The 539,438-nt window shown below is 44.0% G+C and overlaps 2 protein-coding genes and 1 pseudogene across 6 annotated transcripts; all 3 read left to right on the top strand.

Moving 5' to 3' along the window:
* The first annotated feature begins 5,867 nt into the window (after window positions 1-5,867).
* RAN (RAN, member RAS oncogene family) lies at window positions 5,868-12,288 on the top strand. Of its 2 annotated transcripts, none has more exons than XM_075898425.2 (7): window positions 5,868-6,208; window positions 7,009-7,051; window positions 8,108-8,192; window positions 8,279-8,404; window positions 10,467-10,654; window positions 11,587-11,757; window positions 11,881-12,288. In XM_075898425.2, the coding sequence occupies exons 2-7, from the start codon at window positions 7,016-7,018 to the stop codon at window positions 11,923-11,925; spliced, it is 651 nt and encodes a 216-aa protein (XP_075754540.1). In that variant the 5' UTR covers window positions 5,868-6,208; window positions 7,009-7,015; the 3' UTR covers window positions 11,926-12,288. The 2 variants fall into 2 exon arrangements, with proteins under 2 accessions (XP_075754540.1, XP_075754539.1); XM_075898424.2 differs by having other exon boundaries at window positions 5,886-6,284.
* Window positions 12,289-52,581: 40,293 nt separating this feature from the next.
* On the top strand, window positions 52,582-384,760 carry ADGRD1 (adhesion G protein-coupled receptor D1). Of its 4 annotated transcripts, XM_006120531.5 has the most exons (26): window positions 52,582-53,221; window positions 53,310-53,346; window positions 63,580-63,663; window positions 66,212-66,307; window positions 72,604-72,726; window positions 87,415-87,591; window positions 90,874-91,128; window positions 99,701-99,765; window positions 100,823-100,978; window positions 105,438-105,500; window positions 108,030-108,147; window positions 111,259-111,369; window positions 112,556-112,631; window positions 129,222-129,363; window positions 234,901-234,974; window positions 237,191-237,314; window positions 269,491-269,594; window positions 275,043-275,154; window positions 288,013-288,166; window positions 312,907-312,973; window positions 317,297-317,363; window positions 335,323-335,414; window positions 373,419-373,545; window positions 374,386-374,427; window positions 378,143-378,235; window positions 380,712-384,760. In XM_006120531.5, exons 1-26 carry the CDS (start codon window positions 53,135-53,137, stop codon window positions 380,805-380,807), a joined length of 2,742 nt encoding a protein of 913 aa, XP_006120593.3. In that variant the 5' UTR covers window positions 52,582-53,134; the 3' UTR covers window positions 380,808-384,760. The 4 variants fall into 4 exon arrangements, with proteins under 4 accessions (XP_006120593.3, XP_006120594.3, XP_075754536.2 ...); XM_006120532.5 differs by lacking the exon at window positions 66,212-66,307 and having other exon boundaries at window positions 52,584-53,221; window positions 380,712-384,759; XM_075898421.2 differs by lacking the exons at window positions 52,582-53,221; window positions 53,310-53,346 and adding an exon at window positions 59,922-60,140.
* Window positions 85,125-85,274, top strand: LOC112545372 (U1 spliceosomal RNA; annotated as a pseudogene).
* Window positions 384,761-539,438: the final 154,678 nt, after the last annotated feature.

Below are 539,438 nucleotides of genomic sequence, written 5' to 3'. Positions count from 1 at the left end.
AATTCTCTTCTTGTTGCTGGTCATCCTAGGGGTCTGCAGAACAGTATTTTCCCACCTGGTTTCCCAGTCCCAGAAATGGCACCGCATGGCATAAATCTGCTCTCCAAACTATTCCTCTAGTCTCAGTTGCTTGGTCTGTTCCTCACTTTCTTCATCTTTGTCCTGCTTCCTCTTCCCCACTGAAGTTGCTGTAGAGGTTGTTGCTGCCAACACAACATTTGCTTGATGGGATGGCCATACAAGTCCAATGTTGAATTCATCGAGCTTTGACTGCTGAAATACAGCCCAAGAAGCTTCTGCATATTATTCACAGTTGTTAGCACAGCAGCATGGAGCATTGTTGGGTCCATGCTGGTCAATAGCATGAACCTGCTCTGAAAGAAAGCCTAGGATAGAGATAGCAGAAACATGAAGGTTTTTTTCAGTTTAACCCTTTTTGGTTTCTGCTATGCATCTCAAAATACATAGTACTCTGCCGCAGAGGATCATGAGATGTGCTCTTGGAGACTAACATGCTTATTATGCAGTAGGTTGCAAGTGTGTACACACAATGATAGTCAGGAATCAGCAACAAACCATGTCTCCCGGTAACCTAAGGAGAGCAGATGGCCTGTAGTAGGTTGCTTTATTGGCTACACTGCCTAATTGACTGGAAGAGCCAGCAGGCCAGCTGTTGCTGCTACTTAGCTTAACAATTTAGTGGCTGGCTGCTCAAAGTATTTAATCCATTTCTGGGATGGTTCCTACTCTTGCCTCATTCCAAATATTATCATGACTCTCAACTCTGATTTATAACTTCTGATTGTGACATTGGGCTCTGAAGGTATATGTACCACCAAATAAAAACACATTTCTGGCCAATGACAGCTGACTTGGGCTTGCAAACAGAGCCATTCTGTCCATAGGGGATTCTCAGAGGCCCTGGCACTGGCAGGAGGAGCCAAGCCATCCTTGCACTCAACAGTGAGAGCTGCAGGAAGCAGAGTATCCAAATAACTTGCTCTGCTCGCCATCTCCCAGAGGGACAGTTCTGCTTCACTGTGGTAACTGAAAGCAGAGTGGTAGAGCCCCAGCCCATACCACTCCATTCAGCTTCCCCAAGCGATGCAGCCGAGAGCTGGCTCAGGGGAGTGGGCTGAAGTGCTCTGCTTCCCATTGCAGCTGTGAGTGTGAGGGAGGGGAGGCAGCCCCTGTTGTCAACCTCAGGCCCTCTGTGATTGCTGGGATCACATTGCTCAGGGGAGGGTGCTTGGGGGAAGGAATGCAATGGAGATGGGAGGGGCAGAACTTGGGGGAAAGGATGGAATGGGGAGGGCAAGAGCAGGGCTGGGAATGGAGTGAGTACTGGGTTCAGGGAAGGGGTGGAATTGGCCCTAACCCAACCTCAAATATCTACACCGGGGCTATGTCTGCACTCGCAGCTTCTTGCAAGAGAAAAATGCAAAAAAGGCTAAGCATGGAATATCACTGAGCCTCATGTGCATACCTAATGAGCCATCATTTTTGCAGAAGAGACACTTGCACCAGAAGGAACTGTCTATACTGCCCCTTCTTGAGCAAGAAAAACTCTCTTGCGCAATGCCGTTACGCTGATTATTTTCAGGAATAATGGCATTACGCAAGAGGGTTTTTCTTGCACAAGAAGGGACAGTGTAGACAGCTTCTTGTGGCGCAAAAGCTTCTTCTGCAAAAATGGTGGCTCATTAGGTATGCAAATGAGTCTCAGCAATATTCCACACTTAGCCTCATTTGCAGGGCTCGACAAATCAGTGAATCTACTCAGCCATGGCAAGTAGATTTCAGCTGGTTGCCCCGTTCACTGGCGGCACACACGCGCAATGTAGGTCTGGCACATGCGCAGTGCGGGGCTGGCAAGTAGATTTCGCCGTGGTTTGTCAAGCCTTGCTCATTTGCATATTTCTCACGCAAGAAGCTGCAAGTGTAGACGTATCCCAGTTGTCCTCAACCTGTCCAGACTATGTATCACATTCAGGAGTCTGATTTGTCTTCTGTATCCCCAAGATTCGCCTTATTTAAAAACTACTTGTTTACAGTCAGACATAAAAATTCAAAAGTGTCACAGCATACTTACTAAAAATAGTTTATTCTAATTTTACCATATAATTATAAAATAGATTGAAATACAAGTATAATACTTATATTTCAGTGTTTAGTATACAGAGCAGTATAAACATTTCATTATATGATTTTTTTTACTGACTTTACTAGTGCTTTTTTTATGTAGCCTCTTGTAAAATCAGGGAATCTAGATTAGTTGATGTATCCCCTTACAAGATATCTGCATAATCCCAAAGTATGTGTACTTCTAGTTGAGAACCACTGATCCACACCACAAGGAAACAGTCTAGAAGCCCAGACCTACTAGCCCAAGTTCACTGGTATGGGTCAGCTGTGAGTGTGAGTTATTTGCTGTATAAACGTATTTTGATTTAGCTTTTGACCCAGCACTCTGGTGCTTCATGTGAACTGCAACAAGACACAACTGCTTTGTCTTTATGCCATTACTGTCACTTAAATAAAATGTGTCAAATTAATTAAATTTAATCTCTTCCATTGCCCTGTGTTGATTAACCCATTTAGCTTTGGTTTTGTAACATCTAACATGCAGGCACCTTGCTTTCTAATGGACTGCACAGCACTGAATTAGGCACCAGCCTCTCTATATAATGAAAGGGGAAAGTCAGGTAACTAAGAATGGGATTCAGAAAACCCAGCAATCTCACTGTTAGAAAATCAGAGCTGGAAGAGACCTCAGGAGGTCATCAAGTCCGGCCCCCTGTCCAAGGCATGACCAATCCCAACTAAATCAACCCAGCCAGGGCTCTGTCAAGCCAAGACTTAAAAACCTCTAGAGATGGAAATTACACCACCTCCCTAAGTAACCCGTTTCAGTACATCACCACACTCCTAGTGAAATAGTTTTTCCTAATATCCAACCTAGACCTCTCCCACTGAAATTTGAGACCATTGCTCCTTGTTCTGCCATCCATTACTATTGTGAACAGCCTTTCTCCATCCTCTTTGGAACCTTCCTTCAGGAAATTGAAGGCAGCTAACAAATCCTCACTCTTCTCTTCTGAAGACTAAACAAACCCAAATCCCTCAGTCTCTCCTCATAGGTCATGCACTCCAGCACCGTAATTGTTTTGGTCACCCTCCACTGGACCCTCTCCAATCCATCCACATCCTTTCTGTAGTGGGGCCGCAGAACTGGACATAATACTCCGGAGGTGACCTCACCAGAGCTGAATAAAGGGGGAATGATCACTTCTCTAGATCTGCTGGCAATGCTCCTCCTAATACAACCTAATATGCCATTAGCCTTCTTGGCTACAAGAGCACACTGTTGATTCATATCCAGTTTCTCATCTACTGTAGTCCCCAGGTTCTTTTCTGCAGAACTGCTGCTTAGCCATTCAGTCCCCAGCCTGTAACAATGCTTGGGATTCTTCTATCCCAAATACAAGGCTCTACACTTATCCTTGTTAAACTTCATCGGATTTCTTTTGGCCCAATCCTCTCATCTGTCCAGGTCACTCTGGATCCTATCCCTGCCCTCCAGCATATCTACTCCTCCCCCTAGCTTAGTGTCATCTGCAAACTCGCTGAGGGTGCAATCCATCCCTTCATCCAGGTCATTAATAAAAATGCTGAACAATACTGGTCCTTGAACAGATCCTGGGGGTATTTCGCAAAAAACTGACCACCAACTTGACATCAAGCCACTGATCATTACCCATTGGGCCCCATTACCCATTACCCATCCAGTCTAGCCAGCTTTCTATCCATCTCATAGTCCATTTATCCAATCCATAGTCCCTTAACTAGCTGACAAAAATATTTTATGAGACCGTATCAAAAGCTTTGCTAAAGTCAAGGTATATTACATCCACTGACTTTCCCATATCCACAGAGACAGTTACCTACCTAATCAGACTGGTCAAGCATGACTTGCCCTTTGTGAATCCATGTTGACTATTCCTGATCACTTTCCCCTTTTCCAAGTGCTTCAGAATGGATTCCTGGAGGATCTTCTCCATGGTTTTTCCAGGCACTGAGGTAAGGCTGACTGACCTGTAGTTCCCTGGATTGTCCTCCTTCCCTTTTTAAAAGATGGGCACTACATTTGCCTTTTTCCAATCATCCGGGAGTTTTCAAAGATAATGGCTAATGGCACCGCAATGACATTTGCCAACTTCCTCAGTACCCTCAGAAGCATTAAATCCAGACTGATAGATTTGTGTATTTTTAGCTTTTCTAAATAGTTCCAAACTTGTTCTTTCCCCACCAAGGGCTGTCCGTCTCCTTCCCCTACTGCACTGTCTAGTGCCTTAGCCTAGGAGCTGACCTTGTCCCTGAAGACAGAGGCCAAGAAAACATTGAGTACTTCAGCTTTTCCCACATTATCTGTCACTACGTTTACTCCAAGGAGAGTATCTAAATTCTGAACAAGCACTCGAGCTTCTCGAGTGAATCCTTTCCTGACTTAAGATGCCTAGGTCAACTCAGTCCTTCCTCACAAAATGAAGTTGTTTCCCCCACTCTGGTTTCTGCACTTGTTCAAAATGTGAGTTCAGATTTCCTCTACCTAATTCTTTGCACCAGAAAGAGAATGACTATGGCCAGGTGATTAGAGTATTCTCTTGGAAGACCTGTATTTTAGAGTGGTCTTTATCTTTCTGTATGGATGACCTGACAAAATGTAAAACATACAATTTATGGCGTGTTACAATCTATTGTAGGGAAGAAAATCCCTATAATTCCTTATCAAAGCTGAAACATCAGTAACACTTGGAATTTATATTACCAGCTTCAATACATAGAAAGGCAACAACACAGTAGGCAGCTTTTAAAACATTGTTATTAAACTTACTACACATTGTATGAAAACTATCCATATAGAAAATATTAATAAGATTGTTTAATAGCACAAATGATCTGAACCACCTAATAAATTATAGAAATGCTAAAGTGGAGCCCTCTCTGAAGTAGCAGGTCAACTAACTGTTGCAAGGCCCTGGACAAGGAGAGAGTATTTTGGCCAAAGATCTAAGGGAAAACAAAAAATACATTTTAAAAAGTTGCTGTCAAATCTTTGACTATGGGCTCGTGATATCCCTAATCTCAGAAAAACTTCAACTACATGGAAGATGGTTAATGACTGGAAGAACTGCTCTAAGATCTGAATGCTATTTCAAATCTGATGTTTAAACCACTCCATTAAATATTTTATGCATAATTTACTGATATCAGTACGTTTGTGGAAACACAACAGAGCATGGAAAAGAACAGGCACTCAGACTGTGATCATGATAAACGTGTAATCTTTTCATGTGGAAAATTCTCCCTGGTGTTATTCTCAAGTCATTTTTTGCAGCGTCTACTTAGAGGCTAAGATCAACCCCGTCCATGAGCACATGTGCAGGGCAGACGCTGAATCTGCGCCACAGTCCAGGAGTTTTGACGTGCGACTGGCTACGGGACACAGCAGGTTGTGACAAACTGGCGCCTTCATGCCCTGTGCAGCGCGCTCGGGCCGCACTGCCGTAGCTGCAGGATTTCCGCTCGAGCATAGTCCTTAGGCACCTCCTTCTTCCCTGCTGTAATCTGCAGTCTCTCGAGCTATCAAATACTGCGTGAGCACCGCTGCGCTCCGAGCCCCACCGCCAGGGGGGACCCTCGCAGCGCCTACCCGGGCACGGATGACGCTAAGCAGGCGCGAGCAGTGCAAGATCGGCTGGTCTCTCCTTAAAATGGTGTTGCGCACGCAAAGCCACGCGAGAGTGGAAATGGCGGCGCGCGCACCCTCCGCTTTGCAGGCTAGGAGCCGCGGCGGAGGGCCCGGCACCTCCACTGAGCTTTCGCGCATGCGCCGCATTCCTTGCCCAGACCAGTGGGGGGAGCCCCGCGCGCCAGAGAGCCGAGCATCCTTTCACGTCATCTCCAATGCCGAGGCTGGGAGGGGCGGAGTGCGAGCGCCTCGATCTCTCGCCCCTTTTCCCCGGCCCCGAAAGACTACTGGATTCTGCCTCGCGCAGCTAAACGAACGGTTTGCTTGCGGCCAACGGCGCTCAGAAAAACGTCAAAGCGTTGGCCCGGAGAGGGCGTTCCTGGTCCCCGCCTCCCCAATCACGTGACGCTCGACCACTCTCCCCTCCCCCTGTGGCCGCGCGGCGTCGCACTCCAGGTATTTGAACCGCGCTTCCGCCATCTTCCAAGCGCCTATTCACTGAGGGGACTGATACCGAGAGCTTCTCGGGAAGGTAACTGGGCCAGGCAGCGTCTGTCTTTCCCGTAGGGTGCGGGAAGGCTTGAGAAAGGGATGGAAGTGTATGCTCGCCCGCCCGCCCGCCGGGGAGTGGTCGCCGCCTGGAGACTGGGGCCAGCGAGGGAGGAGGCCGTTCCCGTCGCCTTTCTTTTGCGCTGGGACATCTGGGCCCGTTGTCCAGATCAAGAGCGGGAGAGGCCTGGTTAGCAGAGCAGGGCCCGATGCGGCCTGTGTGCCCGGGGAGGGGCTTGGTCGTGGCGGCGCGAGGAGGCCGCGGGGTGGGGATGTGAGCGGGACCCTCGAATTTGCCATTCCCGCTTGGTAACTAGGCGGTGGCTTCTCAGTGGCGGGATGTTGGCGCGGAGGGAGGGAATTGGGGAGTGCACCTTCCCCCAAGCCCCTCGGGCCGAGTCCCAGCGCGTCGTTTCCAGGGGGCGCTCTGCTGGTCCCGTGGTTCAATCCGCACGTCCCGGCCTGGCGTGAGTGGGGGTTCAGGTGGCTTCCTTAGTAGGGCTCATGGGGGGTGGGTGGGGAAGTGCGGCCGCCATTATAGCTCATTCTCCCGCCCCATGTGGAGCGGCGCTTCCTGCCCTGATGAATGGGGCCCGGACCACGCGGGGAGTTGGCGGGATGGGAGGAGCTTGGGCCTCTGCGCTTGAGGCGTCCAGGCCCTGATCCGTCTGGCGTGCTGAGCTCTCATGCAACTATTTCTCCCGCAGACTCAGCATGGCCGCCCAAGGAGAGCCCCAAGTACAGTTTAAGGTAAGGATCTGGCCTTGCGCGTGCGGGCCTGACTCGCTAGAGCATCATCGTGTTGGCGTTAGAGCTGCTGCGAATTTAGAGCTGAGATTTTTAGTTTCTACCATTGTATAAGATGATTTTTTTCAGGCTAGCGTCTAGAGCGAATTACTATGATGTCATGCGTGTTAGCTGCTGTTCCTAACTCAAATTGTTGTTTAATTAAACTTCTTAACTCGTTGCGGTGTAGTTTAAAACCCAATCCTATTATGAGTTAAAAGTACTTTCCAGTGCTTTTTCTTGCTAGTTGCTTTGTTACTTTTTGCTATAAGGTAGTTTTCTAATTTACCATTTCTTTTCTGTGTTTTATAAAAACATAAGATGGCAATAAAACTCACTTTACATACTGTGCTGTTGAATACACAATGTTATACACTTTCTCAGTCTCTGGCTATAAAAGTCTTAAGTGTTTTGTTTATGAAACTACAAATTATTAGTTATTAAACACTGTGGAAAGAAAATAGTCTCTTCTAAACCCCAAATACTGTCATATTGCATATTTCTTGGTTTGGACAATGAAAATCCATTTCTGAATGTGACTCTTATGCTAGAACAGTGTAGTAGTAATGTTTGAATTATAAACACTGTAGCAGAGTCTTGTTAACTGAGCCACTTTTTTTTAAATTGAAATGGTTCTGTAACACATTCTACAAAGATGTTCTTTAAGAAATAAAATATACTAAATCCAGATTTAAAAAAACAAATTTAACACTCATTTTAATCTAAATCTACCTGGTAGTGCATAAGGCCGCTTCAAACTGATCATGTGAAAGAAGATGCAAGAAGCTGTGCATTAGTACTACAAGCTTCTGCTGCGTTTGCTTCAGAGAATTGTATATCAAGTTGGGTATTAACTGCTTTTAAGTAGCTTTTTAACTTTAAAACAAAGCAAAATCTTATTGCATGAAGTAATTTATGGTCTTGGTGTTAAACTATATAAAACCTATTAATTGCAGCAGTAATCTTATAAAAAATGATGCAATAAATTGGCTTGATTTGTTTTGTGTTATCTTTCAACAGCTTGTCTTGGTTGGTGATGGTGGTACTGGTAAAACGACGTTTGTAAAACGTCATTTGACTGGTGAATTTGAAAAGAAGTATGTAGGTATGTTTGAACGTTTACTTGCAGAATTCTCATATTAGTTTCAAATATTTCATAAGTGGTTACTAAATTGTATGTTTTAATTGCAGCTACATTGGGTGTTGAAGTCCATCCTCTGGTGTTCCACACTAATAGAGGTCCTATTAAATTTAATGTATGGGACACGGCTGGTCAGGAGAAATTTGGTGGTTTGCGGGATGGATACTATATCCAAGGTAAGTATATACATTCTGTAGTTATAACAGTAACTGCTCAGTGACTTTACAGTGGCAGTCAGAGGGTGTTCTAAAAAAGAGTATTCTATCCTATGCAAACTATAACTGTCAGCATGAGGATAAGAGTCACTTTTTTGTATATTGTTTTCTAATACTTTATGGAATATTTTCTGGTAAAGTTAAATGACCAAACTAATCAAATCTTGCCAGGCTTATATTCTCTCCTGAAGAGTATCTCACTGTATTAAAGTGGACTATTTTTTAATTCTTGCTAATGTAGCTATATTGACAGAGTAGAGTGTATTTAATAATTCTGTGCAGATAATCTCAAGAGTTTTTCCTCTTATTGGCCTTTGAAATATGACGAAAAAATGCGGCCTCTTTGAAAACTTCCTTAACTAGAGTTGGAGACCGCAAGTCTCAGATATGTACCATAAGTTCTCAAGTAGTTGAAAGCCTGGATAAGTTGCCCAAGACTGATTACTCCTATTTGAATAATCTCATTTGATAAATATTTTGTAATTCAAACTTCTTGGGGAAGCTTCTGTGGGTGCCCTATCCATATACGTAATACCATGATTTTCTGTGGGACTTCGTGCAGTGGTTCCCAACTGTTTTGATACCCAGCACTGGTGAGTCTATTCAAAAACTTTTAGTGGACTGGCAATATTTTATTTGCAAATTTATTATGCAAATGATCAGGGCTCGCCAAGTGGCGGCGAACTCCACTCGCCAGCCACGTGGTTCTGCGAGCTTAGTTGGCTTGTAATCTACTCGCCACGGGTGAGTAGATTATATGATTTGTCGAGCCCTGCAAATGATGAATATGCAAGTAGTTTTATCGGCATCAGCCACTGACCCCAGAGTCCACTGCACCCAGTCCTCCCCAAATGCCAGCCCCTATTCCAAACACCTCAGTGCCTAGAGTCCTAACCACCTGTCTCCCACATACCAGCCTCCTGTTTCCAGATCCTAACTGCACCCAAGTCTCCCTCAATGCCAGCCCCCAATGTTAGCCTCATTTGCGGAGCTCCTCAGCGTCAGCCTTGCCTCCATAGCCCCTCCTTCTAGCTTTGACTCCTGAGCCCCTCCAGCACTCTTCCTACCCCATGAGTCCCCAGTACCTGCCTTCCCGCCCCCTCCAACCTAGGCCTGCAATGCTGCCCACATCATGGCTGCTCTGGCAACAGCGTACATCACCCAACCCCTCTCCTCCTGCCACGGCTGTTGAGGAGAGGTGTGACCTGCTGCGCCTCTCAGCCAGCCATTGCAGGCAGGGGTGGGGTGTCCTTGCGGTTGCAGAAGAGTGCTTCCCTGTCAGTGGAAGTGCTGTGCAGCACGGGGTCTCCTCCCAGCCGTGGAAGAACGGTTCCCTGTGCGGCAGGAGGGCTGTGTGTAGCGGCTCCACATATCTCTCACCCGTGCAGGGAAGTGCTTTTTTATGTCTGAAAGTAGATACCTCACCTGCCCAATGCTGATTGGCTGAGAGGCAGGACACTCCTTTCCCAACAGCCGTGGCAAGAACAGTGTGCCCCAGCCCTGGGCCCCAAATACTCCACACCCCTGGAGTGGGCTGTAGCCTGGCAGTTGGGAACCACTGCCTTAGTGTTTGTAGGCTTAAGCCTTAAGATGTGAGCAGACAATAAGACAGGTCAGTATTATTTAGGTCGAAAAGAACAAAGTACACTTAAGGCTATATCTCCACTACCGCTTTTTTGCAGCAGAGGAAATGCAAATGGAGCACTAATTGGCATCTCTCGCGCTCTCACTTGCATATTCTCTTCTGATCCTTTGCGGAAGAGGTTTTAAAAACCTTCTGCAAAAAGATCGGAAGAGAACATGCAAGAGAGTGCGAGAGATGCTAATTAGCGCTCCATTTGCATTTCCTCTTCTGCAAAAAAGCGGCAGTGGAGACGTAGCCTATGGGTCGATTTGTACCAAGAGTTGGTGTGCTTGTAGGAGGACCACCCATTCATATGTCTTTACAAGTATTGGACAGCTGCTTCTGGTGTTAGAATACATTTCAAGAGTACATACAAAAGTTTAAAATTTTATCTTTCAGCTCAGTGTGCCATCATCATGTTTGATGTAACATCAAGAGTTACATACAAGAATGTACCTAACTGGCATAGAGATCTAGTACGAGTATGTGAAAACATCCCTATAGTGTTGTGTGGCAACAAAGTGGATATTAAGGATAGAAAAGTCAAGGCAAAGTCAATTGTCTTCCACAGGAAGAAGAATCTTCAGGTATGGTGGCTATCTTTTGGCAGGAATCTTATGTTTTGCTTTTAGTCTATTGACCTAAACATAACTACTGCAGTCCTTTTATTCTGAAGGTAAAATGAGATGCAGAATGCTTACATGTTTTTCTTTACTGATGGTAACGCAAATGCAGTAAAACATCAATCACTTATTTCCATGAAAACAGAATCTAGGATCTTAACAGTTGACATCGATAGTCAGTTAAAGGTACTGCATTAAATTAACTTCTGCTGGAGATGCAGCACCCTAAAGTCAGTCTTAATATAAAGCTCATTTAAGGAAGCTGATAATGGTGTAAAAAGTAAACTTTAGGACTACGCCTGCAATAAAAGGGAACATTCAATCAAGATATGCAATTCTGGCTAAGTGAATTATGTAGCTGGAGTTGACATACCTTGTTTGAGTTTCTCCACAGATGGCAGAAAACACTCCCATTAGCTTCTATTATTTCTGGCAGAAGCAGGAGTACTGATCAGGAGCACCCTTGGAGTTCAATTTGGTGAGTTTTAATTACCCTTGCTAAATTGAACTCTGGAAGATTGATTATAGCAGTGTCACTCTTCTGTTTAGTGAATATATAGATTTCATTAGAATTGGATTAATTAAAACTTGATAAAAATTCTGAGCAACTGAGCCAAATGAGCTTCACTCTGAACAGGTTTGCTTTATTTTGCTTAAGAAAAATATTCTTATTGAAATGAAGATTTAGGTCCAGAAATCTGATGGTTTGACAAACACCTGAAATACATTGACTTGTTTTTTGTTACAGAATTCTTTAGTATCATTGTATTGTGTGCCAAACCACGTAATCCGAGTGGGTTTAGGGGGAGAGGGTGGGGGGGGAACAGGAGAGAGGGAAGTTAAATATTTCAGAAGAGCAATGTGTCTGAACATATGATAGTTTCTCTCTCTTGCAGTACTATGATATCTCAGCTAAGAGTAACTACAATTTTGAGAAGCCTTTCCTTTGGCTTGCCAGGAAGCTAATTGGCGATCCCAACTTGGAGTTCGTTGCCATGCCTGCTCTTGCTCCCCCAGAGGTTGTCATGGACCCTGCTTTGGCAGCACAGTATGAGCAAGACTTACAGGTAATTGCTCTCACAAAATGGTAGAGTTCTAAATGTCTGTTTCTCTATATTGATGTCTGAGAAATCAACTGTAATAGGGAGTTTAGACTCACTAGTTGCTAAATATAAACTTATCTGTTTCAGATTGCTCAGACCACTGCCCTGCCAGATGAAGATGATGACCTGTAAGGGATGGAGCTGGAGCCCAGCGTCAGAAGTCTAGTTTTATAGGCAACTGTCCTGTGATGTCAGTGGTGCAGCGTGTTTGCCACTTTATTATCTAGCTGAGCAGAACATGTGCTTAATCTTTGGGATGCTGAGAGATGAATGGGCTTCGGAGTGAATGTGGCAGTTTAAAAAAAAAAAATTCCTTCATATTTTGGACCTGCATATCTAGCTGTTTTTTGGACTGCAATTACTTCCCTTTTTGAGTTTCAAAACTAACTAAGACTCCTGCAGTCATATCACAGTATTCAGTGGTAAACCTTGTTTGTTACTGTCATTCCCATTTTTTGTTTAGATCATAATAAAGTTGTATTTCAAATATCTAAACAGTGAACTTTTGTGCATTGTTAGGAGTAATTTGAATATCTTTTGTCCTTGAATAGATGCTAATGTAAAAATTAAAATTCAATATATTTAGAGTAGGTTTTTAACAAATACTAAATTGAAAGGTAATCTCTCAGGCTTCTTTAAGCCTACCTGATTTTAAACACTTGATGCAATATATATCTAAGGATTTGGTTACAGGTTGGGCTAAATAGTTTGTGTTGACTTTTCTAATGCACATTGTCAGGGCTCGACAAACCGCTGAATCTACTCGCCCGTGACAAGTAGATTTCAGCCAGTCGCTCCGTGCGCCCCATTTACCAGCACTTAGCGCATGTGCGGTGCCGGGCTAGCTCATGTGTGGTGCCGGGCTGGCGAGTAGCTCTCGCTGGAGTTTGTCAAGCTCTGCACATCGTGACAGTTCCTTAGTACTTACTAGGAAAAAGCAGTGCTTTCAAAATATCCCCTTGTGCGCTTTATCCCTACCATTTACACGGTACCTGAAGGGTTAGAAAGTTGTAAAATGCAGATGTAAATCTGTTTTTTAATGGCTACATTTTAAGTACTTCAGGGATTCTTATTCTAGGAACACAATCAAACAACCTTCACACTACCTTTTGAGGAAGGTGTAAAAATCATTTTTTTTGTAAAAATCAATAATATTGCACTATATAATAAATGAACATTGACATTCAGAGGCCTTAGGATAGCAGCCAGAAACTAGATATCAAAAGACCTGTAAAGTACAGATTATAGCAGAGCTAGTCTTCTGTTATAGTTAAGGTAGAGTATTCCTCAATGTATACAGGGAAGTGGGCTCTTTGAGTACTGTAAATCCACTGAATAGTTGCAAGTTAGTTAAAATTTGAATCCAAGTCCATGCTTGACTGAACTATATAAATCTTTACCATAACCACACCAAGTTCTAAAAATAAGATTTACAGCAGAGGGTGGATACATTTAGCAGAGGGTGGATACATTTAACACTAACTATGTCAAGAAAAAGTAGTTGATATTAGTGAAGTGCCAAACACCAAAACGGAAGTTTAAGGGACACAATTTTCACTGGTGTAAAGGACATGAATCCTTCAATTTTGTGTTTTTGTGTGTCAAAGTGAAGCATTTCATTTATTCCTGAACTTGCATTTTTATGGAAAGTTACTACAATATTTTAAAATTGGATAAACCACCAACAAGAAGTGACTGGGCATGGCTACACTACAGGTAAGATTGTAGCAGCCACAGTCAATCTTCCGGAGTTTGAATTAGTGGGTCTAGTGAAGACCTGCTAATGCGAACTGAGAAGGCGCTCCCATCAATGCTGGTAGTCCTATGAGGCGTAAGAAGTCAAAGGGAAGGTGTGCTTGCTTAGACTCTGCTTTGTGGATGGCGTCAAAATTTGAGTTAAGATACTTTGACTTAATAACATAGCTGAAGTTGTGTTTCTTAATTTGAACTTATCCCCTAGTGTAGACCAGGGTTAAAAGTAGCCTTTTTGTTTTGCATTTGATGTTACCTGCAGTTGAGAGATCCAGGCTCTCCAGTTTTCAGCTGGACTGATCTTTTCACTAGCCCAGTCTGTTTGAATCAAATATCTCTCCCAACAGCCACTTCTGCTTCATGTTTTCTACCTCTAAGGTTTATGCTGTGCCTACAATTTGAAGAGGAATCAAATCCGAACTAAGTTGAAAAGCATGCCATTTCTGAGCAGAATTGCACACTCTGAATGGGAGGAGATAGTTAAATGATTGTGTAGCTGTCTTAGACCCTGCCACAGCACTTCAAAGAACTAGCCACTTGCACTCCTATGGCTATGCTGCACTTAGCTTACTAATCTAATCACAGCTGGTGTATTTTGACTTGAGGTGAGATTGTTACTTCATCTCAAATTGTAGACACATCCTAAATCACTGGTCCCCAAACTGAAGAACTTGAGGGTGGCACAGCTGGATCCAGGATTCTCTGGTCCTAGATAAGGCACTGGGTTTGTCCCCAGCTCTGGCTCTTGAGGCTGCAGTTCTGGCTTGTGGGTGTGCAGATAAGTTTTTATCATGACTAAACAGCACAAGTTTGGAGTCCATAGCCCTAAATTAACACTCTTCACTAATGCAGAGTTTAAATAGTCTATTTACTATATTATATTCCATAACAAGATTTTTTGCATTTAAAATCCCTGGTTCCTTTTTGGTAGCAATTTCAGTCTTTAAGCTTCTGTTCCAAGTTAGTATGTAAAACTAGTATGTACTAATTGTTAGTTCACAAGTTGGCCCCTAGCTATCTTCCCTTCTTCCTATTCATCTTACCTAAAATGGATGTTTGTTACCACTTCTGCCCCTTTTCAATTGTTTTAGCAGGAGAATCCCTAGTATGTGTGACTTTTCTTGCATAGGTTGTAGCTTATGCAAATAAATAGAATATGGCTGTTATAGTTTTATTTGATGTGCACATACTTTAAGATAGGGATGTAAAATCCCATTTAATCAGAGGAGGGTGGAGGGCTGCTGGTTAACCATAATGCTTACTGAATAACCATTCACATTCCTCCTTCAAAACATCCAAGATGCAAACAACTTATTGTACTAGTGATTTTCCAAAATGCCTTATGCTTGGACATCTGATCATCTATGTTCCCTATAATTTTTTCTATCTATGGAATAAATTTTATTTGCAACAAGATATAGGCACCACCAGTGGACACATGCTGCTGCCTGTGGGTGCTCTGCTAATCAGCTTGGTGGCATTTGAATCTCTTGGGCAGTTGCCTACGCACTGAGCTTACATGGAATGCTGCTAGTGACATTGCTTGCTTTTTTTTCCCTCCAATCTATTAGTTTTCCTGGACCTTTTCACTGCATTATTTGGCTGTTATACTAGGGTGGCACCTTCTTTACTAACAGGTTTTTCAGATGACTGGAGGATGCTGGTGTAGAGCAAGTGTATAGGGCTGAGATCTTGCTTTGTCCATGGCATTTTCAGGGTCACTTAGACTATGGATCTGAACTGATTTTGAATGAACAATGAGGCCAGTATCACATGTAGTTTTAGTGGCTAGCTACACAATTATAGCTCTGTCAGTTTTTTTTCATATATGCTATTGTGATTAGTAACAACAGTTTTTGCTGATGTTGCAGAACTACTTTGTTTTAGAGACCTACTGTATTCCTTAAATTTAAGAGCATGATGAACTTTTTAAGTCTTACAATAATAGCAGCTTGTATATGCTGTTAAAAGAGCTCTAAAACATAATCCAGTTAAGCTGTCTCATCCTGCACTACTGTTGTGCTATCCCATAATATTTTTATTTCCTGATGAATATAGCACCTTTTTTCTAAGAATCCTAAAGTGATAAATTGTTACTCGGATGCATCTGTTTTTTATTTGTTTTCTCTGATTATTTTTTCCAAATGTTGGTATTGCTTGTCCCTAAATAAATGGTCAGGAAAATGAAACTTTCCTTAAACTGTATGAATACCTCCACCTAGTGGTATGAGTTATACATAAGAATACAGTACTTATTCTAATTAAATGCCTATCAGAGCCAAGATTTGCACACATTGTAATGTTCTGCTTATGGCTGCTGAATTTTCATATTAATTTGGGGTGCAAGCAGGATCATGTGCTATCTTTCACATGATTTAAGTTGGTAAGTCTCTATCTGTATCTTGCTTAGTTTCATATTTTGCAACCTTAAATATGTTCATTTTAAAAAACTGTTTTGCCCTTAATGTGTTAATTATATTGAACATACCTGAGCTAGGGTAAGAATCCATTTTGCCAATCCTGTTAGTAAAGGACACTGAAAGCTGCCCTTGGTAGAGGAAATCTGTAACCAAGCACTGGTATGCTTTGAATGCTATTCTCACCCATTTTTTGCCAAAACATGTTTTCTGGTGCTCTGAACTTTGATCTTTTATAACTGAACTGGGAAATTATTACCTAAGGCAGAATTTGGACTGTTAACTGTCTTAGAAAAATACATTTCTTTAAATGAAAGCTGTATTTTACAAGTTCAAGTACTTGGCCATAATTTTTTCAACATTAGTGTAACTTATTCATAAATGATCTGGAGAAAGGGGTAAGCAGTGAGGTAGTAAAGTTTGCAGATGATACCAAACTGTTTAGGATAGTCAAAACAGAAGCTGACTGTGAGGCACTCCAAGAAGATCTCACCAAACTGATTGGGCAACAAAATGGCAAATGAAATTTCATGTGGATAAGTGTGAAGTAATGCACATAGGGAAAAATAACCCCAACTATACATACAGTATGATGGGGGCTAATTTGGCTACGACAAATCATGAAAGATCTTGGAGTTATCGTGGACAGTTCTCTGAAAACTTCCACACAGAATGCAGCGGTGGTCAAAAAGGCAAATAGGATGCTAGGAATTATTAGGAAAGGGATAGAAAATAAGACCCAGAACATCTTACTGCCCCTGTATAAATCTATGGTACACCCACATTTTGAATACTGTGTACAGATGTGGTCATCTCACCTCAAAGATATTTTGGCCTTGGAAAGGGTTCAGAAAAGGGCAACTAAAATGATTAGGGGTTTGGAACGGGTCCCATATGAGGAGAGGTTAAAGAGACTGGGACTTTTCAGTTTAGAAAAGAGGAGACTGAGGGGGGATATGATAGAGGTCTATAAAATCACGAGTGGTATGGAGAGGGCTGATAAAGAAAAGTTATTTATTAGTTCCCATAATAGAAGAACTAGAGGACACCAAATGAGATTAATGGGTAGCAGGTTTAAAACTAATAAAAGAAAGTTCTTCACACAGCGTGTAGTCAACCTGTGGAACTCCTTGCCAGAGGAGGCTGTGAAGGCTAGGACTATAATAGAGTTTAAAGAGAAGCTGGATAAATTCATGGAGGTTAGGTCCATAAAAGGCTATTAGCCAGGGGATAAAATGGTGTCCTTGGCCTGTTTGTCAGAGGCTGGAGAGAGATGGCAGGAGACAAATCGCTTGATCATTGTCTTTGGTCCACCCTCTCTGGGGGACCTGGTGCTGGCCACTGTCGGTAGACAGGATACTGGGCTAGATGGACCTTTGGTCTGTCCCAGTACGGCCGTTCTTATGTTCTTAACAATTGTAATAGTGGAGATTTCCCTTATGTAATAGAAAATTATGTAATAGAAAATAAGTGAGGTAGGAGTAACTTTTTATAACATGCAATTTTAACAATATATGTCAGTTTCTCTTTTCTGGCTTTTGCTGATAATTTAGTATAGAGAAACTTTATAGAGTTATATATAGTGAGTGCTCCTTCCCCCCCCCCCACCCCCCCAAAAAATGGGCCAACAAGCCTTACAAGCTTCGGAAATTCCCCTAAGTGAAGGGGGATACTGGGGCCATAGACATAACAGTCAGAATATTGTTGTTTTAAAGTAAACTGGAGATGGGATGCTACACACTTCACATGACCAGCGCAAGACCATGGCCATGCCAAACAACTGGTATGACGTAAGAAGGGAACTGATCAGCTGGCAGCTGTGAATAGTTGAACTAATTTGGCTGTTCGCTGCCGAATGTTGCTTCATGGGGAATGCCTATACCTAGCCACTAAATGCATCCACAATTACCAAACAGATGGTCTGGTCCTCAGGTCTTGGGGGAAGTCGCTTGATAAAAATCTATCTGGACTCGAGCCCAGGGTTCTTTTGGCACTTGCTGGTGCCCTAGGTGCAGGTCTTTCCTGACTTGCCTCCCGTCCTGGGATTGCGTATGGCATACACAAGACAACTTTTTTACCCAGTCCTCCATTTCCTGCCTTTGTCCTGGCCAACTTGAAATCTGAAAGCACTTACCAGAGTGTGCCAATGTCTGTGTCTTCTAATCGGTGGGCCCAACATGTCCTGTGTATCCCATTTCCCTAGGCTAGCAGCTGGCAACTCTGAGGAGTCCTCTGTGGTTTTAAGCTGGCGGGGCAGGGTCCCCTGGTAGTTACTGCTCAAACCATGGGAATCTATGCTATTCCATCTACCCAGTAATTTTAAAAAGCTTCAGGCGAGGCCTCCTGGTCCTTTTGGTGTCCTTGCATGCGTCAGAGTTGCCCTGGGTGGGCCTGAACCTGTGGATGAGCCACCTTCCACTCCTCGGCGAGCATCAGGGGTTTGATATCAGTGTTCTGCCACTTGTCCCATGCCCATTTCCACATCCAATTCTACAGTCCCTCTGCTGTATCCTTAGAATCACTAAATAGCACTAAGGGGTCCAAATTATCCTGCCATAATCCAAGGCATTTCACCAGCCCTTTTAATTCTGCTAATTGGGCTGATCCCTTGGGCCACACGGGCATTATGCTGCAATCCAACAAATTTAAGCAAGCGATGTGTACGTGCATTTGTCCTTCCGCTCTAATAGCTGATCAATCTGTGAACCAAGTGTTTTCTGGGTGGATCAATTGCTGTGCTTCTAGGGAGGCCACCAATTTAATGCCCTGCTCAGGAACCTGTAAGGGACATGAGAGTAATGTTACTGCTGTTCCTGGAGATGACTCATTTTATTCTTCCATTGACCAGAGCATGTCAACTGAATTATCCATGGGTTGTTGATTCCACTACCCATCAATCTTCCTGACATGATATATTTTAAAGGGGTGTGGAAGCTTTGAATCATGATAGGGCTGTTGCCAATCAGGGCAACCACTGCTTCCAATAGCCACACTGCAGCCAGGCATTCCTGCTTGCAGGGGCCAAAGCGCTGTCCAGTGAGGCTGTGTCTAGACTGCATCCCTTTTCTGTAAAAGGGATGCAAATTAGACACATCGCAATTGCAAATGAAGCGGGGATTTAAATCCCCCCCACAATTGCGATGTGTCTAATTTGCATCCCTTTTACGGAAAAGGATGCAGTCTAGACACACCCTGAGTGTTAACAGTCTGGAATAATATGCTACTGGCCTAATAGGCTCTGCAGTGACGGCCTGAAAAACTGCTGCTGCTAATGTATTGGGTGGTGTGGCCAAACGAAAAATAAAGGGGTAGCCGGCCTGAGGGTTTGCCAACACTGCTGCACAGAGGAGGGCCTCTTTCAGCATGGTGAGCACCTCGGGGTGTGTCTCTGTCCACTCAAATTGGGTATCCCTTTTTAACAAGGCATGCAGGGGTTTAGCCAGATGGGCAAAGTCCCAAATGTGCATTGGGACAAAATTAAAAAATCCCAGTGCCATTTGCAAGTCGTACTTGGTATGAGGAATTTGGAAGACTGTGGAGAGCCTGCAGGTGAGCTGAACAGACCTGGCAGCCCTGCTCAGATATTTGCACCCCCAAATAGGTAACCTGTGTTTAAACCAATTGGGCTTTCTCTCTGGATGCCTTAACCCCGCCCCTTCTGCTGCCATGTTGAGTACTTTACCGGTCTGCCCCTCCCCCTCAACCCAATCCGTCCCCATTACCAAAATGTTGTCCACATAAGCCATGGATGGTGTCCTATCTTCTGGGGAAAGATCCTCCCAAGTTCAGATCACTGTCTGGTGGGCCAAAGTAGGGGAGATGTGGAAGCCCTGAAGGATGCAGGTAAAGGTATACTGAACACTCTGGAAAGTAAAGGCAAACTGATCCTGGCTTTCCAAGGCAAGAGGCAATGCAAAAAAACCAATTAGCCAAATCCAATATGGAAAACCACTGCGCAGTGGGAGGTAGGTTTTCTAAAATGGTTACCATGTCCATCAACATTGAGGCTCTGTGGAGTCAGAGGCCATGTCTAAACTACATCCCTCTTTCGAAAGAGGGATGTAAATTAGAGAGATCGAAATTGCAAATGAAGCCGGGATTTGAATTTCTTGTGCTTCATTTGCATAATAGCAGCTGCGCATTCTTTCGAAAATGGGTTTTTCGAGAGTGAAACTGCCATTTAGATGTGATTCTTTTGGGGGGGAAAAAACCCTTTTTCAAAAGATCCTGTACTCAAAAAATTAGACTTATAGGATCTTTTGAAAAAGGGGGGCTTTTTCTAAAGAACCATGTCTAGGCGGCGGTTTCACTTTCAAAATACCCAATTTCGAAAGAACGTGCAGTTGCCATTATGCTAATGAAGCGCAGGAAATTCAAATACTGGCTTCATTTGCAATTTTGATCTGTCTAATTTACATCCTTCTTTCGAAAGAGGGATTTAGTCTAGACATAGCCAGAGCGTTAACTTACCTATAATCTATGGTCAGATGCCAGGTCTTCCAGTCAGCCTTTCACATTAGCCAAATGGGGGAATTAAACGGGGATACCATTTTTCTCACCATCCTTTGATCAATTAAATACTTGGATGATCTCCTCCACTGTCTTTTTGTCCTCCTGGGAAATGGATACTACTGCTGGAGAGGTACTAGTGGTCCTACAATAACAATTAGATCCCCTTTCCATAGTCCACAGTCATACTTGCTGTTTGCCCACACCCCTGGATAACATTTAACCCATTGGTCCTCGGGATCCACCTCCACTGAGGATACTGCCCCCATGGAGTAAGTAAGGCTGTCTGAAATCCATCCCAGCTGTGTCTCCATCCAGTTGATCTCTGGTACCTGCCAGATGCATAGATCAGCACAATCTACCGCTAAATGTAATTTTCTTAAGTGGGTAAGCCCTGGAATAATTTCTGTGGTTGTGGGAAAATAAATCCAAACAAGCCAAGTTTTCAAGTCTGCTATTTCCACTGCAGTTGCGGATTGTTCTATTCCTTGCACTGTTTGACCTCCATATGCTGCCAAGGTCACCGGCTGCATGGGGATATATGCAGGACGATTAAAGGGAAGGAGGGAGACCGCTGCTCCAGTGTCCACTAACAACACATAGGGGGTGCATGTTGGGCCTACCCTCAGTTGGATTGTTAAGTGTCCCCCCTCACTGGGGATGAGGCTGGTGAGCCATCACCATTTCGGCCCCGAATGTCCATCCTTCTTGCGGGCTGCCCTATACCTGTGGCATGCTGTTGTCCTTGGGCATTGTCTTAGGGGCCAGGAGTAGATTTTTCATTTCCGATAATGGTGCTCTAAGTTGGACATAGTGGAGCAATAACTCCTCTGTAGGTCTACTGTGCCATGAATCCAGATTCGCCCCCTTCTCAAGGATGGTGCATCAGAGTGTGTTATGCATATTTGAGGACTCCTTGGCTACAACTAGACCGACACAATTTTCCGCAAATGCTTTTAACAGAAAAGTTTTCTGTTAAAGGCATTTGCAGAAAAGTGCATCTAGATTGGCACGGATGCTTTTCCGCAAAAGCACTTTTTGCAGAAAAGCATCCGTACCAATCTAGACATGCTTTTGCGCAAAAAAGCCCCGATCGCCATTTTTGCGATAGGAGCTTTTTTGTGCAAAACAAATCTGAGCTATCTACACTGGTCCTTTTGCGCAAAAGCTTTGCACAAGAGGACTTTTGCCCGAACGGGAGCAGCATAGTATTTCCGCAAGAAGCACTGATTTCATACAGTAGGAAGTCAGTGTTCTTGTGGAAATTCAAGCGGCCAGTGTAGACAGCTGGCAAGGTTTTCCGCAAAAGCAGCTACTTTTGTGGAAAAACTTGCCAGTCTAGACACAGCCCTTACATTTTCCCTCCCCCCCCCCGGGACTGCTGTCTGTCTGCCTGCCCCATTGCCCACTTGCAGTATTGCAGCAACTCTGGATTTGGGTGTGGACACTGGTGCAGCCACAATTGCTGCTTGGCGCATAGTATCAAAGACAGCATTGATGTCCATGGGTTCCCCTGGCCTCCAGTGGCCAATGGCTTGCTGGATGCCACTGGGCAATAAGGAGGAGTTCATCAGTAGACATAGCAATGCGGCAATAGTGGTCAGTACTTGTCTGGCTGTCGTCGATGCTGTCTGGCCACAAACACGACAGGAGGACCATGCGTTCTATGAATCATGTTGAGTCCTCCTGCGGGCCCTCAGGGCTCTGAGGCTTGTGGCTGATGCCATTGTCCCACTCATATCAAATATGCTGTGGTGGGCCGTATGGCCCTCCTATCTTCTAGTTGTCCCGACTAAGTCTCCCCCTAACCAGGAACAGGCGCACAGGAAGTGCCGCTGTTCATCTAAATTCAGGCTCTGATTCAGGCATAGGGTGACCACATCCCGAACATTAAACCCCTTTTTCGAAGGTCCCCCAACGGCACGAGCCAATTCCACCGCTTGGGAAGGGGAAATCTCAGTATCCGCCATGATATGCACACAGGAAGGATGAAGAGGGCCTTGAAGGTAGGGAAGTTGGGGGTCTCCTCTAGTGGTGCAGTGGATAAGGTACCTGCCTCCAGAGTCAGAGGACAAGGCCTGGAGCCCCAGCACCTCTTGGGACAGCCACCCCCAGGTTCCCAAGGGACAGAGCTGGCACCCTTGAACACAGGAAGGATCAAGGGGGGCCTGAAGGTAGGGAGTTTGGGGGGGTCTCTCCAGTGGCACAGTGGATAAGGTACCTGCCTGCAGAGCCAGAGGTCAAAGGCTCAAGCTGTGACAGGGGTAGGGCCAAAGGTGAGGACCATTCAACTTACTGCTGCAATCAGGTATAGAGCTCAAATCCCCCCACCCCCCATTGGGGCCCAACCAGAGTCCAAGTCCAGCAGGTCAGGGTCATACCAGATGTCTCCCTCCCAATCCTTATCTGCAACAGGTTATCACATCACCACCACAATCAGAACACTCCTTCCCCCAGGCAGGTCCCAGGAGGCTCCCTCTAGGACCAACTCCTTCAAACACTTCACTGTGCTTGCCAGAGAGACATTCTGCACCTCTATGTCTTCCTTTGTGTTCATCGCCACCACTACCTGAATGGCAGCAACCAAAAGTGACAATGCCTGGGCACTGGCAGTCAGCACCTACACCTTCCACATGTCTCACTCCACTTCCAATGTCCCTTAATTTCATTTTTACTTGCTCTAGTTCTTTCACTAAACTGCCCCTTGCTGCTTGCCACTGGTGTACTGCTTGCCATAAAAGCCAGGCAGTGGCTTTCTTGCTTCCTTCCTTATTGGGTTTATACAAAAGGGTATATTTTTCTGTCCTTAATTCCAACTCCACCAACGTGGCTCCCTTAACACAGCCCTTGGGGACCATAGGTCGGACCCCTTTTTTTGAACCGAAGCCTGAAGTTGGCCTGTCTTCTGAGCTGCAGCCCATGCCACTGTCTTTTGTGTTCCAACATTCTGTTCCTTCTCCTTTTTCCCTCTCCTGCATACGAGCATGGGCAACTTGCAAGCCCGCATTATGACTTTCGTGAGCCGTAGGCATTTTTGCCTTCGTGGGCCCCTCCCACCATGATAATATCAATATTAAAAATTATTTTTGATATAACTTTAAATACTTCAACATTTTTTTTTCTGTTTTAGGCAAAATTTAATAGATTTTTGTGGGCCCTAAAAGTTTCGTTTTTTTCTGATGTGAGAAAAAAATTAAAACATTTTCATTAACCCTAAAAGTTCATTTTTTTCTTCTGATTTTAAAAGGAATTAAAACATTTTCATGGTCCCCTAAAAGTATTGTGAGCCCTAGGCACTGTACCTACTGTCCTTAATGGATAAGTCGGCCCTGGCATCTTGTTGTACCTTTGGAACTGCAGGGTAGGTTGCTAGCCTACCACATTCCTTGTGCTTGTTTCCTTCCTGTGACTTCCCAATACAACTAGGGGTGAGAGCCTAAGAGTCCATTCTAACTAGGGGAATACCCACATTCTCCACCACCAGTATTGCTCTCCCTCCCCCCCCCCCCCAAAAAAAAAGCTGCCGACAGGCCTTATAACCTTTGGAAATTCCCCTAGGTGAAGGGACACTCTGAGACTATAGACGTAACAGTCCAAATATTGTTGTTTTATTTAGTAAACTAGAGATGGGATGCTACACACATCACACTTATGCGAGAAAGCTGACGAATTGGAATGTTATGGCACTGGATGGCATACTGTTTTCCCAAGGTGAAACTATGTTGGTTTGCTGGCCAGGCAACCCAGGTGAAGATCACTGGTTGGGAGGTGCATGCTTAGGGGCTGACCCTGGTGTCATTCCCTTTTATCGACAGCCCTGGTTGCCTTATTTGGTCAATGTTCCTCTCTCTTGGGAGAGGGATACAAGTTATGACCATCACAACTGCTGTAAGCAAAGAAAACAAAGGGTTTCCTTATTCACCCTCCCAACAGTGGGTTCCTGCACAATTACAACTTTTGTAAGAAATAGGTTAGTGGCTGCTGATGCTTCAGGCTTGAGAGGGTAACAAGGGGTGTGGATGAATGGGAAGCTGCAGATATGGTATATCTTGACTTCATAATGCTTTAGATATTGTCTCGCATAACCTTATAAACAAACTGGAAAGGGATTCAGTGAGGCTCCACAGGTTCTGTGTTCAATTCTAGTCAATATCTTTATTAATAATTTAGATCAGGAGTGGGGAAATGAGGGCCAGATGCAGCCTCTGGTTTGCCTGGACCTAGCCCTTGAGGCTCAGGGCTTCCCCTCCAGCACTGGGGACCCTGAACCTACTGCAGGACTGGTGCACACAAAGTCTATGAGCTTGGACCCATTAGGCTTTCCATTAGGGGAAGATGAAGAGCTTTTTTCTCCTCTGCCTAAATACAGATTTGGGAGCCTCACTTCAGTCACTGAGGTTTGAAAGTTTTAGTTTTATTTCTCGGTGTAAAGTCTTCCTCCCACCTACAGGCCCCATTTTTGCACAAACACTAGGGCTCATGAAAGTAAGGACCAAAGCCACATCACTGAAGGTTTGGTTTTTCTTTTCTTTTTTTTTTCAGGGTCATCGGCTCCTCACCCCAAAAGGATCCTCACCCCTGGCATAGAGAGTAAGATTGTGGATGATACAAAGTGAGGAAGGGCTGCAAGTGCATTGGAGGAGAGGATTAAAATTCAAAATGTTGTGGACAAACTGGAAAAATGGTCTGAAGTAAACAAAGAAATTCAATAAGGACAAATGCAAAATATTCCAATTAAGAAGGAACAATCAATTACATGCATACAAAATGAGAAATGACTGCCTTCAAATGTGTACCAGAGAAAGGTATCTGGGAATTATAATGGATGAGAGGCTAAATGAGTCCAAAGTGTTATACTTTGCCAAAAATAAATAAATACATTAATAAATAATAAATAACCCAAACTTTCTGGGATGTATCAGCAGGAATGTTGTAAGAAAGTCAAGAGAACTATTTCTTCCACCCTGGTCTGTGCTGCCAAAGCTTCAACAATATATTGTGTCCTGCTTTGAATATCACATTTCAGGGAAGGTAGACAAATTAGAGAAAGTCCAGAGAAAAACAACATAAATTATTAAATGTTTATAATATATAATCTATGAGGAAAGACTGAAAAAATTGTGTGTGTTCAGTCTGGAGAAGAGAAGACTGAGGGGAGACATGCAGTGCAAGAGAGCATCCTCACTGTCATGGATGCTCTTGCACAACAGAACATCTGTTGTGCAAAAGCACATGGCAGTGTGGACACATTTTTGTGCAAGAACTCTTTCGCAAAACAGTTCTTGCACAAGAAGCCTACAGTGTAGACGAAGCCTTAGATCTATGATTTTACTGGGCAGAAGATGGGCTGTCTGCAGTATCCTACCTCTCCGTATCTATCATTGATGTTTAGTGTAGTTGAGATATAGGCGGGTTGGATAAAACAAGATTTTTATTAGATAACACAAACAAACTAGGACTCCCTGCAACATAACAATAATGCCTCAGATGTTAGCACAGATGTTACCATAGGGGTTGAACCCTAGAGGCCAGACCCTTACAATAGGGAAACAAGACAATTGGGAAGGACTATACTATGTCCTGTAGACACTGGATTGACACAGGTTAAGGATGCAGGAATATAAGGAACTGGATTACAGGAACCTCTGGAACAGGTAAGTGGATTTCCCTTGATCTTCTGTCCCATACCATCCTGCATGTGGTATGCAGAGACCCCCTATCTGGTTTTGTGTGTTTGTGAGTTAAAGGGTCCCTTATAGATGTTATCTACCCTGGCTCTAGCTCTCAGCAAAGCTGGCTCTCTGTGGGAGGTCTCTGTGCACAGCATTCAGAGACATAGAGTGCTGTCAGAGTGATAGACACTCCCCTGTGGACTTTCCAGTTGCTGGGCCAATTTACTGTCACATGGCACTTTTCCCGCTCTTTCCTCTGATTTGGTGCCAAAAGCCTGAAGAAGAAGGGGCACCAAGATGGAGGCCAGATTGTCCTTTTGACATGTCAAGATGGACATTCAACCAAAATGGCAAACATGTATTTAACCCATTTATTTCCAATACCCCAGCATTGGCCCCCAAAAGACTGGAGCAGCCCCTGATCCGAAAAAGGTTTCTCACCCCTGCTTTATGTCAATACTGGTCCACTGACCCATTATAGAACTGGGCTTACTGTTATTCAGGAACTATCTTTTGAATGAGGCATAGAAATCCAGATCACCTGAAGACATTACAATTCCCATGGCATCTGTATCAAGTAGCCACATTAATCAGTGTATTATTCTTGGGTCAATATATTATACCTACCTAATATTGTCCCAGTAGTTTCAAGAGTATTCTTAATGGCCATGTCTACACTAGAGGGTTTTGCTGGCAGAGAGTATGCTAATGAAGCGCTCATTAGCATTTATTGTGCTGTCATTAGCATATTCTCTGCCCGAGGCTTTTTGCACTAGAGGTTTTTGCGCAAAAACAAGCAGTGTAGACAGGTCTGTTTTGCTCAAAAAAAACCTTTTGCACAAGATCTGTATACTTCCTTTTTTGAGGCATGAGGATCTTGTGCAAAAAGGGTTTTTTTTTTTTGCACAAAATGGATTCGTCTACACTGCTTGTTTTTGTGCAAAAAGCCTCGGGTAGAGAATATAATAGTTACAGAGTGACAAATGCTAATTAGTGCTTCATTAGCATACCCTCTGCCAGCAAAAAAATAGCTCATGTCTTTCCCTAAATATTAGGTGACACTGGTGGATATTGTTAAAGAACTATATTTCATTGTTGAGTAAAGCATATGTTCACAATTTGTAAAGTTTTTTGGAATCCTTTGGGATGACAATAAATGTATCAGTGTAGATTTTGGTGATGTTACAGCTTTATTATCATCAGCATTAAATACCATGGCAATTGGTAATATGGAAATGAACCGCCTGTCAGAAACATACAGAAGGCAAGCAGTCAAAGATAACAGCAAGCAACAGAAAAGTGTTGCTAGCTCTAGTGATTTTTATTATGAGGCTTGGAATATTTGGTATTTTTCTTTAAGCCTCAGCTCTTGGAACCTTGTGATTACTAGGGAATCTCAGCATTTTAACTCTTGTGGTTGGTAATAACACAAATATATTAAACACAAATGTCAGGGTTTCTGAAGAGCAGTAAATTTGCTTTGCTTGCATGTATATTACTTTTATGCTCTATTCCTTCTGGCATAGACAAAAAGGGTAGCTAGAATGAAGCTCTGATTCAGGAATAATTGTTTAGAGAAGGAGGAGATCGTAGACATAAACCTCTTGGGAGTCATGTGTTTTAAAGGGCATCCTCACTGAAGCAAATAACTTTTAAGAAGAAAAAATTAAAGGTGTGCTTCCCTCCATAACGTAGGTGGGGAGAAAACTACCCATATTCCTCTAGCAGTGCATGGCTCATATTCCTTCAGTGCTGTTATAATATTTATTCTGACTCCTCTACCCAAAGTTTGATCAAAATAAGAGGATAAGGGATCTGACTATAAGAACAAGCAAAGCAAACAGCCACACTGGTCACAACATTTCTTTGGATCTTGGAAGAGACCTCAGAAGGTCTTCAAGTCCAGCCCCCTGCTGTAGGCAGGACCAATTCCAATTAAATCAACCCGGCCAGGGCTTTGTCAAGCCGAGACTTAAACACCTCTAGGGATGGAGATTCCACTATTTCCCTAGGTAACCCATTCTAGTGCTTCACCACCCTCCTACTGAAATAGTTTTTCCTAATATCCAACCTGGACCTCTCCCACCACAACTTGAGACCATTGCTCCTTGTTCTACCATCTGTCACTACTGAGAACAGCCTCTCTCTATCCTCTTTGGAAGCTCCCTTCAGGAAGTTGAAGGCTGCTATCAAATCCCCCCTCACTCTTCGCTTCTGCAGACTAAACAGACCCAAGTCCCTCAGCCTCTCCTCATATGTCACTCCAGCCCCCTAATCATTTTGGTTGCCCTCCGCTGGACCCTCTCCAATGAACTAGCCTATTGACTTTCTTTTCTCTCCCTTTTATCTTTCTATCTTTGTATTTGTTAGATATCTCCAAAAGCTTTTCTCCCTCTTTAGAACACTAATAATTTTAACAACTGGGAAGTAACTGCCAATTTCCTCCTTTGGCCATTTAAGCAAATAACACAGCTGGGGAGAAGCAATATTTTTTGTTTAGAGTGAAAGTACAGAAGAAAAAGAAGTTGATGGAAGTTTTTATTGGATGATGAATGAACCAAAAGAACACAGCCTGAGTTTTAGATACCACGTGTGGTTTGCAAAGCTGGCATTTTGAGAGGCCAGGGCGGGGAGAAGGCGGAGGGAAGAACAAACAAACCAAAAACCCTTCAAATTTGTCCATTTACAGGTGAAAAGATGAGACAATGAACAAAAAGGCCCCAATTCAGTTTTTACAGATAGGTGCTTTTCAGAGTTTATCACTTAATTTTTTGAACTGTTATTTTTCCTTCCACATTTGGGCCTCAGGAGATTCAGAGGTATCTACTTATCTCTCTATATATTTAAAAACAGTTTTTCTGCAGGATGACAGAGTGACATCATCACATCACTCTGCATCCCTCCTCCTTCTCTCCCGCTTCCTCCTCCCTCAGCTTGAGCCCAACCTTGCAGCTTCCCCATAACACTTGGAATTGCTATTTCAAACTAAGCCCCTACCTTCTGCCACCTTCTGCCACTTCCACCCCACAGGGCTATCAACAACAAGAAACATGGAACAGTAGCTGGCAGACCCCACACTGCAGCTGCGACCATGCCAGGGGGGGAGGGTGCGGTGCTCAGGACAGCAGCCCTAGGACAGGTGCTAGAAACAGGACTCCCATCTGGCCTTATGTGCCAGAAGCAGGCTCTTTGGAGCTCTCCCACTGCCAGACTCTTGGGGAGCCGGAACACGGTGCCCAACCACCCAGAGTCCAGTTGCCCTCACGAGGATTCACCCCATCCTCAGAGGCTGCACTTATTATGGATGCCAGAACACCCCCAAGCTGCCTGGGGGAGCTGTTGCAACAAGCTGTCAGCTCCTTTCCTTCCACTCCTGGCAGGCAGGCAACCCTGGGATCTGTGAGCAGTGCTGGGGTGGTGAGCAATGCAGGTGGGACTTCATTGGAGAGAGGGTTGGACAGCAGCCACTGTGCTTCTGCTTTCCCTACCTCATCAGGCTGCATGCACACAGCACTACCTGCACCCCACTAACCCCACGTGAGGGAGGGAGAAAGGGGCCAGGCTGCAGTGGGGAGGGAGAAGGGACCTGGGCTGGTGTGGTTGTAGGCTGGCTGTCCTCGGTGGCCAGGGGGAGAGCAGGGGTTGTCTACTCCCCACACAAGAAGGTTTGGTGAGCACAACCAGCAGTTAGTTGCCTACTGTAAATTAATGTATATAGCCTACACCCGTGTATAACCTGCACCCATGCATAACCCATGGTTTTTCCTAAATGTGTAAAAAAAGTCTAAGATAACCTGTACACATGTATAGCCTGCGGGTTATATACGCTACTTTAAGGTACCTGATAATTGATGGCTGGCCTGCAGGAGGGGGGGTGTACTTGTGTCCAGGCTCCACACAGCCGCAGCCAGGCGCAACCCACCATTCCCTGGGAAGGGAGAACAGAGACCACAGGTGAGCTGGCTGGCCTGTGGGAGAGGAGCCACACTCGCACTCAGGCAAGTACAAATAAACTTGTATACCCCGCGGAAATGTATACCCCATGGGGGCATTGTGGAATTTGTAAAATTTTGCATAACCCGCAGGTTATATGTGCTAAAACACGCTAATTCAGCTTGGAATTCCTCCAGTACAGTGGTTTGTGTACTTGCTGAGGCTGTGGGTACACAGAAATTCAATTTTCTCTGCCTGACATAGGAGAAATAATTGAACATAGGTTGCCTGCCTTTTAGGAAAATGCCTTAGCCACAGGGCAATGGCATATTCTGGTGCAAATATCTTTCTGAGCTAAAGATTTTAAAGGGGCTTCCCCTCTTCTCCCTGTTCTGTGTGGGTTTAGACATGCTCTGAAAATACCTATCAGATCAGGTGCTGAAAGTGAGTTAAATGTGGGGGAATATGAGAGGCTGAGCATGAGCTAGGTGCCTGAGCACCTAGACTCAGGTATATGCATGCCAGGAAGAAACTATGATGTCTAAGGGACTTTCGTGATAGACATTTAGGCAGCTACAGAATAATGCAGCAGCTGAGCAGGGGGCTGTAGTTTCTCTGGGTGTGTCTAGACTACATGCCTCCGTCGATGGAGGCATGTAGATTAGACAGATCAGCAGAGGGAAATGAAGCCGCGATTTAAATAATCGTGGCTTCATTTAAATTTACATGGCTGCCATGCTGAGCCAACAAACAGCTGATCAGCTGTTTGCCGGCTCAGCACGCTAGTCTGGACGCTCCGCGCCAACCTGAAAGCCCTTCATCAACATCCCCCTTATACCTCGTAGGATGAGGTTTACGGGGGATGTCGATAAAAGGCTTTCATGTCGGCAGGGGAGCGTCCAGACTAGCGCGCTGAGCCGACAAACAGCTAATCAGCTGTTTGTCGGCTCAGCCCGGCAGCCATGTAAATTTAAATGAAGCCACGATTATTTAAATCGTGGCTTCATTTCCCTTTTCCAAATAAACAAATCTACATGGCTCCGTCGACGGAGCCATGTAGTTTAGACGTACCCTCAGTTTCACCTAATATCGGATGTAGGTGTCTATAGCATCAGTTGGGTGCCTAAGTCTTTTTATGTCTGTAGCTCGATGCATCTCAGGTGGGATGACCAAAATAATGAATCCTGAGCATCTAAAATCAGTGTTTAGGCTTTTCTACCCTACATAAGACTTGGAAGAGAGGAGTGGGCATCATCTGTGAGGAGGCAGGGACAACCTCAGGCTTGCATTCTTTTCCTTCCATGATAAGATATGTGAGTAAAAATGAATTCTAGTGTGGTACCACTTTTAACCACGTGATGGGGTATGATATCTATGTAACTGCTGTAGATAGGTTGCTGTGATTAAATGAAATTGTATTAAGTGGTCAAAGGCTTTCCAGATTGCACAAGCATATATTCCAGAGGAAAGAAAAATTATATAGCTTATTTTAGGTTTATTAACAATAGCAAATGACAGTAATACACATTCACAAATTATTACGTGGAAAGGGGCAGCTCCAGCATACACTAGCAGCACTAGCAGCTTTTACTTGATATGGGAGTTTAAACCAGACGAAACAGAATCACAGTCTTTGTGTATTATTTCTATTCTTTGGGAAATAAACTAAATATAATTGTATTTACTTAGTTATTTGTTCAACTTAAATTAAATCCACCTAGACTGCAAAATAGAACAACTTAGTAAATTACTGTTCTGCCATTCCAGTGCTGCTGATAAAGCATGGTTAAGTTGATGGTATCTTATACTTGGTCATGTTTTCCTATCATGCTGCTAACAGAGTAAAAAAAAATGTAGGTCAATAAATGGAACAGTCAACATCTTGATAAATGGAACAGTCAATATCCTGATAAATGATATTGAATTCAAATGTGATGAGCTAATAAACCCTATAATTATAGAACCCGCTAACTCATGAATCTTGGTGCATAAATGAATTATCCATTCTGTACTAATCAAGTTTATTTCAATACAGTTTCAGATAATAGTATATTTAGGGCTTAACCTTGGAGGCAAGACTCAACACAGGTGCAAATGACCTGCCCAGAGCCCACCGCAGGATTGGTATTTAAATATTAACTGTTCTCTCACTCTGGCTAAGAGATTTACGCAAAATTAGAAAAGTTATATTTTCCAAGATCTGAAGTAAAGCAGAGAAGAAAGTCACACCTGCACAGTGTCCACTTACTCCAGCTATGATGAGAGAAAGTAGCGATAAAGGGGCCCAGAAAATATCTGCCACAGAGCTAGCTGCATGCTGCTCCTGCAGAAGACTCTCACACAAATTTGGGTATGTCTACACTGCCACCCTAGTTCAAACTAGGGTGGCTAATGTAGGCATTCGAACTTGCAAATGAAGCCCGGGATTTAAATATCCCGGGCTTTATTTGCATGTTTCCGGGCGCCGCCATTTTTAAATGCCCCGTAGTTCGAACTACCTGCCCGTGGCTACACGCGGCACGGACTACGTAGTTTGAATTAAAGCTCCTAATTCGAACTACCGGTACTCCTCACTGCAATGAGGAGTAACTGTAGTTCGAATTAGGAGCTTTAATTCGAACTACCTCGTCCGTGCCGCGTGTAGCCGCAGGCAGGTAGTTCGCTCCCCCCCGGCGCTCCCCCCCATGGCCAAGCGCCACGTGCCCAGGGCCGGCGCTCTCCCCCCCCCCCCAAGTGCTGCGCACCCAGGGCCGGCGCTCCCCCACCAAGCGCCGTGCGCCCGGGGCCGGCGCTCACCATGCATCATGTGCCCGGGGCCAGGCCAGCCCCGAGCACCTGGCGGGCGCATGCAAATGCCCCCGCGGGCGCCTTGGCTCCCGCGGGCACCGTGTTGGGGACCACGGCGTATATATTTGTGTATGCAGTGCCTAGCCTGAGAGAGATCTGATATATGATTGGAGCTTACAGATATAATAAAATATGTATTTTAATGAAAATGTAATTCATCAGCCTTGTAAAATTGCTTAATGAAAACAAAAATTTACCATTCCAGATATAAAACCTATAATCCTACCTTCAGAATAGTGATAGGGAAAGGCAATCTCATTCACTTGGGCTGAGTGGTAATCTGCAAAACTGTTCTGTATTTAATTAGCTATTGTTCTGTAATGGAGTGGATGCTTGCTGGGTGGTTTCTACTTATCTATAGAAGTCTAATAAATTAGCTCAGTAAAGTTGTTCCCAAAGGTACCAGTTTATAACTGTAATATTTCATTGAATAAAGTAAGGATAAACAGATACAGAGGTGAAAGCATGTTGCGTCAGCATAGTAGGTATGCTCTTGTTTGCCCTGGTTTTTATTCCTGATCTAAGTGTCTTGCTCCTCTACCCAGCAGGGGCTGGTGTGATACAGAGGCAGTATCAGTGATAAGTGCTAGAGAGTAAAGAGAAAATCTAATCTCTGTGAAAAGGTGAACATTTTATTTAATTAAAGATAGAGTTGCCAGCTCATCAAGCCCAGGTGGACTGGATGCCATTGCTAAAAATAGTGTCCAGTCCATCTGTTCAGGAGAGTTGGCAATCATAATTAAGGAGAGACTTTGATCAGCTCTTTATCAGTCTTCTTCAGCTGCAGTGGGTTGCATGAGAAACATAAAAGTTCCATGGGAAGAGGGAATTTTACAACAAGAAAAATGAATTCGGGGGCGCTGTCATGAATTTGGGGGACTGCTTCTGGAGAAGATGTTTTCAGATTAGTATATTTGTCTAAACTTTGGTCTTATTTTAAAGCACAAACTTACCAGATTCAGTAGGCTTAGAAATACCATTAAACGGGATGCGAGAACAATTTTGAATAGTGGGGGTGCTAAGAGCCATTGAACCAAAAACTGTTACCCCTTATATGGCAGGTCAGCCAGGGAGTGTGGCAGCACCCCTAGTTCCAGCAGCTATGTCACTAAATCTGTTCAAATAAAAAGTACTGTGTTTTGGCTCATAGACCCATTTTAATAATCTTCCTAAGCTAAGTGGAATGTCAGAAATGGCTAGGATGGGCTGATAATGATCATAAATCACATATTTTGAGGAACTAGTTTTTTTATATACTTTTCTGTAGAGCACAGAGAGGATAGCAACGGGAAACGGAAAAAAATCAATAACTTAAACTGAGACTCCAAGCGAACAAAATCCCTTAGAGCTGTTTTCAGCAGCTGATGAATTGACTAGTGTAGATAATACATCACTCTTTGCTATTGGCCAGGTATCATTAATATAGTAGTCTTTTCCTTTGGAGCCCTGGAGTCTGTTGTTTGTTACAAGTGATGAGTTTGGATGATTCAGCGTAGTAGTAACTGGGTGTTTGTTTATCTCATACAAGGTGTCTGCCAGTTTATTACTTGTTAAGTATTGCTAGGGTGTTCAGTGCAATGTGAGTTAAAAACAAAGACATAGCTCTCCACTGGGAATAGTGTAGAATAGAACAAGACAAAAACTGGACAAGAATGTCTTGAGAGACCTGAAAGGCAACGGTAACACAGGACATCTACATATAAAGTAATAGAGGGATCAGAATAAAAGAGACTTCTCTTGAGTCAGAAGGAACAGTTTATTGCTTATTCTTGTAATTTTATCACAAACCTAGTTATAGCTGCTATTTTTCTTAAAACTCCCACCTTCTGGAGTCCTTATTTGAGAATCTCTGCTTTACTTTTTTTTAAAAATAAAGGTAAGTTTCCAGCTTGGTTGGTTGCAGAACAAAGTTTGAAAAACGTGACTTCTCTGCCCCAAAGACACAAAAGTAAGAAGGTACATAGAAAGAACCTCCAATATATTATTTTAAAATAATCCCATATATTTTTAGCCAAGACTTTTAGAAGCTTGACTTGTGAATTTTGAATGTTTGGAGTTGGGATTGCAGCTATCACATTTAAGTGTTTTTCCAATCACATGTACTAAGGATGTTAAATTGCAGTTATCTGGATAATTGTGTAGTCCATACCATTTGTATTGACTACACAATTAGTCAATAAGGACCGCTTTGCAGAGCTGCACCAGGGATAGCTCCAGGAGCTGGCCACGCTGTAGCTCTGCATTTTAAATGTAGCAAGAGCCCAGTGCAGAGTGCAATGTCCTGGACCAATGCGAGCTGGGACTGCTTGGTCCTGGCTCGCACTGATTCCAGCAGCCCCTGTTCATGGCAGGGTTGGCTTAAGGTTAGGGTTAGGGTTAGGCTGCCAGAGCAGCCTCTTTGCCTGGTGGCCAGGGTTGGCCACGTACAGGGGCTGCTGCCAGCCTGGGCCGCTGCAAACAGGGGCTGCTTCACATCCTCCTCCCCTATCCTCCTCTGCTGCCTCTGACAGAGTCAGCAGAGCGGAGGCACGGTGGTACTGCGGTGGAGGTGGTGTTGAGGGTTCTTTTAAGCTGACTTCCCCAGCACTGGCTCCTAATCCCTCCCCTGTGCTGCCTCTCAGAGAAGTAGTTGATACTCCAATCAACTACTTGCTAACATCCCTAACATGCACCAATTTGGGGGGAGGGTTAATAGAAACGGGTATCGGGCCCAAACAAGAGCACTAAATCTCAATATGTATGCTCTGTGTGAGGATATGTCTACACTTGCACTCTCTTTCGATAGATGGATACAAATGAAGACATTTGAAATTGCAAATGAGGCTGGGATTTAAATATCCCACACTTCATTTGAATATTTGCATTTTGGCGCTATTTCAAAATAACAGACGCTGCTAAGATGCAGTTATTTCGAGAGAAACCCCTTCTCTCAAAATAACTGGTAAACCTCATTGTATGAGGTATGCAAATTGTGTATCTTATTTTGATTCTACTTTGAAATTTGAAATTTGGTGCGTCTATGCAGTGCCAAATTGCGATATAACACACTATTTTGAGATATCCCTTAACCCTCGTGGAATGAGGGCTACAGGGATGCCAATATAGCATGCCTGTTATTTTGAAAAATATTTTGAAATAATGGGTGGCTTGTTAAGAGGCAGAGTAGCTATTTCAGGATACCTTCAGTATCCCAAAATAGCTGTGCTGTGTAGATGTACCCCTTGTGTGTGTGGTTCATTGTCCCATGGAGTGGTACTTAGACCACTTACAGTGAGAGAGAAGAGCACTTGTAACTGTCACCAGGCAGATTTGAACTTGGGACCTTTGGAGCTTGAGCTATAAAGCCAGCTGCTGCTCATCTTAGTTTGTAGACCTCACTTGCTCTTCTTTTTTGCTGTAAGTGGTCTAAGTGCCACTCCATGGGACAGTGATCCACACTAGGTGTGTGTGGGTTACATATGTTCCCTAGCTGAGGAAGTGCATCCTGAGCTTAAAAGACGTAGTTGAGATTCCGTACAAACCCTCATTTGTAATCACCACCTGGTGGTTTTTCACCTGAGACCTCTGGAGCTTAGTGTAGAAGCTTCTATAATTCAAGCTACACTAAGCTTCAACAGTTCCAGGTTCAAATCTGCCTGCAGATAGTTACAAAAACTTAGTATGTATCTGTATTTTTAAAACAGTTAGTCCAAGTCTGTCAAAGGTATTTATGCACCTAAATAATAATGGTATATTTATAAAACAGCTGGGGGGGGGGGGGAGCTTATCTGTATGGATGAAAGTTTGCTTATAATTGCTCTATATTTCTCAACATGTTTAATAACAAGTCATGAATAACCAGTTCAGTACAAATCAGTTTTGTGCAGTTTTGGGGACAAATAATCTGAAATGGTTCAATTACTCCCTCTTCTGTTTCCCCATAAAATATTTCTGTCTTTGGAAAATCTTTCAGAATGCACTGAGATTGGTGTTCAGAGGGAATTACAATTGAGATTTTGTGAGACAAAGCACTAAACATGTACAGTGTGTATGCACATAAATTGGTTCATTAAAAATAGTCACTGCTCTAATGTAGCTTAAGTCTAACGGGCCATTTTTACTAAGGAATTGGTCAAAATTATTCATTACATTTATGTATTAAAATGACCTCTTAACAAAAAATCATTTTGCTCAAAATTTTCAATTTTTCTCCACAGAAAACGGGAAAAACGATTTTTTTTTTTGTGGTCAAAATCAAACCAGATAAATTCCCTGGGAATCTTTGAAAGAATCTTGCAACTTTTCTTTTAATTTAAATTTCTTTCACAAAAAATGCTTGCCAGTTGTAGTTACTAACTTTGAAATGAGACTTTAGAAGTCAATTTCCCCTCTATTCTGCATAGACCTTAAATCTAGAGACAGCACAAGTCTTAATTAAGGGGTCTGATATGTTTTTATTTTAACTATCATGAACTCCATGCTTCTTTTTGCCAAAATGCTTCCTATTCCCAGTTGTTATACAGGATGCCATCTGGTCATTGGTGAGGACTGTCCCTTTAAGGGATAGTATGATCATAATCAAGGAGTGCCTGAGCCTTCCCTGCCATGTACACTGAAAAAAAAAGTTGTGTGTGTGAGAAAGGGAAGCAGCAGTATTGATTGCTATACATGGCCTACATTATTGAAATTAACAATTGAATGGGGCTGACAAATGCATCAAGTGTTTCTTATTGTTAATCACACTGACAAATGCAGGGTTTTTGTATGATGACTTATTCAGCACCGAGGCCCAGCTTAAATCTCTAACTGCAATTGGATAGAACCTCGTACAAGCTTTTTGCTGTCCTCCAATAATAAAGGCCCTTCTGATAAATGCTTTTCTTTTCTCTCCTAATCATGAAGAATCCTCAACATCACAGTTCCAAACTCCACAATGGGAAATATTCAGTCATGAGTTCACGACAGATTTAAGATCCAGTGGGTCACAACCTATATGATTAGAGCACCAGGACTCCTCCAATTTTAATGATAGAATATGTTCTAGCACTGGTAAATGACTTAAAAAACAACAAATGGTTTGTTATCACTTTATAGACTAACAAAACATGTAGATGGTATCATGAGCTTTCGTGGGCACAGCCCACTTCTTCAGATGACCGGAGTTCATCAGATGAGGAAGAAGTGGGCTGTTCCCGCAAAAGTTCATGATACCATCTACAAGTTTTGTTAGTCTATAAAGTGTTACCAGACCATTTTTTGTTTTTTAAATTGATCCTGTACAGAGTGAGTTGGCTACCCCTTGAAGCTTGGTAAATGTCTGCTATAGCTCACTTAAAATAATGGTATTAATATGTATGAAAAAGTATATTTGCTTCTAATACCCATATAATTTGATTGTTGATACTAAGGTAATTAGGATCTATAGTAGGAAGAGAGAAAATATGAAGAACAAATTTTTAAAATGTCTAAAATATGTAGGATACCTGGGCCAATTTTTTTAATGTACTTCGGTACTTAAGGGGATATTTAGAAGTGCCATCTGTATCTTTAGCACCTACATACCTTTACAATTCTGCATATAGAGAATAATTGATTTCGGGTTGCGGAGTTAAGTTTTTACTGTCAACCATCCTGTACTCTCTTTGTACTCAATTCCTGCAATTGCATTATCTATAACATGCAAAATACATTTGGCAGACCTTAACTGTTTGTAAAATTAGTATAAAATCATTGTGTAATACTTTTCCAAATTGCCCCAAAGTCAGCAGTGGATTTAGCTGTTCTGTGTTTATTTTCCTTTGTGTAGACTTTAACAATGTCTCGAGGTTGTTATTGTTTGTTTTAGTTTTAATTTTTCGTCCATTTCTCTCTTGGCAGTACAAATCAATTACATTTTGGCACTGATTCTTACTTGATAAAGTCACTTTCCAATAACACTTTAACCTCTTGTCTGCTGAAGAAAAATAGAAATTCTGACTGTTGAAATATTTAGTGCTTCTCCTTTTCTAAAGTTAGCACCAGTTGAAAGAAAAGCAGCGAAGAGGAAGAATATGTGAACAAGAATATGTTAAAAGGATCATTATCCAAAAATAAATCAAGTGCTACTAATACTATGTACTGTGTAATAGTCTGGGTGAGGACAGAAAACGACAGGGCCTCACAGCGTGCAAAACTGATAAATGTCCTCACTGCTTCAAGAGATTAAAACAATGTAAAATTTTGTGCATTTCATTACGTACTTGAAAATGGTCCCATTTTCCTGGAATCTCTGCCAAGTTACTTGAGAATTTTCCCCCTTTTTTTAAAGTTAATATTTATTATTTATACAGCACCTATTGCATTGTGGTCCTAGTCCATGACTGAGCTCTTAAATACTACAGCAATGCACAGAATAAAAATTCAATCCCTGCTCCAAGGAACATTCAACCTATCAGTCAGTTTCTGATTGGGAGGGAGGAGGAACCCTTCCAAGGGAATCCTGGCTTCAAAAGCCAAATGTGAAAGCCAAACTCTGAATTCTTGCATGAAACTTTAAATACAAACATAGATCTTTTATCATTTTTTCCCCAGGAAAAAGATGTCTAATTATAAATCTTCTACTCTTTTAAACCTTGATTTAGGTTGAATGTGAATAGGTACAATCCACTGGTTATTCTCTGCCTTGCTTTTGGGATGATTTTCTATTCTTTCTTTCTTTCTTTCTTTCTTTCTTTCTTTCTTTCTTTCTTTCTTTCTTTCTTTCTTTCTTTCTTTCTTTCTTTCTTTCTTTCTTTCTTTCTTTCTTTCTTTCTTTCTTTCACATTTCAGCATTTTGTTATTCTCTTTTAGAACCTCTGTCTTTTCTCTCTGCTTTCTTTTAATGCTGAGACACTTCCACATGTGTCTTATTAATGTAAAGTGTAATGTTGGCTTGAATGCAAATGGAAACAACCAATGCCACTGTCTTATTCTTACCATCCTTACTCATTCAAAACTTCCATTGCTCAATAGTTTTAAGAATGTGCTGCAAAATGCACCTCTGCTGCTGCCCTATCTACAAGTTCTCATATATAGTTACTATTTAAAGAATATTGCTGTGTTCTGAGCAGTATAGAGGTCGCAGCAAATGCTTGTAATGAAGGGGTTAAGAGATGCTGATACAGCTGCCAGGAGAAATATTAACATGTAGTTTTGTTGGTATTTTTTAAACAAAAAAAACCTCAGTTATGTTTCTTGGTTTTTCATTGAATGTGCAGGCCCCTTGCTATGAAACCAATAAAAGAATTGCTATGTTTTGAATTCAAATAAAACATAATTGATTTGATTTCTCCTAGTAGTTAAACATAGCTCTTTAGGCCATTAAATAAGAGATAATAAATAAAAGGGGGTGAAGTTTGTGTGAAAATAAAGGCCAAGTATTTCTTTCCAGAACCTAAGGAGAGTTATAATATATTATGACAGGTACCTGTCCATTTTCCACTGGCAAAATAAAACCACTTTAAATGCAATATGGCTAGCCCCAATAGGTCAAAATCAGGATTTGGGTACCCTGAAATATTATGAGATTGACTTAATAATCATGAGATTTTATAAAATAATGCAGAGGGGTTTTTAATTTCTTTTGTTTTTTGAGCCTGTAGATTTGACATTTCATACTTAGCATGATGGTTAGAGACCCTTTTAAAATGAAAGCTGAGATTCTTTCAGGATTGTGAATCTCTTGGTATATTGGTGAGCTGTTTTTTTTTTTTTTTTTTTTTTTTTTGAAGTTCCAACTTCTGGAATCCTGTGATTAAGGGTCAGATTCTTGTTCATATGTGTGCTAGTGCAAGGAGCATTTTCTCATCCCCCTCTCCTTCAATTTGGAATGGCAGAATCATGATGAAGTTAGTCACTTCTGCTATGCACATAAGTATTAAATGTCTGAACAGTTCTGACCACGATTCCACCCTTCCCCTGCTCCAATCCACACTGAAGGAGGGGGTAAGCTGCAGACTCTTTAAGAGTGGCAGCAGGCATGTCAACAGGAGAATTGACTTGCTCGGAATTCCTTTTGGGGCCATGGGAAAAGAATGCTCCCTTTCCATCCCTTTGCCAAAATCCAAGAGAACACAAACCAGTGGGTGCTGCACCCTGCTTTATTCCCAGTTCATCCACTGAATTCCTATGTAGTCTTGTATAAGTCACTTAGCTTATCTGTCAAGAATCAGAGGGGAAGCCATGTTAGTCGGGATCTGCAAAAACGACAAGGAGTCCTGTAGTACCTTATAGAATAACAGATTTATTGGAGCAGAAGCTTTCGTGGGCAAAGACCCACTTCATCAGATGCATGTAGTGGAAATATCCAGAGGCAGGTATAAATATGCAGGCAAGAATCAGGCTAGAGATTAATTCAGTCAGGGAGATGAGGTCCACTTTTAGCAGCTGATCTGGAGGTGTTAATACCAAGAGAGGAGAAGCTGCTTTTGTAGTTAGCTAGCCATTCACAGTCTTTGTTTGGTCACATAAACACCACACTATACCGAAAACCTACTGACTGCTATGCTTACCTTCATGCCTCCAGCTCCCATCCTGGACACACCACATGATCCATTGTCTACAGCAAAGCACTGAGGTATAACCGCATTTGCTCCAACCCCTCAGACAGAGACCAACACCTACAAGATCTTCACCAAGCATTCTTTAAACTATGATACCCACACGAGGAAGTAAAGAAACAGATTAACAGAGCCAGACGTGTACCTAGAAGCCTCCTGCTGCAGGACAACCTCAAGAAAGAAACAAACAGAACACCACTGGCCATCACCTACAGTCCTCAGCTAAAACCTCTCCAATGGATCACCAGTGATCTACAACCCATCCTGGACAATGATCTCTCACTTTCACAAGCCTTGGGAGGCAGGCCAGTCCTCGCCCACAGACAACCCGCCAACCTGAAGCATATTCTCACCAGCAACTATACACCACATCATAGTAACTCTAACTCAGGAATCAATCCATGCAACAAACCTTGGTGCCAACTCTGCACACATATCTACACCAGCAACACCATCACAGGACCTAACCAGATCAGCCAAACCATCACTGGTTCATTCACCTGCACATCTACCAATGTAATATACGCTATCATGTGTCAACAATGCCCCTCTGCTATATACATCAGCCAAACTGGACAGTCCCTACGTAAAAGAATCAATGGACACAAATCAGATATCAGGAACAGCAATATACAAAAACCTGTAGGAGAACATTTCAGTCTCTCTGGACACACAATAGCAGATCTAAAGTTAGCAATCCTGCAGCAAAAAAACTTCAAGGCCAGACTTCAAAGAGAAACTGCTGAGCTACAGTTTATCTGCAAGTTTGACACCATCAGTTTAGGATTAAACAAAGACTGTGAATGGCTAGCAGCTTCTCCTCTCTTGGTATTCACACCTCCAGATCAGCTACTAGAAGTGGGCCTCATCCTCCCTGATTGAATTAATCTCATCATATCTAGCCTGATTCTGGCCTGCATATTTATAAGCTTCTTGATACTTCCACTACATGCATCTGACGAAGTGGGTCTTTGCCCACGAAACCTTCTGCTCTAATACATCTGTTAATCTACAAGGTGCTACAGGACTCCTTGTCGCTTTAGCTTATCTGTGTACTTTGACTTCCCCATATGTAAATGAGAAATGTTACCTAATTATAAAAGTGTTGAGAGATACGTAAAGATAGAGTGAAGTTCTTGGAGAGCTCTAAAAGAAAGGTGCTACCTAAGTGCAAATATTATAAAGTTGAAATATTTTCAGCTCCTGCTGTTCATGCTAGCTGCATTATTGGCAACTAACTTGGGGAGAGACAAGAGACTGAATAAAATAAAATAAAATAAAAATAAGGCAATGCTTTTGATTACAGCCAAGTGAAAGTCATCTGGCTGTAGTCCTTTAACCACAGTTTTTTAAAATCTGCTAGCATTGCTCAGTTGCAGAGAACAGCTTCTGACTGAATAATGGCTTCCTCAAAACCAGCCCCCACCTGGGAACTGAAAGGGCAGCTCTTTCAGTAAAACTGGCAGGTGCGGAGATCCTCAGGCCTTTAGAATTTTGTCTCTTCTTTTTTCTTCTGATGAAGAAAAAGCCTGAAAAGCATTTTCTCCTGTGCCCAGGTTCCATGGAATCATGCAGACATTTTGGAGGCATAGTCATATCCATATTAAAGAGAGATTGAATTTATTCAATATATCTAATATGGATTATTTTGTTTGCTTTGACATATTTTGAGGGAATTTAGTGCAGTGTATTTAAATCCTGGGAGACTGGGCAGAGTCTGTGAGAACACCAAAAAGGCCAGCCCTCTCAGACAAGGGTGGGCCATTAAAATTCGGAATTTAACCAACAAGGGGCAACAAAAATAAACGGGGATGAGATCATAAGGAGGGACAGACTGATTGCTCTGAGGACTGAAGTCCTTTGTTTATCCATGGACAGACCTGCCAATGGCGGGAGGAAGAGTAATTCAAAAGAGCTTGGGGTTCCTGGCTGCCACTGCTGCTACTGCAGCAGTGGCCAGAGCCCCAGCACACACAGGACAGTGCTGAGGAGGGCTGGGGAAAGGCATGACACAGTATGGGTGGCACCTGGAAGAGGTGCAACACAGTCTACGCTATGCTAAGGGCTGGCTGCCACTAGCCCTACTCTTTCTGCCCAAGGCTTCTCCCCTTTGGGAGCATCGAGTATCCCCTTTCACCCTGTCCAGGGACCTAGAAATTCTTGGAAATCATGGAACACTTACAGTCCAATCAGCTGCAGTGCTATATTTCTTCCTATGCATATTAATGTTGTTGCATTGATGTCCTCTCTGGGAGAAGAAGTAATTCATTCTTTGGCCCCCTTGATGAGAATGACTACACCAAAAGTTTATGTATTTGGAAGGCAGCTGAGTTGCTTCAACCAGTAAATCTTTTGGTCAGATGCTGTTTCAGCAAGTGTAATTCATTCCTGGGCAGAGATCCAGCCCTTTGCATCACACCATGAGTCTTACACCCTTTTGGGAGTGAGGTTTACATGTACTAAAAGGATTATCTAAATATAAGGAGAGGGCAAGAGCAATGCGCTTAAACTACAGCAAGGAAGATTTAGGTTGGACACAGAAAAAATTCATAGCTGTCAGAGGGCATGTCTACACTTGCGCCCTAGTTCCAACTAGGGATGCAAATATAGGCATTTGAAATAGTCAATAAAGCGGGGATTTAAATATCACACACTTCATTAGTATGATCTCGCTGGCGCATTACTCTGATCAACTTCTCATTTGAGGAGTAACGTTAGTTTGAACCAAGGGTATGAATTTTATCTAGTTTCATCAGGGTAAGTGTGGAGTAATTCCAATTAAGTCAAGAGTTACTCTAGATTTACATATCTACAACTGAGAGCAGAATTTGCTCCCATGTAAGTCTTACCCCAACTGCAATTAAATAAAAAACAATAGCATGATACTTCTTATGAGATTGTGTGGCAAACCAGAAAATTTAACATTCAAGTTGTAACTCGTGTCAATTGTGAATGTGTCTTAGCAATCTTTTCCTGTTAGTATTCATTGTAAGTGACTTTAATATTAATCTATTGCTTATTTAGAAATAGTCTCACTGGAATTTTTAGTAGGATATCAGTAAGAATGGGATATTAGGCTGATTTGTGGTTAAATGCAACAGCTAGAAACTGCAGATACTTTGTTAAACTGTAATGTTTGCTAAACATTTCAATATCAATTATTTACTGAGATCTTCTAGATAGCTTTACCACAGGGAGGGAAGGAGTAATTCCAATGAAAACAGTTGGAAGACTGTATTACAAAAATTCTGTGTCTTCTACATTGAAAAATAAATTGTGTTAAAGATATTGCTCTTCACTTTTTCTTATACAAAGATGGAATTTTAATGTCAGGGTATTTTGCTTTTCCAGGGTTGTGTCTATCTGCTAAAAATTAGCTGATTTTTGTGGTTTCTTAATAGCATCACTATGAATGTATCTCTAGTGAAAAATGAGAGCTGAAACAGAAAATTAAGTTCAATGGCAGTAGCTCACCACGTTTGTGTTTAATTTAAAAAAATGGACACCTATTTTAGTACATTATAAGCTTTGCATAATTGTTATAAAAATGTCCAACCTCAGGCACAAAATTGACTTGACATGACTGATCGTAATGAAAAAAATTATTTTAACATTTATTTAAAAATTACTTGCTCTGGGCATGTAGAATTTTGCAAGGCTGGGTGCAATTCTTTGAATTCTCATACAGACAGAATAATCCAGCAGTCTGTACTGTGTGGTAAATTAAATATACCTACTGAGCTACAGGATAGGCTTCAGTTCAGCCTTTATATGGCCCTCCTTGGCTAATAACTCAATGGAGTAGCAGCACTTGACACTAGGTGCATTAGCTCAAAATAAGTGGCTCTTCATTGCACTATTCCCCCTCCCCCCCCACACACATTCTACAGGATAGCAGAATATTCTGAATTCTTATGGATTCTACCAGTCTGGCAGACAGAGAACATAGAGTCCCTATTCAGCTGCTCTGACAATTTCCTCCCATAAGGGGACCTGTCAAGGGTACGCCACTGGTGGGGGGGGGGGGGCGAGGAGGGAGGTGTCCCCCTTACAAGGTCCCTACCGGACCTTTTATTACCCCCATATTGACTGGATACATGTCACCTCAGGAAGAGAAGCAGAGATACAATTTATCAATGGCTTAAACGACTGCTTCTTGGAGCAGCTGGTGCAGGAACCCACAAGGGGAGAAGCAATTCTCGATTTAGTCCTGAGTGGAGCACAGGATCAGGTCCAGGAAATAATCGTTACAGGATCTCTTGGGAATAGTGACCATAATATAATAGCATTCAACATTCCTGTGGTGGGAAGAACACCTCAGCAGTCCAGCAACCTGGCATTTAATTTCAAAAAGGGGAATTACACAAAAATGAAGAGGTTAGTTAAATAGAAATTAAAAGGCACAGTGACTAGAGCCAAATCCCTGAAAGCTGCATGGAAACTTTTTAAAGACACCATAATAGAGGCCCAACTTAAATGTATGCCACAAATTAAAAAACATAGCAAGAGACCTAAAAAAGAGTTACCGTGGCTTACCCACTATGTAAAAGAAGCAGTGAGGAACAAAAAGGTATCTTTTAAGAAGTGGAAGTCCAATCCCTAGTGAGATAAATAGAACGGAACAGAAACACTCCCAAATCAAGTGTAAAAATGTAATAAGAAAAGCAAAAAAAGATTTTGAGGAACAGCTAGCCAAAAACTCAAAAAGAAATAACAAAATGTTTTTAAGTACATTAGAAGCAGGAAGCCTGCTAAAAAACCTGTGGGTCCCCTAGATGATCGAGCTATAAAAGGAGCAATTAAGGACAATAAAGCCATTGCGGAGAAACTAAATGATTTCTTTGCTTCAGTCTTCATGGCTGAGGACATTGGGGAGATTCCCATATCTGCACCGTCCTTTGTGGGTGATGAATCTGAGGAACTATCCCGGATTGAAGTGTCATTAGAGGAGGTTTTGGAACAAATAGAAAAACTTAATGTTAACAAATCTCCAGGACTGGATGGCATTAATCCAAGGGTTCTAAAAGCACTCAAATGGGAAATTGCTGAGCTATTATCTGTGGTTTGTAACCTATCCCTTAAAACAGCTTCCGTACATAGTGACTGGAAAGTAGCCAATGTGACACCAATATTTAAAAAGGGCTCTAGAGGCGATCCTGGCAATTACAGACCGGTAAGTCTAACTTCAGTATCGGGCAAATTAGTCGAAACAATAGTAAAGAATAAAATTGTGAAGCATGTAGAATAACATAATTTGTTGGAAAAAAGTCAACATGGTTTCTGTAAAGGGAAATCCTGTCTTACTAATCTATTAGGCTGCATCTAGACTGGCAATTTTTTCTGCAAAAGCAGTAGCTTTTGCACAAAAACTTGCCAGCTGTCTACACTGGCCGCTTGATTTTGCGCAAAAGCACTGATGTGCTACTGTCCAAAATCAGTGCTTCTTGCACAAATGCTTTGACATTCCCATTCGGGCAAAAGCCCTTTTCCAGAAATGTTTTTGCACAAGAAGGCCAGACACTTAAAAACTGTTTTGCGCAAAATGGCAAAAATGATAATCAGGGCTTTCTTGCGCAAAACCACGACTAGATTGGCACAGATGCTTTTCCGCAAAAAGTGCTTTTGCGGAAAAGTGTCCATGCCAATCTAGACGCTCTTTTCTGCAAATACTTTTAACAGAAAATCTTTTCCGTTAAAAGCATTTGCGGAAAATCATGCCAGTCTAGATGTAGCCTTAGAGTTCTTTGAAGGGGCTAACAAACATGCGGACAAGGGGGATCCAGTAGATATAGTATACTTAGATTTTCAGAAAGCCTTTGACAAGGTCCCTCACCAAAGGCTCTTGTGTAAATTACATGGCCATGGGATAAGAGGGAAGGTCCTTTCTTGGATTGAGAACTGATTAAAAGACAGGAAACAAAGGGTAGGATTAAATGGTAAATTTTCAGAATGGAGAGGGGTACTTAGTGGTGTCCCCCAAGGGTCAGTCCTGGGACCAATCCTTTTCAACTTATTCATAAATGATCTGGAGAAAGGGGTAAGCAGTGAGGTGGTAAAGTTTGCAGATAATACCAAACTGTTTAGGATAGTCAAGACAGAAGCAGACTGTGAGGGACTCCAAGAAGATCTCACCAAACTGAGTGATTGGGCAACAAAATGGCAAATGAAATTTCATGTGGATAAGTGTAAGGTAATGCACATCGGGAGAAATAACCCCAACTATACATACAGTATGATAGGGGCTAATTTGGCTACGACAAATCAGGAAAGAGATCTTGGAGTTATCGTGGACAGTTCTCTGAAAACTTCCACGTAGTGTGCAGCGGTGGTCAAAAAGGCAAATAGAATGCTAGGAATTATTAAGAAAGGGATAGAAAATAAGACCCAGAATATCTTACTGCCCCTGTATAAAACTATGTACACCCACATCTTGAATACTGTGTACAGATGTGGTCTCCTCACCTCAAAAAAGATATTTTGGCCTTGGAAAGGGTTCAGAAAAGGGCAACTAAAATGATTAGGGGTTTGGAACGAGTCCCATATGAGGAGAGGTTAAAGCGACTGGGACTTTTCAGTTTAGAAAAGAGGAGACTGAGGGGGGATATGATAGAGGTCTATAAAATCATGAGTGGTGTGGAGAGGGTGGATAAAGAAAAGTTAGGGTATGTCTACACTACCCTGCTAGTTCAAACTAGCGGGGTAATGTAGGCATACCGCACTTGCAAATGAAGCCTGGGATTTGAATTTCCCGGGCTTCATTTGCATAAGAGGGGAGCCGCCATTTTTAAATCCCCGCTTGTTCGAACCCCGTGTAGTGCGGCTACACGGGGCTCGAACTAGGTAGTTCGGACTAGGATTCCTACACCTCGAGGTGTACCGGTAGTTCGGAATAGGAACCTAGTCCGAACTACCTAGTTCGAGCCCCGTGTAGCCGCGCTACACAGGGTTCGAACAAGCAGGGATTTAAAAATGGCGGCTCCCCGCTTATGCAAATGAAGCCCGGGAAATTCAAATCCCGGGCTTCATTTGCAAGTGCGGTATGCCTACATTACCCCGGTAGTTTGAACTAGCGGGGTAGTGTAGACACACCCCTATTTATTAGTTCCCTAAATAGAAGAACTAGAGGACACCAAATGAAATTAATGGGTAGCAGGTTTAAAACTAATAAAAGAAAGTTCTTCTTCACACACCTTGTAGTCAACCTGTGGAACTCCTTGCCAGAGGAGGCTATGAAGACTAGGACTATAATAGAGTTTAAAGAGAAGCTAGATAATTTCATGAGGTTAGGTCCATAAAAGTCTATTAGCCAGGGGATAAAATGGTGTCCTTGGTCTCTGTTTGTCAGAGGCTGGAGAGGGATGGCAGGAGACAAATCGCTTGATCATTGTCTTCGGTTGGTCCACCCTCTCTGGGGCACCTGGTGCTGTCCACTGTCGGGAGACAGAATACTGGGCTAGATGGACCTTAGGTCTGACCCAGTATGGCCGTTATTATGTTCTTATGTGTTATTTAGAAGTTCAGGGTTTGGGGATTCTTCTGGGCCAAATGCAAAACACTTAGGTTATTCTACACTGTGCTTCTCTTGCGCAAAAGCCCATGCAGATGAAACACAGATTACCATATTGACAATGAGAAAGAATGGCTCTTGTGCAAGAGCGGGCTTTTGTGCAAAAAGGAGCCGTCTACACAGCTTCTTTTTGTGCAAAAGCCTCTTGTGCAAAAATGACCCCTAATAAATTATGCAAATGAAGCATGGCAATATGCTAATCTGCGCTTCATTTGCATAGGCTTTTGACAAGAGAGGTGCAGTATAGATCTAGCCTTAGCTAGAAGGGACAAGAAGGGACTTCTGGTGGTTTATGGCAGGTGGAATTGAATGAAATACGTACAAGATTCAAAATGGGTGCAGACAAGGGTCTTACAAGGGGGTATAGCTAGCTAGGGGTTGGAATTTCAGTTCTGCAAACAAAACTTAAGCTTTGCATTTTTTGTTGTTGTTCCAAACTTATATGAAAGGCCAAACATTTGAATTTTTCACAGATGGAAATTGTTCAGGATTCCCTTTTGGAAATATTGAAATGTTCCTGCAGTGCAGATGTGTTTTGATGCAGAAATCTACCTGGTGTGCTGCTGGGATACCTGGAAGTCCAAGGAAATGAGTGAGCAAGCTGACAGCAAAGCAGGCAGCTGGCCAGTCCACCTAAGCTTTTGATTGAAATTGACACTCTTTTGCACGTTTCAATTTTTTCGAATCTGCTTTATCAGATGGAAAACTGTTCTGTATGAAACATTGAGACCAGCTCTGCCTAGAGGCTGGGAGAGGTAGACTAGGGTGAAACTAAGTGCCGGAACTGGGTGAGTCAAGGAGGACATGGCAGTGAAGCTGACCAGGAGAAGAGCCTTGAGATGCAGTGCAAGCAGAGCAGGGGTCAGGGTCTGGGTACTGGGGCCCACAAAAGATTAATCTGGCCCTGCACATGCTGAACACCCCCCCTTTTTTGGAGGTGGGTGTTTGGGCCCAAGAGCCACCAGGTTTGGTACTTAGGGGCCTACTGCAGGGTGGCAGGGGGTGTTGGGCCTCCCTATACTCATCATGGTGGCAAGAGCCATGGAAAATGGAGTGATCCAGAATCCTTCTCCATTCCACAGCAGCAGGAAGTGTAGTACCCTGGCCACAATCCCTGTCCACTCTGCTCTGCTCCCTTGAGCCCTTCATCACTCAGGGGAACAGCTCAGGCTGGGCATAAAGTAAAGTGGCCCATCTGAGAAATGTTGGAGTGAAGCAGGCTGCTGCATTACTCTGCTTTTTGTGACTCCCACCACTGCAGTGAATCCAGGGACTTGACCCCTGCTGCCTCCCTAGGCCACCCTTCAAATAGTCCCCCAGGCTTCCCTGGGCCCTGCAAGCTAAGATCAATATAGGGTACTTTCTCATTCAGAGAGGCTACATCTAGACTATGTCCCTCTGTTGGAAGAGGGGTGTAAATGAAGCACAAAAAATTACGGTTACAGGATCTTTCGAAAAAACACACCGTTTTTTAAAGAACCACGCCTAGACTGCGGTTTCAATTTTGAAATAGTGCTTTTTCGAAAGTGCACCATTATGTGATTATGCAAATGAACCACAGGATATTTAAATCCCGGCTTCATTTGTACTTTCGAAGTACTTTATTTACATCCCTCTGTAGTCTAGATGTAGCCAGAATGGCTGGGGCGGCCAATACAGGGGCCCTGAAAGCCTGGGGCCTGGGGCAGCCACCACCATGTCTCTGATGCTGGAGGTTTGTTGGGGAAGAGGAAGAAAGGTTGAAGGAGAAGGAAGATGGGGAGAAAAAGCACAGCACGGAAATGTGGCATCTTCTCTGAAAAACTGCACAATGTAAATAAAATCCTGTGGAAATCTGATCTCAAAATACAACCACTTTTGTCCAAAAAAGTGTAAAATAAAAATGTTGACCAGTTCTAGTTATCAAAATTATGCTAAATCCCAAATGAGGGGTAGTGTATACAGTATGGCTGTGTCTAGACTGGCATGATTTTGCGGAAATACTTTTAACGGAAAAGTTTTTCTGTTAAAGGTATTTCCTCAAAAGCGCGTCTAGATTGGCACGGATGCTTTTGCGCAAAAAGTGCTTTAGCGCAAAAGCATCCGTGGCCAGTGTAGACGAGATTTTGCACAAGAAAGCCCCGATTGCCATTTTAGCCATTGGGGCTTTTTTGCACAAAACAGTTCTTCCCTGTCTACACTGGCCCTCTTGTGCAAGTATTCTTGCACAAGAGGGCTTTTTCCCGAGCGGGAGCATGAAAGTATTTGCGCAAGAAGCGCTGATTTTGTACATTACAAAGTCAGTGCTCTTTCGCAAATTCAAGCAACCAGTGTAGACAGCTGGCAAGTCTAGCCAGTCTAGACGCACCATATGGGTTAGAGCAGTGGTTCTCAAACTTGTATTGGTGATTCCTTTCACCCAGCAAGCCTCAGAGAGCAAACCTCCCTTATCAATTTTTTTTTTGTATTTTATAACATTATAAATAATGAAGGCAAAGCAGGGTTGAGGGGGAGTGGAAGCTGACAGCTCATGATCCCCTAAGTAATAACCTTCTAACCCCCTAAGGGGTCATGACCCACAGATTGAGAATCCTTAGGATAGAGTAAAACTGAGGCTCTGATAAGAGGCTATTTAGGAAACCCATTTAATACTACAGGCAGTCCCCAGGTTACATGGATCCGACTTACATCGGATCCCTACTTACAAACGGGGTGAGGCAACCCCACACTAGCTGCTGCCCCCCAGCAGACCAGGGAGACGCGAAGCTAGCGCCCCCCCCCCCCCAGCAGACCAGGGAGACGCGGAGCGGCTTTTCTCAGCAGACACCTCAGCTTGAGAATAAAGGACTGAGGGAAGTGAGGTGTGGGAGAATAAAACTGAGCTCTGGAGAAATGTTTGGCTAGAGTTTCCCCTACAATATGTACCAGTTCCGACTTACATACAAATTCAACTTAAGAACAAACCTACAGTCCCTATCTTGCACGTAACCCGGGGACTACCTGTATTTATTACTTCAACACTGAGGGTGAAAAGTGTCTGGGTAATATATACAACTTGACATTAGAAGAGCTGGGTTCCATTTCCACATCTTTCATAGACTTCCTGTGTGAACTTGAGCAAACCAGTTAAACTATCAGTGCTTTAATTTCCCTATTTATACAAAGGAATAATAAAACTCCCCCAACCTCTCAGGAGTGCTGTGAGACTTAACTACCTTGCATATATTAATTACTATAGATCCTCAGAGACAAAAGCCCTGGATGAATACTAAGTAATATAATAAATGGTTTGTTGATTGTCTCATAAAACTTGTGCCCCAAACCTATTTTATGGTTTTTAAGAATTTGAAATATTAATATTTATACTGGCTTTGTTCCCTCTTTCAGTGTGCAAACCTTCAAGAAATAATTTTAACAGATTTTTTTTGTTCTGTTTTCTGAGCTACATGGACTTATTTCCACATATTCCTAGTGGCTGGTGTTAGGACCCAGAAAGGAGACAGCAGCAACATGATTATAAATAGAGTACCAGAATGGGACAAAGTTTGAGAAGAAAGCATGACGTCACTCAGGCTTTCTCTCCACCCAAAGAGATCTTGGATGAAGGTGCAAACTTGAGTCATGCAAGCAAGAGGTTAGCAACTTATTTCAATCCAATTCCTAAGGAAATAGTGGGAGTTTGCCCCACATAAAGTAAAGAGGTATTTTTCAAACGGAAGTAACAAAACTGAGTTTGGATCTTTGACAAACTGAAAACAGTTGAATGTAAAAGACAACTATAGAAAGCAGAAGTTGAAAAATAAGATCTCTCTCTTTTTTGGCATAACTTGCAGCAGAATTATACGCTTTTCTGTGGAACTGTATGTTTTTGGGACTAATAGATTTCATCTTATAATTTTTCTGCCGTCACAGTAATATATCTATGAAAAACGAAAGGGATTTAAGTGTGAAGGAGGAAAATATTCCTGAAGGATATGGAAGCAAATTTTGTTGTCACTGAAGGAATGGACATCTTGAACCAGTGTGGAAAAAGCCCCTTTTAAAAGAAAAAGTGGTAAAGGAGAATTGGTGTTTGTAACTGAAATCTCCCAGGAGTTTGATCTCAGTTGCATGTTTAACCTCAAAATGACCATGAACAATTTGTTATCTCTGTTCTCTTATTGTTTCTTGCTGATTCTATTTCATTCTAAATATCAGGTAATATTCTCAACATGATTAATATTAAAATTTATTTGGATTTCTTTTTATCGACATGCTTACTTGTCAATGTTTGTTTTATGTTCAGGTATATGGAAACAATTCAAGGCTATCCAAACATCCAGGTGAGGAATTATTTTGTTTTACCACTTTTTTTGTTTGTTGTTTATTACTTCCATCTTGTGTTTAATTGTTACAGTACGTTACTAAAACTTTTGCTTTCTGATACGCACATTTCATTTTTTTTGTGATACAGCCATCATATATGTATATATAAGTACCACACTAAAAATATAATATAGGGCAATCAGTTCAGAATACTAGACAATCTCAATAATTTACAATTGCAGTTCTCAGTACAACTGACATTCTGCATAAACTAGTTCAAAGGAAATGCTGCTTGCATTTACACACAATAGTTTACACACCTTTGTGTTTTGAGAATCTGTTTACAATTCTTCTTTTTTCTTTGAGTAGTTCTTTGAATCGGACTTGCACAGTTTACTTTTCCTTTCAGAATGCCACATTAGCACTCAGCACTTCAAATTCACTGACTTACAGCTAGAGAAGCCAGTTTGTAAACTTTATGGTGCATTTACATAGCTTCACTCTCTCAAGCCATTTATGATTAAGTGTAATTTGCTCGGAACTGAACATCAGCATGTTTTTCTTCTGAGCTCCAGTCATCTGTTTTCAATGCAAAAATCACTCTGGTTTATTTTGTGTGTTTGTAACAGGAAAGATCTTCCATTCACACAAAATAGTTTAACCTCATGGTGGTGTGCAAGTACAATTTTACTCTTTAATCAAGCCACACATTGCCTGGAGCTTTTAATTCCTACTCACATGTACTTACTTTCAAAATAAAATATTGCTTGTAGCAGGAAAAGCTCCATGGTGCTATTGTGATATGGCTTTCCCATCCCTACCTTGTTATCTCAGTGCTAATAGAGTATGCCTAACACAGTTTGCTTGTTCATGTGAGTTTCTTTTGTTTCAGCTTCATCTGGTAATGTTAATGTATTGTCTCAATTCAATAAGGCTGCTTAATCCTTAGCTAGGAAAGCAATGTAAGAAACATAGTAGCACACTTAATATATTGGGCAACCCAATTACAGAATAGTTACAATTTATAGTATGGAACTTTAGTATAAGGACCAAGTACCGCCCTCATTCCTAAATCATGCTACCCATTTGAACTGTATTGTAATTTGGTTGTTTAGCTTGGTCCTATGTATAACATAGATGCTTAATGTTTTTTACAAAACAAAATCAAGGGAAAAAGTAGTAATGGTTTTCAACCTGTTGGGCTGTGTCTACATTGGCACCCCTTTCCGGAAAAGGGATGCTAATGTAGACTTTGGAATAGGCAAATCCACGGGGGATTTAAATATCCCCCGCAGCATTTGCATTAACATGGCTGTCGCTTTTTTCCGGCTTGGGGAAAAGCCGGAGAAAAGCGCCAGTCTAGACATTATTCTCCGGAAAATAAAGCCTTTTCCGGAGGATTTCTTATTCCTACTTTCAATGAAGTCTAACTACTCCCCCTATTCAAGTAGGAATAAGAAATCCTCCGGAAAAGGCTTTATTTTCCGGAGAATAACGTCTAGACTTGCGCTTTTCTCCGGCTTTTCCCCAAGCCGGAAAAAAGCGGCAGCCATGTTAATGCAAATGCTGCGGGGGATATTTAAATCCCCCGCGGATTTGCCTATTCCAAAGTCTACATTAGCATCCCTTTTCCGGAAGGGATGCCAGTGTAGACGTAGCCTTGTTGTTAGAGCCTCCTCAAGATGAAGTGGCTATCAAATGGAGGCAGCATGATTTAATGCATCAGATGCTGGACTGGGAATCAGAAAGAGCTGCATTCTAGTCCTGGCTCTGCCACTAGTCTATTGTCTGATGTTAGGTAGGGTAAGTTCCCCTCTCTGTGTTTATTTCCACTCCTTACCTGTCTGTGGAGACAGTAGGCATTTTGGGTAGAGACTCTCCCTATGGGCATGTCTACACTGGGGAGTTATTTTGAAATAATTCCCCTTATTTCAAAATAACAAGACGAACCTCCACACTATCAAGCCTGTTATTTCGAAATAAGGGGCTTGTTATTTCAAAATAATAATTCCTGCTGGTGAAGAGGACTAAGCTTATTTTGAAATAGTTATTCTGGGAGTTATTATTTTGAAATTATTTATTTCGAAATAACCTGGTAGTGTAGACATAGCCTCTGTCTTTGTACAATATCTTGCATAATGGAATTCAGATCTCAGTTGGGGCTTTTAGGAGCTAGTGTAATATAACTAATAATAATGAAGTGTTGTTCTCTGACATAGTTAGTTATTGCTGTCTGTTCATTTTCTGCATGGCCTTTTAGTTTTTCTCTGACTTCTCATTGGTATCTCTGATTCCCTTTACTCATTCAAAAATTAGATGGTACTGGATGTGGCAGACATCTGCACAAAGCAGCCTCATAAACCAGTGTGCATGCTCTATGGCAGTGGTCTCCAACCTTTTTACACCCAAGATCACATTTTAAATGACAGACCAAGCCAAGATTTACCGCCCCTCCCCTTCCTTGAAGCCCTGCCCTCTCTATTCTCCTCCTCTCCATCATCTGCTATCCCCAACCCTTATACTGCTACTTTAAAAAAAAAATTCCACCATTCCTCGCAGCTACTCACCTGTGCTGTTGCTCGGTGAGTAGCTGCTCCTCAAATGAGGAAATCTAATGTAAATGTACTGCACAGGCATGCAGTTCAGAGAGGGCTCAAGAGCTACTCCTAGAGCCCCTCAGATCTACTGGTAGCTCGCGATCTACTGGTTGGTGACCACGGCTCTATGGGTTGCCTGATCTGTTGTCTCAAAGAGGGGGAGTAGTTAGACTTCATAGAAAAATTGGATCAGCATCATCTGCCCATGTAAATTCTTCTGATACCCTGGAAAGCTGCTGCCTTCATTTACTCTAGAGGATGTCAGTATATGTTCTGGGAACACAGAGCGAGAGCCCATACCAAAGCTTTAGGGACTCACAGGAAAATACACTTCCTCCTAATCCTATACATGCCTTATTCCCTCTGCTTTCTTTTCACACCAGAAATCCCAGGAGGAGCAGGGCTTGGGTTGGGATGTTCAGGAAATTATATCAGATTACAAGCATCTCTTGTGATTTGCCTTTCTGTTTAAACACTTTCTGTCTTTCTTCCAGTTAGGTCTGACCACAAGTTTTGCAAATGTGCAAAGTAACATATGTGGTATCATTTCACCTCATCCATGCATGCATCACATGCTGCAAATAAACTAACCAGCCCCACTGCAGCTGCAAACTGGACATTCAATGGCCTGGTTAGCAGTGCCAACTGGATCCTCCAGGCTTCCTTTTTAACTGGGGGTTCTGGTCCAAAACCAGATACCTGGTGACCTTATTGAAAATATTTTTGGGCAGGGAGGGCAACTAGGGACTCCAGTCTCTTATATAGATCAATAGTGTTAGACAATACTATAGATGGCTAAATAGGGCATCACTAGGGCTGGTAGGTTAGGTGTGAAGCAGGGCTGAAGCAAATCCAGCTGCTTTAGTTCCACAGACCTACACTTACCAATTCTCCATATTATACAACCCTTCCCCTACACTACTGTGGTATTTAGCAATTACATCAGCAACATTCCCTAATCCCCAAATCCCTTCAGTCTTCAAGCATTGAAATCCTGAAATTGTGGCAGGGGGGCAAAGAGGAGAGCAACATCTAAAGTAAAATATTGATTGTGCTGGCTACAGTTTCACTAAAGGTGTGGCCAAATCCCTTCAAGTCTACAATGAAAAATAAACTTATTTGTGTTCAAAACCAGTGTCTCTATGTGACAGAACTCCTGTAACACTGTTAAAGTGAATGCAACATTGAGAATGGGCATTAAGTGGCTTAAGTGCCAGGGAAAATCTGCTTGTAGTTGGTGTTAACTTACATATCCACGTTTTATAAGACCCTTGGAATGTTTGGCTAGCGAATGGGCTAAATGTTAATTTGAGCTAGTTCGGCAGCATGTTACTTTTCTCACTGTTTTCAACTTGCCTTCCCTGCCCCCTGTCTTTCCCTAGGTTCCTGGGATGTTGCCAGGGAGTCCAAACAAGTTCTAGGAGAATTATTAACTCCATGGAATTATATGACAGGGTCATACTAAATCATTCTGATACCTTTATCTGGAGTCAGTAGTAATTTCTTGCTACATGAGTTAACCCTAGTCAAGCCACTCCTTATCTCTCCGAGTTACAGAAAGATAAAGGATTACTCATGTTAATAAGAGATGACAGGACCAAGTCTTTGATTAGGCTTCCTAACTGCAATCCAAACATCATAGTAAATATACACTATAATTTATATATAAATATGTGTGTCTGTGTACATATGTATATATATATGTTAAATAATTTTGTTTGTGTGTATGTATAGGCATGTTTGTATACACACACCTACGAAAGGTAGGGAGATGGACTTGTAGTTGGGTTGTTTTTATTTTGCTTTTCCTCTCTATTACTCCATTCCACTGCTTTTTGGGGGGAATGCATGGGGAAAGGATAACATGAGTTTTGTGCAGGTAGCTGAAAAATGATAGGGAGGTCATTTGGAAAGCAAGACTAGTAAATAGTTTCTAAGCATGGAAGGATGAATGGAAGGCAAATACTTGCCTGAGACAAAGAACAATTGGGCAGGGACTTTGGATTCTAGGTATCTAGCCATTGAAGGTGACTGGAAGACATAATATTTTGTCTTATGATTGGTTTTGAAATTTATTTTTGTTCTGCATTGGAAGGACAAGACTGTGTGGGCAAGTCTACACTGGAGAAGATTGACCCTCTGGAGGCCGATCTTCTAGAGTTTGATTTAGTGGGACTAATGTAGAACCTCATATTGAATGCTGAGGGCAGCCCCTGAAGGCATCCTGTATTCCTCATTCTGTGAGGAGTAAGGGAAGCAAATGGAAGGGTGTGCTCCCATTGGCCTCCTGCAGTGTAGATGTTGCAGTGGCTCAGCTTAAGGTAAGCTGACCTATCTGGTCTAGTGTAGACCTATGTATTTGGAGGTTACAGCCCTGTCTTAGGAAGTTAGGCTCCTATGTTCAAATCCTGCCTTGACTGATTCAAAGTAGAGTTTTTCAACCCAGATCACCCAGCAGAGTAGGATTCAAACCTTGATCGTCTGTGCCCCAGCTAACTAGCCAGTAATAGTCTTTCTTTCCCTTCCTCAAATCTTCCTAACATCCAGTTTATTGGAAACGGATAAGTCTCTGAAAAATGTTTTAGCTTCAATGAAAGGTCATATGTGGCTTAGATTTCATGTTGGCAAGAATGTTTCAATCAGCTCTACTAGCCCTAGTGTATCTGTTTTGGGGTTTAATAGAAGATATGAATCTTGGGTATTTCCTAACTAGCACCAAATTCAATTAAAAACAACTGAAAAAACAGTAAAAAAAATTTAACCTCTGTAAATGCTGGATTTGTAGATACCTTCCCCCACCTCACAAAAAAGAGTAAACAGATTTATTTATGCCATTAGAATGATTTGTCATCATGACGAGCAAAAAAACCCATGCTCATTTTCAAGAGTCTGGCTCTGGCTGATTACACATTCTTTTCCAGCACAGCTTGCTTTATTCTAGGAATAAAAAAGTTTCTTACAAGTAATAAGATAACATAAAAATGTTATGTATTTGCCTTTTTATTAATCCTAGACCCTTGATATAGAGCATTACCTTAACACACCATTTAATTGTTTTGGGCAGTCTGCTTCTGCTCCAGCTTGAGAATTCACATCTCCTTAAAGCATTCTCTAGTTGACATCAATTAGATTCTTGAGATAAATCTGCCATTGGGAAATGGGAACCATCAGATGATCTGCTTTTGTCAACTTGTTCACCTGGAGCGCAGTGTAACCATCTGCAACTGAAGAAGATGTTTAGGGAACAAAATGTTCCTATTAGCCATAAGATTTATTTTTTCACTTTTTGTGGGGAAAAGGAGGTTCTGAAGAAATAGCAGCTGCTGCATACTGAGCAGTTATCTCTTTTCCAATGCCACTAAATATTTTGGAATCCAGTTCAGAAAACTCCTTCCTGTGAAGAGTGTGGTTTGTACTCTTTAACCTGTGCACCCTCCCAAATTTCCCCTAACATTACCCTTATCTGTGTTTCTCAATTCCATGGCTTGCTCCAAAAACTTGACAGTATGGCCTCATGAGAATCCACGATTCAGTTTATGGTTGCTCAATACCCATCAGTAGACAAAGTCTCTCATTGGAAAGAGAGGAAAACAGAACCGTTCAGTATAGCGTAAAGGCATGTTAATTTATGCTGCTTTCTTTGGGGAAAGAGGAAGAGTCTTAAGGCACTCAACTTACCTCTTCTACCTATCTCTTGAATTCTGCAGAGCTGAAACACATATAAATAGGTCCTTACAGATATAAGGGAAGGAGGAAAGATGTTGTAAAAAGGAAACTGCCATTATGCACATATCTGGCATTTGGATAATCTCTGAATATTGTCATTAAAATTATGTAAACACTGTGACTTAAGCTTTAGAGTAATGTGTGGAGGATGCATGAAATATAGAAATGTATTTGTTATATGAAAACAGTGGTTCTCAAACTTTTTGGGATCTGGAGCCCTTTACATGAGTAAAAATTTATGTGGAGCCCCAGTGGTGTATGTTAATTGCATCAGTTCGAGGCGATTCTCAATTGTACTTTTAAAGGCTTTCCAGTTTGTCAACCTCGCAGAGCCCCTGGAGATGTATCGCAGAGCCTGGGGTGCCGCAGAGCACAGTTTGAGAAACACTGCATTAAAATATTAGGACCAGTTTGTCCAATTGGTATGAGTCAGAATGTAACTTCAGTACAGACAGTCCTGCTGACTTCCTCAAGCTAGACCCTGCCAGGTAGGTGTCTATCTAATCTGTTCTTAAAACTTCCAATGATGGGGTGTCCATCACTTCCCTTAAAAGCCAAATCAGGAACTTAACTATAATTATATTTAGAAAGTTTCTCCCTAATAGCTAACCTAAATCTCCCTTACTGCTGATTTAGCCCATTACTTTGCATCCTACCATCAGTGGACATAGAGAATAATTGATCACTGTCCTGTTTCTAACAGTCCTTAATGTATTTGAAGCCTTATTAGGTCCCCATCAGTTTTGTTGTCAAGAGTAAACAGTCAGTTTCTGTGTGGAGTCTTCTTTTTCTTATCAGGTCAGGTTTTCTAAATGTGTTATTTTTGTTGCTCTCCTCTGGATTCTCTCTATTTGTTCACAATTTTTTCCTAAAATGGGGTGCCCCGCACTGAAGATAATACTTGTATTCCAGCTGAGACCTCACTGGTATGGATCATCTTTTGTCTGAGGTATAATAGCCTTTTAATACAACCCAGATGATTTTAGCCTTTTTTGCAACTGCATCATATTGCTGGCTCGCGTTCAATTTGTGATTCAGTAACCAGGTCCTTTTCAGTAACTGGTTACTGCTTAGTCAGTTATTCCCCATTTTTGTGGATGGGCATCTGATTCTCCCTCCCTAGGGCTATGTCTAGATTGCAAGCCTCTTTTGAAAGAAACTTTTTCGAAAGATACTTTTGAAAAAGCCTCTTTTGAAAAAGCAAACCGCTTTTTCGAAAGAGAGCCCCCAGGCAGCCTGGATGCTCTCTTTTGAAAAAGCACAGTTTGCATTACATAGTGCCTTTTTTTTGAAAGAGTACTTTCGAAAAAAGGCATTATTCCTTGTAAAACGAGGTTTTTCGTGGTTGAAAAAACTTCTGTGTTCTTTCAATTTATTTTTGAAATAACGCAGCAGCAGTCTAGATGCAGTGGAATTTTTTTCAAAAAAAAGGCCACTTTTTTCGAAAAAACCCTGTAGTGTAGTCCCGTGGTCCCCAACACAGTGCCCGCGGGCGCCATGGCACCCATGGGGGCATTTGTGTGCACCCGCCAAGTGCTCGGGTTTGGCCTGGCCCCGGGCATGTGGTGCATGCATGGGTGCGCAGTGCTTGGCGGGGGGAGCGCCGGGCGCGCAGCGCTTGGCGGGGGAAGCTCCAGCCCCGGGCGCGTGGCACTTGGGGGGGAGCGCCGACCCCGGGCATGCGGCGCTTGGAGGGGGTGCTGTCCCCAGGCGTGCGGCGCTTGCGGGGGGGCACCGGCCCTGGGTTCACGGCGCTTGAGGGGGGCGCCGGCCCTGGGCGTGCGGTGCTTGGAGGGGGCCCTGGTCCCGGGCACACGGCCTTTGGAGGGGGCCCCGGCATGCGGCTATGGGGCGGGCCGCCCCCGGGCGCGCAAGTGTCCCTGCCCCCTGGCGCCCGGCAGGCGAACGGCCACGCCCCCTGGTGCCCGGCAACCTCAAATGGTTGGGAACCACTGGTCTAGACACATCCTAGGTGTAGTAATTTACACTTGTCTTTATTGAATTTCATCTTTTTGATTTCAGCTCAATCTTCCAATCCTCCAATTTGTCAAGGTTGTTCTAAATTCTAATCCTATCCTGCAAATGCTATCGGATCCTCCCAGCTTGGTGTCATCCGCCTATTTTATATATTCTCTACTCCATTATCTGAAAAATTAATGAAAGTATTTAATGGTACTGGATCCAGTATTTGGTACTGGATCCAGCACAGAGCTCTATGGAAGCCCACTAGATCAGTGGCTCTTAAAGTCACCATCTTGCAGGTGGACCATGGGCTTGGAGCTCCCCCCACAGCAGGGAGCCTGCACTAGTGCTCCAGCCCCATGGTCCCCCTTGGATCGTCCGTTCCACATTTGTGGGGGGATGTATCAGACTTGTGGGAGAAGTAAGCAGAGCTGAACACTGCCACTCCCATTCTCCCTAGCAGGGGGAACATCAGCGTAGGAAACCACTTGCATGAAGTCTTTGCCTACTGCTCCCATTGGCCAGAATCACAGCCAATGGGAGCCTGGAAGCATGAACCAAATAAGCACCCTCACCATCCTTCGTGCCCAGACCCCACACCTCCATCACTTTCATGTACCCCCTCCTGCTGAGACCCTGCACTCCTACCATGCTCTTGCAACTCACCTCTCTCCCAGACTTCAGGTTCCCACCTCATCCTGCATCCATTTTGTTATCAAGGGTGGTTGGTAGGTGGTCTGCAGGAAGGTCTGCATTGAGCTGGGTGGGCCACAGGAGAAAAAGTTTGAGAACCATTGCAGTAGATATATCCCCCCAATTTGAACTATCAATATGGCCTTTCAACCAGTTTGTATCCCCCTTACAGTAATTTCATTTAGAGCATTGCTCCCTGGTCTCCTTATGAGAATGTCATGCTAGACTGTGTCAAAAACCTTACTAAAATCAAGGTATACAATGTCTACAGGTTTCTCACTAGCCCAGGACTAGGCCCCTCCCAGGACTCTCAGGTATGCAGCAGCCACTGTTTTAAATGCTGGACTGATCCCTGTGATTCTCTACTTTGGAAGGAGGAGGAAGCTCTGGGTGATCTCCCACCCCCAGCCCAATCCTCAGCTCCTATTGGTTGAAAACCACCAACCAATCAGAACTGACCCCAGCCAATATCTCATGTGCTGTTGTCCAGAAACAGCCAGTCAATATGATATGAGAGACTGGCCTGGTGGGGGGAGGAGGAGTGGAGAGCAAGCCTCTCCCTTCTTCCAGTTGATAGCCACGTGGATGGAACCCAGCCTGCCTTGGGGATGTTATAGCCAGGAGATGCTTAGGTTAGCCCGTCCCAGCCAAAGTCTGCCTCTGGCACCACTGCCCCTCTTGCACTCCAGTTCCCTTCCCCAAGTCACCTTCCACACCCTTTGCACCCCCTGCCCCAGGTCACAACTCCCTCCCACCCTCTCCTCTTCTGCACCCCCACTTCCTTCCTGACCCAACACCAAAATCCCCTGACCCTGGTCACAATCCCCTCCTTAACCCAAACTCCCTCTCAGACCTCACACCATCTCCTGCACCCCAGTCCCTTTCCCTGAGCATTCTTCTGCACCCAGCCTTCATCCTAGAACCTGCACCCCATGCACAAAAAAGTGCAGCCCTTGGCCATTTTCCAATGGAGTGCCTCCCCCCAAAATTATTGTGAACCCCTGCACTAGCCCATAGCTGTTTCTAATGCAGTGTGGGTAGAATAAGTAGATACCTTTTTAAAACTGTCCTCTGTTGCATAACATATGGCTTTAATCCCCATTGGTGTTTATTTCTCTTTATTTCAATGGCTCACTCCTGGTGTGCAGTGTTTAGTTTACATAAAATGTTTTATTTTGCCTAACCTTTTGATCCCCCTCTTTTTCTGGTTTCTACAATGAAGCATCTGTGGAGATGTATTATGACCTTTTACAATTTGTTTTTCCTTGCAAGGGTTTGAAGTTTTACAGACAGCATCCCACTACTGGCCCCTGGAAGATATGGATGGAATCCATGAATTTCGGGATACAAATGGAGGTAGAAGCAGGACTCATGACAATGATAGTAACATAAGTATTTGTGAAAGTCAGTATGTAGCAAGAAAGCTAGAGATATCAAAGCTAAATGGGTTAGAGCTAAAGCCATGGTAGTTGAGAGCTACTTATTTGTGAAATATTTTGACAGTCCAGATGATTTTGCATTTCAAAACTGTGGGGTTTTTTCAAAGTATTCTCAAACATTTTATGAAAAGTCTGCACATTGTTAGGATTATGGAAGAGAAATTATTTTGTATTCCAGAGTGTCATTAAGTTCATATTATTGTCATTTGTTTGGTATATATTTACCTATGCAAAAATACACACAGTGGGTGGGATTTTCACTAGACCCTAAGGAGTTAGGTATCTCTCTCATTGATTTACAGTGGGAGTTGAATGCCTAATTCCTGTAGGCCCTGGATTAGATTCAGAAAGGGACTTTGGTTTTTAAAAACTAACCTGAAATGCATCTCTTAAATCATCATCATCATCACAATTAATAGGAGCAAGAAATACACAATTAAGGATAGTAAGGGCTCTTTTTCAAAAGGAACAATAACTGTGGAAATTCAGAAGCCATTTCAAGAATATATTCAAATAGTTTAATATATAGGGCGTTATCCTAGAAGTTTACTTGCTCATGTGAGCACCTCTGTTGCAATCTATGGTTTAACATAGATGAATAAGGATTACACATAGGAATGAAAGTTTCTAGGATTCGATTGCAGGAGGTTTTCTGGAAGGATGACAAAAACATCTGAAAAATGTTTGTTCTTTCTGTGTGATTTTTTTTGTTCATGTTGAAAGTTATTATTAATGTTATAGGAGATAATCCATTTTCTTAGTTTGCGGCTATTTATATTTTATCCTCCAATGCATGCATCTAATTCCCATTGGCTTCAGTGGGAGTTGCACGCCTGCATCTGAAGGCTGACTCTGAGATAAAGGAAAGGTTTTCTTTATTGCTGTGTTCTCCTGCAGGTGACCATTTTCCTGCTTTTTGATACCACTTTCTGATTACATAACTCTTTAATTCATTGCTGGAGTCCCTCACATTATTTTTTCCACTTGTAATATCATGCAATTGTTTTCATTCCATGTTTCTTCTTATAAAATCTTGTCCTTCATGTTAATCCATTTTATTTGTTGATGTCATTGTGTGGCTGTGATCCAGTTTCATACCTCTCAACAGTTCACTCTTCTGAAAGTCAGTATCACCAAATTAGGTTCTTTTTGAGCACTTTAAATATTAACTGGTTGTTATCATGGTTTATAGCGGTAACACCCTAATGGCAGAAATGACTGTAAATTAAAGGGACATCATTGACATGGAATCTAGTAAATTAAAAAAAATTAAAGAGTTTAAAGGTATTTTCAGCTGCTGCTTCAATACCTTTGTCCCTTTGTTAATTTTTTCTTGCAGTTTTACATCATTTTTTTTTTGTTTTAAGATACATTTTTTCCTCTTTTGTTATAGGAAATACTTCATTGATTTTTGGGCCTTAGGACGAACAATGAAAATGAATGCATACAAAATACTGTTAAATGTACAAAATAAGCAAATCAAAACAACAGTAACATATTTTTCTCTAATAACTCACTATTTATGGCTCTTGAAATGATATAGGAAAAATATCTGGAGACCAAAATATATATTTTTTTTGTAAGCTGATGCTGTTGCTTGAAGCAATGCTTTCTTCATGTCGGTTTCTCTAAGGCCTGGTGTACACACAGATTTTGTACCAGAATAACTATGCTAGTTTCAGGGGATGATTGTTTTTACATGGATATATTTATGCCAATACATTCCTTAGTGTGTATATAATTATAACTTATTTCCCTTCCCATAAAGGAATAACTAAAACATACAATTGTGTCCACACTAGCTGTGTCTAGACTGCATCCCTTTTCCATAAAAGGGATGCAAATTAGACACATCGCAATTGCAAATGAAGCGGGGATTTAAATCCCCCCCGCTTCATTTGCATAAAAATGGCTGCCGCTTTTTTCCAGCTTGGATCTTTGCCGGAAAAAAACTCCAGTCTAGACGCGGATCTTTCAAAAAATAAAGCCTTTTCCGAAAGATCCTTTATTCCTCTTAAAATAAGGAATAAGGGATCTTTCGGAAAAGGCTTTATTTTCCGAAAGATCTGCGTCTAGACTGGCGTTTTTTTCCGGCAAAGCTCTGAGCCGGAAAAAAGCGGCAGCCATGTTTATGGAAATGAAGCGGGGGGGATTTAAATCCCCGCTTCATTTGCAATTGCGATGTGTCTAATTTGCATCCCTTTTATGGAAAAGGGATGCAGTCTAGACACAGCCATTGTGTGTAGTTGTGCTACTTTAACTATACTGTCATTAAAGTAGTACTTCTATGTGTATATAAGCCCTTAAGGGAAAAAAAAGATGCCCAAGAGGTTAAAAAAGTATAATTTACAGGGACACTGAATAACATTTGATCAGTGCTGTGTTGAGAGATATAGACTGGACAATTCATATTGATTTTGTGTTTATTCATTGTTTTGCTTATTTTCTTTTGTTATTTCACCCAGCTCTAAGAATCCACAACTTCACTGTGCTTCCTTCCCATAATTCTACCTTTGTATATACCAATGACTCTGCCTACTCTAACTTCTCTGCAACCGTAGGTGAGGATTCAAGTATTTTTGTTCTGCATTTGTCAAACTGGATTGGTCTAATGTTGGATTTGAAGTTAACACTGTTTGGTTCATTCTTAATGATCCTCTGAACTTTATGGGTCATATTCTGTTCTCAGTTACTCTTACATAAATTGGGAAAAAAGCTGCTGTGATATTATTTAGTAACTCTGGAATAACACTGGTGTAAGCAAGTAGAGCAAGGTTTGTCCTCATGCCTAAGAAACCTCTAACCATTTGAGATGAGCTGTAAATAGGCACTGAAAAATCAATTTGGATGACATTTCAATATAATTTGAATGATTTGTTTATAAGAACTGATTTATAAAATTAAAAGAAAAATAGAGTTGTTGTTTTTCAATTTGTGACCATTAAAGTAACATGTTAAAAAAGAGAACCCTGAAACAATTCTGCAGGATACAAGGGAAAATGGGAGCTACCCATCATGACATGTCTGATTAAAATAGCAGAAAAAGCAGGTACATTGTGTGTTTAATGAAAACTTTCCTATATCTATGCCAGTCAGTAGATCAGAAGGGGAGTAAGCAAAGTGGAAAATGATGACTACCCAGGCAGGCATTTTCAATAAAAATGTATTGGGTCGGAATTTTCACTTGCACTAGCATAAGAGTCACTTCACTGAATTCAGTATGGTTGCTCTAAATTTGTGCAAATGCAACTGCAGTTGGAATCTGACCAGCTACCTTCCTCATAATTAAGTATCAATTTAAAGCTGGTTGTTAGAAAAATGTAAGTGACCAATGAGATGATGAAGGCAGCAATGGTTTAAGTAGTTGGGCAGCTTCAATGTAAGGGTGTGTCTAGACTACATGCCTCCGTCAACGGAGGCATGTACATTAGACAGATAGGGAGAGGGAAATGAAGCCACAATTTAAATAATCGCGGCTTCATTTAAATTTAAATGGCTGCCCCGCTCTGCCGATCAGCTGTTTGTCAGCAGATCGGGGCAGTCTGGATGTGCTGCGGTCGACAAAGAAGCCTTTGTCTATCGGCGCAGGTATGCCTCGTGAAACTAGGTTTACCTGCGCCGATCAACAAAGGCTTCTTTGTCGACCACGGTGCGTCCAGACTGCCCCGATCTGCCGACAAACAGCTGATCGGCAGAACGGGGCAGCCATTTAAATTTAAATGAAGCCGCGATTATTTAAATTGCAGCTTCATTTCCCTCTGCCGATCTGTCTAATCTACATGCCTCCATCGATGGAGCCATGTAGTCTAGACACACCCTAAGAGAGTTAACACTGAAAGCAAAAGGACTCCTGTACCGTATTTTTTACTCTCTAACAGCAGGAGTGGGCGGTCAACTCTGAACTCTATAAAATAATGAACTTCAGATGACTCTGATTCTTTCAGTCTTCTCTTATCTCCTTTATAGTTTTCACAAAATACGATACATTTTATGTGAACATTAAAGAGGATGACACTGATGCCAAAGGAAATACTATGAAAACTGGAATGTGTACCTCTTTGAGATTTATCCTGGCGAGATAGATTCAGAGGTTGTGCTGCTCACTGGGAATACAGAAAAGTTTGCCTAATTTCGTAATGCTAATGCCTTAGAAGAATTTAAAGGAGTCAAATGCTGACTAGAGTTTAGAGATTTTTTTGTCCCTAATGAAGAACAAATACCTGGAGACTGTATGTTTTATGGACAGCAAACTGGGGATTTATCAAGAAATATTTTAGACCAGCTTCACTGAAGGTGTCTTTTATGCCTCCCTACCTGTCCTCTTTTCCCCAGCCTTTGTCTACACTGCAGGGTTTTTGCACAAGAAGCTTTTTGCAGAAGAGATCTTTCACACCTCAAAAGCATATCACAAAAGTGATGTGCTTTTGTGCAAGAGAGCGTCCACACTGCATGTACATTCTTGCGCGGGAAAGTTCTGAGCACCTGTGCTTTTTGTGATAGGCTCTGTTTGTGCAAGAATCCCGTTAAGTGTCCAGACACACCTTTTTGTGCAAGAACTCTTGCGCAAAAAGGAGTTATGTCTTATAGAAGGAAGTATACCTACACCGCAAAAAACCCTCTGATCTGTCAATTGACTGTAGATTTTCTTGCGCAAAAACACGCTTGAGATGTGGATGCTCCATGGGTCTTTGTGCAAAAATGGCTGTTTTTACGCAAAAACCCTGTACTATAGACATAGCCCCAGAGTAGGGTTACCCGAGAGGGGGAAATGCTACTTGGCTGCTGGCTGTTCCTCCCCTCCCTGTGGTCTCAGCTGAATATAAATCATAGAATCATAGAATCCTAGAGCTGGAAGAGACCTCAGAAGGTCATTGAGTCTAGCCCCCTGTCCAAAGCAGGATGAACCCAAACTAAATCATCCCAGCCAGGGCTTTGTCAAGGTGAGACTTAAAAACCTCTAGGGATGGAGAGTCCTTCTCCTCCCTAAGTAACCCATTCCAGTGCTTCTCCACCCTAGTGAAATAGTTTTTCCTAATATCCAACTTAGATGTCCCCCACTGTGACTTGAGTTTTGGACCTTTATTAAGAGACACAATAATATTTATGGGACCGACTCTGTTCAAAAACTTCATCAACAATTTAGATATTGGTATAGAAAGTACGCTTGCAGATAATACCAAGTTTGCAGATGATACCAAGCTGGGAGGGGTTGTGACTAATCTGGAGGATAGGGTCATAATTCAAAATGACCTGGACAAATTGGGGAAATGATCTGAGGTAAATAGGATGAAGTTTAATAAAGACAAATGCAAAGTGCTCCACTTAGGAAGGAACAATCAGTTTCACACATACAGAATGGGAAGCGACTGTCTGAGAAGGAGAATGACAGAAAGGGATCTAGGGGTTATAGTGGACAATAAGTTGAATATGAGTCAGCAGTGTGATGCTGTTGCAAAGAAAGCAAACATGATTCTGGGATGAATTAACAGGTGTGTTGTGAGCAAGACACAAGAAGTCATTCTTCCACTCTACTCTGTGCTGGTTAGGCCTCAATTGGAGTATTGTGTCCAGTTCTGGGCACCGCATTTCAAGAAAGATGTGGAGAAATTGGAGAGGGTCCAGAGAAGAGCAACGAGAATGATTAAAGGTCTAGAGAACATGACCTATGAGGGAAGGCTGAAGGAACTGGGTTTGTTTAGTTTAGAAAAGAGAAGATTGAGGGGGGACATGATAGCAGTTTTCAGGTATCTAAAAGTGTGTCATATGGAGAAGGGAGAAAACTTGTTCATCTTGGCCTCTGGGGACAGAACAAGAAGCAATGGGCTTAAACTGCAGCAAGGGAGGTTTAGGTTGGACATTAGGGAAAAGTTCCTAACTGTCAGGGTGGTCAAACACTGGAATAAATTGCCCAGGGAGGTTGTGGAATCCTCATCTCTGGAGATATTTAAGAGTAGGTTAGATAAATGTCTATCAGGGATGGTCTAGCCAGTATTTGGTCCTGCCATGAGGGCAGGGGACTGGACTCGATGACTTCTCGAGGTCCCTTCCAGTCCTAGTATTCTATGATTCTATGATTCTATATGAGGAACGGGGAGTGATGTGTATGTTGCACCATCTATAGGGTGTAAAGCTAATTTCCTATAGTATGACTGGCCATCTCTGGAGAAGTATAGAGGTAAATGAGGCTATAGCTTTGCTTCTACATTTTTGGGGTGATTCAGGGATGCCAAAGGGTCAAGTCTCTGCATTCTCCTGGCCCATGGAGTGTTGCTGAATTGAATGCAAGCTCAGAGGACACATATAAAAAATTCTGTTTGTACTCTGGTCCATTACCATGCATCTATGCTAGGACCATATACAATCTTACCTTATCTCTGTTATTACAGCCAGGTGATTGCAGATACCAACCATAGTCCTGGATAAGACTTCTGTATTTCAGCAGGAAAAAGACCCTATTATTCTTGCCAGTGCCTGTCCAATGGACAACTCTTATCTTGAAAGTGCCTTTTACAGAAGGCAGTGTTTTGAGAAGACATAAAATTCTGAATTCTCACTGTCATTAGAAATCCATGGCACAGTTTGCAAAAATGGTATTTTTAACAGTAATGCCCAGGACAAATTCCAAATGAGGCACTTGAATTCTACCTGCCTAACCTGTAATTAAAGAAAAATTGTGTGGTAGTTTGTGTCCTGCAGATTGAAGTGTTACTGGGAACTTGTCTTCAGTGTTAAAAAACCTGACTGTTTTATCTCTGGGTAACTAACATGCATGAGTATCATGAGATAAAAACACAGTGAAGACAAAGCACTTCAGTTCCATGATCTGCCCATTTGCGACAGCATGTCTGCCCTGCACTGGCCCTTTAAGAGATTAAAACACAGCCCTGGGTGAGGGCTGGAGCCAGGGATCAAACAGCTGCAGTAGATAGCTGCCAATTAGGGACCAGCTGTAGGCTATATAAATAAGGGCTCCAGGAGGGAGGAAGGCAAAGACAGGTTTGCTCTGGCTGGGGACCTAGTTGCTATGGAAGTGAGAAGTTTCCTGATTTAGAGCAGGGCTGGGGAAAGTCAGTAAGGGCTGAGGAAGCTCTGGCCAAGAAAACTCTCAAGCTGCAGGGTCTGAATCAAATCCTCAGGGTACTAGTGCTGTGGGCAGGCAGGCAGGATAGGCAAAAGCAGCAGGTCCATTCCCTTTTGCCAATGATAAGTGGCCATTTCAGACTGCAGTTTGCCCCTGTGACTAGATGAAGACTGGCAGTGGGTCACTAAGGCAAGGTGGGCATAGGGGGATTGAGGGCCCACAGAGGGGGAGGATTTGAGAGTATAAGGGCAATACGGTAGGGCAGTACCCAAGTAGTAGTATGCCATTGTCTGGGAGAGATGTGGGCTGTGACCTAGAGTAGTGGAGAATAACAGCAACAGCGGGTTAGACACCAGCCAGAAGAGGGCACTCCAGCAACAAAAGGCTAATTCCCTGAACTACCAGCAGGTGGTGTTCTTGGTGCTGAGGCCCACCCTGTCACACCAATATCTAGGCCTGGAAACATCTGCAGCAAACTTACCTTATGGCAAACCTAAAACACTTTGTCTTTACTGAGTTGTACTTTTGGATAGTTCACCTTCATTCCATCTGAGATAAAAATCCCACAGGTGTGAGGGTTTTTTTTAAGCAATGAAGAAGACAGGGCCTAAAAATCACAAGTAGTTACACATGTTAAATAAGAACAGTCATGTTCTTTTGAAACACCCTGGAACATATGTGCATTTCTGCCTTCTGCCTAAAATACTTCTAGTATCTTTCTTTAAAATGTTCTTTTTGATGAAAAATGATCAAAAAGTCATTTTCTAAAATAGAAATGTTTGAGAGAAAAAAAAATTTTTTTTGGCTCAAAAAATTTCCCGGGGTTTGGCGAATTCCCTGACTAACTCTATATCTGAACAATAAGCCGGAAATGTCTATCAAGTGCTACCTGTAATCAGAACTCTAGAATATGTAAACTTCACTCCGGTTATTTTCAAGTTCAGGTTGTACCTCCTTTGTCTGGCATCCTCAGACCTTACCAGTCCCAAACAAGTGGATTTGGCAGACCAGGGAAAGTCCTTCCCAACATGGCTTATGCTGCCCAGATGCCCCTGGCTATGGCACCAGCCCAGCCTATTCTGTCTGTCTATGGCTCCCCAGGCTGAAGCTCCATGGCTGCCACCAGGGCTGGAGCTCTGTGGATACCGCTGCTGCCCCCTGTCTCCATGGCTGGAGTTGGAGTTCTGCAGCTGCTGCTGCTAGCCCCTGAGCTCTGCAGCTGGGGCCAGAGCTTTGTGGCTGCTGCTGACAGCCCACAAGCTCTGTGTCTGGGGACAGTGTTGCAGCTGCAGCTGCTGGCCTCTTGCTACTGACCAGCCTCAGGGGCTGGAACACTCTGCTGCTCCTCCGCTTTCCCCCACAACATGGGGCTCCCAGCTGAGTCGTCGTCCTCCCCTGCCATTCCTGCCCCACAGCCCAACTTCTCTATACCTGAGCTCGGTGGTCCAGGAACATCCATGGTCCTGCTGGATCAAAGATGTTGCCGGACCACAATGTCCCAGTTAAGTAATTTCTGGGTAGTAATTTCTGGCCCTGCTGGTTCTGCTATACAGATGATTTGTTTGAACAGGGGATTAGGAAGGATAGATAAATATAATTTCCATAGATTATAATTTATGGTAAGACTGTATGATGTGTCTTTCATTTATTTTATTCTAAAAAGGGGAGACAGAAAGATAAACATATTAAAAATGCTTCAGTCATTTGAGTCATGTCCCAAGAAACTGTCAGCACATGAGAATGTTAAAGGATTATATTTTAATTTTCTTTCCTTAGATATTGTAGAAGGAATGGTCAATAAAGGAATTTACTACACTGGAGAAAAAGGAGTTACCTTTCTATTCTTTGGAACCTACCAAAATTCTTGCATTAATAATCCAGACATTTGTGGACCTGAAGGTGAGTGCCATACCATCATTATTACTGTTTATTTTTATTATAATGTAATCATAAAAATTCCAGTAACCATGGTGAGTTAGGCCATATCTTTCCTTGGATGACAGATCATGTAGCCTCAAGATATCAGTGGCAACTGTGTTTAAATCCCCTCCCCTTTTTTGGCTGAAAAAATTAGTTAAAAAAACAGCTCAAATTTTTACACAGGGAACTTAAACATCTGAGGTGTAACACGAAGTCTTTATTTTGCAAATACAATTTCTTTCTAAAGTTCTAATTTATGACTCTGCCAATTACTGAGTAAAAAAAATAGTTACAACTACATAGGAAAAAACTTTCTCTCTTGAATACCAGTTTACATTAAGCGTAATTCCACTAAAATCAATGGGATTAGACAGCATCTAGCTGGTTATTGTAAGAGCAGAACCAGTCTTCCTGTGTTCCAAAACAATATTCCTTAACATGACAAGAACAGAAATACTTATTTAAGCACTGCAGCATGTCAAACAGAGGTGTTGTCTTGTAGGTTTCAAATTTAGGAGATTAGTAGATGAAGTCTTTTTACCAAAACGTGGTGGCCATTTTTATGCAAATTAGGTGCGGGATATTTAAATCCCTGCCTCATTTGCAATGTCAACCTGCCTAATTTGCATCCCTCTGCCAACAGAGGGATGCAATCTAGACATACCCATAGAGACTAACAAATATATATATATATATATATATAGGCTTGTGACAGGGCACTTGCTCTGCACTGGCCCTTTAAGGGCAAACCCCAGCCCTGACCAAGGGCTGAGAGTAAAGGCCCAGCTGAGGTAGGTCTCACTAATTAGGGCCCAGGTGGGGGCTAGATAATGAAGGACTCCTGGAGGGAGTGGGAGAACTGACTGTGGTTCAGGACAGAGAGTAGCTGGGACTGCTGGGGAAGCAGAAGGTTTCCTGGAGGGGCGCAGGTCCACACACACCCTTTGCCAGTGATGAGTGGCCATTACAGACTTCAGTTTGCCCCTGCAGGGGTTAGATGAAGACTGTCAGTGGGTCCCTGAAGCGAAGGTGATACAGGGAGACTGGGTGCTTCCTGTGGGGAGAATAGGGTGCCCGGGGAAAGGGAGGACCCTGAAGTACATGTGGAGGAAACAACACACTCCGCCCCGGAAGGGGACACAGAGAGACTGGAGTGGGCACTGTCGGAGGGCAGTGTCCTGAAGAGGATGCTGTGGACAGGAGGAACACAGGGAGACACTACCTAGAGGGGGGCACCCAGCGAGGCAGGCGAGCTAATTCCCGGGACTGCTGCCTGGAGGCGCCAGGGTGGTAGGTCAGACCCATGAAAAGGTTCGTGAGCTTTTGTGGGTAAAACCCAATCATCTGAGGAAGTATATGAAAGCTCATGATATTATATATATTTTTTGTTAGTCTCTGAGGTGCCACAGGACAACTTGTTGTCTTCACATATAGACAGTGGCTCTTCAGCATGCTTGTGATTAAGAACTTGGTCTTATAAGGCGCGTCTACACAGCAGGGGTAACCTTAAAATAATCTATTCAAATTGAGCTATGCCAATTGTGTAGCTTATTTTGAAATAGCTCATTTCAAAATTGGGGGCATCTACCCCACACTTATTTTGAAATAGAGCACTCTTCCTCCGACTTTCCTTACTCATACAATGAGGGTTACAAGAGTCAGAGTAAGAAGTCCTCCAACTTGACAAGCATTTCAACATTATTTCAAAATAACTGCCTGCTGTGTACACATGGACAAAGTTATTTTGAAATAATGCTAGTTATTTTGAAATAATGTTGCTGTGTAGACATATCCGTAGTCATGACAGTGAACAGGAATTTCATATTTACCATCACTGGATGTAGTACTGGATGCTATAGTTGTAGTACTGAGTTATAAAGTGATTACATCAGTTGCTCAAAAAGTAGTTATTTATTCGAAAGGATTAAACAGACTACCTGTGGGTCATTGCTGATTTAGCTATAGTGCTCTTGACGGACAAGAATGGCATAAGGTGCAGAAAGTGCAAGAGTGTTCTGCAGCATATGGTATTTCATGAAATTAGTTCAGATGGAGAAGCCAAGTTGGAGGATAGGGTGTCTTGATTTATGTCTTGTTGCAAAGGCCAAGAAATTGGCAGATAAATGTTCTTGGAGTGGTAGGGTCTGTCTCTGAAATAAGTCTGAAAATATGGCTTTTTCCTCCTCGCCCTCTTTTATTGTTTTGCCAGACCCTCTCCCCCACAAAAAAACCCCAACCTGAACACAAGGATTTTGCCTCTCCATATATTAGAATTAACGTGTGTTTTTAACAGCTTCTTTATGAATCCTCCTAAATACTCTTCAGATGAGGCATATCCAATAAAGATTAGGTTAGACCTCATATGTTATTCGCTGGATATGGCCAGCTGGAATAGCATCTTGGATGGAATATCTCCAAGATGCTGCAGAGAACGGTGCTGGCAATTAAAAAGGTGGCATTCTTTTCTCCTCCGTGAATGAGAGTCAAATCAATATCCCAAGAGGACATTGTATGAGAGCTGGGTGAAATTTTTGGCAAAATCTTTTTTGGAGAATAAAATGCAGATTTGGCAATGCAATTATTGTGAATTTGTGTTGGTTTTGCCAAAGTGCTTGTGGAAAAAGGGAGGGAGTCCCTCCCTCCCTTAAGGCAAAGTGCCACAATATGACATTTTTATTTTGAATTTTTCTTCAATTTTTTCTATTGAAACATTTCAGATCAAATACAACCTTTCATATTTTTCTGATTCTAAGTTCATCTGAAATTAAAAAAATATTAATTCACTTTGTCCCTTGATTTATTTTTTTTACAATTGCCAGTGAACCAAAACGTTTGTTGGTCACAGTAATCTATATTGCCCGGCTGCAGATGATGTCTTTATGATGAGATGTAACAACAAAATCATACTCACGAATGATCCTAAAGCTCTTTTCAAGAGAATAAGGGTTTCAGTTAACATGGACTCAGAGGCTACATTGACACTGCAATGCTATTTCAGAATATCAGAATATTCTAAAATACCTATTCCATGTCTTCACAGCAAGCCTGTTATTTTGAAATATAACGGAATTGCTATTCTGACATCCCTATAAATCTAATTTCATGAGGAACTCAAATTGCGTGGCTTATTTCGAGCTATGGTGCAGTGTAGATGCACACATAGTTGTGAAAGGCAGGATAGCTTATACCTATCAGCAAGATGTTTAATTATCTTTATTGCGTGCCATTAGTCAATGGCAGCTTTTAACTGTTTTCTGTGAGTATAGAATTGGACTTCTACGTCTCATTCTGAAGCTCGGATTTTGCTGGCAGGGGAAGTGAAGATACATATGTACTCAGGGCTCAGTGCTGCATTTGGTTACATGGATGTACTCTTCCTGAGCTGAGCAGGGCACTACAGAGCAGTAGTTGCCCAGCACTGGGAAAACTTGTTAGGCGGGCAAGTCTAGATGATTAATGTCTCCTTTTGGCCTTAAAACCAGTAAATCTCTGAATTAAGAGTTGTAAATTATTATTGTTGTAAATGTTGGCATTTTTTCCCATGGATAAATAGCTTCATTATCCAGAGTAATTCCACCAAAGTCTATGACACTACTTTGGCTTAACATTGGGTAAACAGGGTTGTCAATTTTGGTTGGACACATTCAGGGAGATTTAATCACATGGCACAATCTTTAATTAAAAATTATCTTTAATTCCTAGAGATTCCAGGTCGGTGTTGGAGAGCTGTCAACCATATGGGTAAATGAGAGCAGAAGCTGGTCCATTATTTGTAGTCTCACAATGTGATCTGAGATTTGCGTGAGGCCCTTTATTAAATGAACAAATGATAGTGATGCAAAATAAACCAAAGCCAGGTTGACATTTGGGGCCTGTTTTGTTTGACAGGCCCCTTACTTTTGTATTGCAGAGTAGTTCTGACCTCCCCTCCCCCATGCTCCATCACATACTGTGAATACCCCACCTTAAAACTCTTGAGCTTTGATAAACAGATGGATAACATAATTCCACATGGCATCCTTAACTTGGTGCCAGTTTATGTGGGCTAATTTGCACCCCAGAATAACTAATAAAAATGCCTCTTAGGTTTGCAGAGGAAGAATTAACCCAAGGCATCTTGGCCTAAAAGCATGCAGCCTAGGTTTGGAGTCAAATGATTTTTTAAAATATATGGATAATGTTTAACGGTCATAGGCACTAGCGAGACTCCGAGAGGGTTTGCTGCAGCTGCAAGTCATCAGCATTCAAAATCTTTTTTTTTTTTGACTGATGTGATATAACATTATTTTGTTTTCTTTTGTATTTGGTTATTGGATTCAAAAAACTGTCAACGGACTGCTAAAATATTTGCCAGATGTAGTTATGGGGTTGGTTACACTATGTGGGGTGTGGTTTAAATAAATGCTATACAGATTGTTGGCCTAATCCAGGAGGCTAAAAAAATGACCTTTCTGCTGCCTTATCTTACTATACTCTGCTTACCATGCCCTGTTCGCTATTTCTTATTTTATCCATTCTTTTCCTCATCTCTCCTCCCTTTGACCAGTTTTTCTCCTCCGAATCCTATCTCTACCTTTCCTCCCACCATATCACCAACCCCTTTTCATTAATCGTAGCTCTACCCCTATCTTCCCCACTCCCTATACTATCACTGGCAATTCTCATCACCCCTACTAGGAAAACCCAGGAGCATGCTAAAGGGGAAGATTTCTCAATGAGCTTTTTTCCCCCACTGATATTTATCTGCATCAGATGCAGAGGGGATTCAGTGCTCCCCACAAAACAGGCTACAGGCTTGCCCTCACATTGCATGGATCTCCCAGCATCAGGAGATCAATATGAGGCTAGGGACATTGCTCAAAGTTTCCTATGCTTCTGTATGACAACTGACAACTATGGCTGTGCAGATGCTCTCCTCATACATGGCAAGAGGAAATCTGTATGCAGTAGGCTTCCTCCAAGCATGGGTTTAGGGCTGGGGTGGGCAATAAGCTGGACATGGCATGCAAGGTTAGTCCCTGGCAGGCAACCAACACTTTATTTACCTTTGCCTCCATGGGTATAGCTGCTTGAAGCTCCCATTGGCCATGGATCACCCTTCCTAGCTCATGGGAGCTGTGGGAAGTGGTGTCCCGGTCTGTGGTGCTTCCCACAACTCCCCTTAGGTGGGAATGGTAATCTGTGGTGAATGGGAGCTTCATGTACTTGGACCTGCGGAGCCTCAGGTAAATAAAGCTCCTGCAGCCAATAAGGGGCTATTCCTGGTGAATTGCATCTGACCTATGGGCTGCTTATTGCTAGCCAGTGGTCTAGGGAGTATGATCCAGCTTGCAAATTATAAATACAAGGAAGAAAAAAATGACCATTAGGATGGTGCCTGACTAACCCAGAGAAACCACATGATCTTTGATGGCAACCCTTGCCCCTCCTTTCTATTATTCCTAATTCTATTGTTTATTAGTAATGTTGTGTGGACACGCCCTGAAAGCAGGGTTACAGCAGTGGTGAGCACTCTTGAAAATCACTCCCATTATTTCTATACTCAGTGAGAGAGCCTACAAATTCTCTCTTCTTGTAATCAGTCCTATATGTCTGTTAATCTGATGAAAGTACTTTGGTAGTAACTGTTTTGGGGAGCAGACTAAAGGCTTTTAGTATTAGTTTGAAAGCTCTTCAGGTCACAAGATTTTTTAATTGGTCTGTCTTGCATCTAGCAGGTTTTGGGCCCTACAGTATTGCCAACTTGCATGATTTTTTACCACGAATTTTGCAGTATCGGCAGTGTTCCCTCTAAGTTTTCCCACCTCCATGTGGAATAAAATTTGGTATGTGCACCAATATGAAGGTGATGTGCAACACAGAGATGATGTGTGACACGTCATCTTCATATTGGTGCACATAACACAATTCCTGAGGCCAGGGTTGAGGTAAGGGGTTTTGAGTGTGTAAGGAGGCTCAGTCCTGGGAGTTAGGATGGAAGATATAATGGCTGTAGCTGAGGGTGCAGGATTTAGGGTGGGGCCAGGATTATGGGGCTCTGGAATGGATCAGAAGTCTGGAGTGCAGGGGTGTAAAGGCTCTTCCTGGAGGAGCAGGCGCTAGGGTGAGCCTGGGTTTGAGGGGTTTGAGATTTGAGAGGGAGTTCCAGGTTTAGGGAGGGGCTCAGGCCTGGGAATTGGAGTACAGGAGAGTGGGCTGGGAGATTGGGTTGAAGAACGGGGTAAAGACTCTGGATCGGATGTGTGGGATTTGGGGTGGGACCAGGGATGAGTGGTCTTGGAGTGCAAGAGGTGACTTTTGGTTGGGAAAGCTCAGGATGGGTCATGGGTTTGGGGCTCAAGCTTATCTGAGCTGCTCCTGATCAGCTCCACTAAGGCACGCTGGTTGGTGCCTGCCTGTCCTGCGGCATCACACTGTGTGTCTAGACTGCTGCACTGTGCCGGATCAACTGATTGTCGGCACAGTGTGGCGGCCATTTTTATTGTAATGAAGCGGGGATTATTTAAATCCCCACTTCATTGACTATGTGGAGTAAACTACTTCTCATCGCTCCGCTGGTGGAACCATGTAGACTAGACACACCCAAAGGGTGCAACAACTGAGGGAGGAGAGCATGAGGCTCCACAGTGCACTGTGCATGCTGCTCTCACCCACAGGCATCTGCCTCCTCAGCTCCTAGTGGCCAGGAAATGGCCAGTAAGAGTATAGAATTGGTGCTCAGAGTGGGGGAAGTGCTCAGAGTCCCAGGGTCCTCTGCCTAGGATCTGGACCTGCTGGCTGTGACTACTTCCTGCTGGAGCCTGTGGAAGGGAAGCCCTCTCTTCTGGCCATGACAGCTCTGTGCTGGGGCCGAGGAAGGGGCACTTCCCTGCTGGCTGTGGCTGCTCCATGTTGGGACTGGTAGGGAGGGGCCCCTCTCCCGGGACCACTGCAGCTCTCTCCTGGGGCCAGCGAGGAGGAATCAGTAGTACGTCAAAATTTATATTTGACCATGAAGAATGGCTCAGCACTCATTCAATGCTTATGCTGGGAGCCCTGCAGAGTGCCTGGACAATTTACAATGGCCTGAGATTCCTAGCTCTTTTGAATCATCTAGCTGGTCTATTGTGTACTGATGGTGGTCCTGATAGTGGGCAAAAGTTTTATAAAAGTTGCAATACATTTCCTTGTTTCCCCAACATTAACTGAAACATACACTTGGAAAGATTATAAACATCAAATGGTGGTTTTCCTCTTTTGGGTGTTTGTACCTGTTTATCTGTCTTTTGCTTGATTTTCTCTGTCTGCATTTCTTTTCTACTGAGAATATTTTAGAGTGCTCACCATTTTTTGATGCTATAGAAGAGTAAAATGACAAAGAAAATTATGTTGGCAGTTAACAAATTATCTGGTAATGATTTAGAGCGAGATTGAAAATATTACAGAAATAAAAAAAACTGTACGATCAATGAAAAATTCATTGAAAGTTCAGGGATCTATGTAGAATGGTGTGTTTGATTTTATGTGGTGTAACTTCTTCAATACCTAAACCTAATGGGTAAATTAAGTGGCATTGTTAATATTGAATTTCCTTGCTTTTATTAAATTAGGCCATTCTTTAAATTATTGGCAAGACATGACACTAGATTTATTCATAGTGAGCTGGCGAGCAAATATTATGTTATAACTTTTTAAAAAAATGGTAAGAATTCATACAACAGTCAATACTTAGTTGCTTACTGAAAATAGAAGAGCAGAGGAGGTTATTCAGTATTCTGCTGCAGGCTTATTTCTTCACAATACCATATCTTACGTTTATTTTTCATACCAGTAGTAAATACAATCATTGGTAAATCACATTATTTCTACAACTATAACATAATAATCAGAATAAATTTTAGTTATATGGCACCAGTCCCAACACCTCATAAATAAGAACATTAAAATCATAAATTACTGAAATATATAGGAGATAAAAAATGTGAAGATAAGAATTACATAAATAGTTAACACTGAACCACAATAGTAGGCAAACAACCAATTCTAAAGGAGTAGTGTTAAAGCCTCCCTGAAACTAAATTAAATCTCTTGCAATGATGGGTTATAATTTTATCTGAAGACACAAAATTCTTAAGATATCCTTAAGATAAAATTAACACGTCTCAGTGTGCATTGGTTATTTTTGTATGAATTTACTTTTAAATCGAACTCAGAGAGGAATGATTTTCCAGTCCCATGAAACTTTCTGAGATGTCAAAATATATTTCCTGCCCTGAATCCAGAGGAAGAGTTTAGACTTTTGAACCTTTTTAAAAAAAATCAGAAATCTCTAGGTTTGGGAGAAGCGGGGGTCAAGCAAAGCTTTTGGTTTCAGTTTTGATCTTTTTAATTTTGATCTATTTAGTCTTTTTAACATTATGAAAAAAAAAGTCATTTCGACTCAACCCTTTCCCCCCAACATTTCCAGTTTGAAAATGTCAGAATGTCTCATTTTGATAATTTTGAAACTTTTTTACAAATGTTTTTCTAGTTGGGAAATTTGTCAAAACTGATCTGGTTTTGGAAATGGTTTCATTTTTGACCAATCAGAAGTTTTTTGATGGAAAGAATAGTTTGTTGAAAAAATCCTGGCCAACTGTTTTTTTAAGTTTGCTCTAAGTATTGCACAAGAACACAATCCAATTGCAGTTTCACAAGAAAAAGCTTTGCAGTTATCAGGTTGGAATGCAATAGGAAAGATTGCAACTAGCCAACATACTATGGATTGAAATGAAAAATACAAAACACAACCATAACTGACACCTGATCTTAAATCAAACCCTGGACATTTACACTGCGTATTCTCTCAGCCTGATGAAACTTTTCCTTATAAAAATGTAGAAGCCTCAGGCATTGTGTATGTTTATAAGCCTCAGGTCTTGGGTAAGTTTATAATCTCCATTATCCCAGTAATGGAGCTCCTTACAGTCTTTAACGTATTTATCCTCACAATTGCTTTGAGAGGCAGGGCAGTGCTAACTAGGGATGTTAAAGATTAGTAGATTTCCCCTCCTCTCCTATTGCCTCCGTGAGATAGAAGCAGCAAAGATGTGGGGGGAGAAGGGGTACTTCAAAGTGGCAGCACCATACAGCTGTGCAGTGCTGCCCCTTTGAAATCCCAAGGCAGTGTTTCAAAGGGGCAGCTGCTGCACAGCTGATCCGTGGATTCCTAGTGGCATGAGGCATAGCATGGAGCTTGGGATCAGTAGGGGACTCTGAGACCCCACTGACCCCAGGCTCCATGGCTTTGAAATGCACAAGAGCCCCCGCTGGGCACTCTTGTGCATTTCAAAGCAGGCTCTCATAGGTACCTGCATGCAGCCCGGAGTCAGCAGAACTTCCTGCTGGCCCCAGGCTCTAGGTGGACTTCTGCATTCCTCCTTTGAAATGTACAAAGTGGGACCAGCGGGGGTCTTGTACATTTCAAAGGAGGAATGCGGAAGTGCCTGTGGACTAGTTGATGGGAATTCCATTGACTAGTCAACTAACTGCATTTTAACATCCTTAGTGCTAACATCCCGATTTTATGAATGGAGAAGGAAGATACAGTCTGATTAAGTGACTTTCCCAAGGTCACATAAAAAGACTGTGGTGAAACAGATTTGATCTTGGGTTCATGAGTTCCAGGCTAGTCTTCTAACTACTGGACAGTTCTCTTCTATACTTGCCAGAGCCTAGTAAAGTGAAGGAAAGTTTCTCCATAATTCTGTTTTTAATCATTCATAATAAATGTGTGCAAGGAACAACACTAGTTGGGTATTGGCAGCATTAATCCAAGATCTGACCTACCAACCTCTGACTCTTCTAATAACTTTAGACACTATAGCTGAGATATACATGGAACTGAGCATCCAAATTAGTCAATATCTCAGTCTATTATTACACCAGAGGCTCTATCTCTTTATCCTTATTCCAGTCAGGTACCTAGCTAGAGCTTTGTGAATCCAAAACTTGCCTCAGGTCAACAAAAGGTCTGGAGATTTGTAAACCTGGGGCAGATCTCTGCAAATGCTTAGTCCTTCCTCTCAGGAAATTTTGGAGCAAGGAGGTGTTTTTGTTGGGGTTAAAACAATACTAAACTCTGCATTGTTGAAGGATTTTGCCTTATCTTTCTGTCGATTCATCATGACTAAAATCTTAAAGAGGGAAGAAACAAATTCAGAGTAGAGGGTCTTATGCGACTTGAAATCAAGAATGTTAATGGAATTCCAAGATTCTTAAAGATGATGTCTATTCTTGCAGAACAGCAATAACTCAGATCTGTCTCAGGGCTGTCTACACAATTGGGTAAACTGCATAATTTCTAAACTGCACTAACATGTTCATTAATTGAGCTGTGTTGACTCTGCTGGTTCTCTATTGCGTGTTAACATAGTGCAGTATTACAGTTCATGATAGGTGCTAGTCACATAGCTCAGGGGTGTGCAACCTGTGGGTCACCACCCAAGGGGGTCGCAGTGCTTTGATCTGGGCTGGCCGATATTTTCTTTTCCCAGCTTGGCACCCAGCATACACGGTCGGAGTGGGGGGAGTGGCAGAGGAGCAAACCATTGCTTTAAAGTAAAGAGACCTTAACAAAATGTTCCCAGCTTTTTTGGGAGGGGGAGGGGGCTCAACAAAAAATGTCCCAGTTCCAAGGGGTCACGAATGAAAAAAGGTTGACTATCACTTACATAGCTTAATGCACTAATGGAAGGCTGTCAGATACTACAGTGATTAGCATTGCATGGACCCTAAATATGATAAAATAGAAATGTAGCTGTGGACTATAGTTTACTGGGGATACAGCTACACTGCAGGCTTCTTGCACAAGAATGACCATTCTTGCGCAAAACCTTGCAGAGCATCTACACTGCATGTGCATTCTTGCGCAAGTAAATTTATAGTAAGGCATCGGAACAGAGGGCTTCTTGCGCAAGAATTATTCCTCTCCCCACGAGGAATAAGTCCTCTTGCGCAAGAGCTCTTGTGCAAGAAGGCAGTGTGGACAGGCAACAGGGGTAAAGTGCACAATTCTTGAGCAAGAAACCCCCTATGGCTAAAATGGCCATCAGAGCTTTCTTGTGCAAGAGAGCATCCACACTGCAATGGACACTCTTGCACAAAAGCACATGGCTGTGTGGATGCACTCTTGTGCAAAACCTTTTGCACAAAACAGTTCTTGCGCAAGAAGCCTGAATTGTAGACATAGCCCAGGGTTTTGTTGCTTTTGCTTTCACTGACAAGGCCATGAAGCATGCATGAGGAGCAATGAAGGGGCATAAAAATGTACGTGCTTGCCTTAATAGTGATACTTTATAGTCATCTGAGTTGAGGACATTGTGAAGTTTTTGGCTTTAATCTGGAAAAGCCCTATGTATGTTACTGGAAGTAATAAACCTGTTGTAGATGACTAATTTCTATAGTTCAATTCTCTCATTCCCTCCCCTCCTGTCTATTTCTGTTTTGTTTTGTTTTGTTTAGCTGTGGAGGGGCTCCCTGCCCAGGGTTATTATAGACATCTGTCGAGACAGGATGTAATTTATATATGACCAAGAAGCATTTTTATATGCACTCAAACTATTTGGACAAAATTACTTTCCTAAATTCTATGTGGATTTTTATGATGAGGTTTACAATGAGCTCATTTAGTTTCATTGTTAGTTAGGTTCCTTATTGCAAAAAGTAATAAAGTGCATTTAAGGAGGATTTAAGGTTTTATTCTGAACCCCCAAGCTATAATTTTTTCTCTGTGTTTATATCACACCTATTGGATAGTTTGGTAGTTCAGGTATTGACCTTAGACTAAAAAGACCTGGGTTGAGTTACCTGCAAAAGCTAGCCATAGCTGGCCTCCAGGAAAACGTGTGGCAGTCCTTTCACCTTGGCTTATGATCACACGCAATGAGAGGGCTCAGTGCTTAGATGGCAGACATCCAAAGGAAACCCAAAGTGACATGGTGTTTTCAGCATGTGACTTTTTCTCTTAGTTAGTATTGAATCAAAACTTCAGCCTTTTCTGAGAGTGCAGTGTCTTGCAGGAGCTGCTTTTCAGACAAGACATGGAGCCAAGTCTGCTCCTGACTAGAGCTGTGCAAAACACTTGCATCAGAGCTCAAAGCCAGCTGAAAGGAGTCTTGGGCTGGGGGCTAAGAACCCATGCTAACTGAGATTTGGCAAACATAGGCTGATACTGGTTGTGTACTGATCAATAGATAGGAAGCTAGTGAGAGCCAGCTAACATTTTAGTGGCGGGTAAAATGGTTCATTTTTATATAAGTATGTAAGGCACACTTGGAATGGTGCTTAGATGAAAAGTAGACAAAGATAGATTACATAGAAAGGCAACATATACATATGATATTTTTTCAGCAATAACAGTCTGTACCTGGCAGGGGAGATACCATGATCACAAAGGTTTTCCCAGAGCGAGGCTCATCCATTGCTCTGCGGGTGTGCTGATCTCTGTGATTTCCCGAAATGTGGGAAACTCGACTGCATAATTTGTGGTATTCTTTTTACAAACACAAATACAATAACAGAAATATTAGGACTTTCATAATAACTTGTTATAGGACACTCTGCTCTCCACTGGAGCATCTCCTTCTGGCAGTCTCTGGGATTAGCTCTTCCAGTCCATGTCTCTTCCTTCAGTAGTCTGTTCCAGTTTCACTCTTGCAGTCTTGCTCTTCAGCTGCTCCTGATTTGAGGCTCGGCCTTCCTGGCCAGTTCACTGTCAATCTCTTTTCAAGGTCTCAAAGTCTTTTGGGACCCACCATCCCCGGCAGTCTTTCCACTTACTGCCCCTTAACAGCATCACTGCCCATTGACTGGTAAGGGAACTCAGGCTCATGGTCTGCACAATCCTAAACCATACTGGTACTTGCGGTACTTTGTATGTGGTCTTCTCTCATCCTGACACTTCTACTCTCAGCTACAGGGCTTTATCCAAGCCCTTCATGTTCCTCTCCAGGTGAGAATCTTCACTGCTTCCTGGCTGCAGCCTAGGTAGTTAATTGGCCCATCTAACCCCCTCAACGCCTTCATGCCTTCTGTGGAGTGGGAATCCCATCACAGAACTGTATGCAGGTAGTTACTGGGAAAAGAGGGCTTCTGAGGGCTTCTGAAGTGGGTTGGGGCTTGCTTGAGCTTTCCCCAACACTAAGAAGAATCAGGTAAACACTTATAAATTATAAGAATAAGCGCTGGGTTCAGACCTCAGCTGAGTTACTCTACTATGTTGCTCCTGGGCAGCCTAACATCACGTATTATTTTAGCAGCCTGTAAATACTATAAACGTAACAGTCTTCTTTGTTTTGACCACACACAGCAAGTCTCCTTACAGTCCGCTATCTTGTTTGTGTGCACTCATCTTAGGTTTTATTCCTCTTAGCACTTCATGCCATTATTTCCCCCAAGACATATGTTTTCAGGAAGCAGTTAGTCTATACACTTTCCTTTTAATTGCTTCTGTCTGTCTGCAGAGCCTCTTTACTGCAGCACTGAGCTGCAAGGGTTGCTTCCTTGGCTTTTTACAATTCAAGCAGCGTTCTCAGGTCACTTTTATTAAAGAAACGCAATAATCAATATGAAGATTTTGTGCAATTTTTTAGTACAAGAATGTTCCAGAACCTTCCGCTGAATTTAGTGGGACTAGTTGTGAGTGAAGATACTCACATGTGCAAGTGTTTGTAGTGTTTCACTTCTAATCAGGAAGGAATGCTTGATTTTTGTGTGTGCCATTTGAGAATATTAGATTGGGAAAAACAAAGGTTTCTGGTTATTGCAATGTAAAAGCTGGTATCCTTCTCTGTAAAATAATGTCACACTGATGCTCGAGGCCCTGCAATAACTAGAGAGAAGAGGCATAATGGTCATAGGATTACAGGTACAATACCTGTACCAGCACTCACATAACCAGCTCCTCATTTACACGATGAGTTTTTTTTTTTTAAGTTTAAAAATTAGTATGGCTAATGTATTTTTAAGCTATGACTAAGACTGGAAACTTGAGTAGCAATGGATATTATTCTGTGCTGTGCATGTCCCAGTTTCTTATAAGCCATCCTGCATTAGCCCCACTTCACCACCACCCAGGAGCCACCTGAGGTAGGCAGTGTCCAGCTGGATCCAGCTAGAGCCAGAATCCCAAACCACTGCCCCAGTCATGAACCCCCCTGCTGCAACCCAACCTCCTGCCCTAACCCTGAGCCCCTTGGGTCCAAACTCCCTTACACTGAACCCCTCCTTCACCCCAATTCCCTGCCCCAGGCTCAGCTTAGGACCCCTCTCACACTCCAGATCCCTTAGCCCAAGACCAGAGCCTCTCCCCTATCCCTTTGCCCCTGCCTGGTGAAAGAGAGGAAGAATGGGGGAGGGAAGACGGAGTGACCAGGGGTAGGGCCTCAGAGAAGGGGTACAAAGGAGATGGGACAAGGGTATCTGGGTCTGAGGTAGATCCTGGATTGCACTTAAATTCAGAAAGTAATCTCATTGCTTAAAAAGGTTGGAGATCTCTGCTTTAAGCAGTCATAGCTCCAGTTATTTCAGCTGAAGATCTGCTCCCACACGCATATTTGGTGCATATTTGATGCATGAACTCGAGGATGGCTGATGCTTTTTAATCCTTCCTGTTTCTTATTTGCAACATCTCTCATTTGCTTCCATCAGGAGTCACATTTTCCTTTTTCTGGAAGACTCGGGAGCCGCAGTCTAACTTTCCCCCAGCCTATGGAGGACAAGTCATTTCCAGTGGTTTTAAAATCTGCTCAAGTGAAGATGAAGGCTCTGTGGAATTTTATGCCCGTGGGAATTCAATGAAGTGGGAAGCAAGTTTTAGTCCTCCTGGTAAAGTTTATTTTTACTGTTGACAATTCAAAATGGAGATACTGTAGTGATAAGCATAACACCTGTATCTAGACAGAAACTAGCACCTGTATCTAGACAGTGTATGTCTACACTGCATTCCTCTTTCAAGAGAGGAATGCAAATGCAGCTGAATGAAATTGCAACTGAAGCACAGATTTGAATTTCCTGTGCTTCATTTGCATAATTGTGTCCAGCCAATATTTTGAAATACCCTATTTTGAGATAAAAAACGCCATGTAGATGCGGTTATTGGGAAGGAAAACCTTTCTTTCAAAATGACCCTTACTCCTTAAAAAATGAGGTTTAATGTTTATTTCGAAAGAAGGGGATTCTTTCATAAGAAATGAGGAAGTAGATGAATATGTGAAAGATGGGGAGGCTTCACTTCCCAGAAGAGAAAGCACATGTTAGAACAACTTTGATACTGTGTACAGCACAATTACAATTTCAGTAACTATCCAAGGATCTGACCACTACATTCCTCCGTTGCAATAAGTAAAATCCTTATTGACACAAGTGTTGGCGTTTACCTGAAAAAGAGTGAGGGTATGTCTACAGTACAGCGCTAATTCGAACTAATGGATCCAGACTAAAAAACTAGTTTGAATTAGCGTTTTGCTAATTCGAACTAGCATGTCCACATTAAGTGGACCCTAAACCGGGGTTAAGGATGGCCGGAAGCAGTGCCGGCAGGGCATCAGAGTAGGACTTAGAGAGTGGAGCTGCTGCCTCAGGCTAGTCGAGGGCTGTGCTTAAAGGGACCCGAACCCCACCCCGGACAGACAGTTCTCAGGGGTGCCCCGCTTGCAAAGCAGTCCTGTCTTGGAGTGCCCTGAGTGCCCACACTGGGCACATCACAGCACTCGGCCATCAGCCCGGCTGCACTTGCCGCAGGCTGCCATCTGGGGAGAGAGGGCAATTGGGGGGCTGCAGGAGAGCTTCCACCCCCAGAAGCCCGCAGAGCCAGCCCAGTCCTCCCCATCGGGGGCTTGTACCCCATTCCTCCCTCACCTCCTTCCACTTACCCTTCCCTAGCCTCCCTTCCCGATGTACAAAATAAAGAAAACGTGTGATCAAAAATAGAATCTCTCTTTATTGAACAAAACTGGGGGAGACTGGGAAAAGGAGGTGGGAAAGGGGAAGAGAGAGGTTGGGAGAGGGGAGGGCAACTAAAATGATCAGAGGTTTGGAAGAGGTCCCATATGAAGAGAGGCTAAAGAGACTGGGACTTTTCAGTTTAGAAAAGAGGAGACTGAGGGGGGATATGATAGAGGTCTATAAAATCTTGAGTGGGCTGGAGAGGGTGCATCAAGAAAAGTTCTTCATTAGTTCCCATAATAGAAGGACTAGAGGACACCAAAGGAAAGGAATGGATAGCAGGCTTCAAACTAGTAACAGAAAGTTGTTCTTCACAAAGCAAAGAGTCAACCTGTGGAACTCCTTGCTGCAGGAGGCTTTGAAGGCTAGAACTAGAACAGAGTTTAAAGAGAAGTGAGATCAAGTCATGGAGGATGGGTCCATGGAGTGGTATTAGCCAGGGGGTAGGAGTGGTGTCCCTGCCCAAAGTTTGTGGAAGGCTGGAGAGGGATGGCACGAGACAAATGGCTTGGTCACTGTCTTCGGTCCATCCCCTCCAGGGTCCCTAGGACTGGCCGCTGTCGGCAGACAGGCTACTGGGCTAGATGGACCTTTGGTCGACCCAGTACGGCCATTGTAAGTTCAGGGCTCAGGGACGGGGGTCTCAGTGGACCACCTTGATTTTCATGCACACCTGCTCCTGGGTGGCCAGGCTGGCAGCTCTCCTGCCCTAGCCGGTCACTTTCCTGTGCCTAGTGCGGAGGTCGTGGACGAGGTCCACGATGTCCGCACTAGCCCAGGCGGGTGCCCGCCTCTTGCGGTCCTGGGCAAGCTCCCGGGAGCCGCCAGCCTGGTCCCAGGAAGAGGGGGAGGGCTGGGGGGCATCGGGTGGCTGGCTCGAGCCGTGCCAGGTGCAGGGTCTGCTAGCTGGGTGCTGGCAGGCTTGCACCTGGCACGGGCACCGAAGCCAGCCCGTGCCCCTTTAAGGGGTCCTGGGCCGGGAGGGGGGCAATAGAGTTTCCCTGGTGTTGGCCAGAGTGGCCACCAGGGAAAGCTGGGGAGGGCTAGCCTCCCACTAGTTCGAATTAAGGGGCTACACACCCCTTAATTCGAACTAGTAAGTTCGAACTAGGCTTAGTCCTTGTAAAATGAGGTTTACCTAGTTTGAACTAAGCGCTCTGCTAGTTCGAATTAAGTTTGAACTAGCGGAGCGCTAGTGTAGCGCCTATCAAAGTTAATTCAAACTAACATCTGTTAGTTCGAATTAACTTTGTAGTGTAGACATACCCTGAGTGAGAAATGAAGGCTGAAGCCTTTAAATTCCCCAAACAGTGCATTTGAAAGCTGGATGAGAGTCTAACTTCCCATTTTCTTTCATATTAAACCTCTAAGTTAACCCTTTTGGGTAAGCATTCCATGCTTACATGATACACATTGGCCATTTATGGTAAAAAAAAATGTTTTAAAATGAATATCTTATTTCTGTCTTTTGATTCAAAATGCAGGTTATTAATTGAGAAGCAATGAGCTCTGGCTGATAGGATTCGTGCATTGTAATTATGGGAAAAAAGTGTCACTAAGCATTTCTTTGCCTCAATTTTCCCATCTATAAAATGGGGATGATAATATTGTTTTACCTAATTTCCCCTTGGCTGTGATGAAGTTTAATAATCTTAAAAGTGTTTTGGAAGGAAGGCTGATAGATAAGAATAATTTTGCATGTATGTAGTTAATTTAATACATGTGACAATTGTTATAAATAATGTTAGACTTCTTCAGTAATCTTCAGCAATCTTTAATTAGTCTTTATTTACAAACTTCCTAGTCTTGAAGTCCTTATGCAGCTCTCATTGAAGTGGTTGGTTTGCCTGAGATATGGTTGAATAAGGACTTTAAATCTGGGCCTACAGTATAATTTATGCAATTGCCATAAGCCTGAGTAAGGATTCACTCAAAATGTCACTGAAGCCAATAGGGGTTATGCTAAAGTATTGACTGTCCCTTGTGAAAAAAGAGTAATGTACATGATATCATTGCTCTATAATTCAGTGTTGACATTTCCTTTATAGCTCCAATGCATTACACAAATAAAATGCATTTTAACAGGGCTGAAATTTATTGAACAGGGAAGGCGGTAAATGAGGTTGACCCATGGATTTTACAATAGGTTTTAATTTTTTGCAGGTCCTTACTGGACTCATATTCTCTTCACATGGAGATTAAAAGAAGGCTTGAAAGTCTATGTCAATGGAACTCTAAACACCACCGACCCAAATGGGAAAGTTTCCTACAGCTATGGGGACCCCAACGCAAATCTGGTGACGGGGACAGAGAATGACCAGAGCAAACGCTATGTGAACGGGGCTTTTGATGAGTTTATCATATGGGAAAGGGCCCTTACCCCCAAGGAAATTGAATACTACTTTACAGCAGCTATTGGTAAGTGGGAGCATTTTCTGTTTGTATAATTGTTGATTTTAAAGAAGTTCTTTAATTGAGACTCTATAGAGTTCAACTATTAAACTTTCTGCGTTAATGTCAGATAATCTGCAGGGTTAAATGTTGTTTATAGGAATCACTTTGTCAGTTTCAAAGCAGGTGTTTATTTCTCTTTCTGGGGTAGAGCCTCTCACAGTGTCACCAAAAGGCGACCACTGAGTCTCACCCCCTCCATTGGCTGGAAGCAGGTGAGCTGACAGCCTCAGTGGGCCCCTGAACAATTTGAGGTGTGGAAAGGGGGGCAGTTCTGAGCTCCTGGAAGGGCCAGGGCCTCAGGCAGAAAGGGTCAGGGTTGGGACAGCCAGCCCTCTAGGCTGCCCAGACTGCAGCGCATCCCTCCCCCACTCCAGCCTTCGAAGCAGCCTGAAGTATGTGGCACTCTGGCAGTGATTTAAAGGGCCCAGGATTTTGGCTGCTTCCACAGTTGTAACAGCAGGGCTTGGGAGCCCTGGCCCCTTTTGAATCACCAGGCTCCCAAGTCAACTGCCCCCTTTGCCTCCCCTGTTGGTAGACCAGACTGGAAAAAGCCTCATCAGAATCCAGCCATTTCTAGGACAACCAAACCACTTTCTTTTAGTTTATTTTCCAATGGCAAAGGACCCATTTTTTTTTAAAAGTCTTCATTTGGTGCCTGAAATAGCAATAATATTTCAGTGCTGTGTTTGAAAATATTAGAAATGATGTTTTAATAAACATATCGGTTATGTCTACACTACAGGTTTCTTGCACAAGAACAGTTGTTCTTGTGCAAAAACTTGCAGGCGGTGTCTACATTGGCAAGATTTTGCACAAAAGCGGCCGCTTTTGCGCAAAATCTTGCCACCTGTCTACACTGTCCGCAAGTATTTGCGCAAGAACACTGATGTTCTAATGTAGGAAATCAGTGCTTCTTGCGCAAATATTCTCACGCTCCCACTCAGGGATAAGCCCTCTTGCGCAACTGTTCTTTCTCAAGAGGCCAGTGTAGACAAGCAACATTAATTTCTTGCACAAGAAAGCCCGATGGCTAAAATGGCCTTCGGAGCTTTCTTGCGCAAGAGAGTGTCTATGCTGGTATGGATGCTTTTGCGCAAAAGCACATCTCTTGTGTAAAGGCACATGCCAGTGTAGACGCTCTCTTGCACAAATACTTTAACGCAAAAGCTATCGCGTTAAAAGTATTTGCGCAAAATCATGCCAGTGTAGACTTAGCTGCAGAGCGTCCACACTAGAAGCCTGTTCTTGTGCAAGAAAGTTTACAGTAGATTATCAGAAGAGAGGGCTTTTTGCACAAGAGTCATTCCTCTCCCCACGAGGAATAAGCCTTTTTGTGCAAGAGCTCTTGCGCAAAAAGGCTAGTGTGGATGGGAACAGGACGTTCTTGAGCAAGAAACCCCTATGGCTAAAATGGGCATCAGAGCTATCTTGCACAAGAGATCATCCACACTGTCATGGATACTCTTGCACAAAAGCACATGGCTGTGTGGATGCACTCTTGTGCAAAACCTTTTGCACAAAACAGTTCTTGCACAAGAAGCCTGAATTGTAGACATAGCCCAGGGTTTTGCTCAAGAACTTTTGCGCAAAAAGTTCTTGTGCAAGAAGCCTGCAGTGTAGACATAGCCCTAATATGTTAATCATGATGGCAAAAAATGATGTATCTGTGACAACAACCCAGTGTTACTATAACACCATCAAATCCACAAACTACTATAAATATGACTATAACACCATCAGATCCACCTTTACTATATAAATCTTATATCAAGAGAGTTGTATTACTGAACTAAAGCGCTCTAGGTTTTTAGGTTGCCCCAGTCCTTCTATATGTGTGTGCTTTTTCACTGTCAAACAAGTATGGCTCTTGTATAAATATCAGAAGGGTTATAATTTTTTTAAACCCTCCATTGTTCACGAATACACAATTGCTATCACTTCAAGTTCCACACCTGCCTGAATGTATCATTCAAAATATTATATCCACTTAGGGTATGTCTACACTTGCAGTCTAATTCGTACTAGGGCTGCAAATGTAGGCATTCGGAATCTTCCCGGCTGGGCACCATTTTTGAAATTTACAAGCCCGAAGTAACTGCCCGCGTCTACACGTGCCAGTGAAACGTGCGTTCGAAATAAAGCCCTAGTTCGAACTACCTGTTATTCCTCCTGTAATGAGGTTTAACAGGTTGTTTGAACTAGGGCTTTATTTCGAACGCCTGTTTCACTGCCACGTGTAGATGCGGGCAGTTACTTCGAGCTTGTAAATTTCAAAAATGGCGCCCAGCAGGGAAGATGCAAATCAAGCATGGGATATTTAAATCCCAGGCTTGATTTACAATTCCGAATGCCTACATTTTCAGCTCTAGTTCGAATTAGGCTGCAAGTGTAGACATACCCTTAGAGAAGATTTGCAGGGAATGATTCCATGATTGCAGTATGGAAAGAGTATGAAAAGCATTCTTTGGTTTAAATTTGAAAACCATATGAGAAATTCAACCAGGCATGTAGGGGTATGTCTACACTTGCCCCCTATTTCGAAGTAGGGAGGCAAATGAAGCATACCAAAGTTGCAAATCAAGCCCGGGATTTAAATATCCCGCGCTTGATTTGCATGTTCCCAGACAGTCGCCTTTTAGAAATTCACTAGCCTGGAGTAACTGCACGCGGCAGTGAAACAGGAGTCCGATTTAAAGCCCCTAATTCAAATTAGCTGGTAACCCTCATTGCAGGAGAAATACCAGCTAATTAGAGTTAGGGCTTTAAATCGGACTCCTGTTTCACTGCCATGTGTAGACGCGGGCAGTTACTCTGGGCTAGTGAATTTCTAGAATGATGACCGGCTGGGAACATGCAAATCAAGCGCAGGATATTTAAATCCTGGGCTTGATTTGCAACTTCGATATGCTTCATTTGCCTCCCTACTTCTAAGTAGGGGGCAAGTATAGACATACCCTAGTATTCCATTGTTGTGGACTTACAATAGCTAGTCACAAGACATTTCTGCTTATGACTGAGATTTTCAAAGGATCCTAAGGGAGATAGATACTCATCCCCCCGAAACATATTTTTGAAGTGTTACGCAGGGTTTTAACTGTGTGACTCTCCCTCTCCCCCCACTAGTGCTCTAAGACATGGATTCTACTTTGCAGTTTAGTTTGTGCTGTGTTCCAAACACTTGCGATTCTTTTATTTCAAGTTTCACAGTTTCCCCCCTTAACTATCCAGTTCCTGGTGGCATGTGAGAACCTTGCCTTTCATTTAGAAAACAAAAGCAAATGCCTAGTCCACGTAGTGGCAGAAAAAAGTTTGGCCAAAGTGCACCTGAAAGGCTCAAAAACTGGAAAGCAAAAAAAGACCTCAAAACAGGGGCTGTCATGTTATTGGATTTTAAAATGGACAGACAGATCACTGTTGCACCTATGGGTGGCATTTGCCCCAATATCTGTGGGCAATGCGAAGTGTCAAATGAAAGCTTATGCTCTGCTGATTCTATGTATGCTACTCATGTAGGATGTTTGTATGTGGAGTTATGCGTATGGGCCCAGTTCTTGTATTCTTAATGTTCTCTTTCTGGGAGAGAGCAGAAAGTTAAGTTAAGATTGTTAAGGAGAATACATTACATAGAAAAGTCAACAAATGACTGCCTAATGTGAGGAAGGATTGTACAGTGAATGGCTGTGCTAACTAGCACTGCTTCATGGACAATGGCTCTCAGTGGCCAATACACACCTGAGGACTGCTTCTGGGAACCTGCAGACCAGTCAGTGCTCATGTCTACTTGCATGTGAAACACACATAGGTCACTTGATCATGTAACCAGCTACAGTTTGGGAGACACCAGGAATATAAAAGTGCCATGAGGCTGTCTCCATCTTGTCTTCAATCCTGCTACTGATTCCAGATCCTTGCTAGGGATAGAGAGCTGGAAAGGATTGCTGATCCATCCTGACATAGGATATACAACAGAGACTTTTAAGCCAGCAGTTTGTAACATCTCTGCTAAGAGCCTGCATCAAGCACTTGGTGACTTTTCTATGTAATGTATTCTTCTTAATCTTACACGCAACTTTTTCTTTCTTTTATTACTTAATCTTTAGATTCTAAAGGATTGGCTCAGCATGCTCTTGTGGGTAAGATCTAAAGTGTAAATTGACCTGGGACTGTGGCTTGTTCTTTGGGATAGGGAGGATCTGTTCCGGGTTGGTGAGATCGGGTTTTATAACCTCTCACTGTGTGAAAGGTCTGGGGCTGATTGTGGCATAGGGCGAGCTGGGATGTCTGAGGGGTTTTGCTCTGGAGGCTTTCTGCTGGTCAGATTGGCAGGTGAAGCACTCTGTGTGACTGGTTTGTGGCTTATTTGGGAAAGGTCTCCAGTCGAGGACTGTAAGTAGCCTTGGTTTTGAGCAATTCGCCCTGAGCTGACACCCTAAGTGATGCCCAGACCCGGCCTGGTCCATCACCGGGTGATGGGGGGGGCTCAGGAGGAGAGGAGAGGGCAACAAACTTGCCAGACCTCAGCACAGAGTGGGGAGGGCCAGGCATGCACTCCTAGAAGGTGGTGTGGCTTCAGATAGATTTTATCATCTAAAACACCATAGCTATTCATTCTATTTTTTTAAAAGGGGGACTCCTAATTAAGCTTTTGATAATGTTAACCCACAATTGTTGTAGTAAAACTCCACTGAGGTCTCCTGAGATCAGCCAGTCCTCAGCACTACCCGGAAGTTGCTGCACTGGGCCCTCCTCTCTAGCACTCAAAGCTGCCTGCAGTGTGCACTGCTGCACTCCAGAAGTAATTTAAAGGGTCCAGGACTCTAGCTGGCATTGCTCCTGCAGTAGTGGCACTGGTGGATGGGAGCCCCAGGCTCTTCTGAAGCACCAGTACCCAGAGCAATTTCCTCCCTTTTCAGCCTCCCTCCCATTAATAGTCCTGCTTCAAATTGATTATTTTTTAAAACACTCTTCTGTTTTTTAAACCAGTCCTGTTATTTTTAGAGGCCTTGCTCATTACTTTTGAATGCTTGGGGTGGACACTACTGAGTGTGCTTCTTTCTCATGGATCTTTTCTCTAGCATGGATAGAACCCAGTGAACTGATCAGGCATTCTTATAGGCTATGAATCCAGCTATTTTTTAAAATCCACAAAAATAAGTATTGATATCCATGTAAGTTGGTTGATGAAATTGTGACATGACCTGCAGAAATGCTAATGGTTGTTGATAGTGGCAACCTATATAATGAGCCAAAGTTATCCTTGTTGTAAATACGGTGACCTCAATGGAATTTTACTACAACAACTGTGGGTTAACATTATCAAATGCTTAATTAGGAGTCCCCCTTTTAAAAAAATAGAATAAATAGCTATGCTGTTTTAGATAACAAATACCACTAATATCTGATAATGCAATTATGCATTTATGTTCCAAAATAATGCACTTTATATACATTCTTAAGAGAGAGAGCTTTACTTTTCTAGTAACAAATAATCCATAAATTCTGACACACAGAGAAGAATCAGTACATTAACATGGAACTGCTAGAGAGCATCCAAAGATCTAGTTTATACTTTTTTGGTTTAAGTTTATATCTTATTTTGTCTAAGTAAATCATTTATGACATACTCATATGGTAACCTTCACTGGGTGTAGTAAGATTGAGTGACATTTATTGGTAAAGCCATGCTGATTAAAAGCAGCTTTCTCTATTGCTTGAAGTCACCTCAAATAGTTAATTGAGATATTGTCTGGAATAATGTTCAGACTTCTTGCAGATGCCATAGTTAAGTGCATACAGGAATATCATTTGCTTTGAGGCTTTATGTCCACTTGTTTTTGTACAAGACTTGTGCTTGCTCATCAGTAGTTCTTTTGTATGTTCTTTTGTTCTAACTTTGGGTGATATCCTGGTTCCGTTGACTTCCATAGGAACTTTTGTTGATTTCTGTTGGGCTAGGGACTTCACACTTTGCCTGTTTCTCAAAGGGGGTATGTCTACACTACAGCGCTAATTCGAACTAACTTAGTTCGAATTAGTTAATTCGAACTAAGCTAATTCGAACTAACGGATCCAGACTAAAAAACTAGTTAGAATTACCGTTTTGCTAATTCGAACTAGCATGTCCACATTAAGTGGACCCTGAACCGGGGTTAAGGATGGCCGGAAGCACTGCCGGCAGGGCATCAGATAAGGACTTAGAGCATGGAGATGCTGTCTCAGGCTAGCTGAGAGCTGTGCTTAAAGGGACCCGAACCCCACCCCGGACAAACAGTTCTCAGGGGTGCCCCGCTTGCAAAGCAGCCCTAGCTTGGATTGCCCGGACTACCCATACTGGGAACATCACACCACTTGGCCATCAGCCCGGCTGCACTTGCCGCAGGCTGCCATTTGGGGAGAGGGGACAACTGGGGGGCTGCAGGAGAGCTTCCACCCCCAGAAGCCCGCAGAGCCAGCCCAGTCCTCCCCATCAGGGGCTCGTGCCCCATTCCTCCCTCACCTCCTTCCACTTACCCTTCCCTAGCCCCTTTTCTTGATGTACAAAACAAAGATAATGTGTCTTCCAAAATGGAATCTCTCTTTATTGAACAAAACTGGGGGAGACTGGGAAAAGGAGGTGGGAGAGGGGAAAAGAGAGGCTAGGAGAGGGAAGGGCAACTAAAATGATCAGGGGTTGGGAACAGGTCCCATATGAAGAGAGGCTAAAGAGACTGGGACTTTTCAGCTTAGAAAAGAGGAGACGGAGGGGGGACAGGATAGAGGTCTCTAAAAGCAGGAGTTGGGTGGAGAGGGTGCATACAGAAAAGTTCTTCATTAGTTCCCATAAAGAAGGACTAGAGGACACCAAAGGAAAGGAATGCGTAGCAGGCTTCAAACTAGTAACAGAAAGTTGTTCTTCACAAAGCAAAGAGTCAACCTGTGGAACTCCTTGCTGCAGGAGGCTGTGAAGGCTAGAACTAGAACAGAGTTTAAAGAGAAGTGAGATCAAGTCATGGAGGTTGGGTCCATGGAGTGGTATTAGCCAGGGGGTAGGAGTGGTGTCCCTGCCCAAAGTTTGTGAAAGGCTGGAGAGGGATGGCACGAGACAAATGGCTTGGTCACTGTCTTCGGTCCATCCCCTCCAGGGTCCCTAGGGTTGGCCGCTGTCGGCAGACAGGCTACTGGGCTAGATGGACCTTTGGTCTGACCCAGTACGGCCATTGTAAGCTCAGGGCTCAGGGACGGGGGTCTCAGTGGACCCCCTTGATTCTCTTGCACACCTGCTCCAGGGTGGCCAGGCTGGCAGCTCTCCTGCCCTAGCCGGTCACTTTCCTGTGCCTAGTGCGGAGATCGTGGACGAGGTCCACCTGCCAGCCTGTTCCCGGGAAGAGGGGGAGGGCTGGAGGGCATCGGGTGGGTGGCTCGATCCGTGCCAGGTGCAGGGTCTGCTGGCTGGGTGCTGGCAGGCTTGCACCTGGCACGGGCACCGTAGCCAGCCCGTGCCCCTTTAAGGGGTCCAGGGCCGGGAGGGGGGCAGACGAGTTTCCCTGGTGCTGGCCAGAGTGGCCACCAGGGAAACCTAGGGAGGGCTAGCCTCCCACTAGTTCGAATTAAGGGTCTACACAGCCCTTAATTCGAACTAGTAAGTACGAACTAGGCTTAATCCTCGTGGAATGAGGATTACCTAGTTCGAACTAAGCGCTCCGTTAGTTCGAATTAAATTCGAACTAACGGAGCGCTAGTGTAGCGCCTATGAAAGTTAGTTTGAACTAACGTCCGTTAGTTCGAACTAACTTTGTAGTGTAGACATACCCAGATTTTGTTCCTGAAGAACCATTAATTGATTTTGTTCTAATGTTTCAGTGCTCTTGATGGCATCTTTCCATTATCATGCCATCAAGAAATGTAGACTCAAAATCTAAATTATTTATGTATATTATGCTGTCTTATTACCTAGAGGCCCCAACTTAGACTGGAACCTCATTGTGCCACATACTGTGTGTACACCTAATAAGAGACAATCCCTATTGTGAAAAGCTTCTAATGTAAATAAAAAAGATAAAGTGAGGGAGAAAGTTAGTAGTATTATGTGGACTATTGAGGTGCAGTTTATCTAAGACTCACTGATTCACTGTGGCAGAGATGGGAATTGAATTTGGACCCTCTAACTTGTGATCCACAAGGTCAGCTGTCTTCTCTTTGCATAGATGTTTCCATGTATTTATAATTCCTTTGAAATCAGTTTTTCATTTTTAATTTTAAAAACACTCCCGTGCAGTGTTAAGAATCAAGCTGAAACCATATTGGCCAATATCTAAGAATTGGAAAGTGAAAGTGACTAGAAACAGGAAATGAAACCGATTAATAGTACTACTCTACTTTCAATATAGAAACTCAGGAAAATGTAAAATAAATAGCATGGTTTTGTCTTTAATTTCTCAGAATTGCATTGTGAGCATTTCTCTCAGATATACTGGGCTGTGTTTGTGTTTGCATTTTTGTTTTTAAAATATGTTCATTGCAGTTAACTATTTTTTAAATTATAATTTCTTTTTCCTAGGCAAGCAACTTTTGCTTTCTTCAACACCTCTGTGGCCTATTTTGACAACCACTACAAATCCCATGGTAGGAGAGTCCTCCAAACACTTTTTGTCAATGTCAGCAATAGCTTCCCTTTTCAGTCCTGTTTTTCTTTCTTGATATCAAAATGCATGTGTATTACAGAAAGATAGCAATCTTTCCTTGATTTAGGTTGCATTCTGCTTTCATTATAAAGGCTTATTTTAATCCTTTTATAACTCATCAGAGTTCTCAGGGAACGGGAAGGGATATATTTAACGTGGTTTCTTTAATAGAAGATTAGAGCTGGCTTAGGGAGCCAAAAGGGGAAAAATCCCTCTTCTCCCATGTCTTAATTAATCCTTAGTGAATATTGAAATTTTGGAGATACTTAAAAATGGGAAAAACCATGAACATTTTCCTAAATGTTTTTCCTTTTTCAAAAAAAAATGCGGTTTAAAAAAAATCAACCAGATCTCCTATTTAAGGGATATTTGCATTAAATGTTATAAAATAAATACCAATATGTTTTTATAGTGTAAACAAAATTAACTTCTCTTCTCAATCTGGTTGTACTGTGTTGATATCTGTGGTATTAAAATCCTATTTGTTTTCTTTTTGTTCATATAGTCTTTCAGGAAACCAGGGTACATGGGACCTGAAATTCTAATGAATAGAGAACAAATTAATTTTAATAAAATTTATTGGTTTCCTATCCTTCTTAGCTTAGTTACAGTATGTGTGGATTTTATGATGTAATATAAGTGTATGTCTTTGCTATACAAATGGTCTATTTATTGCCATACGCTTTATTGCACACAATCAGAGCCTCACAGTTTTCTCTGCCTGAGGCTACTGAAAAGGATTCTTGGACAGACTTCGAGTTACATCCTGTGCAGGAAGAAAGTGGATTAAGCAATAAACTATTTCTCCCCTTCTTTGGCTTTACTGTAAAATCAGAGGCATGTAAAATCAGTCCTGGAGATGCGTTACATGCATAGCATGTAGAGATTTGGAGAAAATTAAGCCTCAAATTATTGGTTTGACTTTTGTGAAGTTAAGTATGGAAATAATGATTGGTGGCCAGGACATGCAGAGATGAGACAACATTGCTGTCTTTTAGCTCTCCACAGATGCCTATTATACTATCATAACTAAACTGATCAAAGAAAGAAGAAACTTTCACTACCCATGGGATCTGCTCCCCTATCTAAAAAATATATCATTCAGTTTACTCAACAAATCCTTGTTGGAGAATACTGCCTTCAACCTGATAGAGGTCAGTTTCTTTAAATTTTTAACATGATGCTAAATAATCTTGTGACTTCTTCACATGCTGGAATGTAAATTGTAGCTTTGAAAAGATTTTGTGGATCATAAAATCTACCTGTTTTTTTAAAAAAACTATTTTATTCAGAGCTAAAATGTCAGTTATCAGTGGAGAAGACTGGTTTAATTACAGGGCTTATCAGCTTATAATACATGTAAAAATGTTAGCAGCCAATCCTCATGGTTTTGGGAAAGTAATAATTTCTAGTGATAGAGATGCAGCCGTGTTAGTCTGGTCTAGCTAAAACAAAAGACAGAACTATGTAGCACTTTAAAGACTAACAAGATGGTTTATTAGGTGATGAGCCTTCGTGGGCCAGACTCACTTCCTCAGATCAGATATTAAAACAGATATTAGACAGGGTCACAAAGAAAAAGCAGTTTCTTGCCATTTCAACCAGAAAGGACATTGTCTCAACGACTTGATTTCCTGCATCCTGCTTCAAAGGCCTTTTAAGACTGCACTTGAAAGAGAATCCTCTGAACTGTCATTCATGCTTAACTTCGACACTTTACGCCTAAGTTTGAATAAAGAATCTAATTACCTTACCCATTACAAAGATAGCTTCCCCAATTATCACCTCTAATATCATTAGCTCACAGACATTTACCTCCCCCCCCCCATACCTCTTCTGTTCTGAAATTTGATTTGTCCTTTTCATATGTGTTCAATTTTTTAAATTGTATCCTTTGGTATATATGGTTGAGACAATTTTCTTCCACTATTTGATCTGAGGAAGTGGGTCTGGCCCACGAAAGCTCATCACCTAATAAACCATCTTGTTAGTCTTTAAAGTGCTACATAGTCCTGTTTTTTGTTTTAGTCAGATGGATGACTGAGAAGGAGACAATTACTTCTTGTAAAAAACCTTTCCCACTATATTTAAAATGTAAGGCTATCCAGGAATTCTGGAATGACTATAATTCTGGAATGACTATAATTCTGGAATGACTATAATCCTGGAAAAATCTCATTGTCTTTCTTGTTTACTCTAATTTATCAAAATCAAAGCTTGATTCTGTCGTCGTCACTCAAGCACAATCCCCACTGAAACTGATGGCATGCAGGATAAGACCCATCAGATTTATTTTTATTTTTTGCTCTTTGTGGATTGTTTGAAACATCACGTTGTGTGAACTAATGAGGATAAGAGGTCACTTCCTGCTAACATAACTCCAGCCTCATTTGGAAAGCTAATTCCCTGATTTCAACAAGCTAGAAAGCTGTTATTACAGAAATCATTGTTGGTTTTACCTGTGATTGTTTCTCTGTCTCCTGGGGTAATAGCAGAGGGACAATGATTATTTAGTCAGATGAAAAGCATAATAAATAAAATGTTTCTGAAAAAAACTGGGTAGAGACTAATAGCATTATGTTATGGATTAGGAAAAGTATTAAAACTTGGTATGTGGTCTCACCAATGAATACTGAGTAAAAGTCATTCTGAAAGGCCTCATTATTTGCTGTGTTTTGTTTTAATTAAAACTTGAGTACGGAGCTAATTGGAAAATGGCCATTTATCTTCTGAGACATCATATGAGTTCCTCATATAGTTTCAGTTGCCATGTTACTGTCCAATAGTGCTATCCTGTGCTATTTCACATGGTATGCAAGTGATGTGCAGACAGAAACAAGGAATGTGATACATTTTAATAAAGATGCTCTGGGAATTATACAGTAGAGTCCTAACCATATCTATGGACTTAGCCATTCACCTGATTCATTTGGTGAGGTTTTTTGTATTGTCTGTAGCTAATTCCCACATAGAGACCCATTGAGCATGCATGTCATTTCCTGTCAAGGATATAATTGGGGGACCAGTTGTCTCACTGCGAGTTGTCATATACAGGCAGTCCCCGGGTTACGTACAAGATAGGGACTGTAGGTTTGTTCTTAAGTTGAATCTGTATGTAAGTCGGAACTGGCGTCCAGATTCAGACACTGCTGAAACTGACCGCCAGTTCTGACTTACATACAGAATCAACTTAAGAACCCCAGGCATCCCCAAGTCAGATGCTGCTGAAACTGATCAGCAGCTGATTCCAGGAAGCCCGGGGCAGAGCAACTCTGCCTGGGGCTTCCTGTAGTCAGCGCTGGTCAGTTTCAGCAGAAGCTGACTTGGGGACGCCTGGGGCAGAGCAGCTGGGGTGCTACTGGACCAACCCAGCAGCACCCCATCTGCTCTGCCCCAGACGTCCTGATTCAGCCGCTGCTGAAACTGACCAGCAGCGGCTGAATCAGGACCTGGGGCAGAGCAGCTGGGGTGCTGCCGGGTTGGTCCAGTAGTGCCCACGGGCGCTGCAGGACCAATCGGCAGCGCCCCAGCTGCTCTGCCCCAGAGTCCAAAACAAAAGCCTGGTCTGCTGGGGGGGGGAGCACACTAGCTGCGCCCCCCCCAGCAGACCAGGGACACGGGGAGCAGAGCCGCAGCGGCAGCGGGGTGCCGCGCCTCTGAGGCTTTGCTCTGGCAAAGCCTCAGAGGCGAGGGATCCCGCCACGGCTGCGGCTTCAGTCTGGGTGCCTGTGGTCTGCTGGGGACGGTCCCCAGCAGACCACAGGCACCCGGACTGAAGCCGCAGCCGCGGGGGGTCCCGCGCCTCTGAGGCTTTGCTCTGGCAAAGCCTCAGAGGCGCGGGGAACCGCCGCTGCTGCCGCTCCAGTCTGGGTGCCTGTGGTCTGCTGGGGATGGTCCCCAGCAGACAACAGGCACCCGGACTGAAGCCGCAGCCGCGGGGGGGTCCCGCGCCTCTGAGGCTTTGCCAGAGCAGCTGGGGTGCTACTGGACCAACCCAGCAGCACCCCATCTGCTCTGCCCCAGACGTCCTGATTCAGCCGCTGCTGAAAGCTCCGTTCGTAAGTGCGGATCCGACGTAAGTCGGATCCGCGTAAGTCGGGGACTGCCTGTACAGTAACTTGCAGCATAAAATTTTGTGAGTTAAGTGCTCTGCAATAAACTTTCCGATTACAACCACACTTGTAATGCATTAGTTTTGACCTGCCTCTGTCCATAAGCAGTTCTAATATATTTTAGAACTGCACAGTGTAAGTCCGGAGTGCAGGAGAAGGCCCATTATGGCTGGGCCAAGAACCTGATGTTCTAGAAATCCTCTCATTTCTTCCCTCCTTTCAGTGGCCTAGCAGAGCCATGGTGGAGCAGCTCAGCTGCATCCTGTGGCTTGGAAAAGTGATCTTACAGCCCCAGGGGAAGTGGGCCTCTTGATGCCGGGCTGCTCTAGGAGCTGGAAATACCTGGAGTGGGACTTGTGCTCCCTGGCCATGGTGTAGGCCTGCCTCAGCTCTTTAACCTTCATCTGCACCTGCTTCTGAGTGTGGATGTAGCCAGATGAGGTCAGCACCATCACAGTGCTCACTCTGGAGCCTAAGGCTCTTGGCCATGTGGTCATAGATGTCCACATTCCTGCATTTGGTATGGAGATCCTGGATGTTTGCCTCCTCTTCCCAGACCTCAATGAGGACCAGCATCTCCGCACCAAACCAGGAAGGCACACACCTCTTCCATGCCTTGGCAGGGTCCTGGGAGCCTACTGCCTGCTTGACTGGCTCTGTGGAGGGCTCAGATGGAGCATGAGGGTGGCTCATGGAAGCAGTGACAGCCATGCAGGCTGCTGCAGCTTGGCAGAGAAGTAGCAGGGTCTGCTTCCTGCCAAAAGCCCTTTACCTTGTGCCTGCACCTTTAAGGGCTGCAAGGGAAGGGAAGCTATAGAGTTGTGATGAGTGTGGACAGAATAGCTTGTAGGCCACTTATTTTGAAATAACTCCAGCCACCCTGTCTACACATGCACTATTCCAAAATAGTTATTTCAGAATAGGCGTTATTCCTCGTAGAATGAGGTTTTCAGAATCCGGAATAAGCTACCAACTATTTTGAAATTATTTCAAAATAATAGGCTTTATTCCAAAATAATGCTGCTGTGTGGATATACCCTATGAGACTGGCCTCATAGGAAACCTCAAGCTGCTAGTGTAACAGATAGTCAGGTTAAACAATGGTAAGAGCCAGAGTTATTATGTGTGTTTCCTAACAGCCTGCTTTGAACTATTGGGCAAACATGCCCTTTTCCACATGGATTTAGTGGGGTTCAGTGGCAGAATAATTTTAAACTCCACTCAATTCCAGTGTTTTCACTAGCTTTAGCTGAGGTGTAATAGATGTAATATAGGAGATTCACGGTAATGCTATCAACATATACATTATTACTTTATTAATGTTACTGTACAAAAGATATTGATAAAAATCCAGGCATTGATAACTTTGTGAGTTCCATGAAAATGTGTTGATCATTTAGAAATGAATCTTGGAACTCTTAATGGGAATCTACCTTGAATGTTTTCCTGGGGATGTAGGGATAGTTTAGTAATTAGATAATGTGGTTCTGTTTCTCCTTAGGCTTTCTTGAAAGCTATTGAAGATTTTGTTTTGTTGCCCATCTTGTCTGACAAATACCCAGAGGTAAGACAAATAACTTCTTTGCACATTAATTCAGGTGTACACTGGATAGCAATAACATTGATAGCATCTATTATCCCTCAGCTTTGGATATCTGGCGGTATAACTTATTTGTGTTCTCCTCTGCACATCCAAAGTAAAGGTAGTAAATGTTCATTTTGTAATAGTTTGTTGAGAATTATCTTATTTTAACTTCTGTGCTACTGCTCTGAGATATTCCGTAAGAATTGGTAAAAAAGTATAAAAAATGAGTTTTGCAAAGGAATGGGCAATGTCAGCAAAACAGTATTTAACAAAGAGAATTTCTGCATGGGATTTAGCCTGCTTAGTAGTTTCTTCTTCAAAGCAGTTATGTAAAAGAATTAACTTATCCCATGCATCTGGATATTTATAGGATATTTTTGTAAAGCATTTGCTTTTTTATTAGATTTAAAATATTTCTTGTGTCCATGAAACCATCTCCATATTTACAGAATGGATACAGAGTAGGCAATAAATCTTTTTGACCAATACCCTGGGTAAGATTATATCTAATGTAGGAGGTGAAAGTTATTCCATCTTCATTCCCACACGATGTTTGCTCTCAATTTGCCTTTTTGTTACACTGGAGTAAATCAATTCAGTGGTGTTACTCTGGATTTACACCAATAATAGGGAGAATAAAATGTGACTCATATGTTTTCCCTCATTTTGTTAGCTTAGTGTCTCCTTCTGTGTATCTTGTTGCAATGATATCATAAATCAGTACTATGACATCACTGTACATTGAAATGGACATTCTTGGACAGGTTGGACCTCCCAAAACCAAGACTTTCTGGTCCAGCAACATCTGTGGTTTTAGTAAGACTGTGGATATTCCTGAACCAGGGAGTCCTGGCTAGGAGCCCCAGTGGCAAGAGGGCTGGTGGGTCGGAGCCTGGTATGGCTGGGACTGGGGCCAGAACCCTGGTAATGCAGCTGGGGCCATGGACGGAGATGTAGCAGATCAGAGATGTAGCAGATTCGGCAGCCTCAGTGCAGAGCCTGAGCCAGGGACACAGCAGCCCTGATAGTGAGGTTGGGGATGCATCAGTCTGGGTTTCCAGAGCCACAATGGCATGGCAGCTCTGCATGAGGGGGTGGAGGGGCAGCTGGGCCTAGCAGCAGGAAGGGGAGGTGGGCTGGTAGCAGGAGACCTCCCCTGGTCCAACAAATTTCCTTATTTGAGACTGGTCAGGTTCCAAGGGTGCTGGACCAGAGAGATCCAACCTGTAGTATGTAAAAGTTTAGTAATATGTACAGAGCATCAGCTAATATAAATCAGCATAGCTCCATTGATATCAACTAGATACAAGCCATATGACTTTACTGATATGTTATGGGTCCACTTCTTCAGCCCTTATTCATGTGTGTCCTCACATAAGTAAAGACTACTCAACTGATCAAGAGTGTGTAGGATCTGACCTTTGGATCTTGTTCTTTACACTGCAGAAGGGTGCTAATGGGAAGAACTTAGGAATTTCACAGTATTTGTCAGCATTAAGCTGTAAGAGATCAAGGAATGAGGGACTGGTCCTTAAAAAGGGAGTAGACATGGGCTGTGACAAATCAAGCTGAAGTTGAATCGTAAATAGCTTTGATGAAAAATGTAAACACTGTATGATTCATTATTTAGAGCCTGCAAAGTACTGACAGTTTCCTGAACTTTGACTCCCAATGACATCAGTTGAATGGATGATGTTCACCAGCCATTAGGCCTTGCATTAAAGAAGTTATTTTGGGAATAATTTATGTTTGTTTCCATACTGCAAGACTGACAGAAACTGGTGGCCAAGTCAACAAGTGGATACCACCATTATCAGATTGGGAGTTTAAGTATATTTTAGCCCAGAGTTTGTGGCCAGCTGTTGTAACTGTTGAGGCAGCTCTGCATGAGGGGGTGGAGGGGCAGCTGGGCCTAGCAGCAGGAAGGGGAGGTGGGCTGGTAGCAGGAGACCTCCCCTGGTCCAGCAAATTTCAACTATATCAGGTAGGATGCAACAGCAATGTTCACATATATCTTCTCTACAATAAAAACCCAACACCAGTGAATCTGAATCATGGGTCAGCTGACTTAGGCTGGCTTGGACTGTGGAGCCATATAAATTCCCAATTGGTACTTTGCAGGCTCTGAATTGTGCAGTGTTTTTACTTTGTATGGGCCTGGGAAGGAGAAATGAGATGTGTCCTTAACACAGGCTGGACATTCTTACATAAACTCATAGAATCATAGAACACTAGAACTGGAAGGGACCTTGAGAGATCCTCAAGTCCTATCCCCTACCCTCATGGCAGGACCGAGCATGATCTAGATCATCCCTGACTGGTGTCTGTCTAACCTGTTCTTAAATATCTCCAGTGATGGAGATCCCACAACCTCCCTGCAATTTATTCCAGTGTTTAACCATTCTGACAGTTAGGCAGTTACATGATCAATAAAAACTGGATTTTATGCCAGCGCTTTGCTTTGAGCAATGGTTTATTTTTATTATTGAGATGCCTTATTTTTTTTAGACTGTTCCTGTGATTGGAGGTTTAATCGAAACAATTGACAGTGTGATGGTGCATGTGGCCAGCAATCTGGAAGGAAAGCCAGCCGTTGTAACCATTGAGGGTACATCAACTGTAGCAGGCAAGAGGCAACAGCAACATTCACAATATATCTACACTACAAAGAAAACTCCATAGCAGTGAATCTCAGAGCTTGGGTCATCTGACTCAAGCTTGTGGGACTTGGATTGCGAGGCTTAAAAACCAGTAGTGTAGGAGTTCAGGCTGGAACTTAGACTTTGAGTCCCACCTCTCCTGCAGGGTCTCAGCTCCTGGGCTCCTCCTCGAGACTGAATGACTACACTGCAGTTTTGTAGCCTCTCAACCAGGCCCACAGATGGGGGTGAGGGGAAGGGGTAGAGGGGTGAATGGGTCAGTTGCCTCAGGACAGGGCCCAGGGCTCCTGGACACTGCTGCTGTTAGTGTGACACCGGTGGTGGCTGGTGTCCTGGGCCCTTTAGAATCACTGCTGGAGCATAGCACTGCATGCTTCTGCTGGTTCTAAGGGCCAGGTATTGAGGGGGGAGGCAGGGTATGCCATCCATGTTATGCTTAAATGAAGCATACGAGATCTTTTATAGGGGAAAAGGCAGTATGCCACATTTATTAAGAATACAACAGTAGCATATGCTTTTCAGTCACTCACACACACAGACACCATACACACACAGTCCCGCCAGACGATCTTATAGTTACCAGTCAGGAGTCTGGATTAATCTAGTGGCCAGCTAGATCCCCCACAGAAAAGGAGCAGGGCTTTTTGTTGGTCACAATCCAATGCTCTCCTAGAGTTGGTGGCAAGACGAACCCAAAGTTCCATGGCAAAGCACCCTGTTTTTATAATCCTTTTCTCTGTTGATGTCTATGGATTTCGCTTTATCAGTCTGTGTCCGGTGTGTTACCTTTTTTATGTCAATCATTCCCAAAACAACTCTGAAAGGCTTATCCTGTAATCAATCGTTTCTGAGGTGTGCCAGCTCCACATTAGGGCCGCCGATCTGCTAATCTGTCAATCCTTGACCATGGGCACGCACTGATGGTTCCTCCGATGCCGATCGGTCTGACTTCTTCTTCACCCACGCCTTGCCTCTCCTTTCTTGGCCATCTGGCTCTGAAGATAACCTTTGCACCTTTATCTTAACACATACACACCACACAAACAATCTTTACAAGGACTTTCAAAGAAAAGCATAATACAGCAGTATCTCATATTGGGCAAAGCAAAAGACATTGTAAATCAAACAATTAAGACTTCAGACTTCAATGTTCTTCTAGTCTCATTATAGACACAATACCAAAACTCCATTTCTTTACTTACTAAACTCATTAAACTTTAAAACAAGAAAATATATATACTTAACTAAAGGGTTTAGTTTAATACAATATTAAATGTGGTAATGTGTTACCTTACATTGCTACATTATTAAACCTAAAATACAAATATAAAAGAATAAAACTTTCAACTCCAAAATCTGGGCAGTGCTGGGTGCTGTCCGCCCTAGCCATGCTCCATCTGGCCACCCTTTCTGGGAGTGCAGAACCAGCCCCTCCCCTCCACATTGCTTAGGGGACTGGCGGTCTTATCAGCTCCCCTGCTTTCTCCAGCCATAGCCATGTTGCCAGCTTTTGATTGTAGTATAGATTTATCTTCAGTCACCTTCTAAATTGGAGTATGTCTGATTTTAATAAATAGTTCATTGCCTAAAACAATGAGTAGTCCTATAGCACCCTAGAGATTAACACACACACACAAAAAGAATGAAGTCAAAACCCACTTTCTCACATGAGCAGAGTTTAGAGAAAAGGGGGACTCTCACAGTTTATAACAGAAAAAGAAAGGGGGAGAGGGAGTACCCATCACTGATAATTTGTCAGAGTGGGGAAGGAAGTAGAAATAGATTTTCTTCTCTTTTACTCCAACAAATTGCATACATTGCAGAAATATGATGTTATAGTTAGTTTAGAGAAAGTCAATCCATATTTCTGAGCAATCTGATCTTTTATTGTTTTTTTTTTTTTTGTGGGGAAGAGTCCTTATGTGGGGCACAAGGCTGAGGGAAGAATATGAATGCTCTCATATGGTATTTTAGATTTAGTTTAATCATGCATGAATAGTTAGCTTTTTACACAAGCCTTCGAAACTGTAAGTGTTTGAAAGCTACAGAATTTTAAATTGGGGACAAGAGAATGGAAGAGTTGAGCATTTTCATCTGCTTTATACCGACTGCAAATCTTTCATGGGACTACAGCTGTCTTGTAATATGTATAGGTACAGGATTTAGCACTGTGGGCCCTAATCTCACTCTTTTGGTGCTACAAAGATTGCTGAATGAATAATTAATTTTTCTAGTTGGTGTTAAATCTGAAAAATCAGGAAAATATTCGATTTATTTTGAATTGAATTTGAATTTTTACAGAGTTTTCAGTGAATCAGCAAAGTCTACTTCAAGTCTGTTTTCAGAACAAGGATTCTGAGTCTGGTTTCCCCATCCTAGTGAGTGCTCTAGCTACCAGGTGATAAGTTATAAGCAAGTGAAGATAGTTGTTGAGGTGACAGGAGCTTCGCCACCACCACCACCATCAGATCCTTACTTCCTGCCTGTTTTGTGAACGCTATTAATGTCAAATTCATAGTCTGGGGCTGACGAAAGCAGCATTTTTTTTCATTGCATCAATGGTTTGTCCAACATATTTGCCCGGCTTTATATACAAATAATTGACTAGTTCGGGTATTCTTTCCTTTTCCATTGTGAGATAACAAGAAAAAAGGAGTCATGAATCACAAGCAAATTGTCCCTTCCATCACATTGTCCTGGTCAATAACATTCTAAAACTGAGCAGTAAGGTTCTAAAATAATGTCTTTGAAATGTCAGGAGTAAAAAAAGAGAATGGTATCCATTACTTTTGCTTACCTCAGTGCCTCGTTAACTCTGTTTGTGCACATTGCCAAATGATCCATAGTACACTAACATCTCATATACTAATATTTCTACTCATAAATTGTCAGAACCTTTTGAAAACAGTTTTATTCTTTGATGGGAGGGAGGAATTACTCTTTTTTTCCCAAACAGATGGGGTTTTACAGTCAAGATTTATAGTAGCTATTAAAAGTACAAACTGTAATTCTATGGTCAACAAGGTTATAAAAGTTATTGATTGTTATCATACTTTTTGTTTTGGATTATTTTACAGATTATTCTTTAGTCAAAATACCTCCTCTCTGTCTGAATTTGTCTCACTACCGCTTCCCATCACAAGGACAGAGTTATATTTCTATCCCCAGTGAAGCTTTTCATAAGAAAGGTAAGGGCAAGATTTGCTGGGAGGAATAGAATATTGTCCACCAATCTTGACATTTACTCATTCTGGAAATGCTCTTGCATGGGGGCAGGGATTTTGGTTAGTGCTGCATTTTCAGCACTCTTTTAATGCTGCTTCCTCTTGTTTCTAAATGTTGAGTAATACAGCCAGGGCTGGATTAAGGGGGGGAGGGCTAGCCGGGCAGCTGCCCGGGGTGCCAACCTATGGAGGGCACCTGACGGCAGCTTTAAGGGGTGCCGTGTGCCCAGCTGCACGGCGTCCCTTAGATCTGCCATCAGGTGCCGCGTGCCCAGGACCGAGGGCTGCGCAGCGCCCCTTAGAGCTGCAATCAGCATGCCAGGGGCTGGGGCCGTGCATGCGTCATGCGCCCACTGTCTGGGGCGCAAGAATGGCTCGAGCCGGCCTTGAATACAGCTAGGTATATATATTACAACCATTTAATCTTGGCACTATTTTACATGAAGGCAACTTCAATCCCTGGAGCTAATGTTTTATCTTTTTAACCACTTTGTTATTTGTTGCATTGATAGGCTGTTCAAATGAGCCAGCCTTTAGAATGCATTATTCAACCTTAAATGCTTGACATTCTAAATCCTTGGAATCCAACAGATTAAAAATAAAAGATGCATGGCTGACACTTGTAAAACAGGCCTCTGTCCATTTAAGGGCTGGGGAATCTGTAAATACAGCATATTCAGACTGCAAACAAATAATGGAAACAAAACTACTCATCTGTGTTTGAGCTTTTTAAGATGCCAGTAAATGTTGTTAGTAGTCAGATAATCCTTCTGATTTATTATAAGCACTCTAGATGCTAAGACTCTGGTATGTTACATGGGCACTCTTAGCTGACTTTTGTTCTGAGGTGACTTTATAATGGATGAATGATTAAATTTAACAGTTTAACTCTATATTTTCATGGTGAGTAGATGTCAGGCTTCCTGTCATTATGTTCCTGATATGTGCTCTAAACATTGCACAGCAGAGTGCAGATTGCCTTCTTTCATTTCTTTATGGGAGCCTTTGGAATTCCCATTAAAGCAAAGGTGTGAGGGTTGCAGAAGTCAGGATTCTAAATTAACATGGAGTTTTATACCTAGGTGAGGAAAGCATCTTGCTCAGGTTTGTCACACTGAAGTATAATTTCTCTTGTTGACTTTATTCACAGCTTGGGTGACCATTGTGGGCCTTATTTACCATAACATGCACCATTTATTCCGTAAAATCAACCCTATGGATACCAAGTAAGTATCCTAGACAGAAAAACACTGGGAGTAGGGAGGGCAGAGATGTGCCAGGTTGCCTTTTCTATTTTCAGGGTGAGGTTTTGGCTATTTGTAGGGGGTTTAGTCAGCTGGTACTATCCTGACCTGGGACAAGGACTGGGACCCCATTTGCTCTCTACTCAGCTTTGGTCCAGATTACTGGTGCTGCTTCCTATCCAGATAGTGGAAAAGAAAGGGTGGAAAATCTCCCCCTTTCCAATAGTAGATATGCCTCATCTAAGAACTGACCGTGTTATGTTGGCCTACTGGAGTACTAAGCACAAATGGGCACAATTCTTCTTCAAGTGATGTCATTGTGGGTGCTCCACTGTTGGTGTCAGACTCGTCCTGGCATCACAGATTGGAGACTTTTTCAGCAGTGTCCAGTTTGGCCTCGTATGTGCAAAAACTGTGCACACTGATCATGGTCTTGGAGTTTGCGCAACCAGCCCAACTCTCCTCAGTTCCTTCTTGACTACCCTCAGTCACAGATGGAACTCTACCACTCTCCTCCTCAGCAGCTTTTTTTTTCTTCTGTATACAGGAATTCAAGCAATTAGTTAGAAATCATTCCCTTCTCATATTTATAGTCAGTAGTACTTAGTAAAAACAATCCCCCCCCCAGAGTGATTTTAAATAGTTAACCTATAGCCCATGAAGGGTGACACACTTACAACTGGAAAGCCTCAGCATATTGCCACAAAAAGTAAAAGGGAGACAGAGAAAAGAAAAGCATGTGGCACAGTTAACAATGGTATGAGACTAACGAAATGACAGCACCCAATGGTTTTTAAAAAATGTATAACATGCCAGGATCCTATGTCTATATCAGGGTCATATATTCAATGCCTGGGGGAAACTCATGTGCCTCAGTAGTGTGCTCACTGCCACAGCCTTACAGCCAGAGCCCATAAAGAAAGAGAGCTCAGGCTGCATATGCTGCTGTTCAACAAGGCATTTGAGCCGCAGGCAAGCAGCAAAACTGACTTTGCTGCCAAACAGAAACATAAGCAAAACTTACACTACATAAGCCCTCCACTCCCTCCCATCAAGGGTCACTAAGACAGACAAACCGTACACCTCTGGCTTGGCACACCCACGCACAGCAATGGGGATAGAATTGCAATCCCGTTCTAAGCAAATTGTGGTACTGACCGCCCTGGCACCAAAGGCATTCCGGCACTGAGCATCTAAGCAACACGGTGGCACCGCCTGCACCATTGGTGTCTTGACACCTACCAAACCCAGGCCAAAATCAGCAAGATCAGTGCCATGTATGCATAGCCCTCACTCGGCACCATCATCAGCGGCACTGATACCTCCTCGTGTTCCTATTCTCTGGCACCTCAAGAACCACTACATAATCAAGCACCAGTACTGTACACAGAACTAGGATTGGGGCCTCCATACACTCCTCCCCTCTGCCATCATTCCCAATCCTCATTTTCTATGCATGGTTCTCTGATTTCACCATACTCGCCAGTACTTTCACACTACAGCTACCACACAGGGGACCGTAAGAGTGTATTCTCCTGACAATATTCATCCCTCATTCACCTTAGGGCAGGCAACACCCGCAGTAGGCAGGTCACCCAATGTGGTATCCGGACTGGTTTTACCATCCCTATCATCCATACTGTTGGTTTCCTTATCGATACTGGGCACCCTCATAGCACCAACATACCATATACTAAACTCTGGCTCACAGATCACTACCTCCCTCACATCTCCCATATCACAGAAATAGACACTGGGGAGGGACAGATTATAGATGATACAGATACTGAACAGCCAGATGCATCTCCAACTGACAAATTTTTATCAGTTTCCAATAAGGCTGTCATTCCAGAGGACCAGTCATTAACTTATGACCTCAGGCAATTCCAACACCTGTTTAAAAGGGTGGCTACTGTCAGAGATACTGGAAAAACAAGACAAATTGTTCAAGAACCTTCACCCCTCCTCGAAGTTGAGAATAGCTCTACCTAAATGAGGCAATCAAGAAACAATAAACGAGGTGTAGCAAATGCCAGCCTCAGCACTGCCAACTAACAAGAGACCAGACAAGAAATATTTTGTCCCATCTAAGGGTATGGACTTTTTATTTATCCAGCCACAACCAAATTCCTTAGTGGTTGATGCTGTAACCCAGAGAGCCAAAATGCCACAATACAGATCTGTTGAACAAGACAAAGATCAAAAGTGCTTAGATCTATTTGGCAGAAAAATGTACTCCTCTTCAACTTGCAGCTGCAAATAGCTAACTATGCAGTGGTTTTAGCAAACTACAATTTTGACAGTTATGCTAAACTGGCAGAATTGATGCAGCATCTTCCTGATGATAAAGGACCAATTTTAAGATCTATAACCCAGAAAGGCCATGCCATAGCCAGAACAGCATTACAAATAGCACTCTACACTGCGGACACAGTTGCAAGAGCAATCGCAACATCTGTCGTTATCGGATGTATGTTATGGTTACATGTGGCTGGAGACCCCAAAGAACTCCAAGCCAAATCTGAGGACTTACCATTCAAATAGGGCAAATTATTTGCAGCTAAGACCGATGAAGTCCTCCACTCGAGTAAGGACTCGAGGACCACCTTCTGTACATTGGGCATGTACATGCCCTCATACTGCAGGAGATGATATACTCCCTATCAAACATACAGGGACTTCATTTTTAATAGACAGCAACAGTAAAGTCCCTATGAGAACATTTGAGCCAAAATGCGAAACCACCACTGGCGACCTAACAATACTTACCTATTCAATCACCATCCCTCTAAGCAGCAGCTTTGAGGTCTTGGTCGAGGGCTTGAAAGACTTCTCCAACTCACGAGTGCCTCATCAGTGTGCCATATTCAGTCACTGTCTATGACCCTTCTACAGCCAGTGGGCAGCAATAACCATGGACCTTTGGGGTTTGAAAATCATCAAGTGCAGATCCTCCATCCTATTCCACCAACTTCCAAATCCTTCCCATCCCTCTTCAGGCATCCTTCTCACAAGACATTGCTACGCAAAAAGGTGGAGCACCTCCTACGTATAGGAGCCAGAGAGAGGGTACCTGAACAATATCAGGGGAGAAGCTTTTACTCAAATGACTTCCTCACAGAAAAAAGAACAAGAGGAAGGAGACTGAAAACAACAGTTCAAGATGGTCACACTGGTGACAATAATCCTGGCACTGGACAAGGGAGACTGGTTTGCAGCCTTTGATCTTCAAGATGAGTACTTTCATATAACGATTCACTCTGCACACAGGCACTTGCTCAAGGACACTCTCAATACAGGGTTCTGCCATTCAGTCTTTCATCAGCCCTGTCAGCCGACGGTCAGGGCAGTGTGTGTGTGTATGTTACCGAGAAAAGGGTTTAACATCCGTGACTTTACTGCTAGGACAGGGGTCCCATCGCAGAGGGCAGCCAACAGGCTGACAGATGCCCCAGAGTTTATAGGAAGAGCTTATTACATCTCAGATTTTAGCTGCTAGGATACAGGATCCCTTCGTAGCAGGCAGTCTAGGGAAGACTGAGAGATGCCCCAACGGATCTGTCACCTGGGAGTGACACGATCCAAAACGCCCAAACTCTTCCTATACCTGTCCCTTATGACCGGCTGAAATTCTTTTAAATTGTGCTTGGTTCTGTTACAGCAACTGAATGAGTCAGGTTAAAGCTTAAACAGTCACATGTTTATTAAAGAAGCTTATAAATCATATGGCTACAATGGCTATTGCTCTATTTCTTAACTGCTAGCAAATATAGATCTTAAAAAAATGGTTACAAAGAAAATAAAGATAGAAAATAGAAATAATGGTACCAAGTGACAGCTTAATCTTTAAAGAGCTCTAAGTTTATGTGTACACTTAAGACAAAGGACCACATCCAGGTACAAATTTTACCCCTTTCTGTGCCTCTCGAATCCAGCGTGTCAGGCCAGGGCCAGTCCCTCAATTCCTAGGAAACACGAATACGAGGTGGGCGTCCCCATGGAACCTCGGGAGGTCAAATACCAAACCCGACCAGCAGATAGATGGTAGATTGACGCTCAGAGTAAATGTGCTTCTGGACCCATCTTTATACCCATAGAGGCCCGTATCCTCTTTCTTGTCTAAGATGCTAAATTGTGTTGGTCCATTTTGTGGCACCAGTTCTTACAAGCAAGTTTTAAGTTAATTTACACTTGCAAGAGAGATAACTAAATTGTGAGCACTAGACATTTTTTTTTACTGGGTGAGAGATTCCTCCCCCCGCGGACGGCTGTGTGTTCGTATCAATATGGGATTTAGTCAAGGGCACTCCTCGGCAGCCTCTTGGTCAGCAATTGGCATACCTCTGTTTACAGCCATTCACGGTCACAGCAGCCTGCATATCCTGAGCCACCTGCTCTAAGGTTTTTACTGCTCTGTGTGCCCTGTATGCTCCAGGCAAGCAAAAATGGATGTTACAAAGGGGGTTCCTGTCTGGCTACAAGCCCCCAGAGTTTTTTCCAAGACCCTGGCAGTTGCAGCAGCATATCTTCATTGCGAAGGATCACGATATTCCCATATCTCGATGATTGCCTCATTCGTGGACCATCTCAGAAGTCTGCAACAGACGTGATTCTCTTCACAAAGAATTTCTTAGAATCCCTAGGTTTCATTATCAATGTGCAAAAATCTACCCTTCTTCCGACCCAATCCCTAGAGTTCATAGAAGCATGTCTTGACTCCACTACAACCCACACATACTTACCAAATCAACAAAGAGCTTGATTCAAATCATGCAACTGAGCCCCATGATCCCTATGCTCACCTACAGCTCCTGGGGCACATAGCAGCCACAACGTATGTCATCAGACATGCATGCCTACATTTCAGATGCCTCCAGCATTAACTTGCCTCAATTTACTTTCCATCCAAACACTGAGTGCACAGAGTGAGTGTGTGTTGGTTCCCCCTACTGTCATCTCATCATTATGATGGTGGACCAACCCAGGAAACCTCCTTGCAGGCATACCATTTAATCAGGAGCAGCCACCCCTTATCACCATAGACACTCCCTGCTACACTGGGGAGCCCATTTTCAACATCATGTCATACAAGGAAGATGGTCGGCCAATAAATCCAAGCTCCATGTCAACCTTTTGGAGCTTCAAGTAGTACATAAAGCTTGCAAACAATTCCGGCAATACATCCTCGATTCCACAGTCCACATACTTACAGACAATGTCACAACAATGTATTATATCAACTGTCAAGGGAGTGCACATTCCTGCTCCCTTTTGCAAAAGTTGTATGCCTATGGAATTTATGCACCTAGCACAATATTACCATCTCTGCAACATATCTACCTGGCATCAAGCATGTCCTCGCAGATTTGCTCAACCGCAACTTTACAACAGAGCGCAGGTGGGAAATACGTATCATGGTTCTCTATGACATTTTCCATAGATGGGGCTGGCTGCTCATAGATCTCTTTGCCATAAAGCATAATACCAAACTCCCTTGCTACTGTTCCAGGGTGGGCATGGGGTTCAGATCTTTGGGGGATGCTCTCCTCATTCCATGGGATACTCACCTCCTTCATGCATTTCCACCCATCCCACTCATCTCCAGAGTATTCTGCAAGATGGAATCGGACAATGACTTGGTCATTCTCATAGCCCCCACCTGGCCCAGGAAGATTTGATTTCCCTATCTCTATCAGATGTCTCTTCAACCTCCCTACCCACTTCTGAACCACCCAGATCTCCTCTCACAGAAAAGTGGAAACCTCTGCTACCTGCACTCTTAGTCATTGCGTATGACAACATGGCTCTTCACTGGTTCTTGGAGGCAGAACAAAAGTAGCCTTTTCCCGAAAAAACTTCCCCTGCGTCCAGACTCAAGCCGCGTTCTTTCGAAATTATTTCGAAAGAACGCGGCTTTTCTTTCGATGGCGGTAAACCTCGTTTCACGAGGAAGAACGCCTTCTTTCGAAAGTTCCTCTTTCGAAAGAAGGCGTTCTTCAATGTAAATAGGGCTTCCTCGAAAGAGAGCATCCAGACTCGCTGGGTGCTCTCTTTCGAAAAAGCGGATTGCTCTTTCAAAAAATCCGCCTCCAGTCTAGACGCGATCTTTCGAAAGAGGCTCTAGACATAGCGCACATGTGCCATGGCAGCATTAACAGTCTTCTCAAAAGGCGTTCCGCTCACAGACATATGTTGAGCCACTACGTGGTCCTCCAATCACACTTTCATAAAACATTATGCAATTTCAGCTCAAGCAGACATGAACTCTGCAGTAGCCAATGTAGTTTTATTATCAGCAGATGGAACCGAGCCAAAGCCCACTTACCATCTGTGGGATATTGCTAGGTAATCACCAACACTGGAGCACTCATGGGGACATCCCGTATGATGTGTCCCCTATGGGTGCTTCACTACCCACCCTCCTCCCCTCTAATTTAACTTAACTCAGGCAACAGAACATTCATAAAGAAACTGGGGGGAGTGGGGCTGCGCATGCAAACTCCAAAGGCATGATCAGCATCCACTGCTTTCACACATGCATGGCCTGACTGGGCACTGCTAAAAAAGTCTCTGATCTGCAGTGCTGGGATGAGCCCAACACCAACAGTGGGATACACATGCCGAAGAACCATCATTACTGCACAGGGTGAGTAACTGCCTTTTTTTTACAACTGGTATATCAGACTTTACTGGCCTGGATGCTGCCCGCATGGGAATTTAGCCATTGACTTTAATGGCAGTAGAATGAAGCCCTTTGTTAGATGTGTGTTTCCTGCTGGGGGAAAAATGTGCTCTTGTCTGCTTGTCTTCTCAACCTATTCTGTTATATTCTTACTTGGATGATCCATCAGAAATATATATTGTGGATTCATATATTTAATCCTTGAATAAATGCCTTATATAAAACTTGAATTATGTTTTTTTGCTATTTTTGCTGTTTTTTGCTATTTTTGCTTTTGCTAAAAAGATGTTTTGCTTACATTTAAATAATGCAGCAATATATAACTTCTCTCTCCCTCCCAAAAGTGCTATGAATTTTCATTCCATAAACCTGTTAAATAATTTTGCAATAATAAATCAAACAACACATCAAAGATCGTTTGTTATATACCCTGAGTCAATGAAATCATTAGCATGTAAGTTAAAATAAACTAGGCACAATATATCTCTCAGCAAGCCAGTTTCCCAGGGAATTTCACAAGGCTGTGCATGTTAATCATTATATTTGCCTTTTGGACTGGTCATTTATTCAATCTCTGATAATTAGCATACTGGTTCTCAGTCTTTCCCATACCAGGACCCTCTACTATAGCAGATGAAAGCTACAGGACCCAAATATATTTCAGGGACATCCTCCTATCTGGGTATGTTCAAGGGAGGGGAGCATCCCTAAATTAGGACCATTTATGATTATGCTGAAGCAATGTTAAAATGATCACAGAAGAATTGTATGTACTCAGTTCAAATTTATATATATATATATATATTTATAAAAAATACCATGTACCCTTCTCCCTGGTCAAAAAGGATAGTTATCTAGAGCGTGCAAAAGAATTATATCAGTGGCATGCAATATTTCTTCATATGAAGAAATAGAAGCAATTTATTTATGAGGGTTTAGCTTTTCAAGACGTACATTCACTATAATTTATTAAGGGTAATAAATAGACCATAATTTTAGCCTCCCACAGAGAGAGAGAATTAATGTGGTCTTGACTCCCAGGTCAAAGATTAGCAATGATATAGACAGTATGTTGTGTTCTGAGGCATTTTCATGACTGTCTCTACAGTCTTGGACTCTGATCCTGCACAAGAATCTGTCCACATAATAGGCCTAATTCTTCCATCTTTATGAAGATTGAGTAGTTCTGTATTCTCTCAGCTTCTACAAAGAGGGAACTTGACATTCATGGTTGCATTCTTATTCCCACTGAAGTATAAAGATTTGCCACTGATTTCAGTTTGGGGAAGGATTAGCCCAAAACACATAATTTTTCAGGAACACTTGATTTAAAAGTGGCATATAAGTTTCTGATATTAACCCGGGCTATTTGAATTTTTTGCAGTGTATCTAGTATTATAGAATCATGTCTCTGGAACTTTAGATGGTTTGCCTGTCCAGAGGCCTGTTTTGAAACTGAATAATCTAAGGGAATGCTGGCTTGGCAGCTTTTCTTTGTGGAACCAACCATCAGACATCTGAGGAATGCTTGGAAAATAAGATTTGCACACTTATTATTTTTCCTTGGTTTGCTTTGGTGCACTTTGCTATTACATATCTCTCTGGCTTACGTTTTGCCAAAATAATCTTTTCTTATGAAGTTTAAAAAGACACTCTTTAAGGATTCTTTAGCCTCAGGCTACTTGAGCACCTATAATTTACAATCTGTCTGCTTTCTTCATGACAGAATTTCATTATCCGTGTGTCACATATCAGATTATTTTTCTGTTTTGTTGCCAAATGACTGTTCTATTTTCAGACTCCCTAACCAGACCTCTCTGAAAGAGTCACTTTGGTTCTTCTTTGAGACAGCCCCAAGGATGCTCCATGCTTGGACTTGGTGCTATACCTGCACCTTGATCAGAGATTTTGAAGCAGTCCCTGCGGGGACTGTGCATCTGCGGCTTGACCTAGCACATGCTGTGACAGCAGGCACTGCGCATGCACAGTCCAAGCCCTCCAGTTTCTTCTCAACTGCTCTCGGCCTGTGATACAACTCTGCAATTCTTTGACTTAATCAACACTTTTGAAGTAGTTCTTAGTCATTAGTCAGTTATTAGTCACTTAGTATTGTTTTCTTAGTTATCTATAATTATATCTTAGTTAGCTTGTATTTAGTAACTTGTAGCTTGTTGGGGGGAAAACCACCCTTTTTCATCATGCCGTGTTCTCTGGGCTTCAGACGTTGAGCCTCCTGCAGACAGGCAATCCCCATCTTTGGACATTCGCAATGCGTCAGATATTTAAGGGAGCACCATTCATCCCAAGATTGTCCACACTGTGCCAAAGTCAAGGCCTCAAGAAGCAAAACATTTTCTAGATAAGGATCTTGTCTTAGCAAAATCATTTAAAAATGAAACCCTGCAAAATTATCATAGAATCATAGAGTCATAGAACACTAAAACTGGATGGGACCTCAACTTCCCATAGGCAATTTATTCCAGTGTTTAATCACCCTGACAGTTAGGAATTTCTTCCTAATGTCCAACCTAAACCTCCATTGCTGCAATTTAAGCCCTTTGCTTCTTGTCCTATCCTCAGAGGCCAAGGAGAACAATTTGTCTCCCTCCTCCTTGTTACACCCTTTTAGCTACTTGAAAACTGGTATCATATCCCCTCTCAGTCTTCTCCTTTCCAAAGTAAACAAGCCCAATTCTTTCAGTCTGCCCTCATAGGTCATGTTCTCTAGACCTTTAATCATTCTTACTGCTCTTCCTTGGACCTTCTCCAATTTCTCCACATCTTTCTTGACACGTGATGCCCAGCAATGAACCAAATATTCCAACTGAGGCCTAATCATTGCAGAGTAGAGTGGAAGAATGACTTCTCGTGTCTTGCTCACAACACTCCTGTAAATGCATCCCAGAATCATGGTTGCTTTTTTTGCAACAGCATCACACTGCTGACTCAATGTATTATATATTTATATATATCTATAAATATATACACACATACATATGGCTAGAGCATCTGCTTGTGTGTCATGTTTTTTCTGCAACAGAAAGGTGTCCTTCAGTTAATCAGATTCATCATCATGCATTTTTGTGTGTCCATCTCTTAGTATAATAGTCTCTACTAATCTAAAACACTTTTTAAAAGGCTCATTCAGAGCAGTTAAGGAGTTAAGCTAAGCTAACTTGAAACATGACAAAGGAATACCAATGGTAATCTCTAGCTACTAGAACTGTTCTCAGTCTGAGAGAGGATCCCTATGGGTTGATCCCAGTATTTATTCAGAACTTAAATGGGGCATGAGGTGCCATGGACCCAATTTCAGGATTGTGGTCTTTGTTTTGATGAAAGGTTGTAAAAAATATTGTAAGTGTGGAGTCTCATGTAAATATTTGCTTGAGATATACCAAAAATATATATTTATAACCCAGCAAATTATTAATAGTACAATTTAATCATTTAAACCCGGGGTACTTAACTTTGGAAGCCCAGAGGCTACAAGGATACTCACAGTGTGTGCCGAGAGCTGTAATTTATGTCTGGTTGCATATACAGGCAGTCCCCGGGTTACGTACAAGATAGGGACTGTAGGTTTGTTCTTAAGTTGAATCTGTATGTAAGTCGGAACTGGCGTCCAGATTCAGCCGCTGCTGAAACTGATCAGTTTCAACAGTGGCTGAATCTGGACGCCAGTTCTGACTTACATACAGATTCAACTTAAGAACCCCAGGCATCCCCAAGTCAGCTGCTGCTGAAACTGATCAGCGGCTGATTCCAGGAAGCCCGGGGCAGGGGCTTCCTGTAGTCAGCCACTGGTCATTTTCAGCAGCTGCTGACTAGGGGACACCTGGGGCAGAGCAGCTGGGGTGCTGCTGGGTTGGTCCAGTGGCACCCAGAGCGGCGCTACGGGACCAACCGGCAGCGCCCCAGCTGCTGTACCACAGGCGTCCGGAGCAAAGCCGCGGAGCACGGGGGCAGCGGGACAGCCCAGACGCGCCGTGGCTATCCTGCTGCCCCCGGGCTCCGCGGCTTTGCTCTGCTCTGCTCCCGGTCCCCCAGGTCTGCAGGCCAGGGGGAGGGGGAGCAGAGTAGAGCAGAGCGGCGGAACGCGGGGCCAGCTGACAGCCCAGACGCGTCTGGGCTGTCAGCTGGCCGCGTGCTCCGCTCTGCTTCCCCCCCCCCCCCATGGTTTGCAGACCAGGGGGAGGGGGAGCAGAGCGGAGCAGAGCAGAGCGGCAGAACGTGCGGCCAGCTGACAGCCCAGAAGCATCTGGGCTGTCAGCTGGCCGCGTGCTCCGCTCTGCTCCCCCCTCCCCCGCAGATCAGGGGGAGGGGGAGCAGAGCGGAGCACAGCAGAGCGGCGGAACGCGCGGCCAGCTGACAGCCCAGACGCGTCTGGGCTGTCAGCTGGCCGCGTGCTCCGCTCTGCTTCCCCCCCCCCCCATGGTTTGCAGACCAGGGGGAGGGGGAGCAGAGCGGAGCAGAGCAGAGCGGCAGAACGTGCGGCCAGCTGACAGCCCAGAAGCATCTGGGCTGTCAGCTGGCCGCGTGCTCCGCTCTGCTCCCCCCTCCCCCGCAGATCAGGGGGAGGGGGAGCAGAGCGGAGCACAGCAGAGCGGCGGAACGCGCGGCCAGCTGACAGCCCAGACGCGTCTGGGCTGTCAGCTGGCCGCGTGCTCCGCTCTGCTTCTCCCCCCCCATGGTTTGCAGACCAGGGGGAGGGGGAGCAGAGCGGAGCAGAGCAGAGCGGCAGAACGCGTGGCCAGCTGACAGCCCAGAAGCATCTGGGCTGTCAGCTGGGCGCGTGCTCCGCTCTGCTCCCCCTCCCCCTGGTCTGCAGACCAGGGGGAGGGGGAGCGGAGCAGAGCAGAGCAGAGCAGAGCGGCAGAACGCGCGGCCAGCTGACAGCTGGCTGCGCGTTCCGCCGCTCTGCTCTGCTCCGCTCTGCTCCCCCTCCCCCTGGTCTGCAGGGGGGGTGGGGGGGAGCAGAGCGGAGCGCGCGGCCAGCTGACAGCCCAGACGCTTCTGGGCTGTCAGCTGGCCGCGCGTTCCGCCGCAGCTTTGCTTCCTCTCCCTGGTCTGCTCGAGACCAGGGAGAGGAAGTGCCCCGTTCGTAACTGCGGATCCGACATAAGTCGGATCCGCGTAACTCGGGGACTGCCTGTATATGCAAATTGTTTCTTTCACACTGATGGGCATGAATACAAAGATTAAGGCAAGACTACACTACATTCAGGCCCCATTTAAGTCAATTCTGCTGATATTAATAAAATGCAATATTTACCCGATTTCTGCCCATATGCCAGCACTTTTAATGAGCAATAGCGACAAGGAGTCCTGTGGCACCTTATAAACTAACAGATGTATTGGAGCATGAGCTTTTGTGGGCAAAGACCCACTTCATCAGCTTATGTTCCAATACATCTGTTAGTTTAAAAGGTGCCACTGAACTCCTTGTTGCTTTTGCAGATCTAGACTAACACGGCTACATTTCTATTGCTAATGAGCAATGACGGTCCTGGAATTTAACTACTAAAACAAATATCAACAAAAGACAATTATACTGACTACTTTTTTGTTTTGGCTTCACAATTTTAAAAAATCAAACAAAAACTGCCAATATAGTAGTGGAATTTACTGGAGTATCAATACAACCAATGTGAAGATTGTGTCTGCAAACTTTTCACTGGCTCTTTCACATCAGGCTTGTATTCTGTTGTAGCAGCACGGAGACAGTCGGTCAGATGTCTGTCAGTGAGGCTACGTCTACACTGCAGAGTTTTTCCGGGATACCAGAGGTATCCCGGAAAAACTCTGCCATGTCCAGGGAACCATCTGCTTTTTCGGAAACTGTTCCAAAAAAGTGGGCTCATTCTTTCGGCATCCCTGTATTCCTCATTTTATGAGGAAAAAGGAATCTTCCAAAAGAGGAGGTTTTTCCAACATCAGAGAAGAAAGTTTTTTTTCTTTGCCTTGAAGTTGAAGATAGAGTACATTCAAAATGGTGTTTCATATCAGTGAGAGAAGCCACATTTAGCAGGAATGACTTCGTTTGAACACAACAGTAAATCTTGGCGATCCTTTGCCTCCAAAAACACTCGTACAGCATGCAGTAGATCCATAAACCGATCTAACACTTTGCCATGCCTTAGCCTTCTAATTCCTGCAACCTTTGTCAAGTCACCAGATTGTGTTCTGTACTTCTAGAATCATGGAGCTAGAAGAGACCTCAGGAGGTCATTGAGTCCAGTCCCCTGCCCAAGGCAGGACCAACCCAACTAAATCAACCCAGCCAGGGCTTTGTCAAGCCGAGACTTAAAAACTTCTAGAGATGGAGATTCCACCACCTCCCTAATTAACCCATTCCAGTGCTTCACCATCCTCCTAGTGAAATAGTTTTTCCTAATATCCAACCTAGATCTGGCCCACTGTAACTTGAGACCATTGCTCCTTGTTCTGCCATCCGTCACTACTGTGTCCTCTTTGGAACCTCCCTTCAGGAAGTTGAAGGCTGCTATCAAATCCCCCCTCACTTTTCTCTTCTGCAGACTAAACAAACCCAAATCCCTCAGTCTCTTCTCATAGGTCATGCGCTCCAGCCCCCTAATAATTTTGTTTGCCCTCCGCTGGACCGTCTCCAATGTGTCCACATCCTTTCTATAGTGGGGGGGGGGGGGCGCCCAGAAGTGGCCTCATCAGAGCTGAATAAAGGGGAATAATCACTTCTCTGGATCTGCTGGCAATGCTCCTCCTAATGCACTCTACTATGCCATTAGCCTTATTGGCTACAAAGGCACACTGTTGATTAATATTCAACTCATATACAGTGGATGAGAATCCACTGTAATCCCCAGGTCCTTGTCTGCAGAACTGCTACTTAGCCATTCAGTCCCCAACCTGTAACAATGCTTGGGATTCTTCCGTACCAAGTGCACACTTGTCCTTGTTGAACCTCATCAGATTTCTTTTGGCCCAGTCCTCTAATCTGTCCAGGTCACTCTGGACCTTGTCCCTCTCCTCCAGCTTAATGTCCCCCATTTACCTCTCCCCCTACCTTAATGTCATCTGCAAACTTGCTGAGGGTACACTCTATCCCCTCATCCAGGCCATTAATAAAGATGTTTAACAAAACCAGTCCAGGAACAGATCCTTGGGGCACTCAGCTAGAAACCAACTGCCAATCTGACATCGATCCATTGATCACTATCTGTTGGGCCTGACAGTCTATCCATCTTTCTATCCATCTTACAGTCAATTTATCCAATCCATATTCCCTTAACTTGCTGACAAGAATATCGTGGGAGACTGTATCAAAAGCTTTGCTAAAGTTAAGGTATATCACGTCCACCAACTTTCCCATATCCACAGAGCTAGTTACCTCATCATAGAAGCTAATCAGATTGGTCAGGCACAACTTGCCCTTAGTGAATCCATGTTGAGTATTCCTGATCACTTATCCCTCTTCCAAGTGCTTCAAAATGGATTCCTGGAGGATCCCCTCCATGATTTTTCCAGGAACTGAAGTAAGGCTGACTGGTCTGTAGTTCCCTGGATTGTCCTTCTTCCCTTTTTAAAAGATAGCACTACATTTGCCTTTTTCCAATAATCCGGGAGCTCTCCTGATGTCCATGAGTTTTCAAAGATAAAGGCCAAAGGCTCTGCAATGACATTTGCCAACTCCCTCAGTACCCTTGGATGCATTAAATCTGAGCCCATGGATTTGTGTATGTTTAGCTTTTCTAAATAGTTCCTAACTTGTTCTTTCCCCACCAAGGGCTGTCCACTTCCTTCCCATACTGCGTTGTCTAGTGCATTTGTCTGGGAGCTGACCTTGTCCGTGAAGACAGAGGCAAAAAAAGCTAAACTGAAGCTCAAAATTGTCTGTTTCAAGGCCTTTACAACAATGAAGCTGATGATTTTTGTGACGCTATCCATTGTGCTCTTGACAGTTTGCTGCATATCTGTTCTTGGTGCAGAATGCAATGGTATGAAAAGAGATCTGGAAACTGTCTTTCTTCAGTAATGAAGTTAGCTCCTTCTCTTTTCCAACCATGGATGGCATGCCATCAGTTCTTACTGAAATAAGCTTCTTCAAATGCCTTTTCCCGGTCCTTCAAAAACAAGGCCATCCACACAGAACAAACATCCTCTCCCCTAGTTTGACCTGTCAAAGGTAACAGTGTAAGCATTTCTTCGATATACTTTTTTTGCCATTGAAAAAATGCACCTAAATTATGAGCTGAGATATGAACGATCAGTAGATTCGTCCATTGACAGACTGAAATACTCAGTGCTTTGAATGTCTTTTAGCAATTTAGAAAACAGACCTCCTGAAATGCTTTAAATTCATCTTACTACAGTTGAATCAGACATTCCATTTTAATATTTGTTTAATTATATTCTCTTTGTTTTTAAATTCTGCAAAAAGTGATTCACTGCTGTCTAAGAAGCACTGCTTTATCAATTCACCTTTGATAAAAGGTGCTTTTGATTTAGCTATGTGCCAAGCCATTTTGAAGGAGGCTTCTGTAATGGCATCTTTGTCTTTAACTTGAGAACAGAACATATCATGTTGAGTATGGAAATTTTCAAGAAAGGAACATATCTTAGTTTTTCTTAAATTGCTATCAGGTGGATACAACTCTTTGAACTCAGGGTGACAAGATTCATGGTGCCATTCCAGGTTTGTTTTCTTTAACGCAGTGATAGTCTTTTGACAAAGAAGACACATTGGTTTTCCATGTATCTCTGCAAAAGTGAATTCCGTCTCACAAACAGGGTTGAAAAACCCTGTGTTCATCCAACAAGCATCTCTTCTTTGTTGCCATTTTTAATGCTTCTTCTTAAAAAGAAAATCGTATACCAGTGTTTTGGGTGTTTAGCTTGAAGCTTCAGGTTGTGTGTTTCTTGGAGTGATTTTATCATAAAAAGTTTTCAAGCCAGAGTGCTCCAACATGTGGTGGGCAGGGAGCTGGGTGAGTCAGGCTGGATACGAGCGGCAAAAAAGGACAGTTGCTAAGGAGACCCGTCCTAGATTCCCGGTAGGACTGACATCCCTACGTGGGAGTCCGTCACTCCGTGCGGGATGGAGGCAGGACTGCCTGGCTTTAGCACCGAACCCAAATGTGGCTAGTGTGAGCCAGTCAGCACCTCTTAGGCTTTGCCCACAAGACTAAGCAGCCAGCACTTCACACAATGCCCTGGCACGCCCGGCACCTCCTCCCTGGGGATTAGAAATGCCGATACCCTGTACCCGTCTGTTCCAGCCAGCCCATCCACTTGCGACTTTCAGTGTTCACCCCACTTGGGAGATGCCTCGCCATTGTGGAGCATGTTCCCAGTGGAGGCCTTGTTCAAAAGTTCCCACCTGCAGGCTGTGTGTTGAGCCCCGCATTAACCCAAACCACCCCATGGCCACAAACAAACAGGCCACAGGTTGCATGCAGCCTGCGGGCCGCTTGTTGAGTAGCCATGTTTTAAATGGCTTCATGAAGATAGGTGTGTGTTCACAATTTTGACTCTGTGTCATTCATACTAGGGCTATGTAGTGGGGAAAATCAATAGCTACAGTGCATTAATTTAAGGGTAATTCTGCTGGACATGTGTAGTTTAATTTGAGCTGATAAACATATATAGACAGACCAGAGAGAGACACTTGTGAAGAAGTTATGCAAGTTAAAAACTGAGCTTTATAATTCAGAAAGAAATCAACTTTACTTAATGTGCTTTGATCTTTATTATAGAGGCCTAACTCAGGCCTAGCTCAGACAATACAGAGCAGCTGTCACATACTGAAGGAGTAGATTTCTTCTGATCAAACTGAAATCAGCTAATATTACTATAAACTGCAAATGCTGTTTTATCCACTTCCTGATTTTTTTTTCTTTTTCCTGTCCAAGGATCCCTGAGGCTGCTGTTTATAATGACAAGATGATTGCAGCAATAAGCTATGTTATCTCACTGAAAGTGGAGCCACCACCAACTTTATCTCAAAATCTCTCAGTATCCCCCCTTATTACCATTCGCCTCACTCATACATTGGTAAGTGAAACTTCCAGTATACACTGTTATCATGATGACGGTTCCAATCTTTTTGCATCTCTACAGATTTCTCTGCATTGATGATGTTATGGTTGTGTTAGTGATGACTAAGCATCTATGAATACAAAATATGTTGCTGTATAGAACCACAAAAGACTGACTAGTGAGTTCATTGATAAGAAGGTTATGTAGCAAGTATTGATTTTGGTCCTTTAGGATAGATTCTATTTATGTATGTGGGTACAATTAAAACAATTGTCTTACGATCACTGCATACTCACTGAGAAACGAGTATCTTTGTTAATCACCCAGGGTGGAGGTGGGGGGGGGGGGGTGTCCTTCCTTCCTTCCTTCCTAAAATGCAGTGAGCACCGACTTACTCAAGAAACTATTGTATAATAATATCATTATTAGAGATAGGTGGGAAATAGAAAAATGTGAAAATTTCCATTTTACACTGAGGCTTCCTTTAAATCAGTGGTAGGCAATAAGACGGTGTCTGTTTGCCAGGGTTAGCCCTTGGCAGGCTGCTGCCACTGTATTTATCTGCGCCTCCATAGATACATGTACTTGCAGTGCCAGTTGGCCATGGATTGCCGTTCCCAAAGAACAGGAGCTGTGGGAAGTGGTGCAGACTGAGACACTGCTTCCTGAAGTTCCCATTGGCTGGAAATGGCAATCTGTGGCCAATGGGAGCTGCAATTGCCCGTACCTCTGTAGGTGCAGGTGAATACAGTGGTGGTGGCCCAACAGGGGTTAAACCGGGTAAATTGGATCCAGGCTACAGGCTGGTATTTGTCTACCACTGCTTTAAATGGACATTTTTCTGGGCAGCTATGAATGTAAGAGTTTTCTTTTCCCGTATTTGCTCTTTTGTAAGTATATGGAGCTAGAGAGAAAAAGTCTAAGAGCATGGCTCAGAAATAGTTACATGAGTTTGTCTTCAGAAAGTTCTGAATTATGTTCCCAGTGGCCTCTGAGAAGCAGGCACTTCTGGGGTGAGGGTTCTAGACGTTGTTTAAAGAAATGAATCTTGCTTCATTCATTCACATACCGCAATACTTCAATATGATGATTTACAAACAACCCATTAAATTGCCCTGTACTTTTTCTGTATTCCATCTGTCAGTCATAGAGAAGAATCTACATGTTGGTGCAAGGATAGAAATGTGTGTTTTATTATTTGTCTTCTCTGATTTGACTATTAACTCATTTGGCAATAGAAAGTGTATGAATACCTAATACAGCATTGTTTACATTATATGAGTGGTCATGTCTGTGATAATTTCAGGCAGAAGAAATAAATATGTACATAAGAGAGCCTATGTGTATATATTGGTAAGTAACACTGAGGTGATAGGAGATGCAAAAAAAAAAAAAAAAAAAAAAAAAATGCATGTGCTTAATATATTTCAGATAAAGTATCCTAAGTTTTCCTGAGCTTGACACTAGCCTCTATTTTAAAGCTTATCTCCTATTCACTGTATAGCTTTTTATTTCAAGGATAGGTTAAACATCTCAGCACTGTACCAAAAATTAATTGCTGGTAATTTGGATGCTCGGAACTGTTAGAATGAAAGGACTGTTGTTGGTTTGTACTCTGTGTACTACACTGTTCAGGAATCTTTGCCACAAGGGAATGAAGTCTGTGGATTTTTAGAGTTTAGTAGATTATAGCTGTGCATTCAACTGTTTTGATCTACAGGCCTAAACTCAGGCATATGTCAGTTTTGGATTCTGGAGGAAAGTGAGGTTGCTTTTTAGTGATGATAGAAACATGCCTTATGTGCAGTTTTGCGTGAGATAGAAATAGAGTTCCAGATCTTAAGGGTGCTATCGTTAAAAGTTAGAGACTCTGAGAATTAGACTGTGTCTAGATATCATGTCTTGGAGTTGCTCAAAAACGTTCCTTTCTAGTCCTTAGTAGCAAGAGTGATGCATGGAAAAATGACCAGATTTCTAAAATTCATCAATACAGCTGTGAGAAATTCTTTATCCAAAACCTTTTTCAGCTGAAAACTGCAAATTCAGGGTCAACTGAAACATTTTGTGAATATGGCTTATGCTTATCAAACTATTTTGGTTAAAAAAAAACCTGGAAAAAAATCAGAAAATTTTGAAAATCTTGAAATGCAGTTTTTAATTTTTTGTGATGCAAAAGAGTTTGTAGGTTTGAATTTTACCAGAATTTTCTTTTTAAAAAGATGTGCCAATACAAAGCATTATAAATGATTGCTTTGTAATTTGATAGCGCTTAGATAGGGTGTTAACGATGGCCAGCATGGATTTCTCAAAAAAGAATCATGCCAAGCCAATCTAATATCCTTTTTTGACAGACTTAATGGCCTAGCAGCTAGGAAGAAACATGTAGATGTGATCTATTTTGGTTTTAGTAAGGCTTTTCATATATGACATTCTTGTAAGCAAACTATGGAAATGTAGTCAGGATGAAATTGCTAACAGGTGGATGCACAATTAGTTGAAAAAGATACACTCAAAGAGTAGTTATCAGTGGTTTGCTGTCCAACTGGAAGGGTGTATCTAGTGGGGTACTACAATGGTCAGTTCTAGTTCCATTATTCAAAATTTTCACTAGAGTAGATAATGGAATTGAGAGTGTAGTTGTAAAATTTGTGGATGATGCCAAGATAGGAAAGGTTGCAAGTGCTTTAGAAAACAAGATTAGAATTCAAAAGAACTTTGATTGGTAAACAGGTCTGAAATCAGCAAAATGAAATTCAGGATAAATACATGCGAAGTACTGTGCTAAAGAAGGAAAAAATCAAATGCCCTATTACAGTGTGGGGAATAACCAGCTAGAAGGAGTACTTCTGTAAAGGATATGGAGGTTAGAGTGGATCACAAAATGAGTCATGGGACGCAATTGCAAAAAAGGCTAATATCATTTTGGAATACATTCTGGAATACATCAACAGGAGTGTCATATGTAAGACATAGAAGGTGACTGTTCTGCTCTGTGTGCACTGGTGAGGCCTTGGTGGAAATACTGTGTCCAATTCTAGGCACCATGCTTTAGGAAAGATATAAACAAATTGGAGAGAATCCAGAGAGGAGCAAAAGGCTCACAAAACCTGACCTACGAGGAAAGATTAAAAATCCTGGGCATGTGTAATCTTAAGAATATGAGAGAGAGACCTGATATCAGTCTTCAGATATGTTAAATATATTATAAAGAGCACAGAGATCAATTGTTCTTTATGTCCACTGAAGATAGGACAAACAGTAATGAACTTAATCAGTAATAAGGGAGAGTTAGGTTAGATATTAGGAAATGTAACTACAAAACCCGTTAAACAAGCAATAGACTTTGAAAGGAGGTTTTTAAAAACCAAGACGACAAACACCTCTCAGGAATATGTCAGGTTTACCTGGTCCTGCCTCAGGTCCTGAGGTTGGAATTTTATGACTTCTTGAGGTTTTTTCCATCCCTGTATTTCCAGATTCTATGATTTGGCCTCAAACTATTTTTTGTAATGAAAACACTGAAGCAAAAATTCAGTTTTTTGTGAACCCAAATTGAATTTTTCCAGGAGTTGTTTATTTATTCATTGGGTTCAACAATCAAACCAAAAAATCAGTTATACCTATAGCTCTAATTGTTGGTTTGATGGAGTCACCTTGAGTGATATCTCTCTGTTTTCTTTTTGACAAGCTTACACGTACATACATTTTCAATGCACTACAGCAGAGAGAGATACATCTATTCTGTTGGATTGTTTGGGATCGACTCTTAATAATATATCAAATGTATGCAGTTTGCAAACAAAGTGTTGGCTAGTTTTATTTGCCAGCTTGGCAAATTTATCCAGGGATCAGAATATTACTGTGTGACCTGGGAAAGGCTGCCAGAGGAGCTGTGAATGGATGGTGAGTATTCTCATGATGCGTTAGCACTGAAGATGACTTGTAGGGAAATTAGGTATAGAAATATCAGATCCTACAACTGGCCTTTCTCCCCACCCCTCACAATTTCTTTAGATTTTGAGGAAAGCATGAAAATGTTTGCATATTTGTTGTAAACCTACCCATTCTGAATCCCAGACAATCTGATGAAACACTTTTGTCTGATCCTACTGTAATGTTTTACCTTATTCACTCAATACATTCTAAGTTCTGCAGTTTGCCTCTATACCATTGTTTTCAAAATCTATCTGTTCTTACAGTTGTTGAAAACAGAGAGTGAGATCAGTCCAGTTGCCTCCAAGGGTTTCAGTCTTGGCTTCCAAAGAGAATTCCTTATTATAGATTCAATGAAACCCAAAGAGAGGCCAGGCTGGGAAGAACATGATAGTTTGGTTTGGGTGGGGTTCAGATTTGAAGTTCTGAGTAAATTTGAACATTGGGCCCAGCCCAAACTGAGAAGAGAGATTATGCATGTCATTCCTCATTACCGCAACATCATAGTTGATATGCCTGAGCTCCAACAACTGCAAAATAACAAAACCAGTTTAAAATGTTTGCCCTTTGCATGACCCTCTCAGTGCATATTCTAAAATACATGCTCTTATGCCTCTTGGTTTCTTTTAATGATAGAACATTGATTTGTCTTTTATATGTAAATTAGAACTGTCCTGTCTAATTGAATAAAGATTTGGACCTACATATTTTGTTCTAATAGACAAGGTGTATCTTAGGTCTATATGCAGGTGAGAAAAAAGCAGAAGGGAGAAATAAGAAAACAGAGGAAGATAAAGAGGTTAGATGTGGAGTGAAGGACTATAATCCATTTTTTTTATCAGTTTGGACCATGGGTGTAAATTGACATTAACATTTTTATTGACACCACTTGCTATATTTGGCTCTTAACCTTTCTTGGAAATTTGGCCTTTAGCTTAAAATTCCCTTTAAATTTTATTCTAGATTATAGCAATTAAAAACACTCTGTCAACATTGTAATCCAGGGGTAGCCAAAAGGACCTCCACGGACTGGATCCGGCCCACCAAGTGGGTTGATCCGGCCCATGGAGGCCCTGCCTCATTGGCCTAGAGGCGGGGAAAGCACGCAAAGTTTTCTCTACCCTGCCCCTTCCCTGCAAGGAGCACGTGGTGATTAGATGTGCCACATGCTCCTGGCAGAGTGGGAGGAGGTTTCGTCCGCTCCCCTGCCCCCAAGCCCTGATTGGCCTAGGGTTGGGGGGAACATATGAAGTTTTTTCCATACTGCCCCCGCCCTGCAAGGACCTCATGTGTTTCTGGCAGGGCAGGAGGAGACTTTGTGCGCTTCCCCCACCCCCAAGCTCTGATTGGCCTGGAGGCAGAAGGGGGATTGTGTGAAGTCTCCTCCCACTGCCAGGGGCATAGGCGCCTAGGAGGAACCTCTGGGGGAGACACAGGTTCAATTATGGTTTGGGGTGGGGAAGCAGGGAAGTATCCTGGGCTCACCTCTTTTGCTTGGGACTCTGTCCCTTCTGGTGTGGCCTGGGACTACTTCAAAAATTTCCGAAGTGGCTCTCGGCAAAAAATTATTGCCCACCCCTGGTCTAGTCCTCTATATTTGTTCACCGGGTGAGACAAGGATGTGTCAGGAAGGTTTCTTTGTTGAAATTTTCTGGCATCTATCTTCATAAGGTAAAAGTCATAGGAATTTGTCAAGAATGAACAAAGAGGAAGTTGGATGAACAGGTGATTATTCTTTCTCAAGAGTTCTGGGTCAAAATTTCTGACTCCTAGCAGAGGTGCTGTAAGTAACGATGCTGGAGTGTGGCAGCACCCCTTCATTTGAAGTGGTTTTCATCATGTCCAGGTTTTATAGCTTTGTTGAGTAGCTTTTAGCACTCCTGCTATAAAAATGATACCAATCCTGCTGCCTCCTGGCAAACCTCTTTGGTGCCAAGTGAATCAGGTGAATGAAATCTACCTGCTTTTCTGATTTATTTGAATTTATTCAGAAATTTCCAGCTGGAGAAAAACATTCTATCTAGACTATTATTCATGGGGTTTCTCTCCCCCTCTTGTATTCTGCCCATGCTGATGGCTATCCTATGATACCCCTTGTTAATGTTGCCTCCCCCACACCTTGTTCCGTTGTCCCCCTCATTGCAGTGAACAATGCTAACAACACAATCCCAAAATAGAGACTAGTTTAATGCTTCATTCCACTCCTTTGCTTTGTGAGTCTTCCGAGCAAGCAACTATTCTCATCGGAAAGTGAATGTTTTGCTATCTCTGGATATGAAAAGCGTTTCTTTCTCTTGTGGATGAGTTTCATTCTTTCATTTTTGTTTTTATTTTAGTAGTTGTGACTGCGAAACTGTATGATAGAGGGCCAAAGTAATCATGGAAAAACCTTTCAAATCCCAGAGCAATATGCAAATCATATCCACATGCACTGTTTTTGTCTTGGATTACCCCTTCACAGTGTTAAACTCAGCTGAACTTGAGACTCATGCTTAAATCACATGAACTGCAATTGATTAAAAGCCCATTGTCAGTCAAACTTGCCAAGAGTCACATAACTCTACTCCATGGTCCCCTCTCATGGCTTCCCTTAAAAACTCACCCAAACTTGGAGGAAATATGTGGACACATGAAACTTTGATACTTCTATAGTGCAAAGTATGTGGTTGCTGCTTCTTTTAGTGTAATAAATGCATAATTTATTGTGTGCAAATATGTTTATGGCAAACTTCCCATATTTTAGAGGCAGTAAGAGCACTTTATAAAAAATGTTGGGTACAGACTTCAAAAGGAATGCCAGAACAGTTTATATCGTGTGGGCTTAGCATTGTAGTTTTACAGGATAAGAAAGAATATCTTTTTCTTATCTTAGTAACTGGGATTTGGAGTTGGATTTTAGAAGTTGCTTAGGGTATTTAGATGGCAGATCCCCATTAATTTTTAATAGGAGATAAATGTTCGAATCCCTTAATTAACTTTGACCATTTCAGCCTTACTCTCTGTACAGTGCAGAAAGCTGGAGCTTTTGTTTCCCTTTTCTTCATTGGTCCAGTTGTCCTGCTTTTATCATTGAAAAAATTGTCCTTTTCTGGCAGAGGGGCCTTGGCTTCCCCAGAGGTTGGTTGTATGCAAAATAAAATATATTCACAGTAGATCTTTTCTCTCTTCTTTCAGTCTCTGAATGATTCAATATCTGAACTGCTAATTCTTAGGGAAATTATTAGTTGCTTTAAACTTTTATCAGCGATGTCTGAAATCCAACTGGAAAAAGTGATCTGTAGATTCAACTGTAAATATAGTCTGTTTTTTTTTTTAAAGTTAGAGAATTTAACAAAAATAGGGGATAGCTGATTACATTCAAAACTATACTTAAGGCATGTTAAATAAACTCTATTGTGGAAAATTATAGGCCTAGATTGTGCTTTTAGGCACAGCCTTGGTCAGAAGAAAGGCATATATTACACTGTCCCTGGAATAGCCTTGGACATGTCACAGAGATTGTTCCCTCTTTCTACCCTGCATGAATGTGTAACCTGAATCACAATGTGGCCCATATTCAGAACTAAATAACTAGATACTCAATGCTGGTTAAATTTAAGTCAAACATCATCCAGTATGATCTCTTTATGTGGTCTTTCTGGAATCTGAACTGTATGTATCTGGTGGCTAAAATGTATATATATCTACTGATAATTTTTGCCACTTGAAACTGATCTGTTATGGTTCTAGAAGCTATATTAAGAAATCAGTCACTTTTACGTAATATGCCCTGGAAAGCCAGGTTTATTCATTTGCATGAACAAACCTTTTACAGGAATAGAGTAAAAATTTAAAGGATTTTTGTGTTAGTGGTGAAACGGCTTGGCAGGTCCAGAAATTAATCATGGAATATGAATAGGAGGGATGATCCAGAGTAGTATTTCTCAGTTCATGGGTCTTGGCCTCCAAAAGAGTCAAAAAGGGCAATCAGTGGGAACATTGGGCATTGAAAATTTATTACAACATAAAGCAATAGGTGATGTCCTTCTCCCCACATATACTTACTTTTCAAAGTCTAATACACATCTTGTAACACACAATGCATTGTTTATGTTTATCATTGACTCATTTTAAAATTCTTTTATGGTGAATGTAAGGAGATTGTGAATGTTTTTGAATAAAGAGTTATCAGCCTGAAAAAAGTTGAGACAACCTGATTTTAGAGGATGAAGCACAGTAATGAGAGTTTGGAGGTCAGGGATAAATTCCTACCTTTGCCACAGAATTCCTTTATGATCTTGAGTAAATCACTTACTCTGTCATGCGCCTGAGTTGCTCATCTGTAAAATGGGCATGAAAGGTGTGATGAGGATGATACCTGTTAGTTAATGTGAGGTTCTCAGATACTGTGGTGATGAGCACAGGCTGATCTAGCTACAGGCAGAGGCCTGATCTACACTAATTCCTGCCATCAATCTAATCTATGTGACTTCAGCTACACAAATAGCATAGGGTATGTCTACACTACAAAGTTAGTTCGAACTAACAGATGTTAGTTCGAACTAACTTTAATAGGTGCTACACTAGCGCTCCACTAGTTCGAATTTAACTAAGCGGAGCGCTTAGTTCGAACTAGGTAAACCTCATTTTACGAGGATTAAGCCTAGTTCGAACTAGCTAGTTCGAATTAAGGGTTGTGTAGCCCCTTAATTCGAACTAGTGGGAGGCTAGCCCTCCCCAGGTTTCCCTGGTGGCCACTCTGGCCAACACCAGGGAAACTCTATGCCCCCCTCCCGGCCCCGGACCCCTTAAAGGCCAGCACCCAGCCAGCAGACCCTGCACCTGGCACGGCTCGAGCCAGGCACCCGCTGCCCCCCAGCCCTCTCCCTCTTCCCGGGACCAGGCTGGCAGCTCCCGGGAGCTTGCCCGGGACCGCAAGAGGCAGGCACCCGCCTGGGCTACTGCGGACATCGTGGACCTTGTCCACGATCTCCGCACTAGGCACAGGAAAGTGGCCAGCTTGGGCAGGAGAGCTGCCAGCCTGGCCACCCAGGAGCAGGTGTGCATGAAAATCAAGGGGGTCCACTGAGACCCCCCGACCCTGATCCCTGAACTTACAATGGCCGTCCTGGGTCAGACCAAAGGTCCATCTAGCCCAGTAGCCTGTCTGCCGACAGCGGCCAACCCTAAGGACCCTGGAGGGGATGGACCGGAGACAGTGACCAAGCCATTTGTCTCGTGCCATCCCTGTCCTTTATTTTGTACATCAAGAAAAGGGGCTAGGGAAGGGTAAGTGGAAGGAGGTGAGGGAGGAATGGGGCACGAGCCCCCGATGGGGAGGACTGGGCTGGCTCTGTGGGCTTCTGGGGGCGGAAGCTCTCCTGCAGTCCCCCAATTGCCCCCTCTCCCCAGATGGCAGCCTGCGGCAAGTGCAGCCGGGCTGATGGCCGAGTGCTGTGATGTGCCCAGTGTGCTGTGATGTGCCCAGTGTGGGCACTCCAAGCCAGGACTGGTTTTCAAGCGGGGCACCCCTGAGAACTGTCTGTCCGGGGTGGGGGTCGGGACCCTTTAAGCACAGCCCTCGGCTAGCCTGAGACAGCATCTCCACGCTCTAAGTCCTCCTCTGATGCCCTGCCGGCACTGCTTCCGGCCATCCTTAAGCCCTGTTCAGGGTCCACTCAATGTGGACATGCTGGTTCGAATTAGCAAAATGCTAATTCGAACTAGTTTTTAGTTCTAGACGCGTTAGTTCGAATTAGCTTAGTTCAAATTAACTAATTCGAACTAAGTTAGTTCAAATTAGCGCTGTAGTGTAGACATACTCCTAGTTAAAGTTGATGTAGATACTGCGGCATCTCTTCCACAAAAAGCTTCTTGCGCAAGAAGCCTGTAGCATAGACGTAAGCCTTCAGAGTGGTAGATTAGAAGCACTGGTGAGGGATGATGCTGGTGGGGCTGCCTCAATAGGGTAGGGTGTGCTCTGAGGAGCAGGAAGTGATGCCCAACCATGGTGTCGGGGAAGTGCTCTGAGCCACTCCCCAGCTGCTTCCCTCCACCATGTGGGTAAGATCACAGCGGCAGCCCCGGCTGCAGCGCTGGGAATAGTCTCTCTGCTGACTTCTCTGTAGAAATGAAGTCGCAAGCATGCCCATTTTCTAAGGAAATCTAAAAGGGTGTCACAAGGAGGAAGGAGAAAATTTGTTCCTCTTGGTTTTTGAGGACAGGATGAAGAGTAATGGGCTTAAAGTGCAGCAAGGGAGGTTTAGATTGGACATTAGGAAAAAATTCCTAACTTTCAGGGTGGTCAAATATTGGAATAAATTGCCAAGGGAGGTGGTGGAATCTCCCTCTCTGGAGATATTTAAGAACAGGTTAGATAGACATCTGTCAGGGATGGTGTAGATGGAGCTTGGTCCTGCCTTGAGGGCGGGGGGCTGGACTCGATGACCTCTCGAGGTCCCTTCCAGTCCTATGATTCTATGATTCTATGAATGAAGGAAGGAGCATGGCGGAAAGGGATCTAGGGGTCATAGTGGACCACAAGTTGAATATGAGCCAACAGTGTGATGCTGTTGCAAAAAAAGCAAATATGATTCTAGGTTGTATCAACAGGTGTGTTGTAAGCAAAACTCGTGAAGTCATTCTGCCGCTCTACTCTGCACTAGTTAGGCCTCAGCTGGAGTACTGTGTCCAGTTCTGGGCACCACATTTCAAGAAAGATGTGGAGAAATTGGAAAGGGTACAGAGAAGAGCGACAAGAATGATTAAAGGTTTAGAGAACATGACCTATGAAGCCAGGCTTCATGAACTGGGCTTGTTTAGTTTGGAAAAAAGAAGATTAAGGGGGGACATGATAGCGGTTTTCAAATATCTAAAAGGGTGTCACAAGGAGGAAGGCGAAAATTTGTTCCTCTTGGTTTCTGAGGACAGGACAAGGAGTAATGGGCTTAAAGTGCAGCAGGGGAGGTTTAGATTGGACATTAGGAAAAAATTCCTAACTGTCAGGGTGGTCAAATATTGGAATAAATTGCCAAGGGAGGTGGTGGAATCTCCCTCTCTGGAGATATTTAAGAACAGGTTAGATAGACATCTGTCAGGGATGGTGTAGACGGAGCTTGGTCCTGCCTTGAGGGCGGGGGGCTGGACTCGATGACCTCTCGAGGTCCCTTCCAGTCCTATTATTCTATGATTCTATGATTCTATGAATAGGTTGCTTTTAAATGGGATTTATGTAAAGATATGGGATCAATTCTATTCTCATCAACATTAGTGTAAAGTCAGTGGAATAACTCTGAATTTAGAGAAGTGTAACTGAAACTAGAATAGCTGTAGTATGTCTCTTCAATCTTTTAGGCTATGTGTACGAGTTCGGACTCATCGGTACTGTTCTGTACCTGTCCCTTCTGACAGGACTCACTATTCTCCCCCCCCCACGGGGGAAAAGGGGAGGGGGACAATGTTACTCGGACACCTCTCACGGCGGCTGTTCATACACCTGTTCTGTCGCGGTGAACGGTCTACAGTGACACAGTAACAAAGTACCAAATGGATTCCCACACCAAGGCTGTGGGGTGGGGGAAAGGGAGGCCCAGGCCCACCCTCATTCACTGGCCCCAACCCAGGGCCCTAATGGCACAGATCGGTTCAGACCCATCCCAGCTGATGGGGCATCCTGCCGCAACTCGTCAACTCACCAACCCGCGAGGGTTCTGCCCTGGGCTGCTTCCTTTCCCCACCCCCAGCGTCCTGCCGTGGGGAGTCTCCCCTTCCCTTTGGCGGCCAGGCTGTCGACGGGCTTGCCTCTGGCCAGAGGATTGGCGCGCCCGAATCTCCGGTCCTTCAACGGCCTTCCCGGCTCTGCCGTCTCCGGGGGCGTATTCCCCCAGTGTCTCCCCGGTAGCTCCCCTGAGCCTCCAACCTCCTCCCCCCCACCCACCAGCTATGGAGGCGACGTTTTTAAACGTCCCGCCGCCCATACACGTCACCCGCTGGGGAAAGGGCGGGGCCAGCGTCACTCCGCCGATCCCCGGCGCGCCGGACGTTTGGGGGAGGGAAGAATGCTTCCCCGTCATTCCCGCCCTTGTTCCAATGCTCCCCGCCCGCCGCTCATGTGCTGACCAGCTCAGCTCTCCACGGCGCGGCACAGGAGCATGCCGCGCACCTCCGGGCTGCTCCCCCTTCAGCGCCGAGCAATGCCTGCTCGGCGAGAGGCTCCATGCAGGGCGGGAATGCCCCATCACACTATGCCAACCAAGGCTTCCACTAATCTTAGTCTTTTTACATAGAATTTTACTTCAATAATGGCCCTTTTGACTTCTAAAGGGCTACACATGTAATTAAGGTACAACTCCATATGGGCAAGAATATCAGAATCCAGCAGCCAGTAGCTAAGCTGAAGGTCATTGTATATAACTCTGTGAGTAATCATAATGGTTGGAACAAGGAAATAAAAACTGGCTTTGAAAAATATTGTCTCCATTACAATAGTAAAAGGAACCAGGAGTCCACTGGCACTTTAAAGACTAACAAATTTATTAGGGCATAAGCTTTCATGAGATTCAATCATTTCCTCAGATGCTGAAGAGAAAAGAGAAGAAAAAAATGATTCTTTTTTTCTCTCTTTTTCATTTCTCTTCAGCATCTGAGGAAGTGAGCTGTATCTCATGAAAGCTTATGACCTAATGCCTTAATATATCTGTTAATCTTTAAAGTGCCACGGGAATCCTTGTTTTTGCTGAAACAGACTGACACGGCTGCCCTTCTGAAACCTGTCATTAAAATAGCACTTACTTTTTCATAATGCTGGAAAAGAAACACATTTGAAGTGGCTGACATTGACATTGTTATGGTTTCATGTTGGTTCTGCAGAATCTTCCCCACATTCTGTTGAAAGAAGAATGAAATAGAAAAATAAGGAGAAAAAGGTAGCATAACAAAACAGATGTTCGTACTGAAGGTTCAAATCTAGTACAGGATTTTTTAATTCATTTACTCTGATTTGGATCAGTTCTAATTCCACTGAAGTCTATAGGATCCCATCTCTGTAAAACTGGGGTAAGTGAATAAGAATCAGAAAAACTGTATTATTATTATTAATCAATAATTAATAATTAATCATTAATAATTATTAATAATAATTTATTTTAGTAACGCTGGAAAGGCTACACAAATAATTTTATCCTTGCTTTCCAGTGTACATAGGAAAAATGCCAGTCACTAAGATATAGAAAAAGATTAGAGGGAAATAAAATGCACCTATTTTATTGTAGACTTACTGGAGTTAAAAATCTTAAGTACAGTCTTTTGAACTAAGGCTGAATGGAATGTTTACTATGTGAAAATCAGACAGTAATTAAAACTTCTGAGTTTATTTTAAAATTGCACCCACATTTGTGAGGTATTTTCTTGGAAGTGGGTTTCTTAGTTTCCTTTTCTGTTTGAAAGCAAGCCTTTTCACACGAGAGAATGGAGGCCAACACCAAGCCACTCTTCAGGAGCACTGGCGATACTTAACTATAATGTACTCATTCTCTCCTGTAGAGGGAACTGGCCAAAATCTTGCTTCCACATCAAAAAGCTTATGGGCTGCAGGGAGAGGGAGGTCAAATAACTGGCAGGGGGCTCAAAGAGGTTATGAGAAAATGTGCTCCGATGCATATTTTATTGCAATAGGCACAAAATCTGAAGTGTATGCCTGTGGTGAGGGGACCTAGATACAGGCGCAGCCTGACAGATGTGCACATTGTGGCCAGGAAGAATCAGTGGGTGCATTAGCTGCACCCTTTTCTCATTGCTCAAAGGAATAAGGATATGTTTTGCTTTGCTGTAGTGGAGGTGTATTGGGGAGGCTCATTCTTCGTCTTCATCATTCAACACTCTTGTGCAAGAGGAAGAATGGTCCAGTGTGCAATGTGTGCAGACTTAGGAATTGGGAGACGTAAGGTCAGTTCTGTGCTTTGACACTGGCTTCCCGTGTGACTTTAGGCAAGTCACTCATTCTCTCGCTACCTCAGTTCTCCATCTGAGTGCCTACCTGACAGGAGCATTGTGAAATTAAATACATTAAAATTGAGAGATACTCAGATATTACGATAACTGGAGGCTAGACAAATACTGTAGCTAGAGAGATGGAGTAGGATTTAGCCCTTTGCATTAAGGTAGATATCATTGACATGTGTATTATATTTTCTGCATACAGATCATAAGGGCATGTCTGTACTTACTGGAGAATCAATGCTCAGTGATTGATCTTCTAGAGTTTGATTTAGCAGGTCTAGTAAAGACCCTCTAAATCAAATGCTGAAGGTGTCCCCTTGACTGCGGTACTCCTCATAATCTTGAGAGTAAGGGTGTGTTTCTCCCATTAACCTGCTGCAGTGGGGCCATCCCTGAAAATCAATGTAAGGAAGCTTGGCGTGCAGGAACTAGGAGGGGGTACAGATGCAGGAGAGGACTCTGGCCTGGGGAAGGAATGTAAGAGCAGGTGCAGGATCTGGGAAGGAATTGGGTGTGTGAAGGGCCATGTGGCTGTCTGTGCTCTGTGTGTGTGTGAGGCTTCATGCACTGACCCCACCTCCAGCAAAATCTCTCAGCTCCCCTTGGCCAATTTTTGTTGGCAAATGTCATTGCAGAGCCTTTGACCATTATTTTTGAAAACTCCTGGGGACTGGGAGAGATCCCGGATGATTGGAAAAAGGCAAATGTAGTACCCATCTTGAAAAATGGGAAGAACAATAATCCAGGGAACTACAGACCAATCAGCCTTACCTCAATCCCTGGAAAAATCATGGAGGGGATGCTCAAGGAATCCATTTTGAACCACTTGGAAGAGGGGAAAGTGATCAGGAATAGTCAACATAGTTTCACCAAAGGCAAGTCATGCCTGACCAATCTGATTAGCTTCTGTGATGAGGTAACTGGCTTTGTTGACATGGGGGAAGAAGGTGGATGTGACATACCTTGATTTTATCAAAGCTTTTGATGCAATCTCCCACGATATTCTTGCCAGCAAGTTAAGGAAATATAGATTGGATAAATGGACTGTAAGGAGGATAGAAAACTGGCTAGTTTCTTGGGCCCAACGGGTAATGATCAATGGCTCAATGTCTGGTTGGCGGTCAGTTTCTAGCGGAGTGCCCTGAGGATCTGTTCTAGAACTGGTTTTGTTCAACATCTTTATTAATGGTCTGGATGAGGGGATAGATTGCACTCTCAGAAAGTTTGCGGAGGACACTAGGCTAGGGGGAGAAGTAGATACGTTGGAGGGCAGGGATAGAGTCCAGAGTGACCTGCCCAGATTAGAGGATTGGGCCAAAAGAAATCTGATGAGGTACAACAAGGACAAGTGTAGAGTCCTGCCCTTGGGAAGGAAGAATCCCGAGCCTTGTTATAGGTTGGGGACCGAAAGGCTAAATAGCAATTTGGCAGAAAAAGACCCGGAGATTACAATGGATAAGAAGCTGGATATGAGTGAATAGTGTGCCCTTGTAGCCAAGACCGCAAATGGAATATTAGGTTGCATTAGGAGGAACATTGACAGCAGATCGAGAGAAGTGATTATTCCTCTTTATTCGGCACAGTTGAGACCACTTCTGGAGTATTGCATTCAGTTCTGGGCCCCCCACTACAGTAAGGATGTGGACACATTGAAATGGGTCCAGTGGAGGGTGACCAAAATGATTAGGGGGCTGGAGCGCATGACCTATGAAGAGAGGCTGAGGGATTTGGGCTCATTTAGTCTGCAGAAGAGAAGAGTAAAGGGACTGTAAGATGGATAGAAAACTGGCTAGACTGTCGGGCCCAACGGATAGTGATCAACGGCTCGATGTCAGGTTGGCGGTCGGTTTCTAGTGGAATGCCCCAAGGATCTGTTCTTGGACTGGTTTTGTTCAACATCTTTATTAATGATCTGGATGAGGAGATGGATTGCACTCTCAGAAAGTTTGCGGAGGACACTAGGCTAGGGGGAGAAGTAGATACGTTGGAGAGCAGGGATAGAGTCCAGAGTGACCAACCCAGATTAGAGGATTGGGCCAAAAGAAATCTGATGTGGTTTGACAAGAAGATGACAGTGGATGAGAAGCTGGATATGAGTCAACAGTGTGCCCTTGTAGCCAAGAAAGCTAATTGCATATAAGGGTACATTAGGAGGAGTATTGCCAGCAGTCCAGAGAGAAGTGATTATTCCCCTTTATTCAGCTCTGGTGAGGCCACATCTGGAATATTGTGTCAAGTTCTGGGCCCCCCACTATAGAAAGGATGTGAACATATTGGTGGAGAGGGTCCAGTGGAGGGTGACCAAAATGTTAGGGGGCTGGAGCGCATAACCTATGAGGAGAGACTGAGGGATTTGGGTTTGTTTAGTCTGCAGAAGAGAAGAGTGAGGGGGAATTTGATAGTAGCCTTCAACTTCCTGAAGGGAGGCTCCAAAGAGGATGGAGAGAGGCTGTTCTCAGTAGTGACAGATGGCAGAACAAGGATCAATGGTCTCAAGTTGCAGTGGGTGAGGTCTAGGTTGGATATTAGGAAAAACTATTTCACTAAGAGGGTGGTGAAGCACTGGAATGGGTCACCTAGGGAGGTGGTGGAATCTCCATCCCTAGAGGTTTTTAATTGTCAGCTTGACGAAGCCCTGGCTGGGTTGATTTAGTTGGGATTGGTCCTGCTTTGGGTAGGGGTCTGGATTCGTAGTCCTCCTGAGGTCTCTTCCAGCCCTTGCATTCTATAATTCTCTGAGGGTATGTCTACACTACAGCACTAATTCGAACTAACTTAGTTCGAATTAGTTAATTCGAACTAAGCTAATTGGAAATAGCGCATCTAGACTTAAAAACTAGCTCGAATTAGCATTTTGCTAATTCAAACTAGCATGTCCACACTGAGTGAACCCTGAACTGAGGTTAAGGATGGCCGGAAGCAGTGCCAGCATGGCATCAGATTAGGACTTAGAGCGTGGAGCTGCTGCCTCAGGCTAGCCGAGGGTTGTGCTTAAAGGGACCCGACCCCCACCCCGGACAGACAGTTCTCAGGGGTGCCCCGCTTGCAAAGCAGTCCTGGTTTGGAGTGCCCTGAGTGCCCACGCTTGGCACATCACAGAACTCGGCCATCAGCCCGGCTGCACTTGCCGCAGGCTGCCATCCGGAGGGGCGGGGGGGGTCAATCAAGGGGCTTCAGGAGAGTTTCCACCCCGAGGAGCCCGCAGAGCCAGCCCAGTCCTCCCCATCGGGGGCTCGTACCCCATTCCTCCCTCACCTCCTTCCATTTACCTCTCCCTAGCCCCCCTTCCTCATGTACAAAATAAAGGACACGTGTGTTCAAAAATAGAAACTCTCTTTATTGAACAAAGCTCGGGGAAACTGGGAAAAGAAGGTGAGAGAGGAGAAGAGAGAGGGTGGGAGAGGGGAGGGCAACTAAAATGATCAGGGGTTTGGAACAGGTCCCATATGAAGAGAGGCTAAAGAGACTGGGACTTAGCTTAGAAAAGAGGAGACTGAGGGGGGATATGGTAGAGGTCTATAAAAGCATGAGTGGGGTGGAGAGGGTGCATAAAGAAAAGTTCTTTATTAGTTCCCATAATAGAAGGACTAGAGGACACCAAATGAAATTAATAGGTAGCAGGCTTCAAACTAACAACAGAAAGTTCTTCTTCACAAAGCAAATAGTCAACCTGTGGAACTCCTTGCTGCAGGAGGCTGTGAAGGCTAGAACTATAACAGAGTTTAAAGAGAAGTGAGATCAAGTCATGGAGCCTCCTACTAGTTCGAATTAAGTGGCTATATAGCCCTTAATTCGAACGACTTAATTCGAACTAGGCGTCAGTCCTCGTAAAATGAGGTTTACCTAGTTTGAATTAAGCTCTCCGCTAGTTCGAATTAAGTTCGAACTAGTGGTTTGTATGTGTAGCACCTATCAAAGTTAACTAACGTCTGTTAGTTCGAATTAACTTTGTAGTGTAGACATACCCTGATTCTATGATTAAAATAAAGTAGAATACTATCTGAACATAAATTTCAGAAGAGCTCATTCTAATTCTCATAGGAGCTGATAATTTCTGTATCACTGTGAAGCATCAGTGCATGAATAGTAGGAGAGTTTGATAAACTTAAGGGGCAATTACTAGGATCCATAAAAGCAGGTTAAATTTTGTGGCTCTTGCATCGAACATGATTCTCCTCTTCCTGATATTGATGTAAATTGGGTATAGTCCAGTTTTATTTCGATGGAGTTTTCCAGGTGTAAGGGAAGATATTTTGATCCTTTCTATTTTATTCAGGGCTTTCAAAGACAACTTTACAGATTGGTGGTGTTCTTCAAAACTCTCTACATTAAATTTCAGTCTTTTTTCTAGTTTGCTAAGAGTTCCCCTTTAAAGAGTTATTTTTCATAGTGAGTTCAAGAAATTATTCTTAGGGATGATGATCCTGTGTTCTCTAAGCATGACCAAACTTATGTTAAAATAATCAGCTGTCAGCTTCTATGTATATAGAACCACATAAAGTCTGGTAGAGGCCAGAACTCAAAGAAGATATAATCTTAAAACAGTGTTACCAGTATGTGCATTTGTGTGTGTGTGTCAGAGGCAAGAATCCATTTTATAAAGTGATCAGTATCTAGAATACCTTGCTCTTGGCAAGAGGATGCTGTTCACAACAGGTCTGATCAGAAAAAAGCAACATTTCATTTACTTGATTCAAGAAATTATAGCAGATGGTAGAAATTCATAAGAGAGAAATGTCAGGATTGAAAACACACTTGGGGTATGTCTACACTGCAAAGTTAATTTGAAATAACAGCTGTTATTTCAAATTAAATTTAATAGTGTCTATACATGCAAACTGCTATTTCAAAATTAATTCGAAATAGTGGCGCACTTAATTAGAATTTGGTAAACCTCATTCTACAAGAAGTAACGCCAAATTCGAAATAGCTAATTCGAAATAAGCGCTGTGTAGACACTTAATTCGAATTAGCTGACCTCCAGCCCTTCCCAGTTTCTCCTGGTGGCCACTCTGAGCCAAACCAGGGAAACTCCGCTCCTTTCCCCCAGCCCCAGAGCCCTTAAAGGGGTAGACTCTGGCCAGACTGCATGTGCCAGATCCAGGCCTGCCAGCAGTCTCTGCCCCTGACACATTGACCCCACCATGAGCCGGGCAGCCAGTGCCAGCCAGCCATCCCCTAACTGGTTTCCTAGCACCTAGGAGCCAGCCATGGGTCATAGACCCTGTGCTCCCTCCTGGACTAGTGCGGAGATCATGGACCTCATTGAGGTTTGGGGGCAGGCCCCCAATGTCCATGATCATCACACTAGACGGAGGAACACAGCCATCTATGGCCGCATAGCTGCCACCATGGCCCAGAAGGGCCACAGGTGCACCCAGAAGCAGGTGTGCCTGAAAGTTAAAGAGCTGTGGCTGTGGCTGGGGTATGCCAGGGCCACTCGGGGCAGCTCCTCAGCAGGGGCAGACACCTGCCCCTATTTTGATGCCCTGGACGGCATCCTGGGGGGCGGTGCAGTCCGTGCCACCCCGGGGGGCAGCAAGTCGGGACCAGAGGACCCTGACCAGGGTGCAGAGGAGGAGCTGCCATGCCAGCAGGACCCCCGAGCAGTCCCAGAAGAGGAGTCAGCAGGATCGTCCAGGGAGGCCACACCATGTAAGTGCCATCACTGTCCCCTTCCCAGAGGGGAGGTGCAGAGAGGGAGACCAGGGGCTGTACACGTGGCCCTTGCTTACACGCATCACGCAGCAACCTGGGCATGTGCGAGCACGTGCCAAGCCACCCCTGGGCAGGTGGCTCCAGCTGCCTGCCACACAGGGGCCATGGCCTAATAGCCACATACGTGTGTGAAGAGATCTGAAATGCTCCTGACCCCAGGACGGGACACAGCAGGACACTCTCCCTTCACAAGCCCCCTCTAACATCTCCCCCACACCTCACCCACACTATACACAGCACAGGGGCATGGGTGCGGACTCTGTGCAAGCACAGAGGCTCTGATCGTGCAGGGCACTGTCATCCTCAACTTGCTGAGAGGGGCTGGGCTTCACCCACTGTGTCCCCAGGGAGAACTGATCACTTCTTTTCTTTCTCCACAGCTGCCCCAGCTGCACGTTCAGGGTGCACCACCATGCCCGGGACATCCTCCCACACCCGAGGGCTCCACAGGACGACCGCAACACGGCAGAGATATTTAGAGCAGCACCTGGGGGCCATGTGAGCCCTGACCCGCATCATGGAGCAGCAGGCGCAGGAAAAATGGGAGCTGCTTGCCCAGGTCTTGCCCTCTGTACCCATCTGCAGACCCTGGTTCAGAGCATGCTGCCTCGTGCGACTCAAGCACCTGCTGCACCCTCAGCTCCCGTTCCTCCTCCCACTTCTTCTCCCCCTCCTGCCTCTCTCTTCTCAACCTCCTCACCCTCCTCCTCAGTCTCCACACCCCCCACCTCAACCTCCGCATCCTCCTTCCCATCCCTCCGGGTATGACGAGGCCCCCTCACCCACCATGCTGGGAGACAAGTGGCCCGACGAGACCCCTACCCTGAGCACTGAGCTTCCCCTCCCCCTTCTTCCCCTTGCTTCCCCCTTCCAGCTCCCTCCTTCCAGTTTTCCCCTCCCCTCTCCTACCTTCTCTCCTCTCACCTCCTTTCCCTAGTCTCCCCAGAGTTTCATCCGCCCCCTCCGCCATTTTGTTGAATAAACAGAGTTTCTGTTTTTGAAAAAAAGTGTATTTTATTTGACATCAGGAAGGGGGGCTAGGGAAGGGTAAGTGGAAGGACGTGAGGGAGGAATGGGGCACAAGCCCCCAGTGGGGCAGACCAGGGAGACTGTTGGTGCTCCTCAGGGTGGAAGCTCTCCCATAGGGCCCCCTGGATCCTGACAGTCCCCCAATGGACCTCCTGGATGGCAGCGTGCAGCAAGTGCAGCTGGGCTGATGGCAACGACCCCACGAGATGCATCGGCGTGCCCAGGGGCAGCTCTGGCTCCATGTGGCCGAGTGCTGTGGTGTCCCGAGTGTGGGCACTCAGGGCACTCCAAGACAGGACTGCTTTGCTGTCCCTCATCGAGGTAGACAAGCAAGTGGGGAACCCTGAGAACTGTCTGTCCAAGGTGGGGGTCAGGTCACTTTAAGCACGGAGCTCAGTTAGCCTCAGGCAGCAGCCCCACATACTAAGTCCTAACCTGATGCCCTGCCAGCACTGGTTCTGGCCAGCTTTACCTTCAGTTCAGGGTCCACTCAGTGTGGATGCGCTATTTCGAAATAACAAAACGTTATTTTGAAATAGTTTTTGTGTATAGATGCGTTATTGTGAATTAGCTTAATTCAAATTAAATATTTCGAATTAAGTTAACTCAAATTAACGCTGTCGTGTAGACATACCTATGGTGTGTAAATAATGCAGTTCTATTTCACATCTATACTGAAATTATGTGACTTCTCATAGCTGCAAATGGCTATGAGATATTAAGCCAGCTTTTTGGCCTTATTACAGTAATTCTGTGCCACCAGAACGATGCAAAATGACTTTAAATCTGTTTTAATAGGAGCAGCTGAATTTGCTTAGCCAGAGGGAGATATGTGATGGTATGAAGCCAATCCTATTGATGGTAGGAGGCATGAGGGCTAGTGAAGCCAGAAAGGTACTGTCATAATGGAGGTGGAACTGTAGCATGATGTGCTTCACTGATCCCTGATTATTGATAGATATAGATATTAACGTGGATCACATTGTATTCTAGCTGGCAGAAGGGTCTGTTCTAGGCAGTTTGTTAGAGCAGTTCTTTAGGGATACTTTACTTTTAAGAAACAGTCAAATTTATAATCATGTGGAACTGGCAGGAAAATATCTTTTGCTAGCTCCTGGGCTTATGTGGCACCTCATCTGTTCTGTCAGAAGCAGGTATTTCAGTAAAGAATGAAAGGAGGATAATATAATTAATGCCAATCAACATATGTTTACGGATATAGATCCTGTATAACCCGATATCTGTTTAATGAGTATACAGCTTTGGCTGTAAAAGGTAATAGTGATTGATGTGATATACTGGGACTTCTGTAAGGCATTTGATGGGATATCACACAAGATTTTGATTGGAAAAAGTAGATCATAAAATAAACATGGCCCACTTTTAAAAGGATTAGAAGTTGGCTAGCTGATGAATCTCAAAATGTAGTTGTAAATGGGGAATCCAGATGGGTTTCACAGGGATTGGATCTTCATCCTGTGCTATTGAACATTTTTATCAATCATCTGAAGAAAAGGTAAGATTACCACTGATAAAGTTTGGAGATGACAAAAGTTGAGGAGTGACAAATAATGAAGAGGCCATCTGGATTATTTGGTAAGTTGAGCACAAGTAAAGAATGTACATTTTAATACAGCTAAATGTAAATGTACCTATCTAGGAACAAAAAGTGTAGGCCATACACTTGCAGGATGGAGGAAGCAGTGACTAAAAACAGTTTGGAAGTGATGAGGAATAATCATAAGAACATAAGAATGGCCGAACTGGGTCAGAACAAAGGTCCATCTAGCCTAGTATCCTGTCTTCCAACAGTGGCCAATACCAAATGCCCCAGGGGGAGTGAACAGAATGGGTAATCATCAAGTGGTCCCTCTCCTGTCATCCATTTCCAGCCGCTGACAAACAGAGATTAGGGACACCATTCCTACCCATCCTGGCTAATAGCCATTGATGGACCTAACCTCTATGAATTTATCTAGTTCTTTTTTGAACACTGTTAAATTCCTAGTCTTTACAACATCTTCTGTCAAGGAGTTCTACAGGTTGACTGTGCTCTGCCTGAAGAAAACTTCCTTTTGTTTTAAACCGGCAGAGTTGATCTTCCATTAAGTGAAGACAATTCTGATCCTTCTTTTTGCATGGCCCACAGAACTATATATCCTTAGGTTTGTTAAAAGTGGTTGCCAACATGAAAAACAAAGTTATGAGAAACCAGTTTTTTTTCAGATATATTAGGGGTACCATAGAGGATACTAATCGATGTGGAACCAATTTAGTTTTATGGCAAGCTAAATGTTGTCTAGACCTTGAAAAAACAGTGGCTTTTGTCCATTTCTGCAGAGCTAGGAGAGAATTTTTCTTGAATAAAATATAAGTAAGAGTGTAACCACTACTATATGTTTAACAATTAAGCTAAAGAAAAAAAATTTGTAATTTAGAAATCAATAGAAAGTTCACTATTTTCTTACACAAATTAAATCTTTACTATAAATTACATGGAAAATCCACTAAGTTCAAGAGAGAAATGCAAATAATTTCAGCTAATTTTCCTGCTCCTAGGCATCTGTAAACTAATGACAGTCATGATGATGATATACAACATTTCTTAACAATATTGCAATCATTCTGTATTGTTAATATTATTAACAGTTACATCTTGTTCATAGACTCTATTTTAAGAAAGATGTGATAATAAAAAATATAGATTTTCATTAAGTGGATTCAGAATTGCCAGTTGTAAGGACTGGGATTGCTTTGTGATGAGCTGGAATTCATAGGTTTCATTTCCATATTAAAAAGACATAAACAACTTTTGGAGGCACCATGTACTTCAGATGTTCCCAGTCATTATTACTTAATTATGACATCCTTTATGTTTGTGTTCAGTGTGTGTGTCTACCTTTGAAACAGATATTGTCACAGTCATGTGCTAAGGGACAATGCAATGACCTAGTGGTCTGAATGATTTTGGATAAATGCAAGTAAAGTTTGCACTTTTGATTTTGATTTTTCAGTTTAGATGCTGAGATTCAGTTTTTTCTAGAGACATGGCTAATTTTTATCTACCTGCCTTGCTTTAGCTAATAAGAATTATACCCATTCATTTCCTTCTTAAAGAAATAAAACCCTACTACCTAGAACCAATTATTATAAGCATGAACTGAAGAGCTTCTGCTATTTCTCTTTGCAATCCTAGCTGCAAATGACAGTGCATCAACATTCACAGATCAATCAATATCACACTAATCTTGCTGATTTATAAACCATAACTGAATTCCAGGGCTATCTTATTTTAAACAACCTGGAATACGTTGTTGCTTTGCTCTCCTCTTTTGATTCAGTATTTGTCACTAGAAGGAGAAGAGATAGTAGGGCTGATGAATGACACAATCAAATCTAGCCTGATGTTGCAGAAACCCACCCCATCTCTTCTCTGACTTTGAGTTCAAGTCCCTCATCAGCAATTGGATTCTTGGAACAACTTTGCATATAGTGATGGATTGCTGTAGCAGTGCCAGCTAGCTGTCCTATGGCTAATGGCCTATCAAGGTTTCTACTATAATTTTTTTTTCTGTACAATGTTAATGCATACATGCATATTAAAACTATTTATGAAAAGAAAGTACTGCAGAGATGTAACAGCTACATTTCAGATGTTTAGGCAGTTAAATTATAAAAAGAAAAGTAAGAATAACATCCTACAAGTTCGTAATGTCTATTTTGAGCAAGCACCCTGCAAAATTTATCCTGATGATATCAAGCTGTTTTTCAATGACACAAGTTCACTGTAGCATTTGAAACCACTAAAACATTTGATTTACATTAAAAAATGACCAAACTAACTTTTATTAAAAAAAAGCCAAAAGCAAATTAACTTAAGTAAGAAACATTGGAAGAATATACATCCCAAGGGGCAAGGATTTCATCCCTAGGGTCAGATCTCTTATATTTCTTCTACATAGTTATAACCCCATTAATCCTTATTTACATTGCTATACGTGATAATATAATTGAGCAAAAGATTGTTTCAATCTCCCTACTGTCAGATGATATTTTCAATGAAGCAAAGCTTAAAGCTAATGTGTGGCCGGTAATCCAGAAATTTAAATTTAAAATAACTCAGATAAAAAGGAGCATGAGAGAGAGAACCTTTAATCTGAGACTCGCCTTAAAATTTGCATTCTCACTGTATAGACACACTGTATAGACACATTCTACCAAATATAATTGTATTTACTCTTTACTTACATGTAAACTATAATTCAGTAAAAAAATAATAAAAAAATAGAACCTTGTTTGAAACCATAGATCCAGAAACTTAATTCTGCTAGCTATATGGGAAGCAGCCAACATTCCACTCTACAAAGATTATACCATGTACTTATTTGTGATGTTGCTTGTGGCATTCTAAACATGAACTGTTCTCATGAGGGATGGATAGAGATATTTCTCAAAAGCTGCTCCTTTAGTCCCCTCTATTCGTAACTTTGCAAACGTGTGTTGATTGCAATGGAAGGCTGCTACGACACAATTTTGAATGGTTCAGATCAGAAAATGTAAGCATGATTCATTTGTGATTCCGACAGAGAGCATTCCAATGCAAAACCTACTGGAGTTTCTCTGATTTCTTTTTGATGTCTTTCTCTTAGAAAGCTTCTTGTGGGATCTTACTCTTGCTGTTGAACTGAGGTCATGTTTCTATGGGCTTGATGTTGGCCAGAAACAAACTTCAATCTTGGTGTGTCTGCTTTTCTTTATTCCATCTATTGTTTTTTGTTTAAAGCTATTTATAGTTTATTATTCATTATCTGATCTAAAAGGAGTGGTGAGGGAATACATTCAAAAGTTACTCCTTTGTAATGTGGCATTCTCTAGCAGGAAGCACGTCTTGGATTTAAGAGATGTTGCCATTTATTAAAATATTACTAGTTCAAATCAAAATAAATGACTTCTCAAATTCAGGAGGGACAAAGTGTCATTCATTTTTACTTCTTATTTATGCACATGTACACCTTAAGTTCAGTTGCTTACATGAACTGTCCAAAACAGCAGTACCTAGAATTGTGCACGTGATACTTAAAATTGTAAGAGGTTTATATAAAAAAAATAGTACTACCCACTGCACAAACACTAAGCAGCCTAAGCATGTGACTAGGACTCATCAGGCTTGGGATCCACATATTCCAATCCTGACAGGGTTAACGCAGCCCAATATTCTTCTAAGGCAGATTGATCTGAAATCCAGTTAGTTTCCTGTGAGTTGATCTTCTGGATGGCATCTTAAGGAGCAAAGTCTTGTTTATTTTCCTTGGAGGCTAGGGTTTTAATTTGTCACAGTGCAGCTGCAAACTATTGTGAGAGCACAAGGTAAAGGTGATGAGCCAATAGGGAGCCCACAAGAACAGGATCTTCATACGACAGGCTAGTGTTCAGGCTTTTAGTGTATAAAAGGGAAGACAATTGTTGTTTATGGTGGTCTTGGAAAGAAATCACAGATGTTAACTAAGGCAGAACAGCTGTGAAACATCTCTGATCTAAAGGTTATATAACCTCTTCAGCTTAGGAAATGCTTATGAAGATAGATGCAGTAAGTAATGTCTCATAGGCTCTGGAGAAGAGAAAGCAGACTTTAGGGAGATACTTTGAAAGTTGGTTGAAGCTGATTCTTGTCAAGAAAATGCCTGTAGAGTGACAGGGAAGAATTTAAAAGTGAATGACCGAACTGGTACTAGAAATTCATTAAGAGCTCAAAAGAAATCATAAGATAAATGATGTGGCATTTCTTGTTAGGAATGGAAAGAGGTGGTTTAGTAACAGAGGGTATGTCTACACTGCATCCCTAGTTCGAACTAGGGATGCAAATGGAGACAATCGAAGTAGTTAATGAAGCGGGGATTTAAATATCCCGCGCTCCATTAACATGATCTCGCCGGCGCGCTAGTTCGAATCACAGCTGATTCGAACCAGGAAGTGCGCGCCGGGACGCGTTAGTTCGGACTAAAGCCCTTAGTCTGAACTAATGTTACTCCTCATTTTTTGAGGAGTAACATTAGTTCGGACTAAGGGCTTTAGTCCGAACTAACGCGTCCCGGCGCGCACTTCCTGGTTCGAATCAGCTGTGATTCGAACTAGCGCGCCGGCGAGATCATGTTAATGGAGCGCGGGATATTTAAATCCCCGCTTCATTAACTACTTCGATTGTCTCCATTTGCATCCCTAGTTTGAACTAGGGATGCAGTGTAGACATACCCTTAGAGCTATGTGCTATCGCTATATACATTTTAGAGAGTTTGTGCATGTGAGTCCATTTGTTCAAGAACTCCTAAACAGTAAGAGCTAGGACCACCAAATTTGATATGCAGCTTCCTCTTATCCTAATTTAAAGCAAGGTCAGAGTTTGGTTGTGCCATGAAAATGGGATATACCTGGAATCCGATTGTTTGTTTCTCATAACACGGAAAAGGAGGAGGCTGAGAGCAGGAACAGCTATACTCTTCAATGACCACTATGGCAATCACAAGGAGTAACGGTAGTTCGAACTAGGAAGCCTAGTTCGAACTACGTAGTTTGTGCCCCGTGTAGCCGCGCTGCACGGGGTTCGAACCAGCGGGGTTTTAAAAATGGCGGCTCCCCGCTTATGCAAATGAAGCCCGGGAAATTCAAATCCCGGGCTTCATTTGCAAGTGCGGTATGCCTACATTACCCCGCTAGTTCAAACTAGCAGGGTAGTGTAGACATACCCAAACTTATGTCTCTTGCTTTAATGGGGCTTATGAATGTGCTTGAGGGCTTTAGTGAATTAGGGCCATCCTGCTGCCATCCTGGAATTAAGCATCTGCTATGTGGCAAAGTTCTGTCCGTGCCCTGTGGGTCTTGCTCTATTGGCAGATAATATTAGCCACAGAGCTCCACTGTGGTCTTATATACAACCATTTTCTCTTTATAGGATGTGGGGTCCGCAGCTTAGTGAGCCATACTCATCACAGGCTAGTCCAGGGGTGGGAAGTCATTTTTGATGGCGGGGACCACTCCAAGATTTTGGAAAGTGGCCGAGGACTGTTCTCTTCCAATTTTTTTAACAGAGGAGATGCTTTCTGTATAACCTATTCGCATTGTCGTGGAAGCTTTCTGCTCCATGCTGCACCCAAAATTGGAATGGCTGGAGGGATAGAAACCACCTGGTCACTCTTGCATTCTTTTCTTTGTTTTGCTACATCCACTGGAGAGGGGCATCTGAGTAGATCATAAAATAAGGCTTCCATGGCCCATTTTATGGGGAGGCATTCTCTCCACTGTTGCATATTTTTGCTTCCTTGGGAGGAGTTTCCTGCTAAGATATAGGATAGGGTGTCCTTCCTCTCCAACCATTTGTGGTAAGACAGCCTATAGGCCCACGTCGGAGGTATCAGTTTATAGGCTGAATTCCTTGGTGAAGTCTGGGGCTATGAAGACTGGGTTACTGCAGACAGCCATCTGGAGGTCCAAGAACACTTTTGCTGCTGCATTCAACCATTTAACTAGATCAGGTCCATAGGCTTTTATTAAGTTTGTTAGGGAACTGGCCCATGTGACAAAATGGGGAATACCCCACTGGTAGTACCCCACAACTTCTAGGAATGCCAGGATCTGTATTTTTTTGTCTTGGTTGGAGACAGCTTTAATGGCTTCCAACTTATTCAGCTGGGGTCTTACCAGGCCTTTCCCTGCTATATAACCAAGGTATTCGGCTTCTGGTGAACCTGGCAGCGCGTTTAGCTGGGTTTGCTGTCAGACTAGCTCATCATAAAGTACAGGCAGTCCCCGGGTTACATGGATCCGACTTACATCGGATCCCTACTTACAAACGGGGTGAGGCAACCCTGTACTAGCTGCTTCCCCCCAGCAGACCAGGGAGACGCGGAGCGGCTTTTCTCAGCAGACACCTCAGCTTGAGAATAAAGGACTGAGGGAAGTGAGGTGTGGGAGAATAAAACTGAGCTCTGAAGAAATGTTTGGCTAGAGTTTCCCCTACAATATGTACCAGTTCCGACTTACATACAAATTCAACTTAAGAACAAACCTACAGTCCCTATCTTGTACGTAACCTGGGGACTGCCTGTATCAAGAATTGCCTCATCAACCTTCTTCCTCTCTCTACCTCCCCTTGCTCCCTCCCCTGTCACTATGGTCCTCTCCTAATTGTTTGTTCTAATTGTTCCCTCTCTGCCCACAGTTACAATGGAGAGGCTGTTTTGTGACACCACTGCCACCCCTTTCCTTCCTGTCCTCATAGCTACATCTGCAAATCTGACTCCTCTGAGGCTGCTGGGTTATTCATTCATATGATGGTGGCAGTGGACATGGAAACTCACCCCTCCTGCTGCAGCACCTTTTGCCACGCATATCACCATTAAGAAGGTCCTCCTGAAAGGCAGGAAGGACCATGGGACTAAGAAGGGCAAGAACCCCACCTGGAAGGCTAAACCTTCTGCAGTGGTGTCTCGCTGCTGGTTGTCCCATTGCTCTATGCCAGAAGCAGCAGTGCATGATATGTAGGGGAAGGCGGGCTGGATAGAGCAGGGGGTTGGGTTCCTGCAGTGTCAGCTTGCAAAAACTGCTGCATGAGGTGCAGCACAAGCTGCAATAGCCGCCAACTGCCCAGAGGCAACTCTGGCTCAATAGCTGCATAACTGAGGTGTCTGCAAAGGCAACCACTGCTGGCAAAAGAAAGGCTTTGCTATCCCTCGAGGAGGTAGGCAAGGGAAAAAAGCCTGAGAAACAGCTTATACAGACCCTTTAAGTAAGAGCCTCAGATAGCCTCAGACAGCAGTCATGGGAAGTGAGTGCTGTCCTGATACCCTGCTTAAAGTGGTTCTCCGTGGCCTTAAATGTGATTTAGCATCCAGTCAGTGTGGATATTCTATTTCAAAATAGCTCAGCACTGATTTGATGGGCATTTGTAGTGTAGACGTACTGTTTTGAAATAAGCTATTTTGGAATATTTCTCTCAGAATAGCTTATTCTGAAATAAATGTGCAGTGTAGACAGCCTAAGAGTATATACTAATTTATCCCACATGAGGATCTCTGCTTTAAGCTGGCTTCAGGACTCTGAAAGTCAACAAGCCTTAAACTGAACTTGTATGCCTAATGGTTGTCCCTTGTTAGGTCTTTTCTACACAGTGTTTTAGTCCACGTGAATACTGCACTCATATAGGCTGTGTCTACATTGGCATACCTTTCCGGAAAGGGATGCTAATGAGACACTTTGGAATAGCAAAATCCGCGGGGGACTTAAATATCCCCCGCGGTATTTGCATTCACATGGCTGCCGCTTTTTTCCGGCTTGGGGATAAGCCAGAGAAAAGCGCCAGTCTAGACGTGATTCTCTGGAAAATAAGCCCTTTTCTGTAGGATCTCTTATTCCTACTTTCAAGTAGGAATAAGAGATCTTGAAAGTAGGAATAAGAGATCCTCCGGAAAAGGACTTATTTTCTGGAGAATCACGTCTAGACTGGCGCTTTTCTCTGGCTTATCCCCAAGCTGGAAAAAAGCGGCAGCCATGTGAATGCAAATACTATTTTGCTATTCCAAAGTGTCTCATTAGCATCCCTTTTCCGGAAAGGGATGCCAATGTAGACACAGCCACAGTGTTTAAAACCTTGAAACAGTACTATGGTAATATGCACTCGTGAGCCCCTAGTGTGCTCCAGCATGGTCCTTTCAGGCCAGTTAATATGCAAGACGCTAGTGCAGACTGAAATTTATACCCCTGAGGTGTGGATTAAAGCACTATATAGCTAAGCCTTTAGGGCAGAGCAGTTAAATGATAACATCTACTCTTCCTAGTACCCGAGAATGCAGCTTTCCAAATCTTTCTTAATAGTCACCATGGTACTATACCAGGTTGCACATGTTGTTTCTTTGCAATGCTGTCATGTTTTTACTAACAGCCCTTCAAAGAAAAGAATGTATATACTAGAAATCTGCCAAGATGTAAGGCATTATTGATATGGGGGGGGGGGGGAGGGAAGGGAGAAAGGAAGAAAATTATTAAAGTTGTAATTGAATATAGCAAAAGACAATACATCACAATCACTGTTTCTGTTCCAGAGAGGCATTAGTCCCATGCCAGGATCAGATGTCATTGAGTACCAAAAAGGTATAAAATACAATTCTCATAAAGGCCTACGCCTGAGAGAGGCTGAGTGCTATTCAAAAGGGCTTAATGTTGTCAACGCCTATGGAGTTCAGCGCTTGACTCTTCCCCCTTGATGTGCTGAAACCTTGAATTTTGCTAATCCAAAGAATTGAATAAGTATGGGTATGTCTACACTGCCACCCTAGTTCGAACTAGGGTGGCTAATGTAGGCAATCGATTTAAATATCCCAGGCTTTAAATTTAAATATCCCAGGCTTCATTTGCATCTTGCTGGGCACCGCCATTTTTAAATCCCTGTTAGTACGGACTCCGTGCCCGCGGCTACACGCAGCACGGAGTAGGTAGTTCGAATTAGGCTTTCTAATTCGAACTATCATTACACCTCGAGGAGTAACGGTAGTTCGAATTAGAAAGCCTAATTCGAACTACCTACTCCGTGCCGCATGTAGCCGCGAGCACAGAGTCTGCACTACCAGGGATTTAAAAATGGCGGCGTCCGGCAAGATGCAAATGAAGCCCGGGATATTTAAATCCCGGGCTTCATTGGCAACTTCGATTGCCTACATTAGCCACCCTAGTTCGAATGAGGGTGGCAGTGTAGACATACCCTATGAGTAAGATGCTCAGAAATGCATTTACAAGCAAACTTGCTATGGGAATTCCAGTGGCAAACTAAGTCTAAGCGCACACAAGACTATAGTTGCATGCACAAGCAAGTGCTTGTACTTAAAAAAAAGCATAATTGTACGTGCAGTTGGACACATATACAAGCAGTAGTCTATTTGTCACGTGTATCTCATTTGTAGTGATAAATGCAGGTTTGTGTAGGCTCAATGGATTCAAACACATTCTTGCAGGCTTATCCCATCTTTGAAATTTTTACTCTTAAGTTCTCACAAAGAGAGGTGTTATCTGTACAGCAGGATGAGTTTTCTTTTCATTTCCTTTTGGGGAGTTCCCTTTCAGTTTTTTGAAATTTACTAGAAGGGCCCAGTGGCACAGTAAAGCCCAGTGGCAAGAGCAGAAATTAAAAAGTGTTCACGAGCCATTGCACAATCCATCTAGTTGATTTAAAGGATGTTAAAATGCGATTATCTGGTTATACGATTAGTCGATAAGTGTGGCTATGCAGAGCTGAAGCAGAGGTAGCCTCAGGAGATGACTTCAGCCAGGAATGAACAATCCTAGCTCATGCCTGCTCCAGAGCCACCTCTGCTGGGCTTTGCATTTTAAATGTAGTAAGATCCACTGGGCTCTTATTACATTTAAAATGCAAGAGTGATTAGCTCAGTCCCATCTTGCGCTCAGTCCAGCAGCCCCTGTTCGTGGTGTTCAGAGCTGGCTATAGGCAGGGGCACAGCATGTGAACAGGGGCTGCTTGGTGACAACAGCTCCTGTATGTGGGGGGCCCTAGCTCCCCACTGGTACCCCTGTGGACAGGGGCTGCTTTGCAGCAGTGTCCCCTATCCCTTCCTGCTGCCTTTGATAGAGGCAGCATGGGACGGGGACAGGCAGCACTCTAAAGATGGTGCTGGAGGGAAACGGCTTTTAAGCAAGCTCCCCCCAGCATCAGCTCCTATCCCCCTCGTCGATGCCTTTCATAGAGACAGCAAGGAGAGCGGGTGCTGCAGAGAGCATGGAGTGAGCAGAGATTGCTTGAGTCCCCACTCACCCCATGCTCCCTGAGGCACTTCTGCTTTTGAAATGTTCAAGAGCCCAGGGGTGTTCTTGTACATTTCAAAAGCAGAAGTGCCTGCGGTAGGAATGGCTTGTGCCATTTCTCTGCTGTGCTTCTGCCTCCCCTACCCCCCGTGGAGATGGTGCTGGGGGGAACTAGCTTTAAAGCCAGGTTCCCTCCCAGCACCAGCTCCTGCTTCTCCCCTGGATGCCTCTGTCTAATAGAGGCAGCAAGTCGGGGGGAAGTGACTGGTCAAGTCATCATTCGACTATCGGATAAGCATTTGTTATCAGATAGTCGACTAGTTGACTAGTCGCTAACATCCCTAGTAGATCTAATACTTCTGTGCACCTCACTGTTCCCTCTGAAGTGGGAGGCAGGGGAAATAGGAAAAACAAACACTTAGATGCAGTTGAGCCTAATTTTTTTTTTCAAGGAATTTGTGACCTCAGGCTTACCTAATTCACTTGGGTTTTTATGATCTCACTTTATTTCAGTGTTTACATCTCATCCACCCACTCAAACAGGCCAATCCAAGTAAGGCCTGGAAATAACTAAACTAACAAAACATTAGAAACTCACCAAGAAAGCAACGTAATAGTAGCTGCAGATGATGAGTTGCTTTATTTTGGTGGTACAGGGTGTGTGCAAGGGATCAAGAGACAGGCATAACTTCAGTACATAGCAGACTTATTTACTGAATATTTCCATTCTTGTAGGCCTTCTCCTGTAAACTATTGCTGATTCTCAACAACTTTTGAATTCAACTAAGGATACTTAGCATATCCCAGGATTGGGCTTTCAAGTTAAAAATTCTGTTTCTCAGTGTGATAGTTAATGCTAGACAAATTCCACAAAAAAGGTTCTATCTATGTTTATTCGGTTTTTTAAATATACTTGCTTCCGCGTTGCTGGCACACCTCTCTTTTGTTTTGTACCACTACTTAGCAAATAAGCATACTAGCAAAAATGTTTGGAAAAGCAGCAAGTGTAATTTCAAGATGTTCCTGCAATGCTCTTTTTATTGCGCAAGCTGTGTTTCCGGGTAAAGAAGGAACTGAGGGGTGGTTGGCCGCACATGCACAGTTGCACCATGCAGCGCTTATGTGCCTTTTTACCAAGCATGCGAGGCTCCCCTAGGCACTGCTTTGAAGAATCCAGCCTGAGATACAGGGACGTGCTGACACCTGCTGTGGAGCACCGCTAGGGACACTCATCGCAAAGAACATAGTATAGTTAGTGCTAAAGGTGAGTAACCTCCTCTTTTGAGCCCAGCTTCCTGGGATACCAGTCCCTAAAAGGAATCAGAACCCCAAATGAATTATTTAAGTAAGCCCCCTTTAACAATGAAAAGGGGAATGTTGTTCCCTCAGGTAATAATTATTTACGCTGGGTTTGATAGTAAATAAAAGTGATTTTGTTAAGTACAAGCAGTAGGATTTAAGTGGTAAAAAGTGAGAACAGGCAGAGCAAGGTAGATTGCAAACTTAAAATAATAGATAATGCTTAGCTAATTCTAACACTAAAACTTCAGTACAAACTTATTACAAACTCCTTACAAACTCCTTGTAGTCTCATCCTAAAACTGTTTCTTTTTCAGCTAATCATTCAAATCAGGGCAGCTCCTCACCTTGGGGTCTTTGGATCCCTTTTTTGGGAGTGTCCCAGCCAAAAACAAAGACCTACTAGTTTCCAATTGTTTTAAAGATTCCCACTTTTGCATGGGAAATTACCTGGCCAGTCCCTACCAGTCAGGGAGGTCATGTGACTTCCTAAGACCAACCACTGCTAAGACTTAAGAACAAAAGGCTGTCTGCATATGATTGCCCAGACACTAAGGCATCCTAACATTGGAAACTCCCTTGATGGCTTTTTGTTGCACATTTAAAACCATAAAGCATTCCATACTTTATATGTCTAATTTTACGCACAAGAATGATATATACCAATATAAAATAAACAGATCCAGCAAATTATGACATGAAGTTTGATAGGTTACCTGAGACATTTTGTCCAAAGCACCTTTGAGTTAGGCGTTTCTGTGTCTGCAAGTCCATTTTCTAAAACGTGTGTGGGGGGGTGCGTCTGTTAGAGGAAGTATCACTCCAGTGTTTGATGTTCTTCAAATGCTGCTACTCATGTTATGAGTAGCTGCTGCAGAGCAGTGACAGTTTTAGCCAGGGCATTAGACTCATGCTGTTGCTATGCTCTTTTAAATCGCTTCTCTATTTCAACCTGTGCTGATGGGTGAAATAGTGCCTAGATCCATCATTATTCATATTGGGCTTAAGAAGAAAGGCACAATACAAATATCAGCAGTTAACATTTTTGTCAAATAGATTGCTTTTGTATCTGTGTGGACATTCTGCAGTGACTTAAAATGTTACTTAAAGAAAGAAAGAAAGAATAATGGACCTTGGAGCACTTTGAAAGGAAGTCTTTTCAATCCCTGGACTAAAAGAGCTGAACAGCATCTTTGTGTCTTGTATTTTAAGAATTCGGTCTATTTAATTCCCTTTAGTTTAGTTCAAGTCTGGTAAATAAAGCATCAAGTGCAACACAGCCTTTGGGATCTATGAATGGAATAGATGTATATAAGAATCAGGAAGGATTATTATAAACAACTTTCAGCCTGGCCTCTCTATGTCCCAACCCTCAGGATTTGAACACACAACCCTTAAAGAGAAGTAAAATGATTGATATTTGGGGAAAGGCTGCGAAAAGAGGCAATTTTCTATGACACTGCCTGCTCTCTCACTGCAGAGGGATATATCTGGCTGCTATTCTAGCTAGTCCATGGCAGACATGTAGGTCAGTAATTTATTCTGCAATAATAATATGTTGCAGTGTCAGTAACTTTTAGTAACTCTCATAAAACTCCCTACTCTTGTGGGGAAGAAGTCCTTCAGCATGGGCAATAAAATGATTACTTTCAGATATCAGTATGGACTTATATATTGACCTTAATGCCAAATATATATTAAGGTGACCAGATATTCTAGCACCCAATCAAAGAGAAGAGAGTTTTGGAGAATGGAGGGAGGGAAAGCCCATGCCAAATTCAGGATAATCTTCAACATCTGGCCACGACACAGGAGTCTCCTCTTTTCCTTCCCTGACTACTCATCTGTGTTATTTTGAAAGTTAGATGTTAAATGACTATGATAAATGGACATGGCAGCCTAGTTTGTTTTATGTTTTCACAATCAGTTAGGTTTATAATTTAATCTTTGCCCTACATTCCTTCCGCTTAATCTATGCCAGTATTTTTCAGGGTTCATTCTGTCCTGTGCTTGCCAGTTACAGAAATGCCAAACTTCAGCAAAACTTCTACAATGTGCATTAGCCCTTCCCAACACTTTGGCTGGTGGTGCCAGGTCAACCTGCTGATGGAATGTAACATGCTGGAGAGTCCAGGACAAGGAAGTTGATTTCCTCCTCAAAATGTTATCACTAGAAACATGAATTACACAAAACAAACAATACTCAAATATTATATCAGTTTAACTGTTTCAATTCAACAAATACCAGCTCCCGGTGACAGGATCCAGGATGATGATACTGGCATATCTTAACTGTGGGTTCAACTAACCATATAGCGCTCCAGATATTTTCCTCCATGAACTTCTTATATCTAGTATTTTCTCAGATGTATTCCCCCTCCCACCAAAAAGTATAGGGTCTTACAATCAGGTCCCCTGATCCCCTGAAAAGTCACACAGGAATCTGCCCAGTGAGATCTTATTTCCAGATTAGTGCCTAAAACTAGACATTGTTTAAAGGGTTACTGTGCAGGCTGCTAGAGCCAACATTTAACTTTCCCTTGTTTTCTTATATCTGTTTCCAAAGTATATGTAATTGTAACTTTTCCAAGAGTTTCAATATTTCCACACCCACACCCTCAAAATCAAATAAAATGAAATACATAATGCTACGCAACTTTAACAAACCAGTTTTGTCATGTAATGAAAAGGAGAAAAATAATCATTTTCAGCTGATCATGAAAATGCTTACACATATGATTAAATTTATTTTGGTGTGCAAACAGATTGCTATAGGGGTCACTCTAAACAGCAACTCCCCATGTCTTTCATTCATTAGAACTTGATCCAAAGCCTAATGAAGTCGCTGGGGCTTGTCTACCCTACAGAGAAGATCGAAGTTGCCGCAGTCAAGCTTCTGGGGTTCAAATTAGTGGGTCTAGTGAAGACACTCTAAATCAAACAGAGAAAGCATTCCAGTTAATGCTGGTAGTCCTGTTCCTGCAAGGAATAAGGGAACTCAAAGGTAGAGTGTGCTCCTGTTGACCTTCCACTGTGTGGATGGTGCCAAAATGCAATTTAAGATATTTTGACTCCAGCTACATAATTAACATAACTGTAGCTTCATGGGGTAGCCTTTACAGGATAAACTCAAAAAACAACCATTTTAATAGAATAGTAGTCAAGAATAAAGTACTGGTAATCCTTGTATTTGGCTATACTTTAAATATAGCTGTCTCACAGTTCATGTAAGTATATCTTATACAAGGAACTTTTCTTAGAGATGCAATGTTTTTCCTCTGTTTATGAACTTAGAAATAGTGGTGTAGCTTTACAAGCAGTTCTTGGCAATACTGATTTTTCTGCATTAGACTTCTTTTGTCTTGTTGGAACTAATTAGTTAATTTAAAACAGAAATTGTATCATTTGGGGTTATTCATGTGCTAAAAGTTAAGCATGTGTGCAGGCCTGTACTTGCAGGTGCAAATGCACCCCCAGTGGTCCCCCAGTAAGGGTGCTCTGCCCAATATGCCCTCCCCCATGCTTCAGCTGCCCAGGAGAAGTCTGGGGCTGATTTCTCACCTCCTTACTTAAGAGACATGGGGAGGGGGGAGGTGTCACACCCTTGTAGTCCACATTTACAAAAAAAGCCCCCCCCCCCCCCAAATTCCTGCATACAGGCCTGGTGTTAGTTTTTGCAGGAGCAGAGTTTAAGTTCATAGTATCCAATCTAGTTTATAGTAGACAAATATCAAGTCACAAATCCACCAACAGAACTGACATAAAATTACACTGTTATTGGTGATCTCACAGTAATGGTCAAGGTATGAAAGGGACTGAAGAATAAAACTGGATTTATTTATATTCCGTAAAGGCGGTCCTCCAGAAAAGACTTAATGTCCAAAAAGTGAGAAGGGAATGTGGGCTGTAAACTTCTTCTTCTCTACCTGCCCTGTGATTGTCTAGGATACCTCACAATTTGGTGTCAACAATCTGGAACTTTTCACAGAAACTAAAACTCACATGGGGAAAAAAATGTCATTTGCTGCCAAGATGTGGTATAATGGAAATAAGCTTAGAAGACAGACTCTGCACAGAGCTCTTAAGTTTACTTCATTGGAACTGTTCCTCATGAATAGCTGATGTGATGTGGGGGTCACTCAAACAAAAATGGAAATTAGGAATAGATCTTCTGAATGAAAAAGTGCTTCATCTACCAAACTAAGGCATGTGCAGAAATCATGTGCTGGTTTTTTTTAATTATAATATCTGCTGAAGGAATATACTTTGAGTTGAGCTTATGTTGCCAAGTTTGGATTCAAATTTCTCCAAAGCCTAAAGGTTCTGGATTTACTTTTTTTTTCTTGTGTTGAGCTCATTATGAATATAGGGGCAGATACAAAAATCTGAATTTTCAAATGGCATGGGGGAAATTCTGATCCACGGTTTGTTCTGAGTTCCACACTAGAACAATCTCCCAGTGTGTATCACATAGTAAAAGAATAATAGAAGAGAGATTGTGTAATGAAATCTGTTAACCCTCCTAATCTTGCTACGGGATCTTTCATGACAATGAGTGTCAAGGGCAATAGTTTGAGATCCGTATTTTTCAGTCAGTGTCCATAACCTAATTCTCATCCTTAGAAGGAAGTCCATTGCAAATGTGAAATGAGTCAATAGGCATCTCTGAGCTTCCTCTTTTTCTAGAGCACAAGTCTTTTTTCCCATTGTCCTTGATCACCATATATTATATGGAAATTAATCTCTTTTGAAGAAACTAATTGCAGAGAAATCCCTCCCCATGCACACACACACTGTGAACCTATGAGAAAAACAAAACATAGAGATTCAAAAGCAGAAAAATGTGGATTGCAACATAAACAAGAACATTTGCTTCCAGCGTGTGAGAGATACTGTATAAGCCCTTTGTGATGTGCTCTCACACCATGTGTGCTGCCAATACCTTAGAACGGAAGGTTGAGTTATGCATGGGGATTGAGATTGATATTCTGATGTTTTCATTTCAGCCTAATTTCTCACCCTACTCCTTATTTCAGATAAAGTTCTGCAGACCAGAGCTGATCTTTTTCTTGTTCTGGGTCTAACAGCTTGACCCCTCTTTAGAGATCTTTTTTTCTAGTTCCTTTCATGTGTCCTCTTGAGATAAGAAACAATCTATTAAACCAGATGAAAATTATGATTGTTTGCTTCTCACCCCTTAAATAGAATAGCGGGAACTTTTTGTCCCATTTCCTTCCTCCTCCTTTGGAAGAATAACAAACTCAAGATGGATTCCAGTAGCAGGTGATATGGTCACATGTCTTTGTAAGACCAACCATAGTTTAGGTTTACAGGAAAAACAACTATTTACAGATCATTGTCTTGAACACTGGGGCATTAAGTTCCTTTAGTGCCAGGAATAGTTTTCACTAGAGGTTCTAGATTAATAAACAGATTAACACTTTATATTTCTAACTTCATATACAAGAAATGCACACAAATAGAATATATACAATCAGGGGATTGAAAGCTTTTGAATGATAAGTTATTAGCCCTATTTTGCATAAACCATATTCCAGTTATGCATACTCATATTCAAAACCACATTTCCATAAAAATATGGGGGCATGGCATCACAATTTTTTCTCATGATATAAGAATTAGATATTACAAATTAATAGGCAATAGGCTTAAAACAAACAAAAAGAAGTATTTTTTCACACATCACACAGTGAACACATGGAACTCTTTCTAGAGGATGTTGTGAAGGCCAAGGGTTAAAAAAGAACTAGGTAAATTCATGGAAGATAGGTCTAACACTGGCTATTAGCCATGGTGGGCAGGGATGGTGTTCCTAGCTGGTGTTTGCCAGAAGCTGGAAAGGGTGACAGGAGAGGGATCATTAGTTGATTACTTGTTCTGTTCATTCCCTCTGAGGCACTTGGCATTGGTCACTGTCAGAAGACAAGCTACTGGGTTAGATAGACCTTTGGTCTGACCCACTATGGCCATTTTTATTAGTTGGTGGAAGTAGAGGTTTCATCTGGATACCTCTCTTTGGCCTGAGCTGCTCTGGACAGCCCTTAGCTTTAGGAAAGAGAAATCCTGGAGTCCCAGAAGATGGTGGAGGAGGCAGCTATGATGGTAAAAATCAGTTTAGTAGCTTCTGTCTGACCTTCCTTCTTTTCTTCTATCTATTCCTTTGTCTCTCTCCTCTAAGTCCCTTTCTTTATGGATTTACAAAGGGAATGCGGGGAGGATTAGTTATTTTGGCCACAAATTATGCCTACTATCTGACACATTCTCCCCCATTCTTTATTTTAACCAAGAATAATTTCAACAGTCCTTAGATTATACAAATATGGCCTTTTTTTTTTGGCTTAGACTAATCCAGTTCCCATTTGGTGTCCTTGCACCTATTTCCATCAACATTTGTTTTAGTAGGTTATTGTGATGTTTATGAACGTACACTCCCTTTTATAGTCAAACTCACAGTCAAGATACATTTGTAGGTCCATTTAGCACAATACAGGTTGGACCTCTCTTACCCAGAACCCTCGGGTCCTGACTGGTCCCAAAAAAGAGAATTTGCCAGACAAGGGGAGGTCCCCTGATACCTGACCCTCCCCACTGTCAGCTCCTTCAGCATGGCTGGGCTGTCTGCAGACCAGCCCCAACCGCAGCCTCAGCTATGTGGCCGGGCAGCCCCAGCCCCAGTGCCATCCAGCATGTGACCTCAGTGGAAGCAAAATGCAGGACAATGTAGCACTTTAAAGACTAACAAGATGGTTTATTAGATGATGAGCTTTCGTGGGCCAGACCCACTTCCTCAGATCAAATAGTGGAAGAAAGTAGTCACAACCATATATACCAAAGGATACCATTAAAAAAAATGAACAAATATGAAAAGGACAAATCACATTGCAGAACAGGAGGGGGATGCGGGGGGGGGGGGGGGGGGGAGGAAGGAAGGTAAGTGTCTGTGAATTGATGATATTAGAGGTAGGGAGAGTGGGATGTTTGTGAGTTAATGGTATTAGAGGTGATAATTGGGGAAACTATCTTGGTAATGGGTGAGATAGTTCAAATGTTTGTTAAGTCCTTGTTGGAAAGTCGAATTTTAACATGAATGACAGTTCAGAGGATTCTCTTTCAAGTGCAGATGTAAAAGGTCTTTGTAGCAGAATGCAGGTGGTTAAGTCATTGAGAGAGTGTCCTTTCTGGTTAAAATGGCAAGAAACTGTTTTCTCTTTGTGATCTTGTCTGATATCTGTTTTGTGGGCATTAATCCTTTGGCGAAGTGTCTGAGATGTTTGTCCAATGTACATAGCAGATGGACACTTTCGGCACATGATAGCATAGATTATATTTCTGGATGCGCAGGAATATGTGTTCTTGATCTTATAACTCACTTGGTCTTATAGCCCACTTGCACTGGGCTTCCAGCTGCTGGCCTTCTTGCCCCAGGGTTCTCTTCTTCAGGAAAATCTGTGGTCAGCCCCGGATGTTGCTGAATGGGAAAATCCCGGATTTGGGAGGGAAAACCTATAGTGCACACAGAAGTTTGGAACACCACTTTCTACTTGCCCTGACCTTAAAAGTCTGGAACCTTCTGGCCTTTGCTGGCATGTCACAGAGTTAGGAAGGTGCACACTGATTGGGCCTTCCAACCAGGGTCCCCCAACCCATAGCTTTGCAAGAAGCTCCAGATTGGTTTAAACTGACCTTAGTAAATAAAATTTTCTTTTTTATTGTGTAATCTGGTCTCTGTGTGATCATAAGTTTCATAAGCCACCCACTGTGTCTGGAACTGTACTCTTAGGCAATGCATTGCATTCTTAGGCAGCATATTTGGAAATTACAACTGGGAGGGGGGAAAAAACCCCCAGATACATTAAAATAATAATCTATTTTAAATTGTTCTTAGTTTTGCTGGCTATTCTAATGATAACATGAGGTCATCTTAAAAATTCGTAGGATTTTAGGTTTTTAGTGATTTGGAAGTTTCCAAGATGATAGGGCCCTTGAGGCCTTTGACTGAACATGGGATTCTAAAGAGGTAATATTTTTAATTAGTTTAGGAAGAGTGGGGAGAAGGAAGTACTAGAAATCCAAGGCTGGGAAAGTAACAGGGAAAATGCAGCCTGAATTTTGACTGGACGTACTAGTTATAAATATCAGGCTTAGTGTTTAGTCTCCTCTGGGATATGAAACTCATTACTGTGCAAACCTGCACTCAAATATCTTTCACATGCTTAAGGGCTGGCTGCACATATTGATGATTTGTCCGGTCTGATGGACAGACAGCCGTAGTGGTAGTTTTTTCAGACTCTCTTTAGATTTGGCCTACGACAGTCCTGTTGTCTAGCACTCACAGTGAGGCAGATCTCATATAGGCATTTTCCATTAAGCTGACTGGAACAGAGTGGCACTAAGATGTCATGAAAGGTGCCTTGAGTAGCAAATTTTAATTCACACAATGCTCCAGCTTGTGCTTTAAGCCTGCTTGTAAAGTTGCCATTGATCTCAATCCAAAGTCTTTTCTTAATGCTTCATTTTTCATGAAGATGTCAAAAGTTGGCCATTGTCTACTATGTTAAGGTTTGTCTGAACACAGGCTCACCAACAACAGTGGGGGAAAAGGGAGCAATTGCTTTTTGACCCAGCGATTAATAGGAGCCTGGAGCTCCTGACCACTACCGCTACCGCAGTAGCAGCAGTGGTGGGTAGGAGCTCCGGGCCTCTTTGAATTGCCATTGGAGCACCATGCCAGGTGCTCTGTCTGGCTCTGAGGGCTGGGGGGAAGGTGTGCCGCACTGTTGGCAGTGCTAAGGGCTGACTGCCTTCAATCTCACCTCTTTTGTATGAGGCACCACCTTTTCTGGGGGCATGGGGCTGCCTCCTCCCTACAAACCTTGCCCTGGGGTTGTCCACCCCACTGTCTGAAGAAAAATGAATGTGTGCAAGTGGCAGGGCATAGATGACTTTTACTTTCCTTTCATCCCAGAAAACCTTACATCTAAATAGCTGTGGCTGAATTTCACCAAATATCACCGAGATAAGATTAATTTTTTAGTGAGGAGAGTCCATCCCTCTTACTCTGAATATACAGTCACAGCCATCACAGAATGGAGCTGTAGGTGCTGGATTGACCACTATTGGTATGAATATGTTGGGGCTCAGCATATGTAAATAACTAGAAATAATAGCAAATAAAGATGTCTGTTTTTCAGTCATATACTCACATGTGGTAGAACAGACCACAATCTGTTTCATGCATTAGAATGACTGTTCCCAAGATACCTCATTCATTTATTTATAACACAGAACACATCTGTGAAAATATACTGGCCTCTAGGTAGTATGATTTCATCAGGAGTGGTGGATGAAGGTCAAATGAGTGCTCTTGTTTTCAAAAGAGTCTGGGACTTTTCTCTTACAAACTGTTTCATTCAGCTCACCCAAGTAGGGCATATTCATGGGTAAATAGTTCTCATCTTGAACACAATAAAATCCACACCTGCAGGTAAAACAACTAAACTGCCAAATAGGCTTCAAATGGCAAGACATTATTTAGAAAAAAAGCAGCCTGTCGCTTACAAAGTATATTTGGTCTTTTTATGTTTTTCTGTGCTCTAAAATTAGCCTTTTTTGACAGTTCATATCATTGTAAATTATAAACAGCTTTTTCTGGGATAGACTTCTTTGGATGCATTGGGTTGTTTGATTATGTTAAAGTGATTTGCTAAGTCAGGAATATATATACAGTGAAGATGCATGTTTCCATAAAAACACATGCATGATTATTTTTGCAAAGATGGCTGATTTTTTTTGTCTTTCATGAGTTTTGTTTCAGTCTCTTAACATTTAAGTATGGGCTATTCTATTTTACATGTTGCTATATGTATACACAATGCACTGCAATAGGTAGGAATGATAAACAAATGAAGAACCATAGAATCTAATTCTCCACTGCCTCAAACCTTAGATGTGCAGTGTGGGTATCAAATGCTACCATTCTGATGTCTTAAAATTTTACACCTGCTTTGGACAGTTTCAGATGATGGTGTGGGGTGCAATTTGAAAAGTCTTGTAAAGTCAGTTGGAACAGAATTAGGTTGGCAGTCAGGGCTGCTGAATAGGCCTCACATGGTCCAAGGCAGTGGAGAATCAGACTTGTTGCCTCTGTCCCCAAATCTCACAATGGATAGGTACAAAGAGCACATACAATAAATGGAGAGAGAATGGATCCGTGATTAGCATGCTAGCCTGGGAATCAGGACAAATTAAATTTCTTGCTCCACCCTACACTGTCTGAATGAACTTAAGCAAGTCTCTTCTCTTCCTCTCGTCATTTGGAAAATTGAGATAGCAGCGCTTTCCCACAAAATTCACTAGCCCTGGAACTCCAGAAGAGTAAATCTGGCCTGAGGCCTTGAACCTCAGTCCTCCCTGCCCCTCCTGCTACTATGGGGCTGGAGCACTTGGGCAGGGAGATGTTTCAGGTGGGGGGGGGGGGTCACATCAGTGAGGGCTGGGTTTTTTTGGGTTGGATTTTTTTTTTTTTTTTTGCTTCTGACTTGTGTGGTCCCTGACTGATTTTTCCGTGGAACAGTGGTCCCTGATCTAAAAAAGGTTCCCTGTCCCTGTCACAAAATGGCGATCGGGGCTTTCTTGCGCAAAACCGCGTCTAGATTTTCACAAAGTGCTTTTGCGGAAAAGCGTCCGTGCCAATCTAGACGCTCTTTTCTGCAAATGCTTTTAATGGAAAACTTTTCCGTTAAAAGCATTTGTGGAAAATCATGCCAGTCTAGACGTAGCCCAGGAGTATAGAATGAGGGTCAAAATGTAAGCAAAAGTGGAAAGCAAGCAGATGAGCAAACAGTAGCAGAAGATGGGAAGCCCCTTCAGAAGTTCTTTCTCTGTATACCAGTGAATCCCAGTGCAGATTGACCAATCCAACTATTAGACTTTTCAGAGTTAGAGGAGGGGTTGGACGAGATCCACTATTCCAGTTAAGGCCCTAAATTCTATACCTGGCTCGGAGGCTTGGCTGAGTTACCAGAAAGAAGCCAGATCAATGTTGGAACATAACATGAACTGGAATTCGGTACTTGCTTTGGGTATACTCCAGAAGGTATTCAAGTAGTTCAGGATATGTGAAAGCACTTTGCATTCTCATTTACTTAATGGCTCTCTGAGAGCTTGCTAATTATACAAAAACACAGCAAGACAACTGAGTGAACAGATGAGATTAAATCACGAGTGTTGGTTCACTTTAGAGAGACTGATTTGTGATTTAAGCCTTCTCTGATTAATTATCAGCTGTAAAAAATCAGAGATCCTGGCTGGCGTCCAGTTCTGACTAAAGTGTGAAGTTGGCTGAATCACAGATTAGCTTTAATAAATTCCAGTCCGCATAAAAAAACACTTTTGGGGCTGTAGGGAGTTTATAATCAGCGGCTCTCAGCCTACAATGAACATCCATGCTTATCGCACTACTCAGTGGTCCCTCAGGTCCAGGGTGAGGTACTTTGCAATACTTGTCAGAAAACTCTCATAGTGACCTGTTTTGTTTTCATGTATGACTAAACTGAGATCTATTTAAATTGCTTGGCTCAAAAGCACTAAATCCATATTTAAAAGTGAAGATTGCCTTTTTAAAATGAGCTATGACAAACTCAGCTGTGCTGTTGTCATTTTCAAGCTGTACAGAACTTTTGTGCCTGGCTATTTTAGATAAGATAAAGTTGGATGCGAAAATCCTGATTGCCAGTTATTTATATTTTAATAATACTAAAATAATGGTCATTGTCATGGAGTTTTGTAGGGAACTGTAATGGTCAGATCCTGAAAATGGGCCTGAATCACTAATGTCTAAGAGTTTTTCTACTATTCTAATGAGATTTGGGATTTGGTGTTGAGCATCCTTAACTTCCTGCAACTGATGCTGAGGGGATTAGTTAGGAGAAACTCAGCATCTTACAGGATTGACTCCACAGACTGTGTCTATTAGTACATTCTGTACTGAAATCCTTTGACTCTTGATTATACCAGTGATTACACAGTTACTAGTTCTGGTGCAGTGGCATTGGTGATGGCAAACTGGTATAAAATGTATTAGTATCGATGCAGCTAGATTGACTTGTTCAAGGCTCCAAAGTGCCAGAGCCCAGATGGATTGTGCTATAGATTGCCACTCCATCTAGTGTTGGTCTCCTGGTGTGGGTAGGAATGTGCTGGTGAGTTGGATTCTCTGTAGGAAAACCAAAAATATGACTGACACACTCACCAGGCCAAAGACCCCATCTGTCTCCTACTGTGAGGGACAGCTTTATTAGGATGATGATTAATGATATCCCTCAGGAATCACAGAATACTAGGACTTGAAGGGACCTCGAGAGGAATACAAATGGGCTACGTCTACACTGGCATCCCTTCCGGAAAAGGGATGCTAATGTAGCACATTGGAATAGGCAAATCCGCGGGGGATTTAAATATCCCCTGTGGCATTTGCATTAACATGGCTGCCGCTTTTTTCCGGCTTGGGGAAAAGCCGGAGTAAAGCGCCAGTCTAGACGTTATTCTCCAGAAAATAAAGCCTTTTCCGGAGGATTTCTTATTCCTACTTTCAACATGCCCCAGGTTTGAATTAAAAAATCAGTCTCTAACAATAAGTATATACAAAAACAACAAATGGCCTGGTAGCACTTTATAGACTAATGAAACATGTAGATGGTATCATGAGCTTTTGTGGGCACAGCCCACTTCTTCTGATGATTGGAGTTATCAGAAGTTATCTTAAGAAGTGGGCTGTGCCCACGAAAGCTCATGATACCATCTACATGTTTCGTTAGTCTTTAAAGTGCTACCAGACCATTTGTTGTTTTTTTCTGTAACAGACTAAATCGGCCACCCCCTGAAACTCCAATAAGTATATAGTGTATAATATTAGAGGATTAACCCAGCGTTGCTTGGTCCTTAGCTGAATTTTTTTTTGGTTTTCTTCATGTAAACCAGTGCTCTTGTATGGGGCTAGGGATGAGGGATTCAGAATGCACGCTGCCCCAGGAAGAGAGGGGCCAGCTGAGAAGTGCATGTCCATGGCTGCTGCAGCTGGCACAGCTGAGAGAGGAGTGCAGACAGACACATAGACAGATAGATACACAAACAGAGAAATTCTTTGAAAATTTATAGTAGATAGCTGTCCCTTTCACTACCCCTGTCCCTTGCTGGCTCAGTGGGTTGTAGCTGTACTAGTCCCCATCTCTGGCCTCTTGCTGACCCTCCCCCTACCCCCCATGATAATTCTACAGTATAACTGACCCTGCTATCAGACTTCTGCCTTTCCATTTTATGAGAATCAATTACATTCCACGGACAGCCCATAGTCCTAGCATAACCAACCCTGACTTTGCTTTAAGTTATGGTAAGAGGAAGCTACATGCCAATTTTGGTGATCCTCGCTCCTACTGGTTAGGAGGAGTTTTTGAAAAAGAAAAAAACACAGAGACAGTTGGATGGACAGACAGACATACAAACTCTCTCAAATATATAGTGGAATACAATGATGTCTGTAACAGTAAAGATAGGACATAGAGACAATATTGATACAGAGTGAGGGAAGGTGAACTTTTAAAATGTGTATGCAATCTAAAGGCATGAAATGTACTGAATTTGCCACAGCACTATGTAGTTTGATCTATACAAGAGCACTGGCACAAATGTTATTAATGCTCTTTTGGTACCATATACAAATGTGACACTTGATTACATAGTTTAAAAAGTGATTCCAGACTTGGAATGAAAATTAAATAGGACTAGCATGTATTATAATATCAGTCTCAGTGGGGCACAATGGAACACTATGTGTGATTCTCATTGTGGGAGAGTTCTTCAGGGTTTATAGATGAATGGGAAATATTGTAATCAATGCCCACTGGTAAGAAATGACCACTAGTAGTCTAGACTCTAGACTACCAAATGAATCGGCCTGTTCAATGCTATCTGTACAAAATCATAGATTGGAAAAGGGAATAGAATGGATAATGAAGACTAATTGGTCAGGATAGTTGTTCAAAGCCCAAAACTTTGTGAAATGATATATAATGTATTTGGAGACAACCCTCCTGTACGGATAGTTTCTTGAAGTTCCTTCCATCCTTAGGTTTCTGTGATTTGTTCAAAGATGCCCATACAATCCATTTGCTCCTGTAATTGTCAGTTGTAAATCCTTCCATGTGCATTAACCTTTGTGTATGCCCTTTATAGTCTGACATTTGCACATGTGTCTCCATTTAGAAAAAATGAATATTTAATAGGTCATTCCAAAGTTGGTATGTAGGAATGGTAAAAGTTGGTATGGTCCAAGGTACCAAATGATGGGGTAGATTTGTGGATTACAAATACATGATGAGTATGAAGAACATATGGATGGATGAAATGAGGAGCAATGTAATGACTTTGTGAAGCAGATATGATGAAGATAGGAAGTTCACCTGGTCCATGACAGGGGCTCTTAAGCAATCTGATGATACAAATAATAGATAATGGTGAGTCATGTGGTAAGGATGGAGGTGGAGAAAGAACTAATTGTGTGAGGTTGTATGGAAGAACAATTGATCAGACTAAGAGATCAGTAGCAGGAGATGAAGAGGTATAGATAAATCCTCCAAAGGGTTGGTTTTGGATTTGGGAAATTAGAGAGGGGTTGTTAACTGTGGACAAACTGGGCCTGATTTACTCCCCATGCACCTATTAGCTTCTGTATAATTTACACCTCAGTAACACCATTGATTTTAATGGTATTACCCTAGAGATGATTTGGGTTCCTCCTCTGTAGGTTAGTAGATATCTACTGATGATAATTATACCAGTGAAGAAATGCAGTTAAATTTGATGTGGAAAAAACAGCAGGGACTGATCAGTCAGAACATTTTGAAAACTGTGAACCTTCCCTTTTCCGGAGACAACACCTAAATGTGAATTCCTTTACCATTCCAGGAACAGTCTTTTCTCCCCTTCTAATCGCTTTACAAATATGATATGGAGGAGATAGGACAATCAGTTAGTTAGTTAAGATGTTTGTACATGAATGCAAGAAGCCTGGGAAACAAACAGGAAGAATTGGAAGCCGTGGCCCAGTCAAAAAACTATGAGGTGATTGAAATAACTGAGGGTATGTCTACACTGCCACCCTACTTCGAACTAGGGTGGCTAATGTAGGCATTCAAAGTTGCAAATGAAGCCCGGGATTTAAATATCCCGGGCTTCATTTGCATCTTGCTGGGCGCCGCCATTTTTAAATCTCCTTCACGGCTACACGCGGCACGTAGTAGGTAGTTTGAATTAGGCTCTCTAATTCAAACTACCGGTACACCTCGTTCCATGAGGAGTACCGGTAGTTCGAATTAGAGAGCCTAATTCGAACTACCTACTCCGTGCCGCGTGTAGCCGTGGTCATGGAGTCCGCACTAAGGGGGATTTAAAAATCATGGCACCCGGCAAAATGCAAATGAAGCCCAGGATATTTAAATCCCAGGCTTCATTTGCAACTTCGAATGCCTACATTAGCCACCTTAGTTCGAACTAGGGTGGCAGTGTAGATATACCCCGGGACTGGTGGGATGACTCACATGACTGGAGCACTGTCATGGGAGGGTATAAACTGTTCAGGAAAGACAGACGGATCAGAAAAGGAGGAGGAGTTGCACTGTATGGAAGAGAGCCGTATAATTGCTCAGAGCTCCAGAATATAAAGAGAGAAGAAGCTGTTGAGAGTCTTTCGGTTAAGCTTAGACGCAGGAGCAACAAAGGTGATGTTGAGGTTGGTGTCTGCTATAGAACACCACATGAGATGGATGAGGCAGATGAGACTTTCTTCAGACAATTCAGAGAAACTTCCAGGTCACAGGCCCTGGTTCTCATGGAGGACTTTAATCACCCTGACATCTGTTGGGAGACTAATTCAGCAGTACATAGACAATCTAGGAAGTTTTTGAAGAATGTTGGGGATAACTTCTGGTACAAGTGGTGAAGGAACTGACCAGGGACTATGTGCAGCTTGACCTGCTGCTCACAAACAGGGAGGAGCTAGTAGATGTAGGTTACAACATGGGCAGCAGTGATCATGAGATAGTCGAGTTCAGGATGCTGACAAAAAGAAGAAAGGAAGCAATAAAATACACACTCTGGACTTCAGAAAAGCAGACTTTGACTTCCTCAGAGAACTGATGGGCAGGATCCCCTGGGATGCTAACATGAAGGGGAAAGAAGTTTAGGAGAGCTGGCTGTATTTTAAAGAAGTCTTATTGAAGGCACAGGAACAACCAACCCTGATGAGCAGTAAGAAAAGCAAATATGGTAGTTGACCAGCGTGGCTCAGCAGTGAAATCCTTGGTGAGCTTAAACACAAAAAGGAAGTTTATAAGAAGTGGAAACATGGACAGATGACTAGGGAGGAGTATAAATATATTGCTCAAGAATGCAGGAGAGCAACCCAGGAAGATGAAAGCACAATTGGAATTGCAGCTAGCAAGGGATGTGAAGGGTAACAAAAAAGTTTTCTATAGGCATGTTAACAACGAGAGGGTGATCAGGGAGGGTGTGGGACCTTTACTGGATGAGGAAGGTAACCCAGAGACAGAGCATGTGGGAAAAGCAGAAGTATTCAATATGTTTTCTGTCTCTGTCTTCACAGACAAGATCAGCTCTCAGACTACTGAACTAGGCAACACAATATGGGAAGGAGATGGACAGCCTTTGGTGGAGAAAGAACAGGTTAAGAACTATTTAGAAAAGCTAGACACACACAAATCCTTTGGTCCAGATTTAATGCATCTGAGGATACTGAGGGAATTGGCAAACATCATTGCGGAGCCTTTGGCCATTCTCTTCGAAAATTCATTGAGATTGGGAAAGATACCAGACAATTGGAAAAAGGCAAATGTAGTGCCCATCTTTGAAAAAGGGAAGAAGGACAATTCAAGGAACTACAGACCAGTCAGCCTTACCTTATTTCCCAGAAAAATCATGGAGGGGATCATCAAGGAATTCATTTTGAAGCACTTGGAAGAGGGGAAAATGATCAGGAATAGTCAACATGGATTCAGCAAAGGCAAGTCGTGCCTGACCAATCTAATTAGAGTCTATAGTGAGGTAACTGGCTCTATGGACATGGGAAGTCAGTGGAAGTGACATACCTTGATTTTAGCAGAGCTTTTGTTATGGTCTCCCACAGTATTTCTGTTAAGGAAGTTAAGAAAGTATAGACGGGATAAAAGGACTGTAAGGTGGATAGAAATCTGGCTAAAGCTTAGGCCCCATGGGTAGTGATCAACGGCTCGATGTCAGGCTGATAGTCGGTTTCTAGCGGAGTGCCCCAAGGATCAGTTCTAGAGCCAGTTTTGTTCAACATCTTTATTAATGACCTGGATGAGGAGATGCATTGCACCCTCAGCAAGTTTACAGATGACACTAAGCTATGGGGAGAGGTTGATACATTGGAGGGCAGGTATAGGATACAAAATGACCTAGACAAAATGGAGGATTGGGCCAAAAGAAATCTGATGAGGTTCAAAAAGGACAAGTGCAGAGTCCTGCACTTGGGATGGAAGAATCCCAAGCATTGTTACAATTTGTGGACTGACTGACTAAGCAGCAGTTTAGCAGAAAAGGACCTGGAGATTATTGTGGATGAGAAGCAGAAGCTGGATAGGAGTCAAAAGTGTGTCCTGGTAGCCAAGAAAGCTAATGGCATATTGAGGTGCATTAGGAGGGGCATTTCCAGTCAATCTAGAGAAGTGATTATTTCCCTTTATTTGACACTGTTGAGACACCATCTGGAGTACTTTATCCAGTTCTGGACCCCCCCACTACAGAAAGGATATGGATGCATTGGAGGATAAGCAAAATTATTAGGGGTCTGGAGCACATGACTTATGAGGAGAGGCTGAGGGATTTGGGCTTATTTAGTCTAAGGAAGAGAAGAATGAGGGGGGATGTGATAGCAGCCTTCAACTTTCTGAAGGGAGGCTCCAAAGAGGATGGAGAGAGGCTGTTCTCAGTAGTGACGGATGGCAGAACAAGGAGCTATGGTCTCCAGTTACAGTGGAGGAGGTCTAGGTTGGATATTAGGAAAACTATTTCCCTAGGAGGGTGGTGAAGCACTGGAATGGGTTACCTGGGGAGGTGGTGGAATATCCATCACTAGAGGTTTTTAAGTCCTGGCTTGCCAAAGCCCTGGCTGGGATGATTTTGTTGGGAATGGTCTGGCTTTGGGCAGGGATCTGCACTCGATGACTTCCTGAGGTCTTTTCCAGCCCTAGGATTCTATGATTCTATGAAATGGCTACCCTAGCTTTGTCCAGTTGTTTGTGATCTCGGTCTCACTGGGAGCTGGCCATGCCATCCTTTTAACAGAATAAGTTCAGTAGGTCATGGGGCTTGAACCCTGATTGTAAATTTATCATTGAGCCTGTTTTATCCACAAGTACTAAAAAGAAGGAACTGAATGATGGAATCTGTGGTGTGGTAATACAGAAGTGCTCATCATTAGCTTCCTCATGACAGTTTTTTTCCACAGCTGCTCATTTAACAAAGGCTTTATTTTCTGCATGTGAATTATTGCCAGGCTTATTCATGTACATAAAGGAGGTGACTGAATGTATTCCTTTAATTATCTTCCTGCTTCACTCCTTCCCACCTCATATCAGACCTTAGAACAAATTGTGCATGGATGGTTGTATAATTATACCAAGCCCTCATAAAATCATAAGCAGTTGTCAAGCTTTCTGCTTTATAGCACATACTTTTCTAAAGATCATCCAAGATCTCCCATCCACCTCTCCAGCTCAGAATGCCAGATAACTGGCTAATGAGTACAGAGTTTCAGTGTTAAGCACGATGTAACTGAGGAGACATTTTAAATATTGGCTCAATACTTGGTTTCCAGTAACTTGCCATATTTGTATTTTTAGGCTGGGATTTTTCTAAGGATACAAAGAAGTGATTCTGTATCAGGGACTCATCATAACTTATTTAAAAGAAGTGAAAATTATACATTACCTTTACACTGTTTTTGATCCATTGAAGATTTTCATGAAGTTAAATGGAATTTAGGTACCCAATTCCATTAGGATTGTTTGGAAATCTCATCCACAATGACCCTGAAATCGTCTGTCCTCAAGTAAGGGTTGCAAGGATGGTAGACGAGTGAGAGCACAGCACTGTCTTGGGTTTTAGATTTGGACCTGGACAAAACTGTTTCCCTCTGTGTGCCTCCTTTCATCTGTCGGCAAAATGTGTGCTATTGACTGATTATATTTACTGCACAGGGATCAAGCTAACTATTTCTTTGTCCCCTAAGTAGATCCATGACTTCACTGAAATGACTTGAATAAGGGTCAAAGAATTGGGCCTGAAGTTACAGTAGTAGTTATCTATAACACATCTTCTAGAGACCGCAGAATGAACTGTACTGCCAAGGCGGCCTCAGGCTGAGCTAGGAAACTTGAGAGAACAGATGTAATTTCTGTCATAGACCAGTAACCAGTTAATATAGCAGCTGTTGTTTGCTAAGAACGTTCAGTAGGTCTGGGTTGCAAAACTTCCTTCCACCCTTTAGAAAACGCTGACCTAAACAGCGAGCTATTTTGAGCTCCTCTCTCCCTCTCTTTCTCTCTCTTTCTGGTGCAAATGACTTGGATCATCCCTATTGCCTGGTGAGCTCTCAGGGCCAGGAAAGACCTTTGCTGACCTATTGCACCTCACAGGGGAGTTGTGGACTCAGTTTATTTTTGGTACTCTCCTCTAATGAAAGCCTTTAAGAATCTTATCCAAGGCCCATTAAAGTTACTGGAAGTACTCCCATTGACTTCCATGGCCTTTGGACTAGGAATGTAATAGTGTAGTTGATTAACCGATTAACCAGTAAGAAAACAACAGCTGCTACACACATTTCCCTTCCCCTCCCCCCCCAGTAAATTTTTTAGCAAGCTGGCCAGAAGCCTGGATCAGTCCTGGCTTGCGATGGGTCCGGGACCTATCTCTGCTGCAGCTCTGCATTTAAAGTGTATTAGGATCTAGATGGGCCGGCAGACCAGCTCAGTTCTGGTTCACGCCAGTTCTGGGAGCTCAGGCCACACCCAGACAGGGCCTGCTGCCACCCCACACTGCTGTCTCTTTATCAAAGGCAGCAGCACAGGGTGATAGGCAGCCAGTCCACAAGGGGAGCTGGTTTTTAAACTGGCTCCCCTCACAGACTAGCTCCCATCCGGCACCCCGAGGCAAAGGCAGCAGCACAGGATGGCAGAAGGCTCCTTGGCAGCGGGGCAGGAGTGCACTGGCTGCCGCCCCCACCCCTGGCGATTATAGAATAGTTGACTAACTGTTAAGAATTAATGAGGTTACTTGACTATTAAATTAACTAAATTAAACATCCCTACTTTGGACCAGAACTTACATGTAACAAATCTTATGGAAAAATCCCCCTGGCTTCAGTGAGCCTTACAGAACACTGCAAAAATTGACCTTAAAAGATTACTTTACATCAGCTTGTACAATCATTTAAATCAATTATGGGCTAGGCTGTGCTATTGGCCTCTTAAGCAGCATTCAAGGGTTTGGAGGAGCCAGACTGAAGCTGGCTTCCTCAGAGGAATCCTGACTGACTCAATCAGAAATGCATTCAGGGAAGACTCCTGGTTTCTGCTTGGAGAACAGAAGTAGCATGTGTAACACTGACATAACTTGATCATCTGCAGGCAGAATCAAATGTGGGACCCTGAAAGTTAAGAGTATGGCTGTGTCTACATTGGCATCCCTTCCCGGAAAAGGGATGCTAATGAGACACATTGCAATTGCAAATCCGCGGGGGACTTAAATATCCCCCGCGGCATTTGCATTTACATGGCTGCCGCTTTTTTCTGGCTTGGGGATAAGCCAGAGAACAGCGCCAGTCTAGACGTGATTCTCTGGAAAATAAACCCTTTTCCGGAGGATCTTTTATTGAAAGTAGGAATAAAAGATCCTCCGGAAAAGGGTTTATTTTCCGGAGAATCACGTCTAGACTGGCGCTTTTCTCTGGCTTATCCCCAAGCAGGAAAAAAGCGGCATCCATGTAAATGCAAATGCCATGGGGATATTTAAATCCCCCGCGGATTTGCAATTGCGATGTGTCTCATTAGCATCCCTTTTCCGGAAAGGGATGCCAATGTAGACACAGCCTATGAGTCTCTACCGTACGAGTTTAAAGCCAGACAGTTATTAGCTATGGCTGTAGAACAGAGTCATTAATCTCTCTGTAAGAGGACTCAGTGCCCCTTGAAGGTGTGTGGGCTACAGATGCTCTCAGAGCTGCACTAGTTCTGCCTCACTGTTCTGTCCACTGTCAGGCAACTAGTGTCTGTCCAGGCATTAGTTGGGCAGAGAGGCCATGGTATCCAGATACTGTCTTGTTCCTAGCACAAGATGCCAGAGGAAACAGATTTATTTCCTTTTTCACAAGTTACATTATGTGATGCAGAGGCCTTTGGTTGTGACTGTGCAGAATTAGGACGTAATGCCACATTGAAGTTTATCCCTTCCATAAGACTTTCCTTAACTTGCCCATCATCTTCCTTTTGTGTCATATTGGAAAGGTGTGTGTGGCTCATTGTAAATGCAATATATGTGCAGAATAAGTCTCGTTGACCAGAGGCGTAGGGAGGATATTATGCGCACAGGGGCAAAAGCAAAATTTCTGCTCCCATCCCTGCTGCCACCGTGTGGTGAGGCCCCAAACCTGGCACACAGCTGAGCCCGACCCTGGAAGGAGGAGACGGGTCTTATACTGCATCTTCTTCTGCCCCCTCCAGTTTGGGGCCAGGTCCCTGCATGGACTAACCCTCTGACAGAAATGGAGGAGAGTAGGACTGGAGGCGGAGAGGCAGGGAGGAGGCTCCAGTTGGCAGCAGTAGGAGAAGGAGCAGGTGAGTCAACGGATGACAGCGGTAGTGGAGGGGGACTAAATTGGTGCCTCCCTTGTGTGGCGCCAGCTCTCTTTCCCTGCTACACCCCTGTTGTTGGAATCAGTACTTGGAAGAATGGTCTTAGTCAGGGCTATTCAACTTTGGAAGTACCGGGAGTCACAAAGATACTCATAGCACATGCTGAGGGCTGCAACTTAAGTGTGGTTGCATATACATGCAAATATATATGCAAATAGCTTATTTCACACTGACAGGCATGAATACAAAGATTAAGACAAGACTACACAACATGTAGGCCCCATTTAAGTCAGTTCTGCTGATATTAATAAAATGCAATATTTACTCCATTTCCATCCATATGACAGCACTTTTAATGACAGTCCAGGAATCTAACTACGAAAACACATATCAACAGAAGACCATTATAGTGACTACTTTTTTGTTTTGGCTTTCACCTGTAGGCCACGTGTTGAGCCCCACGTAAACCCAAATAGCACTGCGGGCCGCAAGCAAACAGGCCCCGAGCTGAATGTTGAGTAGCCCTGGTCTAAATGGTTAGAGCTTTGCAGAGAAAGCTGGGTTCAAGTCCCTGCGCACTCTAGATTTTCTCTGTACTGTGTGGGCAAGCATCTGTCTCACTTTCCCCTCTTTAATATGGGTTTAGTACCACCCTGTTTCATAGATAAGCTCTGAGGACAAGATCCATTGATGATTATGACACAAAGAAGGTCTTATAAATAACTAGACAAAGAATTCTTTGCAATAATATCTAAACATTACCTTCTATGCCAAACACCCACTGACAATGCCATATTTCTTCTTTTGAAAAAAACAATAAGGCATGAGCAATGTTGAAGAAGAAAAAACAACCTGATCTTAATGTTTTTTTAAAACAAGATAGCATATGAAATCCAATCAGCCTTATAAACCAGAGCAGGAAGGAACTCCACATTAATGCCAGATTTAATAATCATAATAAATAAAGCCCTGAAGTAGACTGCAAGGTCTCCTACCATTCAGACCACCATAAAGACTAATTCCCTGGATCTTGAGATGTGATGAAAAATTTAAAGTATGAGAGGATAAATAAAAGCAAATGGATTTTCTGTTACTGCTGAAAGGGTTATTTTGCACACAATATAAATGGTCATTTAAAGTCAATGTGGGCCAGTACAATTTTATGTTGGAAAGTCTTCTCTAATGGGTAAGAGTGCTAGCTAATGTGTCAAGTACAATGTGTACTGAACTCTATGAGGAATTTAATAAAATAGATCATTACACTAATCAGGTTAAAATAACCTAGAGCATGGATCATAGCTCTCACAATCAGTCTAAGGCAACAAGGACTGAACTGTAGTGGCATTCCTTATATATCTATAACAATTCCGTGTGGAAGATTTATGCTATTCAAAGAATAGGATGAAGTAACATGCTGCACCCAAGTTTTCCACAACAACCTCAACTATAACAGAACTACCATTCACCCTAGTACTGCATGCCAAGATTCTGACACACTGAGCTGTGTTAATGGTTTGTGGCTACAGCAAATGGGTTAGAAACTAGGAAAGTTTGTGGCTAAATCCTGTTTGAGAAACCTAGTCATTGTGGGTGAAATTCACCCCTGTGCGCAGGCTTGCCTAAGATATCCCTTCAGTTCTTCTTTGAGAGATATTCCTGTGGGTGCATTCCAGCGCCACAGACCCGACTCTTCAAAGTAGTGCTGGGGGGAGAGGGTTGCGGGGTGACTGTACATGCACGGCAACAGGGTGTACGAGCACCACATGGTGCAACCTCCCATGCATGGCCATCTTCCCCTCAGTTCCTTCTTATCATCCCCGGCTTAAATGGTGTGCTGCAGTGCTCTTTACTCAGTGTTGTTCTCTATGGATAAGTAGTTCATTTTCACCTGTTTTCATTGTTCTTTCTTTGCTCATGCCAATACTTTCGAAGAGCTGTCTCATTTTACATTCACAGAATGAGGACTTCTAGGGCTTTGCCCTGATTTTTTATATCCATTGCAGAACCCCCAACAAGGACAACAGATATCTGCCCAAAGGCTGCCTGTCTCACTGACTACTAATACTACCAGCACAACTAACTCATTCCACCTACCTTCATCCAAGTCTATTCCCCCAGGGCTATAGCGATGTTTATAGTTTCCCTCCACAAGATCCCTCTCAAGAATACGTGTGCTGCAGCCACATGGGTTTCTGATCAAACGTTTGCAAAGCACTACACACTTTCTCATGGATCTCTTTCTCCAACAAGGGTCACTAAGGCAGTGTTGTCTACAGCTTCCCTGCCAGATACAAAGTCCCTGCAACCTTAGGACATATTGTTTTGCAGTCTTCTGCTGTGGAACACCCCCACAGTAACTGAAGTTCTTTGAAATGAGCATCCCTGTGTGTGCTCCACTACCCTCTCTCCCCTCTCCTTCAGAGACTTATAATCCACAGCTCAGGTTTCTAGATGGAGAAGAAACTGAGGGGAGGGTTGCTGTGCATGCGTGGTTGCACTGCGAGGTGCTCGTGCACCCTGCTGCTGTGCATGCACAGCCCCCCAGGCACTACTTTGGAGAGTCTAGTCTGTGGTTCTAGGATGCACCGAGACCTGCTGTTGAGCTCCCATAGGGACACTCATCTCAAAGAATGTCAGTTACTGTTAAAGGTGAGTAACCTCCTCTTCCATTGAGTCCCCTCAGCCCATAATCCTCATGCTGGCCCTCTTCAAAGGTTGACAGCTTCAAAGTGTGACTTTGGTCAAGCCACTTGAACCTATTGTCATTGGTGTTTGATGTCATTGAAAGAAAATCAGGCAAAGGGACAGACTCTGGTCACATTATTCCCTGTAGAACTCCACTGATTTTAATAGAGGTTACTCCCAGTTAATATTAGAGCCATACTGCCCAACCAGTTCTGAAGCAATAGCCGTTATAGTGGCTTCTGAATTGGGCCTATGAGATTTGTAATGACACATTTCATTAAATAATATTTATATCTGAATGACAAATATGGTGGATGAAAGGATATATTTATAGTCATTTAAATGGTTTCCAAAAGAGTAACTGAACTACAATCAAACCATAATTTGCACTTTCAAGTAGTCTGACCCAGCTGGATTCATATTCAAAAGCGAAACTCTTTCCTTTGCAAAAAAAGGACATGCTTATTTCATATTCCACATGAAATGCCAATTAAATAGACTAAACTGTTTCTGTAAAACGTAAAAGACAGAAATGCAGCATCCAACACTTATGTGTTAGAAATCAGGATATTTATAACAATTAAGGTACTAGCATTTTATTAGTGCTCATGGCTATCATATCGGAGGCCTCTTCTATGCAGAGGCTTTGTCTACACTTAAAAGTTTAAAGCATAGCAGTGGCAGTACTTTAAACTGAAAGTGTGGCCACAGCAGGAGTTTTGAGAGAGAGCTTCCCCAGACATCTATGTAAAGCTCTGCAAAGGGAGTAGCTAACAATGCAGACAATATAGCGCACAGAGCTGTAGTCTGGTTCATACCGCCGCTTTACAGTACTGTAACTTGCTGTGCTCAGGAGTGTGTATTTTTTCACACCCCTGAGCCAGAAAGTTATAGTGCTGTAAAGTGCCATTGTAGATTTAGCCTGAAATTTTAATAGATTTTAGCCATCAGTATAGATGCTTCAGGGCAAATCCCTAGAGCATACAAGGTTAACCAGGGCTATTCAATTTTGAAAGCCCCAGGGACCACACTGATACTCACAACATATGCCAAGGGCCACAACTTGGTTGCATATACATGCAAATATATATGCAATTATATGAAAATAGATTATTTCACGCTGATGGGCATGAATACAACTATTAAGGCAAGACTGCACAACACACATAATAAAATGCAATATTTATTTGATTTCCACCCATATGACAGCACTTTTAATGAGCAATGACACTCCAGGAATTTAACTACTAAAACACATATCAACTGAAGACCATTATATTGACTACTTTTTTGTTTTGGCTCCCACCCATGGGTTGTGCGTTGAGCCCCACATAAACCCTAACTGCACTGTGGTTTGACTCTCAATTTGACTCTCAGTTAGCAAAAACTGGCATAGTTCAATTGACTTCAGCAGAACTACATCACTTACTCCAGCTAGCAACATGGTGCTAATTCTTTCTTGTTTTGCACCTTCATATATTCATGTACACTTGTGTAAAATGATGATTAAACACTGCTATTTTGTTTTGGTGGGATGTGGACCACTCACTTTGTTTGAATGTTAATGATTGAATTGGGGGCAAGACTGTGGAGGGTCACAACCATACAAAATACAATTTTCCCTTTGTCTTTTAGACAGATTTTTCACGTTTTTATTTATTATGATTTTGTTTTATTATTGATTTTATCAAATCATCTTTCCATGCACGGCCTCTGCTAGAAAAACATCACAGCATTTCATATGAGAAAATAACAATATAGCAATTATCCAAACTGCAGTGAAGTAAGGGGAAAATACAGACTCAGCACAGACTGTCTTATAAAAAGCCAGGGAAGGTATTAAAAAAAAGTATAGGGAAAACCTAAAGCAAACAAACTTCTTGGCAGCAAGTTAAATTACCAGGATTGAGTTTAAGCATAACTTAAAAGGCTTTGAAGTTTTGTGGAGTATGGTTACTTTTGCAGCCCTGAAGAAATGATTTTAAGAGAGGGTGTGGGAAACTTGTATAATATACACAAATGAGAACTGACCCAAACCTTTACCAAGATCTGAATCAAACAGAACCTGCAATTTTAACAAGGTTCAAAGAGATTTGGTTAACTTTAAAGAAAAAAAAAACCAGTGTGAGCCTCTGCCATATTTGGTTTGGACTAGAAAATGAACAGAGATGCTGTTAGGAAAGCTATTTATGTTGCATTTCAAATTCATTCCAAGCCAGGCCCCTCAGTGAATCGCATGCAAGAGTCATGTTTTATGAGATTGCAATGACTCAGCTTCTAGGCCAGATATGTTTGGATATATTCCAGATGAACAGTCCTGTTTTGGGAGCATTGCTTTCAAATCTCTAAACTTTTTGAATTAGAATCTGAAAAATAGGGCTGGAAAAGATGTATGGTATTGTTTGCCTTTCTGCCAGTACACCACTGTTCACTATTATTCATTTTTTAATTATTTGTCTCATCCATTTTTAAATAAGCCCAGTGGTATTTAGCCAAAATGTTTACTTTCTTTAAAGTCTAAAAGCTGGTCAAAATTTTTCCTATGAAACCGTTTTTCATCACAATGAGTCTGCAAAATCAAAACTTTTCGTGGGAGCATATCAATTTTCATCAAAGTTTTGGATTGGAAATTACTGAAGTGTGTTCTTTCAATTAAGGTGAAACGTTTCATTTTAATTTTATCATTTACACTTTTCAGTATATTAAACACTGTGCAATTTGAAAAAATCTAATTTATTGCATAGCAGAATGAAATTAATTCTCAGGAAAATATCATAACTGTAAGAATGATAGGGCAGTGGAATAAACTGTGTAGAGAAGTCATGGAAGCTCTTTCACTGGAGGTTTCCAAAAAGAAGCTGGATAGCCATCTGCCTTGGATACTTAGGCATGGCAACTTTTTTCTCATGACCCAGTTGAAGAAAATTGTTGATGCCCATGATTCAACAAAATTTGACTAGAGAGTAGGTTTGAGGGTGGGACTGAGGATGAGAGCTTTAGAGTGTAAGAGGGGGCTCCAGCTTTGGTGGAGGGGTCAGGTTTGGGGCTGAGAGGCCTTGAGGAACTCCAGTCAGTGGTGCAGCAGGGGTGCTAAGACAATACTTCCTGTCACTCCTGGCACAATAGACCATGCTGTGCACCAGAAGCAGCCAGCAGCAGGTTCCTAGCCAATGGGAACACAAAGCTAGTGCTCAGGACAGGGACAGTATGCAGAGGCCTGTGCACTTTATCCTCCACCACCATATAGGAATCTGGCTTGCTGCAGCACAGTCTGAAGTGCCAGGAAAGGTACGTAGACTGCTTTACCACCCCCACTGGTTGCCTGATCAACCTGAACAACAAGACCCAGTGTCTGATATTCTATGACCCACTATTGGGTTGAGACCCATAATTTGAAAACAACTCGATTAGAGAGCACCCTGGAGTGGGGACTCCCTAGCCCCTGCCCTAAGTGACTACAAGGCTGAGGATTAAGCCTCAAAAAACCTGGGCCCAGCCTTGTTGGGATTTCGAGGACTCTGCTACGCAGGAGAGTGGAAGGGGAGCCCTCAGAGTCAAGGAGGCCTTTGGGTAAAAAAAGTGGGAGCGGGGACTCAGATGCTTTTGCTGGTCCATTTCTTTGGGGTAGTATAGAAACCAGGAAAATTCCTCACAATAGCGGGACCATTCCCCTGCTTACACTCCGGATCCTTTTGCGCCACCAGACCCCAGGGCAGTTTCTCCCTTTGCCCCCACATTGGTGGGCCTGCTGGGAAGGAAAAACTCTCTCACTAGTCACTGTATAGGTTTCCTGGACCTTGAGTCCAGGGATTTCTCACCTACGTATTCCTCCCAGTGACAAGATGGGCTGGGGATTGGTCAGGATGGGTATGGAGTAGCTCACTGTCCCCAAAGTATTTGTCAATGCAGGAGGTATTTAATTTCATGCTGACAAATAAACAGCGACAAACAACTGTCCCAGTGAAGGAAGCAGAGAGGAAATTGTGTGTCAGAAGGATATCTGAATCATAATGGCTCTCGGGGTTGCTCCTGACATGGTGTAAGCAAATGCACACCCCTTGCACAGAGTTGTGACACAGTATAGCTCTCAGAGATTTGTGAAACACTCTCCCAGCTTCCAAGTGATAATAACAGATAACAGGTGTAACTTGAACATGCTGCACCATAAAGTAGTGTTTGTTTCCCTGCTGGCCAATAGAAAGTAGCTCTATTTCAATTGCTCTGTCAATTCGTGCTGCCGTGTTCCATATTGCTGGTGCTCCAAAAGAGAAATAAATGAAAGGGAGACATGTTGGTTTCTGCTCCAGTAAAGGGAGAGTGGGAAAATTTGCCTTGTGGGTAATAAACTAAATTGAATAGCTAACAAAATTGGTTTTGTGCTTATAAGAGCAGAGCCATGAACAATGCAACTTACGGAAAAATAATTACTAGTGTCCTAAGTAGTTTTAGCAGAAGAGCTATTACTGTATGTGTTGCTTGTAATTATTTAATTGGTCAATTTTACTTTGCCTCTGGCTCTTTATCACACAATGACCACTAATATCTAATGAAACTCTGTGGTTAAATACTTGTGTATGTTGCAGTTGGAACTGTGCTAGTTAAGGCTCTGATCAAGCAGACAGTCAGGCGCATAAAGGCTATGTCTACACTGCAGCAGTTTTTTGGAAGAGGAAATGCAAATGAAGCGCTCATTTGCAAATCTCATGCTCTGATTTGCATATTCTTTCCGATCCTTTTGGCGTAAGAGGTTTTTGCAATTAAAAGTCCCGTGTAGATGGGGCCATTTGTCGGAAAAACCCTGTTTTGTGCAAGATCTCTTTATCATCAAAGAATGAGGTTTACAGGATCTTGCACAAAACAGGGTTTTTCTGACAAATGGCCCCTTTTTATCACAAAAACCTCTTCCGCAAAAAGGCTAATGAGGCCCACTGCTCTTCCCATTAGTCCCTCAGGCAAGGGTTTATTCTTCTGGCTGTAATTGGCTTTTTCATCTAGGCTGTAGTGGCAGAGCTCTGGCTTAACCAGCCATGTGTCACAATATGGTTTAGCCAGTTAATATTTTAAATGGGATTTTACATCCCCATCCCATGATGCCAGATCTGAATGCTGGATCAGGGCTCACTATGGTTAACTTCCTCCTATGTGCTACTAGCTATGAACATTTGGATGAGAAGACCTAGAGTGGTTTTGGAAAAAACTTTAGTGAGGTCAAGCTGTCACCCCAGAAGTTAATGGAAGTTTTGCCACTGTCTTCAGTGGGGGCCGGATTTCATCCCAGAACTTTAATTGTATTAAAATACTAGAAAATATTCAGAAACATTCAGCAAATTACTTTCCTGAAAATCAACACCTGACCTTTGGACTGACTGTGAAATATTGTCAAATGTCACTTGTATCTCACAACAGCAAAGAAACTTAAAAAAAGATCCTATAAGCTACACTACTGTAATTTAAAATCTGCAGTTCTGTCACTAACGAATATATTTTATTTTATATTATATAGCATGAAAATATTTATTATCATAAATATTTAAAGCTTTATGATTTCCTGGCTGGCTAGAACTCATAAGGTTGATTATGCCACTTGCATTTAGATTTTTATATTCAGATCCTTCTTTCCTTGTTCCAATGGATTTGTATCTCACTTCCCAGTATAGCTCCATATTTAACCCTTCCTTTTTGTTTCTTGTTTTACTCCCCATTATGGTCCTTGTCTCAGTGCAGGTGCATCTACAGAGCACTCTAAACTCGAAATAAGATACACAATTTGTGCTATGCAAATTGCGTATCATATTTTTAAATAGCTTATTTTGAAATCTACCCAGCAGCAAATTTCAAAATAACATGCTATTTCAAGACATCCCTTAACCCTCATGGAATGAAAAATATTTCGAAATAACAGGTAGCTTGTTAAGACATGGAATAGTTATTTTGGGATACTGGAGGTACAGTGTAGACATGCCCTAAAAGAATTACTCTCTTGTGCAATTCAGTTGATAGTTCTTTCTCTTTGGACCTCCCAACCTTTCCCCTCTCTGTTGTCAATCTCTGTCTCCTATTTCCAGTTCTTTGGCTATGTCTAGACTGCAGGCTTCTTTCAGAAGAAGCTTTTCCAGAGGAGATCTTCCAAAAAAACTTCTTTCAAAAGAGCACGTCCACACTGCCAAAACGCATCGAAAAAGCGATCAGTTCTTTTGAAAGATAGTGGTCCACACTGAATGGATGCTATCTTGCAATTAAGCTGTGATTACTATGGATGGAGTACCTGAGCTTTTTCCTCTTTCTTCTTCTTTCAAATGAACTCCCTCTTTCCCATCCACACACACCTTGGCTACGTCTACATTGGCCCCTTTTCCGGAAGGGGCATGTTAATTTCAGCGATCGTAATAGGGAAATCCGCGGGGGCTTTAAATATCCCCCGCGGCATTTAAATAAAAATGTCCGCCGCTTTTTTCCGGCTTTTCTAAAAGCCGGAAAAAAGCGGCGGACATTTTTATTTAAATGCCGCGGGGGATATTTAAAGCCCCCGCGGATTTCCCTATTACGATCGCTGAACTTAACATGCCCCTTCCGGAAAAGGGGCCAATGTAGACGTAGCCCTTTTGCTGAAAGAGCTCTTTTGGAAAAAGGCCTCTTTCTCATAGAAAGAGATTTACCAATGTCAGAAAAAAACCCCTGTTCTTTCAATTTTTTTCCGAAAGAACGCAATTGCAGTGTGGACTTAAGTGAAGTTTTTTCAGAAAAACATCTGTTTTTCCAAAAAAACTCTGCAGTGTGGACATACTCTTTGTGTGTTCTGCATATAATGCTTTTTAATCTGGGTAGCTCTCTCTCTTTTCCAATATTTTCTATTTTGCCTGTTCTATTTCTGGATCATTATTTTTATTGTCATGATATCTGAAGGTTCTTAGTCAAGAACGAGAGTCCCATTATAGTAGGTGCTGTACATCCATAACAAAAAGATGGTCCCTGCCACAAAAAGCTTACAATCCAATTATAAGAAAAGAGACTAAAACTGGTGAGGAAGCACAAGACAACAGTGAGACAGTTAATAGTGTAATCAGCTGTGGTCAAGAGGCTACCATCATTAATGTCTTTGCCCTTGCAACTTCTTGTATCTTTTGATGTCACTCACAACTTTTTCCATCCCTCTACACTTCTCATTTCATCATCCAACCAGAATGGTTCTGCATAAAGTCTGGCTTCGTTGAGTTCTCACTCCATGTCCCCTTGCTCAAGGGCTGGCATTTATTGCACATTCTGAAACAAGGGTGCCATTTCGAGCGTGGGGGAGAAGGAGGGGGAGGGGGAGAGGGAGCAGCCATGTACTCTGAGACATGGCTAGCTTTTCATCCCATTCCCTGGATGGTAATGGAGTGAGGGGTAAGCTCCCTTCACCAGCCAGGTGTGAGAGGCACATATGGAATGAAAGCACATTCCCCTCACTCCCTTAGCATCTGGGGAATGGGATGAAAAGTTAGCCATGTCCCAGAGCGCATGGCTGCTGCTCTCCCCTCCCTCTCCCCCTCCCCCTCCCCCCCCCATGTGCCTGAAATGGTGCCCTTGTTCTGAAATTTAGGATTTCTAATCCTCTTGGAAAACTTCAGATACCTTCTGTCTACCTGATCTGAAAGGTTTTCTGAGTGGCTTTGTCCCTTCCTATTCTTATAAACAAAAGGGCCTGGGTTATTTTCTAACAAGCGAATTAGCACTTAGTTTTTCTTTTTTGGCTACACATAGCTTGCTAGAGTTGCTGAATTCTTGTATAAAAATGCCAAACATGAACAAAAAGTCATGAAGATTAATCCGCTTTTGAACAGGAGCTTGTTCTAAGACATCTTCCCATACACAATTCTGCCTTTTAAAAGCTATTTTTATTTCATGTGTTCTCTGAATTTGAAATGTTGGGCTGTTACTGATGAGTACCATAGGTCACTCCAGTGGCACAAATGGAGTGGTTATAATTGTGAAATGAGAGAAGGATAGAGGATGGTTAATGATTAAGTCAGTGGACAGAAACCCAGGAGAGCTGAGATCCATTCCTGGATGTGGCACAGAGTCCCTGATATGACCTTGCAGCAGATCCTCTACTGGGAAAATTTATCATAGCTTCAGTGCAGCTCTGACAAATTACTCCAGCTAGATATCTGCCCCTTAATCTCTGTGCCTCAGCTACCTTTGGTCTGGCTTGACCATTTAGATTGCAAGCTGTTTGGGGTAGGAATTATCTCTTGCTCGCTATATATGGCACCTAGTATGTCAGGGTCTATAATAATACTAACAAGTAACAAAATGACATAGGGTATATCTACACTACCCCGCTAGTTCAAACTAGCGGGGGTAATGTAGTCATCCGCAGTTGCAAATGAAGCCCGGGATTTGAATTTCCCGGGCTTCATTTGCATGATGCCGGCCGGCGCCATTTTTAAATGCCGGCTAGTTCGAACCCCGTGCCGCGCGGCTACACGCGGCATGGAGTAGCTAGTTCGGATTAGGCTTCCTAATCTGAACTAGCTGTATTCCTCATTCCTAATCTGAACTAGCTACTCTGTGCCGCGTGTAGCCGCGCGGCACGGGGTTCGAACTAGCTGGCATTTAAAAATGGCGCCGGCCGGCTTCATGCAAATGAAGCCCGGCAAATTCAAATCCCGAGCTTCATTTGCAACTGCGGATGACTACATTACCCCCACTAATTCGAACTAGCGGGGTAGTATAGACATACCCATAAGGATTTAATGGTAAACTTCAGTTGCTCCAATGACAGAGATTAAATGTAAAACTGGAATGTCTGAAGCAATTTTCCATTTCAAATGTGGATGTTGTTTAAAAAAAAAAAAGACCCAAACCAGGCCAAATCCTGATTCCACTAAAGTCAGTGGTCAAGTTCCCATTGACTTCAGTAGGATGAGGAGTTGACAATTTATGCATATACATTAGAATCACATTAATTGAAAACAATTTGGGTAGCTCACATACTCACTGGTTCCCAGATGCCACAAATATTTTACTACTTGGTCTATGGTCATTTCTCATTATAAATTTGAATCTGATACTTGCTAGTTGGCCCTTTGGAGAAGAGGCCAATAAGAAGAAAATTTACATTGGTATGTTGTCTAAGATCACATTTTAAATCATGCCATGTTTGTAAAGAGCCAGTCCATTTGCTACATGATGGGATATATCAAAGAAACAGGAGCAGAGGGTTTTCTAATTGGGTATGTACAGTGTTACTATGACAAATGTTTGTTTTTTTCATCCATTATTATTATTATAGCAACTTTGATTTTCTACCAAAATTTCCAGCAGTTTGGATAATTATATTCTATCTGCTGAAGGACCCAGTCCAATGCCTGTTATCCTGTGGAAAGGCGAATGGGGGAGGGGGGGGGAAGGTAAATGTCTGTGAGCTAATGATATTAGAGGTGATAATTGGGGAAGCTATCTTTGTAATGGGTAAGATAACTAGATCCTTTGTTCAGACTCAGGTGTAATAACTGTTATTCATGCTAAAATTCGACACTTTACACCTGATTATGGGAGTTCCTCAAATAATTGTCTGTTAGTTTGGTTCACTTTTATTTGAAAAACAATGAATATGCATAAAAGGTATTACCAACTCCTAGCTCACTTGAGTCAATGAGCACATTGCATTGGCTTAAGGTAGAGCAGGATTTGGCCTGTACACAGTTTTTTTAAATTGAATCATGCATGCATATGAATAGGAAAACTTCTTAAAGCAATATACATTATTATCCTATTCTGCAGTTAAAATTGTGTTATCTCTGTGTGCCAATAGACTTGTTTCTGTTCACTCAGGAGAGGGACAAAATGAAATGGGAACTACTGCTGCAGCAAGCAAAGCTGACTCCTAGTGGAAACTGTAGCCTCATTGGGGTTCTGAACCATTTCCAGTACCTGCCCTGCATTTTTGACTTTTTCTCCTCCTTGACATAACCCCTAAAATCAGTATTTACATGGTACAGGCTGAACTCACATAGTACAGGCTGGATGGGCTGATTTAACCTGTAGTTTATAGAGCACCATGGGATTCTTTGAGAGGAGAGACACTGTATAAGTGAAACTAATCATCATCATCATGATGATCATCATAATTATTAGTGATTACAAAGCTCTCTGTTACTGCTGCATTTCAGAGACTGTCAGCATTTCCATTAGTAACCCTGTATTTTAGGTGTCTATAGTCTGGCCATGAAAATGTGTTCTGGGTTAAAACTTACAATACTGGCAACCAGCCTGAAGCACATTTTTCCCCCTTATCAAATTGAAAACCAAACTATTTAGAAAACTTCCAAGTCATAAATGTGCAAATACATAAATTACATTGTTGGCATTAGTCTAGGGGTGGGTAATAGTATTTGTCGGGGACCACTCCAAGTGGTCAAAGGCTGCACTTTTCTATGGAGAGTGTGCAAGGTCTGGGAAAGAGGTTGGGTGGAGAAGGGAGCTCAGGTAGGAGACTGGGGTGCAGTTGAGGTTATGGGGTTTGAGAGGGAATTTGGGTGAAGGAGGGGGTTGTGATCTGGGGCAAGGGATTGGAGTGCAAGGTCAGGGAGGGGCTATGGGTGCAGGAGAGGATTCTGGCCTAGAAGAAGAGTAGAGGATGGGGTGCAAAGTCTGGAAGGGAGTTGTGACCTGGGGTAGTGGGGAGGGGAACAGAGGGTTTGGATGGTGACCAGGGGCAGGGATTGGGGTGCAGAGGATTTGAGTGGTGACCTAGTGCAGTGAGTTGGGGTGTGGGAAGGTGGATTGCTAGAGACAGGCTATAGCCAAAAGACTCTTATCTACGTGGCTCCCCATTAGTAGCCCAGCAGGACCCTCAGTCAGGTTACCTACCTGCTTGCAGCCCTAGACAGCTCAAAGCATCTGGATGTTCTATGTGACTTTCTGCACTGTGTGCAGGGAGGAGAGGAGGAGGCTTTGTGCACTGCCTCTGTCCCCAGTACAATCGCTCAGATCCTATGAGTAGGAAATTGGCAGACACCCTCTACCCCGAGTACATGGCAAATAGAGCACAAAGAGTAGCCAGACACTTTGGCTATGTCTACACTGGTGAGTTCTTGTGCAAGAAGTCTTGCGCAAGATAACGTCCACATGGCCATGTGCTTTTGCACAAGAGTGTCCATGGCAGTGTGGATGCTCTCTTGCGAAGGAAAGCTCTGATGGCCATTTTAGCCATAGGGCTTTCTAGCTCAAGAAACCTCTGCCGAGCATCCACACTGCCCTCTTGCTCAAGAGGCCACATCTGGAGTATTATGTTCCATTCTGTGCTCCCCATTACAGAAAGGATGTAGACACATTGGAGAAAATCCAGTGGAGGGCAGCCAAAATGATTGGGGGCTGGAGCACATGACTTATGAGGAGAGGCTGAGGGATTTGAGCTTGTTTAGTCTGCAGAAGAGAAGAGTGAGGAGGGATTTAATAGCAGCCTTTAACTACCTGAAGGAGGAGGATTCCAAAGAGTATGGGGGGAGGCTGTTCTCAGTGGTAACTGATGAAAGAACGGGGAACAATGCTCTCAAGTTACATTGGGGGAGGTTTAAGTTGGATAATAGGAAAAACTATTTCACTAGGAGTGTGGTGAAGTACTGAAATGGGTTACCTAGGGAGGTGGTGGAATCTCCATCCCTAGAGGTTTTTAAGTCTTAGCTTGACAAAGCCCTGGCTGGGATGATTTACTTGGGGTTGTTCGTGCTTTGGAAAGGGGACTGAACTTAGTGACCTATGATTATATGATTATTACTATAGACTGTGGTAGTATTTCTTGTGTCAGTCACTCCTGAGCAGTGGTTAAGTATACCTCCAACAGGCAAGGATATATTTTCTGAAGAGAGGTTTGCCCCTGGAATTTCAACAAGATTGAAAAATAGAGAGAGGGGAATGAAAATGAGGTTTGCTTTCCTTTTTGCATGGTTTGTCATTTTTGTTCACCAGATTTGGAAAACTATTTTTGTCATTTATTTGTTTTGTTTTTGTTTTCTCTTGACAATCCTAAAATATAAAATAAAAAAATCAATCCTCCCTCCGAATAACTATATTTTTCAGTTTCCTTGACAAAATTTCAGAATAAACAAATCAGTCAATATCTTATTTTGACAAAGCAAAAGCAAAATTTTTAATTAAAATGTTTCACTTGAAAAATTTATCTTACCACTTTCCAGTGAGTGAACTCAGAAATGGAAAATAGCTTCCATTTTTATACTGGACATAATTTCATAAGGATGCAAATTTCTGGTTTTTGTATGTATGCAATGTTACAAATGTCCATGGTTTGCTGGGGAAAATCATAACATAGAAATGGATAACTTCATACAACTCCATCCTCAACCATGACTGAACTGGATACAAACTTTCTACAGATGGTCTATCACATTCATGTTTGCAAATGTGATTTTTTAAAAGAGCTCATGGTTCTTTGTAGCAGTTCCTCAGTTCACCCAGAGTCACATTTAATTTAATCAGAATAAGTTTGTTACTACTTGTTCTGTGAACAGAATGTGTTCTGTGGGAACATCACTTATGATGTGCTGTACTCATCCCTCTGTGTTTGCATAAGATGTAAATGCCAACCAAAACACTGCAGGCATTGCCTATAATGTAGATACAGTAATTCCTCATTTAACACTATACATATGTTTCAGAAAATGATCGTGTCAAGTGAAAACGTGTTATGCAGGGTCAGTTTTGCCATTGAAAATAATGAAAAAGGTGGGGGTTGTGTTTCAAGCGGTGGTGTCTGTTGGGACTGGGACATAAGGTTGGGGGAGAAAGGGGACTGGGTTACAGTAGGGAGGGGAGGTGTTTGGCTCTGGGGAAGGGAAGGGGAGGAAACAGGAGGGGGATTGGGTTAGGAGTATTCCCCCGTTACAGGTCTGCTGGGACCTGCACTGCGTCCGGCAAGGGGGGGGGTCACTGGGGAACGGTGCGGCAAGTGGCGAACCCTCTGCTGCTTTTCAGGGAGGTGGGGGAAGCCCTGCGCATCCGCCAGTGATGGGCCGGCTTGGGAAACCCAGCTGCCAACCTGCAAGTGGGAGCGGAAGAGAGGGGGCAAGGCGTCTGGTGAGGGGGAGTCAGTGGGGAATGGCACGGCGAGCAGCGAACCCTCCGCTGCTTTGCAGGGAGGTGGGGGAAGCTCTGCGCAGCCGCCAGCAATGGGCCGGCTGGGGAAATTGTGTTATTCCAGGGACGCTTGTGTAATTCAAAAAACGTTCCCTTAAAAAAAATTGTGCTATCATGAAAATGTATTAAGCGGGCATGTGTTAAATGAGGAATTACTGTATAATGAGGTTTTTTTTCCTGCAAACCGTTTTGTACAGTGCCCAAACACATTCAGATTTTCAGCTTGAAATACGGAATGATGCAACCTCTATACCCATATTACTTTAGTAGTAGAGGCCAGTAGTTCTTTTTGTGCTTGAATGATGGAAACGTTTTCTCAGCTTGAACTGCGCGTAAAATAGAAAACATAAAAGTTCCCACAAAGCAAAGTTCGCTACCCAGGGAGGGAATGCTAACAAGTGGTATGTTTAGACTGCAACACTATTTTGAAATAACTAACGCTATTCCTAAATAACTCTATACAGCAGGCAGTTATTTTGAAATAGTGTCAAAATACTGTCAAGCTGGAAGACTTCTTACTCAGATTCCTGTAGCTCTCATTGTAGGAGGAATAAGGGAAGTCAGAGGAAGAGTGCTTTAGTTCTAAATAAGTGCTATGTAGATGCTCCTTATTTCGAAATAAGCTATTTCAAAATAAGATATGCAATTGACGTAGTTCTATTTGCATAGCTTATTTGAGTTAAGCCCTGCAGTGTACGTACACCCAAAGTTGAATAATAATAATTCTCTTCTGCTTTCACCAAAAGGTCTACCTAAAAAAAGCATAAAAAAGCAATATTGGAGAAGTTTAAAAAACAAATTGTAAATGTTAAAAATATCAAAATGAATAAAAACTGACTGCTTTTAATTTTAGGAGATGAGCACACTTCAGAGAGGGTTTTTTGAGGAATACTTTAAACATTGCCATAGCAGCAAACCACTTTATTTAACTTTTTGTCAGATGATCTACATTAGTAATTGATGCTGAGGAATACCAGAATGCTATGTTGGAAATACATGATTGCTATGCTTATCAGCTTGTGTACATTATTAACGGTTGGATGACAGTCCCTTGGTCTGCCCTATATTAAAGGCTGCTTGTGTTAATTACTGGGAAAGTATGGGCAAGTGTAGGTATTTGTGAGGTCATTTTGTGACAGATTAAGTCAAAGTCCAAGCTTAGTGAGTACAGTAACCTATAATACCATATACCACATAACTGTATGCTGCAATTTGTGAAACATATATAGCACAGTCTTCCATAATTATATTATATCATGGGGTACATTACAACATATGCTTTCATTTGTCTTGATTTAGATTTTTCAATAATTTATCATCTCTCTTCTCCCCCCTCCACCCAGAGACAGAGTGACTGTCATGCACGTTAGTGTAGAGAACAAAAAGAGAATCCCTGCATTCAATTCTCATGTGTATGAATGTGACAGTAAAATGCAATATACCTGCAGTTATGTACGATGATTCAGGAAGGAGAGTAGATTGCTGCTCTTTGACCTGCCCAAAACTGGAATTAGTTTCACAGATTCTTCTATTAAAATAAAAATGAATGTGATTGTTAGTAGGATTTCAGTCCTTGGAAATGGAGAAAAAGAAGAGCAAAAGTACTGGAGATGGGATGTGGATTTATAAAGAAATGGGTAATTTACAAAGCTCTGATTTTTAAAGTGTCAGTGTGATCGGATGCATATCTGAAATACAGACTCTGTTCTTCCTCTTGTAGGCTTGAAAACAACCTGAATGTGTATGGTTTACATTAAGTCTTTGGCTTTATTTTATCTTCTTGTATTCTCCAAAGGCTAACGTGATTTTGTTCTTTGTACTGCACAGACTTCCCCCTCTAAATATCCTGACTGATAGCAATTTAAAAATAATATTAAACACCTTACATACTTAGGACATGAAAGTGTTGAAGTAGATGTATAATTTTAGTCGCAATGAGATAACTTTAGTGGAGCCACTCGTGCTAAAAAGGTATGCATGGTACAAAAGTGTTTGTAGGATATGGCTTTATGCTGTGTCCTCTGTGATGTGTAGTGAACAAGGACCAGATTCAGTGCTAATGCACATCAGCCAAGCACAGGGCCCCTGCAAGGAGTTTTGGTGGCATAATGCAGTTGCAGACTCCCTTAACAATGGAAAATGGGATGTGTTGACTGGGAAAGGAATATATAGATAAGGAATAGCTTCTCTTCTTCTCTGAGGCTATGTCTACACTGCAGGCTTTTTGCACAAGAACCTTTTTTTGAAAGAGATCTTCCGAAAAAACTTCTTGCACAAGCGCGTCCGCACACAAAAGCACATCAAGAAAGCAATGCGCTATTGCAAAAGAGACTGTCCAGACTCATTGGATGCTCTCTCACATGAAAGGCCACCGGAACCACTTCAGGCAGGGATTTAGGTCACCAGTTGCTTTCGAATGATGATGCTGGAGCCTTGCAGAAATACGCACTTAAAGGGACTCCTCTGGACAGCCATTTCTCTGCTTCTGCTGCATGCTTGCTACCTCTTCGAGGGACAGCAAAGTTCTCGCAATGCCTGCTGTGGTTGCCCTGTTCTTTTTTGAATGCCACAGCTTTTTCCTTTGTGACATGGACCCAGAGCTGCCCCATGGCATGCGATGGCTTCATAGGACCATGCTGCACTTTTTGCAGCACTTACTGCCTGCAAGACCTGGACCTCAAGCTCATTCTGGGGATCTGGCTTCTCCACTCTGGCAACTGCACCCCACTGTGGAGAGGTGTTTCTGGAGGCTCAACACCAGTCTGGACTGGTGGGACTAGTTGGTCATGGAGCAGTGGGATGACCAGCAGTGACTCCAAAACTTCCGCATGCAGAAAGACACCTTTTTGGAGCTATATGCCTGGCTTGCCCCCACCCTCTGAAGATGTGACACCCACCTGCAGCCCGTCACCCCTCTGGAGAAGTGGGTCACAATTGCCTCTGGAAGCTTGCTACCCCAGACAGCTACTGGTCGGTGGGCACCCAGTTTGGCATGGGGAAGTCTACCATCAGGACCCTCCTCATGGAGGTAAGCTACTCTGGGGCTGCAGTCCCTGCGGCAGGGGGAGGAGAGTATTGCATAAGGCAGACCCTTGGAAAGGGAGGTTGGGGGCTATGGAGGATGGAGTGTGGGTGGGGGGAGCCCCATCCCAGGGGGCTTGTGCCGTTCCACCCTTACATAGCCCTGCTGCTGAAGGGTGCACCTCATAGGGGTGGCTCCTGGGTTTTTGAGGGGGGAGCAGGGCGGCCACCTCCCAAGGCCTCAGGCACCCCCTCTCTCATTTTGTTTTGTGTGTTTCTTTGTCTCCTTCTGCAGTTGGTGAAGGCCATCAACTCCCTGCTGCTGTGGAGGGTCATCCGTCTCGGAGACCTGCACATGACCGTGGCCGGATTTGCTGCCCTGCGGTTCCCCAACTATGGGGAAGCCATAGATGGGACACACATCCCCATCTGGACCACTGGGGACAATTTACTGACATTTTTTTCAGGTGGTTGGGCAGGGCACACGATGCCCGAGTCTTTCAGAACTTAAGCCTGTACAGGAAGCTGGAGGCAGGCACATTCTTCCCCCACCAGGACTTTGAGGTCGAGGATGTTCACATGCCTCTGTGCATAGTGGATAACATGGCATACCCTCTCATAAAGCCATACACTGGCCACCTGTATCCCAGCAGGGATCTGTTTAATGCCACCTGACCCAAGCCAGGATCCAGGTGGAGTGCGCCTTTGGCCACTTCAAGGCACGTTTTCGGTGCCTTCTCACCTGCCTGGATGTAGGGGAGCACAATATCCCCAAGGTGGCGGTTGCATGTTGTATCCACCACAATGTTGAGGAGTGGAAGGGGAAGGCCTTCCTCCCAGGGTGTGGGGCAGATGCTGGCCATGAGGGCTGTGCATTTGAGCAGCTGCAGACAGCTGCCATCCGTCAGGCCCATCAGTGGGCATCTGGGAGGCCCTGAGGGAGAGATTCTTTCAAGCACCCCTGTAACTTTCCCCTCTCACAATAGAGGCCTCTGGCTTGCTGCTCTATCTCTTTCCCACCACAACCCCTCCCTTCGCCCTTTCCCTGACTTCCCAATAAACAAACCTGTTTGGTTTAACAAAACATGAACTCTGTTTTAATGAAACATTGGGAAAAGGTGGGGAGGGAGAGAGGGCTCCGAACTGGGATGGGGGTTCAGAACTGGGAGGTGGTTGGGGGTGGCTCAAGGTTCTCATTCAGGTGCGGGGACCTTGTTGGGGTTGTGAAGGTCCGGGGACTACAGGTAGGTGGATAGGAGGGGGCACTAGAGCGGGGTCAGAGTTAGCAGGGGGAGGGGCCATAGGCATCAGTTGGGGAGGGGGCCTGGGCATCGCTTGGAGAGGGGATATGGGTATCACCTGGGGAGGGAGCAGAGGCACAGCAGAGGGGGGCAGGCAGAGGAGGAATGGGCAAAGCAAGGAGAGCAGTGGCCTCAGGCGGGTGCGCCACCTTGCATGACATGATCCCATGCATGCTCCTGCCACTAAAGGTCAACACGGACCTTTTGCGCCAGGGTCTGGTGTATGTCCCTGAGGACACTGATGCGCTGGCACATCAGGTTCTCCTGCAGCCTGGTGTGCCTTTGTGTCCCCTGGCTCTGGCGGGCAGCTGTAGCTCGGCCCTCTGTCCTGGCTGGTCTGGCTGTGGAGAACACACAGAGGAAGAGGTGGTCAGTCATCCCTATTGACACTGTCCCTGAGGCCATGCCTTCCTCTGTGAGCAGCGACCAACAGTTTGTGGCCCAGAGGAGGGGGCTATCCCCAGTGCAAGGCTATGTGGGGCCTGCATAGCAAGCCCTATCTCGTAAGGGCCCCGACATGCTCAGAGGACCATCCTGCCCACTTCCCCACAGCCCACGGACAAGCAGCCAAGGGAAGTGTCTGGCCACAGTGGGATTCCCTCCTAGGTGACAGAGGACCTGTGCCTCCCTGGCGTCCGCACATACAGATGCGGTTCACTGGGCTGTTTTGTGGGAGCAGCTGCTGCCTCTCATGTGCAGACATGCCCAGGTGCTGTGTGCAGCACTCCTCAGTCTGTGTGGGGTCATGCCTGCCTCTAGCCAGGGCCCCCCCTCCCACTCCTGGCAGAATGTGTGTGGTCTCTCCTCAGCCTGGGAGCAGGATCCTGGGTATGCTTAGGGGCTGTCTGCTGCGTCCACGTGCTGCACAGTAATGCAGCACATGGTTGCACGTGCATGGACTGCAGCATGACATCCAGCCTGAGCATCCTGCATGACACTCCCTGTGTGCCTGCCTCCGCCGTCTTGTGTGTGTTACAAAGTGAGACCACTCACCTGAACATCCCTCCCAGGCATCCAAAGAGGCCTGGGAGATGTCCTGACTTCCTTGCACCAGCTTAAGGGAGAGGGTCACGGTGCCCATCTCCACCTTCTGCTCCTCCTTCTCCAACATGGCTGGCTGGCCCTGGCCCTCCTGCTCCTCCTCTGAGGCAACCTTCAGCCAGACAGAGAGGGGAATCTCAACTTCAGAGTCCACCAGGATGTGTGGAGAAGACATTTCCCCACCCACCAGGATCACATGCAGCTCCCTGTAGTAGGGGCAATTGTGGGGTCCTCCCCCTGAGTGGGAGCTGCGTTCTCTGGCCCAGACGTATCCCTGGCAGAATTCTTTCACTTTACTCCAGATCTGTTCCATGGTCTGGGGTGGGTGTCCACACTCTGCCAGGGAAGTGGCCATTTGGCTATAAATTTTGGCATTGTACTGCTTAGCCTGGGGATCCTGCAGTGTCTCCTCCTTGTCCTATAGCTCCAGGAGGGACTGTATCTCTGGGCCTGTCTAGGACAGGGTGAGCCTCTTGCTTCTCCCAGGTGGGTCCTCAGACCCCTAGGTCTGATTCCTATGAGGGCCAGGGAGATCGTGGGGGGCTTCAGTGGCGGACATGGCTGTGGCAGGGAGAGCCGCGTGGTGAAATGCTGCTCTCTGGCCAGCTTCCTGCCACAAAGCTTGTCCAGAGTGCCTGCAGCTTTAAGAGGGTCCAGGAGACAGGAACTATAGAGTTGTGATTAACTGATATGGAATGGCCACTAGGGCACCTGTGCTTTTTCCTGGAGGTCTCTTGTGCAAAAAAACCTCTCTTCCCCATCCTCACGTGCCTTTTAGCGAACGGGCTCTTTCGCAATAAGGCTTCTTTCTTGTAGAAAGAGGAATATCAATTGTGCAAAAACTCCTCTGTTCTTTTGATTTACTATTGCGTGCAGTGTGGACGTTCTGTGAGTTTTGTCAGAAAAACAGCCGTTTTTCCAACAAAACACTATAGTCTAGATATACCCTGACATAATCAGAGGAGGATGGTATGAATCCTGGTAGAAAGTAGAGATAGAAGTAGGGATAGAATACAGCAGCCCATGCTGGTGCAGGGCAACGTGTTTAAACCTGGATGAATCAAGGATAAAAGCTTTAGAAAAATTGTACAACCAGGGAAAGAAAAACTTTGCAGATTATACTGTGTATGCAGACCTGTCTTGATGCGATCAAAGATTCTAGTGTAATGGGAAAGGATCTGGACTCTTAGACAAGAAACATTTTGGAGCAGTGATATTTGCAGAATTTCAGACTCTTTTGGTGGTCATTCAGAATTTCTGTCTTTGCAATAGGAATCCTGATCCACCAAAGTTCATCCACCAAAGTAGATAAACACCCAGGGTATGTCTACACTACAGAGTTAGTTCGAACTAACTTAGTTCGAATTAGTTAATTCGAACTAAGCTAATTCGAACTAACGCGTCTAGAACTAAAAACTAGTTCGAATTAGCGTTTTGCAGTGCCGGCAGGGCATCAGAGGAGGACTTAGAGCGTGGAGATGCTGTCTCAGGCTAGCCGAGGGCTGCGCTTAAAGGGACCCGACCCCCACCCCGGACAGACAGTTCTCAGGGGTGCCCCGCTTGAAAACCAGTCCTGGCTTGGAGTGCCCGGAGTGCCCACACTGGGCACATCACAGCACTCAGCCATCAGCCCGGCTGCACTTGCCGCAGGCTGCCATCTGGGGAGAGGGGAAAACTGGGGGGCTGCAGGAGAGCTTCCACCCCCAGAAGCCCCCATCGGGGGCTTGTCCCCCATTCCTCCCTCACCTCCTTCCACTTACCCTTCCCTAGCCCCCTTCCTGATGTACAAAATAAAGATAACGTTTCTTCCAACATTGACTCTATCTTTATTGAACAAAACTGAGGGAGACTGGGAAATGGAGGTGGGAGAGGGGAAGAGAAAGGCTGGGAGAGGGGAGGGCAACTAACATGATCAGGGGTTGGGAACAGGTCCCAGATGAAGAGAGGCTACAGAGACTGGGACTGTTCAGCTTAGAAAAGAGGAGATGGAGCGGGGACAGGATAGAGGTCTCTAAAAGCAGGGGTTGGGTGGAGAGGGTGCATTCATAAAAGTTCTTCCTGAGTTCCCATAAAGAAGGACTAGAGGACACCAAAGGAAAGGAATGGGTAGCAGGCTTCAAACTAGTAAGAGAAAGTTGTTCTTGACAAAGCAAATAGTTAACCTGTAGAACTCCTTGCTGCAGGAGGCTGTGAAGGCTACAACTAGAACAGAGTTTAAAGGGAAGTGAGATCAAGTCATGGAGGTTGGGTCCATGGAGTGGTATTAGCCAGGGGGTAGGAGTGGTGTCCCTGCTCAAAGTTTGTGGAAGGCTGGAGAGGGATGGCACGAGACAAATGGCTTGGTCACTGTCTTCGGTCCACCCCCTCCAGGGTCCCTAGTGTTGGCCGCTGTCGGCAGACAGGCTACTGGGCTAGATGGACCTTTGGTCTGACCCAGTATGGCCATTGTAAGCTCAGGGCTCAGGGTCGGGGGTCTCAGTGGACCCCCTTGATTTTCATGCACACCTGCTCCTGGGTGGCCAGGCTGGCAGCTCTCCTGCCCTAGCCAGCCACTTTCCTGTGCCTAGTGCGGAGATTGTGGACGAGGTCCACGATGTCTGCACTAGCCCAAGAAGGTGCCCGCCTCTTGCGGTCCCGGGCAAGCTCCCGGGAGCCGCCAGCCTGGTCCCGGGAAGAGGGCGTGGGCTGGGGGACATCGGGTGGGTGGCTCTGTGCCATGTCAGGTGCAGGGTCTGCTGGCTGGGTGCTGGCAGGCTTCTACCTGGCACGGGCACCGTAGCCAGCCCGTGCCCCTTTAACGGGTCCGGGGCCGGGAGGGGGGCAATAGAGTTTCCCTGGTGTTGGCCAGAGTGGCCACCAGGGAAACCTGGGGAGGGCTAGCCTCCCACTAGTTCGAATTAAGGGGCTACACACCCCTTAATTCGAACTAGTAAGTTCGAACTAGGCTTAATCCTCGTAAAATGAGGTTTTCCTAGTTCGAACTAAGCGCTCCACCAGTTCGAATTAAATTCGAACTAACGGAGTGCTAGTGTAGCGCCTATGAATGTTAGTTCGAACTAACGTCCGTTAGTTCGAACTAACATTGTAGTGTAGACATACCCTCATTGACTTAAGTGAACTTTGGATCAGGGCATAGGCACCATGATGCTGAGTACTTTATAGACAGATCAGGTTGTGTAGATAGAACATCCTAGAGCAGGCGTGGGAAATAAGCTGCCCGCCTGCTGGATGCAGTTAACCAGGGATTGCCCTGGTGAGCCGTCATATGTTTTATTTATCTGCTAGTCCATCAGTATGGCCACTTGCAGCTCCTGTTGGAGGCGGATCGCTGTTCCCAGCCAATGGGAGCTGTGAGAAACGGCATGAACAGGGGCACTGCTACCCCACTTCCTTTTGACTGGGAATGACAAACCCTGGCCAGTGGGCATTTTGAGCAGCCATGCTTGTAGACACGTAGGTAAATAAAGTGTCTGGTGACCTGCCATGTGCTAACCCTGGTGAACTGTGTCCAGCCTGTGGGCTGCTCATTGCCCACTCCTAGAAAGTGTTGGCTTTTTATGGGGGAAACAGTGAGAATCAGTTAGGAATGGAATGCTTTGCACAGTGTTACGAGATGACATTTGCTCTTGATTTGGGTTAGGCATGGAGTATTGAGGGGTGCCTACCACTGGTTTTGAGGATGCCCAGCGCCTTTTGTTCAGCACTAGAGAGCACTGCACTGGGTCCTAACCAGGTAAACACCTGTTCTTTAAAGGGCCTGGGCTGATCTCCAGTAATAATGATTCTCAGATATATTTAAACCTACTTGAAGGTCCCAGTGGAGTAAAAGGGCTTTAGAATGATATGAGAATTAAGAAAAACTTAAAAAACAACAATCTCTGCATAAAGAGCTCACATTTTTCCATATCTTTAGAATCAGAATCTTTAATAGCCTCTCTTACCATTTCCCAGCATGAAGGATGCCACATTCCAGAAAAACAACTGTTCACAGATTGTACATAGCCTGTTGATTTTTTTTGCTTTTTCCAAACACAGATTATAATGAAGTGAAACATGTCAAAAACTGGCAGACAGAGTTGAAGCAAATAAACACAGGGTAAAAAATTCCTTTCTCGCCTCCAAAAAAGGGTGGTTGGAGAAATAATCCCTTGATGAATCAATGTTTTGCAGATGGGTAATAAACAAAAACATATTTTACACACACACACACACACACACACACACAGCTATTTTAAATATTAAAAAGACATCAGTAATAGTTCCGTGATTGGGTAACATACATGGGGCATATTTCTATTATTTTTAAAAAGGGTATATTAATCCTTCAAAAACTCTATACATATAGCTTCAGGGGGTAGCCAAGTTAGTCTGTATAGGAGAAACTTAAAAAACAACAAATGATCTGGTAGCACTTTATAGACTAACAAAACATGTAGATGGCATCACGAGCTTTTGTGGGCACATCCCACTTTGTCAGATGACCGGAGTTTTGAGTTTTGGATGTGCAGACCCAAAATAAAAAGGGAAGAACGAAGAGAGGGGAAGGAAAAAAAAGGAGGAGGGACGGGAAACAAGGAGCAGAGGATATGAAAATATCGAAGGGTAAAACAGGAAGGCAGAACTAGCAATCAGTAAGCTGCTAAACAATATTGACCTCCTGTGGTTTGGCAATTTCTCTGGTTCAGCACCACTCAGATTTCAGGGGTGCCAGACTAGAGTAGTTCAACCTGTAATAAGTTTTCAGGAAGCATTTTTTTTTAAGTTTTGTAAATGTTTATTATCATAATAGAAAATATTTGTCCATTGGTTGTGCATTCAATGAAATCATCATTTAACTATACAAATCTAACTTTCCAAGCCTAGATACATGCATATTACAGTGATGTATTGATGGTTGTCAATATCTCAGCAGGTGTCACAAATGCCATTAACACTTGGTGAAGTGGTCTGATCTAGTATGTTGATTCTTATGTACAATTTATTTGTTCTTAAAACTGGGTTTTTAAATTTTATTTTTATTCACATTAGAGAGTAAAGATTTTGTCCTGAACCTATTAAAGTCTCTGAGAGTTTTGTTGTATATTTCAATAAAAGAAGGCCATGTGAGTCCTTTAGAGCTGCAGGAGTTCTGACTGTCATGCTGTATCCTGCTGAGAGTTTTTTTCTTTTTTCTTTTAATTATTGGACAAAAATGAATTATTTTGGAAAATTAAATTGTGCAGTCAACCACATCTGTTTGACTATAATTGCAGTTTAATTATCTATGAAAGTATTTTCTGTTGTTTCCTTCATATCATGCATTTTCCTTAGAAGAGAAATGTTAGTGCAGTACACAGTGTGACTATGTCACAAGAGCTTTTTGGAATGCAGCATTGTGATAATATATTGCTTAACTACTAGCTATTGCAGTTTGTTGAGATGCTTTATAATCCAGATTACTAAACACTGACATTTCACTGCAGTAAACAGGAGGAAGGGGATGAAACATTTTTCCAATTAAAGAGGAACATAAAATTGCTCAGTTCTTATCCATTTAAAATTGTTGTGCTAAGCAAGCTGACAAAAGAGCCTGGAGATTTAATAGAAAAACTTGCCAAGCCCTAATTAGCATAACTACATTCCTCAAACCATTAGATCAGTTTCCAGAGGGACCTGTCATTGATTTCAGGAATTACACGGAAAATCTGAGTTACGGACAAACAGAGTAACATGGAGACTGAGACATGTTCGACGTGTTAGTATTTATGGCACATTGTGCCTTCATGTAAACCAGTGGACAGTAATCCCTTTTCTGCTATTTGACTGTCTTCCTGGGTTTAACAGAAATTTGTTGGAGTAGGTTTTGTGTGTGTTTGGCTCTGCATTTTGTACAGCTGATGTTCAAACTGAAGGCTTTTACTGAAGAATTTGACAAGAATTTTAGGTGGAATATTTGACTTGCTTTAAAATGTTTATAGTCTGATTATAGTGAGAGGAATCATATGCTGTAACTTACAGGCTTAGATGCTCAGTTGAGCCAGATCTTAATGTTCCCAATTAAAAGCAGCTTTAAGATCATGTAACCTCCATATCTGCAGAGGCTTTCTCCTGGTTAAGGTTCAATGGACTACAAAGCACTGTAGTCATGTCCCCTTCACCTCCTTCTATGCCTGCTATACCAGGAGGACAGTGGGTACATGAGGGATGGGTGTAGAACTGAGTATGCCAGCTTCCCAGGCCTTTCCATTTTGTCACTGCAAAACAGCAAGAGAATGAGTAAGAATCGGGCCTTAAGTATGTACGTTGTTGTTTTTAATGTATTATAACATACGTGAGAAAATATATATATTAAAAAAACTGTTAAGAACCACTGTATTTGTGGGGTCCTCACAAAATTATGGCCAGATCCTCAGCTGGCATTTCAGTCAAAAATCAATGGGAGGTAAGTTTCTAAATACTTTTGAGGATCTGGAATATCAAGGCTTTTAATAAGGATCTTCTCAGTGAAGGATTAGGTAGTAATCTGCTGTTGGCCAATGCCAACAGAATATAGTCACTCCCTGTATTTCAATGTGATGCTTACACAAATACAGTGTGCCACTTAGTATATAAATAAGGACCATGCACAAGAAGAAGGGTTGCAGAAACAGGCCCTATATTAACTTGATTAGTATATCATCAAAAACAGCAAGATAAACATATGGCAAGAGACAGTCCCTGCCCTGTAATGACTCAGAGTCATGCTGCTGGTCTGCAGTAGAACAAAGATGGAACTAGACTTTTCCTGAGATGGAGGGAAGAATAGGGTCCAGAGTGATCTAGACATACTGGAGGTTTGTGCCAAAAGAAATCTCATGAGGTTCAACAAGGAGGAAGAATCCCAAGCATTGTTACAGGCTGGGGACCAACCGGCTAAGCAGCAGTTCAGCAGAAATGAACCTGGGGATTACAGTACACGAGAAGCTGGTTATGAGTCAACAGTGTGCCCTTGTAGCCAAGAAGGCTAATGGCATATATAACCCTTCTGCCAGGTAGCACCAGCAGCAGCCAGAGCTGGGTTCAATATCTAGGGGTCCCTTTTCATCCATCTCACACAAAACTGACTCAAGCCCCCACCCAGTAACCTGGGAAATTCATGCACTCCTGGGTGCCTTTGAGAGACAATGCTTCCCCACTCGCAAGCACAGAGTCTGAGCATAAAAAAGAAACTTTTAATGAAAGAGAGAGAGAGAGAAGTCACATGGCATTAGCTTGGGAAAATACCACAACCAGAGTTCATAAACAACCCATGAGTAACCGTCCCATCTCAAATGAATTGAGCAATGTCCTTTGCCTCTCAGGCTCACTAGTCCAACAATGTAAGGGTCCCATTACCCAAACTTTCTCCGTACCCCATTTCAAGTGCCCTACTTCCAGCTCTGTTCAATCAGTGCGGACCCTGAGGACTCCACTCATTGAGCCTGAGACCATGCCACTTTTGTGCTGCTTCTGTAGTCCGCTTGCTCCACTAGCTGCCCTGCTTTGGCTGCCCGTCGGTCTCTCCCACTGGCTGCTGCTCCTACTAGCTACTCTCACCAGCTGCTCTGCTGGCCTCCCGCCGGTCACTGTCACCAGCCACTTTGCTGGCCACAATGGGTCTGGCTCCAGGCCAAACCAGTGTCTACAGCTCTTAGGCTATGTCTACATCTGCGGCTTCTTGCACAAGAACAGCCATTCTTGTGCAAGAATCCGCAGAGTGTCCACACTGCCTACTTGCTCTTGCGCAAGGAAATTTACAGTACGACGTGGTAAAAGAGGGCTTCTTGTGCAAGCGCTATGCTCTTTTTTATCAGGTGTAAGCCCTCTTGCACAGGAGCTCTTGTGCAGCAGGGCAGTGTGGACGCTCAGCAGGGATTGCTTGCGCTAGAAACCCCTATGGCTCAAATGGACATCAGAGCTTTCTTGCACAAGAGAGTGTCCACACTACCATGGATCCTCTTGCACAAAAGCACAGCTCACACATGGCAGTGTGGATTTTTTTTGCGCAAGACTTCTTGCACAAGAACCCTTGCACAAGATGTTCTTGCACAAGAAGCTGCCAGTGTAGACATAGCTTTGATGATTTTAACTCGTTAGCCATCACCTAGACTGGCAAAAAGATTTCAGCTTTCACTGGAATAACAAAAAAAGACTCCTGATGGAATCTACTTTAGGTCTTTCCTTAGAACAGGGGGATGGGGGAAGAATCAGGTAGGTATGAAGCTGGCTGGCTCAAGCCTTTTCCTCCCAACTAGTTCACTCAACTCTGGATGGGGGAGGCTTGTTTCTCTGAGACCCCTTACAATGATGGTGTCTCTCCTGCAAGCACTGGTGTCATATTTTACAGTTCCTGCATTTAGGGGTAGCATGGTTTGTGACCACACAATAGCCAAATTAGTTACAATACATCACATTCCATTCTAACAACTGATCCTCTATCAGCCCTGGCTGAATTGGATTTGCATAACCACACCCCAGATTCCTTCCCCATCCCAGCATGAGCTGTATTTACATATCAATAGTTAATTATCTTGCAGAGCTAAACAATTGGAGTGAGCCTACCCACCCGCTGGGCTGCTCTCTCCTTCTAGCTGGCTGACTACAAGCAGTAGTTCAGCCCCTGCTTTCACATATTAGGGTGCATTAGGAGAAACATTTCCAGCAGATCTAGAGAAGTCTAGATCTATCCTAGGTTTGATGGGGACAGGTGAGCAAAGCCCACAGGTAAGTGGAGAACATGGAGACCTGGAGATGGGTCAGAAATGGGAGGGAGCGTGGGCTACAATGGCAGAGAGAAAGGAGAGTCAGGGCAAAACTGGGAGACAAGGTCAAATCAGGATCTTAGATGCTTATATACAAATGCGAGAAGCATGGGAAATAAGCAGGAAGAACTGGAAGTGCTAATAAATAAGTACAATTATGACATTGTTGCCATCACAGAAACTTGGTGGGCTAATACACATGATTGGAATGTTTGTATAGAAAGGTACAGATTGCTCAGGAAGGATAGACAGGGAAAAAAGGGAGGAGGTGTTGCCTTATACATTAAAAATGAACACACTTAGAGTGAGGTGGAGGTGGGCATAGGAGACAAAAATGTTGATAGTCTCTGGGTTAGGCTAAAAGGGATTAAAAACAAAGGTGATGTCATGCTAGGAGTCTACTACAGGCCTCCTACCCAGGAGGAAGAAGTGGATGAGGCTTTTTTTAAACAACTAACAAAATCATCCAAAGCCCAAGATTTGGTGGTGATGGGGGACTTCAATTATCCAGATATATATTGGGAAAATAACACTGCGGGGCACAGACTATCCAATAAGTTCTTGGACTGCATTGGAGACAACTTTTTATTTCAGAAGGTTGAAAAAGCTACCAGGGAGGAAGCTGTTCTAGATTTGAACCTAATGTAAGGGGACTGTTAGCCCCTTACTAAAACTCTGTGAGAGTTTTTGGTTTGCCAGCTCCCAGTATCAAAAGGGGAGAAGGGTCCATAAGACTGACAGACCCCAGAGACAATGGAAAGCAGCCAACACTCCAGCTCAGCCTGATTGACCGGTTGGACAGGCCAGTGAGGAAAGTGAGAGGCCAGGCCCCATCCTCCCTGTGAACTGGGATTGTTCTGGGTCTCTCTGAGCAAGGAGAGAGCTGAGAGACTGCTAAGAACAGTGCAAGCTGTGTGCAGAAGTCCTGCAGCAACAGAGCCAGACATAGACAGCCCAAGGAGTGCAAGCTGTGTGGAGAGGCAGTTTTGCAGCAGCAGAGCCAGGCACACACAGCCCAAGGAGCACAGACCCTGTGTTGAGCAGCAGACTGGCAGTGCTCAGAGAGCCAAAAGAGACAGAGAAGCAACGCAAGGAACTGGAGACTGACAAGGCAGCATAGCCTACAATTGGGTGTGGTGAGCAGCTGGGACCAGCAAAGTGTGGAGAGAGGCTCTGGGCAGGGAGATCTCACCAGCCAAGAGGCCCAGCAGGCCAGACTGGGAGAGGGGTCTGGCCACTTAGAACTTGAGGCTGTGTGGCCACTGCCAGAGCAAGCGTGTCCAGCCTGCAGCCACCCTGCAGCACATCCAAGGCCTCGAAGGGGCCTATAAGGAAGAGACTGTGAACTGTCCTTACACTCTGCAGACTGCTGTGTTGATGTCCCTGTGCTACAGAGCAGGGCTTTGTGTTCTCATTTAACCATTCTCATTTTTTTCTTAGTCTTTTCTCTTTAATCAGTTGATGTTTAATAAATTGTATTTGCTTTGAACCTTATGAAGTGATCACTGGGCCAAGAAGGCCTGCAGTGTAAAGAGAGCACCTCGGAGTGGGGACACCCTAATTCCTGCCCCTAGTGACTGCAAGGTCGGGGATTAAGCCCCAGGAAACCTGGGCCCAGCCTTGTTGGGGTTTCGAGGACTCTGCTACTCAGGACAATGGAGGGGGAGCCCTCAGGATCAGGGAAGCCGTGGGGTAAAGGAAGTGGGAGCAGGGACTCAGATCCTTTTGCTGGTCCATTTCACCGGGGTGGTATAGAAGCCAGGAAATTTCCCCACAATAGCGGGACCATTCCCCTGCTTACGCTAACAAATAGGGAAGAACTGGTTGAGAATTTGAAAGTGGAAGGCAGGTTGGGTGAAAGTGATCATGAAATCATAGAGTTCATAATCCTAAGGAAGGGTAGAAGAGAGAACAGCAAAATAGAGACAATGGATTTCGGGAAGGCAGATTTTGGTAAGCTCAGAGAGCTGATAGGTAAGGTCCCATGGGAATCGAGACTGAGAGGAAAAACAACTGAAGAGAGTTGGCAGTTTTTCAAAGGGACATTGTTAAGGGCCCAAAAGCAAGCTATTCCAATGTGTTGGAAAGATAGAAAATATGGCAAAAGACCATGTTGGCTTAATCACGAGATCTTGCATGATCTAAAAATAAAAAAGGAGTCATATAAAAAATGGAAAGTAGGACAAATTACAAAGGATGAAAATAGGCAAACAGCACAGGAATGCTGGGAAATAAAGGGAAACAGGAAGACGTTTTATAAATACATTAGAAGCAAGAGGAGTACCAAGGAGAGGGTAGGCCCACTGGTCAGTGAAGAGGGAGAAACAGTAACAGGAAACTTGGAAATGGCAGAGATGCTCAATTACTTCTTTGTTTCAGTCTTTACCGAGAAGTCTGTGAATGCTAGTGGAAAGGGGGTGATTTTAGAAGGTAAAATTAAAAAAAGAACAAGTTAAAAATCACCTAGAAAAGTTAGATGCCTGCAAGTCACCAGGGCCTGATGAAATGCATCCTAGAATACTCAAGGAGCTGATAGAGAAGGTATCTGAGCCTCTAGCTATCATCTTTGGAAAATCATGGGAGACAGGAGAGATTCCAGAAGACTGGAAAAGAGCAAATATAGTGCCCATCTATAAAAAGGGAAATAAGAACAACCCAGGAAACTACAGACCAGTTAGTTTGACTTCTGTGCCAAGGAAGGTAATGGAGCAAGTAATTAAGGAAATCATCTGTAAACACTTCGGCTACGTCTACACTGGCACCCTTTTCCAGAAATGCTTAAAACGGAACAGTTTTCCGTTATAAGTATTTCCAGAAAAAGCACGTCCACATTGTCAGGATGCTTTTCCGGAAAAGCACTTTTCCGGAAAAGTCCAGTGGCTTTGCTGGACCCCCCCAGCAGACCAGGGAGACAGGAGCAAAGCCACACGGGCGGTGGGGTCCCTCCGCCTGTCCGGCTTTGCTCGGGTCTCCCTGGTCTGCCTGGGGGGGGAGGGGGCGCAGGTAGTGCGCCCCCCCCATCCCAGCAGACCAGGCTTTTGTTGCAGGACACCTCGGGTAGAGCAGCTGGGGTTCTGCCAGGTTGGTCCTGTAGGAACCTACCAGGCAGCGCCCCAGCTGTTCTGTCCCAGGCTCCAGATTCAGCAGCTGTTGAAACTGATCAGGCTGATTCCAGGAAGTTGGGGGCAGACAAACTCTGCCTCCGGCTTCCTGTAGTCAGCCCCTGGTCAGTTTCAGTGGCAGCAGCTGAATCTGGAGCCAGTTCCAACTTACATACAAATTCAACTTAAGAAAAAACCTATAGTCCCTATCTTGTACGTAACCCGGGGACTGCCTGTATTGTGTCCAGTTCTAGGCACCGCATTTCAAGAAAGATGTGGAAAAATTGGAAAGGGTCCAGAGAAGAGCAACGAGAATGATTAAAGGTCTAGAGAACATGACCTATGAGGGAAGGCTGAAGGAACTGTGTTTGTTTAGTTTAGAAAAGAGAAGATTGAGGGGGGACATGATAGCAGTTTTCAGATATCTAAAAGGATGTCATAAGGAGGAGGGAGAAAACTTGTTCATCTTGGCCTCTGAGGATAGAACAAGAAGCAATGGGCTTAACGTGCAGCAAGGGAGGTTCAAGTTGGACATTAGGAAAAAGTTCCTAACTGTCAGGGTGGTCAAACACTGGAATAAATTGCCCAGGGAGGTTGTGGAATCCCCATCTGTGGAGATATTTAAGAGAAGGTTAGATAAATGTCTATCAGGGATGGTCTAGACAGTATTTGGTCCTGCCATGAGGGCAGGGGACTGGACTTGATGACCTCTTGAGGTCCCTTCCAGTCCTAGTATTCTATGATTCGATTATTATTCCCCTTTATTTGGCACTAGAGAGGCTACATCTGGAATATTATGTCTAATTCTGGGCCCCCCACTATAGAAAGGATGTGGATGAACTGGAGAAAGTCCAGCGGAGGGCAGATAAATTATTAGGGGGCTGGAGCACATGACTTGTGAGGAGAAGCTCAGCGATTTGGACTTGTCAGTCTACAGAAGAGAAGAGTGAGGAGAGATTTGATAGCAGCCTTTAACTACCTATAGAGGTGTGTGTGTGTGTGTGTTCCAAAGAGGATGGAGAGAGACTGCTCTCAGTGGTGACAGATGGCAGAACAAGGGGCAATGGTCTCCAGTTGCTTTGGGGGAGGTCTAGGTTGGATATTAGGAAAAACTATTTCACAAGGATGATGGTGAAGCACTGGAATGGGTTACCTGGAGAGATGGTAGAATTTCCATCCTTTTAGAGGATTTTAAGTCCCAGTTTCACAAAGCCCTGGCTGGGTTGATTTAGCTGGGGTTGGTCTTGCTTTGGGTATAGGGTTGGACTTGATGACTTCCTGAGATCTCTTCCAGCCCTATGGGTCTATGATTTCCAATCCACTTAACTATGCTGCTTTTCTGAGTAGATAAATGAATGTGCTCCATTATACTCACATACCTTGAATTTCTCAAGTCTCAAGAATACTTATGTGTGCAACCTTTTCTAGTCTTGATACTACACCTTTTTATGACAGTGACTTTGTTGTACCCTTCTGAGAAACTTTATCATGAAATATGATCCATTGGAATGCTTCTTATACTCTGTCATTATTTGCATTGCACGCCTTTTATTGACTGGCTATCCCACCCATTCCCCAGAGATGAGATGAGATGGAAAAAGGAGAAAAGGATAATTGGCCAGTGAAGGGATGTCATCACTAAAAAGTCAGAAGAAAAAAATGTCGACTGCTATAATTCACAATATATGAGAGGTATAACATTTCAGAGGCATTATTCTCATGGTGAGGACTTTAATGAGAATGGAAAAAACTACTATATAAATCTAACCCCTTAAAAACCAATGTTAGCAACAAGTATAAGGAATGGTTTAAATATTTTGATTGTTAGACTCCTTCATAAGACCTTCCTTGAAATACTGTTCTGTCTAAATGCCTATTAAATATATTCCTCCCATCATACAGAAGTGTTAGCAAAGACAATTAATATAAATATGTAACTATGGACTATTTCAAAACTCTGCAAAAGTCTGGAGTTCACAAGGCAAGCCTAATGGGCCTGATCCAGAATGGAGCTGAAGGAAGAACCCTCATTGATGCCAGCTGGAAGCTGTATCTCCTAAATATCAATGCTTCCTTGTTATTAATATTTATTATTGTTATCATGGTAGTTCAAGACCCCATGGGGCCAATGTGCTGTATGTACCCAGAACAAAAGACAGTCCCCAACCTAAGGTGCTTATAGTCTAAGGACCTGTCTACACTCATTGTTAAGAGTAGTCCAGGCCTGAGTAATCACTAGACACTTGCTTTATCTATTGTCTGTCCAACATCCTTTATCTTTACACTGTCTAACGAGGCTCAGATTGTGCCACTGATGCGGGTGAGGGGGGTGGGAAAAAAGATGAAGCTGCCTGTGGGCCTGGCAATTTAAAAGGGCCTAGGACTCCCAGGGGCCACAGCAGCTTTGATGGTGAACAGAGCTCTAGGCCCTTTTAAAATTCTGCCAGAGCACAGATGGGGTTGCAAGGGAAGACTAGTCCCCCAGTCTGCCCTGGTCCCACCTCTTCTGAGAGGGTCTGATGCCAGTTCCCCCACCTTTCCTGGCATTTCTGTCCTCAGCCCTCATGCCATTAAGTCACTGCTCACATTCTGGAGAATGACAGGAATATAATGGACATAAATTGCAGCATGGGAGATTTAGGTTGTGGAATCTCCATGACTGGAGATTTTTAAGAGCAGGTAGAACAAACACATGTCAGGAGTGATCTAGATGCTGGTTAGTCCTGTCATGAGTGCAGGAGTCTGGACTTGATGACCACCTGAGATCCCTTCTTTTTGTAGTATTCTATGTTTCTGTGATTCAACAGGAAGCCTTGTGCAAACCTTTGCTCAGTAAGCTGAGATTCTGAATGGGACACTGGGAAGTCTGCTGGACAGCAGGGACTCTTTCACTCTTTGAAAGGATGTAGTGCATATACCCTTCACATGATACTATAGTCTTGGGCTGTGTCTAGACTGGCTGCTTGAATTTCCGCAAAAGCACTGACTATCTCATGTAAGATTGTCAGTATTTTTGCAGAAATACTATGCTGCTCCCATTCGGGCAAAAGTCTTTTTCCGAAAAACTTTTGCGCAAAAGGGCCAGTGTAGCAGCAGAGATTTGTTTTCTGCAAAAAAGCCCCGATCGCGAAAATGGTGATCGAGGATCTTTTTGCGCAAAAGCGCATCTAGATTGGCCACGGACGCTTTTCTGCAAAAAGTGCTTTTGCGGAAAAGCATCCTGCCAATCTAGACGCGCTTTTCCGAAAATGCTTTTAACGGAAAACTTTTCTGTTAAAAGCATTTCTGGAAAATCATGCCAGTGTAGATGTATCCTTGCTCTGCCCCTGCTCCCTTCTTCCCTACTAATTTCTGGGTATCTAGCGCTGGTAGACTGATAATCCTAAAGTTACTAATGGGGAATTCCCTGCCCTGCAGGGCAAATACTATTTAATATTACTTAGTGCCTGTTTAAGAGAGAGATCATGTGGAGTTTTAATTATTCAGAACCTATGCTGTCACAGCTTTCAGAACTAGTGGCAGAACTAGTATTTTGCTTGGTTTTGTACGAAGAACCAAAGAAGGGGGTTTCTTGTGTTCTCTCTCTTTCCATTTGTGTTCTGAGAAGGAGAGGTACTTGCTGTTTCTTTTAATGCAATCTCTCTGGGGAAAGGACCATGCCTTCTTAGTGGCAAGTTACTCACTATACTGTGAATCTCCACTGATATTAAATATTGACTGATACTTGTTATAATTATGGCTTTCAGTCTTGTGAATTTTTTCCTAATCCAATCACCTGATTTTTATTGTCAAGAAACAGGTAAAACACAACATTGCTAGAGAAGTTGCAATTGCTGCTTCTTGTATCTTCCTTTTAGTCTTTATCCCAGTGGAGCTTCTCGCTACTGCAATGCCTGCCCTATCAGATGAGTTGAGCTCTATTTCAATTTCATAGCAGAGTCGTACAAAATACCTGAATTTTGGAGCACAAGGCCCCAAATTTCCCCATAAAGCCTAATTCATGGCTTTAACTAAAGATGGGAATTAAAAAAACAATGCCAAGTTTTGTATTTGTTTTGGCTGACAACACTGTAAACTTTTGTTATTGAAAATCTCAGTGCTACTTTCTCATTGGAGATTTGGATACATGAGACCTGATTTTGCTATGGGCTTAAGCACCTTCAACAGCTGTTGAAATTGTGATCACCTGAAGGAATTCTAACATGGGCTGCATGGCACAGTGGAGTAAACACAATATAGGTACCAGGCAAGTTTTGAGTTCTCATGCCAGTTCTGTCACTAACTTGTTCAAGCAACGTGTTTAAATTCTGTTCCCAGGAGAATTGTAAAAATCAGCTTGTTGACTCAGCACTTTGACAATCCCAAGAACTATTCATAGTATTCATAGACTTTAAGGTCAGAAGGGACCATTATGATCATCTAGTCTGACCCCCTGCACAGTGCAGGCCACAGAATCTCAACCACCCCTCTTAGAATAATCCTCTCACCTATATCAAAGATATTGAAGCATTCAAATACTTTGAAGGACCCAACATGCAGAGAGTCCTTCAGCTGTGATCTGTGCCCAATGCTACAGAGGAAGGCGAAAAACCTCCAGGGCCTCTGCCAATCTACCCTGGAGGAAAATTCCTTCCCAACCCCAAATATGGTGATCAGCTAAACCCTGAGCATGTGGGCAAGACTCACCAGCCAGACAACCAGGTAACTACATAAATGTTACCTCTGAACTACTCATGTGGTTCTCTTTTGATGCAAGTGTTTCTCTTGTAGCAAAATACCATAAAAAGGGAAAAATCCAAGTTCTCTTTGGAGACCAGGACTTGTAGAAATATGAGCTAATAGGAAAATATTTTTAAAATGTCTCCCACTCAGCTCCAAATATGCTGCATATCAGTCTGCTGCTTCCTGTTACAGCACTTGTAAACAGATTTACTTCCTGTTGCAGAGGACTACTGTGGGAGCGGATGGAGATATCATAAAAGAGAACCCTTCTGAAATCACATGGATATGGGAGAACACCCAAAATTACATAGGTGCTGTGTTCCCTGTAAGCTGTTACCTTGGATGGCCTCCCAGGAGAGACTAAAATGCCATCCAGCTGATTAGCAGAGCATCCATAGCCAGCAGCATGGTGCACATCTGCACATGCCTGGGTGCACATAACAAAATGTATTCTACACATGGATGGAAAAATAGACAGAACATTGCATGGGTGATGGGGAGAGAGTTAATTATCTCTTCCATTATGATTTTTGTAGGGTTAGTAAAGTGCCCTTTTTTGAACAGGCTTATTGATTTTGGTTCAGACCAAATGATCCCATTTAGTAATGCTGCAGATTTCATGAGTTAAGAAGAACAAATGTGTGTATTGGAGGAATAAATAAATGCAAATCAACATTTGTTTTTCATTTCCTGAATGTTGTATTTTTAATAAAATAATGTGAAGCAGCAGAAAGTTATCAACAAAAATACTACATTGTTTCATCTCTCACTAGCAATCAAATAGCTCTGCAAAATCATCCTACATACTTCATGAACACAAAACCCATTTTCTTGCCCTTGCTCTGGTGAGAATAATGAAAAACTATTGATATTTCATTCTCCCACTTAAATAAAAAATTTGTTCTAAGCGATTTGGTGAATAGAAATTTGCAAGGCTTCTATATATATGATGTACAGTCAACTTTATAAATATTTGTCTTGTTTAAAAACTAGTTGTTTTCAACTCTGCTCTGGTGAGGACTTTGTTGCAAACCACAATAATAAACATAACACAAAGTTATATTAAAATGTAATCTCGACAAGTAGAATGCCACACGATGCCTTCTTGGGGGAGCCAAAGATATGTAATAAGAAAGCATAAGTGAGCCCAAGGTTAAACAAATGGGATTTGGATCTGAGTTATAAACATCAACTAACTTAGACTTCATCTAGACTGGCATGATTTTGCACAAAAGCGGTTGCTTTTGTGCAAAATCTTGCCGCCTTCTACCCTGGCTACGAGTATTTGCGCAAGAACACTGACTTTGTAAAGTGCAAAATCAGTGGTTCTTGAGCAAATACTCTGATGCTCCTGCTCAGGGATAAGTCCTCTTGCGCAAGTATTCTTGCACAAGAAGGCCAGTGTAGACAGCAATGTTAATTTCTTGTGCAAGAAAGCCTGATGGCTAAAATGGCCATCGGAGCTTTCTTGCACAAGAGAGTATCTACACTGGCACGAATGCTTTTGCACAAAAGCAAATCTTTTGCGCAAAGGCACATGCCAGTATAGATGCTCTCTTGCGCAAATACTTTTAACGGAAAAACTTTTCCATTAAAAGTATTTGCACAAAATCATGCCAGTCTAGACGCAGCCTTAGGGTATATTTAGGGGTTTGGTTTGGATTCATTGGTACACAAATGACTAGTTTCTCATTGACCCATTTAACTCTGAGGTGTTATAGACAATTGGAGGGTGAAAAGTTTAAAGGACAATTTACTTCTGGTAAAGTGGCAGTAAAAAGAACCTCCTGGGTTTCCATGTTTTTTGCCTCACAATCAATTTTACTTCAGACATGTTCACAGGTAAAAAGAAGGGTTTCTTTCTTCTCTTTGCTGCCAGCCCGACAGATTTGCTGTAGGCTGTGACAGTCAAGCTGGTTTCCTTTTATCTCAAGAGTAAAGGTTCTACAGGCTAATTTATTCCCTCATAGGCATTTTTACAATCCGATTGCTGTAATTAGTTTTGCACAGGTGTAATTTATTAGAGATGAGACCCTAATCCAAAGTCTGACTCTAGCTTGCTGACCACACTGCATTTCTGTAGTTCCTTATTCTGCAGCTCCTATATGTGCAAAACTCTTATTAAAGTCAACTCTGTAAATTTCCCATGAAAATGAATCTACCTCTTGTTATGGCTACTGTCCAATGCTTCTGCATCTCTCATTTATCACCATGATTTATAACAATATTGTGAGTATTATCAATTCACACTGAAGTCAATGGGAACTTGGCATGATTTTTGCACTGCAGTGTTGGGTCTTAAATAGTTTTGGCTTCCAAGCAGGGAAATTTTGGCACAGAATGGAATTACCTGTTGTTACTTAAGTGTTTAAGAAGTTCTGCGAATACTCTGCATGCTCTTAAGCACCCCGAGCTCAGGAGAGTAAGGGGAAGGGTGAAAGGAGAAATAACATGTTTTTATATCTTGGTATTGGAGGAATGACAGAGAGCAGTATCATCTCTCATCAGGCTAAGAGGCACATACTGGAAAAAGAGATGTAAGTTAGTGCTCTGAGCAGGATACTTTGAGCCAACAGTTCCTGAGTTTTGCCTGGTTTTGAACTGATAACTTGCACCCCAGACCTTCCAGCACTTAGGCAGGTTTTTAATTCTAAAGAGGTGAGTAATCTCAGCCAATGGGAATAATGAAAATTAAACCCACACATAAATATTTTCAGGCTTTAAACTCCCTACCACATTTTTCCTGTCTGTCAAATGGGGATAAAATTGGCAAGGCTGTTCAGGGGAATCAGGCTAGCTAATGTCAGCAGAGAAGAAAAGAACCAACTATTATATACATGACTGCAAAGATCCTATCACTATGAAAACAATTTGGTGGATTGCTATTGAAAATCCATTATTTTCAAGGTGGTTTTGACTTAACTACCATTTTCTTTTTCCTTGTTAACTGATGTTGTGTAGTGTAAAGTGCTCAGGGTGACACAAACTCATAACAGTTTCACTTTTGAGTGAGCAGGTCTTAGCTGTTACATTTGATAGTCGGTTGGAAACCCTTCCATGACTCTAACCAAAGCTAAATCTGTGTGTGGAGAGATTTCAGGCCAAGGAATTGTTAACCTTTAGGCTACAGCCATTTTCTATGTTCAGAAGTGATTGGAACTATGAAGCTTTCACTGAGGATGATAGGAGTTCAGCTGGGTGTTGAGCTCTGTGGGAAAAACTGGCTACCTATGAACTACTTTATCTGACTTACTGAGCATCTGGAAAGAAGGAGGAGAGCTAGGAGCACATGACCTTTCTTGTTTATGCTTAGTTTTAAAATACAGGTTGACCCTCTCCGGTCTGGGACCCTCTAGTCCAGCAACATCCATGGTCTAGCAATTTACAATCTGCCTGAGTTAAACATTTTGAGAGGGACGAGAGAACAAAGCAACAATAATATTGTCATGCTAGAGTTAATCACTTCCCTGCAGGCAAACAACCAAGTGCTGTGTGGATTAACATTGTTCCACAGATCTTAGCATGAGAACCCTTCAGACATTGACTTGGGAGTTAATGTATGTAAAAACCCCTTGCTATGCTGAGGGCCAAACCCTGGTTCAGCAGTACAGGAAAGGTGACTGAGATGTTCTTACATGGATGCCTCTCATATAAAGTAATAAGGCAGAATATTTAATGGCATATCCAGGTCAAGCACAGACTTCTGTATATAGTAGGCGACCAGTTTGGGTTATCGGGGAAATCCTTGGTGAGCTTAAACACAAAAAGGAAGCTTACAAGAAGTGGAAACTTGGACAAATGACTAGGGACAAGTATAAATAGATTGCTCGAGAATGCAGGGGAGTTATCAGGAAGGTGAAAGCACCATTGGAATTGCAGCTAGCAAGGGATGTGAAGGGTAACAAGAAAGGTTTCTACTGTCACATTAGCAATAAGAGGGTGATCAGAGAAGGTGTGGGGCCCTTACTGGATGAGGGAGGTAACCTAGTGACAGATAATGTGGGAAAAGCTGAAGTACTCAATGCTTTCTTTGCCTCTGTCTTCATAGACAAGTTCAGCTCTCAGAAACCCCAGTAGGCAGCCCTCAGTGGCTATTTAGAAAAGAACTATTTAGAAAAGCTAGACATACACAAATCCATGGCTTCAGATTTAATGCATCCAAGAGTACTGAGGGAGTTGGCAAATGTCATTGTGGAGGCTTTGGTCATTATCTTTGAAAACTTATGGAGATTGAGAGACATCCTGGATGATTGGAAAAAGGCAAATGTAGTGCCCATCTTTAAAAAAGGGAAGAACGATAGACCAGTCAGCCTTACTTCAGTCCCTGGAAAAATCATGGAGTGGATTCTCCAGGAATCCACTTTGAAGCACTTGGAAAAGGGAAAAGTGATCAGGAATAGTCAACATGGATTCACCAAAGGCAAGTTATGCCTGACCAATCTCATTAGCTTCTATGATGAGGTAACTGGCTCTGTGGATATGGGAAAGTTGGTGGATGTTATATACCTTGCCTTTCGCAAAGCTTTTGATATGGTCTCCCACAATATTCTTGCCAGCCACGTAAGGAAATATGGATTGGATAAATGGACTGTAAGCTGGCTAGACTGTCGGGCCCAACAGGTAGTGATTAATGGCTCAATGTCAGGTTAGTGGTTGGTTTCTAACAGAGTGCCCCAAGGATCAGTTCCCGACTGATGGGCTGGATTGTACCCTCAACAAGTTTGTGGATGACACTAAGCCTGGGGGAGAGGTAGGTACATTGGAGGGCAGGGGATAGGATCCAGAGTGAACAAAACAGATTAGCAGATTGGGCCAAGAGAAACTGATGAGGTTCAACAAGGACAAGTGTAGAGTCCTGCACTTGGGGTAGAAGAATCCCAAGCATTGTTACAGGGTGGGAACCGACTGGCTAAGTACCATTTTGGCAGAAAAGGACCTGGGAATTCCAGTGGATGAGAAGCTTCATATGAATCAACAGTGTGCCTTGGTAGCCAAGAAGGCAAATGGAATATTAGGTTGTATTTGGAGGAGCATTGCCAGCAGAGCTAAAGAAGTGATTATTCCCCTTTATTTGGCACTGGTGAGGCCACATCTGGAGTACTGCATCCAGTTCTGCGCCCCCCCCCCCCCCGCTATAGAAAGGATGTGAATGCATTGGAGAGTGTCCAACAGAGGGCAACCAAAATGATTAGGGGGCTGGAGCACATGACCTATGAGGAGAGGCTGAGGGATTTGGGGTCGTTTAGTCTTCAGAAGCGAAGAGTGAGGGGAGGATTTAATAGCAGCCTTCAACTTCCTGAAGGGAGGTTCCAAAGAGGATGGAGAGAAGCTGTTCTCAGTAGTGATGGATGGCAGAACAAGGAGCAATGGTCCTTGTTACAGAGAGAGAGGTCTAAGTTGGATATTTGGAAAAACTAAGAGAATGGTGAACCACTGGAATGGGTTACCTAGGGAGGTGGTGGAATCTTGGGTTTTTAAGTCTTGGGTTAACAAAGCCCTGTCCGGATAGGCGGCTGGACTTGATGACCTCCTGAGTTCTCTTCCAGCCCTAGAATTCTATGAATAACGAAACAGGAAAATTTAGAGTGCTAGCTCCCCTTTTTCTCATTCCCTCTTTTATTTTTTCCTTTCCAACCCAAGACACTGGCTGGTACAAACACTGATAAGATGTTTTCCATTCCACTTCCCACACACTTTGTCATCACTTTTCAATTTTTTCATTTTGCCCTCCGGATACAGCAGCTGTTAATTGTGGAATTCAGGGAACCAGGGAAGGCCATTGATATACCATTTTCCGAGCAGACTTTCTGGGACAAATGTGATGTGTTGACTGGCTCTTACCTCAGGCAAAGGGAAATTTGAAAACAATCTTTGTTGAGTATTGTGACAAGCTGTTTTATTCCAGATGCCTTTGTAGTTTCTAATAATTCAATATCAGGTTTTCTTTTTCCTTCTGTTATTTGTCTGTCACAGGCTTCAGTGCTTGGCAATGTCCTAGGATTTTTGGAACCTATGTTTGTACTTTTAAGGAATGGGTTGAGGGAGGTTAATTTGGATCTCCTTGCCAAATTTTTTCATTAGCATATTGAAATCTATTAGGCCTTAGAAACTCTGTTGGTATAAATTAGCATAGCTGCATCAATGCCAAGAGAGCTACGTTGATTTATGTGAGCTAAACTTCAAGTCCCAATGCTTAGTAAATTAATCTCCATGGTAGAAGAGACCTTACAAACATTGAAATGGGAGGACCTATTTTTTCCAGTGTGTGTACACATTATCTGTAAAAGCTTGTCTCCACTTACTGGAAGATTGACTCTGCAGAGATTGATCTCCTGGGGTTTGATTTAGTGGGTCTAGAAAGGACCCAGTAAATTGACTGCTGATGGTGCCCCCGTTGACTCCAGTACTCGGCTGGGTTGGGAGGAGAAAGGGAAGTTGATGGGGGAGTGTTTCCCATAGACCTCCTGCAGTGGGGTTGCCACAGAAATTCAACCTAACATATTCCGACTGCAGTTATGCTAATCAGGTAGCTGGAGTTGCATATCTTTCTCCCCTAGAGTAGACCTGGCCTAAGGGTGAATCAGTCAAATATGTGGTAAATCCAATTAATTTGGTGGTCTCAGACCTGAGTCTGATACACTGTGTGTGTGTCTCAGCTCAAAAACATGTCACTTCTGGAAAGAACATAGCAGCCTGGGACTGGATGATTATTGTGAACTCTGTTGCCCTGCTGGTGTAGTGGGTGGATATGTTTGGTCTGAGGTGCCTATTTTTCTGGGCAATAGAAAGAATGTGAAGGAACATATTATTACAGGTGTTTATGGAGGAGAAGAAAGTGACCATGTGTAGGTATGGGTGACAGATGAGAGGAGCACAAGAAATCCACAACCTGGAGGAATGCTGTGATTTGTAAGCAGGGATGAGTGTATTTCAAAGGGAACACAGTGGGCCAGAAGCTTCATTGATGTCAACAGGCATAGGTCCTTTAACACTAGATACACCAGTTACACCAGCTGATGACCTGTGTTTGGGTTGCAGTAGCTGAAAATCTAGCCCACCCAGGGCCGGACTAAGGGGTGGGCTAGCTGGGCAGCTGCCCAGGGCACCAACCTACAGGGGGCACCCAGGGCGGGGACTGTGTTAACCCCTGCAGCACTGGCCAGCAGCTCCCTTCCTCCTGTGGCCACAGGGCCCTGCATGGCCAGTCACAGCCCACGCCAGGTGGCCCCAGGCTGTGCGCCATCGGCGGTGGCCAGGCCAACTGGGCAGCACATGCACCGTGTGTCCACCCATGTGACTTGGGGGCAGGCCCACGCATGCATCGTGCACCCGGAGGCGGGGCCGTGCATCTTGGGGGCGGGCCTGTGCCTGTGCACCCGGAGGTGGGGCCATGTGCCCCAAAGGCAGCGCCGCACGCCTGGGTCCCAGGGCACAAAAATGGCTTGGGCTGGCCCTAGGCCTACCAAGCTCCTTTCTTTAATATAGGACTAAAAGGGCAGAATGGGAAGGATGTGTCATTGCTTTGTGGCTACCACAGCTCAGCTTGGTGTGTGTAACCCACTCATCTTCTGGTATGGTATGCTTGTCCAATCTAGTGACACTGAGACCACTTACAGAGAGAAAGAATGAGTCTGATCTACAGCCTTAGCTGAGAGCCAGCTGGTTTTTCACTCACGTGGCAGAGGTTCATGCACTAAGCTCTAGACGTCCCAGGTTTGATTCTGCCTGTCAGCATTACAGTTTCTCTTCAAAATAAAGGAAAAAAAAGAAACTGAATCTCACAAGCCTCCTGCCCATTATTTGGCTTCCCTTCCTTGGCAATTCTCCAAATCAGACAGATAGCTGGCTCTATTTGTCTGCAGGCGTGTAGTACTAAGGTGTTCTGCAAACACATTTTCCAGAAGGCACTCACCATTCATGTGAATCCCATTTCTAGCCTGTCCCCCAACTATCTACACTTCATGACTACCTCCTCGAGTTCTAATTACCCCAGACCTTCCCCCTTCTTCCTCCAACCATTTTCCACAGACATAGTGGTTTTTGTGACTTTAAGTCCGTTGTGGGGAATCTACAGTAGGTGGGCCAGATCTGGCCTGTATGCCACCACTGCAAAGCTAAAGCTGATAGTACCAGCTCACAGTGCTGGGGATGGGGAGCTCTGAGTCTTGGCGCCCCTCAGGAGACTGGACCCATGAGCACTGGCTTGTCCCACTACAGGGGGAAGCCCCAAACCTCCATTTCTTCCCAGACAGGTGAGTGGCCCTTGATTGATTTTTTTTTCTGTGGGTCAATAGCTTGTGACAGAAAAAAGATTTTCACTCCTGCTCTAAGAGATAAGAATTTGCTAAGGACCACTGACTCATGTTCATATCTACTATGCTCCAGGCAACACCCACAGAGACAGTTGTTTCCTTGGAGGCACAGGCCTTCCCTCTGCTGCCTGGCACAGAAACTGCACTGTCCTTTTGGGCAATGCAAGATGTGTCCTTCTCTAAACACAGCCAGAGCTTTGATCACTGACCCTGTTCTGTACTTTTTTGGGGTTATTTAAGAGGGAGCAATTCCTACATTTCCCCCTAGGTAAAAAGACTCTGATATCCCTGGCCATTTCACATGGACACAAGGGATAAAGTCATATTGCATTCTTTCCAGTACAAAACATAAAGACGAAGGACTGTCTATCCCAAAGTCTGATACTCACTGACTTTTTACTATAGGTTGAACCTCTCTAGTCCAGCGCCCTCAGGACCTGATTGGTGCCAAACCAGAGAATTTGCCAAACCACAGGAGGTCAATAGTATCTAGTAGCATTATCAGCACTTCCACTGCTTACTGGGCTTTTAGAAGACATTTAGAGGTAAATTAGAGCTAAATAAAAGCAGAGAACACCAAGAGCCAGGACTGGTGGCTATAAACAAACAGTACGGGAGTAAAGAAAACTTGGGCACACCCATGATGAGTAGATATCTGGCTAACTAAAATAATGCCAGACCTCGGATGTTGGTGGACCAGAGTGCTGGGCTAGAGGTTCAACATGTATTGTTTGTTTGGTGCTCATCCTATCCAGGAACACTCATGGAACACTTCCTGCTTTCAGGAACACTTCCTGCTTTCAGAGCTGTGGTTCTCAACCTTTTTGGGCTCAGAGCCCATTTGTAAATGTTTATGGCCTATTGTGACCAAGTAAACAGTCTGGGGATAGAGGCCTTAAAATGGTTTTGGTTGGACCTGCCTGACAATCACTCCAAGGTGGCACTCCTGCAGCCAGTATGCTATGGGGCTGCCTGTGCTTGTCTATCTACTCAGGGTGGGTTGTGGCATGCCTCAGGTTAGGCCCTGCCCCCCTGACTGGACCAAAATTGCGAGTGGAGTTGTGACCTGGCTCATGGGGCTGCAGTGTCACTCACTCGAATTTGATGTACCCCAACTCCCTTATCATGATGACTGGATCAAACCTGAGTGGGATTCCCAAGGTTGCAGTGACCAGAGCAGAGAGGTGAACTCAGCCATTTCTGTGGGACAGGAGCCACAAACATTTTCTAGCGACCCTGTTGAAATGTTCAACAGTTTAAGTTTTGGGTCTCGACCCAAAGATTTAGAAGGTAAGATAGCCCTGATGCACTCATTCTCTCACCAGAATAGTTGACTATTTTCAAGACCAGTGCTAATGTTTCTCCATAAATTAATGTTGTGTTGCTTACAGACTACCCACATCATGGTCACATTATGCCAGCTGTCACACTAGAACGCTAACTGCATCATGTATCAGAGTCACAGGAGTCTTTCATTTCCAGAACTGAGGTTTCTGGTGTGCCGCCACACTGCCTCCAAGCCACAGGGATCTGCATGAACTTCCCTTTCAAAAGTTTTCACAAACACTCACATTGCTAAGAAAAAATAGCTTGCTTGCATATTAAACTTTATGATATCAGTGTTGTTCTTTATCAGTTAGTATTCTTAGTGCAACAGGATCCGGGTCACTGTCTAAGTCATCACACTCAGTTAAACTTAAGAAACAGATGACTGAAATACAAGTCAAATTGCTTTTTGTGGATTGGTGGATGATTTTTCTTGATGGGGAATTACTACAAATTAATGTATGCAAGTGAGAATTTGCTCTCTGTTGTTAGCAACTTTTTATAGGTGGGATAGATTATTGTTTTAATGCTGAAGACTTGCATTTCACAAACAGATGATGTTTGCTATTGTCTATTTTCTTGTATGCTGTGATAGCAAATCTTTTATTTTTAAGCTAGATAGTCTCTATGTGCATACCATTTTTGATGACCATTGCTGGTATGATGGCCTCTTAAGGGACATTAACAATAATCTTTACTACGGTTTTGAATGTGTACCCATGTACAAGGTTCACTTCCCCCATCCCCCCACACTGCTGTATCAGAGCCAAGTAGCCTTTCAAGTAGGCTCCCTATGCGTACCAACATGGCGTACCAGCTCCCATGGAGTCACCTGTCCCCTCCTTCTGCTGCCTTTATAGCAGAGGTAGTAGGAGAGGAGTGGGAGAAGCAGGAGCCAGTGTGCATAGGGAGCCAGTAGCAGCACCTTGAGGAGGGGATCGGCAGTAGCACAGAGGTAACAGCATGATGGAGAGGAGTGATAGAGGCAACAGCATGAGGGGAGGGGTAGGCAGCTCCCCCATATGTAAATGTGTAACTGCTGAAATTTTCAGAAGTTATGTGTTTACCTACATAAATGCATTTTAACATCCCTACACTTTATTCCCCAACTGAGGTTCTTAGCCTTCTAAGCACCAGCTTAGAAGAACCATTGTATTTAGGACCTATCAAATCACTGGAGAGCACAGCAGGCTTCTTTCAAACAAAATGAAAGCTCCTTTAAAGTGCTTCATGAGAACAGAGATATGAGAGCAAGAGCAATTTCGTAATGGAGTTTATCTGTTGGGTGAAGATTTGGAAGGTGTATAACCCACAATTCAGAGTAATTTCCTGGCTAAAACAGGAAGTTCTTTGTTATCAGCTGGTGAGGAGGTGTGTTGCCCTGTGCCTGACACTTCACTGCTGATTTTGTGGAAGACATGACAGAAATCTCTGATGCAACTTTCTTTTCTTAACTTTAATTTTAGCCCTGTGTAAATTTGTTTTAAATGCTGAGCTTGCTTATTTTCTAGTTTGATAGTGCTATAGACCCTTCTGTTGTAATGATCTGAGGGTTGATAATTTTCTGGTAATTTTTTATGGTGATGATGACTCCTGAAATGAAGAATAGTCTCAAGATGGGGGCCAATACATAATGATAGTGCTGAATATCATTAATCAGGCTCCAGATGCAGGTGAATGTTAGTGTATCAATGTTAAAAGGAGAGGAGTTTTGAACTTCTGGATAGGCTATTTTGCCTGATTCTCTGCTCCACTGCAATTTCAATGGAGTTACCTGCTAGAACAGAATAGAAAATGTGACACCAAGCTTTTTAGTATGGAGAGGATTGAGATATCAACTAATCTGATTGCAGGAGAGGAGAATTAAGTCCCTGTATAAATGCCAAACTCTCTTAAAAACCAAAGCTCGGTGTCTGGTATTGCTTTTTTAGTGTGTTTATATGTGCAGCTAATAATTACCATTCTGAAAATAAATTGCTTGCTAAACATTATAGTGTACATATCAGTGATACTGATCCTGTCAGTTTTTGTTACATTCGGCTTGCTTGTCAGATATCCAAAAGATATGCTGCATAATCAGGTCCTAAATTTGCAAGGACTAACACACATGCTTAACTTTATGGTCTTATTGAACTCAGTGGGAATTTTGCCACGGAGTATGCCAAGGATTTCACCTAATGGATCTATTCCTGGTGCATAAAGTTAGCATGTGTGTAAGTCTTTGCAAGGTGGAGGCCTATGTGAGTAGCAGAAAGAATCAAATCCTATTGGCTATAGTCTGTTTTTAGTTGCACTGGTGTTAATCTGTAATAATTCTGCTGAAGTAAATGAAATGATGACTGACACTGGTTAAACAGAGAAAATTTGGCCTTTCAGTGTGCCTTTTTACATTTTTCTTCTTCAAGATATGTACTTTTCTCTTTCAGACTCCTGAACAGTACAGCCAGGCAGTGAACAAAAGCAACAAAGTTATCCTGTATTGTGCATTTCTGGACTATAGGTACATTAAGTGCTTCTGAATGTCTTAACTTTGATATATTGTAACTGGTTACTTATGGTAAATGTGACATAATCAGTGCATGCCAGACCCCTGACAAATATTCTCTTGTTCTTGTGTTCATGGGAAATATTAAAGCAATGAAATCAAAGGCTTTAGCACAAAACAGCTTCATAGTAAGAGAAAAAAGGAAGAGAAAATAGTTTCCTCTTACTGTAGATGGAGAAGCTGTCATTCTATTTACTGATTTCAGGATAAACCAGATAATTGAGAGAGTGAAAAATGTGGAGATGAACACATAACAGCCAATTCTGGTTAACCTTATGTTAGCCTTTTGTAAACATAACTCAGTTTGTCTGGAAACATGGGTATTGATAGTTGCTTCTGATGCAGGTTGCATACAAATGAAATCAGAATGCAGTGTACCATATGTACTTCAGAGCCGTGTCATGCCTGGTGCATATTCAGTGATAAAATTATATACCACTGGATACAAAGCAGGATAAAACTAAATATTGCAAGCAAGTATCAACAAAGAGTGGCTAATTTTTTCCTCATTTTGGGTAGCCAGGAACAGTGTATCTGATGCATTTGTGATTTCTAAACATGCTGTTGATATAGAATTAATAGTGAAATAATTCCAAATGGGACTTGAACAGGGCCTGATGGGTTTTTGAGCTCTAGCATCCTGAGCATCACTCAATGAAGCAGTGGCACACAATTTTGTGATACTTCCTCTCCAACTTGCATTTGGGCTAGATAAACCTAATTGTTTTATTAAAGTTATTGTGATTATGTTGTGCTGTGCCAGCTGTTTGTAGTCACTAGCTTGTACACTTACTCACAAATTATAATAAATTAGAAACATGTTTTATATAAGTGACTCAATATGCTTCTGGGCAGCATTCCCACAAGATGTGCTTTGGGGGATTAGACCTTGACTGAAAACGAAAGACAATAATGAAAATCCCTCATCCTAAAATGAGAGGTTTATTTACCTCAACACATTCTCTTTCTCAGATGTATGATTACTCCAATAAAAGGAATCATTTGGCATTTGTATAATAGGAACAATATTGATACAAATACCCAGCTGGTATAATTACATGTAGCTCAGTTGAAGTCAATGGACCAGTCTTCCCCTAGTGTAAATTGGCATATCTGTATTGAAGGCAGTGAACCAGATCTTTATATTGTGAATATCAGCATAGCTCCATTGAAACTAATGGGCCAGCAAATTGGCATAGATCTGGTGAAAATAGGAAACTGAATGCTGAATTTGACTCCCCACTCTCTCTTTATATTGTTGTTAGCCCCAAGTAGTTTTTTTTCCGACTTGATTTTGCCCTGTGATTGTTGAATTGATAAGAATTCATCAGCGAGGCTGATGCAAAATTAGCCCTTGATTTTTGTTTTACTATACACAGCTGTTTGCCACCCAGAGTAATATATTTTACAACATACAACCATTTGCCACTGAGAGTGCTGCAAACTGTTCATAATTCCAGGCTTAGAACATCCCATGCAATATGGTTTACTGTGATTTGCTGCCATCACCATTAAACAGTCAGCATTAACGATCAGTTATCATTCCACAGTATATCAGAAACCACAATTACTTCCTGTGCTAAGTGTGAGGAGAAACTGCTATATTTCAGTGGCTACTGTTAGTAACTTCGGATTTTGTAATGTACTGAAATTGGAGCATCAGTACTGAGAGCATGTACATTAGCTTAGCTATACTTAGGGTCCTGGATAATATGAATATTGATTACTGACTTCATAACTCACAAATGTCAATGCTAGGTACACTATTTATTTCTGGGCAGCTTTTTTTTTCTTGTTTCTTTCTGAAGTATTTTAAAACTTACATTGAAAAGCTGTTGTAATGTGCTTCATTCTTTGTACTGATAGTTGCATAGAATCATTCCTTTCTCTTTTAAAACAATCTATAAATTTGTCACAGAAATGTAGAGTTAAACTGCATATTTAGTATTACAGATACTTCATCAACATTTATAAACTGACTTACCAAAGGAAACCTTTGGTTTTTGTGCAGATATTTGCCTGGATGATTCTTAGTAGCTAAAGTTCAGAAAAGGGTTTATTTAAAAAAAAAAAAAAAAAGCAATTCTCCTGTTTAATGAAATGTATGTCTAATTAGTGCCAGGAAAGTTAATTTTAATATGGCTCCCTTTCCATTTCCTGTGTACTTCCAGCAATGGAAGTGCCATGTGGTCTACTGAAGGCTGTGTACGTGATGATGGGGATCTCAACTATTCAGTTTGCCTGTGTAATCACCTCACCAACTTTGCTATTCTGATGCAAGTGGTACCTCTGAAGGTAAGAGTAAATAAAGGAGTAAATCTGGGAGGTCAGTACTGAGCACAAACCCGTTCATCCACTATGAAATTCTTTTTGTAAATAGAACTCCAAATTAATCTCTTATTTATTTTTCACTTTCATCTGCACAATATATGACGGAGGGTGGGAAGGGAGAGCTGGGACCATTTTGCTCAAGTATCTAAGCTTTGTTGCAAAGTCCAAACCAAAGTTTGCCCTTTAAAGTGTTGTTTTTACATTTCTTTCTTTCCTTTTCTTTTTCAATGGAAATGGAATCTGGGATGAAACAGGCTTCAATCAATAGGAATCAGTATGTGCTGCACTTAATTCTCATCACACAGACATTATAGCCCTTGAAACACTGGGCAGGAAAAGCACTTATAGACATGCTCCATAGAACACTTATATAATGGTCAAGAAGGGCATAGGCTAAAAGATGAGCTAATAAGTCTTTTCCATCTCTAATTCTTTTGATTTAGTTTTAAGAAAGAGGACACGTGAGGTGTGACTATTTAGGGTTGGGCAATGAACCACATTCACTTACGTTCCATGATGCACCAGATGTTCTTTCCTCATCTTACTACAAAGTGAGGTCTGATTTGAGAAGAAACAGAGTGGGATCAAGAGTTGTTCAGAAAGAGGAGGATGAATATCCTTAGCTAACAGTTGCTCATTATATTTACTTGACCTCTGTGTTCCACAGTGTGACTATACAACTGTTCCTATCATTTTAAAAAAATTCCTACTCATACTACTGAATGGTTTCAGCAAAACATGTCCAATGCCAGCGGGCAAGGTGAGAACTCTCTGGTCAGATTTGTCTCTCCATTAACTTTATTTCTGAAATTGGTATACCAGGAAATATGATCCCTTAGAGGTTCATACAGAATTCTTTATTAGACCTGATAGCATGATATGTTCACTCTGAGGTAGTATGTCTGACTTATCTGTTAATTGGTATGAATGATGAGTTTGGTGTTGTTTCAGATAGTGGCTTTGGCCTGAGGCTGCTGGCTGGTTTATGAATGGATCAACATGCTCATGAGAACAGCACAGAATGTGTGCTAATGGAAACACAGTATAAATAAACTGGCAAATATCCACCTTAATTTAAAGGAATTTTAATCAGCACGCTAGTGCTAAAGAACATGTGAAGGTTTTCAGGGAATGAATGGCCCATAATGTAACTTGCCATCTCTTTATGAGTTAATGAAATCTTACTCTCAATATCTCTGTGACAAACTTAGTATAACTTCCTTGAAGTCAGAAACGGATTCTAGGATGGCATAGTTAATACAATATTTGCTTTTTCATTGTGTCTTTCCCAAAGAACTTATAAAAGCCTCAACACACTCTTGAATTATTATAGCTCTTTAACAGAGGAATGAAATGAGGCATGGAGTAAAGTAACTTGTGCAGGATCACATGGCTTCCATTGTGGAGATGGTTATTAGTTCTTGAAGTTAGTGAGTGAGTTGTTTATTTACAGGAGCACCTAGAGGCCCAGCTGATATCAGGGTATCTCTGTAAGTTCCCAGTTTTGAAGAGTTTGATACTTAAAGAGACAAATGGAACAAAGGGTTGTAAAAATAAACTGTTATCATCCCTATTTTTCAGAGTGGAAACTGTGGGACAGAGGGAGGTGTGACTCTCCCAAAGTTACACATGAAGCCTGTAACAGAGCCAGGATTTAAACCTAAATATCCCAAGTCACACTCCAGTGCCTGAATTGTCAGACCAGAAGGAAGCAAATTAGTGAAAGAATTGGATGTAGCACGGAAGAATCTAATTCTCAGTTCCCCTGCTCTAGTTAGTGAGCCACATTTCTAATATATATATTTTTGTAGTGTTTGTTCAGTTAGTAAGTGTAGGTTCCCTTTACCATAGGAGCCTCTGACTTTTACTTGGAGGCTCCTTTGTGCTGCAGTCTGGCCCTAGTGACTACAATTCCCATGATGCCTGGGGAAAAAGGGGGGAAACTGTTGCTCTCTTCCAGCCAGTGCAGGAAGAGTGTTGGTGGGCTCCATTTTGGAGAGAGGAGCCAGATTGCTGCTATGGAGCCTTTTCCAGTCCAGGAGCTGCGGCTAGAAGCTAGAACCTGATGGGGCTTGGATCTAGCAGGCTGCTTCAGGGGCTGTTGGTAATTGTTCCTGGAGGTAAGAGACCCTGGCTGTGCTTGTGGCTAACAAGGGCCTGCATAGAAGGAACAGTGAATAACTGTGGCCGTTTAGGAAAATGTTGCCTGGGGTGGAGCACAAAAGGCCAATTTCAATTCAGGGGCCAGCCAGGTGGAGGTACTGTCATTGTATATTCCTTTAGAAGCAAGGGACTGCAGGAAGGAGTGAATAGGGGATCCTCAACTATCCATCAATCACCACTGGGATACTCAGGATCTCCTTTAACATTAAAAACATCAGATGAGCATTGCCTGCTCCTGTATAACCCAGGGAAGAAATAGACGGTTACCTAAAGAAATAATTCAGCCTCATACTCAAGTCATGCACCACAGACTACCCTCCCCATAGATGTGAATACGTTTGTATCCTCATGGTTCCCAATAACTATAACTATGCAACTCTGTGCAACTTGAACCATGTTCAACAGTTTTAGTTTGTTGATGCTAAAATGTATCATAATTGATATTATTCAACTAGTTATTCTGGGTATTATTATTATTATGGGTAGTATTGTGAGAATAACGGATTGTATTCTTGGAAATAGTTCTGGAAGTTCTAACATTTAAATTAATTGGCCAAACAGAATCCAGGATAGTTATGATTAGCCAAAAGTTGGAATAAGTTTTAATATTATGCAATCTTGGCAACTGGGGATCAAGCTTGTGCATTTTTGCCAAAGTTCTTGTAGTTGATCAAGCATGTACCATCCTAAGGAGAACTTAGTTACAGTGAATAGAAAAGGCTAGTCTCCATAGTCATGATTTTGTTTTCAGTATTTTGTCACTGGTTGTTGTTTTTTTCCTGGATGTTCTGTCCTAGTGTGTGGCCCATTGTCAATGTTTGCATAAGTTCTCCACAATTGTGTTACTGTGAAGTATTTTGTTTCCTTTTCTTTCTGTCTGACTGTTAACAATATAGCATAAATGCTCCTAAGATAATAAATGAATGAGTGGAATATTCAGGCCTAATCACTCTGATGCAAGGAAATCTTCCCTACATTGTAAAGGAGAATGTCAGAACTCTAGAAAATTTATCTGAATAGTCCTCCTTGACATTTTAAAAATATCTGATTCCTTTAGGCCCCTGTCGAATTCTTACATCCTCTGCTTCAGAATACAATTTCCAACAAAGGGCATGGAGTAATTCAATGGCTCCGCAGAATGAATGATATACTGGGGAAACTGAAAGGCATTGCCCCATGAATATGCATCTTTTGTGGAAACCATGTGCCCCTTGTACAAATCTGTGAGACTTAGAAATGTTTGCAGTGGTTCAGAGCGGGCAGGTGAATGATGAGCTGCCAGATGCTCATTCCTAACCTCTTCTGGATCATCCAAGGTACAGGCTTTGTTTCCAGAAAACACAGATTCCAGTCAGAGAGCTCAACGATGCCTTCACATGGTGCAAAATATGTCCTCTTGCTTTGGCATGGGTAAGTTGGTATGGGGAGTGTATCTTGAGACAGGACTCCCAGCACGCATGAATGTGAAAATAGGGCAGTTGGGGAAGGCTGCCATAACTTAGACAAATGCCCCCTTCCTCCCAGATTGTCTTAATTACTCTGGGGGTTGCTGTAGCCCCAGGAGCATCCCTGAGTAGGCGTAGCTTAAAGCTGCCTTAAATCACTTTTCTTGCTGCACAGTGACTGCTGTGTGTTACCTCTGTGAGGCTTAGCACAAAATCCCATCCTAGAGCTCCAGAACTTTGACCAACGAGCTTCATTTTTAATTGACATTCAGAAATATTTGGTTTTTGTTTTTAATGAATTAGAAACGGATCATAGGTCCAGATGGGGATGTAAAAATAAAGGGAGAGAGAGGAAATCTGCACAAGCAAGGAAAACCATTGTGCTTGTCTTGTAACCAACTCAGGTACAATAAATGTAATTGTTTGCCTATATAAAGATATCTTTACATTGTGTCTGGAGTGAGATGATAAAGCAGACAACTAGAGAGAGCCACCTAGTTACTGAGCTTTATAAACAGGCAATGCTCAGCAATATCTTCCTAAGAAATTTCCTAAAAAGTTTTATCATGTGTCAAAACAAGAAAGCCTACTGGAACCATTAAATACCATAATATCTTCCTTTCTATTCGCTAGAAATCTGTCAGTGAATGATATAATACTGTGGGTTATAAATGTGTATAAATATTTATTCACCTTTGAAGCAATTTTGTGTTATCAAGTGCATGGGATATGGTGTAAAAAATGCTGTAATCTCCTGTTTGCATGACAGATTATTGAGGTTCCAAGGGAGTTGTTCTAGTCAAAATATGTGAGATGTTTGCATCTTTATAGAGTCTTTTATTTACCCCCTTCCCTCCACACCACTTACTTGGCTTGTGTATGAAAGAAAGAACTGTAGGTGACAGACAATAATTTTTTAACTAAATGAAATCTTTCCCGGAAAGTGACTGCTGTTCATGGAAAACTTTGATGATAACCAAATGCATGAAAAACAATATTTTTTTGGCTGAAAACTGAAATGTTTCCATTTATAATGGTGATGCTGTGTTTTATGGGAGTTTAGGTCAGGTTTTGTTTGGTCCCATTTTCTTCCATCAGCAGGACTCTCTGACCAGGTTACATCTGTCAGGACAACCTCCTCTCACCAAGAAATAAGAAAGTGGTACACCATGGGTAGTGTAGTTGGCTTGAAGTCAGGTATCCAAAATCTTTGGTCACTTTAGAAAATGTAAGACGACGCAACCTTTCCTTCTATGTAGTGATCTGGGGTTGTCACTTAGGAGACCGCACAGGCATGTGGTTGTGGGAGGACAGAGGGCAGTGAAAGGAGTTGGACAGATACAAGGGAAACTATGGAGATGCTGACCTTCATGTATATGGGAGCTTCAATACTGGGGAAAATACAGTCAGGACAAACTATATTCGTAGTAAGAATTCCATAAATTCATTGGAGGTAGGGGATAAACACCAAGGAGGCAGAAGAACTGTTCAAACTACAGGACAATTTGGCACAAGGTCAAATGGATACAAACTAGCCATGAATATGTTTACATTTGCAATTGGAGGAAGATTTCTAACTATCCAAGGAGTGAATTTCTGGTATTGTCTCCCAGTAAGTACTATAGGGGAAAAACAACAGCTAGTTTTCAGATGGAGCTTGATAAATTTATGGCTGGGACTATAGCAAGGGACTAGATCGAATGACCCAGAAAATCCCTTTCTTTCTCTGTGTCCTGTTATCTATCTTGAAACTCCATGTAATTTAACATTTGATTCTTTAGCTTAGGATTTCCTTTTTTTTTTTAGTTTGTACCATATGTCTGGTATTTCTGAACAATTTGCTATTTAAGGTCTGAAAAGAAAGAGCTTTTCCAAACAATGCAAATCAAGGATCCCTCAAAACAAGAAATCAGGCACACCCAAGCATATCTAGTGATGGAAGGTGCCCGGAAGTGGAGTGAAGACTTGTTAGTTGACACCAGAGTGTCAAAGACAATAACTCTTTCTTTTGAACCTCTCAAATCATGATTAGCAAACAGCAAAGGAAACAGGGATTCCATGTACCAGCATTGATACTATTAAAGACTATGGCAAGCAGTTGCTCTAGTAGAAGGATTTTAACCAGGAGAATAGATTTGTACAGTCTCTTCAGTTTTGGGTGTTGTTGGGGGGAGGGGGAGGTTTGTGGGTTTTTTTGGTTTCGGTTTATGTTCATAGTTCTGAAAATCTGTCTAACGAGTAGGAGCTGTAGACAATGAACTGTATTTGAGGCAACAATACCTTCTTTTGTAAAGAGACCTTTTTCAGTGTTTATTATGACTATATTGAAGAAGAAAATAAATTTGACATTTTTAAAAAAAAGACAACGATCATTTTATTCCTCACAGTCTGAGTGGCTGGCAGGTTTAGATATCAGAGGAATAAAAGGAATTATAAAATGCCCCCCTACATGGAATTATAAAATGCCCTCATTGTAACAGTCAGGCGATACCACTAGTCCTGAGAGTTCATGCCATGTTTTTGGCTCAAGGATTCTAATGTAAACTATAGTCAAATATTTGACCTAATTATATATATTAAAGTTAGTGTAACATGCCTATGGTTAAAAAGTTTATCTACTGTTACTTTTATGTCTTTTTAGCCTTTTACATCTCCGGTCTCTCTATCTTTTGTTCTCTGCTGAAGTAAAAGCATGATCCAAAGTCCACTATCTTCAATGAACTTTGGATAAATTCTGATACTCCCCCTCCTCTTAATAGTACTTAAAGTAATCCATTTCTTTCCATACATAATGTTTTCTGAAAGGTACATACAGATTTTATGCATACTTTAGATCAGTTTAGAAGCAAGACTTTGGATAATAAACTATAATAATAAGAGAAAGACCTTTGTGTGTGACAGGGCTGTGTCGTTAGATTGTACAGGAGCCTGTCTCACTGTGTTTGTTTGTCCCATGGACATTACTTTAGCCCAGGGAGCTATTTACAGGGTCAAAATTATATGAGCTGTGGTCTTCTCATAGCATTTCCTCATCAAAAAGTGAAGTGCCATGAGAATAAAAATATTAAATCCTTTTTTAGAGTCGTATTGGCCAGATTCTCCAATGGGCATAGTTTTGACAGAAAAGGGGGCTATAATGGAACTAGTTATGGTACCTTGATTCTCTGGAGAGATTTGTCCAGCTTGAGCTGCTCTAATTTATGCTAGGTGGCAGTGGTCCCCAATAAACCATTTTCCACTCATAGGCATTGGAAATACTCATGTGTAGGTGAAGAAACTGAAACACAGTGAGGTAAATTTTAAAATCAGGAGGCTTAAACTATACATTCTGAAATGAACCAGCACCCTTACTACAGAGCATTGGGAAGCAGTTCATGGCAAATGGGGGCTTGGAGTGTCATTAATTGACATTGAGAGTTTGACCTACAAATGTGATTGAGCACTGTTGCATGTTTCTGACTAGGCTAAGGAACAGCTAAAATACATACAAAAAGTGTTGCCAGAATCCATATTGTGAAGAATAAATATATTGATAATACTGCTGATCAGCTTAACAGCAATTTATATATTTTAACTGCCTTTAGCTAATGCCAGGAATTAACACTTCTATCAATTTTATTTCAGAAAAGAAATAACAATGCTGGAAAAATTTGCAATCATTTGACACTCAGATATTAGGCTGACACGGGTCAATTAGCTTAGTGATGAATTGTGGTGCCAGGTGAAGCTGAAATTATTTGTTTTTTTATATCTCTGCTGTTATGTCCATATCATATTTGGCAGACATTCTGCTTTGCTGACTGAAATACATTTATCATATTGATTTAAAGTTGAGAAGTAATAACGTTTGCTAGAATTTTGTAATAAGTAGGCATTATTAAAAAAAATCCTACAAAGATAAGCCAAATAGTCTTTAAAGGCCAAAATTTCCCTTTAATTACCTTAGGGGAGTTACATGGATACAATTAAAGTTAGAACATTGACCAGAATTTGGAACTCAAGCTAGAAAAAAATCTGTTTACCTCTGTAATGATGTTATTAAAAACAAGGCTGTTACAAATGAAGCCATATATATCGCTTTGTCTGGGTAGGACCTAGATTGGGCATTCTGAATAGGATGGGCGGATATTAACTAATTCATCTTGACAACATCCCTGGGAGTTCACTAAATATTATCAGTCCCATTCTAAACCATTTGCCCAAAGCCACACAACAAATCAGTAACAAAGCTAATGTCTCAGGAATTCATGGCTTTGTAACTCCGTGCTCAGCCCACCACTGCTCTGTTAGGTTATGTCTATTCTAGCTCGTTAATTCGAGCTAGGTAGGCAAATGAGGTGACCGGAGTTGCAAATAAAGCCTGGGATTTAAATATCCCGGGCTTTATTTGCATGTTCCCGTCTGGTCACCATTTTGAAATTTCACTAGCCTGAATTCACTGCCACGCGGCTACACGAGGAGCATTCCACACAGAGTAATAGTTAATTCGAACTAATGACTTAGTTCGAATTAATGTTTCACTTCCATGTGTAGCCACGCGGCAGTGAGTTCGGGCTAATGAAATTTCATATTGGCGACCAGACGGGAACATGCAAATAAAACCCAGGATATTTAAATCTCAGGCTTCATTTGCAACTCCAGTCGCCTCAACGAATTAACGAGCTAGTATAGACATACCCTTACAGGCTTGGGACCTGATCCAAGGGTAATTGAAATCTTTCAAGCCCATAATGTCTATTACCATACTTTTCAGGCATACAGCAGTATGTCATTGCAGGGATTGCAGTGAGCCAAAGAGATCTTCCACCTAGTTGAAGGGAACTAAAGGCTAGAGTTACTTTATGTCAGTTTGCTTTTGCTGGCATAAACCAGCATACAGTGCACCCAGAGACCTAGGACAACAAGACAGGTGGGTAGCAGTGGTGTAGTGGGATATTTGTGTCAGTGTTGGGAAGTATTTTCTCAAAGTTTCTCCTCAGCAGTCTCCGTTGATGACATTCTTGTTGAAATTTCTAACAAAGGCAAGTGGTGGTGTACCTTCCTGCCCCTCTGCACTACCGGGACACAACAGTCCAGTCATGTGAAGAAGTGGGCTGTGCCCACAAAGCTCATGATACCATTTACATGTTTTGTTAGTCTTTAAAGTGTTACCAGACCATTTGTTGTTTTTTAGAGCATTTCCAACCCAAAATAAGCTGACAGTTTCAAGCAAAAGGGGAGAAAGCAGAGCATAAAATACCTACATGCTAGAAAGGAGAAGTTAAACTGGAGCCTGATAAATCTGATGCTGAAAGAAATTCCTGCTGAGTGGGAGGATGTATGTCACAAGGGGCTTTGTAGACAGCAGAAATAAAAAAAAAATTAATGAGCAAGCTACAGTCCAAAGATAGTTCCAAGAAAGTTCAGGCTCAGTTATTTTATTTTGGGCAGCTCCACTTATCAGCCAGTGCTGCCCTCTGCCCAGTGCCAAGGAACATGCTAACTTAACTGTCTGGCAGTTTTTATTTTTATAGTTCTCCAACTAATATCCATCATTCCAGGCTGTTTGTACCAGCTGTCACATAATTCTCTTTTTAACAAAAGGATGCTGGACACCCAATGGATAGGAGCACTTAGACAACATTTGAAAAGGAAATGACTGGCTTCTGCAGCAAAATAGGAGCTTTTATGGCTAGGAGGTTGGCACAAATGTGATATAATAGTACTCTGTGAGTCCTAGAGCATTCATCTGAATTTTCCCTCAAATGGTACCTTCTCTTCAACATTCTCACTGAGGGTATGTCTACACTACATAGGTGCTACACTAGCGGAGCGCTTAGTTCGAACTAGGAAAACCTCATTTTACGAGGATTAAGCCTAGTTCAAACTTACTAGTTTGAATTAAGGGGTGTGTAGCCCCTTAATTCGAACTAGTGGGAGGCTAGCCCTCCCCAGGTTTCCCTGGTGGCCACTCTGGCCAACACCAGGGAAACTCGTCTGCCCCCCTCCTGGCCCCGGACCCCTTAAAGGGGCACGGGCTGGCTACGGTGCCCGTGCCAGGTAGAAGCCTGCCAGCACCCAGCCAGCAGACCCTGAACCTGGCACGGATCGAGCCACCCACCCGATGCCCCCCAGCCCTCCCCCTGTTCCCGGGACCAGGCTGGCGGCTCCCAGGAGCTTGCCCGGGACCGCAAGAGGCGGGCACCCGCCTGGGCTAGTGCAGACATCGTGGACCTCGTCCACGATCTCCGCACTAGGCACAGGAAAGTGGCCGGCTAGGGCAGGAGAGCTGCCAGCCTGGCCACCAAGGAGCAGGTGTGCAAGAGAATCAAGGGAGTCCACTGAGACCCCCGACCCTGAGCCCTGAGTTTATAATGGCTGTCCTGGATCAGACCAAAGGACCATCTAGCCCAGTAGCCTGTCTGCCGAGAGTGGCCAACCCTAGGGACCCTGGAGGGGATGAACCGAAGACAGTGACCAAGCCATTTGTCTTGTGCCATCCCTCTCCAGCCTTCCACAAACCTTGGCCAGGGACACCACTCCTACCCCCTGGCTAATAGCACTCCATGGACCCAACCTCCATCACTTTATCTCACTTCCCTTTAAACTCTGTTCTAGTTCTAGCCTTCACAGCCTCCTACAGCAAGGAGTTCCACAGGCTGACTCTTTGCTTTGTGAAGAACAACTTTCTGTTACTAGTTTGAAGCCTGCTACCCATTCCTTTCCTTTGGTGTCCTCTAGTTCTTCTTTATGGGAACTAATGAAGAACTTTTCTGTATGCACCCTCTCCACCCAACTCCTGCTTTTAGAGACCTCTATCCTGTCCCCCCTCCGTCTCCTCTTTTCTAAGCTGAAAAGTTCCAGTCTCTTTAGCCTCCCTTCATATGGGACCTGTTCCCAACCCCTGGTCATTTTAGTTGCCCTCCCCTCTCCCAGCCTCTCTCTTCCCCTCTCCCACCTCCTTTTCCCAGTCTCCCCCAGTTTTGTTCAATAAAGACAGATTCCATTTTGGAAGACACGGTATCTTTATTTTGTACATCAGGAAGGGGGGCTAGGGAAGGGTAAGTGGAAGGAGATGAGGGAGGAATGGGGTATGAGCCCCCAATGGGGAGGACTGGGCTGGCTCTGCGGGCTTCTGGGGGTGGAAGCTCTCCTGCAGCCCCCCCAATTGCCTCCTCTCCCCAGATGGCAGCCTGCGGCAAGTGCAGCCGGGCTGATGGCTGAGTGCTGTGATGTGCCCAGTGTGGGTACTCTGGGTATTCCAAGCCAGGACTGCTTTGCAAGTGGGGCACCCCTGAGAACTGTCTGTCCGGAGTCGGGGTTGGGACCCTTTAAGCACAGCCCTCGGATAGACTGAGACAGCATCTCCATGCTCTAAGTCCTCCTCTGATGCCCTGCCAGCACTGCTTCCGGCCATCCTTAAGCCCGGTTCAGGGTCCACTTAATGTGGACATGCTAGTTCGAATTAGCAAAACGGTAACTCGAACTAGTTTTTTAGTCTGGATCCGTTAATTAAAATTAACGTTGTAGTGTAGACGTACCCTGATATTATTAAGAATCCAAAGGCTGTGGGAGATGAATATGAAAACACAAGCACTTTGGCCAAAGTAAATGGTAGTTGGGAGGTGAAAAGAAATGATTCCACCTGAAACTCTAAAAAGTGACAGAGAGGTAGGTGTGTTAGTCTGTAACTTTAAAAACAACAAGTAGTCTTTTGGCACCTTAGAGATTAACAAAAAATATATATAAGACCACGAGCTTTCATGGGTTTTAGTCACGGAAGCTCATAATTGTATATATTTATTTTTGTTAGTCTCTAAGGGTCTGTCTACACTTGCCCCCTACTTCAAAGTAGGGAGGCAAATGAAGCATACCAAAGTTGCAAATCAAGCCCAGGATTTAAATATCCCGCACTTGATTTGCATGTTCCGAGCCAGTTGCCATTTTAGAAGTTCACTAGCCCGGAGTAACTGCCCATGTCTACATGCGGCAGTGATATGGGAATCCGATTTAAAGCCCCTAATTCGAATGAGCCAGTAAACCTCATTGCAGGAGGAATACCAGCTAATTTGAATTAGGGCTTTAAATCGGACTCCCATTTCACTGCTGCATGTCGAAGTGGGCAGTTACTCCAGCCTAGTGAACGTCTAAAATGGCAACTGGCTGGGAACATGCAAATCAAGCGCAGGATATTTAAATCCTGAGCTTGATTTGCAACTTCGGTATGCTTCATTTGCCTCCCTACTTTGAAGTAGGGGGCAACTGTAGACATACCCTAAGGTTCCAGAAGACTACTTATTGTTTCTAAAAAGTGAGTTGACAGAGATGTATCCATCTGCGCAGGAGTAAAAACAACTTATTTGAAGTTCCCCTCTGGATTGACATTTCTTATATCATGCGTTTTCCAGTGAAGTACACATAAAAGCCCTGGTTGCAGATCAACTGCTTAGTTCTTTGCCTTTTTAACATCTTTAGTTTGTCAAAAGGAGAAGAAAAGGAATATCATGTCTTTATGAAGCTGTACTTGTATCGGGGCCATTGTCCATTGTGTACTTCCAGTACCAGGCTACAGTCCAATGTACCTTCTGCTGGTACTGGTATGGGTGAACCCAGGCCTTCCCCAAGCTGAAAGACCTCAACCGAAAGGGAGGAACCAGTGAACACAATCAGCAAAGGATTATAGGGGATAAACAATGAGAAAACAGGGACAGAAGTGAAGGTCACAGGGCCAGCATAAGTTCTCGCAGGGAATGGTGGAGAGTACCACAGCTTCTCAAAGGTGCCTCAGGAGAAATTGGATTCCACCCAATGATCTTTAGATGGATGAAGTGACAAAGGACCATAAGTAGGCCCCTATATCACAGAGTTGTGCTTCACCACTGTAGAGCTTCCTCTTCCTGGTATGATGGATCGGCATCTTTGGCTATTGACTAGAGGAAGTGGATGAGAATCTTTCACAACATTGGGGGACAACATATGTCACATGCAAATTCAAGAAGGTGTAGGGAGACATACAGCCAGAGCCTCAGCACATGTGTCTGGAGGATTGTCAGGGGTGCAAGCCACCCACTGTGCCTCAGTGCCCCCTGACTGTCCTCATATAGCCCCTCTCAGGGCAAGTTACGGTCTGTATGGGTTGCTCATCATTGGCATATGTCGCAACGGTTCTGTTTACCTAGTCGGCCTCCTGATCGGCCCGCAAACCAGAGTCTGTGTCTCTAGCCCCTAGTCAAGGGGAGTCTTGGCTGGCCTACTTCCAGCCTTTGCTGGTTCTCCCCAGCTTGTCTCCCGCCAAGGAGCTCCTGCTTCCCCTGCAGTCAGCCCTCCACTGGCTCCCTTAAGCAAACTGTGATCCTCCTTTTATAGCTGACAGCTGGGCTCCCTAAGCCACCCGGGCTTCTCTGAATATCTGGCAGCTGGGCTCTCATTAGCCTAACAGCTTCCGCTGGCTTCTACAAGCCAATTGTGCTGCCCTAGATAGTTGCCAGCTGGGCTCTCCCTAGCCCAAACAGCTTCAGCTGGCCTCTTTGTTTCTCGCCCTGGCTCAGGGCCTGAGTCTTGGTCTTAAAGGGCCAGTGCAGGGCAGGCGCCCTGTCACAAGGATAAACATGGCTGGAGCCTGACACACTCTATGCAGATGTGCACCAAAGACTCCCTCTTGTGGCCCAGTGTAGTTGACAGATTCATGGGCTATACTCCAGCCAGTCCCATGGCCAGCTTGCAGACAACCCTGGAGGCCAGCATAGCCTCCTACCTTGCCTCTGCTTTGTGTCTCCTCCCTGCAGAGTGCAAACCCAGCATTTTGTACCATAGGACTGCAAAGAAGGAAACAGGGTTTATCTATATGTGATGCAATCAGAGAGGGATTATATTGTATAGTGCCCTTGACTTACACTGTGAGCTTTTGGACTGGCTTCTTGTTCAGTATTTGTATAGCATCTAGCACAACGGGATCCTGGTTCATGACTGAGATTCCCAGGTTTATCTCAGCTCAAATGTGAACAATAACTAACCCCACTATGGTTTTGCCTGCCAGTTACTGAATATAGATTATTTCTTATCACAGTTCATCAATTCATGATTTTAGACCTCAATCTGGCAAAGCACTTAATATATCTGTTTAATTTACAAGCAGATGAGAACTCGTATTGAAATCAAATGTAAGTGTACTTCATGTGAAATTATTAGATCCCTGTAAATAGAGGCAGCAGCGTGTGGGGGGAGGGGGGGAAGGTGGCATTGCAGAGCTGGTTCTGAAGGGAATTGGCTTTTAAGGCAGCTCCCCCCAGTACTGGCTACTACCTGCCCTGCCTCATTGCCACTGTAAGATGCAGCAAAACGGGGTTGCAGGAGGATCCATAAGACCATATACATGCAGGGAACTTGCTTGAAAGCAGGCTCCCCATGTGTTTTGGCTCCAGCCTACCACCTCACCCTCCACATTGCCTCTCTCTCAGAGGCAGCAGGACGGAGTGGGGGTGGAGGGACAGGCAGATCTTGTAGTTGTGGGAACCGTCTTTTAAGGTAGCTCCTCCTGGGCATTGGCTTCCACTTCCTCCTCCTTGCTGTCTCTGATACAGACATTCCTACTTAGATGACAGAATAATTGGTCGGAGAACACTGAATTTCAAGCAGCAGACGAGAAAGCTCACTGGTTTTGATTCTAATTTTTGGAAGGGTAGAAAAACCTACAAGAACTATACTGTTTAAGAATACTGACTTTAAAATGCCATTTTAATCCACATACTTAGCACACAAACATGGGCATCTCCCACAATAAGGATGGATGAGATGATTCAAATGAGTGCACTATTTCATCTGAACTGTTGTTCTTCTTGGGGACTAAGTCCGTCCCAAAAAAATTTTGTAACACTGCACTTTGATTCTGAATTACTGTGTATTAAATCTCATAAAAGACACTAAGCAAGAGATTCTACTCCCTTTGGTCCTTATATGAATTGGTGTAGAGAAACAATGAATAAGCAGCAAGGCTGAGCTGAAAATTCACCTGGTGCAGGAGCAGTATGGAGACAGCCTGTGATGGAATACTGCTTCCCACTGCTCTCCCCCATAAGTTCTGTTGCATGTGGCATGCCTGGATCAGCGCCGTGAAATACCATAGGAGCTCTGGGCTGCAATGCATTCCATAAACAGTCAGGCAGGCTGCCATAAATTAGAACAGTTTTGGGAGCTTCTATAAATTATACCAGGTACTGATTTGGTCTCGGGAGCAGTTGACAATCCAGAGGCCTCAAAAATGACCTAAAAGGTACCATTATCCTGATCCCCAAAGTGGTATCTTCTGTGCTATTTGTAATAGAAGCCATAGGACAGAATCTGCCCTTCAAACTACAATGCATTTGTTGTTGTAAAAGGCAGTGTGAGAGCATATGATTATGGCATCTTTCTGCATCTGGGTGTGCACTCACAGGTGTAGGCATAAATGACAAAGCAGGAGTGTGCCACTACAAAGACTCATGTCCTGAAATGATTAGTTAAGCAGATCCTGTGGAATTACTGATCAAGGATCAACTGTCACTGCTTCACTATTGGTTTAGCTCAGCCAGTGGGGCACTTGTTCTATTAAAGGACCTGGGGATTACAGTGGATGGAAAGCTGCATATGAGTCAACAGTGTGCCCTTGTAGCCAAGAAGGCTAATGGAATATTAGGTTGCATTAGGAGGAGCATTGCCAGCAGATCTAGAGAAGTGATTATTCCTCTTTATTCGGCTTTGGTGAGACCACATCTGGAGTATTGTGTCCAGTTTTGGGCCCCCCATTACAGAAAGGATGTGGACGCTTTGGAGAGGTTGATTAGGGGACTGGAGCACATGACCTATGAGGAGAGGCTGAGGGATTTGGGCTTATTTTGTTTGCAGAAGAGTAAAGTGAGCAGGGATAGGGAGGGGCTGAATAGCATCCTTCAACTTCCTGAAGAGAGGTTCCAGAGAGGATGGAGAGAGGCTGTTCTCAGTAGTGACGAATGGCAGAACAAGAAGCAATGGTCTCAAGTTACAGTGGGGAACGTCTAGGTTGGATTTTAGGAAAAACTGTTTCACTAGGAGGGTGGCGAAGCACTGGAATGGGTTACCTAGGGAGGTGGTGGAATCTCCATCCCTAGAGGTTTTTATGTCCCGGCTTGACAAAGCCCTGGCTGGGATGATTTAGTTGGAGTTGGGGACCATGTAAGGGGCAGCTTTCCTCTAGAAGTGGCAGTTCTGGGGCAGCTCCAAGTTGGCTCCCATGCCCAGGGGAGAGACACCGTTCCTTTGTCCCCAGCAAGGAGCAACTGCAGCCAGGGAGAGATGCTAAATATGAGTCAACAGTGTGACACTGTTGCAAAAAAAGCCAACATGATTCTAGGATGCATTAATAGGTGTCTTGTGAGCAAGACATGAGAAGTCATTCTTTGGCTCTACTCTGTGCTGATTAGGCCTCAGTTGGAGTATTTTGTCCAGTTCTGAGTACCACATTACAAGAAAGATGTGGAGAAATTGGAGAAGGTTCAGAGAAGAGCAACAAGAATGATTAAAGGTCTAGAGAACAGGATCTATAAAGGAAAACTGAAAGAAGTGGGCTTGTTTAGTTTTGAAAGGAGAAGATTGAGGGGGGGCATGAAAGCGGTTTTCAGGTATCTAAAAGGGTGTCATAAGGAGGAGGGAGAAACTTGTTCTTCTTGGCCTCTGAGGATAGAACAAGTAGCAATGGGCTTAAACTGCAGCAAGGGAGGTTTAGGTTGGACATTAGGAAAAAGTTCCTAACTGTCAGGGTAGTCAAACACTGGAATAAATTGCCTAGGGTGGTTGTGGAATCCCCATCTATGGAGATATTTAAGAGTAGATAAATGTCTATCAGGGATGGTCTAGACAGTATTTGGACCTGCCATGAGGGCAGGGGACTGCACTCGATGACCTCCCAAGGTCCCTTCCTGTTCTAATATTCTATGATGCCCCTTTGGCTGGCAGGTGGAGGTGATACTCCATGTTCCTGAATTGACCCCCTGCATGGGAGAACTTTGTTCATGGACATGGACCAGGACCCTTTTGCGCAAGGCTCTGGGCAAATACAAACCAGAAAGATAATCCTTGCCCCTAAACATTTTACAGTTTTGATGCATGGTCTCAGCTATCCTGATCGTACTAAGTTTCAGACTTCTGTCTTTTATCTCCCCATAAGTAGGTAAATTAGGAGACTGGGACTTAACAGACCGGGGCCGGATTCTGGGTTCCTGTAAGGCTGCTTTGTATCACTCCATTGCATTAACTTTTCCATGTGCGCCTGTCTCACCTCTACACTATGAAAGAGAATACTGTGGCCTCAGAGTTCCAATGGAGCCATACTGCCAGAGAAGGAATGATGTAATAAGGATCTTTGAGTGTGGATAGTTTAGAGCAAATGCTGTCTTGAAGAGGGTGGACTGTCTTGAATTAGGGCCTAAAACTGGGATTTTTAAAGGCGCTGAAGGGAGTTAAGCATACAGATTGCTACTGAATGTTACCGGGGTTGCAGTATCCAATTCCATTATCCTCCTCTGAAAACTCATCCTGAGTTTTGTGAAAGACACAGCCCTTCTTTCCCCAACCGAATGGTCCCTCACTGACTTTTCTTCTCCTTGTGGGCTTTTCTCATAGACTTCCTGGATCTGGCCCTTAATTACGATGAAGGAGAAGAGGTATCAAGTGTATTCTGCTAGAAGCAGAAAGAAAAGCAGCGATCAGCTATAGACCTTCCAGGTCTGTGGGCAAAAGTAGCTCCTACAGTTTAACAAAGGTTAATATTGCTGTAAATATTCTGCTACGTTTATTATTAAGACCAGACTGGCTGAAAACATGTAAGGCCTGAGAGAAAAAATGAGAACAAAGAAAGATGCAAAACAGTACATGCTTTATATACCCGACTTGCAAAGATGAACTTATAAATACCCACCTCACTGCTCTCCAAACACTATAATCATCTGGTACTGGTATTTCTTTGCAATTTGGCTCCAACCTCCCTAGTGCTCTTCCTTACAGCTTCATTTAAACTAAAACCTCGCAGTGTGAAAATTTTAATGAGCAGAGTACCTACTGTTTGATGACATCTACAAAGTCTCTTAAAAATGTTAATTTATAACTTGGCAGAAACCCTGGGAGACTTAAGATTTGACATGGCATAGTGAAAACTTTTTTAATAAGTAGCTGTGCAGCTGGGCTAGTGTGAAGAGAATGTGTTTTTAAAATACAACAAATCCCCTTAGTAGCATTTTATGTTGATCATGAGGACACAGCGAGCTTATGGAAAACATGAATTATACAGTAGGGCTGCCAGCAACAGCTGCTTCTGTGTCCTACTGCATAGTGTGACCTCTCAAAAGCTGTGGTGGCTTCTTTTCTTCACTCTTTTGGTCTCTGGTACATTGTGGCTTCATTAAAAGAGAATCTGTGCTGTTTTTATTTGGAAAACATTTTCTTCTTTAAGTAAAAAATGTACAATGCCTGTGAGTTAAGTGCCTAGTCCTCCCAACAAATTCTCCCCACAATGTTCATATTGTGTATGTGAGAGAAATACTTATGGTTTCAGCAGGCCCATTTCTGAAGTGAGCCTTATAAAGTAAGCTCTGGATGTTAATTTGAAAACCCTAATGCAAGGTCCCTAAGGAAAGTGTTCTGACAAGTTATAGGAAATCAGTGATTTGTATTAGTATTGGTGATATTTTGTGGCTGTGTAAATAAAGGCCCCTCTAGATTGAAATTCAGTTTTAGCAGCCTCTCTGGAGGCAATTTGAAACTTCCACTTCATCAGCCAGGACCAGCATTGCAATGTCTCTGAAATATTCCCCATCTTAAACCCCTCCAGTGCATCATTGACAATCTATAACCTAACTTGGAAAATAATCCCTCACTTTCACAGACCTTGGGAAATACTCCAGTCCTCACCTCCAGACAGCTAGGGATGTAAGTGATTAGTCGACTAGATGACTGCTTAATAAGCATAGGCTTTTATTGGGTAGTTGAATAGACTAGTCGCTTCCTCCTCTTGCTGTCTCTGTATCGGAGGCAGCAAAGGTGAGGAGCAGGAGCCGGTGCTGGGATCTGTCCCTTAATTACGATGAGGGAGAAGAGGTATCATACAAGGGAACACATAGGATGTATTTCATACCAGTAAATACTTTTGTAAAATGCAAACCTTAGCTTTGGGTTACATTCTCTATGGATTATTTTGTGCTTGGTGATCTTTTCTTGGGATTTTTAAAATCACTGGTGTTTTCAGCCCTTTTTAAAGTCAGGAACTTGTCTTACAAAAAACACATTGATACTTGGAAACAGAAAGGACAAAATAGTTTAACAAATCAGCAAATGCCATTACTTTTGGTGGCTATACTTGTAAAACTGTCAGATGTAGTCTGTAGTATTACAGATGTCTTCAGGATCAAAGCTGACAAAACACAACACAAGTTCATTAAGGTTTGGAAATTCATCTCTTTGGTACTTTGTTTCTAAAGAGAGAAATATTTTATCTTCCCTCCCCCCCAATATTTTATCTTCCCTCCCTCTGCTACTGGGTAGCAGAAATACCCAGTGTTGCCCAGGGAAAATATAGTAAAAGGTGTGATGAATGAACTACGTCAATTACAATAACATCGCATATTTTATTGGAAATACTTTTCTCTTATATATTACTTTAAGAAATTAACATAGCTAGTGATGTGCTTACAAAATGACAAATCCCATAGGGTCTCTTTTCTTAATCCCACAAATCAGGAAGGCCCATCTTAAAGACTATGCAAACCAATGCCTGCAGCCTCCTTGCCAGAAGCCCCGAGAAATGGAGGGGATGTTTCCTGGGCTCTGCAGCAGCAGGAAATCACTGCTCCCCAAGTAGCCACTCCCTGAGTGCCTTCAGTGCACACTCCATGGGGCAACCTGAATGGACTTCCTAGCAGCAGCTGGACCGGTTGCATTGATTGGACAAAGCAAAACACCTTCACACCAAGTGCAATTAGTGATATCTAGATGATCAGAACACGCAGCACCTGAACGTACCTGTTCTAATGAGAATAGGCTGTTCTGAGTGTACCATGTCCTCCTCAGGCTCCACAGTGCTCAAAACCACGGTCCTCCTATCCATCTCCCCTTTGTACTGTAAGCTGAATCCTGCAAAGTGCATAATGCCCGTGGCACTTGCTGATAATGCACATAGCCCTGCCAGGAGAATGCAGGCAGCCCAAAGGAGGGAGAGTGGTGGGATGGTTCATTTGGATGTGGGGGGAGGGAAGCAACTTTAATTTCCAGAAGGGGTCAGTTGGAGCCCGTCTGCATGAAGATGTTGAGAGACTGTGATAGCTGGAGGCTTCTCCCAGCTACAGTTAGCAAGGCTAGATCCCAGCCAGCATCAGCCACATTTGGGTCTGTCCTGGAGACCTGCTGGTGCCCTAGTATAGGGAAGATTGCTGATTCTCTGCCCCACTGCAGCCTCCTCTCCCCCATGGGCTTTCTCTCTTGATGGTGCTGCAAGTGCCCACATGCTTTATCCTCTAGGATTTCATAGTTGTAGTTTATGTGACATGCTTAATAGAAGAGTCCAGCAACTGCCTATGATCAGGCGCTACTAAGAGCTAATTATCATTGGGTCCAGTTGGGGATCTGGGGGAACCGATTTTGAGATATAACCAGTCCAGTGATTTAAGTTAGGAAATCAGTAGTATCTGTGCAAAATTTGGTGTTTCTAGCTCTTACCATTTTGGAGATCTTCCATTTTGGAGATCTTTCAGAATTATCAGTGGGCCCATAGGGCTCTGGGGAAACCGGGGGAACTGATTTTGAGATATAACCAATCCAGTTATTTAAGGTAGGAAATGAGTAGTATCCATGCAAAATTTGGTGTTTCTAGCTCTTACTGTTTAGGAGATCTTTTGAGACAGACAAACAAACTTTCAGAAATATTTGTAAGAAATATAATAAAATATTTAAAAGAAAATGTTTTAATTAATGCTTGTGAAGAATTCCGGGCTTTTTGGTCCCCATGTACAAAACCATTCAGGATTTGGGGAAAGGTCCAAAGAAAACATGGGGATCAGCTAATTACAGGGGACAAAGAATGAGAAAAAAGATAGAGGAGTACAGATTAAAGCCCAAAACAAGGAATTCAGAAAGGGGTATTGAACAGAAAGTCTTGGACAATGCCCACTGCCCTGAGAGAGAATCTAGGGCAGTGGTTTGCAAACTTATTAAAATTGTGCCTCACTTCTTTTTGTTTGTAGTAGTTTATGCCCTGCTCCTCACCCAACCACAGATAATGATTTTTAAAAACCATGCAGCACAGGAGCCAGCAAACAGAGCTGTAAACAAGGGAGTTTGAGTGGGAGTTCTGTTGGAGGAGAAGTTTGCATTTGGATTTGGATTTGTATTGTTTGAATGTGTAGAGGCTTGTAGGGGCAGTGTGCTGGGAGGGAAGCTGAGCCCTGATTAGGGAGCGGGGATTCACTGATTAGGGGTCCTATAAAGGTAGCCTTCTAGTCAGGCAGCAGCATAAATAGCTGCAGCGGCACAGGAGCCAGCAAACAGAGCTGTAAACAGGGGAGTTTGAGTGGGAGTTCTGTTGGGTGAGTTTGGATTGTGGGACTTGTTTAGGGTTTGTTCTTGTTGTGGAAGGGGTGTTTTGTTTTGTTTTTGTGTTCACCCGACTAATAGGATCTTGGTGAGAAAGTAGTGGCCATGGCCCAAATAGTAGAGAACACAAGAAGGATGATTGGATGTGGTAACTGCGGTATGTACATAATTCTGTAGGGGTTACCTGAAAGGAGTTTTGTTTGCATGAAGTGCCACCTGATAGAGCTGATGGAAGAAAAGATCCGAGGACTGGAGATGCAGGTGGAAACTCTGGTTGAGTTTAGAAGGGGGTTTGAGCAGATGATGGAGTGAAGGCATGATGTGGCTGAAGGGGAAAGCTTAGATATGCAGATGGAAGCAGGATCACAGGCCTCAGAGGGGGGACTGCTGGGCAAAGAAAATGGACAGTGGAAGCATGTGACTCAGAGAACCAAGCAGAGGAAAAGATGGGTCAGTGAAGGAAAAATAGAGCTCAAGAACAGGTATGTGGAGTTAGAGAATGAAGAAGGGGTACAGCAGGTAGATAATGAAGATGGAAGGGTATGGAAGAAGAGAAGAGTGGCTAGTACCATAGATAAAGGAGAAGAGTTAATGGAGCATCAGGAGGATACAGTAATACTGAGCCAACACCAATAATGAGCATCAGGAGGATACAGTATGGGTTAAAGAGGATTACAAGGGAAAACAGGAATGGCAAGGGCTTGCAGCCAGAGGAAGCAAGAGATAGACCAGAGAATCGCACTGTCACTAGGAAAAAGCAAGTCTACATGATTGGGGACTCCTTATTGAGAAAGATAGGCCTGTAACCAGAGCTGATCCAGAGAATAGACGGGTGTGCTGTCTGACAGGTGCTAAGATACGGGATGTAGAACTGAGGTTGAAGAGGATTATTAAGGGAGCAGGAAGGAATCCATTGATCATCCTTCATGTAGGAACAAATGATACGGCTAGATTCTCGCTGGAATTAATTAAGGGAGACTATGCTAGGCTGGGGAGGACGCTCAAGGAAATTGAGGCTCAGGTAATCTTTAGTGGGATTCTACCTGTTCCTAGAGAAGGGCAACTAAGATGTGACAGGATTATGATGATCAATAGATGGCTTAGGCAGTGGTGCTATAAGGAGGGCTTTGGGCTGTATGGTCACTGGGAGGCATTTATGGACAGAGGACTATTCTCTCGGGATGGAATTCACCTAAGTAGGGAGAAAAATAGACTTCTAGGATGGAGGCTGGCTCAACTGATTAAGAGAGCTTTAAACTAGGAATTGGGGGAGACAGTTGGGAGATGTTCAGGTAATCTCTACACCAGATTTTAACACTGAGAGGGAGGAAAACGAAGTAAGAAAGGATATAGCTGGGGGTAGGAGAATGTACATGAGGAAGGATAGGGTAGATACTGGTCTAATAGGTCATATTGGAGGTACAATGTCCGTGCCAAATGGGGTAAAGAATGTGAGTGAGGCCAAACGGCAAAAATTAAGATGTTTGTACACCAATGCAAGGAGCCCATGTAACAAAATGGAGGAACTGGAGCTATTGGTCCAGGAAGTGAAACCAGATATTATAGGAATAACAGAAACACGGTGGAATACTAGGCATGACTGGAGTACTGGTATTGAAGGGTTTGTACTGTTTAGGAAAGACAGAAATAAGGGTAAAAGTTGTGGAGTCGCATTGTATATCAAAGATGAGGTACATTGTAAAGAAATAAAAAGTGATGGAATGGAGAAGACAGAGTCTGTTTGGGTAAAAATCACATTGGGGAAGAAAACTATCAGATCCTCCCCTGGGATAGTGCTTGGGGTGTGTTCCAGACCACCAGGATCCAATTTGGATATGGATAGAGACCTCTTTAATGTTTTTAATGAAGTAAATACTCATGGAAACTGCGTAATCATGGGAAATTTCAACTTTCCAGATATAGACTGGAGAACAAGTGCTAGTAATAACAATAATAGGGCTCAGATTTTCCTAGATGTGATAGCTGATGTATTCCTTCATCAAGTAGTTGTTGCTGAACCAACAAGGGGGGATGCTATTTTAGATTTGGTTTTGGTGAGTAGCGAGGACCTCATAGATGAAATGGTTGTAAGGGACAACCTTGGCTCAAGTGATCATGAGATAATTCAGTTCAAATTAAATGGAAGGATAAACAAAAATATCCTTCCATTTCCTAGTCTGAGACTAGGGTTTTTGATTTCAAAAGGGCTAACTTTAATAAATTAAGGAAATAGTTAGGGAAGTTGATTGGACTAAAGAAATTATGGATCTTGAGGTGGAGGAGGCCTGGGATTATTTTAAATTAAAGTTGCAGAAGCTGTCAGAAGCCTGTATCCCAAGAAAAGGGAAAAATGTATAGGCAGGTGTGTTAGACCAAGCTGGATGAGCAAGCATCTCAGAGAGGTGATTAAGAAAAAGAAAAAAGCATATAAAGAGTGGAAGATGGGAGGGATCAGTAAAGAAAGCTACCTTATTGAGGTTAGAGCATGTAGGGACAAAGTGAGAGAGGCTAAAAGTCAGGTAGAGTTGGACCTTGCAAAGGGAATTAAAACCAACAGTAAAAGCTTTCATAGCCATATAAATAGGGGGAAAAAAAACAAAAAAAGAAGAGGTAGGACCGCTAATTACTAAGGATGGAGTGGAGGTTAAGAATAATCTAGGAATGGCCCAATATCTAAACAAATACTTTGCTTCAGTTTTTAATGAGGCTAATGAAGAGCTTAGGGATAATGGTAACATAACAAATGGGACTAAGGATATGGAGGTAGATATTACCATATCCGAGATAAAAGCCAAACTTGAACAGCTTAATGGGAGTAAATCGGGGGGCCCAGATAATCTTCATCCAAGAATATTAAAGGAACTGGCACATGAAATTGCAAGTCCATTAGCAAAATTTTTTAATAAATCTCTAAACTTGGGGGTTGTAACATTTGACTGGAGAATTGCTAATATAGTTCCGATTTTTAAGAAAGGGAAGAAAAGTGACCTAGGTAACTATAGGCCTGTTAGTTTGACATCTGTAGTATGCAAGATCTTGGAAAAAATTTTGAAGGAGAAAGTAGTTAGAGACATTGAGGCTAATGGCAATTGGGACAAATTACAACATGGTTTTACAAAAGGTAGATCGTGCCAAACCAACCTGATCGCCTTTTTTGAGAAAGTAACAGATTTTTTAGATAAAGGAAATGCAGTGGATCTAATCTACCTCGACTTTAGTAAGGCATTTGATACAGTACCACATGGGGAATTATTGGTTAAATTGGAAATGATAGGGATTAATATGAAAGTTGAGAGGTGGATAAGCAACTGGTTAAAGGGGAGACTACAGCGGGTCATACTGAAAGGTGAACTGTCAGGTTGGAGGAAGGTTACTAGCAGAGTTCCTCAGGGATCAGTTTTGGGGCCAATTTTATTTAATCTTTTTATTGCTGACCTTGGCACCAAAAGTGGAAGTGTCCTGATAAAATTTGCGGATGACACAAAGTTGGGAGGTATTGCCAATTCAGAAAAGGATAGGGATGTCATACAGAAAGATCTGGATTACCCTGTAAATTGGAGTGATAGCAATAGGATGAAATTTAATAGTGAGAAGTGTAAGGTTATGCATTTAGGGATTAATAACAAGAATTTTTGTTATAAGCTGGGGACACATCAGTTGGAAGTAATGGAGGAGGAGAAGGACCTTGGAGTCCTGGTTGATTATAGGATGACTATGAGCCGCCATTGTGACATGGCCGTAAAAAAGACCAATATGGTCTTGGGATGTATTAGGCGAGGTATTTCCAGTAGGGATAAGGAGGTGTTAGTGCCATTAAATAAGGCATTGGTGAGACCCCATTTGGAATACTGTGTGCAGTTCTGGTCTCCCATGTTTAAGAAGGATGAATTCAAACTGGAACAGGTACAAAGAAGGGCCACTAGGATGATCGAGGAATGGAAAACCTGTCTTATGAAAGGAGACTCAAGGAGTTTGGCTTGTTTACCTTAACCAAAAGAACGCTAAGAGGGGACATGATTGCACTCTTCAAATATATTAGAGGGATAAATACCAGGGAGGGAGAGGAATTATTTAAGCTTAATATGAATGTGGACAGAAGAAAAAAATGGATATAAGTTGGCTAGTAGGAAGTTTAGACTTGAGATTAGACGAAGGTTTCTAACCATTAGAGGAGTGAGGTTCTGGAACGGCCTTCCAAGGGAAGTAGTGGGGGCAAAAGATCTATCTGGCTTCAAGATTAAACTAGATGGGTTTATGATGGGGATGGTTTGATGAGATAACATGATCTTGGTAACTAATTGACCATTCATTATCAGTGGTAAATAGGTCAATGGAGGGATAATAGGAGTTACTATAGAGAACTTTCTGGGTGTCTGGCTGGTGAGTCTTGCCCACATGCTCAGGGTTTAGCTGATCGCCATATTTGGGGTCAGGAAGGAATTTTCCTTAACGGTAGATTAGCAGAGGCCCTGGAGGTTTTTCGCCTTCCTCTATAGCATGGGGTACAGGTCACAGCTGGAGGATTCTCTGCATCTTGGGGTCTTCAAACTATTTGATGGCTTCAATATCTGAGATATAGGTGAGAGGATTATTCTAGGAGAGGGTGGGTGAGAGTCTGTCACCTGCATTGTGCAGGGGATCAGACTAGATGATCATAATGGTCCCTTCTGACCTTAAATCTATGAGTCTATGAACTCTCACTAAATATTAAAAACAGGAAGACATCGATTTACACAGAGCCACCAATCCATTGTAATAAGAGCAAAAGCTACACTACAATTTGTAATTGTAAATGGATGGCAACAACTTTGTATACTGCTATGCATGCTTAACTGAAATCTGTCCGAATGCACAGCATAGGTAAGAGTATTGTAATGTGCCCTGGCTCTCACCTCATAATTCTGCAGTCCTTTCAGTCTTTGGACAGTCTGAAGGGATCCCAAACATGATTGACAGTTAGTGCCATGTATGTTGGTGGTTCCTGGGATCTGTCATGTGTCTGTTGAGAACTGTATTTATATCTGCAAACTAAGTTTGGAACAAATTTCAGCCATTGTTGACTTTAGCTGTATTTGAAGTGATGATGAAGAGGTGAAAGGTACTTTCTGTCACATTTTAGAATGATAGAAATATAGGGCTGGAAAGGATCTCCAGAGGTCAGTTAGTCCATTCCCATTTTCATAGAATCATAGAATAATAGGACTGGAAGGGACCTCAAGAGGTCATCGAGTCCAGCCCCCCGCCCTCAAGGCAGGACCAAGCTCCGTCTACACCATCCCTGACAGATGTCTATCCAACCTGTTCTTAAATATCTCCAGAGAGGGAGATTCCACCACCTCCCTTGGCAATTTATTCCAATATTTGACCACCCTGACAGTTAGGAATTTTTTCCTAATGTCCAATCTAAACCTCCCCTGCTGCACTTTAAGCCCATTACTCCTTGTCCTGTCCTCAGAAACCAAGAGGAACAAATTTCCTCCTTCCTCCTTGTGACACCCTTTTAGATATTTGAAAACCTCTATCATGTCCCCCCTTAATCTTCTTTTTTCCAAACTAAACACGCCCAGTTCATGAAGCCTGGCTTCATAGGTCATGTTCTCTAAACCTTTAATCATTCTTGTAGCTCTTCTCTGTACCCTTTCCAATTTCTCCACATCTTTCTTGAAATGTGGCGCCCAGAACTGGACACAGTACTCCAGCTGAGGCCTAACTAGTGCAGAGTAGAGCGGCAGAATGACTTCACGAGTTTTGCTTACAACACACCTGTTGATACAACCTAGAATCATATTTGCTTTTTTTGCAACAGCATCACACTGTTGACTCATATTCAACTTGTGGTCCACTATGACCCCTAGATCCCTTTCCGCCATGCTCCTTCGTAGACAGTCGCTTCCCATTTTGTATGTATGGAACTGATTGTTCCTTCCTAAGTGGAGCACTTTGCATTTCTCTTTATTAAACCTCATCCTGTTTACCTCTGACCATTTCTCTAACTTGCTAAGGTCATTTTGAATTATGTCCCTATCCTCCAAAGAAGTTGCAGCCCCACCCAGTTTGGTATCATCTGCAAACTTAATAAGCGTACTCTCTATCCCAATATCTACATCATTGATGAAGATATTGAACAGTACGGGTCCCAAAACAGACCCTTGAGGAACTCCACTTGTTATCCCTTTCCAGCAGGATTTAGAACCGTTAACAACAACTCTCTGACTACGGTTATCCAGCCAATTATGCACCCACCTTATCGTGGCCCTATCTAAGTTATATTTGCCTAGTTTATCAATAAGAATATCATGCGAGACCATATCAAATGCCTTACTAAAGTCTAGGTATATGACATCCACCGCTTCTCCCTTATCCACAAGGCTCGTTATCTTATCAAAGAAAGCTATCAGATTAGTTTGGCATGACTTGTTCTTCACAAACCCATGCTGGCTATTCCCTATCACTTTATTACCTTCCAAATGTTTGCATACGATTTCCTTAATTACCTGCTCCATTATCTTCCCTGGGACAGACATTAAACTGACCGGTCTGTAGTTTCCTGGGTTGTTCTTATTCCCCTTTTTATAGATGGGCACAATATTTGCCCTTTTCCAGTCTTCTGGAATCTCCCGTCTGCCATGATTTTTCAAAGATCATAGCTAAAGGCTCAGATACCTCCTCTATCAGCTCCTTGAGTATCCTGGGATGCATTTCATCAGGACCTGGTGACTTGCCTACATCTAACTTTCCTAAGTGATTTTTAACTTGTTCTTTGTGTATCCTATCTTCTAAACTTACCCTCTCTCTGCTTGTATTCACTACGTTAGGCACACCTCCAGACTTCTCGGTGAAGACTGAAACAAAGAAATCATTGAGCATCTCCGCCATTTCCAAGTTCCCTGTTACTGCTTCTCCCTCCTCACTAAGCAGTGGGCCTACCCTGTCCTTGGTCTTTTATTAATAGTGATAGAGATGCAGCTGTGTTAGTCCATCTTTGAATGTTTCACAACCTTTTCTCAAGGGTGAAATCCAGGCCACTATAAAAATCACTGCCCGCAAATTGGCACAGTTCTTGGATTAATTACAGTACAAAAATGTATATCTACAAAAATACATCCTTATTTACTCTATTTAGAATGAACTCTTGCTTCTGCCTAAAAGTATGGAATTTTATCCCGCCTTATAAAAGTACTTTTAATGGAAAGCTCATTATTAAAGATGTTGAGAAATTTTTTTTGGTCAAAATGTTTTTTTGTTGGAAAATGCTAATTTGTTGAAATTAAAACCCTTCATGGCAAAGGACTGGTTTTGACAGATATCCCACCTTGAAAGTATTATGGGAAAAAAATGACAAGATTATCAAAACATCCCCATTTTTACATTTATCAATTGATAAATTCCATTCTTTATTTGAAGCATCTTTTTTTTTAAAAAAAAATATAAATTAGTTGCTGTGTTAGTTTTTAAAAAGGGCCATAATTTAAATGCAATGTTTTGAATTATGTAAACAAACCGTTTTGTTTGACCTGATCTAGATTTTTTTGGAGGTAGGGGGTTTGATTTATGAATTTTTTTTGTGTTGATGACTTATCTGATTTAGGATGGGGAAAAAATTAATACATGCAGTATGGGAAAACTGTTTCCCTCCAACCCTCCCTTATTCTATGTTAATATTGCCTGATTCCCTTGACTAGATGTGGCTTTTCTTGTCACATTTTCCCCAAACTCAGGACTTTACATGGACAATGAAAACACCGATCCTGAATAATTTATGATGAACAGCAGAAGCAGAGACTTTGTTCTATGCTAGCACTTTTGTTGGCAAGGATCAAGGATGTGGAAAAAAAATCCATTGACCTGTATAAGTTTCACTGACAAAAGCACTGGTGTGGACAGCACTATGGGAGGAGCACTGCCGCTCATTGGGGATAGGTTAATTATGCCAGTGGGAAATGTCTCTCTCCTGCCGATATAGACCAGCTACACAGGAGACCTTATAGTGGTGCAGTTGCCACAGTTCAGCTGTACCTCTATACGTTCCATGGTGTATCATAACCAGAGATCCTGCCCCGAAAAACTGGAGAATATCCATGTCACAAAATGCATCATCTTAATGATCACACGGATTGACACGGGAAGGCCAAGGATTCAATGCTTATGAAAACTGATTTCCTTCTGTATTCCTAACCAGAAGGTCTACCTATGTCAGGGTATGTCTACACTACAAAGTTAATTCGAATTAATAGCCATTAGTTCAAATTAACTTTCATATGTGCTACACATAGAAACCACTAGTTCGAACTTAATTCGAACTAGCGGAGCACTTAATTCGAACTAGGTAAACCTCATTCTACAAGGACTAATGCATAGTTCGAATTAAGTAGTTCGACTTAAGGGCTGTGTAGCTACTTAATTCGAACTAGTTGGAGGCTAGCCCTTCCCAGCTTTCCCAGGTGGCCACTCTGGGCCAAGCCAGGGGAACTCTTCTGCCCCCGTCTTGGCCCCAGTGCCCTTAAAGGGCCACGGTCTGGCTATGGTGCCCGTGCCAGTTGCAAGCCTGCCAGCACCCAGCCAGCAGACCCTGTACCTGGCACGGCATGAGCCAGCCACCCACTGCCACCCAGCCCTCGGCCTCTTCCCAGGACCAGGCTGACGGCTCCCAGGAGTCTGCCTGAGGCTGCAAGAGGCGGGCGCCCGCCTGGTCTAGTGCGGACATCGTGGACTTCATCCAGATTTGGGGGGGAGGCTTCCAACGTCCACAATCTCCGCACTAGGCACAGGAAAGTGGCTGTCTAGGGCAGAATAGCTGCCAGCCTGGCCACCAAAGGCCACATGCAAACCCAGGAGCAGGTTTGCATGAAAATCAAGTTAGTCCAGTGAGTCCCCCGACCCTGAGCCCTGAGCTTAGAACATAAGAACGTCCATACTGGGTCAGACCAAAGGTCCATCTAGCCCAGTAGCCTGTCTGCCGACAACGGCCAACACCAGCTACCCCAGAGGGAATGGACTGAAGACAATGTCCAAGCCATTTGTCTCATGCCATCCATCTCCAGCCTTCCACAAACAGAGGCCAGGGACACCATTCCTACCCCCTGACTAATAGCACTCCATGGACCCAATCTCCATGACTTTATCTAACTTCTCTTTAAACTCTGTTATAGTTCTAGCCTTCACAGCCCCCTGTGGCAAGGAGTTCCACAGGTTGACTATTTGCTTTGTGAAGAAGAACTTTCTGCTATTAATTTGAAGCCTGCTACCCATTATTTAATTTGGTGTCCTCTAGTCCTTCTATTATGGGAACTAATTAAGAACTTTTCTTTATGAATCCTCTCCACATCACTAATGATTTTATATACCTCTATCATATCCCTCCTCTGTCTCCTCTTTTCTATGCTGAAAAGTCCCAGTCTCTTTAGCCTCTCTTCATATGGGACCTGTTCCAAACCCCCAATCATTTTAGTTGCCCTTTTCTGAACCCTTTCCAAGGCCAAAGCATCTTTTTGAGGTGTGGAGACCACGTCTGTACACTGTACTGAAGATATGGCGTATCATAGTTTGATACTTCCCCTCCTCCTTCTTCCCCTGACTTCCCCCTTCCAGCTCCCTCCTCCCATGTTTCCCCCTCCCCTCTCCCACTCTCTCTCTTCCCCCCCCCACCTCCTTTTCCCAGTCTCCCCAGAGGTTAATCCCCTCCCCTTCCCAGTTTTGTTAAATAAAAAGAGTTTCTATTTTTGAACACACGTGTCCTTTATTTTTTACATCAGGAAGGGGGGCTAGGGAAGGGTAAGTGGAAGGAGGTGAGGGAGGAATGGGGCACAAGCCCCCGATGGGGAGGACTGGGGTGGCTCTGCGGGCTCCTCAGGGTGGAAGCTCTCCTGCAGGGCCTCCTGGATCCTGACAGCCCCCGATTGACCCCCTCAGATGGCAGCCTGTGGCAAGTGCAGCTGGGCTGATGGCTGAGTGCTATGATGTTCCAAGTGCGGGCACTCAGGGCACTCCAAGACAGGACTGCTTTTCTGTCCCTCATCGAGGTAGACAAGCAAGCGGGGAATCCTGAAAACTGTCTGTCCTGGGGGAGTCGGGTCCCTTTAAGCACAGCCCTCGGCTAGCCTGAGGCAGCAGCTCCACACTCTAAGTCCTAACCTGATGCCCTGCTGGCACTGGTTCCGGACAGCCTTAACTTCGGTTCAGGGTCCACTCAATGTGGACATGCTAGTTCGAATTAGCAAAACGCTAATTCAAATTAGTTCTTAGGTCTAGATGCACTAGTTTGAATTAGCTTAGTTCGAATTAGTGTTGTAGTGTAGACATACCCTCAGAGTTAAGGGTAATGTGAAAGGTTCACATTGCTGTAGTAGCCCATGCTTTTGCTTGTACTGTGATTCTATGGAGGATTTAAATCACTAATGTCAATCTGACTTTTTTTAAGCAGGTACTAAAATGCTGTACATAAAAAAGATTGCAGCAGAAACCACTCATAAGCAGCCATGCTTTACTGGCTACCTCCCTTTGTCAGGTCTCACTGGCAGCATTTACACAATGATGTAAGTTACTGTAGAGGGAGAGTGTTTGCAGAGTACCATAGAAGCTAAACAACCCTTGCCTTTGTGTAGCCTGGATAAAATATTTTCTGTTGTGTTATCTCATCTCAAGGGTGACTGTATCACAGCACTGTAGATTTAATCTAACCTCTTTTCAGGAAATACAGTCTTGTGAAATACAAGAAAGGAATCAAAATGACATCTGAGAGCTCTTGGTGTTTGACTTTAGATTCAGATAGTTCAATACATTACTCTTGCTAGAAATTGCTGATGTAGTGATGTATCCATTTGGGTGAAGCTGCCATCTAAGGAAGAACAAAGCCACATTATTTGAATTACCACATAAGAGTCTGGCAGACCTTCAACAGTATGTATGGTTCTCTAGCATAGTAGATCAATTAGTAGATTACATTTTTATTTTCCCTTTTTGCACAGCTGACAATTCAACACCAGATGGCGCTGTCATCCATCAGTCACATCGGATGCTCACTGTCCATCTTCTGCTTGACTATCACTCTGGTCACGTTTGCTATACTGTCGTGAGTAATTTTAACTATATACCTGCTGAGCAAATAACACCCCGAAAGCTAGGTAGTTTCATGCAAACCTTTTCATTTCAGACCACTGAACAGGATACTGTTAATTCCCTAAACTGCTTTAATTAGATTCTGCACATACATTTGTAACAGTTGGTTGTTTCTCTATTTAATTTTCCAGAATGAGAAGGACTTTAAATAGCAAGTTACATCCTTGTAATATATATGTACCAGTTTTGCTCTGGTTTTAGAATTTGAAAAGAGGGTTTGAAGCTGGTATCAGGGATGATCCTGAGATCAATGGCTGTTTTGCATGAGCAAGGACTACAGGGTTCGGATGTCTAATTTCCTTTATGATCCTCTGAAGAAAAACAGTATATTGTGTTATGACATGATACTCCTTCTTGTCTCCTGTCCTGCTGTGCTGCAGACATTTGGGGAAGGGGTTTTACAGTGTCCACTAAAAGCCCAGAAAGAAAAGAATGCTGTGGCAAAGCCACCACCACTAGAGCTAGCAAGCTGGAACGCTACATTCTGAGGTCAATTTGAGTTTCCCAGTTGTCTTCAAAGGGATCAGGAGTGGTGGAAGCTCCCTATGGGTGAGGAGGCACAGTGGTACCTGAATCATGGCCCCACCCCTTATGCTGCCCCTTCTTTCTGCTGCCTCTTTCCTGATATCCCATTCAAGACCCTGCCTCCAGCTCATTCCTCTCTGCTCCCTCCTCCCTGTTGCTTGCCCTCACAGCTTGTAAAAAGTGGAGGGTGTAGCCCCACCCCATCTTCTGGTGCTTCTGGCCTGGATTTCATGCTCAGGTTTAAAGGGGGGGTTGAAATGCTGCATAGGATGTGTGCTGGCCCCTCTGCATTAGGATGACTTTCACACCAACCTGGGAAGAGTTTTTTTATTTTTAGGTTACAATGTTTTCTTACTTTTAATTTAGTAAAAATACTTCATTGCTTGCTGCTGCCTATTTCTGCATGGACACTTCACCAATCTTTCTGACAGCAGCTTTATGGGGGTAACGATGCATTTGCTAATCAGCTGTTCTCCAGGGAACTAATACAGCTTGCTAGTGACCTATTTGGGGATTGATGCAGGACATGAGTCCTTTGCACAGGAGTAAATTCTAGCCACTATTTTCTTCTAGCTAGATTTTCCTGCTCAGGATTTTTCTTTCATATTTTAAGTGTCAGCCACTAACTTATAAGTAAAATTAAGGCTGAGAAAATCATCTTATACTGAATTTGAAAACAAGAATCAATCATGTGGCACCTTAGAAACTAACAGATTTATTAGGTTGTGTGCTGTTTTGGGTAAAACTAGGGATGTAAGCGATTAGTCATGTAGTCGAGTCACTACTTGACCAGTCACTTCCCTTCCCTCTTGCTGTCTGAGGGGGGGAGGAGAGGGGGCAGCAGGAGCTGGTGCTGGGGGGAGTTGGCTTAAAAGCTGGTTCCCCCAGCACCATCTCCATGGTGGGGGTGGGAGGGGGGAGGCAGAGGCACAGTGGGAATCAGCTGTCCTGGCTTGCGCCTGGTTCCAGAAGTTGCACCTCTGCTTTTGAAATGTAGCAAGAGCCGCCCGCAGATCTTGCTACATTTCAAAGGCAGAGGAGCAGCAGTTGGGACCTGGAATGAGTGGGGACTGAAATAGTCCCCTCTCGCCTCAGGTTCCCCACTGTGCTTCTGCTTCCCCTGTCAGGTTCCCCACTGGACCTCTGCCATTTCAAAGGCAAAGGCGGAGCAGGGATAGCGAGTGCCCCCTCCCTCCTTATCAACTAATCAAGTAGTCAAAGGAAACTCCATCAACTATTTGAGTAGCTAATTCATTGAAATTTAATATCTCTAGGTAAAACCCCCTTTAGTCTAAAAAATTACACAAGGGACCACTCAAAGCAATTTCTGAGTTGTGTTACTTGACCCTTGACTCAGACAGTGGACAAAATACAGTGGACAGCACGCTGCAGTATAGAGGCCATAAAACAAGGATGGACAAATGAAAATAGAATGCACTCAGAAAAGACCCATATAATGCCAGCCAACTTGCTTACCACAGATAGAGAGTGAAACTCCTAGTGATGGATTCATAATATGAATGGGGGAGGTAGCAATTAATGCTGCATTTCCATATTGATAGACAAGTCACCCATCTGTAGATATTAGCACAACGCAGTATTATAAAAATATAGAAATTATGAGCTTGGTTCTCCACTTACACACCCCGCTGTAATCCTTTAACTTTACTGGAGTTACTCCCGGTTTACATCTGTGTCAGTGAGATGAGAATCAAGCCCAGTATAGTCAACTGTGAAGAGCTGTAAGATGATTTGGCTGTGAAAAATACCAGGTAAAACCACATTAGCACAGAAACTAATTGTTAAAAATGAAAATGGAGTAAAATGTCATTTACATATTTAAAGAAAACCCCAACATCCCCAAATTGCCTGCTACTCTGCTGAGGAGTCTGTAGTCTAGCCCCGATCTCAAGTTTCATTGCCTGAAAAATGAACTATAGATTGAATGCTGAAAAAGAAAATACTCAATAGACTAAAATCCTACATTGGCAGATGGGGATGGGCCTGATGAGGAAATAAATCTTTTCTGTCTCTAATTTATATGAATTTGGTTTATATTTTTCATGGAGCACCAAAATATTTATATCACATAATCCTTCATTTGTTGTCAACTCTGCCTCTGCTGGCCTAGTTTTCTAATGGTCCTTAATAGGACAAATAATAAAAAAAATGCAACAAACAAAGTGAAATTCACTTCAAGGCTTGTGTTAAAGTTCTCTGCACAAGTTCTGCCTCCTGTTAGCAATGTGAAAACCCTTTACTGGTCTCTCTGCACTGGAAGATGTTGGCCATTGAGCACTACAGACATTTAGGAACATGAAACAGACATTTTCCATTTGTTATTCGTATATCATCAGTATGAACTGAAGCTAAGGCCCCTCTGTGCTAGGTGCCATGCAGACACACAATAAGAGATAGTCCCTGCCTCAAAGATCTTACAATCTGCATAGATAAGGCAAAGGACAGGAGGGGGAAACAGGCACAGAGAGAGAAAGTGACTTGCCGAAGATTGTGCAGCAAGTTAGTGGCAGAGCTGGGAATAGAATCCTAGTCCCCTGAGCACAATCCAGGGTCATAACTACTTGGCCAACTGCCTCCAAATCATTCAAGGGCTGATTTAAACACCAAAGTATAACTTCTGTGCATCCTATGAAAAGATCAGGCTTAGAAACTGGATTATATAAATTGTTTACTGCTCTATTCCAACAACAACATATTACTTGTCTAGTGTATTCCATCCCTGTGATATTCCTTCTAACTCTCAAAGTCTGAGTGGATCATACACGCACTCACTGTACATTGCTGAGGCTCTGAGGCACTATGAGAAGACAGGCAGTCCCTGGGTTACGTACAAGATAGGGACTGTAGGTTTGTTCTTAAGTTGAATCTGTATGTAAGTCAGAACTGGCGTCCAGATTCAGCCGCTGCTGAAACTGACCAGCGGCTGACTACAGGCAGCCGAAGGCAGAGTTGCTCTGCCCCGGGCTTCCTGGAATCAGCCTCTGATCAGTTTCAGCAGGCTGAATCTAGATGCCAGTTCCATACAGATTCAACTTAAGAACCCCAGGCATCCCCAAGTCAGCTGCTGCTGAAACTGATCAGCGGCTGATTCCAGGAAACCCGGGGCAGAGCAACTCTGCCTCGGGCTTCCTGTAGTCAGCGCTGGTCAGTTTCCTCGGCGCTACTGGACCAACCCAGCAGCACCCCAGCTGCTCTGCCCCAGGAGTCTTGATTCAGCCGCTGCTGAAACTGACCAGCAGCAGCTGAATCAGGACACCTGGGGCAGAGCAGCTCGGGTGCTGCCGGGTTGGTCCAGTAGCGCCCAGAGCGGCGCTGCGGGACCAACCGGCCGTGCCCCAGCTGCTCTATTATAGGTGTCCGGAGAAAAGCCTAGTCTGCTGGGGGAGGGGGTGTACTAGCGGCGCCCTCCTCCCAGCAGACCAGGGAGACCGAGACCGAGACGCACCGCGGTCCCGCCGCCCGGGTCCTCCGCGGTTTTCTCCACGTCTTTCTGGTCTGCTGGAGACCAGCAGACCAGGGAGACGGGGAGCAAAGCCTCTGAGGACGCTGGCAGCAGGACAGCCGCAGACTCCTGGAGACCAGCAGACCAGGGAGACGGGGAGCAAAGCCTCTGAGGATGCCGGCAGCGGGACAGCTGCGGCGCGTCTGGGCTGTCCACTGCCCGCATGCTCCGCGGCTTTTTTCCCCGTCTCCAGTAGCACCCAGAGCACGGGTGAGCATGTGGGCAGCGGACAGCCCAGACGTGCCGTGGCTGTCCTGCTGCTGGCGTCCTCAGAGGCTTTGCTCCCCGTCTCTCTGGTCTGCTGGTCTCCAGCAGACAAGGGAGATGCGGAGCAAACCCCGTTCGTAACTGCGGATCCGACATAAGTCAGATCCGCATAACTCGGGGACTACCTGTATAACACATGGGAAACACCAGTTTCCAAAGTCCACATATGAATTCTTGGGCAGTCAGTGCCTTGGGTAGTGGGATAGATCTACTCCTTGGATCACTAAGTGCTTCTGATTGTGAGAGCAGACTAGTGATTTGGAGAAGGTTTGGGAAGGAAAGCAGCTATATTACTTTACATAGCTCCCAGAAGGTTACCTGGGCTGTGGAGCCCATAAGGAAATGGGAGACATAGAATATTTAAAAGAAGAGCTAGGACTCAACTGATGGTCACAAAGCTGAATTATACCATTAATACATAAGTATTTCTTTGAAACCAGACCATGCCAATTAAAATAATTTGATTATTTTTTACTGAAGTACTGGGCCTTATTAGAAAACTGAAGGGAAATGTTGCAAATGTGAAATGGCTATGAGTTAAGCAAAGAGGAATCTGTCAAGTTCTAGCAAAAGATAAATCAGTTTCTGAGAGTGCTGCCTTTCTTGCTCTATGCATAGTTGATACTTCATGTTATGTCTAGATGAAGTTCATGACTAGAGGGACACTGGCACTGTGCAACTTTGCTTGTCCCTTTGAATTATATGCAGGACACAGACAGATCTCTATCTCTTTTCAATAAACCCTTGATATTTTAATTGGTATTGGCTGTGATGCCATTTGAGCTGGACTCTGCAAGGTTCTTATCTACCTCTCTGTCCAGTGATGTCTTTTGGAGCTCAGCACCTTTCAGGATTGGGCCCTTTATTAATACTCTCCTTACAAGTAGAGCTACATAATGTTTAACTCAGTCCTTTTGGTTTGTGCAGTCTCAACATATTGGGGAACGTGATTAAACAAAGCTTAATCTTGAAGGAAGGAAGTAGTCAAACCACATAATAAAAAACAACCTAGTGAAAATAAATCATAAATGTGCTACTGCTTCTTGGAATATGATTCTACTCATGAGCCTTTCTTCCTTCACCCAGATCTGTCAGCACCATGCGTAATCAGCGTTACCACATCCACGCCAACCTGTCCTTTGCCATCCTGGTGGCTCAGATCCTGCTTCTCATCAGCTTTCATTTCAGCCCTGGCACGGTAAGTAGTGAAAAGCACTTTTTTGGGGGGACAGATCGCTTCATTGGAAGTAAATACAGCATGCCAAAAGCAAGAGTAAGTGCATTACAACCTTTCACTTATTTTAAACACACATGTGAGCCAAAATTCTCAAACCACAGCACAAGACAAAGCAGGTTGAAGGCTATTAAATCCCCAGTCTATTTTATCATTGCATCCATTCATGCTTTGCATTTGCAAAATAAAAACAGAGATACTGATTATCCAATGTATGAAACTATTTCTATTCTGTTCCAATGAACCTAGATTCTCATACTGTCCAAATCACCATAGAACACAAAGTGCTAACATCTTTCTAACATCTTTCATGGTGGTTTCATCCTTTCTCTTCACTTCTCCTGAGAAAGGAAATTGCACATGCAGCGGCATTTTATGTGGAATGGTTTTTTCCCCCATATGTCCATGATAGACTTTGTTCACATTAGACAAGGAGAACTGAAGAAGTATGCAACTTGCACTGATACTGTTAGGAAATGAGGTTTCTGTTAGTGCTAGTTCCTGTGGCAAACTGGTGGTTAGTTCCTTAGTATTGGACCAGCTCCAGAGAAAGCTCTGGATCCCAGGCTACATCTAGACTACATCCCTCTGTCGGCAGAGGGATATAAATGAAGCACTTCAAAAGTGCAAACGAAGCTGGGATTTAAATATCCCATGCTTCATTTGCATAATCACATAATGGCACTCTTTCGAAAAAGTGCTATTTTGAAATTGAAACCACAGTCTAGATATGGTTCTTTTGAAAATGGTGCGATTTTCGAAAGATCCTGTAAATCTCAAAAAAAAAAAAGTTTGTTCCCAGCATTCCATATCTAGCACAGATCCTTGGGGCTTTCTCCTCCACTCCAGAAGTTGGTGCTGGCACTTTAGTCTTGCCGATGGCTGAAGGTTTTAGCTTCAGTGTAGACTCCTTGCTGTGTGGGCAGATGGGAGGGAACTGAGTTCCAGAAGAGCCATATCTGAAGTACATGAGCTATACTTTTTTCGCTAGTGGTCCGTGCTGCCATTTTCCTTTAAGTACATATGCCAGTGTGGCCCTATGTTTCTTTTATTGGCACCCCTGTATTGGATGAGTAGCACATTGACAAAAAAGATTGTCTTGCAGTTTCCATTGATAACGGGATTTTGAACAAATTCATGTTGGCACCTTCTCTCCCCACCTACTCTTTTAAAATGTTAACTCATAGTAGCCTTTCTGGTGAAGGCAGCTCCTTTTTGGGTGGGTATTGCCAAAGCTGCACATGTTCACCAAGATCTGGCCTATGATGGTACTATGGTACACTGGTGACTCTGACAGCACTCAGGAGGTACACTGTCTCCCTGTGCCCCTGCCAAAATTTTAATTATTAAATGGGGTGCCCCCACATGTCCCTCCCTGGTATCAGGGTGGCCCTCCCTTCATGGCACCCCTATGGGCACCAGTCACCCTTGCTGTGATTTCCTTTTCTGCATGCATACAAAGAAGGTTTTATTCAACTTGTTTAGGTAAGCTGATGTGTTTAACTTCTGAAAACTGATTACTTTTAACCTGCAAACTTCTGTGTACACACTAATTTCACTTTTAGCGTTCTGTAGTTCTAATGAGTTCTGAAGTTGACTTCAGCTAAACTAAACTAAACCTTCTTTAAACCAGAATTAGAATGGCACAGGTTTATCTCAGCAGCTTTAATATCCTGCCTTAAGTACACTGGCACAACTTTGTCTACAGATAGTCTCTAGGTGAAAGGTCTGCAGGTTTGACAGGAAATTTGTATCTAATGACTTGATTCTCCAATGCCCTGCACTTTGTGCCATCATTTACATAGGTATGAAGTCTTGGAGAGCTAGCCGTGTTAGTCTGTAACTTTAAAGATGAGCAGTCCTGAGGCACTTTAGAAACTAACAAAAATATATAGTATCATGAGCTTTCGTGGGTAAATTCCACTTCATCAGATGAGCTTGTTTTTCCCACGAAAGCTCATGCTATTATATATTTTTGTTAATCTCTAAGGGTATGTCTACACTACCCTCCTAGTTCGAACTAGGAGGGTAATGTAGGCATACCGCACTTGCAAATGAAGCCCGGGATTTGAATTTCACGAGGAGTAACAGTAGTTCGAACTAGGAAGCCTAGTTCGAACTACCTAGTTCATGCCCCGTGTAGCCGCGCTGCACGGGGTTCGAACCAGCGGGGTTTTAAAAATGGCGGCTCCCCGCTTATGCAAATGAAGCCCAGGAAATTAGCGGGGTAGTGTAGACATACCCTAAGGTGCCACAGGACTGCTCATTTTTTATAGGTATGAAGTACTTCCTTCCAAATGAGAGAGCCTAAAACACAGGGCAAAGCAGAATCAGCCAATCAAACTCAGGCTCACTTTCCTTTTCCTTTTTTTCTTTTAGCTTCAGATATTTCCAACATACCCATTTTAGTTAATGTTTGCTGGGGCTCTATATAGTGGGAAATTGAAGGTGCAAATTGAAGTGAACCAATTTCAAAATAATTCCTTCAAACTCCTGCAACACTTCTTTCAATATTTATTTAATTTCCCCTTTTGTAAGTCCAGTTTTTTAGAGTGTACATTTTGGTAGCAGGTCCTGCCTAGAACATAGTCATGGCTCAGCATGTAATGTTGACCTTCATTTGATTCTTAGATGGACAGGTGAATCATGATCTAATGCATGAGTTACAGTAATGGGTTTTCTGTCTTGTTCTTCATCCAGTGCATATGATTAAAATACCATTTAAGAGTAATCAGTTTATTAACAACAGTTTATGCAGGGAGTAAAAGCTTTCAAGGACACAGTATGTCATGCATAAAGTTCAGTAATTTTCATCCTTTCACCCATATAATATTTATTTTATATTAAAACAACAAAGCAAGAGAGCACAGACAGTGTGCTTGTCTCTTCTATGAATGGCTTCATCCAAGCACAAAATGCCCACTGCCTCCACAACAGTTAGGGGGACTGTTCTTCATTTAAAAGTACAGTAAACAGCATGTCAAAGGTAAGCCTGGATTTGTTCCTGGTTCTTTCATTGACTTGCTCAGAGACCTCAGCCAATGTATGGAATCTGAGCTTCAGTTTCCACACCAGTAAAATAGGAATAATCATATGTATCTTGTAAACTCCTGGATGAAAAGCTCTTCATAAATATGAATTACATGTTTATTTTTGTTATGTGAGGTAGCTCAGGTTTTGTGTGTTGTATTCTGATAGAGGACCCTGGGATCTTTGGTATTACAGTTCAGTCTGCTTATGATTCCTGTGGCCTTGAAAGCTTTTACTTACTCAGTGTTCTGCTGTTAGTAATTTTAAAACTAATTATCCTTAATTGCTATTTTAATTGCATGGGCTGGAGGATGCTGCACAGTAAGAGATCTTCTCTTTCTGTGAGAGATGGTATTACTTAGTAAAGGCAAAAAATCTATAATCCTATACACAACACCATATTTCAGATGATTTTCACACGTCAAATGCAAGAAGCTGGGACTGGCTATCAAGGGAATCACTCAAAATTGCCCTGTTCTGTTAATTCCCTCTGAAACACCTGGCAGTAGTCAAAAGATGGGATACCGAAACATTGGTTTGACCCATTTTTATATTTTTAGTGTAGGAGCAGTTAAGTTTATGTATCCAAGTTAAGCACAGCAAAGGCCTAGAACTGGCATTATCTAAAGAAAGGATGCTTCAGTACCTGAAATGACCACTGCCCTTGGATTTTATGCTGCATCTCTCTCTCTTTTGTCTGGGTCCTTCAGTTTGGATACCAAAGAGGTAGCTCAGTGTGTGTGCTGATCAAGCAGCTCTCAGTTACATTGCCTGTCCATTTGTCATTTCTACTATATTAATGTTGCAGGGTGAGCACAAGTATAGCCAATTATAGTATAACCACAGAACAGAGAAACTCTTTCTTTATAAATGTACTTTGTAGAAAATGTAATCCCTAAGACTGTTAAACAACAAGGAAAAACTGGCATTAGAGGTTGTACAGCTCTCCATACAGAATTAATCCTGAAGCCACCTACCTGGGCCATTTTCTTAAGGACAATAGCTTCTTCACATACCATATTTTATCTTTGCCATCCAGATGATGGCAACCAAAGTGGAATTAAAAAAAAAAATTAAAGATGTATGTTTTTACCTGCTGCCCCCCCTTCCAAAAAAATGTTAATGAATCCAGTAACCTACATGTTTGTTTAAAAAATCTTCAGTGAAGTTCATAGTGACCTAGGGGCAGTAAATAGCCTTATGCTTTACTGGCAAAACCCAGTGTGCATCAACAATTGTTTAAATTCTGCAGTTGGTATATTGATCTGTTTTTCACTCTGTGCTCCTTCAGAACAATGTAGAACCATAAACCCAAGAAAGAAAGGGTATGTCAGCTCCACAACATGAGCTAAAAACAATTACCTTTGCTTATGCTGCACTCCTACAAGCATCTGCCTAAACTGAAGACCAAATGATTTTCATGGTTGATTGGCTGGCTGGCTGGTTGGTTGGATGGTTTGATGATGTAACTAAACTGCCACTCTAGTTACAGACACCATCATAAGTTGGAGTTAGACAGTTTGCCTAAATGAGACTGTATTCAGTCTGCATCCATGCATCACATAAACCTTAATTTCCCTTCTACATTGGTTTTGCTTCACTTATCTACTTGCTGTTTCTGGTACATCTGGTTGCCTAGGCAGCAAATAAGTATTTCACATTTTACAAATCTAGCTTCTACTTTAGCTTGGTTTTCTGTTCTTGCGTAAATCAGATGGAATTTAACAGTTATTGTTTGGCCTCTGACATTATGATACAGAACGTAACCAGGATTTTGTTTAGATTTAATCAATTAAGAGATCCAGCTGTGGCCCAGTGTCACCAAAACATTTCAGAATTCCTTATGTCAATATGTTTCTGTAAAGGGAAATCATGTCTTACTAATCTATTACAGTTCTTTGAAGGGGTTAATAAACATGCAGATAAGGGGAATCCAGTAGATACAGTATACTTAGATTTTCAGAAAGGCTTTGACAAGGTCCCTCTCCAAAGGCTCTTGTGTAAATTACATTGTCATGGGATAAGAGGGAAGGTCCTTTTTTGGATTGAGAACTGGTTAAAAGACAGGAAACAAAGGGTAGGAATAAATGGTAAATTTTCAGAATGGAGAGGAGTAACTAGTGGTGTCCCCAAAGGGTCAGTCCTAGGACCAATCCTGTTCAACTTATTTATAAATGATCTGAAAAAAGGGGTAAGCAGCGAGGTGGTAAAGTTTGCGGATGATACTAAACTGTTTAAGATAGTCAAGACAGAAGCAAACTATGAAGAACTTCAAAAAGATCTCACCAAACTGAAACAAAATACAGGACTATGTAGCACTTTAAAGACTAACAAGATGGTTTATTAGATGATGAGCTTTCGTAGGCCAGACCCACAAAAGCTCATCATCTAATAAACCATCTTGTTAGTCTTTAAAGCGCTACATAGTCCTGTATTTTGTTTCAGCTACACCAGACTAACACGACTACATTTCTATCACTATTCTACATGCAAGGCACTACATTTAGCCATTTGGAATGGAAATCCATCAACCATATGAAGAAACTTGCACAGATACAGACAGACATCATCTTTCTATCCAAGTGCAAGAAGATGGACATCATACCCAAAGGACTGAAAGTGAACATTCCATTAAGATCAACATACTATACTGACTACAGTGAAAGACTCTGCCTCACACTATCCAAGAAATGAAGGAATCACCTGATAAGTATTTTATACAAGAATCAGAAAAACATCAAGAAGTGGATCTGGCCCATGAAAGCTCATCATCTAATAAACCATCTTGTTAGTCTTCAAAGTGCTACATAGTCCTGTATTTTGTTTCAGCTACACCAGACTAACACGGCTACATTTCTATCGCTATTCACCAGACTGAGTGAGTGGGCAACAAAATGGCAAATGAAATTTAATGTGGATAAGTGTAAAGTAATGCACATTGGAAAAAATAACCCCAACTATACGTACAGTATGATGGGGGCTAATTTGGCTACGACAAATCAGGAAAGAGATCTTGGAGTTATTGTGGATAGTTCTCTGAATACTTCCACACAGTGTGCAGCAGTGGTCAAAAAGGCAATAGGATGTTAGGAATTATTAAGAAAGGGATAGAAAATAAGACCCAGAATATCTTACTGCCCCTGTATAAATCTATGGTACGCCCACATCTTGAATACTATGTACCTCAAAAAAGATATTTTGGCCTTAGAAAGGATTCAGAAAAGGGCAACTAAAATGATTAGGGGTTTGGAATGGGTCCCATATGAGGAGAGGTTAAAGCGACTGGGACTTTTCAGTTTAGAAAAGAGGAGACTGAGGGGGGATATGATAGAGTTATATAAAATCATGAGTGGTGTGGAGAGGGTGAATAAAGAAAAGTTATTTATTAGTTCCCATAATAGAAGATCTAGAGGACACCAAATGAAGTTAATGGGGAGCAGGTTTAAAACTAATAAAAGAAAGTTCTTCACGCAATGCGTAGTCAACCTGTGGAACTCCTTGCCAGAGGAGGCTGTGAAGGCTAGACCTATAACAGAGTTTAAAGAGAAGCTAGATAATTTCATGGAGGTTAGATCCATAAAAGGCTATTAGCCAGGGGATAGAAATGGCGTCCCTGGCCTCTGTTTGTCAGAGGCTGGAGAAGGATGGCAGGAGACAAATCGCTTGATCATTGTTTTTGTACATCCCCTCTGGGGCACCTGGTGCTGACCACTGTTGGCAGACAGGATACTGGGCTAGATGGACCTTTGGTCTGACCCAGTACGTCCATTCTTATGTTCTTATGTATTGGTGCTGGTTGTTTGTACACTGATTTGAGCATCTCATAAGAATTGTGGGTTTGACTCTGGCCTAACACCTGTTACATTCAGCATTATTTTTCTGAAGTCAGTGAAGGTTTCTTTCGATGGCATATCACAAAAACAGGAACTATGCCCCTGCTCCAATTTAGAACCTCTAGAATGCAGCTCAGATGTGGCTGAGAAAATTCAACTATCATTACATTATCAAGTTTCTAAGGGTAAAATGCCACGACGTGGCAGCTAAGCTAATACAAGAAATGGAGCTGCTCATTCAGGCTATGACAACACTGCGGAGCTATTTTGGGATTCCAGAAGTGTACCAAAATAGCTATTCCATGTCTTTTGAGCAAGCTCATTATTTTGAAATATAACAGGCTCACTATTCCAACGTCCCTGTAAACCTCATTCCATGAGGATTAAGGGATGTTTTGGAATAGCGCTCTATTTCAAAATTAACTCAAAATAAGCTACACGTAGTTTATTTCATGATAAGGTGCAGTGTAGACACACTCTTAAGTTTGACATAGTGGAGGCAGCAGACTGGTTCCCATTGGCAATGTTATTTTGGCACATAGGCATCCAGACAACTGAAGCATTACTGTGAGCTTTGACCAGATGAATGAAGGACTCTAGAAAAGAAAAAGAAAATAACTGCTCCTTTGTCATCTCACTTAAATAGGTTGTAAATTAGACCCAGTGAAATGCAATTGGTGTCTAGAAAGCTTTTTGAGTAATGTTGTCATAGCAAAGCAATCCAGACATCATCAGTATGCTGAAAAAGAAGCAGTCTTGAGATATATCTGGAATTCATTCCAGGAAAAAGGCCTAAAATATACCTTTACCTAAGGTGGACTAAACAAGGTTGTCTTGCAGTAAATCATCTGCAACTACCTCTATCACATGGTTATGTCATGAGGGAAACTAATGATGAGGGGCAGCTTTGCAAAGCTATTAATGGTGGAAGGAGCCTTGTGCTGTGTGCATGCATGAAGTGCAGAGAAGAGCACTGGATTAGGTTTTGCTGTTTTTATAAGACAGACAGTTACGGGATTTGTCAGAAAATGTTTTGCTTGATGAATAATCAGTGATAACCGTTACAGTTATCAGTGTCAGCCTTTTAAGGAACAGTGACAATTAAAGCCATTCTTATATTTCATATTTTCTGTATTATGTATGATGCTCAGGAACATTGTCTAACTGAGCTGAATATGACTCAAAAGGAATATTTCTAGTTCAGCTATATATTCCTAGCATTGGCGTTTCTTCCTTAGTTAAGGATGCATTGTTTCTCTTCAAAGCATTTTATAGAGAACACTAAAATTGCTGTCCCTCCTTAACTAAGTTTGATTCTCCTACTTTCTGGATGCTATGTTGGCGTCTGATAATATTATCATGTTTACCTTAACATTATATTATTCACAGAAATGCATTCTCCCCTGACCCTTTTCTGTGATCCTCACTGTAGTAGTTCAGCTGAAACAAAAAACAGGACTATGTAGCACTTTAAAGACTAACAAGATGGTTTATTAGGTGATGAGCTTTCAGGGGCCAGACCCACTTCCTCATATCAAATTGTGGAAGAAAATTGGCATGACCATATATACCAAAGGGATACAATCAAAAAAAGTGAACACATATAAAAAGGACAAATCAAATTTCAGAACAGATGAGGCATGAGGGGGGGGAGGTTAATGTCTGTGAGCTAATGATATTAGAGGTGATAATTGGGGAAGCTATCTTTGTAATGGATAAGGTAATTAGCATCTTTGTTGAGACCCAGGCATAAAGTGTCAAATTTAAGCATGAATGACAGTTCAGAGTTTTCTCTTTCAAGTCTGGTGTTAAAATGTCTTTGAAGCAGGATGCAGGTAATCAAGTCGTTGAGACAATGTCCTTTCTGGTTGAAATGGCAAGAAACTGTTTTTTCTTTGTGATCCTGTCTGATATCTGTTTTGTGAGCATTGATTCTTTGGTGAAGTGTCTGAGATGTTTGTCCAATGTACATAGCAGTAGTAGTAGTAGTTCAGGACAGTGATGTAGTAAATTCAGGATTCACTGGTATGGGATCCTGACAGGTGGTCTACTCTCTTAGTGATGATAAATGTTTGGCTGTGTGCATTTTTGTATGCTCCCTCAGTACATCATGTCAGCTCTGTGCAGGTAGCTAACATCACAGACTTCACAAGAACTCCCAAAGACCACGGACTCAAATAAGTTATGAAGAGATCCAACTCAGGTTTATTGTCAAAGTACATTAATAATCGTCAGTAGCCAGATGGCCTCTGAGCCCCTACGTATTTATATTCATGACAATGGACATAGCTCAATTGGTAGTATTGATTTCAATATTGCCCCTTATGCTGGCCAAAGAATTAAATCGAGTTACTCCAGTATTTATAGACAAAAATGAACAATCTATGATACACACCGTACATATCTTCTTATGCATTAGTGACCTCGCCTTGTACTTTCCTCCAAAGCATTCACTACCCGTTGGTATGCTTTCACTCTTGTTGTTTCAAACTATTTTATCATGTACTCAGCTGAGTGTCCCTACACTGTCTTGATGGAATGTATTTACACACTTCATGTGCTTTTATCAGTGCTAGCAATTCTATTGCCGAGAAACCCTAATTTACACTTATGATGTGGCCTATTACTCATAGTGTAATTCTTGCTCACTTTGGTTCAAGCACCAGGCCCATGCTGTAGGCGCTTTCTTTCTCCTACACTTACTTTCCTTTTAATTCCTTTTCTCAGAATGTCTCAAGTTCATAGTGCTACAAACCACATCAAGGAGCGTTTGAGGTGTGTGAAAGACATGATCCCTAGTCCTCTGCTCTTATCACTAGACCCGCTACTGGCAAATAGGGCATTTTACACTGTAACTTGCACTTGTAAGTGAATACTATTGGAAAGGCAAATGTGTAACACTTGTATAATAAGTGTGTAAAGCTAGATGACTACTGTAAGGCAAATAACTAATGACCCAGTTATAAGCTTTGGTCCTGCTTTGGGTAGGGGGCTGGACTTGATGACCTACTGAGGTCTCTTCCAGCTCTATGATTCTAAGCTTAGTATAAGCCAATTTTGACACAGTTTAACATGTAACATAGTTAATGTAATGTAGTCTTGTGAGACTTTTGCTGAAGCCCTAATTGAGACAGATGCAAAGAAATATAGTATATTTGAGTCCAAATGTCCTCTTTCTAACATAAGGAACAGCAGACTAAGGAAGAAATTACTGCCATGTTAGCCTGTAACTGAACAAACTTAAAAAACAACAAATAGTCGTGCAGTACCAAAGAGACAAACAGAAAATGTAGATGAATGAAGTGGGTTGTGACCACAAAAGCTTATGATACCATCTACATTTTTTTGTTGGCAAGATAAAGTTAGAAAATTAGTTAGAAACTAAGGCCCAGCATTTTAAAGGTATTTAGGCATTGCTGTGCTTAACATTGCAATGCCTGACTGATCTAGGACACTCAGTGGATTTGGTCTAGTAAGTGCCTACATCACTTTTGAAAATCATAGAATCATAGAATACTGAATCATAGGATACTAAAATTCAAGAGTTTATCAACTCCAGTCCCCTGTCCTCATGGCAGGACCAAGCATTGTCTAGATCATCCCTGACAGATGTCTGTCTAACCTGCTGTTAAATATCTCCAGAGATGGAGACTCCACAACCTCCGTAGGCAATTTATTCCAGTGTTTAACCACCCTGACAGTTAGGAAGTTTTTCCTAATGTCCCACCTAGACCTTCCTTGCTGCAGTTTCAGCCTATTGCTTCTTGTCTTATCAGAGACCAAGGAGACACATTTTCTTTCTCTTCCTTGTGACACCTTTTTAGATACTTGAAAAACACTATCATGTCCTCTCTCAGTCTTCTCTTTTCTAAACTAAACCATCCCAATTCTCCCAGTCTTCCCTCATAGCTCATATTTTCTAGAACTTTAATAATTTTTGTTGCTCTTCTCTGGACCTTCTCCAATTTCTCCACATCTTTCTTGAAAAGCAGTGCCCAGAACTGTACACAGTACTCCAATTGAGGCCTAATCAGTGCAGAGTAGAGCGAAAGAATGACTTCTCGTGTCTTGCTCACAATACTCCTTAATGCAAGTTAATGCATCCCAGAAGCTAGTTAGGTATTTTGCTGTGCTCAGCATTGAAACATCTAACTGATTTAGAGCAACAGATGGGTGCCCCTGTTCTCCACAGAAAAGAGTCTTTGACCACCACTGTCCTGCGAGAAAGAAACATAGGGTGGTGGTGGTCAGAGACTCCCTTCTGAAGAGGACAGACACACCCATCTGTTGCCCTGAATCAGTCGGATGTTGCAATGCTGAGCAGAGCACAACACCTACATAGCTTTTAAAACCTAGGCCTAAGTTATAAATCTGACCCTTTTGTAGAGATTTCTCCTGATAGTTACCTGCACACATTCCTCTATACCTTCCACATTGTAGAGATACACACCTTTACCCAGTTCCTAGGCTCAAGGTGCAACCTTGTTAATTTACACACCCACCCTTACCCAATTCCTAGGGCTCAGGGCGCATCTTCCTGTCGGTTGGCAGGATCTTTAGCCACTGAAAGTGCCTCACACAGTAATGTCCTTATCCTCTATTTATTGACAATTCCTAAACAAGCAGAATACATATGCTAAACACACAGTGTCATGCTCACCAATCCTGGTACACTCAAGCAGACTTCCCCTGTTGGCCAGGCAAGATCAGTCTCTCTGGATCTTAGCTGCTGAATGTCATGTTCTGGTCTTAGGCGGTGTCTCAAAGGTGAGTTCTTCTTCCAGGTCTTCCCCCTTTTCCTTGGTGTTCCTTGTCTCCATTTGGTCTTCTTCCAGCCTTTTGCTTCTTTCCTTCTGCTTCTGTTACTTCTGAGCTTCTTCCTGGTCTCCTTCTTGGACCCCAGTTTATATAATGAAACCTAAGTCTTGCTTAGCTATACCTTAACCAATTATTTTAGTATAATTTTACTAACCAATCATAACAAAATTACCTAACCAATCATACCCCACCACCTTAATTAATTTACACCTCGCAAAATTAATTATACGGCAGTCAGAAACAGTTACAAACCAGACAGAGATCATACAAACAAACAATAGAAAAAGTAAGGATACTTAACCATAGAGTGTGGATTCTACAACATTCTCTATTGATAAGCAGTTTCTAGCCAGACAGAATGGTTTTACTTAAGTTTTCTTTACCCATCTTGAGATCTGTTTCTTCATTTGGTGACAGTGGGAGAACTATCAGGACAAAATCCCCTTCTCACAACTTGATGTGACACTATTTTAATACAAAATAGGTGGAATAAAACCTAAGGTAGGGGTAAGGGTTATTTTGAGGGAAGGGTTTTATCTCAAAATAACCCTGTTTTTTTCTTTCAAAATAGCGCTATTTCAAAATAGCGCCATTACACAATTATGCAAATGAAGCACAGGATATTTAAATCCCCACTTCATTTGCAATTTCAGGTGTCTGCATTTGCATTCCTCTCTTGAGAGAGGAATGAAATGTAGACATACCCTTAGAGAGAAGCTGTCACCCCCATGCTTCCAGAATCTCTTATTTATCTCATATTCTGTGGTCATTTAGAACTATATCCCTAAAGGGATTGATTCTGCCTCTAATTCTGATTGATTTCAATGGGAGTTCTTGGTATGCTGGGGGAAGGAGAGACAGAAAGAGGCATCTGGTATTGTTCTCTTCAGCCCATTTGGTACAAATGGGTTTGGCAACTAGTTTTTCTCATTATAAAATAGGCTCCTTAGACGCATCACTTTGAATCTCTCTCAAAATGCTGTGAATGCCAAAAAAGGTCCTCTGATGTCTTATTTTTTTCTTTACTATTCTTTTATTTTAGTGTGTTTTTTATTTACTGTGAAAACATAACAAATTAAACTAAGTATGGAAAAATAACACCAAAAATGTTGATCTTTTTTTTGGATGTTTCTTATAATAGGTGCCTTGCAAAATCCTGGCAATTCTCCTGCATTTCTTCTTCCTAAGTGCTTTTGCTTGGATGCTTGTGGAAGGATTTCATCTCTACAGCATGGTGATCAAAGTGTTTGGGTCAGAAGAGAGCAAGCATTTATACTACTATGGGATTGGATGGGGTAAGTGTTTGTTTAATAACAATCTCCTTCTTATTTCTTTTAAACTTGCAAGAAGAGCTCATGTGTGAATCCTGGGCATCAAATTTTGTATAGTGCTGAAAAAACTGAATTTTGGGATAGCATTAAATAACAGTACTGTGTGATTTTATGCGATGTGCAATCTCACCTATTGGAAGTGTTTCTAAGTTAGTCAAAAGATGGAAGCAGAGGTAACAGTGTTCACAGTCTATTTTTCAAAGAATATGTGTGTTATGCAGGAAGTTGCATCACTTTTCTGACCATAAATGCACTTTAAAGTATATAGAACCCAATCCAAATCCCATAGAAGCAAATGGAATCAATTGTTTTGATTTCTCTGTTAGTTGGATCTGATACTTAGTCATAAAGCCAATAATGGAATGATTTGAGTTCTTGCAGTACTCACATGTCGTGTGTCTGCCACTGATTCATTTTGAGATATTGTGGATTTCATCGTGTATTTCCCCAATGGATATAACACATCAGGATATCCTGAGATTTCATTAGCTGATGATTGTACAGGTTGAACCACTTGTCTGGTAGGATGTTGCTGGACCAGAGAGCCCTGGCAGCTGGGAGTGACTGGCCAGCAGCAGAGCTGGGAGCCTGGCAGCCCAGGCTGGCAGACAGGTCTGACAGCAGAGCCAGGCCAGTGGCCAGGACCATCATCAGAGCTCTGACAGCAGCCAGAAGAGGAGCTAGACCACCAGCTAAGGGCATAGAGCACATCTGGGGGCAAGGAGTCTGGTGGCTGTGGCTGGTTGCCCAGAGGCAGGGAGCTGGCATCCGGGTTGGTAGTAGACCCTGGCTTGGGGAGCAGACCCTAGCAACCAGAACTATCAACAGACCTGGTCTGGGGTCAGAGAGCTCAGTGGCTGGGCCTAGCAGTGGAGCCTGGCAGCCAGGAAGGGAGCTTGTCTGATGGACCCTGACAGAACTGGGAGTCCATCGTCAGAGGGGCTGGAATTGATCTCCCCTTGTCTGACAAACTCAGTTATTCAGGAATGATAAAGTTCCCAAGGGTGCTGAACCAAGGAATTCCACCCTGTAAAAACACTTTGACATTCTTAGGTGAAAGGTGCTACATAAGAACCCAATTTCAAGATTAAAATTCCTGTATTCAGGAATATTGAACAGGGTGATCCACTACTTTTTCTTCAATTTCTTGCTCATGTCCATTCCACAATAGGTATGTGGGCTGGATATATGCTCTAGTGCAGTAAGATTTTCACTTAGCATTATCCATAGGGGAGCAGCTCTAGTGACCCATGGAGTGCTGCCCTATGGTGCAGTATAAGGGGTGCTGCATTCCTCCCCACCTTTAGTTCCTTGCTGCCTGTGATAATTCATCAGAACTGCTATGCATCTGTAGATCCATGACATGATGACATGATCTTCAGTTCACATGTTCACATCTCACTATGCCATTGTTCAGCAGAACTATGCTTCAGTCAACATGGCCTTGAACTCCTACTACCTCCTCCCTCCCTCCCTCCACTAGAGATAATGCTTGGAATGACCTATTGTAGAATGGACATAAGGAAGAACTCAAAGAAGAAAAGATGGTTAACTTTTTGTACTGGTGTTCTTCAAGATGTGTTGCTTATCTCCATGTCAAGTCTCTCCCTCTTTTCTCACTGTTGGAGTTTAAACCAAGAGGGAACTGAGGATGGGGAGCACACATACTACCCCTTATACCATGCCATGGAGGATCAACTTTAGAGTTTGCTAAAGAAAAAACTTCTGGCACCCTCTAGTGTAGAATGGATATGACCAACACATCTCAAAGAATACCAGTTATGAAAAGAACTTTTTTTTTTCCAAATGCAGGAGCCAAAATTTCAGCTGCACACACACTAAAGTGAATAGAAAAAAATCTCACTACACTTGTCTTATTCAGAAGTCTTTACACAAGACAAAAGATATCTTGTTTGTATTGTTTTGGAGACATGTGAATGATGCTCGGCAAAGCATCACAATTAGAAGAAAAGAAAGTGATATACTGGAACAAATGGAGAAGTGAGAAAAGATAATAAAGAACAGAATAGCTATATCATTATGGTTAATTTAAAAAATATTTTAAAACAGGCATTATCTTTTCTCCACTGATTTATTTGGAAGCTGATTGAAAACCAGTTATAACAATAATACACACCTACTGCAGTCATAATTAGAATATTCAATATCTATTCCACACTGCAGGTTTTGGCAGTACCAATGCCTGTTTCAACTGCTTTTAATTTACCTTTTTTCAGCATGACCTTTTTATTCTGCTCATCACTTTCTTTTCCTTTTAAAAATTTTCTAATCTTATTTTCTTCAAAGTGCCTCTACATCCACCTTCTTGGGTAACATGGTCTCCATCATAAGGGAGCAAACCTTAGATGAATTAGTTAAGACCTTCCCCCTCCTCTTTGCTTCTCTACAAAAGGTTAGAAATATCAAATTCATTTATAGCTTTGTCAGTTGCTGTGGAGAAAATCAGAAAGAGAACAGCTGGTGTTTTTTGAACGTGCCAGCTAATCAGTGACTCTTAGATAATGGAAATCCTTGGAGAAAACAAACATTCCTATTGGTTGTTGTAGCAATTAACTCTCTTATAACTCTCCAAATGTTCTTTAATTGGCTACGTGATCTGTGACTCCCACCACTACTTGGTTCCACTGCAGATAGCCAATTAATATTCTTCATTGGCAAGTGTTCACCATTATGTCTGGGTGAAAACTGAAATGGGGATTTTACCAAACCAGAGATCAATTAAAAATTCCAAGCAAAACTGTCAAATGTTTGATTTCTAGTAAATCTTTTGAAAAACACTTAATTTTCCAAGCTTCCTTAATAGTACTGTTGTCCCCCTCCTCTGCATGGTTCTATAGACTCATGTACTAATAATAAACAAACAAACATGGAATTAGTCACCCCAAATGGAAAATTAGTTAAAAACAGAACTTTACTGGACATTGGATCTGAGCTCTTTATAAGAGAGGCCAACAACAAAAAAAGAGATTGAAAGGGAGAAATCATATTTTTTGTCCTTTTCCTAACTGATCTAAAATGAATTCAACCAGGAAAACAAAATAAAATATTACTTGACTCTGAATCTGCGGGTGAAATAGGAACCTTTGGGACAATGAGAGAGAGAGGTTTGGTTGAATGCAAAAGTCAAGTCACTAGACTCGACTTTCCATTTTCATGCATGTTTGACTTGCTTGTTTAAAGATTATTTATTGCTGTTGCATTTTCTTTCCTCTTTGTAAATGATAAATGAATGTCAAGCCTTTGCATCTTGAAATTAAACTCACTTTGCTGTTAGTGGACTGCCAAAATTGTATCTGATTTGAGATGTGTTTAACTTGTTGAATTTAACTTAACATGAGGCCAGGAAGATATTCCCCAATGCATCTTCCTCCTACTTCCTATGTTGAGAATAATCCAAATGAACAGGATGATAAAAAGGGCTCTAAAAGCGATCCCAGCAATTACAGAGCAGTAAGTCTCACGTCAGTACCGAGCAAATTAGTTGAAACAATAGTAAAGAATAAAATTGTCTAACACAGAGAAGAACATCATTTGTTGGGCAAAAGTCAATGTAGTTTCTGTAAAGGTAAATCTTGTCTTATTAATCTATTAGATTTCTTTGAAGGGGTCAACAAATGTGGAGAAGGGGGATCCAGTAGATATAGTATACTTAGATTTCCAGAAAGCCTTTCACAAAGTCCCTCACCAAAGGCTCATACGTAAATTAAGTTGTCATGGGATAAGAGGAAAGATCCTTTCATGGATTGAGAACTGGTTAAAAGACAGGAAACAAAGGGCAGGCATAAATGGTAAGTTTTCAGAATGGAGAGGGGTAACTAGTGGGGTCCCCCAAGAATCAGTCCTAGGACGAATCCTATTCAACTTATTCATAAATCATCTGGAGAAATTGCTAAACAGTGAGGTGTCAAAGTTTGCAGACAATACTAACATGCTCAAGATAGTTAACACCAAAGAAGACTGAAGAACTTCAAAAAGATCTAACAAAACTTAGTGATTGGGCAACAAAATTGAGTCATCATGCATTGTTCTCTGAAGACCTCCATGCAGTGTACAGCAGCAGTCAAAAAAGCAAACAAGATGTTAGGAATCATTAAAAAAGGGATAGAGAATAAGACAGAGAATATCTTATTGCCCTTATATAAATCCATGGTACGCCCACATCTTGAATACTGCATACAGATATGGTCTCTTCATTTCAAAAAAGATATACGGGAATTAGAAAAGGTTCAGAGAAGGGCGACTAAAATGATTAGGGGTTTGGAATGAGTCCCATATGAGGAGAAATTAAAGAGACTAGGACTTTTCAGCTTGGAAAAGAGGGGACTAAGGAGGGACATGATGGAGGAATGTAAAATCATGAGTGGTGTGGAGAAAGTGAATAAGGAAAAGTTATTTACTTGTTCCCATAATATAAGAACTAGAGGCAACCAAATGAAATTAATAGGCAACAGGTCTAAACAAATAAAAGGAAGTTCTTCACACAGCGCACAGTCAACCTGTGGAACTCCTTGCTTGAGGAGGTTGTGAAGACTAGGACTATAACAGAGTTTAAAAGAGAACTATATAAATTCTGGATGTTAAGTCCATTAATGGCTATTAGCCAGGATGTATAAGGAATGGCGTCCCTAGCCTCTCTTTGTCAGAGCATGGAGATGGATGGCAGGAGAGAGATCGCTTGATCATTACCTGTTCGGTTCACTTCCTCTGGGGCACCAAGCATTGGCCACTGTTGGCAGACAGGGTTCGGGGCTGGATGGACCGTTGGTCTGACCTAGTATGGCCATTCTTATGTTCTTATTGGTAACTACTAATGACATATGAGCAAATCACTCTCTCTTTGTGATACCTTTCTATGAATTAGTGTCAGGTACAAACTTATGGAATACATTCTTCAGTCTGATTAGTTTAGATGAGTTGTGTTTCTTAGAGAATGACTAGTTTACATGTCCATAGTGCCATTCAGGCATCTTACAGCTGCTCTTAAAAAAAAAAAGTTTGAAAGCTGCCTTGGATTGCTGTCAGGAGAATCCTATATAATATTTTCAGAGAAACCAAAGAACCACTAAGAAAACCCCATATTTCATGTTTTGCTTCACATGCGCAACTCATTCCAGGTTTACTGGATCACTGGACTGAATAAACTTAGGCCCAGTTGTGAGAAAGCCTAGGCTAATTTGTGGTTTGGTGTTGAAATGAAATTTGTTGGTTCGTATTCTTTCAGTGCTAGAATGAGAGAAACCTGGCAGTTGGGATTGAGCCTTCCAAGGGAAGTAGTGGGGGCAAAAGATCTATCTGGCTTCAAGATTAAGCTAGATGGATTTTTGAAGGGGATGGTTTGATGGGATAACATGATTTTGGCAACTAATTCACCTTTCACTATCAGTGGTAAATAGGCCAATGGAGGGATGATAGGAGTTACTATAGAGAACTTTTTCCTGAGTGTCTGGCTGGTGAGTCTTGCCCACATGCTCAGGCTTCAGTTGATCACCATATTTGGGGTCAGGACGGAATTTTCCTCCAGGGTAGATTGGCAGAGGCCCTGGAGGTTTTTTGCCTTCCTCTGTAGCATGGGGCACGGATCACTTGCTGGAGGATTCTCTGCATCTTGGGGTCCTTAAACCATTTGAGGTCTTCAATATCTGAGATATAGGTGAGAGGATTATTCTAGGAGGGGTGGTTAAGATTCTGTGGCCTGAATTGTGCAGGGGGTCAGACTAGATGATAATAATGGTCCCTTCTGATCTTAAAGTCTAGGAGTCTATGGGTACGTCTACACTACAGCGCTAATTCGAACTAAGCTAATTCAAACTAACGCATCTAGAACTAAAAACTAGATCGAATTAGCGTTTTGCTAATTCGAACTAGCGCGTCCACATTAAGTGGACCGTGAAGCGGGGTTAAGGATGGCTGGAAGCAGTGCCGGCAGGGCATCAGAGGAGGACTTAGAGCGTGGAGATGCTGTCTCAGGCTAGCCGAGGGCTGTGCTTAAAGGGTCCCGACCCCCACCCCAGACAGACAGTTCTCAGGGGTGCCCCGCTTGCAAAGCAGTCCTGGCTTGGAGTACCTGGACTACCCACACTGGGCACATCACAGAACTCGGCCATCAGCCCGGCTGCACTTGCCGCAGGCTGCCATCTGGGGAGAGGGGGCAATTGGGGGGCTGCAGGAGAGCTTCCACCCCCAGAAGCCCGCAGAGCCAGCCCAGTCCTCCCCATTGTGGGCCCGTGCCCCATTCCTCCCTCACCTCCTTCCACTTACCCTTCCCTAGCCCCTCTTCTTGATGTACAAACTAAAGATAACGTGTCTTCCAAAATGGAATCTGTCTTTATTGAACAAAACTGGGGGAGACTGGGAAAAGGAGGTGGGAGAGGGGAAAAGAGAGGCTAGGTGAGGGGAGGGCAACTAAAATGATCAGGGGTTGGGAACAGGTCCCATATGAAGAGAGGCTAAAGAGACTGGGACTTTTCAGCTTAGAAAAGAGGAGACTGAGGGGGTTCAGGATAGAGGTCTCTAAAAGCAGGAGTTGGGTGGAGACGGTGCATACAGAAGAGTTCTTCATTAGTTCCCATAAACAAGGACTAGAGGACACCAAAGGAAAGGAATGGGTAGCAGGCTTCAAACTAGTAACAGAAAGTTGTTCTTCACAAAGCAAAGAGTCAACCTGTGGAACTCCTTGCTGCAGGAGGCTGTGAAGGCTACAACTGGCACAGAGTTTAAAGGGAAGTGAGATCAAGTGAGGGAGGTTGGGTCCATGGAGTGGTATTAGCCAGGGGGTAGGAGTGGTGTCTCTGCCCAAGGTTTGTGGAAGGCTGGAGAGGGATGGCACGAGACAAATGGCTTGGTCACTGTCTTCGGTCCATCCCCTTCAGGGTCCCTAGGGTTGGCCGCTGTCGGCAGACAGGCTACTGGGCTAGATGGACCTTTGGTCTGACCCAGTACGGCCATTGTAAGCTCAGGGCTCAGGGTCGGGGGTCTCAGTGGACCCCCTTGATTCTCTTGCACACCTGCTCCTGGGTGGCCAGGCTGGCAGCTATCCTGCCCTAGACGGCCACTTTCCTGTGCCTAGTGCGGAGATCATGGATGAGGTCCACGATGTCTGCACTAGCCCAGGCGGGTGCCTGCCTCTTGCGATCCCGGGCAAGCTCCTGGGAGCCGCCAGCCTGGTCCCGGGAAGAGGGGGAGGGCTGAGGGGCATCAGGTGGGTGGCTCGATCCGTGCCAGGTGCAGGGTCTGCTAGCTGGGTGCTGGCAAACTTACACCTGGCACGGGCACTATAGCCAGCCCGTGTCCCTTTAAGGGGTCTGGGGCTGGGAGGGGGGCAGACGAGTTTCCCTGGTGTTGGCCAGAGTGGCCACCAGGGAAACCTGGGGAGGGCTAGCCTCCCACTAGTTCAAATTAAGGGGCTACACACCCCTTAATTCGAACTAGCTAGTTCGAACTAGGCTTAATCCTCATGGAATGAGGATTACCTAGTTCGAACTAAGCGCTCCGTTAGTTCGAATTAAATTTGAACTAACGGAGCGCTATTGTAGCGCCTATGAAAGTTAGTTCGAACTAACGTCCGTTAGTTCGAACTAACTTTGTAGTGTAGACATACCCTATGAGATTTAATTTGAGATTTTTTAATCCATAGTGCAGGGAATGCAAATCCAAATGGATCGAAACCTAAGAAAATGTTCTCACAAACTGCTAAGAAGTGAAACTGGCAAGTTTCACATTATTCTATTTAAAGATGATTTTAAAAATATCAAGATCAAGGGTATTAATTTTATTTGTAAGGGAATTGCCTGACAGCATAAGATTTGATTAATTAACAAAAAATTGTCATTAACTGCTGTTTGAAGACACATTTGAGTGTGATTTGTATGTATTGGAATGTAAGTTTAGCCTTCTCCCCACTACTCTTCCTATGTTTAATATTAGCATTAATTATTTATAAGGTCTCAGAGGTGTAGCTGTGTTAGTCTGTAACTAAAGAAAAAAAGAGTAGTCTGTAGTACCTTAGGGTGTGTCTAGACTACATGCCTCCTTCGACGGAGGCATGTAGATTAGCCAGATCGGAAGAGGGAAATGAAGCCGCGATTAAAATAATCGCGGCTTCATTTAAATTTAAATGGCTGCCCCGATCTGCCGATCAGCTGTTTGTCGGCAGATCGGGGGAGTCTGGACGCGATGCCCCGACAAAGAAGCCTTTCTTCATCGACACAGGTAAGCCTCGTGAAACCAGGCTTACCTGTGTCGATGAAGAAAGGCTTCTTTGTCGGGGCATCGCGTCCAGACTCCCCCGATCTGCCGACAAACAGCTGATCGGCAGATCGGGGCAGCCATTTAAATTTAAATGAAGCCACGATTATTTTAATCGCGGCTTCATTTCCCTCTTCCGATCTGGCTAATCTACATGCCTCCGTCGAAGGAGGCATGTAGTCTAGACACACCCTTAGAGAGTAACAGTATGCCAGTGTGCCTGCTGGGGGATGCGGCCTACCCCTTACAGCCCTGGTTGATGAAGCCCTACATGGGACACCTGAACCCCTCCCGGCAGGCCTTCAATGCCAGGCACAGCAGGACCTGCATTGTGGTCAAGGGTGCCTTCGTCCGGCTGAAGGCCCGATTTAGATGCCTTCTTACCTACCTCGACCTCTCCGAGCACAATATTCTGCACATGATGGCAGTGTGCTGTGTGCTCCACAATTTATGTGAGCGGAAGGGGATGGATTTCCTGCCAGCCTTGATGGCAGAGGCTGACTGCCTGGCTGGCCAGTATGCACACCCCGCATGGCTGCCAGCCGGGAGGGCCTTCGGGGGGCTGTCCGCATCCGGGAAGACCTGTGGGAGAGCTTCCAGGCAGACGAGGACTGAATTCCCCCTCGCGTGCCCCACCGGGTTCTTGTGCCTTACATTCCACCCCCACCTCCTTCCCTCTTTTCCCTCCCTAACCCGCCATCCTGATGTACAATAAAAACACCCGTGTTGCCACAAAAAACTCTCTTTATTTAACATAACTGGTGTGGGGAGAGGGTCGGAATGAGGGCGGGAGAGAGGAGGGGGGAAACCTGGGAGGAGGGAGCTGGAAGGGGGAGACAAGGGGAGGAAGGGGGAGGGGAAACTCAGGGTTGGGGGTCTTACTGGCACTCCTGTCTCGCAGCGCTGCGGGTGTGGAGGCCTTGAGTCCCCAGGGGGGAGTGGGTATGGAGGGTGGGGTGGAAGAAGTGGGAGGAGGAGCAATAGCTGGGGTGGCCGCAGGGGCTGGAGCAGCAGGAGGCAGCAATCGTTCCACCAGGGTCTGCAGGTGCGCGCAGAGGGCACAGCCCTGCCCACGCAGCTTCCGCAAGCTCTCCTGCCGCAGCTGCAGGTCTTCTTGCACCCAGTGCTCCTGGCTGTGGACCTGCCTTCCCTGCAACCGCAGGTGCTGCCGCTAGTACTCCTCCTGGTTGCGGGTGCACCTACTGGCCTGGGTGTGGGTGGATGTTGCAGGTGGGGTGGTGCGCCCTGCACTCACAGGTGGTGCGGCTGTGGTGAAACAAGAGAAATGGTCAGTTCTCCCTGCGGACACAGTGGGTGAAACCCAGCCCCCCTTTGCAAGGCAAGGACGGCAGGTCTCCGCACCATCACGTCCTGCTATCCCTGGGAGTATGAGCTGGCCCAGGACTGCACCCCTGCCGCTGTGCTGCCTATAGTGTGTGTGGGGGGGGCGGGGGGAGATGTGCCCTGCCTTTGTGTAGAGGGGTCATCTGGAGGGAGGGCAGTGTGCAGTGCCTTCACGCGTGGACGCGTGTGGGGAACAGGCCAGGGCCTCTGTATGGCACTTAGCTGGGGCCACATGTCCCGGCTGGCATGGCAGATGCACAGGTTGGTGCCTGCTCCATGGTCAGCAAGGCCCATGCACATGGTCCCTGGGCTCCTCCTTCTCCTCCACCCCGCATAAGGGGACCGTGATGGCACTCACATGTGGAGGCCTCCCAGTGTTGGATGAGACTGCTTAGGGGCTCTCTGGTGTGTCTCTGGTGTGTCTCTGAGGTCCTGGGTGCAGGGCATGCTCCCTGCAGGCTCCTGCAGCTCCTGGCTGTCATCATCGTTCTCTTCCTCTTCTTCCCCTGTGTCAGGGGTAGGGCCTCTGCCCCGGGTTAATGACCACCGGGGGGCACGGACCATCTGACCCCCAGAATATGGTCCAAGGCCTCATAGTGTGGGCAGGTGTCTGGGTCAGCCCCTGGTTGGGAGCCCTTGGCATAGGCCTGCAGCAGCTCCTTTATTTTCATCTGCACCTGCTCCTGGGTGCACATGTGGCCTCTGGTGGCCAGGCTGGCAGCCATGCGGCTGTAGACGACCACATTCCTGCACCTAGTGCAGAGATCATGGGCATTGGAGGCCTCCCCCCAAACCTCAGTGAGGTCCACGATCTCCGCACTAGACCAGGCAGGTGCCCTCCTTTTGCGGCCCCTGGCAGGCTCCTGGGAGCTGCCAGCCTGGTCCTGGAGAGCAGTGGAGGGCTGGGTGGCAGTGGGTGGCTGGCTCATGCTGTGCCAGGTGCATGGTCTGCTGGCTGTGAGCTGGCAGGCTGGCAACTGGCACAGGCACTGTGGCCAGAATCTGCCCCGTTGAGGGCTCTGGTGCTAGGTGGGGAACAGATGAGTTTTCCTGGTTGTGCCCAGAGTGGCCACCAGGGCACTCTGGGAAGGGCTTAAGGCCCCCTATTTTGAATTAAGTGTCTACACAGCACTTAATTCAAAATAACTATTTCAAATTTGGAGTTACTCCGCATAGAATGAGGTTTACTAAATTTGAAATAAGGGCTCTGCTATTTCGAATTAAATTTGAAATAGAGGTTTGCATGTATAGACGCTATTGAAGTTAATTCAAAATAATGGCTGTTATTTCGAATTAACTTTGAAGTGTAGACATACCCTCAGTATCTAAAATGGGTGGATTTTGATTGTCAACCCTACAGTGCTCTGAAACACTTGAAATCTTCCCAAAGAATGTAAATCTGTCAATACAAATCAGGATGATAGGAAATTGTTTTGTATTGCTTTAGAGAAACCTGCATTTGAATTGGCTGTTGGGTTTTCTTAATCCCATTTAACATCATGTCATTGTTGAAAATGTGTCAAAACAGCCCTGAAATAATTTAACTAGTCAGGTATATTCCAGATTGTTTATCAGGTACTCTCGTAGTCTGTCTTACTACAGGTTGAACCTCACTAGTCCCGCACTCTTTGATCTTGTACCTGACAAGAGAAGTTCCACATGTATCTACCTATAATCTGGCTATGGATCCACTTCATTGATAATGGATGATGCTAGTTAATGGATCCCAGCATATAATATATTCCATTTTGAATTTGATTAATGCATTAGAACTACAAAGTAAATAGAAACTACAGTATATTATAGAAATAGCTACAAGGTTTAATGCCAAAGAAATCTGAACATTGTTGAAGTAACTGCTGCTTGAATTAAGGTGGCCGTGCCAGGAGAGGTAACATCTTTTATTGTAATAACTTCTGAATATATATATGTCTATTCACATTGCTGTCTCTCACATTCAGAATAAACACATAGGGCCATCAAGAGGATAGACGTGAAGAGAGTCATACCTAGGTTTATCAGTTTCTAACATAGTATTGGCATCTTGACTTTGCATGCAGATGCAAATGCTTAATTACACATCAGCCCACTTAATGCTGCCTTCCTCAGCGATGTGTAAATAGTTCTGGGTGCTCATGTATTATGAATGGCAACGAGTTTCCGTTGCTTAGGCTTCATTTGTAGAAAGTTTCTGTAAATAGTAAAAGAGATAGTTAGCCCTTAGCAGTGGTTAGAGTTCAGTTAGCCCAGTCTAGGGTCCAGCCAGGGGATGGGGCATGCCCTTGTCCCTAGAGTTTAAGCTCTAGGATTGCTGTAAGCACCCTATGCCCATCAGTGAGCTGCATAGCGATTGCCTCAGGTTCCTTGGCAAAGGACACATAAGCAACAAGTGAAACATCTGTAAGTCCTTTAAACCCAGGACTAACTCAATGAAATCGAGCTCAAAGTGCTCTTGATGAAGTCAGCACTTCCTTTGCCTCAGAGAAGGGGTCTGAATTGGTACCCAGTACTGCAGCATCTAAGCATTGTGCCCCACTGTTGCCATCAATGAGCTGACACTGATCCCCCTGTGCAGTCCCAGCCAAGAAGCTGAAGAAGGCCAGGATTCAATCTCCTACTCCTGGCAAAAGGAAGGACAGGGCTAGGGATGAGCTGGGCGTGACTTTGGGCCACTCATCTCCCCATTTGAGAAGTTGGGCCTCAGATCATGCTGAGTGATGCAGCTCATCCTGTTTCTTGCTGGAAGCGCAGACACAGATGAGACCCTGCATAAGCTTTTAGGTGCCACTGATGTCTGAAGTTCTCCAAGCTGTGCAATAAACCCTGATGCCTCTAGTGTTGCCCACACCTGGCTCCAGTGGACTCAGACTTTGAGGTAAACATGTATGGGGACTCTTTCATCCACCTTCACCTCCACAGCACCTCTCCCTATCATGTGGTACTCCCTTGCACCAGTAATCCACTAGAAGCAGACATGCCTCAGATCTGGGAAGGTGGTTGCAATTATGTCCTCTCCAGACTCTGGGCATCAACACAGGAGTCAAGATAAACCTCACTGTTACTTGGCACAGATCCATAGAGGCAGATGCCTCCCACTGAGACAAGATGTTACAAATCCTGAGAACATTCGGGAACAATAGCTATGGACCCTGCCATCCATCTCCCAGGAGGGTGTCACTGCATTCAGGGAGATCCCTAGCCAGCCAGCCTGCAGCACATCAAAGTCCCACTCCCCATCCTGATACCAGTAGTAAAGCACGAGGCATGGCTGCTCAGATCTGCTGAGTCCTGCCAGTCACTGGTTGAACCGTTCCTCCTTCAGGCATAATCAGTGTCACCACTGATTGCAAACTTACCGCTCCAGATCCTGGATACAGGTACCTACTGTTTCAAATATGGCTCCTATATGAGGCAGGGCTTGATATCAGGAGTACAACCTCCCAGACGCTCTGTGCAGTCTATATCACAAGCACCGAGATCTACCCCAGGGACAAGGTAGCCAACCTCTGCAAGACCCACTGTACATAAAGCCCAAGGGCTATAGACAGTGCACAAGCCACCCGCCCACACCTCCTGCCCAGTTGGACTGGATCTGCTCCTAACAGAGGGTTAAGAAATCATTTTGAAGCTATGCCTGGGACACCACTTCAGAATACTCCATGTATCCAATCTTACTAGATTTTGGCAACTGCTTTTCCCATTTCCTCCTAACATGGTCAGACATAATACCGCTGGGTCCTCAGTACAGTAGTGCACAGAAACACCCTCCATTTATTTCCACCCTCCCCTGCATCTCTTCAGGGACCCTTCACAGGAGAGTGCCTTGAGCAGGAGGTTTAAGGGTTTCTGCAACTAGAGACAGTGGAGGGGATATCACCTCCATATCAGAACAAAGTTTTCTATTCCTGGTATTTTTTTTATTCCAAAGGCCAGGGGTGGTCTATGTCCTGTCCTAGATCCACAAGATATCAACAAGTACCCATGAAAACTAAAGTTTTGTATGTCTCTTTAGGCTCCATCATCTCCTCCCTGAATCTGGGAGACTGGTATACCGCCCTTGATCTGAAAAATGCATACTTCTATCTGCAAAAGCGACAAGGAGTCCTGTGGCACCTTATAGACTAACAGATATATTGGAGCATAAGCTTTCATGGGCAAAGACCCATTGCACACAAACCTCATTCCACGAGGAGTAACAGTTAATTCCAACTAAGGGGTTAATCTCAGAATCCTGCTTCTGTGCCGCGTATAGACACGGGCAGTTACTTTGGGCTAGTCAGTTTCCAAAATGGCGACCGGACGGGACTATGCTAATCAAGCGTGGGATATTTAAATCCCACGCTTCATTAGTAATTTCAGTCACCCTCATTAGCCTCTCTAGTTCGAACTAGGGGGCTAGTTTAGACGTACCCTGAGTCTCTTTCTCGGACATCCTGGGCACCTTGTAACCTTGCTGAGCTCATCTCTCCAGCCTTCTTCAATTGGTTCCCAACCTTTTTTATACCACGGACCAGCAAATCCATTTACAAACTTTTGGCAGACTAGTAACATTTTATTTGCATATTCATTATGCAAATAACAAATATGCAAATAAAATGTTACCAGTTTGCCAAAAGCCCTGGCCCCCAGAGCCGCTGCAAACAGCTGGGTTCAACTGCGCTAGCCCCCTGTCCCTTCAGGCTTAAGAACCCACCACCACCAGACCCCCCACAGTGCCAACCTTCTGTTTCCAGAGCCCCACTGCACCCAACCCCTTCAATGTCCTCCCCTCCCCAGGGCCAGCCCCAAATGTTAGCCCCATCCCCATAACTCCCCAGTGTCATGCCTGCCCCTGTAGCCTCCCTCCCCCCTACTAGCCTCACCTCCAGAGCCCCCCAGTGCCAGCTCCCCACCTGGATGACCCAGTGCCCCCCTCTGCTATTAGTTCCCACATGTTAGAGCCCCCACCTCTTAAGACAGCCCACAATTCAGCAGCCTGAGAAATGGGCAGAGAGATCTGGGAGAGGACAAGGAGTTTGCTTAGAATGACCCACATAGGGACTTGGGTGGAAAGTGGTGGATCCCAAAGCATGAGGTAGTTGCACAGGGATTAAGGGCTCAGCAATTGCGCAGCTGCAGCCCCCAGCAGCGGTGCTGTGCAGGAGAATCACACCGCGAGACTCTGGGCCCAGTTTGGATGCAGCTGTTCCTGGAGCTCCCCTGCGGAGCTCCCCTGCTGGCCAGGGCAGGGCAGGGCACAGGAAGAGTGGCCAGCAGATGTGGAAGCCCCTGTAACCTCCTTAATGGTGCAACCTGGTGGGGCAGGTATACGTGGGAATGGAAAAGCTGCTCCAGCCTCCTCCTCGGCACTGGCACTGGAGGTTCCTCCTCTGGCAGCTCTCCTTGCCCTCCCTGCATATGGACTTGGGGCTGCCTGCGTGCTGCGCCCCCTTCCCACCTCCCACCGACATGACCCCCTAGCCTTACTTCCTGCAGCTATAGCTTTGACCCTGGTTGAGGTCACCAGAGCAGGGCTGTAGCTAAGGCCAGGCCTGCTATGGTGGCTGCCCAGCTGCTCCTGGAGTGGGGCAGCCACATGACACATGACCCCACCCCAGAGCAGCTGAGCAGGCCTCTAATTATTGGTGCATGCTGTGTAGGCACACACATTAGAGAGAACAACCCCAGTGAAGCTTAGCTGGGAGCATGGCCTAGCAAGCAGGGATTTGTGGCCCTGCAGCTGTCCACAAGTGGGAGCCGCTGAACTAAGGCACGTGGAAAGGGCCACACACCCAAGGCTACTGATGTAGACTGAAAGCACAGTGTGAAGCCTTTTCCCAGCACTCATGTACACAGCCCCTCTGGGAGCTGCACCTTAGATAAATCCATCTTATGCTCTATATGGATACCTGTGTTGTGTAAGTGTAACTTTTGCATATGTAACCACCACCAGGCGGATTTGAACCTGGGACCTTGGGAGCTAAGTGTAGGAGCCTCTACCCTCTGAGCTAAAAATGAGGTGTACCGGTAGTTCGGAATAAGAAGCCTAATCCGAACTACCTACTCCGTGCTGTGTGTAGCCGTGGGCACGGAGTCTGAACTAGCGGGGCTTTAGAAATGGCAGCGCCCGGCAAGCTGCAAATGAAGCCCGGGAAATTCAAATCCCGGGCTTCATTTGCAACTTCGGTTGCCTATATTAACCACCCTAGTTCGAACTAGGGTGGTAGTGTAGACATACCCTCAGTAGCCACACTAAGGGTACGTCTAGACTACATGCCTCTGTCACCAGAGGCATGTAGATTAGGCTACTAGACATAGTAAAATGAAACGGAGATTTAAATAATCGCCGCTTCATTTAAATTTACATGGCTGCCGCGCTGAGCCGACAAACAGCTGATCAGCTGTTTGTCGGTTCAGCGCGATAGTCTGGACGCGCGGGTGTCGACATCAAAGGTATTTGTCGACCACCCAGGTAAGCCTCCTTACCTCCAAACAATGGAGGTGCTAATGGCTCTTATCAGCCTCTTGTAACTATTTAGTCTTTACGGTACTACTATACTATTTCTTGTTGTTTAAGTTTTTCTTGTTACAGACTAACTCGGCTACCCTTCTAAAGCTTTTGAAAATATATATATCTAGTATCATGAGCTTTCATTGGCAAAACCCACTTCCTCAGATGAGAGTCCCTATTGTAAAGCATATCACACTATATACATTTGAAAGTTTGGGGAAGGCTAGTGAACAAGTTTCTCACATTTCATAACTGGAAAAATAAAAAGCAAATACAGCATAAAAAGGTATTTTACATTAATGATAAAGAGTACTAGCACTGTATTAGCACTTCACTATTGTGTTCCCAGAATTAATTATTATGAAATGTTGTCTGACTCTTATAGCTCATCTGCAATTTTTATTCATAAACCAAGGACTGAGCAAACACCCTTAATATTTTTGTGTACTACATTTCCCTTAGACATCTTCAAGTCCGGATGAAATCCTATAATCTGATCAGGCTACGTATGTTTGATTTCTACCTTTATAGAATACATCAATGGTTGGTTCTTTGGAGAACAATATGTTTCTTATATAATAACAAAAACCTAATTTATTGTAGGTGCTAACCTCCACCCCTATTCATCTGTTAATAGCCTGACACCTCAGAGTAAAGACAAAAGCTGCATTGTGGGCTGTAGACCATTTTACATTCATTGAATTAACTGTTCTTGTTATCCAGATGACTGCACAATGCTTCATCTGTGTAAGTTTTATTATCTGGCTAGGGGACTCTGTATTTAATTTTCTTCTTCACTGCAGTTTAAAATTGATAAATAATCAAGTTAAAACCTGTGACTATCTGAAATTTGCCCTGGAAAATAGGCAGGCTAGCATCCTAATGGATACTAAGCACAAGTATCTTTTTGTGTATGAGACAGATTAGTTTATATGTGAAGGCTGTTAGCCCTGAGAACAAAAAAAATTATACAGGGTTATTAGCCAGTGTTAAGCAATAGTTGTTATTTATATTACCATAGTACCAAGCAGCCCTGTTCCTGGGCACAGAATCCATAGTGTTAAGTGCTATACCAACACAGAGAGGAAAGACTGTCCCTGCCCTCTTAAGCCATCTGTCCTTTCAGTTAATTGGGTTTACTGGGTTTGAGTGCCTAGCCTAGCTGGGGTGTGAGTAATCACACTGTAAACCCACACCCATTACTGGATCCTCAAGGTTTCTGCAATCACCGGTATGTATCTATGTTTATATTTCATTGTTCTCTGTGTATATATCTACCCTTCACCTCTCTTGTGCAATAGCCTATGCAAATGAAGTGCAGATTAGCATATTGCCTGAAAAAATGAGGAAGAACGGCTCTTGTGCAAGAGGGGTTTTTGTGCAAAAAGGAGCCATCTATCCAGCTCCTTTTTGCACAAAAGCCTCTTGCGCAAAAACGGCACCTAATCAATTATGCAAATGAAATCAGCAATATGCTAATCCACGCTTCATTTGCATAGGTTTTTGCTCAAGATAGGTGCAGTGTAAACATAGCCTGTGCTGAGATGCCCTACAGTTCTTTTGTGGTCAGTTGTATCAATGGTGGGACATTTTGTCCTTTTTTGTGTGTTTATGGGAAAGGCATTGGAGGACCATCAGCAATCAAAGTGATATACTCCAGTTCCTAGCCACAAACTGAGCAGATTCCCGCCCAAGTGAAAATGACTTCCAGAGTCTATGTCGAGGTGGGCAAAAGGGCGTCTGTGGGCTGGATCTGGCTTGCCCAGTGGATTAATCCAGCCCACAGAGGCCCTGCCGCTACCCTGCCCCCAGGCCAGTTAGGGCCTGGGGCAGGGGAAGCACATGACGTTTCTTGCACCCTGCCAGGAGGGAGAGGGAGTTCTCCAGGTAAAAGAGGAGTAAAAATGGGACCCTTGTAAGTGGCTGTCTGGAGTGTGTGTTTGTGTGTGGGGGAGTTATTTGCAGTGTGCTGAGCTTGTGTTTGTCTGTTTGGTTTGTTTGTTTGTTTGTTTGGTTTGTTTGTTTGAAGGAGCTTCTAAAAGGTTTGAAATCTAGAAGCCTCTGTTAATTGGCTGAGCCTCAGTCAGGGGGAGGGGCTACCAGAGCTATATAAGCCTGTGACTCAGCGACCAGGGGGAGAGCGACCAGGAACAGGTAACAGGAGAGTTTGGAGAGGGAGTTCTCCAGGTAAAAGAGGAGTAAAAACGGGACCCTTGTGGTAAGTGGCTGTCTGGAGTGTGTGTTTGTGTGTGGGGGAGTTATTTGCAGTGTGCTGAGCTTGTGTTTGTCTATTTGGTTTGTTTGTTTGTTTGGTTGGTTTGTTTGTTTGAAGGAGCTCTAAAAGGTTTGAAATCTAGAAGCCTCTGTTAATTGGCTGAGCCTCAGTCAGGGGGAGGGGCTACCAGAGCTATATAAGCCTGTGACTCAGCGACCAGGGAGAGCGCGACCAGGAATAGGTAACAGGAGAGTTTGGAGAGGGAGTTTAGAGGGGGAGTTTAAGGGCACGAGTGACTTGTGTCCTTCTTTAAAACCTAACTCTTAGAATAATCTATATTCCAGAAGTTTAAAAAGAATCCCAGTTTGTACTTAAATTTATTCATTACAAACATGGAGACAGAAGCCCAGCAGCAGAGTGGGGGCTATCCTGTTTATTGCATCGAGTGTAACATGTATGATTACCTGCCCTGTGGGCGGGTGGCGTATGTGTGCACCCGTTGCAAGGAGCTCCTGACCCTCAGAGACCGAGTTCGGGCTTTGGAGGACAGGGTGGCTGAACTGGAGGAGCTAAGGGAGCTAGAGAGCTCTATGTTGATGAGACTTTCCGGGACACTGTAGTACTGTCCCACCTCCAGTCTGAGAGCCCCAGTGTTCTTAAGGAGGATGAAAATCTCAAGGGACCCTCCTCCCAGAGGATGTTGCGGTATCCTCTTGCACTGAGGATACCTCTGATAGGGAGGGAATGCCAGCTAGGAAGAGGCAGGTGTTAGTAGTGGGTGATTTGATCATTAGAAACATAGATAGTTGGGTTGTGATGACCGGGAGAACCGTATGGTCACTTGCCTGCCTGGTGCGAAGGTTGCAGATCTCTCGAGGCATCTAGATAGACTTATGTGTAGTGCTGGGGAGGAGCCAGTGGTCGTGGTACATGTAGGTACCAATGACATAGGGAAGGGTAGGAGAGATGTCCTGGAGGCCAAATTTAGGCTGCTAGGAAAGAGACTGAAATCCAGGACCTCTATGGTGGCATTCTTGGAAATGCTTCCAGTTCCACGCGCAGGGCCAGATAGGCAGGCAGAGCTTCAGAGTCTTAATGCGTGGATGAGACGATGATGTAGGGAAGAGGGGTTTAGATTTATTAGGAACTGGGGACACTTTTGGGAGAGGGGGAGCCTATACAGGAAGGATGGGCTCCACCTAAACCAGGGTGGAACCAGACTGCTGGCACTAAACATTAATAAGGCCGTAGAGCAGTTTTTAAACTAAGAGATGGGGGAAAGCCGATTGGTGCGGAGATGCACGTAAATCGGAGAGAGACTTCTCTTAGAGGAGAATCCGTTGATAGAGATTCTCTAAGCTGTAGTCGGAAAGAGAGGAGGGGAGAGGGCAAACCATTGGCCAGAGCTGACAAACAACCGCATAGAAAGGAATCCAATGCATCAGGGAAGGGCAGACAAATAACCAGTGGCAAATTTTTAAAGGGCTTGTACACAAATGCTAGGAGTCTGACTAATAAGATGGGTGAACTAGAGTACCTCGTATTAAATGAGGAGATAGACATAATAGGCATCACTGAAACCTGGTGGAATGAGGAAAATCTGTGGGACACAATCATACCGGGATATAAAATATATAGAAAGGATAGAGCAGGCCGGGTGGGTGGCAGAGTGGCACTGTATGTGAAAGATAATGTAGAATCAAATGAAATAAAAATATTAAGTGAATCAACATGTTCCATAGAATCGCTATGGATAGAAATTCCATGCTCCAATAATAAGAAATTAGCAGTAGGGATATATTACCGACCACCTGACCAGGACAGCGATACTGACATAGAAATGCTGAGGGAGATTAGAGAGGCTACCAAAATAGAGCTCTCTATAATAATGGGGGATTTTAATTACCCCCATATTGACTGGATACATGTCACCTCAGGAAGAGAAGCGGAGATAAAATTTCTCAATGGCTTAAATGACTGCTTCTTGGAGCAGCTAGTGCAGAAACCCACAAGGGGAGAGGCAATTCTCGATTTAGTCCTGAGTGGAGTGCAGGATCAGGTCCAGGATAAAACCGTTACAGGACCGCTTGGGAATAGTGACCATAATATAATAACATTCAACATTCCTGTGGTGGGAAGAAGACCTCAGCAGTCCAGCACCCTGGCATTTAATTTCAAAAAGGGGAATTACACAAAAATGAGGAGGTTTGTTAAACAGAAATTAAAAGGCACAGTGACTAGAGCCAAATCCCTGAAAGCTGCATGGAAACTTTTTAAAGACACCATAATAGAGGCCCAACTTCAATGTATACCCCAAATTAAAAAACATAGCAAGAGATCTAAAAAAGAGTCACCGTGGCTTAACCACCATGTAAAAGAAGCAGTGAGGGACAAAAAGGTATCTTTTAAGAAGTGGAAGTCCAATCCTAGTGAGATAAATAGAAAGGAACATAAACACTGTCATATCAAGTGTAAACATGTAATAAGAAAAGCAAAAAAAGATTTTGAGGAACAGCTAGCCAAAAACTCAAAAAGAAATAACAAAATGTTTTTTAAGTACATTAGAAGCAGGAAGCCTGCTAAAAAGCCTGTGGGTCCCCTAGATGATCGAGCTATAAAAGGAGCAATCAAGGACGATAAAGCCATTGCGGAGAAACTAAATGATTTCTTTGCTTCAGTCTTCACGGCTGAGGACGCTGGGGAGATTCCTGAATCTGCACCGTCCTTTGTGGGTGATAAATCTGAGGAACTGTCCCGGATTGAAGTGTTATTAGAGGAGGTTTTGGAACAAATAGAAAAACTTAATGTTAACAAATCTCCGGGACCGGATGGCATTCATCCAAGGGTTCTAAAAGAACTTAAATGGGAAATTGCTGAGCTATTATCTGTGGTTTGTAACCTATCCTTTAAATCGGCTTCCGTGCCTAATGACTGGAAGGTAGCCAACGTAACACCAATATTTAAAAAGGGCTCTAGAGGCGATCCTGGCAATTACAGACCGGTAAGTCTAACTTCAGTACCAGGCAAATTAGTCGAAACAATAGTAAAGAATAAAATTGTGAATCATGTAGAAGAACATAATTTGTTGGACAAAAGTCAACATGGTTTCTGTAAAGGGAAATCCTGTTTTACTAATCTATTAGAGTTCTTTGAAGGGATTAACAAACATGTGGACAAGGGGGATCCAGTAGATATAGTATACTTGGATTTTCAGAAAGCCTTTGACAAGGTCCCTCACCAAAGGCTCTTGTGTAAATTACATGGCCATGGGATAAGAGGGAAGGTCCTTTCTTGGATTGAGAACTGGCTAAAAGACAGGAAACAAAGGGTAGGAATAAATGGTAAATTTTCAGATTGGAGAGGGGTAACTAGTGGTGTACCCCAAGGGTCAGTCCTGGGACCAGTCCTTTTCAACTTATTCATAAATGATCTGGAAAAGGGGTAAGCAGTGAGGTAGTAAAGTTTGCAGATGATACCAAACTGTTTAGGATAGTCAAGACAGAAGCAGACTGTGAGGGACTCCAAGAAGATCTCACCAAACTGAGTGATTGGGCAACAAAATGGCAAATGAAATTGAATGAGGATAAGTGTAAAGTAATGCACATCGGGAAAAATAACCCCAACTATACGTACATTATGATGGGGGCTAATTTGGCTACGACAAATCAGGAAAGAGATCTTGGAGTTATCGTGGACAGTTCTCTGAAAACTTCCACACAGTGTGCAGCGGCGGTCAAAAAGGCAAATAGGATGCTAGGAATTATTAGGAAAGGGATAGAAAATAAGACCCAGAACATCTTACTGCCCCTGTATAAAACTATGGTACGCCCACATCTTGAATACTGTGTACAGATGTGGTCTCCTCACCTCAAAAAAGATATTTTGGCCTTGGAAAGGGTTCAGAAAAGGGCAACTAAAATGATTAGGGGTTTGGAACGGGTCCCATATGAGGAGAGGCTAAAGAGACTGGGACTTTTCAGTTTAGAAAAGAGGAGACTGAGGGGGGATATGATAGAGGTCTATAAAATCATGAGTGGTGTGGAGAGGGCCAATAAAGAAAAGTTATTTATTAGTTCCCATAATAGAAGAACTAGAGGACACCAAATGAAATTAATGGGTAGCAGGTTTAAAACTAATAAAAGGAAGTTCTTCTTCACACAGCGTGTTGTCAACCTGTGGAACTCCTTGCCAGAGGAGGCGGTGAAGGCTAGGACTATAATAGAGTTTAAAGAGAAGCTGGATAAGTTCATGGAGGTTAGGTCCATAAAAGGCTATTAGCCAGGGGATAAAATGGTGTCCTTGGCCTCTGTTTGTCAGAGGCTGGAGAGGGATGGCAGGAGACAAATCGCTTGATCATTGTCTTCGGTCAATCCTCTCTGGGGTACCTGGTGTTGGCCACTGTCGGTAGACAGGATACTGGGCTAGATGGACCTTTGGTCTGACCCAGTATGGCCGTTCTTATGTTCTTATGTTCTTATGACAGGGTGAGAGGAGGCTTCACATTCTTCCCCGCCCCCTTGTGGCAGAAGGGGGAGCTTCTGGCAAAAAATTATTGCCCACCCCTGGTCTATGTGAATTCCTGAGCTGGATCAATTCTCCTGGTTTTTAAGCACTTTCCAACTTGGGTTGGTAACTTTTCTATGTAGATGAGAGTGAAGGGGGACGGGGGGATGACAAAGATGGCTCAGAACAAAACATCTGGGTAAGTGGCCTGGTTAATGCTACTGTGTAGATGTGCCCTTATCTGAAACAGTAAAAATCTGGGGTTTTGTCTTTGATGGGCTGCCAAGAGCATGGCTTAGTTAAGACAATATGATCCTCGATTTAGCAAAGCACTTAAATGTGATGGATCAGGGCCATGCATAATTGTTTACTCTGGATGTCACATGTTAGTGAACAGGATCTTCCACTGTTTAAAAATATGACCGTCTACAATTTATTTTAGACTTAAATTCACTTTGTAGAATGACATTTACTAGACCTTGGACTTGTTTCTGGTCTTATTTGCATGGAGGCCAGTTGGGAGTAAATCCATCCTGAAGCAAGCAGATTTACTTGCTGGCTGTTGGATATTTTTGTCATTGATAACTATGAATTGTCAATGATCACTTAAACCAGGTGTGGGAAACACTTTTTTGGATTGGGGGCCACTGTCCCACACAAAAATCAGTTGGGGGGTCGCACAAAAGTGGGAAGCAAATATGGCCCTTGACTGAGAAGCAGAAAGGCATTCCCCGCATTCTCAGTGCACATCGTAGCCAAAGGGGGGCCCAGGCCAATAGATTTTATGCATGCCAGGCCACTGTGGAGCAGTGTATGGGAGGGAGAACACTGGAGCAGCAGCGCGGTCTCCCCAATGCTGGGGGGGACGGACCCTGAGACTCGGGGGCTGGATACGGTCATTGGGTCTGAGGTTCTCCTCCCCTGTCTTAAGCCCTGGAAAACCTCTGCCTAAAACTGCATGTTTGTCCTTCTGGAAATTAATTTTAAAAGATTTTGTAGAAGTTACTGTGGAACTCTACAGATTTCATTACTGAATTGTCTATCTTGCATATTTTTAAATCATCTTAAACATTATTTTGTAGAAATATGATTATTAGTCAGTCACCTGGGCTTGACAGATTTGCTGTGTAATGAGTTCCTGCTTTACTGTATTCAAAACTATTGGCAGCAGAAACCTTGCTTCCTTTCTAACTACAAGCTTGGAAAAAAACTATTAAGGTGACACAGGAAGACATCATTATACTCTGAACCAGTTGCATGCAGCTACCATTGATGGCAGAAGCACTGTCATCTAAATCTGTATAATACTTATGTAACGTTGTCAAGCATTCCTTTCCTCCCAGCAATATGATAGGAAGTGTAATTTAGAAAGCTTTCAGGGTTATCTCATACATTTATACTACAAAACATACCCTTTTAGGGCATCTGAATGGGATCTTAACTTTGGCCAATTTATTCAAGACTCTTTTTCTCCCTACTCATTTGTGGTGCTCAAATTAATTGACATTTCTATGTGGTCTCTATGTTAATCATGAATGCTCCTGGCAGACTTGACTGTTTTCTGGGACTGTTTCTGAAGGCTTGGACTGGGATCATTGAATGACTGAAGTTGATGAACCTGGAGAATAACTGGCTGTGAGCCTGAAAGTTTCTCTCTCTGGCCAACAGAAGTTGATCTAATAAAAGAGTTTTTATCTCACCCCCCTTATCTGTGTAATATAGCCTGACAAAGAGCTCTAAGGCACGTGTACTCCTAAAACACGTGAGCTGATTTGCTTCCTATAAACATTTCTCCTAAGCCCTTTGACTGAATGTACTTGGTTTTCTTCAGGGGAACACCAGGTGCACTTTTGTTATTAACACTGTCACCATTTCTGAATTTTGCAGGGTGCCCACTGGCGATCTGCATCATCTCTGTAACTTCAGCCATGGATTATTATGGAAAAAGTGAAAAGTGAGTACAGAAAGAGATCTATTCTGCTTAAAATATGAAAGCAAGTAACATGTGGGGAAAGGACAGGGCTAATGGTTCTGAACACCAACAATTTCATTTTACTTCAGTGCGAACTCACAGTGTCTAGTACTTTTTATTGCACATGTACATTAGATCTACATATTGTGGCTAGTTGCACATTTAGTAGGGATGGGCCCAGCTTTGAAAGTTCAGATCTATAATCAGAGTTGAATGTGAATTTACTCAGTGTTTAGGGATGAGATAGTGAAAGGGCTTCTTAGATCTCGTGTCTCAGGTGGAATCCATCTCTTTGGGCACTGCTGTAAATAGAAATAGTAATAAATATATGTATTTACATATATATTTATGAGTATTTATATTTACTTATTTCTATTTTGAGCATGTTTGTTTTACTAGTAAAACTGAAGTGCTCAAGGATTGCTCACCTCCTCTTAATGTTTACCGTTGAAGTACTTTTCCCTGTTTAAAATGTGTTAGGAAGCAGCCGTAAATATTTCCCAATGAGATTGCTCAACGTAATAGGGTATGTCTACACTACCACCATAGTTCGAACTAGTGTGGTAATGTAGGCAACCGGAGTTGCAAATGAAGCCCGGGATTTGAATTTCCTGGGCTTCATTTGCATCTCGCCAGGCGCTGCCATTTTTAAATGTCCGCTAGTGCGGACTCCGTGCCGCACGGCTACACGCGGCATGGACTAGGTAGTTCGGACTAGGCTTCCTATTCCGAACTACCGTTACTCCTCGTGAACACACTAGCGGACATTTAAAAATGGCGGCGCCCGGCGAGATGCAAATGAAGCCCGGGAAATTCAAATCCTGGGCTTCATTTGCAACTCCGGTTGCCTACATTACCACCCTAGTTCGAACTAGGGTGGTAGTATAGACATACCCATAGTGTTCTATAAAGAGATACTGTTTCCAGCAGCCATGATGGTGGAAGTTCATGCAAGGTGATCTTCGTAGTTTTTAATGTGTTACATTTTTTGACTATACACAAGGATCAGAGAGCAAAGTTAACCCAAATACTTGGTATGTGTAATGGTTCCTTACAATATGTGTTAAGTACTTATGCTAAACAATCAGTTCCACCTGTATTTTACTGCGACCATGGGTATACTCTTCCAGATGTGAGGAAGAGCTCTGTGTAAGCTCACAAGCTTGTCTTTTTCTCCAGCAGAAGTTGGTCAAATAAAAGTTACAGCCTCACACACCTTGTCTTGCAAAATACTCTGTGACAAGTCAGCTAGGAATTTACTCTTTGTTTAAACCTAATGTGTAGGGACAGGTGGAACAGTGAGGCAGTATTGGAGAAATGAAGACCCTTAACACATATAGACCCTGAAGTGAATAAAGGCTCTCTATAAATGCTAGCTCATTGGGGAGCAGGATTTTGAGAACAAAGAGCAATCTACCTCCAGGAATCATAGAGCGTGGCAGGCCCACTGATGGGGGAATGGGCAAAAGGAGTAGTTGCCCTGAGACCCAGCAATTCAAAAGGGCCCAGAGCTCCCAGCCACTGTTACCACAGGACTGGTGGCAACTAGGGATATTAAATTTAGATTAATTGACTAATCAAATAGTCAATGCAGTTTGCATTGACTATTTGATTAGTCGATAAGGGTGCCTCCACCTTTGAAGTGCAGCAACAGCCCTGGGGCCCTGCAGGGAGTACAGGGCCAGCAGGCGAGTGCTTGAGGAGTCCCCAGCTGATCCCAGGCTCCACAGGGTGCTATTGCTTTGAAGCACCCCATCTTTTATCTCCCCTTTCTGCTTCTTTCTAATAGAGGCAGCAAGGGGAATGGGGGAAGCAACTAGTTGACTAATGTGTCAACTATCTGACAAGCATTTGCATATCGGATAGACGACTAGTTCATATCCCTAGGGGCAACCAGAGCCCCAGGCCCTTTAAATTGCCACCAAAGTGCCATGCGGCACACTCCAGGTGGCTCCGAGGGCTGGTTGGAGGGTGAAGAGGACCGGTGCAGTGCACTCTAAGCAGCACTGAGGGCTGGCTGCCTCCAGCCCCACCCCTTCTGCCAGAGGCCCCAGGCCTCTCAAGAGCATGGAGCTGCCTCCTGTCCCGCTCCATACATCTTGCTCAGGGGCCTGGTAAATATGTGGGCTCCCCTGTACCTTGGACTTGGAGGGGGCAGGGAATAGAGATTTACTTTCTCTGAATTAGGTCCATGTCTTTCCCTAAAACACATTGAGGCGGTATCAGGACCAGTGATTCAGTTGATGCTGCATCCTGTAAAGGTGCAGTAAATGCTGCTTCTAAAGCCTCTCCTTTTCCAAATCATACCCATTCAGCACAGCACTGTTAGGGCTGGCCCATGACATTTTGGCACCAGAGGCTGGGAGCTCAAATGACGCCTCCATGCCCCCTAGCTTGGGCCAAAACTTTGAAAGGTCTCAATTCTGCCTTCTTCCTGTTCTACTCCTCTCATGGTATTGCAGAGAGAATGCATATACACCAGCAGCAGGCACAATTTTCTACACTCTGGGTCCTAGTGGTGCCTCCTCACAATCTGTCACCTGAGACGGCCACCTCAGTTCATCTCATAGTAAGGCCAGCCCTGAGCACTGTGCCACGGATAGAGAGTGATTAGCCAGGTACAGCTTTGGCTAACTGAGGTGGGTCTTTTATCTCAGGCAGATCCAAAGGTCACAAGTTCAAACCCCAGTGCTGATAACCTACTCAAGGGCATGATATTAAACACCCAGCACTCCCTTTCTCTTTGTGGCCACAAATGCTTTCAGTCATCACTACTCAGTATTGCACGTGCTCCGAGCACCCTTCAGCCTGCATTTTGTCTGAGGATCCAATAATGCAGAGGCTGAAAATTTTTGTAGTAAGAGAAGAGATCTCTGACTGATTAATTAAACAAAGTTAATCTTAATTAGTAAACGAGATTTAGAGATGTTTTGGGGAGTAAAATTCTGAACATTTAGTATGGAGCATTGTAAGCTGAAAAGGCAAATTGACCTGAGAGAATACCAGAATGTCTGATCCTGCAAGAACTTAAGCATGCGAGAAAAAAATGATTTTGATGATTAGGTAATTCATGTGCTTAAGTCATTAGAGGATTGTATAGGCTTTTGTTAAAACCTTCTTTCTGCTTTTGTTCATTCCAATGCCTTCCTCATCCCCCCAGCAGCCTGAAAAAAAAATCACAAGAGAGAAGCTCTTAGACCACATATATATCATAGAGCAATGCTCCGGAAGTTGAACTTCTGGAGTTTGATTTAGCGGGTCTAATAAGGACCCACTAAATTGAATACTGAGGGTGCTCCCATCAGTGTCGGTACTCCTACTCTTTGCAATGAGTAAGGGAAGATGACAGGAGCATTTCTTCCATTGACTTGCCATTGTGGGGATGGTGCCAAAGTTTGAATCAAAGTACATTTCCTCTAGCTGCGCAATTAAAGCAGCAGGGCTTGTGTATAGTAATTGGAATTTACTCCTAATCTAGGCCTACCCTTAGATTTTGTTTTTGATGCAAAGACAATGGGAAGCCTCTGTTGTGATCAACACCATAGTAATTGGTGCAGCTGCCAAAAAACATAATTTATGTAGATGCAACCAGAAGTCCTGTTGCACCTTATAGGCATAAGAAAAGAGTACCAATCAAGAGTAAGGCTAGAGATAACGAGGTCAGTTCAGTCAGGGAGGATGAGACCCACTTCTAGCAGCTGATGTGGAGGTGTGAACACCAAGAGAAGAGAAACTGCTTTTGTAGTTGGCTAGCCATTCACAGTCTGTTCAATCCTAAACTGATGGTGGGCAGATGAACTGTAGCTCAGCAAAAGTCTCTAGCCTTACTCTTGATTGGTACTCTTTTGTTATGCCTACATATTTATACCTGCCTCTGGAATTTCCACTACATGCATGTAATGAAGTGGGTCTTTGCCCACAAAAGCTTATGCTCCAATAAATCTGTTAGTCTATAAGGTGCCACAGGACTCCTCATCACTTTTGCAGATTCAGACTAACACAGCTACCCCTCTGATACTTTAAGTATTTTCTCCTGGTGTCTCCTTCACCATCGTAAGGCTGAGGCCCATGACAGCAGATAGTCATAGATTTTCCTATGTGGTACACAATCCAAGGGATTCCTTGAGCAGAAGGAGTGGGAGAAAACAAGAGGATTCCCAATTAGCTCCTTCCATGTTTCCTGCTGTAGAATTTCTCAGTCCTTTGGTACTTCTCTTTCTCATTAAGTGCATTGCTAATTATATGACCATGTGTTTAATCTTGCAGTAGTGAGGAGATATTTTCCATTCTGCTTTCTCCCTGCAGTTGCTGGCTTTCGCTGAAGAATGGTGCAATCTGGGCTTTTGTGGCTCCTGCATTGTTTGTAATTGTGGTATGTATATTCTGTGGCTGCTGTTAGCCTCTCCTTGTACATGTGTTTCAGTTTTACAGTGCGGCTTCACTTGAAAGTAGAAGCCTAAATTCTGTCTTCAGTAACACTGGGCAGCCCCGCTGAATTCAATGGGACTGCATGGTTTCTGTCCACACTATTTTCTTTCTATTCATTCAGATGCCCTCATTTTACTTTGATGTACATGGTAGTATTTGTTTTGGTGGGCTGATTAATACACTGTTCATTTCACTAGTTCACAGTGCATCTCTTCATGCCATAAGCTGTAACTGTCACCAACCACTGAAATTGTAATGGAAAAAAATGCATGAAAACTACCAGAAAAGTTTATTTAGAATACAATATGCCATTATAGCTATATCCCTCCAATTGAGTGTTATAGGCTAGATCGGGGTTGGCAATAACAGATAGGCAATTCCCCAGATTAGCCCATGGTGGGCCATTGCTTCTGTATTTACCTTCATGGCAGCAGGTACCGGTAATCACAGTTCCTGTTGGCTGCAGATCCCCATTCCCAGCCAAAGGCAGCAGCAGGAGGCAGTGTGGACTGGGACACCGTTTCCCGTGCTTCACATTGGCAGGAATGGCAAGCCACAGCCAACAGGAATTGTGATCACCGGTTCCTATGCCTGTGCAGGTAAACATAGTGGTGGGGGTCTACCGGGGTTAACTCTGAACGACTATATCTGGCCCTTGGGCCAGTATTTGCCCACCCTTGTGCTACATTCATAGAAGGACCAGACAGCCACTTTAGGGGCCTGTATCCCAGAACCACTGGTATTCACAAAACCACCACTCAGCTGCTACAGAACCCTGTAGAAGCCTACATTCCCTTGGCACCTACATTTTTGCAACAGAAGCATTGCTGTCTCACTTTTGGCATCCGGATGCCTAAGTCCCAGGGTGTTTCACAAGCTAAGATAAGAGAGTGCTTTCTCTGCCTAGTTCCCTTGTAGGGCCCAAGACAGGCAATACATTCTGTTTGTGCTTATGGGACCAATGCCTCACCTGAGCTCACAAAAATGCCTAGGGGTAGCAAGGAGGCAGAGTAGGAGACACTTGCCTATGATGCAGAAGTGGAAAAGAGGGAACTTGAAGCAGTCATACCCCACATCCGACACACAATCAGAGGAAAGTTTGTCCCTCCAGCCTTCAATTTAGGCATTAAACTCCCTGATAGCAGTGAGGCTTAAGACATGACTCCTCTCTGTAGCATCTTCCATGGGCTAGCTTAGGCAGCTACTTCCCTCATTTTTTGGCTTTTGAGAAACCCATTTGCAGGCACCTATTTCCCTCCATTCATTGTTCAGGAAGTCTAAGAGCCATATTCAGGATAAACAAAGCCCGGTCATTTGCCTAGTTCCTAAAAATTAGGCATGTCTACAGATGAGCCTGATCTATAACACGAGTTCTGACCCCATTTGGATTTTGATGCTAGTCAGATTATAATCTAAACTTCTCAGTTTAAAGTCCATCTCTCTAAGATGAATCCAAAGCACCTCTGAACTTTGGAGAGTCATGAGTCCATATGTAAATTTCATGGCCCATTTCTATGTCTAAAATTTCATAGCCAGATCCTCAGAGTTATTTAGGTACCTACCTTCAAAACATTGTGATTGTTATAAATTGTCCTTAACGTTTAAGGGACCAATTGTATCACCATTTCTCATAGAAACTACTGACATGACTACATGATCTTCAGTGTATGTAGTGGATGCATATTTAAGCCATATGTTATTAAAATATCAATAGTATATCTTTTAAATACATGTTACCAAATATTTAAAAAATGTAAAATTCTGTATTAGGAAAGTATCTCCCCCGGTTTATTTATAAACAGCATAATGTGCAGTTTTTAAAATAAACTGCAAATAAGAACATAGCTACAGTACATTTAATAAAACTATTTTTAACATGAAGCTATAATCAACATAATCAAGTTATAAGAAACTCACAGATATTATTGTATGCAGCTATTAAAGCATTAAAGTTTAAAATTAGAAATTATTTGTTACTACAGTAATTCTCAAATCAAACTGCAGTTGCTGCCATTAAAATCTTTCTAATTTTGCCTTTGCATATACGTGGAACCCTTCTCCCAGGTGGCACTGGCAGCAGCCAGGGTAGGGTTCAATATCTAGGAGTTCTTTTTCATCCATCTCACACAGAATTAGCTTGAGCCCCACCTACTACCTGGGAAATTCACATACCCTGAGTACCACTAAAGGCAATGCTTCCCCACTCACAAGCAGAGTCTGAGCATAGAAAAGAAACTTTTAATGAAAAAAGGGAGAGAAGTAACATGTCATTAACTTGGGAAAACAACACAGAGTTCATAACCAACCCACGTGTAAATGTCTCAGTTCAAGTGGGTTGAGCAATGTCCTTTGCCTCTCAGGCTCACAAGTCCAGCAATGTAATTGTCCCATTTGCTCCCGCTTGCCGACTACTTGCTCTTGCCAGATGCCCTGCTGGCCTCTTGCTGCTGCTCCCACCGGCCTCCTGTGATTTAAAATAAATATTCAAATAATCAAGGTAAATATTTATGATAGATAAACAGAATAAAATCTTTGCCAAAATAGACGCCTGCTGAGTACAGACTTCTACTGCATTTTCTGGAAGAATCAGTAATATTGTAAATGTAAAAATTAATTAAAAACATTAAAAGCAGAGGATATTAATGTGCATGGGTTAGCCATCATTTATTATGAATGCTATTGCTGTCAAGCGTAAGAGCAATTGAAATTCTTCTTGGCCAATAGATTTTGACACTGGAACAGAAAGAGGCAGAAATAGAAAGAAAACACCGGCAAACCACTTATACACTGGATGCCTTATATTGTATTTCATGGGCCATATTCTCTGCCCTGCTCTGCTCCCTTTTTGCCATTCTGGGAGTACAAAGATATCAGAGATTGGCCATGTCCCTCCAGCCTGAGATACTCCACCCCCCACTTCATCCCCACTAATGTAGCTGAATCCTAAGCTAGCCCCTCAGGTATAGGGAGAGACCCACTGGTATAACTTAGACAGAGCCTCTGCTGTTGGATGGTTCTCTGGAGATACTTACCACTTGGTGGAAATCAGAACGTCCCCCACATTGCTCTTTATTCTGAAAGGGTCAATGTGAGGAGGGGAGTAATTTGACCAAAGATACTAGGGAAGCCTCTGCTCTTATGAACAAGTGCATTGGGGACATGATTGAGTGTGCAGAACAGACAGCTTTTGGATTTTTAAATGTCTCCTCAAAGAGATCCCCATGCAAAGCAAACTATATGCCACTGAGTCCCTGTAACTCCAAGGGAATAGTGTTCACATATATTGCTCTTAACATGCCGGCGGTTCTGTACATGGGGCTGTGTGCTTTGTGCCCTCAAATCCCATTGCAGTCAATGGGGCTTTGAGGCACTTGGCTCATTGCACAAATGGGTAATGAATGACTAGATAAGTTATTCCCATCCAGTAGCACAGAAAGATTTTTAAAAGTGGGGGTGCTGAGCCCCCATAGCCCTGTCTACTATCATCCTCAGCTGAGGCCATGAGAAAAGTCCCAACACATGGGGCCAGCTGCAGAGGTGTACAGGGCTCAAACTGGGACTCCAGCATGTGGGGCCCTAGGTAGAGTGAGCCTCTGTTGTGCAAGCAACAGCCAGGAACCTGCTGCATGGGGCAGCAGCAGAGCCCCTGGCACATTGGGCTCGACCCAGAACCCCAGCACACAGGGCTAGCAGCACAGGTTGGCAGCTATGAACCTGGTATGCAGGGCCAGCAGCAGAGCCCTTGATGTCTGGGGCCAGAAGCTGGGACACAAAGCGCTAGGCCAGGAGTTTGGAGGTGCATCACTCCCTACACAGGTAGTTCCTATGTGGATGTTCCCATTAGCGGAGTTCTGAGGAAGGAATGATGCTGCATGCACATGACCCTTCCCTGTAACCCCATGTCAGAGCTGTAAAATGATATGAAATTCAGGCTGTTCTTCCACTTTGGAATGAAACATTAGGCACTACAGTTTCAACATTTGGTCAACGAATGGCTGGTTCAAGCAGGTCTGCTACATTCAGATGGCTGTTTTGGGCACATCTGTTGGTTGTAATTAATTTAATCTTTCCAGAAAAGAGTGCAGGTTCATGACTCAGTTACTGATACATGAATGTATTACAGTGGTTTAATGATGCCCACACATTAAATTACAGTGAACTGGTGCTTAATCACTTTGATTATTTGAGATGTCAGGGTTTTTTTCTGGGATTAAGGAGATCTCGACTCCTCAGAAAACCTCTCTACGGCATCATCCACTGACACTAATCAATGGGGCCCCTACAACTCTTGCAGTAGGATTGTGGGGTCAGGGACAAAAATGCAAATGATCAGGAGGTAAACATATTGATGTGAGTAACCACACTTCCTTATTTCAATTTGTAAATTATAAGTATGGATTTTGAGCAATCTTTGCAGTGATGGAAAAGAGCTGAACCAGCGGTGAAAGTAACTTAACATTTCTTACAGGTACTGCCCTATTGCAATCCAGATCCCTGCCAGTTCTTTAAATATCTACCTGCTGGCTTTTGCTACAGCTCAGACAGCTTTTGCTGGAGCTGTATGCCAGGATGCACTCACTTACTTTCACCTCTGAGCTGAGTGCAATGGAATTCCCCTGGTCCAGGAGTTCTGTGTCAGTGAGGGGTCTGTGGTGGGGACAGGACTTGTAGGAGAGAGCAGGATGGGGAGTGACTGAAGCACATTGTCAATGCCAACCCCCGCCCCCACACACACACACTCACACACCCAGACTGATCCATCTGTGCTCACTGAGGAGGTACAACACAAAATCATGCCCTTATTATTTCTCTGGTATAGTAGCACAGTGTTTCTCAACCAGTGGTACGAGTACCCTTAGGGGTACTCAAGAGAAGTTGGAGATGGGGGGGGGGGGGCATCAACACAACTGCAATTTGGAGAAAACTGAATTTTTGTTTTAAGTTTTACAATACTTCATTATTTTTGTACTTTTCAGACCCAAAAATTTCATCATCCACCTAGCTACGATTAAGTTGTTTAAAAAATGTGTTGCAATGGTAGAAAAAGAAATAGTGTGTCTGAAAACTCTAGGTACTGGGGGTATATGTACATATATATTTAAAAAGGAGTACTTTATAAAAAAAAGGTGGAGAAACACTGTAGTAGCAGAATGGGGGCACTGCCTTCACCATTAACAGCACAATGTGAGCTAGCATCTCAAAGAAAGATTCTGATGAGATGCCCCCAAACATTCCTTTGCTGGCAGAGCATACTCACTGCATTTGCAGATGAGCATTGGCACAAGGAAACAGGAGAGCTGTAGAATATTGCATACAGCTGTGGCCACCTGATCTCCCAAAAGGTATCCTGGCACTGGAAAAAGTTCAGAAAAGGCCAACAAAAATTATTAGTGGTTTAGAACAGGTGCCATATGAGAAGACATTAAAAATACTTGGACTTTTCAGCTTAGAAAAGAGAAGAGTAAGTGCGGATAGGATAGAGGTCTATAAAATCATGACAGGTATGGAAAAGTTATTTTCTTGTTCCCATAACATAAGAAATCGGGTCTCTAAATGAAATTAATAGGTAGCAGGTTTAAAACAAACAAAAGGTATTTTTTCTTCACACAGTGCACTGTAAAACTCCATGCTAGAGGAGATTATGAAGACCAGGGCTTTAACAGGGTTCCAAAAAGAACCAGATAAATTCATGGAGGTTAGATCCATCAATAGCTATTAGCCAGGAAGAGTAGAAACAGTGTCCCTAGCCTCTGTTTGTCACAGGCTGGAAATGGATGACAGGAGAGGTATCACATGATGATTCCCTGTTCTGTTCACTCCTTCTGGGGGCATCTGGCATTGGCCACTGTCAGAAGACAGAATACTGGGTTAAATAGACCTTTGGTGTGACGCAGTATGGCCGTTTTTACGTTCTTATATTCTGAGTCATGATATTCCCCACCTCACAGCATTTTACAATAATCTAAGCATGGTAGATTGGACTTTGCAGCTCCGTGCAAAGAGGAAGGCAGGAGCTAGTTCTACTACTTCCCTCTACCTGTGGGGCTACATCTGGGGATCTGACAGAGCCTGGCTAATCTGAATCAGCACATTTCATGGTCAGAATAGCCCACTCTATGTGCTGTGAAAAGTCCTGTAGAAGTTAATAGTGATGGAAATGCTAGGGCTCTGTAGACATTTATCAGGCCAGGGGAAAACACTTATGTCTCAGTTTTACAGACTTGGTGATTTGAGGGGGGATTTGATAGCAGCCTTCAACTTTCCAAAGGGAGGTTCTAAAGAGGATGGAGAGAGGCTGTTCACAGTAGTGATGGATGGCAGAACAAAGAACAATGGTCTCAAGTTGCAGTGGAGGAGGTTTAGGTTGGATATTAGGAAAAACTATTTCACTAGGAGGGTGGTGAAGCACTGGAATGGGTCACCTAGGGAGGTGGCGGAATCTCCATCCCTAGAGGTTTTTAAGTCTTGGCTTGACAAAGTCCTGGCTGGGTTGATTTAACTGGGGTTGCTCCTGCTTTGGGCTGGGGGCTGGACTTGATGACTTCCTGAGGTCTCGTCCAGCCCTATGATTCTATGAGGTGGCAAAAATTGCTTCATACCAACATCTTAATGATGAAGTTAATGGCATAACTGAAAAAATCCCACATTTGTCTGTCGGGTGAAAGGGAAGAACAGATGTACAAGTAACCAATATGTGGGTTCCTGAAGATGGGCCAGTATTGGCGTTGGGATTTTTTTTCATAATATGTTCATTTTTTCTTGCCTGTTTATAATTTATGTGCTTCTGTAGGTAGATTTATATTTAAGAGGGGAAAGCCTGGCCTACAGTAGAAGGGTTGATTTAACCACATCATTCAAAGTTTTGAAAACTTTCATACCCTGTGCAATGCAATTGAGTTGACCTAAGTTTTGTTGTAGACTCTGCTGTGATGATGGAATGATTCTTCTCTTGACTTACCTACCACCACTTGGACTATGTCTAGACTACAGGTTTCTTGCGCAAGAAGCTCTTTGCAGAAGAGATCTTTCTCAAAAACTTCTTGCGCAAGACAGTGTCCACACTGCAAAAGCACATAGAAAAAGTGATGCACTTTTGTGCAAGAGAGCATCCAGACTCATAGACTGCTCTCTTGCAAAAAAGGCTACCCGGAACCATTTCAGGCAGGGCTTTAAGTCACCAGTTGCTTCTGAGGGCTGGTGCTGGAGCCTTGCAGAGACATGTGCTTAAAAGAACCCCTCTGGATAGTCGTTTTTCTGCTGCTGCTGCCTGCTTGTCTTCAAGGGACAAGTGCCTGCTGTAGTTTCCTTGTACTTTTTTGGGATGCTACAGCTTTTTCCTTGTTGTGTGCTATGGAGCCAGACCTGCCCTGGGGCAGGCAATGGCCCCACACAGCCATGTTGCATTTCTTGCAGCATTTGCTGCCAGCTGTCTGCTTCTTCTTGGTGGACGTGTACTCCGAGCTCCTTCTTGGGACCCTTTCCAGGGGTTCAGCTGCTCCACTGTGGCTGCCCCACCCCATTGTACAGAGCCATTTTTGGAGGCTTGAGACCAGTTTGGACTGTTGGGATCAGCTGGTCCTGGAGCAGTGGGACGACCAGTAGTGACTGCACAACTTCCAAATGTTCAAGGCCACCTTCCTCAAGCTCTGTGCCTGTCTCACACCTGCCCTTCAAAGATGCAACACCCACCTGCAGCCCGCCATCCCCCTGCAGAAGCAGGTTGCAATCGCCCAGCTGGCCACCCCAGACAGACCGGTCCATGGGCAACCAGTTTGGAGTGGGGAAGTCCACCATTGGGGCCCTCCTTATGCAGGTAAAGAGCTCTCGAGCAGCAGTCCCTGCACAGGGCTGTGGAAGAGGAAGGAGAAAGGGAGGGGAGTGTATTGTATAAGGGGGACCCTCAGGAGAGGGGGGATGGGGACTGTAGGGATGGAGTGGGAGTGGAGGGAAAGCTCTGTCCCTGAGGGCTTGTGCTGTCCCACCCATCCAAGGAGGCCTGGGAGATATCCTGGCTGGCGAGGAGGTTTTAGGGACAGTGTCACAGTCCCTGGCTCCTGCACCTCCTGCTCCTCCTGGGGCTGGCCCTGGCCCTCTGGCTCGTCCTCAGGGGTGACCTCCGGGCAAACAACTAGTGGGGTCTCCAGTCTGGAGTCCACCATGATGAAGACATTTCCCCATCCCCCAATATGTGGTGGAGTGCTGCATAGTAGGGGCAGGTGTGGGGTCCTGCCCCTGAAGGCGTGTTGTGCTCAGTGGCCCTCATGTACCCTGACAGAGCTCCTTCACCTTGCTCTGGACTTGCTCCATGGTTTGAGCAGGATGATCTCGCTCCTCCAGAGATACGACCATCCATGAAAATATTTTGGCATTGCGCCACTTGGCCTGGGGATCTTGGGGGGACTCCTCCTCGCCCCACAATTCCAAGAGGGTTGCAATCTCCAGGCCAGACCATGTTGGGGTATGCCTTTTGGTCCGCCTGGAGGTACGGGTCCTGGGACCCCTTGGGTTGCTCCCTGGAAGGATCAGTGCAGTTTCAGGGGCTTCTTGCTCTGCCATGTGTGGCAATGGCAGTGGCAAGAGAGAGCCATGCAGTGAGGGACCTGTTCTCTGCCCAGCTTCCTGTCACAAGTCTTGTCCAGAGTGCCTGCAGCTTTAAGAAGGACCAACAGACAGGAACTATAAAGTTCTGATTAACTTGGATGGACTGGTCCCTAGGGCACCATTTTTCCCCTGGATGCCATTTCTTGTGCAAAAATCCCTCTTGCTCGTACACACACACTTTTTTGCAAAATAACTCTTTTGCAAAAAGGCTTCTGTTTTGTAGAATGAGGAATACCTACACCAGAAAACCTCCTCTGTTCTTTCATTTTACTTGCGTAAAAACGCACTTGAGGTAGGGACGCTCTGCGAGCTTTTGCACAAAAACGGCCATTTTTGTGCAAAAACTCTGTAGTGTAGACATAGCCTTGGAGAGATGCATTTTCAAGTGATGGAAGAATCCCTTTGGTGGCTTTACTAAGTGTGTGTACTGTAATTCTACAATTGTGCCATTGTAGTGTTTCTAGGGTAGGCAAACCAATGAATAGTAAAGGGCTCAAATAATACAATATTTAAATTGTTTCATTATTGACTCAGCAATTTCTGTCTTCCTGTGTAAGTCAATCGTATAATCAAGCCCTCCTAAGCTAATGCCCCAAAATAGTATTAAATACAAAGCAGCAGATGGTAAAGAACTTACTCCCAAACTTTGACTTCAGTGACACTATTCCATAAGACTAAATGCTCACCAGTGTGAATTAGTGCTAAAGTACCCAGCTCTAACCTTTTATCTGTTACACAATATTCTTGGAAGGACAAGTTATATTTTCATGTGGATTCAGTTATTTGGAGAAAGGAAAAAGTGAGCCAGATGTAGGGAGAGCAAATGAACTGGGTTAATGTTCATATAAAATATGCAAAATGTTCCAACTCTAGCTTAGCTAAAAGAGCAGCAAAAGTGATCCCAATGCCAACTGAATAGTCTACTTGAAAAATGGTTTAATACCCGTTAGGGGTAACAGCCAGTCTAACTGCTAACTTGTGTTTTGTGTGTGTGTGTGTGTGTGTGTGTGTGTGTGTTTGTATTTAGTCATTCTGGGTATGTCTACACTACCCCGCTAGTTTGAACTAGAGGGGTAATGTATGCATACCGAACGTGCAAATGAAGCCCGGGATTTGAATTTCCCGGGCTTCATTTGCATAAGCCGGCCGGCGCCATTTTTAAATGCCGGCTTGTTCGAACCCCGTGCCACATGTAGCTGCGCGGCACGGGGTTCGAACAAGCCGGCATTTAAAAATGGCGCCGGCCGGCTTATGCAAATGAAGCCCGGGAAATTCAAATCCCGGGCTTCATTTGCAAGTGCGGTATGCCTACATTACCCCGCTAGTTCGAACTAGGAGGGTAGTGTAGACAGACCCTTATTTAGTAGCAAAAACTTTTAAAGTAGCAAACTAGCTATTAGCTGTCTGAACTGTTGTTTTACTAAGAAAGCATGGCTCAAAAGGTAGTACTTAAAATCCTTAAAGCTCCCAGCAGTGGGGTGTCCATGGTAGGGAGCCTCAGCAGAGGAAAACGGCTATAAGCAATCATTCCACAGGGGCAGTAGGCTTTGCAGGCCCCTCCTCATGGAATGGGAAGGGGGAGTGCCTCTCATCAAATCTGTGCCACTCATGGAGAGTGCATGAATGCCTCTATTAGGGAAGGTAGCCTCCTGGACTACCCCTTTCACCCTAGGCCCTACCCTAAGATGCCCCTTCAACCTCCCATTATGGAGCCCTGAGCCTCCACTTCCTAACCCTATAGACAGAGGATCCCCAGCCAAACTTCCCTGATCTCCAGGCTGCCTTCCAGCCTTCAGGGCTGGTCCAACCACCAGGATGCTGGTCAACCCCAAGTGCCGGGCTGACCACAGGGCTGCTGCCTGTCTGGCCCCAAGCTGCCCCCGATACAAGCTGTGACAATGCAGTCAGAGTTCCCCCACCTCCTGCACTCCCGTGGTGGCACGAACAAACTCTGCCAGCCAGTAGAATAGAGGGAGTTTATTGCTTCTCCAGGATACAGCACAGCACAGATGTAATCCGGTTACAGGGCAGGCCTAGGATGCCTCAGCCCCCCTTGAGATGGGAGATACTGGGCCCCTAAATCCCAGCCCGTTGCTTAGGCTGCCTCCTCCATGATTTCAGACAGAAACTAAACCTCTCTTCCAGCCCTGCCTCCCAGCCAGGTGTTTGTCTCCGCCTTCCTTCCTTTGTCTCCCTCCCTGGGAGGCTGAGCCTGGATGTTTGGATTAATACACATTAGGGAGAGTCAGTGAGAATCTCCCATCACAGCGCAGGGGGACCCAGGTCACTGAGCAGACAGCCCCCAACTATGCCACACAAGCCATCCTGGGCTGCCCCTGACTGCCACCTGGCTAAAATGACCAGCTAGCTAATCTCAGCTGAGCTCCCGCTAGCTTTAAGGGATGGTGGAAGAGTCATGACTAAGGATGTTAAGTACTAGTCAACCAGTCAACTATTGGATAAGCAAATGCTTATCGAGAAGAGGGGGTTCTTCAAAGTGACAACACCACAGGGAGCCATACCCAGGGCTCCGTGTGGTACAGCTCCTTTGAAATGCCATAGCAGCATTTCAAAGGGGCAATGTCACACAGCTGATCCTGGGCTCTGTGCGGCGCTTCCCCTTTGATACGCTGCCTTAGCATTTCAAAGCAGCAGTGTTGCATGGAGCTTTGAAACACCACTGTGGAGATTCAAAGGGGCAGTGCCACACAGATCCCAGGATCAGCTGTGGGGCGCTGCCCCTTTGAAACACTGCTGCAGCATTTCAAAGCGGCAGAGCTGCGTGGAGCCTGGGGTCAGCTGGGGAGTCCCCACCTGATCCCAGGCTCTGTGTGGAGCTGCTGCTTTGAAATGCCAAGTGGAACCCAGGATCAGCTAGAGCTCCCCAGCTGACCCTGGCTGTGTGTGACATTTCAAAGTGGCCTGGGATCAGCTGGGGACTTCCCAGCTGACTCAGAGTCCCCCACTGACCATGGGCTCCATGTAGGTGCTGCCGCTTTGAAATGCACAAGAGCCCCCACTGTTGAATTTCTCTTCAACAGCAATTTTGTAGGTGAGTGTGCACATCTGAGAAAAGATCATCATAATGAAGAATTCTGTACTATGGTGGCTTTTCAATCAGTGGCTTGGAGATGCCGTTCCTTTGGGAAATGGGGCTGTGGTCTCACTATGCAATCCATGGCTAAAATGGTACTCCTTTGTAAATACTAAGCACTGAAGGCAACAAGTTGCCATGCTTACTCGTGCTTAATAATCCAATGCTGTAATAATAACAGCTAGCTCTCACATGGCACTTTTCATCAGGAGGTCTCAAAGCAATTTACAAAGATGTTCAATATAATTATCCCCATTTTAGTGATGGGAAAACAAAAGGTTCAGGGAGGCGAAGTGATTTTTCCAAGCTCACCCAGCAGGCTAGAGGCAGAGCTGAGCACAGAATCCAAGACTTGCCAGTTCCAGTATGGTATCCTAAGCTTCAATGTCTCCCTCTGCTGATTTCAAAATATTTTTTATTATTAGAAAACAGAGCAGAATCTGTCTCTTTGGTGCTAACTGAAAATCACCCAAAGGGTCTGAGTCTCTTGTTCTCACTGCATAGTGCCTTGCTCTGCAAGTAGCCCTGCTGATTTAAGTCAGCTAGTTTGTGGAATAAGCAAGACAGAATTTGGCTCCTAATGCTCAGAGACCCTGAAGCAAGAAGGCCCAAGCATGTGCTTAACTTGAGTCAAGCACTCACTTAAGGTATATATCTACACTAGCCCCCTAGTTCGAACTAGGGAGGCTAATGTAGGCATTCAAAGTTGCAAATGAAGCCTGGGATTTAAATATCCCAGGCTTTATTTGCATCTTCCTGTCCAGGCGCCATTTTTAAATCCTCTTAGTCCAAACTAACTGGCCGTGGCTACACGTGGCATCAAATGTTAACTTGAACTAAGTCCTTAGTTCGAGTTAACTGTTACACCTCATTCCACAAGGTGTAACTTTTCTGGATGGAGTCACAAATGAGCAACTCACAAGACTGCAGCTGTCTTAGCTGTATCCCTATCTGTGCCTGAGCACCAGCACTCTATCATTTAAAGTAAAACTCCTTACTCCGTTTTTCCTACCCAAGCCATGCAGTGTTTCTGAAAGAATTAAACCCATAAGAAATCAAATGTTAAAAACTAAAGCTAGGAAAGGGGACGGAAAAGTCTGATTAGACCTTTCCATCACTGCTTGCTGTACTGTGTATCTCTTCCATTCCCAATCCTTTTGCTGTACCCTGACCTGAGCTGCAGAATTTCCATGCGTGAATTCCTCTAAATTGTGAAAATCCAAAGTAACTCACTTTAAAGCAATACCACAAGGTCACAATTGGTTTAGTGTAGCAGAGAGCAAAATTGGGCCTCTTGTTCTTCCAACTTTGAACATCCATCTGATTTAACTGATTAGCAGCATATGGAATTGCATAACTGCCACGACAGATTTCCCACAGGATTTTGGCAGTGGATCTTTGCCACAATAACTTATGAGGTTAGTGTTGCTGTTAACGATACTGTGATGGCAGAAAAATTAACTCAAGTCTCCAGAAAATGCATTAAACCTAAGAATGAGTGGATCTGTTCAGTAAATGTTTTGAGTTCTCAAGCAGCTTGGTCAATGGATTGAATTAATTTAATGTATTTTTGTGAATATGTTTGCATTTCCAAGACTTGTCCAAGAGTGGATGCACAAGTCCCAGAATGCCAGGCCTTTGTCCTGGGTTTTTTGGAGTGCACTAGAGAAGCAACAAAAATCTAATAAGATTTGGAGGCGATCTGGATGAAACAAAACTAAATTCAGATTAAAAAGTTAGGGAAATAAAGGAAATACATTTCCTGTTGTATTTCAAGGCCAGTTATGTAGTCTTGCAGCATTACCAGGTGTCAAAAATAGTCTTTGATGGAACAATTCAGTGGCAGTATTTTTGTTTCATATTATAATTGGAGTGCATTTGCTTCCATATTTTGCTTGCTAGAACATTAATAAAGTAAGAAGTTCATAGCTAATCTGTTTATTTAGGCTACATGTGAACATTAATTTCCTAAAATAACTTATCTGCCTTAAAATGATTTCTTAACCTTGCACAAAACTTATTTCCTGATTTAACCCAGTCTTTTAAAGAGAGCTTTCCCTCTCTGGGTATTATAAGCAAATCCAAACTGCGGCATGTTTAGGCTTTGGGAATACAAGATATTTCAGCTGAAGCAGAAAACATTGCACTAAAGTATAAAACTGTGGAACTGAAATTTAAGAAGTCTTTGATAACTTTATGATTAGTCTTTGCTTTTTTATAGTAAGATCACAGTGTTCTCTTGCTATCACTCTGCCATACTGCATAGGGGATTTGACAGTGACTTTACAGGAGAAATTCCAAGAATTTACAAACAACTAGTGTTTCAGAATTCCCCAAATATCATTGAAGTCCAGGCTTGAAATAGTTTCTCATATAGATAAAATTTGAATCTGAAATTCAGCTACAAATGCTAAACATTCTGGCTGTGTCTACACTGCACCCCTTTTCTGGAAAAGGGATGCAAATGAGACAAGTCGGAATTGCAAATGAAGCGGGGATTTAAATATCCCCCACTTCATTTGTATAAACATGGCTGCCGCTTTTTTCTGGCTCGGGGCTTTGCCGGAAAAAATCCCCCGCTTCATTTGCAATTCCGACTTGTCTCATCTGCATTCCTTTTCCGGAAAAGGGGTGCAGTGTAGACACAGCCTTTGTGTTTCAGAAAATTGGTTTCATTTGCTTTTGTCTACTAGACTTTCTCACACAACTAGCTCTGATAACAGGTTCTTAGGATCTATATTCAGTTTGGTTCAGTTCTGTAAGGTATGGAACATTTCCATTGAATAAGAGTTGCGAGTTCTTAACCATTCTCAAGGAACAGAAAACCATTACTGTGGGAACAGACCTGTTTCACTGAGTCCATTACAAAGTAAACCATCGATTGATTATTAGGGGAATTTTGCTTGAGTAAAATTGGAATAAAGACCTTAGCAACTGGCTTATTGTCTTCAGTTGGACTCTCACATGAATCAGGCCAGTATAGTTTGACTCTTTCTTTGTGTGCAAATATATGAAATAAAGATAGGGAGACCAAAAATGGTGAGATCCTTAATATGTGCTTAAAATGTAATCCACAATTAAAAGTAAGGATATGTGGAGGAGACTGAGGGGGATAGGATAGAGGTCTATAAAATCATGACTGGTATAGAAAAAGTGAATAAGGAAAAGTTATTAACTTATTCCCACAATATAAGAACTAGGGGTCAGCAAATAAAATAAATAGGCAGCAGATTTAAAACAAACAAAAGGAAGTTTTTCTTCACTCAGCGCACTTCTTGTCAGAGGATGTGGTGAAGGCTAGGCCTTTAACTGGGTTCAAAAAAGAGCTAAATAGATTCATGGAGGTTAGGTCCATCAATGGCTATTAGCCAGGATGGGTAGGAATGGTGTTCCTAACCTCTGTCTGGAAATGAATGATGGGAGGGATCACATATTGTGTTCCCTCCTTCTGGAGCATCTGTTATTGGCCACTGTCGGCAGACAGGATACTGGGCTAGATAGACCATTGGTCTGACTCGGTATGGCCATTCTAATGTTCTTATGAATGCCTAAATTCCTATTGAATAATGGACCATTATCCAACTAGCTGGACAATGGTATTTGTTTGTGAATGAAAATGGTGTCAGCTTTCTCAAGAAATTATTTATCTGGTTCTAGTTCCAGTACAGAAATTGGATTCTTGATTTCCAACTACCTGTGGTCTTATAGTAATGATGGGCCATATCTTCAGCTGGTATGAACTGTCATAGCTATGACTAGACATATGAACTGAGAGTCTATTCCCATGTGCCTAAAGTCCATAAGAAATAAGATTTGGAGGTAATGAAGGAAAAGATCTTGAGAAGACTCAGTGCTTATTACAGTTTAAAAATCTTATATATTTTCTCATTCTGAAAATCATTATTAAAGCACATATGCACTAAAGCACTACTTCTGCTCATTTGGGAGTGAAAAATAATTAGAAAGGAAGCACTACAATTGGTATTCTCCTGCTGTTCAGAATTATTCTTATTCATGGTGCTTACTTTGTGGTAAACACACACTGTAATTGGCGTTGCCACTTTTCTAATGGTAGTGACTGGACCCACAGGGCTCTGCCCTGCCTTGCCTCTTCTCCCAAGGCCTCATTTCTGTACCACCTCTTTTCCAAAGCCCTCTCCTATGCTGTCTCTTCCAACAAGACTCCACCCCCTTCTTCATCTCTTGCCCCAAGGCTCTGTTCCTGCATACCACAAGCCTCATGAGAAAGCCTGGCTCCATTGGCTACTGCACTGCCTCCTTCCTTCTTCTTAGGGTGGCCTCAGATTTTAAAAAAAGGACATCAGGGCTTGTCAAATGGCATCTGGGCACAGAAGCTAAAACTTGGACTATCTGGGTGAAAACTGCTCAGGTGGCAATGCTAGCTGGAGTTGAGTTGAGCAGGGTGCGCAAATTCTGGCTCACGGGCCAGAGCCTGTTCACCCTGGTGGAGCACCACTGCTATATTTCCCTGTACCTCTACATGTACTAGCAATTGCAACTCTTCTTGGCTGCGGATTGCCATTCTCAGCCAAGAGGAGATGTAGGTAGCAGTGTCCCAGTCTGCCCCACTTCCTGCAGCTACCATGGGCCAGGAATGGTGATCCCGAAGCTGCAATCACCGGTATATGTGGAGGCACAGTTAAATATACTGTATCAGCAGCAGCTTTCCTGGGGACTAACCCTAATGACCTGCTACCATTATATTGCCCACCCTGGTATAGAACTTTAGACTAGAAGAACTTTAGATTACTTTCCCTGTCTCCCACTTCTCTCATGAAAAAAATCTAAGGTATTTGACAGCAAGAGAGTCCCTCCAATAGTAAAATTCCCTCCTCCTTTTCTTCACCTATGACTCCAGCAAGGATGGCAAACAATCCTTTGTTCTGTCTTTTAATGTCAGCCTTTTCAAGGTTTCCTTTATTTCTAGTGGGAATTCTTTTCATTACATGGATGCTTTTCTGTTGGGCTTGACATTAGATGCAGCATGCCTTTTGTAAAACAGAATTCAGGCTTAAAGTTTTTCCTTAATTCTATTTCAAAATGGTCTCATGCCAAAGTTACAAGAATATTTTGGTAAGTGGGAAGAATTCAGGACTGAGAGGTCTAAAGGAAGGTGCTTTCTAAACCACATATGCACACACACTATCGTTTTCATGGCAAGTTTGTCAGCTGCTTGAAGGTGCTTAAGACCTTCACATATAGAATAGCAGTTTTTTGCTTTGCAGTCATAATCAAACCCATACTGCTGATGAGGCAATGCAACATTTCTAGCTAACTAATAATTAATTCTTGTTCAGCACAGCTAACCCAAATCTCATTTTGCAGATAGTGAACATTTATTATAAAAAGAAAAAACTCAATAAGGTGCCTTTTTAAAAAAAAGTGAACCAGACTATAGGCCCCACTCCCCACACATCTAAATCACGTATACTGCTTTGCTCAAAACAGCCAGCAATCCAAAAGGGTTCGGTTTCTTAGAATTTCCCCTCCACAGGGTGATTGGGTAGCACAGAATCTCTAAAATGGCATAGGGAAAAGTATAGGCTTCTGGAACTTTCTTAGGGTATGTCTACACTAGGAAATTATTTCAAAATAACTACATTTGAAATAATAACACCCAAAATAACAAAATCAAAATAGCATGTCCTCACTACAGAGAAGCTTTGAAATTAGTCTGAGGCAGGCTCCATTATTGTGGAAGTGCTAACTCGACTTAGAGCCTCAGGAAATACTGGGGAGTAATTACTTTGAATTACTCTGGGGAGTAGTTATTTCAAAATAGCAGCAATGGAGCAGCCACACTACTGCTATTTTGACATAAGTATTTTAAAATAAGTGTTATTCCCTAAGGAAAGCAGGAGTTATTATTTCAAAACAACCAGCTCCTTATTTCAAAATAACAGGCTTGTTAATGTGGATGTTCTACTTGTTATTTCAAAATAAGGGGGGTTATTTTGAAATATCTTTCTACTGTAGACCAGGGCTTAGGGATCATTTTCAGCCAGGTCTATGTAAGAAGAACTCTAAAACTAGAGCTCTGTGCTTGGTAAGTTAATATAAATGTTAAAGTTACTCTTTTCTGCTATATCTGTAGACTGCCACCTTACTATATTTTGCAGCTCTGACATGACATGCTCATTTCCCTGACCCAAGTCCTGTGTTGTTTTTTCTTGTTATTCTTATTTAGGTTAATATTGTCATTCTCGTTGCTGTGACCAGAGTCATCTCAAGAATCAGTGCAGACAATTATAAGGTGCATGGAGATGCCAATGCATTCAAGTAAGTCTTTCTCATTCACATTACTTTGCAATAGGAGAATCGCCTACAACTATATTATGTCATGGATGGATAGGTCATATGCTCATTTCCATACATCGGTAGGAGAACTCAGTAGAAAAAAAAATTAAACACAGTTATAGTGAGCAAGTCAACCTTTCTCTCCCCTCCCTTCTTAATGTTGTCACTGAGCAACTGTGCTTTGGAAAAGAAAGTGGGTCTGGAGTTAACCCCTTGTTTGGCAAGAACTAGGTAGTTCCCCTATTGTTCCATCTTAATCCCTTTCATGTAACAACTCATGATTTTGACTTCTGTTAATTCTTTAGTTCCTTTCCCCTTTGAGAATAACTGCATTGAAAAGTATATTGTACAGAATACAATGATCATTTCAATTATTTCACACTGGAATATTTCAATACCATCAGGCATTCATAGAATAATTCTAGATTTTAACCATAGCTAAGCAAAATATTTTTATGCATGTGTTTAGCTTTAAATCCATCTCTATTCTGAAAAGCACTTACCATGCTTAACTTTTTTATGCTTAAATCCTATAGTTTTTATATATCAAAGCAGTTTATACACTACAGTAGTGTTTTTTGGATGGCCTAGCCAAAATACTGTCTTAATCACGTGCTATATTAAAGTACAGTCCCATCAACAGAAGTTTGGAAGTAACATTTTAAACTGGGTGTGTTTCTGATAATAATAATAATTCCCCAATTATCACCTCTAATACCATTAACTCACAAACATCCCACTCTCCCTACCTCTAATATCATCAATTCACAGACACTTACCTTCCTTCCTCCCCCCTCCCCTGCATCCCCCTCCTGTTCTGCAATGTGATTTGTCCTTTTCATATTTGTTCATTTTTTTAAATTGTATCCTTTGGTATATATGGTTGTGACTACTTTCTTCCACTATTTGATCTGAGGAAGTGGGTCTGGCCCACGAAAGCTCATCATCTAATAAACCATCTTGTTAGTCTTTAAAGTGCTACATTGTCCTGCATTTTGCTTCAACTACCCCAGACTAACACGGCTACATTTCTATCACTAAATACTTTGGTGACTGATAAATATTTATTGAGTTAGGGCAATAGAGGGATTATGAATCAATACATGCCATAGAAAAATGTATAACTAATTATCTAAGGTTGGTATCTTTTTGACACTTGTAAGCAGTGCAGATAGGAGTACAGTGACTTAAGTGCAAATGAGCAAAGCTTAAGGTCTTTAGTTAAAATAGTACTAGGGACAGAGTTAGAATGCCTGACACACAGACCAAGCATGTGATTTTTTTTCTTTCTCCTGCTCTGGGGCATTTTGGGGTGTGGCTATCTAAAAATCTGTGGCTCCAACCTCAATCTGACTTTTAAGTAATTTTAGAGTGGTAGCCATGTTAATCTGTAACTTTAAAAACGAGTTATCCTGTGGCACTTTAGGACTAACAAAAATATATATAGTGTGTAGTGTTTCTGCAATAATCCTTATAGTTAATAATAAGGTATAGATCAGGGTGGCCGACCTGTGGCTCTGGAGCCACCTGTGGTTCTTGTGAAGTTGATATGTGGCTCCTTGCTCAGGCACTGACTCCAGGGCTGCAGCTACAGGTACCAACTTTCCAATGCTCAGCTTCTGGCTCCTCCTCCTCCTCCTCCATGCATATTGCACCCTCACGCCTACCTTCCCCCACAGAGCCTCCTGAAGGCCATAAAACAGCTGATTGCAGTGGGCAGGCAGCGCAGGGAAGGAAGATTGGTGGGCTGCTGGTGTGCAAAAGATACTGGAGATGGGAGAGAAGGCACCTGAAGGGGACTGCTGACAAATTACTATAGCTCTTTGGCAATGTACACTGGTAAGCTGTGGCTCCTTCTCAGGCTCAGGTTGGCCACACCTGATATAGATAATTATTTTGTATTCTAGGCATTTGGCAGTACAAACACATGGTTGTTCCTCAGAAAAGCTTGTTTATCTCTTGTTTTTCAGTGGCGTTTTGAAGCTTCAGTCATTAACCAGGACCCCATTGTGCTAGGCACCGTAAAAACACCAAACAAAAAATACCCTAATTTCAGACCTGACCTAATGAGAAGGATTAAAAACAACAACAGCAGGGAGGGATGGCTGAAGGGAACAGAGCAACAGGATCACAAAGTTATTCAGTGATGGCCCGTGTATATATCATTGTAGCATAGCTCTTCAGTTAAGTATAAGTGTAATAGATATTACAGAGGTGAAATGGGTGATATTTGTTAGTGAGAGTGACAAATTGGACCAAAACCTCACCCAACTTGTTTTTCTAATATCCTGTCACCAACATGGCTCTCACCATACTGCAGACACTAATGTAAAAGAAGTATGTCATTGTTGGCTAATTTCCTGTGAATATTATTGCAGAAGTGAATCTTCAAAAGAGATTTGAATGAGGCGAGGATAAGTGGCTGTCAGGATCCAGTCCTGGAGACCCTAATTCAGCAAAACACTTAATAATGTGCTTAACTTTCAGTTAAGACACAAGTTTGTGTGTGTTACTGCTTTTGCTGAATCAGGGCTTCTGTTCTTAGAAGGTGTCATGAAAAGGGCACTGATGTAGTTGTTGGATAAATGAGGCGTTGAACCTGATGCTGTTAACAGAATCCAATTTCTTTCATGTGCAGTTAGTATTCCTTGAATGTTTAGGAGAGTTTATATTTGAACATTATATTTGCATGTTTAGGAGAGTTAAAGGAGAGGACTCCTTTCATATTGTAGTTTTTCCAATAAGAAGTCTCAGCTTGACAAAGGCCTAGCTGGGATGATTTAGTTTGGGTTGGTCCTGCTTTGGGCAGGGGGCTGGATTTGATGACCCTCTGAGGTCTCTTTCAGCCCTTTGATTCTATGATTCTAAGAAAACTGATCCTATCAAACCAAACAGGATTGTCTTGTGTACTGACAGCTGCTGAGAGACCTTTCTCTTTGTAAGATATCAGAAAATCCTGAATCTTGATTAGCTCATGTATTATGTGAGCATGTTGGAGTGAATGAACATAGCAAGCTGAGACAATGACACCAAGCAAAGGGAAATCAAAATAAGGCAATATGCTCTGTAGTTTCCATCAAGTGACTGTCACCAAGGACTAAAAGGTACTGTTTGAGTTGACAAGTTCAATCAATGTGGGAGAAATCACTGAAGGCTGAAAAATGCTTCATGTACTGGCATCCTTAAATAAAGGACCTGTCAGGCATCCATCTGGATAGCACAGTTCATTTGACATTAGCTGTAGTGGAAAGCATACGATGTTTGAAAGAATTCATCCAGTTGTATTTTTAGGAAACATGGTTTGTTTACAATGGCACAATATGGTTCTTTGCAAATCAAGGAAGCATTTTGAAAACAAGTTGCAATTTTTGCTGCATTAATCTATTGTCTAAGAGGAGAAGGGGTTTTTGTGGCCACATTAAGTACACAGGATAACTGAAACCATAAGACAAAGGCTAGAGGATAGGACCTGCAGCACAGGGGAAGTTGCAACATCAGGGAAGTTCTGGTCAGTGTGGTGAATTGCCTTAGCTAAGAGGCAGAAGAAGCAAAGCAGTATTCATCCTTGGGCTTCCCTGTCTTTAATTTCTTCCCATTTGTCTTTTCAAGATGAATACTGAGCTTTGCTTTGGATTCGGATGATGGTATTTAAATAGAATAGAAGGATTTGTAAGTTGGCAGGTGATAATGAGCTGGAGGGTACAGCACAATGATTGGAAAATGAATAAGAGATGGTAGAAGGAATATGGCAAAGCTGCCTATTGCTTGTTTGCTTTTTCTTAGTAAGGAGATGGGGCCAATATTTACAAGTGTGGATGTGTAAAATATAAATAGAGGCACCATTGTTCCCTGTAACCTATGTGCTTGTGTAGCCACTCATGGACGATTTAAATGCCACCAAGCTGATTAGCAGAGCGCCCACAACTAGATTTTTGGTTCTACTGGTGGTGCACATTCACACATGCTTTGGTGCACATAACATTTTTATTCTGCACATGGATGGAAAATATTCAAAGGAACATTGATAAGCATCTAAATAAATGGTGTGATTTGCAGAAGTTGTTCACATTCCAAACTCCCATTGACATCAATATGAACATAGGTCCTTACATTTTGACATCCGAATCTAAACATTCTAGCCAGCACGCTAAACGCTATCACTTAACTGATTAACCATTTTAAATTAGGGTCTGCCATCTGGCCTGCCATCCAGCCCCATCATGTTCACAGCCATGGGGATATGACGTACTGCTGCTGGTCCCACCCCAGCCATGGTCCTGCCATAGTCACGGGGTCCAAGCACTCATGCTTCCAGCTTCTCTGCAGCCGGGCCTGCTCTGGCTCAACATGGATGACTGCCTCTAGAGGTCTGGCAAGAACTGTTTATCTAGTAAGCATACCAATAAGCCTGGGGCTTTTACCATCCCTAATTTGGGCACAAGGCATGGTTGAAGGGAATCCAATAAAATATTTAAAAAATACGGATAGAATACTTTTTGTATTTTCCACATCGCTCAATAGAGTGAGTTTCAGGAAAATACATCAGCATGTGCTTAACTTTAACTTTGAACTCCACATTGAGTTCAAAGGATAGATGAGTTCAATGGAATAACTCATGTTCTTAAGTACCTTTCTAAATCAGAGTCCTACAGAACCATTAAAATAAAAACCTCTTGTCATAAGAACATAAGAACGGCCGTACTGGGTCAGACCAAAGGTCCTTCTAGCCCAGTATCCTGTCTACCGACGGTGGCCAGCACCAGGTGCCCAAGAGAGGGTGGACCGAAGACAATGATCAAGCAATTTGTCTCCTGCCATCTCTCTCCAGCCTCTGAAAACAGAGGCCAAGGACACCATTTTATCCCCTGGCTAATAGCTTTTTATGGACCTAACCTCCATGAAATTATCTAGCTTCTCTTTAAACTCTATTATAGTCCTAGCCTTCACAGCCTCCTCTGGCAAGGAGTTCCACAGGTTGACTACATGCTGTGTGAAGAAGAACTTTCTTTTATTCGTTTTAAACCTGCTACCCATTAATTTCATTTGGTGTCCTCTAGTTCTTCTATTATGGGAACTAATAAATAACTTTTCTTTATCAGCCCTCTCCACACCACTCATGATTTTATAGACCTCTATCATATCCCCCCTCAGTCTCCTCTTTTCTAAACTGAAAAGTCCCAGTTTAACCTCTCCTCATATGGGACCCATTCCAAACCCCTAATCATTTTAGTTGCCCTTTTCTGAACCCTTTCCAAGGCCAAAATATCTTTTTTGAGGTGAGGAGACCACATCTGTACACAGTATTCAAGATGTGGGCGTACCATAGTTTTATACAGGGGCAGTAAGATATTCTGTGTCTTATTTTCTATCCCTTTCCTAATAATTCCTAATAATTGTCTTTACTTATTCTTGCAGTATGCAACTTTTCAAATGCACAGTTCACATGGTCTCTACCTTATCATCTCCTTTTTGGTTTTTACGTGTTATCTACTTCAGATTTTCAGTTAGCTCTTCACTTCAAACATTATAAAAACAGTTTTCTGTTAGAAAATGTTGATGGAACCAAATTGAAATGTTTAATGTGAATTATCAGTTCTGTTGACATTTTGGTGGAAAATTATCAAAATGTTTGATTTTAATGAGTGTGAAAGATTTAATTTCAACTGTATCACTTTTATATTCTATTTTATCTGAAACTACTGTTGAAACAAAGTATTTTGACCTTACTGAAAAAAATTCAGAGATTTAGATTTTTCAGTCAATTCAGGTTAAAACCAAATTTCTCAGGGAATAAAAATACTGAATTTTGATGAGTCCTATATGGAGTAGCTGATCTTATATGCAGACTTAAAGGTTCAAAGTTTCATCTGAGGGAACTTTTTGGTAAAATATTAGATTTAGAAAAGATTCTCCCTGACAGAAACCTTTTTTGGTGATTTACTATAGACAGCCCAGTGTTTCCATAGCCCGATGGGCATGAGAAATGATTTTACAAAGCACTTAAGCACATGCTGAAATGTTGTGCTGAATTGGGGCCTTAGTTGAGTGGATATATTTCAGTTTAGATCTCAGTTGCTTAACTAAGAAACTTATAAATACATTGAATCTGTTGCAGAGCTAATCACAGTCAATGAACAAAACTCCCATTGATATCAGTGGTTCTGGGGATCCATTTTTTACCACCTAATTGATGGGGATTGGGTGAGGGAGAAGAAATATGTCTTGACTATACTGTCATAAAGAAAGGAGGATTTTCATTTTCATCATGTATGCTTGGTGGTTCCTTAACATATTTGGATTAAAAGACTATGCAGTTTTTCCAAAACTTAATCACATTATTTTCAGGAGGCATAGTAAACACATAAATGTACATATGAAATGCAAAATTCCTTTCCCCACTTGGTTTTCACAAAAGTATTGTAGGCTCGAAACAAAGCAATGGGGCTTAGCTATACCACTGTGTCTTTCAGCATGCTCAGCTTTGAACCACATTTGTCCCACTGATAGAGTTTCAAATAAACTGCCAAATCAGAGTTTCACTAGATGTTTCCCCACTGTCTTCTTAGAAATGGTCTAATGAATTGGAACAATCAGTATCATTTATATAAAATGTAGACTTCATAGGGTAGTAAACCAGAAATCACAATATCTATCACAATCAGCCAGGGAGAAAGCAATTACAACATAATTAGAAAATTTCCTTAATGTTTTACTTTGTTTCACTATACACAATCTCTTTGTCCTGAAAGACTAAATGTTCACACAATATAATGCTCAAACAGTCCCCTGTATCACTACGGAGAGAAATATTTTTTTATGCATTTTGTTAAATTAATGATTGAAATCCGGAATACATGGAAAAAAACAGTTTATTTTTCTATGTTGTCTTGCAGTATAAACCCTGTTCTATTCACATTGAGGCAAAAATAGACTTTTGCCATGAACTTCAGTGAGAATAACCCCTAGGTTCCTGTTCCTAGAAAGCTCTTTGAAGAATTTAGGATGCATGCATCCATTTGGACATGTTTGACACAGGAACTATGCGTGTGTTGCATTATGCTTTATCCTGCTATGTGTTGTGATTCACATGACTATGATCCAAATATTTTAAGAAATCTCCAACTCCTAAATGAGGCACCATAGCATTATCAACCATGCAGGAATGCTATTTGTTTTCTGATGAAAGAGCCTCTTACTACGTTCTAAATATCTAAATAGACATAAAATCACAGAAAATAAATGCCAGAATCTATTTGATGTTAATTCCTGCATATTCAAAGAGATCACTGGCTTAACTGAATAAGTGCTGTGTTTTTTCTATTTACCGAACAATAAAAAGAAAGGAAGCTTTGAATTCCTAATTTAGAATAACTTTTCTGTTATTTATTTTAGAGCTAAATCTTCCACATGCTTGTCATTTCCTTGAGCCATATATTCTTATTTCACAGTAGGTGACACCATACATACGGGTCTGAACATGAACAGTCTTACTGGAGGCATAGCTGTTTGAAAGGATTTTGCCAAACCCGTGAAGTTGCTCATTTTCAATTCCTTCCAAACATTTGTATGAGAGCTTTTGTTTGTATATAGACCTGTTGCCATTTACTGTGGATAAGGCTAGTGCTCTGTGTGCCATCAAAGGGAGGTGAGCAAAATAAACAGCTCAGGTCTTACCCCAAAATCACACTGTGATTTTGCTAAAATCTAAAGGCTTATTTATAAAAAGAAAGAAGCATAGGTGAAAGTTGAAATTGGTTGTAGGAGTCAAATATATACAGACATGAATAAAGTTCTGCAATCAAATTCATGGAGTTTTTGAGCTTAGTAGTTGCAGCTGCATCTTTCATCAACTGTCCAGAGTTCTTAAGTATATGTCCATTATAGGAGCACGAGGGTATTCTGGGATCTCCTTTTTTATGGCTTGCAGCTTTCCCCATGAATAGCCAAGCAGATATGAGATGAAAAAGGATTATGTCTGAAGAGTCTTTTTACTTAATTTCCAGCAGCTTCTTAGACTGGGAGGACAATAGACTTTTGATGTAACCTTCTGTGGCCCAAACATTGTGGCAGTTAGCATACGGTAGTTTATCCATTAAACAGTTCATGCATAGTTTACCACAATCTTTAGAGATATAGAGACAATAATACTCCTTCAATTAAGTTTCATAGGAAATGTTAATATTCCCTTTTGATCTGGAATCCAGGTTATAGTATTAAATAAGAATTGTTTGTTAACATCACATGACCTGAGCAAACATCCACCATTCTAATGCTCTAACCATTTAAGTTTGCTTTTCAGAGTTCTCCTCTAACCTAATGCAATATCCCAACTATTGTTTACATATCTTCCTAACAAGTCTTCAGAAGTCGACCTTGGCTCGTGTATAATATTATCTAAACTAAATGATGTGAACATGATAAAATGTTAAAGAATTAGCCATTGGTATATTGTATGGAAGCAGTCCATGGATCTTATAAAATGCACCAGTGGGCTAACTATGAATGGTGGGCCATATGTTGGGCACCTTTGCACTAACTTGAGATCCCAGTTTTCATGCCTAGGCCATCAAATAATTATATATGTGTCACAGAGAAAGCACTCATTAATATAGTTTTTAAATATAATTTAAACTATTTGTAATTGTTTCAAAGAATAAGCAGGCACAGAGGGCTTGACCCAGTGCCCATGGAAGATGGCAGGAGATTTTCCTTTGACTCAAATGGGAACTGGATAAGGCACCTAATAATCCATACCATTTAAAGGTACAAAAAGCTCTTAAAACAAGAGAAACCTTAGAAATATAGTACATCCAACATGTGCTGCAAAAACTGTGCAGCCAAACTGAGAACACATTCAGAGTTGCACAAGACCCGGAAGCAATAGTTTGCTCTTTATTCCACCAGGTACAAGTGCTCAATTTATTAGGAATAATGGAAGTGAGAACTGTGGCATATGGGAGTGTCTATGCACATTAGGCTATTCCTCTCCCATATCAGTTTTTATTTGTGTTCCACATTTTAACTTTTCTGGTAGCCTGCTACCTTTGCATTTGGTTTGGATTTTCCCTGTATCTTTCAGTATTCTTTCCTACAGTATTTCTTGCATGATCAGCTTTAGTATGTTTCAAACAGAAAGTTTAGATAGATAGATATTATTAAACTTATCTTCTAAAAGATGTAACTAAAAGTGAGTTCTGCTCCAGCAGGTCACAATGTTGCATGCATCCATAGGCTACGTCTACACTGGCCCCTCTTCCGGAAGGGGCATGTAAATTTCACGAGTCGTCGTAGGGAAATCCGCGGGGGATTTAAATATCCCCCGCGGCATTTAAATAAAAATATCCGCCGCTTTTTTCCGGCTTTTAAAAAAGCCGGAAAAGAGCGTCTAGACTGGCCCCGATCCTCCGGAAAAAGTGCCCTTTTCCGGAGGGTCTTATTCCTACTTCAAAGTACTTTGAAGTAGGAATAAGACCCTCCGGAAAAGGGCACTTTTTCCGGAGGATCGGGGCCAGTCTAGGCGCTCTTTTCCGGCTTTTTTAAAAGCCGGAAAAAAGCGGCGGACATTTTTATTTAAATGCCGCGGGGGATATTTAAATCCCCCGCGGATTTCCCTACGACGACTCGTGAAATTTACATGCCCCTTCCGGAAGAGGGGCCAGTGTAGACGTAGCCATAGAGTTTGTCCGCAGACTCAAACGTTCCAAAGCACTTTACAAAGCCATAAATTATATCCCAGAATCATATTGACTGCATTAAGGCAAATTGCACCTCCCTGTAGTCAATGATATATTGCTCCTCATGGCTCCTACATGCCAACTTTCAGCATTTTACTCTGCTTATAAAGACTCCCCATCTTTCTTTCAGCACACACCTTTTGTCTCAGATCAGTGCAATATATGCCAAATCTCCTGATTATATTTGTCATCTTTGTTGTTTTCTCTTAGCAGGCACCAATCAATGAGGTATTGCTGCATATAGTTGTCTCCTTTTTGTAAATGCTCCCATAAATACCTTGAAATGGGAGTTGAAAAACTTCTTTAAAGATTCTCTCAATTTGACTTTTTGCCCAGTGTCCACTGGCCAATCACAGCACATCTTAGAAGCAGTGGATTGACCAAAGGTACATTACAATGAGAGTATTACGATGATAATTAGTGACCTAAAGCATCCCAGCCAAAGGCCTCCCACTATTCACCAGCAGATGCCACCCAAAGGCCACCCACTATTCACCACATATGACTGAATCCAGCCCGTCTGTGATGGGCATCTGCAAAATGCCCCCTTTGAAAAAAAAAAATCAGCAATGAGTCTGGATCTGAATCCAAACTTTTTGACTGGTTAAAAATGATTTATGCCTCATCAGGCAATGAAAACCACAGATGTAACACTTGGATTTTTTTTAATGTACTTGAGCACCCGCTTACATTTATTCTGTTAGAAATGAAAAGCAGCTTTTCCAGTTTGCTGAAGGAAATCTAACTGCTAAAAAGAGCAATCTGGCAAGTCATATCTGTTTACAGAAATTATTTTTCTTGACAATTTCTAATGGCATGTAAAGAATCACACTCCCTGAACGTGGCTGCAAAGGACATGAGGAATATATCTTATTAAAGCTCTTTGAAAGGGGACAGCTATAAAGGAAATACTTTATGATGAAAGTATTAAGATGTTAATTAGTGACCTGAAGTCCTACTGCTGCTGATAATGTCTTAAATCTAATTAAATCTTTGGCTCATTGGAAATGAAAAACTAAAAATGCTGTTTTAGTCATATTTGATTAGGCACATAGGAAAGAATCCAGAGATAAGTAAAAATACATGGATTTAAACAGGAGTATTAAGAACTACCAGTGCAGTGCTAATGTGCAAGGAACAGATTGACTTTATAAATGTTTTCAGTTGGCCTATTTCATAAGAGAAAATATTGAGTTATCAGCATACTAAGGCAAAATATGCAAGTATGTGTTTAAGTCCATCTCCCTTCAATGCTTGAGTTGCTTTTTTTGCTGAGAGAGCAAAACATTTTCCCATATTGAATTGGAATAAAAAAGTGAATCTTGACTTTTTTTTTTAAATAAAAATTTTTAAAAATTCAGTTCGGATCAAATGAAATGTTTCTTATTTGGTACTTTTGACATTTCTTTTTAGATTTTGATTGCTTTAAAAAATAATTCAAACTTAAATTTCAAAATATAACAGACATTGTTTGTAGTTCAAAGCTGGAATTTCCATTTTTCTAAATGTCAAAAGATTTTGAAAATTTCAAATCTTTTTTCTCAATAATTTTTCAAACTTGAAAACTTCATCTTAACTGATCTGTTCCTGCAAAAAGTTTTAGTTTCAATTAATTAGCATTTTCTTGTGAAGAAAATATTTAGTCAGAAAATTCCCAACCAGCTCTGTTTAGCACAGCACTTAAGAACATGCTTAAGTGATGTGCCAAATGGGGATGGAGTTCAACTTACTGTCATCAGTGACTTAGCTGGAGGTCAAACTGATGACTTTCCAAACTGATAACTTCCCAAGTCTCTGCAATAAGTGTGACTGAGTGATAGTTTGGTTGTTGTTACTTTAAAGTAAGAAGCTTTTATTTTCAAAGAAGATTAGTTAGGCCTGGGACTTTGACAGGAATTATCTAATAAAGTTAATGGTCTTTGGTTCTGGCCCTTAATTTCTAAATCCAATGTGAATTATCATGTTTTTAGGTAATGCAACAGCACAACAAAAATAATTAAGTATAGTGAATTTAGCTGAAAAGTTTTGCTCTGCACAACACAATACATTCAATTTAAAAGTTACTATAAGAAATCTCCATTGCTATACACCAAGCATCATTCTCCACAGAGATGACTGGCAGATATTTCTTTTTGGCGTTTCTTAGTTTAACGACTCCTATTCATCAGAGCTGAATGTAGATGAATAACAGGAGGGATACTGATGGGGAGGGTTGTTATGTATGACTGTGCTACTGACTTACACCTGTACATACAGAATGTGCTAGTATGATTCAATATTCATGCAGCATGGGATTGTCTGAATAGAGAAATATAATTTTCATCAAGACTGCTTTCTGCAGACTGTGTATCTGCTTTCACATTTTAATATGTAGGAAGAACAGCTTTTGTTGAAATTTGGTTAATTAAATCTCTTTGATGAATCCCACAAACTGCTGTTGGCAAGGAAACAGAAACAGATGCGGACACACACACAAATTTAGAATCAAAGTGACCAAAAAATAGCAGAAAGAGGATTTGTTCTTGCAAAAGGCTGAACACTTCTGTTAGGTGCTGAACACACTAAACTTCCACTGAAGTCAGTGGGAGTAACAGGGGCTCAGAAATCCAAAGGTGTGTGCAGGATTATACCAGATCATTGTTTTATGGAGCTGAAACCAGAGGAGCTGACAGCCATGCCAGGCCTCTGGACAAGGGGAGGAGGACTGGCTCCATGCTTCTGGAAGATGTGGGGCCTGCAGCAGCTGGGCATGGACTGTGGAAGCAAGTGTGCCATGCCAGTCCCACGTCTCCAGCTCTCTGTGCCACCCCATGTGTGGTGCCTCCCACCTGTAGATCCACTTGGAGCTTGCTGTGCTGTGCTGCAGCAGTAATTTGAAGGGTCTGAGCCCTTTTGAATCACCAGATCCTGGGGCAATTATTCTCTTCTTCTCCCCCCTCCCCTCAATATGCCTGGCTGAAACTGATAATCTCTTCTGTGGAGTGAAACAGAAGGGAAAGATAGAAAGTAGTGTCACTTTATCTAGGTACAGCGAAACCACCTGCCAGCTAGCCCTTATCTTCAATGCCTTTCCATTTGTGGGTATAGTCAGTCCTGTGATTCAGACTCAGCATTCGCTAAGCTTTTGGCAGTGCTGATATTACATCCTGGAGGGTAAAACAGAGGCTTTGCAATTGGTGAACACAAAGCCTAGGCACTGTGTAAGACAACACAGAGTTTCTGTAGCCAGGCCCTATCGGAGTGAGTAGGGGCTAGGAGGGCCATTTGGACCTGGCCTCAAGAGACAAAGGGGCCTCAAATTTTGACATTTTTCTACATAGTCTTTTCCATTTATTGTACACCTTGGAGTTATAAAAGAGACAACAAAAGAAGCTAGATATATCTGCAAACACTTGATTTCAATCATTGTGGGACTTCAGGCCTTTGCCAATTTTTCAGTCACATTCATTTCAGTTTTCATCTGCATGAGTGGAGATGAGAATAGCTTCTGTGATTAGTGATTCTAGGCTATGAAACAGTTTACAGTCTTTGCATAGAGTTTAGAGGTTTTGAAAGGTGAGGATGAGTTTAACCTTTAAATTAGATGTTTATCTCTGCATAGAAGATTTTCATATTCCTGTTTTTTCTTGTATCTTCATATACAATAACTGTATCAGGCTCAGTTGTAAGCTACCTCTTCATCCAGTTTTAAATTCACCTTTAAAGGCTTTTTGTGATAATAAACTTTCAATTCTAGTTGCTTAGATATAAAGTTTATTAATTTGACAATCGCCCTTGACATTAGACGGTGACCATACTGACAATGACACTTGCAGTTCTGATTATGAAAATTTCAGACCCACAAATGACATTTCAAATTCATTGCCTCAAAATGAAGAGATCATTAATCAAGACACAGAAATGCCAACAGTAGTGATAGATGCAGAATCTACGCTCAATTTAGAGACTGTGCAGAAAAAGAATGAGCACCTTGGAGATGCTGCGCAGCAAGAGCAAGAAACTTACAACTAGCATAGGACACAGTGTAACAACTGTGGCTTTATAATCTGATATTGGACTTGTTAAAAACAATGTTGCTCAAATGCAGTCATTTCTCAAATTTAATTGTTTTCAGATTCCAAGTAATATACCAAAAGAAGCTGAAAATCATACTTTTCCAACTCATCTGCTGACCAAAACTCTTCCAAATGGAAAGATCTACACAAGAGACTGACTACTCTCTGCTATGTGGGCTCTCTACTGTGTACCCTGTTTCATTTTTAACTGTGATATTTCAAATGCATCAGTACTGTCTGATCCATCTGGTTAGAGTGTTAATATAGGTTGGAGGAAGTTGAAAGACCAAATAGGTGGACATGAAACTTCAATATCTCATAAAGATACCAAGTACAAGCCAATTTGATCCGACCATGTTAAGAATGTCTGTGAATCACAAGAGATTGGACAATACATGCAAATCATAGAATCATACACTCATAAAATCCTAGACCTGGAAGAGACCTCAGGAGGTCATTGAGTCCAGTCCCCTGCCCAAGGCAGGACCAATCCCAACTAAATCCCAGCCAGAGCTTTGTCAAACTGGGACTTAATGACCTCTAGAGATGGAGATTCCACCATTTCCTTAGATAACCCATTCCAGTAACTTACCATCCTTCAAGTGAAATAGTTTTTCCTAATACCCAACCTAGACCTCCCCCACTGTAACTTGAGACCATTACTCCTTGTTCTGCCATCTGTCACTACTGTGAACAGCCTCTCTCCATCCTCTTTGGAACCTTCCTTCAGGAAGTTGAAAGCTGCTATTAAATTCCCCCCTCACTCTTCTTTTCTGCAGACTAAATAAACCCAAATCCCTCAGCCTCTCCTCATAGGTCATGTTCTCTAGCCCCCTAATCATTTTTGTGGCCCTCCAGTGGACCCTCTCCAATGCATCCACATACTTTCTAAGACAGTGGGCCCAGAACTGGTCACACTACTGCAGATGTAGCCTCAGCAGTGTGGAATAAAGGGGAATAATCACTTCTCTAGATCTGCTGGAAATGCTCCTCTTAATGCACCCTAATATGCCATTAACCTTCTTGGCTACAAGGGCACACTGTTGACTCATATCCAGCTTCTCATCCACTGTAATCCCCAGAGCCATCTCTGCTGAACTGCTACTTATCCAGCCAGTCCCCAGCCTGTAACAATGCTTGGGATTCTTCTGTCTCAAGTGCAGGACTCTGCTCTTGTCCTTGTTGAACCTCATGAGATTTCCTTTGGCCCAATCTTCTAATTTGTCTAGGTCAGTCTGGTCCCTATCCCAACTCTCCAACATATCTACCTCTCACCCAGCTTAGTGTCATCCATAAACTTGCTGAGGATGCAATCAATCCCCTCATGCCAATCGTTAATAAAGATGTTGAACAAAATCTGCCCTAGAACCAATTCTGGGGGCACTGTACTTGAAACCAACTGTCAACCAGACATTGAGTCATTGATCACCACCTGTTGGGCCCAACAATCTAGCCAGTTTTCTATCTACCTTACAGTCCATCTATCCAATCCACACTTTCCTAACTTGCTGGCACGAATATTGTGGGAGACCATATAAAAAGATTTGCTAAAGTCAAGGTATATAACATCCACTGACTTCCCCAGGTCCACAGAGCCAGTTACCTCATCAAAGAAGCTAATCAGATTGGTCAGGCATGACTTGCCCTTGGTTAATCCACGTTGACTATTCCTAATCAATTTTCCCTCTTCCAACTGCTTCAAAATTGATTCCTTAAGGATCCTCTCCATGATTTTTCCAGGGCTGAGGTAAGTCTGACTGGCCTGTAGTTCCCTGGATTGTTATTCTTCCCTTTTTTAAAGATGGGCACTACATTTGCCTTTTTTATAATAATTCGGGACCTCTCCAGATTTCCCCAAGTTTTCAAAGATAACTACCAAAGGCTCTGCAGTGACATTTGCCAACTCCCTCAGTACCCTCTGATGCATTATCTACTAGAATTCAAAATTAGTTTATTGAGCTGTGTGGGACATTTGTGAAAACAACAGTTCTTGAAGAGATATGTTGTGCAAAGTACTTTTCAATTATTATTGATGCAACCCCAGAGTGTTCTCATAAAGAACAGATGACTTTGGTTGTTCCATATGTTCAAATTGCAGGAAGTTCAAAGGTTTCAGTTGAAAAGCTATTCATTTTGTTCAATAATTTCATGAGAAAATCTGGAAAAGAAATCACTGCTCATGTATTAGAAATTCTGGAAGGCTTCAAATTAAATTTTCAAGTCTGCATTTTGTGACCTAATGAAAATGGATCCAAAATGGCTAGGAAGTACCATGGAGTACAAGCAGTCCTTCTTGAGCAAAGTTCAAACTGTATTTTCTCTAGCTGTGGCATCCACACACTAAATCTTGTCAGCGTTGATTATTCTGAATCATGGAAGGAAATAATCACTTAGTTTGGAACAATCCAGAAATTGTATAACCTCTTCACAAGCAGTCCTCAAAAGTGGGAAATTCGGAAGCAGCATCTGCCTGTCTCCCTTCACGGCATAAATTGCACCGTATTTGGACTCTGTGAGAAAGGCTTTAAGTGAGCTTCTTACTCTGACAGCACAGGCTCCCATAGAGCTGAGGTCAATTCAGAAGTATATATCCAAATTTGAATGCATTTTAATGTCATCCATGTGGATGAAGTTGCCAAAAATTATCTACAAAGTTAATCTTGTAATTGAAGCACGCAATGCTGCATTAGATGTTAAGAAGAGTAACATTGAATGACTTCTTAAAGATATTCAAAATATTTGTGGAACACAATCCTTTCTACGTCTAAATCATTAGCACTAAGTATTGACATTTCATCTGAGTTTTCCACTAGTTACAGCCTAACATCTCAATCTAATGCAGAAAGGCACTATCAAATCAATGTTAGTTTGTTATTATTGACACCATTAAATCTGTTCTTACATATCTATTTGAGTCATTGCGACAAATTTGTATCCTTTTTGGATTCCTTTTGGACTTCAGAGAACTAAGCGATGAAGATCTATATTCAGTGACTGAGCAATTTCAAAAAAGGTAGAACAACAAAATTTCAAGAGATCTCTGTGACGAGATCATTTTCCTGAAACATATATATCACACCAACTTGAAAATGGACTGCAAGCCAAAAGAACTGCTTCAAGAAATACTCGATCTCGGCCTGTCGACTGCATTTCCTAACATCACAGTTGCATTACATATTTTTGTCAGTCTCCCTGCATCTGTGGCTTCAGGTGAATGCACAGTCAATATGTTAAAACAAGTAAAGAGCTATCATCATTCTGCAATGGAACAAGAGTATTTGAATGGGCTCACAATGCTTACCATTAACAGTGATATTGCACGTTTCAGTTATAAATGAGTTGGCACACAAGCATCCCTAAAATGAAGAGTTTTGCTTGCAATGGAAACTCAGAATTAATGTTACATTTTAAATACACATGCTATTGGTATAATGACTTAATTGTTAATAAATAAATGTCTCAAGTGTGCATTTTCATATGTTCTTTTGTTTTTACTATGGCCCTGTGGGTCAAAAGTTAGATATGTTGGAGGCTTGGAAGGGTAGGGCTGGGACCTCTAAACTCAAAGTGGCCTGGGCTTTTGTCATTCTTGAGAGGGCCTATCTGTTGCATTTAAATGGCAAGTGATCCTTATGCTAGTCCCTGGCATGAAGCTGTATTGCATCCTGAGAGCTCTGTTAACTCCAGAGGATTCAGCAAAGGAAGGGGATCCCTGTTAAATTCCAGGATACACATCACAGCTGTGAGCATTAAGGTCTTTGTCAGAAATCTGAAATTACAACATGAGAACAAAAATTAACATAGTCTTTAAAATAATTTAAGTTGGGATGGTAAAAAAGAGTGTGACTTTTTTTTTTTTACTTTTCTCTTGTGATTTGACATATTCAGAGCTTATGCAGTTTCTTCGGATTTAACTACTAGCATAATGTTTTTTTCCCCTTGGTGGAAGAGGCTCATGTTGGTTTTACTGGCAAGTCTACCTTCACTTTCACAGATAAGGAATATTATTTTTGTTCTGGTTGAAGGGATCCAAAGCTTGGGATGATCTGATTTATAAATAGTTCACTGTTTGATAAGAAAAAAATGCATTAGTGCAAATATGCTAACAGCATAAAAGGGAAAAAAATCACTGCTCTTGGGAACCATAATAAACAATTCCTATATTTTAAAAAATATCTGTCAGTGATCAAGCATTAATACATGAATAACAGCAACTGTACATGGATGAATTATCAGCAAGCATCTGGATCAACCAGGCTATAGAAGGTTTATTTTGAAGTACAGATGCTTTTCAAGGGATCACCTTTTCTAGGGAGGTCTTCATGGTCTTTATCTGGCATTCTAGAGGCTTGGATTCTCCCACTAACTTTGTGTGGGACATTAGGCAAGTCAGTATGCTTCTCTGTACTTTTTAGCCCCTTCTGAAACTTAAGAGTTCATCAACAATGGAGCTATAATGTAATTTCCAGCTTGTGTGGACATGCATGCACTAGATTTAACTGAATTAGCATGCTCAAGAGAGAAGTGCAGTTTCAATAGCATGGGCAGCAGGCGGGTAAGCACTTAGGGTATGTCTAGGCTACATGGCTTCGTCGATGGAGGCATACCATTTGATACTGCTCCAATTGACTGTCATTATGCCATCACTTTAATGACATAAATTTGTGAAGTGTTCCCCATTCTAAAATTATTGCCTACCCTGATTTAGGCTGACTCTTCTTTTCCTACAAAAGCTAGAGATTGATCACTGTTATCTGAACATAGTTTGGCAGGTTATTTTAGGAAACTGAGAAGTGTTGTTCCAAGGTCAAAGTAGGAGACCATGAATAGATCCAGTGAGACATGAATAGACTGAGCATGAGAAATCCTCCTTGGTGCCACCTAAGGTCTGATCCAGCTCCCACTGAAGTCAATACAAAGACTCCCATTGCCCTAAAGAGCAGTGTGAGAAATCCTCATTTATAAGAAATTTCACCTTAAAAACAGAAGTCAGATTTCTCACGTCTCAAATGTTTGTTGACTTAGATCTCTTTTTTGTTCCCACTCTGGAACTATTTAATGGATATTCACAGGTTTTCTTAGGGATTTGTGTTGCTTCACATGGATTTTAATGGACTCTGGGACCAGCCTAGAGTCCTCTGAAGATGTCAGCAATAACAGTGTCTCCAAGTAATACTGGCAATAGGCCAGCCTGATACTACCTATGATGTGTAAACAGCAAAGGTCTCAGGTTGATCACCTCATTTCAATAAAATCTTGCTAAAATAAGGAACACCCAAACTGAGGTTACAGAACTAAGCCAAAGCCTTAGGAGCTTCCATATGAGAAGAGATTATAATGACTCAGATTATTTATTCAGAAATAAAGAGTGATCAATAATGAGACATCAAAAAATGCATAGGGAATGTTATAGAGAAGGCTGGTAAGGAACTGTTTTTTACCCTTTTCTACAGAATAAAAGATATAAATAGATTCTCAATACATTTAAAAGTCAAGAAATTAAAGTGAATGTTTTGAAAAGCTATTTTTTGCTTTTGTAGCATGTAAGAAAACCTGTGGAACTCACTGCTGAAGGATTTTATTGAAGCAAATAGCTGGTATAACTGCAGCTGCTAAGTTGTTTGTAGAACTAGCTAATGATTTTGACCTTTTATTAGTTGAGATAAATAATAAAACCAATAAAGTTATATTTTTTAATTGTTTAAGAACAGGGGCTACACAATAACCTCTTCTTATATGCAACCATATTGCACGGTTACGTGCATTTACATGGATATATGACACTACCTGAAATACTATGTATCTGCTTCAGAAACAGGATTCAAGACTAGAAGGATTCCAGCAATTTTTTTTCCCTTGTGTAAATTAAAAAAAGACAACATTTAAGCAAATATATGCCGAATCATTTACCAGCACTGCATTTAAAGCTCATCTGAGCCATTACATAGAAAATAACTCTCATTTTCTTTGTCTGTTGATATGTCTGACCTTGGTATCTTTGTTATTTACTAGCATCACTGTCACTGAAATGAGAAACCAACCTTTTTGTTAATATCATTTTATTATTAAAGATCATAGAGGCAGTTATGGTCAAGAGGTCATTTTCAGAGTTCAGCTCCTCTCGGTGAGTTGTTGCTATTTCTTCAGATGTACCAGACACAGGCTAAAACTATTTTTTACTTCATTGGTCTTAATCTACAAGCATCATTGGCCATATGGCAAGAAACAGAAACATTTGCTATAGATTTTCAATAAACAGCTTCCTGATGCTTCTTCATGAGGCTTTTTTTCTCTATTACTTTAGCAACCTCTTCTGTTCTCAGATGATCACCTAGGTCAGCTGTTTTTTATATATTTGAGAGAGTTTGTCCATCTGTTCAATAACTCCTCCTAAACGGTAAGAGCTAGGACCACCAAATGTGGTATGCAGCTTCTTCTTATATCTTAAAGCAAAGTTATAAGAAGAAGACGTTAGGGTTTGATTGTGCCAGGATAATGGGATGTGCCTGGAATGGGATAGCTTCTCATAAACCCATACAGAAAAGACAGCATTACCAGGCAGGTACAAGGGGCTGACTGGGAGCATCCCCTTGCTCCAACCCTGAGCTGCCTCACCTCTCAGGCATCCTTTAGAGAGGGCAGGAGGGCCTTAAGCTCCTCCAACCCCACCATTCCTACGGGAACATAGAATCATAGATTGGTAGAACTGGAATGGACATTGCTGGCTGTTCTTTCTCATCAGAGAGTGAGGGGAAAGTGCAGTTTGTAGGGGAGAGAAGGGGGCAGTAACCTGGTTTTGCCTCTACTGTGTGACATGCCTCCCTCACCCAGCTGTGCTTGCTGAAAGTTGCAATGGACATGGAGAGATGCTTCTCAACTGGCCCCAATCTACTGGGGTGAGAGAGGGCTGGGGGATTCCTCTCTCCCTGGGGTAGCCGCATATTGACCCCTCAGCCTCACCCCTAACCCAAGAGCAATGATTCAAATTAAATATGTACATTTTCATTTTATTTCCCCCCCCAAAAATAAAATAAAAAACAAAAATTAATTGAGTCAAGCACCCAAGCAATGCCAGGTGAATCATAAGGCAAAAGACATACATTGCCCATGAAGTCTGGTCTGAGCACAGCATGAAAGATCTCTGGCACAGATATGCCTGCTGTAAATGCGTTGGGCCGTGCGTCCCGTTATCACTTAGTAACACTCCCTTGTCCCCGTGTTTCTTTCACCCTTTCGAGCACCCTCCGGAATCTGTGTCTGTTTTGACCAAGGCTCACAGGGCCCTCACTCTCCTGGGGTTTTGATGACCCCTAAGCAGGGACCGGACTCGTCCCGACCGCGGGGAGAGGGGGGTCCGGGCCCACCCACTCTCACAGACCCCAGCCCTTCTATCATCTGGTCTGGCTGGCGGGGCATCAGCTGTAACTCGCCAGCCCACGGGCTCCTTTTGCCCGCCCTGGGCTACTTCCTCTCTCCGTGGTCAAATATCCCCTTGTCTCCGGGCTCACCTCCTCACCTTGGGTTCCATCCACTGCTGGTCCTTGGCGAGAGGCCGTTTCCCTGGACCTTCCTCCTCTGTGGCATCTCCCGGGGTTTAAATCCCCGCGCTGGCTCCCAGCCCGGGGGGTCCCGCCCTTTCTTGCGTGGCCCCACTTCCAGGCCGTTGGCAGGGCCATGGTCCAACGTAGCTCCCCCCACATTGGCGCCTGGCCTCCAGGCGGTACGTGGGCGTCCTGCCTGGGCAGCCGCCAGGGAACAGCTGCCGCACAGCCAGTAGGCTGGCCCCTGTGCCGCTTGGCCCGCAGCATGCAGTGCGCCCAACGCCGCTACCCCACCCCCTGCCCGAGAGCAGCCAGATAAGTGCGTGGTGCCTCCGCCCCGTCACACATACCCTGTCGCACCAAAGCCTCAGAACACAGGCCAGCTGACTCAGGCTCATGGGGCTGAGGCACTGGATCTAAAAATTGCACTGTAGACATGTGGACTCAGGCTGGAGCCTAGGCTCTAAGGGTATGTCTACACTACCCTGCTAGTTCGAACTAGCGGGGTAATGTATGCATACCGCACTTGCTAATGAAGCCCGGGATTTGAATTTCCCGGGCTTCATTAGCATAAGCGGGGAGTCGCCATTTTTAAATCCCCGCTGCTTTGAACCCCGTGCAGCGCGGCTACACGGGGCTCGAACTAGGTAGTTCGGACTAGGTTCCTATTCCGAACTACCGTTACTCCTCGTGAAACGAGGTGTACCGGTAGTTCGGAATAGGCACTCTAGTCCGAACTACCTAGTTCGAGCCCCGTGTAGCCGCGCTGCACGGGGTTCGAAGCAGCGGGGATTTAAAAATGGCGGCTCCCCGCTTATGCTAATGAAGCCCGGGAAATTCAAATCCCGGGCTTCATTAGCAAGTGCGGTATGCATACATTACCCTCCTAGTTCGAACTAGGAGGGTAGTGTAGACATACCCAGAGACCCTCCTTCCCTTGTGAGGTCTCAAAGTCTGGTTCTAGACCAAGCCAAAATATCTCCACTGCAATTTAGCCTCACTGTCTGAACTCTGCAAGCCCAAATCAGCTGACCCAGACTGGCAATAGCTCTGCTGTGAATCTTTCTGGGTCTGACCACAGGAGAGCATTAGGGCTTATCTACACTACCACTTAAGTCAGTGTAACTTACATCTCTCATAAATGTGAATAAAACATGCCCCCCCTCAAGTGATGTCAGGTAAACTGACTTCAAGTGGTGTCTACACCATGCTACATCAGTGGGAGACAGACCTCTTGCTGAGATATAGTAATTACATCCAGGGGCAAATATTCTTCCCGTGACATAGGGCGTCTTCACCAGCTGCACTACGTTGATGATGCTGCAGCAATGCAGCCATGCCAGTGCAGCATGGTAGTGAGGAAGGGGCCATATTAGTGAGGAAAGAGGCCAGAAAAGAGGAGTATGAAAATTAAGAAAGGCCCCATCCTGCTTTAACATGCACCTTTTCCTAACTCAGCAGTGAGTAAGCTGCGCAAGCATAGAACTCCCTTGCATGTGACTAAAGCTCCCTTGCATGTGACTAAACCAGTGGTCCCCAACCTTTTAGGTTGTCGGGCGCCAGGGGGCGTGGCCGTTTGCCCGCCGGGCGCCAGGGGGCGGGGACCGGGGGCGCCCCCCCATCCACGCGCCCGGGGGCGGGGCCCCACCTACCGCGCGCCCGGGGGCGGGGTCCCCCCATAGCTGCGTGCCCAGGGGCAGGGCCCCCTCTAAGGGCCGCGCGCCCGGGGCTGGCGCTCCCCGCCACCCCCACCCTCCCGCCGAGTCCCGCGCGCCCAAGGCCGGCTCTCCTTCCCCCCCCCCCCCGCCGAGTGCTGCGCGCCCGAGGCCGGCGCTCCCACCCCTCCTGCCGAGTGCCGCGCGCCCGGCGCTCCCCCCGCAAGCGTCCATGCGCCATGTGCCCGGGGCCAGGCCAGCCCCGAGCACCTGGCGGGCGCATTGAAATGCCCCCGCGGGCGCCATGGCGCCCGCGGGCACCGTGTTGGGGACCACTGGACTAAACTAAATCCTCTGTCAAAGGAGGCAAATCAAAAGTGCAATTGAAGTGGGATATTGTAATTGCATCACAGCAGTCTTTCGAAAAACCACCAACCCTTTTTCGAAAGAACCGCGTCTAGACTGCGGTTTCACTTTCAACATACCCTTTTTTGAAAAACTGTTGTGACGCGATTATGCAAATGAAGCATGGGATATTTAAATCCCTGCTTCATTTGCACTTTTGATTTGCCTAATTTACATCCCTCTTTCGACAGAGGGATGTACTTATACCGTCATACATAGTTCCTCTGAATTTGCATTGGATTCCCTGACTTATGGGCTGTGTCTAGACTGGCAAGTTTTTCCGCAAAAGCAGATGATTTTGCGGAAAAACTTCCCAGCTGTCTACACTGGCCGCTTGAATTTCCGCAAGAACACTGACTTCCTACTGTCTGAAATCAGTTCTTCTTGCAGAAATACTATGCTGCTCCCATAAAGCTTTTGCACAAAAGGGCCAGTGTAGACAGCTTAGATTTGTTTTGCGCAAAAAAGTCCCGATCGCGAAAATAGTGATCAGGGCTTTTTTGTGCAAAAGCGCATCTAGATTGGCTTGGACGCTTTTCCATAAAAAGTGCATTTGCGGAAAAGCGTCCTGCCAATCTAGATGCTCTTTTCCACAAATGCTTTTAACGGAAAACTTTTCCGTTAAAAGCATTTGTGGAAAATCATGCCAGTCTAGACGTAGCCACGGTGTATTTCAGCATGCCCTCTGTGCTGGAATCTTTGTCATTGTTCAGTCTGATGGCAGCTGAACGCTTTCAGATTGCAAGTGCTCCTGTCAAAGGTAATGCCTTCACAATCACATTCTGTTTATTAGAGGGAGCAAGGAGAACAGTGAGAGATCTTTATTGTTAAAAAAAATCTATAATTTGACAAATCTTTTTAAATTCTGACTATGCCATTTGCTGTATTACATGGAAACTAGAAAACAGATTTGTACTTCATGGCATAACAACTAAAAAAAGGTTTCAGATGCCTGTAAACAGACCAACAGTGAATACCATAATGACAATGGGCCTAATTGCAAGGTATCCTTTCAAGATGATTCGCGGTGGTTTAATCATTGTATTCTAATTAAAACTAGTGAAAATCAAGCTGCTACAGATCCATGCTTCAAACTGAGACCATACTCAGACTAGAGAATTTTCACCTTGAAATCTTTTGATATTAGATGGGATAAAGTGAGGAAGAAATAGATTTCACGGGACTATCCTGCAGAGATGGCATAAGGAAGATGGTCCAGATGACCTAGAATATTGTTTCCCTGTATGTCTTCATGGTTCTATGATGAAAATTGTCATGAACAAACAATTAGCACTCCACTGCTTTCCCATTACCCAGTAGCTCTCCTAACTGATTTAGTGATTCTTTAACCTAATTCTCCAATGGTTACCCCAAGACTGCTTACCCGTCCCAGAAGCACCAAAAGGGTCCTATGCAAAATAATCTAAGTACTATACTTTAATGCAAACAAATCTTCCTACATACTTTTTGTTGCCTGAACTGACTGAGAAATGTGGTACCACTCAGGAGTGCTTGTTGTGCAAGGTATAATCTGCCTGTGGAAACAAGATGATTAGATAATTACACATATTGTCTTCTACAACATAAAAGCAAGTTGACCTATTGAAACACTGCAGACTTGGAGCCTAGTATGCAGTAAGCAAAAGGGTTTAGTGCTTTACAAACATTACTAATGTAAGTCTCAGATCACTCCTGTGAAGCAGGAAATTTCATTCTCTCCCTAGGGAAACTGAGGCATGGTGCAGTCAAGGACCCAGTTTTCAGACTCGATGAGCATTTGCTGCAACCAGTTGACTTCATATATGTTTTTTTTTTTTTTAATTTCTGGTGTGCTTAGAAGCCCTAGTATTTCCTCATGGAGCTTACAGGCTAAATAGATGAAGGTAGGAGGGAAAACAGAGGTGGAGTAATTTGCCCAATGTCATGCAGTAGATCAGTGACAAAGTCAGAACTGGCAGCCATTTCTCTTGATACTGAGACTATCTATCTATAAAGCCAAGGTGCCTTCTGGAACTCACATATTAAATTAATTTTTGAACCTCATGCTCCAGTTAAGTTGTTCAGTGAATTGGCTGAGCTTAAAGGAGAAGCAAGAAAGTTTGACTCTGAAACCCATCTTTTGACCCCTTGTTTACATTACTTGAACTGGTCAAATTATCGTGAATATTTTTGGATGTGAATTTAACTCTCTTTTATTTTGGGGTCAGAAATGGTCCCAAAAACATCCACTAATGTCAAGAGACTCCGGCTCTGGTCCAGATGGTTTGTCAACCTATCCACATTTCTGTGCATGTGTTTGCAGTAATGCACTGACTAGTTTGCTCAAACAATTTCCAGCTATTGGGTGTTTCTAATACCATTCAGCTGGACTATTTGTGGTAGGTGATTTTTGTTCCCTGATGGGATGACTGAACAACAGCTAGCAAACAACAAAATGTTCTTGTTCACTCATGACTCCCATTCTGAGAAACAGCCAAATCCTGAAGAGTGGTGAATGCCATGTATAAAAGCAGGTGACAGCATCGCTGACTTGAATGCCAGTTCTGATTGTGAATGAAGGTTTGCAGATATTGTTTATTTCACAGATTTTAATCAGCTATTAGCTTTACAGATTGGTGATTACAAATTGTAGCAAATTGGGAACATTTCAAGTTTATCTTCCTCCAGGGTTAATGTGAGCTGTTAATAAGACGTTAGATTTTGTGAAAGCTGCTAGTGGTGAATGTCTGAAATAAACTGCAAAAAGAGAAATTTCAGTTAAAAGGGCCATTCATCAAAGTAACAATGTGACTCGCCATGGAAAAGTGTCTGCATTTATGGACCATACCTCCTCCTGCTATTTATATAATCTTGGTTTATGGCTCTCAATTTAGTCCTTAATTTAGCAGACAAGATGTCTGAAGTTGTGGAGGTCAGACTCCTTAAAAGGATTGTCTCCTCATACATAACCAATAAATTTGATTTGTGAGTTACAGATCCCATTCTGGAAAGCAATACTGTTTGCTTCCTGTGAAGAGTGAAGTTTCTTCCTAGAGGCTGCTAGTTCTATCAACAGTGTGTAATATGGGCAGCATTCTCAGAGCAATAGGAAAGAGGAAAAAAATAAATAAGGCAAAGAAGAAAGCTTTAGTGAGTAAGATTATTCCAGAGCAACTGCAAATACAATAAAATGATGAGGTCCAGCTCTGTTCCTTGGCAAACATCCCATTGAATTTAATAGCAACAAGATGGAATACTTATTTCATATTCTGTCTTTGATTGAAATGATATCCCGCAGGAACGAGCACCTATACTTTTTGCTCATCTTGCCAACAATGGAGCTAGAACAGATTATACCGCTATTGAATCTTCCTACCACATTCCTCTTGACTAGAATTTGGAACCAGGATTTCTGCTGGCAATGTCTGGGTACCTTGGTGCATTGAGTTTGTTAGAGCTACACCATTTAAAACAAGCTGAAGAGCTGACATTTCCTATGCAAGAATCTGATGCTGTGCAAAGTTGACCTCTAAAGAGGAATCAAAGAAAAAATGCAGACTTGAGTGGGATGACTCAGTGAGTAAGATTTTTTTCCTTGGGGCTGTGTCCAGACTGGCAAGTTTTTCCGCAAAAGCAGATGATTTTGCGGAAAAACTTCCCAGCTGTCTACACTGGCCGCTTGAATTTCCGTAAGAACACTGACTTCCTACTGTCTGAAATCAGTGCTTCTTGCAGAAATTCTATGCTGCTCCCATTTGGGCAAAAGTCCTTTTGTGCAAAGCTTTTGCGCAAAAGGGCCAGTGTAGACAGCTCAGATTTGTTTTGCACAAAAAAGCACCGATCGCAAAAATGGCGATCAGGGCTTTTTTGCGCAAAAGCGCATCTAGATTGCACAGATGCCTTTCCGCAAAAAGTGCTTTTGCGGAAAAGCGTCCGTGCCAATCTAGGCGCTCTTTTCCACAAATGCTTTTAAAGGAAAACTTTTCCGTCAAAAGCATTTGCGGAAAATCATGCCAGTCTAGATGTAGCCAAGGATTATAGGAATGGTTTTTAAGGGTGCATCTACACTGCACCGTAACTCAAAATAAGACACACAATTTGAGCTATTTTTATCTTATTTTGAAATAGCTTATTTCATCATTTGGTGCTGTCTCCACACCAAATTTCAAAATAACCAGTTTTTCCAAAACGTCCCTTACTCCTTCTGGAATGAGGCTTATAGGGACATCAGAATAGCGAGCCTGAAATAACAGCCTTCCTGTGAAGACATGGGATAGCTGTTTCGAGAAACACCAGTATCCAGTATTGTGGTGTAAATGTACCCTCAGAGGAGTAGTCAAAGGAGACAAGATTTTGGGGTTTTTAGATGAAAATTTAAAGAGATGGAGAGTCATTTAGACAGAAAGTCTGAGTGAGGGATTGATAGAAAGATATACTCACAATAGCAGTCACAAATGTGTGAAGGGAGAGACCAGAATGGTAGTAGCAAGTCCATAACAGTTTAAAAGGATGGGGTTGAGGTTTTTTTCAGTGTGTGTGGGCCCTGATTTGCAGAATTCATACAGAACCAGAATCAAGGACCAGTGATTAGATTTTGCACACCTACTAGCATCTTCTCTAAAGAAACTCCATTGATTTGAAGGAGCCAGTTGTATCACAATGTCCATATGCTGTGCAGATTCATTTGTGTATGATCTTTAAAGAAGACGAAGCCATTCTTTTGGTTTGCATAGGAATTAAATCAACCCACAGCAAAGCATCTATTGCTGAACAGTGCTTAGTACAGTTTGTGCTTTCTTGCAGTCTGTTCAGACAGATTGTTATCATTTTGATATGGTGAGAAACAATTCCTAGCAGCAGGACAGGCTGATAGATACACTATGCATAAACAATAATATTCCAAAGGCTGAATATAAAAATGTAATCAGAACAAAAATAGCTCTGCAGGTTCCAGAAGTCACTTGTTAATGAAGGGGAAAGTGGCACATATTCTTAAAAGAAAATTGAAAAAGCAAGTAAAAAGGACAAGAGCAAATTGCCCTTTCGTGCCAGTTTTGTCTTGCTCCCAATCAATTCAGTGCAGGGCTGGTCAACACACATGTGGATGCTAGAAACAAAGACAGTTTAACACAGCTAGACTGCAGTAGTGATTCAACTTTTATCAGCTTGTATGAGCAATAAACCCTTACATGGCTTCTAAAATTCGATGGAACAGCGCATCCCAGCTGAGAATGTGACCATGCAGAGAGGTCTAAGGGCGAGTAAGTTCTTCCCTTATGCTACCACCCACATGTCTACTATAAGCATAGGGAGCAAGAAGAGGTTATGGGTTAGATTTACCAAGTAATGATACTTAGCATGGCTACACCTAATGTTTCTGCTTCTAGAAAATCATTTGGGTTCATATGCTTGGGCTTCCTTTACAATGAGTGCGGAGAGATAGATTCCTCAAAATGGGGTTCACAAAAGCAAGCAGGCTAGGTGGCTGTGGAGCTAAGATAGACAATGCTGAGATGTCAAAGAAAAGAGTGTCTTTAGCTCTACCCCTCTTTTTAAATCTAGGCTACTGAGAGGCACTGCTCTCTGCTTGGAATTTTCAGCTCCAAACCCTTGTCTGGGATTAGTTGTCTATAGCACGTCTTGCAAGAATGGGGACTGTCCCCCATACCTTGTAGCCCAGTAGTTGGGGCACTCACTGAAATGTGGCGATGACAGGTTCAAGTCCTCCTCTGCCTGAGGAGAAGGGATTTGAATAGGTATTTGCCAGTGTTCAGGTGAGTGCCCTAATTGCTTCACTGAGATATTCTGATGCTCATAGCTTGCCTGTAGGGTTAGGCAGAAGAACACCTGCCTTCCTGGTGCATTCATAACACTAGGGTAAAGCATCTGAGCACCTGCCGAAGGGCTGGAGTGCTCATGTGCAGAGGCAGAAACATGGGCATCTGAGGAACTTTGCAGAAAGTTAGGTGCTGCATGAACCTAGGCTCTGACTGCGTCTCGCATCAGCTAAGTGGAGATTTTGTGAATACCACTGGTGCTGACCTGATTCCCTAAGACCAAGGTTCAGGGCCATCCTTAGGCATAGGCAGAATAGGCAGTTGCCTAGGGCACCAGTATTTCTGGGGCACCACTCTGCCGGGACTGACGGAAGCAGTGGAACATGTGTAAGCAGGGGCTAAACTACTGCTTGCTGTCAGCCAGCTAAAAGGAGAGTTGCCCTGGGCGTGGGTATGCTCACTCCAAGGCTGTGTCTAGACTGCATCCCTTTTCCGTAAAAGAGATGCAAATTAGACACATCGCAATTGCAAATGAAGCGGGTATTTGAATCCCCCCTGCTTCATTAGCATAAAAATGGCTGCCGCTTTTTCCAGCTTGGAGCTTTGCCGGAAAAAAGTGCCAGTCTAGATGCGGATCTTTCGGAAAATAAAGCCTTTTCTGAAAGATCCTTTATTCCTCTTAAAATAAGGAATAAGGGATCTTTTGGAAAAGGCTTTATTTTCCGAAAGATCCGCATCTAGACTGGCGCTTTTCTCCGGCAAAGGTCCAAGCCGGAAAAAAGTGGCAGCCATGTTTATGCAAATGAAGCGGGGGATTTAAATCCCTGCTTCATTTCCAATTGCGATGTGTCTAATTTGCATCCCTTTTATGAAAAAGGGATGCAGTATAGACACAGCCCAATTGTTTAGCTCTGCAAGATAATTAACTGCTAACTGTTGATATGTAAATACAGCTCATGCCAGGAGGGGGAAGGAATCCGAGGTGTGGCTATGTAAACCCAATGCAGCCAGGGCTGATGGAGGATCAGTATTGGAATGGAATGTGGTTTATTTTAACTAATTTGGGGCTGTTGTGGGTGTCACAAACCATGCTACCCTTAAATGTGGGAACTGTAAAACATGACACCAGTGCTTGCAGCAGAGACACCATCATTGTAAGAGGTCTCCAAGGAACAAGCCTCCCCCCTGCCAGAGTTGAATGAACTGAGTTGGGGTGGAAAGAGCTTGAGGGCTGAGTCAGCCTGCTTCATGTCTGCTGGGTGGGAGCTGAAAGACTGGCTTAACCTGCCCCTTTCCCGCTTTGTTTTAAGGACAGACCTAAAGCAGACTCCATGAGGAGTCTTTTTGTTAGTCCAGTGGAAGCTGGAATCTTTTGCCAGCGTAGGGGTTGGCTAAAGAGTTGAAATCAGTAAGAGCTGAAATCACTGGTTTGGCTGGGAGCCAGACCCATTGCAGCCAGTGGAGTGGCTGGTGGGAGCGGCCAGCGGACTACTGGGCAACGTCTACACTGGTAGCTTCTTGCACAAGAACAGCTATTCTTCTGCAAAAACTTGCCAGCTGTCTACACTGCACGAGCGTTCTTCCAGAAGTAAATTTACAGTACTGCGTTGGAAAACAGGGCTTCTTCCGGAAGAGTTATTCCTCTCCCCAGGAGGAATAAGCACTCTTGTGCAAGAGCTCTTCCAGAAGAGGCCAGTGTAGACAAGCAACGTGAATTTCTTGCGCAAGAAGCCCCTATGCTTAAAATGGCCATAGAAAATACAATACTAGGACTGGAAGGGACCTCGAGAGGTCATCGAGTCCAGTCCCCTGCCCCCGTGGCAGGACCAAATACTGTCTAGACCATCCCTGACAGACATTTATCTAGCCTACCCTTATCTAGCCATTTTAGCCATAGGGCTTTCCTGCACAAGCAATCCCTGCTGAGCATCCACACTGCCCTCTTGCACAAGAGCTCCTGTGCAAGAGAGCTTACACCTGTTAAAAAAGAGCCTAGCTCTTGCACAAGAAGCTCTCTCTTACCACGCCCTACTGCAAATTTCCTTGTGCAAGAGCAGGCAGGCAGTGTGGACGCTTTCCAGAAGAACAGCCGTTCTTGCGCAATAACCCACCAGTGTCGACATAGCCCTAGATATTGAACCCGGCCCAGGTTGCTGCCAGACCTACCTGGCAGAAAGGTTACACATGTAACAGCAGGAATGGGTCCTAGAGAGGGCTGAGTGTGCTGCCTGCAGCACAGTCTGAGGGAGGGGATTGGCTGCTGGGGTCTCTGGGAAGGGAAGGAGAGGAGGAGGGGGTGGAAAAGCAAGTCAGCCATAGGGGCACCAGTTTAATAATCCCGCAAAGGCATCATAAATCCTAAGGACGGCTCTGCCAAGGTTCCTTCTAAGATGTGGCACAGCCTGTTTAATCAGCCCTACTCACTCAGAGGCTCAGGACTCCTAGCACGGAGCTGCCTGGCTAGGCAGAGCTGATTAAGCAGCTGCAAGGCTGTGCTGCCATGCAGCTTGACTATAGCCAACCTCCCCCATCATGTCCTGTATTCCCCCTCCAGCCTTGAACAAGACTCTGTATTTGAACTAGCCAAAGGGAGTAGTGATCTGCTATGCACATGGGAAAATAGTCGGTATAACCCTTCCCAAGCTGTGCCGCTAAACCTTGTTCCTTACCTGGACTGTTCTTGGTGGGAAGTATAACATTCTGTATTACATCATCCCAGGATCATGTTGACTCACTCTTAGGCTATGTCTAAATTACGAGCTTTGCCAGAAGAGGCAATGCAAATGAAGCACGGACTAGCATTTTCTCTTGCTTCATTTGCATAATCTCTTCCGATTTGTTTTTGTGCAAGAGATTTTTGCACATAAACAAGCAGCATGAACGTTTCCTTTTTGCGCAAAAACCCCGGGGAGGCATAAGGTTCTTGTACAAAAAGGAGTTTTTGTGCAAAAAGGAAACATCTACACTGCTTGTTTTTGCACAAAAAAACCCCTTGCACAAAAACGGATTGCAAGAGATTATGGAAATGAAATGCAAGAAAATGCTAATTTGTGCTTCATTTGCATTGTCTCTTCTGGCAAAGCTCATAATATAGACATAGTCTTAAGGTTGTTCAACCTGAACATTAAAACACCAGTTATGGTGCCAAAAGCAACTGGTATCTGGCTGTGTTGTATGGTATGAATGATTAGGGCTAGTCTCCTAAGCCATTCTCGTAGCCAGAAAAACAGGAATAAAAAATAAGAACATATCTGCAGTGCTGTGGAATTAACTCATATTTGTTGCATATTCTGATTTTTTTGACCTTGTTGCTTACGGCAGCTTTTTGCTTTTAATTTCCTATATATATATGGGGGAGGGGGTCAAAGATGAAATGAATAAAGTTTGGAGAAGTGAGAGCAGAGGAAAGAAAATAAAAAAGGACAAGAAAAAAACTACTGTCAAGCTCCTTGATTGGTGAGTGATGCTAATAATTCCTTGAACTAATCATTCACATAGTGAAATTCATCAGTGCCATAAGCTGGCAAAAGATCAGTGCACTGCTTAAAAAAAATAGGTCTTAAATAGCATGTAAGTGGCACACAGACCTTGTACTGATCTGAAACAGCACCCAGTTTAAATGGATGTGCACTTAAAAAGATGTACTTATACAAAGTGCATCTCTAGTTAGTGTTCATCTCCTATCATATGTTTTCCTACTGCCCATGGTCAGAGCTCAGTCTTTAAAAGGTCACAAATTTGTTAAATCAAAACCCTTTAGAAACAAATAAAAGGCCTTTAGAAGTAGACTGATTACTAACAGAGATTTATAAGATCTCCTGATTGAATTAAGCACTTAACTCCTGTTGACTGTCAGTGGGAGTTAGGCACCTAATCTGCTTTTGGTATATCACACAACATGACTATTTATATCATTTGGCACCTACATCCCATAATTCTAGTCTAAAGTGACTAAGCCTGAGTGAAAATAACATCTAACCCACGTTTCAATTTTATGTCTTTCCATTTTACTAAAGCATTGTTTGGATAGTGTGTTTAGAATATTTTTGCAATGGGAAAAGTGTATTGACATATGGCTGGAGTCATTTTGCTCAAACTTAAACATTAAACTCTCCTTTCAGAAGAAGCCAGTCAAGGACAAGTTGATTCCCAAAAGCAAATTTCATAAAATTGGGTGTGTATGACAGCAGAAGGGGAAGAGTGATGGATTCATAATGGAACATGATTACCTATATCGAATTAGATGAGAGCTCTAAAATGTCATGATATCTAAATGCCTAGATACCACTTTATACATGAGGGATGTGTCTAGACTGGCAAGTTTTTCCACAAAAGCAGCTTCTTTTGTGGAAAAACTTCCCAGCTGTCTACACTGGGCTCTTGAATTTCCGCAAGAACACTGACGATCTCATGTAAGAAATCAGTGTTTCTTGCGGAAATACTATGCTGCTCCCATTCGGGCAAAAGGGACAGTGTAGACAGCCCAGATTTGTTTTGCGCAAAAAAGCCCCAATCGCGAAAATGGCGATTGGGGCTTTTTTGCGCAAAAGTGCGTCTAGATTGGCATGGATGCTTTTCCGCAAAAAGTGCTTTTGCGGAAAAGCGTCTGTGCCAATCTAGACGCTCTTTTCCGCAAATGCTTTTAACGGAAAACTTTTCCGTTAAAAGCATTTGTGGAAAATCATGCCAGTCTAGACGTAGCCATTTGCTATAGTCCTTCTTCTGTAATGAGTCCTATGCAAGAAGATCCCCATTGAAGTCAGTGGGGCTCAGTCTGGGGTGTGGGGGAATGTGTGTTTTTTGTTTGCTTTTGCAGAAGAGCCCATTGCAGAATCTATGTCCTTGGAAATGTTTCAGTGAAAAATATTTCCTGTGTTGCTGTTGAAGTGAAGGACTTTAGCCTTGGAAAAAATACCCTTGCAACATGAAATAATTCTGCTACATTGATCAAGTTGCTCTCAAGACCATATTGTTTGAAATGTATATTGTAAGTGAATAATAGACCTCAGGGTTTATTGTATTTCTTCAGTTCCTGGATGACAAGCCCTTTGCAGAATCAAATTGAATTGTTCTGAAATATTTGTGGCCAAGGACACCAAGATTCTCAGTAGTACATAAATTTTAAGAAATCCAGGCTTTCTTTTCTGACCCATATTTTCCAGCAGCCTTTGACCCCACACAGTGTTGCTACATATTCTTTTAATAAAAGACAAAATATTTTGCTTACTTGTGTCAGAGAAAACTGACTTGGCTCTCACTATTTAAAAAGCTTTTTCCATTGAGTTATGCTACAGTGGAGCTTCATTTTTTCTCCTATTGTTTTCAGTAATCATCACAGAGCTTTGCCCTAGCAAAAGGTATACAGCTGTAAGCTCTTCTCTACTGCACCTAAACTTGGTCCCACCAAAGAGGAAGTTGATATTGTTTCAGGCACCATCTTTTGCATGGATTTCCTACTAGCAATCTGCTCGCTCCATCCCTCATTATATCCCCATGCTGACCTAGTGATCCCCAACTTCCCCACACCGCAGGGCTACGTCTAGACTGCATCCCTTTTCCGTAAAAATTACAGAATAAGGGATCTTTTGGAAAAGGCTTTATTTTACAAAAGATCCACGTCTAGACTGGCGCTTTTTTCCGGCAAAGCTTTGTACCGAAAAAAAGCGGCAGCCATTTTTATGCTAATGAAGCAGGGGAGATTTAAATCCCCGCTTCATTAGCAATTGCGTTACGTCTAATTTATATCCCTTTTACGAAAAAAGGATGCAGTCTAGATGTAGCCCAGTTGGGTAAAGAGTTTGACTTTAAGCATGTGCTTAAATCCCATTGACCTCAATAAGAGGTATGTGTGTGCTTAGTTTTAGACATATGTAAGTGCAGCGCCTACTAGGAATTGGATTACTCACCTGTTTGGAGACTTGGGGTCATGTACATTTTGTAGGATCTAGGCAGTGCAGGGAAGGAGTCATCTCTTTTTCTTTACTTCCATTTTCCCCACCCTTGTTCCACTTGTATTGCTTCCCTTACTAATGGAAGGCAGCATTTGGTCCTTGATACCTTTCAGGATTTTACATACTTCCACTTTGTATAATAGAACTGTATAGGGGCCAGTTGGCTAATTGGTTTTGTGCCCATGGAGGAATTTCCCTCAATAACTTCCATGATAGTTCTGAGCAAGTAAGTCCTTGCTGTATACTTGCTGGTTGGCCCAGACATGTTGCCACTAATCTTTTGCTAGAAAAAAGTGGATTGTGATTGAGTTTCTCTGCACAATATTCATAGGCCACCTGGCTTCACTCCAGCTCAGGCTAACTTTCAGAATGTAGAAATAAAGTTAACTGTAAAGTTGTATGTTGTTTTAACTGAATGCAAATAGATTGAGTTGTTCTCATTGTTTTCATACTTAGACTAGGTACTTCGTGCTCAGTATTCTGAGACCTGCTGCTCCAATAAGGATGGTTTTTAATATGCATACATGAATTTTTTTTAGTGTAATTCATTGCTGAGAGTCAATATCCTTCAAGGGAGCAGAGAAAACAGTGCACTGAAAAAGAAACTTTTGGAGAGTAGATAACTGTGTAAGATAATTAGCAAGGTTTTATGGCACTATAGTACTGCTAATAAATAATAATAATATGGTTCCCATAAGCCCCCATTCCATAGTAGCTGAATGCTTCACAATCATTAATAAACTGATCCTCACAAAATCTGCAAGGTTGAGAAATGCTGTTGTCTCCATTTTACAGCTGAGGAACTGAAATGCAAAGGCCTGAAAAGTATTTTAGACATTTCATTTCCATAGAAGTTAGTAGTTAAATGCTTTTGAGGACCCAGGACAGACAGACTAAGCAACTTGCCCAAGGTTACACAGGAAGTCTCTGGTGATACTTGGAACTGAACCCACATTTGCTGGCTAACCTTGACTACTGGACCATCAATCCTCTCTATTTGGCTGTGTCTACACTGGGCCACTTATTCCGGAAAATCAACTGCTTTTCCGGAATAAGTTGCGAGCTGTCTACACTGGCCCTTGAATTTCCAGAAAAGCAACGATGCTCTACTGTACAAAATCAGCCTGTGACGGCTTGTGTGGGTGCGAACGCCCCCTCCCAGCAGGGCAAGGGGGTTCAGCGGACCCACCGTCTAGCCGTTCGAGTGCGATCACCCGGCCGCGAGTCCGGACCGGGGATCAGCGAACTCGTGGTTCCGCTTCCTCTGGGGCAATCCCGGGGTACCAGTCTGCCCGGGTGTCTAGGCGAGGAGGCGGTGCCGCCCCCGGCGGCCTGTCTGTCGGTCAGGTCCCCGTCGGGGCAGTCGAAATAAAAGGGTCTTCGCCCCTTTTTCTAGTCACCCCCCGCGGGGTTGCGTGGGTTGGGGTGTCGTGGTAGGGAGGGGAAACGTGGGGGACCCGGGCCCGCCCTCTCCACCGGGTCCCAGCCCGGGGCCCTAAGTGGGGGGAGAACGAAGTAGACGTTCTTCCCACGACAGGTGGGGTTTATCCCCGTAACGCACCTGTCCACGGGCGCCAGAAGGCCCCCGCCCCGGGCTGCTTCCACTCCCCGCTACCCTCCGCCCTGTCGGCGGGGGTCCCGCAGTCACTTACCCTGCCCGAGGCGTCGGTCTCGTCCTGTGGCTGTCGTGGGGATTCGGGGTCGTTCCCTCGTCTCCTCCAATGCGGGGGGGGGGTCCCCTTGGCAGCTGGGGCGACGGTGGTGGCGGCAGCTCCCCTGAGTGCCGCCTAGTCCTGCTCCACTGGGCCGCTTTTCAAACGGCCCGGGTGATGACGTCGGGGACGCCCGTTCCGCCCCCCCGGGTGTCCTGGCGTCCGCTGACGTCACGGCCGGGGCGTCCTGGCCTGACGTTGGCTCTGCGCGGCTCTGGCCGAGCGGTGCGCTGTTCGGGCTCCTCGCCCCTCGGCTGGGGCCGTCCCCGGCTTCTCCTTTCCCGCCGGGGAGTTAGCCGCCCCTCCCCCGGCGGGGCTTCCCCCCTGGCCCGCTTTCCCCTGCTCGCGGGGCTGCCTGCTGGCCCGTCCGACGGCCTCCAGGGGGCGCCGGCGGCCCCCGTTCTAGTGCGGACCTGCGGTGGTCCGTCACACAGCCGCTATTCCAGAAAAACTATTCTGCTGCCGCTCAGGCATAAGTTCTTATTCCGGAACACTGTTCCAGAAAAGGGCCAGTGTAGACAGCCCAGTAGTCTTTTCCAGAAAAAAGCCCCGATTGCGAAAATGGCAATCGGGGCTCTTTTCCGGAAAAGCGCGTCTACATTGGCCACAGATGCTTTTCCGGAAAAAGGGCTTTTCCAGAAAAGCAGCCTGCCAACGAAGACGCGCTTTTCTGGAAAAACTGAAAACAGAATAGTATTCCGTTTTAAGCATTTCCGGAAATTGATGCCTGTGTAGACACAGCCTTTATGTATAGGTGGATGAAGACTTTACATGACTTGTCCCCTTTAATTCAGCAGGCTTCAGTTGCCTATAGTCTGTAAGGCACTTTTGGATCCTTGGAGAGGAAAGCACTCTCTAAATTGAAGATATTACTCTATTATTCAAGTGCAACAAATGCTCTTTCATCAAATACTTATGAAAACAATATTGATGAAATTTTATGTGCTGTGAACATAAATATGTCCTATTTTTTTCAGTGATCAAATGCGAATGTGGCTAATCATTTATACTATATCAGTATATTTAAGCAACAGTCCCTTGGCAAATTTTTTTTATTATTTTTGCATCACTTGTGTATCAAGAAATAATTGATACAAAATTTCCCCTCCAATGTGTTAGGAACACATTGTTTGCCTAGCAATTCTGTTAAATGTTTTTTCCTTACTTTGTCTTTCAGGTTGACAGCTAAGGCAGTTGCTGTGTTGTTACCTATCTTGGGAAGTTCATGGATCTTTGGAGTTTTAGCTGTTAATGATCATGCACTAGTATTTCAGTACATGTTTGCAATATTCAATTCTATGCAAGTAAGTACATAGTGCTGGCTCTGAAGGCTCAAACATGAGCTGTAGATCACTGCAAACTTGCAACTTACAGATCTGCAGCAATGTTTCCAGTTGTGCACATTTTTCTGATCTTCCATTTCCCTTTATTTCATAAGACCATATAATCAGTGCTAGTACTCCAGTCTTTGCATGCTGAACATACTGAGCAATTAAGTGAAACATCAAGGACTAGATATTACAGTGGAAGCACTGCTAAAAATTTTCAGTTTGTAAAGTAAAATTAAGAGTCTGTGATCCACAAGGAGCCAGATAAGACAGTACTAGGTGGCTGGGTAGATCTTAGTAAATTAAGCAATAGGATACATGGGTTGCATTTGACAAAGGTTAATAGGAAAGAGGCTCAGTGATGCGTGTACTGCAGTTGTGACAGGAGGGCAAAGTAAAAGGGCCCTGAAAGCAAAGCATCCTTAGTTAGGAAAGGATTTAAAACCCTGCTTAACTATAAGCAGGTGCTTGATTACATCCATACAGTTAAGGGTATGTTTAAGCTTCCTTTCCTGAATTACAGAGTTAAAAACTGCATGTGTGATTTTTGTGGTCATCTCACAAAGGAGTTCGACAGAGAATTTGGAGGCAGACACTTTCTGTCAAAATTGTGTTAAAAACACACATTTCTTAAAAATAAAATAAAGGTTTTAGATGGAAAAATGTTGACTAGTAGCCTAATGCTTTAACTGGTGTTGTAAATGAATAAGTTAGGGAAGAATTTGACTCAATTATGCTTTAAATCTCTGACTGTACGACACGTAGTACAATATTTCACATAATTGTAATATTATCCTTCTCTGTATTTTATTTTAGGGATTTTTCATCTTCCTGTTTCACTGTCTTCTGAATTCAGAGGTATGATACCCCCACAATAAACAACCAATGATGCTAAAATACTGATAGGATGATACAAAGATTGAAAATAAGCTTTGATATGTTTAGGAAGCCCTTGTTTCATGCTGTTGCCTTAAGTACTGCTGCCCTTTATTCCTCAGTCATAGTTGCTTAGCAATGTGTATTTTTTGTACGTTGTCACTGTCATTACATTTTATGAGATTTTCAGGAAGACAGTTAAAAAAAACTCTCCAGTACTACAGATGTAAACCAAACAGAGAATTAACCCATTAAGGGCACTTCCCTTGTCACTGATATTTGTAAGTTTGTGGAAAAAACACGAAACTCTCTGTGATTTTATGACTCAGAGGACTCCTGCCCACACCTGACCCCACTTTGTAGAAATGTATGTTATTTAGCACATTTAACCTGAAGAGCATTTTCCTGATAGCTGATCACAGGTCAGAATTCAAGTGGAAAAGTATTGCTTCATCAGGGATTGCCACTAACACTCTATGGACAACATGTCTGAAGATGCAGAGGGGGAAATAAATATTAATCTCAGCAAAACAAACTTTTAGAACTCACTCGTCCCTTTCTTAATGAGAAACCAGAGTAGAACGTGTCCCAAGAACATTTCTTGGCAGGATACTCAGATTTTTACAGTGGATTAAAGGGGGGGGGGGGGTGTTTTCATTTAAGGGCTGTGTCACTGGATGGATTTTTTTTAGAGACAAAGCTTTAGCCAGATAAATGGGCTTTGTACAGGGAATCTCTACAAGGACCAGATCAGCCAGAATGCTTCCCTCTTCCTGGACACTGACCACTAAAAGCCCAGTAATATGACATTGTTACTGTAAATCAATGGCAATGATGGGAGCTGCTGCCAATACCATGTGGTGGTTTTGACCAATGGCTCAGCATCAGGACTGCCAACAGCAGGAGGAAAAGGGGCAACCAGCTATTCAAAAGTGCCTGAGGCTCCCCGCCACTGCTGCTGTTACCAAAGGATGAGTGGCAGCTGCAGACTTGGCCCTTTAAATTGCTGCAGGAGTTCCACATTGTAGAAGAGTCGGGGCCAGTGCAGTGCACACCAAGCCGCTCTGAGATCTGGCTGCCCCAGTCCCACCCCTTCCTGGAGTGTGCAGGACCCCCCTCCCACCTTGGTCAGGGTCCTGGCATGACTATTGCCCCTCCGTCCCCCGCCCAGCATATACACATATACATACTACTGACCATTCCTCTTCCCTCCATGATACACATACATATTGGAACTGCTCCAGTTCTGCACTGTTACTGGCCTTCTCTACCAGCAGAAGAGCACGGAGGACATGGTGCTTGCAATAATCAGGTACTTGCAGAGCACCATCATCATGACCATTGTTGAATGTAATCAAACCCTCTGCCCCAGGAAGTTCATACTGTTAGAGTCACGTACTGAATTATGTAGCAGCAGTGGGAACAGAAAGTGGCATAAATGTGTAAAGCTACGAGGGCTGGTAAGAAGTAAGAAGGAAAAATATTTAAATAATCTGTTGTTCCCTGTGATCACAGACTTATCTTTCCATGAACCATCTGACTCCCAAATAAAAGAACCCAGCACCTAGATATTTATATCTGACTTGATACCTTCTTTTTTCTTTACTAAGGAAGGGAATTCATATACTCCTCCGGATGATTTTAGAGGCACTAGGTACTTCAGAGTCTGAATTTCTGGCAAACCACAGGAATGAACAACCGCCTTTTGAGGAATATTTCTCATTAGCTCCACTGTACTGTTTCTATGAGGTGCTCTACTTAAAAGACACCTTCCAAAAACACTTTAAAAAATTCTTTCCTTCTCAAAGGAAAGCAAAACCACTAGCAGTATTTTGAAGTAGAAGGGTAAAGTAGAGATACAGGATTTTACAAGCAATGCATAAGATCTGTTTGAGGAAATACTGTAAAATATGGCTGTACGTTTGATTCTCTGAGGATTATGCAATGACAGAGCAAAGTACAATTTTTTACCCACAATTATTTTTTGTTTTGTTTTGTTTTTCAAAGTAAAAAGGAGGACAACAACAAAAGTGGGAGGAGAATATAAACAACAATTATAGCATATAAGAGAAATATAAAAAGGCACATATAAAACACCAGAGGAACTACAAATACACAGAGCACCTTATGCCAGTTTTAATTGTACATGTCAGGAAAATAAGAATGGTTTTTTTTTTTAATCCTCAACAGTTGGCTCCCTTCTGCTTTCAGAAGGGCAAAACTGCCACTGACTTCAAAAGGTACCAGATCAACACAGTGATAATTAATTCTCTCATGATTTACTAAGTCTCACAGATTGACAGGCCACTGCTATAGTTAATTTTCCTGGTTTTTCTCCACTAGGGTTTAACAATAAGTATTTTGTAAATCATGCTAGATTCTAATTTGCAGGCACCAACATGGCTTAGAGACATGAGCACTGGGCTAGGAATCAGGAGACCTACGTGCTAGTCTTGACTCTGCCACTCCCTGTCTGGGTGCCCATGGGCAAGTCACTTCCGTATTCTGTGCCTCCTTTTCCCCAGTTCTAAAATGGAGATACTGGTATTGCCCCTCTATGAGGATTTAAGAATCACGTGTAATTGTTTTGTCCCCACCTTCTAAACTAAGAAGCATAATAAACTGACATACAGCAATCATCACATTTCTGGGTTGTGCAGTTTTATTTGATCCATCCAGAAATGAGCTGATTTATACTGAAAAGCATTATGTAGTTCATATATATATGTCTGTAGCTAAGGTTCTGAGTATTCTGTTGCCTGCCACCTGTAAATGTGATCAGACAATCAAGTGCCAAATTAAAGGCAAGGACTTCAGGGAGGCTTGTTTGAGAATGTGAGCTTGTATTGTCACAAGGGGGTGCATTTACACAACTCAGTTATTTTGAAATAACTATGTGAGCATCTACAAAGCAATTCCATTATTTCGAAATAAATTTGAAATAATGGATGGGTTATTCCAGCTTTTGTATACCTCATTCCATGAGGAATAATGCCTATTCTGAAATAACTATTTCAGAATAGAAGTAGTGTGGATGATCCTCTGTAGCTATTTTGAAATAGCTCCTTTCCCACAGACACCTGTGCAGGCATATAGAAGTTGATGGAGTTACTTGACTATTTGAATTTGCAGGGCTAGCAGTTTAGAAATGACAGTAATGGCTTGGATCATCGCCTGTTAGGGAAAAACTTTCAGGGAGGGGTTCTGGAGGAGAAATTCTGCATGCCAGATCCCCTCATCCCATTAGAGAGAAATGGGTGTGTCTGTGCAGTGTCAGCGCTGCAGGGCCCAGCTATAAATTTGGTGACTCACATAGAAACTAGAAGATCCCTGGCAGACCTTGTGCTTCTGGGGTGCACATGGAGGCTAGAGCAATTGCTGGCTCCTGGTAGAGCAGTTCCTTTGGAATTGCTCAGTATTCGGTGTAGGGTGCAAAGATGTAGTTGATACAATTTGAGTTTATATTTTTACTTATAAAATGTTCTAATCTGATAAATGTGCCTCTTGATAAACAATAAAATGGAACCCTGCGATGTTACTACTACTACACAGTAGAACGACAAATATTTCATAATGTTATTTGTATATGAACTCTCATTAACTTATAAGATAAAGATAATAGTTTGTACTTGAGGAATAAATATAACCAGATTAGGATCATCATCTTCTGACAACCTTCTAATGCCTCTTTCCAAAGGTTAGAGCCGCCTTTAAACACAAAACAAAGGTGTGGTCCCTCACAAGCAGTTCAAGTCGCAACATCAATGTGAAACCCTTCAATTCTGATATTGTAAGTACTCCCATAAGTGCCATTTTTATCCTTTTGTATGGGCTCTAGGGCTGTAGAGCAAAACTGTGAACTAGCTAATATGTTCACTGGCAGTTCTGAAAAAAATCAAGAGTGGTTTGGTTTGGTCAAACTGAAGTAAAAACATTTTAAAATTTTTTTTACTAAAGTGAAAATAATAGAAAAACTTTATTTGGGCTCTAAAACACATTTTGTTTAGCCTGAAATGATTTTATTTTTAACATTTTTTAACACAAGCAAAGAAATTGAAGGGCTGGATTCACAAAACCAGAGACCAAAAGACATAGGATTTAACAAAAGAGCTGAAGAACTGGTCTTCACTGCTGAAGGAGATTGAATCTAAGTTACACAACTTCAGCTATATGAATAATGTAGCTGAAGTCAATGTACATACATCTACTTACCATGGTGTTTTCACTGAAGTGTGTTGACTGAAGACACTCCCCTGTCAACTCGCCTTGACTTTTTTATTCAGGTGGAGTAGGGGAGTCAATGGGAGAGGGATCAGCAGTTGGTTTATTACAGATGTGATAAATTGAACCCCTCTGGATTGATAACTGCCCCCTCAGTCCAGCCAATAGAGACACAGAGGTCCATCCGAGACTAGCATGATGGTTAGGGACACATACTTGGGAAGAGGGTGACCTGGGTTGCAGTCTGTGCTCCTGTCCCAGGTTACAAACTCATGTCTCCCAGATCCTTGGTGAGTACCCTAATCACTAGACTATGCGAATAATACCAACCTCTCCTACACAGCTTTGTGTAGCCTTGAAAATTGAAACATTTCATGTTCAAAATGTAACAATGGTTTGTTTTAACACGCATAAATCTTTCTTTGTTTGTTTAGTCTGAAACGGTTTGTCCAAATTGACACAAATTCGGGCAAAATGTTTCATTATATGAAAATCTGCATTTTTTTGGCGGAAAAAAAAGTTTTAGCTGAAAATGTTGTCCAGCTCTACAATAATCTTGTGGAAAGAAAGATGATGGGGGACAGCAGAGTTACTTACCTCTGTGTCTACAGCTTGTTCTATAGCCAGTTGTGATGGACAAGTGTTGTGTTGTAACTCTAGGAGATATTCTGAAAGCAGTGGGCTAAATTCTGTTCTCTGATACAACAAAATGTCACAGATTTGGGGCCTGATCCAAAGCCTATTGAATTCAATGAGAATCTCTCCATTGATTCCAATGAGCTTTGTACTGGGTCCTTTAAGATTGTAGCTGGTCTCACTATTGAGTTCCTCTGAAGACCATAACTTTTAGTTGGAGGTAGAGCTGTCAAAAGTCAGAATTATTGTTTCTTGGCTAATTTGGCTATTTCAATAGTTTTGAATTTTTTTTATCAAATGGAAATGTTTTGATCAGGTCATTTTCAGCTGTCAGCTGTCAAGTCTTCTATGATTTCTGACTTCAAGCAGTCCTACTATGCAATTCCCGAAGCAAGGGACTAATAGGACCCAGGGCTTTTAGGCTCCTGGGCCAGCAGGACTCTCCAATGACCAACTCCCACAATTTTGTGAGCCAAATTCCCTGAGATTTGGGCAGACCTAGGAGCTGTCTGTCTCAAGATTATGGAAGCTCTAAGGCCAGTCAGCCTGGCAGCTTTACCTTGGAACCACAATTCCTGAAGCCTATCCTAGAACTTCCAGACTCCCCTCTTTGTGGTGGAGCATATGGAAGCTCTTAGTGCCCCAGCTAGAGCCTGGATATTGGGTTTCAGTGCCAGCTGATTTCCCAGACCACTTGGCTCCCTGGGCTGCAGAAGTCAGTCAGTCCAGACAGCCAACTGGCATAGGAGTCTGGAAGCTGTGGCATCCACAACCCTCGGGACATTCCACATAACAAGACTATCCTGGAGATGCAAATCCTGGAAACCCAGGAGTGTCTACTAATAGGCAGCCCTTCAGCTGCTCTATCAAGCAGCTGGGCATAGTGGCTGGGAGAGATCTGAGATCTGCCTGACAGGCTGAGTTCTGCAGGTGACCCAGCAAGAGACTTGTCAAAAGTGACAGGTTTGCATGAAACATTTTGCTTTTGATGAATTGGAATTTTCTGATGCAGAACTGTTCCAGCAGACAATTTCCAACCTTCTTTACATTTGAATCTCTCGAATAAACATTTATATAAGCAAATCAACATGTATGTATGCATTCCCCTTACCCCACTCACACACACACATACATATACACTCAAGGAAGGCTTAAGTTACCTTGAGGCAAAATCAATTTATTTGATAAGAAACTGTATATTAAAAATGACAGCTTTTGAAGTAATTGGCAATGATCACTTAGTAATACCTGACAATACATGTTAAATGTCTCCTTTATGGCTTGTGCTCTCAAGAGTATGAGGGAATGTGGAGTCTAGATTGATGCTTTCAGGTTTTCATGTTCTCCAATCAATACAATTTACCAAAAGGGTAAATCTAGTTTTAATACTACTGTATATTGTTTTTCAGATGACTGGGAATAGGCCAGGTGCCACTCCTACAAAGCTAAACACCTGGGACAAGAGTACCAATTCAGCCAATCAGATTGATTTATCAGCAGTCTGACACTAGAACCAACTTCTCTCTGAAAATCAAGCCATACTCTTCAGGACCTCTAATACGGCACCCAGTGGTATTGTCTCTCTGTTAATGCCAGTAGGAACTGCTCCTCTAATCACTGCATAATAATTTGGAAACTGTCACATTGCTTTGCCAAGTACATACAAGTCTGCCCTTATCTGCCTCCTTTCCAGTGTGTAACACTATCTACCACTTTGCTATTAGAAATAGCTGCTAAATAACTAACACTACTGTACACTGGATGGTTTTGTCAGTAAAAATGACAACACTTGTAATGGGAAGGCTAATGCTATCTAAATCTAAAGGTAATGTATTACAGGAAAAATGCACTTCAATGCGCTGCAGATGAAATGCTTCTTGTTTTGAAATGCTTCCAGTTCTTGTTTAATTGTGCACTCTGTTTACATTTAATGCCTTAAATAATTCAATTATCCCGATGAAGCGTATAACACCACATACTTCCAATAGGCATTTGATTGGAACACTGTAAGAAAGCCAGGTCTTAAGGAACTATGAAAAAATTCCAGCCATTCAGCCCATGCTATTGACTTGGGACCAGTGAAGCAGATATACATTATTCTATACATACATAAACAATGTGAGTCTATACATATCACAAACATACATTCACACACACAAAGAGACTGCTAACTTTAAATATTCCTTTTTCCATGTCTGTAATATATATATATATATATATGCCTCTGACTGCTCTGTTCCAGTCCACAATATCAGTTTCATTTAAATGGTGATTTGTGTATGCTGACAAAATGTAACAGAAGCTAGTTGTCTCAGTGTTTCAGATAGAAGTAACAATGGACCATCACACACATTTCACAAATGGAGTTGACCAATAGTTTCTGGAAATCAACCCCCACACTGTGACTTACCTTCTCCTTTTAGTGGCCAGAAAAAGACACTGAATTCTAACAACATACTGTGAAGGTAGCAAGACTGAAGATGGATCTGTGTATTGGTATCTACAGACATATTTTAAGCAGATCTTCAGACAGTCTTTTGTGTTTTAAATTCTACTCAGCATTCAGCAGTTTTTGCTTCTAATACAAATATAGGAAGCATCTTAATGGGGGAAGGAGGGCAGTGTTCCCTCTAAAATTTTCCAACCATGAGCAGAATTTGTTTTGGCTGGTGCACTAATATTGAAGTCATGAGCAGTGGTTTGGATGTGTGCCACCATGGCACCCAATTTATTAATACACACATTCCCGGCCACCAGAGCAAACATGTCCCCCCACCCCCGACATGTGGCAGGTCCCATTCCTGCCCTCAACTGCCAGAGCAGGCCTCCCCCCCCTTTCCCTGCTACATGGCTGCAGAAGGTCCCAGCCTCCCATCCCAGAGACTCCCTCACCATGCTGTCTCAGCCACTCCTGGCTCTCCAGAAGTGGTGTGTGGGGCGAGAACATTGGTGGAGGCGGAGGACTCTCATTTTTCATTGGAGTGATGACTTCCTGCTTCTTGTAGACTGTATCAGTGGGTAATTCACTTATGAAGGTAGTCTGGGCACATTAGAGGCAGATTCTCAGCTATGCTATTGCTGTGCCCACCCACGTAGGAGCTGGGAAGAGAAGAAAAGGTGGCTTTTGCCAGTGATGTGTCCCTGTTATCCTGAGGCTGATCAGGGACTCATTTAGCCTCAAAAACATTCACCTTGTTCTGTCTTCTAAGCAACAGTGATTTCAAAGGGAACATTCCAGCAGCTCAGGCTTCACAGGTCAAAAATAAAATTCCTGTCACCTCTCCTTTCTCCTTTTCATATCTCTAATGCCTCTCCTCCCAGATGCTGCCCCTATCTCACCCAAGGATTCCCTTTTAGTAGACAAACTCTCTGGAGATTTGTACTTGCTTTCACAAAACTTTGTGCTACTAGCTGTAGGGGGCTGAAGATTTGACACAGCATTTTCAAAGTATCTTTCCACACTTAATGATTGTACTGTCCACTGTTAAGGCCAAGTAGTGATCCACAGAAATCAATGACCACCTCCTACTGAAGTAGTGGAAATTTTACCATTGCTTTCTGGGGACTGGGATTTGTTCCCTAACTAAAAGTGAATGAGATTCTGCAGTTATTGCATTAATTTAAGTTTATTGCAGATTTAACCATGCAAAACAGAGTAGAATTTAGCCCACTTTGTTTGTAATAAACACTAGTAAATACAATTATTTGTTAATTCTAATCCTTTGAGCAGAATAATTCTGCTTTGTTGACATCTAAGACCTGGTCTATACTTGGGAGTAATTTTTAAATAACTCCCCTTATTTCTAAATAACAAGCAATCAACCCCATTATTTCAAAATGAGGGGCTGGTTATTTTGAAATAATAACTCCTGCTCTCCATGAGGAATAATGCTTATTTCGAAACAGTTATTTTGAAATAGTGATAGTATGGATGCTCCATTCCTGCTATTTCAAAATAACTATTCCCCAGAGTCATTCAAAGTAATCACTCCCCAGAGCTTCCTGGGGCTGTTAGCAAGGTAGCACATCCACATAGAAGGAGCCTGCCTTAGACTAATTTTGAGGTTTCCCTGTAGTGTGGACACACAATATTGAAATAGTTATTTTGGGAGTTATTATTTATAAGTTATTTCAAAATAATTTCCTAATGTGCCCTAACTGTAAAAGAAGGGAAAGAAGAAAGCTAAATATTGAAGAGGCTGTATCTGCCTATTGGCTTTTTGTTTAGGTTTGTGCATTATTTTTGGCCCTTTGAGCATTGGAATAATTGTTACAACTATGAAAATACAACTTGTGAAAAGAGAAGTCCTGCTTCAAAAGATACAATCAGAAGAGTGATTAGAATATATGGAAGCAGGTTGTTGTAACAGAATAATACTGTGATAACAGAGGTCAAAGTGTCTGTGTGCTGATAAAATATTTAAACATATTTTTGATACTGGAGCACATTTACCAAAAAGCTGTGACCATGGATATAGAATATAACCCTATTAAGCAACTTCTCCTTTAATCATTATATTGTAGAAAAAGTGATGTTGTGAATGAGTCATAGGAAATACAGGGGTTTTTAATCTGTATTTTTAATTATTTATAATTTCCACTGTGTTCTTTTCTCACTTTAAATTGTACTTCTATGCTAAATGTATAGCAGTCACCCAAGTTAGTGTCTGTAGCAATGATTATCATAGATCCATTTCAAAAGATCACTTTACATACAGTATAACACTATCTACTTCAAAGGGTTAAGTCTATTTTTTTATCCAGGTAAACATAGTCTCCAAAATATATCAATAGACTCAATGAATCATGAACATGATTTTTTTAACACAATGAAATACGACATAGATCGATTATATAAGGAGTGAACATTTATTATACCATATGTATTGAGATCTAGATACTACAAAAATGTTTGCAGTAAATAACCTGTGTCCGTGCTTTAACTGTGTATTTTGAACATTAAGTAATATATCTTGGTTATGTCATGTGAGTTTAGGTGTTAGAACACTGTATTACTATTAATGTTTTAGTTTGGGAATGGAGTTTCTTTTGTTTGCTTCTTTAGTTTCTGATACATTGGGAAAAAAAACCCACCAGCATATTGTAAGCTTTGTTCTTCCCCACCTAAGTCTATTCATCTTGTTTTATTCTATGTATTTTTCACAGTTTTACTGAATGCAGAAAATGTACTGAAATAGGAATGCTTGAAATGAATCTTCCAAAACCCCTCTTTTTATCCTCTGTCTTTTAAAGCATGAAAATCATGCAGTTTATTTATGGGCATGTATATGGCAGCTTTTGCAGTATTTCTTCTGGATAGCATCATTTTCTCAATGGTATGAAATCTTAATTCATTGAGTTGTGAGTTTTAAAATAGATCATGTACCAAGAATAACTTTACAAGTAAGTAATAATTAAATGTGTTTTCTAAAATAAAATAATACATCTTAATTTTCTAATGAGATTTTCTGTTTGTTCCATTTATTTATGGGGTTAAAGAACAGTGGAAATAAGTAGTTTCATAGGGAAGTACCAAAACTGTTCTTAAGCATATCAGTCCTTATTCAGAGAAGTCTCCCTGAAGAATTCACAGCACATAGCCTAGTGGGACCAAGATATTATGTTTGCAAGAGATTTATTTTAAACTTTATATCCACAGAATATACTGGGGAATATTGTTCCTTAATCTTAAGAAAGGAGCCTATTTGCTGAGGCTGCCACTTAAGGATTATTCCTTTAACATGGTCATTGTAACAGCTGAGTCAGAGCTGATTTCTATTTGGCCATTGGCCTCCACATTGTAGGTTATGTTTGGATGACTGGATACCATCAATATCATGGATAGTCTTTGTTGTAATTGCTCTTATTCAGACAACAGGTGTGACAAATAGCATTCTGGTTTGTCATATTAGGGTAGAATGTCACCAGCCATAGTGAAAGCCACAAAGGGAGAGATCTCCAGAAGTATGAAACTGCTCAGTGGGTGGTGACAGTGACCACTCAGAAGGTGCAGGACTCAGGATACTGTGCCACCTGTCAGAGATCTATGAGAAATGCAGGAACATGCCCTGCACATCACTGGCTGGACACAAGCTCTTGGCCCGTCAATTACACTTGTAAGCCTCCCATCCTATATTCATACCTTTGTCTTCCCCCTCCACCCTCCACACAGGATGTGGAATCACTTAGCCTCTCTCCCAATGCACATGTCTGTCTATAGGGGTGAGTGAATAAAGCAACAGACCAGGAAGAGATTAAGGCAAGGAGCATCCATTAATATTTAATGACAATTTACATTCTGACTCTGGGAAGCATCCCTAATGAGGGGATGCTCCTGAGTGTCTCTGCATCTTGGGTGCTTACACCCACATCCCTACAACATATTTTTATTTCTAGGAATTACAGCTGGCTCAAGTGATGCAAGAGGGGAAATCATTAAATGAAGTGACCAACCATCTCTTTTTCCTCCACAATCTCCCATTCCATTTCCTTACAAATTTACCTTCCACTACACCCTGCAGTGAGCGGGAGCACCTGTAAACCACTGAGGGGCCTGAAAGACACATCCTTCCCAACCTTTCAATCTGCTGTGTATGTATGTCCCCCTTAGTGTGGCTGTTGGACTAATGCCCCATGGTGCTATGCACCCCAGTAAAAGGAGAGCATGGTGGAGCAGAGGGAGTGGATCAGCAAGGAACTGTTACATGTCGCCCTATAGGAGGCCATAGTTGAAGCAAAAAGAAAAAAATAGAAACTTTGTCGGGTCTGTTCCCCTTTCTGGCACGCCAACTGCAGAAGGTGGGGACCCATCAGAGAACTTAAAAATACCTTGTCTCTATAGGCTCTGCTTACAAAAATTCCCCAGAGTTAGATTCACTAACTGGGAGTTGGACACTTGGGGTACATCTAAACTACATGGCTCCGCTGACGGAGCCATGTAGATTTGTTTGTTCGGCAAAGGGTAATGAAGCCACGTTTTAAATAATCGCGGCTTCATTTAAATTTAAATGGCTGCCGTGCTGAGCCGACAAACAGCTGATCAGCTGTTTGTCGGCTCAGCGCGCTAGTCTGGACGCTCCTGCGCCGACATGAAAGCCCTTTATCGACCTCCTCGGTAAATCTGTTTGTCGGCTCAGCATGACAGCCATTTACATTTAAATGAAGCCGCGATTATTTAAATAGCGGCTTCATGTCCCTTTGCCGATCAGCCTAATCTACATGGCTCCATTGATGGACCCATGTAGTTTAGACACACCCTTGATGGTGGCAGCCTAAATCCTTTTAAAGCCCAGGAAGAAACATTTGAACTTCTTTGGCTACGTCTAGTCTGCAAGCCTCTTTCAAAAGAGTTTTTTTCGAAAGATACTTTCTAAAAAGCTTCTTTCGAGAAAGAGCATCTAGACTACAACCTCTTCTTTTGAAAAAGTGAGCCGCTTTTTCGAAAGAGAGCAACCATGCAGTGTGGATGCTCTCTTTCTAAAAAGCCCTGTTTGCATTCAAGAATGAATTTTTTCAAAAGAGCACTTTCGAAAAAAGGCATTCTTCCTCGTGAAATGAGTACCGCTGTCAAAAGAAAAGCCACGTTCTTTCAATTTAATTTCGAAAGAACGCAGCTGTAGTCTAGACGCAGGTGAAGTTTTTTCAAAAAAAGGCTACTTTTTTCAAAAAAACCCTGTAGTCTAGACAAAGCCTTCCAGAGGAGTACCCCAAGAGAGCTTGAAAAAAAGAAAAAGAAAATACAGACAACAAACTGTGTCTGATAGCTGACCGTTCAGGCTATGCAGACACACAGCGACCTTTTGTTACCTTCCAGGACACAAGAATCAAATCATTGCCTTAAAAAAAAGATTATTTTATTAATAAAAACAAAAAGATATACTTCATAAAAAGCACACTTGGTTGGTAGGTGTTACAGAGCAACCTAGAAAAACAAATTAAAAAAGAGAACATAGTATCTTTGAGTACCACTTAGATTTAGTTAGGGGGGGGAGCACATAGATTTTACATGGAGAAGCTTAACCAAACAACAAAACAAAGAAAATAACCTGATCACGATTAAATATACATTTTCCTGTATTTACTCATGATCCACTTTAAGGTCCAGTCCATTTCTATGCCCAGTATTCCTTGTAGGCATGATAGTCTTGCCTGAATTAATTCATCTTGTTTACCCAAGATCCTGGCTTAAAATCACATGAAGGAAAGGCAGCTAGTTGTCTATATTTAATTTACATTTCAAGTATTTCCCACCGGCTTTCCTGGATTTCTGCTAAGCCCCTCTAGCTATCTGAGTTGAACCCTTTAGTTATCAGGTGATGGCCAGAACTCCAACTATCCATCACACCTTCTGAAGAAGTGGGCTGTGCCCACGAAAGCTCATGTTACCATCTACATGTTTTGTTAGTCTATAAAGTGCTACCAGGCCTTTTGTTGATGTTTTTCTGTTACAGACTAAATCAGCTACCCCCTGAAACTTCTGGGAGGATTTGTAGATTCAAAGAACAGAAGGTACTGTTGCAGTCTTTTTTTTAAATGACATCCAGTATCACACAAGTCATAGAATTTACCCAGAAAATTCCTTAAACATATTTTTAGGAAGAAAGTCCAAACCTGATTTTAAAATTGCCAGAGACTCTACCAGGTCTCCAGGTAAGTTGTTCCAGTGGTTACTTACAATCATCATGAAAAATGCGCACCATATTTCCCCATCTAAATTTGTCAAGCATCAGCTTTTCTAGCCAATATTTGACATTTCTCTGCTAAACTGAAGAGCCTATTAGTAAATATTTGTATTTCATGTAGATACTTGCAGACTGTCATCAAGGATTCCCTTTGTTGCTGCAGAATTCCCAGCATACAACTCTTGTGCTCAGGCTCTGTGCTATGCACTATGTGGTAAAATTAGAGTGACCCAGGTATCCTGATTTTTATAGACAGTCCTGATAAGGTAAAGCCTTGAATTAGGTCCCAATTTCCCGTCACTCCTCCAACCCAGTTTTTATACTTGTTATTTGGTCACTCTAGATGAAATTCACCTGCGCAGAAGTGCAGCACAAGGATTAGATGTCACTCAGGGTATGTCTACACTAAAGCGCTAATTCGAACTAACTTAGTTCGAATTAGTTAATTTGAACTAAGCTAATTCGAACTAACGCGTCTAGACCTAAAAACTAGTTCGAATTAGCGTTTTGCTAATTCGAACTAGCAAGTCCACATTGAGTGGACCCTGAACAGGGCTTAAGGATGGCCGGAAGCAGTGCCGGCAGGGCATCAGAGAAGGACTTAGAGCGTGGAGATGCTGTCTCAGGGTAGCCGAGGGCTGCGCTTAAAGGGTCCCGACCCCCACCCCGGACAGACAGTTCTAAGGGGTGCCCCGCTTGCAAAGCAGTCCTGGCTTGGATTGCCCGGAGTACCCACACTGGGCACATCACACCACTCGGCCATCAGCCCGGCTGCACTTGCCGCAGGCTGCCATCTGGGGAGAGGGGGCAATTGGGGGACTGCAGGAGAGCTTCCACCCCCAGAAGCCCGCAGAGCCAGCCCAGTCCTCCCCATCGGGGGCTCGTACCCCATTCCTCCCTCAGCTCCTTCCACTTACCCTTCCCTAGCCCCCCTTCTTATTGATGTACAAAATAAAGATAATGTTTCTTCCAACATTGACTCTGTCTTTATTGAACAAAACTGGGAGAGACTGGGAAAAGGAGGTGGGAGAGGGGAAGAGAAAGGCTGGGAGAGGGGAGGGCAATTAACATGATCAGGGGTTGGGAACAGGTCCCAGATGAAGAGAGGCTACAGAGACTGGGACTTCTCAACTTAGAAAAGAGGAGACGGAGGGGGGACAGGATAGAGTTCTCTAAAAGCAGGGGTTGGGTGGAGAGGGTGCATTCAGAAAAGTTCTTCCTGAGTTCCCATAAAGAAGGACTAGAGGACACCAAAGGAAAGGAATGGGTAGCAGGCTTGAAACTAGTAAGAGAAAGTTGTTCTTGACAAAGCAAAGAGTTAACCTGTGGAACTCCTTGCTGCAGGAGGCTGGGAAGGCTACAACTAGAACGGAGTTTAAAGGGAAGTGAGATCAAGTCATGGAGGTTGGGTCCATGGAGTAGTCTTAGCCAGGGGGTAGGAGTGGTGTCCCTGCCCAAAGTTTGTGGAAGGCTGGAGAGGGATGGCACGAGACAAATGGCTTGGTCACTGTCTTTGGTCCATCCCCTCCAGGGTCCCTAGGGTTGGCCGCTGTCGGCAGACAGGCTACTGGGCTATATGGACCTTTGGTCTGACCCAGTACGGGCATTGTAAGCTCAGGGCTCAGTGTCAGGGGTCTCAGTGGACCCCCTTGATTTTCATGCACACCTGCTCCTGGGTGGCCAGGCTGGCAGCTCTCCTGCCCTAGACGGTCACTTTCCTGTGCCTAGTGCGGAGATCGTGGCACTAGCCCAGGAAGGTGCCCGCCTCTTGCGGTCCAGGGCAAGCTCCCGAGAGCCGCCAGCCTGGTCCTGGGAAGAGGGGGTGGGCTGGGGGACATCGGGTGGGTGGCTCTGTGCCGTGCCAGGTGCAGGGTCTGCTGGCTGGGTGCTGGCAGGCTTGCACCTGGCACGAGCACCGTAGCCAGCCCGTGCCCCTTTAAGGGGTCCGGGGCTGGGAGGGGGGCATAGAGTTTCCCTGGTGTTGGCCAGAGTGGCCATCAGGGAAACCTGGGGAGGGCTAGCCTCCCACTAGTTCGAATTAAGGGGCTACACACCCCTTAATTCGAACTAGCTAGTTCGAACTAGGCTTAATCCTCGTAAAATGAGGTTTTCCTAGTTCGAACTAAGCGCTCCGCTAGTTCGATTCAAATTCGAACTAGTGGAGCGCTAGTGTAGCGGCTATGAATGTTGAACATTGTAGTGTAGACATACCCTTACATTCCCAGAAGCAAGACTTCAGAGGCATTTAGGCCTCCTGATGACCCTCCATACAGGAGAGAAGTTCACCCTGGAATGACGATTCAGGCCATAAAGCATATCACAAAAGTTACAAGCTTTTGCCAGTCTTACTACTTTCATATTTTGGATCCTGTTTCTTTTTCCTACTTCTTATTTTAAGCAACAGATAACAAACTAAGACCAGAAATACAACATCTCCATGCTGAAATTTACACAGTCTCAAGCAGCTTAATCATTATACAAGTGCAAAAGCCCAGATGTCAAATGGCTTCAAGGTGAGAGAGAGAGCTGGCCTAATTAATATGCCACTAACTCAGTTCCCACTGCTGTGTGTGTATTGTGCGGAAAAGCATAAACAAAGTGATTATATTCCAGGAAGTTAAAACAGAAATTTGGATTTAGGATGACAAGGATTATACTGAAGGGACTGAAAGACTCTTTATGTGCTACAAAACCTTACTTCTTATGCCTAGAGCAAAGCTGCAAGGAATATACTGTAGGGATCTTTCCCCTCTCTCTTGTGCAACAGAGATTTTCTTTTACATTTATCATCCTCAGCAGAGTAATAAATGTGCTGATATTGTGCCTGATTTGCAGCAAGTTTGCCTTTAAATATTTTCATTATATCTTAGGTTATGCTTGTATGACCTGATACTATTTTCGTCATGGATAGTTATTGCTGTGATTGACCTCATTTAGACAATTTTCTTCCTCAATAATCTCTTATATTCCTTGTATTGGGAGACTCTCTTTTCTCTTGTTACAATTCTAACTGTTCTAAGGTACGTCTAAACTACAGCATTAATTCGAGATAACTATTTCGAATTAAGTTAATTCGAATTAAGCTGATTGGAATTAACTCATCTACACACAAAACCTGTTTTGAAATAGCGTTTTGCTATTTAGAAATAGCTCGTCCAAACCCTGAATCAAAGTTAAGGCTGGCTAGAATCAGTGCTGGCAGGGCATCAGGTTAGGACTTAGTTTGCTGCCTGAGGCTAACTGAGCTCCGTGCTTAAAAGGATGCTACCCCCTCTCGAACAGACAGTTCTCAGAGTTCCCCACTTGCTTGTCTACCTTGATGAGGGACAGCAAAGCAGTCCCATCTTGGACTGCCTCAAGTGCCCGCACTCGGGACACCACAGCACTCGGCCACATGGAGCCAGAGCTGCCCCTGGGCACACCTGAGCATCTTGTGGGGTCGTTGCCATCAGCCCAGCTGCACTTGCTGCAGGCTGCCATCCAAGGGTTCATCAGGAGACTGTCAGGATCCAGGAGACCCTGCTGGAAAACGTCCACCCTGAGGAACCCTCAGAGCCACCCCGGTGCTCTTCACCGGGGGCTCGTGCCCCGTTCCTCCCTCACGTCCTTCCACTTATCCATCCCTAGCCCCCCTTCCTGATGTCAAACAAAAGACAGGTATGTTCAAAAATAGAAACTGGGTTTATTGAACAAAACTGGGGGGGGGGATGAACCTCTGGGGAGACTGGGAAAAGGAGATGTGAGAGGGGAAGAGAAGAGGGTGGGAGAGGGGAGTGGAAAACATGGGAGGAGCTGGAAGGGGGAAGCAAGGAGAAGAAGAAGGAGGGGAAGCTCAGGGCCCAGGGTTGGGGTCTCGCTGGACCAACTTGATTTTCATGCAAATCTGCTCCTGGGTTCGCATGTGGCCTTTGGTGGCCGGGCTGGAAGCTATCTTGCCATAGACGGCTGCATTCCTCCGTCTAGTGCAGAGATCATGGACGTTGGGGGTATCCCCCCCCCCAAAACTTGAATAAGGTCCATGATCTCCACCCTGGACTAGGAGGGTGCCCACCTTCTCCAGCCTCTGTCAGGCTACTGGGAGCTGGCAGACTGCTTCTGGGGAGCAGTGGAGGGCTGGCTGCCAATGGCTTGCTGGCTCATGTTTTGGAGCCACTGGGTCAGGGCCATACAAACACTATTCTCCAGCGCTTGCTAGGAACTAAAATTCAAATCCAAGATTTCACTACAGATTAAACCTTTGTGGTCTGGAACTCTGATTCTAGCAGCAGAGGTTGTTGGTGGCTAGGAGCAGAGCCCTTTGAAGGGGCCAGTGAAGCAGTAGAGCCCACAGGGCACCAGAGCCCTCAGTTGGTGGGCAGGGAAACTGGAGTTGGGGGGATGGGAAGCTTGGAGCCAAAGGTGACACCGGGAACTCTGGTGGGATGGCAGGGATGGTGTGAGGCTGGCAGGGCTTCTGGGAGCTCCAGCTGGGTAGTGGGGCTGCCACAAACTCCAGCAGGATGATGAGGCTGCCACAAGACTGGCAGGGCTGACAGTTCATGGAGGGCTACTGCAGCTTGCAGGGCCAGGAGGCTAGGAAACAGAGCCCAGGTACCTGGGGAGAGGCTAGCACCTCCCACCCTAGACCTCCATGGTTCAGCAAACTCCCTTTTCAGAACCAGTCAGGTCTTCACGGTGCAAGAACAGGGAGGTCCAACCTGTAGTAACTCAGAAAGTGCCCAACTTGGCACATGATATAAAGGGGCCAGATTTTCAGAGGGTTGGTGGTCAGCACCTTCTCAAAATATATGCCCTTTCCATGTGTCCCAAATTGGGAATCCAGAAATAGAGACACCCAAAAAGTTGAACTGATTAAAAAAGGGATCATGATGACAATGATCTTCCTATTTTCTGCATTTTTGTTTTGAAGACACCCCTGCCTCTCCTGGCTTGACCAAGTTAGTAGTCAATAGATAACATTCTGCCTGTATGTGATTTTACATACATTTGAGATAAATCAGAGGGGCAAATATAAACCCAGCATTTAGGGGTATCATGGAGATTTGTCTTTCTTTGGGATCATTAGACCCATGCATGAATTAATGTCCTGAGTTCACTGACACGTACTTTTCCTTTCTGGAAAGTTCTCATAGGGTGATTAGGCTTCAGTGATGAAATGCAATCAAAAGTAGTTATTAACACAAATTTAAAATATTAATTTGATTTAATTATTCAAAAACCCAGACAGTTTTCTGCTTTTTAATGCCTCTCATTTGACTGACTTGCATGTTAACAGGCTAACAAAATGTGGCAACCACTATTATTACTTTAATTGAGAACCTAGCCTCTGGGACAGTGTGTGAATTCACCTACACAGCACTTACATGTTCAAGGTTAAATACAAGGTGGAACAGATTGTTAGCGTACTCTAACAAACCATTCAAAGTCAAGTGGCCCTTTAACATCTCTGCAATCACAGAACATAAAAAGGGGGATTGTGGGTTTCCGTTTTTCGATGGTCCTTTAGACCAGTAGTGTGAAACCCATTGGTCATGACCCCTAAGGGGGGTGCGGATGTCTTCCTGGGGGGTCGCGGTACTTAGATCTGGCCAGCCGGAGGTTGGGCCTGGCCGTTGGTGGCCCCTGCAGCACAAGGGTCGCAGATCAAAAGAGGTTGTGCACCACTGCCTTAGACAGTGTACTAACTACTTGGATTTGTCTGTTCTACCTTGCATTTAGCTGTCATTCTGGCAGCAGCTTTCCCAGACCAGAAGAGCTGTGTGTGGCTCAAAAGCTTGCCTCTCACCAACAGAAGTTAGCCCAATCAAAGATATTACCTCACCCACCATGTGTTGCTAATATCCTGGGATTGACATGGCTAAAACACCACTGCATACAAATTTTGGCACAGATATGCCAGATTGACTCCCTGTAGACGTGCATCAGAAATATAACTAAACTGGCAGGTGTACCCACTATTCATGTGTTATTTCAATGATAGTATTTTTCAAAACTGAAAGAAAATGAAGGCCGGAATGAAAGTTCTGAGGTGAGGAGGTCAGGAGGTAGGTGGCTTCAAGCAGAGGGTTGGGAGGTCTGTGGGGGCTCAAGGCCAGGGAAGAAAAATGTGAGTGCTCAGGACAGGTGAGGGGATGCAGAAGTCTAGGCAGATGGGAGGTGCAGCACTAAGAGCAGGGGGCTCAGTACATCGGGGTAGAAGATGGGGGTGCTTACCAGGGCAGTGAGGGTAGCACTATTTCAGCAGCAACTCCTCCCAGAGGGTCAGGGAGCACTCTCCTGTCAATGGGCTTCCTCCTTTTGACCCCCCCATGGCCTGTAGACTATTGGGGGGACAGGTTTTAGTGCCTGCCCCCCTCCAGAAATGCCCCTTTAGGCTTGCAGCCTCTCTGGGGGACGGGAGGGTTAACATTCCTGGGGCTGCTCCTGACCTTCAGTGCCCACCCCCCTGCAGCCTACTGAGGTGGAGGTGAGACTCTGGGGGCTTTTCTTGGTCTCCAGCAGCCCCCCTACAGTCTGCAGACTATGGAGGAAGAGCAAGGCTCTGGAGGCTGCCCTCCCTCCAATGGCCTCCCCCCAGTCTGCAGGCTGTTGGGGGGGGAATCAAGCTCTGTGAGCTACCACTCCCTCCAGCTATCTCCCTACCCCACAATAGGAGCAAAGCCTGCTGCTTCATCAAGTGCCACCCCCTCCGCCCCCGTGGGGGTGGATGGGAAAAAGGGGGGAGGAGGAAGGCTCTGGGAGCTGCCCCCATGGCTTCCATGCTGTATGATTTTTTTTGTACATCCCATTCTAATTGCCCAAAAACCAGAAGTTTATCCAACATATGCAAAACAGATGCAGAGAGAAATTGTCTAAACCTACAGATTTGAGCTCATCATCATGAATAATGGTGACAATGGGGAGAATTGGGTCAAGGAGAGCTCTACAAGGACGAAGGGATGTGTCAAAAGAGCACTTTCTTTCAACATTTGGCACTTTGTAGATGTGCCAAATTTTGAAAGAGCCTCTTTCAAAAGTAAGTTGGAAAACTTGTACTGCAAATTGCTTTTTTTCCCCCGATTTAATATTGCAGTGTAGAGTGAATAGCTAAATTTACATGTCTCAGAGGGGCTCCAGCCCCCATCCCCGGAAGGTCCTGATGCCCTTTTGCTCTGTCCAAAGTGGTTCCGGGGGGGAGGTCTTTGTGCAAGAGCATCCTGCCAGTGTGGATGCTCTCTTGCACAAGAACTTTTGTGCAAGAACTCTTGTGCAAAACAGTTCTTGTGCAAGAAGCCTGCAGTGTAGACGTAGCCTAGGGGAATGATTATCTGTCCTAACCCTCCCTGCCCAGTGCTCTCTGCCCTGCCTGCCTGGCTTAGCTCCCAGGAAAGACCCACCTCTCCCACTACCTGACAGTGTGTTTTCCTGAAGCATCACAATGGGGGTATGTGAGAGTCACATGCTGCCCTCCTCCCCAATTTCTGCTGTTCACAGGAGAACATGGCCAGCTGCAGCCTTTTGACACTGTGCAGGAGGGAAGGGATTAGAGCTGCTTCCAGCTGTGTGGATAGGAAAAGAGATTGCCTAGCCAGTGTGTGTGTAGAGCTCTTCTCTCCCCTCCCCAGAACCCTCATGTGGCTGGAAGCTTCTTGTCACTTCCTGCCTGCACACTGTTAAAAGGCAGCTAAGTGCTCCAGGCTGCTGCTGGCCACCAAAGTAACCCAGCTGCCTTCAGCTACAACAGTAACAGGAAGGAGTTAAGAAGCCCTAAGGATGCATCATGCATCAGGGTCCAGGAAACTTGACAGCAAGGGTTTCAGCATACCTGGCCAGAGAAGTGGCTCGGCAGGGGAAGGTGTCTAGGGGAGAGTAGCCCCATGGTTCCTCAGGGCAGGACCACAGACGGTGGGGGAAGAAGATGCTAAGACCATGCCCAGGGGACTGCTGTGGAGCCTGCAGGTTTGGGGAGAAGACAGACTGAAAATTGGTTCCCCCCCCCCTTTCCAGAGCTTAGCTGAGGGGTGGAGAGGCTTCCCCATTCCAGAGATATACAGAGTGTTGACACATGCAGAGCTTGGCTCCTCCTGGCTAGAGCCCCAGGCCAGAAGATTGTGGGCTCTCCCAGAGTGCTGGCCCAGCCAGAAGGAAGGAAGGAGCCAGGCTGATGGTGAGCTGAGCACTCCAACCAGGGGCTATTCTCTGCATAGGACAAGGGGTGGGACATGCCCTTCAGGGGAGATAGGTGGAGCAGCCAGGATATGGGGGTGACAGGGCAAAGCTGAGAGAGCACAGCATGTAAAGAACCAGCAGGTGGGCAGCAAAGGCTACACATAACAGCCTGACACTTGGCACTTGCGCACACTCAGTAGCCAATTTAGCTCTCAGCATGCAGCCAGTGGCAGCTGGAATGAGATGTGAGGTGGACTCTACTGGCCAAGAGCCAGCATTGGGTCACTAGGCTGACCCTCACACTCTGCATCTTTGCCTCCACCACCAGGCCCCAGCCTTGCATGCCCACCCTCACTGTGGACCACTAGACACCCAATCATTGTTGGTGGCCAGATGGCTGGTGAGCAGGGAATTGGTCAGGAACATCAGACTGTTGGAACTGATGAAGGAGGCAGAAAATAAAGGAGAATTTCCCCGTTTTTAATAAAAAGTTGGAACATTTGCAAAAGGGTTTAAATATGGAACTGTCCCTTTAAAAAAAGGACATCTGGTCACCCTAATTATTCTCCACCCTGAAGGCAGTCCCCTCCATGTTCTGCCCTTTCCTATAGAACAGGAATCCGTGGCAAGCAAAGGATGAGGGAGTGTTGTGAGTGCCTCGACATGATCCCTGATTCTTAGCTCTGCAGTCCCTGGGGGCTGTTTTAAGGCCATCTTGATCTAGGCAGGCTGGCACTGTTCTTCTCATCAAATGCTAGAATTTGTGACATGAAACCTCAGCATTTTTGAAGTTTGGGCTTGGTTTGAATTAAGAAGTATGCTTGTTCAAAGCTTGGCCAAGCCACCTGAGGCTGCCGAATTGAGCTGGAAATCTTCTGGGCAGAGTTTTTCCCACCAGATTTATGCTGTTTTTCATTTGTTGCTGGGATGGTGTAAGAACAGCTTGGTGAGTTTCAGCCCATCCAATTTCAGTTCCAGCCTGCACCTATAAAGCCCCTGGGCATAGCAAAATGAAAAATAATGAAAACAAATGAATCTGACATTTCACACCCTTCAGTGGGCTTCAGTCCAAATAATGGGTTTGGGAAAGAGAAAGACACAGATACGCAGACAGAGAGAGAATTAATAATTTTTCTGCCAGTAGGTAGTCTGCAAAAAGTCCAGCTTGCATTGTAGTTATCTAGTCACACTCACTTCAGTGTAACTGAGGGAGTCTTTGTGCAATAAAATCATTGTATTTCATATACCTGCCACAGATTATTCTTTTAATACAAAATTAATTTTAGGGATTTATGGAGGTAGTTGAACACAGTGGAAAGGCTATGCTCACAATGCTTCTGCCTTCTGCTTTTTTGTTCCTACAGATGGTGCTTTTATATAGTAAAATCAATTAGAAATTGAATGGTATGTCTACAATGTAAATGTTGGCCAACCAAGCTCTGTTCACAGCAAGCACATTTATTTACAGTTCTCCCCCAGTTCATTCTTTCAGGAATGCACCTTTCATTATTTTATGTAACTTTCTGTCCAGACCCAGCTTCCTCCCGCCTCCTTACAAATCAATTAATTAGCCATAGAAGGAATCAGTATTAACAGAAGTTAGACAGATTTCTCATATATATCCATTGTTCTGCCACAAAAGGGAAACAGGCATTTGGCGCTGTGATAAAAATCTGTGAATCTCTATGAAGCAGATTAAGTGGCTTATTAGCAAAATGATTCATTTACTGAACGTTGTAATTTTATTGGCCCTGCATTATTCTGATGAACCAACTGTAGGGTGCAGTTTCTCAGCTGGTATAACCTATTGTAAGTCTATTGGCTTCAGTTTATGCCATTTGAGGATCAGCCCCTATGTAACTGATTAACCAGTTGTATGTTTCTCAATTATTTATTTACAATAAATAACTGTGGGGCATAAAGATAACTAAAGTCATTAATGTAACATAATCACTTGAAGAAGATGTCAGTCAGAGTTGGTCCTAGGAACAACCTCTTTAGATAACTGACAAGTTCAACACCAGGTTGTTGTATATTGGATTGTAGATATAGATCTTGTTGTTATGGTAACTGAGTAGGTCACTGGGGTCAGCCCAGCTAGTCTGGGCTTGTTCTGGTGAGTTCTGTGCTATGCAATAAAATGGACACTTGCACCTACTCCAGCTCTCTGCCTTTCCACTGATTTCTTCCTATGCTGTAAAACTTCCCACGACATAACAAGTGGCGACGAGGATGGGATACCTGTGCTGCCTCCAGCAACAAAAGAAGTAGAAGTCAATGTAAGAAAACAAACTCTTTCTGGCTGTTCTGGAAGGTGGGGGTAAGAACTGACTGCTACACTGTGCAAACTGAAACTAAGATCAAGGAGCCCAGAGACTGGAAAAGAAAAGAAAGGGGGGGGAGTGCAGCAGCCATGGCTACACTTACAGGGCCACTGGGACCTTTTGAGGAGACTGTAGAGCAATGGCACGTATATACTGAGCGTTTTGAACTTTTTGTTATTGCAAATGACATTAAAGAAGAGAAGAAGGTGCCAATATTTTTAAGTGTTGTAGGGGCTAAGACCTATTCTCTGCTACGTACTTTGCTGCTCCCTGTTAAGCCAGAGACCAAATCTTACAGTGACATTGTGGAAATCCTGGGGTCACATTATGCTCCAAAACCACTGGTAATTGCAGAAAGGTACAGGTTCCATAGCAGAGACCAAAAAGAAAGTGAAACCATTGTACAATTTGTAGCCAATTTGAAAAAGCTTGCTGAACACTGTGAATTTAAGGAGATGTTAAATGATGCCATACCTGACAGGTTAGTGTGTGGCCTGCTCGGTGAAGCTATACGGAGGGGTCTGTTAACAGAAGCTCAGCTCACCCTACAGAAGGCCATTGATATTGCGGTCTCCCTGGAACTGGCCACACAGGAGGCACAATACCTTAGTGCAACCCCTGACTACACTAAGGTCTGACTGCATAAAATGTCCCAAGAACCTACTCACAAAACAGTGGGGAGCCAGGAATGTTACCGCTGTGGTAAGACAGGTCACCATGCAGCAGAATGCTGGTGTAAGAACCTAGTGTGTCGACAGTGTGGAAAAAAAGGACACATTGAGCGTGCCTGTAAACAAAAGAAAAAGAGGCCTGTGGCCTGGCGGAAGAAAAAGGAAAATCTGCATACCATCGAGCAGATGCCTGATGATCAAAGCGACACCTTGTCTGAAGAAGAAGCACCATGCTGTGTTTTGTCTTTGAAAGGGGGCTCCCATGAATACTGGGTAACCCCACTGTTGGATGGCAAACCGGTACGCATGGAAGTGGACACTGGTGCAGCAGTTTCATTGGTCTCAGACTCAGTGTATAAGGAAAAGTTGAAGCATCTTCCACTTAAGGCAACAAAGATCATTCTGAAGACATATACAGGAGAAGCAGTACCCCTATTGGGCACTACTGATGTTAAGGTGGAACTAAATGGACGGACTGCAGAATTACCACTGTTTGTGGTGAAAGGCCATTACCCAGCCTTAATGGGGAGATCATGGCTTAGGAAGATCCCACTGGACTGGGCAGAAGTGCACCGGATGACTAAAGAAGAAACAGGTCTGACTGATATATTAAAGAGACATGCTGCTGTTTTTGGAGAGGATCTGGGAAGTATGGGTATGTCTACACTACTCCGCTAGTTCAAACTAGCGGGGTAATGTAGGCATACCGCACTTGCAAATGAAGCCCGGGATTTGAATTTCCCGGGCTTCATTTGCATAAGCGGGGCTCCGCCATTTTTAAATCCCCGCTCGTTCGAACCCTGTGCCGCACGGCTACACGCGGCACGAACTAGGTAGTTCGAACTAGGCTTCCTAGTTCGAACTACCGTTACTCCTCATTCCACGAGGAGTAACGGTAGTTCGAACTAGGAAGCCTAGTTCGAACTACCTAGTTCGTGCCACGTGTAGGGTTCGAACGAGCGGGGATTTAAAAATGGCGGAGCCCCGCTTATGCAAATGAAGTCCGGGAAATTCAAATCCCGGGCTTCATTTGCAAGTGCGGTATGCCTACATTACCCTCCTAGTTCGAACTAGGAGGGTAGTGTAGACATACCCTATGAGAGGAATCACCGTGAAACTGAACATTAAACCTGGTAGCCAACCAAAATTTCTGAAGACCAGAACAGTGCCATATGCTATCAGACCAAAAGTTGAAGCAGACCTGGAGCGCCTAGTCAAAAATGGAGTCCTAATACCAGTTACCCATAGTCCATGGGCAACTCCAATAGTTCCAATATTGAAGAAAGATGGTTCTATTCGGATTTGTGGGGATTTTAAGGTCACTGTTAACCCTGTTTTATGTGCAGAGCAATACCCCCTTCCTTGCATCGATGACATCTTTGCGGGCCTGGCTGGGGGACAAAGGTTCAGCAAGATTGATCTGAGTCAAGCATATTTACAGATGCAAGTTGAGGAGGAATCCCAAGAACTGTTGACTATTGTGACTCATAAAGGGCTTTATCGTTACTGTCGCTTACCCTTCGGAATAACTTCTGCCCCAGCCTTGTTCCAGAGAGCTATGGATCAGATCTTGTGTGGCTTGCCAGGAGTTCAGTGCTATCTTGAAGACATCCTGGTCACAGGTGGGAATGAGGAGGATCACCTTAAGAACTTAGAGGCTACCCTACAAAAACTGGAAGAGTATGGCCTACGAGTCCGTAAAGATAAGTGTGCATTCTTTCAGCCCTCTGTTGAATATTTGGGACACATCATTGATGCTACTGGTCTTCATAAGTCCCCTTCAAAAGTTAAGGCTATTGTGGAAGCTCCACCCCCTCAAAATGTTAGTCAACTTCACTCATTTCTAGGACTATTGAACTATTATGGAAGGTTTATTTCACAGCTAGCCACACTATTAAAACCACTTCACGAGCTCCTTGGCCAGAACAAGGTCTGGAAGTGGACTGACGCCTGTGATGTTGCATTTAACAAGGCTAAATGTGCATTGCTAAATGCAGAGGTCCTGACGCATCCATCCTTACCTTTACAGTTGGCTTGTGATGCCTCCCCATATGGAGTGGGAGCAGTCTTGTCACATATTATGCCCTCAGGAGAGGAGAAACCAATTGCTTTTGCTTCACGCACCTTAAGCACAGCTGAAACTAACTATGCACAAATTGAACGTGAAGCATTGGGAATCGTTTTTGGAATTCGGAAATTTCACCAGTACCTGTTTGGATGGAAGTTTACACTTTTCACTGACCATCAACTTCTGATGGCAATTTTTGGTCCACACTCAGGTATTCCACCAATGGCTGCTAGTCGTATGCAACTATGGACATTGTGGTTTTCAGGACACACATATGAGATCAGATATCAGAAAGCCACTCTACATGGCAATGCAAATGGTCTCTCTAGGCTGCCTTTGCCAGTCAAACATCAAGATAGTGGCCAGAAGGAAATCTTTTACTTTGAGCAGGTAGAGAACAGGCCCATCACTGCTGCACAAGTTAAGAGAGCAACTCGTGTTGACCCAGTACTCTCCCAAGTAATAGAACTAGTGATGCGTGGAACATCTCTACGGAACTCTCAGGTCTCATCTGACCTTGTCCCTTACATGTCCAGGAGAACGGAGTTATCAACCCATTCGGGGTGCTTGTTGTGGGGAATGCGTGTCATTATTCCAAAAATACTGAGACAACAGATGTTAGAGCAACTGCATTCAGGTCACTGTGGAATGGTGCGCATGAAAGAAATTGCACGAAGCTATTTTTGGTGGCCTGGTTTGGACAGTGACATTGAAAAGGCAAGAGCTTGTATTTCTTGCTAGGGTGTGAGGAATGCACCTCAGTTGGCACCTCTGCACCCATGGGATTGGCCTGAAAAACCATGGCAACATATTCATGTTGATTTTTCTGGCCCATTTGAAGGTAGCATATTTTTGGTAGTGGTAGATGCTCATTCCAAATGGCCAGAAGTCTGTATAATGCCTTCCACTACTGCTGAGAGTACTATCCAAAAATTACGGGGAATCTTCTGTCATTTGGGTATTCCTGAACAACTTGTGAGTGACAAAGGTCCACAGTTTGTGTCTCAGGAGTTTGGAAATTTTATGAAAGCAAACGGGATCCATCACATCACTTCAGCACTGTATCACCCGGCCACAAATGGATTGGCTGAAAGGTTTGTCCAGACAATGAAACAAGCTTTGAAATCGTTTAGAGAACATGCACTCGTACAAAAGAGTCTGGACACCTTCTTACTATCCTACAGAAACACTCCTCACGCTACAACCAAGGTGTCCCTGGCTTTTCTAATGATGGGACGTCAGCTACGCACGTGCTTTGATTTGCTGAAACCTTCAGAGCCACGACAAATTGTGCAACGTCAGCAGGAAGGTCAAGTCATCAGGCGTGCATCCAGAGCAAAAGACCGAACCTTTAGTCCTGGACAGACAGTTTTGGCTCGGAATTATGTTCCTGGAGCTAAATGGGTCCCTGCCACTATTATTGCTCAAACAGGACCTGTTTCCTATACTGTCCGGACTGCGAAAGATCTCATCTGGTGGCGGCATGTAGATCAGTTATTGACAGGTTATTCCTGCCCCCAAGGCACATCTCCAGTTGAGTTGCCCGTCCTTCCCACTGCTGGTGTTGCCCGTCCTTCCCACTACCGTGTCAAGAATCGCCTGTCCTGACTCTCCTCCTCCATCACCACCAGCGGCGAACAATAACCTCCTCTCTGAGCAGGCTGATCCAACAGCCTCACCTGTTCACACTTCAAGTTCCCAGCCCAGTGTCAGGCCTGTACCCATAACATCTTCGGGTGCGAGAACGCCGGATGTCCGCCATTATCCACCTAGAGAAAGGAGGCCTCCTCAACGGCTGGACCTTTAGTTGAGATTAACTCACAGATTGGGCAAAATAATCCCCAGGGTTAGCTGGGAACTTGAGGCGTTCTACCCTCATTTCATAGTTAGTTTTTGTTTTCTTAAAGGGACGTTTTTATTAAGGGGGGAGGAATATGTTGTATATTGGGTTGTAGATATAGATCTTGTTGTTATGGTAACTGAGTAGGTCACTGGGGTCAGCCCAGCTAGTCTGGGCTTGTTCTGGTGAGTTCTGTGCTATGCAATAAAATGGACACTTGCACCTACTCCAGCTCTCTGCCTTTCCACTGATTTCTTCCTATTCTGTGAAACTCCCCACGACATAACATGGGTGTAAAGGCCTGAATGCTTAGAACAGTAGTCCTGGGTAAAACACTCTCTATGGGCCAGATCTAGCCCACTAAGCCACCAGATCTGGCCTGTGGATGCAGCAGGGAGTCACAGGCAGACTCCCCTGTTTGCCCCACCCCCACACACTACTCAGAAAAGCAACAGCTGGGCCATTAGGGAGCGTCTAGACTGGCAAGATTTTGCGCAAAAACTTGCCAGCTGTCTACACTGGCCGCTTGATGGCGGGGTTCTCCTCCACTGGACTCCCTGACTGGCTCACTCTCCCGGATGCTGGGGCTCTCTGGTCCCGAAACATCTGTGATCCTGCCAGACCACGGATGTTGCTGAACCAGAGAGTCCAAGATTTAAGAGGTTCAAAGTGTACCATACAGAAAGGCAAAGGAGAATAAAATGCTTTTCATTCCTTTTTATTCTCCTATAGTATGAATTTATTTCCAAAACCCCACTGAATGCCTAAACACTTTTTGGAAAAAGAACACACCCAATAGAAAAACCCTACCAGCCATTGTATTATCCAGTGTTCTTGGAGAAAAAAAGGCTGTCTAGGTTTATGATCCAAATTATAGATAGTAGTTGGCAACAAAGCAAGTAGAATAATAATGTTCTCTTTTATAAAGAGTGAGGGGGGGGGGGAATTGTCATTTTGCTCAAAGTAGTCCAGTCCTCTATCAGAAAAGGGAATGCCTGTAATCATCATTACAAGGAAACAGAGAAAAGAGAAAAATAAGGGATGAAAAATGACTGAAGAAAGAAAAGGGGAGATGGCTTGTTCCTTTCTTGTGTAAGTCACCAATTCAGGAAAACATCACTAGAACACTTAATTTTGAAGCAAATGACATAATTCTACTGAAGTCAATTGACTTCAGTGATGCAAGATCAGGATTCGCCTGTCCAAATATTTGACACGATTTTAGGCCAAAATTCAGCAAGGCACTTAATCATGAGCCTGATTTCAAAGCACACAAGTAATCCAATGGAGGTGCTTAAAGTTAGATATTTGTCTAGGCAGGGATATAATAAGGTTAAGGATGCATAATCAAAATTGTCCTGAACCTTCAAACTCACGTGGAGTTTGGATTACAGTAAAAAAGCTGAGGTAACTTTTGATTTTATTAGGTGCTATTAAGTTCTGTACACAAATCACTAGAGCTGAAATCAATCTCACTGAAGTGAATGAAAAACTCCATTAGCTTCTTTGGGATGTCCATTAGGTACTCAGTGCAATTACAGCTGCCTCCTACCCATGTCCATCAGAGGGACAGACCTTCTCCTCCAGTTAATGAAATTCCACAAGGGTGATTATAGCTAAGGGTATGTCTACCCTACCACCCTAGTTCAAACTAGGGTGGTTAATGTAGTCATATGAACTTGCAAATGAAGCCCGGGATTTGAATTTCCCGGGCTTCATTTGCATGTTGCCGGGCGCCGCCATTTTTAAATGTCTGCTAGTGCGGACTCCGTGCCTGCGGCTACACGCGGCACGAACTAGGTAGTTTGGACTAGGCTTCCTATTCCGAACTACCTGTACGCCTCATGTAGTTCGTGCCGCATGTAGCCACGGGCACGGAGTCCGCACTAGCAGACATTTAAAAATGGCGGCGCCCGGCAACATGCAAATGAAGCCCGGGAAATTCAAATCCCGGGCTTCATTTGCAAGTTCGTATGACTACATTAACCACCCTAGTTTGAACTAGGGTGGTAGTGTAGACATATCCTATGTCTAAATGTTTAATGGAGCTTCCACCAATTCCTTATATCCTGGATTACTCTATCTACAGTCTATTCTCTGATATATATTCTAACATTTCCCTAATCCTATTCTATTATTTCTAGCTATAACACCACAGACTTTTCCCTTCCTAGTGTCTGCACCTTTCAGATATCTGTAGTTGATTATCATGTCCCTCTATCTTATAGTTAGGATGAGGAATGAAAGGCTTATGTCCCACTGGACATAACTGAATCATATAATATTGCTGTCAGATTCTGTTCAAGCCAGTGATTTGTGAGCACCCTCTCTTGGCCCTCCATCCAGCCAGAAATTGCTAGGGAAGATTTAATCTAGGAAGAGTAATGAATCTGACTGAAACTGACCTAACAGGATAACCATTTGACTCCTGCTCTGTCATGCTCTTTGATAAAAGAAGCTGGATATTTTAAATTAGTGTCTACTTTTTATATTAATACAGTTTCTATCATCAGATTGATATTACCCCTTGATTCTAATCCACAGGTCTGCTCTGTTACTCTTTAGAAAATAGATATTTCAGTTGCATTTAAGCTTTTGGATTTAAAATCCTGAGCTATCTTAGGCGCTGATATATCAGTGTCTTATCTGAAAACCCACGCTACTACAAATCACAATTCTAGAGGTGCAGTGATGCCTGCACAGGATGGTTATGTAAGCTTCCAGGATTTAGAAAGTGCAGGCTTTTTTCATATCAACCAATCTTACTTGGCAGATGGTGTTTGTTTTCTAAATAAGAGCTGCAGAATTTAATAAACTAGATCTGACCTTGATTCATCCAGATTAGTATCCTGTCTCTGGCTACAGCCAATACCTGATGCTTAGAGATTGGTGACACCATCCCCACTCCCATAATCATCTATCTGGAAGGTTCAGCTACATGGCAAGTACATGCAGATGGGAGCCTCTAAGAGCTTTCCCTCATGGTGTGTCTTTCTGATTGTTTCATTGGAGGTGGGCAAGGAAGATCATTCTGGTTGTGAAATTCTGCCTTCAGAACCCATGGGCTTCAGGTGATCCCGCAGAAATGCTGTGTTCACACTGAGTCCCAGGTCCCTGAAGTGCTCCCCTCTCCCTGACAGTACAGCTCAACTGCAGCCATCCTGGCTGGTTTTAACCTGCTGGTAGCTGACCCTAATCCCTTACTAAATGGGAAGAGGCAGACACAGTTCCAGAAGTCTGCATCAAAATGAACACAGACTCAGCTAGCATTTTTACTAAGGATTCCCTGCTGATTTCCAGAGGGACAATGTGTGTAGTGTACCAATCTCACCCTTCACACATATCTTTCAGCATAGAGATGACATGCACTGAGGGAGAGGGCATAACAGAAAGTTTCTGGGGGTGAGTGACCACCCCATGTATTGCCTCTGCCTCTATTACCTGAAACTCCACATGTATGTAGACAACATACATTAGCAACTACCTCCTCATCTTGCTCTCTGTCCTGTGACTATCCAGCTCCTTTCAGAGCTTGCAGTCATTGTCCTCTGCCTGAACTATCGTCAATGAATATAGCAAGCGCTCAGAACAAGCCCAACAAAAGGAGCAACATGGTTGGGATGCACAGTTCTTCATGCACCATCCAGGTGAGTGATGCAAGTGTGGGGTGGTATTTGGAGCTGAATTGTCTCTGTTAACAAGAAATTGAAGAATTATGAGTCATTTTGTCTTGGGAGTGGAATATGACACCTTTCAGGATCACTTTCTCCTTGATTTGCACATTGGCAGCTAGTGCTGTTTCAATGCACCCTCAGCTGTAGAAGCTGTGGGTCAGATGTCACTGGTGTGATGTTCTGACAGTTATCTGGCTCTGTCCAATGATGATAATCTTTTGGCTGTGTGCTTGCCCCTCTGTATGCTGTACTTGCACTGCACAGATGGCCCACAAAGCAGACTCTGAAAGTGCTTTCCAAAGACAACAAAATCAAATAAGGATCAAAGGCACCCGGACAAGTTTATTGCAAATGAAGCACGATAATAGCTTTTGTGGATCAGATGTTTATAGTTAGGCTATGAATATGTGCCTGTGACAATAGACTCGACTCAGTCAGTAGATTGGGATTCGCCACTGCCCCCGGGTTGGACAAAGACGACTCGCTTACGTTATATTTCTGTACATAGGTGTAAAACAAGGTACAAGACACTCCTGATGTATCAGGTTGCCACCCTCTGGTGTACCTTAATACAATCCGTTATCTTGTTCATGGGCGCTTGGTCACTGTCTATCATGCTGTCAGTTTAGCCCCTGTCCTGAATCTGGGTCGGAATATCTGAGATTTGTGGGGACTGTGTTGGTACCAAGATGTTGCTTTATGAGGGGTTCTGTTATCACTCCTCTGGAATGTGCTTCCAACTTGTGTCAAGCACCATTTAGTGTTTAAACCATTAACTCTGTTTGTGCCACATTCTGTTAGCAGAGCCTGCATCTTGCTCACAGCTTAACTTTGCTTTATATTAGCAAAGTCTTGACCATTGTGCCTCAGCCTCAGGCCTCATACCAGGCCTGTGATACATGGATTTATGTTTCAGGCCTTCTTACTACAGCAGCAAGAACTGAAGCACACAACAATATGATTCACTCCTCACCCCATTCCCTCTCTGACCCCAGACTTCTCCCATCTTTGTACCACATTGCAACTCCCAACCTTTTCCCAATCTCAAGGATGCCCCTTCCCCCAATTCACCTCAGCAGGCAGTTTGCAAAGAAGGAAGCAGGAAGTGCTGGGACTCAGCAGCAGGGAAGGAGAAGACAGCTCCATGAAGCAGGGGAGGAGAACTAAACCAATCACCCTGCTGCTTCCTCCACATCCACTCTCCCCATGTTGCATGGTAAGTGCTGGTGTTGCCATAGGAAGCCTCTGCCTCCCCACTGCTGGACATCCCAGCAAAGGGTGATCTGAAAAATCTGGGAAACATGTGACCCCATTAGGGTGGCCACTTGTCCTGAATTGGGTGGGATGGTACCAAAATGCAGAGCTCAAGTACCAGTCCCACGCTGAATGACTCTGGGACAGCACTTGTCCTGGATTCCCTGCAGTCCTGCTCAATGATTGCCTGAGGGTCAGGAGTAGCACCAGCCTTTTCCCAGTGACAGAGGCTGCTACGCTCACCTTTAACCACCTCCCCCCCTCACTATGAGGTCCTGCCCTGGTTTCTCCTCCCTCCCCTGAGGTTTTGACCCTTGGTCACAGTGGTATTCCCTGAGGGAATGGGGACATGGGCTAAGAGCTGCTCTTGGCCCCTCTAACCCCCTGCCCAGGGCAGGTGGAGGGTCCAGGACATCACACAGATCATTTTGCCTTCTGATTTGGGTAGGGGTGGAGCCTTAGGGGACGAGGAAGTGGAGGCGTGAGGGTGGGACTCCTACATGTGTCCTTCTTTTGCCTTTTGAAAAGGTGATCACCCTAGACCCTGCATGTCCCTCCCCCACCACCTATCCTACCCCATGTACAGATCTCGCACATTACAGAGAACAGCTATTTCATGGGCCAGACACAGCAAGTTATCATCTTGCAGAAGTAGTAGATCCCTTGTCATATCTCTGCTGAGAATCCATTGATATTTTTCTCCCTGTGCCTGTGGGGCAGGTTTGGTGCAATGTGGGTCATGGAGACTGAACATTTAGAGCTGGTTTAGTTGTCCCCATAGTGTTGCCAGAAATGGAGTTGACAGATGAGCACACTTAATTTGATCAGGCTTCAGGAAGAGCAGGCAGCTCTTCTATCAGTTAGATTGACAGGGTGATACCAATGCTGTGTTAGCAACAACCTCCCTTCCTGGGCAATAGGTAGAACTCTTTTTGTACTTGCTCAATGCTTCAGCAATACAGCCATCTGGACCAAATGACATCCATGTCTTTGAAATACCAGCTGTTATTCACAAGAGTCTGGCTGAGAGGTGACAAAGCTAATTTCACATGTTGTGGTTACACAGACTGCATGGAAACAAACCATTCTACTGAAGGCAAAAAGCTGGTGATTTATCTGAAAAGCTATCTTGCTGCACTACATAAAAAACAGATATGCAAATGACAGCTGTACTTACGTAGCAGCAAAACCTGGATATTTTCTGGTACCACCCAAACTTGCCTAGCACCAAATTTTTGATCTAAAATGTATTTTCCAAATAGAAAATATAGGATTTGCTGTACTGGTCAATTAATTCTTCAGGAAGGACTATTCAGTAAAGCTACGTTTAGACAACAGTACTATTTTGGGATACGTCTGGTATCCAAAAATAGCATTTTCTGAGTCTTATCAGCACACCTGTCATTTTGAGATGCAATTGAAATAATGAGCTTGCTATTCTGACATCCTGGTAAACTTCGTGTGGACAGCACCAAATTTCAAAATAGACTATCTCAAAATAAGCAATAAAATTTGCATAGCTCAAATTGCGTAGCTTGTGTCAAGCTAATGCCACTCTGTAGACGCACCTTATGTGAGCAATGAATATTTGGGCTGTTGTCAAGTGCCAGTTAACTCCAGTTCTCAATTTGTTTTCAGGAAACAGAACTTTAAAAGATGGGACCTTGTTTTCTTTCTGCTCATAGCTTTATTAGTAATGTATGCTTGGTATAAACACTTAAGATGGTTATTGAAAGTCAAGATTCTCAATTGATTGTTATAAGGGGCAATGTTAAAATTTTAACAATGAATAGCAGAAGTTATTACTCTGTTAATATCCTTTAGAGGGGTCCTGGCCTGATTCTATTCTTATTTAGCCCGGTGTAACTCTTCTGTCTTCAAAGAGGTCTTCCTTGGTTTATACTGATCTGTGAGCACCATTGATGACTAAATATCTATAAAAGCAGCAAGTTCATCCCACATGTTTTTTGACATCCCCTAATGATATAAGTTTTGTAGACATAAGTAGAAATGTTGACATGATCTATTATGTTCTCTCTCTTTCTGTGTCCTTCAAATGCCTTTTGGGTAGTCAAAAGCATTAGAAATGTTCCTAGTGTCCCCATGTCAGGATGACAGACTAGATTAGATGCCAGCTCTTGCTAATGCTTTAGGCCTCGACTGAACATTGACAAATCAATCTGTTTCAATTGTATGTTTATGGGTATGTCTACACTTCACAGCTACTTCGGGATACTGGAAGTATCTCAAAATAGCTACCCTGCATCTACACAAGCTACCCAGTATTTCAAAATATTTTTCGAAATATCGGGCGTGCTATTTCACCATCCCAATAAACCTTGTTGCACGAGGAATAAGAGATGGCTCAAAATAGCACATTATTTTAAAATTTGGTGAGGTATAGACACACCAAATTTCAAAATAAGCTGTTTTGAAATAAATTTGAAGTAAGATACACAATTTGTGTAGTGCAAATTGTGTATCTTATTTTGAGTTTAGGGTGCTATGTAGATACACCATATATGGTTAAGAAGGGCATTGAAATTATAGCCATTGCCTTGTCTAAACTGGCACGTTTTATCACCAAAAACTGCCCCCCTTTTATTGTTGACAAGAGCCAGTGAGGACTCTGCTGTTTGTTTTGTTGAGAGAACTAGCTTCTACTCATATCCCACAATCCCTGTCCTGATGGCTGTACTCAATGTTTTGTGATCTCTGCTTCCTTGCAGGCATGTGCTCTTTTGCTGTCAAAGCTCTGGGAAGTATCTGACAGCTGAGTGAGCTGCTTCATTTGGTGAACAAATAAAGAACAAATAATAGAATGCTCTTGTTCCTGTTCTGTTGCTGTAGGACTGTGGTCACCAACCAGTAGATTGTGATCTACTGGTCAATCACAGGGGTATGGCCAGTCGATCACAAGAAGGTGTTCCCAGCTCCACTTTGGTACCCTCAGACCTCAATGAGGAGCCATATATACCAAAGGATACAATTTTAAAAATTGAACACATATGAAAAGGACAAATCACATTCATATTTGTCCTTTTCATATGTGTTCAATTTTTTTAAATTGTATCCTTTGGTATATATGGTTGTGACTATTTTCTTCCACTATTTGATCTGAGGAAGTGGGTCTGGCCCACGAAAGCTCATCATCTAATAAACCATCTTGTTAGTCTTTAAAGTGCTACATTGTCCTGCATTTTGCTTCAGCTACCCCAGACTAACACGGCTACATTTCTATCACAATTAATCTTAAGCATCCTTTCCCATTCATCCTTAAACGTGCAAGTGTCTTTGTAGTCTTTCTCGGGAGGGGTCTGTACATTTAGCAGAGGCATCTGTTGTACCTTGCTTTCTGCAACATTCTCTATCTTTTGTAAGCACCTTTTAATACAGCATAAGGCTAGCTGTATCATTATGTATATAGAGCATATTAAGACAAGGAACATCAATATTCCTCCCACCACTTTCTTCATGAGTTCGCTTAACTCTATTCCCAACCAATTCAAAGGATTCCAGTCTTGCAACTGCTCTCTAAATGTTTTTGTCTGGACAGACAATGTTTGGATTTCCTTTATCCTTGTGGTTAGGTTTGAACTCACATCAGAAACTTTAACACAACACTCTGGGACTATTAATCCACATATCCCTCCTTGAGCTGCTAGTAGATAGTCAAGAGCCAGTCTGTTTTGCTGGGTAAAGATTCGCAATTCATTTAAATTTTCCTGTACCACGCCTAATGCCCCCTCTGTGGTATTCATGAATTTCTCCATAAGCAGGGACATTGTTTTTAAATCATGATTTGTTTTTGCCTGCCCTACCCATGGGATGGTAGTTTCAGCTACTGCAAGGGCAATTCCATGCATCCTCCCAAGACCCGTCCCACTTGTTCCTGATATGCTCTGGTGGCAAAGTGTCAACAATCCTCATAGCTGGTGCCACAAGACCGAGGTAACAAAACCCTGAGGCATTCTGCGGAATCCTTTTATAGGCAAATTTACCGCCTATCCACCAATAATTATACATGTTCCACAAGTCAGACTGATATATCATCATGGCTCAGTTTGCAAAGGTGGTGTCACCTGCCTTGAAAAGGTCTGTACTAGTGGTCCCTCCTCATATGGTTGTTATTTCTGGTTTGAATAGAGTGCACCAAAGGTTTGCAGTAGACATAGTGGAACCATTATGCCATACATGTGTCCCATCCACCTTTGTTATAATGTGTGTACAGCTTGATTTCCCGACAAAGGTGGTACCTGTAAGATTCCTACATAGGGGACTTGTACCACTAAATGATAATTGGATGCCCCCAGTCTGGTTGAACCACACAGTTTGGTCTTTTTGTTCCAGTAATGCATCACTTACTAGTCCAGTTTTGTTTAACGGAAGGGTACCTATTGGGTATCCACTATGCGTGCTTTGTGGTGCCCAGGCACACACACAAAAGTTAGTTTTGTTTGCGGCTCATGCCATATGGACTATCAAAATTCAAATATGTTAATTGTCCCTTCATTTCATGAAGAGTCTATGTGCAAAAAGCTCATCCCACAACCTTGAATTGTGGAAGATGGAAATAAAAAAAGCTGAAAAGAAAATGTTTAATTACTTTTGGGCTTAAACTATTACAGTTCTGGCAAAGAAGCAACGATCCTCTGAGTCAACATGGGTTAACCCTAAAAGACATTCAGAGCTGATAGATTATTACAATTGTCACAATTTAAAACCATACACTGTAATTAATCTGAGTATGTATGGGTATGTCTACACTACCCCGCTAGTTCGAACTAGCGGGGTAATGTATGCATACCGAACTTGCTAATGATGCCCGGGATTTGAATTTCCCGGGCTTCATTAGCATAAAGCTGGCGCCGCCATTTTTAAAAGCCGGCTAGTGCGAACCCCGTGCTTCATTTGGCTTCATTCTGAGTTGGAACCAAAACAAAAAAATTTCAGATTCTTCATGGAAAGGAAGAGAGTCCTGACCCTGGGGAAATCTACATGGAGGGCTGCCTGAGAGCCACACACCTTGGAAGCTGTTAAGTAATTGGGAGCTGGAGTCTTCAGGGCTTTTAGGCTTCCTGTCATCCTATCAGACAAGCTGGATACTTGGAAGCCCTGAGAATACTGGCTGAGCAAGGCAGCTGTGACAGGTAGGGTCTTCTAGTTGACTTGCTCCCCATCAGACCAACTAGTGGGTTGATAGGGAGCCAGAAATCTGGAACCTCATTGGTTGGCCAGGCAGGTGGCTGAAGAGCTGGATGGGTTAGTTGGCAGGAAACCAGGGAAGTTCTGAAACCTGTATTGGTTCCCTCAGAACATCCCTGAAATTGAGCCATCTCCATCAAATATTTTAATTATAATTGGGACCCTCAAACTCATGGCCTGTGGGCCTTCTATGGCCCAAGAAGTTTTACAATCCAGCCTGGAGTCCTGTGGTACAGAGGTGTGTGTTTGTACCCATTCCCCAACCCCTGCCTTTTTCTGCCCTGGCCCTAGGCCCTGTTGTACCCTTTTCCCAAACCCCCTCTGTCATGGCTCCTTCCCCACTCTGGCATGATAAATGCAGAAGTGGGGGCCAGCAAGTGTACCCCAAAGCCTTATCTACCAGGCTTTGGTCTAAAACTTCCCCCAAGATCTTAAAAACCTAGATCTTGGGAATAAAACTTCCACTGCCACCACCCAAATGTTGATAAAGAAATCAGGGGAAAGATCATTTGGGAAATCTTACCCCTAAAATAAAAATCAAGGCACACAATTAACCACTGCCAGGTTAATAAAAAGAAAAGAAAGAACTTTTATTATTACAACAATATTCCTGTTGCAAACATAATGACTAGATAGGGAGGTAACAAAATATACTCATGGAGAAACTCCATGGGCCTAGAACTTAGTTACAAAGAAAAGCCAAAACATCTTTTAAACAGTGCCAGATCTCAGATCCCATACCCAACCCTTAAAACAATAAAACCTAACGAAACTACCTAAACTTTACCCTACTTACAGAAAATGAAGAATGGTGTCTTGGAGAGAGAGAGACATGCTTGTCCCTCTCTGTAGCTGCAGAGAACTCTCACAGAGAGACAAAAGGGCAAAGGAAAAACCCAAATTCCTTTGTCCCAGGTTGAAACTCCCTCCTACATTCCTACTGGTCACTCCACCTGGCTAGGTGTAGTTAACCCCTTAATCCCCAGGCTGCTGGCTAACCCTCATAATCATGACACCCTCCCCAGAGGGACATGGTTTATGGGATTATGGGGAGAGGGGAGGCATATCATGGGGCAGAAGCAGGGGGCTGACCTCTCAAGTCCTCGTACTCACCATGGTGGTGTAATGTGCAGGAAAGGACAGGGCAAACATGAGAAGGGGTGAGGCTTGGGGGATGGAGACCAATACCCCCTTCCTCAGACCACAGAGATTCCTGGGCTGGATTGTGGAACTGCTCAGACTATAGATGACCTGCGGGCTGTGAGGTAGAGATCCCTGATTATGATGGAACAACATTCTTTCAGAATTTTTGACTGACAGTCATCAATATGCTATGAAAAAGACATTTCTCATAGCCAGACTGGTGGTATGAAGCATGTGAAATATCCTGGCAGAGGCCATGCTCATGGTATCTCTGATCCAGTTTTGCACATTTCAGTTTTGCACATTTGGATGGTTGCTTAACCAAACTTCCTGTGTTCCTTTGCTTTTCACAAACCCCATTGTGAAGCTTTGTGCTCCTGAATCCTGAATTGCTTAAATAATAATTTGCTACAAATAACACATTCAGTGAATATGGCTTCCCCCTTCTTCTGTCCAATAATGCCCCAATCCAAAGCCTACTAAAGTAGATGTAAAGACTCCCACTGAATTTGAATAGGCTTTGGATCATATCCTAATTGCCCAGACAAAGCATGGAATTCTATTACTAAGATAATGCCATATAAATATCTAGGCAAGCTGAAATTATCATTAACAATTTCAATAATTCTTGTTCTGGCATGTAGTAAATATTCACAATTTGCAGTTTATGAGGCATTTGTGAATTACATAAGTATGCAGTACTTTCTACTACTTGATTTGAATAACATACGTAGCTAATGGCACAAACAGTGAATATTACAACTGAATACAAGCTGTGTCAGTTATTGATGCTACATAACTGAAACAATATTGCTTCTATTCCCTCACTGAATTGCGTATATAAGTAAAGAGTAATACCCATTTCAAATATTCTCTCTTCTTGAGCATTTAGGTCAAATACTTGAGAGCTTATATGAAGCAAACACAAAAAGGGTCAAGGATACCGTTGAATTAAAATGTACTGCTGAAGTCAAATAAACAAACTCAGTCAATTTTCTTGCATCATTCACCTTAATTCTACACTTATATTTCACCCTCACTATTATGGACTGCACAATAAACCATTTAGGCTTACATAAGACATCCATTAAAAGTCTGTTGCTTTTCACTTACCAAGAAAAAAAGCAAGAGCTCTCACAGAGAGAATCAGTTTCCAAATGGAAATGTTAGGGAGAGAAGAGAAAGCATCAATAGAAACCAAACACTGGATGTTAAGTCTTTCGAATATTGCTATATGAAAGAATATCTTTTTGTATCTCAATGTTGTGCTTTAAAAACAAATCACCTCTCCTGATGCAAATCCTATTGTAGCAATATGCCATACTGTCCTTTGCTGATCTTAATGAATGCATTAGGGACATTACTGCTCTGAAAGTTCTGAGGTAAAATCTATTGTGCTCAGCAACTTCTCACAACATTTTCCTTCAGAACAAGGTCTTATCATCTCAAAAGGGAATTACACAGCAGTCCATCAGCCTTAAATCATTTACTTTACACAGATATGTCTGTCCTGAGAACAATTCAGAATGAAATGCTTTCAGTCAGAGGGCTGAAAGATTTGAGGGAAAGTCAGCTCTGAAATTAGCATTAAGGGTGACTTCTGGGGTGTGTCTAAACTACATGGCTCCATCGATGGAGCCATGTAGATTAGGCTGACCGGCAAAGGGAAATGAAGCCGTGATTTAAATAATTGTGGCTTCATTTAAATTTACATGGCTGACATGCTGAGCAGACAAACAGCTGATCAGCTGTTTGTCGGCTCAGCGCGCTAGTCTGGACGCGCGGGTGTCGACATCAAAGGCATTTGTCGACCACCCGGGTATGCCTCATCCCAGGAGGCATACCTGTGTGGTCGACAAATGCCTTTGATGTCAACACCAGCGCGTCCAGACTACCGCGCTGAGCCGACAAACAGCTGATCAGCTCAGCGCAGCAGCCATGTAAATTTAAATGAAGCGGCGATTATTTAAATCACCGCTTTATTTTCCTATGCCTGGTAGCCTAATCTACATGCCTCAGGCGACAGAGGCATGTAGTCTAGATGTACCCTAAGTGGTCTAAGAGCCACTACATGATACAGTAAACTACACCCAGTAGGCACAGCAGCATATTTACTGAGGTACAGGGCTCTGGACTGAGAGTCAGGACATTTAACTTCTATGTCAGCTCTGCCACTGAATTTCTCTGTGATTTGGGACAAGTCACAACATCTCATTCTGCCTTGGTTTCTCCATCTACCTTTTGTCTGGATTGTCTATATTGGATTGCAAGCACTTTGGACCAGGGAATGTTTCTCCCTATACTTTTTTGTTCAGCACTCAACACAATAGGGCTTCAATTTTGGTTGATGATTCTACAGGCTGAACCATAATACCAATAAAGCGCGATATAGGCACTGACTTTCCCTGTAGCTGGGGATGCTTGATCCCTCTCCTGCATCCCAGACTCATTGCCCCAATCCACTCCTCCCCCAAGCCTTGTCCCTGCTTTGCTCCCACCCAACCATATTCCAGCCCTTGCTCCATCCTGCCTCCATTCCACCTTTCCCCCTAATTCTCTCCCACAAGTGTGCCCCATCCGTGCACATCCCTATCCTTTCTGGCATTTCCTGAATGCTGAGAATCTGCCATTTGCAGTGCTCCAGAAGCATTGGGAGAACAGGTCCACCAGCAGGTGACAGCCATGGGTGGGGTGATGAGGAGAAGCAGAGTTGGGAGCTTGGCTGCTGATGAGTGCTCAGAACCCACTCATTTTTCCCTGTGGGTGCTCCAGGTACAGAGCCAGCACCTGTGATACTCACTCCCTTTAGAGACCACTGAAACCATATATTCCTGTACTACCATTCCATAGTTCTATGTATTTGCCACTGACTTTGACGGAAGCATTTTAAGGTCCTCAATGATATCAACCCACTAGGTAATTCAAATAAAAAAGAAGCAGATCCCACCAGCCTTCTCTCGTTCCCTGCTCCTCCCTTCTCCCTCCCCCCTCCACCCGCCCCTCCGTCTTGCAGAACAGACCAGTTTAAGTTACTGGCTCAGCATCAAGTGAAGGGATGTTATCCCTCTCTGCCTCATATTGTGGTTGTATAGGGTCTTCTTTGTCAGCTATTTGTGTTTCCTTAATCAGACCATGTCAAACAATCTCAGTCTGTTAAATTCCCAAGATGAACTGGAAAGAACATACCCTGATGACTTTATCCAAGTAATAAACACACAAATTGGATGGACTGGACAATTGCCCAGTGTAAGAGTCCTATTGGCATAAAGCCAAGTGTTTACTCTGCCTGTGAAGTCTGGGTGGCTGGTATCTGTGCAAGGCAGAAGGACTCAACTCTTTAACAAAATCTCTCTCTTTCATCTTCATAATGGCTCCTGTTTTCTAAGACCCTATCCCACTAGAACCTTTCCTCCCACCCCATAAATTTCAGAGGTGTGGAAAAAATAGAAATTGAACTAATCATTAAAATTTAGCTATGCTAATCATTATTGTTTGATTCTTCACCATACCCACTCCCATTGGTTTGCTTTATTAACCTTTAGTGTCTAAGTCACAGGCACTGATTTGTATTTTGTGTGAACCATAGGCACTGACTCTGTGGGTGCTCTAGGGCTGGAGAATCCATGGAGAAAAATTAGTGGGTGGGGAGCACCCACTAGCTCCAAGCTCCCCTACCTCTGTACTTCTTGTGCACCAGCAGCCCCACATTTACTATCTTTTTTCCTTCTTTCCTGGAGCTTGAACAGCTGATTCTTGGTGCTCTAGATGCATTGGGAAGCAACAAAGACATTTTAGGACTAAAGGAAGGCAGCCCTGGGGGGCCCCATGTCATTGTCTACATCACTCTATCAAAATAAAAGGGCTTCCAATTGGGAAGATTTGGTCCCTGGATATGGTCCCCTCATTGTACTTACATCTCAAACTTCTGTTAAACAAAGCAGCAAGAAATCCTATGTCTCATCTCTTGCAGGATGATACACAGCACCTGGTAACCATCTCAGATTCATGTGATGTCTTAGGGACATTTAAATAAATATCATGATCACTTCTGTAATTTACATGCAGACATCTAACTTGAAATTGATAAGAGTTAGGTGCTCAACCTACTTATGAAATCCTACAATGTGCTATTACAAATCTTTATGTTTCTAAATATCTTTAAACATCTGTCTCAAGGCCTAATCACATTTGAAAATGGGAATCTAGTGTCTTTGAAAATGTTACTCCTAATCTTTATTCCCACTCTATAACCTAGGGATAATAATGATACTTTATATTTGCTATGTGTCTCACTTTCAAGACTTTATTTATTTGAGCTATAATATTCTTGAAAGGTATTATGGACTGAAGCTACTGCTAGATGCCTGCAGATTTAACTCCAGTCTGACAGAAATGTGTATGTGGGAATTTATTTTGTATTCTCTTAGAGCCGTGTTTTATTTAAGTCCCTAAAACAAAGGTAGCTGAACTACTGTATATTCAGAACAGTTCATTTATTTTCAGAGCTCCTTGTAAGTCCTTTGCAAAAGGAAAATAAATTTTGTTCCAGTAGGAAAGAGAAGGGTTTGGTGATGGTTACCCAGGCCAAAGGCCAATTAAACTAAAACCAACAACCATTATCTATTATCTTGTGCAAAAAATAGGCTCTTTTCTTTCAACAGCTGAATTGTCATTCCCTTCATGACAATTGAAATAACATGATTCACATTCGTTGGCACCATCTGTTTGCTGTGGCAAAGATTTGAGTCCATTAAAGAGATCTTCCAGAAAAGCTTATTTCTAAATAGAACGTCCACAGAAAAAAAGCACAACAAAATAAAAATCTGCTATTTCAAAAGATAGCATCTATACTGATTGGATGCTATATCGTATTTAAGGCCACCCGGAACCAGTTCTGGCAGGGCATTAGGTTAGCAGTTGCTTCTGGGTGCTGTTGCCTTCGGCTAGCTGAGACACGAGCCATTTCATGGATTCTTCTGCGTGTTTGCCTACCTCTCTGGAAAGGGGGACTCTAGAGAAAGGGAGCTGGGAGTATTGGGGGTGGGCTGGGGATTGTGGGGAGAATCCTTGTTCCCCAGGGGATCTGCAGTCCTGCTCTCTCACAGCCCTGTTGGAGGATGTGGATTTCATAAGAGATGGCTCCTGGGGTGTTTGTGTGGGGGAGAGGAAGAAGGGCTTGGGGACCTCCTAGGGGCTCTCTATTTTGTGTCTTTGTCTCCTTCTGCAGATGGTAACACTATCCTGCTCCACGGGGTCATCTGCCTGGGAGACCTGGACCTCATTGTGGCCGGATTAACCGCCCTGGGCTTCCCCAGCTGTGGAAGTTGCTATTGCTGGAACCCACAACCCCGTCTGTGCCCCCAACAACTGGGCAGCTCAGTATATAAATTGCAAGGGTTACTTTTCAATGGTCATGAAGGCCCTGGTCAACCACCATGGACAGTTAATAGACATTTTTGTTGGTTGGTCAAGGAAGGCTTATGATGCCTGTGTCTTCCACAACTCCCAGCCTCTACCACAAGCTGAAGGCTGGCACTTTCTTCCCCGAGTGCAGCACCCTTGTAGGGAAAGTTGAAATGCCACTGTGAATCACTAATGCCATGGCTGACTAAGCCCTACATCAACCACTTGAACCATATCAAGAACCACTTCAATGGCTGTCTGGGAAGGGCCTGCATCCAGGACGAATGTGCCTTTGGGTGCTTGAAGGCACAGTTCAAGTGCCTCCTGACTTGCCTCGAAGAGGGGGAACACAACATCCCCTCCGCTTGTTGTGTTCTCCACAACATTGTGGCAAGGAAAGGGGATGGGAGGCAGAGACTGGTCAGGAGGGATGGGCCTTTGAGCAGCTGCACACAGCTGCCATCTGCAAGGACCATCAGGTGGGGGTACACATCTGGGAGGGGCTGAGGGAGAGTTTCTCTGAAGGATTCCAGTAACTCTCCCCAAACCCTCCTCACTAGGGGCCTGTGCCTTGCCCCATCTGCCTTTCCCACAACCCCTGTTCCCTGCAGACTCAGTAAAAACAATTGTTTTGTTTTATTTAAAAAAAAGAGAACTGATTAGTTAATAACTTGGGATAGAAGTAACTGGAGACAAGGGGGGATAAGAACTTGGATATGGGGAGTGGGAGGAGGCTGAGAACCTTGGAAAGGGAGGGGCTGAGAATCTGGATATGGGGAGGGGGGAGGGAGCCTGAGAACCCTGGAGGAGAGAAGAGAGGCTCAGAGCTGGGGCTGAGACTGGCCTGTGACTCGGGCACTTCTTCCACCTCATGGACTTCAGCAATTTTAGGGGTGGGAGTAGGGTCCTGGTAGGATAGAGGGATATGCAGGAGCAGGGTGTAGAGCAGGGTCAGGCATGGGAGGAGGCAGGGGCTGGCATGGGAGAGGGAGGTGGGGCTGGCATGGGAGGGGAAGCAGGGGCTGGAGCAAGGACAGGAGCAGGAACTGGGACTGGTGCCAGGTAGGTAATAATTTCCCAGATGGTAGCACACATGTTGGGTCTCTGCTGAAGCTGCTCTGTCCACATCTGGGCCCACCACTGTGAATCATCCTGGATCTTCTGGGCCAGCATCTGTTGTATGTCCCAGAGGACAGACATGTCTCCCTCATAAGGTCCCCCTGGATCCTCTGATGCCTGTAGCTCTCCTGGGGTCAGGCAGCTGGCTTGGCTGCAGTCACTTATCCCACAGTCATGTCTGGTCTGGCTGGGGAGAATAAAGAGAGGTGTTTAGTCATCCCTGGATACACAGTCCCTGAGGCCTTGCTCTCCTCCGTGAGCTGAGAGCAACAATCCTCGGGTCTGAGGAAAGTGATGTCCTGGGAGTAAGGCCATGTGTGGCCTAGACAGCAGGTCCTTCTTACAGTGGCCCAGAAGTCCCCAGGGGACCAGGCTTCTCCCCTTTCCTGTCCCATGGACAAGCAGGCAAGAGAAGTGTCCAGTCACACTGGGATCCAATGGACAGGAGGGGGGCTTCAAGCTGCTAGGACTTCCATCAATGCTGCACACACACCTGCACCTGGAAGCACTATTTCCAGGAGTGGGTGGTGCCTCGAGTGTGCAGGGATGGCCATGTGCCATGTGCAGAATTCCAGAGTCTGTGTGTGTGCGGGTGTGTGCCCTTGTCCCCAGCCTCCTTCCAGCAGTGGCTATTGTTGGGAGAACATCCTCCAACCCCTCCCGAAGGGTCAGAAGTGTAGGCGGCCTCCCCAGAGCCTATAAGCAGGAGCCCAGGAGTGCTTTGTTGTGGCTTCCTGGGGACATCCACATGCACAGACTGCAGCACGATGACCAGGCCAAGAAGGCTGAGCAACAGTTGCACCACAGCTCCTCAACACTGTGCAAGAAAAACTAAGAGCACTCACCTGATGATATCTTCCTGGCCTCAGAAGATGCCTGAGACACATCAAGGATGTGGGTACTGGCTCCAGGGTGATGGTGGTCACTGTGCTTGCCATTTGTTCCTCCTTCTCCTCCTCCTCCTCCTCTTCCTGGGCTGGGACCCATGGGTGGGTGACGACAGATGTCTCCAGCCCTGCTTCCACCACCAGGGGTGGTGAAGGGGTTGCACTACCCTGCAGGATGTGGTGCAGGTCATCATAATAGGGGTAGAAGTGGGGTCCTGCCCTGGAGCATGAGCTGTGCTCCCTTGCCCTGGTGTAGTCCTGCCGGAGCTCCTTAATTTTACTCCAGACTTGCTCCAGAGTCCTGGTATGGCCCTTCATAGCCAGGCTGTTGGCCATCCAGCCATTTATGTCTGCACTGTGCCATCTGGAGCGGAAATCCTGGAGGTTCTCCTCGTTGCCCCACACCTCCAGGATCTTCATCCAAGACTAGGATGATGAACACCTCTTTTGGGCCCTTTCAGGCTTCTGGGAGCCCTGTGTATGCTCCCTGGGAAAGGGCTGGGTGCTCTTGGGGGGATTGTGGCTGGGACATAATGCCCAGATGTGTGGCACTAGCAGCTGCGTGGTGTCCGGAAGCTCTCAGGGATTGCTTCCTGCCACAAGCCCTGTCCCCTATGTCTGCAGCTTTAAGAGCTGTTGGGGAAGAGGAACTATAGAGTTGTGATGAGTGTGGACAGAGTTGCCAGCAAGGCACCTGTGTTATTTCCTGGTCACCTCTTTTTTCGACAAAACTGAATCTACACACAACTTTTTTCAAAAAAGCTTTTTTTGGAAAAAGGCTTATTCTTCATGGAATGAGGTTACCGCCATTGGAAAAAGCCCACCATTATTTCAATTTTCTGTTAAAATAACACAATTGAAGTGTGGATGCGAGTATTATTTTTCTGGAATAATGTTCGTTATTCCAGAAAAACGGTGCAGTGTAGATGAATCCTAACATGAAATATCTCTTCTCTATTTCACAGGATGTCCAACCAGAAGTTAGAGAGAGATACACTGTGTTGAACAATAGGATCTGTGTTCTCAACCTGCTCAGATTCAGTAGAATAAGTCTATGTTGAGGTCAAGAGACTTTAGCAGAGTCAGAATAACTGATACAGGTTGAACCTCTTTAGTCTGGCTTTCTCTGGTCTGGCAACATCTGTGGTCTAGACACTCTTTTCCATTAAAAGCATTTGTGGAAAATCATGCCAGTCTAGACATAGCCTTGCTGTATAATGGCAACCCCACAAGGGTTAACTCAAAGAAAATTCCTTGTTATTCTTCTATCTGAGGGAGCAATAACCACAGTAATCTCACTAGAAGAGGCTAGGGTAGTATTTCTGAGTGGCTCTATTAGGAAGCAAAGAATTCTGGATTGAGGTCCCTTACCTCCACACAGATGTCCAAATCACCCTTTGCTGAACTCATTTCAGCCTCCACACAGTATGGCTTATAAAGCAGCTTTGCTTCGAGGACTTCCTGTCCTAAAAATACAAGAACTTTCCTTTCTGAAAAGGGATTTATAAACCCTGCATGGATATGAAATTTTGAATCTGCATCTGCTTCTGTATCTACAAAAATGAGCCATGGATATCTGCATCCAAATCTGTGGATGTGGATATCTGCACATATCCATGCATTTGCAGGACTCTACCCTTAATCTGTTTTTCCTATTGGTTTGTGGGAGTAACAATGTGTCAGACACAGGCTATGTCTAGACTTCAAAGAAAAGTCAGAAAAAGATATGCAAATTTTGAACTGATTATTTGCATATCCTTTTCTGATTTTTTTCCAAAGAGACTTTTCTGAAATTTGGCCTGTCTACATGGGGTCAAATTTCAGAAAAACCTCCTCTTTCAGAACATCCCTTCTTCCTCACACAATGAAGAACACAGGAATGCTGAAAGAATGCGTCCGCTTTTTCAGAAACTGTTCTGAAAAAGTGGACATGTTCCCTGGACACAGCAGAGCTTTTCCCAGATATCTCCAGTATCCCAGAAAGCACTGCAGTGTAGACATAACCTCACTCTCCAAACGTGCTTTCCATACCTGCACAGTTCACTGAGAGTGTTTCCTGAGGGATAGAGCCAACTGTCTTGCTTTCTCTGGATATGATTAAAGAACTTAGGATATGGCTCCAAATCATAGAATCATAGAACCATAGAGCTGGAAGAGACCTCAGAAGGTCATCAAGTTCAGCCCTCTGCTCTAGGCAGGACCATCCCAACTAAATCAACCCGGCCAGGGCTTTGTCAAGCCGAGACTTAAACACCTCTAGGGATGGAGACTCCACTACTTCCCTAGGTGACCCATTCCAGTGCTTCACTACCCTCCTAGTGAAATAGTTTTTCCTAATATCCAACCTGGACCTCTCCCACCACAACTTGAGACGATTGCTCCTTGTTCTGCCATCTGTCACTACTGAGAACAGCCTCTCTCCATCCTCTTTGGAACCTCCCTTCAGGAAGTTGAAGGCTGCTCTCAAATCCCCCCTCACTCTTCACTTCTGCAGACTAAACAGCCCCTCCAGGTTGGGATGGTAAAACCCTGCCGGGTGAACTTTTGAACCCTGAGGCAGCACTGACCCAGGGCAGATACTCTTGGGGTGTTGGACTTTTGGGACTTTGGGAGATTCGTGGCTGGGGGAGGGTCTTTGCTCATGTTTGGTCTATGAATCCGAGTTGTGGTGTTTTCCCAAGTTAATGCTGATGTCGGTTACCTCATGTTATTAAAGGTTTGCTGCTATACTGAGGCTCTGCTTGCGAGAGGGGAAGGATTGCCTCTTTGAGTCACCCAGAGGTATATGTAAGATTTCCCAGGTCACTGGGTGGGGGCTCGAGCCGGTGTTGTATTACCTTGTTGGGAGGAGACCTCTAGATACTGAACCCGGCCCTTGCTGCTGTTAACTCGGCCTGGCAGAAGGGTTACACTTAAGGATCCCTTCCATGATTTTACCAGGAACCGAGGTAAGACTGACCGTCCTATAGTTCCTTGCATTGTCCTTCTTCCCTTTTTTGAAGATGGGCACTACATGTGCCTTTTTCCAATCATCTGGGATTTTTCCTGATCTCCACGACTTTTCAAAGATAATGGTCAAAGGCTCCTCAATGACATTTGCCAACTCCCTCAGTACCCTCGGATACATTAAGTCCGGACCCATGGATTTGGATATGTTTAGCTTTTCTAAATAGTTCCTAACCTGTTCTTTACCCACCAATGGCTGTCCATCTTCATGCCATTTTGCGTCACTTAGCGCATTAGTTTGGGAGCCCAACTTGTCCATGAATACAGAGGCAAAGCATTGAGTACTTCAGCTTTCTCCACATCATCTGTCACTAGGTTACCTTCTTCATCCAGTAGGGGCCACACACCCTCTCTGATCACCTTCTTGTTAACATGCCTGTAGAAACCTTTCTTGTTATCCTTCACATCCTTAGCCAGTCACAGTGCCATTTGCACTTTCACCTTCCTGATAACCCCCTGGCATTCTTGAGCTATACATTTATACCCCTCCCTGATCATTGTCCAAGTTTCCACTTTTTGTAACCTTCCTTTTTGTGCTTAAGTTCACCAAGGATTTCCCCTGTAAGCTAGTCCGGTCTCCAACCATGTTTGTCTCTCTTGCTACGCGTCGGGATTGTTATTTTCTGTGCCTTCAATAAGGCTTCTTTAAAATACTGCCAGCTGTCCTGGACTCCTTTCCCCTTCATGTTAACATCCCAGGGGATTCTGCCCATCAGGTCTCTGAGGGAGTCAAAATCTGCTTTCTGAAGTCCAAGGTGTGAATTTTACTACTCTCTTTTCTTCCTTTTGTCAGGATCCTGAAATCTACCATCTCATGATCACTACTTCCCAGGTTGTCACCCACCTCTACTTCCCCTATTAGTTCCTCGCTGTTTGTGAGCAGAAGGTGAATAACTACAAAAGGTAGTAAGTGAATAATTCAGCTAAAATGCAGAATTCTCTCCTTTGTCTGTTAGAAGTTTAACTATTATACAATTTTGATTTACATTTAAATTGAAGTGTAGCCATTCAGCTCTTAGAGCATATGGAAGTTGTTGAAAGCATTTGCAATATTTCCAAATGTAAGGTAATAGTCATATTATGTTACAAAAGTACTTTCTGTTCCTGAAAGTGGCAATTGACAGTGATGTCTTTAGTGATCTTTAATTGATATGCCATTACCTCTCCTATTTCACTTTCACTCAGCTTGAGCATAACCAGATGTTGTATTTTCAGAACAGGAAAATGAGGTGTCAAAGTGAAGGAGTGGGAAGGTGATTGCATCAACTCCCCAATACATCAAGGCTACGTCTAGACTAGCATGATTTTCCGCAAATGCTTTTAATGGAAAAGTTTTCCATTAAAAGTATTTGCGGTAAAGAGCGTCTAGATTGGCACGGACACTTTTCCGCAAAAGCACTTTTTGTGGAAAAGCGTCCGTGCCAATCTAGACGCACTTTTGTGCAAAAAAGCCCCGATCGCCATTTTAGCCATAGGGGCTTTCTTGCGCAAAACAGTACTGTGCTGTCTACACTGGCCCTCTTGTGCAAATGATTTGCACAAGAGGGCTTTTGCCCGAATTGGAGCAGCATAGTATTTCCGCAGGAACACTGACAATCTTACATGAGATCGTCAGGGTTCTTGCGGAAATTCAAGCGGCCAGTGTAGACAGCTGGCAAGTTTTTCCACAAAAGCAGATGATTTTGCGGAAAAACTTGCCAGTCTAGACACAGCCCAAAAGATTAGGTAAGAACTGAGTTTGGAGAGAAAGAAAAAATTGTATAAGAAACATGGGACTGCTGCCTTTAGATCAAAGCACCAGCCTGAGGAAAAAATATTTGGATAGAGCTATATGCAGAGTCCCAGGGCTCTCGTGCAGGTAGTCTGATATGTGAAAGGTCCTGGCTGGGGATGCCCCCCTCAACTGGTGCATGACTGCCCCAACCCCAAGCCTTCCTGAGGGTTCCATTTAGGGAGGGCAGGGGTGGCTGAAGTGAGATTCCTACCAGATCGCTGCTTGCTCTTCCTCTTTGTCACTGTCAGATAGCAAGGGGAATGCAATTTGTTGCATTCCTTTCCCTCTGGCTGGGGAGAGCAGGGAGCAGACGAAGTGTGCCCATTCTTCTTACTTCCTGGCTACGTCTAGATTGCATCCCTTTTTCGTAAAAGGGATGCAAATTAGACTTATCGCAATTGCTAATGAAGTGGGGATTTAAATCTCCTCCGCTTCATTAGCATAAAAATGGCTGCCGCTTTTTTTCAGCACGGAGCTTTGCCGGAAAAAAGTGCCAGTCTAGACGTGGATCTTTCGGGAAAAAAAGCCTTTTCCAAAAGATCCCTTAGCCCTTATTTTAAGAGGGATAAGGGATCTTTCGGAAAAGGCTTTATTTTCCAAAAGATCCGCGTCTAGACTGGTGCTTTTTTCCGGCAAAGCTCCATGCCAGAAAAAAGCAGCAGCCATTTTTATGCTAATGAAGCAGGGGAGATTTAAATCTCTGCTTCATTAGCAATTGTGATACGTCTAATTTGCATCCCTTTTACAAAAAAGAGATGCAATCTAGATGTAGCCCCTGAGAAGGACAGAAAGGGGAAGAGCAAGCAAATCTTGGGAGGGCACATATCAGTCTTCCCCTGCCCATCCCACTCTCCCTTACACACATTAAACCTCTGCCCCTGAGTAACCTACACTTCCAGGCCTCTGCTCTGACTCCTACACCTCCCACATCCCCACACGCTGCTCTGAGTCCTTCCTCATCCCCAATCCTGACTACTGCACCCCTAAACCCAACTCTTTGTCTTTAACCCCTCCTCATACCCCAACCCTAACTCCTGCATCCCTCACACACCCAGCCCCTGCACTGATACTCCACGCCCTTAAGCCTTTGCTCTGACTCTGGCACCTCCTCACTCACTACCCTGAGCCCCCCATGCCTCAGTACCTTGCCTTGAGCCCCTCACATTCCATCCACACTTAAATTTCTTACAGGTACTATCACATCACAACCTTTCCCCTCAACCTCATGCTCTCAGGGCCCTCTTCCCGCCCCCGAGGCTGATAGGCCCGAAATTGCGGTTACTTTCATCCCTGCAACATCCAGAAGCTTCTGAAATAGGGTGTGATAGTTTTGGGTTTTTCTCCAATAGGTTCTTTCTCTGTCACTGGGGTCAGACTCTATGAGGGCAAGTAGTCACAGCAGCTATTTCACTAAGGGCCATGTGCCCTGTTGTGAGTCAGGAGATACAAAAAGCAGGCTGTTGTCTCTTATCTCTGAAGCATTTTGCAGCAGCTTAGTAATATTCTTAACCCTCTAATAGGGAAACATGGGCAATGTTAATTGTGGCAAAGGGAAAATAACTTCTTTTGTTTTAATTGTATGCTCTGAATGTTGTTTTGATTTTAAACAAACTGCTCTAGTTATCTTTCTCAACTACTTTGATTACCCAACTTTTGTTTAAATGAAGTAATGGGGAAAGTGTCATTTAAATGTTGTTATTCTCGGGTTTTATATTTTCTTGTAATAGGGTTTTCTTTAAATCAATACATTTGGGACTTAACTGGTGGTTGGTTAATCAGTTGATTGGCTAGCAGTGTTTTCAGCAGTGGAAGAGACTGCATAGATTCCAGATGAAGATTCCTATGGGCATGTGAAGGGAAGATACTTCTTCCAGACTCAACCAATTGTACAGATCTGGTGATTAAGACTTTGGTGAACTAAACCTAAGCATTTGGGAATGCTTAGAAACACTGTGTTTCTGTGGGGACTGTATTGTTCACATTTTAATTTGTTTTATTTATGTATGTATAACTGTGAAGCTAATTAACTGGATGGGCCTTAACTGTAACTGGATAGGCCACTACATTCCACACCCTAATGACGTAAAAAGCTAAGCACCAGGTACTTACAATACATAGGGCCCATTCTATTAGCCTCATTTAGCATAGACACTCTATTTGGCATTTTTCCCTGATTCCCCCCCTTGTGGTTCCTTCCTCATCCCCTCTCTTTCTCTGCTATTTATTTGTATCCTGGGCCCCTAACTTCATTTTTCGGAAAAAGTGGGTTGTGCCCATGAAAGCTCATGATGACATCTACATTTTTTGTTAGGTGCTACGTACTATTGACTGTTCTTTAATTTTTTTTTCAGTTAGTAACTTGAAATAAGCAAAACAATTTGAGCTATGTCAATTGTGTAGCTTATTTTGAAATAGAGCACTCTTCCTCAGACTTCCCTTATTCTTCATACAATGGGGGTTACAGGAGTCAGAGTAAGAAGTCCCCCAGCTTGACAGTATTTTAACATTATTTTGAAATAACTGCCTGCTGTGTAGATGTAGACAAAGTTATTTTTGAATAGCACTAGTTATTTCGAAAAATAGCACTAGTTATTTCAGAGGGTATGTCTACACTACAGTGTTATTTTGAAATATCTTATTTTGAAATAGTTATTTTGAAACTAGATATTTTGAAATAAAGCGTCTACACACAAAATGCATTTCAAAATAGTGTTTTGCTATTTCAAAATAGTGTGTCCACACTGACTGGGTGCTGAATTGCATTTAAGGCCAGTTGAAACCAGTTCCAGCAGGGCATCAGGTCAGGACTTATTTTGTGTGGCTACTACCTGAGGCTATCTGAGGCCTGTGCTTAAAAGGACCCCCCTGGACAGCCAGTTCTCAGGTTTCCCTGCTTGCTTGCCTACCTTGCTGAGGAACAGAAAAGAATTTTTTTCTCTGCGTGCTCTGGTTGCCCTGTCTCGGGACACCACAGCACTCTGCACCATGGAACTGGAGCCAGCCCTGGGCACTCTGGTGCTTTTTTTGGATGTGTTGCTGAAAGCCTGGCTACGCTTTCTGCATGCTGCCTCACAGCATCTGCTGCAGCCCAACCCCCACACTGTCATCTGGACCATCCTGGGGTACATGAAAGCATCTGCAGCTCCTGGATGCCAGCATAACCCGCCGCATCTGGAGTCTGGACACCAGCAGTGACTGGTGGGACCACATCATCCTGGAGCAGTGGGGAGAACAACCATGGACCCAGAACTTTAGGATAAAGGAGGACACCTTCATGGAGCTCTGCAAGTGGCTCACCCCAGCTCTTCAGAAAAGGGACACATGCATAAGGCCCGCCATTCCCCTCCAGAAGCATGTGGCCATCGCCCTCTGGAAGCTCTCCATGCCCGCCTGATAGCTACCAATCCATCGGGAACCAGTTCGGCATGGGGAGACCCACCGTTAGAGCAGTGCTCATTCTGGTATGGCAGTCTACGGCCACTGTGCCGGTGTGTGTGTGCAAGGAAGGGATAGGCTGCCCTAGGGAAAAGGTGGGGAGGTGATGCAAGTCCCCCTCCAAAGGAGGGTTTTTTCTGTCCTATTCTCACTAAGGACTGCCCGCGGTGGCCAGGATTGCGGGGAGGAGGGCAGGTTGCTCCTCAGCAGTGGGGGCATGGGGCAGTGACGGAGAAGAAGCACTCTCAGCCACCCTGGCACCCCACTGACTCTTGATTTTATCTGTCCCTCTGCAGGTGGTCAAGGCCATCAAAAGAGTGCTGCTCCTCAGAGTCATCCGCCTCACTGATGTGGATGCGGTGATCGAGGGGTTTGGTGCCCTGGGCTTCCCTAACTGCGGGGACGGGGGGGGGGGGAGGCAATCAATGGGACACACATCCCCATCTGTGCCCTGGACCACCAGACCACCCTGAACATAAACTGTAAGGGATACCCCTCTATCATCCTGCAGGCTGTGTCTGACCACCGGGGCCAGTTTGTGGACATCAGCGTGGTCTGGTCCACCAAAGCACACGACACATGGGCTTACTGCAACTCCTCCATGTGCCAAAGGCTGCACACTGGGACTTTCTTCCCCAACCACCACATCAGGGTCAGGGACATGGACATGCCCGTGTGCCTGGTGGGGAATGTGGCCTATCCCCTACAACCCTGGCTAATGAAGCCCTACACAGGACACCTCAACCCCTCCCAACAGGCCTTTAATGCCAAGCTCAGCAGGGCCTGCATTGTGGTGAAGGGGGCTTTCGGCCAGTTGAAGTCCAGATTTAGATGCCTCTTCACCTGCCTAGACCTCTCAGAGCAGAATGTTCAGCATGTAGTGGCAGGGTGTTGTTTGCTGCATAATTTGTCTGAGAGGAAGGGGGAGGCTTTCCTGCCAGGCTGGATGGCAGAGGCCAATGACTTGGCTGGCCTGTACATGCATCCCCACATGACTGCCAGCTGGGAGGCCTGTCAGGGGGCTGTCCATATCCAGGAGGCCCTGCGGGAGAGCTTCCACCCAGAGAAGGATTAAAGTCTCCCAGGTGTGCCCCACTGGGGCCTTGTGCCTCATTTCACCCTCACATCCTTTCACTGACCTCTCCCTAACTCCTCTTCCTCATGTAAATAAAGACACATGTGTTGACAAAAACTCTCTTTATTGAACAAAACGGGTGGGGGGGAATGAAGGTGGGAAAGGGGAGGTGATAGGGTGAGAGAAGGGAGGGGGAAACCTGAGAAGAGGAAGCTGGAAGGGGGAGGCAAGGGGAGGAAGGGGGAGGAGAAGCTCAGGGTTGGGGTCTTGCTGGCCCACCTGTCTCCCAGCACTGTGGGTGCGGGGGCCTCGGAGTCCCCGGGGCAGAGCGGGTATGGAGCATGCGGTGGGTAGGGGAGAGAAAGAAGCAGGAGGGGGAGCAGGAGTGGGAGGAGGAGTGATAGCTTGGGTGGCAGCAGGGGCTGGAGTGGCAGGAGGCAGCAATTTCTGCACCAGGGTCTGCAGGTGGTCAGAGATGGCACAGCCCTGGTCAAGCAGCTCCTGCCAGCTTTCCCACTGCAGCTGCAGATCTTCATGCACCCAGTAGTCCAGGGTGCTAGCCTCGCAGAATCCCCAAGTGCTGCTGCTGGTACTCCTCCTGGTTCTGGGTGAGCCTGCTGGCCCAGGTGCGAGAGGATGTACTGAGTGGGGTGGTACACCCTGCACTCGCAGCTGCTGCAGCTGTGGACAAGCAAGAGAAGTGGTCAGTTATCCCTGGGGACACAGTGGGTGAAGCCCAGCCCTCTTCTGCAAGGCAAAGAAAGCAGGTTTCCACCCCATTGGAGCCAATGTACTTTCACACAGGCCATGTTTGGCATGTCCTGCTATCCCTGGAGTGTGAGCTGGCCTGGGATTGCACCCATGCCCCTGTGCTGTATATAGTGCAGGGGGTGGGAGGGAAGGGGAGATGTCTCCTGCCTCTGTGTAGAAGGGGCTTGTGGAGGGAGGGCATCATGCAGTGTCCCACCCTGAGGTTAAGAGCACATCATGTGTCTTCATACATACATGCGTGTAGGTAACAGGCCAAGGCCCCTGTGTGGCAGCCAGCTGGGGCCACGTGCCCAGGGGTGGCAAGGCACATGCACAGGTTGCTGCGTGATCCGTGGTCTTCCTTCCCTGTCCCGTCCACTACATAAGGGGACAATGATGGCACTCACATGTTGCTGCCTCCCATGCCTCGGATGACACTGGGATGGGTCGGGCATCCTGGGTGCACGGTATACTCCCTCCAGGCTCCTGAGGCTGCTGGCCATCCTGCTCTTCCTCCTCATTTCATGGCCATGGCCCTCTGCCCCAGGGTTGATGACCACCTGGGGCGCACGGACCATCTGGCTCCCCAGGATGCAGTCCAGGGTATCAAAATAGGGGCGGGAGTCTGGGTCTGCCCCTGGTTGGGAGCTGCCACCTGTGGCTCTGGCATAGGCCTGTAGCAGCTCCTTTATTTTCATGAGCACTTGCTCCTGGCTTCACATGTGGCCTTTGGTGGCCAGGCTGGCAGCCATCTGCCAATAGACAGTCACATTCCTCTGTCTAGTGTGGAGATCATTGACACTGGAGGATTCTTCCCTAACCTCAATCAGGTCCATGATCTCTGCACTGGACAAGGAAGGCTCCTGCCTTTTCCAGCCCCTGGCAGGCTCCTGAGAGCTTGCAGACTGCTCCTGGGCAGTGGTGGAGGGCTGGCTGGCACTGGCTGCCTCACTAATATTGAGGCAACAGGGTTAGGGGCAGCGACTACTAGCTCTGGGCTGGCAGGCCTGGAGCTGGCAGAGGCACTGTGCCCAAACAGACTCTATTCCTTTAAGGGCTCCGGAGAGGGTAGGAAGGAGAGGAGTTTTCCTGGTTGTGGCCAGAGTGGCCACCAGGGCACTCTGGGAAGTGCTGGAGACCCCCTATTTCAAAATAAGTGTCTTTACAGCACTTATTTTGAAATAGCAATTTCAAAATTAGTGTTATTCGTCATGGAATCAGGCTTACCAATTTCAAAATAAGCCCTCCGCTATTTCAAATTAATTTTGAAATAGGAGTTGGCTCGTGTAGTGAAGTTATTTCAAAATAACGGCTGTTATAATCCTTTGGGTATGTCTACACTACAAAGTTAATTCGAACGTTAGTTCGAATTAACTTTGATAGGCGCTACACTAGCGCTCTGCTAGTTCGAACTTAATTCAAATTAGCGGAGCGCTTAGTTCGAATTAGGTAAATCTCATTCTATGAGGACTAAACCTAGTTCGAACTTACTAGTTCGAATTAAGGACTGTGTAGCCCCTTAATTCGAACTAGTGGGAGGCTAGCCCTCCCCAGCTTTTCCTGGTGGCCACTCTGGCCAACACCAGGGAAACTCTACTGCTCCCCTCCCAGCCCCGGAGCCCTTAAAGGGGCACGGGCTGGCTACAATGCCCATGCCAGGTGCAAGCCTGCCAGCACCCAGCCAGCAGACCCTGCACCTGGCACAGCTCGAGCCAGCCACCCGATGCCCCCCAGCCCTCCCCCTCTTCCCGGGACCAGGCTGGCAGCTCCCGGGAGCTTGCCCGGGATCGCAAGAGGTGGGCACCTGCCAGGTCTAGTGCGGACATCATGGACCTTGTCCACGACCTCCGCACTAGGCACAGGAATGTGGCCATCTAGGGCAGGAGAGCTGCCAGCCTGGCCACCCAGGAGCAGGTGTTCATGAAAATCAAGGTGGTCCACTGAGACCCCCGACCCTGAGCCCTGAGCTTACAATGGCCGTCCTGAGTCAGACCAAAGGACCATCTAGCCCAGTAGCCTGTCTGCCGACAGCGGCCAACCCTAGGGACCCTGGAGGGGATGGACCGAAGACAGTGACCAAGCCATTTGTCTCATGCCATCCCTCTCCAGTCTTCCACAAACCTTGGGCAGGGACACCACTTCTACCCCCTGGCTAATAGCACTCCATGGACCCAACCTCCATCACTTTATCTCACTTCTCTGTAAACTCTGTTCTAGTTGTAGCCTTCACAGCCTCCTGCAGCAAGGAGTTTGCTTTGTGAAGAACAACTTTCTGTTACTAGTTTGAAGCCTGCTTCCCATTCATTTCATTTGGTGTCCTCTAGTCCTTCTATTATGGGAACTAATGAAGAACTTTTCTGTATGCACCCTCTCCACCCCACTCATGCTTTTATAGACCTCTATCCTATCCCCCCTCTGTCTCTTCTTTTCTCAGCTGAGAAGTCCCAGTCTCTTTAGCCTCGCTTCATATGGGACCTGTTCCAAACCTCTGATCATTTTAGTTGCCCTCCCCTCTCCCACGCTCTCTCTTCCCCTCTCCCACCTCCTTTTCACAGTCTCTCCGAGTTTTGTTCAATAAAGAGAGATTATATTTTTGAACACATGTTTTCTTTATTTTGTACATCAGGAAGGGGGGCTAGGGAAGGATAAGTGGAAGGAGGTGAGGGAGGAATGGGGTACGATCCCCCAATGGGGAGGACTGGGCTTGCTCTGCGGGCTTCTGGGGGTGGAAGCTCTTCTGCAGCTCCCCAATTGCCCCCTCTCCTCAGATGGCAGCCTGCGGCAAGTGCAGCCAGTCTGATGGTCGAGTGCTGTGATGAGCCCAGTGTGAGCACTCAGGGCACTCCAAGACAGGACTGGTTTGCAAGCGGGGCACCCCTGAGAACTGTCTGTCCGGGGCGGGGGTCGGGTCCCTTTAAGCACAGCCCTCGGCTAGCCTGAGGCAGCAGCTCCACGCTCTAAGTGCTCATCTGATGCCCTGCCGGCACTGCTTCCGGCCATCCTTAACCCCGGTTCAGGGTCCACTTAATGTGGACATGCTAGTTCGAATTAGCAAAACCCTAATTCGAACTAGTTTTTTAGTCTGGATCCGTTAGTTCGAATTAGCTTAGTTCGAATTAACTAATTCGAACTATATTAGTTCAAATTAGCGCTGTAGTGTGGACCTACCCTTACAGATTAACATGTCTATTCTTCTGAAACTAGTGAAGATAATATCTGTGGGTCATAAAATAGCCATGGGTATGTCTACATTACAAAGTTAATTTGAACTAACAGCTGTTAGTTCGAATTAACTTTAATAGGCGCTACACATACAAACCGCTAGTTTGAACTTAATTTACACTAGCGGAGCACTTAATTTGAACTAGGTAAACCTTACGCTACGAGGACTAACGCCACTTAATTCGAACTAGTGGGAGGCTAGCCCTTCTCAGCTTGCCCTGGTGGCCACTCTGGACCAAACCAGGAAAAGTCTTCTGCCCCCCTCCCGGCCCCGGAGCCCTTAAAAGGGCATGGTCTGGCTACCATGCCCGTGCCAGTTGCAAGCCTGCCAGCACCCAGCCATCAGACCCTGCACCTGGCACAGGATGAGCCAGTCACCCGCTGCCATCCAGCCCTCTGCCTCTTCCCAGGACCAGGCTGGCGGCTCCCAGGAGCCTGCCCAGGGCCGCAAGGGGCAGGCACCTGCCTAGTCAAGTGCGAAGATCATGGACCTCATTGAGGTCTGGGGGAAGCCTCAACATCCACGATCTCCACACTGGCCATAGGAACGCAGCCGTATACAGCCGCATGGCTGGCAGCCTGGCCACCAGAGGCCACATGCGGACCCGGGAGTAGGTCCGCTTCAAAATTAAGGACCTACGTCAGTCCTACTCCAGGGTCTGCCAGCCAGGGGCCGACCTGGAGACCTGCCCCCACTTTGAGGCCCTGGACCTCATCCTGGGGGCTCACGCCGTCCATGTCCCCCAGGTGGTGATCGACCCCGGGGCAGAGGGACCCATCCCGGACACAGAGGAGGAGGTAGAGTCACCGTGGCTTAACCACCATGTAAAAGAAGCAGTGAGGGACAAAAAGGTATCTTTTAAGAAGTGGAAGTCCAATCCTAGTGAGATAAATAGAAGAGAACATAAACACTGTGATTTTTAAACAAATCAAGTGTAAAAATGTAATAAGAAAAGCGAAAAAAGATTTTGAGGAACAGCTAGCCAAAAACTCAAAAAGAAATAACAAAATGTTTTTTAAGTACATTAGAAGCAGGAAGCCTACTAAAAAACTTGTGGGTCCCCTGGATGATCGAGCTATAAAAGGAGCAATCAAGGACGATAAAGCCATTGCGGAGAAACTAAATGATTTCTTTGCTTTAGTCTTCACGGCTAAGGACGTTGGGAAGATTCCTGAATCTCCACCGTCCTTTGTGGGTGATGAATCTGAGGAACTGTCCGGGATTGAAGTGTCATTAGAGGAGGTTTTGGAACAAATAGAAAAACTTAATGTTAACAAATCTCCGGGACCGGATGGCATTCATCCAAGGGTTCTAAAAGAACTCAAATGGGAAATTGCTGAGCTATTATCTGTGGTTTGTAACCTATCCTTTAAATCGGCTTCCGTACCTAATAACTGGAAGGTAGCCAACGTAACACCAATATTTAAAAAGGGCTCTAGAGGCGATCCTGGCAATTACAGACCGGTAAGTCTAACTTCAGTACCAGGCAAATTAGTCGAAACAATAGTAAAGAATAAAATTGTGAAGCATGTAGAAGAACATAATTTGTTGGACAAAAGTCAACATGGCTTCTGTAAAGGGAAATCCTGTCTTACTAATCTGTTAAAGTTCTTTGAAGGGGTTAACAAACATAGTTCTTTGAAGGGGTTAACAAACGAATACCTAGAAGCCATCTACTTCAAGACAGACCCAAGAAAACCAACAATAGAACACCACTTGTCATCACCTACAACCCCCAACTTAAACCTGTCCAACACATTATCAATAAACTACAGCCTATATTGGAACAGGATACCATACTCAAAGAGGCTCTGGGAGACAGACCCATAGTCTCCTATAGACAACCACCTAACCTCAAGATGATTCTTACCAACCACCACAGGACATACCACACTAATACCAACCCTGGTACCTTCCCTTGCAACAAACCCCGTTGCCAGCTTTGTCCACATATTCATTCTGCTGATACCATTATTGGACCTAACCAAGTGAGTTATAAGATCAAGAACACATATTCCTGCGCATCCAGAAATATAATCTACGCTATCATGTGCCGAAAGTGTCCGTCTGCTATGTACATTGGACAAACATCTCAGACACTTCGCCAAAGGATTAATGCCCACAAAACAGATATCAGACAAGATCACAAAGAGAAAACAGTTTCTTGCCACTTTAACCAGAAAGGACACTCTCTCAATGACTTAACCACCTGCATTCTGCTACAAAGACCTTTTACATCTGCACTTGAAAGGGAATCCTCTGAACTGTCATTCATGTTAAAATTCGACACTTACCAACAAGGACTTAACAAGTCTTTGAACTTTCTCACCCATTACCAAGACAGTTTCCCCAATTATCACCTGTAATACCATTAACTCACAAACATCCCACTCTCCCTACTTTTAATATCAGCAATTCACAGACACTTACCTTCCTTCCTCCCCCTTCCCCCCCCCCCCCGCATCCCCCTTCTGTTCTGCAATGTGATTTGTCCTTTTCATATTTGTTCATTTTTTTTAAATTGTATCCTTTGGTATATATGGTTGTGACTACTTTCTTCCACTATTTGATCTGAGGAAGTGGGTCTGGCCCACGAAAGCTCATCATCTAATAAACCATCTTGTTAGTCTTTAAAGTGCTACATTGTCCTGCATTTTGCTTCAACTACCCCAGACTAACACGGCTACATTTCTATCACTATTCACCAAACTAAGTGATTGGGCAACAAAATGGCAAATGAAATTTAATATGGATAAGTGTAAAGTAATGCACTTCGGGAGAAATAACCGCAACTATACGTACAGTATGATGGGGGCTAATTTGGCTACGACAAATCAGGAAAGAGATCTTGGAGTTATTGTGGACAGTTCTCTGAAAACTTCCACGCAGTGTGCAGCGGCGATCAAAAAGTCAAATAGGATGTTAGGAATTATTAGGAAAGGGATAGAAAATAGGACCCAGAATATCTTACTGCCCTGTATAAAACTATGCTACGTCCACATCTTGAATACTGTGTACAGATGTGGTCTCCTCACCTCAAAAAATATATTTTGGCCTTGGAAAGGGTTCAGAAAAGGGCAACTAAAATGATTAGGGGTTTGGAACGGGTCCCATATGAGGAGAGGTTAAAGAGACTGGGATGTTTCAGTTTAGAAAAGAGGAGACTAAGGGGGGATATGATAGAGGTCTATAAAATCATGAGTGGTGTGGAGAGGACCAATAAAGAAAAGTTATTTATTAGTTCCCTAAATAGAACTAGAGGACACCAAATGAAATTAATGGGGAGCAAGTTTAAAACTAATAAAAGAAAGTTCTTCTTCACACAGCGTGTAGTCAACCTGTGGAACTCCTTGCCAGAGGAAGCTGTGAAGTCTAGGACTATATTAGAGTTTAAAGAGAAGCTAGATAAGTTCATGGAGGTTAGGTCCATAAAGGGCTATTAGCCAGGGGATAAAATGGTGTCCTTGGCCTCTGTCTGTCAGAGGCTGGAGAAGGATGGCAGGAGACAAATCACTTGATTATTGTCTTCGGTCCACCCTCTCTGGGGCACCTGGTGCTGGCCACTGTTGGTAGACAGGATACTGGGCTAGATGGACCTTTGGTCTGACCCAGTATGGCCGTTCTTATGTTCTTATGTTCTTCCTCCCCTTCCATCCCTTTCCAGCTCCCTCCTCCCAGGTTTCCCCTCCCCTCTTCCACCCTCCCTCCTCCCTCCCTCCTCCCCAGTTATGTGAAATAAAAAGAGATTTTGGTTGTAAAAACAGGTGTCTTTATTTGACATTAGAAAGGGGGGTTAGGGAGAGGAAAGAGGAATGGGGGGGAGGGTGGAAGAAGGCCCAAGTGGGGCATGCAGGGAGAGTTCAGTCCTCCTCCTCCTCCTGGAAGCTCTCCCGCAGGGGTTCCTGGATCCGGACGGCCCCCCGTTGGGCTTCCCGGATGGCGGCGGTGCGGGGCTGAGCGCAGTGGCCAGCCATACGCTCAGCCTCAGCCATCCAGGCTGGCAGGAAAGCCTCCCCCTTTGGCTCACACAAATTGTGCAGCACAGAACATGCTGCCACCATGGGAGGGATATTGTGCTCGGCAAGGTTGAGGCAGGTGAGGAGTCACCTAAATCTGGCTTTCAGTCTGCCGAAGGCACCCTCGATCACGATGCGGATCCTGGTCAGCCTGGCATTAAAGGCCTGGTGGGAGGGGTTGAGGTGCCCCGTGTACGGCATCATGAGTCAGGGCTGTAGGGGGTAGGCCGCATACCCCACCAGGAACACGGGCATGTCCACATCCCCAACCCCAATGTGGCGGTCAGGGAAGAAGGCCTGCAGCCTCTTGAACACGGAGGAGTTCCGATACACCCATGCGTCGTGTGCCTTGCCAGACCAGCCCACATTAATGTCCGTGAACTGTCCCTGGTGGTCACACATGGCCTGCAGGAGGATGGAGAAGTACCCCTTGCGGTTGATGTACTGGGAGGCCTGGTGTTCTGGGGCATGGATAGGGATGTGTGTCCCGTCGATGGCCCGCCTACAGTAGGAGAAGTTGAGGGCACCGAACCCCCCGGATGATGGCGTCCGGTTCGGTGAGGCGGACCACCCTGCGGAGCAGCACCCGGTTGATGGCCTTGACCACCTGCAGAGAGACACAGCAAACCACGAATCACTGGGGCACCCGGGTGGCTGGGAGTGATCATTCCCTGGCACTGCCCCGCGCCCCACTCCCGGTAGCAACCCCCCCGGGCAGCGTGTAGTACGGCCGGGACAGACCAAACTCTCTGGTGCGGGGCACTTTCGCCTCCTTCCCCCACGTTTTCCGTGGGGCGGCCCATCCCCTCCTTGCAGCCGCCGTTCCCCCCCGGCCCAGTGGCCGGTGAGTCCCGTACCTGCATGAGCACTGCTCCGACAGTGGATCTCCCCACACCGAACTGGTTCCCAATGGATCGGTAGCTGTCCAGCGTGGAGAGCTTCCAGAGGGCAATGGCCACATGCTTCTGGAGGGGAATGGCGGGCCTCATGAGAGTATCCCGTCGCCGCAGAGCATGGACGAGCCACTTGCAGAGCTCCAGGAAGGTGTCCCTCTTCATCCTGAAGTTCTGGGTCCACTGTCTGTCTCCCCAGCGCTCCAGGACGATGTGGTCCCACCAGTCGCTGCTGGTGTCCAGACGCCAGATACGGTGGGGCACGCTGGCGTCTGGGCGCTACTGCCGCTCCTCCACAGTCCTCAGGGAGGCCAGGCGGAGGGGTAGGGGACTGACGTGCACCATCCGGGAGGCCCAGCGGGGGGCCATCCAGATCTGGGAAGCCCTGCAGAAGAGCTTCCAGGTGGAGGAGGAGGACTGAACTCTCCCTGCCTGTCCCACTGGGGCCTTCTTCCACCCTCCCCTTTTACTCCCCTTTTCCCTCCTTAACCCCCCCTTCCTAATGTAAAATAAAGACCCCTGTTTTGACAACAAAAATCTCTCTTCATTTTACATAACTGGGGTGGGGGAAGGAGTAGTGAAGGTGAGAGAGGGGAGGAGGAAACTTGGGAGGAGGGAGCTGGAAGGGAGTGGAAGGGGAGGAAGGGAAGGTAAAGCTCAGGGTTGGGGGTCCTGCTGGCTTTCCTGTCTCGCAGCATTGTGTGTGCAAAGGAGTTGGGGGGGAGTGGGTGTGGATGGTGAGGCAGGAGGGACGGAGGGTGCAGTGGAAGCAGGAGGAGGAGCAGGGGTGGGAGGAGGCTCGAGAACTGAGGTGGCCGCAGAGGCTGAATCAGGAGGAGGCAGGAACCTGTCCACCAGGGTCTGGACATGACCTCTGAGGGCACAGCCCTGATCATCCAGAGCCTCCAAACTCCGCTGCCGCAGTCGCAGATCCTTCCAGATCCAGTGCTCTTGGATGCGGAGCTGCTGCTCCAGTAGCCGCAGGTGCTGCTGCTGGTAGTCCTCCAGGTTCCTGGTGCGCCTGCTGGCCTGGGTGCGGGTGACTGTTGCAGGCGGGGTAGTGTGCCCTGCAGCCTCAGGTGCTGAGGCTGTGATGAAACAAGAGCAGCAGTCAGTTCTCCTTGGGGACACAATGGGTGAAACCCAGCCCCCTTCTGCAAGGCGAGGTCGGCGTGTGGGGAATGGGCCAGGGCCCCTGCATGACACCCAGCTGCTGCTCCATGGTGGGCAAGGCCCAGGCGCATGGTCCCTGGGCTCCCTCTCCTCACACATCCCTCATACACATAAGGGGAGCATGATGGCACTCACATGTGGAGCCCTCCCCAGCCTTGGACGACACAGCTGATGTGCTCTATGGGGTGCCTCGGGGCTCCTGGGCAGGCTCCCTGCAGGCTCCTGGCTCTCGTTGTCCTCTTCCTCCGTGTCCAGGATGGGTTCCTCTGCTCCGGGGTCTATCACCACCCGGGGGGCATGGAATGCATGAGCCCCCAGGATGTGGTCCAGGGCCTCAAAGTGAAGGCATGCCTCTGGGTCGGTCCCAGGCTGGAAGCCCCTGGAGTAGGCCTGCCACATGTCCTTAATTTTTCAGCGGACCTGCTCCCGGGTCCGCATGTGGCCTCTGGTGGCCAGACTGTCAGCCATGCGGCAGTAGATGGCTGCATTCCTGTGGCTAGTGCAGAGATCATGGATATTGGAGGCCTCCCCCCAAACCTTGATGAGGTCCACGATCTCCGCACTAGACCAGGCGGGTGCCTGCCTCTTGTGGCCCCAGGAAGGCTCCTGGGAGCTGCCAGCCTGGTCCTGGGAAGAGGTGGAGGGCTGGGTGGCACCGGGTGGCTGGCTTATCTTGTGCCAGCTGCAGGGTCTGCTGGAGGGGTGCTGGCAGGCTTGCAACTGGCTCAAGCACTGTAGCCAGAGCGTGGCCCTTTAAGGGCTCCAGTGCCGGGAGGGGAGCAGAAGAGTTTCCCTGATTTTGCCCAGAGTGGCCACCAGGGCAAGCTGGGGAGGGCTAGCATCCAACTAGTTCGAATTAAGTGGCTACACATCCCTTAATTCGATCTACTTACTTCGAACTAGGCGTTAGTCCTAGTAGAATAAGGATAGAGATGTAGCCGTGTTAGTCTGGTGTTGCTGAAACAAAATACAGGAAGTGGGTCTGGCCCACGAAAGCTCATCATCTAATAAACCATCTTGTTAGTCTTTAAAGTGCTACATAGTCCTGTATTTTGTTCTAGTAGAATAAGGTTCACCTAGTTTGAATTAAGTGCTCCGCTAGTTCGAATTAAATTCGAACTAGCAGTTTGCATGTATAGACGCTATAAAAGTTAATTTGAACTAACAGCTGTTAGTTGGAATTAACTTTGTAGTGTAGACATACTCTAAAAGACTTTGAATCTCACCACAGAGACTAATTTTCATATCCAAAGTATTTGTTGTCACACTATACACTTTCAAAGTCAGTTTTGGAATTAACAAAACACTTTTGGTTAGTTGGCCTTCTATAGATCTGGTCAGAAATCTTCCAACAGAACATTATTTTCAATGGAAAATATCAACTGAAAGCAAAATGTTTCACATAGATGTGTTGATTTTGATTAATCTTCTGAACCAAATGAGCACTAACAAGTTCCATAATTTCCTGTAAGCTTTCTTGTTTAACTCCTCAGCAGCCTGCCTGAAGGACTGCATTGGAGATGCCAACCCTAGTTCCAGGGTCAATGGCTTTGGTGCAGCTCTGACATATAACTAGAATGAATCCTTAGAGGAAGCTGGTATTCCTGCCTACATTTGTTCCTATCTGAATATACATGCTCAGAGACAAATATATGTGCATACCATAGAATATGTATTCAGGCTTCAGACATTACACCCATCCAGGTATAATCCTTCTGCCAGGTAGTGCCAGCAGCAGCCAGGGCTGAGTTCAATATTTAGGGGTTCCTTTTCATACATGCCGTGCAGAACTGGCTTGAGCCCCACCCAATAGTCTCGGAAATTCACACACACCCCTGGGCACCTGTGAGAGACAATGCTGCCCAATGCTTCACAAGCACAAAGGGTATGTCTACACTACAGCACTAATTCAAACTAACTTAATTCGAATTAGTTAATTCGAACTAAGCTAATTCGAATTAGTGCATCTAGACCTAAAAACTAGTTCGACTTAGCATTTTGCTAATTCAAACTAGCATGTCCACACTGAGTGGACCCTGAACCGAGGTTAAGGATGGCCGGAAGCAGTGCCGGCAGGGCATCAGGTTAGGACTTAAAGCGTGGAGCTGCTGTCTCAGGCTAGCCCAGGGCTGTGCTTAAAGGGACCTGACCCCCACCCCGGACAGACAGTTCTCAGGGGTTCCCCGCTTGCAAAGCAGTCCTGGCTTGGAGTGCCCTGAGTGCCCACACTGGGCACATCACAGCACTCGGCCATCAGCCCGGCTGCACTTGCCATAGGCTGCCATCCGGAGAGGGGGTCAATCAAGGGGCTTCAGGAGAGCTTCCACCCTGAGAAGCCCACAGAGCCACCTCAGTCCTCCCCATCGGGGGCTCGTACCCCATTCCTCCCTCACCTCCTTCCACTTACTCCTCCCTAGCCCCCCTTCCTGATGTACAAAATAAAGGACACGTGTGTTAAAAAATAGAAATTCTCTTTATTGAACAAAACTCGGGGAAACTGGGAAAAGGAGGTGGGAGAGGGGAAGAGAGAGAGTGGGAGAGGGGAGGGCAACTAAAATGATCAGGGGTTTGGAACAGGTCCCATATGAAGAGAGGCTAAAGAGACTGGGACTTCTCAGCTTAGAAAAGAGGAGACTGAGGGGGGATATGATAGAGGTCTATAAAAGCATGAGTGGTGTGGAGAGGGTGCATAAAGAAACGTTCTTCATTAGTTCCCATAATAGAAGGACTAGAGGACACCAAATGAAATGAATGGGTAGCAGGCTTCAAACTAATAACAGAAAGTTCTTCACAAAGCAAATAGTCAACCTGTGGAACTCCTTGCTGCAGGAGGCTGTGAAGGCTACAACTAGAACAGAGTTTAAAAAGAAGTTAGATAAAGTCATGGAGGTTGGGTCCATGGAGTGGTATTAGCCAGGGGGTAGAAATGGTGTCCCTGGCCTCTGTTTGTGGAAGGCTGGAGATGGATGGCATGAGACAAATGGCTTGGTCATTATTTCGGTCCATCCTCTCCAGGGTCCCTAGTGTTGGCCACTGTCAGCAGACAGGCTACTGGGCTAGATGGACCTTTGGTCTGACCCAGTATGGACATTCTAAGCTCAGGGCTCAGGGTCGGGGGTCTCAGTGGACCACCCTGATTTTCATGCAAACCTGCTCCCAGGTGGCCAGGCTGGCAGCTATCCTGCCCTAGATGGCCACTTTCCTGTGCCTAGAGCTGAGGTCGTGGATGAGGTTCTCGATCTCCGCACTAGACCAGGCGGGCGCCCGCCTCTTGCGGACCCGGGCAGGCTCCCGGGAGCCACCAGCCTGGTCCCAGGAAGAGGCGGAGGGCTGGGTGGCAGCGGGTAGCTGGTTCGTGCTGTGCCAGGGGCAGGGTCTGCCGGCTGGGTGCTGGCAGGCTTGCACCTGGCACGGGCACCGTAGCCAGCCCGTGCCCCTTTAAGGGCTCCGGGGCCGGGAGGGGGGCAGACGAGTTTCCTTGGTGGTGCCCAGAGTGGCCTCCAGGGAAAGCTGGGGAGGGCTAGCCTCCCACTAGTTCGAATTAAGTAGCTACACAGCCCTTAATTCGAACTACTTAATTCGAACTAGGCGTTAGTCCTCGTAGAATGAGATTTACCTAGTTCGAATTAAGCGCTCTGCTAGTTCGAATTAAGTTCGAACTAGCGGTTTGTATGTGTAGCGCTTATCAAACTTAATTCGAACTAACGGCTGTTAGTTCAAATTAACTTTGTAGTGTAAACATACCCAGAGTCTGAACATAGAAGAGAAACTTTTAATGAAAGATGGAGAGAAATAACATGGCATTAACTTGGGAAAATACCACAGAGTTCATAACCAAACCATGAGTAAATGACCCAGCTCCAGCTCAAGTGGATTGAGCGATGTCCTTTGTCTCTTGGGCCTACAAGTCCAGCAATGTATGTGTCCCATTCACATATCCAAACTTTCTCTGTACCCCACTCACAGTTGCTGCCCTTAGCCAGGGCAGATAAGAGCTCAGAAGTGATTTTCAGAGCTCACCTCCCATCCATGGGAGGGTGGGGATAGAAGGCATCTCACCCACTCCATTGGCCACTCACCACTGCTCCTGCCAGCAGCCCCACTGGCCACTTGCCACTGCTCCTACTGGCTGGACGCTCCCACCATCCGCCCTGATGACCACTGCTGCTGCTCCTACCAGCCGCCCACTGTCCACTCCCATCAGCTACGTGCTGGCCGCTTGCTCCTGCCAGCCACCCCGCTGGACATCTGCCACTGCCCTTACCAGCTGCCCGCTGGCCACTTCTGCCAACCACCCTGCTGTCCGCTTGCTCCTGCCAGCTGCTGTTTCCATGATGGGTCTGGCTTTAGGCCATACCTAGCTATTTCAGCTCTTTGTCAGTTTCCTCAGTGGTTTCAGCTCTTGGCCACCACCTAGGCTGGCCAAAATATTCCAGCGCCCAGTGGAATAATATTTCAAAATAATAAAGAAACTCCTTATGGAGTCTGTTTTAGGTCTATCCTTAGAACAGAAGAGGGAGGGGGAAGAGAGACAGGTTGAACCAGTCTCACAGCTCACACCATATAGCCTGCTGTTTCAGTCTCCTTCCCCTCCCAATCCAGTCCACTTGAGTCTGGAAGGGGGAGGCCAACAATTGACCATCCATCAGGCCTATAGCACTGGTTGAACTGGATTTACATAATCATATCATGGATTCCACTCCCATTCTAGCATGAGCTTATTTATATATCAACAATTGATTTCTTGTTGGCTAAACAACTGAACAAGCATAACCACACTTAGGACTGCTCTCCCTTTTCAGCTGGCTGCATTGGAAGCAGTGGTATGGCACTGGAATGCTTACACAGGAAAGAAATATAAAACCCAATGGAAAGGGTTCTTCTGTGACATGTACCTCTACAGAACAATCACACAGCTCCAATAACCAATGAAGAATAGGAATGTTAAAATGCAATTAATTTACTAATAGAGTAGTCAATAGATCTTTCATCGACCACTTGATTAGTCGATAAGGGTAGGCAGTTCCAGTGTGCACTCTGGCTCACCCAGTTCACACATAACCTCCCCAGCTGCCACCCTGCATTTTACAGCTCAGGGAAGCTGATTCACAGAGATGTTGGGTCAGTTCCTGCTCCGTGAGTCTCTTGTCTCTCAGCATACAACCCTCTTCGCTTCCAACAACTGCTCTGTATTTTACAGCACAGGGAAGTCTCTCATTAAAAGACATGTGGAGCAGGGACTCACCCAGCATCTCAGTGTGCTAGCTTCCCTGTGATGTAAAATACAAAATGGCATCTGGGGGGGATGGAACTAGTCAGTAGTGCTAGCTGATAAGCTCTTGATTAGTTGACTAGTTGACCTAATGAAGAATGCTTCCAATCAACCTTACATAAGCAAAACAAGCCAGAGGCTGACTTTGGTTATAAAGTTCTCACTAAACTATTGTGAATAGCAAAGGAAAAAAAGCTAGGGCATGTCTAAACTAGGAAATTATTTTGAAATTCCTGAAATAACTATTCAAAATAATGTGTCTTCACTACGGGGGAGCCTCAAGATTAGTCCAAGACAGGCTTCTTCTATGTGGATGTGCTACCTCAACTTAGAACCCCAGGAAGCACTGGGGAGTAATTACTATGAATGACTCGGGGGAGTAGTTATTCCAAATTAGCAGCAGTGGAGCATCCATGCTACTGCTATTTTGAAATAGCTATTTCAAAATAAGCATTATTCCTCATGGAAAGCAGGAGTTATTATTTCAAAATAACCAGCCCCTTCTTTTGAAATAATGGACTTGGTAGTGTAGATGCTCTGCTTGGCTTCTTATTTCAAAATAAGGGGAGTTAATAAAGAGAGTTCAAAATAAGGGATGTACAGCAGGGCACAGTTACAAAGATTATCCCAGACAATTCACCAACCACTAACTTCATAGCTGTAGTTTGATTTATCTCCACATATTACGGTTTTTACAGAACCCATCAACTTAGTGTCTAAACTGCTGAATTCTTTCCGGTTAGCTGGCATTCCTAGATTTCTCATTTTCCCATGGCTCATCATTTTGTGCATTCCTAAATAATCCCTTCTACCCTGCTCAGTTTGGCATTATAAAATGTCCCTTGGTTTTTGATAAATACTAGGAAACACTCAATTGTGGTTCATTATAGAGATATTATTAGTTGGCAAAACACAGACAAGAAGATGTCATTTTGTGAAGAAACAAGGAGGAGGCAGTTATTTAAAGGTCCTGGAGTGACTCCTGTTTTAGAACATTCCAAACCATATGCTCCTCATCTGACCTCTTTTCAGTGCTGCTTTGACTACCACTCTTTTTACAGTTCTAGCTTCCATATGAAGATTCTGCTGCATGAATTATCATTTCTTGGATATGAAAATGTATTTTCATTATCAGTGGTGCTGCAAATGGTGGCACGTTGCCAAGGGTAGGTCTACACTACAGCGTTAATTCAAGTTAATTTAACACATCTACACAGAAAATGCAAATTGGAGTTAAGGCTGGCCGGAACCAGTGCCAGCAGCGCACCACCTCCTGAGTGGGACTGCTGCCTACAGCTATCTGAGGTCCATGCTTAAAGGGACCCTATCCCCCATCCTGGACAGCTAATTCTCAGGTGTCTCTGCTTGCTTGTCTGCCTTGATGAGGGACAGCAAAGCATTTGTGTCTCTGAATGCTCTGGTTGCCTTTACTCGGGACACCCTACCACTCTGCAACATGGAGACAGAGCTACCCCTGGGCACTCTCATGCATCTTGTGGACACGTTGCCATCAGCCTGGCTACACTTGCTGCAGGCTGCCATCCGGGAGGTCCACTGGGGGCTGTCAGTATCCAGGGGGCCCTGCAGGAGAGCTTCTGCCCTGAGAAGCACTAACAGTCTCTGTGGTCTGCCCCACTGGGGGCTTGTGCCTCATTCCTCCCTCACGTCCTTCCACATACCCCTTCCTAGCCCCTCTTCCTAATGTCAAATAAAATACACGTATTTTCAAAAATATAAACTCTCTTTATTTAACACAACTGGGGGGAAGGAGGATGAACCTCTGGGGATACTGGGGAAAGGAGGTGGGAGAGGGTGGGAGAGGGGAGGGGAAAAACTGGGAGAAAGGAGTTGGAAGGGGGAAGCAAGGGGAAGAAGGGGGAGGGGAAGCTCAGGGCTCAGGGTGGGAGTCTCGCTGGGTCACATGTCTCCCAGCACAACGGGTGTGGGGGCCTCGGTGTCCACGGGAGGATGGGGAGGAGAGTGTGGAGGTTGAGGAGGAGGGTGAGGGGTGTGGAGGTTGAGGAGGAGGGTGAGGTGGTTGACGAGGTTGAGGAGAGGCGGGAGGGGGAGAAGGAGTGGGAAGAGGAACAGTAGCTGAGAGGGCAGCAAGCACGGGAGTGGCATGAGGCAGCACGCTCTGCACCAGGGTCTGCAGATGGGCACAGACGGCACGACCCTGGGCAAGCAGCTCCCACCGGAACTCCTGTTCTTCCTGCACCTGCTGCTCCATGATGAGGGCCTGGGCTTGCAGGGCCCCCAGGTGTTGCTTGTGGTATGCCTGCAGTGTTGCGATGGTCCTGCGGAGCCCTTGGGTACAGAAGGATGTCCCAGGAGAGGTGGTGCACCCTGCACTTGCAGCTGGTGCGGCTGTGGAGAAAGAAGAGAAGTGGTAAGTTTTCCCTGGGGACACAGTGGGTGAAGCCCCCTCTCCCCCCCGTGAGGTGTGGATGACTGTGCCCTGCACAGTCAGAGCTGTTGTACTTGCACAGAGGCCATATTTGGAATGTCCAGCTATCCCCGGGAGTGGGAGGTGTCCCGAGACCGCACCCATGCCCCTGCGCCGTGTATAATGAGGCTGAGGTAGGGGGAGATGTCCCCTGCCTCTGTGTAGAGGGGGTGTGTGAAGGGAAGGTGTCCTGCTGTGTCCTGCCCCAGGGTCAGGAGTGTGTCAGGTCTCTTTACTCATGTATGTGCCAATCCGGCCATGGCCTCCAAGTGTCACACAGCTGGAGCCACCTGCCCAAGGGTGGCATGGCATGTGCTCACACGTGCACAGGTTGCTGTGTGATGTGTGGTAGGCAAGGCCCACACACGTGGTCCCTGGTCTCCCCACCCCCACCCCCGGGTAGGGGAAGGTGATGGCACTTACCTAGTGTGGCATCCCAGACGACCCTGATGACAGCTTAGGGGTGCTTCCAGCATGGCACCCTCCACGATGGCCCCTCTGCCCTGCCCAGGTCAGGGCCCTCCAGTCCTGGCTCGCTGCCCCCCGGGGTGGCGCTGATTGTCCCACCCTCCAAGATGCGGTTGAGGGTGGGGAAGTAGGGCAGGTGTCAGCCCCTGCTGTGGCACCACCCCTGATGGCCCTGGCGTACGCCTGCTGCAGCTCCTTTACTTTGAGTCATACCTGCTTCTGGGTGCGCCTGTGGCCCTTTCTGTCCGTGGTAGCTGCTATGCGGCTGGAGACAGCCGCGTTCCTCCGCCTAATGCAGAGATCATGGACATTGGGGGCCTCCCCACAAACCTCAAGGAAGTCCATGATCTCCACACTAGTCCACGAGGGCGTGCACCATCTACGGCCCCCGGCTGGCCCCTGGGTGCTGGCGGACTGGGGGGGCGGGGGGGGATGGCTGTTTGCCACAGGATGGCATTGTGCAGCCACTGGGTGAGGAGCTTTGGCTGCTGGCAGGCCTGGCTCTGGCACATGGTGTGTGGCCAGAGTCTACCCCTTTAAGGGCTCTGGGCCTGGGGAGAGGAGAGGAGTTTTCCTGGTTTGGCTCAGAATGGCCACCTGGGGAATCTGGGAAGGGCTGGAGGCCAGCTAATTTGAATTAAGTGTCTACACAGCTCTTATTTCAAATTAGCTATTTCGAATTTGGCATTATGCCTCGTAGAACGAGGTTTATCAAATTCGAATTAAGCCCTCCACTGTTTCAAATTTAAATGCATGTATAGATGCTATTGAAGTTAATTTAAAAAAATGGCTATTATTTCGAATTAACTTTGCAGTGTAGACATATCCCAAATGATTTAAAGTGAAATAACTTTACAAGAATCTGTATTTTGTTACCCTAAACTTAATTTCTTAATGATTACTGTAAAAAAATAGTATCAGCAAGTGCCATCAGGTTCATGTGCTTTTCCAAATTATAGACAGCTCTGTATATTTTTTGAAGACTGAAATTGCTGAATGGTTTTATTATCTTTAACTAAAATACCTGTATCATTTGAAAGAAGAGATAGGTAAGCCATTTCAGCCATTATAAATATATCCAAATAATGCATGCTGTGTTGGTAGGCATTGAAACTGAACCACATTACATTTGGGACTGACATGTTTCATTTGTTATTAAGCCACAATCTGACATTTTCAGTGGAGTAAAAGGGGGGAGGGGAAAGATCTTTAGAAAAAACATCTGATTTTATTTCAAATGAGAATAATCAGATTTGGTAAAAATGATCACCAAGCCCTAGTTCTTTGACTGTTTTGTCCTAAAGAGATAGTTTCCAGTGAAATATGCAACACACTGGGTTGGTAGATGGGAGCATGATTTCTTTTAATGTCTGGTGGGTGGTGGCATCAACTATAACATTTTCCTCAATATAGGAGTTCTCTGGTATTTCAAGTGGGATGGCCATGTGTTTTGGACACTGAAGGTCACTTGATTCTGCTTATGAATGTGGCGTATGCATATGTCAATGGAACATTACAGATACATAGTAATCAAAAGTTTCTTCTTTGCACTTTTTTTTCCATATTCAAAGGAACAGCTGAACACATACTAGTTCAGAAACACAACTATTCAGTATGCATATGCAGATGCCCACATGGGCAGTTTAATTCATGCATATAATTACCCAAGCATGTTTTGGAGGCACATTAGTAAGAATGTGAAAACCTAAGAAATGTACAGGCTCATGAAAGTATCAGCAAGATTAAAGGACACTAAAATATAGAGATACTTTAGAGTTGCCCAAAAGGCAACACCAAAACACATGGGTAATATAGAAGGAAGGCAGTTTGGAAACCAGCTGCAATCATGGGCATCTACTTCCAAAATAAATTAATCCAATTTGCATTCCATACTAAAGCACTGGGTGCATCTGAACAAGGCCTGGGGTGCTTATAGACATAGTCTGTGTTTTGAAGTCCTATGTATTGCATTCTGAACTATAAATCTAAGCCATTTGATGTCATATCCCAAATGGGATTGATGCAGCTTTGACTTTTAGATTGATGTCTGTGCAGTGAACACTGCATAATATGATTAATGCATCTTGTCAAACTGGAGGCATATTACTGAACCTTATATTTTAAGTGCCTGACTCCACAAGTCCCATATGCTGCTTACAGATTGTAAACAAATGCAACAAAACTTTCATAAAACTGCATCTGGCTGAGAAAATGGCCACTCACAAAATGAGGAGAGGCCCAGTGTAATGGAGTTGTGAGGTCATTCTGTGCTTTGAAAGTATAAAAGCAGGTACAGATATAGGAATGAGAGAACAAAAAAGATGATGAGGCTGACAGAGTTGCTCAAGTGAAAGAGATGATGAGGAAGTAGCATAATTAATGAGCTTGCCTAAGCTGCAAGGCCATGCAAAGCTGCACAAGAGAGTCAATACAGAGGAAAAAGGAGTGTTAATAGTTTCAGAGAGGGGATTGACATGGTCTAATATTTGAAGAAAACAGGCCAGCAACATTGTGTGTGTGCATGCATGTAATATAAACACTGAGATGGGAAGTCTGAAAATTATATTGTATGTGGGAGACTACTATAATATGGACATGCACTTCGTAAGGACCAAACACTCCATCATTTGATCACATAAAAGGAAGACCATCATTATGCTATTAATCCAGTGCTACATCTGTTTATATTTAATAATATACACCTTTACTGGTTGATGACGTGAAGCAACAAAGTTGCTTCTGACACCTCCAGAATGTGAGCTTTGAAGGAATGAGTGGCATTTCCAAAGCAGTTCAATTGGAAAATAGCTTTCTGATGAACAAGCAGACAGTTGAGAATTTTATTATAAGGTTCTAGTATTTGTTTGATCTCCCTCACCACCAAAAAAGAGATTTACAAGACAAATGGAGGCTTTTAATTATAAACAAATTTGTTCTTCTCTGTGCAGTCTTCATTGAAGAGAGTACTACTAGATATATCGATCATTCTGAAAAAACTTTTCTTTGTTCACTAATCAGTCTGTGTCTTCTCTTTTCTTTTTTCTTTATGTGAATAAAGTTCTGGTGTCAGTCTGAGTCTCATGGAGCCAGAGGTCTTCTGTTTAAGGTAAAATGTAGGCAGCAGCAGTAAATACTTCCCCTCACTCAAATAACAATATGCTTGAAGCCCAGGTGTAGCCAGACAGACGCCCCGTCACATCAATCTTGCTTGCCCTCTGAGATGTCTGTATACAGGGCAGAGAAGGAACAGTAAGGAAAATCAGCATAGCCATTAAGCTTTGATCTGCTTTGATGCAAGATCAGGATATGCGAGTTTTTCTCTGACTCTGAGTAACGATTAAGGCAATAAGCTGAGCTCGAGGTTGCAAGAAGTGCCCAGCTGGCACCCATGTTGATACGAACACACACAGCTGTCCCTGGGAGAGGAATCCCCCACTGAGAAAAGAATGCCCAGTACTTCCAATTTAATCCTCTCAACTCTCTCTTACAAGTGTAAATTAAGTTCACAACTCCCTTGTAAGAACTGGTCTCACAAAAGACAGACCAGCACCATTTGCCATCACAGATAAGAAAGAGAAATACGTGACCCAATGGTTATAAAGATGGGTACAGCAGCGTACTCACTTTTGAGTGTCAATCTACCCTCTACCTGCTGGTCGGATTAGGTGTTTTGACCTCCCGAGGTTCCATGGGGACGCCCACCTCATATTTTCGTCTTTCCGAGGAATTGAGGGACCGATCCTGGCCTGACACGCTGGGACCGAGCGACGCAGAAGGGGGTAAAAATTGTACCCATATGTGTCCTTTTGTTTTAGTGCATGCATAGAATAGAGCTCTTTAAAGATTAAGCTGTCATTTGGTACCATCATTCTCTATTTTCTCTTTATTTTCTTTGTAACCATTTTTTTAAAGATCTATCTAAACTAACTAATAAACACATCAGTGGAGTGGTTTACAACAAGAGCTCCCTGAATTGAATTTTGAAGCTTCTGATATAGACATAAAGAAAGCAAGGCAGTGTAGTCAGATTTAGTTTGTATCATGCCTCAGAAATTGCAACACTTATATTTTACAAAAATTATTAAGAAACAATAAGGTGTAACCTCACATTCCTGAATGTTGAGGTAACCCCAAAAGGCAGAATTGAATCTGGGACCTATTGAGCTTAGTGCATGAGCCTCTACAGCAGTGGTCTCCAACCTTTTAAAGCACAAGATCACTTTTTGAATTGTTAGTTCAGCATCTACCTGAAACCCAAATACCCCTGCACTGCCCGTTCTTCAAGGCCCTGCCCCTGCTCCACCCCTTTGGCGAGACCCCACCTTCCTCACTCTGTGAAAATGGAGTACAGAAGAGTGGGACAGAATGACATCAGTGCTCCCTGTCTCTGTCTCCTCCACTCTGTACAACAAGCAGGAGGCTCCCAGGGGGCAGCCCTGAAGCTCTGGGAAGGAGCACCAGGGCAGTGTGGGGAGGGGCAGCTGAAGTTCTGGTGTTTGATAGCCTCCCAGTCAGAGGCTCTCAAATCTACTAGTAGATCCTGATCTACCGGTTGGTGTCCACTGCTCTACAACTTGAACTACAAGCCAGCTGGCACTCAATTAAGGCCCTACAGCAAACTCATTCTCTCTTTACATCAGCACAGGTAAAATTTGAAGAAAATTGAATTTTTGTTTTAAGTATTACAGTGCTTTATTATTTTTGTATTTTTTACACCCAAAAATTTCATCACCCGGCAAGCTACAATTAAGTTATTTAAACAAATGTGTTGCAATGGTCCAAAAAAATGGTGTAGCTGAAAACTGTAAGTACTGGGGTACTTATATTTTTTTAAAGGGGTACTTTATAAAAAATGGTTGAGAAACACTGATCTAGGGAGACTAGACTCTGTGGAAAAGTTAGAAGAGAAATGTGAGCCATTTAGTCTCACTAAGTGTATTAGATATGCCATTGTTAATGACAGAGAAAAGGATGACACTATGCAGAGCCAAAGAGAGATCTGTAGCCCCTACAATTAAGAGGCAAACACTGACAGAGAGTCACCAGAAAGAAATAGACAAGTAATTCTGACTGGTGACTCCTTTATTAGTCTCCTGGCCCAAGACACCTTTGGTAGATAAAGAACACGGTGGCTGTGTCTAGACTGGCCAGTTTTTCCGGAAAATCAGCCGCTTTTCCAGAAAAACTTGCCAGCTGTCTACACTGGCGACTTGAATTTGTATGATGTATGGGTTACAGTGACCCCTCCCTTTTGTACTTCCATACTACTGCTCTGGGATGTAAGACACCATCCAGCTTGGCTTCTCAGGGATCAATAGAGAGGAATAATATTCAAGAAATGCATTTCTTAATTCATCCAGTGTGGCCTAACAAGGAAGGCAGAATGGTCTAAGAGATAAAGCATTAGACTGAACTCAGGAGACTTAGGTCCTGTTCCAAGCTCTGTCACTGGCTTGTTGGATGGCCTTGGGCAAATCACTTCACTTCCCTGTGCCTTTGTTTCCTCATCTGTAAAATGGGTATAATGATATTGGCCTCCTTTGTAAAATGCACTTTAAGGGCATTTCTACACAGTAGGGCTAAAGCTGAAATAAGCTATGCATCTTGAGCTATGTCAATTGCATAGCTTAAATCGAAATAGCTTATTTTGGCTTTTGGAACTGTCTATACAGCAGGAAGTCTGAGGTAGAACACCCTTCCTTCAACTTCCCTTATTCCTTGTAAAATGAGGGCTACAGGAGTAGGAGTAAGAAGTCCTCCAGATAGATATTATTTTGACATTATGGTGAAATAACTTTTGTAGTATAGTGTAGTGTAATAACACGAACTATGTTATTTTGGAATAACATCAGTTATTATACAAAATAATACAGCTGTGTAGGCATAATGTAAGACTGCAATATTATAATAGTATCATTCTTCAAGTGCCTTGCATGGTCTGGTGACCAGCTTACCCATTTTAGCTGTGTGTCATGGTCCCAAAGGAGTATGGCAAGACAAATGCAGAGGATACTAGAAGCTGCCAGCAGCAAGTTTTGAGGAAAGTGTATGGTGCTCTTTTAGGCCCTCCATTGATTTCAGTCGGCTTTGGGTTAGAGTTCTGTGGAGGAGTAGTCAAGTGCACTGCCCCCCCCTCCCCCCGTCTTACCATGCACACAATGGCTCTGATATTCTCTGTTTAATTGCTTTTACTCAGCTGTCCTGCTCATCTCCCTCATGCTTCACATCCAGAAGAGCAGAACTTTGCTGTCAGTTTGCACTACAGTTCTACTGCTATTGCACATTAAGACTTCCTTGGAGATACTCTTGAGGTGGCAGTTACTGGATTACAAATATATTGTATTATTGTATTACTTACAATGCTGCAACTGTTCCTCCAGCCAGCCTACAGCAACGTCACTTCTGATGGTTTCAGGCTTGTAAAAGTACATTCTACATCCGTGGTCCCCAACACTGTGCCCGCGGGTGCCATGGCGCCCGCGGGGGCATTTCCATGTGCCCGCCAGGTGCTCAGGGCTGGCCTGGCACCAGGCGCATGGCGGGGGGAGCGCCGGCCCCGGGCGCGCGGCGCTGGGTGGGGGGAGCGCCGGCCCCAGGTGTGCGGCGCTGGTCGGGGGAGCTCTGGCTCCGGGCGCGCGGCACATGGCAGGGGGAGCGCCGGCCCCGGGCATGCTGCTATGGGAGGGGGCCGCCCCCAGGCATGTGGCTATGGGGGGGGTGGGCAAACGGCCCCGCCCCCTGGCACCCGGCGGGCAAACGGCCCCGCCCCCTGGTGCCCGACAACCTTGAAAGGTTGGGGACCACTGTTCTACAAAATTAGCCGATTAGCCCATCATAAGATGAGATTTTTAGGTCTGTCCTCTACATCGATCTTCTCTCCTGAGCTTCCGGTCTCTTGCTCCGTCTCTCTCTCTCTCTCTCCTCCTCCTCCTGCCTCCCCCTTTCTCTCTCAGCTCTTGTCCGCCTTCTGCCTCTCTCTCCATCTCTCTCTTTCCCTTCTCCCCCTTCTGACTCTCAGTCTGACTCCACTCTCCTTTGTCTCCATCAGGGATGCACACTCGCCCAGGCCCCGCTCCCTGGGCATTTACGTCACCGCCCCGCCCCGCCCCCCTTCGCCTCCCATAGTGGTGCTCGTCTGACTTCTGCACCGCTCAGCCAGGCCACTGCGTGGGAGCAAGCAGTGTAAATGGCCTCTCTCTCTCTCTTCTTCTCCTACTGCCTCGCCCTTTCTCTCTCAGCTCTCGTCCACCTCCTGCCTCTCTCTCCTTCTCTCTCTCTCTTTCTCTTCTCTCCCTCCTGACTCTCACTCTGTATTTCTCTTCTCCTCCTCCTGCTGCGTCTCTCTCACTCTTTCTCTCGCTGTGCTCCTCCTCCTTTGTTCTCCTCTCTGTCCCTTCTGCATCCTCTGTATCTACTCCGCTTTCCTCCTTTTGAATCCAGTGCCCTTTCCTAATGTCAGAGACGCATGCTTGTCCAGGCCCCGCCCCCTGGCTGTTCCCTCTGGGCGGCGCTGTTTCTGGTCAGCCAGGTCGCCGCGCGGGAGCAAGCAGTGCAAGTGGTCATTTGGGGTCCATGCTCCCCATGCACAGGGGAGCTGCTTGAGGAGCACGGGGCCCAAACAGCTGCTTGCACCGCTTGCTCCCACGCAGCAGCCTGGCTAAGTGGTGCAGAAGTCAGCTGAGTGCCACGGCGGGAGGCAACAGCACCGCCCAGAGGGAACCGCCAGCGTTTCAGCATTACAGAGTCACAGACATTGGGCTTCTATATATATGATGCCACTATGAGCCCATATTCTGAAGTGTTTCTTTATTAAGAAACAACATCCTGGTTGAACTGTATTCTGGTATGAGTTATACAGGTTTAAATCATGAAGTTACTTTGGATTTACACCACATTAAATAAGCTCAAAACCTAGCTCATTATCTTTTACTTGCTGTTTATTTTCTGAGCCCAATAGAGACATATTTTTAAAGCCTGATATAATTCCATTTGAGTTATCAATGTATAAAAATGGAGGTTTTCAGTGATTTAGTCATTTCCCAAACACATTCTTTTTTATGCTCTACACTAGCTTAAGAAATAGCCTTTTAAAAACATGTCAAACTCTCTGCACCTGTGGCACAAAATAAGGGGCAGATTTTCAAAAGTGCCTAAGGAGCTTAAGAGTAAGAGTTCTATTGAGTCAAATCAATAGGATTTATGTTCCTAATTCATTCAGGAACTTTAGAAAGTGTCCCCTAAGGCACTTGGTTTGGAAATAAAGATACAGTGATTTGAAAAATCACAGCACACTATTTCCAAATGCATTTTTGATGATGCCTTGATCGCTGGATAACTGCATATACAAAGGTACAGCTATCTGGAGCTGTGTTTATTTCAGCAATGACAATGCTCACTGCCATGACAGAGTTAGTGCCCTATCTCCCATACACTCTTTCTCTCTTTCTTACACACACACACACGTACTTCCACATACAAATGAGAAACATTCAAATAAATGCAGCCCAGCCAACTCATGTGAATGTCACCACCACAGAAATATACTACAATATCCCCACTGCCACTCTTAAACACACAGCGATAACACACCATCTAACTTAACAGTAACATTTTCAGTTAAAAGTAAAGTATGCCCATCTCCTAGGTTACAGTAGATGGAATTTTTCAGATGCTGCATCAACACATCATGGCTACGTCTACACTGGCCCCTTTTCCGGAAGGGGCATGTAAATTTCACTAGTCGTCGTAGGGAAATCCACGGGGGATTTAAATATCCCCCGCGGCATTTAAATAAAAATGTCCGCCGCTTTTTTCCGGCTTTTAAAAAAGCCGGAAAAGAGCGTCTAGACTGGCCCTGATCCTCCGGAAAAAGTGCCCTTTTCCAGAGGCTCTTATTCTTACTTTGAAGTAAAAATAAGACCCTCCGGAAAAGGGCACTTTTTCCGGAGGATCGGGGCCAGTCTAGACGCTCTTTTCCGGCTTTTTTAAAAGCCGGAAAAAAGCGGCGGACATTTTTATTTAAATGCCGCGGGGGATATTTAAATCCCCCGCGGATTTCCCTACGACGACTAGTGAAATTTACATGCCCCTTCCGGAAAAGGGGCCAGTGTAGACGTAGCCCATATGTTGAAATAATTTAAATGCAGGTCGCGTTGTCTAAACTGTTTTTTTTAATAATCAAAATTGCTAATGCAATGCTCTTCATTTTCCTTTATAAACTCTCAGAGTATAAAATTAAAAACTAATAAAACTAGGAAATGCAATTATAATGTCTTTGGCTGAAACCTCTGTTAGATTGCACCGGTCTGCTACACCACACTACACAAATAGCAGATGTTGTCCCTCCTGCTAACCAGTTTCTGATCTTCACATTCCCTGTTGCAACTACATTCCTCCCTTACATAAAACAGAGTAGATTCTCATATAAGGCTGAGGAAAGTTCATTCTAATGCAGAAAATCACCACCCATTGCTAAATTACAGTGTGAGGCAACATGCTAGACTAACTGGAAGTGCTGTATAATTCATCTGTTATGCCAATCCGTACTAACACGTTAAAAAAAAAGGATAATTAAAATACAATTTTTCAAATCTCTAGCCCTAAAAAGCAACCAAACCAAACAAAAGAGCACTTTCAGAAAAAGGTATGTGTGGGCGGGGAAGAGGGAGTTCTTTCAAAAGAAGAGAAAAGAGGAAAAAGCACAGGTGCCTTGGTGGCCACTCTGTCCATAGTAATCACAACTTAAATGTGAGATAACACACATTCAGTGTGGACACTATCTTTCAAAAAAGCAGATCATTTTTTCGATGCACTTTTGTGTGTGGACGCTCTCTTTCGGAAGAAGTTTTTTCAGATCTCTTCTGAAAAAAGGTTCTTCTGAAAGAAGCCTTCAGTCTAGACATAGCCTAACTGGCATTCTGATTTGGCAAAGCATTTAAGTACAAGTTTAAGTTACCCGAATTAGCAAAGCACTTAAAAATATGCTTAAGTCTGATGGAAGTCAGTGAGACTGAAGCATATGTTGAATGTTTTACTAAATTAGGGCTTAATTTTTGAACACCAAAGGTAATTTGACCCACTGAATACATGCTGAGTACTCAGCATGTAGTCAAGGGAAGGAGTGACAAACAGAACTAATTAATGCTGTGACATGCTTTGGTGGTCTTTCCTATTGCAGGGTTTCTCTGGAACCTAATTTGATATATTTTCTAACAAGAACACAATGTTCAAACCCCAATTCCTACTGTTCTGACCTTCTTCTTTGCAGGAATCTGAAGAGAATAATACACAAATAAAGTTCATGATCATTAGCATGCTTGGCACAAATATTTCAGAAAACCTCCTTGATGTTTATAATGTAGTAGTAAAAGGGGAAGAAGTAACTAATACACAAATGCCCTATTTTGCATGAATTTGAAAAAATCTAGACATTGTTTGATTTGAGCAGTTCTTAACTTTCAAAGCAAGTCCCTAGAATTCAAGATTGTCTGTTGATGAGGTTTCACTTTTACTCTTGGGTTCAGTAAATCCCAGCAGCTAGCCTCTCAGAGCAAGATTACATCAGCTTATTTAACTAAACAAAAAACTTCTAATCCGTTTCCCAAAGAGCACAATGGTAATTTTTCAAATCTCTAATAAAAAAACAGTAAAAAAACAAAACAAAACAATTTTTCCATTGATTTTATCAGCTGTCAGTTGATCAAAAGCCAAAGCTCAAGGTAAAGATGATGAAACTCTCTGTTCGCATTCATGAGCAGATTTAATTGAAGTCCTAGAATAAAGCAATAAAAGTTCCCTCAGCCACTTAGTTTCCTGACTTCAGTTTGCCAAACTTCATCATCATCATCATCATCATCATCATCATCATCATCATCATCATAATGTATCTACATCTGAACCCTTTGTGGTAAAGAGTGGAGTCAAACAGGGATGTGTCCTTGCTCCTACTATCTTTGGTATATTCTTCTCAGTCCTATTAAAATTGTGCATTTTTAAAACACACAGTGATGTATTTCTCCGCACAAGGTTAGATGGTTTTCTTTACAACCTAACATGACTCAAGGCTAAAACTAAGGTCAAGAAAGTCCTCATTAGAGAACTCCTATTCACAGATGATGCAGCACTTGTTGCACATAATGAAGACACACTACAGGCACTGGTGGATTCTCTGTCCAGAGTTAGTAAACTATTTTCTCTCGACATAAGTGTGAAGAAAACTGTTGTGTTTGCCCAAGGTGTATCTCAACCACCCAAGGTCATTTTGAATAACAGTCTATTAGAAGTGGTTCAATAATTCTGTTACAATGGGTCTACTGTCACCACAAATCTCTCCATGGACAAAGAATTGAACATCAGAATTGGGAAGGCAGCCACAACATTTGGCAGATTTACAAAATGAGCATGGAACAATCCCAAACTGACATTGAAAACAAAGATACTGATATCACTGCTCTACAGCCAAAATGCTTCTGAAATAAATGTAGTCAAACTTTACTAATTCTGGGTGACTGAGAATGAAACTGATGCTTAAAATTGTTGATTGGCTCTGGTTTTCAAGATATGCTATTGGGTCAGTATATACGACCCTTGACTTGCAAATGGTGGAGGATAAGTGTGTTATAAAGGGAAGGGATCTCAATTTAAACCAGAAATGACTAAAATACACCTTTGACTGTATCTATGAATAAATCTGACTGGGTTTGGACAGTACTTGCTTTTTAGGCAAAACAATGAATGATGCAATCTGAAGCTGGTATTGCATCATACATGATATGAATTGCATCATGTTATTCCTAGAAGTAATGGATGATGCAATCATCACTCTGCTGAACAAATTGCCCTATATCATCTCTAGAAATCATACAGTGTCGTGCTCTCTTATTTGTTAGTGTTTGATTTTGCAAAGGGACACATTTCTGTTTAGCCAAAGTGAGCAGAGATGCCTTGTACTTGTGTGAACAGTGCAGGTAACTTCTGTTATGTTTGTGGTGAAGTGACTTTTGCATCACAAAAGCGCAATATAACCACCATGGTTAAGAAAGCCTATCTCCTTTATTTTGGCTGCAAAATTGGAGATCAGGACAAGAGGTGGGCCCCACACATATGCTGCAACACTTGTGCAACAAATCTTCGCCAGTGGTTGAATAGGAAAAGGAAATCTATACCTTTAGCAATGCCAATGATTTGGAGAGAGCCAACAGATCATACCAGCAATTGTTACTTCTGCATGGTGCCTCCAGTTGGGAAAGGTGTGTCAAAGAAGAAAAAGTGGACTGTGCATTATCCAAACATTCCATCAGCTCTACATCCAGTACCCCACAGAGAAGGACTGCCGGTTCCTGATGCACCAGAATCATTCTCACTTGAGTCAGACGAGGAAGAGGAAGAGGATGAAACTTCTGGTCCTGAACCATCAATGTCACAGGACCCACATTTTCTCCCATCCTCCTCTCTGAATCACACCTCATAATACAAGGTGAACTGAATGACCTTGCCAGGGATTTGGAACTACCCAAGAGTAAGGCAGAGCTGTTGGGCTCCAGAATACAGCAGTGGAATCTCCTGGCAGGTGATGTTAGGGTTTCCATGTTCCGTGACCATCAAAAGGATCTTGTCCCATTCTTCTTCATGGAAGGTGATCTTGTAGCCTGCAACAACATCGATGGTGTGATGGCAGCCCTCAACATCGTTCACGATCCAGATGAGTGGAGACTGTTCATTGATTCATCAAAGACGAGTCTTAAAGCTGTTTTACTGCATAATGGCAATGTTTTGCCATCAATTCCAGTTGGTCATGCAGTCCATATGAAGGAAACCTATGGCAACATGAAACAACTTTTGAGGTGCATAAACTATGACCAACATCACTGGCAGCTTTGTGGCGATTTGAAGGTTGTTGCTCTCTTGCTTGGTCTGCAGACTGGATACACAAAGTACTGCTGTTTTCTCTGCGAATGGGATAGTCGTGCAAGAGATTCCCACTACATCAAGATGATTGGCCACTCCGACAGTCATTGGATCCTGGGAGGAAAAGTGTTCAGCATCCACCACTTGTTGAATCAAGGAAGATTTGTTACCACCCTTACACATCAAGCTGGGTCTGATGAAGAACTTTGTCAAGGCCATGGACAAAACACAAGCAGCTTTCAAGTACCTCTGTGGAAAATTTCCAAGGTTAAGTGAAGCTAAGATAAAGGAAGGTGTCTTTGTTGGTCCTCAGATTCGTGAACTTCTTCGAGATGATGCATTTGACCATGCACTGCGTGGCAAGGAAAGACGGCATGGAAAGCCTTCCAGTTAGTGGCAATAAATTTTCTTGGAAACAACAAGGCAGACAACTACAGGTTGTTGGTGGAAAACCTCCTCAAGGCATACAAAAGCCTTGGTTGCAACATGTCACTAAAGATAAATTTTTTGCACTCTCGTGTAGATTTTTTTCCACCGAACTGCAGAGCAGTGAGCGACGAGCATGGCGAGCGATTTCACCAGGTAATTGCAACAATGGAGAAACACTATCAGGGCAAATGGAGCCCATCAATACTTGCAGACTATTGCTGGACAATGACAAGAGATGCTCCATTTAATGAATACTAGAGACAAGCCAAGAAGCGCCGAATAGACACTGAATAGGATTAAACTATGTACATAATAGTTTTTTGCCTTTTGTTTCATAATACATTTTATTTATATAACCGTTTTGTTGATTTTTAAAGTGTTACACAAACAGGACAGGTGAAATATTATCATGTAAAGCAACCATAAACACATGAAAAGACCTAGGTTTACAATTTATGATTAAAACTCTACTATCTATCTACACAATATACATAGACTTAAAATGTAAAAACTTAAATATCTTGGAAACAGTAGCCAATCAGTTGTTTTAATTGTCATATTTGAATTCAGCACATCAAAATACATAATAAATGGCACATTTTATCTCTGAAGCAGATGACTTCTAAAAAATTGTAGACCAGTGTATACCAAGCATGAATATTAAGAGTTTTGCTTTATGGATCTGAGACATGAACTACCTACTCATGCCAAGAAAAAAAATTGAGCAGTTTCCACCTTCACTGCCTTCGCAGAATCATGAATATTAAGTGGCACGACAAAGTTTCAAATGAAGATGTCCTATCAAGAGTTGGCATACCCAGTCTCATAGTGATCCTTAACAACAGAAGACTCCGGTGGCACATTCCCAAAGAAATCCTCTTTGGTGAACTAACAAATGGAGCAAGGGCAGGAAGAAGGCCAAAGTAAAGATTCTAGGATATATGAAAAAACACCATGAAAAGGTTTAACATCAATCCAAGCTCTTGGGAATCTATGTCATCGGATCGTAACACCTGGTGACAATTCTTACAACAGGGCACATCATTTTTCAATAGGACCTGTGCAAGTCATGCAAAAGAACTCTGTCTCAGAAGGAAAAATTCTTAGACTCATGAAAACGGAAGTAGACTGGCATGTAGCTATTGTAATCTACTGTGCAAATCCAATAAGCCATGAAAGAAGTTGCAGATCCAGGCACAACTCATAGATTGTCACTGCTGCTGCTTATCACCATCTCTCGAGATGAATGGGCCATATAATAATAATAATAATAATAATAATAATAATAATAACATCATTATCATGGATCAAGTAATTAAGGAAATCATCTGTAAACACTTGGAAAGTGGCAAGATGATAGGGAACAGCCAGCATGGATTTGTAAAGAACAAATCATGTCAAACCAATCTGATAGCTTTCTTTAATAAGATAACGAGTCTTGTGGATAAGGGAGAAGTGGTGGATGTGGTATACCTAGACTTTAATAAGGCTTTTGATATGGTCTTGCATGATATTCTTATCAATAAACTAGGTAAATACAACTTAGATGGGGCTACTATAAGGTTGGTGCATAGCTGGCTGATAACCGTATTCAGAGAGTAGTTATTAATGGTTCACAATCCTGCTGGAAAGGCATAACAAGTGGGGTTCTGCAGGCATCTGTTTTGGGACGGGCTTTGCTCAATATCTTCATCAATAATTTAGATATTGGCATAGAAAGTATGCATATTAAGTTTGCAGATGATACCAAGCTGGGAGGGGTTGCGACTAATCTGGAGGATAGGTTCATAATTCAAAATGACATGGACAAATTGGAGAAATGGCCTGAGGTAAACAGGATGAAGTTTAATAAAGATAAATACAAAATGCTCCACTTAGGAAGGAACAATCAGTTTCATACATACAGAATGGGAAGCGATTGTCTGGGAAGGAATATGGCAGAAAAGGATCTAGGGATTATAGTGGACCACAAGTTGAATATGAGTCAGAAGCATGATGCTGTTGCAAAGAAAGCAAACATGATTCTGGGATGCTTTAACAGGTGTGTTGTAAGCAAGACACGAGAAGTCATTCTTCTGCTCTACTCTGCACTGGTTAGGCCTCAGTTGGAGTATTGTGTCCAGTTCTGGGCACCACATTTCAAGAAAGATGTGGAGAAATTGGAGAGGGTCCAGAGAAGAGCAACAAGAATGATTAGTCTGCAGAAGCGAAGAGTGAGGGGGGACTTGATAGCAGCCTTCAACTTCCTGAAGGGAGGTTCCAAAGAGGATGGAGAGAGGCTGTTCTCAGTAGTGACAGATGGCAGAACAAGGAGCAATGGTCTCAAGTTGTGGTGGGAGAGGTCCAGATTGGATATTAGGAAAAACTATTTTACTAGGAGGGTAGTGAAGCATTGGAATGGGTTACCTAGGGAAGTAGTGGAGTCTCCATCCCTAGAGGTGTTTAAGTCTCGGCTTGACAAAGCCCTGGCCGGGTTGATTTAGATGGGATTGGTCCTGCCTAGAGCGGAGGGCTGGACTTGACGACCTTCTGAGGTCTCTTCCAGTTCTGATTCTATGATAAGGGGATGGTTGGATGAAATAACATGATCTTGGTAACTAATTGACCATTCATTTCCAGTTGGAAATAGGTCAATGGAGGGATGATAGGAGTTGCTATAGGGAACTTTCTGGGTGTCTGGCTGGTGAGTCTTGCCCACATGCTCAGGGTTTAGCTGATCGCCATATTTGGGGTCAGGAAGGAATTTTCCTCCAGGGTAGATTGGCAGAGGCCCTGGAGGTTTTTCGCCTTCCTCTGTAGCATTGGGCACAGATCACAGCTGAAGGACTCTCTGCATGTTGGGGCCTTCAAAGTATTGGAAGGCTTCAATATCTGAGACATAGGTGAGAGGATTATTCTAAGAGGGGTGGGTGAGATTCTGTGGCCTGCACTGTGCAGGGGGTCAGACTAGATGATCATAATGGTCCCTTCTGACCTTAAAGTCTATGAGTCTATGAGTCTATGAGAAAGGTCTAGAGAACATGACCTATGAGGGAAGACTGAAGGAATTGGGTTTGTTTAGTTTAAAAAAGAGAAAATTGAGGTGGGACATGATAGCAGTTTTCAGATATCTAAAAGGGTGTCATAAGGAGGAGAGAGAAAACTTGTTCATCTTGGCCTCTGAGGGTAGAACAAGAAGGAATGGACTTAAACTGCAGCAAGAGAGGTTTAGGTTGGACATTAGGAAAAAGTTCCTAACTGTCAGGGTAGTCAAACACTGGAATAAATAGCCCAGGAAGGTTGTGGAATCTCCATCTCTGGAGATATTTAAGAGTAGGTTAGATAAATGTCTATCAGGGATGGTCTAGACAGTATTTGGTCCTGCCATGAGGGCAGGGGACTGGACTCGATGATCTCTTGAGGTCCCTTCCAGTCCTAGTATTCTATGATTCTATGATCATCATCAACAACATCTTCTGCCACTGATTGCTATGTCAAATGTTGTTTGTCTCATTTATTGACTTAAAAGAGGTAAGGAACAGCTGTAGAATTCCAATATATCATTTGATGCTTTAACTCCCTTGAGAGCAGTACTCTTTCTTTCATTTACCAAAGCTTCAAAATCTTTGGCTACATCTAAATTGCACCTCTTTTTTGTAAAAGGGATGCAAATCAGACGTATCACAATTGCTAATGAAGCGGGGATTTAAATCTCCTGCGCTTAAAATAAGGGATAAGAGTTCTTTCGGAAAAGGCTTTATTTTCTGCAAGATCCACATCTAGACTGGCGCTTTTTTCTGGCAAAGCTCTGTGCCGAAAAAAAAGCGGCAGCCATTTTTATGCTAATGAAGCGGGGGAGATTTAAATCCCCTCTTCATAAGCAATTGCGATACGTATAATTTGCATCCCTTTTATGAAAATGGGATGCAATCTAGACGTAGCCTTTATGTTTATAGCTGATTGGAATAGGAGAGAAAGGCTGAGTGTAAATTCCCTATGTCCTTTCATTTTAAAAAAGATAGTTTGTCAACTCATTTCTCTTTCAGCCTCTGTTTTTCACAAATATGGGGAATGGATACTTTGGAATACATATATATATATATATATATATATATTAGCAGTTTCCCATTTCTCTCAGAATAAGTAAGCATTCTATTCTTCCAAATAAAAATGACAAGCGCAAAATACAACTCTACTGAATGGCTGAAATTCTTCTCATCTGTAAGATGATAAAAGCTAATTTCAGGAATTCAGTTCTCTGGATGTACATGATGAAGACAAATAACAGTAAAGGGCACATCATTTTTCTGACAGGATGAGAAGTGTAGTTCGTAAAAACCCTAATCCACAGCAGAATCCTCCACACTGACCTCAATGAAAATGAGCAAAGACCAGAGCTGGAAAAAGTTTTTGCCAGAAATTTTTCACAGAAAAAATGCAGATCCAGGTAGATTGATTTTCTTTTTGTGTGTTCATTTAGAATTCGCTTAATTTTTTTATGCAAAAACAAAAAATTAAAAAAAATTTCTGAACTTTTCATTTTTCTGATCTGACAATTATTTTTCATTGGGAAACATGTTTCAAATTTATTTTAAATAAAGTTAATATAATAAACAATGAGAAGTCCTGTGGCATTGTATAGACTAAGGGTATGTCTACACTACCCTCCTAGTTCGAACTAGGAGGGTAATGTAGGCATACCGCACATGCAAATGAAGCCCGGGATTTGAATTTCCCGGGCTTCATTTGCATAAGCGGGGCTCCGCCATTTTTAAATCCCCGCTCGTTCAAACCCGGTGCCGCGCGGCTACACGCAGCACGAACTAGGTAGTTCAAACTAGGCTTCCTAGTTCGAACTACCGTTACTCCTCATTCCACGAGGAGCAACGGTAGTTCGAATTAGGAAGCCTAGTTCGAACTACCTAGTTCGTGCCGTGTGTAGCCGCGCAGCACAGGGTTCGTACGAGCGGGGATTTAAAAATGGCAGAGCCCCGCTTATGCAAATGAAGCCCGGGAAATTCAAATCCCGGGCTTCATTTGCAAGTGTGGTATGCCTACATTACCCCGCTAGTTCGAACTAGCGGGGTAGTGTAGACATACCCTTACATGTTTATTGAAGCATAAGCTTTCGTGGGCAAAGACACACTTTGTCAGATGAAGTGTGCATCTGATAAATCATAGAATCATCGAATACTAGGACTGGAAGGGACCTCAAGAGGTCATCGAGTCCAGACCTCTGCCCTCATGGCAGGACCAAATACTGTCTAGACCATCCCTGATAGACATTTATCTAACCTTCTCTTAAATATCTCCAGAGATGGGGATTCCACAACTTCCCTGGGCAATTTATTCCAGTGTTTGTCTACCCTGACAGTTAGGAACTTTTTCCTAATGTCCAACCTAAACCTCCCTTGCTGCAATTTAAGCCCATTGCTTCTTGTTCTACCCTCAGAGGCCAAGATGAACAAGTTTTCTCCCTCCTCCTTATGACACCCTTTTAGAGACCTGAAAAAGGCTATCATGTCCCCTCTTAGTCTTCTCTTTTCTAAACTAAACAAACCCAATTCTTTCAGCGTCTTTTCCCATGAAAGCTTATGCTCCAATAAATCTGTTAGTCTATAACAACTGTCTCCAAACTCTTTACACCGAAGATCACTTTTTAAATAACAGAACAAGCCAAGATCTACTGCCTTGCCCTTCCTTGAAGCTCTGCCCCTTCCTTGAAGCCCCTCCCTCTCTATTCTCTTCCTCTCCATTACTTGCTATCCCAAACCCTTATACTGCTGCTTTTTTTTTCCCAATTCTTCTGTAGGAAGAGGTTTTTCCAACATTTGGCCTGTCTAGACTGGACCAAATGTCAGAAAACCCCCTTCTTTTGGAAGCCCCCTTATTCCTCATGGAAAGAGGAATATAGGGGTGACCGAAATAACATGTTTGCTTTTCCACTAAAAAAAGCGGAAGAACAAATGCATCCCTGGATGCAGAAGAGTTTTTCTGGGATATCTCTGGAATCCTGAAAAACTCCTGCAGTCTAGCCATACCCTCGCTGGGTTGAGACAGGATGTGCGGGCTCTGGGGTGGGAATGAGGGATTTGGGTGTGGGAAGGGGTGAGAGGTGCAAGTTCTAGGAGGAAATCTGTTTGCAGGAGGAGGTGGAGAAGGGGAATCTGGCTCAGGAAGGGGGCTCCAGGCCGGGCAGTATTGGGGTCAGATGGAGCGTTGGGGTACTAAGCAAGCCACAGGCTTGTGGATGTGAGGGTCCAGGAATTTGGGTTGGGGTATGTGAGGGGCTCAGGGCAGGGGGTTCCAGTGTATGAAAGGCTCAGATCTAGGGTCTGGGGGAAGGGGGAGTGCAGGAGAATTATGATGCTGTGGCCAGATGGGAGCTTGGCCCCAATAGGGGGTTTGTTGGCCAGGCTTCATTTTTAAATAAAATACTATGTCAAACACAAAAAGTTTCTGCATTGTCTTTATTTATGAAATGGGCAGGTAACCTGTTTTAGTCAGGGGTCACTGACCCAAAAAAAAGTCAGTTGGGGCCACACAGGTGAGATGCAAAAAAAATAAAATAAATAAAAACCTCAAGCCTCACTAATGTGGCCCCAACTGTGCTGGTGGGAGCAGGGGACATGGTCCTGAAGAAGGGTGCTAGTAGGTGCTGGGGAAAGGCACAGGGTACCAGTGGGGCAGAGTTCTGCAGCTGGGGGCAGGGGAGAGGGAACAGGGTACTGGGAGGGCAGGGTACAGCTTTCTGCAGCAGGGGGCAGGGTGCCAGTGGGGGCAGAGAGTCCCCTGCACCAACCTTCTCCCAGGATTTCCCCCCCCCCCCCGAGGAGGGAAGCCCTGTCGCATGCCCTTTATGGGCCTGACTCCCCCCTTCTGCAGAGCAGGCAAGCCCATGCATACGTCCCCTCAAGGCTGACCCCCTCTTCTCATGGAGCATCCAGCACGTGCCCCCTCAGGGCCAACCCCTCCCCCCGTGAAGGAAGGAAGTCCCGTCACATGCCTCCACCAAGACCAGCATGAGCCTCCTGCAGAGCAGGGAAGCCTCCATCACATGCCCCCTCTGGGCCCAACTCCCCCCTCCCACAGAGAAGGGAAGTCCCAGCATGCGCCGCTGGAGACTCACCGGCACACCACAGACTTGGGGCAAGAAAGCAGCCAGCACATTTCCGGAACCCCTGGAAGTGATGTGCAGCTGCAGGACTTTTGTCCACCCAGCGGGAAGATGCCACACCGCGGGAGGATGCCACTACCTTCATTGTTGCTCGAGGTAGTGGGGCTTCTTGGGAGTGCAGGAAAATGAGGGGCCCGGAACGCCTCGTGATCGACTGGTCAAGGCCTCACGATCAACCAGTTGATCGCGATTGACTGGTTGGTGACCATGGGACTATAAGGTGCCACAGGACTTCTTGTTGTTCATGCAGATTCAGACTAACACAGCTACCCTCTGATACTTGTCTCAATAATAACATGGTTTATTTCAGATAAAAAAAAATTCCATTTGACCTGAAACTTTTTTTTTTAACTTTTTTGAATAATATTCATGTATGACAGTCTAGTGAAGACTGAAGGATATTCGCTTTGATGCTTTGAGTGGTCATTCTATATGAGATCTCACATGTGAACCTTAACTGGTTGAGAGGTATAAATATCCATATCAAAATGATTAACTTTTGCTGACACCAACTTAAAATCCAAACTTTGACCAAACTACTAATTATTCCTAGTAATATTCAACCTGTTCTTTCAGTGTTTTGAACACACTTTGATGAAGGCTATACTATTCAGACCATATATTAAGAATGATGATTGGAATTCAGGTTGGTTTAATTGAAGTGTTTCATAAGAAAAAAAAATAGCTTCAAATTAAGCCTTCTGGTCTTTAACTGGTAACTGACATACAGTTTCATAGAATCATAGAATCATAGAACTGGAAGAGACCTCAGAAGGTCATCAAGTCCAGCCCCCTGCTCTAGGCAGGACCAATTCCAACTATATCAACCCGGACAGGGCTTTGTCAAGCCGAGACTTAAACACCTCTAGGGATGGAGACTCCACTACTTCCTTAGGTAACCCATTCCAGTGCTTCACCACCCTCCTAGTGAAATAGTTCTTCCTAATATCCAACCTGGACCTCTCCCACCACAACTTGAGACCATTGTTCCTTGTTCTGCCATCTGTCACTACTGAGATCAGCCTCTCTCCATCCTCTTTTGAACCTCCCTTCAGGAAGTTGAAGGCTGCTATCAAATCCCCCCTCGCTCTTCGCTTCTGCAGACTAAACAGACCCAAGTCCCTCAGCCTCTCCTCATAAGTCATATGCTCCAGCCCCCTAATCATTTTGGTTGCCCTCCGCTGGACCCTCTCCAATGCGTCCACATCCTTTTTGTAGTGGGGGGCCCAGAACTGGACACAATACTCCAGATGTGGCCTCACCAAAGCCGAATAAAGGGGAATGATAACATCTCTGGATCTGCTGGCAATGCTCCTCTTAATGCAACCTAATATGCCATTAGCCTTCTTGGCTACAAGGGCACACTGTTGACTCATATCCAGCTTCTCATCCACTGTAACCCCAGGTCCTTTTCTGCAGAACTACTACTTAACCGATTGGTCCCCAGCTTGTAACTATGCTTGGGATTCTTCCGTCCCAAGTGCAGGACTCTACACTTGTCCTTGTTAAACCTCATCATATTTCTTGTGGCCCAATCCTCCAATTTGTCTAAGTCACTCTGTACCCTATCTCTACCCTTAAGCGTATCTACCTCTCCCCCCAGCTTAGTGTCATCCGCAAACTTGCTGAGGGTGCAATCCATCCCCTCATCCAGATCATTAATAAAGATATTGAACAAAACTGGTCCCAGAACCGAACCTTGTGGCACTCCGCTAGAAACTGACCGCCATCCTGACATCGAGCCATTGATCACTACCCGCTGGGCCCGGCCTTCTAGCCATCTTTCTATCCATCTTACCGTCCATTTATCCAATCCACAATCCCTTAACTTGCTGGCAAGAATATTGTGGGAGACCGTATCAAAAGCCTTGCTAAAGTTAAGGTATACAGCATCCACCGACCTCCCAATGTCCACCGAGCCAGTTACCTCATCATAGAAGCTAATCAGATTGGTCAGGCACGACTTGCTCTCTGAGAATCCATCCTGACTATTCCTACTCACTTTCCTCTCATCCAAGTGCCTCAATATGGATTCCTTAAGGATTCCTTCCATGATTTTTCCAGGAACCGAGGTAAGACTGACCGGCCTATAGTTCCCTGGATCATCCTTCTTCCCTTTTTTGAAGATGGGCACTACATTTGCCTTTTTCCAGTCATCCGGGATTTCTCCCGATCTCCTCAACTTTTCAAAGATAATAGCCAAAGGCTCCACAATGACATTTGCCAACTCCCTCAGTACCCTCGGATGCACTAAGTCCGGACCCATGGATTTATGTACGTTTAGCTTTTCTAAATAGTTCCTAACCTGTTCTTTACCCACCACGGGCTGTCCATCTTCATCCCATCTTGCGTCACTTGGCGCAGAAGTCCAGGAGCCGACCTTGTCCGTGAATACAGAGGCAAAGAAAGCATTGAGTACTTCAGCTTTCCCCACATCATCTGTCACTAGGTTACCTCCTTCATTCATTAGGAGCTGCACACCCTCTCTGATCACCTTCTTCTTGTTAACATGCCTTCAGAAACCTTTCTTGTTATCCTTCACATCCTTAGCCAGTCGCAATTCCATTTGCGCTTTCGCCTTCCTGATAATACCCCGGCATTCTCGAGCTATACCTTTAAACTGCCAGCTGTCCTGGACTCCGTTCCCCTTCATGTTAACATCCCAGGGGATTCTGCCCATAAGATCTTGGAGGGAGTCAAAATCTGCTTTTTTGAAGTCCAAGGTGTGTGTTTTACTACTCTCTTTTCTTCCTTTGGTTAGGATCCTGAAATCTACCATCTCATGATCACTGCTTCCCAGGTTGTCACCCACCTCTACTTCCCCTATTAGTTCCTCCCTGTTTGTGAGCAGAAGGTCAAGCTGAGCACGGCCCCTGGTCGGATCCTTCAGCACCTGTGTCAAGAAGTTATCCCCAACATTCTCCAAAAACTTCCTGGATTGCCTGTGTACTGCGATATAGGTTTCCCAGCAGATATCAGGGGGTATGTCTACACTACAAAGTTAGTTTGAACAAACGGACGTTAGTTCGAACTAACTTTCCTAGGCGCTACACTAGTGCTCCGTTAGTTCGAATTAAGTTCGAACTAACGGAGCGCTTAGTTCGAACTAGGTAAACCTCATTTTACGAGGACTAACGCCTAGTTCGAACTAGCTAGTTCGAACTAAGGGCTGTGTAGCCCTTTAGTTCGAACTAGTGGGAGGCTAAGGCTTCCCAGGTTTCCCTGGTGGCCACTCTGGCCAACACCAGGGAAACTCTATTGCCCCCCTCCCGGCCCCGGAGCCCTTAAAGGGCCACAGCTGGCTACTCACTTTGTGCCACTTGCAAGGCTGCAAGCACCCGTGCCTGCACAGCCTGCACCTGCCACAACATGAGCCAGCCATCCGAGGGCTCCCAGCCCTCCACTGCTCCCCAGGACCAGCCTGGCGGCTCCCGGGAGCCTGCCCGGGGGCGCAAAAGGCGGGAGCCCGCCTAGTCAAGTGCGGAGATCGTAGACCTCATCGAGGTTTGGGGGGAAGCCTCCAATGTCCACGATCTCCGCACTAGCCACTGGAACACGGCCATCTACGGACGCATGGCTGCCAGTCTGGCCGCCAGGGGCCACCAGCGCAGCCGGGAGCAGGTGCGCTGCAAAATTAAGGACTTGCGGCAGTCCTACTCCCGGGCTTGCCTGCCAGGGGCCGACTCGGAGGCCTGCCCCCACTTCCATGCCCTGGACCGCATCCTGGGGGCTCATGCCGTCCCTGCCCCCCGGGATGTGATTGACCCTGGGGCAGAGGGATCGCTCCTGGACATGGAGGAGGAGGAAGAGGGCTCTGAGAGCCAGGAGCCTGCCGCCAGCCTGCCCAGGACCCGGGACCCCCGAGGCATGCTACAGACCCGCTCGCCTGCATCGTCAGAGGCCGGGGAGGCGTCCACTTGTGAGTACCCTCGTGTTCCCCTTATGTGTACGGGGGGCTGGGGCGAGAGGGAGCCCCGGGACCGTGCGCCTGGGCCTTGCCCACCATGGAGCAGCAGCTGGGGATCCTGCAGGGGCCCTGGCCTTGCAGAGGGGAGCTGGGTTTCACACACCTGGGCCCCTGGGGAAATTGACCGCTGGTCTTCTTGCACCACAGCTGCAGCACCGGGGCCTGCAAGGCGCACCACACCGCCTGCAGCAGCCGCCTGCGCCCGGGCAAGCAGGACAGCCAGGAACCAGGAGGACTACCAGAGGTGGCACCTCCAGTTCCTGGAGCAACAGCTCCGTCTCCAGGACCACTGGGTCCAGGAGGACCTCAGGCTGCGCCGGAGGAGTCTGGAGGCCCTAGAGGAGCAGGGACGTGCCCTGCGAGGCCACCTCCAGAGCCTGCTGGACCGCTTTCCATTTCCTCCTCCCCCTGCTCCCCCTCTTGCTCCCCCTCTTGCTCTCACTGTTCCCCCTGCTCCCCCTGCTCCCCCTGCTTCCGCTCCTGCTTCCGCTCCTGCTTCCTCCACACCCCCTGTCCCCTCTGCCCCCCCCCCACAACCATTCCCCACCGACGCCCCCGGACCCGCAGTGTGGCGAGACTGGAGAGGCAGCCGGACTCCCACCCCTGAGCTTTCCTTTCCCTTCCTCCCTTCCCTCCCCTCCCCTTCCAGCTCCCTTGTCCCAGGTTTCCCCCTCCCTTCTCCCTCCTTCATTCCTCCCTCCCCCCACCCCAGTTCTGTGAAATAAACAGACGTTTATGTTTGAAAAACAGGTGTCTTTATTTGACAGTAGGTAGGGAGGGGAAAGGGGAAGAGGTGGGGGGTAGGGTGGAAGAAGGCCCCGGTGGGGCATGCAGGGAGAGGTCAGTCCTCCTCCTCCTCCACCTGGAAGCTCTCGCACAGGGCTTCCCGGATCCGGATGGCCCCCCGCTGGGCTTCCCGGACGGCGGCGGTGCGGGGCTGACCGTAGTGTCCAGCCATGTGGTCAGCCTCAGCCATCCAGGCTGGCAGGAAAGCCTCCCCCTTCCGCTCACACAAATTGTGGAGCACACAACATGCCGCCACCATGGGAGGGATGTTGTGCTCAGCCAGGTCCAGACGGGTGAGGAGGCATCGAATGCGGGCTTTCAGTCGCCCGAAGGCCCCCTCCACCACGATGCGGGCCCTGGTCAGCCTGATATTGAAGGCCTGGCGGGAGGGATTGAGGTGCCCCGTGTAGGGCTTCATGAGCCACGGCTGCAGTGGGTAGGCGGCATCCCCCACCAGGCAGACGGGCATGTCCACGTCCCCGACCCTGATGTGGCGGTTGGGGAAGAAGGTCCCGTCCTGCAGCCGCTGGCACACGGAGGAGTTCTGGTACACCCGTGCATCATGTGCTTTGCCGGACCAGCCCACATTTATGTCCGTGAACTGTCCCCGGTGGTCACACACGGCCTGCAGGATCACGGAGAAGTACCCCTTTCTGTTGACGTACCGGGACGCCTGGTGTTCCGGGGCACGGATGGAGATGTATGTCCCGTCGATGGCCCCCCCGCAGTTGGGGAAGCCGAGGGCGCCGAATCCCCGGATGACGGCGTCTGGGTCGGCGAGGCGGACCACCCTGCGGAGCAGCACCCGGTTGATGGCCTTGACCACCTGAGGAGAGAGACAGAGCAAAGCACTAATCAGTGGGGCGCCCGGGTGGCTGGGAGCGTGCGTGTCCTGGCAGTGCCCCGCGCCCCACTCCCGGAAGCAACCCCCCTGGCGGCGTGTAGTACGGCCGGGACAGCCCGACTCCTCCGGGGCAGGGTGCTTTCGCCTCCTCCCGCCCCCCCCTTTGTCCCTGGGGCGGCCCATCCCCTCCTCGCAGCCCCCCTCCCCCCCCGGCTCGGTGGCCGAAGAGCGCCGTACCTGCATGAGCACCGCTGCGACGGTGGATCTCCCCACGCCGAACTTGTTCCCGACGGATCGGTAGCTTTCCGGCGTGGAGAGCTTCCATAGGGCAATGGCCACCCGCTTCTGGAGGGGGATGGCGGGTCTCATGCGAGTGTCCCTTCTTTGCAGGGCAGGGGCGAGCCACTCGCAGAGCTCCAGGAAGGTGTCCCTCCTCATCCTAAAGTTCTGGGTCCACTATCGGTCGTCCCTGCGCTCCAGGACGATGCGGTCCCACCGGTCGCTGCTGGTGTCCAGACGCCAGACGCGGCGGGGCACGCCGGTGCCGGGGCGCCGACGCAGCTCCTCCACGGCCCCCAGGGCGGCCAGGTGGAGAGGCAGGGGGCTGACGTTCCCCAGGTGGTGCCAGGCAGCCTCGAGCCATTGCTGGCAGGCTTGCAGCAGCAAGTCCAGAACGTGCACCAGAAGGTGCAGGGCGAGCTGTGGCTCCATGTTGCCACCTGCAGCGGTCCCCCCCGAAGGGAAGCACTGACACAGATGGGCAGAGAGACCGACGCTTTGCTGTCCCTCGGCAAGGTTGGCAAGCAAGCAGGAAAAGCTGAGAACCGGCTGTCCAAGGGAGTCCCTTTAAGCACGAGCCTCAGATAGCCTCAGACAGCAGCCACACAAAGCAACTGCTGACCTGATGCCCTGCCAGAACCGGTTTCAGCTGTCCTTAAATGCCCCCCTGCGTCCAATCAGTGTGGACGCGCTAGTTCGAACTAGCAAAACGCTAGTTCGAACTAGTTTTTAGTTCTAGATGCGTTAGTTCAAATTAGCTTAGTTCGAAGTAACTAATTCGAACTAAGTTAGTTCGAACTAGCGCTGTAGTGTAGACGTACCCAGGGTGATTAAAGTCCCCCACGAGAACCAGGGCCTGCGATCTGGAAGCTTCGCTCAGTTGTCCGAAGAAAGCCTCATCTACCTCAACCACCTGATTCGGTGGCCTGTAGCAAACACCAACCACAACATCAATGCTGTTGTTTGCTCCTTTAAACTTAATCCATAGACTCTCAACAGGTTTTTCTCCCTCTTTATACTAGAGTTCAGAGCAATCGTAGTTCTCTCTTACATATAGTGCAACTCCTCCTCCATTTCTCCTCTGCCTGTTGTTCCTGAACAGTCTATACCCTTCCATGACAGCGCTTCATTCATGCGAGTCCTCCCACCAAGTCTCTGTTATCCCAATTAAATCATATTTCTTGGTCTGGGCCAGGGCCTCCAGTTCTTCCTGTTTGTTGCCCAGGCTTCTCGCATTAGTGTACAAACACTTCAGGTAACCAGTTGATCGTCCTATTGTCTCCATTCGAAACATGGGTCCTCCTTTCTTGCCCCTTCCTCTCTGCATTTCTTCCCAGTATCTGACTTTCCCACTCCCCTTAGGGTTTTGGTCACCGTCCCCCGACGAACCTAGTTTAAAGTCCTCCTCACTAGGTTTGCAAGCCTGCCCGCGAAGATAGAATCATAGAATCATAGAATCATAGGACTGGAAGGGACCTCGAGAGGTCATCGAGTCCAGCCCCCTGCCCTCAAGGCAGGATCAAGCTCCGTCTACACCATCCCTGACAGATGTCTATCTAACCTGTTCTTAAATATCTCCAGAGAGGGAGATTCCACCACCTCCCTTGGCAATTTATTCCAATATTTGACCACCCTGACAGTTAGGAATTTTTTCCTAATGTCCAATCTAAACCTCCCCTGCTGCACTTTAAGCCCATTACTCCTTGTCCTGTCCTCAGAAACCAAGAGGAACAAATTTTCTCCTTCCTCCTTGTGACACCCTTTTAGATATTTGAAAGCCGCTATCATGTCCCCCCTTAATCTTCTTTTTTCCAAACTAAACAAGCCCAGTTCATGAAGCCTGGCTTCATAGGTCATGTTCTCTAAACCTTTAATCATTCTTGTCGCTCTTCTCTGTACCCTTTCCAATTTCTCCACATCTTTCTTGAAATGTGGCGCCCAGAACTGGACACAGTACTCCAGCTGAGGCCTAACTAGTGCAGAGTAGAGCGGCAGAATGACTTCACGAGTTTTGCTTACAACACACCTGTTAATACAACCTAGAATCATATTTGCTTTTTTTGCAACAGCATCACACTGTTGACTCATATTCAACTTGTGGTCCACTATGACCCCTAGATCCCTTTCTGCCATGCTCCTTCCTAGACAGTCGCTTCCCATCTTGTATGTATGGAACTGATTGTTCCTTCCTAAGTGGAGCACTTTGCATTTCTCTCTATTAAACCTCATCCTGTTTACCTCCGACCATTTCTCTAACTTGCTAAGGTCATTCTGAATTATGTCCCTATCCTCCAAAGAAGTCGCAACCCCACCCAGTTTGGTATCATCTGCAAACTTAATAAGCGTACTCTCTATCCCAATATCTGCATCATTGATGAAGATATTGAACAGTATGGGTCCCAAAACAGACCCTTGAGGAACTCCACTTGTTATCCCTTTCCAGCAGGATTTAGAACCGTTAACAACCACTCTCTGACTACGGTTATCCAGCCAATTATGCACCCACCTTATCGTGGCCCTATCTAAGTTAGATTTGCCTAGTTTATCAATAAGAATATCATGCGAGACCGTATCAAATGCCTTACTAAAGTCTAGGTATATGACATCCACCGCTTCTCCCTTATCCACAAGGCTCGTTATCTTATCAAAGAAAGCTATCAGATTAGTTTGGCATGACTTGTTCTTCACAAACCCATGCTGGCTATTCCCTATCACTTTATTACCTTCCAAGTGTTTGCATATGATTTCCTTAATTACCTGCTCCATTATCTTCCCTGGGACAGACGTTAAACTGACCGGTCTATAGTTTCCTGGGTTGTTCTTATTCCCCTTTTTATAGATGGGCACAATATTTGCCCTTTTCCAGTCTTCTGGAAGGGCCAAGATGCTCCTTCCTCTCTTCGTTAGGTGGATCCCATCTCTTCCTAACAATCCTTGCGCCCGGAACAGAGTCCCATGGTCGAAGAAACCAAAGCCCTCTCTGTGACACCATCTGCGCAACCACGCATTTACGTCCTCAATTTGACGATCCCTGCCCAGTTCTTTCCCTTCAACAGGGAGGATGGAGGAGAATACCACTTGCACTCCAAATTCTTGGATCCTTCTTCCTAGCGCTACATAATCCGCAGTAAGACGCTCAAGATCATTCTTGGCCCTGTCATTAGTTCCCACATGGAGAAGGAGGAAGGGGTAGCGATCCAAAGGTTTGATCAGCTTGGTAAGCCTCTCAGTTACATCCTGAATGCGAGCTCCCAGTAAGCAGCACACCTCTCGAGATTCCAGGTCCGGACGGCAGAGGGATGGCTCAGTCCCTCTTAGGAGGGAGTCCCCGACCACCAGCACCCGCCGTTTCCTTTTGGGGGTGGTGGCTGTGGAATACCCATCCATAGGACTACGCATCCCATGCCTTCCAGTAGATGGTGTTCCCTTCTGGTTTCTTCCTTGTAAGGTCCCTTCCAGGGCTTTCAGCACTGCAGAGCCTGTGGAGAGAGCTTGAGAGCGATTACTTACCTCTATAGCACTGGGGGATTCCCGTGCTGGCCTTTTTCCCCTTCTAGAAGTTACATGCTGCCAGTTCTCTTCTTGATCACATACTGCCCTCTCTGGCTCTTCTGCCTGCCGTGCGTGAAGGATTAAATGCTGCCTTCTATCGAGGAAGTCTTCATCCTCTCTGATCAACCGTAGGGTCGACACTTGGGCCTCCAGTCCTCTAATTTTTTCTTCCAAAATGTCGACCAGCTTGCACTTGGTGCAGATGAAATCCGTTCTTTCTTCCGTTCTTTCTTCAGTTCACATGCCATCTCTGGGTTAGTTTTATATTTATGCTTCAGAAATTGTACAAAGAAAATTACACTACTGACATAATCTGTTTAAACAGTCACTTGCTTCCAGGTTTTAAATGTAATTGTCCTCCTTTTATGTATTTACCCTGCAACATAGAATCCATTTATTTGTTATTGTTTTAATGGAATTCTGCTCTCATCCAGTTCCTAGCAAGACTGATTTAGGCATAAAAATTGAAATTTTCAAAGAGGTTGAAAGGAATTAGGCACTTATGTCCCATTACATTTCAGTAGCAATTGGACACTTTGGTTCCTTAACCCAACCTCTATCCTTCCTTTAAAAGTCCAAGCTCTAGCAACTCAGGGCAAAATGTTCAACTATGGGTGCCTAGAAAGAGGTAAAGGGTACCACTGCACCTTGAGGCTATGTGTACACAGCAGCGTTATTTCAGAATAACAGACCTTATTCCAAAATAACAAAGAGTATGTCTACAATACAAACCATTATTTCAAAATAATGTCAAGCTGGAGGACTTCTTTCTTTGGCTCCTAGTAACCCTCCTTTCACAACGAGTAAGGGAAGTCGAAGGAAGAGCTATTTCGACTTAAGCTATGCAATTGACATAGTTCAAGTTGTGTACCTTAATTTGACGTTAGCTCTATTGTGTCGATGTATCCTGAGAGTCTCCTTTCCACTGGTCTTTGCAATAGTTGATCTAAGAATGGGCTACTAAGAAACAAAGTGACACTGATCTGGTGGAGGCCATCTCTATTCTTTCAAAGGGTTGATTAAAATAAGAGAATGTGACAACTTGTGAGTTATGTCTTTTTGTCATTCAGTGTCTTAGCCTTAGAATGAGAAACTAGATTGAAGCCCACAATTCCAGCTGCAATTGTTTTAAATCACGTTGTTATTAAAGTAGACAGTTTTACATAAAGACTGAAACTAAACAGCAATGAAATACCATAGCAATCAGAAAGAAAGAGGAACAATGCAGCTACTGACACTGATTTTTTGTAAGGATGAAAGAAAACATGAAAACCAGAGTAGTAAATAGTCAGAACATTCCAGCTAGGCACATCCAGCAGAGCAGACAAGTCCTCATATGAGGAATGAAAGAAATGGTGTCTGCAGAGGTTTCTGAAGGGGCTGGCTTAAACAGGTCATTTAGGGGTTTACAATAACTTAGAAATGCACCAAAACAAATGTTGCAGATGCAAGAGCATCTCTATTGTTAAGGGTTGTAGGTGCTCCCCCAATGGAGTCTTCCCATGGATGATAGTGGGCATTGGAGCAGGAAACTTGCAAGACACTATTAAAAATGCTTAGACATAGATGGGTTGCTGGTCTTTTGTAGCTATGCAGGACAGTTGGCAGTGTAAAGGCATCCAGCCCTACTTGTGTACCTGTGCAGTGCCCAGACCCAATTTAGGTCCATGCCCCTGTGACATACAAAGACAGAGTCTAACTATATAATTTGTACAAGATCTTCTAAAGTGGAAGAGGCCATTGGTACTCAACTTCTACATATCCTAGTGGAGCCATATCTCATAATGCACTCAGTACACAGGGTGGACCTGCTCTGAAAACAGATAAGGACTGTTTCATAAAGGAGACCATTGTCTTTAGGTCCCTTGTCCTATTTGTTGAAGAACTCAGAAGGTAGGCCATGAATGAAGTAATTTTTCCAACACATAGGTAAGATGTCATGCATTTTGGAGAGTAGTCTAATTCAGGCCAGGTCTACATCAGGGAGCAGGGGGAAAAATAGAACTAAGTTCCACAATTCCCCCTATGTGAATAGTGTAGCTTGAGTCAATGTATCTTAGTTTGAATTTTTATGGTGTCCCTACTGCAGGAAGTCGATGGGAGAAACTCTTCCATCAACTTCCCTTACTCCCCATGACTTGGTTGATGGGGGCATAATCAATGGTTGATATAACAGGTCCTGATTAGATCTGCTAAATCAAACCCTAGGAGATCAATATCCACAGCACTGATCTCCCAGTGAGTGTAGACAGGGCTTCAGTGTGAGAACTCCTATTCTCATATGAAATAATGCTTCTAGACCAGTGGATCTTAATTTATTTACCATTGTGGGCAACATAGTCAGCTCTGTCTGTGGAACGTGAGCCACATCCACATAATATATATACTACCTGTTTGACCCTGAAGATGTCAAATGGGCTGCAGCTGCATATTGCAAGCAGCCTGTGTGTTGAGAACAAATATCCTACACTGACATTGCTCTTGAACCTATGCTTGGCTTTATTTCATCACTTTAGTAAATACAGTACAGTTCTTCAAAACCTTATGACGTTCTAATTTTTCTCTCTCCTAGCAGATCCTGGCCCCACCGAAGTCAGTTTGTCTGCTCCTAGGGTATGTCTACACTAACCCTCTAGTTCAAACTAGGGAGGCTAATGTAGGCATTCGAAGTTGCAAATGAAGCCCGGGATTTAAATATCCCGGGCTTCATTTGCATCTTCCCAGGTGCCACCATTTTTAAATCCCCCTTAGTCCGAACTCCGTGCCCGCGGCTACATGCGGCACAGAGTAGGTAGTTCTAATTAAGATCTCTAATTCGAACTACCGTTACACCTCGTTCCATGAGGAGATCCTAATTTGAACTACCTATTCCGTGCCTCGTGTGGCCGCGGGCACGGAATTTGGACTAAGGGGGATTTAAAAATGGCGGCGCCTGGGAAGATGCAAATGAAGCCCGGGATATTTAAATCCCGGACTTCATTTGCAACTTTGAATGCCTACATTAGCCTCCCTAGTTCGAACTAGGGGGCTAGTGTAGACATACCCCTACTGATTACTGTGGATCCAGGGTTTGACCCAAGTAACTGAGCTATTGAATCACTTGAAGGTCCCATAGGGTACATCTTCATAGCAGGGCTAACGCTGAATTGAGCTATGTGACTTGAGCTAAGTTAATTGCATAGCTGAAGTTAAAGCAGCTTAACTCGGCTTTTGGCACCGTCTACCCTGCAGGAAGTCGAAGGAAGAACACTCTTCCTGCAACTTCCCTCACTCTTTATGAAATGAGGGTTACCATGAGCTGGAGTAAGAAATCCTCCAACTGGACGTTATTTTGAAATAAAGGCTTGCAGTGTGGACATGCACTATGTTACTTTAGAACAACATCAGTTATTCCAAAATAATGCAGCTGGGTAGATGTACCTTCAATGACACAGTCAGGAAAAGGAAGGTATGATTTGTTTCTTCACAAATAGGTGATGGTTTTATAAGTGTGTCTCTGTGTTTTGAGGCTTCCAAACTTCTGCAAGTGACTCAGTGTATACACAGGCAAGGGCAACAAACAGTCTGCTTGAAGCAGATAAGTCAGGGTGTATTCGAATATATCAGTATTTATCAAGAAAGGTGCTTTGTTACAAAAAGCTGGTTAAATGTCAAGGCTAATGTTAGCAGGGTCCTCTGCACACTAATTTTCTGCAGCATCTACAGATAACAATTCAGAACCAAGCTGCGGCAGGTATATTTGGATCCAGGGAGAGCATCATGTAAAGATACCCCCACCTCAGCATTTATCTTCAAGGAGACAGTGCTTCCCAAAGTAAAGTGTTTCATCTTAGGAGACGCACTTTAATTTGAGAAGCACTTTATGGAGGTATGTGCACCACTCCATACCTGACTAGGTTGGATTGGACCAGAGCTATTGTTCCATCTTTTGGGTAGTCTGAGCCCTGGGAGTATACTAGCAAGGAGCATTTTACACTGACAGAAAACAGAGGCAGTCTCATATTATGACTGGCCTTTGCCTACCCATGTGGGAACCAGCCAAAAACTGTCCCCAAAATATTTTTCCTTTAGCACATCTTTTTTTGAACACTTGCATGGTCAGATGCTCATCTGCCATATGACAAGTTGGCAGCATTGAAAATGACTCTCGCAGACTTTAAATAACAAACAATTCTTGTAGACCTGAGCAGGATGAAAAGAATCCTGGCAGTCATTCCTCTGTCTTCTGAAAACTGACAAAAACCTCACCTATTTGTTCTGGTTGTCAAACTAACAAATTGTAACTTTTCTGTGGGTGTCCCTGTCCCAGTGTATCTATCATGATCCTAAGAGCTTTTTCAGACTCTTCTGGATACATTCTTGCCAGACTATCACCATCACAACTTCATTTAGTAGAGCTGTGTGACATCTACCTGCTGGGATGTGGCTGTAACTTCCGTGCTTGGCTGACAACTTAATCTTATGCGTCAAAGTGGGAAATGAGGAAAAAACACAATAGATGAAAAGCTTGTTCCAAGCATAATGTGAAGATTTAGGGCAAGATATACCGGTAAATATATGCCTTCCTTATATGCTCATTTCCACCTTCTTACTGGCGCTCTGTATTTGTGTTCTGCATTGAATACTTAACAGGTAACATATAATGTCCCCAATGATATCCTTTCCAGCATCTGGAACAGAGTCTGGAACAATCAGAGAGGTGTTTGCCTGCACAAAATCCTTATCAGCTTTTACTCTGATCAGAAAGTATGCTGGCACAAGGCTGGCTGTTTAGAAAGAACTCATGAGACTGTATTGTCAACAATCCAGTTCAATGTCTTTATGTGGCCTATGTGGTACAGTAAGTTCTTTTGGGACAGGCATTATTTTTGTTCTGAGATAGTGTAGTGCCTAGAACAATGGAGTACTGGTATGTACAACATAAAGCATGAATAAGATTATCCAGAATCTAAGTTTTCATTTAAAAATAAAATCAACCCCCTGGCCTGTATAGTTGCAAAGATCACCTTCTTAATGTGATCTAAGCTCTCAGCAGCTTGTTTAGAGACATTGGGATCTGAATTGGATTTTCTTTATCATTAGAATGTGAATATATTATTTACTTTCATTGCAATGCTCCTTTCATGGCCTGAATACAGCTTCAATGTAAATGAGAATCAGATCTTGTCACTGGTCAAGGGCACACCATGGTAAAAGGCAATGCTACTTTACACAGAAAAGTTAGCCTGCAGTAAGCTAGGATGTGAATTTAAAATGCACGATCTACTCTACATTAATTGTTCATGTGGATACACTTATTGGTCACTACATCTAGACTGCAGTATCCCAGAAGTATTCCAAAATAGCAATTCCACATCTTTAAATGCATGCAAAAGGCTTAAGGGACTTCTTGGAATAGCAATTTATTTCAATGTAAGGGTCTGTGTAGACACATCCTAACAGTGACTTTGGGTGGCTTACTGCACTTCCAAAAAATACATTTAGTGAAATTAACTGCAATGATAAAAAACTAAAAGAGAAACAATTTAAAAAGTTGTGATTCAATAAGTGACACAGAGAAAAATGTTTTGTACTAGACATTGGCAATGTGTCATACTGAGCATTGTAAAAGAAGCACAGAGGAGGATAATGAAAACCAATTTAGGAGCCAAAACCATACACAACAAATCCTAAGAAGATAGAAGCTTCAGCAAACTCCTGAAAATAGGTGTGATCCAAAGCAGAGAAGTTAAAACTACATATGACAAACTGCTGCTGGCATAACTATGAACTCATGTTAGAATGATGCACAGCAGACAGGGAATTAATTTATATCCTTGCCCCTCTCAGATTTAGATAGTTAAAGAATAAACACTAATGATGGTTCAATGTGTAAAGATGTAAATAATTCAAGTGTCAAAAGAAAAAAATATAAATATATATAAAACAGGATCCATTTTACATATTGTTTTAAAAATCAGGATTACAGGTAAAGCCACAACACTGTGGGTGTTTTGAATGGATATTCTGAATTGCTGTAGGTTAGAGTATGGACTATTTAAATGGTGGAAGACAGGCACTGGATGAATCCAAAGCGACCAAGGGAGGTAGGGAAACCATATCTCCCTATGCTGAATATGGGACACCTGGTAAATTACTCATATTAATATAAGTCCAAGGTCAATTGGAGTCAGCTATACAGGGCAAACATTCAAATTAACATCAAGTTGACTTGGTCCCTGTTAAAAAGAAATACTGTGTAACTGGATTCTTCTCATTTACCTTCTTATCTTTAAGGCTTTAGAGTTCACAGAGGGAGATGCTGCACACACATACACATTTCCATAAAACTCATACATGGAGAAGGGAGGTGTGACCCGATCTTCCTTACCTGCCACTCTTCATCCTCCATGACTGGCTGAGTTCAAAGGATGGACATGCATCTCCTGCTGCTAGGTCTTCCCAAGGCAACATGTGGATATGGGGAATACAAGGTCATATGCCCTCTCCCCAGATTTCTGCCAAGGTTCACACCAGAATGTGGCTAGCAGCAGCCTTTTGACACTGTCTGGGAGGAAAGGGATAGGAACTGCTTCCAGCCACAGAGAAGGAGGATGGAGGGGAACGAATGATTGGGCCAGTGTCTTTTCAGAACTCACCACCACCCTGTGGCTGGAAGCAGCTTGTCCCTTCCCTGCACAGAATAGAAAGGCAGCTAACATCTGCAGGCTGAAGCTGACCACTGACATAACTAAACACTTCCTATCCCCTAGCTATCAGCCAGGAAGGAGTTAAGCTCTAAGGATGCCTTGTGCTCCAGGGCCAAGGAAACCTGACAGCCAAAGCTTCATTGAACAAAACAGAGGGGTGCTCAGAAGAGGAGGTTGACAAGGCCAGATTCACATTTTGGGGGTTCCAGGGCTATTAGATTTTGTGGGCCACCTCAGCTCTGGGGTGAGGCCAAAATGAGGGATTGAGACTGTGGCAGAGGGTTGCAAGAGAATGGGCATGGGAGAGAATGCGGGTTCTGACTGGGAGTGTAGGCTCTGGAGTGGGGCTGGGATGAGGTATCAAGTGTGGGAAGGGGCTAAGGACAAGAGGTTGAGGTGGAAGTGCAGGCTCAGGGCTGATGTGGAGTCTATGAGGTAGCTGGGGTGTTGGAAGGAGCTCAGGGCTGGGACAGAGGGTGTGGAGCACTTACCTGGGGCAGCTCCCCTTTGGTGATGGTGGAGAAGCAGGTGGCTCAATGTGCGTGTGACGGGGTGTGCCAGCCCCACACTGGGAAAGCTGGGATTAACTAGGCTCACCTAGCTGAAGAAGTCCTGTCTCTGCAGCCTTGCCTGGCATGCTCAGACTGCAGCCCAGGAGAGCCTGCGGAGAGGCTCAGTCTGGGATAGCTGCTGAGGAGGAAGGAGGCATTGCCTGAGCTCCTGCAAGTGAAGTGCCAGAAGGACCACCCTGAAAACCAGCCAGCAAGACACCAATGTTGTAGCAAGGGATATGGAGGAAGAACCCTGGAAGGAGGCCAGAGGAGACTGGTAGGAAGTACTTGAGGGTGGGATGTTGCAGCCTGTGGCTCACAGAGAGTTGTGGTAGAATTCCTCACAGAGAGAGCAGGGGACTGTGCCACTGATATTAGAATCCTGGGCTGTGTCCCGGTGGTGTAGGGAGGGCCCAGGTCCTCCTACCATCTCCTCAATCCATGAGCTAGGAAGTCAGCACCCATTTATTACTTACTGCTCTGACAAGAGGGCATTTACTAGAGACTTTGTCTATGAGGACATGGCTCTGATGGGAGAGGCACACATGTATAACCCCAGTTGCATTTCAGGACACACAGGTTAGTCATGGTCCCAAGAAACTGAGGGACACAGCAACTCCCCCGGGTGAGAGGGACAAGAGTAACACCTCACAACAGTGGGCCATGCTGCCCTGTGCTCACCTGCTGACACCACCACCAGCAGCTGCTATTGGGTAGGATTCCTGACCAATGGGAGCTGCAGGGGCAGAGACTGCAGAAGGGGATGTGACAGGGATGAAGTCCCCCCTCCTCCCTCATGGCTCCAGCCCAGTGGGCAGGGAGGGAATGGCAGGACCAGATAACTTATATGGCTTTAGTGCCTGCAGTCCAGGGCCTCATGCTAAGGGACGTCACTAAAATATTTGGACTTTTGGGGTGCATCTACACTGCAACATTATTTCGAGATAACTAGTGTTATTTCAAAATAATGCAAGCGTCTACACAGCTTATTATTTTGACATAATTTTGAAATAACAGACAGCTTATTCCAAAATCTGTAAACCTCATTCCACAAGAAAGCACACCTCTTCCAAAATAGCTATTTCAAAATAAGTTGTGTGTAGACGCTCCACTGCTGCTCTTTTGAAATAACCCCTCACCAGGACCATTCTAAGTTATTCCTCCTCAGTGCCTCCTGGGGCTCTAAATCGAAATAGCATATCTACATTAGGGAAGCCTGCCTTCGACTAATTTTGAGGCTTCCCTGCAGTGTAAACTTGCTATTTGAAATAACCTATTCTGGAATAACTATTCTGGAATAGTTTATTTCAAAATAAGTGTGCAATATAGACTGGCCCAGAGATCTTTTTTTTTTTTGCTGGGCCCACCTTTGCCTGAGCCCCTGGGATGCTGTTCCTAAACCACCTTTCTTAATCTGGCCCTAGGGATACAGCAGCATTGTGTTCCCTGTGGACAGGACCCAAGATGGGGCCTGAAAGGGTGTTTAGTTCCTGCCTGGGAGGAGGAAGGGCTACTGAGAAACATTCAGGGTTGTAGTATGACAAGGCTGGATATTACTCCATCCATCCCCTTTGGTGATGGTGGAGAAACAGGTGGCTCAATGTGCGTGTAACGGGGTGTGCCTTGGAGTTTAGCTGAGGCTTGGAGAAGCTTTCCCATGCCAGTGCAGTGTCGGGCTTTGACACATGAAGGGCTCAGCTCCTTCTGAACAGTAGCACCCTGGGCCAGAGGGTATGTCTACACTAGCCCCCTAGTTCGAACTAGGGTGGCTAATGTAGGCATTCGAACTTGCAAATGAAGTCCGGGATTTAAATATCCCAGGCTTCATTTGCATGTTCCCGGGCGGGCACCATTTTTAAATCCCCTTAGTTCGAACTGACTGCCCGCAGCTACACGCGGCAGTCAGAAGTTAATCCGAACTAAGTCCTTAGTTCAGATTAACTGTTACGCCTCCTGCAATGAGGTGCAACAGTTAATCCGAACTAAGGATTTAGTTCAGATTATCTTCTGACTGCCACGTGTAGCTGTGGGCAGTCAGTTCGAACTAAGGGGATTTAAAAATAGCACCCACCTGGGAACATGCAAATGAAGCCCGGGATATTTAAACTAGTTCGAACTAGGGTGGCAGTGTAGACATACCCAGAGGGTCTTGTGCTTTCCCTGAGCACCACTCTAGTCAAAGGAAGTGGAGGAAAGGAAAGAGCCTGCTAGTCAGGCTGTTGGTGAGCTGAGACCTCAGACCCGGTGATGGTTCTCAGTACCATCTAGGGTGGGATGTGCTCAGTTGGGGGAGATATGGAGGAACAGTGGGGCAGGAAAGAGATGGCAGGGTAGGGCAGGGAGAAGGGACAGATAAGGGGGAGAATGTAAAGGGTCCATGTGTGAGCAGAAGAGGTGACATGTTGCAGCCATACTGGCTGGAAATGGGATTCATGGGGGGCCTGATAGCTGAAAGCTAGCATGCAGCAGGGGCTATGCTGATGGACATGCAGGGGAAGCCACAGGCCCTGTGTGTTGCATCTTTACTTCACCACCGGTTTTGCACACCCATCTCCATTGTCAATCAATACCTCCCCCTCCCTGCTGGCAGGCAGACTGATGAGCAGGGATCTGGCTGGCAATAAGAGCCATCAGTACTGATGAAAAGTGAGACAGAAAATATGTGACAATTTGCTCTTTTTTTAGAAGAACTCGGGACGCCAGCAGGAGAGCTTAAATACAGAACTCTCCCTTAAAATCTAGATAGCTGATCATGGTATATAGAGAAATGAAAGGTAACTATCACATTACATAGGAAGGAAACTGCGTAGCGGAATATTAAGAAATATGAGCTGAGGAGGCCAAAGTGACAGAAAACAAGGAAATGCAAGGAAGAGAAATGTTCCATTAAAAATGGACCTCTGCTCTCTAATATTTTCACTGCAGCCTGCAGGGATAGTTGGTGCATTACAGAGGTTGAGGCCAGAATTAAATTTCTAAATATACATTCTGGTTAAGATCCAGATGTCACCAGCATCCTCCTCCTGGGTCTGCATCCAGGTCACTTTCTTTGTTTAACTCCTGTGTGGAGAAGAGGGATCAATAGAGGAGGATCTATTTCACCAAATGCCTTGGTGAAATCTGATGATTTAAACTCAGAAAGGCAGCATCGCACTAGGTGAAATATTGTAATTTGTATAACAAAAGGGATGAATAATGGGAAGGAAGCAGAGGGAAAGTATTTTGTGAAGGCACAGATCTAATTACATCAGCAATTGGTATGGTACAGATCTGCTAACCTTTATATTCTGCATGTACATTTAGACAATGCTATTTCATTCTTACAATACTTCCTCACTACAATTACCATTTACGATTGTAAGGTGTTATAGTGAGAAGGCGTTATTGAGATGACTAAAAAGCTTGCTCATGATGGGTAGAGTTCCCTTGGTGCAGAACTAATTCATTGCAAGATCAATATCCATAAGAGACTATAAATCTTTCACCAAAGATTATGTAGGGAAATATACACGTGATGCCTGAACCAATGCCCACCAAAGTCCATGCAATCACTTCCTCTAGAATTAATGGGCCATGAATCATGGACCAATTCTCCCACTGCAGCTATAGTAAACTTCCCTTTGCGTTCACTGATATTCAGGATTTAGCCTCATGTATGCATAATAGAAGATCACAGTAGAGTCAAACTCACTTAAGCTACGTCTTCACTAACAGGGGATCTGTGCTCTGGAGATTGATCTTCTGGGATTCAATTTAACAAGTCTAGTAAAGACATGCTTTGTACTACCCCAAGTTAAGCTAAATTTACATCTGCTCTGCATTGCTAGAGTGGCCCAAAGTAGTCTGAGCATACATGTAAATCTGGATAATTTTTTATTAATTTACAGTTAGTTTTCTATTACTCATTGTAGCACTCAAGGGCCTCTTATTGATTTTATAGAAAAGTTTATCTCAAGACCAGGCAATATAAGGTAAACATGCAAACACAAATATTTTCTTTGAAATGACTAGTAGCATCTTGGCGGAAGGAATAATAACATTTAAAAAATAAACCTCAATCTTTCGCTTTCTCAACATTTAAATGGTTATTACTGTAATACCATTGTGTGTAAAATGGATAGACTCTGACATTCCATAATCTAAATAGTATGGTTACAAATGTAAGCAGTGTCTGAATCAATGTTTCTAATGTAGCCAGCTACAGGGAAAGGAATAGGGAAGCGGAAAGATAGGGAAAGGAATCTTGGGTGTGGTTATGCTCACTCAGTTGTTTATTTCTGTAAGGCAGTGGTCCCCAATGCAGTGTCCGTGGGTGCCATGGCGCCCACCAGGGCAGTTACATGCTCCCGCCAAGTGCTCGGGGTTGGCCCCGCCCAGGGCACACGGCACATGTGTGGTGCCAAGCCCGGGTGCGCCGTGCATGCGCAGCACCATCCCCGGACACATGGGTGGCCCCACCCCCAGGTGCGCGGTGCATGGGGAGTGCCGGGCCTGGGCGTGTGGCACATGGGTGTCCCTGTGCCCGGACATGCAGCAAATGGGCAGCCCTGCGCCTGGGCGCATGGCACATGGGGAGTGCCGGTCCTGGGCATTCAGCTATGGGGGGGCGCCGGCCCCAGGCGCACAGTGAATTGGTGGCCCGCCCCTGGATGCACGGCGCATGCATGGCCCCGCCCCCAGGCACATGGAGCATGAGTGGCCCCGCCCCCACGCACCCGCAGCTCCAAAACACTGCTGTAAGGTATTCTAGGTATGAACTGTAAATACAGTTAGTTCATGCTGGAATGGGAAAGAAATCCTGGGTGTGGTTATGTAAATACAGTTCAGTCAGTGCATTTAGCCTGATAGTCAATTGTTAGAATGGTATTTTGCCTAGTATAACTAATTTGACTGTTGTGGGGTCACCAATTATGTTAACCCTAAATGTAGGAATTGTAAAATATGACCACCAATGCTTGCAGGAGAGGCACTGTCTTTGTAAAGAATCTTGGATGGACAAAGCTTTCCCTTCCTGACTCAGTGAAGTCAATTGGGGGGAAGAGAAGAGCTCCGAACCAACAGAATATATGCCCTCTAGGCGAGAGCTGAAAGACTGGTTCAATCTGTTTCTCTCCCACACCCCCTTCTAAAGATAAAACTAAATCAGACTCCATACGGAGTCTTTTTATTATTTTAAAAATGTTATTCCAAGTAATATTGGAATCTTTCTGGCTGGCCTGCATTATGGGCCAAGTGCTGAAATCACTGAGAAACTGATATCACAAAGAACTGAAATTACTAGGTTTGGCTTAGAGTCAAGCCCATCATGGAGGTGGTGGTCGGCCAATGGGGCAGCTGGCAGTAACAGTGGCTGGTGGGAGTAGCCAACTGGAGTGGGCAGCAGGTAGCCAGTGGCAGTGGATGGCTGGTGGCCAATGCGAGCTACTGGCTGGATGTCTGCCAGGTGTTTGGCAGGAGCAGTGGCAAGCAGCCGGTGGGAGCAGTGGGAAGTGGCCAGCAGACAGCCGGAAGGTAGCACCAGAAAGCAGAGAACAGGTGGATGGCAAGTGACCAGCGGTTTGGGTAAGATACCTCCTACTTTCTCCCTCCCCACCCCACAATGGGAGGTGAGCTCTGCACATCACCTCTGAACTCTGGTCTACCCTGATGAAGAGCAGCAACTGTGAGTGGGGTGCAAAGAGCGGTTGTGCATGTGAATGGGACAGGACTTATGAGCCTGAGAGGCAAACGACATTGCCCAACTTACTTGAGTTGGGATGTTTACCCCATGGGTTGATTATGAACTGTTTGTGGTGTTTTCCGAAGTTAATGCCATGTTACTTCTCTCCCTCTTTCCTTAAAAGTTTCTTTTCTATGCTCAGACTCTGTGCTTGTGAGTGGGGAAGCATTGCCTCTCAGAGGCACCCAGAGGTGTGTGTGAATTTCTCAGGCTACTTGGTGGTGACTTGAGCCAGTTCTAAGTGGGATGGAAGAAAAGGAACCCGTAGATATTGAACCCAGCGCTGGTTGCTGCTGGTGCTACCTGGCATAAGAGTTACACATATAAAACATAATTCTCTATACTTTTATTGTTTAATTTGCACAGCCTGTTACAATTAATCACAGCTCAAAAATCCAGCCACAAGTATTAGAATTTTAGATGATTTATATTTAAGCAATAATGAAAAAACAGCATCAGAAACTTTTATTATTCACATTTAGATTATAATAATGCTTGTATTGAATTATGCTGCAAGTCTATGAAATAAAGAAGCAATTTATAGTAAAGTTGAGCAAATTGTGTGAAAGGGTAACAGATACGACCCAACATAAAGATGCCAGCAAAAAAGTACTTATAATCAAGCTGAAAATGGATGCACTTGAAGTGTCCTTGATGAAATTAATGTGTTTATTGTACAATGATATTTTTCTGTATAGTTAGCATAGTAATTCTCATATTATTTTAATGAGTTGCTACTGTTCATCAAGGCAAAGATTAAAATAGTCACACTACAATGTGCTATTAAGAATGAGTCACACAAAAAAAAGTAACCACTCTACACTGTTTAGACACTAACTAGACATTAATTAATCCATTGCAGCGGATTGCCTGTGATACAAGAATTTCCCTATGGTTGTAGTAAATGCCATTTGATTCCTATTGGAAGATGGTGTGGTTAAGTCTTACAGGAGATGAAAATTTGCAAGTACAACTTTATATGAATGCTATTTCGAACAAGCATGGCTAATGTACCAGTCAACTGCTTGTGGTAACTAAATGATGTTAGCGAGTGGATAGAAAGAGACATAAAAGAAGTCAGTTTACCATCTCATGCACCACTTTTCCCATCTGTGTAATGGGCATAGTGATTTAAATATTAAGGTTTTGAAGGCACTTTGAGGCCTACAGCTGAACAACATTATATATAGAGCTAAGTAATATTTCTTTTGTTATTTATAGAAAAGGAAAAGTTCCATTGCCACATCTGAGTATTTCCAAGTTAGGGTGGTAGGAGATATTTATATGTGACAGGAAAACAAGGTCCCTGGTATTTATTCAGGAGCTAAACAATAGTGTTAAGTAGCACTTTGTTTTGGAAGTGATATGTCTCTGACTCAGCAAAGAAAGACACAGAGATGGGTCACTTCAGTGCAGAGGCGTAGCAAGGGTGCTATGCGCCCAGGGGCAAAGGAAAAATTTGCACCCGTCTCCCCTCCCGCCGCCATGTGGCATGCCCCAAACCTGGTGCACAGCTGAGGGGAACTTGTACTGCATCTTCCCCCACCTCCTACAGTTTGGGGCTGGGCTCCCGCATGCACTAACCCACTGGTGGAGATGGAGGAGGGTCGGGCTTGGAGCAGGGTCCTGCTTGGAGCAGAGAGGCAGGGAGGAGGCTCTAGCTGCCAGTGGCAGGCAGAGTAGGAGCACGTGAGCTGAAGGATGACAGCGGGAGCAGAATGGGATTAAATTCTTGCCTCTGTAGCATGGTGCCCAGGGCAACTGACCCCTCTGGCCCCCTCGCTATGCCACTGCTTCCCTCCTCCCCCCCGCCCGCAGATCTATCATCTTATGCATGCGCAAGATCTGTGAGATCCATCCCATGAATCTGCAGTTAGTGTCTGTGGTGCCTGCTTCTGGGTGGTGTCTCAATGCTGCCACATTCACCTCCAAAGAGGGAGCTTTCCAAAGCAGGTCCTTGCTGCAGACCCCCAAGGCATCCACAGGTCCAGTCTCCTTTCAATTGGCCCACTTCCCAGGGCTCATTGATCTTGGATATGGCTTCCATCCCCTCTCCAACCTTTGCAACTGCCCAGAGGTGCTCACCTTCGGCCTTATACATTTCCACCTCATTCACCCCACAGGGACAGTCTCTGCCTCACTTGTCCTAGGGACTATTCTACTAAGACGCAATACAAAATCTCCATGTAAAAGGACTCAATACAAAGCTAAAAACTTCAATGTCAGAATGATTAATACAGAGACGAGTCTATATCTGCTGCAGGGAGACACCTCTGCCTGCCTCCATGCCTCTACCCCAGAGTCTACAGCCCCATTGCAAAGCGGGGGAGGGGAAGGGAAGAGGCTGAGGCCCATCCAACAGGACTGAAGCAGTCATGAGCAAGCCATGCCCGGGAGCCATTCTCCTGTCCATTGCTGGTGCAGTGTTGCTTCAGGCACACTGAAATTCAGTCACCTCTAGGGTGGGCTGGACAGCTGTTTAACACCTGCACAAGGTTTCAGGCAGGGGGCAGTGTGGGCTGCCTTCCTGCAGAGCCCCCATCAGAACTACTGTGCCCTCCTGGCTTAGGAAAAGAATAAACAGGAGGATTGGAAATTAACCTGCCCAGTCTCACGTCACCTAGGCAGGGAATGAGCCTGTAGGTTAGGATGAGAAGCAATGGGCTTAAATTGCAGCAAGGAAGGTTTAGGTTGGACATAAGGAAAAACTTCCTGCCTGTCAGGGTGGTTAAACACTGGAATAAATTGCTTAGGGAGATTGCGAAATCTCTTATCACTGGAGATATTTAAGACCAGGTTAGACAGACACCTGTCAGGGATGAGCTAGGGCAACTCAACGTTGGAAGCCCCAGGGGCCACACTGATATTTACAGAACATGCTGAGGGCCTCAACTTAAGTGTGGTTGCTTATTCAAGCAAATATATACAAATAGCTTCTCTCACACGGACAGGCATGGATACAAAGATTAAAGCAAGACTACACAACACACAGGCCCCATTTAAGTCAGTTCTGCTGATATTAATAAAATGCAACATTTCCCCGATTTCTACCCATGCGACAGCACTTTTCATGAGCAATGACAGTCCAAGAATTTAACTACTGAAACACATATCAGCAGAAGATCATTACACTGACTACTTTTGTTTTGGCTCCCACTCACCAGCCACGTGTTGATCCCCATATAAACCCAAACTGCACCATGGAGCACAAACTAACTGGCCATGGGCAGCATGCAGCCCACGGGCCATGTGTTGAGGTCCTGCTGGATGCTTGGTCCTGCTGTGAAGGCAGGGGACTGGACTTGATGACCTCTTAAGGTCCCTTCCAGCTCTAGTGTTCTGTGATTCTATACTGTCCACATGGGGTTAGATGGGGGCTGGTGCCCCCTAGAAGGGACGGATCCCCAGAGCCCATCCATACCTCCATGAGCCAGCCTCTGCCCCCTGGCCTGGGACTGAACTGGAGCCAGTGCCCCCTAGAGAGGCTCTGTAGCCTCCTGAATGCCAGTGAGATTTTGGTGCTAGGGCCCTCCCTCAAGTGGATCCCTTGAACTGGGAGTCAGGTCAGGCCCTGTTTTCTCCCACAGTGAGGTCCCAGGGGCCAGGCCCTGTGGTGCCTCTAGGCTGGTGTTGTGGCGTGAAGGGAGTGAATTGGCTAGGTCCAAAGCATTCCCCCCACAGGCCTCAGCAAGCCTGGGGGCAGGGCTGAGTGGATAAGAAAAGTGGGGGCAGGGGATGGCTGCCAGGTATCTGTCTCTGCCCTTTGCTGCCGTTAGCTGGGGTGTACCACGAGCCAGCGGGCAGCTCCCAGGATTGTCTCCTTTGAGTAGGGGTGGCTTGATCGCAGCATGAGCTAGAGAGGGCATGATTGCTGAAGCCCCCCCCCCCCCTGCGGTTGTTCCCCACATTAATCAGATTGCAGCGAGCCGGGTTATGCTGGTCTGTGCTGCACTCACATCTTTGTTACCTGTGTAGACAGCCATTGAACCACTGGAAACTGAGCTTCTAGTCCAGCCTGGTGTGTGACCTCAGGCATGTCACAGCCCCCACCGTGCCTCAGTTTCCCCAGCTGTAAAATGGGAACAATGTTGGCCTCCTTGGGAAAGCCCTCTGAGTGTTACCAATGATCAGAGCAAGGGTTGGAGAGGACAAGTCTTGCCTTGGTCAGCTGGGCTTGGTACCATTCCAGTGGGCGGATGGTGCCATCAGTTGCTTGATAGCACTTTGTGTCCAGATGAAATCAAGTGAGGCAGTCCTGTGGCAGATGGCTGAGTGGCTGAAAGTCAGTGGGTAGGGAACCAGGTGCCAGGCGGCAGGTCACTGGCAAATTCAGCATACGGGGAAGGGGCTCCCCACGCCTCCGCTCCTAGCACTTACGGGTGGAGTTCACAAATGACAAAGCTCTTCTCGCTTCCCCACCAGCCAAGCCATCACTTTACTCTGGGTCTTTAACACGTGTTGTCCCTTGCCTTGGCTGGGCACTGCTCAGGGGAGGACCCAGCTTTCCTAGCCCAGAATCACAGAAGTGCCCAAAATGTGTGGTTGGGGGGCACAAGAACCCAGACCCATGATCCCCCACCCTGCTGTTCTTGCCCCGAGGCCCCCCCCACACACACTGTCCCACCCCCCCAAATGCTCCTGAGCTACCTCTTCCTCCCAAGACCCATCTCTCACTTGTACTCTCCCCCTGCCATTGCCTGCCCTTACACGCCTCTGGCCCCCCACCCCCTGCTCCATGCCCCTTGGCCCTGGCCTCCCTGACCAGGGGCTGCTGCTGGAGACTGGCAGGTTTTCTACCAGCTGATGCCAGAGCCAGGCACCCCCAGCACCTCCCACAATCAAATCCCCCTCCTTCAGAGACAGACAACCCCTGAGCCCTCCACTAAATCTTCCTTCTTCAGCGCTAAGCAACCCAGTGCCTCCCCCCCCCCCCCCTCCTTCCACATAGCCAGAGGAACCAATCAAGCAAGTTAATCTTACTTTTAAAAGAGGCTGCTCCTGCCAGCTGCCTCTGCTCAGTGCGTTCCCCGTGGGCAGCATGTGGCCCAGCTGCCAGCTCACTGATCTAAGTGTCAGGTGAGCCTGCTCAGCCTGCGATTGCTCCCACACCTGCCTGGCACCCCCCTGGCATAGTGCCTGGGGGCAATTGCCTCCCCCGTCCGCCCTTCGCTACGCCTCTGCTTCAGTGTTCATTTTTAGTGATGAGAACAAGACAAATAATTATTAGTTGGCTTAGAGAGGAGAAGAAAGGAAGGTTAGTCTTGCCATGATACTCACAATTGTCATGTTGTTATTGGCAAGAAGCACTGGCATTGTACTGTTTCATATGTGATCCTGCCATGTAATACTACTGGCAGTTACTCTGGTAGCAGCAATAATCAGTCTGCCCTCTCACTACTATTAGACTGGCATCAAAGAACCTGTGGAGTCTTTTTATTTTGTGATTGGAAATGTTTATTACCTTTAGAACTCAGCTTTGATTCACAACAGTGTGATTGCTGGGAGAATGACACATCAGTGAGGGCATGTCTACACTGGGGAACTATTTCAAAATAGCAAGCAGAGCATCCACACTACCAAGCCTGTTATTTTGAAATAAGGGGCTGGTTATTTTGAAATAATAACTCCAGGTTGTGAAGAGGAATACATTTATTTCAAAATAGTTATTTTGGGAGTTATTTTGAAATAACCTGATTGTATAGACATAGCCTGAGATACAGAACCACATAAAAAAGTGTGCTAAATCTAAACAAGGGTAACCCCGCCTTACTCTCCCTGAAACATGACTACTATCCTTCTCTTTCATCAAGGTTTTCTAGAGGTGTTACCACCAACCCCAATTATTCAAAACACATGAATTAACTCTCCCCCCCCAAAAAAACCCAGTATTTTAAAAAATTTCACTACTCTAAATAAATAAATGTTGATCATTACAGTTGTATTCTGGCTTTTCAGACATGAAAGTTTGTGTTTTCAAGCTTCTCACCCTAACTATGAAGGCTAGGAATGTGCTGGTGTGACTTTTGCTCTTTAAAAACATTCATAACACAAAGAAATCCCACAGGCACCTTCGGGTCCAATTAATCAAGTTTACTAAAAATATATACAAGATCTAGCTACATGTATACATAGGGGCTGCGTCTAGACTAGCAAGTTTTTCCGCAAAATCATCTGCTTTTGCGGAAAAACTTGCCAGCTGTCTACACTGGCCGCTTGAATTTCTGCAAGAACACTGACGATCTCCTGTAAGATTGTCAGTGTTCTTGTGGAAATACTGTGCTGCTCCCGTTCGGGCAAAAGCCCTCTTGTGCAAAGCATTTGCGCAAGAGGGCCAGTGTAAACAGCACAGTACTGTTTTCCGCAAAAAAGCCCCTATCGCGAAAATGGCGATCGGGACTTTTTTGCGGAAAAGCGCATCTAGATTGGCCACGGACACTTTTCCGCAGAAAGTGCTTTTGCGGAAAAGCATCCTGCCAATCTAGATGTGCTTTTTCGAAATGCTTTTAATGGAAAACTTTTCCGTTAAAAGCATTTCCGGAAAATCATGCCAGTGTAGACGTAGCCCTAGTTACTGTGATAAGGTTCTTCTCTTTTGAGAAAGGTAATGAGGGCAATTAAAATGCTTACAAATTATTTAAAAGGATATTATCTAATTTCTATATACAATACTAAGATAAGAACATAACATAAGAATTGCCATACTGGGTCAGACCAAAGGTCCATCCAGCCCAGTACCTTTTCTGCCTACAGTGGCCAATGGCAGGTGTCCCAGAGGAAGTGAATCGAACAGGTAATGATCAAGCGATCTCTCTCTTGCCATCCATCTCCACCGTCTGATAAACAGAGGCTCAGGACACAATTCCTTACCCATACTGGCTAATAGCCATTTATGGACTTAACCTCCATTAATTTATCTAGTTCTCTTTTAAACCCTGTTATAGTCCTAGCCTTCACAACCTCCTCAGGCAAGGAGTTCCACAGAATGTCTATGCACTGTGTGAAGACGAACTTCCTTTTATTTGTTTTAAACCTGCTGCTCATTAGTTTCATTTGGTGGCCCGTAGTTCTTATATTATGGGAACAAGTAAATAACTTTTCCTTATTCACTTTCTCCACACCGCTCATGATTTTATATACTCTATCATCTCTCCCCTTAGTCTCCTCTTTTCCAAGCTGGAAAGTCCCAGTATCTTTAATTTCTCCTCATATAGGACCCATTCCAAATCCCTAATCATTTTAGCTACCCTTCTCTGAACTTTTTCTAATGCCAGTATATCTTTTTTGAGATGAGGAGACCACATCTGTACGCAGTATTCCAGATAAGATTTATATAAGGGCCATAGATTTATATAAGGGCAATAAGATATTCTCCGTCTTATTCTTTATTCTTTTTTAATGATTCCTAACATTCTGTTTGCTTTTATGAGTGCCATTGCACACTGCGTGGACGTCTTCAGAGAACTATCCATGACGACTCCAAGATCTCTTTCCTGATTAGATTCTCCCAAATCTGTATCTTGACACTAGAATGCATTTATGGCCCTTTCATACAGGGTCAGGAGACAAGGAGCTCTAATTAAGGCTGAAATTAGTGCTAGACAATGGATGAGCCATCATAATGGGGAGGGAAATGATGTACAGGTTGAACCTCTCTAGTCTGGCACTCTCTAGTCCAGCAACATCTGTGGTTTAGCATGATTTTAGTGGTTTGGCATGATGCCCATTTATCATGGGTGTGGCCAAGCCTCCAATGGTCGCATAAAGTTTGTTTACAGCCACCAGACCTATCTCTCAGTTTTCTGTGCTGTTACTTAGCTCTAGTTTAACCCCAAATGTCTTCTAAGAGCCCAGGAAGCAGTGGAAGTGTTGGTAATGCTGCTAGACAATACTGACCTCCTGTGGGTCAACAAGTTTTTTGGTTTGACACCTCTCTGGTCCACAGAGTGCTGGACTAGAGAGATTCAACCTGTACTACAAGTTGCACCTCTAAAAATATGGACCACAGATGTGGCTGGAGATCCTATGGTGGCCAGGTTCAGGGGCGTGGCTCGTGGTGGGAATCATAGCCCAGCAGCAGCAAGGCCAGCATGTGCGGAGCACAGCCTGCACTGGGGCTGGTGGAGGAACACAGCCCTGCCCTGAATCATAGAATCATAGAACCATAGAGCTGGAAGAGACCTCAGAAGGTCATCAAGTCCAGCCCCCTGCCCAAGGCAGGACCAATCCCAATTAAATCAACCCAGCAAGGGCTTTGTCAAGCCAAGACTTAAAAATCTCTAGGGATGGAGACTCTACTACTTCCCTAGGTAACCCATTCCCATGCTTCACCACTCTCCTAGTGAAATAGTTTTTCCTAATATCAAACCTGGACCTCTCCCACCACAACTTGAGACCATTGCTCCTTGTTCTGCCATCTGTCACTACTGAGAACAGCCTCTCTCCAGCCTCTTTGGAACCTCCCTTCAGGAGTCGAAGGCTGCTGTGAAATCCCCCCTCACTCTTCTCTTTTGCAGACTAAACAGACCCAACTCCTTCAGTCTCTCCCCGTAGGTCATATGCTCCAGCCCCCTAACCATTTTGGTTGCCCTCCACTGAACTCTCTCCAATGAATCCACTTTCTTTTCGTAGTGGGGGGAGGGGGCCCAGAACTGGACACAATACTCTAGCTGTGACCTCACCAGAGCTGACTAAAGGGGAATAATCACATCTCTGGATCTGTTGGCAACGCTCCTTTTAATGCAACCTAATATGCCATTAGCCTTCTTGGCTACAAGAGAAACAAAAAACAGGACTATGTAGCACTTTAAAGATTAACAAGATGGTTTATTAGGTGATGAGCTTTTGTGGACCAGACCCACTTCCTCAGATCAAATAGTGGAAGAACATTGGCATGATCATATATACAAAGGATACAATCAAAAAAATGAACACATATGAAAAGGACAAATCAAATTTCAGAACAGAAGGTGGATGAGGCGGGGAGGTAAATGTCTGTGAGCTAATGATATTAGAGGTGATAACTGGGGAAGCTATCTTTGTAATGGGTAAGGTAATTAGTGTCTTTGTTAAGACCTAGGTGTAAAGTGTCAAATAGATGATGTCTGTCTGCATCTGTGCAAGTTTTTTCATATGGTTGATGGATTTCCATTCCGAACGACTAAATGTACAAGAGCACACTGTTGACTCATATCCAGCTTCTCATCCACTGTAACCGGCAGGTCCTTTTCTGCAGAACTACTTCTTAGCCAGTCAGTCCCCAGTTGACAGTGGCAGCGAGGCCACCACAGGAGGGAGCACAGCCCCACCTGGCTGGAGGCTGTAGCTCCAGTGTGGACTTGCAGCACAGTCCCAGCCAGCCCAGCATATTGGGGAGCATAGCCCCACCTGGACCAGAAGCAGTGGGACTAGTGCCCAGGGCTGTGTCCAGACTCAGGGGTTTTTTCGGGAAAAGTAGCCTTTTTCCGAAAAAACTTCACCTGCGTCTAGACTACAGCCGCGTTCTTTCGAAATTAAATCGAAAGAATGCGGCTTTTCTTTCGACGGTGGTAAACCTAATTCCACAAGGAAGAACGCCTTCTTTCGAAAGTGCTCTTTCAAAAGAAGGCGTTCTTGAAAGCAAACAGGCTTTTTAGAAAGAGAGCATCCAGACTCACTGGGTGCTTTCTTTCGAAAAAGCGGCTTGCTTTTTCGAAATTCCGCATGCAGTCTAGACGCTCTCTTTCGAAAGAGGCTTGCAGTCTAGACATAGCCCAGGAGTGCAGCCTGGGACAGTGGTGAGAGCATAGCCCCAGCTGATGTTAGTATGCTGGGGAGCACACCGCTACTCTGTTAGCCTGAAACAGTTAGATCTATGATTTTACTCATCAAAGATGGGCTGTCTGCAGTATACTACCCCCTCTGCATCTATCATCAGTATTTAGTGTAGTTGAGACGCAGGCAGGTTACATAAAACAACAAGCTCTTTATTAGATAACAGAAATGAACAAACTAGGACTCCCTGCAACATAACAATAATGGCTCAGATATAAGCTCAGATGTTACCATAGGGGATGACTCCCAGAGCCCAGACACTTACAACAGAGAAGCAAGACAATAGGGAAGCACTGGGATGACACAGGGGAAGATACAGGAATGTCAGGAAATGGATTCCAGAAACCTCTGGAACAGGAATGTGGACCTTCCTCAATCTTCTGTCTTCTTTCTTTTGTTCTTGACACACCATCCTGCGTGTGATATTCGCACACTCCCTGTCTGGTTTTGTGCTTGAATATGAGTTAAAGGTTACCTTCTAGATGTTATCTCCCTTGGCTCTAGCTCTCAGCAAGACTAGCTCACTGTGGGAGGTCTCTGTACCCCACTGGGATTACTTGCTTGTACAGCATCCAGAGACATAGAGTGTTGTCAGAATGACAGACATTCCCCTATGTACTTTCCAGTTGCTGGGCTGATTTACGGTCACATGAGACTCCATATTCCCACCTTTTCCTCTAGCCTGGAGAAGAAGGGGTACCAAGATGGAGGCCAGGTTGTCCTTTTGCCATTTCAAGATAGAGAGTCAACCAAAATGGCAACCATATACATCAAATACATATTTAACACATTTCTTTTCAACAGCCCCAGGCAGGAAATGGAGCCCCAGCAAGAAGCAACTCTGTCATGAGGATGCCAAATCAGGGAGGTCTCAACTATACACTAATCTGAGAAGTAGCCAGAATAGCCTACTTTCCAGAGACCAAGGCCCAGAGTGAAATCCTGCCCTCACTGAAGTAATTGGCAAAATTCCCTTTGACTTCAACAGGGTCACAATTTATCCCTGAGCATATGACCTTAATGGAGCAAGTCTTGTAATTGTTCCTAAAGATGAGCCCCTGGCATGTCTAAAGACATTCTGTTTTTTCAGCATCCTGTACTGTGAAATGTTCCTTATTCTAATGATTCAGAAAATTAATCTGTTCCAAGTAATCATGTAGAGTCTTCAGCTTTCTCAAAGATTAATTAAAACGTGCTGAAATAAGTTTGCAAAAGTACCCTTTGATCTCAAGTTCTCATTAGGTTCCATTTACCAAAATTGAGATGTTAATAGCTCTCCTGGGCACTGTTACCTAACATCTAAATGGAAACAAATATATTGTGGAAGATATTTTGGAAAAAAATACTTCAATTGACATTCAGCAATTCCATGTCTAGTCATTATAGCTTCAATTCTGTGGAACAGTTGGTTAGCTAGCTAATGACAAACATCAAAACTTAGTTCAAAAAGTTGACACAGCTGAAAGAAAGTGCAAATCTCTTCATTTACCATTCATAAGTAACAAATGTTTCTAGTCCATCCACTGTACCTATATGTATAGCTGATTGTTTTCTTTTTTGAAAAACAAGCTGAGGCTGGGAGTTTTAAAGACTATATTTCACCTGAGGGACTTAGCTAATTATTATAACTACTCAAGCCAATAATACTAATGAATTCCATTCTGCCTAGTATTATAATTGCCCATGGCTATTTGACAACATTCTACAGATGTTCTGTGAATTGCTCTGCAAACCTATTTCCTCAGCTGTTTAATGTAATTAAAAGAGGGTCTTTACTTATTGATCTTAGGGAAAAGAACTTTTAATTACAACATTCTTCGTCTGTATCTTTCTAATTTGAGGATTCTTCTATCCCTGGGTTAGGAACATTGCCAGAGAGGAAGTCACAAACCCTACAGTCTGGTCACCTGCCCTTTAATCTAATTTATTAACATTCAGATATCTGTAATAGATTTGGTTGAGAAAGCAGGATTATTAAAAATTTATATTGGAGCAAACATTAATACGCAAGGGATGTCTCTTTTAAACTGGGAATACACATTGAACAAGTAGAAGGATGGTATATGGTTACGAGATTAGCTCTGCCACACACAAGGTGTTTAACCTTGTGCAAGGTGTTTAACCTTTCTGTAGCTCCATTCCAATTTGTAAAGTGAGGATAATAGTACTTCCTTTCACCTAGATGTCCTTCTCATATTTCTTCAGGTATACAGGAAACCAATGCTTTGCTTCACCTTTAGGTCTACATATGATGCCTGCAAATGAATTACTATGACTATAAGCTGCATAACTAAATTTTGAAATAAAACAGTCACATATCAATATTAGCTTCCATTGAAAACTTTAATAAACAATTGTGACCTTGACAGCATCCCCAGAGCAAGAGGTTCACAGTTATGTGTGAGTATGTTTCAGCTGACCAGCATGTCCAGGTGAGACTATTCCAACTCATGATGTCATAACGTGTTTCAGGTAGGTATCATGAGATATTCTTAGAAAGTTATTATTATTATTATTATTATTATTATTATTATTATTATTATTATTATAACAAATTAAAAATCATAAATACCTTGTAACATTTGTCTAGCTTGGCAAGATATTAAGACACATTGGGAGTGCAATTTACTCAGATGATAAACAGGACCATCACGCTAACAATGGCAGGAGCTAACAAAGGATTAGTATGATGGTCTGGAGAAGACTGTAGAGGTTTATACTTCTATCAATTTGTATTTTTAGCAAACACCAGCAGGTGCAAGTGAACTTTTGGACTCTGGGTGACACTGACCAGGGACAGAGATTTTGGGGGTGTCAGACTTTGGGACTTAGGGTGATTCTTGTCTGAGGGGGCTTAGCTCATATTTGGGTTATGAACTGTTTGTGGTATTTTCCCAAATTAATGCCATATGACTTCTCTCTCTGTTTCATTAAATGTTTCTTTCCTACAGTCAGACTCTGTGCTTGCGAGTGGGGAAGCATTGCCTCTCAGAGGCACCCAGGGGTATGTGAATTTCCCAGGCTACTGGCCGAGGGCTCGAGACGGTTCTGTGTAAGATGGACCCCAAGATATTGAACCCGGTCCTGGTTGCTGCCAGGCCTACCAGGCAGAGTGGTTACAACTATACAGTCAAACCTGCATGAATTCAGATCTCCTTTCATTGAACAAATGAGTCTTCATTGATATCTTCAAGTCATCCTTTGTAAAATATCCATATATTTGTATCTGACCTTTAGTTAAAGATCAGCTTCTGTAGGGGAGCAATTTTTGTTGGTCTCTCAAAGGAGCACATGAAGAAGGGCATGAAAAATTGACTTTGCAGTTCACTGGTCATATAATAAAATTGCAGAACTTGTTTTGTAAACTGAAGTCAAAATCAAATTTTACTCTGGATCAAACCCTCCCTCTCCGCATTTTAGGCACATTTAAATGTTTCTGATTTTTTTAAAAAGAGGTAAAATTCAACAGAATTTCAAAATAAGTAATTTCAAACAGAAAAAACAAAATATTTAATTAAAAAAAGCTTTCTGGTTTTCTTTTATTTTTCCAACACAAGTTGGTGAAACAGACATGTATTCATGAGTGGTTTGGTATTACCATTTTTGGACAAATTTTTTGTGTGCAGTTGAAGCCACATGTTTCACTGTGTTTACAGAGAATCCCTGCTCCTGCCATGATTTATATACATGCCATCTTTAAGCAGATTAATAGTCCCACTGAGTTCAGTGGAGTGACTCATGTGCTTAGGCCTAAGCATATTCATAAATCTTTGCAGGATTAAGAATGTCTATTTTATCCTTGTTGAACATATAATATCAAACCACAACTATAACATCTAATCCAAACAGAGCTACTCAGCCTGTTTGGATTGCATTAGCTCTCTCATTTCTGTTTTAATGGTAAGAGAGTCCAATGTTAATCTTCATGTCTTAATCTTTCAGCAGTTATTAAGGATAATTTGATTTAATTTTACATATTGCAGTAGTGCTTGCTTCTCAGTCAAATTCTGGTACCTGCTTTGTGAGCTCCTAAGCAGAAAGGTCTCCATAAACAAAAAAATCAGGTCTAGAATATTAGAATAAATGTTATTGACTATTGCTTCATGCCATGAGCTTTGTATTGGTTAAATATGTATACAAGTAATGCAAAGTACAAGAAAAGTTGCGGTACATTTATAGAAATCAGGAGATAGAATGGTTCCAATAAAATGTTACATTTGCAGAAGTTATATATATTTTACTTCCTCACCAGAATATGCTTTTTGATAGATTTATTTCCTCACAGTTTAGAATAAAATGCATCCATACACAATCTCTGAATGCTCTGCCAATTATTTAATACTGTTAAATGCCCAGAAAGGCATAAGGATCTTGCACAAAATGGGGTTTTTGCGCAAAACTGAAGCGTATACACTGCTTCCTTTTGTGCAAAAACCCCTTGTGTAAAAACAAACAGCAGAAAATATGTGAATGATGTCGCAACTCATGCTAATGAGTCCCTAATTAGCATATTTTCTGCCGCAAAAATATGTAGAGTAGACATAGCTTCAGGGTGTGTGTGTGTATGTGTGTGTGTGTGAGTGAGGATGAGGAGGGGCTCAGGGCAGGAAGTTGCATCCACAACTGGCCTTTTGTCTTCCACCAGATTCCTTTAGGCCACCAGAAGCGTTTTCTCTCTTCCCAGCCCCACCCTCAGCCAAAAGGTTTTTTTTTCTTTCCCAGGGACTCCGCCACCAGGGGCCTTTTTTTCCCCCGCCCCCTCTGGCAGTGGAGCTAAGGACCTGGAGAGGGTTTGGGGTAGGTGGGGCTACTTACCCAGTGTGCTGGCAGGCAAGGTGGTGGAGCCCCAGCCCTACTGGCCACTCCCTTGGTGGTCTGGCTGCCGCCAGTGGCCACTCTCTGCAGGAGAGCTCTCTCCTATGGGCTTGCTGCCTCTTGTGGCCACTCTCAGATTGTGTCCCCCAAATAGCAACTCCTTTCTTTGCGTGTTATGGAAACAATAGTCCCTTTCCCAGGGCTTCTAGTTGCCCTGGCACAACCAAACCTGGACCTTGCTTTAAGTTAGGAGAAGAAAGAGTTGTATGCCAAATTTGGTGGGCCTAGCTCTCACCATTTAGGAGGAGTTCTTGAACAAATGGACACACAGACAGACACACAGTCAGCTCACCTCTTCTACCAAGCAGCAACTATATATAAAACTGAATATACAAACAGTCTTAACTCATCAAGTATCAAATTTTGCTATCATAATGAAACTATTTTTATTTATTCATAGACCAGCAGTATTCATAGATTTTAAAGTCAAATGAAAATATTGTGATCATTTAGATTGGCCTCCTGGCTAACACAAGCCATAGAACTTCCATTAATTAATTTCTGCTTGAACTAAATTAAATCTTTCAGAAAAAGATCAAATTTTGATTTTTTTTTCCAGTGATGGAAACTCCACCCCCCTCCCATCACATTTGGAAGATGTTTCAATGGTAAATTACTGTAATTGTTAAAAAGTTGAAACTTATTATCGTTGTGAATCTATCTCCAACTTCTAGCAATTAGATTTTGTTACAACTTTTGTCTTCTAGACTGCTGAGCCTTTCACCACCAAAATTTTTCTTTCGAAGGGTATGTCTACACTACCCCGCTAGTTTGAACTAGCGGGGTAATGTAGGCATACCACACTTGCAAATGAAGCCCGGGATTTGAATTTCCCGGGCTTCATTTGCATAAGCGGGGAGCCGCCATTTTTAAAACCCCGCTGGTTCGAACCCCGTGCAGTGCGGCTACACGGGGCTCGAACTACCTAGTTCGAGCCCCGTGTAGCCGCGCTGCACGGGGTTCGAACCAGCGGGGTTTTAAAAATGGCGGCTCCCCGCTTATGCAAATGAAGCCCAGGAAATTCAAATCCCGGGCTTCATTTGCAAGTGCGGTATGCCTACATTACCCTCCTAGTTCGAACTAGGAGGGTAGTGTAGACATACCCCTAGTAGGTAACTTTTGCATTGAAAAAGTCACCCAATAAACTTCTCTTTGTTACACTAAACAGACTGAATTACGTGAATCCTTTTTGTTGTTGCTTTTATGATAAAGAATGTAAATTTGAATTAAGAAAGTCCTGAAGGGTATGTCTATACAGCAAAATTATTTCAAAATAACAGCCATTATTTTGAAATAACTGTCCTAGCGTCTACATAGCCAAATCGCTATTTCAAAATTAATTTGAAATAGTGGAGCACTTATTTCAAATTTGGTAAACCTCATTCTGTGAGGAATAACACCAAATTTGAAATAGCTATGTCAAAATAAGTGCTGTGTAGATATTTATATCGAAATAGGAGGCCTCCAGCCTTTCCAGGGTACCTTGATGGCCATTTCAGCCTCAACCAAGAACACTCCTCTCCCTCCCCCCTCCCCAGAGCCTGTAAAAGGGTTGACTTTGGCCACAGTGCCTCCAAGAGCCAGCAGTCACTGCCCCTGACTCAGTGGCCCCAAAACATGAGCCAGCAAGCCACTGGAAGCCAGCCCTCCACCGCTCCCCAGAAGCAGTCTGCCAGCTCCCATGAGGCTGCCAGGTCCTGGAGAAGGCAGGCGCATTCCTGGTCCAGGGTGGAGGTCATGGACCTTATTTAAGTTTGGGGGGGATGCCCCCAACGTTCAGGATCTCCGCACTAGGTGGAGGAACGTGGCCGTCTATGGCAGGATAGCTGCCAGCCTGGCCTCCAAAGGCCACATGCAAACCCAGGACCAGGTTTGTATGAAAATCAAGTTGGTTCGGCGAGACCCCCCCGCCCATCCCTGAGCCCTGAGCTTCCCCTCCACCTTCTTCCCCTTGCTTCCCCCTTGTAGCTCCCTCCTCCCAGATTTCCCCCTCCTCTCTTCCACCCTCTCTTCTCCCCTGTCCTGCCTCTTTTCCTCAGTCTCACCAGAGTTTCATTCCCCCTCCCCCTTCAGTTTTGTCTCGAAATAGCACATTATTTTGAAATTTGGTGCTATGTAGACACGCCACATTTAAAAATAGGTTATTTCAAATCTATTTTGAAATAAGATACACAATTTGCATAGCACATATTGCGTATCTTATTTTGAGTTTAGGGTGCTGTATAGATGCGCCCTAAGTGATGAAAGTTATACCAGTCTAAGCACTGAGGTAAATAGTGCTATGTTGATAATAGAGCTTTTCCTTCTGACATAGCTCACAGCTCTTATGGAAGATATTCAGGTGATGGGAGAGTTCCCTGTGGGACACACTTAGAGCCTCTTCATCAGAAGTGCTAGAGGAGTGCATAGCTTCAGTGTGGGCGTCACTGGATCATATGCTACCACTGTGAATAGCCTGGCTCCATCCTCTTTGGAAGCCCCCTTCAGGAAGTTGAAGGCTGCTATTAAATCCTCCCTTACTCTTCGCTTCTGCAGACTAAATAAACTCAAATCCATCAGCCTCTCCTCATAGGTCATGTGCTCCAGCCTCCTAATCATTTTGGTTGCCCTCCACTGGACCCTCTCCATACAGCCACATTCTTTCTGTAGTGGGGACCCAGAACTGGACACAATACTCCAGATGTGGTCTCACCAATGTCAAATAAAAGGGAATAATCATTTTTCTAGATCTGCTGGCAATGTTCCTCTTAATGCAACCTAATATGCCATTAGCCTTTTTGGCTACAAGGGCACACTGTTGACTCATATCCAGCTTCCCATCCACTGTAATCCCCAGGTCCCAGAATACTATGATTATCCTGAAGTCCTTGCATTAGATCACATAACCAGAAAAGCTTTTCAGAGGTAGGCAAGTTAAGCTACTCTCTAAAAATTCAGCTTAGTAATAAAACTTCCTTCTATTCAGAAAAAAACTCTCTTATTATGGTCATTTTTCTTTTAAAAGCCCAACCATTCTTGGTTTTCTGGAAGAGGACAACAAATATCTTTTTTATGTTGTTATAATACATGTAATTATTAAAACTGTCTGCCCATTATTAGCATCCATTTTCACTGGAATCACGAAACTGGTGGAAATTTTTTTTTCAAATGGATAGAAATGTCTGTGTCCTGCTAATATCCCCAGGCCTGTCTTTCATTATAAACCATGATTAATGCTGATTAACCTTCCTTCACACCATTCTCATGCAGACTTCAGCCCATTTCCAATGGAAGATCACATGGGAAGAAGTTGTGAAGTGGCTAAAGACTTTCATTATAAAAAATCGTCATCTCCCCCCCCCCCCCCCCCAAACCTGTTGAAAGAACAAAACTGGCTTTCATTTAAGTGGTCTTGTCAATAGTTTGTGGTAGTCATCCTAATCCCCTTAGGGTGTGTCTAGACTACAGGGTTTTTTCGAAAAAAAATTATACCTGCATCTAGACTACCATCGTGTTCTGGCGACAGTAAATCGACAGAATGTAGCAGGTTTGTTGACAGTGGTAAACCTCATTTTATGAGTACGAATGCCTTTGTCAACAGAGATCTGGACGCAGGGACGCAGGGAGCCAGTTCTGTTGAAAAAAAAAGGACTCCAGGAAGATGGACAATTTAGATGGATCCTGATGGACCCTGATGGACAATTTAGCCTTTACATGTAGAGCACCTCTGTGGTTCCTGGCCACAGCCTCTTAAAGGCACAGGCACCCAGACAGGCCTTGCTGTCCGGCAGCTAACCAGAGCACGCACGCTAGCCATGTCCCAACCTCAAGGCCCTTCTCAGGACAGAGAGGAGGACCCACCCAGGGGCATCAAAAGGTGGGCACTACCCTGGTCAGGGCCAGAAATAAAAAACCTGCTGGAGCTCTGGTCCCAGGAAGAAGCCCTGCAGACATGCTGCAGGAATGTGGACATCTATGAGCACCTGGCCCAGGGACTGACCACCAAAGGGCATCACCTTTGCACCATGGCACAAGTGAGGACCAAGGTCAAAGAGCTGTGGCAGGGATATGCAAAGGCCCAGGACCAGAGCTCCCGCTCCAGGGCAGCTCCTGAGACCTGCCTTTACTACCAGGCAGTTGGTGCAGATCCTGGGTGGTGGGGAAGCTAGAACTCCACTGCGAGTAATGGTAGTTAGGAATAGGAAGCCTAGTCCGAACTACCTAGTTCGTGCCGCGTGTAGCCGCGTGGCACGGAGTCCGAACTAGCGGACATTTAAAAATGGCAGCGCCCGGCAACATGCAAATGAAGCCCGAGAAATTCAAATCCAGGGCTTCATTTGCAACTCCGGTTGTCTACATTAACCACCCTAGTTCAAACTAGGGTGGTAGTGTAGACATACCCTCAGGGAGGAAAACCAGGCAGGAGAGGTAGGAGAACTGCACCAGGAGGAGGAGGAAGAGGAAGCAGCAGGGAATCTCTCCCAGGATCTGGTCCTCCAGACCCCAGAGGCCTCCAAGGTATCTGTGGACAGCGAGAAGGAAACATCAGGTGAGTTCTTCGAGAGGTCACCGCACACGAGTGGGTGGGGGGGTCATCTAGTCTCATTGCCACTGTGGTGCCCCGTGAGGCTTTCAGGCCACTGCCCAACTCACACGCGGTGTCACGTGTAACACCCCTGAGTCTTCTGTCCAAAGGAGAGCCCCTGACAGCCATGGCATGCACTCGGGGACAACAAGGGTGCACAAAGACATTGATTGTCTCCTCTTCTTTTCCTCCACAGCTGGACCCACTACACAAGAGGTGAGCACTACACTTGCCCCACCACCATCCCGGACCCATGGCACCCACAGGCACTGGCGGGTCTACACGGACCTGCTGAGAGAGCACATAGTGGCCCTTCAGGACCTTCCAGCAGAGGATGAAGGCTGCTGGATGAGCTGGTCCAGCAGTGCACTGCCATCTGTGCCACAATGTGAGAAGTCTTTGCCTTGTCTGCCTGTCACAGGCACCACTCCTCCAGCATGCCAGGCCCCTGCTCCCTCTGCTCCTCCAGCCCCCCTTCTCCTCAGCCCCTCCTGCTCCTCTAGCCCCCCCTTGACCCCCAGCCCCTCCTGCTCCTCCAGTTCCTCTTCCCTCCCAGCCCCTCCTGCTCCTCCAGCTCCTCTTCCCTCCCAGCCCCTCCTGCTCCCGAGTCCTCACAGACCCAGCAGCTGCCCCCCTACCTCCTGCCCAGGCCAGGACTGGCTCTCGCTCCACCCGATCCCAAGGCCGTGGCGTTGTCAGGCTGCAGGAAGGTGACAGGACCCTGTGATCAGTGAAGCAGTGGCCTACTTGAGCTCCCTCCCCACTCCAGGTTTTCTGCCCCCCTCCTCCCTACAGGTTTTCAGTCCCCTAACACCTCAGTTAAAAGACATTTCAGTTATGTTACAAAGTCTTTATTTTTGATTGACAGATTTACTTTGTTTATGAACAGTTGGAGAAAGTTTAGTTAAACAGTTCACACATTGTCTTTACTGCTAGTGTTTCTAATAAAACAAAATTTCTGTTTACAAAGAAAACTGGGTCTTATATGTCTTCTTAATGGGAAGAGAGTGAGGGTTGTGGAGTGAAAGGTATACGTGGGCCAGGCCAAACCCCTCAATGGAGGAGGCCCTAAGGAGAGTCAGTGGTCTTCTTCTGAGAATCTCTCCCTCAGAGCCTCTTGGATTTGGACACCAGCCTGTTGAGCCTGGTGGATGGCAGCCATCCAGGGCTGCTGAAATTGCCTCTTCTCACCATCAGGACCTGTCCCCCACACCGGCAGGAAGACCTCCCCTTTCCTTTCCACCAGGTTATGGATGGTGCAACATGTGGCCATCACCTCCGGGATGTTGCATTTGCCCATCTCCAGGTGTGTGAGGAGGCAACAGACCCTCCCTTTCAGATGGCTGAAGGTGCATTCCACCTGGATGTGAGCCTGGCTAAGCTGCATGTTGAAAAGCTCCTTGCTCACATCCAGGTGGCCGGTGTAGGGCTTCATGAGTCACGGCATCAGGGGGTAGGCCACATCGGCCACTATGCACACCAGCACCTGCATGTCCCTGAGCGTGAGGTGCCGCTGGGGGAAAAATATTCCTGCCTGCAACCTGCAGTACAGGTTGGAGTTCTAGAATATGCAGGCATCATGTGCCTGCTCTGACCACCGGACAAATATCCATAAAGTGTCCCTGGTGGTCAACGAGGGCCCGTTGTACTATTGAATAGTAGCTCTTCCTGTCGATAAATTGGGCTGCTTGATGGGGCGGTGCGCGGATTGCAATGTGTGTCCCATCGAGGGCTCTTCCGCAGTTCGGGAAGTCAAGGGTGGCAAACCCGGCAATGATGTTGTCCAGCTCCCCAAGATGGACGAGCCTCTTCAGCAGCTCCGCATTGATGGTCCTCACCACCTGCATCACGAGACAAACAGAAAACCAGGGAGTTAGACAGGTTACCTAAGCACTTGGGAGGAGAACCCTCCGCCCCCCAATCCACCCTTCCCCTTGTCAGGATGCCCCTCTCCCCCACATCAGTGCAGGAGTGGCCAAGGAGCGGCCTTCGAGTGCCACTCCTTCCCCCGCTCCCTCTTGCCCTTGCCTGGCAATCCCCCTTTCCCACCCCCAGCCTCACTCAGCAGGGCCTATCCCCCAACAGTGACTTACCACCATCAAGACGGCCCCGATGACAGACCTCCCCATGTCAAACTGGTGTTCCATGGAGCAGTAGCTGTTGGGGGTGACCAGCTTCCACAGGGCGATTGCGACCAACTTCTGCAGGGGAATGGCAGGCCGCAGGTTGGTGTCCTGGTTTTCCAGAACAGGGGTGAGCCAGGCGCAAAGCTCCGGAATGTGGCCTTCCACATCCAGATGTTGCGGAGCCAGTGGTCATCATTTCAGAGCTGCATGACGAGCTGGTCCCACCAGTCCAAACTTATCTTGTGCCTCCAAATCTGCCTATCCCCAAAAAGTTTGGGGGCAAGGACAGAGCTCTTGCATCCTGGAGGAGGGTCTTCTCAGTGCGGTCTGGGTCCTTATGAGGCAGGGGCTTCATGACAGTCATGAAGATGCAGCAGAAACTGCAGCATGGCAGCCAAAAAGAGTGAAAATCAGAAAAAAAAAACCCAGAAAATAAACTGCTGTGGTATCTGAGGAAGCAGGGCAACCAGAGCAAGAACTGGAGCAGCTTTGCTTTCCCTCTAGGAGGTAGGCAAGCCAGAAGCAGGAGCAGAGCAATGGCTGTCCAGGGGGATCCCATTAAGGACGCGTATCTGCAAAGGGCAGGCAGCAGCACCTGGAAATAAAGGCTGCCCCCATGCCCTGCCAAAAGCACTTCTGGGTGCCTTCTTTTTTCAACAGAACGTCTGGCAGTCTGGACACAATTGTTCAAAAAAGCGGATCGATTTTTTGATCTGCATAATGTAATCTAGATGCTCTTTTTCGACTGAGGCTGTTTTGAAAGATACTGTCGACAAAGACTCTGTCAAAAAAGGCGTGCAGTCTAGATGTAGCCTTAGTGGGGAGTCAGTCCTGAAAGAAGCCATATACTGGCCCAAACCCAGCAAGGCACTTAGGCACATGATCACCTCTGAGCACCTCAACAGATTTCAATCAATTTTGCTGCATAATGAGGGAGGGCAGGACACAACAATCTGTGTTAGAGATCCACATGCACTATGAAGCATGAGATATAATTAGACCCACAATTGCCTACCCCTCAGAGCTATATTTCGTGTGAGGACAAGCCAGGGCTGGTAGAGCCATGCAGCCACACAGTATAATATGGTGAGACAAAGGCGTAATAGTAACTGAGGCTACCATAGCAATAAAAGAACATAAACTGTCTGATGTCTCATAGGGTATGACTAGACTACAGGCTTTTGTCGACAGAAACTTTGTCAAAAGATACTGTCGACAAAGCTTCTGTCGACAAAGAGCATCCAGACTGCATTACATGGATTGACAAAGTGATCCACTTTGTCGACAAAGAGTGTCCAGACTGCCGGACGCTCTGTCGACAAAAGAAGTCACCTGGAAGTACTTCTGGAAGGTCACAGGGGCAGCCTTAAAGCCCAGGCACTGCTACATGCTCTCTGCAGAGAAGTGTGCTTGAAGGGATCCTCCTGGACAGCCATTGCTCTGCACCTGCTTCTGGCTTGCCTACACCCTAGAGGGAAAGCAAAGCTGCTGCAGTTTTTGCTCTGGTTGCCCTGCTTCTTCAGACACCACAGCAGTTTATTTTCAGGTTTGGTTTTTTGCTTTTCTGTTTTTTGCTTTTTTGACCATGCTCATGAGAGCATGAGCTGCCCCTAGGCAGGTGACGGCCTCACACTGTGCTGCTGGAAGTTCTGCTGCATGCTCATGAGAGCATCATGACATTTGCAGCAGAGCTGGATTCAGAGCCCAGCTTTGAGTCCCCCACTCGGGCTCTTTCCCGCTCCCTTTAGGATCCTCTTCAACATCAGTTCCCCATCCCGTATCTTAGCACCTGGTAGACAGCACACCCTTCTGTTCTCTGGAACAGCTCTGGTTACAGGCCTGTCTGTTCTTCTCAATAAGGAGTCCCCAATCACGTAGACCTGCCTTTTCCTGGTGACAGTGCGATTCTCTGGTCTATCTCTTGTTTCTTCTGGCTGCAAGTCCTTTCCATTCCTATTTTCCCTTGTAATCCTCTTCAACCCATCCTGTATCCTTCTGGTGCTCATTAGTGGTATTGTCTCCATTGACTCTTCCCCTTTAATTATGGGACAAACCACTCTTCTCTTCTTCATTGCCCTTCCACATTCACTGGCCACCTGTTGTACCCCTTCTCCATTCTCCAGCTCCACATACCTGTTCTTGAGCTCTATTTCTCCTTCACTGGCCCATCTTTTCCTCTGCCTGGTTCTCTTAGTCACATGCTTTCACTGTCCATTTTCTTCACCTAGCAGTCCCCCCTCTGAGGCCTTTGACCCTGCTTCCATCTGCATGTCTAAGCTTTCCCCTTCAGCTACCTCATGCCTTTGCTCCATCATCTGCTTAATCCCCCTTCTAAACTCCACCTGCATCTCCAATCCTCGGATCTTTTCTTCCATCAGCTCTATCAGGCGTCACTTCATGCAAACAAAACTCCTTTCAGGTACCCCCTCAGGAATCATGTACATACCGCAGTTACCACATCCAATCATCCTCCGTGTGTCCTCTACTACTTGGGCCATGGCCACTGCTGCCTCTGTGTTTATCAGCCTCCTCCACCTAAATTCTGTTAGCCCAGCGAACACAAAAACAAACCAAAACACCCCCCCACGGCAAAAACAAACCCCAAATGAGTCCCACAATCCAAACTCCCCTTACAAACTCCCACTCAAACTTCCCTGTTTACAGCTCTGTTTGCTGGCTACTCTGCCACAATGAGGACTACAGAGGTGCAATATACTGCAAGCTGCAGAGGACTCCATTGGCATGGACAAGGTATTGTTCAGTTCATGCCAGCAAGCATCCATTCAGGGCTTTTACAATGCAGCACTTTAGTGCATGCTGCAGTGGACACCTAATCTGCACTGCAGCCCAGCCTGTAGATACCTGTAAGCCTCCAAGGTGGGAAGATTGGTCAAGGGATCAGGCTGGATGACTGGAGGAGGAGAAGGAAGTTAGGTTGATGGTGCAAAGGAAGGTTTTTCCATGGCTCACCAGTTATGTGAACAAACCAAATCTTTACAACTATGGGATAAGGCAGTGGGAGGGACATATGAAGTAAGGGCTTTACACCTGTTTCATATCCTATCACAGAATCAGCCTAATGATCATGGTATACGAGCATGAGGGTCCTGCCATGTTGGGCCTGAGCCTTTGCTCATTCATAATGGTGGTAGCACCATTGATGTCACTGATGCCAGTACTGTTTACACTGGTGTAAGAGGGAGGCAACAAAGGGTGTGCCTACACTGCAGAGTTTTTTTCAGAAAAATTACCATTTTTTCTGAAAAAAACCTACACAAACATCCACACGGCAATCACATTCTTTTGATAAAAAGTCAAAAGAAAGGGAGGGGGTTTTCTGACATCTGTAAACCTCTTACTATGAGGAAGAAGCCTTTTTTCAAAAGAGCTCTTTCGGGAAAATGCACTTGTGGATGGGGAAAAGGGATTGGTTTTTTTTTTTTAAAGAAGAGGCCTCCAGGAAATAACACAGCTGCCCTGGTGATCATTCCATCCAAAGTAATCAGAACTTCATAGTTCCTGTCTCCTGGAACCTCTTAAAGCTTCAGGCACCCTGGACAAGCCTTGTGGCAGGGAGCCGGCCCTGAAACAGCACCTCACCTTGTGGTTGTTCCTGCCACCCCTTCCCCCCCAATCGGAGCTATGGCCAAGCCATAAGCCCCCAGAAACTCCCCTGGCCCTCACAGGGAGCAGCACCAGGGCACCCAGAACACAGCCAGGGGTACCAAGTAGCAGGCACCCTTCTGGTCCAGAGTGGAGATCCTGTCCCTCCTTAAGCGGTGGGGGGATCTCCACTCATGGCACTGAAACACCAAAATCTGTGGGTGCCTGTCCGAAGGCCTGATGGAGAGGGGACACCCCCACCCTCAGACCTTAGAACAGGTCCAGAATAAAGTAAAGGAGCTCTGCCAGGGCTATGCCAGGGCCAGGGAGTGCAGCTTGCACTCTGGGGCAGGATTCCACTTCTGCTCCTGTTATCAGGAGCTGCACCAGATCCTGCACGGGTGGGGAAACCGCAAGCCGGGGCTCGAGACACCCGTCATCGCCCGTCTGGAAGTCGCGGAGGAAGACGAGGTGGAGGAGGAGGGACAGCAGGGGCAGGAGGAGGAGGACACAACCAGTTTGGTGATGCTGAGCTTGGAGCTGGTACTTCTGGGCCAGAATGTGTCAGTGAGAAACATCAGGTGAGTGCTCTCAGTTTTCCACACACAGAGCAGGGGAAGCAAGTGCAGAGGGGATGGGGTGTGATCATTACTTGACCTGATTGTCCAGGACATTGTGCTGCAGTCGGTACATGTGGAACCACATGGAGCAGCAGTGTGTGCCATGCAGTCTCAGGAGGCAGCCCCGGAGCAACCCCAGGATCCTGCTCACAGGCTCAGAGGAAACTACATGTACATCTGGTCCCGGGAGAGGTGGGGGGTGGACACCCTCCCACCACCAACCACTGCTAGAAGTAGGCTAGGTACAAGCGCACATGCATAACCCCACACAGACTGAGGAGTGCTGCACATGGTACATGGGCATGCCTGACCATACAAGAGACCACCCACTTCCGTGGACAGCACTGCCAGGCAAAGGTGTGTGTGCAGGCCCCAGGGAAGGCCAGGCTGCTCTAGGCCCCTCTCCTGCCCATAGGATCCCACTATGGCCAGACACTTCCCTGGCTTGCTTGTCCCTGGGAGAGGGAGAAGCAGGCAGTATGGTCCCCTGGGCACCTCGGGGCCCCTGTGAGGCAGGGTCTGCTGTGCAGCCCACACATGTCCTTGTTCCCAGGACATCCCTGTCCTCTGGCCTGAGGACTGTTGCTCACTGCTCACAGAGAAGGGCACAGACTCAGGGACAGTGTCTGAATGGATGACTGACCACTTCTTCCTTTTTGTTCTCCACAGCTAGACAAGCCATCGCTGAGGGGCAATCCACACCACCCGAGCCAGCCACCCATCCGCAGAGGGCCCAAAAGTGCTCCAGGATCCATGAGGACCTGACGAGGCAGCATGTGGGTGTCCTGCATGACCTGCAGCAGCTCCCAGTGCAGAAGGTCTAAGAGGATGCTGAGTGGCGGACCCATATGTGGGACCAGCTCGTGTGGAAGGATGACAAGATATGTGCCATCATGTGTGAAATGATGGCACACCCAGCTACTATCCCGGCTCCTGCCTCCCACCCTCCTGTCCCCCCTGCTATGCCCATTCCCCCTCTGCTTTCCCCCCAAATGATGTCTCTGCTCCCTCCCCCTGTTATACCTCTGTTCCCTCCCCAAGTGATGCCTATGCCCCCTCCCCCTGCCTCCCTGCCCCACTCCAGCCCCCCCTCCTGGCCACTGCCCTGTGGTGACAGGACCCACTCAACCCCGAGTTCACCACGATCCCCGCCACTCCCATCCCTGAGCCTCTCTTATCACTCCCCTCTCCAGGTTCTCAAACCCCCTCCAGGTTCTTAGCCCCCCTCCTCTCCAGTTTTTTATTGAAAGAAAAATACAAAGTTCATTTTGTTGAAATCAAAACAGGTGTGTATATTGACTATATGGGGAAGGGGGAAAGGGAGGGTTGTTGTGGGAAAGAGATAGTGGAGCAAGGCACTAGAGGGGAGGCCCTGGGGAGAGTTACAGGGGTCCTTGAGAGAAACTCTCCCTCAGAGCCTCCTGGATGTGCATACCCAACTGATGGGCCTGGAGGATGGCAGTTGTCCGCGGCTGCTCAAAGGGTCTCCTTTCATAGCCAGCTTCTGCCCCTTACTCTGGGAGGAAGGCCTCCCTCTTCCTCTTCACAATGCTGTGGAGGACACAACATGCCGATGTCACCTTGGGGATGTTGTGCTCCCCCACGTCGAGGCAGGTCAGGAGGCACCTGAACTGCATTTTGAGGTGGCCAAAGGTGCACTCTACCTGCATCCTCATCCGGCTGAGGTGGGAATTTAATTGGTCCCTGCTGGGGGCCAGATGGCCAGTGTACAACTTCATCAGCCACAGCATCAGGTGGTAGGCTGCATCCCCCACGATGCACAGTGGCATCTGCATGTCCCCAACTGCAAAGTCATGCTGGGGGAAGAATGTGCCCACTTCCAACTTCCTGTAGAGGCTGGAATTGTGACATACACGGGTGTTGTGCACCCTGCCCTACCACCTGACAAAAATGTCTGTGAACTTTGCATGGTGGTTGACCAAAGCCTGTAGAGAAATAACACTTGCAGGTGATGTATCAGGCCACTCGATGACTTGGTGCACAGATTTGAATATGGTTTCCATCAATGGCTCCACAGCAGTTCGGGAACCCCAGGGCAGCAAATCCCGCAACGATTGAGTCCAGGTCTCCCAGGTGGATGACCCTGCACAGCAGGATGGAGTTGATGGCCCTCACAACCTGCAGAAGGAGACAAACAAACACACAAAACAGAGAATTAGGGGGAGTGCCTGAGCCCTTGGGAGGTGCCCACCCCTCTTCCCTCCCCCCGAAACACCTAAGGAGCCACCCCCATGAGATCACTCCCCCAGCACCACGGCTGTGTGAGGTCAGGACGTCACAACCTTCCTCACCCCCAGTCTGCCCCGGGCCCACCCCTCTTTCCTTAGGTTCCCCCTTTTCCAGGACTCCCCCCCTCTCGCAGGGACTGCAGCCCAAGAGTGCCTTACCTCCATGAGGAGGGCCCCGATGATGGACTTCCCCACACTGAACTGGTTGCCCATTGACCAGTAACTGCCTGGGGTGGCCAGCTTCCAGAGCGTGATTGCAACCCACTTCTTCAGTAGGGTGGTGGGCTGCAGATAGGTGTTACATCATCAGAGGGCAGGGGCAAGCCAGACACACAGCTACAAAAGGTGGCCTTCTGCATGCTGAAGTTTTGGAGCTACTGCTGGTTATCCCGCCGCTCCATGACCAGTCTGTCTCACAAGTTGGAACTGGTATCCAGCTTCCAAAACCATCTCTCCACTGTGAGGTATTGTTGCATGGGTTTTTGCTCCTGCACAGAGAAATGAGCTCCGTGTCAAGCTTGAGGAGGGCCATGAAGGCAGCCTGCACAAACTGCTGCAGACACTGCAGCATTGCCATGTGGGGCCATCGCATGCCCAGGGGCCGCTCCGGCTCCATGGCACAAAGAAAAAAGCTGTGGCATCCAAAAGCTGGGCAACCAGAGAAAACACCGTTAAAGCTTTGCTGTCCCTCGTAGAGGTAGCAGGCATGCAGCAGAAACTGAGAAACGGCTGTCCAAGGGGTCCCTTTAATCGCGTCTCTGAGCTAGCCTTAGACAACAGCACTTGGAAGCAACTGATGACCTAAAGTCCTGCTTGAACTGCTTCCAGGTGACTTTATATGCAAGATAGCATCCAATCAATGTGGATGCTATCTTTCAAAAAAGCAGATTGCTTTTCAATGCGCTTTTGCTGTGTCGACACTCTCTTTCTAAATAAGTTTTTCTGGAAGATCTCTTCCGGAAAAACTTCTTTTGAAAGAAGCTTGCAGTCTAGACATAGCCAAAGTGAGACTTAGTATGATCGCATCATAAAAACTCTGTTGGTTCTCCAAGTGCCCAAAGGTTTGATTTGGGTCAGAAATAGAAAGTCAGGTAGAAGATATAGAAAAATGCAGGAAGGATAAAAAGAGAGAAACAAAACCACAGGAAGCTGGAATGGACGTCAGCATAGAAGCTATAATAATCTGTCTCCCACCTTCAGAGTTTGCAGATCACACTTGTGGTACACAGACAGGAGCAGATGACACTACATTGCCACTACACTTAATTGTGCTATTTTTTATATCCACTTTTCTCCAGTGTCAAAGAGGAAAGGTGGTATATGTAGCAAAACTCTGCAACATACTCAACAAATTCTGTCCTGTTGCAGCCAGATTTTTCCACCTTAAACTTCCACTCTCACCAGATGGCATAACCGTGCACAGTGGGGAATCCAATCAACAGCAGCACAAAAGGGAGGGGTGCTCTACAAAAGGGCTCTGAGAAATATGTGATGGGAACTGGGCCTCCCTGCAGGTTAGCATGCTCCACATGGTTAGAAAGTCACATACTCTCCCTATCATCCACTGCTGTTAATCCCATTCCTACTGTGGAGAGAGGAAGGAATATGCATGCCATCTGATGCATATTTTGTTGAATGATTTTTCAACAGGAGGACAGGCACTCTTGGCTAGTGGATAGACAACTAGATAGATTCAAGAAAACCTGAGTTCAATGTTCATCTTACCCACTGACCTGCTTGGTGACCTGGGGCTGGCCAGTCAGTCAGTCAGTCAGTCTCTCTCTCTCTCTCTCTCTCTCTCTCTCTCTCTCTCTCTCAGTTTTCCCATTTGTTAAACATGGAATAATGATATTAACCTCCACATGAATCTCATGAATGAACTGGGACATCACTCATAGGAGCACAGCTCAAGCAAAGTCAAAGAATGTTATATCAGAGTAAAATGGGTGTGAAATCAGAGTCTGGTGAAATAAGCAGTTTTTCGCAGTCACCAAAGCTTCAGCTTCATTTGAACATCTTAATCAACTGCAAAAAGCCATCAATGGCTACCTATACTCCAGTGCATTACTTTTCAAACTTCTCTTAACTTCTAACTTGTATATTACATATTAGTCACATTATAATCCCATAAACTAGTACATTTATTGTACATTTTTATTGTACAATCCTGCAATCATTACAAATAGCTATGGAAAGAGCTCTTCTGGTGGAAATTAAAATGGAAACAAAATAATATAAAATCAACTTTGTTTAAATGGCAAAACAATCTAGTATTATAGAAACAGAAGAAAATAAATTCTATTTGTCTCTCTGCATGCATTTTTGCCTGTAAATTGAATTTATCTAGGTTGACCTACAGCCATTACCATCACTCCTGGTTAAAATTCCTTTCAAAGTTTTGGGAAAAAAATGAAATATGTATTAAATTCAAATGGAAAATATCACGAACTCTAAGCTATTCAGAGCATTAGCTTCTCCTTTCATTCTTTCCAATTTTCAGGTGTCAATTTAAAACATTTTATTTTGTTCGTGTTTTAAAGCAAAAATGTGTAGTTGTGTGTGCATACATTTTCTCTACAAGTTGATATCCTAATTCCTTCCAGCTGTCACGGACACAGTCAACATGCCTTTTTATAACACAAAATACTTTCTACAAGTATAGCACAGATTCTCATTATTCTGATTGCAAATTGGCTTTTGCTGGAGATTTCCAGCTCACCCTCTTGGCAAGAAATACTCTTAAATAATAGCCAAGGAACCATGAGGGAAAGAAAAGGAAAAAACGTGAACATTAACAAGCACAAAAAGGCAGGTTCCACTGCTTTATTAGGATGTGTCTACACTGTGCCTACCAGTATGTCAGAATAACACGCCCCCGTTATTTCAATTGCATTTTGAAATATTGGGTGTGCTCTAAAGATGCAGAAAATACTGTTTCAGGATACCAGATATATCCTGAAATAGCACCACACTCTAGATGTACCCTTAGAAAAGTCTTTAATTCAATCCATCCCATGAAGTTCTTGAAGGCTCTGCATGTTTCCTGGGTTGAGAAAGAGGAAATGAAGGGGATTTTCTTCCAGATCCACTACAGATGCATATAGGGTTGCCAGGTGTCTGGTTTTAAACTGGAACATCCTATTGAAATAGGACCTGTGAGGTGTCCGGTCAGTACTACTGACCAGACAACACAAGTCCAGTAACACTAATTAGCCTTTGCCACTGGAAAGGCAGGAATAGCAGCTGCGGTTGGAGGATGAGAGATCCTGACAGTGTGTGGAGTTTGAGGAGTTGGCCTAAGGGAAGGCATGGGGGAGGTCCGCTACAGGCCAGTCTTCCTTCTCAGCCTCCTGGGGCACCATTTCTCTGGCTGCTCATTTCACAAACTGATTCCCCATCCTCTCCATCATAGCCCAATTGGCTGGACTCTGCATCATTTGCTCCCAGCAGGTAAGACCCGGAGTGAGACCTGGGAAGTGGGGTTGAGGACAAGGGGTCACATGACTCCCAACTGCACTTGCCCAGCCTCCCAAGCACTTGGGTTATGGGGGACCATGCTTGCCCTACTGCTTGTACATGAGGATAGTGAAGGACCATTCTGCCCAGCCACTTGAATATCAGGGCTGTAGCCTGGGTTCACTATGGACACAAACCAGGGTTCTGGAAGCATTCAGAGCCCTGCCTCCAGCAAGCCAGTCTCTTAGTGGTGCACTGCATTGGGTGCACTGGCTTACTTTCACCATTGTTAGCATCTATTCTAGAATTAGTCCACACGTGGAGAAGTCTTAAGGATATTGCAGAGCTAACTTGGATAACTGTGCCCATGTTAACTAGCCTGAATATCTGCAATAAAATCTCTTCACTGGTGATGCACCCTTATGTGTGTCCCAAGCAGTCCTACGGATATCCCATGGGTCTTTGTTGGGCAGTAAGCTGAACTGCTACAACACTTTCCCTCTGAATTGTGGGACAACTTGTCTGCTCTTTGGGGCACCAGAGGGGGAAACTGTGAGAAGACACCGAAGGGCTATTAGCATGTGAGTGTTTAGCTAGTGTCTTCGCTAAATGGGAGGGTGACAAGCCTGAAAGGACGTGCATCCCAGAATCTAGCCTACACCCCCAGTCAGGCCAGCTAGCTTGGGTTTAAAAACAACACTAAATTCAGGAGAGAAGGTTATTTGTGTGACCAGGAGAGGGGTTGGGCAGGACTGCCACTGGGAGCATTAAGAGGGCAGCAGCAGTGACCAGAGACCTGAGCCCATTAAACAAAGTGCTGCATTGCACTGAGGGTAGAAGGGAGAGGCATGTTGCAATCTGGGTGGTGTGTGGGGTGGAGGGAGGGCAGGGGGAAACTACACCTGGCCCCACCCTTTCCACCAGAGCTCCTGCCCCTTAGAACATAGGAATATAAGACCATAAGAACGGCCATACTGGGTCAGACCAAAAGTCCATCTAGCTGAGTATCCTGTCTTCTCTCAGTGGCCAATGCCACATTCCCCAGAGGGAGTGAACAGAACAGTGAGTCATCAAGCAATCCTTCTCCTGACACCCATTCCCAGTGTCTAACAAAGGCTAGGGATATCTCCCCAAAGTCTCCTCTTTTCTAAGCTGAAAAGTCCAAGTCTTTTTAATCTCTCAAGCCCTGTTCCAAACCCCTAATCATTTCTGTTGCTCTTTTCTGAATCTTTTCCAATGCCAATATATCTTTTTTTGAGATGAGGTGTCCACACAGACTACATCTAGACTGCTTTTTCAAAAGATAGTATCCAATGAATGTGGATGCTATCTCGCATTTCAGTTGGGATTACTGTGGATGGAGTGGCCACCAGGGCACCTGTGCTCTTTCCTGGAGGCCTCTTCCTTCAAAAAAACACTCTCTTCTGCGTCCACACACACCTTTTTCTGAAAAGGTAGGAAGAGGTTTACTGATGTTGGAAAACCCCCTCTGTTCTTTCAACTTTCTGATGGAAGAATGTAAAATGTCCACACTGCTAAGTGTAGTTTTACTGGTGTTGCCTGGGCATAATACAAAATGGAGTCTGAGGGGTTCTTTTTCCCTCAGAGCAGTTTTCCCGCCTGCAGTCTGACAAGACTACCCACTGCTAGTGACTTTAACTGGAGTAAGGGAAGCCTTTTCCGCTCCCACTAAGACTTTGGGACTTATAACACTGTCTCGCTTACGGATACTTGGACAGGATCCGGTGCCCACCAAGCGTCAGCTTGTAGGAGGCGAGAAGCATCCATCGAGGGATCGCTCCGTTTGCTAAGTTGTATGTTGTATGTTGTTTGCTGATGTTTGATCTTACCTTTAAAATATATGGTTTGGCCCTAAATTCTTGTTGTTTGGTGATTTCTAAGCTGTTTCCCTGGTGATTAGTTACAGGATACCAGGCCGAATCTGGCTTCTGTGGGAGGGCACCTTAGGCTTTAATTAAATTGCACAGCTCACAGCACAGCAATTGTTTACCCCGGCTCCCCAGGTAACAGTTTGGCAACCGCGGCAGGACCCAGTGAAAAACAGTTTTGGTTTCCGCCAGACCCTAGGCCCACTCCCACTTATAGGAGTGGAGCCGGAGACAAACATCAGCAACCGTAAACAACGAGATACGGTCTAGTGACTCGGGGTGGGCATCTTCCCCGGGTCCCTATTCCTTTTCTTCTGTCTGACAGTGATATCGGGAGTAGCAGAGTGGGGAGGCCCCTCTGGAACCCGATTCACCATACAGCAGCAGGCTCCCAACCTGGCTGGCCAAGGGCTAGGCCCACTCCGCGGGAGCAGTTGGCTGAAGTAAGCCGCAGACCTACTTCCGGGTTTTAAACCCGTTCGCCGCTTGCAGCTTTTCGGGCAAAGCAATATAACTGCTCCTCTGTCATTGTAGCGTTTATAGTTGGGTGTTTTTGTGTACCGGTTTTCAAGCAAGACACCTCCGGCAGGCTTTGAGCAGTCAAGCCTTGCTATAACAAGGTGCCTTGGTTTTCTTTAGTGGAGGCTGGGTAAGCAGCCTTTCACAGCAATGGCAGCACCGCAGCTTTTCGGCACCGAGGGATGGAAACCGGCGTACAATTAATTGTCTGTTGAATATGCTGTAAATAGTTATGGAAAGGGAGCTAATCCCTGGGTGGATGGGTCCTTTAAAGGGGAGGATTCATTGGAAAAGTTTACTAACCTATGGGAGAACTATATGGGAGCAAAACCTCACCCTAAATGTAAACACCAAAAGCGAGCACTGATGTATGGGCTAGCAATGACAAGCAAAGAGCTTGCCTCACAGCTTAAAGAGCTAAAAGCCCGATATAATGAAAAGAAAAATCATCTAGTGGAGGTAGAGAATGCATTAGCAAAGAAGGTATCAGAATTAGAGGTTAAGGACTCCCAGGTTCAAGGTTTAACAGTTAAAAATTCTGGTTTGGAAAGTAAATTGATGGAATTGGAAGAAAAGAAAAGTAAATTGGAAGGAACCATACTAGAGCAGAATGAACAGCTTACAGATAATCAAGCAGTTATTAGACAGCTTCTAAAGGAGGCTAGTAGCTCCAAGGTTGCTGGGGACCACTCACAGTGCCAGATGAAGGTTGCTAAGTTAAAACAACAGTTAGGGATGGCTAAAGGAGTGATAGCAGCAATCCAACCTAAATACCATCAGGTGGATTGTCTGGGAGACTGTGAGGCAGAGTCTTGTTTTCCTTCTGCTCCCCCTCCACAGTATCAAGGAGGGGAGGACTGTAAGGAGTTAGCAATTATGGCTCCTATTACCACAACTAGGGTGCAGTATTCTGGACAATCAGGCCCTGTTATAAAACAGGAACAGCGAGTGTTAACTCCAGAACAAGCTCGTACTCTGGGAAGGACTATAGGGCCATGTAACAGGGAAAAGGTAGTAGACTGGATTGCCAGAGTGTGCGCTACCCTGAATCTGAGCCCAGAGGACATTGTTGTTTTGTTAAAAGAATGCATGCCAGTTGAGGACTGTCCGAGACAGAACATCAGAAATGGCTGCCCGTCGCAGGGAGCCATAGCCTGTAATACCTCTAAGGCTGGTATAGGGGGCTCTGTCTGTGAGGTGGAGTGTTTTCCATATAAGGGCATGTAAATTAATAATCTTGCCCTGCTTGCTCCACCCATTGCAGTGAAAGATCAGCCAATGGGCTGACTTGTGCTCAGGCCTGCTACTCCATCCACTGTAGCAAAAACCAACCTATGGGGTGATAAGTTCACAGGCAATAAAACAGGCAGGCAGCCCCTCTCTCACTGGGGATTCGCATCGAGTGAACGCCTGGCCTGATCACCCAGACGCCTTGCACCCCCCGCTCTTGAGTCTTACTGAGAGTACTCCGAGTTGGTCGACCCGAGTGGAGACAGTTTATGAGCATGCGACCGGTACTTGTGTTCCTGCTGTCTCCAGAACTGGTATACGCCCCCCCCCCCCCGCCATCATCCCTATCCTAATTGATTTTTTAGTTGTCCTTATTGCTTGTCAAGTGACAGTGGCTAAAAAGTTACTAAGTTAGTTTATAAATAGTTGTGGTTTAGGTTTTTTACTATTTTCTTGTATAAAGTTGTGTAAATAATCAGCCCTATGGACAATACCAGTGTTAATTCATCTGTTCCTAACCCCTGGGCAGTTATTGGGAATTATTGTGATTTAGAAAAGCCTCAGGGAATTGTTTTGTGTTGTCTGGCAATCTGTTTAATTTTTGTTCTGATGATTGTCTGGCGCCATCAAAATAAAATCAGTTTGTGCTTTTTAAAGCCCCCAGTTGTGGTCTCATCCTTTCCGGCATCCCTTCGAACCTCGTGTATTACGGGGACTGACAAGGACTATTTGGCATTGCCTTATAGGTTGGTAATCCTAATATAGACCCTAAAGAATTGTATACAGCTGATACAAGGTTTATTTCCCTCAGGAGGATCTGATGGGAAAAGCTTATTCAGACACCCAAAAGACAGGAGAAAAACCTGATTCCTATATTATAAGGAAAAAGACCTTATTTTCGTTATCTAACCCACAGAGTGGTCAGGGGGGTGGCGTCTGGTGTGATACTCCTCAATTTCGGCGGATGTGTTATCAAGGTCTACTCCCTAGTTTAAAACTGGCATTGGGAGCATATGATCATACCAACGCCCCACTGTCTCTCTTAGAAGATCAGATAAGAGAAATTTATAACTTGCAGCAGTTAGCAGGAGCAGAAGTTAAAAAGGCATCTGCCCTGCAAGGAGGGGTTCCATCTGAAAAGCAAGAGAAAAGAAATGTTGAAAAACCATCTCGTGTGTTGTGGGGAAAAAGAGATGAAATTTTTGTAACCAGGAAAGTTTTGGCACAGAGGCTTTCAAAATACTTACCTTGGGATAAGGTAAAAGCCCTAAATACTGATTCCATTTTTAATGAGCTAATATACTGGGAAGGGAAGACCAAAGCAGATGCGAAGGCAAATAACGAGATGTCATCTTGTGCGGCTGTTACGGGATGGACTGCGCCATCTTGCTGTACGGAAACGCCATCTTGGAATGTACAAGGAGGCAGCCATCTTGAAGAGCGTGGGAACCCTGACCGTGGGAACCAGGAAGTTCAACACCGAAGGTGCCAAGCTTCCCAGCCCCATGGAATGGAACGGATTATTCCAATTACATTTGATCTCTATGGAAGACCAACAGTAGATATCATCTACAAAGGCTATGTCTAGACTGCAAGTGCTTCTTTCGAAAGAAGGCGTTCTTGAATGTAAATAGGGCTTCTTCGAAAGAGAGCATGCAGACTCACTGGGTGCTTTCTTTCGAAAAAGCGGCTTGCTTTTTCGAAAGTTCCGCATGCAGTCTAGACGCTCTCTTTCGAAAGAGGCTTGCAGTCTAGACATAGCCTCGGAGACAGAGGAAAATACATCTAGAACAATTCAAATCACAGGACCTAATCTTGTATGCATTTATGGCAGAAGGAAAATGTTACTTCAAGGTCGTGGATGAAAGATCCGGCTACCCAGAGTTAACCTTTGCAGCTACCAAACAATCTAAAAAGGTCATCATAAGAACTCTCAATTGGTTTGATATGGGCCTCAACCCTCATGGAAGATGTGACTGGGGAATAGACATAGAGCAAGTAGGATGTACTGAAAAATGACCAATAAGGTGCCTTGTCAACTGTATACCACTCATCAGCAAATGGGACCAAACCAAATGTGTGTTTATGGACATATTAAGTCCCACAGTTGTCAAGCCAGGCTCTATGAATATTTCTGTTCAAATAGTCCATATGGCAGCAGGCGTGGAAAAAGTGCCAGTAGTCATATATAGTCCTCATGGTCAGAAGATAACTCACCAAATTCATTGCGGAATGCATGGACAAACAGCCCAGTCTAGCACTCACCATGAGTCGATATATTGTAGGTGGGAAAACGGGAAGAATATGGTCGGCTATGGATGCCATGGTGACGTAGAAGTGAAAACAGAAACCTCAGGCACCTGGACTGTTAGAGGACCGTATGAAGTGGTATACCAACTAAAAATCACAGTAGCTCATGCACCTACCCTGTCTAATATAGGCCCATATGTAATCAAGAAAGAGGTTGCTAAAGTAATGATGATAGCACCAAAATATTCTGTGAAAATAATAACTATGCCCATGCATATTTCCACCAGCAAGATTAACCCAGATTGTCAATCCTACATTATCCCTATGTTGAATGGATGGAATAGATGGTTGAGAATCATGGAGCCTGAAATTATAACAAAACGGCCCAAAAGGAATTTGATAGCAAAGTTAATAGGAGGAGCAAGAGCTGGTATAGGAGCGTTAAATGCTATAGGTCAAATTCGTATGGCCCAACAACTGGCTGCGCTTGCGAACAATTTTGTAGACTTAACACATCCCATACAAGATGCTTTGTTAGCTGTGGATAAGCTGCAACTGGATGTTACCAAACTGTTGCCATTATGGGTTGCCATCCAAGAAGCAGATATCGGCAAATATAACTTAGATAGGGCCACGATAAGGTGGGTGCATAATTGGCTGGATAACCGTAGTCAGAGAGTTGTTGTTAACGGTTCTAAATCCTGCTGGAAAGGGATAACAAGTGGAGTTCCTCAAGGGTCTGTTTTGGGACCCGTACTGTTCAATATCTTCATCAATGATGTAGATATTGGGATAGAGAGTACGTTTATTAAGTTTGCAGATGATACCAAACTGGGTGGGGTTGCGACTTCTTTGGAGGATAGGGACATAATTCAAAATGACCTTAGCAAGTTAGAGAAATGGTCAGAGGTAAACAGGATGAGGTTTAATAAAGAGAAATGCAAAGTGCTCCACTTAGGAAGGAACAATCAGTTCCATACATACAAGATGGGAAGCGACTGTCTAGGAAGGAGCATGGCAGAAAGGGATCTAGGGGTCATAGTGGACCACAAGTTGAATATGAGTCAACAGTGTGATGCTGTTGCAAAAAAAGCAAATATGATTCTAGGTTGTATCAACAGGTGTGTTGTAAGCAAAACTCGTGAAGTCATTCTGCCGCTCTACTCTGCACTAGTTAGGCCTCAGTTGGAGTACTGTGCCCAGTTCTGGCGCCACATTTCAAGAAAGATGTGGAGAAATTGGAAAGGGTACAGAGAAGAGCGACAAGAATGATTAAAGGTCTAGAGAACATGACCTATGAAGCCAGGCTTCATGAACTGGGCTTGTTTAGTTTGGAAAAAAGAAGATTAAGGGGGGACATGATAGCGGTTTTCAAATATCTAAAAGGGTGTCACAAGGAGGAAGGAGAACATTTGTTCCTCTTGGTTTCTGAGGACAGGACAAGGAGTAATGGGCTTAAAGTGCAGCAGGGGAGGTTTAGATTGGACATTAGGAAAAAATTCCTAACTGTCAGGGTGGTCAAATATTGGAATAAATTGCCAAGGGAGGTGGTGGAATCTCCCTCTCTGGAGATATTTAAGAACAGGTTAGATAGACATCTGTCAGGGATGGTGTAGGTGGAGCTTGGTCCTGCCTTGAGGGCGGGGGGCTGGACTCGATGACCTCTTGAGGTCCCTTCCAGTCCTATTATTCTATGATTCTATGATTAGCAATTGCGATATGTCTAGTTTACATCCCTTTTATGAAAAAGGGATGTCGTCTAGACGTAGCCAAAGGGAACATACACAAACCTGTTAGACAACACTTCAATCTACCTAATCACTCTTTAAAAGATCTCCAGGTGGTCGTCTTGTCACAAACAAACTCTACCAGCCAAATAGACCGAGAAGAGTTGGAATTACAGTTCATCTGCAAGTTCAATTCTCATGCTAATGGATTCAGCTGGGATGAGGGGTGGCTGGGCCATTACCAACCTAACATTCAGTGATGGTTCAAACAGCTCTTTGTGTAGATTCCTGGGTTAGTAACCCCCCTGTCTATTGACTTTGATCTTTATCTGCTTCGTTTTACCTGGCCAGTCTTCAGGTGCTTATTGATGACCCTTCTGCCTTCCAGTTTTTCCCTTTGATTTTTTCATAACCTCTGCTCCTTGTCCCCCCCTATTTTTCTTTCCCCCTTCTCCCTTCTCCCGTATTTATTTTGGCTCTGCACATCCTAAACTCAAAACTCCAGTCATCTGAAGAAGTGGGCTGTGCCCACGAAAGCTCATGATACCAGCTACATGTTTTGTTAGTCTATAAACTGCTACCAGACCTGTTTTTGTTTTATAAGTTTATCCTGTACAGACTAACTGAGGGTATGTCTACGCTACCCCGCTAGTTCGAACTAGCGGGGTAATGTATGCATACCGCACTTGCTAATGAAGCCCGGGATTTGAATTTCCCGGGCTTCATTAGCATAAGCGGGGAGCCGCCATTTTTAAATCCCCGCTGCTTCGAACCCCGTGTAGCGCGGCTACACGGGGCTCGAACTAGGTAGTTCGGACTAGGGTCCTATTCCGAACTACCGTTACTCCTCGTGAAACGAGGTGTACCGGTAGTTCGGAATAGGCACCCTAGTCCGAACTACCTAGTTCGAGCCCCGTGTAGCCGCGCTACACGGGGTTCGAAGCAGCGGGGATTTAAAAATGGCGGCTCCCCGCTTATGCTAATGAAGCCCGGGAAATTCAAATCCCGGGCTTCATTAGCAAGTGCGGTATGCATACATTACCCCGCTAGTTCGAACTAGGAGGGTAGTGTAGACATACCCTCAGCTACCCCCTGGAGCTTCTGTTCTATACTACAGAATTATTTTGAAGTATCTTATTTCGAAATAGTTAATTCGAAATAAGTTATTTTGAAATAACGCGTCTACACACAAAATGCATTTTGAAAGAGCATTTTGCTATTTTGAAATAGGGTGTCCACACTGATTGGATGCTGAATCACATTTAAGGGCAGCTGAAACTGGTTCCAGCAGGGCATCAGGTCAATAGTAGCTTTGTGTGGCTTGTGCTTAAAGGGACCCCACTGGACAACCGGTTCTCAGGTTTCCCTGCTTGCTTGCTTACCTCGCTGAGGGACAGCAAACCATTTTTTTCTCTGCTTGCTTTGGTTGCCCTGACTTGGGGCACCATGGAGCCAGAGCTGCCCCTGGGCACTCTGGTGCTCATTTTGGATGTCTTGCTGCAAGCCTGGCTGCAATTGCTGGAGACTACTTGACAGCATCTGCTGCAGCCCCAAACCCAGGCCCTTTTCCTGATCCTTCTGGGGCCCATGGAAGAGCAGCAGCAGCACCTGGATGCCAGTGTACCCCACAGCATCTGGTGTCTAGACACCAGCAGAGAGTGGTGGGACCACATCATCCGGGAGCACTGGGAGACCAACAATGGACCAAGAACTTCAGGATGAAGGACACCTTTCTCGAGCTCTGTGAGTGGCTCACTCCTGCTCGGCGGTGACAGGACACGCACATGAGGCCCGCCATTCCCCTCCACAAGCATGTGGCCATCGCCCTCTGGAAGCTCTCCATGCTGGATACCTACCGATCTGTGGCAAACCAGTTCGGCGTGGGGAGACCCACTGTTTGGAGCAGTGCTCATACAGGTATGGCAGTCTCCAACCACTGTGCCAGAAGGGGGGGGAGGGTGCAAGGAGGGCATAGGCTGCCCTAGGGAAAAGTGAGGGAGGTGGTCAAGTCCCCTCCCTGGGAGGGTTTGTTCTGTTCCAGCCATACTACAGACTGCCCGCGGTGGCCAGGATTGCAGGGGAGATTGCTCCTAAGGAGTGGGGGCACTGGGCAGTGGCAGGGAAGGATCACTCTCAGCCACCCTGGCACCCTACTGACTCTTGATTTTGTGTGTCCCTCTGCAGGTGGTCAAGGCCATCAGCAGAGTGTTGCTCCTCAGAGTCATCTGCCTCACTGATGTGGATGCGGTGATTGAGGGGTTTGGTGCCCTGGACTTTCCCAACTGCAGGGGAAGGGGGAGTGAGGGCAATCGACAAGATGCACATCCCCATCCGTGCCCCGGAACACCAGTCCTCCCTGTACATTAACCGGAAGGGATACTTGTCAATCATCCTGTAGGCTGTGTCTGACCACCAGGGCCAGTTCATGGACATAAATGTGGGATGGTCCAGCAAAGCAGACGATCTGCGAGTCTACACGACTCCTCCGTGTGCTAAAGGCTGCACTCCGGGACTTTCTTCCCCAACTGCCACATCAGGGTCAGGGACATGGACATGCCTGTGTGCCTAATGGGGGATGCAGCCTACCCCTTACAGCCCTGGTTCATGAAGCCCTACACGGGACACCTCAACCCCTCCTATCAGGTCTTTAATGCCAGGCCCAGCAGGGACTGCATCATGGTGGAGGGGGAGTTCGGCCAGTTGAAGGCCTGATTTAGATGCCTCCTCACTCACCTGGACCTCTTTGAGTGCAATATTCCACACGTGGTGGCAGTGTGCTGCACAATTTGTGTGAGCGGAAGGTAAGGGCTTTCCTGCCAGCCTGGATGGCAGATTCCGACCACTTGGCTGGCCTGTAAGTGCAGCCCCACATGGCTGCCAGCCGGAAGGCCCATCAGAAGGCTGTCGGTATCCAGAAGGCCCTGCGGGAGAGCTTCCTGATGGAGGAGTGAAGTCTCCCTGATGGGCCCCACTAGGGCCTTGTGCCTTATTTCACCCTCACGTCCTTCCACTTCTCCCTCCCTAACGGCAAATAAAAACACGTGTTGCCAAAAACAAACTCTTTACTGAACATAACTAATGGGAGGGGAAAAGGTGAAATGTGAATGGGAGAGGGAAGAGTGAAACCTGGGAGAAGGGAGATGGATGGGGGAGGCAAGGGAAGGAAGGGGGAGGAAAAGCTCAGGGTTGGGGGTCTTGCTGGTGCACCTGTCTCCCAGCACTGTGGGTGCGGGGGCCTGGGCGTCCCTGGGGTGGAGTGGGTATGGAGAATGGAGGAGGTGGGAGGGAGGAGGGAGGCGGGAAGAAGAAGGAGGGGGAGCAGGAGCGGGAGCAGGAGCAATAGCTGGGGTGGCTGCAAGGGCTGGAGTGGCAGTAGGCAGCAATCTCTGTGTCAGGGTCTGCAGATGGTTATGGATGGCACAGCCCTGGTCAAGAAGCTTATGCAAGTTCTCCCGCCGCAGCTGGAGGTCTTTCTGCACCCAGTGCTCCTGGCTGTGGACCTGCCTTTGCAGGAACCCCAGATGCTGCCGCTGGTACTCCTCCTGGTTCTGGGTGAGCCTGCTGGCTCGGGTGTGGGAGGATGTCCTGGGTGTGGTGGTACACCGAGCACCTGCAGCTTGTGCGGCTGTGGAGAAACAAGAGAAGTGGTCAGTTATCCCTGGGGACACACTGGGTGAAGCCCAGCCCCCCTCTGAAAGGTGAGGACAGCAGGTCTCTGCACCATCATGTCCTGCTATCCCCGGGAGTGTGAGCTGGCCCGGGACTGCACCCGTGCCCTTGTGCTATATATGTGTGGGTGTGTGTGGGGGAGGAGGGGGAGAAAGATGTGCCCTAACTCTGCATAGAGGGGGCTTCTGGAGGGAAGGCATTGTGCAGTGTCCCTCCCTGGGGTCAGGAGCATATCATGTGCTTTCATACATACATGCATGTGGGTAACAGGCCAGGGCCCCTGTGTGGCAGCCAGCCAGGGCCACAATGCACAGGTTGCTGCATGATCTGTGGTCAGCAAAGCCTACCCACGTGATCCCTGGGTTCCCTCTCCTGCCCCCTCCACCCTGCATAAGGGGACAATGATGGCACTAACATGTTGAGGCCTCCATGGCCTCAGAAGACAGCGGTGACATGGCTGCTGTGATAGCTTGGGGGTCCTGGGTGAGTGGCATGCTCCCTCCAGGCACCTGTAACTCCTGGCCGTCGTCGTCCTCCTCTTCCTCCTTTTCCTCCATGCCCTGGTAAGGGCCCCCTGCCCCAGGGTTGATGACCACCTGGGGGCCATGGACCATCCGGCCCCCCAGGATATGGTCCACAACATCAAGATGGGGCAGGGGTCTGAATTTGCTCCTGGTTGGGAGCTGCCCCTTGTGGCCCTGGCATACGCCTGCTGCAGCTCCTTTATCTTCATGCGTACCTGCTCCTAGGTACGCATGTGGCCTTTGGTGGCCAGGCTGTCAGCCATCCATCTGCAGATGGCTGCGTTCCTGCATCTGGTGCAGAGCTCATGGACATTGGAGGATTCCCCCAAACCTCAATGAGGTCCATGATCTCCACACTGGACCAGGAAGGTGTCTGCCTTTTCCGGCCCCTAGCAGGCTCCTGGGAGCTGCCAGACTGCTCCTGGGGAGTGATGGAGGGCTGGTTGGCACTGGCTGGCTGGCTCATGCCGGCAACTGGGTCAGGAGCAGCCCCTGCAGGCTCTGGGCTGGCAGGCCTGGATTTGGCACACGCCCTGTGGCCAAACAGACTCTACCCCTTTAAAGGCTATGGGGCTGGGGAGGAGCAGAAGAGTTTTCCTGATTTGGCCCAGAATGGGCACCAGGGCACCCTGGGAAGGACTGGAGGCCCCCTATTTCAAAATAAGCATCTACACAGATCTTATTTTGATTTAGCTATTTCAAATTTGGCATTATTCCTTGTAGAATGAGGTTTACCAAATTTGAAATAAGCGCTCTGCTATTTTAAATTAATTTCAAAATAGCAGTTTGGCTGTATAGATGCTGCGAAAGTTATTTTGAAATAACAGCTGCTATTTTGAAACAACTTTGCTGTGTAGACATACTCTTATAGTTAACTATTCTCTAAATACTCAATGTTAGCTCACTCACATATTGAACATTTGTTCTGCCATGTTGTCACTAATTTAAGTACTTGAATACAATCATTCTCAACTTTTCTAAATTATTTTACCAATTTCAGGAGGCTGATTTTTCTTGCATACCACCAAGTTTCACTCAAACATTACTTGTGTGAACTCAGCCAGAAAAATACAAAAGTGTCATAGAACACTATTATTGAAAAATGGCTCATTTTTTAATTTTTACCAGGTACTTAAAAAATAAATATATTAGAATATATTACTGACTTCATTAGAAAATTTGATGTAGCCTGTTGTAAAACTAGACAAATATCTAGCTGAGTTGATGTAACCTCCTAGAAGACCTCTGTGTACTTCATAGCTTTAATAGATCCCTAGTAGAAATAAAAGCCAAAAAGATTGCAGTAAAATACAGCAGGTTGAGCAAAATACTAAAAGCTTTTCTATTTTTAAGGGCTATCAGATTTCTGCTGTGGAAAAAACAAATCATACCCCTTGACAATGCATTAGAGAGCCATTGTGTTATCTAACAAGAATGGAATGAAGCTGTTAGAGGAGAGAAGGATTAAAGAAGGAGCAAACAAGATTACACTATCATTAGGACTGATGCTATCAGTGACAACCACATTTTACTGCAGCTATAGTCTGTGAACCTAGCAAATTTTCAAAACATAGCCAAGTCTCTCAATCAGCATGAGATCAACATCTCCCTCTGGAGTACTTTATGAAATCATAAACCAGATTGTATGGTCTCTCTGCATCTGCTACCATTGTAATTCACAACGTTACTTCCTGAGTGTGGCACACAGAGTTATATATGATTGAACTTGAACAAGTTCTTCATCTTTGGCCTTCTCACAACATAGCAACTAATATAAAATCCATGTCAACGACCTCCAATTATCCACAGGGTACAAACACCAAGGAAGGAGAGATATTTATTTAGCATAGTTCAAATTTACAGAGCTCATCATAATAGGAATGAAAATTAGCAAAATATTCATGCTGCATATTAGGAAAAAACTTCCTAAAAGTGTGATCTAGATGCTCTCATACACCATTTTTCAATCACTGGATCTCAAAACACTATATTCAGGGGAAAGTGAGGGACAAAGGGATGAAGTGACTCACCTTAGTTCACACAAAAGGCCAAGTCAGAGAAAGGAAAAATCCACCACCATGTTTTTTCAAGCCATCTCCACATTGCTATGTTCATCTCCATATTAATATGGACAATGAGGCTGACATTGCCAAGAAATGGTAGACATCTCTAATGAAATGTTCTGGTTCCCTGTAATTTTAAAGCAACATCTTCATTGCAAAGAATTCCTTACAGAAGCAAATCTCAGAGCCTGGGCCAATGGACTTGAGCTTGTGGGGCGACTGCTACAGGGCTAAAGCAGCAACATAAAGGTTCCCATGTAGCTCCAAAATCCAGAGTGAGGGCTTTATAGCCCAGGCTTCAGCTAGAGAAGGGCCATCTGTTTTGTTATGTTTAGTCTCATGATACAAGTCCTACAAGCCTGAATCTGTTAACTTGGGCTCTGAGACTTGCTGCTTCAGGGTTCTTCTTTTGTTTTGTTGTTTGGGGGGAGGGGGGGTTTGTCATAAGAAGAACCCTTAGGCCAATGAGCAGCAATTGCTCGGTCAGCAGGAGAGCATCTCCTGCTGATATAGTGCTGTTCACACCAGGGCTTCTATCCATGCTACATACAAAACTAATGTCACTCCCCGAACAACATAAATTATGCTGACAATTTTCTAGTATAGAACTAGCTTAAGTCAGGCTTGGTGCTTCTCTCTCGCTGGCTATAAGCAGTGCCTTGGAGATATCTGGGTGAGCTTAGCTGAATAGTTCATTAATTACTGTATTGCATTTTTAATTAAATAAAAGCTAGTGAGAGCAATATTAACAATACATCTCTTCACTTGAAGAAACAAAATCCATTTTTTTTAGACAAATGAGCACTGGCGAAGTGCTATAAACCTGGACAGCATCCAAAGACCATGAGCTTTAGAAAGGAGGTGTTTTTTTTTAAATGCATGAGGAACAGAAAATTATGACAAAACCAAAGCATTGTGAAATCCTTTTATCAGTACAAAAACTCTGGCTTACCTAGTCTACATTACTTCAGTAAATCAATCTAAGTTATATTCTTCACAAAACTGAAGGAGAGTATCTGAAGTCAACATCACTAGAACCACTTACTTCTGAGAGTACACTTCACAGTGTTGACAGGAGATGTTTTCCCACTGACTTCCCTTATGCTTCTTGAGGAGGTGGAGAACACAAATTGATAGGATAGTGGTCTTCCATTGATTAAAAATGTCTTCACTAGACCCACTCAATTGATCTTTGTTGCCTCAATTGCAACAGTGCAGATCTACTAGTAAGCATAGATATAGCAGATGGCACATCATACAAAAACAATGACATCCCACTGAACACTACACACACGGGCCAAAGTCTGCAATCATTTTATGCCTCCATGGACATGAGTGCATGGGTGCAACCAAAGGCAGATTTCAGACCAGAGGGCTGAAGGATACAAAGATTAGTCCTGAACTATGTGCTCCTGGAAGGGGCAGAGAAGCTGGTGGAAGAGGCAGTTGACAAAAGCACAGGAAAACCCAGTGCCCCTTACAGGAAACAAAGCTGGTCACAACATAGCCCAGGATAGAAGGGTATTTGAGGGCAGAGTGGGAAATGAGGTGGGATAGCATAGTCTTGTGGAGGACAAGTGATGACTTTTCCCATCTGGAGGGTAAAAGAGAAGCCAAAGAGTGGCTTCAGAGCTTTCTTGTATCCAATCCACACATAGAATGATGAATTCTGGTGTCCAAAATCCTCAACACAAAGCTCACGTAGCACAGGGTCTATGTTGAATTTCACCTTCAACGTTCACCAGAGTCAGTGGATTCACATTAAAACGATGGTAGAAGCAGCTTGGCAATCAACTTTCCTGATGCAGGATGATGTGTTCAGTCAGCAAATTTAGGGGAATTCTAATAGAATGGTACAATTTTGTCATAGATTTAGTTGGTGGGAGAGGTATTCACTGAAGCAGCTTGAGGCTTGAAACTGTACTAATTGTCTCAAACATGCTGCCACATTTCACCTGTAGGCTGCCTAACCCCCTTTATTTCATGCTTTCTACAGTTCAGCTTCAAACTTACTGGGGTGAGTTGAATTTACAGGTTTTTAAAGTATATCTAGTGCATATACAGTACTTATCTCTGTAAGACAGAAAGCGCCACACAAATCTAGGCCAGCCTTATTTTCATTTGATTGAGTTTGAT

This window comes from Pelodiscus sinensis, chromosome Z (genome assembly GCF_052426305.1).
Source record: "Pelodiscus sinensis isolate ZL-2025 chromosome Z, ASM5242630v1, whole genome shotgun sequence".
Classification (NCBI taxonomy): Eukaryota; Metazoa; Chordata; order Testudines; family Trionychidae; genus Pelodiscus; species Pelodiscus sinensis.
Note: the sequence above shows the minus strand (reverse complement) of the source record. Positions and strands in the feature narration are given on the sequence as shown.

Coding starts and splice junctions, on each gene's coding strand:
- RAN (XM_075898425.2), top strand. CDS start 7,016: ATGGCCGCCCAAGGAGAGCCCCAAGTACAGTTTAAG. Junction 8,193..8,278: donor ATTTGAAAAGAAGTATGTAG/GTATGTTTGAAC, acceptor TTTTAATTGCAG/CTACATTGGGTGTTGAAGTC. Junction 10,655..11,586: donor ACAGGAAGAAGAATCTTCAG/GTATGGTGGCTA, acceptor TCTCTCTTGCAG/TACTATGATATCTCAGCTAA.
- ADGRD1 (XM_006120531.5), top strand. CDS start 53,135: ATGTTTAACCTCAAAATGACCATGAACAATTTGTTATCTCTGTTCTCT. Junction 129,364..234,900: donor TTCGCCTCACTCATACATTG/GTAAGTGAAACT, acceptor TTTCTCTTTCAG/ACTCCTGAACAGTACAGCCA. Junction 312,974..317,296: donor TATTATGGAAAAAGTGAAAA/GTGAGTACAGAA, acceptor TTCTCCCTGCAG/TTGCTGGCTTTCGCTGAAGA.